The sequence below is a fragment of the Falco rusticolus genome, chromosome 2 (assembly GCF_015220075.1).
Source record: "Falco rusticolus isolate bFalRus1 chromosome 2, bFalRus1.pri, whole genome shotgun sequence".
Classification (NCBI taxonomy): Eukaryota; Metazoa; Chordata; class Aves; order Falconiformes; family Falconidae; genus Falco; species Falco rusticolus.
Window position 1 is genome coordinate 1,012,018 of NC_051188.1, and position 436,032 is coordinate 1,448,049.

Genomic DNA, 436,032 nt, shown 5'->3' on the forward strand with positions numbered 1-436,032 from the left:
CCCAGGGCGGTGAGCGCTTCTGAAAAATCACATTTTCCCTTCAAATTTGAGCAAGAGAGTACTGATCAGTGTGGGATTGCACCAGCGTGGCAATGGAGGGAGGAAGACTATGTGGAAAAGAGATGTCCTGAAGCCAAGGTTTAAACAGAAGCATCCTGGATGCAGCTGGGAGCCTCTTCATGCCCTGAAGCTTGAAGGCAAACTGAGCTAAATGGGGAGAAAAGGGCAGAAAACAGCTAAAGGGAGGGCTAGCCTGCAAGTGGGGTTCTAACCTCTCTGCTAGGCAGGGAGGGAGCACTGAGCCATTTCCGAACGACAGCCCCAGCCACTGCAAAAGGATGAGAGTGGGAATCTCTGACCTCCCCGGGAAATGTCACCCTGATGGGAGGGAACTGCTGGGGACATTCCGGAGTGTCCCCAAGAGATACTCCTCTAAAGGAATATCCGTACCAGTTTAGAATTAAGCTTTTGGTCTTAAGAACTCTGCTGGTTCTTCCCTTGAGCTCAGCTGGGCTGGGTGCATCTGTGTGAAAATTTCTTGAATTGATTACTGCTTATGAAGAAGTCTGTCTTTAATTAGGGATCGCTTAACTTGGAGAGTGAGTTCAGGGAACTCAAGGACAGCTGTACTGGGCAGGTGGTGTTTGTCTTGAGCTCCCTGAACAAGCAAGATAAGAGCAGCAGCATCCAGACAATAAAACATCGTGTGTGGCTATGTCATGACGGTAACTCCACCACGCTCAGGTGTCTGGCCAACATCCCTGGCGTGTGTGAACCTCACGAACCATGACATAGTGCACACCTGCACTTAGCCTATTTTTTTTTATTTACATACACTAGGTGTGTAACTGAGTATTAAAGGTGGGCGAGCTCCGGGACTGGGCAAGAAGCCTCACCTACAGGTGGATGCACCATGCAGGAATTTTCCCAGTTACTGAGAGATTCCTGGCACTGGCTGCAACAGGGCTCCCAGCTGAAGGGATGTTAAGGTGGAAATTGGTGATGTGATCCTTTTCTTAGTCTCTCTAACACTTTGCAGTAATGTCTTGATGCTTCGCTGCTATTGCTCTTTTATCATATTGTGCATAATAACTAGTACTGTTTTTTTAATCATATTGCATGCTGTTTTCTTTATTATATTGTAATATAATAAACTGCATTTATTTTTGTATTTGATTTGGAATTCATTTTTGCTTAGTATCCAGTCAATCCGCAAAACAGCGTCCTGCAACCATTGATTAGCGCTGATGCCAAGGACTGTATAGACAACATGATGAAAAGGGTTTTTAACTGCGGCTGGGAAATGAGCATGAGCTCCTGTAGCAGCCAAACTTGGCCAAATCCATGCCGAAAAAACCCAGGGGCAAAGCTCCATCAGTCCAGGCAGAGTTTGACCTGTGGGTCCGGATGAGACCATGTCTGGGTGCAAAGGAGAGGCTTCGTCTGATGACAGACAGCAATAAATAGCAGCACCCACAGCCCAGATCCTTTTCGGAAGCGCCCGTACCCCATCTGCCCCAGCCCTGTGTGTCAGGGGGCCTCTGGAAGCTGAGTTGGTGGCACAGCCTGTGGGTGCGTGGCCCCAGCCTGGCCTTGCATGGTGGCCTGGGGGAGGCGGTCCGGTGTGGGTGGCTGCAGTAGGAAGGGATGCGTGGGGAGCACCCTCGCAGCTCAGAGGGTGCCTTGGGAGCTGAGCAACGCTGCGGGCAGAGCCCGTGCACCCCGCCTTTCCACACAAACACACACTCTGCAGCTCGGCTGCTTCAGGGAGCAGGATTTCCCCCCAACGCCCAGGCCACCCAGGCAGCCATCGTTAGGCTCCAGAGTGATCGCATCCACAGCTCAGCAGCAGGACACCAAGCCCCGCCTCCTTCCCACCTTTCCCCCTCCCCTCCCGCCGTGATTAGCCCGACGTAAAGAGTGGGCGGGGCGAGGGGCACACAGCGCGACGTGCCGCGAGGGGCGGGGCGGCGGCGCGCGTGCGTGGGGCGGGCGGCCGCTGTGTGAGGCGCCGAGCGCGCGGGGGAAGGAGCCCGGCCCTGAGGGGAACGGCAGCGGCGGCGGCACCTCACCCAGCCGGCTGCGCCTCGCCGGGGTTGCGAGCCCGGCCTCAGAGCCCTGCCCGCCGCCTGCCTTCGCCGGGGAGTGGTGGGGCGGAAAGAAGAGTGTGAGAGCGGCTGCGGGTCCCGCCGCGGGGAGCGGAGCGAGCGCGGGGCGGCGGAGGCTCCTCCATCATGTCGGCGGGCGGGGACTTCGGCAACCCGCTGCGGAAATTCAAGCTGGTGTTCCTGGGCGAGCAGAGCGGTGAGTCACCGCCCGGCCCGGCTCGGTCCGGGTCTCCCTCACACAGCGGTGGCGGGGCGGGCTCCTCCCTTCCCACCCCCACCCCCCCTCGCCGCGGCGGACCCACCCTTATGGGGGCTGGGGTCGCACCTGAGGGAATCCCCCCTGCTTGTCGCCCTCCGTGGGGCGCCCCGCTGTGCCGTAACCCCACATTATGAGGGGAACGGGGGTCTGCCGCCACCCACCCACCCCCCCCCCCGCAGCTTTCCGTGGGGTGGGGGGCAGCCTCGGGGCGTTTGCCTCCCCCTTGCAGAGGCTGCCTTGTGGTCGCTGCACCCTCAGTGACAGGGAGAGATCGAGCGTCGGTCTGCTATGGTTAAAAAAAAAAAACAACAAACAACAAGCAACAAACCACCAAAACCCAGCGGCCACATCTCCAGAAACAGTTGCTGATTCATTTGATCTCAACTCCTCCGTTTTTTTGGGGGCAGGAGTCTCAATCCCTGGTGTTTTCTGTGTAAATATAGCATTTTTTGAAAATGGAGTTACGTCTTGGCAAAGCGGATCCAATGCTCTAAATATTTAATTCAGTCAATGAGATTTTTTTTTCCTTCCCTGTCTTTGGAATAAAAAAAAATAAAAAAAAAATCCCGAACGATGTCTTCTTCCTCAGCAGAAGGCCTCTATCTCCAATATTGCATTTCAAATCTTTCACTTTGGAGAGTTTTCTGAAAAAATGCTGGTTTGTCAGATGCTTTGTGTAATCCTGGTCAGATATTGAGTGATCTTTGACATAATGAGTAGGTGCAAGATATTTTCTGGCTCGGGGTGGGGTATTTGCTCCCTCAGCCACCTTTGGTCTCTGTGTGGTAGGAGATGATGAAATACTAGTCGTCCGTCTTTTTTTTTTTTTTTTTTTTCTTCCCTCTCCCCCAAATGACTTACATCTTGGTGTTACATAGATGAGCTCGGTGATAAGACTGCTCTTAAATCATTTACCTATACATTGATGGTTTCCTTTAGTCTGTCTCTTTCATCCTTTTTAAAAAATTATTTTATTTTTGGGGATTGGAACAGCTCCCCTTCATATTAGGGATCCAGGGACCACAAGTTCAACTTGCCTTTGGTGGGTTTTTTTTGGGGGGGGTAAGTCACCTGATCTACTTGGTGAGGTGCTATTTGGCCAGCCATTTTATGAGGATTTTGGAAGAGGGTCATGTGTAGAAGATGCTCGTTTGTTTGGTTTTTTTTTTTTCCCAAGCTGTTTGATAGCAGGAATCTTAAGTATTAACTGCATATTTGCAAAACGCTTGGCTTCTTTTACTGTATTTCTGAGCTTTGATTTCATGAAGCTTTTCGAATACCTCCATGGAAGGTTGTAGCACCTCGTGCAGATCTTAAATCTCAGCAGCTCTCAGTTTACACGTGGATTTCTTGTCTGTCTGTTCTAACATCAGATACCTGCTTTCTCTAGTCTCAGTCACTTTTTTCTCTCTCAGCTAATCATCTGTGTGTTTATACTGGAAGGTTTTAAATAATTCCTGTTCATAGCATCAAATCTGGGGAGGAGAGAAGGGGTTTTATGGTTATAGTGTAGCAAAATACTCCTGACTAAATGTACATAGCACTGCAACTGCTGTCTTGACTGTAGCTTATTGGGTGGGTTAAAGCTGATTTGAATCTAGTTGGTTAGGGCCTGGCTAGCAGCTGTGGTGTGGGTTTCAGACCTGCCTTTGTCTTGGATCCTGGGCGATGACTCCGTTACTGATCTGCGCTGAACTCGATGCTAAATGTGGTGATGCCGATAGCCCTTGGTGTGTCCATACAATCCACGGGCGCTGCAGCGAGGGCATGCTCCAACACAGTGCTTGGATGATTCTTGTCTTCGATGGAGAAGTGTCTGTTTCTGAATTTGGCTTGAATCTCTTCAGATAGTGCTGTCATGATGTCATTCTCTGTAATTTTTTATTTTTTTACTGTCTGTAGGGTGAATAGCTCCCACTACAAATGGCTCCTGGAAGAATAAATGCGCTAATGTTCTTCTGTATGATGGAGATATTTACAGAACAGTCTCTGATGCTGCAAAGGGAGTTTGAGTGGGCTTTGCTTACATGTTGTTCTTTGTTTTGAAGGGTAAGAGAAATGTAGAAATAAAGTTTTTATGGTAGCAGCTTTCATAAATTAGAAGATCTCTTTGTACAACTGTTGCGCTGGATTGCTGCATTTTCTACCTGTTTAACTAAAAGGTGATCTGCCTTGTTGGAAGGCCATAATTAAAGATAATCCTACTGCTGCTGGTAGGGAGGCTGAATGCTTCTGTTTCATTTAGTTTGGGGACTTCACAATGACAAATGAAATGTTATAAAGGGCTACAATGTCAATTAGCTGCCTCGGCAACCAAAGCTGGCTAATATCAGACATTCTGTGCTGACTGTATATAGTCATCTCAATAAATGGGTATGTTATGGCTAAGAAATTCTTAACTGGAGTTCATTACTGTGCAGGCTTTACAACCCTTCCATGCAGTTGTGTGAGCAAAGATGGTATCATTCCATGGGAGATCTGGGAGCATCTCTAGACGTTTTATTCTTATTTGAAAGTGGATGTGATAGCTGATTTTTGCTGGTATCCTCAGCCATATTGTGGGAGTTCAGTGCCGTATACCTAGGCATTTGTGTGGACTGCAGTGATTCTTCCTAGTTATGCTGCTCACCGCTAGCTGCAGATTCTTTTTCCTGTGCTAAGATACTGACTTTTTTTTTTTAAGAGCCTTCTTTCCTTGCTCCCTGACCCCCCAAAATCTTCTTGTCTCCCATGTCTGTTACTCACATTGTCTGCCTTTTCTGCCTTTATTGCACCAACTCCTTGAGTGCTCAGTGCTGTGGTGAGCAAGCTGACACACTGCTGCAGCGCTCTATCCTTGGGTCCTGCTAGTGCTGCTTGGTTGGTGGGGTGTGTTGGCTAAATGACATCAGGTCACTCACGGTTCCTTTTGGGATTTACTGCAAGTCATTGCCTCTCAATAGCAATACTGCTGTTGTGTTCCCCACGCCCCTCCCCAGCTGAGCCTGGATACTTGCCGCATGGACAGTGGATTCATCACGAGCCTGCAACATAATCTGTGTCCAGCTAGAAGAAGCTTCTCTTTCTTTCTCTCATTTTTTTTTTTTAACTTGTAGTGCAAGGATATAGCATTGGTTGGCTAGCAAGAAGGCAACTTCACCAGTGCTTGTCTTAATTGAATTACTTTTCTAAATGATGGAAGATTATACAGAGTTTAGCAGTTTTAAACATGCTAATCTTTACTGAAAAGGCAGAGAGCTCTGTGCTGAGGGATTAGATGAAGTTATTGGGGGGTGAGGGGGAAGTATGTTTCTTACTGCCTTTGATCTTGTTTTATCAGGTGATTTTCATCAGTGCTAATGGCTCAAGTTTAAGAAATTCTGATTTCTGGGTCACATTGGTTAGTGTACACATCACCTGTGTTAGGGTAGCTCAATAGTAAATATGGTATATATTCAAATATTAGTAACATCTTTAGTTCTGTCTTACATAGGAACACCTCTGCTTCTTAATACGTTGATTTTTTGATCAAGAGCAGAACTGAATGCTGGGGCACCGCAACAGAAATAATCTTTTGTCATGTGGGTTTATGCTGTAGCTTTTATTGGTGAGCAAGTCTGAAGGGCATGAATATTACAGAAAGCAAAATAAGTCCCTGTTGTCTTTCTGCTGACGTTTCTGCATTGCATAAAATCTTAAAGAATATTAGAACTAGTTAGCATATTTTATCAGGAACAGAGATTTTTAATATTGAAAACATAAGTACAGTGTAATAACTTGTGAAATATGATGGTTTGGAAACCACTAATGAACTATACTGTTGCATAACAGTGTTGGTACAGGCACTGCTGAACAGTGTGATGGGTCTTATTAGATAACTGGAGAACTGCAGGTAGTTTGTGTGTAACACGAAGCTGGTGTAACACTGGTCACAGTTCAGCCTGTCTGCAGAGACTGGCATGCCTGTGCAACTTAAAACTCCCTTCTTTCTAGGGAATTCTCGGCGTTACAAGCTCTGGAGAACTGTCAATTTGTCCCACTGGTGGTTTAAAATCTTATCCTCTTCCCTCCTATTAATTTCCTAATGTCTTGGTTTTCCTGTGGCCAGGTCTTCAGATATTTGGGTTTATATTTGGACTGTGTGCGTTCTCCATGAGTTGCTGAACTTAATTTTCTTGGTGCATCTGGAGGCTGAATATTGTCCCTGTTCCTCCTTTTCTCCATGTCTGAAAGAGCCCTCCCTGTAGCAACATCTGGAAGAAGCACCTCACACTTAGGGGAAAAAGACTTAAATGTTTTGTGGTGCCTGTTTTCATGGTGCCTTTTGATCCCTGTCTATTTGTGGAAGCCTCTGAAGCAGCTAGATCCTTTTTTCAAAGGGAGTAGTTGTGCCTTTTTGCTCTTTGGTATGTTTTTCTGTCTGTATCCGAGAAATATTTTGTGAACTAGGAAGAAGATCTTCTTATTCCTTGAGTTTAAAATAATGGATTTTATATCTGCAGCTGCTGAGGTGTTTGGTGGTACTTGGCACTCTCCTAGCACATGATCCAGGTTCTACAAAGCTGAAGCTGTAAATGGGACTAACAGAGAAACAAAGGTGAGGAACCTCTTCTGAGGCCACCTTAGCACAAGATCTACTATTTGGAAATTATCAAAGCCAACAGCCATTCTTCTTGACTTCACTGATTGTTAGAAATCTGTCTTCTGTGATTGGTTTGTGAGGAAGTAGCTACCTTCCTATTTATGTGATAATTTAATCCAGGTGTTTAAAGGCATCTGTTGTGTTCATGCATGTACAAGTACCTGTTGTATATGCTGCTGATTAAAAAAAAAAACCCAAACCAACAAACTGAAACAAGCAAGTGAAACCTCTCAATGGCTCAGAAGAAATGGAACCATCAGATTTTTCCAGACAACCTCCAAAACTCACCTGAGTCCTGTAACCTGCAAGAACGGTTACCTTGTGACAGAGGAAGGTTTCTGAAAGGGTATGGGAACTCTCATACATCTCTTTTCGTATGGAGCAGGCTAGGACAAGACTAAAAGTGTTATTTTAAAAATTAACTGATATAATCAAAATGATTGTTTGACGCATTAGTATAAATTGTTTATGGAAGTAGTGTAAATGAAAAACGTGGCAACAAACAGTAGTCAAAATACAGACTGGCAGTGTAAGTAGAATTTTTCAGGTCTGTTTTCTTGATTTATTTACTGAGCTTACACAAAGTTGAAAAGCTAAATGGATTCTTTGTTTTCCCCTCAGCATAAAACAAACTCCTCTGGCTCTAATATATTGAAGGGCCCAAGGACAGTGAACAATTGAATCTATTACTTTACATCGGCTATTTTCGTCTATGTTCAAAATGTGATGGGCTAAATCTGTTTTGGAATATATGCATAACATTAACTTAAGAAAAATTGGACTTTTTTTCTGTTTCAGTAGTATTTAATTTACACAAATGCAGCCTAGTGGATCACAAAAAAGAAATGCTAATCTAGGAAGCGACTATTATATGAAACCAAATCTAAATAATTTTTTTTCATTTGTGTGAACTATTTAATGGTTCAGTAAATTGGGGGGGGCAAGGTATGTATGTATATTGTACTTGGAAAAAACTGAACTTGGTGCAAAGGCCATACTGAGTGGCTGAGTTCCTTTTGAGGTGGAAGTCGCTTCTCATTGGTTGTCAACCAGTAAAATTACCAACTTATAACCAACTCTAAATGCAAAGCGATGTCAAAATCGGGGGTTTAAGGGGAAAGACTTCCTACCCTGATGTTGCATGCAGCTCAGTGCGACTAAAAAACATGCTGCTGAAACCTCCCCTTGGATATGTTGGCTTATTCTGTGTGCCTCTGAGTTCTTGAGCCCCTGGCTTGCTTCTGGCTGCCTCCTGTCGTGTCTGTCAAACAGTTTTCAAATTAGGAAGGAATTCCTTATTCAACTGTACAGCACAATAGTGACATTTGTTTAATTTGACTTTTTAGAACAAGGACGTAACTTTCCTTTTTTTGTTCCCTGTTAGCACGTTCTTTCTGCTGGACTGCTGTAAACCACAGCAGGTCAGTGCTGCCAGAATGCGAGGGCACAGTTTCCCAGTCTGCTGTATGATTGGAAAGATTTCTTGGACTTCGGGCATACCCAGTGTGATGCTAACTGGTTTAGTTACCGTGCTCACAGGGGAGGTTGAGGAGTGCATTGTGTCATGTCCTGAAGTTTAGCTTTTGAAGTATATTTACAAAGCCAGACACAATATCCTTGAGACTCTTGGTACTGATAAGAACTAGTTAAAGAGAGTATGTGCACCAGAGTCTCCCCTTCTCTTAGGGTGTTTTTTGTCCATGTTGTGACTTCCTCCTTTAGTTCCTTCACAAAGACAAGAGCTGGAACAGTGTGCTGGAGTCTTAACTGGTAACTGCAATCAAATCCTGCTTGACCTTGGCTGCTTTCATAAGTGCAGGTGCCTGGCTAAGTGCAGGTGCATGCTGATACCGCCCATGGTAGTTGCTTCCATTTTAATGCATAGAGTTGGGGCACACTTTTGAAGTTTCCATGAGCTGACATGCTGCCAGTATCCCCTGGAGATGCTACACAGCTATTCTGAGATTTGCAGGCTCGTAGTGTTCTCTCATCCAGACATGTGTAGGTGTCGTCAACACACAGAATTAAGGCTTTGGTTTAAATCTAAACCATATTTGCCCAGAACTGAAAGAGTTGGGAAGAAATACTGGAGCAATGCGGATGAACAGGTAACTTATTTGTCTTCAGATGTGGCCAAACTGGCCATGTCAGTGGAAGGTGCAGGTAAACCTGCTAATGAGAAAATGTTCTTAACTTTCACTTGGTCTCTTATGTCTTGAATTGTGGCCACTTAAACCTCTTCACTGTTAAACGCCTGCGACCATATAAATGAATGCCATTTATCCTGCTAAGTGGTGTTTTTTAATGATTTGCTTCTAGGAGAGCAATTGGCAATTGCTGCAGCAGCAACAACCCCCCACCCCCCATTTCTGTAATTAAAGCAGAGACCAGTTTATTCCATGCTTCTAAATGTTTCCTGCTACGCTTCCTGTACTTGCCTCTGTCTAGGTTTGAGTTACAGCCAGTTCATTTTCTTAATGTTCTTGATAGGTGCAACACAAAGGGAAGGGAAATTAAATCTAGAATAGACATGTAGCTAAAAGGAGAGGGGCCCTCGGAGGGTGCATTCTCAGTGGCGGAGTCCAAGCAGTGGCTGATGCAGGTTTGACAAGATTCCTGTCAGTTTGATCTCTGCCAAGGGGTCGAAGTAGCAGCTACTGGAGTTGGGGGGAGTGAATTCCCGCAAACAGGTAGGGACTTCAGCTCTGCAGAGGCTCTGAAGCTGTGTGCACAGAAATGGGCAGGCAGCTCTGCATTAATCTGAGTGCAGAAGTGTTTCTCGGCAGCTTGTAGGGCTAGGCACTTCATTTTTTTTAATGAAGATGTTGCCTTCTGTGGGAGTAGAAAATATTCGCTCATTACTGGCTGTGTCCTCTTCTGCTGGCACAGAAATGGCTGTGAGAAACCCTATTTGTCAGTGATGGATTATTTTGGTTTTTTTATGGCCTGACAGAAGGAAGGCTTAGCAGAGGAATCTGAACTAGATGGGCAATTGAATCATCCAGTGGATATCCGAGGTGGTGGAGGAGATGGAGAGAACAAAACTTATTGTAAGTGCTGCGAGCAAAAGCATGGTGTGCACGTAGTGGTCAATAGATCTTGGTGAGAGTGGCGTGAGCTCAGAACCAGGTAGAGATTTTGATTAGAAATGAAGGTAAGTGAAGAATGCTTGCTTTTGGAAAAGCAACTGAATCTGCAGGTAATGTTTCCTGATGGAGTGCAGTCAGTATTGTGAGAGTAGATGAACAGGCTTCAACTTTCATGTATGACAGAATTAACTGGTGGTGAAACACTGTACTGCATTGTCCTCCCTTTCAAAGGAAGTTCTGACCCCTTCTTGACTTTACTAGGCAGCAGTAGACAGGCCTTTATGTTAGAGGCTTGCTGCCGTATTTGTCTTGTCTATATTGTCTATTTTTTTTTTAGTTCCCTTCCCGTGATTTTGGACAGATGCATATGCTGCTGAAGCAGTTTTTTATTGTTGTGTCCTTGGCTCACTCAAAATGGCTGAAAAATCACTTGTGTCTGCATAAAAGCTAGGATGGCTTTGCTTAAACAGCTTCTGCTGCTTATTTGGATAAAGCTGTAGGTGAATCTTTCAGCATAGCAGCTGAACACAGCTGGAGGAGGCTCAAATTAAAATGGCTGGAAAAGGTTTGAGTTCGGAGTATCATCTCAAGGAAATCAAGCTTTTTTTTTCTTCCTGACCTTGGAATGCCTTACAAAGAGGTTTCAAAGAGGTTTTCACAGGGGTGGGGGTGTGTGCTGTGTCTCTTCCAGCCCCTCACTTCCAGACTGACCCACTGGTTCAGGTTCTTGTAATTTCTTCTCAGCTTTCAAAGTTGCCTCTTAATACTGGTCCTTTACATATTCAAGTCATAATTATGTTCCTATTCTTTCTGTTCCTCCCATTTTTCTTTCCTAGTTGAGTTATCTTGTGCCTTTTTTTGCTGAGCAGTCACTGGAGTGGCTTTTATCCACCATCATACAATTAACTTTGTGATCATAGTTCTTTTCTACTTTTTTATTTTTAGTTGCTCTTAAACCTCAATGTGACTTGGAGAAGGGGATCGGTTTTTTCCTGCAATTGCATAAACAGTAGGCAGATCAAAAGCTTTTGTCCCATAAAATTTGCCTCTTTATTTGGATGCTGTAGTGTAATAGCAGACTTGAAAAAAGCTTTTCCCAGTGAAAGTATCACAATCTTGTAATCTGCTGGTTTGTTGTTAAAAAATTTTCCCTCACTCTCTGTTCAGGAGTGCAAAAGGCTGATAGGTTGCCACTGTTTGTATCTGTAGGCTTGGTGGACTGTTTATGCTGTCACAGCAAGTAATTGAGAGTTAAATACAGTCTTGGCCTTAGGGATTCTACAATTTTGTTTAAAAATACAAGAGGGATTTTTTTTTTGTCTTCTCTGGAAGACAGCTGGGTTTTCCCCCAAATCATTAAACTGCAGGATATATAGTAAATACATAGCAAGAGGAGCCTTGTGCGAATTACTACGTGCCTTCCCTCCAGTAAGCCCTTACAGCTAGAAAAAAATTTCCCTATAGAATTGTGTGAATGATGTTTTAAACGGTTGTTGTAGCCTGTGCAAGATTTGCACAACTAAGCTTGAGAGCTGGCTTTACCTGCCAGGTTTCAGGTTAAATCAGGCCTTGTTGTTCTCAGCGTGTCACAAGTCAGAACTGTGCCCCTTGGAAGGTGGAGGAACCATGTACCTATGGCTGGGGGTCTTTCTGGAGCCTTTACCTTTTGGAAAGTGGAGGAGGAGAAGGACAAGTGTCCTGCATGAGATATTTTTGAAGAGTTTCAGAACAGTTCCATGCTCTCCCCAGTCTGATGCTTCTCAAGTGCTTGCCTAAACCACCTGACTTTTATCTTGTATCTGCACGCTGCTTTCATTTCACTAGGTAAGTCCCCGCTGCCACCATCAGCCATGCAGTGGAAGATGACAGCAACCAGATGTCACGTAGTACTCGCTGGACTTAGTGGGAGCTCTTTTATGCATCTTAATGGGAAATAAATGTGACCTTATGTGTTTGGTAGTAGTATGTCTTTGAGATCCTTAGAGAACCCTGTGGTGCACTTAAAGCTGGTTTTGTAGGTATGACAGCCTGAAGACCCAAAATTACCTTTTGTACATGTTTATACAAGGAATGGCTGAAGTTAGAAACAAGTCTTTTCTGTGTGTCTTGGAGGGTAAATATTGTAGTTAAACAGGAACTTCACTAGTATGTATCCTTAGAGTCCCTATATGAAGGGATTGTTTTTCTGGAAAATACTGCTAGAGGAGAACATTTATTTCAAGATCTTTTACCCCAGCTGGAGCCACAGATATTTCTCCTCTAAAGGATTTTTTCCTCTGAACCAAATTTTTCATATAAGCACATTCTTTTTTTCTGTAGTTGAATCCTGCAATTCTTTTTGGAATACTGTTTTTCTAGGAAAGTTCAGAATAAAACCAAACAAACAAAAAATCAACTACCAAACCCCAGAACTTTTTCTATTGGCTATTTGGAACCAAATACCTATCTTTTAAAGACTTTTTTTTTCTTTTTTTTTATTCTTCCGGATGAATATTAAACCTTGGGTCTGCAGACCCCTCAGGCTCCATGGCCTCTTTCCAAGGCATTTGTGAAATGCAGCTGGGAAGGAACAAGTTTATTGTCAGCTGGCTTAAATCCCTACAGAGAGAAGTCTGTGTCTGTTAGGAAGTTTCTTACAGGCCTGCACATTGAAAGGCTAGAAAATGTTGTGCTGGATTAATGCTGCTTAGTTTGTCTGATTAGCACCATTTGAGTTTGAAGTTCTTAATTTGCAGTGCAGGTGGAGCAGAGGCAGCAGAGTGTCGAAGTGTCCGTGCTGGTGGCCTCTGTTCTGCCCCAGTCCCCAGGAGGAAAGCTGGCAGAGCTCAGGAGCAGAGTTGTGAAGGAGGAACGGGTAGATACATTTCTTGAATTCTTAACATAAGGAACTTGTGGCCAAGTGTTCCCTGGACTCTTGCGAGTGTCTGAGGAGACCAGAGTGTGCAGCTTCTAACACTGTGCTGTTCTCAAGTTCTATGTGTTTCTGGTTTCTGTTGCTAAAAAAAACCCAACAACAAAACTGGTTATTTTTTTTTGGTACTGAAAAAACAGGGTTCTGTGCTGCTCTTGTAACATGCACTGGTATACACATTCTACTCTATTTTGGTATCAGCTCTTTTATCCCTGTGTTACTGTGGAGTTGCATCATACAGGCTAACCCATGTGCATTGTGCAGAGAATTGTGTACCTCTGGTTATTTTTGCACCGGTCCCCGGGTACTCTTGACAGCCATCCTTGTCAACTTGGATCAGCAAATGCTGACTGAATTCACTTTGTGGAGAGGTGTGCTTAATGAAAGCACACAGAATGTACTCGGTGCATTTTTTTTTTTTCCCTACAAGCTGCCGCCTCAGAAGCCAGACTGCATCAACCTTAAATCAGGACTATTTTAAGATCTTGTTCGAGCTTTGTTCTGAAGAAATAGTCACCTGTGGTCTGCCTGAAGAATGAGTTTGAGAGGAGAGCTCTCGTGTGGAAAGCATAAAGGTCATGTCTTAGTCCTCGCAGAGCTGCCCAGAAGGTGGTAGGTTCTGGGAGTAAGATAGATTCACTGAAGAGAAGGCTATATGCAGCTCTCCACCCCCACCCCCCACCCCCTTTTTTTTTTCCTTCTCTCCCAGGCAGGACAAAAGTTGCTGCAGTGTGAAAAGGCAGAATTTTCTTTAGGGTAGGGTAGGTAGTCATGAGAAGAGGGAGCGGGAGGTGGTCTTTGCTTGTTTTGCCAGCTGGTTAATGGTGCTAGGGAAATATAAGGCAAAATGTAAATTAAAGGATAGAGGGAAGGGAAGTCTATAGTAAACCCTAGCATTTTAATAGGTCTCCTGAAACTTTTCTCTTCTGTTGCTTGAAAAGGCTGACTTAGCATTGCTTGTTGTGCTTTCAAGGGCAAAACATTTAGGAAGATAGTGATTGCTTGTTTCAAGGGCTCCATTTAGCATGTGGTACAGGGAAGTGACAACTGCATTCCCTGAGCTAGATGATAGCATATGCTGCTCTAGCTTGCATCAGAATAGTGTTTAGTGCTCAAAAGAGTAGAAGCCATGAATGTTTCACTCCAGAAATGTGTACTTGGGTGGCCACCCATTTTAACTCCTCACTTCTGCAGCTATTCTCTGCCTGATGGTACTGCCATCTTAGCATTACTTTCCATAGCTATAGAAGGTCTTGTGTGTCCTATACCATGATACTGTGAAGGAGGAATTTCTTCTGTGAGATGGATTTAATCTATGTTATCTTCTCGAGTACTGCATTCAGCACTGGGGCACCCAACACAGACCTGTTGAAGCGGGCCCGTCAGAGGCCATGGAGCTGGTCAGAGGGCGGGAGCCCCTCTGCTGTGGGGACAGGCTGGGAGAGCTGGGGCTGTGCAGCCTGGGGAGGAGAAGGCTGCGGGGAGACCTTAGAGCAGCTCCCAGTGCCTGGAGGGGCCGACAGGAAAGCTGGGGAGGGGCTTTGGGCAAGGGCAGGGAGTGGTGGGACAGGGGGGAATGGCTTGAAGCTGAGAGAGGGGAGATTTAGGTTGGACATGAGGAAGAAACCCTTCCCCGTGAGGGCGGCGAGGCGCTGGCCCAGGCTGCCCAGAGCAGCTGTGGGTGCCCCATCCCTGGCAGGGCTCAAGGCCAGGCTGGACGGGGCTGGGAGCAGCCTGGGCTGGGGGGAGGGGGCCCTGTGGCAGGGGAACTGGAACAAGATGATCTTCAAGGTCTCACCTAAACCATTCTATGTTGATTCTCTCTCATGACTGCAGTCTGTTATGTGGGGTTTTACCTAGTTTTCTCTAACCTGCTGGTGCTGGTTGCGTCTTGTAATACAGTTTATTGGATTTATCTGACTTCAGCTTATTAAATCGTGCAAGTAATACTTAACATGGGGTGGAGGGAGACTACATAGGCGCAGAGGACAAAGACAGAGGTTGTACTCTGCATACTTGGATGGGAAATGGGAAGATAAACATTTGAAGTCCCATAGTGGTGTCAGTTAAAGGCTGCATGCTTAGTAGCAGTTACCAAGATTTCTTTTGTCAGGCTTCCTGTTTACACAGATAGCTCCTGGCAGGAGGAATGGTGGTATCCATATTTGCCAAGCTTGCACCTGGGCTGAAGACGTTGTCTACCTGAACTACTAGTGCTGTAAATCCTTATTAGGAGGGGATCCGGTTGTGCCTTGACATTGTGGAAACGTGGTGTCAGGTAATTGTGGGTCTGAGGAACCCAAATGAACTTAGGAAGAAAAGCCGGGAATAGATAATGTTCAAGCACAATGACAGATGTAGAGGTAACGGATGTCCTAAAGCTGTATTTCTTAGTGGCTGCAGAGAGAAGGGTTTAATTAGGAAGGCAGCATCTGTAGGAAAAGATGGTGAACCAAACTTCAGATAATCAAATATTACAGGGAAATACTCGGGTCAAAGAAGCACATTCAGCTGCTTTTGTTTGCAGAAATATGACTTCTTCCCCATGCTTTCTCCAAAGGCAGTAGAATAGGGAGAGACAGATGGGCTATTTTTTGAAAATTCAGATTATTCCTATCATGGCAGTGAATCTGGCTCTTACTTCAAAGAGAAGATAGTGGAGACAGCACAGATCTTTTTTCATCCAAGGTTAAGGGTTAGCCACGGTTGTATATAGAGACATCTGCGTGGCAGAGGATGGAGACACGTTCACACCAACAGTGACCAATATGGTCTTGAGGTGTGGGGAACAGGCCAGCTTTGGATAACCTGGAAGGAGATTGCAGGTGATCTCTAAATAAAAGACTTGCAAAACCCAAAGAAACTTTTGGATAATTGAAACAATTGAAAACCTAGTGATTTAGGGAAAGGAAGTGCTTCTGTTTGGCTTTTATGTATAAAGTTATATATATAATGTATGAGGGGATGTTGCAGTATAAAAAGTGAAGTGCAATGCACTAAATTCTTGCAGCTGTTCAGGCAGAAATTACATTAGAATGCCTTCAGTGACATTTTACAGAAATTAATAATCCAGTTCGTTATCTTAAAAGATAATACTTTGCAAGTCTGTATTGTGCCTTTTCATTACAGGCTTCATTGAGATTCTTGTTTGCTTTAAGTGTCCAGAATCTCGGATTTCTGTAATACAGGTATTTTGAGTAGGGAAGAAGAGAATATTTTTTTTTCTTACAGGGAGCTGAAACCTCTCTCAGAAGGGCGTAGAAGGCTGTATAGATGTTTGAAGTGGAGGAGCTTCCCGTTACAAAGAAGTGGGACTCTTATCTACTCAGATCATCTTTAATAAAATGGTTGCCACCGATTACAATCGGAATGGAACCTTGGGTGACTAGCTTGGATGTCATCTGGTATCGGGCATTTGCTTTATTGTGAGTAAATTTTACCCCTACTTATCTGCATTTTAATAGGGGAAGAGAATTACTGTGCTTTATGTAGGTGTTAGGAGGGTGATGTTTCCCATCAAACTTAGGTGATTTTACTGATTTAAAGCAAGAATTCCTTAAACTATGAGCATCCTTCCAATAAACTTTCTCAGATCTCCTTCCTCCATGGAGATGTGTTGTCCTTAAAGGTGCAAAATTCAAACACTTTTTTTATAGTCCTAGCACTCCCTCTACAATCCTGGAAAGAATGTTTTAGAAAAAAAAAAAAGGTATAAGCTTAGTTAGTGTCTGTATTTGTGAGGCCCTGCCTAACCAGGGAGTCTTTCAGAGTAAGTGAATGAGAATCCCATGCTGAGTGATCTGTTGTTAGCTTACAAGGCCTCTTGGTTTGGTTTAGTTTGTCTGGTTAGCACCTTTCCTGAAGGGTTGCTTGGTTTTACTGATGTGGTTCTTGTAGTTATCACTTCCACATTAACATGTCAGAATTTTGGGGGTTCAAAGCTGCGAAGGAGTTAGTGAGGGATTTTTCATGGTTTAGAACCATGTGGGTGATTCAGCTAAATGTAAAGGTAGGCAATGGTTCACTTGTCCTTCCGTAACCTGTATTTGATCTATATGTATGAGAACTAGCTAATGAAGACTGCTTTTCTCCCTGTTTCTCAGTAGTTCCAGGAGAGGAATCCACTTCTGCTGTCTTGGGAGAAGTCTGAGGCTTGCCATGGGTCACACATCTTCTGAAACAGGCCAATCCTATGTTTCTCTTTTTTGCCCTGAGATGAATGGAATCGTTCCAAATGGAAGCTGAATTATTCAGATTCCTCTCTTCAGTGTTGTCTGAGCATGGAATACCAATTAAAATGTTAATTTAGCATTATCACAAGACCCACTTTGATATTATGGAGGTGTCTAGAAGTTCGAACTGCCTTGCTTAGACTGAGCTCTTCCAGGTTTTTATTCATAGCATTCAATTTCCTAACATATTTGCTATGTCTGAATAGAACCTGTCTCAGTTTTGCAGTTGAAAACACCTCTGATGAGTTAATTAACCACTGTTGAGATGTTTTTGAATGGAAGCATTTTATGTGTTGTCCTGTTTGCAGTATTTAATGAATACTTTCTGTGGGACTCTCCCTAGACAGGTTAGTCAAAACCTTTGAGTCTTGTGATTCAATTGCTATGTTACTGCTGGAGCCCATTTGCCTGCATAGTTCCTGAGAGGACAAATTTTTTTCTTAAAGGTTAAACTGCTTAGTCTAGAAACTTCTTTACAGTGCCTTAAGAATTTTGATAAAAATAACTGTCAGATATTGTCCTATTTTTCCCCCAATTTTTTTCATGAAATTTGTATACTCCAGGAGCAATCCTGAAGGCTGTACTGTTCTGTGTTGCTAGTGTCTAATAAATGAACTTTTCCTTCTTTAAGACTATGTATAGAGTACTCTTTATGGGCTGCTCTAGAACGAGGGCTGAGGTGTCTCCTTGTTTCAGTAGCCTTGTCTGTCATCAGCGCTTTGTGTCCTATCTAGTTAAGCTTTCAAGTGGGAAGCATAACAGCTCAAACTAGAGGAAAAAACAAGAATCTGAAGGTTAAACCTCAAGTGACAGGAATTGGCATGTTCCGGGATGTCTGTGCTGGGAAGATGGGACAGATGTGCTAGCTCCTCAACTGGACTCAAATAGTTTGCCTTTAATAGGCAACATTATAAATAATTTTGGGATATTTTCATCTGGTTTAGGGTGTCTAATTTGAAATTTTCCTCCTTTTTTCTCCCTAAACTTCATTGGAAAATTTTAATACAGCCACCAGTGTAGAGTTCAATGTCACACTTTCTTAGATGGAAAACTGGAGATTTTACAAACACTCAGGTTATTAAAATAATGCTTATACAGTGTTGAGGCATGAGGTGGGCACGGTAGGCTTAAAAAATCAGCTGATTTTGATGCAGTCATGCTGTGATAATAAAACATGCAGAGGGAATTCAGTTTTATTGCGGTGTACCTGCAATGACTTCACATTTTTGTAGAATCTTTTTACATGTTGAACTAGCAGAACTCCTTGCATGTAACCTGTTCAGTCAAGCGCTTGATTTACCATCTCTGTTTGGGGCTGCTCCTAAAAGACAGAAAATGCTGTCTTGCTTCAGTAGTTCTGAGAACTAAAGTTAAGGTAAAGCAATGACTATTGAACTTCTTCCCAATTTCTCTGTTCAGTTTTGGCTTTTTGTAAGGATTTTTTGGGGGTCAATTTCTTGGAAAAAATATGATGAACATTATATTAAATTTGTTAATAGACTGAATTAAAACTTCATGTGTAGTTATGCAACACAGTTACTTGAAGCAGCTGAACACATCCTCATCAAGGCTTTCTACAACTTGTGTCAGTTCAGTAGCATTCATTGACTTTCACTGTCAATGAAAGTAGGTTGAAGAAATCTCTTAGGGGCAGTCATGATGGTGTGCCTTCATGACTGCAAAAAATCCGAGTACTAATATGCTTTTACAATTGAAAAAAGAGCCTTTTCCCCTTGTAGCTCTTGAGACTTGTCAATCTGTTTTTTTCTCCTGTTGATATCTGTCTGTATTTTCTGGTTTCTGGAGCGGATGTGATTCCTTTTGTATCTGAATGCAGCTTTTCATGTACATCAATGAAATCCAAACAGTATTTATGGTGATTATACTGTTGTTCTTAGATAACATTCCCAAAAGTACCAACATCTAGAGAATACTGGACCATATTTATCCATATTTAGGCCAAGGCAGATCTTTCTGGTGTGTACATCTTCTGAAGGAATAGAAATATATTCACATCTTAGTCTTTGACAGTCTCAGTGCAGGAGCGAATCGCACAGGTGATTTTTGATCAAGACTTCTTTTAGGGAAGAAGCATCAAACACTTTATTGCAGTTCAGTTTTGTAACCAATTTTAAATTGTAATTAAACATTAATGCAGAATGACTTCATTCTATTCTTAGGCTGTTTACTATTAAGCTGCTGTTCATTTTTCTGAATGTTATGCCTTAAATTAAAAGATGCAAGACCACTGGAATTTGAATGCTGTGAAGGTTAGAGTGAAAAGTAACCCATGACTGTACAGACCCCCTGGGACTGTAGCAAAGAAGAAAAGGAAGATAATGGGAGGTTTTTCAGGAAGGAGCCTAACTAGCAGCTGAACTTGTTGGTTTCAGGTAGGAAATCATTAGACATAGTAACATCTCTTCACTGATGTAATTTCTAGTGTATGTATTACGATTATCATTAATACTGAAATCTCAGGAGATGATGAATGATGCAAAGAAAAATTCAGGATTTCTGAAAGTATTTAACTATTATTATTGTGTTATGTTCCTCATATATTAAGATGTATCGTTCAATGGTGGCAGAGAAATGGACATTATACTTTGTGGTGCCTCGCCACAGAGATAATGAAACAGATAACTCTGCAGGGAAATGTCAGCAGCGCAATATAATTCTGAAGAATCCAGAAGAGTATTCTCATATTAGATGATACATTAGTCTATCATTTTTAATTTATCCTATTTTAACGAAAGTTATTTTTGGAAAACATTGTTATGTTTGAGGATTTATACACAGATTCCTGTGTAAAATGTCCATGAATATGGTTAGTTCTGGAAACAAGTACAGTGTTAAAGGTATTTAAATTGGAAATTCATTATTATCTTTTGAATGTCTACCTTGTTGTTTTCAAAATGTTTCTGTGGTGATTAGTTTTCATTCAAATTGAGAACTCAGTGGTAGCAAAATCTGGAAATCTAGTTGAAGGGGTGTCTTCTCTTGCTACTCTCTCACTTTCTCCTCACTGAATATGAGCATATGTTTCATTAAAAACATGGGTTGTACTTTTTGCTCATACTCACCTAAAGCTTACTGATGTTTGGAGAGGTGAAGTCCTGAATATTTATTTTTACTCTTAAGATGCTCATTCCAAAAGCAATTGTAATTGCAAGAGAGGGAAACAATTGTGTTGATTCTGACTTAATGTCAGTATAAAATATTTGGAGCAGTCGTCTGAATTTGGAAATGTCATTTTTATAATAACTCTTTTGCTTGAATCTTGTTGTCCAGGTGATGGAGGAGCTCAGTGCAGGGCAACAGAGCTACTCATTGAAGAGCACATCCATGCTTCTCATGTAATGTCTGTCCAGAGTGGCTTAATTACTTTTGATCTGTGTATGTAGCATTTTACATCTTCCAAGTGTTTTACAAGCAGATAATTAGGTATTTAAAAATAAAATACTGAGCTGTAAAGATTGGATCTTATGAATGATTAATTACTGAAGGTCTCCTTGTGGATTTTTGCTCAGTGCTGCACTTGTTTTTAATGGGGTATCTGAACGATGTAGCCTATATGTAGTATCTGCATCAAAAAGTAAATTAATCCCCATAGGCTTTAACTGCCATCATATGTAAAGTGAATATTAAGCTATCCTTGCATGACAGTAGTAAAACTTAAATACTGGTCTTTTAAACTTGATAGGTTCAAATTTTTGTGTAAGAAGGAAATGGACCCTTAAAGCAGTTGCAATAATAAAAACAACCCCAACCAAACCACCACCCAGTTAATAAACAAGCCTGCAGTTAAAATTAAAGGCAGAGTAAATATTTAATGGGTCAAACTTTCAGCCTTTTGCCTTTATTCTATGAATCTAGCTTCAAAACAATAGATTAGGCTAGAAGTGACTTGGTATTTGTATATATTACATGTCTCAGTAATACATTTGTTGTTTCACCAAAATGCTTAGCAGCATAACTTTACAAGAGCTCTCTTGGAAACAACCTGACCTACCCAAGTTCTAAGGCTGTTTAGCAAAGTTGAAGTTGCCTTAGCATTTGCAATGTGTACTAGTGTGTTTATGCTGTGAAAAATACGCATAAATGGGAATTGAAATTCTGTCTGAAATTTTGTGTAACATTAATGCATAAAAGTAGAAGTACATTGTCTATGATATTCTATTAACAACCATATTTTTTTTCTTCCTTTGCTTGTACTCCAAGCACCTCATGAAGCATTGGTATAATTGCATTTCTGCCTGGACTGGAGACATTGTGAGGATGAGGTGTCTCTAAAAGAGTTTAATTTGTCTGAATGTGCTCGTAGCAAAGCTGTGTGTTTCATCATTGAATAGCTTGGAACCAAGTAGAGTTATTCTGAAATTTCCACCCCAACGCCACAATCCAAAATTGGTACTTTGTCCCAAAATTGGTTAAATAGTCCCTTAATAATACAGAGTGTTGTGGGGACTTGGAGTAACAACTAAACAGGATGTTTTAGTAAAAAGCAGATACTAAATAGCATCTATTGTGACTCTTTGAACTCCTGTTTACTGTCCAGCTTAGAGGCCACCTGAATCGCAGCTCAGAGGAGATAGCTCTGTGGTACCAGCAGTCTGCCATATTTTTCCAAGGCTGTCACTTTAGAGCCTGAATTAATGTTTAGTTACTGATTTGCTGAGAATATAAAATGAATTTAATCTTTCTCCAGTAGGACTTACTAGAATCCTTTTCCACATGCTTACCTCTGTGCCATTTTGTCTTTAGTAATGAAATTATGCAAGATTTATTAATTTTTTGATTTTAAACTGAATCTTGTAAATGCTCATACTCTGGCTTAGGGACTGGCAGCCATTCCCAGCTAAATTGCAACAGGAATGAAGCAGACTTCGCTGCTAAAGATCAAGTACTGTTCTTCCTCCTTCCCCTTGCTCATTATTCTCCAACTCCTTTGCCTCCCAAATTTGGTTTTAAATGGTTTTTTTTCACCGAAGTGTACATATAAATGTAACTTAGCTTAATATTGAAGGTGGTTGTACAGTCTGAAGTGAATTACTGCTCTGTGTTGGGTGAAATCCAGTGTTTAAAAGCAGTGAGGAGTCCAGAAGACATGACTTTGCAAGAACTACTGCTGCTGTTCCATCACCTTTTTAAAAAAAAATCACTCTTGAGATGCAGGAGGAGCTTCCCGATAACATTTCCTGCATGGGATGTCTTCTGCTTTCCAATCTGTGCTTACCTCCTCCTTGCTGGCTTAGTTGCTGATTAGGTCCACCCGAAACTCTCTTCCTTACATTGACCTGCAGATGAGAGCGCCTTCTTTCACTGCTGTGCCTTGCCGCTAAGTTTTAAATAGAGGCTGTGATCCGTGGTCTTCTGTACTACTGAATCTTTCTTCTTCTTTAGCTTCATGGTCATCCAGACTTGACCAGAAGATCCTTTGGACATGTTTACAGTATTTCCAAGTGCTTTTAGTTTTGTAGAGGTGCTGCTTTGTGTTATTGATATTTATGCTGAGGCTCAAAGAGCCTTACTTCTGAGGCATTTAGTGAGCGGTTAAAATAATCAAGTCCTTTGGAGAATATTTTAAGCCTAATTGGAAACTTGTTTTAAAAGCTTTAACAATGTAAGATAAGGAAAGCTAAATCTTCAGCCTGTGATGAAAAATATCCTCATGAGACTGTAAATGTTGGTTGTTTTTTTATTAAGAGACTGCGCAGCAGTCTTTGAAATATAGAGGTGACCTGTGAGTACCTTTAGTTAATTAACCAAGCTTAATACCTTCCCCCCTCATTTTCCTGGATATCCCACATAGCAAATGTGAGTGTATTGTTCATGCTTCCTGTTTTCTGTTTGGTTTTAATCTCATCTGCGTGGCAACTGTGGGCAAGAATAGTTATACCCTTCAGGATGTTTCTTTGAAAATACTTAAAATAAGTGTCATCAAGAGGTGACAATTTCCCTTTTAGAAATATGTAAAGGTTTAATAGTCTCATACTTGAGACTCCTCCTACACATGCTCTTGAAATATGAGGGCTTTTTTAACAAGAATTTTGGTGACTGTGTGAAAGGCAGTCCTGTATCTTCCTGCTGCTTCTAACGTAATGAACCAGTGCTTAAAGTCAGGAGTAGAAACCTATTTCCAGAATCCATTCTGCAGAGTCATAGCATTAAAAAAAGAGTACTGTAACAAAACTAATGCAGGCTCTTATGAAAGTGAAAGGAATTGTTTGTTTCCAGTTGAGCAGATTTCACTCACAGTTGCTTTAGCATAATTTTACTTGTACGCGCTCTCACCCGTGGCCTCAAAAGGATCAAGATATGTGCCCAAGTGCTGTGGCCAGAGTTGCTTGATGGGATATATGAATCCTCATCATGTGTCTTGGATTCTTCTTGATTTTGTGACACTGATACTTGTGGCCTGTAGTTGTTTTCCTTTTAGGAGCTAAGACTGTTTGGGACCTTTTCCTCCAGGTATTTTGTTTCATTCCTCCTATGGTTTGGGCAAAATTCCTGAGTCTCCTTGTTCTTTTGTTTTCCTTATCTGGGGACTTTACTAGGCTCCAGTTCTTGATCTTCTTGTTACCTTATCTTAGGTTTATTCTTCCTCTTCTTGCTCTGTGGTCATTTGAATGAAACCACATTTACCATGCTATGTAGCAATTAGTGTCTGCAATTCTGTTAATCCTTCTTCTGTTGTTTCCTGTTATTGCACATGCTTACCTGCATATTTCCTTTTACCCTCTTAGTATCTTAGTTACAGGTCTTCACAAGTTTTATAACTCTCTTCCCCCAAGGAAAACCTCCTAGATTGGTCTGCTATAGACAGTAGAAGACAGTTTCTGGCTTCTACACCAGCTTAAAGGGTTGTCTGTCATTCAGAAATGGGCAGGATTCTACTTCTTCAAAATTCAGTTGCTTTCAGCCCTATTTAAGCAGAATATTTGGCTCTACTGTACAAAATGATGGGAGATTCAGAACTCTGAAAGTAAGATGACAGATGTTCTCACTAACAGAAAACTGGAAGTCTTCCTTGTAAAGTGGCGTTGTGTAACTTCCCAGATGCTTGGTGTTACACCAGATGAGGAAAACTGAAATTGCCTGAAGGTCGTCGTCTTGTGACATTAACTTTGGTTCTGTTGTTTTTAGAAATCTTTTAAACTGTAAAAATAGCACTGGTTATGTTATGTGATTGACTTGGAACTCTTCTGCAGAAAACTAGACTAGTGGCTTAATCTTCAGAACATGAGGCCTGTATTTTAAAATGAATTTTTATAGCCATGCTTAAGAGGTAACGTTTACATGCTTTTTATTTTACTCTTGACAGAGTAATCTAACTATCATATTTTGCTTTCTGTAATTTTAATAGACTTGTTCCTTCCTGTTCAGTAGTGAGGGGCTGACTCTTGTTTATTTATTCTTTTCTACAGGTTAGTGAGTGTGGTGGAAACCCCCCAGCTTTAATATGAAAACTCTGCAGTGTGCCACTTAATGGTTTAAAACCTCACAGCTGAAAAGTCTGTAAACTGAGTGGTTATGAGATGGAACTAGAGGACTGACCCATATTCAGTGTTTCATTTCTTCATTGCCGTGACTGAGCAAATAGAACGAGATTTTTTTGCTTTGTGCTTTCATGTATTTCCTATTTCAGAAAGAAAAGTAAAGCTAATTAGTGACAAAACCCGCAAGAGTTAATGAATTTATTTATCGCCATGTATTTTTGTCACTGTCACAAGGTTTGATGTGTATCCCAAGGGAAATCTTGCCCATGCATTGATAATCAGTCATATTGTTCTACTTTTATCAACTATGCCAGTGCTTATTAGGATTTACTTAGTGGAAAAAAGTACTGACTTTTAAGTCATTAAAGTTGTGACTGGTCTCTGCAGATTTTTTTTTTTTTTGACTTCTGTGAACCTTTCATATACCAAAATACAAAGAGGAGCCTTGTGCAGCTTTACATGTCTAGGCTGCGCCTTCTACTCGGGCCTGCTACAAGCCATTAATGAGCAGTCTCAGTACGTGGCTTAGTTTATTACTGAATAAATAAAGATACCAAACTCCAGGTAAAACTAACATGCATCTCCCTCAAGAAAAAAGTGTAGTACTGAATAAAAGAGGATTCTAACATGTCTAAAGAAAGCAAACAGGCTAATGTTGACTTAAAGATTGATAGTAGAAGGTACCTTTTTCTGCCTCTTTTCTTGTTAGCTACTGCCAAACTTTAAATACAAGTGACAATCCTTTGTTTCTCTTGCTGGTCTTAAAATGCCTAAAGACAGCATAAAACACATCTGTATGGTGCTAAACACTTAGATTGATGGCACAGCAGGCTTTTATCCAGTCATCCTTCAATATCTAGCCATGGTCTGTAAAAGTTACTTTGTTTTTCATAGTGTGGCATTTGGATATTGGTGGGGTGGCTATGTGAAAGGTAGGATCCTTTGGGAGAACTGTTACTCTGCTCGTTAGAGGCAATTTCTTGTTCGTTTTCTGTCCCTTGGGAATGTGTATGTGAGGCTTAACATGCACTCTGAAGTAATGCTGAGCCTGTCACATAATTGTATTGGGTAGCACATATGTAGCCTTTCAGGAGCTGTGGCATCATGGATGCTGAGGCTAGCTGAAGCAAGATTTGGGGTGTGCTACTTAAAAGCTGCCAGAACAGCCTCACCATGCTATTCACTAATAGGAGTTGTGCAAAAGGACCCTGGAGCCAGAAGGACCAGTGTTTCGTGTCCAGGAGAGCTAGGCAGGTGGTTCTCTGACCTGTATAAGGAGGCTGTTCATTTTTCATACAGTACAGTCATGCTTTTAATATTTTGGGCTTTGCCTTGTGACACCGGGCGTTCTCTTGAGTGTTTCCTGAGTGTTGGCTGAGAATTGCCTGTCCCCTGCCTGTTGCAGAGATGGTCTGAACGAGCGATTTGCAGGCTCTGTGTCCCAGCACTGCAGTCTGAAGTCAAGAGAGAGGCTCTGGAGCCAGTTGCAAGGACAGTATTGTCCACACTTTCCCAAAAGTCTTCTAGAGGTGTTAGTAGATCTTGATCAACAGAGCCCAAAGACATAAAATCCTTGAACATTTGCTTTGTTAAAAGGGTGGTATGAAAATTTGAGCAACCTGGAGATGCTAAGCTGTTAAAATAATGCAGTGAGCCAGCTCGGGGGTCAAAGTGGAAGGAGGAATCTTTTAGTGACCTGTGACTGTAAGAGCTCTCCCAAAGGAACAAGGGACTTTTCCGCTTATTGATGTCTGCTTGCATTTATTTCAGTGGCAGAAATGACACTGTTCATAGTTACTCTTGAGCATTTTTTCTCAGTGCTAAGAGCACGTTCCCTTGGGGAAGGGAAGTCTTACTTGAGGTTTTTAGAACGAAAAGCAATAAAGTTGGTACTAACCAATGTCTAGTGGAAGGTGTCCCTGCTTGTGGTAGGGAGGGCGGGCAAGGTGATCTTTAAAGATTCTTTCCAACCCAAGCCATTCTGTAAGAACTGTTGCCAAATTTTCATAGAAAACTGAAATAGTGTACAACAGGAATGAGACTGGGAAAATGTATAGTACAAGATTAGGAATAAAATGAAAACTTTTTCATTTAAGGAAAAACAGCAGTCTTTTAATAGCTTTCACTAACTAGCTATGCATTCCCTGTTAGAGACTAAGATATATTCAGCTAGGTTTAATCCCAAGTGTGTGTCTATATCCGGATGTTTAGCTCATCTCAAGGCTGGAAACTTCCAGTTTAAGACATGAACCAGTCTTGAACTGCTGGGTTTTGGGAAGCTGCTCCTCCCTGTTTTGGAGAGAGAGAGGATCTCAAGTTGTGCAAAGTTTCTCTGCATTGAATTGTATTGGCTTTTCCTTAATAACAGGATTGGGAATGTAGTTTCACAGAGCTGATGTTTCCTGTGTATGTCCTATAGTAATATTGAAGAGTAAAAAGAAAATGTCTGGAGCAGAAACTTGACACAAACTAATACTTCAGTTAATACAGATGCAGAACCTTTCAAATCTCCTTTAAAATATTCACAGTTGTCTTGTGGCAGACTGAACTGGATTCATAGAATCTTTTAGGTTGGTAAAGACCTTTGAGATCATTAAGTCCAACCGTTAACCCAGCACTGCCAAGGCCACCACTAAACTTCGGCCCTAAGCACATCTACGCTTGTTTTAAACACTTCCAGGGAGGGTGATTCTACCGTGTCCCTGGGCAGCCTGTTCCCGTGCTTGACCACCCTTTCAGGGAAGAAATTTTTCCTAATACTCAATCTAAGTCTACCCTGGTGCAACTTAAGAGGCTGTTTCCTCTTGTCTTGTCACTTGTTACTTGGGAGAGAGTGCCAAGGTCTCCCCTGAGCCTCCTTTTCTCTAGGCTAAACAACCCCAGTTCCCTCAGCTGCTCTTCACAAGACATGCTCTAGGCCCTACAGTTTACTCATGGAGTATGGTACTCCCAAAAACTTAATACTTATGCCAGAATATACAGCAGATTTCTTCTGGAAGACTGTTGCTATAGGCGGGGCAGCTTTTCAGTACTTTGTTCCTCCAGTCTGCACTTCTGTCCTAATCCCTCTGCATGAGGCACCTAAAGCTGTGTGTCAGCATAAATAATCTCTTATCTGCAGGGCTTTAACTAGTGAATAATAATCTTGTCCCTATTTGATGGGCCAAATATTAAACATATATTGACAGGGACAACCTTGCTATCAAAGGTCATGTGTTACTGTTGACACAGGATTCTTTCCAGTTGAAGTCTGAGCTTGTTGAACCAGAGCTGGTGGTTTCCTTAGCCAGGGATATAAGAAGCTGGGACTGAAGAGCTAATGTTGCTTAAGCTTCTGCTTTTGTATTAATGCCAGCATTCAAACAGTACAGGCCCTGCTGGCCATGGCTGTTAGCAAGACCCTGGGAAAAAAATACTTTCTAGGTCAGAAAAATGCATCAACTTCAATTTCCTTCTGTCTTGGATGAAGTATTGTGTTATAAGCAGGGCCTCATTGCTTCTGTCAGGAAAACAGCACTGTGTACATGCTATTCTAAGGTACCCGAAGAAAAGAATGAATGAAAATTAATGAGCTTTTCAGGCTAACATATATTTTCATAGTCATCTTTTTTATAAGGCAGTTACTGAAGTGTTAATCATTTGATTACTGGTTGTTGTAGATAAGGGAGTAATTGGTCCCTTTCTGTAAATTATGGAAATGCTTGACAGGAAAGAGCAGTTGGCCAGGCAGCAGGCATGAAAACTCGTGTTTGTGTGGGTTATTGCCTGGAGAGATTGACTGGAACTAAACCCTCTTTGCTCTGATGACATCTGGGTTGTGAGAAAATTATATTTCCTATTTTCTTCTCTGTAGCAAGGGCATGTCTTCCAGCAAGGTCTCAAATGCTTGTGAAACTTGCATAACTCTGGACATGGCTTGAAATGTGTACTCATCAATTTTTCTTAGAAACCATAAAATAATTAGTCTTTGGCTATGGCCAAGGAGAGGAGTTCCTTCTTTGCCTCCTGCGTGACAGACAGCGTTAGTGATGTCTACTGTTTGAAGACTTCGCTGAGACTTAAGGAGCTGCAAATCTCACTGATTTCCTGGGGTTGTAACAAATACAGATACAGCAGATATTTTTGCTGTAACTCTTTAGAATCCTTTAGGAAAATCATATTACACCCTCTGTCTCTGAAAGGAAAAGCATTGAGTGAACAATGTTGTGAAACATGAAAAAAAGATGCAATAATCCCACATACTCAGTGTTTAAAATGGTGCTACTGTGAAAATGGACTTGCTTTTTTTCATTGTGTCCCTGTTATTGTAGCATGTGAGAATAAGCTGCAGATGATATCACGCATTCACATAATAGCTTTATGTGTGCTCATCTGCTAGGTAGGTGTCATTCCTTGTTATATCATGTTAGTTCACTCGACTCTGTTGCTTCCCTTCCTGCTGTTCTGCACCAGACAGTCATAAATATTCATGCACTCTTCCTACCATCCATTTAGGCTTGTATACCTAGCTTATGGTCTGTTCTAGTTTGTTATACGCAGGCTTTTTTTAACACTGGAGTGCTGAAGGCTGTCTAGTGAGCTAAAGGGCTGGTGTCACAGTTCCTGGTTTGTGAAGGTGCTGGGAACTGTTGAGATACTGAGGTTTTAAAATGCTCTGCTCGGAAATTCTTCTATTGCAATGAGTTGACTCAGTTTCATGGCGCTTGATTGTTACATGGAAAAATGGAAATTTCTTCAGCAGCAAAATTCTGGCCACACTGTTTCTTATTAATTGTAATAATGGGTAAAGCTTGGTTTTGCATCTTAAGCAGGTGCTCAGCTATGATAAAACTGGCTCAGCTTGCCTTGAAAAGTCCACTTTGGAGAGAATCTTTGCAAGTACTAAGGGAATCAATTTTACTATGAGAAAATAGGTAACTTTTTTCAGTATCTTTCAGTACTTTAAAAAACTTGGAGTTCTGTAAAGAGGGGAGGGGAGAGAGTGTGTTTCTGAGGCCAGCTACTGTCTTGGTCATGGAATCATAGTCATAGAACAGTTTGGGCTGGAAGGGACCTTCAAGACCAGCCAGTCCCACCCCCTGCCAGGGGCAGGGCCCCCTCCCCCCAGCCCAGGCTGCTCCCAGCCCCGTCCAGCCTGGCCTTGAGCCCTGCCAGGGATGGGGCACCCACAGCTGCTCTGGGCAGCCTGGGCCAGCGCCTCGCCGCCCTCACGGGGAAGGGTTTCTTCCTCATGTCCAACCTAAATCTCCCCTCTCTCAGCTTCAAGCCATTCCCCCCTGTCCCACCACTCCCTGCCCTTGCCCAAAGCCCCTCCCCAGCTTTCCTGTCGGCCCCTCCAGGCACTGGCAGCTGCTCTAAGGTCTCCCCGCAGCCTTCTCCTCCCCAGGCTGCACAGCCCCAGCTCTCCCAGCCTGTCCCTGCAGCAGAGGGGCTCCAGCCCTCTGACCAGCTCCGTGGCCTCCTCTGGGCCCGCTCCAACAGGTCCGTGTCCTTCTGATGCTGAGGACCCCCGAGCTGGATGCAGCGCTGTGGGGGGTCTCAGCAGAGGGGCAGAGCCCCCTCCCTCGCCCTGCTGGCCACGCTGCTGGGGATGCAGCCCAGGGCACGGGCGGCTTTCTGGGCTGTGAGCGCACATTGCCGGGTCATGTCCAGCTTTTCATCCCCCAGCACCCCCAAGCCCTTCTTGGCAGGGCTGCTCTCCATCCATTCTCTCTCCAGCCTGCATTTGTACTTGGGATCGCCCTGACCCATGTGCAAGACCTTGCACTTGGCCTTGTTGAACTTCATGAGGTTGCCATGGGCCACCTCTCCAGCCTGTCAGCGTCTGGATGGCATCCCTTCCCTCCAGCGTGTCAGCTGCACCTCACGGCTTGGTGGTGTGGGAAACATGCTGAGGTGCCCTCGATCCCACTGTCTGTGCTGCCAGCAAGGATGCTGAATAGCACCAGTCCCAGTAAGGACCCCTGAGGAGCGCCAGTTGTCACTGGTCTCCACTTGGACATTGAACCATTGATTGCAACTTCTTGAGTGCAACTATCCAGCCCGTTCCTTATCCACAGAGTAGTCCGTCCATCTCTCCAGTTTAGAGGCAAGGATGTCATGTGGGGCAGTGTCAAATGGTTTGTGGAAGCCCAGGCAGATGACATCATTTGCTCTTCCCTCGTCCACTGTCATAGAAGGCCACCACACTTGTCAAGCGTGATTTGCCCTTGGTGAAGCCATGTTGGCTGTCACCAATCACCTTATTTTCCACATGTGTTAGTATATGTTTCCCAGAGGGTCTGCTCCATGATCTTTGTGGGCATAGAGGTGAGACTGACCAGCCTGTGGTTTCCTGGATCATCTTTATTTCCCTTATTGAAAATGGGGTTAGGCTTCCCCTTTCCTGTTTCATTTCACTGGGCCATTGGTCAGATGCTGTATCTCGTTAAATTCCTCACCACTTTGTGTAGAGCCCTTGCTCTCAGTTTTCTTTGTCTGGGAAGGTGTTAAAATGTGTATTTAAAAAAACCAAAAGAGGTTAATTTGTAAGAGGGTCAACCAGGCCCCTGTAGTACCTCAGCCTGAACAGGGGCTGGATGATGAGCAGCACATCTGAACCTGAGCCAGAGGGTTGGGCATTGATATTAATTAATTCTCTGAATTTGAGACTTCAAAGTTTGTAAAAGTGTTAAGATTCTATGTGATGTCCAAAACTATGGCCTGGGTTGAAAACAAAAAAATAATAGTTGTTATGCTTAAGGATTACCTCAGACTTCCAAAAATTTCTCATGTTTTCCAGTCGATCAATTTTTGTAGTTATTATTTTGTTTGCTTCTAATATAAATTGTCTTTGAGCAACTGTGGCGATGGTTGTGATTTTTATTTCTTACTCTTTTTGTCAACTGGTGGCTAACAGATGTATATAGAAAACATGAAAATGCAAAGCATGCCTTTCCCTGTAGTTCACTAAGGCTAGACAGGCTGCTGTGGAAATGAAGTTGGACTATGGGAATCCTCTGCTGCCAGTTCCTTGGGACTCCACTGTGTTAAAACTTCTGAGAAGAAATAATGCCTGGTCAGTCCGAGCTGTCGCAACAGAATACAATGTGAAATGTTTCTGCCGGTGCTGGAGCCCGCAAAGGTAGATGTGAAAGATGCCTAAGGGTGAGACCTTCAGCTGGGAGGGGTGACGCATGTTTTCAAAGGCACGGGAAGAAGAGGTGGTAGGTAGAGAAAATCCTGACTGACCTTATGCTAGCGAGCTTTAGCATGGGTTTGCCTGTTTTTTACTGTCTTCATCAGTTGCTCTGTTTTAATTTGGGGAGGAAAAGGAAGAGAAGGAGGTGTCAGAGCAGGGTGTCGTTGATGGCAGCTTGAGCTTTCTTCTTTCCTCACCTCCAGCTGTAAGAAGCTACTGAATGGAGAGATGATTTTGTATGAAGGAACACTCTAAGGGAACAGGCTTCTGCTTCCTTTGCATTTGAATCCAAAGGAACCTGTTGTCATGTACCTGCTGACTTGTAACGTTATGGTGCTGGTTTCATGCCTTTTGCAGACTTGTAACTGCTGATAATGATGAACGTAGCGTATGTCCCTGGAATAATTGAATCACATGATAAAAACATCACAGTGTATTTTACAGATGTGTGGATCGAGACAGCTGTGCTAGCAACGTGCAAAGTGTAAGATCTATACCCCAGGAGTGGTAAACCAACTTACCTACTCTGCTTCGTGGGTACAAGCCAGTGAGTCTTAAATTGAGAGCTATAGACTACTGGCATTCCCTGAGGCTAAAGTAATTGATCCAGGACTGTATCTAACGGTTTTCCATAGTGCTTTAAATTAAAGGAGGAAAAAAAAAGCTTTATTGTGGGTGGTGACCTGAAAGGAAATTAAGGGTTGGCAGGGATTCATTGGCCTAAAAAGGTCGGCTACAGTTGTTTGACACTGTTATTGATTGTGTCTGCCTTTCTAGAATTACTTTTTGAGGTAGGATGCCATAAAACCTATGCAAATGAACTGCCAAAAATCCCTTTCTGACCTGGTTGCTCTGTCCTCCTTTCCCCTTACGATCATGTACAAACTGCTGGCCGCTGCCAGCAGCACCTTTGCTGCTCATTTTCACTGTGTGATGATCTGTTGTTTGCAAAGCAACAGTTGGTTTCCTGCGCCACTGCCTACTATTTGGTGTCTGTGGAGGACTCCAAGTGTGAAGGTTTGTGGACTTCAGTTGTCTGCAGCCCCTAGAACCTGCTTTAAGTTCTTGAAGGACATTGCCTTAGGTTTTTTGCATTTTAGAAGCATCCTTATGATGGACCAAAATGTCTGTCGAGCCACCAAAGAAATATATAAATGTGGATGTTTTGCATCAGCAAGTAAGTTACCTGCAGATCTTTACTGGCCCGTAGTTTCTGCGTAGAGCAACGTAGCTGCAAATTTCCTTTGTCAAAGAAGTTGCATCTAAAGTAGAAGTGACAAAGCTGCTGGAAGTGTGTTAAATGGACTCTCTCTTCAGGGTATGCTGCTTGCTCAGGGGCTGCCTGTGCTTCACAGAGTCTGAAGTTGACTGATTTCACTGCAGGTACTTGAATTTCCTTTGCCTGATCTTCATGTGTTTGATCTAGGCTGCAAGCTTTAGTCTATTGTTTGTTCTATTTCAAATGAATACAAAAAATACCATCAATTAAAATCTAGGTGAGTCCCCTCTTCTCTGGGATGAATGAAATAAAGTATATTTGAAGTAGAAAATGATGGAACATTGCTTCAATTACTAAAATTATTTAAACCAAAACAAAACTCTTGCCTTGTTTTTCTGGGTCTTGTTTGTTTCCTTGCAACTCTCTGGATAGTCTACATCAACTTCCAAAACAGAATCTTAAATTCCCTCTTTTTAAGGAGGAATTTGCTTAAAGGAGCAGATCTGTTTAGTAGGACAAGAGTGTAATTTGTAACCTAGGCTGGGAATAAGCTATCTTAAAAGAGGCTATTTGAACTGTTTTGTTTGTACATAAAGAAGCCATTGCTGCTTTAGTATAATGCAAGAACCACTGAAGTAGCACGAAAGACACTTGCACAATTTTTGTAGTGTTAACAGTACAAAATGGTCTTATTTCCTAGAATTAATGAGGGCAGCCGTTCCATTTCAGCGATCAGGCTGGGAGGGCATCCTTCAGCCAGCTTTATCCTGCATAACCAAAACAGCCTTTGAAAACGTCTGATAAATGTGCATTTAATATTGCCCTTTGCTCTTAAAAAAAAAAATAATCTATAGCTGTACATTTTTTAATCAAAAATAACTTTTTCTACCAGACTTCAAAATTCTTGTTGTAAACAAAGCTACTTCCAGTGGGTGGGACCACGGATGTATTTCAAGGTGGTTTATTCTCTGCAGGCTTTCATCTGTTCCTCTGGATTTTTTATTTTTTTTTTTTATTCATCGGGGACTTAGGGATGCAAAGAATTGGCTCATATGGTCCTTTTGGTCTGATCTCATCTGGTGTCTTGCATCAGGAAAGAAAGGGCAGAATAAAAGAGGTTTGACAATAGAGCAGAAGTGGAATCAATGGGGGACGACCCCCCCCCCCCCCCCCAACTTCAGGGTAAAAAATTCTTCAATTGGAGCAAGGAGTCGAGACCACATTAACTTTGCCTTTTACTTCTGCTTTCTGTGACTAGACTTGATGTTATCTTCAGAGTTCCTCAGCTGTGACTGGATAAACTAAATCTTACTGAGAATTTGTTGGATGAATGCAGTCTGCTGGCTCTGTCAGTGTCTTTGGGATAATGAATGAGTTTTGTTTCTTGCTTTGGGGGAACCGGGTGAAATTTCCATAGCTTGACAGTGAAGAGCAGAGGAGGATATTTTTTGTAAGGAAGCTGCTTTAATCATTTTATTACAGCATTTCTGTTTTAAAAGCTCAGACTGACGTACCTAAAAATACAAAATGCAAATCATTTTGTCAACTATGAGCATCCTGCTTTTGGGGCTCCTTTTAAAATAAAAATCTAAAAATGGTTTTCATGTATTCATAATTCAGTATATTGTTCTTAGCAGTGCTTTTTCCTCTTGTTGCCTTGGGTGGTTTTTTTCCACATGTGGACTAGCAAGTTCTCTGATCCTGAGCATTAAATCTTTGCATTTCAGCTACTCTTTTAAGCATCGGGTCTGAAGTATCAGCAAATCTGAGCATGAAACTTGATGTGAGGCTGGTAGTCGAAAGATCTTGAAGCTGTATGTTTCAACAGGACTCCTCGGGTGGTATTGGGTCATCTGTTTTGAGAATTGAGGGCAGAACAGAGTTTGACTTCTCAGTTAAGAAATACTGTTGCTTGTCAGCATGTCAGTTATCGCTGGACAAGCAGTGCTGTGGTGTGTCTAGTAAAGGAAATACAGTGAAGATTCCTTTCTGTGAAAGGAAGTTGCAGTGTCACTGGGATTTATCCTTCAACCAAATCTTAAGGGAGTCTTGCAAAGGGCAAGTGAAATTGTGGGATTACACTGTGATTTATCTGTATGTGTGATGAGAAGGGTTTCTTCCTCTGCTTTAACTTACGCTTTTAACAAGTTGGATCTCTGTTAACCAAATCTGCCTCTCACTGGGAAGAGGTCACGTGGAATTTTTCAGCTTTACAATGAAAAGGATGGATAGATTGATTATTTTTAAGATTATTTTGCTTTTCAGATGTTTCTTCTGTTGGTTTTTTAATATTATTATTGCTGATGCCTTGAAAGTGTTAGTATTTGACAACTGGTACGAACTCAGAGATTTAAGTGTGACTTTGTGACTTTTCTGGAAGAATCCTTGGGCAAAATGTGGTATCTCTGGTATAAAAGGCAAGCACATGCCTAAGAAAATGAAACGGGGATGTAAGGCCTGCTCCTTGTACAGCATACAGTAGAAGTGGCACAATCCCAATTACTTTTCCTTTGTAGGTCACTCTTGACTGTTGCCTGAGCCTTTTGCAGACTCTGCCTTGGCAACAAATGACCTTCTAATCCTGTGCTGGCAGGGAGATGATTTGTATTATCTAATGGGTCTCTTCCATCCCTGGCTCTTGCGTGAGCCTCCCCAGTGACTCGTTACAGCGCACGGCGTGGAGTGCTGCTTGCTGTGCTGCCAGCGGTAGCCAGTAGCACGTATTCTGCACATGCTGGCGCAGAGGAGTTGTTGGTACCCACCATTAATCAGTGTCATTAGTGATGGTTGGCGTTGGACATACAAATCTCCAGTGCGCAGGGCTGCAGAAGTGGGACAAGGCAGCCTTCAAGAACCAGATGAATGACCTTGAAATCTCTCCAGCCGCTGCTGTCGGATCAAAGTTGCTGGAACCATGAGATTAGTGTATTGATTTTATCTTGCAGGTGAATGCTCTTTTGAAATAAGTGCTAGGCAGTGGCTCAAGGCTTCCAGACAAAGAGTATCGATCAGGTTGACTCAATTAGCTGTTAAAGGCAAGGCTTTGAATTTGGGCCCTCATAGCTAATGGCAATTTTGCTGATAGGAACTTCACAAGTTCCTGTCTTTTAACTCGGTTATGTGTCTTGGATACTTTGCTGTTTGCTGCCACTGATTCAGTTGCCGATTTAGGAGGATGTTAGTATTTGGGCATCTACTTGTTTGTGTGCTGAACCAGTGATCAGTCCTTTCCTTTTAGGAGTTTCCGATTTTTATATATCAGAACAACCTACTTCTTCCTGTCCCATAACACATTAAAACACTGTAGCTTATCAGGATTAACGTGGATGAATGCTTCCACTTACTGCCTTGTACAGCAAAACTCCTCTCTCTGCTTTTCCCCTAGCCTCCCAGAAAAAAGCACTGGGCAGGCTCTGCAGTGTGTAATTAATGTGCGCTGTTCAGGTTTGATGGTTAGGAACGTGAGTAGCTAGTTCAGTATGGGAGCCACCTCTAGGTCCAAATTCTTCCAGAGCTGGTATAGCTGAAGAAAAATGTCTGAGCAAGTCAGATAGAAGCTTAACTATTCCTGCTGGAGCTGGCTGCCTTCCCATCCAGGAGTATACGCTGGTAATCTGTGCATTTAAGCAATGATGTCTGAGCTACAGCTGTGTGATTAGGAGCTGGTTAACGTGGACTTTGTTTTCATTAGATGAAAAGCTTGAAGGAGCAGAAAAGTCATCTTATGAAACCCACGCCGCTACTGTTCTTCAGCCACTTAATGACAGAAGAGTTTCCAAACTTGATGTTCAGGTGCACTGTTTGGAACAAATGGTTTCTTTGGTTAATCACTTATTTTTCTTAGCTTCCCTCCGCTTCAAAAAATTCTTGGATGGCTTGCATGTAAATTCCTACAATGGAACACATCTCACAACTCTGTATGCCAAGGAGGGGAGGAGAATCCACTGCCCAGCTGAATAGGTTATGTTAAGAGTTTAATTACCCTCACTGTTAAAGTTGCATGCCTTTTCTCTTAGGACTTTGTTTGGACTATTAGCTGTTAGATCTTCATCTACAGAAAGAAGAGAGGCTGGAGACCACCTTTCCTTGTCACTAAGTTACTTCTCTGCTCTCTGTCACCTTTCAGTCATCCTGTGTAAACTACGCAAGCTGGCTCTTTTTCTTGCCAAAAAGCTCCTTCTCAGCTCCTGAATTGTTTTGAGTTTTTTGTCTCTCTTCCTGTAACGCAGTTGTCGGTGCGTCCAGCAGAGAACCCCCCTTGCTGCTCCAGCCAAAGCTGTACACTGTGGTAAAACCCCATGCGAAGCGTTTCCTCCCCTGCCTTTATTCCTACAAAGATAATGTTAACTTTTTTTTTTTTTTTAATTGTCCCAGCAGCATACTAGAAATATTTTGGCCTAAAGGATGTCGTGTGCTACAGCATTGCTGACTGATGCTGCCCTGGACATATTTTTGTGTTGAAACTTTTTCAAGAGATTAAATTAACCCACTGGCTTAAAAAAACTTGCTAAATGAGACAAGGCTGAGGTCTTGACTGTCTTACTGCTTCCTTTGGTTAGAACCCCCAGATTGCTTACCTAGTTGATTGCAATATGTATTTTAAGCAGCCAGTTGTTATTTTTGTGTATTAGCTTGTGCTGCTTCTTCCTGTTGAGCTTCATTTTCCTCTTGAGGTCAGTTCTGCATTTTTCAAGATTACTTTGAATTCAGATCCTGTCCTCTTATTTGCAATCACTCCCAAATTAATGCCTTCTGTGAATTCGATAAACATACAGCCAGCAGGACGGAATAGAAAGCAAGTGAAAATGTGTAATGGAATGGGTTTCAAACTCTCTTGCAGATCCCAACAGTCAACAAATTGGGGTTTTTTGGGCACTGTTCTTTATTATTGTTATTTTTATTTATTTTTCAAGTCATGCGGAGCGGCTTAGTGCTCTGTTACGACATTCCGAATAAAAACTGCTGTAAAAATAAAACTCGTCCATAAGCCCAGGGGCTGGACTCCAAATGGTAAACTGTGGCTCGGTAGCCCTTCTTTGTTGCTCTGCTAAGGGGTGGTGGTGGTGGGAAGATCAGTATTTCTGCAGGTTGTGGGATGCTAGTTGCACGGTGAGGTTTCCCTTCATAAGGGATTATCCTTACTGGGAATTTAGTTTGTAACTGTTGTGCTAGGCCCGTGATAAATACATGTAGTTTAAGTGCGCCGTGTACTCACAGAATCATGTGACAGTGCTTTAGCTATGACTTGCCCAGGGGCCTGTGCTGTGCCTCCATACGGGAGAAATGTGATCAACCTAATTGACAATAGATTAATTTCTGTGTGTTTCTGTTCTCTCCTCAAGCTCTCTGAAACGGGGCTTATGGCAGCATGGCTTCAACAGGAGAATCAGCACATGCATCCACATCCCTTTAGTGTGCAACAGATGGTATATGAATCCTAAGGTGATTCATCTGGCTATTTTTTGTAGGGCTGGGGATAGTTTGTGCTATTGGCAAGCAGTGCGGTGTGTGTGGGGAGCCTGGGGAGAGGTGAGGTCGCGTTAGCTATAAGGAATGGCTCTTTAAAAGAGGGAATATTTAAAGTCTGAAACCTGCTGGACAAGGTGTCTGTTTATACAATATAAACTTGTGACTTTCTGAAGGAAGATTCACTGACTTAATAATTATAGATACAGTGGGAATTGTGGGCTTTCACTTCTGCCAGGGTTTTAAAAGCAAGTTGGTTTTTGGTTGTGTGTTTGTTGGTTGTTTTTTGTGTGTGTGTTTTTTTTAAGGAGAAATGGGGATGCTTCAGTAGCCATGGTGGAATTAAAACTGTAAGCAGTTGGTATTAATACTAATTTGTTCTGGTGCCTGTTGACATGCTATGTAAAGAAAACCTTGGTCTGTTTGGAGAAGGAATGTCTTAGAACTAAAGGGCATTAAGACACTCTATCCAAATGTTGGTTGAAGGAGATATTTAAATACGAGCAAAGCAGGTGGTGCTGTATTTTCCCCCTCTCTTTGTGAAGTGACTGAAGGTAGGGTAGGGAAGCTCCAGCAATATGAAATAGAAAAATCTGTTCTGATTTTATAGCTTCTAGACAGACTCCGTCCAAGACTTCTCAGAGCATAGTGGGAAGGGAAATGATTTGCCAGAAGACTTCAGTGTTCTTCAGGGGTTGTGACTTACCAAAGCAAATTATTTCATGGGTTTGATTACATCCCCTTGCCACCTCTAAAGAGTTAAATTTGTCCCTTTGCATATCAATGGCCGTGTGAGGAAAAGCTAGCTTGTTTATGGTGCCGCAAATCCATTACAGGGATTTATAGCATGTGCTGCAGTGGGAAGGTATTGGATTTGCTCATCTCTGTCTCTTGAGGATTGTTGCTGGGTCTGTAGTGAAACTCTCCTCATCTCGCAGCCTGTGGCTTTTTGTCCAGCACCAGCTTGTGCTATTGTTCAACACATCTGTGGGGCCCAGGGACAGATTTGAATAAGGGATTCAGGAATCCTACCCATCTGAGATGTGTTCCTTCCGAAAACCTACTGCCTGAAGGGAATGTTTACCTTTGTGTAGGCAGCTTTTTAACTTTGTAGGAAACCTGGCTGGTGTCTATGAACAAGAAAAATTTGCACAGGAATTCAGGTTTTGACCTGGCAAATTCTTTTTCTCAAAGGTTGTCTACTGGATTCCTGTTAGCTTAGGACTTGAGTTAACTGAAGTTTGCAGATAGATGAAAGTGCTGCTTAAGTACTTACTTAAGTATTGGAGATTTTGTTGAAAGTTTTGTAGTAAGATTTAAAAAAAAAACACCAAACAAACAGAAAACAACCAAAAACCCAGAAACCTACCTCAAAACCCCACCCCCAAAATCTTGGCTTAAATTCCCCTGCTGTCTTGATGGTCAGCCTTGTAGAGAACTAACATCTCTGGAAACTTATTTGAAGAACACAAGCTTTGACTTGTGCACATCTGTCAGCCTTCTGTCTGTACCTGTGATGTCTGATGGCGAACATAAGGCATACAGCTCTTCTCCCCTGCCAGTGGGAGATGGCAAAGTCCAGCTGCGACGAGGTTAGAAGGAAACAACAGGAGGTGATGTATTCTTGAGTAACTTCAGTTGTTTCCTAAATAATTTGCCTACAATTAAGAGTATTTAAACATACTGAAATGAGGCAGGTTGAGATGTTCCAGTTCCTGCACCTTGCTGGTTCCCTCCAGGTGAAGATGGCACAGAGTAGGAAAGTGGTGTCCACTGACAACAAAAGCTGTCTTTGTCCCAGCTCAGCTGTATGATTGATCTGACAGGAGTAGAAGGTCAATGTTGTGATGATTGTTTTAAAATGAACCTCATAATACTTGTCTTTTAAGAAAAATGAGATTACAAGGTATTCTGATACATGGCTGGAATGTTATGGTACGTGCAGTTTATGTAGATCTCAGGTATGAAATGAGGATCTTGACGTACTGATGTAGTTTGACATAGGTTGTGATTCAGTGTGGCCAAGATGAGTTGCAATTACAGAGGAGCTGCAGCATCACAAATGGCTGCATGTGAAAAAGGCTTTGCCTGTGTCAGTGTGACTGTCAGGTGTGCCCGCACAGGCTGCAGTGACACCTTCTGATGGCAGTGCCAACTGACTCCCTAATGCTGAACAGCCAAGTGAATATACCAGTCACGAAGCTGCAACCGTCGCTGGAGTGGATAATGGCATTTTTAACAGCGTATGAGCCTGCTTATTCAAGAAGGTATAGCGAATATATTATCAAAGGAAGGGTGAGGTTAATGGAATAATAAGGCCTGCAGGCGTTGTGGGCAGATGGTAAACAAGCCTCTCAACAATGATGCTCTTCAATCTTGTGCTATGTGATACTACAGCAGGGACTGCCATTTATGTGACAAGTACAAAGAGTGTGACATTGAGGAGATGCACAGTGAGATGTATTTTAAAGTGACATAGCTACCTTGTTTCATGAGCAAGAAGAGCTGTCTTGTTAGTAATAACTTATTGTAGGGGTTGTCAGGCCTATTACATTACTTAGTTCAACTAAGATTTCTGAACAACTTGGTAGAACCGGGAACAATCAAATTATTTCAATTTTCGTCTCAAATCACAAATGTTTAAGCATAAAACTGATGCTCAGGAATGATACAGGAGCCAACCTTTTTCAGAAAAAAATGTGCCTACTAGTTACTTCACAATCATAAAATCAAATAACTGCTCTTTTTCTTGTAGGAGGTTTAATTGCATAGTCCGGATCTGTTGGACACAGAGTAAAACTCCTGAAACCATTTTTAAATCACTTGCTTAAAACTTGCACTGGAACTGTTCCTTGAATCTGTGGTGTTTTTTTTTTTTCTTCTAGTGGGGAAGACTTCCTTGATCACCAGGTTCATGTATGACAGCTTTGACAACACCTATCAGGTAAATTAATCCGTATTATTGTCTTCTGTAAGGCCCCTCTGTTGCCATGTCATCCATTACGGGAAGAATCAATTTGATTGCAGGGGATAGGAGTTGGTACACAGACCAAATTCTTAACTGTAACATCTTTAAGCTTTGTATTTTAATAACCTTTCAAAATGGCATTTCAGTGTTGGATTCTGCTCTAGTAGCTTATCTGCTACTTGCAGCAGGATGAGCTGCCGTTCAAAAGGACAGGCTTCTTTGGTATACCCAAATAATAGCAGTTGTTAAGTCTACCAGTTTGAGGTTTTTTCATGATTTGCTACCACATGTGATGGTCTCATCACAGCTATAATGCCTCTGTGGGGAAAATGTAACAGATGCCTGGCTCTTTTAAAAAAAGCAGCAAGCTGAGCCGCAAGAGGTTCTGCAGCAGGGTGAACAAGGATTTGTGGAGCAGAAAGCAGTGGATTGTAAGGCTGGGTGTGCTTTAGGATGCTATTTTATGCTGTCTGCTGGAACAAAGACCACAAAACTGGTTGTTACGCATGTCCCCATCCGGTGACTGCTTATTTATGCTTATTTATTATTTAAATAAGGTTGGGTTGGCAAGGTTGGGGCTGAAGCTGGGTGTCTTTTTTTCGAGTTGGCCCTGCAGCCCCCTTATTGCTTTGTGTTTGGTGACAAGTCAGTTCAAGTTGACGCAAGCTAACTTTTCTAAATTCTAGAATTTCTAAATCATTGTTGCCCACTCCCAGAATTTAGGATGAGCTTGAAAAGGTGGCAAGCTATAAAAGTATTTCAGTTTCATAAAGGGTGTCTTCAAGCAGAACATGTTTCATGACTTGGTTAGTTGGTGACGTTCTGAATACACTAAGCTGAGAAAAATCTGTTCCCTGATGAATGTGAAGGGTTTTTTAGGGGGGTGGGAGGAGGAGGTAATGGGAAAAAAAATCAGAAAAATGCTGTGACTCTGCTGTTGCTTAGTGTCTATCCAAGTATCTCGTTTAAATCTCTTTACCCTTTAATGATTTCCTTCCTGCCTCTTCAGTAATTCCTCATTGCTGCTAGGCAAGTTAAGTTGGGTAGAATGAGATGCAAGTTCTCACTTAACTATGGGAGAAGCAAAGCTTCTGTGGTGTAGGAGGGCTAGAGTACACATCATTGCTCCCAAGGGAGCAAACATCCTTTCAAATTCTACCCACTGTAATTACATGGACATGTGAATGCAGTTCTTTTATTTAATCTGTTTTTTTCCCACAGTATTTTTCTTTCAGGTCTGCTCCTTTTCTCTGCGGAGCTTGCGTCCTAGTTCTTTCTTACAGAGGTTTGACCCTCTGTGCTTTATGATAATATAGTTGTCTCCATGGGAAGCTGGTCTGACAGAATACACTAAATGATTGCAAAATGAATGAGTGGGACTTTAACCAGTTAGAAATCTTAAGGGCTTACAAGATAGCTTCAATTTAGCTATCACTGATGCGTGCCTAGTTTGGGTGTTAATGTACTTGGTAAAGTGTCATTCATCCAAAGACCTCTATTCTACTGAAGTCATGACTGAGGTAGGGTTATATGTCCTATTTTGCTATAGCTGGAAGAAAGAATGAGTCATAAAAGCTCCAGTAATTTGGGCAAAATCACACGACGCTTTAGTGTCAAACCAGAATATAAATTTCTTGATGCCCAGGATTACACAGAGACCTCTCAAAGCTAACTACTTGAATGATAATGCATATCAAACCACTTTGTACATGGTTAGCTGTAGCTTAGTTGATGGATGATTTGCTCATCCTGGACATCTCTGATAAATTTTGAATGCATATTTTCTGAAAGCTGCCACAGCCTATCGTTTGAACAAGGGGTTTTGTGTTCAGCTGGTAAAAACAGAAAGCTGCTGTTTAATAAAATCTGTGCTGTACATTAGTTTTCTTGTGCTTGCTGTTAGATAAGAGCAATCAGCTTTTGTCCACGCAGCTTGTTAATAAGCTGTTTTCATGAAAGCAGCATTTGTGAATCAAGCAAGAGCTTGCTGTACTGTGTCAGGGAAACCCAAACACCTGAAATAAAATTGTGCCATTGGTGGTGTATATTTTACCAGGAGTGATTCCTTTCCGTGGACATGCTGAGAAGCATTTTCCTTGTTCTGTGGCAGCGTATGTGATATATAATGAAAGACCAACATTGGCAAACATGATGCTTCTCTGTGTGTTACTCAAGAGGAGAATTACAGGCAATGCTTCCCTTTAGCTTCAGCCTCCTGAAGGAAGGGAGAGGGAGGACAGTGTTGAAACGTTGGCCTGTGACCTGAAAGATAATTCAGGTTCTTGCTTTGCCCCAGGCTTCCTTGCATAGTGTTGGGTAATTCTGTGTCAGCAGCTCTAGTCTATACAATAGGGTAACAACAGTTCCTTGTTAGACAGTAGAGTTGTGAGGACAGATAGATTTAAAAGTCTTCACATACATGGCCCTATCCATGGTGTCGCCTTCTTGAGGTTTTCTTTGTTCTGCTTGTCTTCTTTAAACTTACAGCTGGGACTTAAAGTACCTTGCATCATGTTTAGAGCATGCCTAGTTCCTGCTTGTTCCATGTGGTGCACAGCATTCCACAAACAGTATAAACCTGTCTCCACCGTAATTATGGTAATTAGCTTAGTTTCATGTCCATGTATTTTCCCCCATCAGTAAGCAGACTTTTCCTCTGCTCATACATTGCACAGCTCTTCTTTACAACTGATCTGTAAAGATCCCCCAAGCTTTTTTGCTCCTTTGGTCAGAATTGTGACAAAAATGCTTCTTTGTAGGTTACCTATTTTAAAGTCTGGGATACACAGAGTGCTTGAATCCACTCCTTGATACTGCTGCTGCTCTGTATTGTGGTGTGGTCCGAACAGTACAGGTGGACAGATACGTTTGGCTGCAGTTATTGTATGTAATTCTTAAAGCTCGCGGGGGCTTGGATCAAGAGCCATTTCACAGTTTGAAGGTAACAGACCTGCCATACATTCTTACCAATGTGATAAGCGCAAACATTTTCATTGACCAGATGAAATAAGTGTTGTGTTTGGCCTTTCTGTTGCATTTTGCATGTCATGAGTGTCCAAGTGCAGGAATCTTGCTGACCTGATGTGTTTCTGCGTGGTACTTGCATTTGCAGCAGGCATCCAGAGACAGAGTACTCTGGAAGCGAGTGAGATTCAGAGCTCTTGCTGCCGTCCAGCTGTGTGGGAGGGGTGGTGTGAAGTACAGGCTGAGGCAGGTTTCAGGCTTTGCAGCTGATGTTCCAGCTCCTACTGAGAGCAGAGAAAATCTGAGTCTCCAGCAGTTTTGTCAGCCAGAATGAGCCTGACTTGTATAAATGGTGTAAGATCTTAGGGGTTTTGAAGCTTTCCCTCTGTAAAGCGAAATCAAATAGACATAAGGGAAAACAGAAGCATCTTTGAGGCGATCTTTTGAGGAGTACCCTTTAAAAACAATAGAAAACAAAAGCAGAAGGGAAGCATGTTGTTGCATTAGTCTTTTGAGGCTTCTCATACCTGCCTTACAGTTTCAGTATTATCTCTCTGAACTGGTAATGTCGCTGGCGACAGGTGAAAAACCACTGTGTAGCTGTCTCGCGATCCACCACTATTTATTTTTCCCATATGCATCCCTGGTACTCCAAATCTACTGTCCTGATCCAGCCAGGAAAGTTTGTTTCCTGATGTGTTATATTTAGCTGGAAGTGAAAATTCAGTTTGGATTGTTCAGTTCTGCTTTTTTTTTTTTTTTTTTTTTTTTTTATTCATCTGCAGCTGGTCTTCATGTATAGCTCACAAGCAGGCTGGCTGACTCTATGCTTTATTCCTGCCACATAAGATATCTGCCAGAATACAAGGAATTAATTACAGGGATATATAGTGAGGGCATAACAGCAGTCTAACAATATGGAGCACATATAGTAAAATAGACTTTTTAGAAATGCCTGCTTCAGTGTGGGAGAGCGTGGAAAATGTTCTATCAAGCCTCTTTGCCCTAGCTGAAAGACTTACCTCTTAGGGTGATATTTTCTTTTTTTTCTTTCTTTCTTTCTTTCTTTCTCAATCAATTTGGAATGTTTTCCAGGCTCTATTGATGTTGCTGAGCTGTGCAGCTGCTTGAGATGCTGTGTCGTGTTGAAGCCAGAGCAGCCATAGGGCCCCAGCAGGTCAGCTCGGTTGTATCCCTGCTGCAAAGAAACTCCTAGAGCTTGGATGCACCCTCACTGCAGCCTTAAAAAATGGGGTGAAGATCATGTATTTAAGAAGCAGCTCTTGATAGTGCTTAGTAGTGCTTTGCTCTTTCTCTTAAACACACGTAAGGATGCTTCTACGTGAAGCTCCCGCTAGTGTCTAGACACTTGGATGCAGTTATGCTGCAGCGAGCTTTAGTATTAACAGTTTTAGGAATTGTTGGGGGCCATGTGTGCATGCACCCTCCTGTTGTAGCAGGTGTGAAGACATCCACCTTCGCCTTAACGAAAAAGGCTAAACATTAAGATACATGAAGGTGTTTGGCAGTCGGGAAGAATTCAGGTGGGCCCAGATATCCAGGTTCTGCTGATGGACACTAACTTAAGTCACGTGCATAAAAATCCTTGCCGATACCCACATGACTGTACAGATTAAACTGTCAATATGCATAAACTGAAGTTAAGGTTAGCACCTTTTTGTGTTTTAAGTTGTTCCAGTTATGGATTTGAAGGAAACTGCTTATTGAATCTTGCTTGTAGGTAGAGCAATATCTTGAAAGTGAGAAAGCCAGTGTATTTTTCTTGCGGATGTGCTACAGGTGCTGAATTCTGATGTGGCAGTAACGCTTGTTCCTCTGAAAATCACTACAGTTGTTCTGACGTTTTATTTAAGAGGTGTTGGTTTTTTCATTTTTTTACAGGCAACAATTGGCATTGACTTCTTATCGAAAACCATGTATTTGGAGGATCGAACAGTGAGTAAGATTTTTGTTGTGCTTCTCTATGTACAGTAGGAATGAGGATCAGCATCTGTTGTAATTGTGCAGCCCACAGTTCTGAGATCACTTGGAAGTACAGCCTGAGCCTTCATCTACCAGCTGCTTCCAGACTGACAAGTGCTGTGGAGACAGCTCCCTTCTCCGCCTGGGGAAATGGGAAATCGCCATTTGGCTCATCTGTGGAGGGGCTCACGAGTGCCATGGAAGGTGCTATAGTGTCATTCTCTTTGAAGAAAGAGTCGATATGGATAGTTTGAGGAGTACATAATGGTGGGAGTTTGGAGGAAGGACTGTGTTTAACCCCCTTTCGGTTTTCTGTCGCAAGACAGAAAGATAAAATGTAAGTTGAGAAATGTTGCCAGTTAACGGCTAGCTTGATATTCTTAATATTACTTGTTTAAAAAGAAGGTTGCCTTCAGTAGTAACCCAGAAATGATGCTTTTTCTTAGCTTGGTGCAGTTCTGGTTCCTGAAATGAAATCAGTCCTCTGTGGAAGCAAGCCTTTGGTTTAAAATGAGCTCAGATTCTTAATTAAGAAATTCAGCCATTGAGCTATTTGCAGAAGCAAATTGTGCAGTGCTGCATAAGCTTATGGTATCGTATAAATCCACAATAAATGTGATTGCATTGAAAGTGCTTGAGTGATGAGATGATCTTTCCATAGCAAAACTGGCCCTTGCACATCTTGCCATACGTGTTGCTTTAGTATACCTTGCCTTTTCTTTCAGAACTTGGATGGTGAGAAACATTCAACCTTGTCTCTGTGCGTGTTACCCTGCAATGTGGCTAAGGCTTAAATATAGAGTAATAACTGGCATTTTATCCTCCTTGAAAAATTCCCATCAGGAGCTTTTCCAGTGCTTTGACAGCAGCTGAAGGCTCTTCCATGAGAAGTACGGTGTATGGTCTGATTGTTCCACCAGCAGCCATCCTCCAGGCTGCCAGAGGGTTGTATGTGTGAGTTCTGAGGAAGGATAGCAGCAGAGCTTGAAAATCTTGTGTAGACTGCAGGTGAACATTGTCTTAGCTTTCTTGTTGGTCCTCTCAGTTTGAAAGCTGAGTGATTCTGTTTCTCCCCTTTTGGAAGGGAAGCATTTTTTAAAAAAGCAAAGACAGCGGAAAGGCAAGATAGGTGCACATGTACCAGTTTGGCTGCTGCTAGTGCTTGGGAGAGATTGCTGTAAAGGAGACAGTATGCTGCTGCTCCCAGTCCCCAGTCATCCCCTGCATGAGTTTATAATTTTTATTTAGCTTTTTTCAAAAAGTAAAATTCATTTACTATTTTATTTTTAGTGGCAGTTTGGCTTTTTTAATTTTCTCCCACCCACAGATCAGGTTGCAGCTGTGGGATACTGCGGGTCAGGAACGTTTCCGTAGCCTCATTCCCAGTTACATCCGTGACTCTGCTGCTGCTGTAGTAGTTTACGATATCACAAGTAGGTATATTGCACTGGGTTTGACCTTTTTCTTATTTTTCTTGCTTGTTTGACTGATTTTGTTAGGTACGGTTGCAATTATGGGACACAGCAGGTCAAGAACGGTTCAGGAGCTTGATTCCTAGCTACATTCGTGACTCCACTGTTGCAGTTGTTGTTTATGATATCACAAGTGAGTGGGGGGAATTCTGCATTTCTAATACTCTGCCCCTTTCATCCTTTAGCCTAGCTTTGCATGTCCTATCACAGTCATCTGCTTGTTCTTCATCCTGGCATGGAAAAAAATGTTTTCTTTTATTGTAGTCAAGTTTTAAGCTAGCCATCTGACTGCTGCTGTTGTAATGTATAAACTGTCTTATAAATGACATCATTTTGTAACCCTTTCCTACCGCGTTCTCCTGAAGCCTTGAGTCCTAGCTGGTCTTGTTGCACTTTACCTCCTTTCATCTGCTTTTTGGTTGTAATATCACCTATGACTTTTGGTCTCAAACACCTGAATCATGTTCATAGATATCTGAATTCTGAAATTTGAGACTTTGCACTGATAGCTGTAGCCTGCTTCACTCCATGTACCCTTCCCCCCCCCCCCCCCCCCAAAAAAAAAAAAAAAAAAAGTCTGGGCATGGGATGGGGGGAAAATGCATTAACATCACATTTTCATTTGAAGCAGTCACTTTCACATTTTGCAATATGTAAAACTTAACCACTAAGCCCTTATCCTTTAACAATTGCTCTTGCATTTCTTACTAAGGTATGTACATTTTTGTGAACTAAAATATTAGTGCTTTTTCAACCTTTATCCTTCTGTCCCTCCCCTCAGTCCAGAGACCCCTAACTTGCTAGCTTTCTGTATTTGCAAAGAACAGAAATTTTAGTTTAGGAGAACTAAACCTTCAGACACTTCAATTTCTCAACTGGAATTGACTGAGAGCAATGGACTAATTCTATACAAATGCAAAAGTGCTTACCCTTTGATTTATAAATACTGGAGGATTACAGCAGGAACATGGGTTTTACCTATAAACACTTTAATTGTTAAAAATAACACTTTCATTTAATCTAAAATTACAGGTTAGCTGTGAACTTGGAAATTTTTTTACTGACCTAGCAAGTTCAGTATTACCAAGTAGTAAGGAGAAGAATTAAGTCACTGGCAAGTGATCAAGTCTTGACTGTCTGGCATACAATATATTACTATGCAGTAGAAGCCATTAAAAAAAATAATCAATACTTGTCAAGAACTGCTGCAGAGCCCCCCACCCTTTTTAAGTACTGAAAACGGCTTTGGCAATTCAGATACTCTTTGTGCAGCTAACTGGCAAATGCTGAGCTCCACAGCAGCTTCTGTACAACTCGTTTTTCCTTTCAGGATGCATCTTTTCGAACAACATACTATCTTATTAGACAGGGATAGCTTCCTAAAATTCTTACCTTGCAGCTTTTAAGGACATATCATTAAGAAAAAGTGTCTGTGAATAAGTTAGATCTGTATTTCTGGTTCTGTGCAAATGATTTGGAAACTATTTTGTACTCAGTGTTCAATGCTACAGGAGTTGCTAGTATGTTGTATAACCCTGATATTTCCTAAAGAAAATCCTGAACCTAGCAGGTAAAAAGTGATTAACAAAATGTGTAGCTGATGTGAAGAACTTTTGATAAGCAATGAAACTGTAGGAACCTCTTCCTGTAGATGCACAAGTCAGGAGCAATGTAGAATGCAATATCACATTAATCCCTATTCTCCATATAAAATGTTTTATGTTGAGCTAAAAAAAAAAAAAAAAAAAAAAAAAAAGGAAGATGGTCTAAAACACAGTGACAAGGCTTCTCAGTTTAGATCCTGTCGAAACAAATATAGACCAGTTCAGTTCACTCCCTGGCTTTGAATTCACCTGAATGAAGTACTAGCCCATTTGGAAATTAATGCCAAAATTTTCATATACTTCAGCGTTGGGAGACTTAGGGTTTCAGTTGCTGATTCTTCATCACCCTATTATGCCAATTCCAGAGATTATGAAGCTTTTGAGACAAATGTATTTATTACTGATCTGTGAAGAATACCTGCAGTGATAATCCTCTCCACTGTTCTCTGTTAGATGTAAACTCGTTCCAGCAAACAACAAAATGGATTGATGATGTCAGAACGGAAAGGGGCAGTGATGTCATCATTATGCTGGTGGGAAATAAAACAGATCTAGCAGATAAGAGGTATGGAGGAATAACTCATCTTTCAAATGCTTTTCTTTAATCTGTTGCCATTTTCTCCTACATGACTATTTTAAAAAGAACACTTGTATTTATTTCTTTTTCAAAAATGCTGAAGCTTATTTTAACTATGCTGGAGGTGGCTGTGACTAGAGAAATCTCAATTTTAAAACTTCTTTCATTTGGTTAAGCACAAGATTCCAACATGATGCTGTGTCTAGAGAAATCTCAATTTTAAAACTTCTTTCATTTGGTTAAGCACAAGATTCCAACATGATGCTGTGTCTAGAGAAATCTCAATTTTAAAACTTCTTTCATTTGGTTAAGCACAAGATTCCAACATGATGCTGTGAATGAGTGAAGAAACTGTGACCGACTTGTTCAGGTGTCAGGAGAGAACAAAGTGTTAACTACAACCTGTGTCAGTGAATGAATAAACTAAAATATTTACAAATATCAATACTTCATAAATTTGCTCAGAAATGAATGATAAGTGCCAGTAATCCTCCCTTTTGAAACTCTTCAGGGTTTTTCGTATGTTGGCAAAGTTAAATGTTTTTATTAGAAGTTGTGCATCTTCAGCTTTTGCTCCGTTTGCTGTTTTTTCTGGGTTTATGGTATTAACACAGATGAGTAAAAAGTCACCAAGCCAAAACAAAAGCACAAGATATAAGTAGTCTGGATTTGACTGAAGTCCCTGTTTCCTCACAATAGCTTCTCTTGTGACCCTTACTTCAGATTTGTAACCTCCTATTAAGAATTGTTTGTACACATATGTGTACACCCCTCAGGTACTGCATGGTTTTTGTTTGGCAGCTCTTGAACCAAAATTTCCCCCTCCCTGGTTTTGGCTGTAGCAGAGTGCTTAATGGGTAGAACACCTAGCCAGGGGAAAAGGGCCCAAGATTTATTTGAGATGAGGTGGTTACACTTGGATCTTTGTTAAAACAGTTTTTTAGGCTGCAAGTTGATGATTACTATTGGATTTTAAAATCTATTGATTGCTAATTGTGCAGACATAAAAGCATAGCTTCCTGGACAGGGATCTGGGGGAGTCTAGCTGGCCCAGTTAGCTGTCTTCCACTGGAAAGCTGAGTTCTTGGGGATCCAGGTGTGCTGTAGAATTCCATCTGATAGAATCAAATGGTGAGAGTTGTCTACAGCTGTGCTCAGTTATGTAGCATCTGTGTGCGGAGAAAAAAACCCATTAAATGCTTTCAGTATTGTAATGAAGCAGTCACCTCCTTGAGTTGAAGATAAAAATTTCATTTTTAAGGTGTTTGTCCTTTTTTTCCCCCCCTAATTCTATGTTATTTTCCCCAGACAAGTGTCCATTGAGGAAGGAGAAAGAAAAGCCAAAGAGCTGAATGTAATGTTCATTGAAACTAGTGCAAAAGCAGGATACAATGTAAAACAGGTGAGTAACGTGTGGGCTGCAGCCAGCCCTGAGACTACTTCTGCTGATGCACCGTTGTGCAAGTAGGACTTCCCTAGATGTTGGGAAGCCTTTGCAGAGGGGGTCAGGGGGACATTTGTAGCCCATACACATCCAGCAACTTCTCAGAATTGAATTGTTGGCTGAGGTTCAGAAGGATCTCTGACCTTGCAGGAAATGACTTGGAACTTCTTTCCTCTTAGAAAAGAGGAATTACTGAAGCAGCTTTGTGGGTACAGAATCATACCTTCCTGGATTTTTGATAGTCTATAGTTGGTGTTTAGATTGAAGGGATTAAAAGCATGAGCCCAAAAGTTCGGGTAACACAGGTCTGAGGACTGTTTCTGATACTGATTCAGTGTGTAAATGTGGACAAACCAGTCAAGGAGGAATGTGATGACTTAGAATGCTTCTTCCATTGTGCAGTGAGACAGTGTAGACCAGTGTTCCCGCTCTGTTGGAAGGCACTGGAAGTGTGAGCAAATGTTCTTGGACAGCCAAAGCTAGCTATTTCTGGTAGATGATGAGTTGCTGTTGAATCAGGAAAAGCAGTGAAATGTCTTTTGAGTTGGTGCTACTGCAATGAAGTCAGGTTTTATGTTGTGAGATGAGCTGCGGCTCTTTAAATTCTGACCTGCTAGATGAAGTTTTAGCACTTGTGTTAATGAAGATAAATCACTTGGCAGACAGTGGACTGGTGAAAGTAGTAAACACTGCAGAACTGATCTGGTGTGTACACGAAAAGTTTTGTTTGAGCTTATTAGTTGTGTAAGCAAATATGCTTACTAGCAGAGCATGAATAGAGAGCTAGAGCTGTACATCCCTCCTGACTCAGTGCATAATGGCATGCTGCTTTTTCATTGATTCAGCAATTTCTCATATGGTGTCATGACCGCTAAGCACTTGGCAGCTGGTCTTACGGTGGGAGGAAATGCAGTACTGCAAGATGTAGAAGACATTCGTTCTTTGGTGTCTCCACAGAGCAATGCACACACTTGTGTATTTTTTCTGTGCAGTTACACAAGCAGTTTGTATGCAGAATTGTATCAGGAGTTGCTAAAACAGTGTTATAAATTACTTCGTACGTTATAGATGGGACTAAAGGGTCTGTTATTAAAATGTCCCTTGACTTTGTATATTAGTAGCAAAATTACTCCCTATGTAACGGAATAATTAGATGTGTTAACTTAGCACTGAGTTTCAGTGTATTAGCAAGCATTGAAGTGTTTGGTTCCAGGGTCCACCAATTACTCTACCACAACACAGAGGCTGGCTTGTAGTTAAGGCTTGGATTCCGTGCTGGAATCCTTAATATTTAGTTAGACTAGGGGGTGTGCATTTGACAGCAGTTGCCTTGCTGAGAGGAATGATGATGATGATGAAGCTCTGTACTCCCTCTTTTCATGAGGGAGTTGCTGTGCAGCCGACACGTTTCCAGAAGTCTGTGTCCAAGCCTGGAAGGTAGCTTGTGGCTTTTGGGCCAGTTGGAGCCCTGATGGTTTGAGATGTAAGCAAGAAAATTGTGCCTGTAGTCTGTTTTGGCGTAAGATACCACCGTTTAATAAAACTTGTGCTTTGTAAAGCTACCACAGCCTTCATCATTAAGGATGGTAGCTCCATTTAATACATTTTGAAGGAACAAACTTTGCCTTTTTGTATTTTATGCTGAAGCCATTCAGGGATTGAACTAATGAGATTGTCAGAGCATAAAGCCATTTCTGTAGCTGTAGCCTCACTTGCACACTCTCTAGAGAAAATTCTTAGTTGTATAACGGAGCTCTAGACAAATTATACCTCTGATTTTAATTGCCAGGTTACATGCTGTAAGACTGCTTCTGTGAGAAAATAGGTTTGGGAATTCAGCTTCAGCAAAAAAAAAAAATGGTGTTGGGAACCTGGGGGCTATTTCCCTCTGTATTAAATGGAAGATTTGGTGTTCTGAGACATAATTCTTGTTCTTCATTAACATCAATAAACAGCAGTATCTAAAAAACTTGGGGCTGTTACATATCACTGCATCATAATCCGAGTGGGTACTTCATGTAGTGTGAAGTCTTGTCAGAATCAGACAGGGGGTCAGGGTTTAAGTGACTTCATTCTCTGTGTAAAATATCAAAACAAAAACCACCACCGGTTATTTTAAAAGAACTAAAAATGTATTTTTCTTCTGAGTTTTGATCCTTGTGTTGCAGGCATGGACTAGAATTTTCAAGAACTTCAAAGCTATTCTATACTGCAGAATATTTGGAACTCTCATTTTTCATTAGTTTAAGAAGTAATTGTTGAAATGATTCTCAAAGGATAAGATTTTTAATACCACTGGTTGTCTAGCGCTCTGTTTCCTTGAAACTTCTCTGTTGAATGGTACAAATTTATTTTACTAACTTGTCAATAAATTATTCCCCAATGAAATGGGAGAGCATGTGGGTGCAACTGTAGAATGGATACCCTCCCCATAACCAGTATAAAAATCTTTCTTTAGTAAGCTGAGTGCAAATTTGACCTTCCCATAACAGGCAACTTCCATGCATAATATATTCTGATTCTACGGAACAGTTACTGTCCAAGTTAATTTGATACTTGACTTAAAAATGCTGTATGAAAATTATTTTAGATACAAAGTCCATATTTTGACCACATGTAATGAAACATATTTATGTAAAAATTAAGATCAGCTTTAGCAGTTACCATGCGGCTTTGATACTGCTTATGACTGAAATGTGTGGATTAGAGAATATGAACTGTTTTGGTTTGTGGTTGGTGTTTGGGTTTTTGTTTGGGTTTTTTTTTTCCTTCCACCCAAAACTCTTGCCTGCCAGTATTAAAACTTCTCAGGTTGTCAGTGCTTCACTTGGCAGCCTGACTGGGCAGCCCAGAAAACACACAAAACACTGTTGCTTCCATGCTGTTCTCTCTTCCCAGCATAAAATCTGTCTCCTGGATCTAAATCCTTTGCCCTGGATGAAAGTTACGGAATGGCAGAAGGTAACGCAGGAGACTTGAGATGAAGTTGAACCCTCTGTCCTCCATTGTTGGCTTCTTTGCATTTCCATCCACCTCTCACTGAGGTTTTGGTTTCTCTGTGGTGTCAGATGCAGACATCTTGATGTTACCAATTCCAGAGCGAGCTCTGTTTTTACTAATGCCTCTTGTATGGCCCACCATAGCTTCCTTGCTTGCTTTCTGTCCTCTCTTTCAGGTCAGAAATGTGAATTCCAGTGTCACTTGTGTGCAGGCAAGTCCTGGAGATGTGACTTGACCCACCTGCCTTTACTGCCCTAGGTCTGACTTCCAGGCAGGGTTAGCAGGAGCAGAGGCAGCAGTTCAGGCAGCTTGGGAGATGCCATGGGGCGCTACCCAGTATGCTGATCTCGTTCCAGTCCATGTCAGATGGTGAAGAATAATGTCATCTCACACACGGTGAATCTTGGTGCTGTTTCTGTTGGCTCAGGCGCTGGGGCTAAGGGGTGCCGTCCACAAGGTTTCAGAATCAGTGTTTGCCCCATTGAGGACGCAGAAGCAGCTTAATTTCTCATCCTGCTTGGGGAGGGTAATGGCCAAGAATTGTTCACCTTTTGAGCCCTGTCACTTGTTTGCTGGCCATCAGTGGGAAGCCAGGGGACTTCTGACCTTGTGTGCTACTTTTAGTTTCTTATTCATCCTTTTCTGCTGGAAAGCAACCCTGATAAGAGGAGAGGGCACTTCCTTCAGCTCCCTGTAGCTATCCTACAAGTCCAGAGTGCCCGGCTTTGTAGTGTGACTCCAGAAGGTGAGTTGCACCCTGCTTCAAACGGTATGTATTTCAGTGGCAGAATCTTCTACCAACAAAGAAACAGGGGGGAGCCATACTGCTGACAGGCTTTTTTTTTTGCCATTCCCCTGTGACATGAAAGGAGACGGATCAGAAGGCAGCACCTCAGCTAGCACAGCACTGGGGACTGAGGTTGAAGTGGATAACCTGTGGCTTAGTTTAGAGGCTCAGCCCTGGATCTCTGTGTAGCCACCGCAGAGAGGTACAGAGGATTTGCAGCCTGTGTCCGTGCTACCTGAAACCTGGAAACGGCAGGCTTCGTTTTGTGCCTTCTCTGGCATTTCTTTTCCCCAAAGGCTGATCTGAAGAGCTGCTGGTGCAAACTTCATCTCTCCTAGTTGCACGCTGTCAAACTAGATTGTAATGTACAGCTGTTGGACCTGTTAAGGTAGAGCTGTCTCCAGTCACCGAGGTCCTATGCACTTACTGTTCCTTCTGGCTTTGGGGAAGGAGCGTTGAAGGAAAAATGAGTGGATGATATTACAGAGTAAAAACGGTGATAGCGGTATTCTGGGGTTAAATGGATGCAGTAGAGGGGAAAAAATTGGCTTTTGGATCCTGCGGGTTTCAGCAAATACTGATTGCCAGGGGAGCCTTAAGAGTGAGAACTAGATAACTTGCTTCATTTAATGCAGAGAATCGTAGTCTCCGATTCATGTTATTTGTCAGCCCTGAATAAGCTTTAAAAGACCTTGAGATTCATGCTCTCTCTCGGCAGTCTGTATTTCAGGGAATCTTGTTGTTATTCTTTGGATTTCATGCCCAGAATATGTCAGGGTTCATTTTGCTGTCTTGTGGAAAGAGAGGGGAGGCAGAGCCCTGAAGACCTCCTTACAGCGGTACCTGGCACACTTCACATTTGCTCTCAAAGAGCTGCAGGCTGAATATGGTATTTGGCAGAAAAACTTTCTCACGGCAGTAGCTAAAGGACCATGGCCTCTCCAGTAACCCCGTTTTCACAGAGCTGGCTGCATCTAGCAGCTTGGCTCTTTCTCCTATCTTTTGATTTCTATCTGGTGGGCAAGATTTACTCTTTGAGTTGCACTGCTCTCCTCGAAGAATGAGAATTAGGGAAACATTTTGGTTTGCTTTGCGTTGGGGAACAGGTTTCTTGCCTGGCTTTTCCATCTAGACAGTGATCCTCCTGTCCTTTCCATATTGCGGCAGGAGTGTTACTGTGAAAACTGTTTTATCCCTACAGTTGTTTGTGACACTGATCTGCTAGGGATTTATTGGTTGAAGTAGTAAGAAAGGCACAGTTTGGCAAATGAGTTGAAACTAATGGCGAGACATGAGGGGTTTTTTTCAGAGTTTAATCTGGTAGCAGATTGCAGGCTTGAATGCTGAAAGAGACTTTGTGTGGCTCTGAAGTCTTTCAGATGGCTGCATTTAACTCCTGCCTTGGAAAAAAAGCCCCGAATGCTCACCAATACGTGTGTGTATACCCACACGCACACACATGCACAAATATTTAGACATACATGTGTGTGTAGAGACACTGTGTTATATATGCATATATATGTGCAACTGCCCGAGACATTTTTCAGTGAGATAAGGCTGCTGGCTTGGGTCCTGGAGGCACTGCAAAGCAGTAAGGTCCCTGTGTAGAAGGCTGCTTTCTAACCATCACGAAGTTTCCCTAATTGGATTTGTTCACATATGCTGTGCCTGATAAGCAGAAGGTTAATAAGTAAGTTGAATTTCTTAGTTGCCAAATTCCTTTTTTTAGTCAAATAATTTAGGGGAGAGATACTGCTAAAGGCATAATTTTATTCCTGGTCTTAATGTAAAGAAAGGATTACAGTATTATAAACACTTAGCCTTTCTGTCAGCAGCTTGGTTTAAATGCAGTAATTCCACTTGGTTCCCACCAACTGAGGTTTTTATAAGGCTCCCTACCACTCCCCTCTATAAATTGCTTCCCTCACTTCCAATGTATTTGTATTGGGTTTGCGTGGCCAGGCTCTGGTAGCGGGTGGCTTCTGTGAGAAGGTGCCGGCAGCTGCCCCCCTGCCCAGTGGAGCCAGTGCCACCGGCTCCCAGCTGGACCCGCCGCTGGCCAAAGCCAGGCCCAGCAGCGCCGGTGGCAGCGCCGCTGGGATAAAGGATTTCAGAGAGGGGGAACCCAGGGGAACAGCGACTGAGCTGGAGAGAGGGGTGAGACTGTGTGAGAGGCAGAGCCCTGCAGCCCCCCCAGGGCAGGAGGGGCAGGGGGGCTCCAGGCGCCGGAGCAGAGATTCCTGGCAGCCCGTGCTGGAGCCCCCGGCCAGGCAGGCTGTGCCCCCAGCCCATGGAGCCCCCGGCCAGGCAGGCTGTGCCCCCAGCCCGTGCTGGAGCCCCCGGCCAGGCAGGCTGTGCCCCCAGCCCGTGCTGGAGCCCCCGGCCAGGCAGGCTGTGCCCCCAGCCCATGGAGCCCCGGCCAGGCAGGCTGTGCCCCCAGCCCGTGCTGGAGCCCCCGGCCAGGCAGGCTGTGCCCCCAGCCCGTGCTGGAGCCCCCGGCCAGGCAGGCTGTGCCCCCAGCCCGTGCTGGAGCCCCCGGCCAGGCAGGCTGTGCCCCCAGCCCGTGCTGGAGCCCCCGGCCAGGCAGGCTGTGCCCCCAGCCCGTGCTGGAGCCCCCGGCCAGGCAGGCTGTGCCCCCAGCCCGTGCTGGAGCCCCCGGCCAGGCAGGCTGTGCCCCCAGCCCGTGCTGGAGCCCCCGGCCAGGCAGGCTGTGCCCCCAGCCCATGGAGCCCCCGGCCAGGCAGGCTGTGCCCCCAGCCCATGGAGCCCCCGGCCAGGCAGGCTGTGCCCCCAGCCCGTGCTGGAGCCCCCGGCCAGGCAGGCTGTGCCCCCAGCCCGTGCTGGAGCCCCCGGCCAGGCAGGCTGTGCCCCCAGCCCGTGCTGGAGCCCCCGGCCAGGCAGGCTGTGCCCCCAGCCCATGGAGCCCCCGGCCAGGCAGGCTGTGCCCCCAGCCCGTGCTGGAGCCCCCGGCCAGGCAGGCTGTGCCCCCAGCCCATGGAGCCCCGGCCAGGCAGGCTGTGCCCCCAGCCCGTGCTGGAGCCCCCGGCCAGGCAGGCTGTGCCCCCAGCCCGTGCTGGAGCCCCCGGCCAGGCAGGCTGTGCCCCCAGCCCATGGAGCCCCCGGCCAGGCAGGCTGTGCCCCCAGCCCATGGAGCCCCCGGCCAGGCAGGCTGTGCCCCCAGCCCGTGCTGGAGCCCCCAGCCAGGCAGGCTGTGCCCCCAGCCCATGGAGCCCCGGCCAGGCAGGCTGTGCCCCCAGCCCGTGCTGGAGCCCCCGGCCAGGCAGGCTGTGCCCCCAGCCCGTGCTGGAGCCCCCGGCCAGGCAGGCTGTGCCCCCAGCCCGTGCTGGAGCCCCCAGCCAGGCAGGCTGTGCCCCCAGCCCGTGCTGGAGCCCCCGGCCAGGCAGGCTGTGCCCCCAGCCCATGGAGCCCCGGCCAGGCAGGCTGTGCCCCCAGCCCGTGCTGGAGCCCCCGGCCAGGCAGGCTGTGCCCCCAGCCCGTGCTGGAGCCCCCGGCCAGGCAGGCTGTGCCCCCAGCCCATGGAGCCCCCGGCCAGGCAGGCTGTGCCCCCAGCCCGTGCTGGAGCCCCCGGCCAGGCAGGCTGTGCCCCTAGCCCGTGCTGGAGCCCCCGGGGGAGCAGACCCCCACCCGCAGCCCGGGGAGGATTCTACACCGGAGGGACCCACGCTGGGGCAGTGCGTGGGGGACTGTCTCCCGTGGGAGGGACCCCGCTGGAGAGAGGAAGAGTGTGAGGACCCTTCCCCTGAGGAGGAAGGAGCGGCAGAGACAGCGTGTGATGGACTGAGCGCAGCCCCCGTTCCCCGTCCCCCTGCGCCGCTGGCGGGGAGGAGGCAGAGAAGTTGGGAGTGAAGTTGAGCCCGGGAAGGAGGGAGGGGTGGGGGGAGGTGTTTTGAAGATTTGGGTTTATTTCTCATTATCCTGCTCTGATTCAGTTGGTAATAAATTAATTTCCCCAAGTTGAGTCTGTTTTGCCCACAATGGTAATTGCTGAGCGATGTCCCCGTCCTCATCTCGACCCACGAGCCTTTTGCTGCATTTTCTCTCCCCTGCCCAGCTGAGGAGGGGCGATGGAGCAGCTTTGGTGGGCACCTCATGTCCAGCCTGGGTCAGCCCACCACAATATTCTACAAGGGGCAAATCAATAGCAATGCCAGAGTTTAAAACAATTTTGTTTTTTGTAATGCTGTTTCCGCCTAGGATCTCAAAGTGCATGACATCAGCAAAGAGCTGTTCAAAATGATGCATTTCCTTCTTGCTATCAAAGCAGAGATGTCAAGCGAGCAATCTAATTTAGGCACAACCTGGTAGGATTGTGCCAAACTCTGTTACATATCCATCCTTAAAATGGATGAGATTTTTTTTTTTCTCCCCCAAACCTTCTGTGTCAAGAACTGGGCCAAAATTACTCTTAAGACTGCAGTATATGAGCAAAAAACCCCAGTGTACTGTGAGCGAAGGTAAGCTGATTTGCTCCATTCTCTACCTTTGATGTATGACTTGGCTGTCGGCAGGAGCGTGTGTGTTGGAGGCGCAAGAGGTTTAACAGATCTTCCCCTGCAGAGCTAATAGGGATCGATGTAGCTGTGGTGTGATGTGCCAGAGAGGAGCAGAGTTTACTCTATCATCTATTTTATGCATTGAAAACATACTAGTACGCTTCTGAGAGTGTAACTGTAGATGGTATGTGAATATTTTGCAGTGCAGCCTGGTGGCTGTCCAGTAATCCTTTTCTCTTCCCCCCCCCCTGAAGTCACAAAGCCATTCTCTTTCACAAAATTGAAGTTGAGATCCATTAATTAACCTGTGAAAGCTCACTGAATATTGAACACTTTGAGAGTAGAAGTAATCTTAGGGGCAAAGCCCAGTAAAGGAGGAGAGTCAGAACCTTCTGTACCCAAATGTGATCAAGTCAGGAAGTTTATTGAAGACTGTTAAAGGCAAAGAAAGCATCAAGACTACAAAGCGCTTGTGGATGCAAATATAGTACTAAAACTTTTAAGGCTTCCAGAGGAAGATGAGATCGAACCTCAGTTACTTCCTTTATCATCTCAAAGATGCAAAAAACTTACAACGTATAGTCTAGTGCTGTACCGAGTGAACTAAAAGCCTTTTGAAAAGTAATAAAGCGAAGGGTTGGCAGTGCTGTCCTCTTACCTGACTGGAATGGCAAGGAAGAGTAATACCGAGTGTGAGGATGCAATGGGAGATGGCTCTGAAAGCCTGCAGCTTCTTTCTTCTCCCCCATTTCATTCTTACAGGCCAAAGTGCTCATGTCTGACTGGTTTTAAAATGCTTGGAAAGTTATACTCACGTTGCTTTTTCAAGCACAGTGGAGAGTGGTGTTGAGATAAGGCAAGCAGATGAAGTGACAAGAAGTGGTGAGTTCAAATGATAGGACGTTTTTTTGTACAAGAATTACATTTAGATCAATGTTTAGCTTCTCCCTGTCCTAAAATTATCTTTAATTCTGACCAGGAAGTCTCTCTTGCCTTTACGCTTTTGGGTAGTTGTGCATTTCTGCTGTCTGTTCAGCCATCGGTGCCTAGTACAGTTTAGCATCTGGAATTTTGACATGATCTCTGTTACTTCTTTGGTGGCGTATGAGAATTTGCCTGAACTTTTCAGTGAGGCTAAGGATAACGGCCAAAGTTAACAGAAACTTAAGGGGGGATACTAAGCTTTTTTGCCTTGAAATTGTTGGCTAAAATCAGTGAGATACATCACAGACCAGCTTCTCAGACCTCTCTCCTTCGTCTGGATTTCAGTGTATGCCTACAAAGGGGTGTTGCTGGAGGTGGAAAAGGGGTGAGGATGCTGCAGATGGTTTCTGGAGTGGCTATGAGGGAGATCACAGAATGGCAGGAGATTGGAAGTGACTTCTGGTGATCCAGCCCACCCCCCTGCTGAAGCAGCTCTCCCAGAGCAGGTTGCACAGAGCCGCGTCCAGGCGGGTTTGAATGTCTCCAGAGCAGGAGACCCCACAGCCTCTCTGGGCAGCCTGTCCCGGTGTCCCGTCACCCTCAGGGGAACGATGTTCTTCCTCACATTCAGATGGAAGTTCCCGTCTTGCACTTTGTGCCCGTTGCCCCTTGTCCTGTCGCTGGGCGCTGCTGAAAAGAGCCTGGCCCCGTCCTCGTGGCACCCACCCTTGAGATATTTGTGGGCATTGGTGAGGTCCTCTCTCAGTCTTCTCCTGTCCAGGCTGAACAGCCCCAGCTCCCTCAGCCTTTCCTCATCAGGGAGATGCTCCAGATGATGAGATGAGAGATGATGGGAATGGCAAAGAAGTGGCTTTGCTGCCTTCTACCTGTCAGTATTGTCCTCTCCCCACATAGCAGTCTCTTCAGCCAGTAACAAAGAGTGGTGACAGCAAAGGTCAGGCACCAGCGAGCACAGTGTGTTTGTCCTGCCCTGCAAAGGTTACAGCCACACCTGACAAACCTGGGCACTTGTTTCCGATAAGCTTGGAGGGTACTTGTCAAGCTGACAAAGTTGCTTTGATGTCTTCCCAGCATCGTTTGGACATTCAGGGCCACATCTGAAAAGCACTCAGGCACTGATTTGCAAAGCTGTTCAGGTGCCTGAACCTTCATAATATAAACAGACTGACAGAGGGTTTCTGTGGGAGTAAGTGGTTTAGCTTTGTGTCATTCGAGGAGAGGACTGAAATACTCAGAATCACAGAAGGGTTTGGGCTGGAAGGGACCTTCAAGACCACCCAGTCCCACCCCCTCCCCCCAGCCCAGGCTGCTCCCAGCCCCGTCCAGCCTGGCCTTGAGCCCTGCCAGGGATGGGGCACCTACAGCTGCTCTGGGCAGCCTGGGCCAGCGCCTCGCCGCCCTCACGGGGAAGGGTTTCTTCCTCATGTCCAACCTAAATCTCCCCTCTCTCAGCTTCAAGCCATTCCCCCCTGTCCCACCACTCCCTGCCCTTGCCCAAAGCCCCTCCCCAGCTTTCCTGTCGGCCCCTCCAGGCACTGGCAGCTGCTCTAAGGTCTCCCCGCAGCCTTCTCCTCCCCAGGCTGCACAGCCCCAGCTCTCCCAGCCTGTCCCCACAGCAGAGGGGCTCCAACCCTCTGACCAGCTCTGTGGCCTCCGACAGGTCCGTGTCCTTCTGATGCTGAGGACCCCCGGTCTGGACGCAGCGCTGTGGGGGGTCTCAGCAGAGGGGAGCAGAGGGGCAGAGCCCCCTCCCTCGCCCTGCTGGCCACGCTGCTGGGGATGCAGCCCAGGGCACGGGCGGCTTTCTGGGCTGCGAGCGCACATTGCTGGGTCATGTCCAGCTTTTCATCCCCCAGCACCCCCAAGTCTCCTTGGCAGGGCTGCTCTCCATCCAGTCTCCGCCCAGCCTGTACTGATACTGGGGGTTGCCTTGAGCCAGGTACAGGACCTGGCACGTGGCCCTGTTGAATTCTGTGAGGTTGCCGTGGACCACCTCTCAGTGCAGTAATGTCAATTTATGACATGAAGGCTGATGTCAGGCTTGCACCTTGTGTTTCAGGATTCCTGAGCTGCTGTTGGGCATGCAGTGGGGTGATTTTAAGACGTGGTGGATGGAGATGTTGAATGCTTGGGAACATTTAGTGTCCTGCATGCTTGATAACACACAGGCAAGAAATACATAGTAGTAACAATGTCTGTAATTCTGTAAAAATATGAATGCAGTGGGTGTCAGATGTTCATAAATGGGTGTGTGCTGAACACATCAGCATGGGATCAAAACTCTGTTAGGACTGTTCTTCAAAAGTAAAAACCAGTTCGGTAGTCATTTGATAACCCCAGTGCATAGTGAAGGTGCTCTCTATCCTTCCGTCCGTCTGATCTGTCCTGTCCTCTCGCCCTGCTGCACACTCGCTTGCCAAGGTATGTGAAAAAGTGAATGTTACTGGTCAGGCTTGGGTGGTCCCTAGCCACCGGACATGGAGCTTCTCAGAGAAATCACACTCAGCTGAAGGGCAGTCCCTAACGGTGCTGTTCCTGTGCGGAGGAGACGGATGTTGCGGGCTCAGGAAATTCAAGTGAATTCTCGTGCACGAATGGTGGGCAAATCTGTAGGCTTCTCACCCAGAGGACTGGGGAAAAGCCTTGTGGGAGCCACGAGTCTGAGCGGCAAAGGTAGGAAATGCAGGAGAGGGAATTAGTCCTGTTCAGTCTTACCTCTCAGCCTCCTTCAAGTGGAAAAAAACTATGAAGAAAGTTTGGAGCGAAGACCTTGCTGGGAAACTGGAGGCAGTGTTCAAGTGAGAGGTAGAACAGCTGCTTTGGGATTGCAGGTGCTCTTGGCAGATGTTCCTGTTCCGTGTTTCATACTCTGAGTGTGGGTATACGGTAACGGTGGCATGGATGCTAAAATTTGAGGGTGCTCAGAAAAGGACTGGGCAAACGCCTGAAAGAAAGATCCTTTGTCTGGTTCACAGGGAGCCTGAGCCACAGATACGTGGAGCCTGGAAGAAGGGGGTGTCATTGCATAAGTCCCGTTTTCTGACGCTCTTCTGTCTGTGGCAGCTTGGCCAATGTTGGTGACACATTCCTGGATGCTGTGTTTGACTTAATCAGTGTGTCCGTGCTCCTGTGTAACTAAGGCTCTGTGGAGGTGTGAAGGTCGAGTTGTTGGGGTCTGTGGACATGTGTGGGGGGTCTTAGGTGGAGATGCTGCGTTCTAAACAGAGCATATTTGCAGAGAAGGTGATGGAAGGTTTGCTGCTTATAGCCGGTAACATTTGATCTTCAGTCACAACAGTAATGTGGTTTGCCATTTCTTAAGAATAAAGGTTATATTTGGTGTCAGGCTTTTTGGTGTAAGCAGTGTAAATAGTACCGAAGGATGTATCGAATCATTGTTTGAACTGTATCAACTGGGGTGCGCTCTTTTAAAGTACAATTGTTTTGATCTGCTCCCTGTGTGTTTTTTGCAGCTTTTCCGACGCGTGGCAGCTGCCTTGCCTGGAATGGAAAGCACACAAGACAAAAGTAGAGAAGACAGTATCCTTTATGCGGCCGTGCTGTGTGATTCAGCGGTGGCAAAGCGCTGCCAGGCATTACTGCGGACAAGGAAAATGCAGGCCCTGAACAACAAGGTTGAAGAAGGAGGGAGCGGTGTCTCTCCTGCAGCCCTCGGTCAGCTTATGGACATCCCAAAAGGAGGCCTGCGGGGGGGAGTAGGGGCAAGTAACGTTTGAGCTTGAAGTACTGAGGAAGAAGGCTGGGTGTGTTAGGAGGCTGGGACGAGGAGGGTGGAGGCCTCTAGCGTAGAGCGGGAGAGGTAGGGATGCTTAGGGCCGTGGGGTGGTGTAGAAGTGACGACAACTGAATGAAGGCTGACAGGAGGACAGCGGGAAGGTGCAGAAGGGTGCAGTCGAACAGATCCAGAAGGATTCCTTGCTTGGTGTTTGAGCAGCTTAGATGTGGGGAGGAAGGGGGTGGAGTGGCAGAAAACGGCTGCAAAGAGGCCTGGAAAAAACTCTGTGGTTCTTGCAGGTCTGGCTTGCAGAATCCTAGAATAAGCTAGGTTGGAGGGGACCTCTGTGGGTTCTTTCTTCAACCCTTCTGCTCAAAGCAGGGCTGTCTCCCAAATCAGGCCAGTTTCTCAGGGTCATCTTCAGGGAAACTTCAGAAATCTCCAAGGATGGAGATCCCGTAACTTCCCAGGGCAGCCTGCTGCAGCACGCGACCCCGGACAGCTCTGGGCCGGCGTCTGTGTGATGGGAAGGGGGAGAATGCTCGACTGAAGGGATCAGTCTTGGGCAAGGGAAAGGAGGTGGCACAAGGGATGGAGAAAGGACGGAGTTTGCTGCGTAACAAGCAGTGTGGCTGAATCTGAATGGCTTACCTGGGCAGCTGGCTGTGTTGGGGAGGGTACTTAAACCCATGTAGGCGCTTTTGTGGGTGGCTTGGGACAAGGCGGAGCTGCGGTTGTTCGGCAGAGCTCTGAGGGTGTAAGAAGCGGCTTGGTTATCATAGAACTTCTTTCTGCTCCACCTGAATACCCATTTCTGCTCGCTTGGATTGGTTGTGCAGGAGGTGGAGAGAGGGCTGCCTGCCTCCGCGTGCTGCTCCTCCTGCAGCAAGAGTGCTGGAATGGCCAGAGAGCGGGGATAATCGCGGCGGGTACTTCCCGCAGTGGTGGGAGCAAAGAGGGGTTACGTTGCATCTGGATTGAAAGAGTTGATGAGATGCTAGAAGTGGGTGAGCTTTTGTGAGAAGAGGAACTTCTTCAGGCTTGTGAATTTTATTTGCAGCAGGGATCGTGTAACTGGCAGTTGGTAAATGGAGGAGAAAAGGTGCTTTGGAGGAAGGATGCAGCAGGAACTGTGGGAGGGGGACGAGCCTGGTGCTGAAAGTACATCTATAGAGCTTCTTGCTGCATAGGAGAAAGGAGGATTTGGGAAGCTGTGGATTGCAACTGCTAAGGCACAAGCTTTGTGTGTGTTGTGGACTTGATTGATCAAAAATATTTCATTACGTAGGTCACCAAAAGGTTAACGAGCAAGAAGCTTTATTAATGAGGATGGCGGTAGAATGCATAGGCTCTGGCCGATGGGCCGGTGGTTTTCCTGTCAGGGGGTTGGATCACTGGTGTCTAAATGGGAGTGCAGTAAGGGCGCTTCGAATCGGACGTGCTGCAGACTGCAGGTAATAGAAACGGAATGTGATTGTCTCCCAGACAGCTGTGCTGGGATTAATGGTGGGGGATTTCCCATAGGTTCTTTGCAGAACGTTGAGGGTTCAAGGATCTTGATCTGCTCATGCTCGGTCATGAAGGCTCATTTTGAGCACTTCTGACTTAAATATCGGTTGAGGTTCAGATTAGCCAAATGGGCCAAATATTCAGGATGAATTATTGGTCTTTTGTTTCCCTTTTCATGTTTCTTTTCCTCCTAACCTCTGGAAAAAGCAGCTTCAACCCCCTGAAGAAATAAGTTGGAAGTACCAGCTGTGTGACCTATTTACCTCTGTGTTAACTGATAAGAGAAAACGCTTGAGACTCGTGCTGAACGGCCGTGAGTCAGGGTTGGGGGACCAGCGTTCCGAGCCCCCCTGTGAAAGGCGACGGAAGCCTTGTAACTGCAGGGCATCGCTCAGGAACGGAGTGCCACAGGGGGAGCAGCTCGGCCGGGCTGGTTCAGGGCAGCATGCTGTCCTGTGACCTGCTGTTCTGGTTGGGCATTAGCTGCCATCGCAAGGGTCACGTCCAGGGAGCTGCAGGCGTTTTGTTGGCCGGCCGTGGGGTGAGCAGAGCGCTTTAGCTAGAGGGAGGATTGACGGGCGAGTTCAGGATGGCACACATGGAGCGTTCCAGCTGCGAGCCGTGCTGGTGTGAGTACCTGGGGTCAGTGGTGCACACAGCGTGAGGAGGAGTGGCCTTGCTAGAACGTGCTGCCAGGGGATTCTCGTAGCAGAGCATACGCTGCCATCCGTGTCCACAGAGTCACAGCGTGGCCGGGGTGGGAAGAGACCCCTGGAGCCCACCCAGCCCACCCCCCTGCTGAAGCAGCTCTCCCAGAGCAGGTTGCACAGAGCCGCGTCCAGGCGGGTTTGAATGTCTCCAGAGCAGGAGACCCCACAGCCTCTCTGGGCAGCCTGTCCCGGTGTCCCGTCACCCTCAGGGGAACGATGCTCTTCCTCACATTCAGATGGAAGTTCCCGTCTTGCACTTTGTGCCCGTTGCCCCTTGTCCTGTCGCTGGGCACCGCTGAAAAGAGCCTGGCCCCGTCCTCGTGGCACCCACCCTTGAGATATTTGTGGGCATTGGTGAGGTCCCCTCTCAGTCTTCTCCTGTCCAGGCTGAACAGCCCCAGCTCCCTCAGCCTTTCCTCATCAGGGAGATGCTCCAGCCCCTCATCATCTTCGTAGTCCTCCAGGTTTCAAACCCGAACAGCCTCTCCCGTCTGCCCCAGAGCTGAGCATGGACAGGGGAGTGAGAGGGAAGTACTGGCCAGTTGGCCGTTAAGTACAGAGGAGCAGGAGTTTGAGGAGGCGGCGAGCTGTCCTTCCATGGGTTTCTCCAGCCCTCTGCTCTCCACAGGGCTTCGCTGTTCTTTGAGCCACATCCTCCTGGGTGCCCACCAGCTGGAGGTGCTGGAAGACTGAGTCTAGCGTTGATTTCAAAGAAGAAATTGTAGGAGAAGAGCAAACTCTGATTAGAGACAGGCATTTGGGGTCTGACGTTGTTTCTGCTGCGTGCTTGAGAGCCTGCCGATGCCAGGGCAGGAGGGGCTGCTGGGAAACCTTGTGTCTTGACTTGGGTTGGGAGCTGGTCTTTTTAGGAGCTTTTGAAAATACTTTTCAAATATTTTGGTGGGAGCGACTGAATTGAAAACGCCAGTCAAAATCCTGCTCCACCTGTGCTCGGTAGGGAAAGAGTTGGATATCTGTTTGCCTTAACTTATTTCTTCCAGTGATTGACATAAAACTGGAAAAGCCTCAAGAGCAGCCTGTCAGTGAAGGAGGCTGTTCCTGCTAATACCATGTGGCTTCTACCTTTCTCCAGAACATCACTGCTTTCCCTCCCTTTACTCTTCATTGACTGCAGTGTGAATATTGGCTTGAACCTTCCCCTTTCAGTAATAACGTATTGCAGTTCATCATCGCTGGCTGTCTCGTGGAGATGATCTATTAGCTTCACAAGCACACACACACACACACACAAAGAAAATGTCAGTGTCTTCATTATTTATAAGAAAAAAAAAGCCAAAATATTCCAGCGTATTCTAGTTATAACTTTAAAAATAAATAGGTACAATTTCTTAATATTTGTTCCTTTTTTAATATGTTATGATATTGCACTTTGAAATGTTGGCAACTGAGTAAGTTTTGGATTGGACTTAGACAAGATGTATGTGCAGAAGAATGCTTGCAAACCTTACCCATTTGATTTCTCTAACAAACTGGAAGTGACTGGACAGCAGTCAGAAATGCAAGCGGAGGTGGCATATGCTGAGGGTTAAATGCTTATCCTTACAGTAATAAAAAAAAATAAATTAAAACCAAGCTCTTAATCTTTTGAGCAGAGATAGTCTTGACCGGTTTTCAAACCCCCAAACATTTTTGGAAACCAACTTTAGCAGGGGTTTCGACACCGTGAAAGGCTACTGGATTTTTTAGTTCTTGCAGAGGCAACGTGAACACTTTTCCGAGAAAGCATACTGAGAAATGCAGAGTGTCTTTCGGAATGGGACGAATGGCTTCTGGAGGATTTTGGGGGGAAGGAGAGGGTGGATGTGCATTAGCAAAACACTTGCAGGGAACAGGGAAATATTTTTTCAAGTGCAAGATGAGTTTTACGAGCATTTTTTTTTCCTTTTATGTAGAACACCAATGAGGTAAATTATTACTGCCCGAGAGATAGGAACGTAATGTTTCAGCTGTTTGGAGGAGAAAGCGTTTTGCTTCTTTTTTTTAGGGAAAAGACTTAAGTGAATTCGGGACTGGCAGTAACACCTGCCAAAGCGGATTGAAACCTTTTAAATTTGGCAGAAGGAGGAAAGAGCGGCTGGATGGCCCAGCGGAGACGCTGTGTTCACAGGCCAGTTCACGGCTGGGAGAGGGGGGGTGGCAGAAGGGGGAATGGCACCCGCTTTTTCCATAGCGTGGCCGTAGGTGGACTGGGGAAGGGGTGTTTGCTTTGATCATGCAGAAATCTAGTTGGGAGATCTTAGATGGAAAGGAAGGGAGTTTAATAGGATGGAAACCAACTTCTGATTATGCAGATTTATGCCTTTATTTTTTAGCGGTTTTTTATGTTCCGTCTTCCAAGTTGGTTTAGTTTGGTTCACTAGAGCTGTATAGTTTGGTTAAATAACTAGTAATTTAGTTCTCTATTTAACTAGGCTTACCATTAACCATTTTTCTTTGATATTTATTTCTTGGCTTAATTTTTTTACTATTTTCAGTAATTATCTTTTGTATTGTTTTGCTGAGGAATCTGTTTAGAGCTTTGCTGATGTTGCGAGATGTAGCTACCTGAGAAACACGGAATCGAACACACTAGAAGTGCACCCTTTTAATCTTTACTAGTCATTGTGAAGTTGCTGTGTAAGTTAATAAACACAATTGTAAATACATTGTTTGCTGGGTGAATATGGCTGAGTTACAGTGCAGGAAGGAATTCTTGAGTCTGTGTTGCGATTGCTACTTAAATGAACAATTGCAAGCAAATATTCAGGCTCCTCCTTTGTTCTCTTCTGCCCCTCTACCATCTAAAATAACCAACCGGGGAAAAGAAAGGGAATCGTCCTCATCACCACTTTCACCAGGAAATGGGCATAAAAGATTTGGAATTCTTCGTTCCTGAAATGAATGCTAGACTCGTGCCCTGCCCTGGGTTTATAGCAACTCTGCACAACAATAACTTAAAGGCAGAATGAGATGTAAAGTGCTTTTATAATGCAATATTAAAGGCGAGTTTTTTTGACGTGGCATGTCTTGAAATAAACATCAATGATATGTGACAAAGGATCATTCTTTATTTAAAAGAAGCTCTTGGGGGGAAGGAAACCTGGCTACTTTTCCTGTATTGTACTGTTCTTCACTGTGCAGAAATGGTTCATCTTGCTGCTTTTTCATTTTGGTTTGGGTTATTGTTTTTTTTTTTTTCCTTTGGTTCTTCATGCGACTTACGTTGGTGGTCATTTGCCTGTTTTCCACAAGCACATTTGTGCCTCAGATATAATCAAACCTCTACGTTTCCCCATAGTTACAAGCTTTAAGCACTGGATTTGCAAGGAGCTGGCTTAGTACACACGGGTTACAGCGGACGAGCCGCTCGGCTGCTTTTAATGGAAGCCGCTTGTGGGGAGCGGCCGCACGTCTGCGAGCAGGTTTGTTCAATGGGCCCTTACAACTTGCTCTAAAAAAAGGTCTAGAAAGGAGCGTGCCCGTGAGCTCCGCGTTCAGCGCAGCCCACTGGTTGCAGGAACGAGGACGAGTCGTCAGTTGTTTGGCATTTATCCCCCAGGAGGTCCCTGAGGTCTGCTCAGGACAGCCAGGTATGTTTAATGCATGTCCTTGCTGATAGACAGTGCTTAACGTGACTGCAGGACTCAATCCTGTCCTAATCCCAGTTTTCCAGAGAAAAGACACTTCCGAAGTAAGCACAGGAGCAACACAGTCTGATTTATTTTTCTTTTCACCATAATTCCTTGCACCCTCTGTCTATCAGGTTTTAGGTTTCAGTTTTATTTCCCTCCATCGACACAGCCAGTAGAACCATGGGAACAGACTTTTTTTTAACGATGATTTTGTAAACAGTGAAGGTTTCTGCTCTGTTTCTTTTCTCCTCCCCACTCTGGCTTGATCGTTGTACAGTACGTTATGCAGCTATTCCATTACTCACTTTTTGTCTTGATACAAGTAATTGGAGAAATTGTATAAGGGGAAAAAGGTTCCTTTTCTTCATGTTGGAATGTCACTGGTACCTCAGCTCTGTTTGATAATATGAAACAACGACGACGACGACAAAATCCTTAGCGCTTGAACTAAATAAATACCTGTCTCATTGGAAAGCTCTGGGTCTCTTCTCTAAGTACGTCCATCCGAAGGCAGGCTGGTGGGGGTGCAGGGTCAGGCTGCTGCTGCTCGCTCATGCTCTTCGCGTGTGAAGCGATGCTGGAAGCTTTTTTTAATGGCAGGAGTTAAGGCTTGGGGTGGCTGTTTTTGGAGGAAGGATGGTGGAGTTGTGTGCTTACTGTTCCCCGGTTCCGTGTGGTGGCCCAGCGGCTGTTCCAGCGGTGGGCGGGTGGTGTCGAGGATGGGCGCAGAGAGCATGTCCTCTGCCTGCTGCACTTGCGCCTTTCTGGTCCTTTCTGGCTCTCGCAATCCAGCAGTTTCCTCCGTTCCTTTTCGCAAAGGTGACTCGGGCCGCTGTGCGGCCTCCCCGCTGCCTGCTTCAGCCTCCCTGGGTGCCCGTTCTGCGATGCCGGGTGAGCGCGGGTGGACCAGCCCCACCACCTTCCTTGCGGAGGATCCTCCTTAAGCCTCCACCTTGCTGGAGACGGCAGATGAGGTCTGTGGGAACGGGGAGGTGAGTACCAGTACCAGATGCTCTTTGATGGAGTTATCCTTGTATTTCCCAAAGGAGACAAGGGGAATACGCTGGTTTGGCTCTGGCAGCCTAACCTCTGTCCATTGTTGTTCTGTATTAAAAGGCCCGTCGATAAATTGGTTGTGAACTTTGACGAGCGAGGAACTGGAACGTAGTCTGGTAGCTGTGGAGCTGTGCTGAAATGAGCGATGGGGCGGCAGCCCTGCAGGGACAGGTCACTGGGGAAGGATTTTGTCCCTGGGGGGAGCTTCTGTTCCCTGGGCCTGAGCGTCTGAAAACAACAGGCTCGCCTCTCGGGAGTGGGCTTTAGGCTCGATCTGTTGGCAGGAGCTGAATTTGCACGAAGTGGGTGTTGTCTCCTGGGTAACACCCAAGGGCCACGGGCTCAGCCCCTCCTCGCTGCTCCCCTCGCTGGTGAACGACCCTGCCGCTGCCTGTAGCCGTGGGGCTCGCCCCACGTACTGGTGGCCCAGTTTCCCCACTCTGAAAGGGAGCTGGATTCATCTGCAGAGAAGGGGCTGCCGCCGAGCAAGGCGTGGGCTGGAGGCACCTGGTTGTTGCTGGTCCTGGCCGTTGCCCTGTGGCTGTGGCGGGTCAAGCCCTCTGCTCCCAGCCTGGCTGGTTTTTATTAGCTATAAAGTCAGATGGGGAGCGGCTGGCTCGGATGCTCCGTGCCTCATGCTGGTCTTTGCCGATGGCTTCTTTGTCTGCTCCGCCTTAGGGTCAGCCCTGATTCTGCTGGGCTGGAGATGCTGCAGCGTCTGCAGAGCTGCTGCAGCGGCTGACGCCATCCTCTCGCTGCACAGCGTCGCTTTTGCTTCCAGCGCCCAGTTCCTCAGCAAACTAGACAGAGGGCTCTCCCTGGTGCAGCAGCACCTTTTTCTATGCTGAGCATGAACCAGCCCCACCAGGAAGATAAATGGGGGTGGGGGGCGGTGGGCAGGCTGCTCCTTGCCGTGCTACCTGCAGCGTGGCTGCGGCAGAGGCTGCTGACGCTCCCGCAGCCAGGAAAGCGGCTGCAAACAGCGGCCCTCGGTGCTCAGCCTCCTCCGCCGCACCGTCACTGCCCCAGCTGGGGTTTCCAGGCTTGCTGGGCTCGGGTTTTCATCTGTTTGCAAAATTACCTATTCCCCCCCTCCCTCCAGCCACTTTACCCTTCCCCACCCTGCTCTGAGTGTGCGTCAAACACAGCTTTTTGTAAGGTATTTGGGATCTTGGAGCAGCTGAACATAACCGACTGCCCAGACTGGTGCCTGGCTCAGGCATGTCAGGAGTTAAACACCAGCTGAATCGCAGTGACAGGAGCAGCTCTGCCCTTTCCCTGGAGGATGAGGAGTAGGGCAGGGCTGAAGGCAGCTCGGGGTGGAAGCAGCTGGGTGATGCTTCTGCTGCCCCGTGGCTCTGCCCTGCTGCGTTCAGAGGGAGGACATGCTGCACGAGTGCTGTCTCAGAGCCCAGGCTCCCTGGCTTGCCACCTGTTTCTGAGGTTTTGGGTATAAATTAAAACCATTTTGAGTGCTCGCTGTCAGCCACCCGGAGAGTGCGTCTGGAACGAGGGTTGTATTAAAGGCTTGATTAAAATGACTGCTAATTAAAGCAGTGAAATCACTCTCTATCCCCCCCCTGCGCAGCCAGTCAGTCCATCGCAGCGCTGTGTGTCCTTGGATACAGGGTGTTGGAGGGATACGACGGTATTTATCGGTGCTCTGGGGCTGGTGCTGGACTTGGCACTGATCTTTCCCACGTGCATCCGAGCTCGGGAAGAGGGCATGGGTGGAAATTTGGGCTTGATCCTGACATTTGCCGAGGTGTAGCAGCCTGTGATGCGGCTGCTTTTTTTCCAGATAAGGAGGTTTTGGTCACAGCGAGGGCCAAGCGACCTCCAGCTGATTTTACGGCTGTGACATTCGGGGACTGATCTTACAAGGCTGTTTGTGGGCACGCTTGGACATAACCGCTCATGCCTGCTCCTTACTACGGACCCTGCCGCGTTAATCGTTGTCTCCGAGGGGTTTGGAGTTGTTCTGGGCTTTGGCCAGTGTTTGGTGATTCAGCATCTCTCGTTGCAAGGAGAGAGGGGTCGTGGGAGTCTGCATTTGAGTTGGGAACTGAGTGGGTCAACCCTAATTTCTGTTTCTCTGCACTTACCGTCCCTCTGGTCCTGTGCAGTGTCGGTCCCAGTTGGCACCAAAAGCCCCCAGGAAGCCCTTCTGCGGGCGAAGGCCTGAGTGGAGCAGAAACCAAACCAGGTGGTTTTGTGGATGATGGTTTCTGTTGATTGTGCTTCCAAATTTATTTTTAACATATTTAATTGCTCCTTCGTTTAGCTTCCTAGCGAAGGGTCTGGCTGCCATCAGCTGCTCCCACCGACAGCGTGAAGACCCCAGGAACTGCTGCTGGAGGCGCGTGCTGGTCTGTTGCTGCCCTTCTCGGTGGCTTTGCTGGATCCCTTGGTGTCCCTGGGCTGTCAAGAGAGTGGCACAGCCCTGCTCGGCGGGAGAGAAGCAGGATCAGCCCCGGGATGTTGAGGTACTGCGGGGACAGGGAGCGAAGGGCTCTGTCTGAGCGGGAGAGAAGGAGCCTTGGCAGGTCAGTGGCTGGACGTGGCGTGGAAAGGAGTGCCACTCGCCAGGTCATGCTGCTCTTGAAGCATTTCTAGATGATTCCATCTCCAGACGTGTCTCACCCTTGGCTTGTGTGCCCTGTGCGGTGAATGCCTGCTGACAGCTCCTGGCCTGGTGCTGGTGCTTACCTGGGAAAACCTCCGGCCTTTTCCCAGATCTGCCAGCTCTCAGGATGGCTGAAGTCCCTGAGGAAAAAGGTTTTAGGGGATGTCCCCCTGCTTGGCCTGTCCCTACTCAGCCCAAACTGTCTTGCACCCACGGGTTATTATGCTGAGACTCGGGTGCTTTATTCCCACCGGAGCTGGGCTGGACCCAGGGAGCTCCGTGTCCCAGGCTGCTTCGTTAGCAGCCACGTACGCTGCTCCCGCTTCCCAGCGGCCGGGACGGCACCGGGGAGTCTCCATTGGTGCGAATTGTTGCTGGGTCAGCCCCTGGAGCTGAACCAGACTTGGGACTCGGTGGTGGGGACGGGAGGTGGGTGCCCTCCCCGGCTGGCCGCGATGCCCCGGCCCTCTGCCCTGTGCCCCTCGCTCCCAGCTGCGTGGAGGAAGGAGCTGTTGCTGCCAGCGCCCTGCTTTTGGGGCTGGGGGCAGGGACGACACCCTGCAAAGGGTCTTCTGGCCCGGCAGGGACAGGTTTGGGTGGAGGTGACGATGGGAAACAGGTTGGAAGGCGGGATGGCAGCCTCCTGCAGATGGGGACCAAGCGTTGTTCGGGCTCCGTGCAGCTCATTTCCCATCTGACGTCCATCCTACAAACGTCCTGGGCTGCTTGTTTCCCTTCTCTGTCCAGAGCCTCCTTGCAGCAGGAATGACCGCGGGGGAACGGGGGGATCGGCGGCGGAAGAGAGCGCGTGGTGCGGCAGGAGGCGTGAAGGTGAGAGTGCGCCTGCGGGAAATGGGCTGGGAAATGGGCGAAGGCAGAAGGGACGAGGGGGCTTATGGAGCCGGATTCTTCTCCTCTCCACCCCTTGAAAGCCAGGGATTGTGTGCTGGGATTAACGCAGCCGTGGCGGGACCCTGGGGGAAAGCCTCAATCCCTGGCTTAGAAAATGCTGATCTTTTTTTTCGAAACGCAGGGGGCAGCCGCCCTCGGCTTCTCCGCAGGGTCCCCAGCCCCAGCGATGCTTTTAAGGCGGGGCTGGCAGGGCCTGTGCTGCGCGGATCCCTTCCCGGGCGCAGGCAGCTCGTCCCGCGGGGTCTGAATTTGGGATGCAGAGGATGGAGCTGCTCTGCCAGCATGTGGTTGTGGTTCTCCAGCACCGCGGCAGAGCCACGGCCAGCGGGATTTCTCAGGTGGCTTTTTCTTTTCTGCTTCTCTTCGGGGCCATGATGCCACGTTCAGAGGCTGCAAGTGGGACCCCCGAGACCCCACGGTGCCGGGGCCGTGTCTGGGCGCTGCGAGGTCTCCTTGAGCCCCGTTTTTGGAAGGAGCAGAGGGGGGTGTTGAACCTCCCAGCAGCCCGTCCCTCCCTGTGAGCTGCCCTCGGTGCTCCCACTGGAAAAGGGAGGGCAGAAAAGGGGTGCAGGAGGAGAGGGGGGAGCTGGTGACACCCGCACACAGCTCTTGAGAGGGACCCGAACCTTCCCACCGCTGGAGACCGCCAAGGCCGGACAGCCCCCCCCAACCCGCACTCACCCACAGGCTGGCTGTCATTTTTCGCTGCCTTTATTAGACTGCGGATAGCACGCTTTTCTTCTTTTCTTTTTTTTTTTTTTGTTTTCTTCTTCTTCAAAAATCAATGCAGCTGAGGGGAGCGGGTTTGCAGCAGCAGCGAGGCGAGGGAGGCCGGGGAGGATGAGGACAGTGGTTTGAGATATCCCGATCCCCTCTCAGCTGTCAGAGTGAACCGATCTGGGCTCCAACAGCGAGAGCGGGCTGGGGCGCTGGCGTCACTGGTTTGGTTCTTTTTTTCTTTTTTTTTTTTTTTTTTTTAAATCTAGCTGTGGGTTTTATTTGTAATTCTTGAATTTGTTTCATATCGATGGGGATAAAATCTTGCCTCCAAGGGCGATGCTTGGCAGCTGTGCCTCTCCCCATTCCATCGACGGTTGCCTGGTGCTGCCCAACGCAAAGGTGAGCTGCTGCTTGTCCCCTGGCCTCAGGGTCACACAAAGGGACTGTGTGTGCTCCCCCTAAATCCCTGCTTATACAGCCCTGGGTCGGCTGCCAGAAAGGGTCCCTGGTCCCCAGGGAGATCTACCCTTGTCCCCAGGTGATTTCTTCCCCTTCCCAAAATTCAGAGTGAAACTCGAGATGCTCTGTGTCCCTCCCACAGTGACTGCTGCTTGGCTGGGGAAACCACGATATTCCCAGAGTTCTTCCCAGCCCAGTTCCCAGGGGAGGTTGCACCATTTCTCCAGCTTGGCCAAGCCCTTGGGGGGGGCGCGAGGCTGGAAAGGGGGTGAAAATCCAGCAAAGGTTTTCATCCCCCTTAACTGTGAACATAACCTGTCTCAAGCACCCCTGGGGTTGCCTCTCATGTCAGCACCTGCTCTAGTGCTGGCGCCTCCCCCTAAAAAAGTTGTTAAAAAGCAGCTCTGCGGTGGGCTTCACCTGGCCCAGCTGGGGCTGCAAAAATATTCAGCCACCTCCCCCCAGATAATTCCCCTTGCTCCAAAAAACAAGTGTTTCTGCAGCCAGCTCCCTGCAGAGCGGGGCTGGGGCACTGTGCCCTCCCGCCTGCCCACGGCCCAGGCAGCTCCCCAGGCCCTTTGCAGATGGGAATCGAATGCTGTGGGGTCTTGGCGGGGCGGGTTGGGGGGGGTCTCTGAAGCACGTGGGGGTTATTTAATGCAAAAGCTGGAGCTGGGAGGGGCTCTGGGGTGGGTTTGGGGCTGGATCTGTGTCCCCAGGGGGTAGGGGGCTGAGCAGGCTGGTTTCAGTAGGCTGAGGGTGGCTCATAGCAGGCACCAAGCCGGGGGCGAGATAAACTGGGCTGGGGAGGCAAAGGGGGCCACGTCAGGGGGCTGCGACCCGGCTTGGGGGGGGGGCACATCCTGCAGGAGGAGGGCAGGGCGCTGCTAAAACCAGCACGGCATCCACATGAAGGAGCCGAGGGCAGCGCCAGTGGCAGCCCCCGCCAGCAGCCCCAAGGCCATCTGGTCCCCGGAGACCCGGTAGGGATCCTCGCGCACGATGACGTGGGTCACCCCAGGAGCTGCAAGGCAAGAAGGGGGGTGAGCGGGGGGAGGTGATGAGGGGCTGCCATCCTCCTGGCACCCCCCCGCTGCCAGCAGCACCCCCAAGGGGTGGGATGGAGAGGGACCCCCAGCTTTGGCTGTCACCTGCATCCCCTGTGTAGCCATGGCTCCTTCCGCCGTCCCCTCCCCAGCCCCACCTTGAATGTGCCACCATGCACCGAGTTGGCCAGGGCTCAGCCCCGCGGCTCCGGGAGCCAGGCATCAATCCCCAGACCGCGAAACCATCCCTCAGGGGCTCCGTGTGCCAAGGGGGGCAGCCCACCCCCCCACCCCCCCCACCCCGGCCAAATTAAGCATCCCCCAGCTGGTAATAAGTCAAAGCATCAAACGAACATTGGGGAGGGATGGGGTGGATCAGGATGCGGCCACTGCCCCCGTGCTACCAACTGGGGCCACCCACCTCCATACTGGTGGCCGTAGTGACCGGAGCTGATGTAGGCGGTCTGGTGGGAGTCGAGGGGCACCGTCTGGTAGTAGTCGTCGTCGTAGGGGTCGTAGACGTGCACCTGGGAGCGGCAGGAGCATGGCGTGAGGCTGGTGTGCAGAGCGGGGCTGCACGCATGCGGCGGAGCCACGGTCCAGCCGGTGGGGCCGGGCCGGAGCGGTGCCGCAGTTTCCCCGTGTGTGGTGGGGGCCTGAATCCCGGGGTTCCCCTGCGCTGCTGAGAGGGGGGCCCGGAGCATCCAAAATGCCAGGGGCAGCCTCTGCTCAGGCACCCGCATTGCTTGGCTGCGCGTAGGTCACCCTGACTGCCCCTGTGCCCCTTAACTCTGCCCCTGTCACCTGAACTCTGCCCTATCACCTTGCCATGTCCCTGTCATCTTGTGTCCCCGTAACCCTATGTGTTGCCCCCATCACCTTAACCTTGGCGCCATTCCCCTTAACCATTTCCCAGTCACCTTAAATTTTGTCCTTGTCACCTTGGCTGTGTCCTGTCACCTTAACTCTGCCCCATCACCTTAACTCTGTCCCCATTTCCCTAACTGCATCCCTGCCACCTCAGCTGTGTCCTGTCACCTTAACTGTCACCATCCCCCTTAACCGTGTCCTGTCACCTTAACTCTGCCCCCATCACCTGAGCTGTGTCCCCTGTCACAGTAACTGTGTCCCCATCACCGTGCCTCTGCCAGTCACCTCTGCACAGGGTCACCCTTGACTGCCACCTTCCCTTGGTGGCACCACGAGCAGGCTGCTGTGTCACTAACGTTTCTTCACCCTCTCTGGCTCCAGGGGCTTTCCTCTCTGTGCCCGATGGGCACAGGGTCTCAGGGGCCACCCCGTGCTCAGCATCAGCCCTGGTGGGGGGCGCCGGGGGTTGGTGTCACCCCCACCCTGCCCAAAGCCCGTGCCTGGATGGTGCCCCTGCTTGGGGGGATGGAGCCTCACCGGGGTGGATTTAGCCTCCAGCACAGCCATCTTCCAAGCGCTGCAAACAAAACAGAGGGACCCGTTTTTGGGGGGTGCTGGGGGGCAGTAATTGCTTGGCACACACAGCCCCCCAACCCCCCCGGTGACCTGGATGAGGCCGTGGCACTGGCGTGAATCTTAATTCCCTGTTAGCCCAGCACTGGGCTAACAGGTGGGGATGGGAAGGTGCCAGGAGGTACCCCGCGCCGCAGGGATGGGCACAGGGGCTACATGCTGTCCCTGGGAATGGCCCCGGCTAAAACAATTTGCTGCCGGCAGGAAAGTTACATCTAAACTGGGGGGAAAAGGGGGTAGCGGATGAATTTTCACACAACTAGGGTCAAGCTCAGTTGATCAAGCTTGACTTGGCCCAGCTGAATGATCCCTCTGTCTAAGATCAGCTGACGGTTTCCCACTTCTTTTTTTTAATAAATGTCTTAAACTTTTATTTAAAAGTTCAGGTTTTATAAAAATAGAATTCTTAATTGTTACAGAAATAAATAGAAGGGGAGTAGTGCTAGAAGTGGGTGTTTCTTCCTGCCTGGCATGGCCTTAAGCCAGTAGGGACTTCATTTTCACGCTATTCATTGCCAAATACTGATTAAAACCCTTCCCCAGTGATCCTCGGTCAGCCCAAGAGGCGATTTCTCATCCATGAGGGAAACCCACCCTGCAGGAGGCCAACTGTTTAAACATCGCTGCTTTTGGCTTGGAATTACTCAGCAGGAAACCCGAGTCTTCACCTGCACCTATCGCCCTGCAAGCAAACATGGGTGTTTGAGAAACAGAGGGGCTTGTGTGGGATTTTAGCCACGGGTGGGACGCAGGGCAAGTGGGACAGGGCTCTCGCGTGGCCAAGGCCCTTTCCAGGCTCAGATAATTCGGATGAAAAAGCTGCTGAGGGGATTTCAGTGCTGCCGCGGTGGGATTTCAGCTTACACGGCGTCATCCTCGCTCTCGGCGCACAGTGTCGTCTTGGAGCCGTCCCGCAGCACGACGGTCAGCAAGCAGTCACGGCTCTTCCCCTCGGGTGGCTGCACATCTGGAAATGGAAGGGACAGGATCCAGCCTCAGCAAAGGAGGTGCCCCAGAGACCCTTCCCATCTGTCCACAGACCCTCTCAGGGAGAGGGGCAGCCTCCAGATTACCCCCAGCACAAGCAGCCCCCACCATGTGCTGCTAATGGGTGCGATGGTTAAAAAACTGGGACGCTGTGCTCACGATTTGCGTTTAATTTTGGCTCAGTCTCAACTTGTGAGACCCAGTCGGGATCTCAAAGGTTAAAAGCCAACACAAGCAAAGAGCTGGCGAGCAGAAACTTCCACCCCCACGGTAGAAAGTGGAAGGGCAGAAAATCGCCGATCAGGCCACCAGGCCGAGCTATGTTTGCTTTAATTTGCCAGCTTGCAGCAGGCACCCACGTTTTGTAGAAACATGAGATGCTGCTGGAGCTAGATCATGAGCTTGAGCAAGAACAAAATCTTAAACCCAAAAGGCTCATGTATCTTCCCCCCCTTCTCGACGCTCGGCAGGACCCTCCAGTGCGCATGAACCTTTGGGTTTGTGCTCCCACCGCGGCATCCCAGCTTCACCACCACCGCTCGCAGCCCAAGAAAGGCGCATTGTGCGGTGGCCGTGGGCTGCCGGGGCCACACCAAGCTCCTGCTTTGTTCTCCTTGTTTGTGCGAGACGGCAAGGGATGAGTCAGGGCTGTGGGATCGTGTTTTGAACAAGCACAAACCAGGAGGAGAGTTTCTCCTCCTTTCCCTGTGGAAAAGCAACAGAAGATGCAATGTGCACCTCATGGGGGACGGCCTGGCTGGCTGGGAGCTAGAAAGGGGTGAATTCGCTTGGGTTATTTTTGGGGTACCTTAGACGTGCACAAGCAGAACATCATTTTAAAGGGTTACGGCTACGCGGAGAGCCCGGCGCGGGTTGGGGTTGGGGACATGGGGCTTGAGGACGTGGCGCTTTGCTCACCTCTGCACTCACGGCCAGTCCTCACGTCCCGGCAGCTGTATTTGACGTGGATCCGGCCATCCATGTCACGCTGCGTCTCGTCGTGGTAGTAAACCAAGCTGCCATCCAGGTAGAGGACAAACCAGTTTCTCTTCCAGCGGCGCAGGATGGAGCCTGTCGGGATGGGGAGGAGGTAGAGGACCCCAGGAAGCCCACGGGGACATGCCCAGCATGCTCACGAGACCCAATGCCATCCCCCAAATTTGCAGCCAGATCCCACTGCCCCTTGCAAGAACCGCTGCGTCCTGCAGGGCACCTGTGCCTGGCACGGGATCCAGGGCAGCATGACCAGGTGGCTTTAAATTAAGAAGGGCTGCCAAAAAAGCCATCAGGGCATGTTGCTGCTGCCCCGCCGTGCATGTGGGACCAGATCCAGTCCCGGACGTGGAGCCACGCATCTGTTTTCATGGCAGACGTTCCCTTTCTCCTCTTACATAAATCTGTGAGCGGCTGAGCCGTGATTTCCTCTCCACCGTGGATTAACTGCCCAGGTTGGGGCCCATCCCCCCAACGCCTTCTCCTGGCATCCTGTAGCCAAAATCTCTCCAGGTTTATTTTTGGGGGGACTTCCAACCTGGAAAGCTCGGGGGTCACACTTACTCTGCCGCCAAAGCCAACCACTCTTCACCAGCGCCATGGCTGCAGGAGGGTTTTCCGGACCTGCTGGCGTGGGAAAAATAATGGGAGTTAAAACAGGAGCTCCCACCTCGCCTGCGGCTTCTCCCCCAGGTTCCCACCTCCCTGCACTCCAGGGAGTGAAGTCGGTTGGACATTCACCCTTGTTGCCCCTTTTTTTATAGGGGGGATGAGCCACGCACATGGGTTAATCGGGGTTAGACAGACGTGGGATTTCATCATCTGAGAAACATGGCAAAGGCAGGGAGGAGGAACACCAGCCACCTTTCTTTCTGCCTTTAATCTCATTGGGATTTAGGGATTATCATCCCATGGAGGTAAATTGAGAAATCCGGGCCACGTATGAAAACAGGCAGTAACTCCCCACAGCCCCAGTAACTTTCCATGGCAGACGGCAGCCACACTTATTTTCTGTGCCTGGATGGAAATGAGTCCTTAATAAGGCCATGAAGTCATCGCTCCCCAGGTCCCCAGGCAAAGCCAACACCCCAGGGCCAGGCAGGAGTGGTGCCACAGCCCCCCCTTCCACCCCTCAGCCACGGACCCCAGCACCCCAGGATGGTTTCCAGGACCACCTGGTTGCATCCCCCCCTGGTCCAGGGGCAGGCCAAGGCAGACACCCCCCCGGCAGCTCTGTGCCTCAGTACCTATGGTACCCAGTGCCTGGATCTCCAGGTATCCACATTCCCCCTGGAGTCCGAGGCCCCGCTGTCTGCATCCCCCTGGTACCCACATCTCCCTGAAATCACAGCCCCTGGGTCCCTACGGCCCTTGGTACCCTCCCCCTCCCATACCCTCACCCCCCTGGCACCCTCCCCTACCCTGGTGCCCCATCCCTCAGTACTCACAGCTCTGTGGCACCTTTATCCCCCTGTATTTGCAGCCCCCTGGTACCCATATCTGGTGCCCTCGTCCCCCATCCCCTGGTGCCCCCATCCCCTGGCATCTCCCCGTAGCCGTATTTTGGGGCGCTCCCTTTCTGCATCCTTCTGGTACCCACATCCTTCAGTACTGGCATCCCCTGGGACCCCGGCTCTCCACAACCCCCGTCTCTGCTACCCCCATCCCCGGTACCCCATCCCCCGGGGGTCGCGCCTCCCCCCAGCCCGGAGCCCCCCGGAGCCGCCCCGCGCCCCCCTCACCGGGCGGAGGCGGCGCGGCGGGTCCCCGTCGCTGCCCGTTGCTGCCCGTTGCTGCCCGCCCGCGCTGCCCGCCGGGAGCTGTAGGCAGGTACCGGCAGGGGCGGGCGGGGCCGCGCCGGCGGCTCCGGGCGCTCGGAGCATCCTGGAAGTACCGGCCCGGCGGAAAATGTCACCTTTTAGCGATTCATCCCCCCAAACGCCGCTGCCCGCTGCCTGCGCGGCCGCGGGGCTGGTGCCGCCGGCGGTGCCCGTGGTTGCTTCAGCCGTGACCCACCGAGGAGGGATCCAGCACCTCCAAGCCCCACTTTCTCCCCAGAGCTCCCCTTTTCCTCCGGAGACGGAGCAGCCGCACGGTCGGGAGAGGCTGGGCGATCGAGGGGTTCCGGAGTGGGACAACGGGGACCGTACGTACGTAACCCGTGCGCGGGTGGCAGCAGTGTGGGTGCCCTCGGGATGGCTCAGCCCAAGCGGGAGCCACAAAGCTAAGCCTAGGGCAGCGAGGGGTGCCCGGGGGTCTCCTGCCTCACACAGAGGTGAGACCGGAGCTGGGCACTGGCCCATGAGATGCTTGGGGGATGCAGGACCCTCCTCCAATGCTGGGAATGGGTCTGAGGGAGCGTTTAGTATCACAATAGGATCTTGCTGGAGCCAGCGCCAGGGGCACACCACTGGCAGGAGCATAAACTGGGAGCAACCCCGATTTTAAGTACCTAAGTGCTCGTCTAACTTGGATTTCCAAGTGGAGCAAGTTATCCTCTGGGTTAAAATCGAGGTGTGACTTGGCTCCTGCTGGAGTTCAGAGCAAAACTATCCTCAGCTCTGGAGACAGGCAGGCACGAGTCACAGGTGCCCAAAGGCTGCAGGGTTGGAAAAGCTGCTGGACATCGTTGTTGCTGCACATTACTGGACCCCTTCACCCTGCTCGAGACAGCTGAGGCTTTGCAAACCTGTTGGGAAAAGAAAAAAATAAGGAGGTTAGGAGTGAAGGAGAGCCTGGGATGCATCCCTGTGCCCGGCCAGCAGCTGGCAAAGGCACGGTCCCCGGCCCCCAGGCAGGTTTGGAAAGTGCAGACTGGGGAACTGCAGGGAACCCCTCTTACCCACTCCTTCCCTAAAAGAAGGAATGGCTATATATTTTATATCTCTCTCTCCATACACATATGTAGGGCATGCCCAGGAGAATGTGCAGGCATTAGCCGTAGCAGGCAGGCAGGAATTGCGTGCGGGCAGGGATGCGTTTCCATCGAGACAAGCCTGCAGTGGCAGCCCAAGCGCCTCTTCCAAAGTCTTTTTTTGCCACCCGGGGAAGGAAACACGGCACATTTCCTGTGGCTCCCCGCGCACACTGGAAACAGGCCCAAGACAATTCAGTGAGCGCAATCCCTGGCAGCTGGCTGGCATTATGTGGCTTAAAATACAGGTCAGGTTATATATAGTTAAGGCTAGGCTGATGACAAAGGTGTTTATTAAGAATATGCCAGCCCTTAATACAAAAAACCCCGCATCTATTCCAGCAGGTTTTTCAATGCAAAACCCCTTTCCCCTTCCCTCCCTCCAGCACTGGCTTTGCTGTGGTGAACAGCAGAAGGAATTAGATTAATCCAGCAGCATGCAGATTAATTATAAAGGAGTTAAATTGCAATTACCCCATCGGCTGGGGCACGCTCGTGCAGCCTTGCGCATCCCTCCATGCTGGTTATCGGGCTGCAAAACATCCTGGTCACGCTAAATATTTAGAGATGCACGCTGAGAAATCAAGGTCCAGGCCAGATACTTTGTTCTGCAATGACTTAATAAAAAAGTTCCCTTAGGAAGGGACTTGGGCTGAAATGTGGATTTATTCTGGGCCATCCACTGGTATCGGGCTGCCGCTCTATAGGTAGATGTTATGCCACAGTTTGGTATAAATTGTTCTCCAAGCTTTTCTGCCACGTTATTGTGAGCTCTGCCACAGGACTGGAATAATTTGTCTCCTTGACAGCAAAAGGACACACCGCCAAGTGAAATAAATAGATGCTCTATTTAAAATGGCAGCAGATTTTCATGGGGTTGAAAATCTATAGCACCGCACTAATGGGTTCTGCTTGGCTGCAGCCCCTGGTCAGCTGGCAGATAAGACATCAAGTTTATTCCAAGAAGGAGAGGAGGGAAACAACAACAACAACTACAAAGAAAAAGAACAGAAATAAAGCCTCCAGGGAGCAAACATCAACACAACCCACACGTTTGTGATGGACAGGCTGAAAAGGCAGGCGTTGGAGACTGCAAACCACACGTGGTACCATTAAAAATGTCGCCAAATCGCTCTGCTTTCCACTGGGGAAGAAAATTATGCTGGCGCAGGATTTGGGGGGCCTGGTTTATTTATTTTTTGAGAACTGGGGTTTGGTGGCCGTTTTTTTCCAGTTATTTGGGGTAAGTTTGAGGCACGCTGGGTGAAAATAGTGAGCTGAGGAGCCAGGAATTTATTTTCAGCTGGCAAAGCTGCGCAGGTGGAAGAAGGGAGAGGATGCAACATGGGAACAGACTTGGCTCTTGGCTCAGGGTAGCCAAATCACGGATTTCCCCTTGTTTTCCGTTGCAGTTGGGTGTTGCTTAGTAGAAGAGATGGACTTTGAAACTGCCAGTTTGTCTTTTGTCCAGCTGGGCTCCATCCATGCCTCACCTGGGTGGTTGTTACAGCAAGAAGCTGCTACAGAGCGCTGGCTCGGTGCTGGTGGATATGTCCCCCATCCCAGCCAAAGCCTTGGGGTTGGGATATGAAACAAAGGATTTTTGAAACTTTTCCCATGTCTCACATGATGTAGGAAAACAGAACCTCCCCAGTGGATCTCCCCTGTCTCCTCCTGCTCTGGGGGTTCGGATATGCTACCCCCATGCTGGAACCCAGGTGAGGTCACCCCAACATTTGCTCTTTCTTTTACTAACACACATCTGCCGTTGGGACAAGTCAGTACCTTTCTTCCAGGGGGGATAACCCCTGCCCCCCCGGGGGCTGTTAAAGAGCCCCCAGATCCTACTGGAGGCTCCAACACTGGGCGTCACTGTGGCTGAGCATGTCCCATCAGCGCTGCCAGCATCCTCCGCCCTGCGGAAGAAACATGCAAGGAGAAATTTTTCCTTTGACATTATTTTCACAACACCGCCCACCCCATGCCAGCATGTCCAAGGGGTGAGAAACTGAAGCAAGCAGCCTGGGGTATGATGACCCCTGCTCTGCCCTGGGGACAGCCCCATCCCAATTCCCTGATTCCCTAGGGGGGTGCTCGAGATCAGTTGCTTGGGAAACAAAATTGCTGGTGTGATTCTTCACAAAAAAGCAAAATACTTCAAACAGCAATTAATGTTCTGAGGGACTGGGGAGGAGATGTGGGTGTTGGTGTCAGCCCTGGGGGAAAGACCCATAGGAATTCTCTGTCTCCCAGACACCAGGACTTTCCCAAAATACTCCTTTCCCACCCTAAAACTAGGGCACTGAGCTGCTGTGATGCACCTTGCACCCACCTTGTAGCTGTGTGCACCAGGCAGTGCTGCCAATCCCTCCTAAAAGGGCAGTGATCATCCTCTGGGCCCTGGTGCAGCCACCCCTCGAGCCCTGGGCTCAGCGTTGGGCCCCTCACCCCCAGGCAGACCCGGAGGGGCTGGAGCATGTCCAGAGCCGGGCAGGGGCTGGGGAAGGGGCTGCGGCACAGCTCTGGGGGGGGGGCGGGGGGAGCTGGGGGGGCTCAGCCCGGAGAAAAGGGGGCTCAGAGGGGCCCTTCTGGCTCCCTACAGCTGCCTGGCAGGAGGCTGCAGTGAGGGGGGTCGGTCTCTGCTCCCAAGGAACCAGCGGCAGGACAGGAGGGAACGGCCTCCAGCCGCACCAGGGGAGGTTCAGGGTGGGCACTGGGAGAAATGTCTTCCCTGACAGGGTGGCCAAGCACTGGCACAGGCTGCCCCGGGACGTGGTGCAGGAACCATCCCTGGAGGTGATCAGAAGACATGTGGATGTGGCACTTGGGGACATGGTTCAGTGGTGGCCTTGGTGGCGCTGGGTTAATGCTTGGACTTGATGATGTTAAAGGTCTTTCCCAACCTAAATGATGCTGGTAATTCTAAAAGGTTTAATGTCAATTTTTCACATCCATTCCTACATGAAAAATTAAAGCACTCATTTGCCTTGCTGGAGAAGGGCCCTTCCTCTCAGGGCCACAGGGGGCCAAAGCTGCTGCCTTCCCCAAATATTGCAGGGGTGGCTGCACCCCAGAATGTGGAGGAAGGGGTTTTGCAGGGGAGAGGGGAAGCGAGGAGCAGGCTGGGGTCTGTGCCCGCTGCTGCCAGCATTGCCGAGGGGGAGAGGGGGAGTGTGGGGGGGTTGAGGTGGGGGGCATGCAGCTGTTAGCGGGGAGGGGGGCGAGAGGTGTGAGGAGACGGGACGGGGCAAAGTCAGGCCGTGGCAGGAGGAGGAGGGGGAGGAGGCGGGGGTGCAAGGCCGGGCGCCCAGGCTCTCCCCTCCCTTCCCTCCACTGGCCTCACTGCTGGCAGCCCGCGGCCTTGCTCTCGCCGGACGGCCAGGGGAGCGTCTGCTGGGGCCGGGGCCTGGCCCCCGGTGTCCCGCCGATCCCCACCTTGCACGGCCCGGTGGGGACCCCGGCTGCGGCCTGCTCCCTCCCCTCAGGCCGCGCTGACGACAGCTCCCGGCATGCCCCGCGGCCGCACTACAGCTCCCGGCATGCCCCGCGGCCGCACTACAGCTCCCGGCATGCCCCGCGGCCGCGCCTCGCTGAGCCCGCCGCCGCACTACAGCTCCCGGCATGCCCCTCGGCCGGCACTACAGCTTCCAGCGTGCCCCGCGCCCACCGGGGCCCAGTCTCCCTCCCCGCCCGCCCCCGCGGACTATATTATCCAGCATGCCCCGCGGCGGCCCACCAGGGCCGTGCCGTGGCGGGGGCGCGCGGCGCATGCTGGGAGCGGTAGTCCTCGCTTCACTGTAACGGTCCCGCTGGTGGTACTCCCCCCCCCCACCCCTCCCCAACCCCGCCACCCCCCCGCCCGCCGCCGCCGCCGCCCCCTCCCCCACCGGCTGGCGGCTGCGGGCAGAGGCAGGAGCCGCGGAGCAGGCAGCGGGAGGAGGGGGAGCGCGCTGCCGCTGCCGCCGCACCGGCAGAGGGGACGCCGCCGCCGTCGCCGCCGCTTGAGCAGCCGCAGGTGAGGGGGGGGCGGGAAAACCCCCTTAGGGGCGACCGGTAGTGGCGGGGGGGCTGCGGGCGCGGGCCGGTGGGTGACAGCGGCCGGGGGGGCGGCGTGAGGGGAGCGGGGAGGGGGGGTCACTGTGAGCCCCCCCGCTAGGGGACAGGCCCGGGGGCGGCGGGCGGGGGATCCTCTCCGCTTTGCGTGGCGTCCGCGGGGGCCGGGGTCGCGCGTGGGAAGAGGAGACCACCGCCCTGGGGAGGGGTTGGTCCGGCCCCCGCCGCTGCCCCGTGTGTGTGTGTGACCCCCCCCGGCGGGGTCTGCCGCCAGCCACGGGGGGCGGCTGGGGTCGGGTGGGGGGCGGCCCCGCTTCCCCTCAGCGGCCGCCTGGGGGGGCCCGGCCGCCCCCCCCCGCCGGGTCCGAGCCAAGTTTCCCCTCCGCTCCGCGTGGGAAGAGGGGTGGGAATCGCCGGGATCACGCGTGGTTTATTTTTTTCCCTTTTCCCTCCTGCGTGCCGGTCCCCCAGCCCTGAGGGGATGTCGGGGGCTCCGGGGGTGGGGGTGCCGCCGGGGGTGGGGGTGCCCGTCCCTCAGCCATGAGGGGATGCCGAGGGGGGGTGCGGGTGGGGGTGTCCTTCCCTCAGCCCTGAGGGGATGCCGGGGGTGGGGGTGCCGCAGGGGTGTGGGGGGCGCCCGTCCCTCAGCCCTGAGGGGATGCCGGGGGGTGCGGGTGGGGGGTGCTGCCCGGGGGTGCCCGTCCCCCAGCCCTGAGGGGATGCCGGGGGGGGGGTGCGGGTGGCGGTGCCCGTCCCCCAGCCCTGAGGGGATGCCGGAGGGGTGCCGGAGGTGCCTGTCCGCCAGCCCCGAGGGGATGCCGGAGGGGTGCCGGAGGTGCCTGTCCCCCAGCCCTGAGGGGATGCCGGGGGTGGGGGTGCCGCCCGGGGTGGGGGTGAGGTGGGGGTACGCTTCGCCGCGTACCCACGGAAAATGCCGGGAGGGGCACGTGGGGACGGCGGCGGCGGGAGCGGCGCCCGGGAACACGGAACGAGCCCGGCGGCAACTTTCTGGGATGGGGAAGGGCGAGGGGCGGCGCCCCCCGTCCCGCTCCCCTTCCCCTGCGGGGGCTCGGCGTGGGCCGGGGTCGCTGAGGAGGGGGACGGCGGCGGGCAGCAGCTGTAGCTTGAGAGCCGAGAGCGCGAGGTTGTGAAACGTAAGGCGGTGTTATTTTTTTGTCCTTATAAGATAGTATATTCTATTCGTTTTTATGAAAGGGGTGATTATTTTATTATTATTATTATTTGTGATGATTGCTTGGAGACTTTGTTATGGGTATCGTGGTTTCTCAGGGCGATGAAGTCCATCACTGTATCGTGGGTTAATAACGCTAAAAAGGTGCTTAGCTTCAGACGCCTCACAGCAAGCAGAGGAGCCTGGAAGTATGGAAATGAAATAAATATTCGTTACCAAAAAAAGGTTTTGTACTGTGTTGGATTTTGAGGAGATTTTTTTTTTTCTTCCTCTTTTCTTTCCCCCTGCACATCATGATGAGAAGCTTTCAGGTTATGGCTTGTATTTTCATAGACAGAATTTCATTCAAAAGGCTTTCATTTAGTGCTGAATACTGTCAAATGTAGAAAAATGAGCAGGTTGAGGTTTTTTGTTCCCCCCCGCCCCCCCCCCCCCCCCCCCCCCCTTCTGGACAAAGGCATGTTGTTTTTAACCAGAAAGAAACTCCAAGTGATTCTATTTATGTTTTAACCAAAATATGATTTAAGATGCAGTGGTGTGTTTATTCTTGCTGTTAAATAGCGATGGAGGAAGCTAGAGCTCTTTTTCTTTTTTGAAGGAATGTGAATGATGGAAACATCTTTAGGGAAATATTTTGCTGGACTTGATTGCATCAACCACTTTATTTCGTGAAATGTTAACTGTGAAGTGGTTGTTGATTAGAACTCAAATTGAGGAGCTATGTTGAGCAATGTAAAGAAAAAGGAAATTAGTACCAGGAGGCCATATACTTTTTTATTTTTTTCTGGTGCAGATTTTGATTTTTAATCATTTCATGGATTCTCTTGACCTTTATGGTTGAGTACATTAAAAAAACCCCAGCCAACAACCATGGCCTGAATATTTATTCCTGCTAGAGGTATGTAGTCATTAAAAGGAGTGATATCAGTTAGCAGTGTATTTTTCGGATAAAATACATATTAAAACTGATTAAATTTTGTTGTGGAAGTTACAAATACCAACTTACCTAGTTGTGCATCTTAACTTTTTTTTTTTTTGTTTTAACCAAAGTAAATGTTTACATTTTTCAGAAGGAATCTCTCTCTCCCTAATGATGAGCTTATACTGGCCTTTCATTTTAGTGTGTGCTAAGTATTTCAGATGTTACTGTTCAGAGGGGTGTGTATGTGGGCTTGTATACAATTTAGTTGATTAAAATTCCTGGCTGTTAGTAAAGACACACTTTTTTTGTAGAGGTAGATACCTAACCCTTCTCCTTTGGAACAAAGGGATGGGAAGCAAAATGACTGCATGCCATGAAGGTGTTTTGAATGTGTTCAGTAATGGGAAATACTGCTTGGAGTGAGAAGCCTGAATGGTACACCCATATTGTGTCAAAATTCATATGAAATAACTACAGGATACGGTCATTTAGGGAGAACATGTAGAGATCCTTTCTGGTCTAGGTGATATTCACCTGTCAAATTCAGTGGTAAGTCTGCATTGCAGTAGGTGAGCTATTTAGAGATTTTTTTAAAACCCCTTTTTGCAGTTAAGTTTTCATACTCCTCAGTATCAGTACCCACCCGCCCCCATGGGTAATGGGGAAACCCAGGAAAGAATGGTGATACTGCGCTTGGTGCTCCTGAGAACATTTCCCAGGCAAGTGAAAATGCTTCAGAGAACTATTTCTGTGAAAGGCCTTCAGTACTTCAACTGAAAGCGTAATTAATATTATAATTAAATTGACTCTATATTTAATTATCTGATCTGTCTAGAAGAGCTTGTGAACCTCAGTTTGGACACAGGTGCAAGCGTGGCCACTTTAGGTGTGGGAAGCGTGTATTTAATGCAGGTTAGTGTCCGCTTTTGGTAAGTTTTCAGAGACGACCACTGTGAGATTGGTGTTGATCTCCTTTTATGGGAAGTGGGACATTCGCAGCTGGGATGGAGCTCCTGGGGCACCAGCTCCTACCTGCTGCAAAAGCCAGCTGCTGTGGCATAAACGAAATTCCATTTTATTTTCAACCCAGGTGTTTTTCTGCCACAGCCTGTGGTAGAGGAGCATTTCAGACCTTTATCCCCTGGTAGAGAAACCTCCACGTTTCCACCCAGGAGCTCTCTGCCGATTTCCAGCTCTCAAGCGCTTGGTAGCAGTTGATGAGGCTGTCAGAAGGGAAATACAGCTTTTATATCTTCCTTTCTGAGCTCACTCTTTCCTTCAGTTCGGATTATGATCTTCATTTGTCTTCCAGTCATGCCTTTTGGGCTTGATTGTATCTGCAGAGGCCCCTGATTTCCCTTTCCGCAGCACAAGTGCTCCGTGTACTTTCTGTTTCCTCTGTAATTCATAAAGTCTCTCCTAAAACTGCGGCATTCTTAACTGTGCGTTTGGGTTCCGAATTAGCTCCCCTCGCGCTCGCTGATGTGCAGCTGGACGGTGTTCTGCTCGACTGGCTTTTCCTCGGGTGGCTGTGGAGGGGCTGAGTGCTGTCTCCCGGTGCCGTGGAGGTGCTGGGGCTGACCCTTGTCACAAGGTGAGAGGTGCGATGTCCTGCCAATCTCCTCCTCCCAACGCTGGTACGGCAAAGAAGTATTTGAAGCATCCCCTAGAGAACTGTGTTATTAGCCAGCGTGCTCGGGGAGGAGTGACTTTTGCATTGCTTTCAAAGTGCAAACGAGGTGATTTTTTGTACAGCATCGTCTTTGATTTATTTGCGGGTGAGATCATGTGCCTGAGAAGAAGCTGGCTGTGAGGGAGAGGTTTGTAGCTCTTCGCGTTGGTCTCATTTCTTAATGTACCGTGATCTTTCTAATCAATTAAACTCAATTTTGCTACTTAAACTCCGTAAGACATCATGTTCAGTCCATAGAAATATTTGATCCGAAATGATTGACTGGGAAAAGTGTTCTTGTTGTATTCTACGGTGGTTTTTTCCATACTACGTAAATAGTATTTTTTCGCTGATTTCAAATGCAAGTCCTGTCTGATGTTACTGGATTCTTGTATGCAGTCATGCATCTCTGATAAATAGATGAATATTTTCATTCCAGTGACAATAAATGAAATCCACCTATCCATTTCTTGCCAGTTGACAGTCTTTTAGCTCTTTGAATTAAGAAATATTGGCTCTTAATTTGTAGCTTTTCAGAACTGGGAATACATTTTTGAAAACTATTTCCGTGTGACTCTACTACCAGTTGGTCAAATGGTTGCAGTTCTCCAGAGGTGTCTAAATTGCCTTACCTTCTTGTTCCTTCCACTGAACTGAGTCATTTGGTTCCTATTTTTGTGTTTAAAGCATTGATGTAATGAAATTTGAGAGGAAAAAGTCAGTGGCAGTGCTATGTTTGTTTATGCAAATTCATGTAAACTTGATTTCTTGATGAAGTAAGGATGATGTGATCACACTATCTGCCTGCCTGCCAGTGATTCTGTATTCCCTTTGCACTTTGATTCAGATTTCAAAGGGCTCTAGACGTGGAAGAACATCTAGTGTGGTGTTTTTTTGTTTTTTTTTTTGTAAGTTTGGAGAAAGTTGGCTGCTGGGCAGAGGGGAGAGAATAAAATGAGGGCTTCTACCTGGGGAACAGGGCTCGTAACAGTTCCCCTTATTTTTGTAGGAGATGGCATCTTGCTGGCTGATCAGGTCATGTGCAGCTGGAGCACGTGCATTCCTTTGCCAAACAGAGATAGGGGCTGCGGGAGGGAGTTTGGGAGAAGTTTTGAGCAGGGAAGAGCTTGGAAGTGTGATGTGGGTGGTGATTGATGGCCTTCATGTAAAAATCAATAGGAAGTAAGTGCTTGTTTGTCTTGCTGATTTTGGAACAGCATGTATAGGATCTATATTTCCTGTTCTGCTCTGATATATTGATGCTTTGCTCTGTTGGGTGGGCGATCTTGACATGGGATTTTATGTTTATTTTCCTTGCTGATTTGAACCGGTAGCAACAGAAGGTGTTGTGAATTTTCAATTTTTCTTTTGTTGAGAGGCAGGTGTGCTTTGTGATGGCTGGCTGAAGCAGGAATCCCAGACCTGTAATTAAGATCCCAGTCAGGGAAGATCCAGCTCCTGAGGTATACCCAGCATTTGCAGATCTTCTAAAATTTGTGGAAGCTGATGAGTATGAAGCAGCTTTGGAGAACCAGACCATTTTTTTTTTTTTCCTCTTGGGCTCCAAACAGGAACATGAATACACAAATCTGAGTCATTTCCAGGTCTATTTTAATATATACCTTCACTCAGATATGAGCATTTTGTTATTTATCTATTTTTCTGAAATCTCTGTCTCGCTGCCTCTCGGTCTGAAAGCAGATGACAGTTTGTCATGCTTGTGTTTAAGTAAACCTTGTATTTCTTCCCTCTTTCCTGTTGTATCCGTGTAGGGGAGCAATGCTGCTGATGATATTAATGGCACAATATTTTATATTTCAAAGAATCGTATAAGGAATGAGCTTCTGTTGAGGATGATGGAGATGCATTGGTTTCCTCACAGCTTGTGCGGGACTTGAATAATTTTTAAAAAGTTCCTCTGAGTTTTGTTTACTATGAATGTGCTGAAAGCCCTGAGCACTGCAAAGGAATTTCAAGTGACTGTGTGCTTTCTGGGGAGGAAAAAAATGTGAGCCTGTTGACGTTCTCCTGTAAACCATTTAGGAGATTATCACCACAGGATTTGTAAAAGCTGAAAAAATGTGTTCCTGTCCTCTGTTGGAGGTGCTGTTTTGTATTTGGCTGTACTTTTCCCTGTCTTTCCTTCCTCTTCTTGGGTGTAACGATCATGTGGAAAACTGGAAGGTGGGAAAATGAAAAGTCAGAGCAGAAAAATGGAGTTTATCATAGCTTTTGTACGATAACGTTCTCAATAGGAAGATTAATGCTGGAGTGTATTTGTAGGCTGAACATTTTTGCCTTCCTTGTCTTAGCAAGGGTTAGAGATTTGGGAGGATTATTGAAGACAAGCTTAGAGTATTTTATGAGAGAAAAAGTACTAAACTGGCAAAAAAAAGAATAGATGCCATCATGCCTGCTAGGCATGTCTAATTCCTTGATAAAATGGATAAAGATTGCAGACTGCAGCAAAAGTTAAAATAGACCATAACATCTTGGGTTCTGCAGGGTTGGGTTTTTTTTTCGTTTTTTTTTGTTAAGTTCTACAGCAAATCAGAAGCAAAAAAGAAGATCTGCCTCTTTTGTGGTATCAGACTCTTAGTTTATCTGCCATGAATTAAAGCACAGTGTTTGGGCTTTTGCTTTTGTTGGTATTGGATACTCAACTCTCTAAATGTGATAACATGTAGGTTTTATAATTTTGATGTTGGAAATACATCCTGAAGGCTAGTGAAAAGTTCTGAGCACAGCTTGCTTTTCCCCTCATTTTCCTTTCAATTCTTTATACTTGAATTTGTAGGTGATGACAGCTTGCTTTTTTAATGGACGAGAGCATTTATGTGGTTATTCATAACAAACTCCTCAAACTCCTTGCGGTCCCAGCAGGTGAGTGAGTGTTCCTGTTCTGTGGGTCGTCCTGTTCAATGCAAGATTTTGGACCTGGTGGCATTCTGTGTGCATATGTGTATACTTATTTTTTTTACGTATGAGATGCCTTGTTGGTGTTATTGACAATACAGAGTTGGAGGTGATCTCTGGAAGACAACTTGTTTAAATGTCCATAGATGGGCACTACTTGTAATAGCCTGTTCCTGGAGATACTTGGCCCTGACTGAAGGAAGTCCCTGAGCATGTTTGATCATCTTCTGCCACTTAGGTGGGCAAAGTAAGATCACTCGTTACACTCGCTGATGATTTTTCATCTAAGATCACTCATTACAGTTGCTGATGATTTTTCAGCCAAGATGAGTGTAAGTGTCTCTACGGACAGAAGGGCTCTTAAGGCCTTGTGCCCGTTGAAAAGTATTTTGAATTAAGCTTGTGAGCATTTAAAGTGCAATTACTTTGGAATAGGTCCCCATATAAACATTTATTCTGTGGTAATTTATTCTGCAAATAATTTTCTTCAGTTGCCTGTGTATGTCATCCCTTAATGAGACATTTAATGGCTTTTGCAAAAACTATGGCATTCTGCTTATTTTTCAGATTTGATGTTGTGTAGTATAGGCAGCTAGAATAAGGTTTCCATTTGGCCTTGTGGTTGTTTGGAGGAGGAAATCGGGCTTGTCTCAACTCTTGTCCTAGAGTGACCACTGCTGTGTTCAGACTCAGGGTGGTCACTTGGCCACAAGAACAGGGTCACCTAAAGGCTTTCCCATTGCTCATCCCTGTAGTGTGAGGTGAAATCAATGGAAGGGAGATTTGTTAAAGTTCAAATTCGCTCTTGATTTGGCTTACATTCACAACAGAATTTTTTTAAGTCTTAAAATGCAGTGCCATAAATTTGCAAAATGGTTTCTTTTTCTTTACTGTAGCATCCAAATCCTAGCTGCTGAGCTTTCCTGTAGAGCTGAGTCTTCTGAATATGGGCTGATCTCATTTGGAAGCTCAAGAAAATATTTCACTCCATAAGAATTTTTGCACTGTCTGTATGTAACATGCATGTACACAAGTTGAAGTTGTAGAGAAGATACTTGGTTGCAGTTGGCTGCTTCTGTGGTAGTAGACTTCTGTTGTGGGCTCAGTAGATAAATGTGGTATCGTATCTGTTCTCATCAGAGTTTCAGCTTTTCTTGCATAATTCCTGGAGTTTGATTTTACATATGTGTGTGTTAGCATTACCATAAAGAAATAATGTCTTAAATTGCTTTAGGCTTAGTAAAATGATGTTGGAATGTTGTAGAGCAGATGGGTGTTAAGAGTTTTTGCTGGTTTGTGAATCAAAGCCCTCATTTTATGTTATGAACAACTTCTGAAGAAAAGTCATAAACCCCTGAGAGCTCTTGGCTGCTTTTGTGTTGCCATGTAGCAAAATGCCTAGCACGAATCCTGTTGTTCTGTCCATGCTACTGCGAAGGTGGTCCAAGAGATTACTCCTTTCCTTCCTGGTGCTGCTTCTGTCACAGTGACCTGCAGCTTTTCATACCATTACGGCTGCTCCTGTCCAAGATTCTTGGAAGGTCTTTGCAGTCCTTAAGCAAGATCCTTGCATGTAGATGCACTAGCTCTGTTTTCACTGTGGGAAAACAGAGCTTGGAGATTTCTTGCTGACGTTGCATGGCGAGGCTGGGTCAGGTGGTGTGCTGCTTCTCCCTCTGCAGGGGCCAGGAGATGGGTTTGATTTGCTTTGTGTGCTATTGGGATGTGCTCAGATGCTGTGTTGGTGGCTCTCTGTATAGACTTAGAAGAGAGTTCCTAGAGCTTGAGGCTTAATTAGACTGACCTCCTTGAAACCACAGAAAAGAAGCCTAAAAGCTATTTATTTTGGGCTACTGCTTACCATCTACCAGGACAGTCAGTCTTAGTTCGAAGCTCTCAAGTCATGAAGAGTCCACCACTTCTCTTGATATATTTTCAGTAAATAATTACCCCCTTGATTAAAAAATGGAGGTCTGATTTGAATTAGTTTCCAACTATTGCTTCCAGAAGCCTTTTCTTGTCTAAACTAAAAGGTCCTTTGGTACCTAATAACTCTTCCATTTGAAGGGAACTCATAATTCCGTAACCAAATGGTCTTTCAGCTTTTATTTTGGTTAAGTTAAACATGTGGCATTGAGCTTGGAAGTGTTGGGCGGTTTCTTGCCTGGCAGTACCTCAGTTTGTGTTTCAAGGTCTCTGGCTTTCACATTTTGTTTCCTAGGTGTAGCACCTTGCATTTGGTTGTATTGAAATCTACCTTGAGTGATCTTTGCAGTCCAAATGGCTGTGTATTGCCGGCCTGTCCTCTTCATTTACCATCCAGAGGACCATTCATAAATCTTGTCTGTGATCAATGTTAATTTTCAGATCTGTAGTGGACCTCTTGAATCGTACCAGGCTCTTTAGCAAGCCCAGCAGAACTCTACTACAGCTAACTTTGGTGGTGGTGATTTTCCATGGATGACTGCTTTTAGTCATCTGTCAGTTGGCCAACTCTAAATGTGTTTACTGTGCTTTGTTGACATAGCATAGTGGTAATTTTTTGATTAAGTTGTCATGTGCAACAAAAGTTTGCCTGTTACGTTGCAGCAGTTGCCACTATCAACCTGATTTTGAATCTCATTGAAGAATGAAATCAGCTTTGTTTGACAAGACCTAATTTCCGAAACACTGACTGTCATTAATTTTGTTCCTGGCCTTTTTAAGTCCAGATCAAGTCTGATTCAGTTTTCCCTTATTTTGTCCAAAGCCAATGTCTGGCTAACTGATTGAGAGTTACTTGAGTCATCTTTTTTGCCCTCTCCTGATGTTGTGTTAGAAATGTTTGTCTTCTAGATTTTCTCCTGTGTTCCAAAAAATATTGAGAATGAACACTCAGGGGCTCAGAAATGGAGAGTCCTCAAAGAGTCTTCCACCGGTTCAACAGCCTGGACCTCTGAGGCACCTTTCCTTACTGAAATGTGGAGCTGGGAGAGAGCTCGGGAGACTTTCCAGCTCATTTGCCTCCTTGAGGCAAGATAAAGTGTCTCTGGAGCATCCCTGACAAATATTTTTCTAATTTTTCCTTAAAATCCTCCCATATAGGAGGTACCTAGCTTCCTTAGGTAGCTGATAGTGGATGCTTAACCAGTTTAGTTAAAAGCTTTTCCAGTATCTTTTATCTCTGGCAAGTTAAGATACGTTCCTTCACTCCAGAGGACATGGAAAATAACCCATCCCTTTGTTGTCACTGATGGAGGCATGTTACGTTGTCCTTCAGTTTTCTTTCCTCTAGGCTGAATGAGATCCTTTAATCTGTTCTTGTGGATTATATTGTTTCCAAATCTCTTCATTGTTTTTGCAGCTTTCGTCTGTACCTTGATGTGTTTACTATACATGGACTTGGTGCTCCATGGTCTTGTCAGTGTTGCATAAAATAATGGCACTATTAACAAAAAATCTGAAATGCCTCCCCCCCCCCCCCCCCCCCCCCCAATCCGTTGTATTGCTAATTTATATTAATTTCTGTTCCAATATACCCTTTAGGTTATTTTCTCTTGTCCATCACCCTAGCTAGTTATTCTCCACCTGCACAGCAACATATGCTGCTCGTCCATTTGTTTTTATTAGGTTTCACCAGGCTATTTTGGACTAGCACAATTTGATCTTGATGCATCCATGTTGTTGCATTCTTTGCTTTATTGTGTTGTTGCTTAATAATTTTTCTAGTCTCTTCCCATTGATTACAAGGGGAGTTGAATCTCTAATTTGCTTTAGAAGCTTTTCCAAACTCCACTCTGTAGCTATTTCCTTTTTGATCCCAAAAGCACTTTGTGAGTGAATGTAAGTGGATCATTTATATGCAAATTCCTTAATTTTTCCTTGCTAAGTTATATTTGTGAAAAATCAACATCTTAAGTGATGCCTATTTTCATTACAGTTGGACTCGATGGTTTTAAAGGTCCTTTCCAACCTAAATGATTCTATGAATACATTGGTATTTCATTAAGATGATGATTAAAAACTACAAATATCACACAAGTCAAAATCAATTATTTCAATCAAGAAATTTTGCAATCTTGATTTAATTGCGACACTTAGATATGTTTAAATGCAACTTTGTCCTTTTTCTTCACTGTCAAGACTTACAGTCCAGTGATTATGTATTGGTTGTAATGAGGTCCAAAATAGTTACTTTGTGTTCTAAATTGTCACCTATGATTTTGGGAAACGAATCCCCTGTAATTACTTGCTGCATGAGGTTCTGTAGCCCTCCTGTCTCCTCCATAACCCCACATCTTCCCCACTTCCCCCTTTATGTACCTATGGAGTCACATACCCTGCTCCCTGTCTTGGTGCTTCCTAGAACCTCCTCCTGGGCTTCACCCATTAAACCACACGAATTACTGCTGCGTTGCCCTGCACGTTCCGTTACTCTGCGGTACTGATCACTGTCGGAGAGGTGAGCGTTTTTCCCCCCTGCTCTTTGTAGTGGTGTGTTGCAGCCATCACTTCCCTTTCGTATTGGAATGCTGTTGAACTAATAGTTTTAAAGTCCAGTCACATGCTCATCACACCAGGTTTCGTTTTTTTTCTTATTGCCGGTCAGGATTTTATTTGTTCCTGCTTGTTATTCAGCCTCCTTGCAGCCATATATAGCAACAGAAAATTCATTTTCTTTATGGACGCTCTTGTCTGACTTTGAACCTCATTTCCCCTTCTAAGTGTCCTTCTTTTGTGTTTAGCTTATTCCTTTCCTGGATGCATCAGCAGTTTCATCTGGGAAGGTGTCTTATTAGTTGGAAAGATGCTAGCTCTGCAATTCGTGATCTCTGTTCCCTGCAATATCGTTCCATCACTCAAATCCAAATATTCTCATCAGTCGGGCAGCCTTGTTTTGTTCGGCTTTTTTTTTTCTTTTTTCTTTCTCTTGCATCTTGTACAGAATGTTTTAGCTCAGGGATCAACAGCCTGTGGATGTGCAACCAGACTATGAACGGGGTGCAGGGCTAATAACATTGGCATTTTGAGGCGCTCATTTGCAGGAGGCAGCCGCTTGCGATTTCTGACTCTCCCTGAGCTCTACTTTTCAGCAAAAGGCACTACCTTGTGTAGAAGCAAGATACCATTGACTAGCAGATCCCTGCCTGTTTGAGAGGCGGCTTCTACCAGATCCTGCTAGCTTTCCCTTAGCACACTCGAGCTGTAGCACGGGGAAGAAAAAGCCTGGCATGGCACCATACAAAGACTGCCAAACCTTGACTTAGAGTTTCCTTTTCAGTTCTTTTCCAGGTTTCCTGAAATCTTTTCTTGTCTGCTTAGTTCCATCTGACGCAGGGCTGCTGCTCCTGGTATGCACCGTTACTTCTTTTGACCAGACTGATTAGCCAATATTTGTGATAGTCTGTTGAAAGAGGAAATCAATGACAGCCAGGTATTTCTCAGAGGCAATCGTGCTGATTCACAGAGCATGTTTGCAGAGGCTAGTTTTTCCGAACACAGTCTGAAGCAAACAGCAGGACACCATTTTGCTTGGTATTCCAAGGTCATTTTTTTCCTGCCAACACTCAATACATGCGCGCTCGCACGCACACGTATGTGCAGAGTTTTTCTGTGACTTACACTGCGGGTGATTCTCTGGCTGCTCTTGACTTCCTCATGCTTTCCCGACGCTCTTCACTGACGGTCCTGGCTCTGTCAGTAGGCTCGACAGCGTGTGGCTTCTCTCCTGTTCCCTGTGGTTTAAGTAGTTTCCCCTTCTACCAAAACAAAGCCTGGTGCTCTGTGTTTGTGTTCAGCCCTTGGGAAGCTTTTTTAATGCACATCTGTTTAAGCCAGTTTGTGGCTTTTTAATCTTTTCATCCAAAATTCCACGTAACAGAATTGTCTTCAATGGAGATTTTTTTGGGTGAATTAATAATCTGGTTCAGCCTTGTGCTTTCTTCAGGGACAATCTCTCTGCCAGGTAACTCAAATCCCCCAACCTTTTTTGTTGTGACCGGTGTTTTGCGAGCAATAAATGATTTCATGGTCAGACACTGGGAGACTGGCATCCAGTTCTTTCCATGCCCACAATTTCCCTCTCGTTGACAAACTGCATAAGCAGTGCCTCAGTTTCCCATTTGGAATGTGGTAAAAAGAGTTTCTAATGCCTCTGTTTCCCAAGATACATAAATGAAACATTGGGAGATGCCACTGTGATGACTTCTCCCCTTCTCCAGCACATGAAAGAATGAAAAGGTTGTTGACCCTGCGCCCGTGGTCGCCTGGTTGGCTTCCTTCATTATGCCCTATATGGCGTTTTTCTTTTAATTTTTGGACACATTTGAAACCGTCACCAAATTATTCCGCATACATGGAAATGGCTCTCACAAAAAGTGCGTATGGTGTCTTGCTCGTTTTGGTTTACAATTCAGGCTGGTGCCTTTGATGTGTGAAACTCTTGATTTGAATCTTATCTGCTTGTGAGACCTCTTTCCCCAGGACTGTGCTGGCAGTCAGGATTAGCTGGGCTTTACTTTGTTGGCAATCTTGATTTAAATCTGAGAGGACTTCAGCTGAGTTTTCTCCTCAGGCAGGGGGGGCATTGATTCTGGAATATGTTTTTCTTGGTGTTATCAGGGTTTTCTGGCTATTGAGATAAGCCACGGAGTGTACGGATGACCGAGTTTTCTTCCTACAGCAGCAGGAAGTTGTGTGTGTCTTCAGTGGTTTTAGGTTCTATCTGACCTTCCTATGATTTTCCCTTTTTATTAGTATTTCCTATTTCTGGCTTTGTATGTGTGTTTATATTAGCCAAAATGTAGTGGGAAGAACACTGGGGGAAAACAATCTGTTATTCTTTGGCTCTTGGTTTCTGCCTGCCCCTCTGAGATGCTGACAGGATTGCAGGAGCATGGGTTGTCCTGAGGAAGGACAACCCAGGGCCACACGGACTTGCTTGGTTAAGTTCTAGAAGGACTTTTTTTCGGTCTTCAAAGTTCATAACTTGTTCTGATTTAAAAAGAAAATGAAACTGGAAAATCTTAAGGACCAACATGGAAACATGCATTTTCTGTATCTTGATAAGTTTCAAACTCACTTTGCTGTCAGGATTAATAAACGTGAACTTCTGCAGGTGTCAGATCTGTGGGGCTGTGTATGCGTTGGCTGCTCTGGGCTGAGGTCACTCATCTAGAAAGTTTGGATGATGCCCATTACTGTTACTTCTGGCCATGGTACACCCATAGAAGAAATATGTAAATCAGTAGCACCCAGTGGATATAAGATACTGATTTTCTTACTAGCGGCTGTACAACTTTTCAAGCAACAACTGCTACCTGAAGAGCTAGCTGTAAATCCTTGTTGATGCTAAAACAGTCTTGTTGATGATAAAGGGTACAACCCTGAACTGTGAGATGCTGCAGTGCAAAATAAGCTTAAAGACAAAGGCACCCTTTGCCACCGTCTGCATCTACATCTCAGCAGGATAAGAATAGTGATTGTATTTCATGACTGCAAATTCCTGAAGCACTGGCACCCAAATCCAGAAATCCTGATGCTGTGCTTTGAAGGCAAGAAGTTTTGTGTAGGTGCCTTGCACTAATTTTAGCTCATTCTCTTGATATAGCACATACCCTCTCTGAACTAAGGCTTTTGCTCGCCTCCTGATGTGAAATATAGTGTGCTCTAAAGGCTCTTCTGGTAGCCAACTATCAGGAGGTAGTATTTTGATGATACAGCTTTTAGACTACGTAGTAAAAACACCTGAAGTACTTTTATGGTTTCCTTCTCAGACCATCTGAGCCACTTACAAACTGTAGTTAGCAGTGCTTTTAGAGGTACGGGAGTGTCGTTTACTCCAGTTCCCCATCTGTAACATGGGCATCAGATGGGCTGAGAGCCTGGTTTTGTCAATGGTTTAGGTGGGTGCAAGTGCTCAGTGCTGCAAAAGATGTAATTCTGTGCTCCTTCCTGCTGCACACTGCAGCGTGCCTTGTGCGAAGGCATGGCTTCAGGGAGTAACTGGTGGGACTGACATACCTTCTGCTTGGAGCTGCCCAGTTATGTTTCCACCTGGTCTGAACTTGTGCTTGGGAACACATGGCCCAGAAGAAGGGAGGAAAGGTGAAACTGCACTTTCTGGTAACACCCTGAATTTATTGGCTTAAATGACTTTAAGTTTGGCTTTGGGAACTGAGGGGTGGTTTTATGTCCCCAAGGTGTAGCTTTACGGTGTATTTGAAGTAAGGGGACTGGCCACCTTGCTAGGCTGTCTGTGATGCTTGTCTGACTGCATGGTGAGCTGATTCCATGCACTGAGCCAACAGGAAAAATAACCTACTCAAAAGCCTTGCAAATGACCAGGAAAAACCTTGCAAAGCACAATTTGGAAGGGGAAGAAATAAGCTCAGGGATAATGCCTGGCATTTTCTGGGACTTCTAGCAGAAAAACTCCTTTTGATTTATTTACTTTATTTTAAGTTATAGCAATACAGTGTTTCTTTTGCTGGCTCAGGAAGAGAGACAACAGGAGCTGACTCAATCTTGTACTTTTAGGGGTCTTGCCTTTTAGTAAAGAGGAAAAAAACCCCAGAGATTAAATTTACTTATGATGTGTTCTCAAGAAGAAACACGGATGCTTTGTTGGAGATCAGTAGTCTCTGCAAATCTTTTTATATTGAAGTAATTTAATGGGAGTATCCATTTTAAGATTATTGGGGAGTATCCAGAATCTATTCCTGGTACTGAGAACGGAAATCTGTTTTAATTGGAGCAGCTTTCTGGGAGCCTTGCTTCCTGCCAAAGTGGTAACAGTAAGAATGATCAGTAGCACAAGCAATTATAAAAACCCCAGGCATTTTGCATCCATTTCAAGTAGCCTGAGTACAGTATGAAACAAAAAAAATGGGGGAGCACCTGGGAAAACGGAGACTAGGTATTAAACCTTCCCCCAAAAGTACCTGAATCAATTGGGACATAGGTCCTGGGTTCCCCTTTTGTGTTTGTTTTATGGAATGTCTTGTACTTAGAGAGGTGATAAAAATCCACTGCTGCCACAGATAGCATTCGAGATTTCTTATTTTTTTTTTTACTTATGTATAATTAACCCTGATGATCTCTTCCTGATGTGGTTCATTTCTGTATTTCTAGGCAACACGCAAGTGAAGAAATAAAAACAATTAACACTAGGAAACAAAGACAAAATGTTATCAGATAACCCAGGGAAGTTATATAGCTGGAAGCCTTTAAAAGTAGTCTTTTTGGCAGATAACTGTATCTCTCTAACTTCAGAACGAAAAAGCTTTGCAGTTACCTTATTTTTAAAACCAGTTCTGTTTTCCAAAATGCCTGGAAAAATTGAGCTTAGCCATTAAAATGCTGCTCCTTCAGCATTTAGTCTTACAAGTTTTTGTTTACAGGGATAATTTAGTCCTGTTGGACAATGTACCTGTAATACATGTTAATAATAAAATCTCAGAATTCTGTTCTCACATACTAAAATGAAAAGGAAAATTAAAAGTATGTATTTAAAAATAAATTTCATATAATCTGGGATGATGAATGTGAGAATATCTCTTGCTATAAATCTAAGTTTGTTGCCACGGCGGGGAAGACTGTGTACTATAGTCTTCATTTTCATATCCTAATTATAGTTTAAGTCCTTCTAAAATTTACCTCTAATTCTAAGTTTCCTTAACTTACTCTGCTTTCAGAATTATTGCTGTATCTCTCTGTAGCGTATCTGACCAGAAGTAGCTGATTTTTATCTTAACGCTGATTTTCATCTGGGTGACTGTCTTAAAGGCAACAATAGTGCAATCTGTCCTTATTCCCTGAAACCACAGCTGTTTGAAGTGTCAGCTATAGGACTCATTAATGAAGTGATATAGCACAGGGTCGCACAGTCTTGAACTAAAAGCATATTAGGGTTTAGCAAAAGATAAACTGAAGTTTGCCAAGGGTGCTCTGATTCCCTTTTTCTCTTTGGAAGTCTTGAATGCACTGTATTTTTGCTATATTTTCCTCATTTGATAGGAGAATCAGTACAGTAAAATAAACCTATATTAATGTGTGCTGTTGTGACACAGATGATCAGTACAGGCACAGAGCAGTATGCTCTCTTTTTTTTTTTTTTTTTTGTCTTTTTTGGGGGGGCCTTTAGCAGGACACAAAAGGAGTGATAAGATGGAGGTCTCTACTGCAATTTCATAGTGCCTGCTCTTTGAAGGAAATTATCATCTGGTTTGAACCCTGTTGCAGAAGTTGGATGCAGCAATAGATACAATAAAGCTATTTATCTGTTAAGAGTTGTTTAAATATGGTGCTTGTCTTAATAACGGTGTAATTTGCAGGACGCAAATTGCTGTGATTTTATTCTCATAGTAATAATGATATGTGTTTGGACCTGCAGGACTCCTGCTGTGGTGAATTTAGTGGCAGGTTGTCTGATGTGTGCTCTTCATCCTGGGTGGTGCTGGACTAGTGCCTTTGCTGGGTGAGCAGTTTTGGGTTTTGGGCTGGCAAGCGGTCATTAGGTAACTAGTTGGTCTTTGTAAAGTATGCAAAATGGATGTGAACTCATAATTAAAGGTTAAAGGTGTTTTTATGTGAATTTTCACTTCGTGTACCTATGTTTCTCAAAACTTCTGTCTCTTAAAACCGCAACTTCCCTGATCTATAGCAAATCAGTTTTTCAGAGGTTGTTGTTTTCAACTTACCTGTTTGGGATTCTGCCTTGTATACATAGGCATGCAATAACCACCTCTTAGATGTCTTCATATGAGAACATTGAGAGACAGCCAAAACTCAAATAATAAAGGAGTGCTTAAAGACTTGAACTCAGTCTTGTTAGAGCAGATCTACCTTGCAAGTTACCATCAAGTGAATATCTAGTTAATATTAAGTTAATAATGCCTAAATAGGTTGCCAGTTTATTTCTTCAGTAGGAAATTAAATCGGGTTGACTGTGCTCAAATTACTGTTCTCAAATTAAGTAGCCCGAAGGAGAGCAGCAGCATGGAGCAGTAACCCTAGACCTGCCGTGCCTGCAGACCTGGTGCTGTGCTGAAACCTCTGGGGATGTATTGGCAAATGAAGCTGTTCTCTACGTTGTGTCCCGGAGAACCGTGACTGCTGAGGTGTTCTAGTACCAAGTGATAGCCCAGTTAGAGAAGGTTGGCAGTATGTTATCAAATAAAGATTTGTGGTTAGTTGCATTAAGAACAGCAGGTTGTTGTTGTCAAATGGATGGGTTTTAGAAGGGTTTCAGTGGACTAACAGTGGAGCCAACAGTATTTTTCACAGAGTCACAGCGTAGCTGGGGTGGGAAGGGACCCCTGGAGCCCACCCAGCCCACCCCCCTGCTGAAGCAGCTCTCCCAGAGCAGGTTGCACAGAGCCGCGTCCAGGCGGGTTTGAATGTCTCCAGAGCAGGAGACCCCACAGCCTCTCTGGGCAGCCTGTCCCGGTGTCCCGTCACCCTCAGGGGAACGATGCTCTTCCTCACATTCAGATGGAAGTTCCCGTCTTGCACTTTGTGCCCGTTGCCCCTTGTCCTGTCGCTGGGCGCTGCTGAAAAGAGCCTGGCCCCGTCCTCGTGGCACCCACCCTTGAGATATTTGTGGGCATTGATGAGGTCCCCTCTCAGTCTTCTCCTGTCCAGGCTGAACAGCCCCAGCTCCCTCAGCCTTTCCTCATCAGGGAGATGCTCCAGCCCCTCATCATCTTCACAGCCTCTGCTGGCCCCTCTCCAGCAGTTCCCTGTCTCTCTTGAAGTGGAGAGCCCAGCACTGGACACACCACTGCAGATGTGCCTCACCAGGGCACAGAAGAGGGGGAGGATCCCCTCCCTTGACCTGCTGGCCACGCTCCTCCTGAATGCACCCCAGGATCCCCCTGGCCACCTTGGCCACATGGGCACACTGCTGGCCCATGGGCAACTTGCTGTCTGCCATCACTCCCAGGTCCTTCCCCGCAGAGCTGCCCCCCAGCAGGGCAGCCCCAGCCTCTGCTGGTGCCTACACTTGCTTTTGAATTAATTAGTTATTATTTATTATTAATATTAATTAATATTAATTAGGTATAATTAATTAATTAATGAGGTCACTCTCCGCTCAGCTCTCCAGCCTGCCCAGGTCTCACTGAACTGCAGCGCAGCCTCTGGCCTATCGACTGCTCTTCCCAGGTTTGTATCATAGCAGATTTGCTGAGGGTTCCTCTGTCCCTTCATCCAGGTCACTGATGAGTAAGTTGAACATTACTGGACCCAGCAGTGACCCCTGGGGAACACCACGAGCTACAGGCCTCCAGACAAACCCTGCACCACTGGTCACAACCCTCTGAGCATTGCCCTTCAGCCCATTCTCAACCCACCTGCCTGTCCGCTCCTCTAACCTCCACCTCCCGAGTTTACTCAGAAAGTAATTATTGCTCTTGAAGTTGTGTCACTAGTACTGTTTGTGAATGACATGTCATACAGAGAGGTGGAACAGTAAGTCATGACCCATTAAGCAGAGGAGCAGATGGACACCTTGGGTGGTGTCTCCTGCTCCCCGACTGCCCAGCCTGGAGGGACAGTGCCATGTGGAGATCATTTCTCTCTCCCCCTTGGATGTGCTCACAAAGGGCAGGTATCATCATACGAGGTAATACTGATAGCTTGGTACCTTGGGCTCAGCACCTTTGTGTTTGATTTAAGTGAGATTCCAAAAGGAAAATAAAATAGATGTAAAGCAATGCTGCTGGAGGTAAGAGTTGCAAGCCATGCCTACAGAATGAAGTGGAAGGAGGAGAGAGTTGTATTATGAGTAGCAATACTGAAAGGGTTTAAAAGGTCAGTGGTGTGCAAAGCAGGTTAGTGCAAATGCTAAGGTTGATGCTGTAGGAAAAAAGGCATTTTTTTTTAATTTTTTTTTTTTTTAAGATTTATGACCAAGAAAATATTTAGAAGAGAACAAATCTCATTTCTGTATTTGGTACTCATGACTTCTGTATGGGAAGTTTGTGTATGTTTTCTATTCCAACATCTTGAAATAGCTCTTGGATAAGTTGTAGGGGAGCAGAAGAAACGCAAAAATAGTCTGAGGACTAGAAAAACCACGCACAGAGAAGCTTAGAGATAAGTCTGTTAGCTTATCAGAGGGAGCACTTGACTGCAGTAGCATCACAGAAAATTCCAGGCACCAGGTGTACCCCTGTGCATCCCAGGAAGCTGTACCTAAAATCAATGTTTTAAAGGGGAAATAGGGCAGTTCAGAGTTGACGCAAAGCATGGTTTTGTTAGGGAGGTGGACTGCCAATTGTAATAAGTGATCAAAGGAAAAAGAGCACTGTCCACCTCCAGAAATTCCCCTGTTTGATCGCTTTTCTTTTAAAACTGTGTTGGCCAGCATGGGGTATGTTCTTGTCGAGCGAGCATTAGGTTCAGTTTGTGGGTGATATTTAATGGCACGTGGTAGGCAGGAGGGGAATTTCAGGGAAGCTGTCGCCTCTTCTTGACCTTTAAATTGATGAAACTATGAACACATCTTTTCTTCCCAGGCAGAAAGAATTGTGGAAGGGCACCAGACACCGTTAACCTGTGGCCGTGTCACAGAGGTCCTGTTCGCAGTTGACGGAGTTTGCTAATTGAAACATTAGTTTTTACTTAATGGGCCAACCTTCACATTATAATTACTACCTCGTTCAAGTTAAAAATTTCTGTACAGGATGGCACTCTGGTAAGGGCGGTTGTGGGTTATAGCTCAAATGAACTGCGAGCTCAAGACAAGCCTCAGAAATGTAGAGCATATGGCGGCCACGGGAATGGATTTGCATTGCTGGGAGTTAAGGATAAAACTCTTTATTTCTCATAGGGAGTCTCTAAAAGCTGTAAAATGCGCATTGAAACCTGGACTGTTTTAGAAGTTGATGATGCTCACAGGGCAGTGGGTAGTGATCTCAATTTGGGATCAGTTGAGGGAGGGATTTATAAAATGGAGCCACCTGTATGATAGCTGGTTACAAACCATCTGTACATTTTTTCTCCCCAGAGTGGGGGAGTGTTTACCTCTGACTGCTGTGCCTTTGGAAAACAATTCAGAACACTCTATAAAATGGAGTTTGATGTCAGCACTAGCTGAAGTGATGTGACACCAGTGCTGTAATAAGGCATGTGAGCAGCGAGACAAAGACTGTTTAAATCCACTGGCTCCAGGTGGTGCATTACAGTACCTGGGTGTCTCCGGGTGATCTGTTGTGGCCATTGAAGCCAGGCTTTGCTCAGGTACCGGTCAGACCCTATTCACAGCTGTTTTCAGAAAATGTGCCTCGTGCGTTGATCAGGCTTTGTCTGCATCTAAAACCTATTTCTGCCAGTTCTGCCTTGCAATCAAAACTGCTGGTTTGAGTGATATCTGAAGTGATCTAAGAATACTTAGGTGTATTGTCAAGGGTTTCGGTGCTAAATAAATTCTAGGAAAGATGAGATCCGAGCAAGCATTTGGATAATGTGAGCGAGACTGATGGGTTTTAACCTGTTTTCTGAACAGCGGGACGCGATTGATCAAAGAAAATAAATTTGGCTCAATGGCTTCTTTGTACCAAAACTTTCAAGAGCTGAAAATGGTCAGCTGAGGCGAGAGATTTGGGGTTTAGGGAAGGACCTACGTGATGAAAGAAACTGGAGCAGCAGGTTATGAAAGTACAGGTTGACAGTTCTGTCCTCAGCATTTTCCCCATAGGGATGTGCTGTGGAAGACTTCGGACAGGCTAGTGTAGCCTGGATAGTTACTTTTAATTAGTTTATTTATTAATCAAAGACCTTTATTGTGCTGTCAGGAAGATTTGAGTTTCTGGAAAGCTGATTGTCTTTACTGTTTGGGGAAAAAAAGAGTTGAAGAGGTGGAAGGCTCATTGCTGAGGGGAGGTGACTGTTCTTGAGGAACCTAGGAAGAAAGGCAAGTGCAAATTTTCCTTTGCTTCCCTCCCTGCTCTTCTCCTGTCTTCTGCAAATAATGTTTCTAGCAACTCCTGCCCATGTTTGCCCCTAAAGTAGGAATTTAGGACTTTGTTTCCATACCTGATTCTCAGTCAGGGGAAGAAATTTAGAATTTCTCAGCATGTCACCAGATGGGGTGGTCTGGCAGTGATGATGCTCACAGGGCAAAAGAGGAGGCTGGAAATGAGCAGAGGAGCTTGCAGATGCAGTGGTGCTCAGAGTTATTTTAACTATGCACTTCTTTCATGGCTGAGACACACCTATTTCTTGGTGTGATACACACACACACCAAGATGGTGTAGTTAAAATAAAAAGGGTCACACTTTGTTGCGGAGTGAGGAGCTGGAGGAACACATCTGTGGTGCCTGGTGCGCTACCCTGAGCAGGGCTTGCAGGTGGAAGCTGATAAAGACTGTGTTTGTACCTGGTTGACTAAGCTGTCCGTCTGTTTGGAAGCAGCTTGTTGGGCAGCGTACACGAGTTGTGTCGCTCAGTATGACTGCATGCAGAGTGGGCCACCTGAGCTGGAAATACATGTGAGAAATCCCTTCTTCATATGGCAGGTCCGAATTCGAGTGCGGGATCAAGTGGCTTCACAAGCAGGAGTGTGATACGTTAACTCTTGTGTAATGGGGCCCCGTTTTACAGTGGAGGAACTCAGGTTCGAAGAGGAGACTTAAATATTCATCAGAAAAATATCTGCTCACAAATACTGCATTTCCTTTTTGAGATGCCAGAAGCGTGTGTTTTCAGAGAATTTTTGCATCTTCCTATCACTTCATATATTCCGTACAAAGCTCTGTTGGCCACAGATGCGATTGTCAGGTCTCAGCATCTAACTTGCAGATTTGGCCTCAAGTGTCCGGAAAATGAAGATTACACAATTAGTTAATCGACTAGAAAGAGTTTTCAGTTGAGCATCACGGAGAATCTCTATTGCAGAAGCTGGGAAAGATCAGTTCCTTGGGGCAGTGTTTGTCTTAATGCCTGATGGCAAGACCATACTGGCTGTTCTTGCAGCTTCTTGTCGTCTGTAATACATACCATCCAACTTCTTCGGCTGAGGGGGCAAGAGTCCTGCAGACAATGACTTCATTCACTCTTAAGGGTAACTTGGTTCTCAAATGGATCAAGATAGGTGTCATACCAAAAAAAAAAAAAAATGTTTCTAAAATATCATGCACTATCAGTGCTGGAATTTCTCTTTTTGTTGTGTGGCTTTGCAATCACAATGCGTATGCATGTCAGGCTTTAATGAACTAGCAATATGAAAAATAAAAATTTGCAGTATGGAACTATGTTTATTGTTAAAATGTTAAATAAGAACTGCAGCTCTAACATAAATAGTGTGAGGTTGATAGTTACTTTGCACAAATAGTGTTAGGAGGGTTTCTCCCTAACATAAGAAAATAGTTTATGTTTCTTACTATTTTATTTTATTTGATGTTGGAGTATGCTGAGACTGGGAAAATCCTGAATCCTGGATACCAAAGAACATAATGATGGGGAGTGGCAAAGGCCCCGTGTGCTGAGCCTGTGGGGATGGAGTAGGGTGCCTGCTGTTGGCATACATAAAGGGCCCGAGTGAAAGAGTAGGAGGATGAAATATTATGTGTTTAATTGTGCAAATTAACTTGTAAAAGCTGTACTTTTCAGAGGTGTATAATTTGGCCAGTTAGGGCTGATTTTTATGAGCATACTTAAAAACACATTTTCAATGTCTGTTAAATTTGCCTCACATTTTGGCCAAGTCCTGTAACCAAGTTCTGGGTACAGAATACTCAGCTAAGGTCTGAACATAAGGTCTGAGAGGAAGCAGACCAATTTCCAGCTTCTCAGGTTGAAGTCCTGCAAAATAAAAGTCAGACACCAAAGGCAGAAAACTGTGGCTTGACGAATTACACTTTATTCAGGTTGCAATGTCACTGAAACCAAGGAATGGAAAGTGGGGGATAACCTTTATTAAAGTTGTCCATACTAGCTGCACTTTAATGATACACAATTTTATGTACAGTTACGAACAATGGTCCTGTGCGTTAATGCATTGAAAGACTCACATCTGCTTTATTCAGCTGCAGAAATTTGGATATGAAACTACTGTACTTGATGGAAATGTCATTCTTTGCAGTTAAATTTTGCCATTGTGGTTAGTGAAGCATGTAAGAAAGAAACCTGGGATGATATTCTGACTTTTTCCGGTATCATTTTTTGCTGTAGCCTGAACGACATTGTCCTTGACAGCCATCACAAAATGTTAAAGATGTTGCACTGACTAATCTAACATCGCTGGCTACACTGGGGTTTCATTTAGTTCAGCCAAAATAGCATAGCTGTGTATAAGAAGGAACAGTTTTATGTATCTCAGATAGATCTATGTATTAAGACAGATCTGTAAATCTGTCCTTAACTGGTTTTTGACCTTAACTGTTTGTATATGTGCAAATACACGCACACACCAACTCATGGGTATGGCCTTAGCCTTATATAGGCACACATATATATCTATAGGATTAAACCTTAAAAAGATCTTTTTGCTGCTTAGAAAAAGGTCTGTGCCTGTAGTTTATAAGGGATGTATATGATTTGGGTAGAAGTTTCACAAATCAAAACCTTGTCCTTGTTTTGAAGAAAACTTTGTATCGAGTAGATAGCCTACAAAGGAAAACAGAAATAAATAGTGGAAAATACCATACCAGGTGGTGAGCGTTGTTGTTGCTGATGTTTTGTGGTTTGGAAATATTCTTTTGTAGTGTGAGAACAGCAATGCACCTCTGATCAAAGGAGCCAGAAAAATGCCTGACTGTTGAAAGAAACTGGGCTTAAGCCCCTGACCAGGTACGAGTCTGTCGTCTTTCTCTTGGATTGGAAAGATGGGCCAACTTCACTACACCTGGGTCTTTCCTGTCCATCACACGCGTCGTGATTCCGTAGCTGTGTAGGACAGAGACAATGGAAATGTAATATGGTCTCACCTTGGTGTTTTTTCAGTTGGTTGAGATAATGTTTTAAAATACACTGAAAAGCATCTGCTTAGAAATAAATACGAATGTGCTCATTCAATACCAATATAGGGATTGGTTTTGAAGAAAAAAAATTGCAAGACGAAAGATGATTTAAACAGATTTGTGGAAAAAGTGGGAATAACGATATGCAAATTTGGATCATTTGCAACCACTCTTTTACTCCAAGTGTCAGTTTTAGTTTTTATCTTTTATAAACCACTCGATTGTTGAATATTGCAAAGAAATGTAACCTCCTTGGAAGAAATCAAAAAGAATCCTGCTATTGAGTTAATTAGATACAAATTTGAGTGTGTTTTTTTTTTTAATATAAAGATTAAATGATCTATTCAACTATTTCAGGCTCTACTTGAGATATACACACCTGTGTCTAGCTTGCAGAGGATTTTCCTCATTAATTAAGAGCACTTTCCTTGTGTTATTACTTAATTGGGTGTCACAGGGAACCCGATGAGACAATGAAACAGTCTTAATTGCATACAAACTAAATGCATGGATACTTCATGTACTGGAGTGTTCCATGACGTGGTCCCCAGCTAGCTATCATCTACTAATAGCAATTGCTCAGTAAGAAAACATAGCCTACTTGATTTAGTGTAGTGTTAATCAAGGATTTTTCTTTGCTATAATCAGCTTTCCCCATTTATCAGACTTACTTAAGAAGTTTTCCAAGTTTGGCAGTATACAGTTTTGAAACATCTGAATGATCTTGACTGTTTTAAGTTTTGAAAGGGGCTTATGATATCCAAACTGCTGACTGCAAAGGTAAACTACTATCTTCAACTTTTCAAAATTGCATGCAAGACTTTTTTCTGAGTGTGCATATGTGGGTGTGGACAGTGGCCAGCTGATGGCTTGTGTGGAAGACAGCTGCCCTCATGGGGTGCAGGAATGATGTTTACTCAAAAGACTCACCATGGAGTGGAGAATGGATGGAGAGCAGCCCTGAGGAGAAGGGGTTGGGGGTGCTGCTGGACAAGAAGCTCAACATGACCCAGCAATGTGCTCTCACACCCAGAAAGCCACCCATGCCCTGGGGCTGCATCCCCAGCAACATGGCCAGCGGGGTGAGGGAGGGGGTTCTGCCCCTCTGCTCCCCTCTGCTGAGACCCCCCCACAGTGCTGCGTCCAGCTCGGGGGTCCTCAGCATCAGAAGGACACGGACCTGTTGGAGCAGGTCCAGAGGAGGCCACAGAGATGGTCAGAGGGCTGGAGCCCCTCTGCTGTGGGGACAGGCTGGGAGAGCTGGGGCTGTGCAGCCTGGGGAGGAGAAGGCTGCGGGGAGACCTTAGAGCAGCTGCCAGTGCCTGGAGGGGCCGACAGGAAAGCTGGGGAGGGGCTTTGGGCAAGGGCAGGGAGTGGTGGGACAGGGGGGAATGGCTTGAAGCTGAGAGAGGGGAGATTTAAATTAGCTATTAGGAAGAAATTCTTTACTTTGAGAAATTGGAAATGGGAGTAGAAGATGGGAAAAAGTGTTCACCATGCCATGTGTGTCTCTGCTCATCTTTCCCTAGCAGCCGGTAGGTGTGTAAATAACATGAATTATGGATGTAACTGCTGTAGCCTACAAAGTGCTGTGTATCTGCAGTGGAGTTAAACCAGTTTTATTCAGCACTAGACAGCAGAGCTACCTATGGGATTGGAAAACCCCCAAAACTTTGCATTTTCAGTGCTCATTCAGCTACAGTAACTTGATTCTTCCTTTTTCCCCACCCATTTTCTCCCCTTATACAACAAGTGTACCTGAAAACCTTGCCGAAACTTTTGGCCTAACCACTGTGCTTATGTGCTACTTTGCAGTTGTTTACTAGCTGTGCTTGGGAAGGTAGTCCTGAATAATGCTGGTTAAAACTTAGCCAGCAGAAGCTGGAGGGCTTTCAGACCCTTTCATTGTGGAAAACTCATCTGATCAATAGCATATTGCAGTATAAAAAATTGTTGTTTGAGGCAGAGTTATGTTTTTCTTCCTTGGAAATGAAATCTTTTGCAGTCTGCTAAGGTGTTTTTCAGATTTAGAATGAAGAGAGTCTCCATCAAGGCAAGGGAAAGACAAAAGCAGGGACCTAGACGTGGACTGTGCATGACACTGGAGTGACTTCTTGTATGAATCTGAGCAAGATCTTGTCTGGATATTTGTTCTTCACATCCCTGAAATGGAATGATTGATATTTCCCTTGTAAGGCTGTTTTTAGGCTTCTCGAATAAAACTTTTGCAGGGATCAGTTCTATAGAAGAAAAGTCCTTGTAGCTCTGAGTTTTGGTGTTGCTCCCACTTATAATGGTGAGAGCTGAAGAAAGAACTGATTTTTCTATAATGCGCCGAGGTCCTCAAGTGCCTTGTGTGGCAAATACTAGCAAAGGTAAGAAGTGGCAGTGAACCTGTATATCTTCTTGGGTTTTGTACTGTGGATATGTGTGAATTCCCAGCAGTCACTGTCAAAAGAATTCAATAGTGGGAGGATCTGAATATTTTCTTCTTTTTTCATTCCATTTGTGGTTGTTACACCCTGTTTAATTTTTCCTGTTGTATTTCTGCGTATAGACATAGTCTGTGTGTGACTGCATTTTTGGTGGGAAGGGTGGTGGAGTTGGATTTTAGCATTTACCATCCTATTGCAAATATTTTTTGCCTTTCTTATATTGTTTTCCGTATGGAATAATTTGGATTATGAGACTACTCAGTATCTGACACATTTAGGTCATATATATATATGCTCTGTTTTACTTGCACAATCACTTATCTTATGCTGAAATAGGAAGAATTTTGAAGAAGTTGCTAAAACTGTGGTGTTATCGCCGTGCATATTTCTAGTCGGGGTAAATGGGGAAGTGCTAGAAAATAGGAAGCTGCTCTCTGCACTGAGAAGTGATCTGTGTTGCTCCAAGTCCACCTCTGGTTGTATTTTGATATATTCTAAGAAAGTCACAATTGCTGGAGTAGGATCCTTAAGCTGATCTCTCTGCTCTCCTTGGCTTTGCCTGCGTATGCACAGCTTGGTACCTGAAATTACTGAATGTGGGTGAGGCCGTGAGCCAAGGAAGGAGAGGATGTGATGGTGGGGGCCAAAAAGGAGAAGTCTTACTGGAATACCTCCTCTCTTCCATCCTGCGTGACCCTTTCCACTATTGTCAGCACAGGCAGGATTTACAAAACCCCGTAAGGTTTGCTGCAGCCACAGACCTTTCCCTGCATCCCCCCTTCGGGCTGCAGTTGTGAGCGATGCTGCTCGTGCCGGCAGGTTGGAGTTACTCCCCTTCCTAGCGAAATACATCAAAGATGAGAAATGATTGTGCAAATATTGAAGAAATAACCTTGTCAGGGAAGCTCAACTGCTTCTATTTTTAGGATTATTGTATTTTATATGAGAAAGGGCTGCAGTAGGCATAATGTATTTTAAATACTGAATTTCTCTTAAAATTTGCTATTTTTTTTGGCAAAGGGGATCTTCAAGTCTTGTCTGGTGGGAGAGGAAGTGATTGGTTTTGCTGTTACCTGGTTCGGTAGGTGTGGCCTATCTGTCAGAGCTTGCTATTTCGCCATCCTCTTCATCTTTCCTTCAGATTCAGATGTGCCTTCATTTCTGGAGAGAGATAAATTTTCCTGTTGATTTAAGAAAATGATGGACTTTTTGCTAAGAAACAGTCTTGCATGTGTGAGATAGCTGCAGGACATGGGAAGCAAGAATTGTGTCTGTCATGATGTACGAATAGTTGGTGTGAGAGTGTGAAAAGGGCTGTTGGTGCGGAGCAGAGCTGGAAACGCATTCAGGGGCTGCAGGAGGACCATGGCACCTTTCCCACCTGCAGAAGTACCAGGCAGGACAACGTGCTGTTTCCATTGTGTTGAGGTGCTGACATTAACGTGAACAAGTGTTAGAAATTCTAAGACCAAGGTTCCTGTAACTGTCAGGCTTGATTTGCTGTACCCATGTGTTTGTATTATGGCCGTAGATTGTATCATTCTTGGGCGTAAATGCGATACTTGGGGCTTGGTGAAGTGGGTGGTTTGTGATGTGCAGGAACATCCTTGGGCAAGTGCTGCTGAATCTTCAGTTTGTATTGACTCTTTTTGGTTTGTGTTTAAAGAACAAATGAAATTCGTTGTATCCTTGAAAATAACCTGGGCTAGTGTGAGACAACTGCTGTAGCGCTGTCTGCGTGAGCCTGCAGGTGCATGGCTCCATTCCACCCGTCGCATCCCAGAGCTTTCCTGGTGTGCAAAGGAGTCGTGTTGGTAAAGTGGAACAGTAAAGGCTTTGCCTGGGAAAGCTTTGATGAGGAGTGTTACCTGTGAAGCTGGGAAGGCACCTGTCTGCTAATACAGTAGATCAAGTTGATATTCTTGCTGATTTTAATTAAGGCAAGGATCCCGGATTGCTGTTTTAAAACATTTTGATTGTAAACTTATTTTTCTTCCTTTGGGCTTCTGTTTTCCTAGAAGAAGTTTGTACTCCTTGCTTGGGACAAGCCTTCAAATATTAATCATAAATTGTTGCCTTTTCATTAAAATTAGAACTCCTTTATTTTGGCCATTGCTTCTGTGCACGCTTATTTAATAATGACATCTCATTAGTAATTTGAGAGTGTTTAATTTTTTATTATGTAGGAAACAATGATGCATTTCAGTGATGATGTGTGCTAGTAACTAATGTCAGAATTCCCTTGGAAACTGGAATTGAGTTTTACATGGTATGGGCTGCATGAATGTGTATGTTGGTAGAGCTACTTTCCATTTGATGGATCCCTGAGGAGAACAACAGACCTCTCTCCAAACAGAATGCAATGCTAACAGCATATATGAACTGACAAGATGTTTTTCTGGTCACTGTAGACTAGATTTTCAAAGTGTTTGTGTGGTCCTGTTCCTTTTCTGCCCTGCCTCATCCCCACTGGCAAGGAAAGATCTTGGTTCCATCCTCTTGACTGTTCAGTGGTTCAGTCTCAGTTGGCATCCCCGTGCTTGCTACTATGGAAGGCAATAGCTACCAGTGAGGAGTGCTGTCCTGGGGCTTAGGTAAGAGCCCCCACCTCTGCTCCCCTCTGCTGAGACCCCATCCCCAGCACTGCGTCCAGCTCGGGGGTCCTCAGCATCAGAAGGACACGGACCTGTTGGAGCGGGCCCGTCGGAGGCCACGGAGCTGCTCAGAGGGCTGGAGCCCCTCTGCTGTGGGGACAGGCTGGGAGAGCTGGGGCTGTGCAGCCTGGGGAGGAGAAGGCTGCGGGGAGACCTTAGAGCAGCTGCCAGTGCCTGGAGGGGCCGACAGGAAAGCTGGGGAGGGGCTTTGGGCAAGGGCAGGGAGTGGTGGGACAGGGGGGAATGGCTTGAAGCTGAGAGAGGGGAGATTTAGGTTGGACATGAGGAAGAAACCCTTCCCCGTGAGGGCGGCGAGGCGCTGGCCCAGGCTGCCCAGAGCAGCTGTGGGTGCCCCATCCCTGGCAGGGCTCAAGGCCAGGCTGGACGGGGCTGGGAGCAGCCTGGGCTGGGGGGAGGGGGCCCTGCCCCTGGCAGGGGGTGGGACTGGCTGGTCTTGAAGGTCCCTTCCAGCCCAAACCATGCTGTGATCCTGTAGGGAAACAGAACCAGGACCTGGCACAGATAGCCGACTCTTTGGGATCCTCAGGTCCTGTAAAATAAGCTTTTTCTCCCTTGTACTTAGGGAGATGATATCTTCAATGCTTTTGGACTCTTTTAGAAAACTGAAGGTACATAAAGTGTGAACCTGTCTCAGCTTTTTGATGTAGAAAATAAACGTCCAGCTCACTCAAATGAAAGATGCTGCTTTTTTTTTCTTTTTCTCCTCAGATGTGTAAGTGCTCTCTTTGCGCTTGGATTTTGCAGTAAACATTTTGCACCCCCAAATACGTATGTACCCACTTTAAGGTTTCTGTAACAGGCTCTGTGAGGGGAGAGCTGAGCAGGACAGTGCTAGGACTGAGGTCAAGAATACAAGGTTGCATAAAAGCCCAGTGCTTTTATCAGAAGGTGAGTATTTTTCTTACTCGGTAACAACGACGCAAGGCAAAATAGTTGGGTGCCGTTCCAGTTTATTGACACCAGTGATTCCTAGGAGTATAAGCTGCAGAGCAGAAAGCAGTTTCAGCATCTGTTTGAAATGCAGCGTACAGATCTGTTTGTCTTGTGATCCATCTAACCATCAAAACCCAGCCGGTGAATTTGTCTAGGCTGATGGCTTGTTTCCTCTGTGGAGAGATGCTTCAAAGGCTGCCGTACAAGTGGTTGACATGCTTCTTCACAGAGACGTGGTTGTTCCAGGAGGTTCATTAATGCAACGCTGCTTACAAGTTCTTCGGGAATTTAAGGGTCTGATTCTCTCATTTACACCAGGACGGAACTGGATAGGAATTGTAATGACTCAAGCTTTTGTAGTCTGTGTACACATCCAAAAAAAGAATTAATTTGATGGGTTTTGTGGAAATTAAGGTCAGAAAGGGATATTAGATCATCTGTGCTAATTATGAGTAAATTAGATGGTACAAATTCTGAGTAGTAAACTAAATACATGCTTTTAGTCTTTATGGGCTAAACTCTGTCACAAGTGAATGATGGGAGAGAAGAGGGTATTAATTGCCAAGTAGGCTTTGCTGGGGCATTGCTGAAGGTTCACTTGAGCACAGTTCATGCAGTAGAGGAAGAGGGAAGAGGATTCCTTCCTTCCTGGACTTATACTGATGCTCAGACTGATCCTGAGCACGTTGGGCGTGATGCTCTGGGGTGCCTGAGAAGGAGCTACTGCAGAGGTCACCCTACAGTGCTGTTGCTCTGTCATCTTTGTAGCTGTCTTTTAGGTCGCTGCAGGCTGTGGATTGTTCTTCGCCTCCTCTTGCCCAGTGAAACAAGCCCAGCTTCCTCAGCTTGTTCCCAAGTCCTGTGCTGCATGCCCCGATCATCTTGGTAGCTCTCTGCTGGGTTTTCGTTGGTTTGTTGAATGTCGTTCTTGGACAAGGGTGTTTGCCACCTGCCAGGGGCTGTCTTACCCGCGCCAGGCTGGGGCAATAATGGCTCCTCTAGACACATTCCTCCTCATGTGAGCCTGTAGTCTTATTCCAGTAATCAATGAAATCTCTGGACAACACTACCCCAAGTATCAGCCCCACTTTTCTTGTAACTGGCTGCCAACTGGATGCCAAGCCATTGATTGCTGTCCTCTGAGCACAGTGGTCCAGATTGTTTTAAACCCATTTAGACACGTATCTTTGATTGTCGTTATTGCCATAATAGGTAGCTGCAAGATTTTTATTGACATGTTCAGACTCTCTGAAACAGAAAGAATTGTAAAATGGAGTTAGAGGTTCCAAGATCAGGAGGGACTGACATAGTAATTTAGTTGGATGAAAAAACCTCCCAAAGCTTGGAATAGAGGTTTGGGGTTTTTTTTTTTGTCTTTTGGAAACACTTGGTATTCAAGTAAAGGCAGAAAGCAATGGTGAGCCCATCATTATTCCTAATAAATTGTCCAGTGTTTAATTGCTCTCCCTCTCCTTTTTAAGGAAGTCCCAGTAGAGGAGAGAAAACTACTTCTGGCAGGTTTGAAACAAGTGGAGACTTCATAGGAGCTGTCTTTCAGGCCGGGGAGCTGCAGGAACGGTGCTTTGGCTTGCACTGACCAGGGTGGACTGATAGGGCAGAGCCTGATGCTTGGTAAATCCTGGGTGGGGAGTGTGATAAGGTCTGAAGCTGGCAACCACGGAAAGGTTGGGAAAGAAGAGGAGGAAATCGGAGCGGTTCCGAGATGAGTGAGGAGCTGTGTGGGAGCCCCCCTTTCCAGGGAGAAGGCAGACAGCTGCCAGTGCTTTCCTCCAAGGCAGATTTCATGCCCAAAGAGAGGAAGCACAGATGCAGGAGGATGAAGAGGAGAGGGGGGAAAAGTACGTGCTTTTACCCTTCTCCCTCCTGCATGCTCCTGGTGAGGGTAGCAGAGTCTAAGATTCATTACATCTTGTCAGGTCCCTCTGATGTACGCTTGGAAAGTTCTTCCGTGTGGGCTCAGCCTTTTATCTGCAGAGAATTGAGATACTTATTTTTTATCTACTTCTAAACTTCATGGTACTCCAGAAAGCCTTTCAGCCCAATTTAATATGGAATAAAAGAAAAAAAGCATGGCTTGATTTCATACTGAGTCAGTCAGGCAACAGTTAGAAAAGTGTAATTAGACTTGTAATTGGAATGTGTCTTAGACAATTAGTTTTTGTAAACGTGTATAATTTAGCCCGAAGTAAAGGGTCAGGAGGAACTTGCTGTGAAAGAGGTTAAAGAATAACGTGTATAACTTCTAGGCCTTCTGATGCTAATGTCTGACACAGCTGGAGAAGAGCATGTCCATCTTTTCGATGACAACAAAACCTAACCTCCAGAAACCTACACGTGAGTCAAGGCTTCTGCTCTGGCTTTGTCTCCCACTATTCATTCCAAGAACAGCCTTAACAAATCCATGGGCAATACTATAGTAACAGTGATTTAGCAAATCCCCCACCAAAATAAAAAAAATAAAATGCCTGTGAGGGAACGGGGACCTGCTCTGTGGGAGTCCATTCAGCTTGTAAAGGAAATTTCTGAAAGATGGGAGTATTTAAGGAGCTGAGCTGTGCTTACCGCGGTTGGATCCGATCTTATCCTGAACGCGCGATATATGTTCTTTATGCCAAAAGGGATGCAGCGCCTTACCCGTGTGATTACATAGCGGTAGTTGGGATGTTTCTCTTTTTGCAATCCTTTTTGTCAGGAAAGGGGCAGCCGCTCAGCCTCAGAGGTCAGCCCAGGAAAAGGGTCTGTTTCACAGACATGTATTACTCATTTGCTTGGCATTTTTGACACCGCTTGTTACAATGCCGTGCAGCTGCTAGCTCCCAGTCCCTTGTCGTGGGGTAGGACCGAATGGTGAGAGAGAAACGTCAAAACCTTTTACTGGAATCCTACAACATTGCTTGCACATGTAGTAGGGTGTGCAGGGAGTGCATTACCCAAGACCTAAGAGATCCTGCATAATTATGGCTCATCTCTATAGCTTTAGAAAAAACAATTTCAGTCTGTTGGAGTCTGAAAGAATTGATCAGTGGTGCTTGTGACTGCCTGCACCTGGGTTTAACCATAGTTCTCTGCCTGTTATTTATGTTTCACAGTCTGCACTGTGCGTGACCCAAGTTTTGTTGGCACAGATGTTGGGGCTACTGATGGGTTTCGTGGAAAGTCTGCAACAGAGACTTGCAGCACGATGCAAGGATAAGGTGCCGTAAGTCAGCTACAACAAATGCAAACCCTGACAGAGCAGGTTCTTATTTCTTGCATTTTGCTGTAATAACAGTAGCAGTGTAACACTATGATTAACAGTGAGAGTCCAAAAGTAGCAGACAAATAAAATACTGTGCCTTCAAAGGAAAGCCTTGGCTTCTCACAATTATGAAGTCTGTGCACCAGATAGATGGAGCTTCTGACTTCAGTGTTATTTGTGACCTACTTGGAACTGAAATGTTTTAAGAGACTGTTTGTTCAATACTCAATTACTTTTTTTTTTTGTAAATTATACCGCATTAGGGTTTAATATAATCCTCTGAACATGGACTAATAGATAAACACTCTCTGCAGAAAATGTCATCAATTCCTTTTGTCTTATTTTTTTCTGCTAGCGAGTACCGGAGGTGTTCCTTCTTTTTCCATTGCAAACAACCCCCACCCCAAAACCCCATAACCTTTTCTGTCATGTATCTAATATTTCATAGAGCAATCACAAAGGATAGTAAATTGAGTAAAACATACTATCCTTGGCAGGATTTCCCTTATGACTAAATTCAATATGAACAAAGAGGACAAGGGCAAATAACTTCAGTTATTCAGGTCATTTTTCATAAGAATCATAAAAGTTTGATAGAAAAGGCCTATTAGATTATCTCTCCTCTCTTCCATCTTGCCAGTTCTGCGTTGTTCTCTATGGTAACCTTGTGAAATCTTACTTGTCCAAATGGAAGAAAGATAATTTGCCTGCTGATTTTTTTTTTTTTTTTTTTTTTTTTTTGAGTGGAAAAGAATGGATGGTCTTCTGTAGGGGCTAGCAAATACTTCTTACGCTTCTGCAAGGCTCATTTTTAATTTCTAAAACTGCCTCCTTTTCAGTAATTTTATGTTTCTTTTTTTTTTTTTTGAGTGCTGTGATCTTATCGTGAGGCATGTTTCCTACACTTCGGCCTGTGTTTTTAATTCCAGCCCGTTATTCTAGTTGTTCAAGTATTGGAATAACCCCGAGGCTATCTGTAACAATTTCACCCCATTGTGTTTCTGCCCTTCAAGTGCTTGCCAGGATTAATACACGAACAACAACAGATTGTTCTTCCTGTATAGTGGGAAATGTTTATAGTGCTCTTAGATTAAAATAATTTTAAATCCTCTTAAAGATAGGGTTTTTTTCCTCCCCCTCCTCTAAGAGAGCTAACAGGGAAGTATAAGATGACTTTAAACCCCCCAAAACAATGAAACAAAGCCTCTTAGCAGTGGTAAAAGAACATGACTAGTCAGATAGAAGCTCGTCAGTGCCGCAGCTCTGAAGCTTGGGCTGCGTGCCTTTGTCACACACACGTTTAACTCCACACGTGTGTTGTAGTTGCTGTGCAGCTGACAAGTTTCTCGCATGCGTGAAGAAGTGGAATGTTTTTGACATTTGCTGCTCTAAATTACAGTTGTGTCGCTAGCATTACCAAAATAATACTGAAGTTAATACGAGAGTTTGGAAGGGATTTGTGTATGAGAGGTGAATCTGCTTATCTGCCAGCTAAAAAGTCACTGAGCCAGTAATTTCTTCAATCATCACAGTGTTACGGTTATGCGGAGGTGCTGGTGAAATGACAGATCTTGTCTTGTTTCTGCAAAAAAATCTGGATTGTGACTCTTGAGTGAATGGGGATATGTCTCAGGTCCCTGGGGAACAGGGAATCTATGTGTGGTTTGATGTCGTAAAACAGTTTGGCACAATTTTGGGGTGTACACTGTGGGGTATGACCCTACGCCAGGAGGTCTGGGGTCCACACGCATGGGTCGTCTTCATCTCTTCAGCACCTCAACTGTAAATTGCTAGGGGTTGAATTTTGGAGGGAGAATAAGGGAAAAGAACGTGGCCAGCTGAGTCTGGGGGGAATTAGGTGCCTTAGTCTGTTGGCATCTTAAAAAAGTCCCAGCATGTATTCTTAGCATCTTAAAAAAGTCTCAGCATCCTCTATTTGGGCCTCTCCAGCCTCTGCTGGGTTCCTGCAGTTATTGTAGCCTCGTGGGTAATGTTAGGAAAATCAGGCAAGTCTATAATTTATGAACGTGAGACGTATTAAATGTGACAGGGAAAACAACTGAAAATTAGGATACACAGAATGAACATTTGTGAATGCAGCAGAGGATTCTTGGAAGCTGGTTGTGTATCTTAATGGAACTGATATACTGGTATAATGAAGGGAAATAAACTTTTAATGCACAACAGCCTGGATTTTTTGGATAATTGATTTTTATGATACATGTAGCTGGTCATATTTTAGTCTAAAAAATGGTGTATCTCGAGCTTGGGTCTCCTGGTCAGACACATAAGAAAATGACATTTTATGCTTAACACCACACATCATAGCCTTTCCTCTGTCTCAATACCTGCACAACACGTTAACACGTTTTGGTGCCGCTCCTGGGCAGCCTGCATCCCGGTCCCCGCATGGGAGCGCAGACCTGAGGGGTGTCCCTGCTGTCGGTGGCTCCATGTTGTGAGGTTTGTCTGTCTTTCAAAATGGAAGAGGGGACTATGGTCTGTGGCAACACACAGTGATTTTATATAAAAATACTCTTTTTGGGGGTGTGTGGGGAGTGGTTTAACTGTGGGGTGGAATAAAACTATGACATCCTTTCCTTCCATTCTCCATAAAATACATGTATGTAAGGGTGACCGTGTACAGACTTGAAGTAAATTAATTTTGTTTGCAAAAGCACTATAATTATACAGTTCTTCTGCCAGTTTGGCACAGGAAGACAAGTAAAATCTCAAGTGGAATGTTTTCCCAATGAAAAAGTCTTTCTGTATGTTTTTTTTTTTCTTTAGCTTGAACGTAATAATCTGATTGGCAAACCTTTTAAAAAACTAATTGCATAGCTTATAGCATGAAATGATTGCCACTGTAGGAGTTACCGCTTTTGCATACATGGGGGGGCGGGGGGAGCAAACTCTGGGCTGTTAAGATCTGCAGGGTTGTACTCTTCAGGAGACTGATGGGCTGCAGTGACCTGGAATACATCCAGCTGGTGTGTCTCCTTTGCTACCAGCGCTGCATTTCTTCATCTTTTAACGCAATTCCTACTCTCGGTGGCAGCTGTTTAATTCTTCTGCCAAGGATAGATTCAGGGGAGGAAAAAAAAAAAAAACCCAAAAACTGCAGAGGAAGGAATTGTTTAGAATATTGGGTCTAAACATAGATGACGGTGGTGATCACTGGTTCCATTTTTAGCCTGGCTTCCTAAAGAAATGAGGCTTATGCAGCAGTGACATCTGTTAGTTTGCCGCTTCCTCACAGATTTTAAGTGTGTGGGTCAACTTCAACCAAATTTTGATTAAAAAATAAGTTTTGCTGCAGGCTTTGACATTTGGTGGATGGTGACATTTGGAGAAGGGCAGATTTCTGAGCTCAGTGGGGATCTCTTTCTGCCTGCCTGCCTGCAGGCACCAGTGGTGGGGCACGCGACAGAGAGGGGGTCTCGCAAAGCAGGGGAGCAAGAGAGGTGAAGGAGAACATGGTGCCTCGCGGCGGGTAAGCTGTGATACGACTGTCAGGGTAGAGAATAAAAGTGATGGGAAGACCAGGATGCAGTAGTTCCCTGGCTCAGAGTGGCCTGTCCTGTGTCACTAGGTGTAGGCTCCCACCAGAAAGAGATGTCTTCTCCTGCTCTGTTCTCACCCCTCCTTGTGCTAGCATGAACTTTTGTGGATCACTACTAATTAGGAAACATTTTTGGCTGTGTTATTTGGAGCTTAGATCAGCTTAAAGCAATTGTGAAGGTGAAGCCCAGCGAGGCGACAATGGGGGAAACCTGTTTGTGGCGTGAATCATTCCTCCCGTTGTGCAAAGCCACTTTGACTTAATGAGCCTGGCTTTGGGCAGGATTAGTCCCGCTGGCTGTGCCATCTGAGTGTGATCCAAGGGAGCGAGCAAGTGTTACTGGGAGAGGGTATCAGACAGCACCTCAATGTCAACCATGGCAATTGTGGAAAGAAGAGAGGTTGGTGAGTCCTCATGTTTTCTCTGCTGATGCTTTAGAATAGAATAGCACAGCACAGCACAGAACATTTCACTTGGAAGGGACCTACAACGATCATCTTGTCCAACTGCCTGACCAGTTCAGGGCTGACCGACACTTAAAGCGGGTTGTGAAGGGCAATGTCCAAATGCCTCTTAAACTCCGACAGGCGTGGGGCACCAACCACCTCTCCAGGAAGCCTGTTCCAATGGTTGACCACCTTCTTGGTAACGAAATGCTTCCTAATGTCCAGTCTAAACCTCCCCGGGCACATCTTTGAACCATTCCCACGCATCCTATCACTGAATCTCAGGGAAAAGAGATCAGCACCTCCCTATCCACTTCCCTTCGAGCACTTAGGTTGTCCCTCATCCTCCTTTTCTCCAAACTAGACAAGCCCAAAGTCCTCATCCACTCCTCAAAGTATGTGCCTTCCAGCCCCATTACTAGCTTGGTTGCCTTCATCTGGATGCATTCAAGGACCTTCACATCCTGCTTAGATTGTGGGGCCCAGAACTGCGTGCAGTATTCAAGGTGAGGCCACAGCAACGCTGCACACAGTGGGGTCATCACCTCTCTTGACGGGCTGGTTTTGCTGCGTTTGGTGCCCCCCTGGTTGTGGTTTGTCCCCATTGCTGGCTCACATTGAGCTGCTTGCCAGCCACTCTTCTTCCAATTTATACTTGTGCCTGGCGTTACTGCATCCCAGGTGCAGGTCTGGAATTTGGACTTGTTAAATTTCATCCCGTTAATCATAGCCCAGCACTCCAGTCTATCTAGATCCCTCTGCGAGACCTCCTGTCCCTCAAGAGAGCACCTCCCAGTTTAGGATCATCAGCAAACTTGCTGATGGTGCATTTAACTCCTACATCTAGATTGCTGAATCATAGAATCATTCAGCTCGGAAAAGACCTTTAAGTTCATCAAGTCCAAAAAAATTATATGTGATTGATAAATAACTTGAACAGAACTGGCCCTAGAATGGAACCCTGAGGAACACCGCTGGTGAGTGGTTGCCAGGCAGATGTCACCCGCTTTTGTTCCACACCATCCAGACTATGAATGTTTGCTGAACCTTGGCAGGTGGAGACCATGTTCTCCTGCTTCCACCCTGAGGTAGGCTTCACAGAGATGTCTTCCTGGTTCTACCAGCTGTGGGAAAGCAGAAAGGCTGTGCCTTTGGAAATTATAACTGACCTGGAGAATAAGCACTAGCTTTGGAGAGGGCTTTGCCCCTGTTTGGGATCTTGCAGATGTGCAGAACCATTTTAAGGCCCTTAAGTCTTTTGTAATGGGGTGGTAAAATGCTACAACTGCAGAGTTTCTTTAAGATGCCCTCCTGCAGTCTACAGGGAGCTCCTGGCAGAGAGAAGGAAACTGATGACCTGGAAAAAGAAAATGAAGGAAGCAAGGTTAGTCTGCTTGACAGGGAATGCCATCGTGGGATTGATTTTGATTCCTGTGAAAGTACCAGCCTGAAAGACTGTATTCTGTCTTTTTTAGTTGGAGAGAAAAAAAAGTGTACTTTTGGTCTTGGGTTTTATTTTTGTGTGGGTTTTTTTTTGGGGGGTTTTTTTTTTTTTTTTGGTGGGGAATCAGTGAGTGCTTTGGAGAGGCTACTCTGCATGACATACTTTATTCAGGAACTGTCGTGCCAGTTTGTACAGTCTCTAGTGATAAAGCCTGTCCCGGGAAATGTCTGAAATCCAGAATCGTGAAATATTTAGTTCACTGCTAATGGGCTCCAGATTTGTGCCAGTACCACAGGATCAGTAACAAAAGGCTCTGTGTACAAGTGCCAATTTGCCAGAGACTGCTCTGATTTTTTTAAAGTTTTATTTCCAGTTCTATCAGAAGCAAAATCTGAGTTCAGCAAGGCAGGGTTTAGTTGATTAAAACCAGCAAAAACTTGTTTTATGTTCCCTGCTTGAAGGAAACCTTGAACGTGGTATCTATAACATACACAGAAGCTAGATATTTTTTTTCAGCGCTAGATAAATTGATGTGAGAAAAAATATACAGTATTGATTTTTATTTTCCTGTGGCTTTTGAGAGGTTGTTAATGCAGCAAGTACACAAGAGCACTCGTATGTCTGTCTGCACAGTAATCTCTAATAAATTGACTTTTTTAAAAACCATTTTTAGTCTGTAGTTTCAGTGACTTGATTTGTGGAGTAGATGATATCTTCTGGCACATAATTACTCATTTTTGGGTTGTGTAAAAGGTTGGAGGATAAATTTTGATGCATTATCTGTAGCGCTAAACATCTCTGCTATTACTCATACAAGTTTTTTCTCTGTCTTCTTATTGTAGTTGAGTAGAGAGTTTTTTAGGGATTTTTGTGTTAAAATTTATAGTACAGATGCTTTCTAGAGCTAATTTGTGCACATCATGACATGGCAATGGTCATGATCATGGCAAGGGCAATGATTTATGTTCAGGAGACCAACTGTTTCTTCCTCTGTGGGTCACCAACTGTGTAAACAGGTTAGTGACTCTAATGAACCTCAACCTTTTGCTTCTTGTTTTCTTTTGAGAAAGAAGTATAAACCTGCAGCAGGACACATGGCGATAATCATATTCAAAATAAAATGAAAGCCATTTGATAACATATAATAGAATTTGACACGGAAGGAATAGTCAGCCTGGTGGTGGTAATGATGTGAGGATGCGGAGGAAGGCAGTGGGTAGATGCTGACTTGCAGAGCTGTATGGGATGTTTGTCCATGGCTGGGTAATCGTTTGTGTTGGAAGTCCAAGAGAAGCACTTCCGAGACCGATGAACAGGTAGGCAGATGGTGATGCTTACAAATCACCGACATTCAGGGACACATTCTCTATGTGTTGCTCTTTGTTCGTGCTGTTCTGGGCTTGCAGTCAAAATTCTGGGGTCATTAATATTTGATTCCCATTATCCAGTGCAGGACAGCATTGAGTCCAATTTCTTATGGCTTTACTGCACCTATTCAGTGTAACCTAGAATTTGTCGTCCCTAGCCACTGACATTTTTCTTCTTTCTGTATTCTTTTAAGTCTGAAGACTCTTAGGTTGCCGGGGTGGCACTGGGACCATACTGCCACTGCTAGGAAGAAAGATGGATGCTGATTATGTTGCTCTGTGGTGGTTTATCCCAAATAACTCATTGTCTTGACAGTACTTCAGTGATCCTAATTCTCATTGTGGCGAACCTAATTTAACATCATTCCTCAGGCCGTGAGACTGATAGAATTTTCACTTGGTCTTTGGTGTCCTCCTAACGTACCACTTGTTCTTCCCCAGTTTTCTAGGTTTTGATCTTGTGCTCTTTCCGTAGCGGTTCTCAAGGCACTGCAAGGTCACTGATCTTCACCTGGAAACCTTTATATGGAGGAGACTCCCTATAAAGCGAGATTCCATATGGACTTCTGACTCAGAAGATTGATTTTTTTAATGTTTATTTTTTAAAATCCTGTCCAAATAGGAAAATGCTTGCCATAAACTTTCGAAGTCTTAGAGCTCAGCTTGAATTGATAGAAATATGAAACATTGCCTATGGTTAGAGCTGAGCTTGGATCATCTGAAGAAATACTGGTGTTCTCCTGTTAGCTGTGGTAAAAGGATCTCAACAAAAAAGAAGAGGGGTAAATGCAAGTTGTGGAATCTGGCTCCCTCTCCTTCGTGACACATGCTACTGCAAATGCTGCTTGTGGTGCTATTGAGTTTACCTGGTCTTTGACACTTGTGTCCTTGTATCAAGAAGGGACCAAAGGCTCAGCCTGGGATGCTGTGGCAGCCTCAGATGACAGGCACCCTTTGGCAGGCAGAAACTGTCTGAAGCTCAAGGCACCAAAGCTTTCAAGAGCACAAGACATTGCTGTTGCAGAAAAAGAAGGAAAACCACTTGCTCTTCCAGCCTTGTGCTACTTTGGGACTTCAGCTGTCGAGGCCACAAGCAGACCTTTTGCCATGTTAAATCTGGTACTGTTACATGGGATCATTTTCCTTCTAGTAGCTGAGGAGCAAGCAGGGTCCCTGTGAGTACCACTTGGACCTCACAAAGTCAGGAGACTGAGTGTCAGGATCTCAGAACAGCTCGCAGCCCCGTCCAGCCTGGCCTTGAGCCCTGCCAGGGATGGGGCACCCACAGCTGCTCTGGGCAGCCTGGGCCAGCGCCTCGCCGCCCTCACGGGGAAGGGTTTCTTCCTCATGTCCAACCTAAATCTCCCCTCTCTCAGCTTCAAGCCATTCCCCCCTGTCCCACCACTCCCTGCCCTTGCCCAAAGCCCCTCCCCAGCTTTCCTGTCGGCCCCTCCAGGCACTGGGAGCTGCTCTAAGGTCTCCCCGCAGCCTTCTCCTCCCCAGGCTGCACAGCCCCAGCTCTCCCAGCCTGTCCCCACAGCAGAGGGGCTCCAGCCCTCTGACCAGCTCCGTGGCCTCCGACGGGCCCGCTCCAACAGGTCCGTGTCCCCCTTATGCTGGTCACCCCCGAGCTGGATGCAGCGCTGTGGGGGGGTCTCAGCAGAGGGGAGCAGAGGGGCAGAGCCCCCTCCCTCGCCCTGCCGGCCACGCTGCCGGGGATGCAGCCCAGGGCACGGGTGGCTTTCTGGGCTGCGAGCGCACATTGCTGGGCCGTGTTGATAAGACACTGCAGATTTCTATAAGGTGTTGCCCTTTTTTGGCCCAGTGATGTTTCCATGCAGCTGCGGTGTGAAGAGCTGAGCGAGGATGGAGGTTCTGTCACCAGTGGTTTGTTCCAGCATTTTCATTTGGTTCTGGGGCCTCTTAGAATTGTTGCCCGAAGATGATACTGGCTGTATTATGCAGGAATGTTACTTTACATATGTATGGATGTGTGTATTTACACACCACCCCCCAGTGCAAATGGGACTGTTCTTTTTATATATTGTTCATATTGATGTGAGAAATACATCAGAATTAATACTAAATCCCTTTGTTCCCTTATAACTTAAAACTGGAGAGTGCTTAATATCTGGAGAAAGCTGTGCCTTGTTTGTCATTTTTCATGAAACAAGGATGTTAATATTTTTCGGGTGTTTGATTTTTTTTTTTTAATTATACTTTTCAGGAAGTCTTTTCTTACTTCGAAATACAAACGTATGATCTGTATGACTTCTGTTGTCTTTACTTTTCCTATACTTTCCTTTATATCTCCATCCAAGTGGTTGTTCTCACTTAGCTGTTTATATTCCTTTGTATTAGGGTCCTCCACTTTTTTTATCTTCTCTCCCAGTTGTTGAATAACTCAGTGTACTGGATGCAATCTTCTGCAACAGTGTAAAAGGCATTAGGTTTAACTTGTGGGGTTTTTTTCAGAATTTTTTTTGTTGGACTAACAGTGGCAGTTGTGTGCGTGACTTTCTTCCCCTTAGTTTTTTGCTCAGTGTGCTGTAGTTAGATGTACCTTGTGTCTGAATTAAACCCAATGACAAACTGTGGTAGACGCTACGGTGCCAGAGCAGCAAAGGTTGATAGAAAATGCAGAAGCAAAAAACCCTTTCCCTCTGGATTGAAGGAAATTTAGGTCTGATTGGGGCATGTGTTGCGAGACAGAAAGTGAAATTAAGGACTTTTAATTCTTGCAAGTTCATGGCATTTGGTTTTTTCTGTTGTTTTCCAGAAATGCTGTTTTTTATTTTTCACTCTTTATGTACTGTTTAGAAGGCAATGGCTTCCTTGGGAGGGACTTGGACATTCGTATGGTTGGCTTTTTATTGCAGTCGGCTTTTAGTAGGTCAAGGAAGCACACATAGGGGGGCTCTTAAAGTGGACTGTGAAATGATTTTGCTTAGCTTTGTTTGATCATTTCTTCAACAGCTCTCTCTCTCTCCCCCCTCAGGTTGCAGCTTTTTAAGCTGTGCCAGCAAAAGCAAAACAGTAATCTCTGCCAACACTGCTAACTTCAAATAAAGCATGGAGCATATTTAATTTGCATTTGTGCAGAGGCACTTGCTGCAAACACCTCTCTTCTTGCCATAGTACTCGTAATAGTTCCTTGATTGCCTCTGGTAGGGGGATGGACAGCTCTGCGGATGATCAGAGTGCAGTGGATGTAATTTATTTAGATTTAGCAAGGCTTTCTACGTCCTGTAGCCATACTGGGCCATAATGGAGCATGAGATGGGTAGAAAGCTGGTTGCAGAGGTCAGTAGTTTGATGGAACCAGAGGGCTGGTTATGTGTGACCTCCCTGCTTATTGGTAGTGGGACAAATCTTTCTCAGCAGCTTGATATATGGGATAGGATGCAACTTAAAAAAAAAAATCAATGGATGGAGCGGAATTGGGAGTAATCCTTGTTGTGATCCATGATCAGGGCTTCCCATTCAGAAAGACTTTTACAAGGTGGAGACCATGACTGATGGAAACCCATGAAGCTCAGCAGAGGAGTTCTTCACCTGGTATGGAATAGTCCCATGCAGGAAGCATCCCAGCACAAGAAGGGCAGCGAAATACTGGAGGAGCCTCTGGGGTGGTTGCAAGCTGGAGTGCGTGATGTTGGAGGAGGTGATGAGCTGGATCTGCTCAGTCTGGAGAAGGTGCAAGGGGAACCTTACTACTGGCGTTAACTTCATCTGCCCAAAGGGCAGGTTACAGGGAAGGTGGTACGTGCTTCTTGGAGGTGTGTAGTGATAAGAGGCAACAGACACAATTTGGATTTAGATTACACATGTCGAGGGAGGAAAAGCAACCCCAAACCTTGAACGGTTGCCTAAGGAAACGTGGGAATCCCCATTAGAAAGATTTAGATTAGGAAGCACATCTACCAGGAATAGTTCCAGTATTGTTATCGTCTTACCTCTTGGACTTCGATGAAGTTGTCTATAGGCTTCTTTTCTTATAAAGATTAACACCACCCCTCCTCAAACATCCTGAAAAGTACGTATTATTTGTACTTCTAGAACTGGATATCCTGTTGCAGTGCATCCATACCCGCTCAGAGATGGGCAGCAATGTGTTCCAAGTCCTGGTTGGACGCACAAGCCTTGGATTCAACTTGAAAATCACTGGGGAAGTGTTTGCTACACATTTTTGCTGCAGAGTGAAATACAAATAGCCCTTTTTCACTCCCTCAAGAAATGTTAAAGTCTGTTTGGAGGAATAAAAGTGCAGTGCAACATTTAGTCATAAATTGAAGATTTCCAACACCATGTTGACTTAAAGCATATGTTAGTGAAACATGTCTCTGCTTTGCAGACATTTTTTGTACTTATGCTGTGGCAAGCACATTTAAAACAAGCATGGAAAATGTGCTGCCGGGAACAATCCAGCGGCAATGGTAGGGTCATGTAGATGACTTAATAGGTCTTTTTTTTTTTTTTTTTTTTTCCTACCTAGCTGTATTAAATCAATGATTCATATAAATTATGCCAAAGGGAGTTAATTGTTATTACATGGTATAAAAAGCTGCCAAACTAAGGGCAAAACCCTCATTGCAGTGTGTGAAATAAAATGGAGTTATGTTATGGTTGCTGGAAGCATAAAATGGCTGAACCTTTCATCCCTACCAAACGGCATGAACTGAAACTGCTGCAATAACGGCGGGAGCGAAGAAATTTTGGAAGCAAAGGTTGGGAGGTTGTGGTATGTTTGGAGGCTTTGGCATATTTTGAGGTTCTCCAGAACATGCAACAAAAATTGAATGTGAAATACCCGGCTCAAGGAGAATATTGTACTTCTCCGTTGCCCAGATCTGCAGAGGAATTTAACTTCATTAGTTCAGTGGGAGCTGAGCTCCTAAATATCTTTGAGGGATTAGACTGGTCTATATAATATGGTTTATTTCTTATCTCTGCAAGAGGTGGATGGCTACGGTTCTCTTTTGCAGAAATGTTATAAAGAAAAATACTTCAGGTTTTGGATGGTTGGGGGTTTTTTTTGGGTGGTGTGTGTGTTGTGTGTTTGTTTTTTGTTTTTTTTTTGTGGTCAGATACTGTGAAGATGAGGCTATGTAGGCATCTTAATTAGATAGCTATGGGCAGGGTAATAGGCTTGGCTCAGAATATGTTCTCCAGGCACATTTTCAGGGTTGTTTGAAGATGAGTTGAAGCTTCTCTGAGAGAGGGTACATCAAGGGTGCTTGAGCAGAAGATGATAAGCTTTGGTGCTGGCCATTGCATGCTGTTGCTTTGGAATATTTCTCATGTAGTCAGTGGAGAGGAAAAAAAAATCTGTCACATGTTGCTTAATTTTGATCCGCTCTTTGCACAAAATCTGACATGGCCTCTTGCTAGGGAAGTTACATTTAAATGGAAAGGTAATGTAATGAGAAGAAAACATGAGACTGGAAACACTGGCTATTGTGTAAAGGAGAATGGGTAAAAGACAGTTTTAGGAACTGTTTGGAGGAAAGTCTGGGGTTTTTTTTGTGGAAGGAAAAGTAGCGTTCAAAGTAGGAGTCAGCATGGCGAAAACCAGAGGAGCGGGTGGAAGGTGTAGGGTAGAGAGGGGGGGTGGGGGGACAACTGGCGTGGAGATGTGTGCATGGCGGAGCTGCCCAGAGCAACCTGGAGTCATTGGGAACGAGTACGTGAGTTCATCTGAGTTGATGTGGTGGAAGTTCAAGAGTACCATGGCACACTAGAAACTTAGGAAATGGCATTACCGAAAATGGGAAACTCCACACTCTCTAGTTACTAAATAATTAATAATGGATAATGTCTGGCCTGCTTAGAGACCTGACCTGATTGCAAGAAACGAACTGTGTGGGATAAGGATTAGAGTGCTGTTGGGCATGGTCTTTGCTGGCATTGGGCAGCGGTGGAGCAGTACATGATTAAAGTCCTTTGCCAAAGCTGTAAGCTTTTTATTTTTCTCTAATATTATCAAGAATTTTTTTATCCATCTACAGTGTTTAAGAAGGTGAAGTACTTGAATGTGTGTGTGAATGTCCTCTGTGATCTCTTTAAGAACTGGTGGTTATTGCTCTAAATTTTAGCTAGCTTTGTCACTGGCATTGCTACTGTAATATCTGCGTCCCTCTGCACGGCAAAGGGAATCAAGTGAAGAAGAATTAAGTCTATGGTGACAGAAATTGCTAATGACTTTCAAAGCAAGGGGAGATTGGAACTACTTTAAACAAGTGCTTAATAGACCCTAGTGAAAGAAATGTTGACTAAACTAGTTTTTAATTGCTTTAAGGCTTATTTAAAAGTGAGTTTGTTATTGAAAAGATAAGTAATTCAAGTCCTTGGAAAAATTGTGGTGAACTTTGGAAACGCCTTTATGAAAAAGCAGTTACCCACCTTGAAGATATTTTTATTGCTGCCTATTATGTATGAATAGCTCAATTACTTGATTCAAGTGTAGCTTGGTGCAGGGATGCTTCTCAGATATGTCAACGTATATGCGTATGCTTTGGGTATCATGGAAGACAAAAGATCTGATAAACAGTCAATTGTTGCTTTAGGTAACTATGGATAAGTGAAGAAAACCCCAATAATCACTTTTGTGAATAACTTTTTTTGACCAGAACGCCTTCCTTCTCCCAAGACATACAGGTCAGCAGAATTGGGTGCAGTTTCTAGAGACGTTAAGGGTTGCTAGCAAAATCGTTTGGTGAAGACATAGCTTATACTGGTAAAACAATGATTTCATCAATGTTGCTTAGCTGTTTTTTTAAAAAATGGAAATAACTTCAGCAAGAAGTCTCTTTGTCAATACAACAGTCTGCAAATTGATTTTGTTGTCATGAGGACAACGGAGGAAATGTCACACCTCTGCCTTGTGTAGCTACATTAGCAAAACATCATGAAGAGATCAAGGTCTGTTCTTAACCTGTGATTTTGTTTTGGAATTTGACTACAAGCTTTGGAGTTGGCTTTACGGGACAGGATAAAGAATGGATAAAGCCATCAGAAGCGGTGAAAGAAACCTGTCCTGGTCTTAGGCTATTGTTTTATCTCCCTGTCCCTAAATACAGTTTTTTACTTGACAAATAAATGTCTTATTTTGGAAAGATGTTATTTCTGGAAACATCTGCTTTCCTCCCAAGAGACAAGCCTCCACTGGGAGACTTCATCCAGCATCCTTCAAGCATGTTAAAGGAATGTCAGTGAAAACCAGATTCTAAAAACCAAGCCCGATAGTAAGTGTTTTGGGCACTTTCTTTTGGTAAATCTGTGCTGTAGTCCCTTTTACTAAATAGGGTATTTTCTAAAAGAGCTAAAAAGAATTCTCAGAAAAACTTGATGAAGCATCGTAGGCATTATCTCACCGTGGGTCTACGGCTGATGATTCAAATGGCGGGATACTGAGTGTGACTGCTTCGTTCCCCTGCTCCTAAAAAGGCCACAGTAGTAAGAATACAGTCGGAGGTGGTGGTAGGTGAAAACTAAGCCAAAAGCTTTTCACAGAATCACGGACTGCTTGTGGTTGGAAGGGACCCCTGGAGCCCACCCAGCCCACCCCCCTGCTGAAGCAGCTCTCCCAGAGCAGGTTGCACAGAGCCGCGTCCAGGCGGGTTTGAATGTCTCCAGAGCAGGAGACCCCACAGCCTCTCTGGGCAGCCTGTCCCGGTGTCCCGTCACCCTCAGGGGAACGATGTTCTTCCTGACATTCAGATGGAAGTTCCCGTCTTGCACTTTGTGCCCGTTGCCCCTTGTCCTGTCGCTGGGCACCGCTGAAAAGAGCCTGGCCCCGTCCTCGTGGCACCCACCCTTGAGATATTTGTGGGCATTGGTGAGGTCCTCTCTCAGTCTTCTCCTGTCCAGGCTGAACAGCCCCAGCTCCCTCAGCCTTTCCTCATCAGGGAGATGCTCCAGCCCCTCATCATCTTCACAGCCTCCGCTGGCCCCTCTCCAGCAGTTCCCTGTCTTTCTTGAGCTGAGGAGCCCAGAAACCGGCACACAGTAAAATTACACAAAAAGGTTTGTTTTTTTTTTGGGGAAAAAATTTAACAGAAGTGGTTCCTGTTTCTTTCTAAAGCTTCCTAGCACCTGGCTGAGGTGAGGACCTGAGACATAATGACTCGGCTGTGGTTTTAGGTGGAAGAGAGACGTGATGCTGGCAGTCTGGGATGACAAATGGAGCATCTTCTGAGTTGTCCTTGTACCAGCTCCCGAGCCAAGGGTTTGCTCAGCCTCCCTTCCTGAGGCTGGATGGCTCTTAAGGCCGAAAGCTTCCTTTTGCCTTCTGGTTAGACCTACAGTTACAGTCCTTTCTTTTGGGTCTTTTTGCCCTGTTATTCTTGTTTTGGGGAGTCGTGGCCCATGGTTTACTAGAACATGTTTTGTGTGAGGTTGCTATTGAAGGTCATGCAATCAGATATTGGCATTTGTCTGTACTGTATGTTTAGTAGCTTCCAGAGGACCTGAGTCTCTGTCCAGTTGCACTCAGACCTTTAAAATCATAACAACTTTATTTTTTTTAATGCATCAATCTATAGATGGACAGCAGTTGTAAGGATATTTAGGTGGTTTGGCTGAAATTACTGCATTTTTCAAGGGTAAATCAAAGGTTAACATTTAACATTTGGGCCTCCAGTTTTTCATAAACTCTTGGCAATGGTCTTTTAATATCCAGAGATTTGATAGATAATGATTTTCCACTTTAGAAGTTGCATGTTTGAAATGATGGTAAACAATGTTTAACGTGCTAGAGGATGAAATCTGCCCTTTGAAATCCTGGAGGACTGTGCAAATAAGAAATTGTCTATTTATTTTGCCATCTACTGCTTTAATACTAATTTAATAGTTTAAATCTATGTTGGTAAGATCATAGAATAATTTAGCTTGGAGACAGGTGTTCTGGAGGGCATCTAGTCCAACCTCTTGCTCAAAGCAAGGGGCTAGTTTTTTGATGCTAGGTTGAAAGTTAGATGAGGTTGCTCAGGCCTTTGAGTTGGGGAGACTTCCAGGGATGGAGGTTGCACCTCTTCTCTGGGCGTGCCTTCCACTGCTGTTTGACCACCAGTAGTGAACTTGTTTCTGCCTTACACGTGGGTGGAATTCTCCCTGCTCCCACTTGTCCCCGTTGCCTCACTGTGCACCTCTAAGAGTCTGGCTTCATCTTTGTCAGCATCAGGAAGGCCCCCCAAAACCCCACCTTCTCCAAGCTGAACAAACTCACCTCCTGCAGCCTTTCCTCATGCTCTGGCCACCTGACCATTTTGATGTCCCTCCATTGGACTCTCTCTTGTACTGGAGACCCCAGTATGTTGGTTTGCAAGAGCTAATATTTCAGATGAACCCTCAGTTGTACCAAACCAAGGGGACTAATAACTTCCCATGGCAGTAAAACTCAGGATGTGGTTGGTCTTCACTCTTGCAAGAGCATGCTGACTCACAGGCCAGTTCTTTTCTGCCCAGAGCCCAGGTCGTTTCCCTCAGAGCTGCTCCCCACCATGTGCTTTTGCATGGAATTAGTCCATCCCAGATGCAGCTGAACCTCCATGAGTTTCCCATAACCTTAACAATTCCACTACTTTATCAGCCGCTGCCCTGAATTTGATACGCTTTATGAACTTGCTAAAAATATTTTCTGTCCTGGCTACAGAGTTGTTGGGAAAGCTGTCAGGAAGCGTCGGTCCCATGATCAGCCCTGAGGGGTGCCATGTGCAACCAGCCACCAGCCGCACTCCGAGCTGTGGACAGCCTCCTTTCCTGTCTGACAGCCCAGCAAATTTCCATGGGCCTTGCAGCCAAACTGGGGAAGCTCTGAAGGAAATGGGTAGATTACAAGGATGTGGTGGTGGGAGTTTTGTGTGGAAATGGTGCAGTGGTGGGAGACCGCGTGGAAAGCCTTGCTAAAGGGGAGTGAGTGCCACCCACTGCGCTCTTATCATGCACAGAGCTGGTCATCCCCCTGCCAGAGGCAGTCAGGGTGTGATTGCCATCATCCTGCAAATCTGATATTGATAGGCCTTGCTGTGATATTGGCCACCTTCCTCAGGATCCTCGAATGTGTCCTGTCTGGTCCTGGGGACTTCTGTGTCCTTGGCTTATTTAATTAGTCCTTAATTTAGTCCTCTATTGAGGGTAGCACCTGTCTCTCCAAACTCTGCTCCTAGGCAGTGTATTGAGCCTCGTTATTCTGTTACAGTTTGGAGATTTATGAAAAACCTTTCTTAAAAGACAGACTGTATAATAAACTAGACTAGAACATAATGCCATTTGCTATTCTAAACATAAGAAAGTGAAAGTCAAGAATGAGCGCATTTGTCTCCAGTGTGTTATTTTTCTGGATTACAAAAGGTAGCAGATGTGGTATATAGCAACATTTCTTTGTAAACGGGCATGTTTGAAAGACTGGCCTTATAAGAATTAGGTTTTTTTAAATAGATGTAAATATAAAAGCAAACCGGATGTCTGTTTGCTCAAATCTCTCTTACCTGCTGATGTGAGTTCAGATTAGAGTGGCTGACTGAAATGCCTTGAATCCACCCATCCTGCCACTGTGTCGGCTCCCAGCTCTGCACCTGAATTCCGTCGCTGGGGCTGAAACCCAGAGCCAGTGGCAGCAGGGAGCGGAGCTGCCCGGGTAGGATGCTTTTGGTAGTTCAGTAGCAGTTGTCCTTTCCACCAGTCTTTGGCTCTAAAAGCAACTCTTCTGGTTTTCCAGTGGATTAATCAGACTTTTTTTAATCAGTAACTGGTGAGTAAGTAAAAACGCGGATGGGATTTGCTGCTTTTCCTAATCTCGCTTTGCCCTTCTGGCCCTCATGTGGCATCCTTCAAGCAGGAAAGTAATGCTGCCAATAGAGTAGAAGAAATGATGTAGAATGGAGGTGCGGTCAGGGGCGATGTTCGGTGGCTGAATACCGATGTTTGTCACTTGTCTGCCTTGCAAGCCCGGACAACAGGCTGTTAGGATGGTTCCCAGCTTTGCCACTTTTCATGACTTCTGCACCTTTCTGACATCTCTACTTCACACTTACATCCTATATGTAAAAGATCAAAGGTGGCTCTATGTGATATTTAATACTCTTGGGTTTAAAGAGCCCTTTAATTTTCAAAACTCGTTGCAGGCCTTGAGCTGCTGAGCTGTTGTGTATCTTGACATTTCATGGGTGTGTGCAGAGTTGGTGGTGAAGTGTGTGTGTGAGCTCCTGTGCTGGCTGGGGAGCTCGCTGCTTCCAGTCCCTTTTCAGCCTCTTCCTTCAAAAACTTGCTTCCCTCCAGACTGCCTGAGGTCATGGCTAGTGATTCCCAACCTGCTCCCACCAGCTGGGCAGGACAAGTGTCAGGGCTGGGTCTTTGCTTGCCCAGCTCTTGGCAGGAGCAAGCTTGGGAGATGCAAGTAGTCCTGGCAGCCTGAGCATCACCAACACGCTGCAGCGTTCGGGGAGACTGGGGTGAATTTCTGCTTGCGCTGTCCTTTTTGCTTGGTGCAAATTCTCTTGACTGCATTTCATATTTTCTTCCTTCAGGGCAAAGCATTTTTCTTGGGAGTTTCACTCCTCCTCTGTTGCTTGCTGCCATTGCTGGGCTCCCTTGACTGTGCTGGTACAACTATTCGAGAGGCCATATGGTGAACCAGATCAGTGAACAGCAAAAAAAGGTTATTTTTAACCCAGATCAGTTCACTAATCTGGTTCACTGTACAGCTCCATAGCGGTCGTGTTGGTACAAAGGCAACTGGCAATTTTTGAGGGGAGGAGAGATGGGAAGGTGCTTCCAGCCAATAATGTCCCTGCGGGTTCCTGCGATGTTTTCTGCCTTCCAAAATTATTTCTTTCCATGCCTTTATTTCCTTCTAGGTATTTTCACAGATGTTTTGGCTTCCAGTTCCTCCAGGTGGATCTCATCTGGTATTTTTTGTGCCAATACCACTGGTTTCTCAGGGTTTGGTTTTGCTTTTTTTTTTGTTGTTGTTGTTTAATGTGCCCTGAGAAGAACTGAACTTGGCTCTGTTCTGGATAATCTGTGTATATTCATTAACATTTTGCCCTGTTCTCCCTTAATTTAGATACTGAATGCGTTAGGCTCTGCGACAGATGTCTCTGGCATCCTCTCTGTGGCGTCTCCTTGCTCCCAGCTCAATACCACATCTTTATTATTGCCTTTAAGTTATAGTCCTTGAATGATACTCACTGTGTGAGTAAAGGTGTCTGGATTAACTTTCAGGATGAAACACTGTCAGTCCTTTTCCTAATGTCTGAATAGGTAGTCTGTCATGTTCTCATTAATCCCTCTTTTGTAATGGTGTGAAAGCTTGTGTTAGGAAGTTTTTCTTAGATTTTCTTTTTTGTAAATGGAGGTAAAGGTCAAACTGAGGCTGCTGTTGCTGAAAGGTTTATTTTTATTTTTAGAACGATGGCTGCATATAATTTTTTAATACTGAAACTTTCCAAAGGTTGAGTATTGTCACAAGTGCAGTAAATAGTTTCCTTCAATTAACACTAATCTTAGATAATTAAATTGTTTTCTTACAACTACAAAGTCATCTGTGTCTTAGAAACCTCTAAGTGTCTTATAATATATAAATTGCACAAGTGAGGGTAACTAATCCAGAATCAGTTTTGAAGAATTGATGAAAACAGGAGGTAAATAACCTCAGCATCTACTTTGGAAGATTTTTTTCCTGCTGGAATTAGAAACGTGTTTGATACGAGGACAAGCCCAATGTATAAGGCTACACAAGCTCAATGTCAACCCTCCCTGCTGCTCCAAGAGATGTTTATTCTCTAGTCTCAGTCAATTTAATTTTATTTATTGGGGCCCAGAAGATCCCTTTCCATTTTGCTGGTTTGGATACTCAGAGGGTTAAACACAAAATGTTGTGGAATGGGATTTAAAGGAAGGTGCCTGGTTCCTGACAAGCATCATTAGACCTTGTCCAGTTGGATTTTAGCTTTTAATGTTTTTTCTCTTCCTTCCAAAATCCCAGCCTTGGTGAATGCCCTGATGGATAGTCATGCATTTCAGGGGACTCAAGCGATACGGAAGGTTTTTGAGATGGAAAATTGGCTCATAAGGAAAGTTTTGCAGTGCTGTCCAACTAAATAAAGCTGTTTTCTCAGTGGATAACGCTGCATTTTTGTTATGCAGCTTATCAGACACTTAATGAATGTTTTTAAGGAAAGTTTTGCAGTGCTGTCCAACTAAATAAAGCTGTTTTCTCAGTGGATAACGCTGCATTTTTGCTATCCAGCTTATCAGACACTTAGTGAATGTTTTTATCTTCATTGATAAGTAGCTGTGGAGTGTATTTTAAAATGAATTATGCTAACACTGTTTTATCATAACAGCCTGCAATCTACCAAGGCAGGTTTTTTAATCACCACATTCTAATTAATTTTTAACCTGTTTTATAATCCATGTAACCAGCTCCTACCACTGGAGTCCAGTTTTATAGAAGGAAGGACAAAAGTAATGGATAAAAAATGAGAATTACAAAAGAGTAATTGTAATAAGATCATCATAATGGTGTAGGTACCGAAACAAAAGCAGCAAGCTGGATTTTGGTCATAGGAGAGGAGGATAGAATTAAAATGAAAAATACTGTTTTGCTGCTTGAAATGCCAGATTTAGTTAACGAAGATATTAGGGAACAAGTTTCCTTAATAAGTAGCTGCAGTAATCTTATAAGGAAGTGTTAAGGGATTTAAACTTTTTCACAGCCAGAAGAAAAGTGGGAGTGGGGGGAGGAATTCGTTATGGAGCAAGCTGCAGGAACCCTGTTAGGTTTCTTTGCTCAACCTGGTAACGATAAATTGCTTTAAAAGATGGAGCACATAATCTGATAATTAGGAAATTAGTAGTTAATGGGAAACTTGTACAAAATGTATTTTACGTGAATTAATGACTTTATTCAGCAAGTTGGGGCAACTTTGGCTCTAGAAGATGAGTTGAGAAGGGTTGGTAGGAAGTCAAATGTAGTAAACAGGACCTGGAAGAGTCTTGACTCTCAACCAAGGTGGTTTTCCACATGCAATTGCAAAAATCTGGTGTGCAAGCAAATTAGGCAAAAATCTCTGAGGACTTAAGAGAGAAAGTTTAGCAACATCCCCTAGCTCTAAAAAGACGCAGACAGGACAAATCCCTCACCACCAAGAAACAAGCAGCTCCCAGACTTGATAAGGCATCTGAGTGCCTTCTCCATAGGTCTGAGCTGTGCCCCTGCCCATAGAGGGGAGAGCCTCAGGAGTGAGTGGGTGAGGGCAGGTCCAGCATCATTTCCAGACCCTCCAATATTCAGATCATAACTCTGAAATAAAAAGAGCAATTATACTTGCCGAACATGAAAAGCTTTTGTAGCTAGGGAATATTTCTCCTTTTCTTCTGTCCATATTTCATTTCAGGAAAAAATGGACGATTTTTTCAGGCAGCCCTATCTATGGTAATGTTGTCAGCTCAATAACCGAGGGAGCTGGTGCTCTACCTTTGCTAATGGTGGTGGTATTCCAGCTTTCCATTGGTGTTTGCCTTGCATGAGCTTGCCGGTGTGAGAACATCATTTGGCTTCATGTGGGAGCAAGGGATGGTGGCCATACCTCCGTCAGCTCTGAAACTGAGCCTGCAAGAGACCGCTGGGGTGGCAGGAGTGGGAAGAGGCAGCCTGCCTCTCTGTCAAGGGAGGGTTGGTTTTTTCTATATTCTTGAAGTCTTTGCTCCCCGCTCCCTTTTCTTTCCTGGTTCTTTTAGCAGGCGGAGCAATGAGCCAGGTTTAGACTTAGAGGCAACCAAGAAAAAAAGCCCCTTAACACTGACGAGGAGAGCCCTTGTCTTCCCTAATGCTCTTTCCCCAGGAAGCAGTAATATTTCCTTGACAGGGGCTTGTGTGCTGGATAACCGCCTCTTGATTTCTTGATGCTTCACATGAAGGTTCCAGCTCGCTCTTCAGGAAGTGGCGCATAGTTTCTTCAGGTGTGTACTGAAGGACTTTTAACTTGGTGCCCAGAATTTTTAGAGTGGTAATTAAAAACACGATGTTGTCCGTCCTGGATACATTGTATGCCTGATGGTCTTCAGCACTAAAATGAGTTTATTTCCTTTGCTTGCTTTTTTTGGTTGTTAATCTAGAGAGGCAAGCTTTTATCTTCCCTTTCTATGTGCATGGAGGTGATTTCTGCAGATTTATTCAGCTTTCCACCAGGCTGAGGTTTCTCTGGCTGCTGCTCCTTTCCCGTGGGTTACAGAGGGGCAACGTTTGCTGGTAGAGCCGCACCAGCATGCTGAGTCAGGGGCTTTGACGGCATTGTGGGGTTAATCCCAGATCACACTCTTGATGGACGTGGTTGTGCCAGCAGAACTTCCCAGTGCTGTGCTATTGCCCTACATTTTCCAGATTAATACCTCCTCACATGTCGCGTTTTCCCTCTTTAACCGTTTTTTTGTTCTTGTCTAATGAGTGTCTTCATACTTCTACTTGAAGGCCTTGCTTGAGACTGACTGTGTTTCTGCAAATCCATCTAAATTTTGCACGTGTATGTCATTGCTGTGGTTAGAGAATGTGGCAGTCTCAGACTCCTTCTGAAGAGAGGTAGGAGATGGGGTACAGCACGAAGCAAGAGAGTATGGTGAGCAATCTGGCACAGCTTCAATTACGTTTATGTCTTGCACTTCTCACTCAAGTTAAGCAAAAGATCCACGTGAAACTAGATTTCTTTTGTATTTGTACTCACTTGAATGATTTCTGTTAAATTCTGAGCATTTACGACTGTTTTTGGGCAGTGGCTGAGGGCAGCGATGGGCATTTGGGTAGCCTTCATCTCTGTGCAGCTCATCACAGCTTCTCTCTGCAGTAGCAGCATCCAGTTATTAATGAACCTAGTCGTTTTGACTTCTGATCAAGAAAAAAAACAGAAAAGGGGCCCCCCACCCCCCCAGGGTGATTCTACTCAGTGTCTGCATGGCAGCACGATCCAAGGAGGTACTGAAGCGGTTGCAGCTAAAGAAAGATCCAGTGACAAAGGTTAATGGGAGGTGGGTACGGTACTTCTCTCTGTCTCTTCAGCAGCTAGAGATGAACAAAAAGGTGAGCTTTCTGATAATTCCCCAGCGTTAAAGGTTGCTGCAATACTGCCCTCCTGCTAAATCAACGTGGTGCCTGGAAACCCTCCTGTATTCAGCACATGCAACAGTGTTGGACACGTACAGGGATCCTTTGTTATTTGCTAAGCAGAGCTTATGGACTTCCTTGGCTGTGCAAGTGTAAAGTTGTAAAAATGTTCCAAAACTTGGACTTGAAGCAAATTTAGCTCTCAAACCGGCTCTGCTAAGTGAAATAGTAGTGGCAAAGGCGTTGAGATGTGAGGTGTAAAAGCAGTGGAAGGAGTGCTTGTTGATGCCATGGTTGATGCTGAGCCTGGTGTAGCTGGCAAGGCGTGCTTTTCACAAAATAGCTAAAGGGTGGAGGAAGACTCGGGGGCGGTGGTTTTCTCCCCCATTTGCTTGAACCCAGATTATTTTCTGCTTCTTTCTTGCCACAAAAGGAGTCGTTTGTTTAATTTTATAAAATGTTACTGAAGCTTTTGGAACTGAAACTGCAGCCCACGTCTTCTTGATAAATGGCTGTGTGTATTCCTGGAAGGAAGTTAAAATGGGGCTGTGTTATATTTGGTACCTCCTGAAGCACTGAGGCTACTTTGAGTACAGAATGTGCTCAAAGACAGACTAATTTGCCACTGCAGATCTTGATGTGATGAGAATTTGTCAAGTCCTCATTTCTGCTAGAATTCACTTACGCTTCCCTCTCTCTCCTAAAGATGCTTGCTTATATATTTTAGAGTTATGTCTTTGAGCTGGGGCAGACCATAAAGGCAAGTCAAAAAGCCTAAAACTAGAATTAAATTCCAAGCAATGAATATGCTTGTTATAAGGTGGAAATACAGAGGTCAAGCACCTGTACAACAGGTGGGAATATTACTGAGCCGTTTCCCTGAGCGTGTTGGGATTATCAGGATGTTTGAACATCAGCAGAGTGGGTTTTGACTTCTCTCCAAGGATGCCATCTAAGATGGCATGGTCGTGGTTTCCTGCAGTAGACGATTTTGGGAACTTCAGTGAAAATAAAGATTTACTTTTTTTTCTTTCTTTCTTTTTTCTCCCTTGTTCATTTCCATTTTCATGCTGTTTCATTTGCTGGGCTTGAAGGGCATCTTGGTGTAACGTTGCAGGGAAAGGTAGGATGGATGGATCGGCACTCCCGAAGCAGCTGCTCTCTGTTGTTTTACTGGATTCGATCTTTTCTGTGTCTTGTTTTCTCCCTGAGAGTATTTTTTGAGTGAATGTAAACTTAATACTGGCTCAGTGGTTAGAGGCAATGAAAAAATATTTAATGTGAATGTTTTGGTACCGGGTTGATTAAAATAAACAACTGTTACAAGGAGCACTGGCCCTGGTTTGTGAACAGTAGGTTTTCTGTTCCTCTATATAATGCATAAAGCATGTGGAGCTGTTTGAGAGCTTTTTTTTTTGTGTGTGTGTGTGTGTGCTGTACTTAAATTTGAGGTATTTTGTTTTCAGTTCTCTGAGCTTTTGTGTCAGCTGTGAAGGGAGGGTGTGGGAGTAACATGTAAAACTTGGGCTAAACCCCTTTTAGTCTCATATCTTGACAAATAGCTGGTTATCAAGTATTTAAATGGAAGCTTGAACTTTGCTTTCTCCCTTTTGAAAGCTGAGAAGACCTTAGTTCTGATTTCATCCACTCCTGATGCTGTTTGTTTCTAGTTTCTATGCGGTTCTTCAGCAGAGCGTAGGCATAGTTGATGTAGACTTTGTGCAAGCCATGCCATGTGAGCATTCCACCCAAAGTCGTTGAGCTGTAGCATATAGCTGCAGGAAGATTTCACGTCTTGCTTTGAAGGTGCAGATGCTGAATTTCTACTCTTTCTCCCTATACCTATGGTTATGAAAAAGTGTATCCATGGTATTTTTAGGGGAAGGCAAACTGAGATACTTTATGTGTAGGAGAGTTGCAGTAGATATGCATCTCTATTTGTTTAATGACAGCAGGTAGGGAATGGAACATCATGCTGTCTTTTTTGCAACTGCCGGTCTTGTTGCCAGCTCTGATATCTCTTCCCTCTCCTCCTCTTATCCTGCATCTCCATCACTCCTCCTTTTCTGACTGCATTTCTTACATGTGCCGTTCTTCCTTTTGCTCTGGTGGAGATAAAGACCACTCTTTGCTAGAAAGAGCCGTGTTTTCTGTTCGACAGGTTTGCCTGTGGAGCCTCACAGGTCTCTCTCTTTCTCTCTGTTGGTTGCTACTGCAGAGCTGTGGAATGCTGTGAAGACTCACTGCCCTGCAGTCGTAGGCAGACTCCTCTCCAGATTATCTTCATCCGAAGGAAGCTCATATCCAAGAGGTATGAATTCATGGTTTTTGTGCGCCGTTCAGCTCCTCCAAACACCGTTTTCCCCAATCTCTCCACAGATAGAAAAGCTTTGGATGCCACGGAAATTGCAAGTGTTGATTAAAAAGTGTTGGTGTTTGGCATGAGTTGGACCCTTGTTTATATTAAATGAACTTTGGTACAGAATCGCACTACATTTTAAAATAAGCAGGTCATTTCTGGGTCAAGAAATGCATAAGCTGAAACTCCAGCAACACTGCATGTCTAGCACATTTTATTGTGTTCATTTATAAAGTTAATAAACCTGAGGTAATCAGCAGACTGGAGTAGAACACACAGCAGGTATGTGCTGCTCCTGTGAAGAGTTGTGAGAGTTAGGGTTTTTTAGTATTTATGAGTATTATTAAATTACTAAATTATTAATAAATATTTTATTTTTCTTTTATATTAAAAAGAAGGCGAAAAATACTGCCTGTGTTCACTAGCTGGGTCAAAATCACTGGTTTGGCAAAGGCATGAGTCCTGGTATAAATTTCTGTCATTTGCCTGTAGACAGGCAAAGTATTTTCTACTAGGTTATGTTGCAGCCTTTTATAAAAGAAAACTAGGAACAGTTTTTTAAAATGGGAACTTTGCAGTGTGATGTGGTCTGTAAATTGGTTGGCGCAGGTTTTATCTGAACTATTTATTTTTGTGGATGGTGCCTAGCATTATGAGACCTGAACAGATCAAGCCCTCTAAATGTTCAAATCTGTTACAACAGCGGTATAACGTGCTATACCGCTAGCTATTAAATACAGACATACCATTTCAGGAAATCCCTGTGTTGCACACAGGTATGGGCTGGAAAATATGCTGGACAAATGTCGCTGTATGCCTGCCCTGTGCTTCAGTTTTCCCCTGGGTATTGACACTTGGCTGATGCTGTGGAGAAGATACTGGGGTAGCTGAAGTGTCAGTCTGACCCAATCCAGCTTGTGCAGGAGTATGGAAAATCCAGCATTGACTTGCACACACCCCCCCCACACCCCCAGCCTTTTATACGTTTTGCAGCTTGCTTAGTAACATGAGCTTCAAATGTCAGCTGCCAGGATACCCACTGCGTGTTCTGCTCCCACTCAAGTCAGATTTGCTGAAAAGCAGATGCAGGCAGACAGCAGTGCTGACGGGTGCTCTTTGCTCTTGGATCCCCTGCACTGCACCGGGATCGAGCATTTAGGCATGCTGTGACCGTGCAGGAGCACTCCTGCCCTGATTAGATGCCTGCTCTTTTGGTAAGGGCAAGGTCGGGCTGTTTTTTCTTCCTCTTCTCACCCTCAGCAACTCAACCCATCTTAAGTGGGACGGGGTAGAAAATACCAAGCATTTCAGAAAAGCTTTGCGTTGTCCTTGCTTCTGCCAATCTTGAAGCAACAGCAATGGCCCCTTTCCATCTCCCTCTTCCCCTTTTGGTTGAATATCCTGCTAGATAAAAGGGCAAAAAAGGGACTTTGATGGTGCTTCTGTCTGCATCTTCTGCCCACTGTTCCCATATCTCCAGGTTGAAGCAACAGTAGGAGACCCAGCTGGGGCCATGCTGCCTTTTGTGGGCCTGAGAAACAGAGGCCCAGGGCTGCAGAAGGGAGAGAGGCAAAGGCAAGGGAGCATGTTTGATGGGTTGCGAGGTAGGGAGAGCGCAGAGGTGGCGGCTGAGTTGCTCAGACTGGAGAAGTGACAGTGGCACCAATGGGAGATCCAGAAGACAAGGTGTTTTTTAACAATGAGGATATGCTAAGTGTTGGCTTTGTGTGAGAAAGAGAGCTTCTGGTCCAAGGGGCTCCTGCTCCAGTTCAGCTCCACATTAAGAAATTTAAGTTTAAGCTTTGTTTGTGCTGATTGCCTGAGCTCCCAGCCTGGTCCCTGGAGACCTCAAGAGTGGAACTGATGGAGCCTGGGGAGATTTGGCTGATGAGCTACTGGTTGTCCTCATCAAGCTGATTGGGTTTGCTTTCCTGGTTGTAACGGCTCTGCTTGGGATCTCCACCAGCCACTTCAGACATTTACTTGTTGGGTGCCTTTATCTTGGATTAAGCATCCCCTTTTAGGCTCGTGATGGTAAATAGTGTTAAGAAATCAAAAGGTGGAAGAAATTGAGTTCAACTCTTGAATGTGGTGTGCCGGACCTCTTAATGTAGTTTTACTGAGGTCAGGTTAATTCCTACTTGGGATATACCCCACTCCCTCAAACCCTAAGCAGAATTCAGCAATTAAATAGTTAATTACTCTGTGTGTGTGTGTGTGTGTGTGTAAAAAATACGTGTGTATCTAAAAATACTTTTCTTATCTGTGTAATGGTTTGATGCAAGTATTTTAAATGTGTTTTTTCATGAGCCTGGTTTTTATAAAGTGCGTGTGAGTGGAATTTGGCATGTGGTTAACTGGCCCTGGACTTTATACTTTTGCTGTATTCATCTCTGTGTTTCTGATCTTATATCGAAAAGTTCTGGTCATTAGTCTCCTGATCACTTATGCCACTTTGGTGGGGTCCATTTGGTGGTCTTCGTTGGGCTGGGAATGCACCAAATCCAGAGCCGACGCTGCAGCATCTTGCTAGCAGCTGATGGCTAATTCTCTGCTGTTGGGGCATGGGTACCTCAATTAGTGATTTTTTTTTAGTGCATGAATAAATCCTTTGTTCATAGATGTTAAGTTTTGTTGAATTGCCAGCTCTGTTTTGGAGAATAAATTTCCTTTCAGAGAATATATGATATGGGAGGTGATTTCTGTCAAGCCAAGTTATGTACTGTATTCAACTCTGGGGTCTCCAGTACGAGAGACCTGTTGGAGCGGGCCCGTCGGAGGCCACGGAGCTGGTCAGAGGGCTGGAGCCCCTCTGCTGTGGGGACAGGCTGGGAGAGCTGGGGCTGTGCAGCCTGGGGAGGAGAAGGCTGCGGGGAGACCTTAGAGCAGCTGCCAGTGCCTGGAGGGGCCGACAGGAAAGCTGGGGAGGGGCTTTGGGCAAGGGCAGGGAGTGGTGGGACAGGGGGGAATGGCTTGAAGCTGAGAGAGGGGAGATTTAGGTTGGACATGAGGAAGAAACCCTTCCCCGTGAGGGCGGCGAGGCGCTGGCCCAGGCTGCCCAGAGCAGCTGTGGGTGCCCCATCCCTGGCAGGGCTCAAGGCCAGGCTGGACGGGGCTGGGAGCAGCCTGGGCTGGGGGGAGGGGGCCCTGCCCCTGGCGGGGGGTGGGACCGGGTGGTCTGTGAGGTCCCTCCCAACCCAAAAACTTCTGTGATGCTTTGTAGTTCCCAGGATCCTATGAGATGTTACATGATTATTTAAGAGTGAAAGGAGATCCCTGGTCCTTGTTCCTGGTGGAGTCTAATGACTGTGATACCAAGGACCTTCCTTCCTTTGGGTGATCTTTAGAGGAGGGAAATATGCCATACTAGAACATTGTTAATGTTTTAAAATTCAGCCTTCGATGTAGTCTGGACATGTTGTGGGTTGTCAGTGTGTTTGTTTGCATATGCTCCACGGCACAGCTGTGTCTGTGAACATGCCTCTGAGTTAGAACCATGCTGCTCCTGTGCGACTTGTAAAATGTGGGCAAAAGTGTGGCTGTATCTACACTTTAGTAGTGTGCAAATAGGTGGAGCACAAACTGGAGTTTGAGAATATTGCTTATTGCTTCAGAGCTCTTTATTGGTGAGATATTTCAGGCTTACATTCTAAGAGATGAAGCTAGTAGCTGGCTTGAGGTTGCTGTTTTCCGATTCAGATGGTGGGCTTGAGGGAAGAAAAGGCTTACTGTTGTGAGATGCATGGGTTTGGTTGTGAGGGCAGGTGAGAAGACCAGTGTTTCCTACCATACAACATCACTGAATCTGTGCTGAGTGTGTGACATGCTCGGGCATTTCCTAAGGATGCTCTTACAGAGAGTGGGAACTGCTGCCTCAAGAGCAGAACCCTCCAATGTGTTTCTTAGGCTCTTGTTGCATCTGGTTTTACCCAGCATCCTCTTGCCATATATTAGAATAAACAGGGAACTGGACATTCTTGGTCTGTAGTGGGGAATATAGGTACTAGTCTTCCTCTTAAGCTATATCTCATAGAATCAGAGGATTGTTTAAAATGGAAAAGACCTTTGAGATCATCAAGTCCAACCATTAACCCAGGACTGCCAAGTCCATCACCAAACCATATTGCTAGGCACCTGTCTTCACACACAGTCTGATAGTCATGGAGCACCAAGGCTCTTTTAAATGTACCTCAGCTCAGGATGGTTTCAAGCCCTACAAGATGTTGGATTGGCTTTCTTCCCTCTCTCCTGTGCGAGCTGCAAATGTTAGCCTGGAGAAAAGGGGGCTCAGGGGGGCCCTTCTGGCTCCCTACAGCTGCCTGGCAGGAGGCTGCAGCGAGGGGGGTCGGTCTCTGCTCCCAAGGAACCAGCGGCAGGACAGGAGGGAACGGCCTCCAGCCGCACCAGGGGAGGTTCAGGGTGGGCACTGGGAGAAATGTCTTCCCCGACAGGGTGGCCAAGCGCTGGCACAGGCTGCCCGGGGACGGGGTGCAGGCACCGTGCATGGGGGGGCTAAAATACACGCAGACAGGCTGTGTGGGGACATGGTTCAGTGGTGGCCTTGGTGGTGCTGGGTTAGTGGTTGGACTCTATGAAAGGTCTCTCCTCACCTAAATGATTCCATGATTATAGGGTTTGGAAGGCTTTGGGATCTGTAATTACTTTGCCCATTCCTGCTTCATGGGAATTTTCACTTTCAGAGAAGATTTTTGTCCCTTTGTGAACACTACCACAACGCTGGATGTATCGGTGAAAGGGAAGGACCTCCCCCTTTGCGAGGTACCTAGATACACTGGAACATATCACATATGGAAACTTCTTCCCTGCACAAGGTGTTGAATTTATAAAGATTAATGACCCGGCATTTCCTCTTAAGTAGCCTTTGTGCAAATGCTTCTCGTAGTCAGGTCTACTCCCTTAAAAAAAATTCTCTTTTAAGTTTTTGCCTCAGTATTCCGTGTCAGCCAGAGCCACCAGCTAATCACACAAACACGAACTGTGCCTGCGGGTCCCCAGGCTGGGCTGTGCCTCTGCCCGTACCCACGGCAGAACGCCTGATGAAACCTGCAGTGTCCTTTGCCTGTCTGTGGTGTGTGATGAATGCTGTGCCACTGGGATGCATCGTAATCAAGTGTCAGAGTAGGAAACATCAGCCTGAACATCCCAGGATGATGAGTTTGGGGCGTAGAGGAACTATTTTATTGACAAAGCTGCTTTGTGATTGTTTATGGCTGAATACTGCTGATATACAGTAATTGTTAGAGGAGTGAGACATCATTAGGAAGATGACAGTTCCCATAACAAGGAAAAAAAATCAGCTGTCAAAAACTGATTTAAAAACAAAGAAAGGTTTTAATAAGATTTATGGACATAAGCAGGCAGAGAGGATCTCTGAGACCAGACTCTTTAATATGCACTGGACTGACTTTCTACTTTTGATCTATAAGCTTATATGGCACATTAAAGTGAGCTGTCGATATTGCCCTGGGGTATGTGGAGAGCACACTAAAATACTTTGTCTCCTCAGCCAGAAGGACACAGTTAGGGTCTCTTTCTTTCTCTGAGCCTAGGATGTGAGTTGTATCTACATCTCTTCTTAAAAAAAAAAAAAGTGTGTATTTTGAAAGCTTTGTGGCCTTGGCTTCCTTTTGGACTGAGGTTTACTATGTGGGTATCTTTTTGTAGCCCTGTGATAGCTGCTTCTCTTAGAGGCCAGACTGATGTCCAGCAGGCTTGCAAAGTCAAAGTCCCAGCTGGCTGCTGCATGGAGATCATCGTGGTTTTCAGAAACAGCACAAAAGTGGAGATCTGTGTTTCCTGAGGAGGGGAAGGAACAGAATCCTTATGAAAACTCGTCAAATGATGCATCCAAACGAGTGCAGCAGGCTACAGAGGAAGGGCCTAGCCAAGTGGGTGATGGTAGGAGATCTACTTGAGGACAGATTTTTCTGTTCCTGCTGGAGAAGTGCAACAGTGCGCTCAGTTCTTGCAGTCTCTGTGGCTGACGTTGTAGGGAACATACACCTTTCCGGAGCGCTTTCCCGCAGTGTTTGCTCCGCATTTCTGCTCGCAGAAGCCATGCTGGAAGCACTGCCCTTTCTTTCAGATGTATAATTTACCACCTCTTCCCAGTGTGCCAGCCTTGTTTGTATTGATAAATGAATGTTCTCTGTGTACAGCCTGCAGATAATTCTGCTCGTCGAGTACAATGCTGCTAAATATACCTGTTTCTGATTAAGTGCATTTGAATTTCTGAGTTTGGTTAATAAGCTACACCTTTCGCAGATTCTTTTGTTAACTCATAAAAGCTGCGTGTTCTGATTTATAGTGCCAGAAGGGGTAAACTGACATTAAAAGCATTAATTAGTCATGGTTGACTGCACAAAGAATAGAGTTGGTGTGAGCCAGCTTTTGATTTAGCCCTTTGTGGGCCTTTGATTTTCGCCTAAGCTTGTTAAAGGGTCTGTATCTCTGGCTTTTTCATGCTAGATTATATAATTAGAGTTTAGTGTGAAATACAGTGATTGGGCTTGAAGAGCAAGAGCCCTGTACAATTATAAGCAATAAAGTTATAAAGCAATTGGCCAGAACTTTACATATATTTTAATAGAGAAAGGTTCTTTTTACCATGTGGGTGTGATAACTTGGTATTTTTAGGTGTGCATTAACGATAACCAGATGATTTGTTGTAAGCTGTGGGTACTCTTGGTAAGCCTCAGAAAGAATATGTTCTCAAGAGCCTTGGACTTGCCTGTTGTGTGGTGCTTCAGCATCATGTGAATGTCATGGGGGTTTGGTAAACGGCACCACAGGTAGCACTGATTTTTTTTTTTTTTTTTTCCCCCTACATCTTCACCCTTACATACAGGCTAATAGGAAAAGAACCCAGACCTTGAAGCATTGCCTGGGTTTTATACTTGGAATTCCTACCTTATATAATGAAATACACTCATAAACATTATGGTAGTTTCTGTAATACCAATTCTACCCATCCATTCCCCACACAAAAGTTTGAAATGTAATTAAAATGCAAATCATAGGCTAAGGTGTTTGTTTTTTTTTTTTTTTAATAGACCTTCCATAATTATGCCTGACTGCAAAAAAAGAATACCTTTGGTATAATTTTGGTGATTGCCTGTGGTTTGTTTGTGAATTAAGATTTTTCCTCTGTCTGTATAAAGTTTCCTTCTGTCTTACATATTATTACATTAACTGCTCTATAAAAAGAATGTTGGACTGGGTTTCTATTCAAACTTGTTAACACTTGTCATTGAAGAGCCAACAATTGCCTGGTGCGGTACCTCCAGTACTGCCTTCATTTCCTTCGTTTGACAGTGTGTGTTGTGACAGTTGACTGGGAGACCTGCTAGCAATGACCCCACTTGTAGAAGTGTTTTCTAAAGATGCAATTATCCAGCAGCATATGAAAATTCCACATTTCATCATAGAATCACGGAAGGGTTTGGGCTGGAAGGGACCTTCAAGACCAGCCAGTCCCACCCCCCGCCAGGGGCAGGGCCCCCTCCCCCCAGCCCAGGCTGCTCCCAGCCCCGTCCAGCCTGGCCTTGAGCCCTGCCAGGGATGGGGCACCCACAGCTGCTCTGGGCAGCCTGGGCCAGCGCCTCGCCGCCCTCACGGGGAAGGGTTTCTTCCTCATGTCCAACCTAAATCTCCCCTCTCTCAGCTTCAAGCCATTCCCCCCTGTCCCACCACTCCCTGCCCTTGCCCAAAGCCCCTCCCCAGCTTTCCTGTCGGCCCCTCCAGGCACTGGGAGCTGCTCTAAGGTCTCCCCGCAGCCTTCTCCTCCCCAGGCTGCACAGCCCCAGCTCTCCCAGCCTGTCCCCACAGCAGAGGGGCTCCAGCCCTCTGAGCAGCTCCGTGGCCTCCGACGGGCCCGCTCCAACAGGTCCGTGTCCTTCTGATGCTGAGGACCCCCGAGCTGGACGCAGCGCTGTGGGGGGGTCTCGGCAGAGGGGAGCAGAGGGGCAGAGCCCCCTCCCTCGCCCTGCTGGCCACGCTGCTGGGGATGCAGCCCAGGGCACGGGCGGCTTTCTGGGCTGCGAGCGCACATTGCCGGGTCATGTCCAGCTTTTCATCCACCAACACCCCCAAGCCCTTCTCCACAGGGCTGCTCTCCATCCATTCTCTCTCCAGCCTGCATTTGTGCTTGGGGTTGTCCCCACCTTGCGCTTGGCCTTGTTGAACTTGCTGAGGTTCGCCCAGGCCCGCCTCTCCAGCCTGTCAGGATCCCTCGGGATTTCCCACTGTTGCACATCAGAGCTCACAGCAGGTTTTGGCTCCTTAGATGAGGGAGAATGGTGGAACATATCTGAAGCTCCTCAGCTTAACAAAAAACCTTCTTCAGTTTCCTGAATATTTTAAATGTGTATAATAACATACTGACATCTATTGTAATTTGTATTTTAAGAGATGTTTACACTGTGAAGTTGCCTGCCGTTCTCTGTAGGCTGGTTCAAGGTTTGGCAGCTCTGAAAGCATAATAGCATATGCTTTTCCCTTCTCTAACCATTAATTATGTCTGTAGAAACCCAATAGCAACTGGAGACCTTTTCTGCAGGTAGATATGAATGATGGTTTTATTAGAGGCTATCACGGGTCACTGCTGGAGAGAGCCTCTTGGCTTCTGCTGGGGTTGGGACACAGGGAGAGCTGTCATCTCTCTCCAGATAGCCTCCTGCCCTGCTCCTTAGCCCATGGTGTGCCATTCAAAATGTGTCCACATGTTACCTGTGGCCCCGTGGCCGAAAGCTGCCAGGCCATGGACTAGCACATGCCTACGCTTTGCTGTCAAGATGCTGCGTTTCTCCAACCCTATGGAAAATTCCCTTCTGTTTTAAATAACCGAGTTTCAATAAGTGAAAGTAGAAAGGGGTCTCAGATTTTGGCATTTTAGCGAAGTTGTAAGGCAATGCTAGGATGGGTTTGGGGATTTTCTTATCATCTTCCTCTTGTTCAGAGTCCTTGCTTGAATCCATATACGAATGGAAATGGAAATGAAAATAGGGAGCCATGGCAAAGATTTGTGATTATAATTCTGCCTACTGTACTAAAGGGTTGGCATTAGAAAGAAACCTGCATTATTTATTAAATGACAAAATAGGATTGGTTTTCTTTGGTTGTTTTTTTTTTTGACAAGTTGTAATTTAAAAATCAGACAGCTGCACAAATTGTGAAATCGCTGAACATTAAATCGAGTGTCAAATTTTGGGTACCCAGTGCTACATCATGGGTTTCCAGGTTCTTTACAGAGATAATATGACAAAATAGACAGTGCTTGTGTGTCCCCAGAAGCTCTGCATTGCTGTGTCCTCTGCAGCAGGAGGGTGGTTTGCACCTTGTAGTGAGGCTAACGATGAACTGATACTAAAGCTCGCCACTTGTGCTTAGGTGGGACTTTTGTGTTTGCTTAGAGGTGGGTGCAGAAAGAAGCATATTCAGAAGAGGATGTTGCAATTAAAATAAAAAGCATGGCTTGCCTATGTACATACCTGTGTTAGTGCTTGGCAAGTGCATGTGCTGCTTCACCACCATATCATTGTTCCTGAAGGATTTTTGTGAGCGCTTGCCTCCTGAGTATCATCCTCTTGCTCATTATCATCATCAGTCCCTCTTGCTTTTGCTTTTTCTTTCATGATGTAAACAATTTCTAATGATTCCTTCCTTCTCTGCTGTCAAATAATGGCAAAAGAGAAAATTAGTTATAGCTGAAGACCTATTTTTCGTTAGGCAGGCTGAGTTCTATAATAAACATGATTTCTCCTTGCCTGCTCGGTTAGACATTAATGATAATTTGTCATCTCTGCAATATTTGCTTTTCAGAAGAGTTTAAAGCATACGCTTCTGCTTCAGTTATGAAGTTTGCTCATTATTATTAGTGTAAGACAAGGCACGTGATATGATATGGGGACCTTCCAGGAGTAATTTCCCTTTCCCTGGGAAGCTTGTATCGGGAATAGAGAAAGTGAGCTGGGAACTTGATCTTACTTGTGTTGGAGTTTGGGGAAAACCCAGTCTTTAACGGGGATAGGGGAATGCGGTAAGGCAGAAGAGGACTGTATGGGCAGGGGATGTGGAAGACATGGGCAGAACAACAGCGAAGAGGGCCTAGGATTGCGTCTTGGCAGGGGGGATGCTTTTATTTTCAGCAGTCTTGTAAACATTGCTAACCTAATTTCTTTGGATAAATTACAGAGCTAGGTGGTAGGGAGAGCAGAACAATTCTGCAGGGAGTTTAGTTTTAGATTAATTTAGAATCAGGACTTAATTTAAAACAATAATTAGGATTTAACAATTTCTTTTAAAACCTGATATCCTAGGGAAATCAGGCTTATGCCTTATGCTCTCTGCGTGAGTACTTTAATTCTTTAAACTTTGGAAGTCTGATAAGGGAAAGAGAAGTCTTGGAGATGATTGTATCTTCTAGGTCTCGTGAAAATGCCGCAAGTTAAAAGAAGATGAGTTTTTGTACGAGGGTAAAGTGGCAACATGGATTCACACACAAGATACCAGAAAATGTTCAGTGATCTGATAAATGCCCTGTCATGGGAGAAGCTTTGGATTGAATTTCCACTTGACCAAAGTCAATTGGCGCAAGAAGCAGCTCCATGGGAAACAAGCGCTCAAGGAGCTCCTTGTTGGTTTGTGGTTTTGTGGTTTTTGTATTTTTTTTTTTTTTTTTTTTGTGTCATTGCATCAATATATCTCAGGCTTTTTTCTCCAGGGGAAAAAGGTCAAAGAATATTTTGAGTGATGAGGTAAGATGATGAGAGTTAGGAGTAGGGTAGTTGCATGTCATTTCAGAATTGTATGTATTCAGAATACTTTCTCTGAAAACCCTTAGAATAGGTGTGTTTACTCTTTCCTGCAAAAACCCAAACTGAGACTACCTACTTGGCAATTTGTCCAGTCGTCTTCAGGAAAGGGTGATGGAAAGAGAATTTCCAGAATTTCCAGTGTTTAATGGGTTTAATTAGACTGGTGAAGGAACTGGGGAGGACTGGAGGCAGGATTGGGAAGCTGTTGTAACAGGTCTCAGACAGTCTAGAGAGAGGGAAACTCTGCCTTGCTCTCTGTTTTGGTTGGGCTTTATTGACTTATTTATTTGAATTAAAGCCATCTGGAAAAATTTGGTTGTGCATTTATACCCTAGAATAAGTCCTTTGTGTGGCCAGGCTCTGGTAGCGGGTGGCTTCTGTGAGAAGGTGCCGGCAGCTGCCCCCCTGCCCAGTGGAGCCAGTGCCACCGGCTCCCAGCCGGACCTGCCGCTGGCCAAAGCCAGGCCCAGCAGCGCCGGTGGCAGCGCCGCTGGGATAAAGGATTTCAGAGAGGGGGAACCCAGGGGAACAGCGACTGAGCTGGAGAGAGGGGTGAGACTGTGTGAGAGGCAGAGCCCTGCAGCCCCCCCAGGGCAGGAGGGGCAGGGGGGCTCCAGGCGCCGGAGCAGAGATTCCTGGCAGCCCGTGCTGGAGCCCCCGGCCAGGCAGGCTGTGCCCCCAGCCCATGGAGCCCCGGCCAGGCAGGCTGTGCCCCCAGCCCGTGCTGGAGCCCCCGGCCAGGCAGGCTGTGCCCCCAGCCCGTGCTGGAGCCCCCGGCCAGGCAGGCTGTGCCCCCAGCCCGTGCTGGAGCCCCCGGCCAGGCAGGCTGTGCCCCCAGCCCGTGCTGGAGCCCCCGGCCAGGCAGGCTGTGCCCCCAGCCCATGGAGCCCCCGGCCAGGCAGGCTGTGCCCCCAGCCCGTGCTGGAGCCCCCGGCCAGGCAGGCTGTGCCCCCAGCCCGTGCTGGAGCCCCCGGCCAGGCAGGCTGTGCCCCCAGCCCGTGCTGGAGCCCCCGGCCAGGCAGGCTGTGCCCCCAGCCCGTGCTGGAGCCCCCGGCCAGGCAGGCTGTGCCCCCAGCCCGTGCTGGAGCCCCCGGCCAGGCAGGCTGTGCCCCCAGCCCGTGCTGGAGCCCCCGGCCAGGCAGGCTGTGCCCCCAGCCCATGGAGCCCCCGGCCAGGCAGGCTGTGCCCCCAGCCCATGGAGCCCCCGGCCAGGCAGGCTGTGCCCCCAGCCCGTGCTGGAGCCCCCGGCCAGGCAGGCTGTGCCCCCAGCCCATGGAGCCCCTGGCCAGGCAGGCTGTGCCCCCAGCCCATGGAGCCCCGGCCAGGCAGGCTGTGCCCCCAGCCCATGGAGCCCCCCGGCCAGGCAGGCTGTGCCCCCAGCCCGTGCTGGAGCCCCCGGGGGAGCAGACCCCCACCCGCAGCCCGGGGAGGATTCTACACCGGAGGGACCCACGCTGGGGCAGTGCGTGGGGGACTGTCTCCCGTGGGAGGGACCCTGCTGGAGAGAGGAAGAGTGTGAGGACCCTTCCCCTGAGGAGGAAGGAGCGGCAGAGACAGCGTGTGATGGACTGAGCGCAGCCCCCGTTCCCCGTCCCCCTGCGCCGCTGGCGGGGAGGAGGCAGAGAAGTTGGGAGTGAAGTTGAGCCCGGGAAGGAGGGAGGGGTGGGGGGAGGTGTTTTGAAGATTTGGGTTTATTTCTCATTATCCTGCTCTGATTCAGTTGGTAATAAATTAATTTCCCCAAGTTGAGTCTGTTTTGCCCACAATGGTAATTGCTGAGCGATGTCCCCGTCCTCATCTCGACCCGTGAGCCTTTTGCTGTATTTTCTCTCCCCTGCCCAGCTGAGGAGGGGAGATGGAGCAGCTTTGGTGGGCACCTCATGTCCAGCCTGGGTCAGCCCACCATGATGTTTTAGAATGGCTGAATATAGAAAATGAGACATCTGGGAATCCAGCTACGCACCTCACAAGGTGATGGTGGTTGTGGAGGACTTTGAAGCATTGAGCTGTAAACATCTTCTGCGTATTCAGGGACATGGAAACTGCCTTTAAACTACATTTTTAGGAAAACTTGATTCCGAACAGCAACACAGACAGATGTAAAATAATATCTTCAACAGCAAGAAGATATATAAGAGCTTCTTCCCTCAATTTTCTGCCAGTTTGTTTGGGCTACCACATTTGTTTCTCCTGCTGCATTTGATAACATTGTTAGCGCTTGAAGCCGAGTGAGGAGTGCAGCTCCTTTATCCACTGCAGTTGTTGATATTCCTGCTTGGAGAATAAGCAAAATGCTTTGGGCCCAGGCTCAGGTTCTGACAGGTAAAAACATTTCCATTTGCTTGAAAGAGCTGTATGCCCTTCTGTCTTCCCCGAATGCATCCAAGTCCTTGGGGCAGTGAGTTGCCTGTCCCCACCTTGTTTTGCAGACAGATTTTTGAGTAGGAATGGAAGCCTTTGAGCTTCTTTGTTTGCGCTTTTTCACTCTTAGTCAGCACATCCTTAGAAATGAGTCCAGCGTGTTGAGACCACCAGAGTGCAGGGCATCGTACTGTGTGCCAGTACAGCCAGGAAAATGCATGAGCCCGTCACCTCTTCACGGCCACAGCCTGAGGACAGTTATTCACAACTTTAGCTCTTTGACTTGACATCATTTTTGTCGTGGTTTAACCCCAGCCAGTAACTAAGCACCATGCAGCCAAAGGGAGGGGGAGGAGAATTGGAAAGGAGCATTAAACTTGAGAGTTGAGATAAGAACAACTCAGTAAGTAAAGCAAAAGCTGTGCACACAAGCAAAGCAAAACAAGGAATTCATTCAGTGCTTTCCACCAGCAGGCAGGTGCTCAGCCATCCCCAGGGCAGCAGGGCTCCATCATGTGTAACAGGGACTTGGGAAGACAAACACCATCACTCCGAGCATCCCCCCTTCCTTCTTCTTCCCCGGCTTATATCTGCTCAGCATGGCGCCACATGGTCTGGAACATCCCTTTGGCCAGTTGGGGTCAGCTGCCCTGGCCGTGTCCCCTCCCCATTCCCCGTGTCCCTCCAGCCCTCTCGGCCCGAGAAACTGAAAAGTCCCTGACTCAGCACAAGCATCACCCAGCCACAGCCGAACCCACGGGTGGCCGCCAGCATCGCTCCCACCAAACCCAAACCGCAGCGCGGCACCAGCTGCTGAGAAGGAAATTAACTCTGTCCCAGCCGAAACCAGGACAGTTTTCCTTCCCTGCTTGAAGGAAGGTGGTTTTTTCCAGTATGAGAAGCATTAAATTGACTCAGCTACTTTGCTGAAGTAGCAACTTTGAAGTTTCTTGTATGATCTGGGAGTCAATTAGGCCACTTTTACCCAGCAGTCTCATAGCAGGCATTTTATTTGGGAGAATCTCACTTGCTATTTCAGGTCCAACAATATAAGCAACCTTCCTTCGATTTTGAGGCTGTTAGCTGCACGGATATTGCAGTAATTGAGGGAGTAGAGTTATACCAATGCCTAATAAAAACAAGTTCAAGCTACAGTGGAATCAATTCAAATACAGGAAGAGAGGCTCTCTTGAAAATTTTTATGTAAAGTCCACGCTGTCCTTCTTTCAGAGATCTGTGCTTCAGTCACTGTTTTCAAGTTGAGATGTTGCATACCCTAATACCTCCAGGTATTCAAAATATTTAGCTGTTCTTAAAAAAAAAAATCTGTATTTTTTAATCTAAGGGGAAGGAAGGAAGGAGCAGGCACCTTTAGTTCCACTGTTTTTGATCCTAACTCACACAGTTTTCAACATTCACTTTTAATACTTGACTTTGCTTGAGTATGCAGACGTTATGGGGTCATCCGTGGTATCAACAGATCTCGCTGGTCAGCTTTTTGAGGCATGTCTCTAGCATTAAGTCTCAAACTGGAAAGGTAATCCCCTCTGGAGCCTTGACCTACTCTAAAAATTACTTTCTCCTGCTCTTTTGAGCCTTTGGGTTCTATTCTGATGGTTTTTTCCTCTTCATCAAGACAGCTTGCTTAATTGCTGTGACTGCTAGGCAGAAATCTTACTCTCCTGTCTTACAGACCTTCTTCTCTTCAGTTCCTTCATAATAAGGTAGTTTCTGGAACAGGGCCAGGCCTTTAGTCTAAAGTGTCTTCCAGCTTTCGTATCGAATGAGGAACAGCACAGCCAGATTTCAGTTGTAATCCCTCTTCCCAAAGACAAGGAAGGTGGCAATGTCTAGACACTGTTGTTCAAAAGATTTTATTTGATTTCTTCCCATGTGTTAATTCAAGGCTGAGGGTCCCCTCTTTCTCCTTTCCATCCCACGTCATAGGCCCCTAAGCATCCCAATCGACAGTTGCTCGAGGGATGAAATCCCATGTACGGTTTGGGACAGAAGCGTGCAATCCGGGAGTCAGTGGCCTGTGCCCCGCAGGAGCAGAGTCAATGGAGCAAGATGTGGTGAGCTCTGGCTGGTGGCCCTCGTGGTGTACGGGCTAAGTGTTTCTCATTTAAAATCTCTCTTTTTTTTTTTTTTCATATCAAATGCTGTATTCGATCACAAGATATTAGACAACACCTACCAGCTGCTCTTAACTTTTTATATTTCTTTTATGACTTAATGCAGCAGCCTTTCCTTGGGTCCACGTTGTACAGCATTTTGGTGTGGAAGTGGATCCTTACATGCTACAGATTTTGAGTAGGAAAAGCTAACAACTTAGTTGGTTTCCTGGTCCTTTGAAATTTTCTTTCTACTGGTGGGAGGTTTTGACCTTTTTTTGCTTTGAAGGTGTTCTGCTGGGAAGTTTGGCTAATGAGAGATCATTAGGAGTCTATTTACCTTTAGATGTGGTCTAGTATGTAATGAAGAGGGGTCAGGTACAAAAACACTGGGAAAACTGAAGACAAATCAGTAGGGGAGCAAAAGCTGCTGTAAGAATGTTGTCACATGTTCTTTCTGCCTGGTGTTCTCCCTCATTTTGGAGATGGGTTCCTTATGCGTATTTATTTTTCAATTTTTATGTTGAAGTGTGGAAATAACAATCTCCACTTCAACCAAAAGAGCCGATAGGCTCTCTTGCAGTTGTGAGAGGCTTTTCCGTTTGTGGGCCTCCCTGAGGAAGTATAGAATCACAGGATCGTTCAGGTTGGAAAAGGCCTTTAAGATCATCAGGTCCAACCGTTAACCCATCACTGCCAAGGCCACCACTGAACCGTGTCCCCACACAGCCTGTCTGCGTGTATTTTAGCCCCCCCATGGACGGTGCCTGCACCCCGTCCCTGGGCAGCCTGTGCCAGCGCTTGGCCACCCTGTCGGGGAAGACATTTCTCCCAGTGCCCACCCTGAACCTCCCCTGGTGCGGCTGGAGGCCGTTCCCTCCTGTCCTGCCGCTGGTTCCTTGGGAGCAGAGACCGACCCCCCTCGCTGCAGCCTCCTGCCAGGCAGCTGTAGGGAGCCAGAAGGGCCCCCCTGAGCCCCCTTTTCTCCGGGCTGAGCCCCCCCAGCTCCCCCCGCCCCCCCAGAGCTGTGCCCCAGCCCCTTCCCCAGCCCCTGCCCGGCTCTGGACACGCTCCAGCCCCTCCGGGTCTGCCTGGGGGTGAGGGGCCCAACGCTGAGCCCAGGGCTCGAGGGGCGGCCGCACCAGGGCCCAGCACAGGGGGACGGGCACTGCCTGGCCCTGCTGGCCACGCTGCTGCTGACACCGGCCAGGGCGCTGCTGGCCGCCGTGGCCACCTGGGCACACTGGATCTGTGAAGGTGCTGGCCACACTCATCCCCAGACTGAGACCCATGGCTGGCGTGAATCTGCAGCTATGTGAGATGCTGCTCCGAGGAGAGGAAATAGAAACAGGTGAATGAGTAGTCTAAAGGCTGCAGTTAGATGTAGTAAAAATGTAAACAGGAAGAACGCCAGCAATGTTGAAGCCATCTTCCCTGGCACCTCCCTGTGTGCTGCTTGCCTGCTTGTCAGTCTTTCTGGATGTCACAGCTGGGGATAAGGAGAAACGCTGTGTGTTGTGGCTTGTATACAGCTGAGTGTATAGTTTCTAGTTAAAAATAAAAGCTTAATGCCAAGATTGCAAGTTCAAGAAGCTTGACAGGGCTGCACGTCGCTAACTGTACCCTCACTGTGTTGCATATGTGTGTGGGGCCTTATCAGCCCCATTTCTGTCTAGGTTTCTCTCTCCCTAAAAACACCATTTGTTTTGTGAAAGGTGCCTTGGTCTGAGGGCTACAGCAATTTGAGGGAAATGAATTTCTTTTAACTTGAGCTACCTAGAAGTGAAGCACCGCGTTTCTTCTTTAGGCTCCTCTCAGTTGGTGGGGACGTGTAGACACCTGCAGCAAGTGGTCATCCCACCTGCTATAGATGGTTGAGTTAAAATTGGGTGAATTTGCCTTTGAAGTTTCTTCCAGTTGGTGATGGAGGACATCTGAACCGCTAACATAGCGTAGTGGTTATAGTTAGGGAAGATAAATGGTACCCTGCAAGTCCTGCCTGCATTGGTGGCTATTATTGGATATACGCGTGTGCTTATTCTAAGATACCTAATTAAAATTAGTCTTCTTTATGTGAACCTAAACCAAGTATTGTAGATCAAATGGTTTCTCCAGGAGTCATACGTTGGCTTTGAACCTGTTTTGGGTGGCCAGTGTCCTATTCCTCTTCTTTTAAAGGGGGAACTGACAGGACTTATATCTTGCTCAAGGAAGGAAAGGTGATCGTAAAAATAACTTCAATGCACCATCTTCCAAAAGCAGTACAAAGCAGATGTATTACTGTAGTACATCTGTACGTGTGAGCTGCAGTCTCGTTTCTGAAAGGGACTTAGAAATAGGCACTTTGGAAGCGATTGTGGCAGCACTCCACATTTGCAAAAATGCTATTTCCTTGTCTATGGGCAGCTCAGGTTTGAAAGGTATTTCTTCAGCTAAAAGGCCTGGAAAAGAACTGAAAATTTTGCTGTTCACCACAAGTTAACAATACAATGTTTTTTTCGGTGGGCTGTGAGGGTTGTTTCACAGGTACTCACTCCTTCAGGATTATTTTTGTCAGTTCATTAAAGGTTTCGGTGGGGATTTGCAAGCTGATAGCTTTCGTTGCTCTGGTGGACGTGGTTTTGGGTTAGTAAATATTTTGCTTTTTGTGTTCACATAATGTGGGATTTTAGAATCGGTAGCCAATTCTCCTGTTGATTTAGAAAGGATTATAGGCAGAAAGCTTACAGACTACGGAAAGTGATTGAGTGTAATGATGTTGTATAGGAAGACCACCGTAGTTTATTTACTGTTACTTCCTCCCTGGGCTGCCTGCCCTCCCGTTAGCAGTCTCTCCAGCTGGGCTGGTAACGCTGGCATGTCACCGGAGCATCCTCGGACTCCCTTCCCCCAGCTGCTGGCGTGGAGGAATGGCGAGTTCTCGTCGGCGAGCCTGCTCGTTGCCTTCCAGAAAGTCTCGCTGTAATTCAGTTATGAATCATTGCTTTATTTGTCATGTCAAGCTCCAGCAGGACGGTTTAAAGTGCTTTTAGTCGGCAGTAATTTGAGGCACTCTGCCAAACCGTTCAGTTGTTGTCAGAGCCGGTGGTGGCTGCAGCTGATACGATGATAAAACGCGTCCTGACTGCAGATTATTGCCGCGGTGGCAGGAAGGCTGTTCATTTGTACGTGTGGCAGGCAATAAGAGCTAATTAACAGGCGTATGAATTTGTTGGGTTTATCCCTGGGGATTACAGAGGGGGTGTAGGTTTTCAAAACTGTTAATGTATGTATTTTACTGTCTTTTACGTTTTTAAAAATTCATTTTCCTGAGTGTTATTTTACACTGAAAGTGTATCAGCAGAATATGGGTCTCTGTAGCGCAATCGGAATATTTTCTACACAAGAGGAAATGCGTATGGAATTTTTCTCCTCAAACAGCAATACAGCTTGCCTTAAGGGGAAAAAAAAATTCCTTGTGCTACCTTAAAATGATTCGTTGGGGGAAACAAAATTACTTTTTTTGTGTGAAGGTTTTGTGTCTGCAGGATCCCAGCTGTGAATGCCATGTAGGAATTGGCTGGTGGTAACGGTGATTTTTCAAAAAATAGAATTGCTTGGGCACAGGAGGTTATCAGTCAGATATTGTTTAGAGAAGTTGTTCTGACGTGCTGCTTTTGATATCTCACCGAGGGGTGTAGATGGGCAATAGTATAAGTAGTGTGGGCAACAGTAAAATCGTTACTTTTCTCCTGCTTATTTAACTAAATCAATTTATAGTAGGAATATCTACGTCGGTAAAACAAGAGGAAAAAATTATCCATACACATATGTTGTTCTTATTATCACGCCCCGGCTCCGGACCTGATCGCTGATGCAGGGAGAACGTTGTATGATGCCTTGCAGCTCAGCCGTCAACTATACGTATTTTTAAATACATAAATATTTTCTGCTGCTTTGATTCTGCTTTTTCCTTTGAAAGCCAGGCACGTAGCTGATCCTTCAGTTCTCATTATCATTGTCAACTTTTGTGTCCATCTTCCCCCCCCCCCCCATCCCACCTGTGAAATAGGTGTGCTTTTAAAGAAGAAAACCCAAACGCCAGGTTTATGATCTGGTTTTTGTGTCACTCTGCCGTGTGTCATAAATGAGTGTCGGACTTAGAATGGGCGCAAACGGGTTTGCTGGCTCTTAAATGTGTTTTCAGGATGATAAATTTTAAGCAGGGGCAATTAAAATTAAAATTAAATCTGAGAAAGGGTGTTGCACATCTGGAAGAATGGGTCGTGTCTTGCTGGAGCTGAGCTACAGGTGATTGTATGAGCATCAAATTGGAGCTGCAAATGTTGCTGTCATCTCGTATTAGCTTTTTGCCAGCCCGATCAAAATTATAAACCAGAGCACCTCATGTTTGGTGTTTGTATTTGGGAACACTTGGTGTGGGATGATGTTACGTGGCTGGGTTTTTCTGTGTGGTTGTTTTCCTGCCTCTCAAAGCTGGATACGCTGGGAGCTCGGGGAGCTGTCATCTCACACTGAGGAGTAAGTTACAGCTTTGAAATCCATCAGACTTCGTATGTTCAGGCAAGAAGAATTGTAAGGGAAGAAACGTGCATTTTCTGGGTTAGAGTTAGGGTTAGAGTTATGGTGCTGCCCAGACTAACTGGGCAGTAACGTCTGAAGGAAGCAAACCTTGCTAAGGTCCCCTTCATCCCTACCCAAGCTCTTCAAGGCAATGAGAGGTTTCACACAGTGACAAATATAGTGCAGAAATGCTGTTTATTTCTGAAATAAAAAAAAAAAAAGTGGTGGTATATAATGCATTTTTTCCTTCATCTGGCCATTTGATTTTAACTGTGTGGATACAAAACCTGCAGCATTCAATGAAAGATTAAAGAAACCCCATTTCAAGTGATCTTGGAATAATCTGCTTCTAGGAGATCCTTTTAATACACATTATTTGTAGGTTTATAAGCCCTGATACTTTAGATTCTTCACCTTTAAAACGTGTGTGTACGTGAATCCATTTCAAACGTCAAATCTCTTCTTCAATCACACTAAGCTGTTGCACAGAGCGTTTAGTAGCGAGTTTCGCAAACTTGGAGTAAAGTGCAATTGAATTTTCCTTTGTTTCTTTATGCCTTGTCCGTGTAGTACATAGTGGATAAGCAGTGGCATTTCATTTCATTTCTCATACTGTCTGTTTTTAAGATACTGCTTTCAGGCATGGTATTTTTCTCTTGAATTTAAACCAATGCAAACCTTTGTTTCTTTACCTGAGGAAATTTTTCCTAGCATCCAGTTCATCTCATCAGCCACTTGAAGTGGAAAAGAAGAGGTCGGGGGGAATGTGGGTGCATCGGGGGTCAGTACATTATGCAGCTTCTCTAGCTGATGATGTTCAGCTTCTTTGTGCTCCCTTCCATGTTCTTCATCCAGTTCTTGTCACCGTTGCTTAATATCTTCATATTTTGATAAACCTTTCGGGAAATTATTAACAAAAATATAATTGAGCCCTTTATATTTGTTGTCAGCTGCCAGTGCAAGTCAGTATGATGTAGGAGGATTACTGCCTGTGTGTTTGAGAGGCTGCCTGAATTACTTGACCTTGAAAGCAGCTTGTTCTTGGAGGTGGAAGGGCAGTGGGCTACAATGTCATTCAGCTTTCCAGGGAATTTTCCCTGACGTGTACATCACCGTCCTGCACTGGTTGCCCTGAAATACCCACCCTTCGGAGCACCGTGGACATCTGGGTGTCTAGTTGAGCAGCAGTGTTGTGCATACACTAGTGTGCTTAGTTTGCAGAGATTTGGGAAGATGCTGCTACCCCAAGTTGTTCCTGTGTAGCCGAAGTCCTTGCTATATATCAGCAGGATATATTGTTTTGTTCAGTGTACACACACATACTACCTTGCATCTCTCAACAGATGATTTCACCGTCTGTGCTTCTGTCAGAGCTTTCTGAATCTCTCAACTTAATTATACTATTATGAATAATTTCATCTCTGGAAACATTACCTTATTTCTTTCACTCTCTTTTCCAGCTTTAACACCATATACAAAATACTTCTAAAGGATCTTGGAGCACCTTGCTGTTACCCTTTTGGGAGCCAGAAAATTCAGTGTTTAATACTAGGCTGTTCCCTATAGCTTAGCTGCTCTCTAATCCATGACAGTCCCTTTTCCTCTGGGACTGGAAACGGATTCTCTTCTTGTTACTGTGTTGTCCGTCATGAAGTCCACACACTGGTTTAGGCGTTCTCCCACGTCGCCTCCATGAGACAAGTGTGCAGCCTTTGGAGGTGTGTGGTTGGCAGCATTTTGCAGTCTGTTTGGTCCAGGTAGGCATAGATCATTGATCAGACTGCTGGAAAAGATGAAAAAGAGAGAGGCAAAGCAGAGCCAGCATGCTTGGAAGTGAAACAGCCCAGGAAATGATCTGTAGCTGTAAGTGCTGCAGGTGGCTGCATCCTGGCTGCGATGATTGCTTCTGGTACACCAGATCCCGTAGGCAGGGCTCAGCAGATGGAAACTCGGCCAGGGCTCAGGAGTGATGGCTTTCAGAGACACGGAAAGAAAAAAAAAAAAAGGCAAAAATAAAAGCAGTTTGGAAATGGAATTTAAAATACTGATGTCATTTGAAGGCAATTGGAGTCCAAAAAAATAATGGATCATTCTACACTGTACCCAAAAAGCCCACGTGCCTGACCACTGACTTGTGGAGATCTCTCCTCATGAGATGGCTCTGAAATGAGGGTAATTGAGGAGATATTTAAAATATAACGAGACAAGTTGTGTCGTAAAAATGTAACCCTGTCACTCCAAGCAGAAAAGCCTTGGACACAGCTTCAGTGGCAATTTTTCCCTGTCCCAAATAAACTTTAATGATTGGCAGTGAAGATCTGAAGTGCTATTTGTTAGCAGAGTTTACGGATGACTGACAGCACGTTCAGTCCTCCGAGTCCTCATGTTAAAGGCAGTTCTTGCTGTTGAAAAGTATGTCAGAAATCCAGAAAAAAACACCAGGGAGTGTACAATATTCTCAAGTTAGGAACAGCACATGTGGCTTTTAATAGTAGTTCGTTTGATTCTGGGATACAGAAGTGATGTCTTTCAGATGCATTGCAAGGAGAGCCAGAACATTTCTTTTTTTCCTTTTCCTACTTATCCGGAAATGCTTAGAAATGAGCAATTCCACCTATTTGTCTTGTTGATGGCTCTTTTCTTCTGGTGTAAGGAAATAGTTTCCACTTACATCAGACCATTATCTCACACGGATGTGGAGCAGATTTCCATTTGCTGCTCTTGGCTAGGGAGGAAATAGTGAAAGGAATCTGGGGAAAGAAAAGGAAAATTTTAGGTATATCAAACCACTGAACTGTGTGTTCCGACGTAACCTGAAAATTCCTCATTTTTTGGGTAACAGTGATGAGAATAACTAGGGAAAACGCTGTGCCAGGTCTCGGTGATGGTGGTAGGTGAGTGCTGCTGTAATAACATTTTTGCTTTAGGCTGGCAAAGTCACTGCTGATAAAATGTTGGGCTGCGGGATGTTGTAGTGCCTTCTATAAACCTAGTGGTGTTAATTTTAAATTTTTTTACTAGTATTAATAGAAGTATATTGGGGAAAAAGGTCTTTCAGTTAGACTGGTTATATAAAGATACAATGCTGGTGTGGAGCATCAGGTACACCAAAACCAGAAATACATCTGTCCTGGCTATTATTGAACTTGGAAAAGATTCAGTAATTTGGGTGGTCTACAGCTGTTTGTATATGCCTGAGTCCTTCTTTTAAAAAAAAAAATATTGGTAGAAAGTTGCAAAATATGTAGGCAAAATATTATTTTCCCTTAAGTATCATGTTTTCATAAGCCCCACTAAGTGATGGTCCATTGGCAGTGTTAAGACTAATCTAATGACTCAAAGCTACCGATGCAAGTAGAGCGTATGACGGATCAGGGTTTTTTTTAAATGGTGCTAGCTAGGTGCCTAATTATTTAAACAGCATATGTGTGTGTGTGTATATATATATATATATATAAAATAAATTAAAATTGAGTAGAATGCCTCTGGGGGCTCCCTTTTCCCCAGAACTGTTAAAATCCCTCTCCCAGAATAACTCCCAGCTCTTTCACCTGTGTTTCAGATAACCTTTGAAAAGGGAACTGTCAGATCAGATTTTCTCTCTGCTGGACTCTGTTAATAACTAGAAATCCCCTAGAATTTCTTGGTAACAACCCTGGAAGGTGTGCTCCCAGCAAACTCTAGCCTTGGACAGCTGGAATAGCAAAAGAGGCATAAGTAAATATGTTCTTGAAATTACATTTTAGAATTGGTTTAGGCAGTATTCATCTTTAACTCATTTTGCAGTTAAAACCTAATTATGAATGGTTAAATTCAGGTTAAAGAATCCAATTTTCTTCTAGTTCTGCATGAAACAAGTTGCCAGAACTTACTCGGTGGTAATGGGTTAGGTAGGAAGCATTCTCCGAGGTGGCATCGCTAAACTACAGGCTTCATTTGTACACCTAGCCTATAATAGTATTTTTAAAACATCAGTTTGCATAGAATGCAGTCACTGTCTGTCAGAAAAAATTAATTACCCCTTCCCCAACTGGACCTATCTATGATTAAACTGAAATGCAAAAGTAGGATTCATGCTTTTTGAGAAATGTGTTTGCCAGTCTCTCATCAGAATTGTAAACAGCAGCTTTGGGTTTGAAATTAGTCATAGGCTTACAGTGCCGTTCTACAGAGGAGTAAATGAAAGATGGATTTGGGTGGTGTTGTCTTTTTTTCTGTTAGTTTGAATGAGATAGTCCACTACTGAACATAAAAATACCAGCTTAAAATTCCTTCATGTGTTTTGTGTTGCTGGAAGTTCGTATTGTACTTGTTGATTTAAAATTGGACATTGAAATCATATGTTGGCAGCAGTTAAGAAGTCTGGTGTTTGCTTGTCATCAGAACTGGTTTCATCCTGGAAAACATCAACTGTTTATTTTGCTCAGACCGCTGTCTAATTCTTCTGAAGCTGTCCTGAACTGACATCTCAGTGAAGCACAAAGAAACATTATACTGCTCAAGCTGATGTCTTGGGGGTAATGTAGAAATTTTAGGTAATAGGGATCAGGCAGAGTAAATTCCAACAAAGCCTTGAAAACCCCAAGTCCTTTCTCAAATTATAGCTGATGCCTGAAATGGGCAACTTGAGAATGATGCTGTTGGCTGAATTTGTCTTCAGATTATATTAACTTAATTTAGTATGTGTTTTGCTCTTGTTTTTCTACTCTGAACAAAGATCATTATGAACAGAATGAGAATTTATCGTGTAAACATTGTATTAATATAGTACACTAGAGTCTCTGTCCTTAGAGATGCTAAAACTCTGGCTGGCTGGCCCACGAGCAACCTAACACAACTCTGAAGTTGTCCCTCCTTGGAGCTGGAGGTTGGGTAAGATCCCTGCTGGAGGTCCCTTCCAGCCTGTGATTTTGTCATCCCAACAGAATTATTTACTAAGCTCCTGTCAATCATTTGTCAGCAAATTGGTTTGGAGGTGGAGGTAATGGGGAGTCACCTCCAGAACTTCTGTTGCCTGTGACGTTGAATGTGTGTGTCGTAGGATCATAGAAGGGTTTGGGCTTGAAGGGACCTCACAGACCAGCCAGTCCCACCCCCCTGCCAGGGGCAGGGCCCCCTCCCCCCAGCCCAGGCTGCTCCCAGCCCCGTCCAGCCTGGCCTTGAGCCCTGCCAGGGATGGGGCACCCACAGCTGCTCTGGGCAGCCTGGGCCAGCGCCTCGCCGCCCTCACGGGGAAGGACACCTGATGGACAGGGATGGATGGGCACCTTGGCTCTTGGGTTCCAGATCAGACTTAGACTGGCAATGAAATTTTTCTTTGTGAGAATGCGCTCCATGCCTTTCCTCAGTCCCGCGCTGGGGTTACTGTGCAGTGCTGCTGTCCAGTAGCATCCCTGTTCAATCCCAAAGGTGTTTTAGAAGAGAAATCTTTCTCCACGTGTCAAAAAGCTTTGGGATTTTGAATAAAAAAGGAAAAGCAAATGGACACACTCAGCATATAAATACTTTGCCAAATGTGCATCTTTTCTTTAAAAGGCCTGTTCCAACCCAAACCAGTCTGAGATTCTGTGATCCTATTAATGAGGAATAATCGACTCTGCTGGCAGTATAGGATCCGATGCTGGCTGGATGGGTGCAGGCGGTTTGGCAGGCTTAGAGGTTGCTGCCTGCATTATTACAGGTCGCCTGAAAGCAGTTAATCTGGAGTAATTTAGTTGTGATATGACCTGGCTAGTCTCAAAATGACACTTTTAAAGAAGTTGCCAAATAGAGCCATCTGTTTTCTTATACTCTAATTGCTCATTCAGCCCAAACAGCTCAGCGGATCTAAGCAAACCGGTTAGCAAGGAGGGCCAAGTGGTGATGCGCTGTTCTGAAGCTATCTCAGTATGAATTAAGGTTCTTTGTCAGGAGCACAAACCCAGAGCCTTAGAATCATTTTCTTTTTCTTTTTTTTTTTTTTTTTAATACTTCCCTACTTATCTGGTTGTGCTTCTGTTCAAATCACCTATTCTGCTCTACAGATGAGCCTGGTGAGTTTTATCATCTCTCCTGCTTGCTAAAAAGCGACCTTTAAATTGCTTTTCCTGCAGTTTTCCAGACACCGTGAGCTTCCTCTGAAATGGTTTTGTGAAGTCTTGGCTCTTAAGGCTTTCTAATTCTTCCTTAGGATGCAATTCTATTACAGAGGCTGAAAGAAAAGTGCTTCTCAAAGGGCAAAGCCTCCATGCTAAGCTGTTTTGTAATCCTACTGAAGTTTCAGTGGCTGCTTCCTTCAGTGTCCCTCCTTCGCCGACGGGCTGCAAGGAGAGGCACCGCCAGCGCTGGGAGCCCCGCGCGTTCAGTCATTCCCAAAGCACAGGTTGGTCCAGCCCGTAGGACTAAGGCCGATGTGAGCTCGCAGTGGCCATGCTCAGGGCTGGCTGACAGCACCCCGATGCCTTTGGTGCAATCCTGGGGGAAAATGCCGTGGTTAGGGCAGACGCTGCACCGGTGACCTTCATGTGGCTGTCGGTGGTTTGAGCGTAAGCAGAGCAGCTTCGCGTCTCTGCAGCTTTCTGTCGAGAGACGGGCGCTGACCCAGCTCTGTTGCTTCCTCCTTCCTTGGAGCGGCTTACTGTGGAGTCCTTCGCCAGCTATAAAATATCGTGGCTCTCTGCAGGCTCTGCTCTTACTGCAAACAAAGAGGGGGAATAAAAGCTCTGGGAATTTTCATGTGTGTTTGCCTTGGAGCAGGGAAGGGAAGGAGAGGGTGCGGCAGGCAGCTCCAGGGTCAGCTGGCTCTCCCAGTTGCACCAGGGTCACTGGTTAGAGCCCATCTGCTTTATGGGGCACAAACTAGCCCTAGGGCTGTTGCTCCTTGCTGCAGTGTTTGTGCTTGCTTTCTTCTGGGAACAAAGTTCATGGCTATTTTTATCTGTATTGTGCTGTGTTTAGTGGAGTTTTGGGTGCTGTAAGAAGCAATCAATAATACTTGTTGACTGACCTCTGAACAAGACTTCCTTTTGCTCACAGAGAAACAAATACTGTGAGCGACTTGCTAAAAGCAGCTCTAATTCAGCAGAAGCCCTTGGGGAGAACCACAGCAGAAGCTGCCACTGATTCTGAAGGGTGGCTTTCCTTGCTTGGCGGAGGAGATGCCAAGCAGAGCAAGGCTGGCCTGTGTTCACAGGGTGGATTAGTGCCGATATGTGTCCTAGAATGGCATCTCGTGGCACCTTTTGGAGGCCTCTTTTGGTGGAGATGTTGACAGTTGGGTTAGAAATATAACTAGACTACCTAATCTGTGCCTTACCAGATGAGAACTCAGGAGCAGGTTGGGTGTCAATTTTAACTTGAGCAAAAGTGACTGAAGAGAAAAAGGTCACTTGGGGTATTCTGTGTGACCTGCTGTAGAAGAACCTGCCTTAGCAGGGCAAGACTAGAATGTGCCCAGAGGTCCCTTCCCACCCTGACCATGCTGTGATTGTTGTGGCTATGTTCTAGTGAATGCCCTCCTCTACTGGCTGAGGAGCTTGGGTTGTAAACTGCTCTAAAAAATGTTCTTTGATGTAATCTCTTCTTTGGAAATGGTTGCTCAGATTTGCAGGCGTCTAGTCATACTTTGTTCTTAGAATTGTGGAACAGTTTGAGTTGGAAGGGACCTTTAAAGGTTGTCCACGGGCAGGGACACCTTCCACTAGCCCAGGCTGCTCCCAGCCCTGTCCAGCCTGGCTTTGAATGTTTCCAGGGATGGGGCATCAACCACCTCTCTGGGTAACCTGTGCCAGTGCCTCACCACCCTCACTGTAAGAAATTTCTTCCTTATGTCTAGTAACCCTCTCTTTTGGTTTAAAGCCATCACCCCTTGTCCTGTCGCAACAGGCCCTACTAAAAAATCTGTCCCCGTCTTTCTCACAAGCCCCCGTTAAGTACTGAAAGGCTGCACTCAGGTCTCCCCAGAGCCTTCTGCTCCCCAGGCTGAGAAGAGCCACCACCTTCTGTCTGTCACGATTGGGAAGATGCCTGTCCTTGCCCTTAAATGCCATTAGTATAGACATTAGGATGCCACGGCAGCAGGCATGGCAGTATATATACTCTCCTGACATATCTGAATGTTGCATACCTATAAAATCATGAGTGGTGCGGGGAACGCCAGCAATCGGTCCTTACTCACGGCCTCTTCAGTACAGGCACTAGGAGCTGTTGGGAAGCTGGCAGCAAACCTTGTTAGCCAGGAGCTGTTCTTTGCACACGGGCAGCTCAGCAGTTGGACGCGTAGCCCCAGCGTGGTGCGGAGGGTAAGAGCCTGCACGGGTTCAGAAGTGACTGGAAGAGTTTATAAAAAAGGTCTTCTAGGGCTGCTGAATCCTTCTTTCTCAGGGAACCTGTGAGCAGCAATTTGCAAGAGGTGAGGAGCACTCTGGGAGGGAGCAGCACAGCATGCGTGTCCTTTCCCTGTGTCCTTCCATGCCTGGCCTCTGTCAGAGGTAGGATGCCAGTTTAAATTGTCTTTTGGTGTCTCATTGCTTTGGTCTGACTTTTTTTTTTTTGTATGTATTATGTATATGTTTATATGTATTCCTATTCTCCCTGCCCTGGGATTCATCACGAGCAGGCATGGTCCTTCATTCAGCTGTCAGTGCGCCACTGAGGGTGCTTAACCCCTTTGCTTAAGGTTGGCTTAGTAAAGTGTGTGATTTCCATGTCCTCCAGCACCGCTGCCTAACTGGTCCTGGCTGGGAAGAGCAGCAGGCACTTGGTGCTGCATTCATGGAGATCATTGCAATTACCGCTTCATTCTTAATGGGCAGTAACCATGCCTTACTCCCAGATGGGTTTGACTTGGGGTATCATTTCTGAGCGGCTTCAGCCCTGCTTAAGAGCTCCTCCAGGTTCCACCAGAGCTTCTGCTGAATGGCTGTGGGCACCTGTTTTGGTTGCCTGAAGAAAAGCCTTGAGCACAAGGCTGAGCTGTGTCCTGCTTCTGTGCCACAGAGCTGCCTGCCTGCTTTTGGTGTGACGTTTGGAAGATCAGACAGGGACCAAAACTGAGAACTCGAGAGTTCAAATTGAAATGGAGTCAGAGCTACCACTGCTGACTGGTACAGCCTGTTCGCTGGTCTGGGAGAACTAGTGCCATGCTTGACAGTCATTTTTGGGGTTGTTTTTTCCAAACCTTATTCCACTGTTACGAAATTAAACCTGTGTTAAACAGAAAACAGTGAAGATACATTATTTGTATCTCCTGCTCTCAATTTCTCCTTTCTGAACTCACCGTCTTTCCTGTAGCTCAGGCTGTAGCTGCTGGGAGCCCAGGTCCGTTTTATTTTCTGATGTATCTTTTCTTTCAGCACAATCCAGACTCTAAAACTGAGGATGTTACATTTTCATCTGAACAAAGGGAAAGTAGAGATGTTACCTAAAAAATCATGCAAAACGCATCACCTCCCAGTCTCCCTGAATGCAGGAATCATCTAGACATTTTCTAGCAGGTACAATTTGGGATGGAGAAGACGGGGGCAGTCAGTGGTCCAGAGTGATTGTGCTGGGATGGGGTTAAGCAAGGTTCCTGCAGCCATCTGTAGAATCCCTTTTGCAGTCTCTCTTTCTTTCCTGGAGGCAAGTTAAGGAGCTGTGGGTTGGACAAGGCATTCTCTGGTAGAAGGATATAGAAGATGGATTGCAGGGACAAGGTCTTCCCCCTTGTCACCTGCACTAGCTCCCACGAGCTGACAGATGCATCTGAGCCCAGCAGGAACTGCTGATGCCTCCACAGCTGCCTGAGGTCTCCCTGCTGCAGGAGAGAGTGAGCTCGCTTTGCTGAGCCTTCTTCATCACCCCTCTGCTTCTGCTGGGCTCCCACATGTTGCAGGTACAACGATGACTGATACTGTGCTGCCATGTCCCTGGCTGGCTGTGTGCAGCCACAGCTGCTTGAGACTCCTGAAGCAAGGAGTGGGAAACAGAGTGATTTTCTTCCCAGTTTAAAAGTTGAATAATTTTCCCTCCTTGTTGTTTAAGGGTTGCCATTGCCAGCTCATATTCCAGGTGTGGTAACGAGAGATTCTGTGCGCGCTCTCCTGGTGATGCTCATTGTGTCTGTGCAGTGGAAGACGTCAGAAGTGGTCCACAGAGACGGCTTCATTGCTTGATGAGTGATCGATGGCTTTCTGCGTAGTGAGATTCTCCAGAAATATGTGGGGTTGAGAGAAGTCCTGGCCACCTGGAAAACTCCAGCCTCCTTTGTTTGGCCTCCTTAGCCAAGGTAGCTTAGTCATCCTTCCCATAATCCCATTTACCCTCAGGGGAGAGGTCACTCTGGAAACTTTTCCATAGTAACCCTTTTTTTTTTTAGTTCCCAAACCGCTCATATGCAATTTCAGGAGGTGAGGGGTTTCTTTACGGGTTCTTTGCCAGCCTCAAGCCTTGAAGCATCCGTTAATACCAGTGGTACGAAACCCCGCAGAGCCTTGGCTGGGACTCTGTGGAGCTCCAGATCTGTTTGTACATCCACGAGGAGTTGCTGTGGCACCTTGTGTATCATTCCATGTGCTCCTAGTATCTCTTGAAAAAAGCTTCCCTGTCTCAGGATCAGAGGTACCTCTGGGAACTAAACTCAGATCCCTTAGGACATCAATCAGTAGTTTAACCATACATCTGCCTTTACCTTTTCTGATAGAGGTGGAACTTGAATGTCAGAAGGAGATACCTGACAGTGGTTTTAGAACAAGGCTCTTTGGATTATAATGTGCACGTTATTACCCTCAGCTGACCGACTCCTCTGTAAGTAGGACAGGAGCAGATAATCCCATTTGTCATGTCTGGTAGCTCAAAGGCTGCGCGAGAGAGGTGACACTTCTTTCAGCTGGACAGGGCTTGCAGGGTGTGTTTGTACCTGGGGGGGAGACATTGTAATGTTTGTGTTTGTTTATTCCAAATTAGTCTGTTTCAGGTCTGCTAACAGGCTAATGGTGAGGCTCCATCACGGTTATGGGCTGGAGGAGAACTCTTTGAGGTGCTATCTACCCTTTGGACCACAGAAATAATTGCCTTGCTTGTCCTTTGACCAAGTCATCACTCTGTTTCCATCCGTCAGCCGCCTGCCCTCCTCAGTCTTTTCACACAGATAAACCCTTTGCAGCCTATCTTTGCCCAATGTGTTTTTTTTCATTCTGTAGAAGAGGCTGTCGCCCACCTCCAGTTGTCCTTTGCCTCCTCCTCTTTCACCATTTAGTTTTGTCACACTGCTCTGATGTCCAAGAAGAGCTGCCTGTAGACACCTCTGTGGCTTCTAGCTTTGCTCCTTGGATGTGTCTCCTCCACCGTGATACTGCCAGGGTACGTTGTACGTATGGCGTACGGTGACTGGTGCAGGTTGTGCTCCCCAGAGCTGCCTGCTCTGATGCTCGGCTGCTGTCTCCATAAAGCTGGTAGGTGGCTTGCGTGTGACAGCTGTCACAGCGTTCCAGTGGCTGGGAGTCGGCTGATGCAAACTGAAATAAGTGCCATTTACTTTGCTTTCCATGCCTCATTTAATAATCAGTGCAAGTCCACAGATCAGCAAGCAAAAAGTTACCACTCACAGCATCAGAAACAAATTAAAAACATTCATAAGCTTATAGCAAACTCTCCAAAAGAAATTACTGAGATCTGCTTTGAAAAGTACAGAAATTTGGCTGGTTCTAATGGGGTTGTTTTGGGAGATGGATTAAAAGCCACGCTGGTTATGGGATGTGATGCATTTCAGGGTAGCACCGAGTGAAGAATTAGCGCTTCTTGTCTTCCTACTGAATCCAAGCCTGTCCCTGTCCCTGTGGTACCTGTGGGTGAAGTACCTGCTCTTGGCACAGTGCTGCTGATCCAGCCAGCTGAAAGATACGGAAGATTGGAGCTGGAAAAATGATCCTTTGTTCTGAAAGTCCATGGATCCGTCATGATTCATCTTCAGCTTGTTTGCGACTTTGGGAGCAGAAGAAACCCTGACAGCCACTGACGGCGAGCGTGGGTGAGCTGCTGAGGCGCAGGCAGCCGCGTTCCTTGCGGGAAGGCCTCCCTGCTGAACAGATTGAATAGGTTTGTAGAGGCTCAAAGGCGCACCTAGCTTGGCTTTCTCTCCAACAGACTGTGGGACTTCACGCAGTAACATCTCCATCAGGCCCGTAGCTTCCAGGGAAACTAGCACATGTGCTTCACAGAGATCTGCGTCCTTGATTTATTGCATGTGTTTTCCCCAATAAACGATTCAGGATGCACTTCAGGAATTGGGGCTAGTTTAATTACATGGAGCAGCTTTGGATTAACCTGGAAGCTCTGATGGTTGATGTCTTGGCATTGACTGGTGATGGGTCTGTCAGGAAATTCTACAGACCCCTGTGAAGTCCCCAGCCTATGTCAGGAATACAGGATGTAAAGGGCATGGGCCAGCAGATCACCTCATTAACCAAACCACCTTAAAATCACCTCAGCAAGTCAGGAGGGAGCTAACCCCACCGTAGCTCCAGCACAGCTTCTGGGAGGCGGGACATGGGGGTAGACATCAGGCGAACAAAACCACAACAGAACAAGATGTATCATTGCTAAGAGTCTGCTGTTGAGACAGAAGCGGTACATAGCCATCATAACAGCCAAATAACTGAGTGATTTGCTGAAGCCGTGCAGGATACAAAGTGTGATGTATATGGAGAACATACAGTGAAAGAGATTTGCAGGAAGTTATCTGAAGCGGGGGGCTGTTTCACAGCAGCCTCTGCTCGCTGAAAGGGCCACCCTTGTAGGGCTGAGGCTGCTGAAGCAGCTGTGAGCCCCATCTTTTGGGGAATATTGAGAGTTCCCAAACCTTTCCTGGGCTGCATGTACTTTCTCGGTTTCATTACCCCTGGGAAAGTAAAACACCAGCGTTCACACTGCATTTGTCTGAAGCCTGACTCTGATTTTTGAAAAAAACACTGAACAGCCTTAAAAAATAAAGCAAACCAGGATGCCTTTTCTTTTCTAGTTAAAGTAGGTGTTAAATACTGGATTACGAAGATGGGAAGTAGAGTCATATTTTTATGTGGCTCTTTTGTAATTCCAGGATTATGTTTAACAAAGATCCTCTTCAGCTACACCACTGTTTCATTAGCTTTGGGTGCTAGTGACCCCAGAGCTTTTCCTACCGTGTTAAACTCTCTGAGATGAAGTCTTTCTCTCTATATTAAAGATGGAATTTCCTTTTTCTCCTTCTTAGTATTTTGTTAACCTATTTTAGGAATGATTCTTCTGGATTTATACCAAATATAGCTGCTGTGACTCAGCCTCCTCTGTTCCTCGTTTTGGACTCGGAGATCCACTTGCTGCTTTTGCATTTTGTAGCGCTTCCCTCTGCCTCTGTAATTTCCCCCTCTTTGTTTCTAACCCAGTCCTCTTTGCATTCCTCAAGAGGCGTTCTTCTGTTTAAATGGCTTTCCTGTTGATCTCAGGTTTTTTAAGTTTGTCACAATATTTTACGAATTGGCATCAGAAGAATTCAGCACTGGAGATTCGCCGTATCTGCTCAGCCATGAGGATGTCAAGAGCCCTCACCTGACATTTTGATAACACAAGGGATAAACGTGGAACTTAAGCGTGTTATTTTGGTTATTCGAGATCGCTAGGGAGGCTCTCCTCCTCCACGTAGCACCGATGGAGGAAAGTTCCTCGTGAGTTATGTACACAGACTGTTGTCTGTTGAAGTCCATCGCGATGGTTGTGCCAGTTGCCGTCGCAAGCATGGTCCGCACTGCAGGAAGGAAACTCTGTCAGGGTTGAACGTTGCGATTTGTATGCACTGATGTTGAGGGCAGAGTGGATTTAATGGGGAGCAGCAGCTGATCTACAGACCTTGCAGCTACCACGTGTTCTGAGTGTCACACAGAGTTGGGGCTGGGTGGTGGCAGTTTTCTTCCCACCTGGCAGCCGAGGCTCAGAGTCTGTGGGTGGTTTGATTGTATGTGTGCTCTTAGGCAATTAATGGGGCAATTACTGCCCATTGTGGGTGTGTGTCCATTTACTGGGATCTACGCTGAAAACTAACTCATCTCACACAGACTGTTCAATACCTGTGAGATGGGGACAAGCAGGCTGGACACAAGGTGATGCAGAAGGACGGAGAGGCATAGGAAGCTGACTTTGTCAGTGGTGTCAACGCAGATTTGCAGGATGGGGCAGGGGCTGATGGAGTATTTTTGCTTACCTCTTAATTGCCAATAACTGGCAGCACAGCCTTGGCAGTGCGCTCTCATGTTCACTTTTCTATTTCCCCCCTCCAACGTCTGCAGAAGATTTTCAAAATCAGATGGCAACAGTGAATTGCAAATCAGGAGGATTAGCATTTGTATCAAACACGCTCCAGCAGAAGGAGATTACAAGTCCTGGGTCAGCATATAGCAAGAGCTCAGGAGCGTAGCTGTGGAGTGGGTGCTGCGGGAAGGGCTGAGAAGGAGCAGAGTTCAGTGACATTGCCCACCTGATCTTCTGCTCTGGTCCTTCTGCAAGGCTGCCTTGACAGATGTTTTGCCTCTGCCAAGATTTTGTGTTCTCCTGTGGAAATGCTTAGAGGTTTCACCTCTCTCTGCAGAATAAAATCCTTCCAAAAATGTCGTTCCTGTTCTTCAGTATTATTCCTTTCTTTCTATTTCATCCAGTAACAAGTATTTTCCATCAGATGAAAAAACAGTAGAGGCGCAGGCACGAGCTTCATCTTTTGATGGATGCTTTCTGTGTAGGCTGATCTGAACAAAGAAGGGACGTGAGATGGGCGAGCGTCAGTGGCAGCTTCGCCAGGAGGTGGAAAAGGCTCCTCGCCAGCACAAGGCTGAAATACCTGCGGTTTTGTATGTGCTCAGCGTGCTGTCATGTTAATTTGAAAACTAATAGTGCTAGCTGGGGTAAACCTGGGCTTCCTCTGCAGAGGGCTTGAAAGCTGAAGGTACGAGTTCGCTTAATTGCTTGCCTGTGGCAAACAGATTGCCTAAGGGTGAAATTAAAGAGCCACTCCTCGAAAGCTTTCTAATTACATTTCTCTAGCCTTCAGCCACATTAGGAGGAAGAGTCTGACGCTATTGTGCTGATACCTACATCTAGGCACTGTTGCTTTATTACTTCCAGAGAGAACAGAGGGGTGTGAAGTGCATCTTCCTCTCCGTGTGTCCTGCGCCTTCCTCGGTAATTGGACTAGGGGCATTTTGCACATTGAGGGATGCTGGTGGGTGAGGCGCTGCCCCAGTAATGCAAGAAGCCCCACGCCCCAGGAAATTTATAGTGAAACACTTTATGGGGTGTCATTCGCTGTGCTCTGACTTCTAAACACATGCACCGTTCTGTTTAAATGCATTCATGTATGTAAAGAAATTTAAGTATAAAATTTCTATGTAAATATAATATTTAAATATGAATTGAAAAGGAGTAACCAGATTATTTTATAGTTAGTGAAAGAAGTCTGTTTGAGGAGGAGAAAAAAAACCAAAAAGAAAAAAAGAAAGGGAGGGACTTTAGGGAAGTGTCTTGCTGTGTAATGCTTGTTCTTTATGAAGTCTGTATTCCCAGGCTCTCCAGATCGTAGAGGTCATGATTACTCTCACAATTTACCCTCCTCTGCTTTCCATCAAGGACATTTTTTCCTCCCTGTGTTGCCTGGCAATTCATGTGAAGATCGCTTAGGTCCTACCCTGTGCTCTCCCTCTGTTTTCTGTGCCAGTTACATTGTCGAGCATCTTAGGACTGGTCTTCCAGAGGACGCACCTCCAGCCTGGTTTCTGTCTTACTAACGGCCCGTGCTGCCTCTGGGCTGCAGGGGATTTTGCTACGCAGGCTGTGTGTTTGCTTCTTTCTAGATCCGAGTTCCTTGTTAGCTCTCCAGGAATCATTCTTCCTTGCTGTTGGAATCATCTCTTAAACCTGAATTAGTCATTGAACGGAAACCAGGAACTCGTTTTTTTTGTTGATTTTTAAGAAAAAACCCCCGTACCACCCAATATTTCACAAAACACTGGCTAGGAATATTAAGCTTATTTTCCAAGCATGTAAAAACAAACCTGTGAATTCATTACAAACTAGAGTGGATCTTACCAAAACTAGTCCCCTGCCAGGCTGTGTTTTTCATCACAGGTAATACCAATTTGGGCATTGTCAGCACAGAAAAATTTGGAGAAAGGAAATCTCTTGAGTAGGTGGTGTGCACCTGTTGTATGATTGATAGAGTTAATTTAAGATGCAAATTGAATTGTTAAGAAGAAATGATGGCAAAAAGGTTATTATGTACAGAGCTGGTGCTTATCAGCATGAAAATAAATGTGTCACAAATTGGTTGCAAATCAAAGGCCTGTTTTTTTTTTTCTTTTTCAAAACGCATAAATAAGGGGCGTGCACCTGTAAATCATGTAATCACTGTCTAATGGGTGCTAGGATCTTTGCAGAATATACAAAAGGCTTGCTCTGTAGGGTTTGTAATACAAAGCTATGAGGCTGCAGACGTCTCTGTGTACTTAAACCCAGGGGGGTTTAAACATGCCTACACCTAAGTGTGTTATAAAATAGCTGCGGCACTGAATTCTAACAATGATTAAATTGTTGGTCATAGGTGGGACCTCCCGGACTATCTATTTGGGCACACATGGGTGCTTGGTTTGGTGTTGGCTTTGGTACAAGGCAGCAGCAAGGGTGTGTTTTTGTGTCTTCTGTTACATTGTTTATGACGTGGAGATGTAGGTAGAGGTTAAAGTTTAATTTCCCTGTATTTTGGAGAAGGCTGTTACCCAAAGGTCATGGGGTTCTGCCTTCAGTTAAACTTTTGCTTTTGTACTACTGAAATGATACTAGAAATGCAGAAAGCTTAGGCAAGTTGGCAATTAAATGGACTTTGTAGACAGTCTGAGTTGGGGTGTCAGCACGTGTGTAAAACTTGGGGTAACCTGGTTGACTGTAGACATTTAAAAAACAGAAATTCACTGAATCTGTTAAATTGCAAAACTGATATATTGCAATTGGGATTAACATGAAATTGAGCTATTTTGTGGCAAATGAAAACTTTTAGGTGTTGTTTTTGACAGCGTGAGACTCAGTAGCATCAAAAGAACACTGATGGATAGAAAACAAGGTTTTTATTACAGCTTTGTGAAAGGTGCGGTGGCTCTTGATGTGGAAGTTCCAGCATCCTTCAGGCCAAAGCGGATGTGAATGACGGAACAGTGAATTAAACTAATGGTATCGTTGCTGGGTGTGAGTTTTAACATTGTGTAACAGCCTTCGACATACCATCGTGATACCTTCTGGGGAGCGGCACAGGCAGGACAGCAGGGCGTCAGCACAGCCAGCGTGGGGCTGTGGAAGGCAGGTCCTGCTTGATGAACCTGATCTCCTGCTATGACAAGGTGACCCAGCTGGCGGATGACGGAGAGGCTGTGGGTGGTGTCTACCTAGACCTCAGCAAAGCCTTTCACACCATCTCCCCAGCATTTTCCTGGAGAACCCGGCTGCGTGTGGCTTGGCCGGCTGTGCTCTGCACTGGGTACAACGCTGGCTGCGCCCAGAGCGTGGTGGGGAATGGAGTCACATCCCGCTGGCAGCCGGGCACAGGTGGTGTCCCCAGGGGTCAGTGCTGGGGCAGCCCCGTTTAATGCCCTTACCGATGACCTGGGTGAGGGGATCCAGCGCTCTCTCGGTCGGTTTGCAGAGGACACCAAGCTGGGGGGAGCAGCGCCCTGGCCGGTGTCAGCAGCAGCGTGGCCAGCAGGGCCAGGCAGTGCCCGTCCCCCTGTGCCGGGCCCTGGTGCGGCCGCCCCTCGAGCCCTGGGCTCAGCGTTGGGCCCCTCACCCCCAGACAGACCCGGAGGGGCTGGAGCGTGTCCAGAGCCGGGCAGGGGCTGGGGAAGGGGCTGCGGCACAGCTCTGGGGGGGCGGGGGGAGCTGGGGGGGCTCAGCCCGGAGAAAAGAGGGCTCAGGGGGGCCCTTCTGGCTCCCTACAGCTGCCTGGCAGGAGGCTGCAGCGAGGGGGGTCGGTCTCTGCTCCCAAGGAACCAGCGGCAGGACAGGAGGGAACGGCCTCCAGCCGCACCAGGGGAGGTTCAGGGTGGGCACTGGGAGAAATGTCTTCCCCGACAGGGTGGCCAAGCGCTGGCACAGGCTGCCCGGGGACGGGGTGCAGGCACCGTCCATGGAGGGGCTAAAATACACGTAGATGTGGCGCTTGGGGACATGGTTCAGTGGTGGCCTTGGTGGTGCTGGGTTAATGGTTGGACTCGGTGATGTTAAAGGCCTTTTCCAACCTAAACGGTTCTATGATGATATCCTATGGGATTGTGTTAACTTTTTTGGTATCACTTTTATTCAAAAATAAATGTAGCCATTGGAAATCCTGCTTCACTCAGACACTGAGAGCATCGTCTTGTATTGGGTTTGTGTGACTATAACATTGTTAATATTTTAAAGAAAATAGCAGATTTTTTTTCCTGTGCATGGATGCTGAAGCCCTGGTTGTTCAAGTGGCTGCACGTATCCTTGACCTTACGTGCAGGAGAAATCAATTTGAGGTGAATAGAAACGTTCACGTGTGAAGACCAGTATTTGCTTAGCTGCTTCGGAGCAAGCTTTTTCTTTTTAGCGTTTCCGAGAGATCTCAAAGGCTTCTAGCTGTTTTTCAATGGTGGCATACACTGTTATTTTAAGGAAGAAGTGATTGACTGCTCTGCTTTTAGTTTCTGCCGTGCCATTCAGCCCCCAATCTGGCCTTATCCCCCCTGGATGGAAAACAAGGAAGCAAAGCTGGCTTGTTTGGCCAGCCTGAATCATGGGCTGGGGATTTAGCAATTCTTTCTTGCCATATAAACTGGAAGCTGTAAGCTCCTTCGAACTTCATTGAATCTCTTCCCACTCTTTACTTTGGGTAGGGAAAGTCCGGAAATCTATGAGAAGTGTTAATTGTTGACTTGCTGTGGCCTTTCAGCCCTTTTCTTTGTGTGCACTGCAAAAGCATTCCTGGTTTTGGCCTCCTGGGCTGGGTATATTCACTGGAAACCTGAATGAGTGTTTAGGTGAATAAAAGCACTGCAAAATCCTCTGTAATGGCAGGCTGAAAAATTCTTGGCTGTTACAGTGATTATGAAACAAATATGGTAGTTGCATATTGCAGACGTTATAGAGTCATATAGTCATATCATACATTTGCAGATCGTGGTCTCCTTTTTCTTGCACAGTGTCTGCTACTGACCTTTGGTAATTCCTGTATCGAATGCTTCACTTGTCTTTGGGACCTAGGACAGCTTTATAAACGCACGTAGCTTCCCCTTGAAAGATTTCAGGTGATGGATCACGGTCATCTGATGCAAACTTTCTTTCTGTTACGCTGGTTATATGTTGTTTTACTGCGTATTTTTGCAGCATCCACCCGTAGTGGCTTAGGCTCAGAGTCTGTAGAAGAAAGATGAGTAATAAAGAATTCAGCTGTGATGTCAGTTGAACGCGTACTAGAGCAGTAGGAGGTATGTGCAGAAGGAGGTATGTGCAGAAGGAGGTATGTGCAGAAGGAGATAAGCATTCGTGCTAGGGCGGGAGGATGCTGAAGGTCAGCTCCCTCACCCACCCGTGGCTGCCCGGGAGCACGGCATGGTTGGGTCATGGAGGCAGGTGGGTTTGGGCAGCTGGGGAGGTGTGTGGGATGTTGTGATGGGGCAGCGATCCCCACTGGCGCTGCTTAACCTTCAGCCAAAGCAGTGCCAAGGTTTTGTGGGCAAGGAGAGGGCAGCAAGCTGTGGGACACCTGGTCTCCCACTCCACTTTGATGTTTGAGGTGGAGGTGGTTAAGTGAGTCTTTAGGATTTCAATCAACTAACTAATTTCATATTTTCAGTTCGTATGATCTTTATTCTGGTGGTTTGTAATAATCATTAAAACACCACTGCCTTTGAGTGGGTGTCCCTCTTTTTCTTTTTAGCGTGGATTGTCCCATGTTTTCTTGGGAAGTAAAACCCCTGCCTGAGCTCTTCCAATGATTGTTGTGAATATTTTATTTTCTTGAGTTCTGCTTATTCATCACATGGCAGCCTTCACCTGAAAAAGCCAACAACTTTCTTTTGCTTACTTTTCAAGTGGTAACAAGTTGTCAGGTATATTAGCCAGGTATTGGTGGCCCTTAGTAGCACCAGGCACACCAAGACCAGCATCAGTCTGGGGGCTGTTGTTCTTCTCCTTCCATGTGGATGGATTTCCAAATGGAGTGAACGAATGCTAGCGTCTGCCTGTCCTGTGGGTAGGAAAGACTTTCAGTCTCCTGGGCTTGTTAATACAGTACCTCTTGCGAATGCAAAATTACAAAAAGAGGATGATAAACAGACCTCTTGCCAAAGCTTCCTTTCCACTAACAGATTTAGCCTGCACTCTACTTTGTCTTCCCTGCTACAGTTTTGTTTTAGAGCAAAGACTGAAAAATATTTAAGGAAGAAGGGACTATTACAGAGGATTGATCCCCTCCATTTACACTGTTAATCTTCATTTTTCCCGGTGTCCATCCCCTGTCTCTGTCTGTGCCTCAGCCTGAGTGAAGGAAAGAGAGGGCAGGGAGGGATTTGCTGTGCTGCCAGCCAGGGGAACGGGGCTGGAGCCGGAGGATGGCTCCGTTGTCATCCCACTTCTGAACCCCTGGTGCTGGGTTTCCAGTCTTGACAGGAGAAGAAAGCCTGCGACCAGCAAGCGGGACCTGGGAGGAGATGGTGAATAGGGCAACGAGGAACGGCCATGGCTGGAAGTCATAAATCTGGCGTTCAAAACCTGCAGCGCGGTGATTGGAACGCTGGCCAAATAAAGCCGAGAGGATTCTGACCCATCTATTATTAAAAGGACATCTCTGCCCTCATCTGATTTTAATTCCAGGAATATTCTATTTCTGGTGTGTCAATGTTGTACGGTGTAATCTACTCAGAAACAAATTTAGATTTTTATCTTATTGCAGTGCGTGGGAAGGAGCGATGTTTTCAATATTCAGGATATGGTTGGAAAGTGATTCTCCCATACTGAGGGGAGTAATTACAAAAATTGAAGGAAGGTAATTAGTGGTAGCGGTTGGAAATTTTGGAGCAAAACATAAATTAAAGCCTATCTTTGAGAGTAACGTGACTTTTTCTGATATTGAAAGTGTTTCTTTTAGAAATCGGTGAATACAGTTTAGTTTGACCCAGTGGAAAATAAAATAAAATGTGGTACTGTAGCCTGGAATGAAGAGTTCCTGCAGCCAGTGTGATTTGGACATGCCGTCCGCAAGTGATTGCATCCTCAGCTCACTGTAATGGTGTCACCTTCAGCTCCTTTTCCAGCCTGGTATTTCGCTATCTGACCATATCCTATTTTAAAATTCTGCTTTAAACCCTTTGAGATGAGAGCCTCCATCTCCAGAACATGCTCCAGTACTTGAGTTTTCTCTTTTGAAAACAATATACCGACGGCAGCAAGTTTGACGCTCAGGAGCTGAATCTTGGTCCTGCCAGCACGGTCTTGCTGCCCTTGAGCCCATCGTCTCACTGCTGTCCTGCAAACTTCTCGGCATCTGTAAAATGAAGCCACAGTGGTGATAGATTATTTAAAGTGTTTAAAGAGCATGGAAGAGGGGATGCTTATATTTATTGATAACTGTAGTGGTTTAACCCCAGCCGGCAACCCAGCCCCACGCAGCCGCTTGCTCACTCCCCCCCACCCAGAGGGATGGGGAGGAGAATTGGAAAGGGATGTAAAAGTTCAGGAACAATTTAATAATTTAAACAGAATAAAGAGGTAAGAACAACAATAATAACAATAACAACAATAATAGTAACAAAATGGAAAAGTGGAGAAAAAAAAGGGTAAAGCAAAAGCCGCGCACACAAGCAAAGCAAAGCAAGGAGTTCGTTCGCCGCTTCCCATGGGCAGGCAGGGGCTCAGCCATCCCCAGGGCAGCAGGGCTCCATCATGCGTAACGGTTAGGAAGACAAGCGCCATGATGCCAAATGTGTCCCCCCTTCCTTCTTTTTCCCCTGGTTTATATACTCAGCATGACGCCATACGATATGGAACATCCCTTTGGCTAGCTTGGGGCACCTGTCCTGGCCGTGTCCCCTCCCCATTTCCCGTGCCCCTCCAGCCCTCTGGCTGGCAGGGCCCAAGAAACTGAAAAGTCCTTGATTCAGTATAAACATCACCCAGCAACAACCATCAGTGTCCTATCAGCATTGTTCTCACATCAGAGCCAAAACACAGCACTGCACAAGCTACTAAGAAGAAGATTTACTCTATCCCAGCTGAAACCAGGCCAATAACATAATTTGTCTTTTTTGGGGGGATTATTTTTGTGTCTGGTTTTTATGTCTGATTATGAAAGTGTACCTTCCCTTAGGAAAAGGAGCAAGAGTTGACTGTGAAAAAGGTGTGAAGCAGCTTGAGAAGCCTCAGATAAGAACAATAACTAAGAAACTTATTTTACCTTTTTTTATAGTGACTGGGTGATGTTATAGGGTAGACGTTTATAATCAAGGGGAATTTTCTAACCAAAGCCTCAATAATTTTATGGTAGGTCAAATTCTACACTAAGTTAATAAAAAATGTCAGTTAGACGCTATTTGGTGCTTGTTTGGCATCATAGCTGATGTGTTAAGTAAATTTTCATGGTCGTTTAAGGGATCATACCATCATCTGTTTGACTGATAACGCTGTAGTATAGATATCCAGCCATGGAAAAGTGTGAATGCCACCTTCTCTTCTCCCCACCCCTCCAAGCTTTCTGCTGTCCTACTAGAGGAAACTTCTGACTTCAGGTTATTAGGAAGATCCAAAGTCTTTGGAAAGTGATTACGCCGGATATAAAGAAAGTTTCAGCCTGAGACAGTGGAGGGAGGTAGAGGTCTGAGAAATAAGTTTCGGCACAAACTAGTTTGAGCCAGAGATGAAATGCTGGTTGGGAGAACATCTGGAGCCATCCAGTCCAACCTCCTGCTCACAGTGGGGCTTTTACCAGCACCAGGTTGGGTTGACCATGACCTTACTTAGACCAGTCCTGAAAACCTCCAGCAAATCTGTGGTCAACCCAGTCCAGTAAGGCAGTACCCACCTGGTCCCAAAGGCTTTTCCGAACAGCCAGCCTGAATCTCCCAAAGCCTTTGTTTGTGGAAAGAAAGGAGCAGAGAGAGGAACCTTCAAACTGCATGTCCTGGGAAGTCTTTTCAGGAAAATACAATGAAGTAGGATTGTGAAGATCAAAGAAATGAGATAATCAGCCGGAGGAGGAGGTGGCTCAATCAGAGTGTGGAATGAGGGCACTGAATACAGGAGTACAGCAGGGGTCATTTCCAAAGGAAAAGTCAGCAAGGCTTCAAGTTAAAGAAATTAATAGGAATGTATCAAGGAAATCATTTGAGAACTGCTGAGAATGGTTTTGGACATGCAGGGACAGGTATATTACATATTTTTAAAAATACATTTATTTATTAGTTACCTGCTGGTGAAACCTGCCCGTCTTGCAGATACAAAGCCAGGAATTTGCAGCACAGAATCCATCTGCATGCAGGTATTTTCTTCTCTGGAAACAAGCTAACAGAGCATCAGCTGTGCTAGCATAATGTGTTTTTCTCATTGCCGACGTTTCTTGCAGGGGAACTGGTTTCTCATTTACCGAGGCCCATAAGGGTGCTTTTAAAAGCTCCACCTAATTCAAATAACCTGAATTACAGGTATTTGGCCATGCCGTGTGCAGGTTCACTGAGCAACTGCTTGTTGCACCAAGTGCAAGAGGTGGTCCTGGCTTCCTTCTCTGTCTTCCGTTTTCTCAGGCTAGGACAAGGATTTCCTTTACTATTTTTCAATATGCATAATTGAATCATCAATTTTCTGGGGGGCCTCTGGCTTTTAAGTACATCATACATTTCAGCAAATGAAAGGTCAAGATTTTTCCTGCTTCAGCATTTATTTTTGGGCGGTCTGAGATCAGGGAATTCCATAGCCAAGAGATGCATTGTGATTATAAATTAGCCATTAATTTTTCATACATTGAAGACACAAGGGTTTGTTCCTGTTGTAGATGTTAAACTTTTCTCAAATGAAGGCGTGTGGGTTTGTTTAGTTACTTACCTGAGAGGAGGCAATAGGTGATAGGAATGTGGCTTTTGATGGGCTTGGCTGGATTAACCCATCCCAGCTAACCCATGCCACCCTCCTGTGTCTCCTCAGGGAACAGATGGCTGCTACTGCCCTGGTTTGGAGGTGGATCTGTATGAAAGATGCTGTAGTACTGTAAACTATCCACCTCATTTTTGTTTTCCCTTTTCTGGTCTTGGACGTAGGTCAAGGGCTGTATTGAAATCCATTGCTCCATGGCATTTCCAGTTGGTTTAATGTTTTCCCTCCATCAGGGTCAGCTTCAGCTGAACAGCTCGGGTTTCATCTGGTGAGAACCATCCTGCTGGTGTGGTGGTCATGGTCATTAACATCTCATCCTTCTTGCCTCTGCTCACGTGTTGATGTGGTCCTCAGGGGACAGCAGCCCATTGCTGAGCCCCAGGACTCCTTGGAGCAGCTGAATACAGACACCTGTCTGCTGAAGGTGCGTGACATGACGTATCTGTGGAGAAAATACGTCATCAGTGTAATTAATGAGTAATGAAATTCAGTCACGTTTGGGGCTTCATGAAGAGCTATACAGCAATGACGTTGGGTTAATCACCAGCCGCATGAGCTGTGCTGCTGACTTCAGTGCCATCCCTGTGCGTGCAGCTGAATGTCCTGATTGCATCAAGTGATGGCTGTGCTTCACATATTTTCATGTCATGCTTTTTATATATTCCCTCAAAGCTGCAATCTCTTGCATGGAGGGAGTATTATTTAGACTGGCTTTTCTAATTCCAAACTCAACTGGAGAGTGAAACCGTGCAGCGTATCTTTCCTTTGAAGATGGTCCGTGCACGGAGGACACTGACGCTGTCTGCAAGCCTTTACCCCCTGGGGATGCAAACGTGCCATCCCCAATCTGGTTCACATCAGCAAAGGCACGCCTGCGTGCGGTAACATCAACTGCTAAAGCGTTCCTGAACCACTGCTTCACTGCACATCTTCATTGCCACTGGAAACGCTCCCAGAAAAAAAGGGTCTGAGCCACGACTGAGGGCGAGACAGTGAGCATGAAATCAAATGTGTCTTTCAAATGTAGAAACACTTTTTAAAATAGCAAATGTTTTCTCGGGGTAGAAGAAAAGCTTCTTGCCTAGCTTTTGCTGCTAGCTACCACTTGGCGGGTGCTTTATACATAAAGATGGCAATACGCGTCTCAAGAGACGTATGGCTGGGGTGGTGTGAGGACCAGGATGATCCTCCTGCTCTGGCTGCCTGAGTTCGTGAAGCAGGGTGCTGCAGGTTTTGGGGAGCTGGAGTTTGCAATACAGAATTTACAGTTGTTTAGGTAAAAGGAGGCTGGGGCAGAGCTGGAATTTTCTTTGAAAGTGAAAAATGTTGAGAAGTGCAGAAAAAACCCAATATTCAGCCTCTGGGATGATGCCCTAGATTGATTTGTACAAACATCAAGGTATAGCTGAAGGGAAGTGGAGCAGGTAAAAGTGAACATTATATTGTACAAACAAGAGCTACCATTAATAATTTACTGTGGATTGAAGTCTTAAACTTTTGTAGTCTGGCCTTGCTTTGGTTTCCTTCTTTAAATCATTTTTCTTTTTAAAGTGTGTTTTATTTTATTAATAAAAGGTTAACTAAAATTGTGTCAACAACTGACCCGATTCTTTTATATGGTCTTTAGCAGGTTAAATATTTGGTTTCAGGTGAGATCTGCCAATCGAGTTTTAGCTATGGTGTAGCTAAAAGAGGAGTATATTAAAAAGGACATGTTAATTGTGGAAAACCACATTGTGTTATGAATCTCCAAGCTCATGCGTGCTGTCACTGCAGGCTTTTTTGGGGAAAAGTGGGACATAGCCTTCTAGTTTGCCTAAATTAACCTTTAGCAGATGAATTGGAAGTTAATTTAATTATTGTTTGGCGGATCCCAAGTGAGGGTCAAACTTCAAATGACTTAACTGAAAAATTGTCAGAAAATTATTGGAATTTGAATGCAGTGTAAGGTCAGGAGGTCTTTCCATGTTCAAGGAGGCTTTGGCTGAATAGCATTAGCATGCAATTTGTATAAAATTAAAGAGGTGATGTGCAGATCAAGGAAGAGACGTATCTTTTGGGTTTGCCTTTTTTCTTTATTCACACTCTCATGCTTGGTTCTGTGCCGTCTTTTGTGAAATAAATAATTTTTGGTACATATATTTTTTCTCAGAGGAGAAAACACTGCTCTCTTTCCAAAGATAAGTGTAAGGAACAGGTCTCTCGGAAGCACTTACATCCTAGTTTCACAAAAGATGAAGGCAAATCAAAACCTAGGCAATGGGAAGTTAAGGGTGAATTACCTGGACACAAGGGCTGGCATGAAACAAGATGGAGAAGTGTCTGTCATCCAGGGAAGATCATGTTTGCATTATTTACTCTTCTCTTTACAATTTGACTTAGAGCTTAGATCTGCTAATTAATTTCTTGAGAACCTGAAAGATGCACCTCTCAGTGTCATTGTTTTAAGAACCCTTAAAATATATTTATTTCTCAGTAATACTCTGTTTATAAAGATTTTATTCACTTAGCCTGAGAAGATAATAACTTCATAACATTCCTGACTCTTCCATGCCAGGTTTATTCTTTTCTTTTAGGATTTTTTCAATCTCCTTCAGTGTCATCTTCCTCTTCCTCTGCCTCTGTACAATAGAAGTGGGAAATACCTGTATTTCTGTATATCAGAGTAGGAGAGGCATATAAGATGCCAGATCCACCAACATGTGCATAGAAATACTTGCGTTAAAGTTTGTTTACGTGTTAAAAATTAGCACTGCCCACAGTATTTGACAACTGAAGGCGTGAATGTCTTTGGGAAGCAGCAAAGCTGGTCACAGCGTTTTCAAAGGCACGAGTAAACGGCAGAGAAAACAACAGGGTAAGATCATTGAATCACAGAACCATTTCGGCTGGAAAAGGCCTTTAAGATCATCAGGTCCAACCGTTAACCCAGCATCACCAAGGCCACCACTGAACCGTGTCCCCACACAGCCTGTCTGCGTGTATTTTAGCCCCCCCATGGACGGTGCCTGCACCCCGTCCCCGGGCAGCCTGTGCCAGCGCTTGGCCACCCTGTCGGGGAAGACATTTCTCCCAGTGCCCACCCTGAACCTCCCCTGGTGCGGCTGGAGGCCGTTCCCTCCTGTCCTGCCGCTGGTTCCTTGGGAGCAGAGACCGACCCCCCTCGCTGCAGCCTCCTGCCAGGCAGCTGTAGGGAGCCAGAAGGGCCCCCCTGAGCCCCCTTTTCTCCGGGCTGAGCCCCCCCAGCTCCCCCCGCCCCCCCAGAGCTGTGCCCCAGCCCCTTCCCCAGCCCCTGCCCGGCTCTGGACACGCTCCAGCCCCTCCGGGTCTGCCTGGGGGTGAGGGGCCCAACGCTGAGCCCAGGGCTCGAGGGGCGGCCGCACCAGGGCCCAGCACAGGGGGACGGGCACTGCCTGGCCCTGCTGGCCACGCTGCTGCTGACACCGGCCAGGGCGCTGCTGGCCGCCGTGGCCACCTGGGCACACGGGGGGCTCATGCCCAGCCGGCTGCCGACCAGCCCCCCCAGGCCCTTCCCCGCCGGGCAGTTCCCAGCCCCCTGCCCCCAGCCCGCAGCGCTGTGGGGGGCTGGTGTGACCCACGGGCAGGGCCCGGCACTCAGCCCTGTTGGGCCTCATACAACTGGCCTCGGCCCCTCGGCCCGGCCTGCCCAGTCCCCTCCAGGTGTTCCCATTGTCTTGCACCTGTAGTAGTTCGAAGGTGGTGGTGATCCCTGTGCTGATTATTGGGTGCTTTGAGTGCTCCTGTAGGAGGAGGATGAAGTAGGTGATGTCCCAGGGTGTCACCAGCGACGGGGGACAGAGTCCTGTCCCTTGGCAGCAGTGGGAGAGTGCGATGCGAAGCACGAAGCCCAGCTCTCAGCACAGCGAGTTCAACCCGGCATTCACTTTCATTTTCATTTCCCTTCTCCTGCTGCTTGGAAATCCCCAGCGCGAACTTGATGTGACCAGCACATTGGCCTGCTGATGGCCTGGTGGCCGTTTGATGACTGACCTCTCTTGTATTTCTATTTACCCTTCATCTGAAGTAATTTCCTAGTGTGATAGAACCATGTCGTGCACTTTCACAGGAAGGATAAAATAGATGAAAATGTAACCAGGTTACAGCCAGAAAGTATCCCGAGACTGTTTGCTAGCAGCTTATTCCCATGGCATTCCTGCTGGAGTTACTCCTTTGGCTCCTTGCTGGAGTCTCAGCAGCTTCTAAGCAACTGAGCATCACTGTTGCGGGGATTAGGAAGCCGTGGAAGCTCCGTGCAGCAGAGCAATGCTTGTGTTTGTCTGTTTATAATTCGTTTCTATTAGTCTTTTTGTCATGTATTCATGGCCACAAGCAAGTGCTGCAAGTTATTATGGCAAAGGAGGTTTAATTTTGCTAATCCTTTTTTATTCCCATTTCAGTGTAGCTTTTCGAATGCCACAATGCGGTGCCTGTAATGAATTTAGAATGTAGTTTTGAGTGGTATTGTCTTGTAGAATGTATTGGAAGCTCATCTGAATGTGCTTTAGTACTAGATGCTGAAAAGAAAGAAAATCATCCATCTGAAATGCCGTTCACATGGACTCTTTCATGCTGGCTGCAAATAGCACCCCGCATACCAAGCAGGGAGGAAGAACAAGCCTCTTCCTCACAGTACACTCAAATCCCTATCGTGATTAAAATCTTTTTATCTCTGCTAAAAAGCATTTCCTTTCATCCTCCTCAAGAAGAGTGTTTCTTTTTACCGTTTGGTACACCACCTAATGCAAGTCAGGCATATGCAGTAATTTTCACCACATTTCAATGTGTTTGTACTCTTTACACCCAGAAAAGCGTAAATGAAATGATGACTGCGTTGAACGAGGCACTTGATAACGCAGCCGTGGCTGGAGCAGGTCCGCTGCCCCTCGCTGCTTCTGGGTGGAGGAGCTTCAGCTGGAAGCCGGAGGGGAGAGGGACCCTCAGAAACGTCGTTTCTTGGGCAGGAAGGCTCAGCTGGGTGGGCCACCGGCTCTGTGCGTGGGGGAGGGGGAACACAGGGCTGGAGGAAAGATGGACCCATTGCTTCCTTGCTCTGTGGCAGAACATCCTCAGCTTCCAGACCCTCTGAAGTGTCAACGCGACGAGCCCCGTGCCCATGCTTGACTGAGGAATGGGATGTGGCTGTTTGCAGCCGCTCGGTACTGCTGCAGGGATCGCCCGGTGCCCCCCGTCCGAAGGGCATCTCTCGGCACCGCGGGTGCGTTTATTGAGAGAGTGTTGAGAGCTGGGTGGCCACGCACCTAAAATGGGCTTTTCTTCTGGGAACACAAGAATAGCTGGATGGTCAAAGGTCCTTGCTGCCTAAAAGCCTGTCTGGGGGAGAGGAGGAGTCGCCCTGTCCCTTGGGAGGCTTTCCAAATCCCACCGTCCTGGCAACGAGGGCCGCGCTGAGGCAAGCAAAGCAACCAGCCACCTCCTGTGCTTATTTCGAAGCTACAACAGAATTAGTTCTTCTGATGCCCCCACTTGCTCTGGTTATGCGAAAGCTGTGTGATTGCTGCCTCTTCGCCTTCTCCAGGTCATTCATGATATATATATATATATATATGTTTTTGTATAGATGTCTGTCACATTCCCTGTTCGACTGAACATTTCTTGTCTGGACTTGACGAGTCCTATTAGTGATTTAACAGTTAATTATGGCCAGGAAGTCTCTGCAACTCAGTGACATCTCTCTCCTCCTTTTTCTTTCAAGTCTTATATGTGGCATCAGTTACTTACAACATCAGGTACTAGTAGCGTCACCAAAAATTATAACCAAGAAAGCTCTCCAAACCAAACAATAGTTCAGAAAGCTGACAGCGGTTTATTGCAGCGCTGGTTGGGTGGAGGATTTTTCCTCCCTAACATGCACACCGAGCTGCTCAAGGGTATACATGATATACCATAAAATGTTTGCATATTCATAGTACATTGCATATTCATTGTCATTCACACACGCCATGGGTTACAAGTTTCTCGCTTCTAATGCAGATTAGCACGCATCCTCAGGTAGCACTGCTGAAGCTTTTTACTGACTCCGCATGCTCCTCAAGGTTTGGGGGGGCTATTTGAGTTGGAGGTCATGATCTCCCACAGCCACAATTACTTTCGTCCTGCTTTCAACTAATGTTCTGTCGATATCAGTGGATTCCAACACTTTTATCACCTTGTCTCCTCTTAAGGGCCAGAACTTCCTCACTTGAAGGCTTTTTTCACACGATGTTTTTTCACCCTTCTGTTTTTTCTTGCCCCTGTGACATCAGCCGAAGAAGTGGCGCTTGTTCTTTGTTCTTTCTAACTGAATTGTTTGAGTCTTTGGTATCAGTAGTAACCCTCAGGCTGTGTGTATTACTGGTGTTATAATTCAGCACGGTACTGCGCTTTGAAGGTGAGTCCCTGCGATTGTGTTGTTTCCGTGTCCCAAGTGGTTTTGGTGTACGTGGACCAGAGTCTATCAGAAGCTTCATTCCCATCACACATCCTCCAACCTGTCATGGGACATAGGAGTCCATACTGGTGATGGACACAGCAGCGAAGGACATACTGTGATGTCCTTTAGACAAGTTCAAACCATGCGCCACTTGGGGACCAGACTAAAAATCAGTCTAAATCGAGTTCAAAGGAAACCCTCAAAGTGCAGAGGGTGTAGCCATAGGAGCCTCAGCACAAAACACTTTGATTGCCTGGTGGTGTCTGATTGCTCCGAAGTATTTGTTAACGCAGAGATATCTTTGGATTTTTATGGTGCTGTTCCTTGTCAGAATATTTTACAAACCATTAGAAGTTCGAAACGCCTTCTTGCCTTATTCCCACTATTGAAGTGGAACCTGCATGGGAGGGTGATGATGGAGCCGAATTAAAAAACAACGAAAAAGTGGTTGGCGGAGGTGTTTGGGTGAAAAGGAGGAGGTTTTAGCTGCTAGACTTGTGTTGAGAGCAGCAGTAGATGCTCCTCGTGCATTGTGTTGGGCTGGCACTTCTGGGCAGCACATTCCCCCGCCTGGTTACTGTCACACCATCTCCTTTCAGGTGCTTCCAACTTTCTGAAAAAATAAGGTGAAACATGCCCTGCGTGCTTTGGACAGGGAGAGGCGTTTCACTTGGGTGCTTTGTCTACGATAATTTCTTTGGAGAAATTATGTGTGTGTCACGTGAAAGGGCTAGGGGGGAGATACCCCCGGGTGTTTGATCTGTCTGTCAGCATCCCAGGAAAGCCCAGACCCTTGTGCCCGACCGGTCTATCAGCATCCCATTCCAGGGACCCTCCACCGAGCAGTCCGGCTGGATCGGAGGTGATTCGAGTGACTTGTTCAGGGAAACACCCCAACAGCATCAGGGGGACCCTCGGCAGCTCTGCTCACTTTACTCAAATATGTTACTCGCTGCCGGTGACTGCTAGCATCCGCAAAGGATTCACGCTAGCAGTTTATGGAAGAAGACTCTTTTTTAATATAAGATTGTGACAAATCAAGATTCGTTATTGCTGGTGGTAAAGGCTGTCTGCAAAAACAAGCTTGAAGTGATATACAACCAAGCTATATACAGCCAGACTATGCTCACTGGTAACGGCCAGTGTGAGTTAGTTATTTAGCGTGCATAAGACAAAGTTCTTACCCAACGGGTGTCCCTGTGGGGGGCAGGACAGGTTCAGCCTGTCGGCTGATCCGAGAAGTTGTGATGGAGTCTTCCCTAGCTTCTCCCCTCATCTGTCCACCTTTTATACTTCACAGTACATGGCGTAGTCATTCATCATACACAGGGTTGCTTACAAGTTTCTCTCTTCTAATGCAAACCACGCGCACCCTCAGGTAGCTGTAGCTCTGCTGACGTTCTCTGCTGACTCCGCGTGCTCCCCAAGGGGGTTTGCCCCCTTTCGGGGGGGGCTGTTTGAGCTGGAGGTCGTGATCTCCCACTACCGCTCTTATCTTTATCTTATTTTCAACTAATTTGCTGTTGATGTCAGTGGATTGCGACACCTTACGATCCTGTTTCCTCTCATAGCCAGAACTTTCCTCATTTCTTTCTGTGTCACTTAGATGATGGTGGTCTTTTGGCTCTGTTCTGTGTGTCCCCCCTCCCCAAGGCTGACCCCCTCGGTTCGAAGCCCCTATTCACAGCAACCAGAGAGTGAGTCAGACTGACCTGGCTTTGTGAACGCTGAACCAGTCAGGTAATCCAGAAGTTTAGACAACAGTTCCCTCCCTCTGGACTTATTTTAGTCCAGGACCGGTCCATTTCCATCACATTTTGGTGGAGCTTGAGTGACTGATCATACCTGTTGTTGTTACTCACTGGTATCGTGTGCCCAGTGAGGTGTAGCAGTACCCTGGAGGCAGGTGAGATGGAGGTGTGCGTTAGTATTACAACGAGGTTATTTCATCTGAGGGAAGTCATTTCGCCACAACGGTTGGCTCAGCCATGGACGTCTCATGGATTCTTCGTGCGACAACCTGGCAACTGATCAGCTGTGTGGTGCCATCAGGTTCCCGGTCCCGCAGGGAGCAGGACAGAGCCTGGCCGTGGGGTCTCCGCTCCGCTGCACCCTCCGTCACTGCTCTGGGCAGGCGCTGAGCTGGCCAGAGGTGTTGCTTAGGGAGCTGTGCTGATGTCGGTTCCGTGCATGCCAACCGCCCTGAAGGCAATCGCTGTATTTCACCCTAAAACCCTTTCTGTAATACTGCGCTTCTGTTAGGACCCAATTTTCTCTTAATTCCCCCTCTCAAGGTGGCTTTCCCACAGTGTGCTGGACATGTGCCGGGTGGGCTTAAATCAACATTATTTTTTTCAGTAGAGGAAAGGAAATAATTTCCATGAATGTCATTCACATGAAGAAGTTTAAAGCCGTGGTAGGTAGGTATCGTATAGCATATGCGGCCACACAATGTGTGTGTTTGTGCGGTTTGAGGTATATGTACGAGTGCGTCCTGTATCCACCACATACTACACTGAGACAGCCTCCCGCGTGGAACGAGATCCCCACGGCAGCCCACCAGCCAGGCTTTGGGGCGGACGCTTACAGAAGCTGGGGTTCGCTGCCTCGGGCCTGGGTGATGTTGGAAACATCTGGAAATGAGAGCTCAAGCCAGAAGGCAAAGAGCTGCTTGCCGGCGGCGGGCGCATCGAGACCCGCGGCACCGCCTGGGGTCACGAGAAGCAAACGGCCATAAACCCCTTATGCTGGAACGTAAATCCCCAGCCGTAGTATCTCATGGGTGTAAAGTTTTGCATTGATTTTCCTGTTAATCTTCTTGAGAGCTCCATCATGTGTCAGCGAAGCAGCTGGGGCAGACGTGTGCCTCTGTGGAGCCTTCTCTCTGGCTCGCTTTATAACCCGATCTCCTTTGCTTTGAGAATCGCCCCTTCTGTGCTAACTTGGGGGTGGAGGGACGGCTAATTAATTAAGCAGTAATTGTTGTCAAGTCAATTGGTGCTAACATTTAACATTTGACTTGTTTACTATCCTGAGGTAAAGAGGAAGGAGTTAATGATCTAGCAAATTGTGCATCCATCATCAGAGACTTGTTTGAGAAGAACGGATTTATTTATGAACTGTAAAATAATACGTTTTAAAAAACGTATTTTTAAAATCTTAACGTTGAGGTTCTTGTGTGAAATTGTCACTAGATAGCTGTGGAGACAAATGCGTCGCCTGATAAAACTTAATGACTGATTTTCCCATTAATCAGAATTGAGAAGTGCTTCATTAAGGTAATTAACTGAGCCAGTTGCTTAACTGACAGTTAGTAGACACAAATTCCCAAGTTACTTGCTTTCCTCTAAATAAAACTCACACGAAGCTCACCCGGCACTGCTTCATCATCTTTACTGGGGAGAGGAGCAGAAGGGCGGTTACAATCCCGTTGCTCGCGTTAGGTCCGTGACTGCGTCTCCCGGCCCGGGACACCGGTGGGATGCAGTGGGTGGCACCGGGTGCCCTGTGCACCCTCGTGCGGGACCCAGACCTCAGGCTGGAGCTTATCGCAGTCTGCCCACGCCGAACGCTCACAAATATTTGCTGCTCTCCATCTCGCCAGCAGCAAATGGTCTTTTATCTGCTAATTTCTGAAAGGTCAGGTCTTCATTGTGGTTGTTTTTGTCACCCAAGAACTATTAGCTCCTCCAAGGGGGAGAATTCCTTGCCTGAATTTGTGGCTTCTCTTTGTTCGTCGCAAGCTGGAAGTGGGGTCACGAGTCCCGAGCTCCCCCAAAGGCGGGGATGTGTGAGATTAATCTGCTCCAGGTACATTTGTAGGCAGAATATGCAGCGCTGAAGAAGTTAGGGGAATTAACCGAGAGATCCAAAACTTGAATTATTAAATATGCTATCTGGTTGTAACGTCTAGTTGTAAATCCTTTCCCTCGCAGCTCTTTGTGTCTGGAATTCTAACACGGTAACGCTACCAGGCAGCAGAAGGCTCTGCGCGGAAGACGGCTCCGGAGCTAACGTAAGGAGTCGTCTCAACTCTGCTTTTCTTTTGTCCTCAGAGTTCCCGGTCTTCCAACATGAACCCTGTTTACAGCCCCGTCCAACCTGGGGCTCCCTACGGAAACCCGAAGAACATGGCGTATACAGGTAGGACTGGCGTTCCGTGGCTCTTCCGTGAGTGTCTGTATGGGGTGGTGAGAGCAGGTGATCGTTAACGAGCCGTTCAATCCCTTAACGAAGGGAGAAAGAGTTCCCATCAGGCAGCCAGATGGGAACGTGACTGGCAAGAGAAACCTCTTCAGCAAAGCCAGCACAGTAAGGTTCGTGAGAAGAAAAGGATCTGAATTCCTGAGAAGAGGATGCCTTGGAAATCCTAAAGAAAAGGATCAAAAGAGGGTTTCTTTAGACAAACAAAACAGGCAAGGAGGTGCTGGGAGGGTCAGCTGGGAGCTGGAGGGCTTGCCTCCAGAGCTGCACGTGCTGGAATAGCCCTGCTGTAGAAATGAGGATCCCACAGGCGAGAGCCTGTTATTCGGAGAACGTGCAGTTGTTGTTACAGGTGGCGATTTAAACTACATTATTGACTTATTTGATTTTGTTTTCAAGTTGTGCTTTGGTTGAGTTAATCTTAGGTTGATCAGCAAGTCCCATGTCTGAAGTCCACCTTTAGAACTGAGTCGTTGAAAAATGTCATCTTCAATACTCGAAAAAGGTGTTGAAAGGAAGTTTACCATAATTATATAACTACTGGGGAACTAAAGTGTAATGATACGAAAATAATTTAGCACAGGGAGAAACAGCGCTTTTCTCAGCTTAGGTGTATCTGGTTTTTCCCAGGGATTAGGTTCACCATGTGTTGTTCTGATCTTGTAAGCACCTTGCAAAACCAGCTTGCGAAGACTCCTTCTTCTAACATTTTGTTGCATATAATTGTCATATTGTGTTAAGACTTCCTTCTTTATATTTGCATTGCCAGTTGTTTGTGTTGGCTGTTACCTAATGTGTGGAATTGCTTGGGAGTGTGCTTCTGTGGAGGAGCATGGTCAACAGTGAACGGAAACGAACATCCAATGCTCTCAGCTCCTTTATTTACAAAATATCATCATTGACTTTGGTGGCTGTTGCAGCTGGTAGATCAGCAGGGCCGGCTGTGTTGCTGCGAGGAGACCTGTCCGATACTCTGCGGAGCGGAGAGTTCCTCAAAGGCATTTTGCCCCATTTTTATGCACCCTTTCTTCTTCCCCATCAAATTTATGCATGCTGCTTTGTTGGAGATACTGTAGCTCGGGGGAACTGTGGTCTCACAGTCAAAGCACTAGAGGCTTGGAAAAAAATATCTGTGAATAATAGTCTCTTCAAAAATATCACCATTGTAAGAGGACTGCAGACTCCAGCAGCGCTTGGGTGATAGAATGAGCTCATAAGTGCAGTTATTTTCCTACACTAGAAATAACAGCAATTTTGTGCTTTCTAGCACAAGGATGGTTTGGACAAGAGTCTACTTCTCTCCCACTTAACTTTTTTTTTTTTTTTTGGCATGTGCTCAAAGCTTCACCTTAAAATCCATGCAATGTGGATTTTCTATATTTGCTTTCATACAGTCCTGTGTGTTTTAGAAGCTGCTTTCTGGCACTTGATATGACAATTTTATTTAAATGGTGAAGTGCAGATTGGGTAGTTTGTGCCTTGACCTTTCTGGAAGGAGAACTTTTGAGGGTGATTTCTGGTTTAGATGAATGAATTCTACAAGACTGCATTCTGAATAAGCCAAATGGTAGCAACAATAGGATGATACCTTCTAAAACAACCTGCTGGTTGATCACCATGAAGATTATACTGTGCGCTTAAATATATGAGGCTATTGCCTGCCTTGGCTAGCTTGTGCCAGCTGTGGTAGGGATGGAGGTGGCCCCCATGAGACTGGTTTCACCCCAAAGCATTGGACTTCAGACATTTGTCTTCCAGAGTTTGTGGTAAAGGAAAAGACATCAGTGGCAGCTGTGCAGGATGACCTTGGAGAAGAAAACTGGAGGCAGCTCAGACTGGGGTCCTTAGTTCTGTCAGTGGAGAAACAGGGAAGAGAAGAGCCAAGTGACTGCTTGAGCGTAGGACAGAAGTGGGAATTGAATCGTGTTGATGTTTGGTTTGTCCCTTGCGCAGGTGTAAGGTGAGGGGTCAGGGGGCTGAATTCTTACAAGGAAGGCCCAAAGTAGGTAATTGTAGAGGAATGAAGGCAGTGGGTTGATTAGCATTGGTAATCTGCAGCCGTGGCCTTGCCTCGAAGGCAGTGGGTTGATTGACATGGATGATGAGCAGCTGTAGCTCGTTCCCGCTAAGTAGTTAAATAGCCCTGAGGAGTGTGGGTTGGGTGGAGGAGGTGTGGCGTGGCGTGGCGTGGCGTGGCGTGGCGTGGCGTGGCGTGGCGTGGCGTGGCGTGGCGTGGCGTGGCTTCTGGAGGAAACACAAACAGCAGGACAGTAGAATCTGACCAACGGTAAAGTCTTATTGCAGTCCAGTAGTTTGATTGTGCTGCAACAGGTAATAGCTTACAAAGTGTTTAAACAAAGAGCTATTTTCTTTACTAGGCAAAATGTATTACAAAACCTTTTAAATATGAATTTGTTGGAGTATTTTATGAAAGACCTAAAGTTATCTTGCGAAAGAAGGGGAAATAATTTAAATTTTATCCTTTGTGTAGAAGAGGCATGCAGCTCCTGAAGGTGGGCTCGGCAGTTATGAGAAGGTGGCTGCTGTGCCCCCTGCGTTAAGTGCCAAGCTCTGGCTGTCTTAATTCTTCCTTTCCGTGCTCAGACTTCGTTTACATCGCTTTAACGTGCGTCATTTAGCTACATATCAGTTTCTAATGTAGCCACAAGCTATTCTGGAGGATATTTAAACTCCCAGAGGCAAACAAAATAGACTCTTTGCAGGAGAAGCATTAACTTAAGGAGTTTGTAGATCCTTCTCAAATTGCTTTGAAAATAATTGCTGAAGCATGTGACACAGTCGATGTGGAGGGGATGTTGACTGCTGTCGTGTGTGTGAACCCCTTCTGTGGGCCTGGGAGCTCGTTACATCTTTGGGGCTTAATGAGTGTCTCAGCCCTGACTGGCAGCTGAATTGGAAGAGTTTGCTTGGAGCCCCTCGTTTGAAATGGCATGTCAGTGCGCCGTCCCCATGGTCACCGCAGGAGACTGAGCGTACGACATCTGTCCCAAAATTTGGATTGGAGGCCTAATTTGTGATACAATATAGAATTTATACAGTATAAGATATATATTTTAGTATCATCTTTTTGCAGTAGTGGTGGACATGGAAGAAGATTTCATGCCAAGCTTTATATTGGGTAAGAAAGAGAAATAAAACCTCCTGAAGTGTAATAAAGTTGAGGTGAAGGCTGTTGGCCCTTTCTCAGTTCTTGGTTTGCCTTGGAATTCAGGGGTTTTTACCCCAAATCTAGTACAGCAAGTGTATTATTTATATTTTTTTTCTTCAAAGACCATGCATTAACCGTTAATTTCTAACCTTGTGCAATAAAACTCAGGTGGGATACATGTGGAAAGAAAACAAAGATGGTAATCAGGATACTGGCAGGTTGAATTCTATGCTCTTGTGGCTTTTTTAGTGCTAAATGTAAATGCTTTATATAGAATAGTTTGATTTTGGTTGAAATAAATTTGGTTTTAATCTGATTTTCTTCTCATTTTTACTTCTTTGTATTTTTCCATACCTGGTGGGCTAGGGAAAGAGGTCCATTTCAAGATAAATAAAGATTTTTGTACCAAATTGGCTGCTCGTGTGTTACAGAGAATGAGGAGGCACATACTCAAGTACTGGAGGGACCATACATTTATTCAGATTCTTAATTTTTTCATTTTGATCTTCCTTAAAGGAAGTGTGAAGGACAGTTATTTCCTAAATGATTTTTAAAGTGTGGTCCGAATTGGATGAATTTTTAGAGGAAATTAGAATTAAGTTTAAAAAAAAAAAAAGGAAGTATTTAAATAGGGGTTTTAGGTGGATGTTTAGCCAAACATTTCCCATATTTGAACTGATACATTTATTAAGCAAAGGTGATTCTCACGTAGTTAGTATGTCTCATTTTCAGGGTTGAATTGCCACCTCCTTCCCCTTTTCCTTCCTAAACTGAAAGGGTAGAATAAGCCTTGTGTGCTTTCTACTAGCAGTGCTTCCTTGCTGTTGAATGAGCTGGTTGTTGAGCTGAGCTAAGGTGACGTGGAGAGAATATTCTCGCTGCAGATGGAGCTACATCTGTCCAGCGCCGGGTTTGTGCTCCAGCAAGTCCTGGCTCCTTGTGCTCGGCTGGTGACTGCTTCCACTCCGCTAATTTGATGTATTTTAGAACATCAGCAGCAAACGGTGTCTGACTGTCGTTTATTATTTAATTAAAACAGACTGTAATTAACGCTGATCTTCATGTAAGCTCTTGTTTTAATTGAGGTTAACTTTAAAAGGTATTTAAGGACTCTCGTTTGCTTATTTATTATTTGTAGAATTCACTTTACCTGCCCAAATGTGAACTGCTGAGCCACCTGGTTTTGCTTTGGCACATTATCCTTCCCATTTTCTTGCATCCACTTTTGCAAAGGCACCAGTCCTGCAGCAAATAGATTAGCTCATTGATGTGGAATCAAGGGTGAAGAATCAGTCTCTCCTGTAGCTTGTTTGACTTCAAGCGTGAAACTATAAAAGTGTTTGTTATAGCTCACGCTATTACCATTTTCCCTACCAGAAGCTGATTAATATGCTGATAAGATGCTGTGATTCATGAACCTTCAGTAGACTTGACTGTGTGTTCATCGTAGTTATTACTAAATAATAAATGATAATAAAATCCAAGAGCCCAAAGATGTGATGCTGGTTAGTAAATCTCCAAGGAGTTTGTGTCACGCTGCTCTAGCACACGATGCTTCCCAAGTCCTGCTGCAGCTGCAACCTGCTCAGGAGCTTCCACGCTTAGAAGAGACGTTCTCCAGCTCCAGTTTTTGCTGATGGAAGCCCTTGATTTGCTTTCAACAAATAGCTCTTTTCAAGCTCTATGTGCCATGAAGCAATATTTCTGTTCCGCCCTCAGAATTATTGAAGGTAAAGGAAAAATGTTTTTATTCAGAAGTTTATCTGAAATTTTAAAAGGAACAGGACATGCTCTGGTTTTCTACTTTGTCACTCTTTATCTGTTCAGAAAAATCACTAAATAATACAGGTATATTATCTTCTGGTCCTTTTTTGACCACAGATTACTGATGCTACTCTTCCAGACGATTGTCCCGCTCCACCTTTTCCCACATCCAACCTTCCACCTGCTCTCTGACCATAGCTCATGCTTCTGTTTCAGACTCCTTGTACTAGTCTTAAATCCTTGCTGTGGAAGTGCCAGCGCTTTTGAGTCTGCTGCGCCCACCCTTTGACCCTGCTTGGGGTCTCTCCTGGCAGATTCAGAATTGTTTTGCCCAATTGTATGTACCTGCAGTGTGGATGTGAGCAGTCCCCTGAACTGCGTGAATGCAAGAAAAGAGCATCTCCCATGTGCTCTGTTTTACTGTGTGAGCCACTGGATTGTGTCCTCCAAGTGCTCCTTTCTCCCCGGTACCGAAAGGTGTGTTGATGGCTAACTCGGACAGCTACACGTGTGTAGACATCTACACAAAGTGGTCTACGTTCGAGTCCCATCCATGGGGTTCATGTCCGAATTACTTACTGCAGGTCTTCTAAAACGGTAAAATCCGTTTTAAAGAGATTCTGTATCGACCAGGTTATGTACCTGGTTCTTGGGTGGGAAGGAAGAGGCAAACGTATCTTCAGAGGTGCAGGGCAGGGAAGGATGGTAACTCCTTCTAGACTGATACTCCTGCCACATGTAAAATGTGGACACCTTGCACGCTGAAGGCCAGTTGGGCCGGTCATTTCTCAAACATGAGGTTTTCAGCTCTCACCTAATCCCTGCAGCCTATCCCATCACTGCAGTCTGTCCTCAAGTCCATCAGATTAAGGTCGTTTGAACTAGTGAGGACGCTTGGTCCAAAGCCATGTAGGTCACTGATCTTCCCACCTCTTTGGTCTTGGTCAGGAAAGAGTTGGGGGTGTGCAGCTTTGTGGTGGCTGAGAAAAGTGTGTCAGAAAGCAATGGCAAGGAGCCCTCAAGAAGGGGACTCGTAAAGGGTGTAGAGAATACAACAGAGTCTTTGTTTCTTTCAGAAACTAGTAGATCACCAAGTACAAAGGTGAGTTGTTGTCTTCAAGAAGCTTTTGTCGGGTGGCAGCATTCAAATGGTCCGATCCTCTGGTTCTGGTAAATAAAAACGTGCGTTTCAGAGTTCTGGTGTCTAATGTGCTTGTCCTCTTGAGAGCCAATTAACCACGAGCAGCCCCACCACTAAAGGTGTGTAAGGCGCTCGCTTCTCCAGGCGTGCTGCTCAGTGGGTGCGACTGCAGGGTCCTCATCTCCCAGCCTGCAATTCCCAAGGGATTTCCCCAGAAATGGCTTAGGGTCCATGTCATCCCATCTGGGGTGGTCTGTGATTATAGGAGGCCGTGCCTAGTGTCCTTAAATCCGGATACGTGTTGGGAACTCGCTGCTCTTCTGCCTCCGTTGCACAGAAGGCTTGGGAATCCCAATGGCAGCATCTGAATGTGATGGATTACCTGTGTTCCTTCTCCCAGGGCTTTTCCTGGTTTGTCAGGTGGAGCTCCCAGTCTTCCCATGTCTTTGCAGCAGGAATTTCCTTCTCTCTTTTGCTAATGGACCTTGTCTCATTTACTCAGTTCCTTTTTCTCGTTTGCTAATGATTAGTATCCATCACGCATTCAGGTTTCTGCCGTGGATCTTCTGCTGCTTCTCTGCATGTTTTCTGTCTTGGAGAGGGCTGGTAGGTGGCACGCTCCAGCACCCCCTTCCCTGGCTTTTCAGGAAAGACTATCAGGCAAGCTCCTCTGCTGCTCTTCTGGCCCTTCTCTTTCTTGTAGGGCTTGTTTTCCTGGAGTCTTCCACTCCATTCCAGCTATTTTTCCTTCTCTCTTGCGGCCTGTCAGCCTGGCCCAGCTGGCAAACACCTGCGCGGGTCCGGGAGAGCTGGACTCGTTTCACCAGGAGGAACCTGACGCCTTTTAATAAAAGGTCTTTGCGCGACTGGCTTCTTGTTGAGCTGCATTTCCAAAGCAGATGAACCTGGGCAGCTCAGAGGCACTTTTAGGGAACTTCTGCAGCACACCAATGTGAAATAAATATTCAAGGGCAGCTACTCGGCGAGTTTTATCCTGCACAAGATTCACCAAAGTATTTTGGGGAAGCAGAGGAGCAGTCTAAAGCAAGGAAGAGTTTGAATCGCATTTGCAATTAATCTTTGACGTTGCTGCAAGACCCAGCGTGTTCTTCCTCAAGTAACAAATGTGTCGCCTTCATTTAAAAGGAAAAAATAGTCTTTCTGATGATTTAAGGAGAAGTTCTGGCTGAGAGCTTTATCGTTTGCATGTAGAAATGCGTGGTGTCTCCCTGAGTCACTTGTCAACCCTTTTTATGCTGTCTGCAAGGTCTGGGTTCATTTGCTTTCCAATTTAATTGATTTTCCTGCTTCTTCAAGTGGCAATTTCTCTGTGGGACTTTTGAGAGCGCTGAGAAAGATAGATGACAGTAATGTAGTATTAATTTACGGTATAATGCATGCATGTGGTTGTAGTTAGAAGATTTTGTGATAGAGAATAGGTGTGGCTGGTAAGCAAATACGCGTGTCAGCATATCGATTACTGTTTTTTTATGTTGGTGGGAAGGCACCGGTTCTATATTCTTCTTGTGTGTCTGGGATCTTGGAGATCTTCCGGAGGGATTCCCGAAAGGGTTAAGGATTTGTGCGAGCTGATGCTCTTACGTTTGTGAACCATACTGGCAGGCTGCACCAGTGTGAAGCGAAGATTGTACAGCCATCAGGGTCTTCGTTCTGTCTGAGACTTTGTGGAGAGGCGGAGGACAGAAGTGCAGTCAGCTCCGCAGCCGCCGCTCTGTGCTCTGGGTGGGCTTTCCTCAGGGACCCTCCACACCTCTGCTACTGCTCGAGAGCAAGCCCTGATCCATCCTCTTTGGACATGGAAAGCTTGAGAGCTTCCTCCAGCACGTCGAGCTCTCCTACCTGTGATTTGGGATCCCTGCATGCTCCAGAAGGCAAGACTCATCCCTGAGCCGGGCTGTGTGCTACGCTCCCAAGTTTTGTTGTTGGGGTTTTTTTTTCCCCCAAGGTGGAACCACAACATTTGTCTGGACATAATGATTCACAGAGGGAACCGGCATCGTCTGCCCTCTGGTCGTTGGTGGTGTTGGCAGGACAGGAGGTGTGGGATCCTCACGTGTGGTTGTATCCTGATCTGCAGTATCATTTGTTGAGCCGCAGACACAACTGCACATGTGAGGACTGACCTGATTTACACTTGACTGTTCATTTAATTTATCGGGATGTTGAAAGCCAGTAGCCTCCAATTTTGTGGAAGGCGGAAGGATGTTCCAATAGGATTTCTACAGTCAGCTTTTAATCCTCTTTTGCATACTCTTTGTGGGACAAAGATAATTCTAGGCTTGATTTCAGCCTTTCCTATTAACTTAAAATTAAAATGTTGCTGTGCTATTCTCTGGAAAGGCTGGCCCTTTGATAACAGATTAATACTTTGGCCAAGAAAACCAAGTTCTTTCAGAACTGCTGTGTGCAAAGAGGATAAACTTGACTTTTTTCCCTTTCTTTTAGGCATTCCTCAGCATACTGGTGGGGAGTGCTGAGGAACACGAGGCAAACAGCTTTGATGCTGAAGCAGGTGGGGTTGGGGTGCTCTCCTCCTTACTTTTCCTTCTGCTTGTAAGATCTGCATGCATGTCTACCCCTTCCATTGATTGGGAAATGCCGTTTCTGGATTTAATTAGGTGATCCATTCCTTACTGGTTCTGTAAAACAGGAATTTTAAACTGTGTTCAGGGTGTTGAATTGATTTCAGGGTGGTTAAAAATGTATGAAGTGGGTAAAGTGAATATTTTTCCTCTGGCATTTCTTCATGTTTATTAATTGGTGTGTATAGAGCAGACAGGAAAATCATACTTGATTTGGAGAAGAATGAGCTCTGAGTTGTGTAGACTCTTGTTATTTTTATGTTCAAATGCATGATTTTTGTACAGGAATACTTCCAAACAACTTGCTGAATTTCTCAGTGTGGAAGGCGTTTCAGTGCTCTCTGGTTAGCTGATCAACGATGGCTAATTCACCGTCTTCCTAATAAATTAACTCATGGACTTTCTTGAGGCTGCAAAAAGTGTAAAACCCCTAAGGAAAGAAGGGGCAAGGTTTCTTGTTTGGGGAGCAAGGGAGAAGGAAGGAGAGGGGGTTTGGGCGAGATGAGGGATATTTATGAGTGCGTGCAATAGCTGTAGGCTGTGTTTGGGTGGTTCTCCTGCCAACAGCAGCACCCTTGGGTGATGGGCATGGATGTCGCCCCACTGCTCTCACCTATGGATGGAGGCAGGCTGTTGTGCGAAACAGGTCTTGTGGACAGAAGTGTGGGTGGCATACACCTATGTTTCAAGCCAAAAGGCTTCTTTCTTTTTAGTGTTAGAAATGGAGCCTTAGTAAAGCCCCTTTGAAGAAAATAATTCCTAACGCCTCATTACAGATGCTTGCGGGCTCAGTTGGTTTGGAGATTGTTCCAACTGATGTCAACCTTCTGAGGAGTTTCGTAGAAACTTTGGGGAACATCCTTCATCCCTTGTTTTGTAGCTGTCTCTATAAGGTTTTACATGCTTTTGAGTTTCCCTGTGTTGTAAATAAACAGAATAGTCTCAGATCTCAAAAGCAAACAAAGCTCATGTTTTCCTGAATGACCTCATTGTGCGCCTTTTAATCCTGCGTGCTCAGTTACTACGTGGAACTGGTTTGTGCCGTGCCTCATTTCTTGGCTACAATATTGATTTTGTTTTTCCTCATAGTGGAAAAAAAATAAAAAGATTAAATGATTAGGGTTGAAGAGAGCTGGGGAAAATGAGTGTAAGGCAGAGGAGAAAAAAAAAAAAGGAAAAAAAGAGATGACCTTGGAAACATGTTTTGAAGGGGAAAGTACTCCATTTAAAGAAAACGTGAACAGAGAATTGTCTTGTGTGTCGGTTACTTCTGTGGAGTATTGGCGCATAATCTGAACTTCTTCACTTCCTTGGGGAAGAAATAAGCTTTACTTTTAAGCTTGAGCCCCACCAAAGCTCTGGCTTACTTAGCACACAGACAAATTCCAACTAGTGATTTAGGCTTTTAAAATGTATATTCAGTATTAAAATTGGTGAATGTGATTTTTTCCCTTCTCTTATTCCCTAGTCTCTGTATATTGTAGAACGAAACTCCTTTTTGGTGGCTTTGTTAATTTACAGTGTGTTTCTAAGCCACCTTCTTTGTTTTAGTCATGGTTGTATTGTTTGACACCATTTAAAACTTCTTTTCATATACGTTCCCTTGACTTCCATATGTTTTCCTATATGTTCCCTTTACTTTGCTGCTGAACAACAAGGAACCTCTGTATAAGATCCCTTTGGCCATCTTGGTGTCACCTCTGTGGCACTCGGGTTCTCCATGCCTCGAGGTCACATTGCCAAGTCACTCTTGATTTGCCATCCGTCAAGTCTTAAACTTATTTTGACCTCATTGCTTTCCAACCTCCCATAATCAATTCTTCCCTCCCTGTAACTATCTCTGGATGTCCAGTTTGCTCTGCTGAGAAAGCTGCCGATGTGGGTGGTGGTCCTGCTGTGGAGCCCCTCTACCGAGAGGTTATGGGGACCTCCCTCCCCTTCTTTCCAGTCTAGCGCACTCCTTTCACGAAGCCATGGGCTCTCTCTTCCAATGGTAGCAATTGTGGAAGAAATATTAGATCAGGTTTTAAAATCCTTCCTTCTGGAGGTGAAGAGCAACGGCCTTGGCTGGCAGAAGTCCGTCAGCGGTTGCTAAATGGGTCAGCGATTCTCTGCAGAGCATTTCGGGAGCCTCTGCATGCGCAGCGCGGAGCTGGAGCGTGACCTTGTCGTGGTGTGAATTTAAGGTGGGGGTTATTCATAAAACAGGATGAAAATGTCTCCTAGCACTGAAACCCCATGGCTGCTTGGAATTTCTCAGTTGTAAGTTAAAATCTCCCCGAGTCTAAAATAAATGGCTTTTTTTTTGCATTTTTTTTCCTGCCATTTGCAGTTCAAGTTGATATCCTGCCTTGTTTTCCTCTGTGCATACTTTGCACACCACACATTCAATACCTTTTAAATCCCCAGGTGCTTCAATTAAATGGTTGAAAATAAGCTCCAGTACTGCCTCATGATCCGTTGAAAACCCGTAATATTTGCTGCCTTTCCTCCCCCTCTTCCACCCTGCTTGGTTTTTTTGTTTGGTTTCTTTTTGTATGGCACAGCAAATAAGTGGTTAGGTACTTGTTATATTTTTGCAGTCTGAAGGTAATAAATTAAAATTTTGTGGCTTGACTTCTGGAAACATGTTTGTAGATTAAATATTGAATTTTTCTCCTCTCCTGGTGTACAATTATTTTTTACATCATGCCCAGTCAATGCGACACAGTGCAGAGGTCTGGACGTACAGAAACGTGTTCTGGTACGGGATCGTAAAAGACTTTTATAAGCTTCAGAAATAGTTCCCCGGTTCGTACCAGATCTGTAAATTACTGAGTCTATTTTTCTGCTGTGCTTTATACCTAACGTCTTGGTTTTAGTTTAATGGGGATCAGCTTCCCAAAGTGGCGCGGTTGAGCTCTGGCTTGTTAATCTGTTTTGCTATTCTGTTTGTGTTAGGTTTAGCCTCGTCTGAAACGGAAATCAGGAGTTGCTTATATGCAAACGCATTCGTATACTTATTTTAAAGTGCGTGTGCTTGCCTTTCCCTCTCCCTGCGCTTGCTGGCATTCGGCCTCATTTCATCTAATGCAGTACTGGGCTAGAATTTTAATGTCTCTGCGGCCAGCGATGATTTATTAGATCCCAAAGCCCTGGCTCAGAGTGCAGGAAGAAAATATTGCATCAGTGAGCTGGCTTGGCACTGCTCAAATAAATGAGTCCTGAAAGACTCTTTAGTGTTGCAGCCCCTTTTTTCCTTCCCTTCCCCTCACCCCCACCAGTCCTTCCCCCATCTCTGACCCCCGAGTTCCTGCTGGTGTTGAGAAGTGCTCCTTTCCGTGCGGGAACTGCCATCTCTGGGTCTTTCTGGGATAAACGTGTTTGTCAACAGCCTCGTCACATAAAGCCCTTTGAACCCCTGTGGTCACGCCGCATAAGGCTGGGAAGGAGCCGTGATCCTCCAGTTGGGAAAAAATGAATATTTTCAGGGAGGGGGCAAGGTTGGGCTCCTGGTGAGGAACTGGTGGTGCCGTAGCATCGTGTGTTCCCTGCCCTGGCCAGCACATAGTGCCATCAGCTCTGTGCTCAGCACCTCTTTGGGGTGGTGGGCTGCTGAGGCAGCCCTGTGGGTCACTGTGGCTCACAGCCGAGTTCTCCAGGGAGGTTGTTTTACCTGCTGTAGGTTTTCAGAGTCTTTGGAAAACGTGGTTTCTCTGTTGAGCTTATAGTATCCAATAAATCTTTGTTTAGCTGGGAGGAAAATAGTGCTACTGCGTGAAACCTCCCTGCAGGTCAAGGCACAATGAGTTATCTGTCACTACAGTTTTTTCTCTTGGATGTGCTGATAGAGGGGTGATTTAATTTTGAAAGTATGTTTTGCCCCCTTCACAGGACAGGAATGAGAATCTGCTTGTGATTTAAAGTAACATGTGAAGAAGGTAAGCCCACTGCTTACAGAGAAGCTGGCTGTGTTTGCTGCTGGCATTGGTCCTAAGGATGTTCCTCGTGTCACCAGCTGAAGGCAGGTGTTGGGCAGAGATGATCAGTCTCCTGTGGGAAGAGAGACGCGAGAGTGACATTAGGTGGGCAAAGCTGTCTGCTGCTTGCCCAGAATACTGGGGCATTTCTCACGTCTGCAACAGAGCGTGTTGTGGAATCACAGCATGGTTTGGGCTGGAAGGGACCTTCAAGACCAGCCAGTCCCACCCCCTGCCAGGGGCAGGGCCCCCTCCCCCCAGCCCAGGCTGCTCGCAGCCCCGTCCAGCCTGGCCTTGAGCCCTGCCAGGGATGGGGCACCCACAGCTGCTCTGGGCAGCCTGGGCCAGCGCCTCGCCGCCCTCACGGGGAAGGGTTTCTTCCTCATGTCCAACCTAAATCTCCCCTCTCTCAGCTTCAAGCCATTCCCCCCTGTCCCACCACTCCCTGCCCTTGCCCAAAGCCCCTCCCCAGCTTTCCTGTCGGCCCCTCCAGGCACTGGCAGCTGCTCTAAGGTCTCCCCGCAGCCTTCTCCTCCCCAGGCTGCACAGCCCCAGCTCTCCCAGCCTGTCCCCACAGCTGGAGCCCTCTGACCAGCTCCGTGGCCTCCTCTGGACCTGCTCCAACAGGTCCATGTCTTTCCCATACCGAGGTCCTGCCTTAGCACTGACCTGGGGAAAGAAATCCGGCACTTAAATATTCCAGAGAAGAGCAGCAACCTGTGACCACCACCACCCCCACCCTGGTGCTGGCCTTGCCCACCTCTGAAGCTGGTCCCCAACAGGTCCATCCTGGAGTGCTGTCAGCCCAGCAGGCTTTCCCTAGGGGCAGGTCTAGTTTGTTTCAGTTCATAAATAAAGTGATTTTGAATCTTTTCGTGAAGAAGAAAAATGAAGACTAAATCAGGCTGAAAAGATGAGCTCTCAGAAGACTTGAGTTGTGGGCAGTGGTTACTGGATGTGACCGTTGGAGGGCGAAGTACAGGAATGAAACCCCAGAGTAATGACAAGTGAAGACATTCATAACTCGTAGTTAAGAAATTCTCTTCAGTAAGTAACCAAAGGCAGCTTCTGCCTTATACTGGATCTGTTGCCATCCATTTATACTCAGAAATGGTATCACTGTCTCTCATATTAGAAACCTAATGCATTACAGAGAAGAGCATCCACCTCTAGGGAGTTGTTGGTTTTGGTGGCTTTCCCAGGCATTGCCAGGTGGCCACGGCGGCCAGCAGCGCCCTGGCCGGTGTCAGCAGCAGCGTGGCCAGCAGGGCCAGGCAGTGCCCGTCCCCCTGTGCCGGGCCCTGGTGCGGCCGCCCCTCGAGCCCTGGGCTCAGCGTTGGGCCCCTCACCCCCAGGCAGACCCGGAGGGGCTGGAGCATGTCCAGAGCCGGGCAGGGGCTGGGGAAGGGGCTGGGGCACAGCTCTGGGGGGGCGGGGGGAGCTGGGGGGGCTCAGCCCGGAGAAAAGGGGGCTCAGGGGGGCCCTTCTGGCTCCCTACAGCTGCCTGGCAGGAGGCTGCAGCGAGGGGGGTCGGTCTCTGCTCCCAAGGAACCAGCGGCAGGACAGGAGGGAACGGCCTCCAGCCGCACCAGGGGAGGTTCAGGGTGGGCACTGGGAGAAATGTCTTCCCCGACAGGGTGGCCAAGCGCTGGCACAGGCTGCCCGGGGACGGGGTGCAGGCACCGTCCATGGGGGGGCTAAAATACACGTAGATGTGGCGCTTGGGGACATGGTTCAGTGGTGGCATTGGCGGTGCTGGGTTAACGGTTGGACCTGATGATCTTAAAGGTCTTTCCCAACCTAAATGGTTCTGTGATTCGATGAGATGCAAAGCACATGATAACCCTATATAAATCAGACAGGGGAGAAGCCTTACTTTGAACAGGCTAACAATGAGTTATTTCCTCCAGAAAGAGATCAGTGTGTATGCGTCTGAACTTCTGTTTACCTGTAGTTTCTTCGTATTCCCAATTAGTAACTATTTTTGAGGTAAAGACCATTTTTTGCTGTGTGCTGACGGTGTGGGGGAAGGTGTGTGTGCTCTCCAGGCATTCTGTTGCCAGAATAGTTTTCCTCTCCCCTCAAAACACTTCAGTAAACAGTCATATAATTAACTATCTTAATCATTCCAGTGCAAACAGAGCAATTTTTCATAAATGAAGATGCAATAATGATTGTGTAGTCTTTAGAGAAGACATGGTTTGCTTTGAGCCTGTTCATTCAATTCAGAGTCCAGGACTGCTGGGTGCAGCCTTAGGGCGTGCGCCTGCGGCGTCTGCCAGAATGCGTGAGCAGCAGGTTGAGCCCCTCAGGTCTTTTATGGCCACCTGAGACAAATTCAGATCTTAGGTGGGGGGATCATTCCTTGCAGTTACTCATCTCTTGCTCTTGGCTTTGGAGAGTTTAGGATAACAGCGTTTCTCATGCAGGGACCTCAGGTTGGCGCTTGACCTTTGGTATGTGCATTTGGACCTGGTCAGTTTGTCTCTCCCCCTCCAGTTCCTGACCCCAGGGTGGAGGGAGGTAAATCGTAAAATAGTGGTTGACATCTCCTTGTCTAGTGGAAGGGCGAGCGCAGAAGGGCATTTCTGCTGCTGTCCCCAGGCAGGCGCTGGAAGGTCAGTGCTGCTCACTGGCTGCAAGTGATGGAGGCCGCAAGGGTCCGCGTGTGTTACCCTCCCTATTTCCTATCCATTTCCAAAGACGGTTGGAGTTGTCCATGCCATGCAGTTTGTTGCAGTGCCTCTACCAAAATGCAGGTGAGACATGTAGGAGGGGATGGTGACTGATTAACCCCCCCACCCCCAAACACGTGCCTCGTCTCCCTCTGCCTTATTCTGTCACACTTGTGCACTCGCAGCACCAAGATACATGTACTCACCAAGCCTGCAGGACCACATGCATCCTGATGGAGAAGGCGGCCGGCGAGTCCTCATCACGTCTTTTGGGTCCCCCTTGACTGGCAAAGGCCAGCTGGTTTTCAGATGTGCCATTTGTGACCTTTAGGGGTTGACAGTGATGGAGATCTTTCTCATCTCCATCCTGTCTTGCCTCTTGTCAGTCATTAGTCAACATTGCTGATTTACTCACCGCCCCTTTCCCCCTCTATCTGGAGGTCTTAGGGCTCTCGTCCTTTCCTCCCTCCCCCCTAATTTGGGTGTCTTGAGAAACTGGACATACTGTGATTTTTATTTTTTTTTAATGTGCTGTGATCTTAATGAACCGGTGCTACCAACACGTGCTTTTCTCTTAACCATTCTGCCATTTCTTCAACAAAAGACCTGCATTCTTCTCTCTGGTAGCCACGGGAATGCTGAGATAAAATAAAAACTTAAAAGTCTCAAATTATGCTGAAACTAGTGAAAACAAATGGTAAGCAGTGGTGTACAAACGAGCGGCTGAGGACAGGCAGGTATGAAGGATGACAGTCATTGCATTCCCACTCCGGTAGCAGGGAGGAGAGGCTATGGGCTTGGGGCTGGGCTTGGCTTCCCAGCCAAAATCTGCCTGCCGAAACACAGCAACTGCAGATAAAGAGGGAAAATTGGCATCGGCACGGCGACGCTAGCTTGGTCCGATTAATTTGCCTCCGTTAAAATCATTCTGATTGCTGCTTCCCTCGGTGTTAGTGGTGCTTCTGCCAGAGTGGTTGGCCCAAGTGACCTGCCTGCTCGCTGCCAGCGTTTCTGCTGCTTGTCCCATAACACAGATCACGTTATCTAAGCATGGAAGGGCAGAGGAGAGCATCTCCCTCAAAAAGGCATCGTGCATCTCCCTATGCGTTTTCATTCCTGGCTTCTTTTCTGTCATATCAGTGTTTCAGTTTGGCTGTGGGGTTTTAAATTTCTTTTTTAACTAGTGCGTTATCCCACCCTTGCTTCTCCCCAGCTGTCTGGCTTCTTAAAGGCAGCAATGTGTAATTCTCCCATCGTGGATGTTAGACCCATTATGAATAAAGATGAAGTGGAAGCGGAATGCTTTCCCATTAATTTAAAACTTTGGTTATCATGACAACAGGTTACAACTCTCTTCATTGCCATGACAATCTCCTGCAAAATTGTTAAAATGTCGTCTTATAGTTATTTTTAGTTTGTCCTCTATTCCCATGGAGACCAACTTACTTGAAGTGTTTGATGCTTTGTGTTTGGAGCCTTTAATGAGCCTCACAGAAGTATGTAAGTCAGTGAAGGCAGAGACCTCCGAGGTCAACCGATCCCTCCGTCAGCCCTTGCAAGAATGATCTGTACAGTATGCTTTTCTACTGCTTTGTTGTATTGTGTGCACTTCTTTTTTGTTGTTGCTATCTTCTCTTGTGTGATTTTTAACATTTACATTTGCTGTAGTGCCTCAGGACTTGCATTCTTTGCATACAACCCTATTTGTTGTATTAAATTCCATCTGAAAACTTCAGATTCTCCACAGGACACCGCGGGGAAAAAATCTACGAGGAAAGAAACACTATAGAAGACTGTGAACAGGATACTTAAAGTAGTAATTTGGTTTTAGATGCTATGTAGTTGGTTGGGGGGAGTGGTGGAGAATGGACAGAAATGAAGTTTTGTCTCTAAGAGTTTACAAAGGGAGTTTTACTGGAGTAGCATTTGCTCTGTCTGGTAAAAATGTATTAGCTTATCATTAAGCAATATAACAAATTACCTCATTTACAAATGGAATTAAAACTACTTTGTGAGCTTCTCTTTTCCCTATGCTTTTATTTTCTTCCCAAGTAGCCAGTTCATGTGATCCATGGGAGTCTACTCCTCCTCAGGTGGAATTAGAAATTAAAAGTAATAAGAACATATAGCGGAAAAACAGGTCGCATCTGTTGGACTGTTTCCCAACAGCTGGGCAAGGCTGTCAACTGCTGTTTATTCATGAAGTATTCATCTGGCTGGTTCTCCAGTGGGTCTGAGCGTGGCTACTCCGAAGTAAATAATGGCAAGGTTGAGGTGGCATCACCCCTTGTGCTGTGCTGCAGAGGGCTAGCAGAGAGGTGACACTGTGGATTAATCCCCGTTTCTTTACAAGGAGGCACTTAGTGTTCAAATTAAAACCAAAGGACACCGCCTGGTGTAGCGTTGTGCACGCCGCAGTCATTTGGGTCATTCGCCCATCGCGTTTAGCTCACAGGGGTTGACAGAGGAGTGTTCCATAGGCAGCTGGCGTTGGCTGGATCCATCCCTTGGTGGTGCTGCTGCGATGCTTGGGTTTTCTCTGCAGGGTTCCTCAGCGGATCAAAGCCTCCCGTCCCTGTGTAACTGTGTCCTCTTCCACCTTACTGCCTCTGGGTTTGTATTTGCGAGGAATAGCTAGTGTTGTCTGCCTCAGCCTGCAAGTCTTCCTTGAAGGTGGTTGAGACGCTGTAGGCATTTGGTTTGTATTCATCACACCTTGAGTGAGTGGGTTTTCGCTGTACCAGGGAATTTTTTCCTCCTTTAGTAACTATCACAGCTTTTCTGTAGTTTCTTGATAGCCACCTTAAATTGTTGTATTGTTAATAGTAGCCTAACTCTTAGCTCTGCTTTGTCTGCCTTTGTCATGCATACAGCCTTTAAGTGCTTGTAGACACTCATCAGTAACCTATGAAAGACTTTTTACCAGGGCTTGCAGTGGCAGGACAAGGGGCGATGGCTTTGAAGGAGGGCAGGGTTAGGTTGGACATGAGGAAGAAACCCTTCCCCGTGAAGGCGGCGAGGCGCTGGCCCAGGCTGCCCAGAGCAGCTGTGGGTGCCCCATCCCTGGCAGGGCTCAAGGCCAGGCTGGACGGGGCTGGGAGCAGCCTGGGCTGGGGGGAGGGGGCCCTGCCCCTGGCGGGGGGTGGGACTGGCTGGTCTTGAAGGTCCCTTCCAGCCCAAACCATGCTGTGATTCTATGAAACTATCACTTAGCCAAACTACCTGTGTTTCACTGCCTTAATCTTTCCCCCCAAATCCGACCTTTTGGCACCATCGCCCTTTTTGGCGCTTTTCACTGATTTGGGGACAGGCTGGCTTTACTGGGATAGGGCCGGATCCCTAACAAGTCATGCATGGAGCTGCTCGCACTGGCAGAGAGCTGGATCATCAGGAGTTTCTTGTGACAAAGCTGGTGTTGGTCCGCTCTCCTGTTTCTTGAAGTAAAGCTGGTTGATTTAAGAGATGGCACAAACACACGGATAATATTTCTATCAATAATTTTAGGCCTCTCTAGCTCGGGAGCTTATTGATTCTACAAAGCCCTTTTTCAATGGTGTAAAGTCTTTCCATTTCTAGGATAATCACATCCTTTTGCTGTTTAAGGTCACTCTGAATCTTTTTACAGCCGATGAGAGCAATCAGAATAGTTTTTTAAAATCTCTTGGTTGCACAATCTCAATATTCATCAGAGTCCTTTTGCTTTCTGGTGTGTCTCATTTTGCCTTTTTCAGGACTAAGTGACCTTTAAAGGTCCCTTTCAACCCAAACAATTCCATGATTCTACAATTTCTCCTTGATGTAGCTTCCACCCCAATGACTTTTGGAGTAAACAAAGCCTTAGAGATAAAAAAAGCCATGTAAAATCCTTACATCTACAGGCGATTTTCTCTGTGATTCCATGCTCACCCCAAAAAGCACTGTCAGCTGCTCAGAGAATGGGCTTGGAATGATGATGTGGAAATGTAAGCTATCTGCAGGTATTTCCAAAATTTGTTAAAAAAGCCCCATGACCCATAAGTAATGTGCAAGGCCTTCATTCTGTCAGTAAGTAAGAATGGTAAACAGCTCCAGGCAGCAGGCACGTTTTTTGCTTGCGTACCAATGAAGTCGTCCCAAGCATGAATCTGTTCTTAAATATTTATTTTTACTGTAATAAACAAGTCTTTGAAACCTTGAGATCAAGGAGCAAGTAAAAATGTAGAACAATAACTTATGAAAGTATGATGTTGTTTGTGTCCCTCAAAACTATTGCTGGTATTTCTTATAGTAGTTTTGTGATAACACGGGGGTTTTTCCATTTAAGTGCAGCGTAGTTCTGCTGGTGGTTGGGTTCCTGGCTTCTCAGCAGTGACAGTTTTAGGTCCTGTCTGTGTAAGGACATTTCATTGTACTCTGGCTTCAAAATATATTATTGAGTTGGGTCTTGAGTCCACAGCCTTACATTTCCTCTTCTCAAGCATGGACTGTATTTCCTCGCAGGGTGAATGCTCAGCCCTGAGCTATTGGGAGTGTTTCTCTCCTGTAGCACAGAGTCACAGCGTGGCCGGGGTGGGAAGAGACCCCTGGAGGCCACCCAGCCCACCCCCCTGCTGAAGCAGCTCTCCCAGAGCAGGTTGCACAGAGCCGCGTCCAGGCGGGTTTGAATGTCTCCAGAGCAGGAGACCCCACAGCCTCTCTGGGCAGCCTGTCCCGGTGTCCCGTCACCCTCAGGGGAACGATGTTCTTCCTCACATTCAGATGGAAGTTCCCGTCTTGCACTTTGTGCCCGTTGCCCCTTGTCCTGTCGCTGGGCACCGCTGAAAAGAGCCTGGCCCCGTCCTCGTGGCACCCACCCTTGAGATATTTGTGGGCATTGGTGAGGTCCTCTCTCAGTCTTCTCCTGTCCAGGCTGAACAGCCCCAGCTCCCTCAGCCTTTCCTCATCAGGGAGATGCTCCAGCCCCTCATCATCTTTGTGTGTACCTCAATGTAAGCTCCTTTCTAGTGTAGCGTTGGCTCCTTGTTCAGTGAAGCACCTCAACTGAATCTCCAACGATCTCTTTCTACCTCCACCTTTGTCCTCCAGGCTCCTTGATATGCCTTTGAGATTCACCTTCTCCATCAGCGTAGGAGGCTTTGTCATCTGGTCCTTCAGAGGTTCTGCTTTGTTCCACCTCCAGCTTTCCGTGCATCCCCACTGGGGTGTGTGCTCACCTTCTTGCTTCCATTGCAGAAAGCGTTATCCATAGATCCAAATTCAGCTGCTCTCTTTGAACTGAGGGTTTGCGGATCTTCCTTTCCACTTAGACTTGTTTCTTCTTGATCACTGCAAAACCCGACCTTTCTCTTTTTGTGTTCCTGGAGCTCAGGGTTTTTTCCCCGCAGTAGTTTTTGCGTCTCTTGCTATTCTTCCCGGATTCCCATGGAAGGCACTGAAGTGCCTCATATGCCATCAGAGCTGGTAAACTTGAGGTAACCTTTAAGCCGAGACTTTAATGAAGTTGCTAGCTTGCTTCTCTCTCCTTTTGGTTTTCGTTGTTTTCTGAAGGGTGTAAGCCTCAGCTTAAATAAAAGATCTGCCACTTGGTTTTCTCACCTTTTTTTGAGACTGTAGCAAAATTACAATAAGTCAGTTTTCCAGTTTGAGGAGACATTTCCCATCCTTGGATTTAATTTAATTGGATTTGAGATAAGGTCTCCCAGAGCTTGCTGAAGAGCCTTAGAATGGGGGCAAATTTTTCACTTTATTGGTAGAAGGGGAAATTTATTCTTGCAGTAGGGAGATGCCAGCTGGTCCTGACCGCCACGTACGTTCATCCTGGCGTAGTACCTTGATGAGATGAATGAGGGTGGCTCACACAGCCTTGGGGTACTTATTCAAAAACGGAGCCGGGGAAATAAGTGCAAGGCTGATGACAGTAGATGAAGCTTTTCAGCTCTGCCTCATCACTTCAGTGCCATCCAGGTGATTGCAGGGATGTGAGGATTGTCAGACAAGTGGTTGTTGGCCTGTGTGAACTGAGTGGTTGGTGTTTGGAGCTTTTATATGTTTTGGTACCAAACCGGGAAGGGAGCTTGTGTTCATGCGAAAAAAGTGTTCGAAATTGTAGTCTGGTATAAAAGAGCAAAGAGAACTGGTGTGTGAGACAGGTACGAAGCGAGCCAAGGGAAATTCAGGAGGCATTTTCTGTAAGCTCAGTATCAAACGCTGCCAGCCACTGACTCAGCGAACGCGCTGTGATTGATTATCCACCAGCTCGTCCGCTTGCTTGCCTTCCAGCTCTTACATTAACCAATAGTTAAATCATCTCTAGAAGTCCCTGGGGGTTCCTTGACTAATTGACCGCTCAAGGTGGTCCAGGTGGTTCTCTGCAGGTCCATCTGGCAGCAACTCGAACCCATCTGGCCCTGCTTTGGCCTTGGAGAAACCTCTCCTGCTTCCCCCAGGAAGTTTATCCCAAAATCTTTGCTTTCAGAAGTCTTCAAGAAAGAAAACAAGATACTGCAGCTCCCAGTAACTCTGGTCTGTCAGTTGTTTATAGGACATGCTGAATATCTTCTGCTGCAAAATAGTGCGTGACTTTTGTGTCATGCCCAAGAAAAAGCAGGAGCAAATGTTATCTCTTGGAAGAGCCCAAGTCATGGATATTTAGGAAGAGTAGCGTGCGGTCCTAGGGAACTTGGATGTTAAAGCTTCGGACATAGCCATTCAGAGCAACTCTCCAAAGTAAATGCAAAGTTGGGCGTCTTGGAAAGGCAGGACTTGTCATCCTGTGTTTCTCTATCCACCCTCGCCAAGCAGGAGGTCTTGGTATTCTCCGGGATGGGGAGATTTGGTGGATGGCATGACTTCTAAGGTTGTTGGCAAATGCTACAAGTTGCGTAGTATTTGGCAAAGCTAGATTTTTTAGAATTTTTTTAAAATTCCTTAATTTCAGATAAACTTTTTGTTTTGCCCTTGCTTCTCATGTAAATCAATAGGCTTCGTTGGGAGGTGTCTCCAGGTACGTGCATGCATCTATGTGCCTACAGACTCCGTGCCATTGATGTCCTCACAATACTTTCCAGTTACTAAATACGAGCTTTTGCTTTTCCACGCTTTCAAACCAACACATTTTATCAGCAGAATGAAGGTCATTTCAATCTTTCAGGTGAGCAGAAGACCTGCCCACCTTTCAAAATCAGTACCGGTAGCAAGGGTATTTTTAGAAAGGGAAGGTCAAGCCCTGAACCTGAACACCTCGCAAGGGCGGCAGAGCTCATGTTTCACCCCTGTCTTGGGTGCCTGGGGCTGGGATGATGCTCTCTCCCACGTGGTACCCAACACGAACCCGCCAGTGAGGACCACAGGGTTTTCTTCCAGCATCAACCTCACTGTGCCCGAGCCCCCGTGGCTGATGTGTACAGAAAGCAGATTTATGCAGCTCATTTGCTGCCCCTGTATAATCAGTCTTAGCTCTGCATTAATGTGCTGAGCTAGTAAAACTAGTTAATGAGAGGAGGAGAAAGGAATCTTTTTTTGTAGGTCTAATGCTCTTGTTCCTGGAAGCGGAGGGGAGTAATTAGCATTCCAGCCGAGGACCCAGTTACTATGGCAGTGTGTACTGATGGAACGCGGCTGATACAGGTGAGCTAATTCAAACCAGCCGAAGGCCATGTGTTTAGTTCTGTCTTTGTTATACAGCGAGTTTTGAGGTCTTAAAAAAATGTATTTCTTAGTAGAAATGACCTTGAAGGAACGATTAAAATAAGAAAGCCTCCAGCCTTTTGGTTACCAGCACACAAACTCATTAGTTACATGAACAGGATGAAGGTTTTTAATCTCCTTTTGAAGGTATTTGCATATTTATTGAGACATACCATGCTTTTTTTATTTGGGATCCTACTGATCTGAAAGTGGAGGACACACTTGGCTGCAAAACCCGCCATGTTTCCCTAAGGTTCATGTCAAGCTTGTTTATTAGTCCTGCAGGTGGGACAAAGCGGTAGAACTCAGTTTTGCTGTGAAATCGATAAACCACACATCTCTTGGTATTTCTATACGTTTGGGTTTTTTTTTTTGTTTTGGTTTTTTTTTTTTTGTTGAATATTTAATCTTCAGATATTTTTTTCCCCGGTATCCCTTGTTACTCTTTAAAAGAAGAAAATCTTTGGGGTGTTGCAATTCATTTTACTACAGGGAAGTAACTGTAGTTACTAAAGGATTTCAGCCTTGCGAAGTGGCAAGCAATCATCATAATTAGATTTATGAACAAAAATGATATCTGAAGGAGCTCTATTGAGGTAGATGTTTCTACACACTCAGAGAAGGGGTTTGGAGGAGCGGTATTTCATTTTTGCCTGTTGCTTTGTCATTAACACCATTGCTAGACTACACGTTCATAGGATGATTTTGTGACTGAAGGTGAAGTAAGGACCAAGAGGTCCCCACTCCACCGTGCTCCAGCAGGAGTGGTTCTCCTTGCTCAGCCTGGATGGAGTCAGTGAGTAGGTAACACCAGTTCTGAATGCTCTCTTTCATATGGCCATCTCCTCTGAGTTATATCACAGCCCTACACATCACCTGTGCAGGTGTGCATGGTTTCGTGCTAACCATGGCTTCTGAAAGCTAAAGTTGTATTGAAAAAAAGCACAAACAAACCCAAAAGCATTACCTTCAAAAATATTTTTTTAACCACATATTGGCAGGATGGACATTCTCCGCATTGCAGGTTAGAGGAGATGCTATAGACAGCAAGGAGAGTAATAATTTAATTGCACAGTGCACCTGAATGTGGGCTATTGCGGTGATTAATTTTGAATGCTGTCCTGTAATTATAATCAAACTATATTCTCTGCAGAAACCTTTGTGCACAAGCAGCCAGGAGCTGTTATGCATTATTGACTTTGGAGTAGCTGGAAGAAATTCAAAACATCTTCATATAAATTACATTTTGGTCATGGTCTGCTCATCCATGCTGGCTTTGCAGGCAGAAGCTCCCACCCGGAATGCGGGTCCTGGCTGTAACGCAGCCGTTCTGCCCCGTTTTGTCAGCACCCCTCTTCTCTTCCCTGTCCCCACCCGGAAGGTTTCCTCCAGGACATCACCAATGCAGTTGGGGTTCCTTAGCCCCATCCCTGCTTAGATCCCTTGGGAGGTGCCTCCATCGCGTGCTCTCCAGGAGCATCTGGCCCCAGGTCCCTTCGCTGGGCACAGAGCTGATGGAGATGGAGAGCGACCGCGGTGCTGTGCCGGGAAGCTCCTTCCCCGCCTCGCCCCAAGCCTGGCGTGGGCTGCAGCTTCGATAAAACTTGTCCTTGGTCTTACTGAGTCACCACTTTCCCTAGTTGTTTTCTCAATTTTGCTGCTGCTGGTGCTTTTTGCTGCCTTCTTCCCTTTCGTAGGATTTCTGATTTACCACCGTTAAGGTAATTAGGGGGAAAATTAATTTAATAACTACATGTTGTGTTTATTTTATTTGCCGCATAGCCCCCTCGGCAGAAGGGCTGCCCAAGGGAGGATGGGGAGGGGGGCAACAGCGAACTGTGCTGAGGGTGCGCCCCAGGGATGGTCCTGCTGTAACCTAAGTGTCTTGGCCCATAGGGTAATGCTTTGGCTTCTGGGGATGCACTCACTCGTACGCTGCCTTGGCTGCTTTTAAATCTTCATTTTACTTGTTTGCTTGGCCGTGCCGCTCACCGACGGACATCTGTAGGGGATTCCTGGAGCATGTTCCCTTGTCCTGAAGAAGCTGGGTACCCTCCAGCCAGCGACAGGAGCCTCAGCCTGCTGGCGGCGAGCCGGAGGGGCGTCCACTGCCATGCTGCGGGTACTCAGGAGCGCAGCCCCTCTCTTCCACCTTGTATTTCCCGAAGTGAAGGCATCCTCATTTCGGCATCCCTCTCTCCCCGTGTCTTACACTGGTGCCGGGATCATCTCAGTGCCTCTTCCAGTTTTCTTACTGAAACTTCCCCACCAGTTTATTGAGCAGCTTTTGTCACCCTTAAGATTTGTCTTTATTATTTTCTTAGGTAAGAGAAAGCAAGCGGTGCAGGCTCTGCCATGTGTTGATCTGGGCAAGTGTTCTAATAAAACACTCAAAATATTGTGCTCTTTAATGAGTAAAATGGTGGCATGCACACTTTTACGAGCTATGCTGTACCAGGCATCGCAGAAAATACATGCTCATTTAATGCGTCGCAATAAAGAGCCCTTTATAGAGTGGGGTTGTGGTTTTTTTGCTTGGTTGGTTTGGTTTTTTGGGTGGTTTTTTTTTATATAGTTTACTCATCTCTGTTTGTGTAGAATCCCTTTGAGAATCCAGGAGCCTTTTGCTTATTCAACCTTTCTTGGCTGTTTTGCCATGTCTGTCCCATCGACGGGATATTACAAGGTACTTAATATTTATGTACTTGACGTGCGTGGCCAGGCCCTTGCTGTTACAATACTCTCCTCCACCCTGTTGTGGCGACTCGTTGGTGCTGGTGGGCGAATGTCTTTGGTGGTGGTGGGGTCATAGCTGGGACAGGGGGCTGGGGAGGGTTGCAGCCAGCCCTTTGGCGGGCTGCTGTGCCATCAGGTGTAAACCCCATGTCCTGCAGTTAAACCGTCCTTGTAAGCCTCGTCCTGCTGAGCAGGCGCTGCGTGGTGTGCTCCAGGACTCTGCTGCGCAGCGCGGAGGATCAGGTGAGAGCAGTGTCACTGATGTGTGCCCTATAAACCCACATTTTTGCAGTTTTGGGGTAAAACTCCATAGTTTTCTTACATATGATTTGTATCAGTTTACTTTCAGGAAACGCTCACCTGGCTCTAAGTGTTTCCTCTTTTCTTAATTATTGGCTGATTTATTGCAGAAGCTTAAGTAGATGCCGAACTGTATGTGATTTAGGGCAGGCGTGCAAACTTAGTGCGTGTCATAAAAATTTTAGATGTTTATAGATCCTCTCCTGTTTGAGCGGAATACGCTTGGCTTTCTGGCATAGACACGTCCTGTGCCTAAACCCAAGGCTTCAGGGATCAAACATGACGGTAGGATGCCTGATTAATCTCATGGAGGGATGCTGCTGCGATAATGAACTTATTGTGGTCGTTGGAAATGGTTATTATGGTGAGGAGGAGGGATGCTGCAGGGCCAAAAGCATGTGGTAATGTCCTGCAAGCGTGGCACCTACAGTCATGTCCTACTGGCATGTTCCAGGCTTTTCTGTGCATATCAGAGAATAATTAATGTTTCTAATTGCCAAGTGAAAAAAAAAAAAACCAAAAAAACCCACAAAGGCCAACTATGTTATCTAAGGTTTGGTTCCTCCAAGGCCTCACGTTCCTTGCAAGGGCAGGCAGGGAGTTTTCAGGAGACTTCCTTTGCAAGCAATTAATGATATCGGGGAAATCAGGAGGAGCTGTTAGTTAGTGGGATGATACACGTTTCTGTCCCTGTAGGGCCTATACAGCAGTTTCAGGGGGCCTAGCATCATCTGGTCGCCGTGCCCTCTGCCTTGCAGGTGGTGTTCCCCCCAGCGCTGTACCCATGCTACAAGACAGCCTCCTTATCTTTTAATCCCATAGGCAGATTTCCCCCCCGCCCCACTTATGTATTTATGTGACCCTCTATAAATATTGTATTGAAAACTAATTTTTTTCTGCATGAACAAATAGTCAGGATTCTATTCGAGAACGGGATGTGACATCATCTTAAAAATTGAGTGTTACAAATTGGCTTTCTTCCTTTAAGACCATTTCAAGTGTGTTCACCGGGATGTGGAAAACTGAGGAAAACGTATCGCTGTTTAAAAAAGCAAAAGAAATCTTTGCAGTCACGTTGATTTTGGGAGGAAAGAAAAAAAAAAATTTGATTGGAGGAAATAAATTTGGTTTTCTTCCAGACTGGGATTTGGGTAGCCAGTGTCCATAGTTATTCTGCCTACAGGGTTTAGGAAAATCCCTCTCCATCAGCCTTAAGCATTACTCGAGCAGCTTTCCCAGGGCTTCCTTGGGGTCCCAGCTCTGGCCTCGCATCCCTGCGTCACCCCGTTCTGTCCCCATGCTTCACTGCCAGCTCTGCCTAGGTCTTTCTCTGCCTCTTCAGCCTGAGCTGTGGCAGTGATGTTATGTTTAATTTGGCAAACAAACCGAAAACATAAAAATAATTCCCTTCACTTTGAAGTATAATTAATATTTATTCTTCCCCAAACACCCTATTTGCCTGCCAGCCGGTCTGGTTGTGTTTAACACAATTATTTCATTCACTCCAAAATGTTGAATTTCAGTCATTGATGAGAAAATTAAAGGAAAGAAAGAGTGAAGAGAGGTGCTAATTTCCCCCTCCCACACAGTAGTCCCTGGGTTGGGATTTTTTTTCGGGATATAGAAGAACCAGCTTCAGTTCTGTCTGCAAAGGGTTGAACCTTTATGCTCTCGCTTCAGGCGTGATCCACAAGGTTTAAGGATATTTTGGGATGCTTTTCCTATTTATTTATAATCCTGCTCCATTTTGCATTAACACTGGAACGGGAACAGAGTCCGCATGAATGTTCAGCAGGTTCAGGCCTCACTGTACTTTTCCAGTTGGAATTGTCCCATAAATGTGAAGGAGAGTTGCCGAACGGTTCAGGCTGGTGCGGATCTGGAAGTCGTCGGGTCCCGCCTGAGCCAGGCCGCTCAGAACTTCGGGAGATGGTTGCGAGCGAGCGAAGCCACGTGCTTTGGCAGGTTTGCAAGTTTGGCTGAAACAAAAGTTCTCCTGACTCTGCTGCCAGGTTTTAAAAGGACGGGACCATCAGAGGATTCAGGATGTGGTAAAGCACTCGCTCCCGGAGGATGGAAAGATGACAGAGCTTGGAACGAGTGCAGTTCAAGGGTGAGGGGGGAAGGGTAAAGCTCAAGGCCTTAGCGGCCCATGCGCTGGGTATATATATACCTTAACTGGCAGGTGTGGTACGTATGGCGTGGCCCAGACGAGCCGGCGCTCCTGGGGTGGGGGCTGGCTGGAGGCTCCTGCCATGGAAGGGCACCGCGGGGGCGTTCCCTTCGCTGTCACCTGTGTGGATTATTTTAGATTATTCTTAGCACTGACTTGATTCCCTGGCAGCTCGAAGGCTTTATGAGAACAGAATCGGCAGCTGCAGTTGGAAGGGACCTACAACGATCATCTCGTCCAACTGCCTGACCAGTTCAGGGCTGACCGACACTTAAAGCGAGTTGTGAAGGGCAATGTCCAAATGCCTCTTAAACTCTGACAGGTGTGGGGCACCAACCACCTCTCCAGGAAGCCTGTGCCAGGGTTTGGCCACCCCATCCCAGCCCTTTTTGCTCTTACTATGCTGTTGGGCTTGTCTCAGCTCAACTGCACATCAAACAGCCACTTTCCTCCGTCTCCCTTTCTAGGCGCTGAGGTAGTGTGTACAAAAATCTTCAGTTTATTCCTGCTTCTGAACAATCTCTGATAGTGCTTGAGCCCTTCAGTGCTGTGGCTGGAGCTGACCTCGGGGAGCAGGTGATAGGGTGGGCACCATGGAAATCAAACTGCAGCACCTCAAAACCTGGCCCATTATCTCCTCGCTGGCAGGATCAGAATCTTCCTTTCAGTCCTTACAGGCTTTTATAGAAAGGTTTATGGCTTTTGTGGGAAGATTCAGCATCTTTTGCTGCAATATCAGTCTGAAGACTGGGTTTCTTGATTTTTGTGGCTGGGTTGGTTTTAATTCTTTTTTTTTTTCTTCTTCCTGAAGTTTACAGGATTTGTGGGCACAAAGCTTTTGCAGCTGGTGCTGCTTTGTCAATGGATTTCCACATCCTCCCAAATTCAGGATGATGAGTCACCTGGCAGAGATAGGAAAGGAGTAGCAGTGCCGTCTCATCCGAAACACGTCCCTATTCAGACCAACGCCTTATGATGCTGCACGTTATGATGATGAACATTACATTGTTTTGTTTTCCCAGAATGTGCAATTAGTGGAGATACAAAGAGCTGGTGCTGCTCACAGTTTCTTTGGTAGCGGGATGAGAAAATAACAGCTGAGAGAAGGCGAGAAAAGAAGGAGGGAGGTTCTCCAAGAGACATCTCGGCTCTTCTGAGTTGGGACCCATCTCTGCTTCCCAGCAGAGTGCTCTTCCAATGAGACCATGGCCCAATGATTTTTCTAACTTAACTCAGTCCAAGGCACATTTTATGGTGATTAGGGTAAATATATATCAACTAGTAAAAGCTCAGCTCAGTTTTCTTCCTGGAAAGCTGGCTTGGTCTTGTAGTTGAGCTCATCTGTACTTCAGTCTCCTAATTAAATGACATTCTTCATAGGAAGCAAAGTGTGAACCAAAGAAAGCAGGTGATGTTTGTGTCATCTCTCTGTATTGTCTATCCCAAGTAAAAGGCTAAAGCAGTGCAGTGTGATACTCTGTCTTCTATTAAATGCTGCACAAATTAAGAAGAATGATGAGGAAGCACTGTCTGCTTCAGTTAAAAACGCACACGCAAGTGAATGGTGAACGTGTGCCTGTCAGGCCATAGTTTTTCCTTCCTTGCCTGTGTATATTCCCTTTCTTCTCTATTTTCACAAGGTAAAATGAAAAGGTAATCAACAACAACCACAAAAGTCTGATTTCACCCTGGAACCAGTGTGTACTGGTGTACACCGGTGGGATCTTTAGTTTTCTGGCCAGCTTGCTTCTATGTATTCAATTTATTGCATGCATATGACTCAACCTTTGGGAAGCAAAGACCTTCTTGAATATTCATTTAATAAGTCCTTCTAACGTCCTGAACTTGCATACCTAATCAGGTGATATATTTACTTTCTTAATCCCTCCTGACTTCCTTCCATATGTAAATGACACAATTTGAAAGCATATACTTCAGCGGCGGGTGGGAGACCCAGCTGATTACTCTTAAAGTAATTGCAGTGCCTCTTCCCAAAATTTCTTGGAAAAATCCTCAGTCTTAAGTCTCACTTGGCCATTCTATGCTCTTGACCACTAATAAATTAGTTTTAGCCCATTTTTGTTTCCTTTGAAAGAGAACTGCATCTGCATTTTCTTTAATCTCCTGAAAGCCTGCGCAAATTACACCAAAAGGCTTTTTGGAAAATTGCTTGAAAGCAATTTCAAACAGGTGAGATACCAGCTCATGATCATGCTAATCTCTTGGAGCTCTTTCCTTTTAATTCTTTTGTGGACTGTTGAGGGGCTGTTCCAGTACATTTCCGTAGACATCTGTAATGCCACATTTAATACGATCAAATGGCATCGATTCTTATATGTAAAGCAAATTTAGGTGAGCTGGAGGAAGGGTCTCAAAAACAAACAGGTCTTTTGGAAGTTGTAGCGATGAGAGATGAGTAATAATAGAAATGAATGATGCCATCACTCCTTTTCTGAACCTCCAGTTTATTCGGTGGCTTTGAAGTCAAAACGATGCTGATGTTCTTTAGGGCTGGTTTGAGTCAAACAGCACTGACTGGGTTTCTCTTCTGCTGTGATGTTAATCCAGCTTGGTTTGTCAGTTGGTGTCTTGCCCCTTTGGGACTGCTTGGTTTACAGCATGAGATTTGTTGAGTTCTTCTGCCCTCACAAATGTGCCTGACGCTGGCCAGGGAGCAGAGCTGCTGTGGGTTTCGGAGAAGACCTGTCGTTTTGCCTTGCATCCATCTTGACTTAGGAAGACGCTCAAGCTCACCCTGCATCCCTATTCAGGTAAAAATGCACCGTGGGTGCCCAAGTGTTTTGCCATACAAGACAATGTGCTCTTTTTGGACATTAATTACGAGACCAAACTCTTTCTCACTGTTCAACTCATGTAACTACGATACCTTGATCAGGGCTTAATAATCAGAAAACCACCCTAAAACCAGAACGTGTTTCAGAATAAATGGCCCATACAGGCTGCATATGGCAGCCGTGGAAGCTGTGGTGTGTTAGTGCAGAACATCTTGTGGAGCTTCTGGAGATGGGAGGAGATCCCACAGCTGCTGTTTATCCCCATTCTGTTTCCGCCCTTTCACCTGTGTTGTGTTTAGCAGCGCGTCTTGGATATGACCATGGCCAACAACCAGGCTGGTGGATCTTTGCTAGCCCTTCCCAGGACATAACGCTTGAGGTAGTGGAGGAGTTGGCTAGAAGAGTTCCCAGCTCTTGGGTTTCACCACCCTTTCTACTCAATGTCATATTCATCAGAAGGTGCAGGGCTCCATATTGCTCCTCTAATGAAAGTTGAGCAGAATTGAAACACCTATTTAAAATTGTGGTGAATGTATATTTAGCTTAGTGTGCTGTAAATAAATTAAAAAAAAATAATAATAATTCTGCAGCGGATCCTGGCTGGATCAAAATCATCCCTGGGCTGCATCCCCAGCAGCGTGGCCAGCAGGGCGAGGGAGGGGGCTCTGCCCCTCTGCTCCCCTCTGCTGAGACCCCCCCACAGCGCTGCGTCCAGCTCGGGGGTCCTCAGCATCAGAAGGACACGGACCTGTTGGAGCGGGCCCGTCGGAGGCCACGGAGCTGGTCAGAGGGCTGGAGCCCCTCTGCTGTGGGGACAGGCTGGGAGAGCTGGGGCTGTGCAGCCTGGGGAGGAGAAGGCTGCGGGGAGACCTTAGAGCAGCTCCCAGTGCCTGGAGGGGCCGACAGGAAAGCTGGGGAGGGGCTTTGGGCAAGGGCAGGGAGTGGTGGGACAGGGGGGAATGGCTTGAAGCTGAGAGAGGGGAGATTTAGGTTGGACATGAGGAAGAAACCCTTCCCCGTGAGGGCGGCGAGGCGCTGGCCCAGGCTGCCCAGAGCAGCTGTGGGTGCCCCATCCCTGGCAGGGCTCAAGGCCAGGCTGGACGGGGCTGGGAGCAGCCTGGGCTGGGGGGAGGGGGCCCTGCCCCTGGCGGGGGGTGGGACTGGCTGGTCTTGAAGGTCCCTTCCAGCCCAAACACTTCTGTGATTCTATGTTTCATCTCAGCTGTCTTTAGGGGGTGTCACTGTAGAGGGTCTACACAAGCCCCTCACCACAAGGTTCTTGCTGGAGAGCAGCAGGGTTTTCTTGAGTGTTACTCATCTCAGCAAATGTCAAACTACTTTTGAGTTGCAATGGATCCCTGCCCCCATAGTTAATTAATGGTAACTGATTAATTTGTGTCAAATATATTGGAGATAAAGGTGCTTGAGCCTCTGTATAATAACGGATTGTAGGCCTCTGTATGAAGAAATTTAACTCAATAAGCCTGTTCCTCAGTGCTGGTTTTATTAAGCCAAACTGAGAAGAAACGCCAACTGCCAAAAGGTGCACAGGAGGTGACAGTTGTGGGGCGATTGGTGCGTGTTTAGGTTTGGACTAAAAATGCCATGTCTCAAGCTACTTCAGGCAAGTTTTCACTGTCATGGAAAATGAATTCAGCACTGACACTGATTTTATTATGCACTCCAATAAAGAAGTTTATTGAGTTACGTGGGTTATATTGTTATAGAAGACAGATACTATAGGAAGTACAGTACTTTCTTCTTTTTTGCTCTTATCAGTGAAAATTTGAAGCTAGAATAATTTTCTTGATGCCCTTAATCATGAGAATATGGCTGAACCTTTGTAGCTTGCTCAGCTGAGATGTAATGATGTTGAGACACATCTTCATTGCCAGTTGGTACCCCTAACCATGTTCACAGCATCCTTTCTTCTGCCAACAGTCATACAAAATGATCTTGATGATGTGTTGTACCTGCTTCCAAGACGTGATTACCAGGCAGTCAGCAAGTGTCATTTTCTACTGAGAACAGGTGCTGATTCTTTGTGCTAGGAAAGGATAAATGCGGTGCAAGAAGCTGCTGTCACCTCCAGGTTGCAGGATGGTTGGTCTAGGTATATGCGGTACATGAATACCTGCTGCAAGCTGTTCCTGGGACACACTGACTGAAATAAAAGGTTCAGTAAGGAACTGAAATATTTAACCAGCTGGATATTGCATTGGTGAGTGTCAGGAATGCAGGGGGCTGAAGTAGATGAAGGAGGTGGTCTCACTCAGAGTTGCAGTCAATGGCTTGATGTCCAAGTGGAGACCAGTGACAACTGGCGCTCCTCAGGGGTCCTTACTGGGACTGGTGCTATTCAGCATCCTTGCTGGCATCACAGACAGTGGGATCGAGGGCACCTCAGCACGTTTCCCACACCACCAAGCCGTGCGGTGCAGCTGACACGCTGGAGGGAAGGGATGCCATCCAGATGCTGACAGGCTGGAGAGGTGGCCCATGGCAACCTCATGAAGTTCAACAAGGCCAAGTGCAAGGTCTTGCACATGGGTCAGGGCGATCCCAAGTACAAATGCAGGCTGGAGAGAGAATGGATGGAGAGCAGCCCTGCCAAGAAGGGCTTGGGGGTGCTGGGGGATGAAAAGCTGGACATGACCCGGCAATGTGCGCTCGCATCCCCAGCAGTGTGGCCAGCAGGGCGAGGGAGGGGGCTCTGCCCCTCTGCTGAGCCCCCCCCCCAGCGCTGCATCCAGCTCAGGGGGTCCTCAGCATCAGAAGGACACGGACCTGTTGGAGCGGGCCCGTCGGAGGCCACGGAGCTGGTCAGAGGGCTGGAGCCCCTCTGCTGTGGGGACAGGCTGGGAGAGCTGGGGCTGTGCAGCCTGGGGAGGAGAAGGCTGCGGGGAGACCTTAGAGCAGCTCCCAGTGCCTGGAGGGGCCGACAGGAAAGCTGGGGAGGGGCTTTGGGCAAGGGCAGGGAGTGGTGGGACAGGGGGGAATGGCTTGAAGCTGAGAGAGGGGAGATTTAGGTTGGACATGAGGAAGAAACCCTTCCCCGTGAGGGCGGCGAGGCGCTGGCCCAGGCTGCCCAGAGCAGCTGTGGGTGCCCCATCCCTGGCAGGGCTCAAGGCCAGGCTGGACGGGGCTGGGAGCAGCCTGGGCTGGGGGGAGGGGGCCCTGCCCCTGGCGGGGGGTGGGACTGGCTGGTCTTGAAGGTCCCTTCCAACCCAGACTGTTCTCTGAATCTGTGGTTCTGCTGCTTGGGCTTTGGGGAGGACCATTGTCAGAGAGGCATCCCAAGAGTCCACTCATTTTCATGTACCAGAAGCCAAAACCAGAATCAAACCGAATTCACTGGAGTGCGTGATAGGGGAAGGAAACGTTTACTGATTTGTCAGCCCTTGTGAAAGTGGGATGAAAATCATAAGACCTATCCACAGGCTGAGGAGTGGGAACGTAGGGGAAGGTGGTGCGTGTAGTTTGGGGATGAAGAGAGCTAGCTAGGTGTCACGTTCATGCTGTAATGAAGGGGAGAGAGAGAAAAAATGCGGGCAAAACCACGAAGACCAAAACCTCTACAGTAGTTTTCAGGGTCATGTTTGTAATTCTGGTCAAAAGATCAGTGCAGTCAGACGCGTGTGAGGAACATGTATGAAAGCAGCCGGTGAGGCAGGAAGGTTCGTGTGTGGTGAAGCAGCCAGGCACTGCCCTGTTTCCCTTGGCATGTCCTTCGGCTCTGCATGGATGTGCATCGTGAGGCACATAAACCGTGGCAGGTATAATGTGAGTGGAAGTTTGGAAGAAAGATAAAGCACTTCTTTAAAACTTCTGTGCTATTGCAGTAGCTTTAGGAGGACTTTTTGATTCTGTTGAAGCTCCTTAGATCTTCACTTTCATGTTCTTTTTCATAATCCCTTTATCTTTTGATAAACCAACACCAAAAAGATCCTGCCAAGCTGTCTGAAACCATAGAAAAGAAGTTACCCTGTTTATTGACCTCTGCTTGAAAGCTGGAAACCGTACTTCGCTTTCTTAGATGTTTCCCTCATCTCACCTCCTATATTATTATAATCATCTGTCTTTCAAGCGTGGACAAGCTGAGAGTCTTAAGAATTGCCAGTCTGGAGCAGGTCCTTGTGGTCCCCCTGGTTCCTTCTCGTCCCCATGACAGGACCAGCACCAGATGCTGCAGAGAGGCACAAGATCTCCACAACGAGAAGACGTGGCGGATTCTTCCTTTTCCCTTTCTGGGTGCATGGGCGTTAAGTCCCATCAAGAGCTCTGTTGTTTCGGGTTAAGCTCTCTGGCATGAAATCTCCTCCCTCCTTCTATGATGGATGCATTCTCTACTGATTATTGTCCCGGATGTATTAGATACATAGATAAATTTTTGGCATCATCGCCATACTCTTGGCAAGGACTTTCACGAGCAAGTATTTCTTACAGCTTTTTATTTTCATTAAATGCTGCCTCGTTCATTTTGGGCCAGGCTGAAATTCCCCTCAGGTCGCTCCCTACTCTTGTCTGTACCTCCTCTTTGTAGGCCATTCCTTAAATTTCGTCTTTCTATTACATCTTTCTTTCTCATCTCCTCTCTCAAATGAACTGCTCTTCCCTAATCCCCGTTAGTTTTGCAATACTTCTTTCGAGGTGGAGAGCTTGGCACCATGTGGAGCATCCATAGGAGAGCAAAGCACTGATTAATAGAGATGAGTTCTCCCTGCCTTGCCTTATGCGCTGCAATATCTTATTTGCTTTCCTGGACCCCAGCTGCTTGTTGAGCAGATGTTTCTCTTCATCCTGGCACTGTTAGCACCAGTCCCTTTTCTGAGTGGATGTAGTTCATTTAATTCTTTGGATGTTTTGGGTTTTTCCCCCCCAAACATATTACACTTATCAGTAGTGGATTTTGTTGGTTGTCATTTTGCTTATTCACCAGACTTTGTACAGTGGGGTTTTTTCCCCCTTAAATTCCTTGTGGTCCTCTCTGCTCTGGCTACTGTTGCTAACACATTTTACTAGCAGGCTTTCTTCTTTTCTACTCGCTTTTCATTGTTAATACGTACATCAAACAATTGTAATGGCTTTTTGGTTTTCTGCCGTAAATTAACAGAGGTGTGGTGCTGCCGTGGACTAATACAAAATAAACTGTAGAGCCTCCTCCACGAGCCAAGGGAGCTGGCAGGGGATATTTTTACCTTTCCCAAGTTCTACAAGCGAGCCCTCCCCTGTGCCCACAGGGCAATGTGTCGGTTTTAATGTGCTTCATTGCTGGCTTTTATGAACTGCTGCCGCCTCCCCCATGTCCTTGGCCACTATTGCTGAGTTAAGATGAGATCAAGTGTCCTTTTTGGCTGTTTAACGTTGACCGTTATCGATGCCGTTATCACAGCGACAGCACAAACCAGTTCCAGTGGGAGACCAAAAGTACACCCTGTCCAGGACACCGAGCCCAAGCCAGTTCAAGCAGCGAGTCTTTTCCCCCCTTGTTTAAACTGGCAGTGAGCTGTTATCTTTTAATTGAAGTGCCCAGTGATAGCAGTAGTATGTGTGCTGGGACATTTGGTGGCTGGACCCTACGGGAGGGGATGAGGATGCTGCAGAGGGCAGATGCTCACATGTGTGCTGAGCATTCATCAGTTCGGAGTCTAGTTCTTCTACCCTTCTTTTTTTTTTTTTTTTTTTTTTTTTGCCTGTCTTTCCTTCATCCCCTGCCAAAGGATGAATTTAAATACATTCTCATTTCACTATCTTATTTTTTTTCTTCCTGCCAGACTGTCTATATTTGATTCGCAGTTCATTTTCCAGAGTATGTGCTGCTTCTTGGACAGGGAGAAAGAAAAAGTTTTCTGATGTACGGTTCTTGCATTGAATCACAAAGCTCCATTTCATGTCATTTTCTGGCAAATGTAATTCACACTGTGGGAATTACGTTTGTGGTTTAGATCCTTGGGTCTAAGACTGCTCTTTCCTGTAAATCATTAGCAAACGATACAGAAGCTCTGGTTCTGATTGACAGCTCAGTCAGTGTATGTCTTTACTCCACACTGGTTTATTTACCTTTTTCATTAAGCTTAGGTGTAGAACTGCCCACATAAAAAACCTAAAGAGTAAATTAGCTGCAACAGGAGTGATTAAGGCTATTACCATATTCTAATTTATCACCTATTACCAGACAAATGAGTGCACGCTGACTTTGTGCTCTCCATCCACCACGCTCTGCCTTGCCAGCATTGCTTCTAATAACAGAAGGTACTTGACACCACTTACAGCACAGTGCCCGAAATGAACCCAGCACCTCTTAGCATCCAAATTTAGGTGAAAAATAGAACTGCTATCTCATATATATAAAGCCATGCTTTTTGTAATTGCAAGTACGGAATAAAAAGTTCGCATTTTGGGGGAGGGAAGACAGAAGAAGCAGGAGAGGAATAGAGGAAGCATAAAATAGCAATTATTAAATAATTCTGTGTCAGACACTCTCTGCCTCATATATTAAAACCTAGAATAATTTAGTTTGGAAGGGTTCTCTGCAGATCTTTCTTCCCCAGCCCTTGGCTCAAATCGAAGCCAGCTTCAGAGTTAGATGCAGAGCCATATCCAACTGAGTTTCCAGTGTAGCCAGGAAAGGGTATTTCCATCCCCTCTCTGGGCCCCACTTCCACCCTGCCTGTGGATGTGTTTTCTCCCAATATTGAGCTGAATTTTTCTTGCAGCAACTTGTGCTGGTTGCACGTCATATTTTTGCTGTGCACCTCCAAGCAGAGCATGGCTCTGTCTTCCTTCTAACCCCCCAGCTGCAGAAGGTCTCCAGCTTGCCTTCTCTTCTTCTGGTGAGCAAACCCAACTCCCGTCCTCCCCTCCTGCTTTGTGTACTCCAAGCCTTGGGAGCGCCAGTTTGACTACAAACCACTGGCAATGACCCTTCCAGTCTGATGATCCAGTCAGTTTTCCACCCATCCATTCGTTAATTCCCTGGTCCTGGGGGAGCCCATGCTGAGGGACCTGCTGTGGTCAGGGTAAACAATCCCTGTGGCTTTCTCATCAGCTGCTGAGCCAGTCGTCTCGTTACTGAAGGCAGTCAGGGTGGCTGGGCTTGGTTAGTGCGTCACAAATCCAGGGTGGCTGTTCCCAGTCACCTTCTTATCCTTCACGTGCCTGGTTGTGGTTTCCAGAAGGATTTGCTTCATGAACTTCTGGGCAGGGAGGTGAGTCTGGCTGGGCTGGCATTCCCCTCGTCATCCTCTTCGCCCTTTTTGAAGGCGGGTGTGATGTTTCCCCTTTTGCAGTCATTGGGGACCTTCCCCATCACCGTGACCATTCAGAGATGACAGAGAGTGGCAGTGACATCCACCAGCTCCCTTGGCACCCTCAGATACATCATTTGGCACGATGGACTCTTGTATGGCCAGGTTGCTTAAGTGGCCCGTAACTCTGCCAACAGCTGTCCTTCACTCCTTCAGACCCTGCCAAGGCAGCCCGCGCCTGGGCACGTGGAGGCTGAGCTTGCCCATAGAGACAAACCAAGGAAGGAGCTGAATTACCTCCGTCTTCTCTGGGTCTTTTGCTGGTAGATCCCTTGCCTCCTCCTTCAGTGGACCCATGTTTCCCTTAGTTCTCCTTTTGCTGCCAAGGTACCTGCAGAAGTCCTTCTTCTTGCCTTTCTTGACAATGTCGGCTCCAGCTGTGCTGGCTTTCCTGATGGTGGCCCTGCACAGCCCGCTGTCCCAGACTGGCGAAGGACAGCTTGCCATGGGATCCCACTGACCAGACCCCTCAAGAAGCCAAAGTCCAGTGAAGTGTAAATTCACCTATTTCTCATTTTTGTCACGGTGTCCTCTTCCCTACCTTAGCATTCCTCCTTTTTCCCAAAGCCAGTCCTGTCATGTTGCCTGCATCACCAAACACGTCACTCCCTTGGTTCTCCTCCGGGTTCCCCTCCGGGTTCTCCTCCCAGTCCATGGCATCCGTGCAGCCTGCCCGTGCCACCACCGTGCGACCCGAACGGGCAGTGGGAAGCACGCTCCTGAGCCAGGCTGAGCCCTGCGTAGGCGCATCATGGCCAGCCCCTGCGCTCCCCGGGTCGCCGGCTTGTTGGCTCTCCTGCCTCCTGTAGTGTGTCTGTCTTCTGCCCTTTGGGCTCTCCAGGCATCCGATAAATGTGGCTGGTGAAGGTGTTCAGTCCCATGGGAGAGGAGATCAGGGAAAGCATCCAGGAAGGCAAGATGGATAAAGAAAGTGTGCGTGGAACCGCATGAGGGATAAGCAGGCTGAGGATTATACCGGGACAGACTTGGGTGAGGATTTCAGTAATGTGAAAATGCAGGTTTGGGTGGAGTGGAGGGAGGATGTGGTGGAGCTGGGCCAGAAAAGAGCTATTAACAGAAAAAGCTCATTAGTGCTATTTGAAATTGCAGGTTGGCTTGTTGGTTTTTCACTCTTTTGTGGCATTTAATTTGTTTTGCTTTGATGCTTGACTGCTGTCTCGCAACTCCTACTCTAGGAGACTCTAAAATGAATTCCTAGCAGGATTTGTTTAACATAAATGTATGATACCAGGTATACTTTTAATAAATGTCAAGGGTGATACATACAGGTCTTGTGCCGTTGAGTAGTATCTGTCCAAGCGTGATCTTTTCCTTGATGCTTCTGTAGACTTGTGAAACTTCGGCTTCTTTGCTGAATTTTTGGAGTGGATTTTTTTTGGTTCTGTTTCTTCTTCTTTCATGAGAAAACGATCTAGTGATAAAGCACAGAGTATAGAAGGCAGATTGGTGTTTGCTGTATTCAGTTCATTTACTGAAAACAGCTGGTAGCCATTTAGGAGAATGTGCAAAATATTGCAACTTCTGTCAAGACTGAAATAAACACATGATTAAGGCAGAATTGACAATTCCTCTTTCACCACCAATTATTTGTCGTCGTGCTGTAGTGAACGACATCAAGATGAAAATACATTGTTATGATGTGGATAGAGATATTATTTATTTGTACTGGCATAAAGTGGCTTCATCTGCTTGCTAGGCCCCTTGAAAACTCAGCGAGGTGAATCGTGGCTGTCGTTTTAACTCTTTTTCAGCTGGGCTCCTCCCAAGGATTGTACAATTAAATGGGAAAATATAATTTTGTAACCTTTCTGAAGGGGGGAAATAAGCAGAGGTTATTGATCCTGCTTGGGAAGCGCAGGGCAGCGTGCAGTTAAGTGGCTGTTGGCTTGCACCGTCCTCTCCCCGTCATTGTGCTGCCGGTCTTAGAAAATCCGAGCAGCCTTTCCGTTAAGTCTGAGTTCAGGAGAGTCTTTTTGAAACAGCCGAGTTCCAAAACCCAAGAAAAGCTCCAAACCTCTCATTTTGTCCTTGCAAGGAGCAAGCTGGTGGCTGCTCTTTGAATCGTCTGGCTCTTTGGAGTGGCAAATTAAGACTTAATGTGGCATCTGCTACCTATTAACATTTTTCCCATACCAACAGAAACGCGATCGCGTGTGATAGGATTGGATTAGTCCAAAGATTTTTCTCAGAGATCGTGATCTTTTAGAAAACAGCCCTCCAGAGTCCGTAAAATGTCGTGGGCTGCTCCGTGTCGTTGTTTCAAGAACACTTTGCATTTCTGGTCTGTATTTATCCTAAAGAAGCGTTGGGCGAAGTCTCGTTTGGTTTTCAGCTTTTGACGGAGCAGTCAGGAGGTTCAGGCGTGCTCTTCGCTGCCTGCCAATGTTTCAAAGCCGTTAACCTCTCTCGATAGCAAAGGTCACGTGCATCAAAGATGGAGCTGTAAGACACTGATGTCTTACATGAATGAGAATAATCTCACAGATGGGGGAAGGCTGGAAGTGAGATAAAAATTACAGTATTAATTTTTTTCTTAATTCTGAAGGACGATGGAACTTCATTATCCAATATGCTTAAAATTCAACGACCTAATGAAATTTCACACCCACTAAATTTAATCATGGATTACTCATGTGGGATTTAAATCAGATAAAAAGGATGCCTCAGATATTTGGTAGCACTTGCATAAGGTAATAAAAAATCTGCAGTGTTCTTTGTCCTTTTCAGCAAATGTGAATTGCTTGACCTACTTTTCTTTAGTTTACTTTTATTCTTTTTTTTTTTTTTTTTTTTTTTCTTTCATGGACCTGACCCTGACTTCCTCCTGGGCATCCATGAACAGTCCGTCCCACACTTGTGTACAAGCAGACAGATCGCAGGAGAGCTTCCTCCTGGGTGTTTTTGATGCATGATGGATTATTGCTTTTGCTGCAGTAGTTTGAGGCTGGGAAAAGAAATACCAATTGTAGCTTATGTATTTAAAGGCCTTGCTGATAAGAGGGTGCCATTTGGAGCAGGAGAGGGTGGATGCTCAGCTAAGGTTCTGGTCAGGGCTTGCTTTGCAACTGTGGAACGATCTTTTGCAGATCCCTTTACCCCTCCAAACCTTTGGGGTATGGACTTAAATGATGGTTGACTCACAGGAATATTCTGAGCCCCCAAGAACTGACGGTGCCTTTAGTAATCCTGAGGCAACACATGCTCTACGCTTACAAACTGGGGTTTTCTGGCATTCACCGTGTTTCTGGAGGAGTAGTCATTTGTGGCCACTGTTCCAGGTCTTAGTTCTGGTGGAAACTCAAGCTTATATTCGCCAGCAGAGCTAGACTCGGGGGACAAGAGGAGACAAGCACCAAGGCTGCACTTCAGTTACTCAGGGGTCTATGTGTTGCTTGCATAAATGACCAAAACCACCGTGTGCTCTTTCTACAAGCAGATTGCCTATCAGTAGGCATTGGGGTCTCATCACCTGAGCGCAGATTGATGATCTTGGATTCTGACAATGACAGCTTTTAAGCAGCGGATCAAATCTAGTTAGCATTGGTGATGGTTACAAGAAGTACATGGAGCACATTTTGGGGATGAACCTCTTTTGGTCTTCCCCCTTCTGATGCAGCTACTGCAGCAGCTCCCACCCCTGTAGGGGCTAACCTAATGGCGAGGATTGTCAGAGGATTCTGGAAATAGCCATTCTCATGTATATTTGGTGGGATTTAGGGGCTTGAGACTGTTCATCAACATCTCTTTCATGCAGACAACACATAAGCATGGAGGAAAACTATACGCCTTGACCCCAGAGCCAGAGACGTGGATAAAGGTGGGTGATGGAGCACAGTGACAGCCTGGAGCCACTTCTTTAGAGGTGTACAGTCAAAGGAGCATTTTGAGGAGATCACAGAATCGCAGAATGTTTGGGCTGGAAGGGCCTTTCAAGACCAGCCAGTCCCACCCCCTGCCCCGGGCAGGGCCCCCTCCCCCCAGCCCAGGCTGCTCCCAGCCCCGTCCAGCCTGGCCTTGAGCCCTGCCAGGGATGGGGCACCCACAGCTGCTCTGGGCAGCCTGGGCCAGCGCCTCGCCGCCCTCACGGGGAAGGGTTTCTTCCTCATGTCCAACCTAAATCTCCCCTCTCTCAGCTTCAAGCCATTCCCCCCTGTCCCACCACTCCCTGCCCTTGCCCAAAGCCCCTCCCCAGCTTTCCTGTCGGCCCCTCCAGGCACTGGGAGCTGCTCTAAGGTCTCCCCGCAGCCTTCTCCTCCCCAGGCTGCACAGCCCCAGCTCTCCCAGCCTGTCTCCACAGCAGAGGTGGCAGGGAGGAAGCCATGTGCTAAGGAAATGATCTTTCCAGCAGTATTGTGAGTAGACAGCAGTGGAATAGCAATACTTTTGTCAAGGTCAGAGGAAAAACTACTGTGATAGTTGAGGTGTGAGATGATACAGCTGCCTAGATGGATGGGGAAGGCTGTGTTTTAAGGATGTTACGAAGAAAGAATTTGGGAGACTTCCACCTGGTTTGATGCAGGAGTGCAGACATTGCAGTTGAAGACAGTGATGAAGTTGTAAGTGCAAGTGGCAGGGAAGATGCTGGGCACAGTTGATGCTGAAGTAATAAGAGCTTGTTGAGAAAGCTATTTGAGAGCTTCAGCTGGGTAGGCATTCTTGACATCCACGAAGAGATGTCAAGCTGAAATGTTATTTGGACAGGAGGAGTCAGGTCTGCAGAAGACACTACTTGAGTTTTCTGTATGGGAGTTAAGAGCTTTAAATTCACTTTCAGGAACAGTGGAAGCTGGAGAAGCCAGCAGTCTTCACTTTTTGACAGATTAGGAGCCTGGCTGTCCACAGTACAACAAAGTCAGTAGATGGACATCTCAAGATGGAGAGAGAAATAGCCTTTGTTGTCAGATCTTTTCTGCTTTTGGCAGAACAATTATTTTGAAGCTTGCATGGTCTCTGCCTGGTGTCCAGTGGGTGCCCTCCATCTTCAAAAAAAAAAAAAAAGGAAAAGAAGAAAAGAAAGAAGCTTCTGCCTTGCACACAGATATATAAAAGGATCCATCAACAAACTGAACAGCAGCTTCAAATGTTTCATCAAGGAATATGAAATCTCATCACAGCTGGATTACCCACCAGCTTCAAAGTTCTTTAAGGTAGAGAAGGAGTTAAATTGTATAGAACAGCTTGAAACAAGGGCACTGAGGCTTCCTCTGGAGGCACAGAGGAGCTGCTTGGTTTGAGTGCTATCTTGGGCACTTGGCCTACTATGTTTTTTATTCTTCTAATGCCTTCCTACTAGCGTTCGCTAGGTTTGCAGGGGGGTTGCCAGTCTTTTCACACTCAGAATTAATGGAAGGGAATTTGTTGTTGAGCAGAAGCAAAGATGCTGTTCAATTATAAAAGGCGTTCTTTAGCATTTGCAAACACTTTGATGTACCTTTGCGGTGGCGACAGCTATTACCACTGTTGTCTCTCATGCTGCAGGACGATACTGTGGTTTTTCTTACTGGACAGCTGTCATTTTTGTTGAATTCTGGATGTGCATGCCTGGAGATGGTGGCCGTGGTAGGCAGGAAGGCTTTCAGGCCATATTTATCCAGGGATGTGCATCTCCCGCTGCAGCAGACTGCTGTTAGGTGACCTCCGTCATGCTGTTGGGGTTCTGGAGCAAGCACGACCCAAAAGCAATGCGTTGGGGTCCTTTCACCGCTACCAACGACAATGAATCTCTTCTGTTGCCAGTTTCTTGAGGGAACAAAAAATAAATCAGTAGCTTAAATCAGATCAGTGCCTGCCACAGCTTTTACAATCAACATAAAAAATACTTGTAAGGCCAAAGAGTAAAGGCAGTGATGGATCACAGGCAGGTGAGGCTCACACAAGGAGTTGTTGTTGATGCCAGATACAGGGGAGATTTTTCCTCCTGTTTCAGTCTCCTGCTAACATACACCTGCTTCATCTGCAAAGCGCTTCGTGCCTGTTCTTGGAGGCATGATTGCCTGTCTTCGCCTGTAATGCGTTGTGGTTTTAAAGCCCTGAGTTCATCCTTTAATACAAAAAAATATTACAAGCCTGTGTCTGCCTGCACGGAATGCAAATTATTTGTCTCTGCAGTGTGTGGAGTGTGCTTCTATGCCGGGGCACGGTCAGAGCTGCTGATCCAAGGAGCAGGGAGTTGGGAACTGGCAGAGGTGAGATGGTGTCCAGGCTTGCCAGGGACATCTCCTGATAGCCTTCTGTGTTTGTTCCTATCCCTCACCACCACCACTCTACTCATTTTGGGTTTCTCCAAAAGTAAGCCTTTAAAATGGGGTTGAAAACTGTCCTGAGAGCATGGACCAGTGTGGAAAATGAGATTCTGGGCTCCCTGGCTCGAGAAAGACAGGGAACTGCTGGAGAGGGGCCAGTGGAGGCTGTGAAGATGATGAGGGGCTGGAGCATCTCCCTGATGAGGAAAGGCTGAGGGAGCTGGGGCTGTTCAGCCTGGACAGGAGAAGACTGAGAGGGGACCTCATCAATGGCCACAAATATCTCAAGGGTGGGTGCCACGAGGACGGAGCCAGGCTCTTTTCAGCAGCGCCCAGCGACAGGACAAGGGGCAACGGGCACAAAGTGCAAGACGGGAACTTCCATCTGAATGTGGGGAAGAACATCGTTCCCCTGAGGGTGACGGGACACCGGGACAGGCTGCCCAGAGAGGCTGTGGGGTCTCCTGCTCTGGAGACATTCAAACCCGCCTGGACGCGGCTCTGTGCAACCTGCTCTGGGAGAGCTGCTTCAGCAGGGGGGTGGGCTGGGTGGACTCCAGGGGTCTGTTCCCACCCCGACCACGCTGTGACTCTGTGATTCAAGTGAGGGTATAGGGGAAATGGCACAGAGACTTAAAAGCTGAAGCTGGTGGAAGGAGGAACACCAGGAGCTATGGAAGGGGAGAGTGCCTGGTCAGCTGGAGGGGGACAGAGAGACCAGCAGCGACACTTAGAATGGGTGTTTTGAAATATGCTTGGTGTTAATTTTATCCAGAAGCATTTGACATGAATTTAGATTTGAAATCTGCGTTTGCTCATTACTGAGCGACTGATGAATGCCAAATCAGTTCATTACTTTTGGAGTGGTTTTTTATCTTGTCCCATTATCTGGGGTTGCTCAGATCCTGTTCATTCATAGTTGCCTTTTCTGGATATAGATGGGTTTAGGCAAGTAAGATACTAAATGAAGTGCTGATAACGAGAAGTATTGTTCATCTTTCCAAAGATAGTTTAAGATATATTTTTTCTCTTGCTCTTGCTCGTGGTGTGCTGAGGGCTGTTCGGCAGTAACTGGTGGGAGCTCTGTGCATTCGGATGTATTTCATCACTGTCGGTATATATGTACTGACCATAGCCTCGCTGCTGGAGCACACGATCCGTAGGAATTTGCCTGCGGAGCTGAAGTTTTTCTGTCTCGATTCCTGAAGGCTGACACGACGGCTCAGCAAGTGCTCAGTGAAAGAATAACGGAATGACCTTAATACCTTTGAAAAGTTAACTACCGTGTTTAACTCAATAACACGGAAAGGAAATTGGTTTCCCTTCCTAAAAATGTCTCCTCTCCTCCTGAAGGAATGGATGAGGTCTCCATTTATCATAGCAGCTGAGATCAACAGGAAAATGTTACTGAGTTCCTGCAGCGCTTTTAATAGAATAAGGAGGCAATGCCCTTAAGCTGTTTCTTACCCAAACAAAATGTTTGGTGAGCCTTGTTAATCTACCCTGGCAGGACTGGAGCCACCTAGCAGCAGGAAATGTCACCATCGCCAACTGCTCCAAAAAAATTATAATTATATTATTTGTATTCCTGCGGGAGAGTTCAGGAAGTGAAGCTGTACTGGAAAATTAAGGAAACTAATGGAGAATCAAGTGAAGACTATGAAAATGTTTTCGTGAAAACAGAAGACCTGTATTGCCCCTCTCAAAAGTGCACAGTTAATAAGAAGAATGTGCTATGACAAGGGTATGTCAAGAGAGTTACGAAACATTTTAAACATCCCCAAACCAACCTACCCCTCCTGCAAAATCTTACGTGGAAGGGAGTATGGTAAGAAATGATCAGAAGGGAATGGCAAGAGGTGTGTTATGCCTTTGTGAAGGATTCCCTGTGAATGATTTTTATGCTGCTTATCACCGTCAGCAGATTTTAGCGCGTTGCCCACTGTCTTTTGTACTGCAGAAATTCCAGTTTGAACCTGATACCTCTCAAGGTACCGGAGTAAATATGTGTGTGTGCACGTGTATATATGTATAAAACCATTGTACTGCTGAATACCCACTGAACGTGACGATGTCAGTGTGCATTTTTTTTCTCTGGCAAGCACAGCTAAACCTCTGACTTTGCAAGACTTCAGAGTTTTCCCACATCTAAATCAATTTTTAACACCACCAAGCCTTGTGCTCCAACATTGTGTCTTTATACTAAATAGCCTGCTCCCACATCTTGTCATTTTAAAACACAGGAGCTTGGCCCAACCGGTCCTTGAGGGCTCTGTGTCTTTATACAGAGCTATTTGATTCCTGTATCTGTTTGAAAGTATCTGAGGGCTTTCAAGATAAAATACAGTTGTCTCCTTTTCACTCCTCTATGGTAGTCGTAGTAAATGCCTTTGTTTCCAGGCATAGCTGAAGTGCTACAATTCCATTTGAAAATCCCATTAATCTCGTGCACCCAATGATAACATAAAAAAATATACTACAATATATGGTTCCTGTTCCACAGGCTTCCTATTATTTGGCGTACACCTACGGCGCTGTCAGAGCAGGATTTCGTAAGTACTTCAGAGAGAACATGAGTAAAATTTCCCAGGCGTAAGCTTGCCGGGATGTACCTTTTTCACTCCTTCTAAATCATCTCCTGTCTCCTGCTCTTACACTCACTCTTGGCAGGAGGGTGGGACTGCTGGCATGGCTTTCAGTCTATCCCTGATCTCCAGTCATAGCATCACAGGATCACAGAACAGTTTGGGCTGGAAGGGACCTTCAAGACCAGCCAGCCCCACCCCCCGCCAGGGGCAGGGCCCCCTCCCCCCAGCCCAGGCTGCTCCCAGCCCCGTCCAGCCTGGCCTTGAGCCCTGCCAGGGATGGGGCACCCACAGCTGCTCTGGGCAAGACCAGGAGCACTCACTTGTCATCTTCTTTCTCATCGTGGCATGTGGATGCTGGAGACCGGGAGAATCCACATCACTTGGTATTTAGGTGAACTGCACTGCCGGTGGCTGCCAGGGAGGTGTTACGAGACCTCAGCCTTGAGCCAAAGTTTTAATCTTGTGCGTTGCTGCAAGTGATCTCAGCTTGTACGGGTTACAAGAAAGGGAGGCTCTCAGGCAGAAATGATTCAGAAATCAGCTGAGGTTCTCCATCCGAAATAGCCTGGTATTTATCTCCACGTTCTTCCCATTGCACAGATAGGAGGAGCTGGGTGCCACCATATTCCTCACATTTTCACCTGTTAGAAATTCAGCTGAACAGTCATGGGGAAAATTGGAACTTCAGCAAGAATAGATTTGGATTGGGAACAAATTTACCCATTAGACGTTGGAAGCGATCTTTGCACTGTATGGTCTCATTACCTTCCACCCCCCACCCCCTCTTTTCCCTTCAGATAAAACAGTGTTCACCATTCTGGGGGGGTTTAACTCTCTCTGTCTTCAGCTTGAACCCCTTTCTTAACTGTATTAATATAATCTTTCCATCAGAATAGATTTATTTTTAAGAGTATTTTGCAGAGGTTGGGAGACTAAGTGAGCTGCCAGCTCTCTCTTCTTACTCTTTAGGTTTGTAATTCCCCAAAGATAAAGTGGCATTAGGCACAGTCCCCAGTTTTCTCTCAAAAGTAATTTCTGATTTCCATATTAATCAAAAATAGCTTTACCTTCGTACTGCCCTAATCCTAGTAACAACACAGAAAGAAGATTACATTCTGTAGATGTCAGAAAAGCAATTAAAATTTGCACGGAAGAGTTGAAGGGGGAAGGAATATCACCTCTTTATTTTGTGAGCCGAACAGGGAAATACCCTGACCTCAAATTGTTTGTTTCTTATTGGCTCCTTTTCTTTTGAAGTGCGTGATAGAAAAGTCTTTAATATTCAAAGATTAAAATGCTGGCATTTCAGTAGAATGAGAGGGTTAGACGAGATGAGGAGCGATGTTTTAAGGAGGGCGAGGACTGGCTGCGAAGAGCCTTGAATTTGCAGTTAGAGAGGTAGGTGCTATTAATAGCTCGGTCTGCAGAGATGAATACTCGTTGATCTTAACGATGAGCTAAGAAAACGAACTTCCCAGACCAAATGCGTGTCGGTAGGGTGAGACCACGGTTGTCAGCTTAAAGAGGGCTTGCAGTAGTGAGCATGGCAGATGAGGCATGTGCCTGTGTAGCTGGATGGCAAAGGCTGTGGTTTCGAGGTGTTGGAACAGCAAGGATTTGGAAATTTCGGGTATAGTCTGGAGACGCAAGATCTGGCCTAGCTGAGGGGGGCGGGAGGATGATGGTGATCTTTGTGGTAGCTGGAAAAGACGTGGTGGGAATGGCTTTGGTGGTGGTGAGGTTGACTTCGTGACCTGATGGTCTGTCAGGTGTCAGCCGTTCGAGTGTAGTCAGGGTGTAACGTGCACGAACCGCAGGCTGGGCCGGTAGTAGGTGTGATGTGCACGGAGGCGTTATGTACATTTGCGTTTTTAGCTTAGGTTGTACAAGGTAAAGGTGTAGAAGCTGAGGAGAAGAGAAAGCCACGACGGAGCGTGTGGAAGCCCTGTGGAAGCTGTAAAATTGGAGGTGGCAACGGAGGACGTAACTATATGTTGCTGCGATATGGACTCTGGCTGTATGAGATGCATCTTCTCAGGATTGTGCTCGTGCCCTGGATCTTGGAGGAGAGAGGAGGTTCCCGTAGCTGTTCTCGTAAATGTCTGTTGTCCTGCAGGTTACTGCAGGTTACTGGAGAGCGTGCACCGAACTTACCCTGTGTCTCGTGTAGATGAGTACGTGCCATGGCAAGGCGCTGCGGGGATTATTTTCTAATTATTGAACCCTTTGAATTGAACGCAGTTTGCAGTTGGACTAGATGATCGTTGTAGGTCCCTTCCAGCTGAACCACTCTATTCTGTTCCATTCTGTTCTGTTATTTTAGTGAACATATATAAGTAGCCTCTGGAATGTGTAACATCCTATACACAATAATTCTCATGATACGCTTTGGCTGTTAAATAGACCCGCTGTGGAAACTGGTTTCTTCCATCTGGCTAATAACCTTGGACCACTCCAAGGCACCGTTGGCAAACCTTCCTTTTGGATCCCAGAGGGCTCTTGCCTTTGCAAGATATGTATTTATTTGAATAAATCTCTCCAGCAACTTGCAGTGTGCCTGGTGACAGCGCTCAGCACCTTCAGAACCTTTTCTTCCACTTGCCCGATGAACCTCAGCTGGCAATAACATGCCCAGTGAAGAAAAAGCATCTGATTTCTTCCTGCCCTGTCCCAGCAGTGGTATCCCAATGGTTTTCCTGGGGCTTGGTCCTTGTGGGAGAGCGTTCCCTCGCCTGGTACCATGTACAAAGAGGATCTGATAAACACAATAATTTCAGCTATTCTGAGCAGTTATGTCTCTGTGTACACAGCCTTGCAGCCTGCACTGGCCTTTTTCTTGCCCTAATCAAGTGAAAATCAGCTTCTGCTGGAAGAAAACTGGCTTTCTAAACGATCTTCATGATTTAGCTTATTTAAAATGAAACGTCTCCTTTTGCACAGATTATGCTGTAAAGCTTTGCTTCCTATCTTGAGTCATTAAAAGCATTTTTAATTGTGACTGATAGCAGGTGAAGCCCTTTGGAAATCTTATTTTAGATAGAAACTCTAAAGGTGTTACGTATTAGTTTATTTCTGATAGAGAGATAAATCTCCTGCAAAAAGAAATGATTGTCTTCATGCATTTTTTATTGTACTTTGGCAGGAGGTTGCTTGGGGGAAAAGTTAAAACTTATTCAACCAGAGCTGTGACAGTGACAAACTGGCCTCAGGTCATTTCTTCTCCTTGACATTTGCAAGTCAGTCAGTTGAGGGGCTTTAGATATCCTCACCGAGCTCCCTTGCCTTGAAACCACATTGCAGGGCGGGCTTCAGATTTTCCCGTTCTAGCGTACCCATCTTGATGGTCTGAATTTCCTGGTTCATTTTGTGATGTTTCTCTGTTCAAGCATGTTTGCTGTTGCTCAGGAGCGTGTGAAGTGCACAGGTATGCCTGTGAGATGCTCGCGTTGTCCGCAGCGACACCAAAGTCTCCCCAGCTCCTTTATAAATTGATTTCACGTGTGGGAACCACCTTGGAAGGTGGAGCATGCGGTGGGCACACCAGCGCTTCAGGATTTGGCTAAGGCATGTGTCTATCTTTCCCATTTGGATGCTTTGCAGCACTGAAAATGAATTTTCAGCTGGACACTGGTGCCTGGCATCCTTTGGCTGGTTGATAGAGGCAACCCGAAGCCAAACAACTTGAATTTTGCTGGATTTTGCAGACTGTGGATGGCATTTGGTTCTCAGGGCTTCATGAGACACATTTTTTTTTGGTAAAACGTTTATTCCAAACAAGTATGGTGCTGCAACACCCGCTTAGTTTACACACCTGTGCAGATAAAATAGATGCTCGTCTTTCCTTTCCCCAGAATAACTTCAGATCCTTTTCATCCCAGTGTGTTCTGGATGCACAGGTCCTTCCACTCAAAGGTGAAGGTATCATAACAGCGGTGGGACCTTGTCTCCAGAAAAGGTGTGAGCTTTGGCTGTTTTAAAACTGAGCTGGACGATGTAGGAGGTAGTCTGACCCTGCCAAAAATACATAAATACATACAAGCATACATCTGAAATGGGTGGATAAATAGCTCTTTGCACCCCTTGGTTTTCCTTACTCCGTTTCAAGGCTGTAGGCGACTCAAGGGGAAACATCAGCAGCACATTGAGGAAACCCAGAAGTTCCTGGCCCAGCAGGATGGAGGAGCTGCGTGAGGCTGGTCCAGCGGTGGCTTTATTCAGCCCAGGTGGCATCTTCCTTGTGCCCAGGAGTGCACCTCACAGAGCTGGTTCCTCAGCACCACTTCTGTCATCCCAAGAAGCAAACCCAGAGTAACTCTCACTGTTTTAAAGTCCATCTCTGTTTTTTAAGAGAGAAAATGTTCATCTTTATTTGCAGTTCTCTTTATTCTCAGACGGAAGAATGTTTTATTACAGTTCATACCACTGTTCTAAGCCCTCCACCCATCTATGATGGATCCATCTTGATATACTGAGAAAATGCCAAGGTCTGGCAGAGCTAAAAAGAAATGGCAGTGGCGTGGGGGTAGAAGGACTGTTGGGAATTTCTTCAGCCCTTTTCCTCTGCCTTTCTCCCATGGAAGAACCGTATAAAAGCTAAAGGAATCATTAGATCTTGCGGGGGATTTGAGAAAAGGGAGAATTTCTTCCTAAGGTGGGTTTACCAAGGCCCTGGGCTTCTTCACCTTTTCTGTGGTTTATCTGTGAAAATAGCTTGGTCATAATTTCTGTCACCCTGGGGGTGGTGGGACCTGCTGGGGGTTTCTCCTGCAGTGTAGCTAATACTCAGGTGAGAATCAAATAGCTGGCAATGAGGGTGTCTCCTGAGGTCGTGGATGATTTTTTCACTCTCGGTTCCTTCTCAGGACGCCTGAGCAGGGACCTGCTCCACTCTCCCAGTACCAGGTAGAAAGCTTAGCGGGGTGGACTCCTTCCATTGGCTCCGGGAAGGCACCGTACCGCGAGCACCGCGTTTGAGCTTGCTTAAACACAAGGCATGCCACCTTAGGGTGAACAGAACCAGTTCCCAAAGCACAGGTGTGAATTCTGGGTTAAAATCTGGGGAAATCCGTCTTCTATCGGTGCAAAATTTTCTAAGTGTCTCATGCTGTAGCCACTCTTAGGACTGGTGCTTCAGGGACCTGGCGAGCTCTTTGGTCTGCTGTTGCTTGACACAGAATCTCCCCTGTTTTCTTGCCTTTGTATTTGAAATTTGCCTCTAAATATGTTCATGCAGTAGGGATGTGTGGTTTGGGCTTTTAGCAAATACCGTCAGGAGGGCTGGAGCCCCTCTGCTGTGGGGACAGGCTGGGAGAGCTGGGGCTGTGCAGCCTGGGGAGGAGAAGGCTCCGGGGAGACCTTATTGCAGCCTTTCAATATCTAAAAAAGTAGAGTATTCAAGTAGAGTATTCTGCCTGAGGAACTGAGAAACTGGAGCTGGGGCTGTGGAGGGGGCTGTAGAGCCCTGCTCTGCCCCTCTGCAAAAGCGAGGTCTCCAAGTGCCCAGTGCCAGCAAACCAGGCAAAACACCCATCCCCACAGTAAGTGTCTGCAAAGAAGCCAGAGCACGCGGTCCAGGTGCCCGCTGACCTGCTGGTGTCTGCACGTCCGGATCCTGAGCAAGAAACAAAGAGGATGGGGGATCTTCCCCAGGGAAGCAGTCACAGAATCATAGAATGGTGGGAAAAGGAAGGTGTGCTCCCTGATTTGGGATGAGGCACAAGCCAGAATTCATCTTTCGTTTTTGTGAGAGGTCAGAGGGAGATGAGAAGATGGGGCTGAGTCCAGCTCCTTTGTAAGATGGATGCCCTGCTTGAGCATTATCTCCTAGTAATGTGGCCAGCATTCATCCATATTTTTTTCTATTGCATCTCCTTGGCTTTTATAGCATTTCTGTCAGTTTTCCACAAAGAAAACTGTATTATGAATGTCCTAATTATTCCAGCCATGATCTTGCTCACCCTGGCGTTTGCTGCCGTTGCTTTGAGCTTGCACGTAGGAACATAGTGTCTTTGCAGTTCATGAGCAGCTGCTCTGCAAAAAAAAACCAGTGAAGGCACACGTGGGCTTGCGATGGAACATGGAGCTTCAAGGTGAAATCTCACAACTAAAATACTATTCCTGAAATGCTTCCAATGTAAATTTAGAAGCTTCTGTACATTTAATAGAGCTCTCATTAGTTTGTTTTACTAGAAATGAAATGCTAGGAGTGGGTCTTTCTGTTCTTGTTACATTTCTGAAATTCTTTGCTATTGGTCCTTTTCATTTTTCAAAAGTATCCTCCGAGTCCCCAGCATCTTTTTTAGTCATAAAACTTCGGGATGGGTGATATGGTTGGCAATTTCATTGTTTGTTAAGCTCAATATTTAGACTGTGGAGAAATAACAAACTTTCAGTTTGAGTTTGGGGAATTTTCATTCCACCGTTTGGGTTTTTTTTACACCTACAAGATCAGATTTTGCAGACGGACCCACAGACGTGTTCGTGCAGACCCCAGTAACTTCTCATTTCCCTGAGGCACCAAGAGGCTCCGGCAGAGGCAAGGCGCTGAGCGTCACCAGATGTATTCCCAGTGCGTGGTTTGCGGTAGCGCTGGATTTGAGGCCAGCACAAACCCTAAGTGTAGGGATTGCCTCCTGGGGGGCCACAGCTCCCGACGGATGCTGGGAGCAGGGATGTGGTGGTTCGGTACCAGCCTCGCCACCGAAGGGGTCACCACTCGGTTTTGATACAAGACCAGCTGCGGAAGTCTAAGCTCTGGGCAGAAAGCCCAGCTATTGATGGCAACGGTAGGGCTACTCTTCGCTTCAGCTGTATTTCGGATCTCAGAGCTTGGCTCAGTGTTTGAAGATCTCATTTTATTTTGTTCCGGAACAAAAGCTTAGATTTGACTCATTGATGACATGGGGAGGCAGGGGATGAGTATTACATGTTAAGAGTTTCACCTGGAAAACAGAGCTATTACTCAGTTGTGCTTCTCCCTACAATTGCTTGCTGCAAGGAGATACTGCAAGACAATGACTCGGTCTAAATTAATTGTAATGCATTGATTTTATACTTGTAAACCTACAGAAGTTCATTAGTATTGAATAGGGCTGTAGGAGCACTGGCTGACCTGGTGCCTCATGCTTATTTGACCAAACTTTAGTTTGCTTGTGCCAGCAAGGACACCTGAGATGTCACTGTGCGCCGAGAATAGCTTCTGTGGGTGACCCACTTGACGTTTGTCAAGTGACCTGCAATTGATGCTTGCTTGTGTTTAAAAGAAGGAGCAAAATCTCTTGAAGAGTGTTTCATAAGGATGCTCTGTCTCAAATCAGTCTGATAAAACCAGATTCCTATAGGAAAACTGGTGGCCAATTTCTTTAAGGCATGATGTACATGGAAACCCTTCCTTGGAGACCTTTGCCACCACACCAAAGCACCTGGGTAGGCCCACGGGGGATGGGTATCGGGTTGTGTTTCAGCTGACAGCGCTAAAAATGTTCAGCATTTCTGGTGAGTTTTACCTTAATGAAGAAGTGTGCCTTTGGGTTTGAGGGAACAGTCTCTGCAGACCTGGACTTTTTTGTTGACTTAATTCATTTGGTAACTAGAAGGCTGATTTCGGCTACGCTGATTAAAAGAATGCTAATTCCAAATATCATTCCTGTAGTCAGTCTCTTGAAAAATGTGCTGAAAAGCTAGCAACTGCGTTGTATAATGATGCTTAAAAAATATTGCAGGGGAAATAATTTAGCATGAAGGTATTTTTAATACGCAATTTCCAACCACGTGAAAAAGAATTGCATCCCTTATAAAAGGAATTTTTAGCTTGATGCATAGTTATTTTTTTATAGGTATATATTAAGTGAGCATCTCACGTCTTTTGAAGCTGAAGTGAAAATGAAATTATTAATGGGTCCTCGCAATGTCCTATATGGAGCACAGATCCCCCGAGAGACCTTTGGCCCCAGTGCTCCAACCTGCCAGCCCCTTTGAGTCTCTGCTGCCGATACTTCCAAAAATACATCAAGGGAGGCGTGGGTCCAAACCAGAGGAAGGTCATCCCACACAAGTGGACCCTCCTGCCAGTCGTGTTGGTCCCCTTGAGGCAGTCTTGCTCTTTGAGGACTCTTGAAGCTTTCAGTTCTTTGGTGACTGATCATCATTAACCCGTTCCTCTGCTCCCTTGCACCTTCTCGAGGAGATATTTGGAACCTCTTCGCCTGGCATCCATCACCTTCTGATGACAGTTGGACCTTGTGCCATCCCACCCCTCCAGTACTTTCACTGCCAAATACCCCAACAGCCTGACACCACATCTCAGCCGTGCTCCTCTGCTCCATCCCTGGCCCTGCAAGCCCTTTTAGCCTTTGGTATGGCCCCTGTACCCACAATCTCACATCACAGGGACCCCCACTGAGGACACAGGCCAGCCTAACACCTTTTTGCAACGTGTGAATCCATAAAAAGGTTAAGGAGATGAAGGGTAGCCTTAGTATTTTATATCACTGAGGCTTTAGAACAATTTAAATTAGTTCATTGCATGTAGCTTTAGATATAACCGTATCCAATAAAATAAATGTTGTTTTTATTTGCCCTGCTTGGAAGCACTCCAGGGCTTTGCGGATGACGGGAGGTCTCCAGTGTGCTGAGATGGAGTGGGAGCCCAGGCAGGGGAGGATTTCGGGAGATCTAAAGAGAAAGTAGCACCACTGACTGCTGAACCTTTGGTAAGGGATTGTGTGCTCTGCCCGTCATGTGGGTACTGAAAGAAATGTGCCAAGATAAATACATACATGTTGTATTTAAGCTATTTTTTGTAAATTTAGATACAACTTCAGCAGATCCTTCGTTTCTCAGCTCTTCCCATTAACAGACATACACAGAAGACAAAGCAGAAGGCTGCCATGGGTTTTGCCTGCTTACCATGTTGCCTTGCACAGCCCTTGGTGGTGGATATACAGAATGTTACAAGTTTTCATCAAAAACGGCGTAGACACAGTAATGCATTTATTAAATGCATCAACATCACACAAGTGCATGCAGCTCTGGGCACGGCTGCAAGGAGAAGTCAGCACAGTCTCAGAACAGGGTTGACCTGGCCCTTGCCCAGCACCCTCAAGCGCGGCTTCATCGTCATGTGCTTTGCGCTGCAGAGCAGGGGGGTGGTTTTGCAGTGCTCCCCAGCCTGCCGAGTCAGCGATGATGGACCACAAATCCGTCATCCAGGTCCACGGTCTGGGATGCTCCTCACCAGGACAGAGGTGTGGGTGGGGACACTTGTGAAAGCAATCACGTGTCGGACATTTTGTAGGAAAAAGACCTTTCTCATATGAATACTGTAGGAAAAATTCATAATTATGCAGATATATTGCTATTTTTTCAGTTTCAAGTGCCTCAAATTATCTCTTACAAAGTGTATTTTGGTGCGATGAATTAATGGCACTTTTCTACTGTTGGCTTTTTTAGTAACAATTTTTCAGACCATCTGAGAGGTTCCTCTGGATGGCTCTTTCCTTATCTATGCTTCTCATTTAAAAGCCTCGGGTTCTGCTTTTTTGGTAAAACTGAAGCGTGCTGCTGTTTTGAATCCCAAACCATAACTAGTCTTCCTGGGTTTTAAGCTAATTTATCTACTTGGCAGCTCACACTCCAGGAGGAGGCTGATGTGAACCATCTGATTTTTACATCGCTTGACATAATGCCTTTTGCTCCTCTAACTTCTGAGGGTTTGTTTTTTGTGGGTTTTTTCCCCCCCTTTTCCATCCTAGTCCATTATTATAATTTGCTGTTCCTGGAGGGAACTGGTGACTCTTTTTTTTGTTTCCCAGACACTCTGGTGGATGTGTTACTTTTAAGCCAGCTTCACTACCTGCAGCACGATGACTCATTACAGATTTGCAAAGTTCCCTACGTTTTTGCTGAGAAGTCAATTTCTGGATTTAATTCTTGCGAGGATAGTTAGAGGCGCAACATAAAATCTCCAAGTCCTTTAAGGATGTTAGTCACAAAATCTTCCTTTAAGACAATACAGCCATCTGGTCTTCTAAAATAAGGGGGTATTGAGTGACCCGAGGATCTTGTCTTCATGTTGGGAGCCAGCTCCTGGAGCAGAGGGACTGACAGGGTGTTAATTGCAGCAAGTCTTGGCTTTGTAGGGGAACAGCGATGCCTTGGGTGGGATGGTTTAATGGGGAGCCACAACAGTGTTCCTTATTATGGTTTTATACCTTATCTGAAAAACCTAAGTCTGCAGTTTTAAATATTTCATGTGTTCTGGTGGTTCTTTGGTAGAGCTCCATTTGCTCTTCAGTTGCTCGGGCGGTTGCAGGAAACTGAGAGGAAAACCGGCTGCATTGGGACATTGGATGAACATGTTGGGAAGCGCTGTCAGGATGCTTTTCCGATTCCTCCCATCTGCAGAGGAATGTCCCTGGTGCCTTGTGTTCCTGAGCCATCACAGAAGGGTTTAGGTTGGAAGGGACCTTCAAAGACCATCTAGTCGAAGCCCCCTGCCATGAGCAGGGACACCTTCCACTAGACCAGGTTGCTCAAAGCCCTGTCAAACCTTGCGATGATGGGGCATTCACAGGTTCTTCGGGTGACCTGTTCTGTCACCGATGGGGGACCCTGTCCTGAAGAACTGTGTTTCAGCTTTAAATCATGAGGAACCCCTGTCTGTAAAACCCCGTTTGGAAGTGGGGACAGGATGCTTAGCTTTGGTGTGTTGCGTCTGTGCATGCTGCTTTATGAAACATGGAAATACCGTCTTTCTCCGGCAGGCTTTCAGGCTAACTAAAGGTACATGTGACACAGGGGGAGCTGAGTTACACCTAATTACATCTGCCTACTGGGGGCTGCTTCTGATCCTTTGAGATTTGTGCTTGCATGTCAAAGGACTGCAAAAATGTGATCAGCATGTGTCCTGGTTTCGGCTGGGACAGAGTTAATTTCCTTCTCAGCAGCTGGTGCCGTGCTGCGGTTTGGGTTTGGTGGGAGCGATGCTGGCGGCCACCCGTGGGTTCGGCTGTGGCTGGGTGATGCTTGTGCTGAGTCAGGGACTTTTCAGTTTCTCGGGCCGAGAGGGCTGGAGGGACACGGGGAATGGGGAGGGGACACGGCCAGGGCAGCTGACCCCAACTGGCCAAAGGGATGTTCCAGACCATGTGGCGCCATGCTGAGCAGATATAAGCCGGGGAAGAAGAAGGAAGGGGGGATGCTCGGAGTGATGGTGTTTGTCTTCCCAAGTCCCTGTTATACATGATGGAGCCCTGCTGCCCTGGGGATGGCTGAGCACCTGCCTGCTGGTGGAAAGCACTGAATGAATTCCTTGTTTTGCTTTTGCTTTACCTACGAAACTGTCTTTATCTCAGCCCACAAGTTTTCCCACTTTGACCCTTCCAATTCTCTCCCCCATCCTATCGGGGGGGAGTGAGCGAGTGGCTGTGGGGGGGCTTCGTTGCCAGCTGGGGTTAAACACAACACATATTTCCTTAGTGCCTGCTCTCTTTTTGGTCAGAGCTGTTGGGCTTGCGTGCATCATGCATACAACTCCCACCCCTGCAGCACCCACACGTATATTATGCATTTTAAGAGAGTTTGTTGTCTGTTTAATGTTACAAATATTTCAAGATGTGTTACTAAAATCCCTCCTGTTCTTCCACCTCGATGGGCAGCACTGATTCCATGCCACAGCTTTGGGTGGTCCGCAGCCCACCTACGGTCCTACGCCCGCCTGTGTGGATTGGACGTGCTGTCAGCACCTTCCTCCTCTGCACCTCCAGCTGATAAACCGTGTACAAAGCAATTTGTGTTTCATCTTTCCTTGTCCCTCTAGTCTCCTGTTTCAACCAGCTGCTTGAGGTTCCTCCAGCGCTTTGTTGGCAGCGGTGGGAGGGGGAGCTTGGTAAGTGCCCGGCTCCGTTCCATGCCATGGGGCTGTTCTGGCACACAGGGAAGGAACTGCTGATCCGGTGATTAAATCCCAGCGAGCAAATGCTGGGCTTTCCCATAAGCTTTTGCTTTGTCAAATAGCATCTCCCAACCTTGCCAAGGTCGGGTTCTGAGCACGATAACTGGAGGAGGTCCTTTTGTCCTCCTCCTCCACGGCTCTAATCTGCTGTCCATCCCCAGAGTGGCAGAGATCCCCCATTTATCCACATAAAATACGGCACCTGGGTAATACCTTGGGGTTTTTTTAAACAAGCCTGACTGCTTCCCTATGTCAAAAACAAACAGAAGAGGAGCTGCCACAGATTTATCACATCTGCTTGAGCAACCAGGAGAATGCACCTCAGCCATAAAATGTAATCTACTTAATTAGCTGTAATTGCTTTGCCGAGTTGGACGATCGTAGAAATCATTGTTTTATGGCAAGCAAATGAAAATTGTACTGTGCTAAAACATCCCTGGGCTGTCACCCCTCAGCTGTGGCTTTTAATACATTTGTAGTTTCTTCTGGGCAGGAGTCGGTTTGTAAGGAATTAGATATTTACAGGATGGGGAGGGAGGGATTTTTATTTCCTTTTCCTTTTCCTTTTTTTTTTTTTTTCCCCCTTCTAAAGCTTTCTGAAGAGATGCTCTACCAGAACAGCTGGTGCAAAAGCATAACTCTAATTAAAATTAGTTTCTTTTTTTTAGGAGAGGGATTGTAGGGCAAGAACATGGTTTATGCACACTTCTGTAGGAAGTCAGGGGATTGAAAAATTCAGTTTATGAACCAGAAGTCGTCAGTGCTGCATAACCCCATGATTTCACATGCTGTTGCTTTTCTTCCCTTGCTTTCACTGAGCTGGGCAGGAGCTGCACCTGCTGGTGGGTTTCTCTAGGGTCTGGTGCGGTGATCAGGGGATCTCATCCCGTCTTGGCTGGAAGATGAATAATAAAGACCTTTGGATAAGGGGTCTCCGTGGGATCGCTGTATTTCTTCTCTCTTTCCGAGAGAACCTTTGCACTTTCAAGCTGGTGAAATTAGATTTTATTTTCGCTAGAGCCTTTTTTTAAACACCGCTGTGGAGTTTTGCCAGTTCAAATATTATGTATTCTCAGCTTCCCTCAAGCACAATTTGAATCTAATCTCCTGGCCCAAAAACATGTGAGAGACCCATTAAGCCTTTTAACACCCAAAAACTGGTTTTGTTAATATTCTGTGTGTGCTCCATCTGCTGCTGTGTTTGTCTAAAGCTAATGTATTTGAGAGCAATTCACTTTGCTGGTCTAAATCCAAAATGTCCAAAATACCATATGGACATTCTAAAGTTAATTAGCATTTTAAAATTCAATATCTAAGTTAAAGATGTTGTGAACCCTAACCCCTCGGTCCTCCTGAGTTTAACCCTGGCTTGGTGTATTCTTGCAACCCCAAATATTTTATCATTTTGAATTTTTATCTTTGCTAACTCTTGCAAATGAAAATCACTGGGTCCGTCCTTTACAGCTGGCCCTTTCGGGCAATAATTTCCTTCGGTAACATTGCTGTGATCATCCTGGAATTGCCTGTTACTAGAATTAGCTGAAATAGGAATTTCAGTGTCCCCAGAGATCTTGTTTAAAGGTGTGAATCAAGGCTAGCCTCAATGAATACAGGAGGATGCTGCCAATGTCAGAGGAGAATACAGAGTATAAAAAGCAGAGGAAGGAAGCAGGACAGTGCTTGTGCTATAGGAGAGACTTAATTACTGGGCAGTTCTTGTTGCATTAATCATTGATCATGCTCTGGGGATGCCTGGGGCATGCTGAACCGGCAGCACTGGCACCTTTGTTTTGGCAGCACACCTGGAGTACCATTTTTAAGGTAGGTCCAACACTGGCAAATTAAATTCAAGCATCTTGAATAAGAAAAGTTACAAGTAATGCATAGCCAGGCAAGGAGCTTTCTGCCATCACTTCTCCTCCAAGCAAACACCTTGCTGTTCATCCTGTAAAATTAGTCTGAAAAAGCATTTTTGACACCTATTACTCAATGTTTAACTCCTCCAATAGACACGGTGCTGGTCCCACGAGTTCTGTAGCAACAAACTCTCCTATGCAGAAAATGATGGCTTAGAATCATAGGATCACAGAATGATTTGGGTTGAAAGAGGCCTTTAACAGCCACCCAGTCCCACCCCCCGCCAGGGGCAGGGCCCCCTCCCCCCAGCCCAGGCTGCTCCCAGCCCCGTCCAGCCTGGCCTTGAGCCCTGCCAGGGATGGGGCACCCACAGCTGCTCTGGGCAGCCTGGGCCAGCGCCTCGCCGCCCTCACGGGGAAGGGTTTCTTCCTCATGTCCAACCTAAATCTCCCCTCTCTCAGCTTCAAGCCATTCCCCCCTGTCCCACCGCTCCCTGCCCTTGCCCAAAGCCCCTCCCCAGCTTTCCTGTCGGCCCCTCCAGGCACTGGCAGCTGCTCTAAGGTCTCCCCGCAGCCTTCTCCTCCCCAGGCTGCACAGCCCCAGCTCTCCCAGCCTGTCCCCACAGCAGAGGGGCTCCAGCCCTCTGACCAGCTCCGTGGCCTCCGACGGGCCCGCTCCAACAGGTCCGTGTCCTTCTGATGCTGAGGACCCCCGAGCTGGACACAGTACTCTGGATGACTGGAGTACTTGACTTGTCCCAGAAAACATCCAAATTGTGTCTGTACAGCACGTCAAGTGATGACAAATGAGGTGGGAGGATAGCCTTGTGCCAAGCAGACAAAACAGGGTCATCTTCTGCTCAGCTGTGCTTTCTGGGTCGCTTGTAGTGAGCTAGCTTGTTCCTCGGCATGTTGTATCTCTGGTGTGATGCTGGGATTTCCCTTCCTTCTTCTACCCTTTTCAACCATTTCTTCACATGGCAAAGTTCTCCACAATGCAGGGTTGTGGGGACACACTGATTTTTGACATGTCTGCAGGTATTTAGTGCACGGGAAGCTCTTTGCAGGTGCTGCTGTCATTGAGACAAGGAGTGGTTTGGACCCAGTTTTTACAAACACCAATCATGCAGAAGAAAAGAATTATGATAGGTATGAAAAGGAGCAAATTCCCAATTCCAAAGTCTAAAAAGGTGTCGGGAGATGCACACTGAAGCTGGTTCCCTTGCTGTAGCTGGAAGCACAGAGGTCTTGCACACACTGCGCTGTCTGTCACAGAGTAGAAATCAACATCTGGAGCAAAACACCAAGGCTTGAAATGAATTTTTTTATTTTTAATTTTTTTCCTTCCCCCTTCCTCCTGGCTTGGGAGCAGAGCTGAAAAGGACGAATTGAGAATTAGCCAGATGAACAACTGCATTTTGGAAATCACAAAGGGCTGTTTTCTGAGCAGTTACTGTGAATACACTGCCATAACCTATCACCTGAGGGCACGGAGAGCTTGCTCTCCTGCCTGCATTTACATGACAAACTCCTCCAGAAAGAGCCTACCAGAAATCCCCCCTTCAAGACTCATCTAGAGTTGCCATAGAAACTCTGCCAGAGCAGAAGGGGACCAGGAGTGCCCGCTTCTGAAAGCGGGAGGCTCTCCTCAGCCTCCACAAGATAGCAGGGAGATGACAAATTCCTGATGGAAAAGCATTTGTGCTTCTGTAGCATCGTGTACAAAACTGGAGCAACTTGTGGGTGTTTGTGGGTTGGACTCCCGGGTTGCCGGAGGAGAGGGGATGTCTCTGGGGCCAGAAGGATGCTCTGTCTTCTCCTTGGTTAGGGAAGGATCTCAAGGCGGATCTGATGCTTAAAATTCACCACGGTGGAGCCTTTTCTGCATCAGAGTTGCACCAGGCAACCATCACTCGGAGGTGGAAAAACAGTACCAGGAACAAGGTGTCCTCATCTTCCTTCCCTTCACATACATCTCCCCACATCTTGGTTTGCCGCAGCTCTTTTTCCTTCCAACCTCTGCGCTTCAGTGCAGATTTCAGTTCAGACAAAGCAATGCATATTCAGTATTGAGAACCTAAGTAATTATTCCATTAAAGATAAATGAATCGAGCAAGGCTCCGCCTTGCTCTCCCCGAACTGTGTCGCATCTCTAAGCCAGTGAGAGCAGAAGGCGACTTCTGCTGGTGAAGTAAGCGGATCGGACTCTGAGTACATGTGGGAAAGCAGAGTTTTTTTGGGGGGAGAGGGGGAAGGCAGCCCCGTCACTTTTCTGAGCATAACCTCCCTTTAGTTTGTCATTCTGGATCAGCTCAGCTGCCATCTCAGAAACCCTGCTGTGGCATCTCCTCACCTGCCGTGCACTCGTGCTGACCTTCTAAATGTTATAACAACCCTGGAAAATGCTTTCTGCAATATTCAAGAAAAGACAGAGGGAGAAACCTGTGGACAGGATGAAAAATGAGCAATGTGTAGTCACTGGGAGCAGGAGGAGGAACCGTTACTCTGTTTTCCTTCTTTAAGTTTAAGATACTGGCTGAGTTGAGGGCCTGATGAAGTTGTGGTGCATCATCCTCATTGCTCTGCAGGAAATAAAAACATTTCATTGTCTTTTCAAGTAAAGATGGTGAAAATAGCAGAGATTAAGAATGAAAGAAGTAGCTTACTCTTAGGGGAGTATGTGCCAAAGCCTCACAAACCTCCTGCCGTTCTCCAAGGATGTCAACAAGCCCTTGTGGGAAGGAGGTGGCATTTCCAGGGGGCTCAATGAGGTCCCTCAGCAAAGGCCTCTAGAGGAACTAAGCATCACGGGAGGAGAGGGAAGGTCCTTTCCAAGATAAGTAATTTATTAAAAGGTAAAAAAGAGGGGGTTGGAGTAAGTGACAGGCTTTTCTGGTGAAGGGGTCCTGGTGTTTGGCAGAGGTCGGTGGCAGGAGCTGGGTTGGTTCAGCACTTCCAGAAGTGGCCTGGGAAAGGGAAGGAGTGCTGAGGAGTGCTGATTTTCAATTATTCAGGCCAATAAAAGATGAGAGCTGAATGTGAAAGTTTGCAGTAGCCTCTCGTGAGACTTGAGTAAAGATGCAGTTCTGCAGAGGTGAGTATGAAGTGAAGCATGTGAGGAAAAGGAGTCTTAATCTCACATCTAAAATGCTGGGGTCTGAGCTGACCACTGGGGAGGACGGTCCTGGACCATGACAGCTCGTGCTGTCAGAACATCAGCTCAATGCTCAGCACCTGTCCAAAAAGGCAAATACTACGGTAGGAATTAATCAGGAAAGGAGGTAATGACCAGAGCGTGCCAGTACAGTTCTGGGCATCTCCCTGGTTCACTCACCACTGGAACACTCTGGGTGGTTTTGGCCCCCATCTCAGAAAGGTTTTAGGAGAACTGGAAGAGGTTCAGAGAAGGCCCATGAGGGCAAATAAAGGTCTGGAAAGACTTCCATATGGGGAGCGGCTGAGTAACCTGGAAAGCTGCAGCCTGAGAAGGTTGTGACCAAGGGAACTATGAGAGAGGTCAATAGACTCGTGGGTGACATGGTCGCTAAAAATTAATCGCTGCCCATTTCTGTAGTGCAAAAAGTCGGAGCCATCAAAGGAAGGAAAGTGAAATGTTTGCAACAAAGGAGATCCCAGGCTGAAAGCTTATATAGTTCAAGGGAAGACTTGTCAAGACCGTGGAAGAGAAATCCACTGAGAGAGAAATAATAAGTAATAAACAATAAATGTGGTAAAAGTAGTATCTAGCACAGGAACTGCATATGACTGGAGGTTTGGAGTGTTTTGGGGGAGAAACCATAAACATGTATTTTCCCTACTCTCTCCCTCACACATCCAAGGCATCGTTTTGGCCACGGTCGGAGGCAGGGTACGGGACCAGACAGACCTTTGGTGTGATCCAGCACAGCTGCCCGTGCGCCTTGTCCTGGTCCCTGCAGCCCGTGCCTCATGGCAGCTGGGTAAGAATTTGTTGTGCGCCATCGTGGTAAGAGACGTGGGACGTGGCGTGCTTTGCCCTGCTTTGGCTTTTTGTGGCAGCTTGGCTGGGAGGCGAAGAAGTGCCGGGCATTGGTTGTGCCACCACTTTGGGATCTCAGGTCCTCATCCACGGTGGCGCATTGACCTTCCTTGCAGAAATTGTCTTCATTTCTATGAGTCTTAATATTCATATCTATAAAAATATGTTATTTGCCTTTCGCCCACCTGCAGTTTAGCTTTATGCTCCTCGCCTTGGCTATTAAACCGTGACACTTTGATCAGCAGCATCCTCCTGTGCAGCAGGGCGTCTCTGGCGGATCCCACGGCAGGAGAGCAGCTCTGCAGGGCAGGGGCTGGGGCTGGGCCTGCCCTGGCCGATGGCGGGCCTTCTCCGACCTTGGCCGTACGAGGTGGTGCATCTCCTTGTGGCCGACCTTTCTGCAGCCTGCCACGCACCCCAGCGCTCTCCGTGTGGAAGGAGGGTTTGCAGTGTCCTTGCCTTTTCCATTCCTGGTCCATGCCCTGTTCCCACAACTAACCTGAGGGCCTGACGGCCATCTTGCATGAGTCCTTACGGAAGAATTCATGAGCGGTTTTGTTTGCCGGAGCAAGAGAAACACTGTTTGCTGAGATAGTTTTCCTGGAGGGGAAACAGGTATTAGATTTTAGATCGAGCTTGTGCACAGGGTCTCAGAGGGAAGGCCGGCCGTGTCCATCATGTCGGTGCCAGGGTCTCTCCACCAGGGCCAGGGTGGCCCTGCCAACGCTGCTGGGCCTTGGCGAGGCGTGCTCGCACCTGGTGCTACGTGTGAGCCACCACCTTCCTCGGGTGGGTGTTGGGCAGAGGAGGGTTGACCAGCAGGGCTGGGACACCCACACAGCCACCAGCTGCTGGTGGGTTCATGCCCTTCATTAAGCTGGTGAGGCCCAGCCATAACCGCGGCAGCAGGTGTCCTTTGAACAAGTTGCGGGTGTCCGAGCAGTATCTCCTGGGGCTTGCGCTCAGCTGGGTGCCTCGGTAAGTAACAGGATCCGGCTTGCTCTCCAGCGGTGGGCCTGGTCTTGGCACCGTTCCCTCTTGCCCTTCTCCAGCACCGTCCTGTGGTTGGGTGTGCCAGGTTCTGTGGTGGCGCGGCACAGCTCCTGCTGCTCCAGCATCCTGGTCTGTCCTCCTGCCTACATCTAGTGCCCGGCACGGCTAAAGCACTGCAGGAGGTACCGGCATTTCCTTCTGAAACTCATTTTTCCTGCACTACCTGGTCATTTGCATGAGAGACTAAATGGCGACAAGTTCACCCAAGAGCAAGCTGCAGATGGACTTCTGTGCCTGAAAAAGTTCCTTTTTTTTTTTTTTTTTTTTTTTTTGTGGTTATGTCAGCTGCTCCAGTAAAAGATCTGTCCTCTCTCAGCAGCGCTGGCCTCATCAGTCTTTTCCACTTGGCTCTGGACAGGCATATCCGTGGCTGCCCAGTGTGCACGGGTGTCTGGCTTCAGCTGCAGACCCATGGCAAGCTGGTTTTCACCATGACTGGGGTTCCTTTGAGGAAGAATGAATATCTTTCTTCTTCAGGGCTTATCTTAGGGAGATGAGGAGGAATACCACTTGGTCTGCTTTCAGTTTAGCAGTTTTCTGCTATCATAACTTATTTTAATCCTTGCAGCTAAATATTTCTCTGGGGAACGTTATTGGATAAGGTGGAGCCACAGTTCAGTTTTTAAGAAAAACTGTAATGGCTTCTTTATCTAGGGCTTACGCTTCTTTTGGAGCAGCAAACAATTTTCTTTTATCACTAGAGGCTTTTCATATCTTGCCTTGGATTAGTCAAATACGGAATGGAGTAAATAATTGCAGGGAGCATTAATATTGTGTGACTTCAACAGTCCCGTAGAACTTCTTTCCCACAGAGACTTGTCTCAGCATAGGAAGGGATACGACACATGTCTCTTGCCCAGAAGTCATGTTGATTGACAGTCTGTCAAGTTCTGTCACTATGGTTTATTTATAGTGTGTGCCTTAAATAATCAAACTATCTCACTAATATTTTTGGACAGTTGCTCCTAGTTTTCAGAATGAGTTTTGCTCATACAAGGACAGCTGCAGTAAGGCCTGGGAGGTTTCTTTTGGATGTAGGTGGGAAGTAAAACTGGGATGGAATGGAAGCGGGAGTCATCTCTTTTGGCCAGCAGCTTGCAACTGTATCGAGCCTTAAAAAACAGTCTGAAAGCAAGTTTTCTCTGAGCAGGAGAAAATGAAGGTAGCGGATGCACAAAACAGTGCTTCTGCCATTTTCTTAATATCCTTTTGGTCCTGTAAAGTCTCTTAATTCCCTGGCGTGCTGAAGGCCACAGCTTCAAGCTGACGTATTGCATTGTGCAACCACAAGGTCCCATGGAATTGCTCAGAGCTCTGTGCGCATCCCCTGCTCTTCCTGCCTAGTGCCCAAGGAACGGGAATTCTCCGGCTCTGCGTGGCAGGGAGGCCCTGGCAACCATCCCCTGCCTTTGACCTCCAGCTGGGAAAATCTCCCCCACTCAGGCAGGGCCCTGTCGTGTCAACATTGTGACCCTGGGAAAGGGAGACAAGCAGACGTACCGCATGCCCATGCCACCATGCCATCAACTGAAGGTTTTCTCTCCATCACCTTGCATGCCAAAGGCGCCTGTGCTACTCCCATGACTTCCAGTAGTGCTTTTTTATAAGTCTGTACAATATAAAGGAAAAGATCATAAAAAGGAAGTATGTGTTGCCAGATTCATGTGGGTTTTGTCAGGTTTTAGGCAGGATTTGGTTTATACTGAACATTGCAGGTGCATGGCTGTGTTATCTGTGATGCCTGTAGAGCTCCTGTCTGTGTAGTCTCCAAGCGTTGTGCTTGTCCTGTAAGATGTGGGCAATCCATAAGAAAAAAAATAATGTCTTCAAAGAGTGCGTGCTTTCACAAAAGTGGAATTCACCACCGTCTGGGTCAAGCTGTGGTCCTGGGGAAGGAGAGGAAGGAGAAGGAAGGAGTCAGAGAAGTTTTCTACTAGAGGACCTGCACTCTTCCTTCCTAATCTTCTGCTTGGCGAATCCAGAGCTGCCTTCCCTCTGGGGGACCTGCCTACACCTGCATGATGTCTCCACAGTCCTGGAAATGTGGAGCTGGAGTGAAGCCAGAGGGACTTAATGAGGCAGTGGTGCTTCGTTACTCCCTTTCTTCATGCAAAAATTGGACGTCAGCTGGCAATGTGTGCTTGCAGCCCAGAAAGCCAGTTGTATCCTGGTTGAGGGTACAATATCCAGGTCGAGGGAGGTGGTTCTCTCCTTCACTTCTCCCCTCTCATGAGACCTCCACCTAGAGTCATGTGGGGTTCCCAGTGCAAAGAAGACACGGACCTGTTGGAGCGGGCCCGTCGGAGGCCACGGAGCTGGTCAGAGGGCTGGAGCCCCTCTGCTGTGGGGACAGGCTGGGAGAGCTGGGGCTGTGCAGCCTGGGGAGGAGAAGGCTGCGGGGAGACCTTAGAGCAGCTGCCAGTGCCTGGAGGGGCCGTCAGGAAAGCTGGGGAGGGGCTTTGGGCAAGGGCAGGGAGTGGTGGGACAGGGGGGAATGGCTTGAAGCTGAGAGAGGGGAGATTTAGGTTGGACATGAGGAAGAAACCCTTCCCCGTGAGGGCGGCGAGGCGCTGGCCCAGGCTGCCCAGAGCAGCTGTGGGTGCCCCATCCCTGGCAGGGCTCAAGGCCAGGCTGGACGGGGCTGGGAGCAGCCTGGGCTGGGGGGAGGGGGCCCTGCCCCTGGCAGGGGGTGGGACTGGGTGGCTGTTAAAGGCCTCTTTCAACCCAAATCATTCTGTGATGTCTATGAATGCCTTGGGAGCAGATGGCACAATGCACTTTGTATTTGTGGGAAGGACGTACCCGCTCCAGCCCCAGCCCCGCTGCCTTCAGCGTAAGCCCTCAGGTCCCTCGGCGCCACCACTGCTCTGTGGGCTGGGGGGCTTCGCCATCTGCCTGCAGCTCATCATGAGATCTCTCATCAGAACGCACGCACAAAGGCAACCCTCGAACAGCAGATACCATAAAATACCCCATTTGATTAAAGTCCTTTAATTTTCATAGGATCAAAAGGTAGTGCTGACTTACAGTCACCACAGCAGCGAGTGTGAGATAAGGGGTTTCCAGCTCTGCGATAATGTGTGTGTGTCTGGTACAGAGTCTCAGCCTGAGCACATGGTCAGCAACTGCTGGTCTATATGGTCATCAGTGTTTAAAAATGGGGAAAAAATAGTACCAGCAATGCTGTGGGTGCCTTTCCAGTCCACATGGAGATCGGTTTTGCATGGCCATGACTAATGAGCAAGAAGTAAGTTGCTGCTTACATAAAAAAAAGGACCTTTCAGGTGAAAAAAGAACCAACTGTAAAAGGTCTCCAGGAAATTAAGCAGGTTGTCAAATGCTAGAGCAAATCTTTTTTTAGAACAGTTGCTGTGTCTGGTGAACGCACACGTGTTCATTTGACTGCTCTACTCTTGGGCTGATGAGGCTTGAAACTGTAATAAGGGGGTGGCACTTCTTCACGGGAATGAATGTATTTATGATCCTCAGAGACTTCAGAAATGCTGGATTCTCAACCATCCATTAACTTGCTCTTCCAAATGGTTCTACCCGTGCTTTCAGCTTTTCCTCTATTTTTCAGCATGAGTGGGCTGGAATAATTTCATGGCGAGGTGGTGCGTGAGCAGTGGGATAGCAGCGGTAACATGGGATGGTCGGTGTAAAATGAAAACTGGTCCAGCCTCTGGGCTCCCTGCAACATCAGGGTGCATTGGCGGATCTGGATCTGCTCATCCTTCATCATGCCCGAGGAGCAGCACGCAGGAGAGGTTTGGGTAGAGCTTGACATGGAGAGGTGTGCAATGGCTGTGCTCGGTTCAGCTGGGACATGGTTCTGCATGATTAGGAAAGAAAGAGAAGGCTGTGCCACCCTTCCTGCTGTAGTTGCATTTGTAAACTGGTAAAACAGGATTCAGCCAGATTAATCTATTGTAAAATGTTAAGTGTAAAACAAAACTGAAGTCAGTTTGGGAAGGTTTCAGCTCTGTCCTCCTGAGTTGGAGACTGCTTTTGAGACTTAAATTTGATTTGCAAAACTCCGTGAATTGGGGAGTGTGCATTTTTAGCTATAAAACAAGTTTCAGTACAACAGATTTGCCTTCTAAAATGCCTGGGGCCAAATTAAGCTGGGGGTAAGTGAAATCTAATGGATGAGATGTGTCCTGATGTTTTACTGCTGAGTTTGGCCAAGAGTTCCAGCTGAAGGATGGTGATGTTGTAAAATACATTGACGGTCAAACATACAATCATTTGATCATACCTGCAGCGTCCTAAGAGCCAGTCTTTTAAGTCACTTGTGACAAAGGGCTCTTGGCTGATAAATCAAGCGCTTGGTCTTGGCAGTGTTGCTTTTTGTAGACCTTGGCGCAGCCCCGTGCCTGTCAAGGCAGCTGGACCTGTAAAACGAGCAGCCTGATAGCATTGGGTCATGGCTCATGCAAGGGGATGAACAGGCTGGCCATGAGCATCCGAAGCGATGGGGCAGGGATACCTGCTGTGCATGGGGCAACTGTGTTGTATCAGGGCAGCTACACACCTAATTTCAGTGGGGTAAAGCTAGAGCTATTAATTTTTTATTTAAGTAAGTGATGGTTTAAATCGTTCCCATTGAGCAGGAAGGGTCTATAAAATGCCCTGTGTAAGAAGCCATTCCGAGTCGCCTCCGTAGCTCCTGTGCACCAAGGGATATTCCCTGGGAAGGAGGAGATGTGTGGCCCAAGCCTCAAGCTCTGTGGCTGTGTGAGGAGCAAGGTGGGCTGAAATGACACCCTTCTGGGTGGAGAAAGGCTTGTGCTGTGGAAGAGCAAGGCTTGTTGAAATCTCTGCTGCAAGTCATTTCCCAAATGCTGTAGCTCTTCATCTCTGGAGGCTTGGTTTCCAATGCAGAATTAGTTCCCAGGTGTCCTTCTCAGCTATTCTCTCTGTGCCCTGCAATCATCACACAATTAGGCACATTCTTTTCAGGCGTCATTGCTACCGGCAATCAACCTTTGAGAGCGTTGCTGTGAGTCTGGCTGGTGGAGGCTTTGGTGGAACTATGCCAGGAAGCCTACGTGGTGTCTGCTCTCTAATTTCTCAGCTCTGGGGTAATTCCTCAAGAACCGAATTTGCACGTTTGTACCACAGAACATGACTTTTTTTGCAAGAATAAATTCCCAATCAGTCTAAAGGGAGTGGATTTACAGCGACGTCAAGTTGAAGACATGAAGTTTCATATGTTTCTGTCCCGAGAAGGTACTCACCAGTACTATTTTTGAAGGGTTTCTGAGGTCTAGGCAGTAAAGAACGAAAAATGGTGGATGGGCTTAAGATACAACACGGAAGTATTTTGCGGGTGAAAAAACTTAGGCTTCATATGGCTGACCTGCAGAGGTGATTGTAAAAAAAAAATGTTCCTGAACTTGTTGCAGCTTCAGAGTTACTGCTCGGCAGAAACAAACTGTCACACACCGTTCTAGGGGGTTAAAAGGGAGAAATAGGAAAATGGTCCCTTGAATTTATCCACCTTAGAGCAATGAATGACATAATACGGATGGTTCTGCGTGGCTGCCTGGCTTTTTAGTCCCAGGGATGCTGGTAGTCAATGAGCTGTTGAGATAGTGCGGCAAGTGTCTGAGCAACGGTGAGCTGGACTCCGTGGTGGCCACGGTTCCACACGTTGAGATACAGTTTTATAGTGCCTTGTCCTGCACTTTGATAAGGGGCTTTATTATCTGCCCCTGTCAAAATCTTTGTGATACAGCTGCTCTTAGGGGTGTACCACTGCTTGAGACCTTCTAGGGAAAAGAATGAAGGTGAATATTTTGCCTCCTAAATTAATTTTGGCTGCTTGTAGACAAGAAGCATTCTTCTAATTGCAGCCCTAATGGCCAAGAGAAACTATTCTTGAAAAATTCAAGGGCTTTTTTTGGAAATAGGTGTTGTAAGTGACAGATCATTCACCCAGTCACTGGTGGAAGGCTGAAATGTGGACCAAAACACCTGGGCTCTCCAGCCTAAGAGAAGCAAATTCTTTTTCAAGGGTTTCCAGAGTACCAAGTCCCGCAGAGACCCGGCGCTGGTGCATTTTCAGTGCTGTGTTGGCTGGTGTGTTATTTAGATGCTCCTGACAAATTTGTTTGGGATCTGAAGCTGGAAGCTCACCTGTATGTGGCATGTAATTGCAGGTGGGTGGGTTATGACAGATGCTGCTGGCAGGTGCCAAACCCTGGGTGAACGTGCTGAGCTTGAGCTGCTCAACACCAGTGAATGCCTTTTAAGAAGGGCTTTGGTATGAGTAAGCAGACCAGTCAGCACCACAGGTTCGGCTCGTGGTATTGATTCCTTTTCTGAGTATTCTCAAGCTCTGTCTGCTACGTTTTTTAATGTCTGTGTGCCCTGGGTGTGCAGACAATGGAGCTGTGTCTCCATTTCAGCAAGGCTGGAGGGAAGAAATGAGTGGCAGAAGCCCAGGGAAGGTCCCCTGAAGTCCACAGCAGTTCCTGAGCACCTCGCTGTCTCTGGGATGTGGCTTTTATGATGTCTGTACATGGAGGAGAGCACACATCCAGAAACAGGAGGGCAGGAGGGCACGAACCTGATGATCTTAAAGGTCTTCTCCAACCTAAATGATATATTGAGGTTTGTTGTGTGCCTTCAGAAGGCTGTGTTAGATGGCTGTAAGAAATACGCACAGGTGACGCAGTTGGAAACATCAATGAAATGTGGGGGGAAACATCCCTAAACCCTGTGTGGTACCATATGTCAGTGTCTCCAAAGCTCCAGGATCGGGCCTAAAGCTTACAGATGCAGGCTTGCAGCCTGGCTAAGATGCTGGTTAACCTAAGGAGGTCCTTCACTGTCAAAGAGTACGGTAATAATGCATCTGCAGTTTTGCCCTTTTGTAATTCGTCAATTTTTTCATATCGATTGGAATGATATGCTAGAGGGACAGGATACCATCCAGAGGGACCTGGACAGGCTTGAGGAGTGGGCCCAGGTGAACCTCATGAAGTTCAACAAAACCAGGTGCGAGGCCCTTCCCCAGTATCCATAGAGACTGGGTGATAACGGATAAAGGAGAAGGACTTGGGGATACTGGTAGATGAAAAACTGGATACAAGCTGGCAATGTGCACTCACAGCCCAGAAAGCCGCCCGTGCCCTGGGCTGCATCCCCAGCAGCGTGGCCAGCAGGGCGAGGGAGGGGGCTCTGCCCCTCTGCTCCCCTCTGCTGAGACCCCCCCACAGCGCTGCGTCCAGATCGGGGGCCCCCAACATCAGAAGGACCCGGACCTGTCGGAGCGGGCCCGTCGGAGGCCACGGAGCTGGTCAGAGGGCTGGAGCCCCTCTGCTGTGGGGACAGGCTGGGAGAGCTGGGGCTGTGCAGCCTGGGGAGGAGAAGGCTGCGGGGAGACCTTAGAGCAGCTCCCAGTGCCTGGAGGGGCCGACAGGAAAGCTGGGGAGGGGCTTTGGGCAAGGGCAGGGAGTGGTGGACAGGGGGAATGGCTTGAAGCTGAGAGAGGGGAGATTTAGGTTGGACATGAGGAAGAAACCCTTCCCCGTGAGGGTGGCGAGGCGCTGGCCCAGGCTGCCCAGAGCAGCTGTGGGTGCCCCATCCCTGGCAGGGCTCAAGGCCAGGCTGGACGGGGCTGGGAGCAGCCTGGGCTGGGGGGAGGGGGCCCTGCCCCTGGCGGGGGGTGGGACCGGGTGGTCTGTGAGGTCCCTCCCAACCCAAAAACTTCTGTGATGCTTTGTAGTTCCCAGGATCCTATGAGATGTTACATGATTATTTAAGAGTGAAAGGAGATCCCTGGTCCTTGTTCCTGGTGGAGTCTAATGACTGTGATACCAAGGACCTTCCTTCCTTTGGGTGATCTTTAGAGGAGGGAAATATGCCATACTAGAACATTGTTAATGTTTTAAAATTCAGCCTTCGATGTAGTCTGGACATGTTGTGGGTTGTCAGTGTGTTTGTTTGCATATGCTCCACGGCACAGCTGTGTCTGTGAACATGCCTCTGAGTTAGAACCATGCTGCTCCTGTGCGACTTGTAAAATGTGGGCAAAAGTGTGGCTGTATCTACACTTTAGTAGTGTGCAAATAGGTGGAGCACAAACTGGAGTTCGAGAATATTGCTTATTGCTTCAGAGCTCTTTATTGGTGAGATATTTCAGGCTGGGACTTGCTGGTCTTGAAGGTCCCTTCCAACCAAACCCTTCTGTGACTCTCTGGATGCAGGTTGGTTGCTTACAGCGAGGCTGGGCGGTGTATGCTGTCCTCCTTTAGAGGACGCGGAGGAACGGGAGGGGGAGATGTTTGAAGTGGCACTTCCCCTCTAAAACTCACCAGAGGTGCATTTGCCATGGGTTTTTAAAATATCACTTTGTCCCACGTGCGTGGTCTTCTGGAGCCTGGAGGTGGTTTGCACCTGGGGCTGGGTGTGAGTGCCCTGAATTTCAAATGCCAAAGCAACGGAGGGGGAATAATAAATGTAATCCTTGAACGTGCTCCAATGAGCCCGTCCCCTCTGCCGGTGCCCCTTTGATTCTTTAGCCCTCCCCACCCTGCTGCTGCCTTTTTCTCCGAGGGCAGCCCTTCGCTTGCTGGCACCTCACAGGTATTTTCTCCTGCCCTCCCACTTCTCCCCAGTAATTCAGCATTTTTTGCTCTACTGGTGCAGAGAACAAGCACAGCAGCCGCGTAGGAGCTCGGGACCTCGGGACCAGGGGAGCGCTCCCAGAAGGCTGCCAGGATGGCAAGAGCTGTCTTAAATGCCCCATCCATTTCTTGTCGGGTGCAGAAGGGGTCTGCGCTGAGCTCGTGTATACGGTTATGCATGCATCTGTCTCGCACGTAGGCAGTAAAATATATATAGCTGGAAATATAAGCTAACTGCTTTGTTATGGGCGTTCTGAGTATAATCATGAAGGAGCCTGGGCTAAACAAAGCTGGTGGTTTAACGTATTTGAAGGCTCTGTGTGCCGCTCTTTTTAAAATTTATTTCATGAACTTCTTTACTAGTGCACCTCCTAAACGTGTGCATATTAAAAAGAGGGGGCGGGTAGCTGGGAGTCGTAGCCTAAAAGCCGTTAATCACAAGCAGCATTGCACCGAAGAGGACAGGGGTGAGCAGAGCTGGAAATAATGGTATAGAAACATTTAGAAATACATGAAACATTAAAGGCGGCTTTAAAATACCTCCTTGACGCAGCCCCCGCGCTTTGCACAGCCAGTTATTGCGCTGTAATTTTTAAAGCAGCTCAGTTAGTGCCTCTCGGAGCTGGAGCGTGGTGTCTTCTCCTTGGGGAGAACGTTAAATGAATACTGGCTTTCCTACTGCTATTGATCGTGGAGATGGTATTAAATTAAAATAAAGCAAGAAAACAACTTTTGATTTCTTCTGTGAGGAATCTAATAAATTTTGTTCAATATGTTTTCATCTCATTTTCTTTCCTTCTGCATTATTGCTGTGATAAGGCCCCAGGCCCCAGCAGAGACAGGGTCCCATCCTGTGCGGATCTGTACAGGTAGGGTGTAAAGGGTATTTCCTTCCTGGCCCTGACATTTTCATGGCTCCAGCAGGAAGCCCAGGAAAATTAGCAGCGCTCAAAGCCAGTGGGTTTGGCCCACTTACTGTTATTTTTGATCCAAGGTGAAGAGGCAAGGCAGATGTGGCAGGAGGGGAGCAGGACCAGCAGGAGGAGCGGGATTTACAGGTCTCTTAGGGTATCCGGGGGGAAGATCGGAGCAGGATGCCAGACGCTTTGGTGCTGCCACCTCTCCTGATCTCATCCCTGGTCATTGGATCCAGGCTTTGTTTTATACCCCCAGGGGATCTGAGACATGGGGGACCATCATGGGGATTGCAGCTTTTGCTTTCTCCGGGAAGCTTGTTTGTTGTCATTTGGGGATGACAAAGAGCCAAAACCCATAAATCCTAACGGCTCAAAAACCAATAAGGTATAAAAATGTCTCGTGTATTTTTAAACCCAGTGGGTTTTGAGTGCTGGGAATTTTCAAGCACGTTTCCCCTGGCACAAATTGCCCCAGATTCTGCAACTTATCTTTCAGTATGTCCAAAAAAGGAGCAAACCACATTAATTTTCCTGCACCTTTCTCATCTCTGTTTCCCCTTAAAATAGAAAGGACAGGTTTTCTTGCTGGAGGTCAGCACTTATCAAAGTTTATGAGATCAGAGTGGAAGATAGAGTAGAGCAGGGCCGGCTGCATCTTTTCGTATCCAAAGCTATTAAAGCTTCCTTGATGGAAATGGTATTTATCTGAAATGAAATTATTCTGAATATGGCCACAACTTTCTTTCAGAAACAACAAAAGGTACCACAGTAAGCAACATGCCATCCCACCAAGCAGAAGTTAAACCCTAAAAAAAAAAGAGAAAGAAGACCTAAATATGGGGTTGTCTCCATCTGCCTGAAGTAACCGTCCAGGCTTTCAATAACCCACTAGATGGAAAAGCTTATGCAAAGCCACGGTTTTCCTGTGGTCTGAAAGTGGTCTGATTTATTTCAGGCTTGTTTTTTAATACATAAGCCTGATGTGGAAAATTTTGGTCCAAGTATAAGAGAAGGGTTATTTTGCTGAATTAGGTAATGTGTGAGTGCTGGTGATATCTTGGAGGGCGCAGATGAAACTTTTGCTGCATGTAGCCACACAGGACTGTGTCGTGGTTGTTGACTTAAGGGCTATTACTTAAGGACTATTATTAAGGACTATTGCAGCAGCTCATGGGATTCAGGACTTAATTAGGGGGATTAACCAGCAGCCAGGACCAGAAGAGCCAAGAGGCCCCAAGAGGCTATCATCTAGATCCCATCCCTAGCCGATGACCAAGGGACTTCATGTCACACACACGTAGCCACTGGCTTACCGAACAGTGTGCTGAAGAGTTCAAATCCCACGAAGAAACACAGTTGAGAGAATTAGAGGGATAATACCCTTGGTGTGGTCAAGCAGTGAGCTGGAGTTGGTTTAACACTCCTAGCCAGATTGGCCAGGAGGCAAAGGAGGATCATCGAGCTCAAGCAGGCAATGGGAGGACCCTGGAGAGACAAATGTACTGGAAAATAAATGGTTATCTTCTAATGAAGCAGAGGGTAGGCAGGGATATTTCTGATTTAAGATCTTCATCATTAATGTTCTGCTTGCAATCACTGGATCTGCAAATAATTTTCCAAGGAGCTTCTTGATTGCTAAAAGGCTGTATATATTCCTGAGTATGATGACAGCATAGTTTTATGTAGCCTAAAAAAAAAAAAAAAAAAAAAAAAAACAACCAAAAAAAATCTGTTAAACTGCTGCTTATCCAACATTAACTACAGCAATTTTTAATTAACCTGATTTGGAAGCCAAGTATATCACTGATGAAAATGAGAGGGTAGAACATACAGTCATTTATTCCAGTACAGTGGTCATGATTGTTGAATTAGGTTTATTCAAATGAATCTCAAAATTTTGCCGCAGTAGTCGGCTGTGTGCTGGGTGCCAGGTTTTAGTAATCTGCACGTAGTGGAAGAGCAGTGAGCTTTGGGGCGTGGGGGGAGGGATGGCGATGTGTTTGTCTTGCTGCTCAGCAAGGGGGAGGAAAGACCCACGCTCGCATTTATTTAATAAACAAAAAAACCAACCCAAAACCAAAAAAAAGATGGGGTGTGAATCGACTGCTAATTACCTCTTTCCAGCCTTTGCTGGCAACCAGCAGACAGTGTCAGTGGAGCTCGGCGTGGAGAGACTCTCCGAGGGTGCTGCTGCCTGCTGTTGGGCCGGCTCTGCTCTGGGACAGTGGCCAACGTGATGCACAGATAAACGGGGGCAGTGGCCATGGCAGTGAAGCACAGCAAAGCCAAACCCTCTGCCAGCAAAGGAAGATCGACACGTCCCGTTCCGTCTGTTGGACGGCTTTGCGCAGGAGTGTGTAAGAAGGGACGGAGTTACTCGCGTGTTCACTGTTTTCAGTCAGGAAGACTTTCAGGAAACGGAGGTAGGGCAGTAAACAAAAGCAAAACGGAGCAGACCGAGGTGCGGAGGTTGTCATCTGTGGTCTTCATGGAGGACCAGAACTTTTAATGGAGAAGAGTTTGGTGCAAGACATCTGCACTGTGTATGGGTGCACGTAGGGACTTCAGTCTGCAGTGTACGGTGGTTTCCAAGCCTCCACGTCACTGACTGCTGAGATGATTTCCCCTGAACTCCCCATGACCGAGCTGAGTGAAGATGATGAAAACTGAAGATGCTCTGCAACCTTTTCTAAAGTGCCCATTAAAACCTCATGTGGCTTCAAAGGGTACGAGCTGCTGTGCGTGTTCCTTCCAGGTGGCCTGGCAGGTAATCGGGTCCCTCCCAGGGACGGCACTTGTGCAGCCATGAGTGAATATAAGGGCTGGCATGTTGTCATGCAACGTCTCTACCTTCCCTCTAGCCAGAAGCTCCGGTTAATGGAAGTGCTGAGCACCGAGGACTCGGGCTGGGCGCTGCGCTCTGCTGTTAGGCTGCAAAGTGCTACGATGGTGGAGCTATGACAGCTGCAAGTAGCCAAAGAAAACCTTTCAAGCGTAGCTGTGGTGGTGGGTTCTGGTAGCCGAATTCTGCGTTCAGTGTGTGTGTGTTGGTAGTTTTCTTCAGAGTACGCGGAACATTCCTGTGTTCTGCATTCTGGTTAGGTCGTCCACATTTTCTAGAGGAATAAAGGTGCGATATTGATGATGTCAGGTGTGAGTCTGTAGAGCACATTCAGAATCCCTCCTGCACCCTGAGGGCCAGCTGAGAATACATCTGTGCTTTACCTCGCAGCTGGCCAATGGCCTCTTTGCTCACACAGGCTGTTCATTGCTTCCCAGGGATGCTGTCCTTTTCTCTCTCCCTCTTGACAAAAGTGTGATTTCTCTTTTTTTTCTCATTGCAGGTTACCCGACGGGCTATCCCACCGCTGCCCCAGCCTACAACCCAAACATGTACCCAACCAGCAGCCCCGGCTACGCCCCAGGTGAGAAAACTCTGTATAGATACAAGGTTGGGTATGTTGAAGCATTCAGGAGGATTTACCTTCTGCTGCTCAATGTACAGAACGCAGCAGTTCCCTGTGCTTGTCAGCAAATACTTCCCAGGGAAAGGGTCTGTGTGAGGCTCTTCCCTTCCTAACTCTGCCGTTAACTTCACGCCTCCATTGGGAGTGTTTGTCTGTGTTGCAAAGTACTTTTGAGCACGAATTATATCTTAATACTAATCCCAGGAATTTTACAATCCTTCACATTGATGGCTTTTAATATGTTCTGAGTACCACATGCTCGTTCCCTGAGATCGCCTTCCCCTTCCCCCTGCTTGTCCTTCTCTTCTATGTCATACATGCAGATATGTCAGCAACCGTGTCCTGTGTGGTGTCTGGATCTCCCATGCCATGTCTTTACTGCCCCCCACTTTCCTGTGGCTCTGACAGACTCTGGGTCTGTTCTAGTGTCTTCTTCTGTCTACCTCCTGCCCTTCACACCGCCCTAAAATGGCTCTTCCAAAGATGCAGCAAGCTCTTCCTGGCCAAACTCAGGAACTGCTCTGCCTTAGCCTTGGTGTCCTGATGAACTTGAGAGCACCAGATCCACTCTTCTCCATAAAATCTTGTTTTCCCTTGGCTTTCCCAGTTGGCCAGTTGTTTTCTACCTCTGCTGCAGTGTGTCCATTGGGACATACTTGTCATCTGCCTCTTCCAGCTTTCCGTGAAAGCTTGGCCAGGCTCTGTCCTTTATTCCCTTCTTCACTACTCCCTGTCTGTCTCTGTGAAAACTTCCTTGGAGGTACAAGCTTTTCGTTTTTCATGGAGGTCTTCATTTTTCACACCAGTCAGACGCTCTTCTGCCTCCTCCTTTGCAGTTCCTCTGAACCATCCTGCCAGCCAGGCTGATGGGTAATGCGTTCGTCCGCCGTAGCTCAGCCCCTACCCTGGACCCCTGCTCTCTCTGCCATCTCCAACCGTGGCAATTTCTCCTCCATCCTTCTGGAGAGCTGGTACAAAAGTAATTTCCCCAGTTCACTGCTTTAACTGTGGCATGCCCCTCTTTGCCTCCTGCTTTCTCATATCTAGCACAGGCTGCTTGTCTGTATTTACAGAACCAGCACCTACTCCATTCATTCTTGGCGTCCAGAGCCTTACTGCTCTTTCAGCTCAGCCAGCAATGTCCGTCCTGTTCACCTCTAACCTTCCCAGGCGTCTCCCTTGCTCCTTCTGCTCCTCTCACTGGAAGGAGGCTTCCCCTTACCACCCACAAAACCATTTCTCGGTTGAGTTTCTCCATTAGCCATGATATTTTTTGAGGTAAAACCCCATGACTAGACTGCCGAACTCCTTCCCTTCCCTGCTGTTGAGCACCGTCTCTGCACATCTCCCTTCTGTCTTGATTTACACTGTTCTCTTTTGGCCAAACGCATATCCAGCAGAGAAGGGTCTGGATGGAGGAGGGGACACACTCATCCAGGACCTTCCTGCCTGGCCAGAGAGAGCTGGAGAGGAGAAAGCCATCAAAGCATGTGGGTGGTGTGAATACAAACCCAGTGGTACCCTGTCCATCCCTTTGAGGTTGAGCACCTCGTCTACATGAGGTGAGGAGATGGGAGAATTGCTTGTAGCCAAGGGCTGCCAATGGTAGAAGATTCATGTAGGTTAGGACAGAATGTAAATTAATAGCAGGAGCTGCTGTCAAATAACTTCCAACAAGGACATTTTTTATTCCAGAAGAAGTGGACTTTCCACTGTTGTTAATCGGAGAAGTTACTCCGGAGGGGTAATTCCCACCTGTCCACAAGGAGTTGTCTTCACCACAGCACTGACTGACCAGGTTCTGTGCTTAATGAGGAATATTGGAGTTGGTCTGCTAAATCAATCACTTGGGTTTTTATGCTTTCAAGCCCAAACGTGGAAACCTTTATAGAAGTCTTCTTTCTTTTTGGAGCTGAAGACTTCTCTTAGGCCTCCACTCAGGAAATAACTGAAGTTAAACCTACATTTAAGTACTTCACTGAAACCAGCCTTTTGGAAGGACCGTGGTTCAGCTCTCGGCTTTCAGCCAAATTACCTGGGGGATGGGAACCTCTTGGCATGACAAAGGGTGGTAGAAACCCAAGGGCTATGTAGCAGTTTCAAAAAGTAACTTACCCAGAGTGGATTAAGTGAAAGGTACTATTACAAGAAAAGGAAATCTCGTGTTTACTAGAAATCTTGAGATCTTGTTGCCCAGAGCAGCTGTGGGTGCCCCATCCCTGGCAGGGCTCAAGGCCAGGCTGGACGGGGCTGGGAGCAGCCTGGGCTGGGGGGAGGGGGCCCTGCCCCTGGCGGGGGGTGGGACTGGCTGGTCTTGAAGGTCCCTTCCAGCCCAAACCATTCTGTGCTTGGAATGTTATTTATTAGCTGTGGGGATTTTAGGCTATGGTGTGTTGTCCAAGCCTTTTCTTTAAGAGATATGGTCACATAGGTCAAATGCGAGAATTGGCGGCATCTGAACTGTGTTTGGAAAAGCATTTCTGAAGTCAGGACTGTGGCTTTTCTCATGTTGTTTATGAAAAAGCCCTGAAAAAAATCTCTTGGTCACCCATTTCTAAGCACACATTGGAGATGAAAAAGAGTATCTTTCCCTTTCTTTTAACTTCATGGCTTTTTGATTGGTCAAGATGTTTATTCTGAATGCTTTGCTTCAATAAAGCTGTGGGGTTTTAAAACTTCTGAATAAAGTCATCTCTTCAGCTAAGTGTTCAGTAGTCATCGGAGTGAAATAGATGCTTGTGTAATGAACGCAAATCCGGACTTTGTAGCAGGCTTGCTAAAACCCTTTCTCCACTGAATTGCCAAGTTTTCAGTCTCCAGGTTGTCATAAAATCAGTGGATCCCCACGCTCAGGAGCTTTCCAAGGCTGATGAAGCAACAATAAGGCTTTTGTTGCCAAAAACTTTTGGTGCTGTCTTCTGCATATCACAGTTTAAATTCACTGTTATTTTGCAAGGTTATTAAATAAGGCTGTTTACTGTAGATGACTCCGTAAGGGATCTGTTGTGGGGTTTTTTGGGTTTATGTGCTTCTGGTAGGGTATTTAGCTGCATTTCTTCCCACTAAAAATCTTAAGGTGTAATAGGAAACGAGTTTTGTTCCCCTAGATGTGTGCTGGCCACCTTTAAATTCTCCTGAAGGGTATAACATTGGAAGAGGAAAGAGCTCCACAGTGGAATAAACCCCCAGCAACCACCAGAAATTTATTAGTAGCTTGTCCTGCCAGAGTCTGACAGCGTCCTCCCTGCTCAGCCAGGGATGTAAATCCTGAAGCATCCCTGCGTAATGGCCTGGACATGATAAAAAGTCTTTTGTCCCCCGCCACTGCCTGTGCCTCCTGCAGGCAGCAGCTCTGCCACTGAGCAGGGAGATGGCCAAGGGGACACCCAAGTTAGGGTGAGCGCCAAATCACTGCAGGACAAGGAATTTTTTGGGGTCTCTGTTGCTTCTTGTACATCTTGGACACCATCCTTGGGAGGCTGGAGTTCCTACTTGAAAAGAAAATTGAAAAAACCTTCAGAAACGCTGCGTTGCTATCTGAACAGAACACTCTTGTTTGCAAAACCTTGATGAAAGCCACACATTCCCCTTGGAAGATTTCATTTCAGCTCAGTTTAATTTTCCAGATTAAAAATAAGAAGAAGAAGAAGAAAAAAAAAAACAACTAGGAAATTTTCAGGTATTTTAAACAGCTTCAGCAATTGCTGCATGTAGGAAAGAATCGGTTCCCTTCAGGTGTTTAGACCTCAGGTCTCTAAACCTTCCAGCTCAGGTCCCACTGTATTCAGTGGAGAGAAAGAGAGACCAGAGAGACGTTTAGCCCATCACTGGGGACATGGTGCCTTTCTGTCCCACCAGGAGAGCTTGAGGTGCATCCTTCCTGGGATGTCCTTCATGCTCATGAGGAACAGGAACCCAAGGCAGGGCTTAGATGCTCTCTCAAGTAACTCTGATACATCGTCAAGATACCCTCAGAGAAGGATGATGTTTTATGGGATTGCTTTCTTGGCGTAGGTTAGGATAGTAAGAATAGATGGAGAAATGGGACCCATCTGACATGTAAAAATGTAAAAGGTTCTGGAGTGGGCTGGAGGACAAGCCTCCATCTCTCAAACAAAGAAATTGCTTGCACAAGACAAGAAGGAGTTGGATGTCCCAACCCAGACAGCAAAGAAACAGTCAGGAAGTGCAGGAGGGAACAAGGACACACAGGGATAACCCTGGCAGTTGGGGTTCGCAGAGGTGGGCAGCAGCGAGCCCTTGGCTACCCCTTCTCAAGCCCCGTGGCTCCTGCAGCCAGCAGAGAGGAGCCCCCGCACTCAGCAGGGGCCGGGCTGTCCACCCGCCCTGGTCTCTGCTCCCTGAAAACAGCCACCTCGGCCTTCAGAAGTTTCCTTGCAATTGTTCAGTATGTAATAATCCGCCCCAAACCTTGTTAGTCAGCGGCTTTTATAAGCACAAAACCACGAAGACTTTGATTTTCCCCTACCTTTGTCCTAGTGGCTCTGGCTGTGGGTGTCCTCTCTTTCATTACAGATGCTTAACCTCCCCCGTGCTTTGATTCTTGCTATATTTTATCGCTACAATACTTTGCAGCAAGCAGTTCTGCAGATTAATTAAAGCTTGAGTTACTGATTTTTATTTTTTTTTCTTAAACTGATGCAAATAATTGTCTGTTGCTTTAGATTTGCATGATGTGAAAGGGGAAACGAAAGCCCTGGTCAATCTTCTTTGTGCCAGCCAGCCTTTTGTTCACTCCCCCGACGCTGCCTTCTGAAGTGCAGTCCTAATCTTTACTGACTTGCTTTCTCTAAAAAAGAAAAATCCTCTGATCATTTTTGTCCCTCCTCGCCAGATCTTTTTGTTACGCAGCGTAATGCTCAAGCAAGAAAGCCTGTGCAGCTGTCTTGACATTTAAATTTCATTTCTCTGTTTATGATGCTCCGAAAATACTTTTAATTGTTTCCATATTAGAAATCTAATGTCCAGAATGCTGACAGGTCATTTTGTGTTGAGAACAAAAATCTTCTGGTGCGTAACGCAACATAACTAAGCACTGAATTAGTGAGGAAATGATGAAGATCAGAATTGGTGCTCCTCAACCCAACTCCTCTTGCGCAGAAACCTTTCTCCCCATAAATAATCACGCAGCGCTTGAAATCAATGCAATTTAATACCGCGGCAGGGTTTTTTTCCCCACTGTTTGGAGATTTATCTCGTAGGAAGCATGGTTCAGAGCCCTCAGATTGCTCGTGTGCAGCCGGGAGGAAAGATGCTTGCCTGGACTCTGCTGTGCTCAGGCCAGCGGCTCGGGAACTGGGGATGCGCAAGTGCCGGTTAGGGGAAGAAAAAAAAAAAAAAAAAAAAGCCTGTGTGATTCTGTGAGTGAGGATGGCATCCATCAAAATTATGTTTAGAGGCAGAGCAAAGGCTACAGAGGCAATCCTGGCTCAGACCGAAATTTAGAAGCTTTTTCAAGCTACTTGCACCTCCCTGCCAGTTTTTACTGAATTAGTGGGTTTTTAGATCCCGATTCTTTCACGGGCGAGATGCCACTTTAACAACTCTGGGAAGCAGCCGTGGGCTGCGCTGCTCAGGACCTCCCAGCATCACACCCCGTGTTAGTGGCCACTTCTCTATGGCAAACAGACTTTCAGGAGGAAAAAATAAGAATTTTGGAGAGATAACTAATGCAAAATAAGCTCCATATAATATTCCAGCAGTGGGTACATGCGACAGAGCGGGCAGCATCCTCTCAACTGTGTTAAATGGAATTGGGTTAAAGCAATACTGTGGTTTGGCGGCTGAGTGAAAACCGGTCATCTGTGTCGGTATGGAGAGCGTTCCCTCAAATTGAATCAGCTACTGTCATAGAGGAGGCTGGAAATAACCCCGCTGCTGAGAAGAACATGCTGCTGGGGTTCATGCTGTCCATCAAACATACTGGGAATCAGAGGGGATCAGCTTTATTTTTAATATCCTCAATTCTGAAACAGCAGGCTAATTCTAAATGTATTTTTTAAGGAATTTTCCATGTTGAGCCTTTAGCTGCCTTGCTGCAGAAAGAGATGCTGTGTATTCCCAACAGAATTGCTGCTCCCAAAGGCATCCCGTCCACCAACAAGGGTCTTCTGTTTCCACCCTCCTGGGCTGGGAGGTGGGTGGTACCTGCTGGCAGAAATCCTTCAGGATCACTAAAAAAGCAATCACAAACCGAAGTTTCACCTGCTTGGATATTCTGAGTCTCCCTGTGTAGCCAAATGTGCCCCTTCGTACTCCTTGGAATAGAGGTCGGAAAGGGTGGGCAGAGCAGCCTTTACTTGTGACTGCTGAATTTGTGGGTTGTAACTGAGAGCAAGCTGTCAGTCTTGACAGAAACTGTTCTGTACAGGCTCGATCCCCCTCTCTGGATCCCCCTGAAGGTGTTCCTCTGGCGAGCTCTCTGTGGTTAGGTGTCTGCTGCCCCAAGCCTCATGAGTTTTGCTTGGCTTCCGTCCAAACTCTTAGCAAGACACCAAACATCAAGTGAAGATGAAGGCTGCCCGCTGCTCCCGCCCTCGGTGTGGTCCACCCCAAGCGAAGAGAAGTGTATCGAGGGTTGTTCATTTTCAAAGTCTATTTTTCAAATACCTGCTACTTATGTGCCATCCGCTTTTGTCCTTGATGTCCTCCAAATGCTCACGCTGCAGGCCCTGGCACCACAGTGGAAGTCAGCAGTGCTTATGCTCTTCTGTTGACCTCAGGATTCCCAAGACCCTGGGATCCACGTGGAAAATTAAATGATTTAGTGCCCCAAACTCTGTAATGGCCTCAGTCAGGGAAGTAGAAGGAGACAGGGAGAGGAGCTTGGAGAAGTCCAGAGTCCCCTTGGTCCATGCAGGTCCAGCAGTGGTGAGGAAAGGAAAATGGTGACGGAACCAGTCTTTGATTCTTCCCTCTTTCAGTGTCGGGTATCTGGTGAATATTGGCTTATGTTTAAGCACCAAAAGGATGACAAATTCTGCACCGGTTTGTTTCAGAGCAACCCTTCTCAAGGCCTAGGTAACAGCCAGCCACTGCACTGCTTGCGAAGTTCAGCCTAAGGAGCCCTGCATCAAACAAGGGAATTTATTTCTTTCCATCCCCATTGATGGAAACAACACAAGTTTCTGCCTTGTGTAATTTCCCTGTTGCATTTTCCCATATTTGTTAGAGGGAGAGGCACGAGGCAGGCTACAGAATCACTGCAAACACTGGAATTGCAAAACCTTAAGCTTGCAATAAGCTTAGTTATTTAGGACAGTGTTATAAAAAAAAATAAAAATTCCTTTCAAGCATGTAAAAATGAATGCCTAAAATTACTTTACTGCAGACACATGGGGTACGCCAATTTAAAAAAAAAATAAAAATGTATGTCTTCATTAAGCCTGGTGCATGGTCCCTCCCAGGCATTCTTTCTTCCTGAGATGGTTGTTTTGTTTTAACTTCCTTCGTTAAAGCATGCCTTTTTATTTTCCTGAAAGTAGGGCACACACTTTTCGCAGGCTGGCTTATGCTTTAACTGTATTTATTAATAATGCAGGGGAGAATAATGCTCTGCAGCCATTACTCCAGCGCCTTCACAGAGCAGAACAGAGATTTCTGAAATCAGCCTCAGAAATTAGGGGTCTCTGTGAGGCTGTGGTGGGACAGGGCAGAGGCTCCGATCCCCCATTCCTGCTTCTCGAGCCTCCCTGGAGGGGAAGCGTAGGCATCATGTTGCCCCATCTAAGTGCTCTGACCCATTCTCTATAGGTGCCACCAACTATTTGGATACGGCATCATCTGCTTTGTCCTTTTGCTGTGATTCTGTACTCCAGTTAATTCATGGAATTTTCTTCAGGCACACCTGGTTGATATTTTTCCTCTTTTCCACTTAAAAGATGTCCTGGACATTATTACCATGATGGCTAGAGGTCCTCGCAGGGAGACAGACCAGTCCCTGCACTGCAGAGACCCACATGCAGGTCACGTTGCCATTTCCCACCGCTAGATTTGGCAGGGATCCAACAGATAACAAATAAAAGCTCTTAATTTTTCATTAAACAGCATAGGCAAGAGGCTAAACCAAATCTTGAAGAGACTGGTAGGAGATAGATCTTAAATGATATTAGAAAGTCACAACTGGATTGTAACCTCTGGGAACTGTAGCTCTTGCAACGGACCTGGAGATATTAATGTCCCTAAAAGCCTCCTCTGGGGTTCACCTTTTGTGTAGTTTTAAGTGATGGATTCTCTGAGGATCCGTGATTTCATGTACAGAACATGCATAGCTACGGCAAGCTCCCAGCCATCTCAGACCCAAATTACTGCCATTTTTTGATAGCTCTAATGCGGAGAGGAGAAACCGCAGAGGAAGGATTCACGTAACGTCTAAATAAATAGCCTCATCAGTTTTGGAGAGTAGAACCTTTGTGAAATCCAGAGGCACAAATTAATCTGATTTTGAATAAAAGCATAAAATGAGAGTATTCCTGTCTCAGCGCTGGGAGTTCACTCCCGAGTGTGACGTTCAGGAGTGCAGGTACCATGGAAAACAAAGCAAGGCAGTTTGGAAATCCTTAATAACTTGCAAACCTTTGGGGGAGGGGACAGGCTCGCAGTAGAACGTCATCGGTACTCGAGCGGAGCAGAAATTGTGCTCCGAATTTCTCACTTCCCACAAACCTCTCCTGGTTTTCTCCTGAAGAAGGTGAGGAGGGAGGAGCGCATTTCTACATCTCCAGCAGCAGAGCACCAGCCAGCCAGACCTTGCACCCATAAACATCCCGGCACAGCTGATGATTGCCGCGCTGTCCAGTAAAGCATCACTGCTGGGTGTCCTCCATGTGCCCGTAGTGTAGAGGAACGAAGGCAGGTTAATTATCACTGATAATAGACAGCTGTGGGCTGGCTTCAGGGGCGGGGGTCGGCTGAAGTAGATACGGTGCAGCTGTGGCTGGTTCTGTTAAGGGGTTAAATAGCTCTAAGGGGGAGGGAAGAGGAGCAGCAGATGAAGAGAGAGTGGAAGAAGCAGAGGGAGGGGAGAGCTCCTTGGATGGAGGAGAGGCAAGAAGCAGAGGGACTGGCCTGAAGAGTATGAAGAAACAGCAGGATAGTAGAATCTGACTGATGGTAAAAGCCTTGCTGCAGCCTGGTGGCTTGTTGGTGCTGCGACACCGTAGTTCTGTCCTGCACTGGGAGAGTGCTCTCGTGAGGTTTTGGTGGGCCAACAGGCTGGCAGCAGTTTTTCTCCACTTTGTTGGGGCAGCAGTGTCCATCCATTAGGACCTGTGTTGCAGCTGGTGGGGGCTGTGGCCACGGCACAGACTCCTCCTTGGCCTCCTTAGTCACTCGTCCCCAGCTTCCAGCCCTGTGGCAGTCTGTATTTTCAGTTGCGTCTTCTGAGATGGTTTATTAAGAGTCTGAGCAGGCACAGAGGTGTTGGAGGGGTTTGAAATGTCATTGGTCTTGCCTTTGGGCTGCAGAAAGGTTTACAAGCCCTGACCAAGTCATAAAGTCCCTTCTGTGGGGCTTAACACTGAGCCCCTCGGGTGTAGGAACTTGCTTGGGAGAAGGAGTTATGAAGTGCAGCTTTAAAATGTCTTCAGGTATGACTCCCTTGGGGCCGACGGGATGATAAGGAAGCCACCACCTCCTCCTGTGGGCCATGGTGTCGCTCCCAAAGAGCTCCTCTTTCTGACCAGGATGGCTTTGTCTGACCTTGGCTGGTTCTGCTACCCAAAACAGTCCCCGTCTACAGACTCGCACCTCTCTTGTTCCTCTCTTACCCAAAGGTCCTTCTTTGGTTTTCTCCAGAAGTCTCTTCCGTTGGCAGATCTGACCCAAAATCCCTTTACCACATCTCTGGGGAAATCCCACCTGCCCCTACCACCACCCACGTGGGGAGAAGGGGATGTACCCTGACCTCCAACCTTCTAGAGATCTTGAAGAATTCAGTCATTGGTGTAGAGAGAGTATGTTGACAGTCCACCTTCTACATTTACAAAAAATACCTTTAAAGCAGCCATGAATTGCTGACTTTCTTTGACTCCAGCAGCTGCATCATTTGACCTCCTTTACCCTCCACAACTTCACAGCGAGGTCTACCCGCACAGCGGCTTGCTGAGGACTGCTCAGCCCTTGCTTGGGGGTTTTTTTCTGAGCGTGTGAAATACGTCCTGCAGAACATGGAAAATGTGGAGCTTATTTCTTTCGTGCTGACGGCTAGAGCAGCTTGGTGAGCTGTCATTACTGGCTGAGGCTTTCAAAAGATGCATGCGCTCCGGTAGGAGGTGGTGGGACTTCAACCAGAGGTGGTGGGGGCCACCATTTGAGGTTAGTCTGAAACAAAAAGTTGGGATGGATCAGTAGTTTTGGGTGGGGGTGTGTGTGTAAGAAAAACAGAAAAAGACCTGTTTAAGCCTTTCCTGGTGGTATCAGCTTTGGGAAGGAGCCTGGTTGTAGGCTTGCGTTTACGATCTGCTTTCTCTGTAGATGTGCTCCAGAAAGCCTGTGGTGTAATGGCAGTCCTTAGATGAGCACTGGTAATGTGTTTGGCTATAGGATAAAGGTATAGCCAGGGCTGGCTCGGCACACAGAGGTGCATTATGGCAGTTAGTATCAGACCATTTCCTCTTTCGGAAAACTTAAGACCCGCAAAATGACCGAATTCCGTCAGTCCCATCTCAAATACCACAAGATTTGGTTCTTGAGATTCTTCTGGATTATCTTACTTGGCTTCATAAATACTTTTCCGCAAACTGGGATAAAGGGCGACCTGCTCAAAGCCACTGCTTCTGCTGACTGGCCTTTCCAAGAGTGTCCAGGGACCACCCAAAACGGTAATAGAATCACAGAACCACTTCGGTTGGAAAAGTTCTTTAAGATCATAGAGTCCAACCATTAACCCAGCACCACCAAGGCCACCACTGAACCATGTCCCCAAGCGCCACATCTTCGTGTATTTTAACCCCCCCATGGACGGTGCCTGCACCCCGTCCCCGGGCAGCCTGTGCCAGCGCTTGGCCACCCTGTCGGGGAAGACATTTCTCCCAGTGCCCACCCTGAACCTCCCCTGGTGCGGCTGGAGGCCGTTCCCTCCTGTCCTGCCGCTGGTTCCTTGGGAGCAGAGACCGACCCCCCTCGCTGCAGCCTCCTGCCAGGCAGCTGTAGGGAGCCAGAAGGGCCCCCCTGAGCCCCCTTTTCTCCGGGCTGAGCCCCCCCAGCTCCCCCCGCCCCCCCAGAGCTGTGCCCCAGCCCCTTCCCCAGCCCCTGCCCGGCTCTGGACACGCTCCAGCCCCTCCGGGTCTGCCTGGGGGTGAGGGGCCCAACGCTGAGCCCAGGGCTCGAGGGGCGGCCGCACCAGGGCCCAGCACAGGGGGACGGGCACTGCCTGGCCCTGCTGGCCACGCTGCTGCTGACACCGGCCAGGGCGCTGCTGGCCGCCGTGGCCACCTGGGCACACTGGGGGCTCATGCCCAGCCGGCTGCCGACCAGCCCCCCCAGGCCCTTCCCCGCCGGGCAGTTCCCAGCACTGCAGGGGGTGGTGGGATGGTTGCAGCAACCAGTACCTTGTCTACTGGTGGTACGTGCTATGCAAGCATCTCAAAGGGTTTTACTGTGAATAAAACATCTTGCAGACAGGGCTCAGCCTGTTTTCCAGCTGGGAAGCGCAAGCCCACGGACAGCTGTTCCTGGTTTGTATGCACGGAGGTGACCAGTGGTATCTGGGGAGGGATGGTGGCTCTGCTGGCTGTGTCCCCCAGGTGTAGATCTTCATGCAGGTCACTTAGCTCAGGAAACCAGTCCTTTGGGGTAGGTAACTTGTTTGCTGCAATACACTGTTCAAATCGTCCTTCCACGGGCAGCAGGTGGGGCAAGAGGAACCGTGGGGAAGGATAGCTGTCCTTAAAAGGGGGGGTGGGGGGCAAGGGAGCAGCGAAGTGGTGCAAATGGGACATAAATGCAGGAAGCTGTACCTTCATTGCTCTGTGTGACACCACTTCTCTTGTCTCCACTCCAGCTACACTTCTGATGAAGCAAGCCTGGCCACAGACCTCCTCCTCCTGTGCCACGGAGGGCACCTTCCACCTCCCCGTGGACACCGGGACCGAGAACAGAACTTACCAGGCTTCTTCTGCAGCATTCAGTAAATAAACCTTTTCCTCTGGGGTTTTGCTTGGTTGTTTTAGGCCCATTTGCACTCCCACCCCCCCCGCCCCCCCCCCGTGGGTTATTTTGGGTCAGCCTGTTTGCAGTGAATGCGGTCACTCATGTCTGGGTGCTGAGCCCTCACGCAGGTGAGGGTGCTGCGGGTCCTGGGGCTGCTTGCTGGCACCCTGTAGCAGATCCGTCACCTGCTGCTGCCAGAGCTGCCCCGTGGGAGCATCGCGCTGCTGCTTCGATTCCCTTTCGGGGGTGGAATTTTGCAGAGCTCTTGGGTGGGTTTTTTTTCTGCTGAAAACAAAGTAGCATCCCTGCACCGTGTGTGTTAAAACCATGAAGGAGCATGCACAGGGGAGCACTCACCCTCCGAGCGCTCCTTCTGAGGAGGAAGCCCCAGTGGGGAAGGGTGACAGCCTCTCTTCTAGCTGAGTGTTTGGTCCCTAGGAGCAACCTGGGGTTGTTTGCAGGTGCAACCTGCGGTGGTGATGCTCTGTGGTTGAGCGGAACCATGTGCGTAGGAAAACCGAAGGGAGATCACTTCCTATTCCCTTAAAAGCGAAAGAGAGAATTCCAAAATGAAGTGTGATTTTCACGGCACCCCAGTGAAATTCCCACCTTTTGACTCAAACTGGCGGAGCAGAGGCAGGGGAGGAGATGCTGCTTAGGGATCGGAGTCAAACAGGCTTTTCCAGGCGGAGCCTTGGAATCTCATCCCCTGGGAGCCCAGTAGTGCCTTCGGGAGGGGTGGTAAGGTCCCTGATAAGGGCCCGGTGCTTCCCTTGGTATGTGGGGTGCCCCCTGGCCCCTGCCCTACTGCTCTTGCCTGCTTTTGTCCTGTGTTGCTGCTAAAGCTCGGGCACGGCCAGTGTGGGACGCACTGCCAGCAGGAGGTGGGACCACTCCTAGGCTCAAAATGCCAAAGTAACCTTCCAAACAGAGAGAAAGGAGGAACTCCCTGTTGTATCTGGAGAAAAAAAAAAATACAAGCTACCTTGAAAGTGACTTTCCACAGGCCATGTTTGCAAGGCTGGGACCGCTGTGCCCATGCACGCACATGGGTTGAAGCATTCCTCGCCATCTGTATGCTCCAGGCTCCCTTTTTGTGCTAAATTAAATCATTTACAGAGTGAGATGAGAGGAAGAAATATAGGAGGTTTTTTTCTTGATGAAAACAATTGTTAAAAATGAACTTATTAAAAGGCTTTGGGAGACTTTCTCTTTGGAAAGGGACATCCCTACCATTCTTCGGGGTAGGGGCTGTACACCTGACATGGTGCATGGGCTTTGCATCGCACCTAGTTCCATGCCAGACCAGATTTGACCGTGTTGTAGGTGTTTGGAAAGTGTCAGCTTGTAATTAGTAGAAATGTGGCAAAATTCCCTTGGAGCTGAACCCACCCCTGGGTGGGATTCCTCCTCCCCGTTGCATCTCTGTGCTGCTGCAGGTGAGATTCCTCCCTCAAAGTCAGAGAGGGCAGGAGCAGGTACTGGGACGGCAAAGGGTCTGGGGTCAAAATGTGGCGGTAGGCACCCAGTGTGGGTGATGAAGGAGATCGGTAATGCAGCCACCAGCCAGACCCATGCAGACTGGCCTCGCTTCCAGAGAACTGGCTTGGGCACATTTAATTTGGAAATTAAAATTAAGAGATAAAGCCTTGTGGTTTGATTTGCAGAGGCGCTTCAGGCTTACAGCTGCAGCTAGCTTTGCCACATCGCTGCTGGGAGACGCTGCCTCAGGTGCAGGCTCTGAAAAATGGGAAGCATTTCAGGTTGGGCATCCCAAATAGGTTCTGCCTGTCGGCTCGGTGTCTCCTCGCCTGGGTTTTGTTCTTGGGGAACGGCCTTCCCCGGGTGTCTAGTGGCAGGATACGGGTCAGAGCTTACTCATGAGCATCAGCAAGGTGTCAGATCTGGGTGGAGAAGAGCCAAGGAGAAGCCTGGGAGATGAGAGTCCCTTCTGTTCCCAGGGTGAAGAGTGCCCACCAGTATGGACTGGAGCTGCAAGCTGAACAGGGATAAATGCAAATAAATATGCACTAGCTGCTCAGCACCTCCCCACATCTGCAACAGCAAGGCAGGAAAGGTGCTGAGGGCTCCACTGGGCTCTGAACCTGCAGTGCAAGACCATGGTGAGACACGTATGAATTTAAAGGCTGGGTAAGGGCTGCCCAGGTGCCTTCATCCTGGTCTTGCCTGGAGTGTGGTGATGTGCCTTTGCCTCTTTGTCTTTTTGTCCTCTAATGATGGGTTTTCAGAGCTTGGTTTTGCCTGAGGTATTTTGTTCTGTTGCTTAGATGCTCCAGTTGAGATGGGGGAGGTCATAAACACAAAGCTTTGCACGCGGTAGTCAGCGAGGTTATAGATCTTATGGTCATTTCTGCCCTAGAGCCTCCTGTTGGCTCTGGCGGGTGAGGACAGTGGTGGCAGTGACAATGTGCCAGGGAGAACTTAGAGTCAATGCATGCCTGCCAGACCTCCCCCATGGTGTCCCTGTGCTCACCACTCCAAAGATGTTCCTCCGGCCCCCTGGGTGCAGGGAAGGTGGACAAACAATAAAGCCGGGGAAAAAGGCTGGAGGAGGATGCGCCAAGCTGCAGGGCAGTGGCAGAAGCAGGACCAGATACCTGGAACCGGTCAGACTGGGCCATGCAGCCCATGTAGAACCTCCTAGAGCTCCTCGCAGCTGCTTACTTCTGCCCACCATCAGTCCCAGTGTGAGCCCCAGGTTCCACCCTGCTTCTTCTTCAGGGGACCTGCCTTCTGCTCCCAGCTGGGATGCACTGAGCACAGCCTCCTAGGCACAGCTCGCATTTGCTGAAAGAAAGCAAATCTGGTTTTAGAATCGGAGAATGGTTCGGGTTGGAAGGAACCTTCAAGTTCATCTTGTTCCACCCCCTGCCATGGGCAGGGCCCCCTCCCCCCAGCCCAGGCTGCTCCCAGCCCCGTCCAGCCTGGCCTTGAGCCCTGCCAGGGATGGGGCACCCACAGCTGCTCTGGGCAGCCTGGGCCAGCGCCTCGCCGCCCTCACGGGGAAGGGTTTCTTCCTCATGTCCAACCTAAATCTCCCCTCTCTCAGCTTCAAGCCATTCCCCCCTGTCCCACCACTCCCTGCCCTTGCCCAAAGCCCCTCCCCAGCTTTCCTGTCGGCCCCTCCAGGCACTGGGAGCTGCTCTAAGGTCTCCCCGCAGCCTTCTCCTCCCCAGGCTGCACAGCCCCAGCTCTCCCAGCCTGTCCCCACAGCAGAGGGGCTCCAGCCCTCTGACCAGCTCCGTGGCCTCCGACGGGCCCGCTCCGACAGGTCCGTGTCCCCCTTATGCTGGTCACCCCCGAGCTGGACGCAGCGCTGTGGGGGGGGTCTCAGCAGAGGGGAGCAGAGGGGCAGAGCCCCCTCCCTCGCCCTGCTGGCCACGCTGCTGGGGATGCAGCTCAGAAAGTACAATTGCCTTTCTGGGCTGCAAGTGCCTATTGCTGACTTGTGTCTAGTTCTTAATCTACCAGTATTCCCAAGTCCTCTGCAAGGCTGCCCTCCATCCATTCGTCCCCCAGCCTGCATGGATACTGGGAATTGCCCCGACCCAGGTGCAGGACCTTGCACTTGGCCTTGTTAAATGCCATGAGGTTCACCCAGGCTCACTCCTAAAGCCTGCCCACGTCCCTCTGGATGGAATCCCATCCTTCCAGTGTATCAGCTGCACCACTCAGCTTGGTGTCACCTTCAAATCTGCTGAGGGTGCACTCAGTCCCACCATAGACTTCGTTAATGAAGATATTGGTCTTGGTCCCAGTACCAGCCCTTGAGGGACACCACTCATTACTGGTTTCCACTTGGACATTGAGCTGTTGTGTAACTGGATGTGGCCATCCAGCTGTTATCCATCTAAGGAATCATGCCTGTGGTGAACCCTTCATGTATAGACAAGAGGAGATGGTGATACAAAATTCATCACAGAGCTTTCCCCCCCCCCCCCCCACCTGCCTTCATGCTATTATAGAAAAATTTATTTGTGCAATTCAGAGCACTTCTGTGTTACAAGATCAATAAGGTTGAGATTTCTAGAGTGGCGCGAGGGATTTAATCAGCAATTTTAATAGAATCTGGAGCTTAAAGGCTCGCTATTGCTTTTAAAATCCCAGCCTGCTGCTGAACTGCGAAGCTGCAGAAGCATGGGCTGTGCCAACCTTCTAATCCTAATAAGGTGTTAGATGGTCATAATTAGGCTTTAAAATTAGCTGTCAGACATGCTTTTGTGAGTGGAGCCTCCATCATCTTGTGTCACTAAAACTTGATGATATGTCATTTTTACCCACAAATTCTTGGTTTTTTTCCTGATTTATAAACATGGAAGATTACATCTGTCTGGGCTATTAAGTTTACTACCTTTTTTAATATTGTAGCTGAATTGTCCATGATTCAGCAATCTCGTAACTGCAAACAAGCTTTAGCATCCAAGGCAATGAAAACCACACAGCCCAAGCTGGTCCACATCTCCAGATGCCCATCAGAAATGAAGCCTGATGCCGAGAACCAGCAGCCTCCAAGGTCTTTGAAAAAAGGAGTTCAGAACAGAAAAAAATCCATAAGAGTGAAAAACAGGAGGTTGGTTGGTCTGTGGGTGACGCTGGGCTCCTGGAGGACCTCACGATGGAGGAGTCTCCACTTCTGCTGTGGCAAATACAGCTGGTTCAAACCTGCGTTCCCTCTTGCTGCTTCCATCTCTCGTTTAAAGATAGTTGCTCCTCTGCTAATGTGAGTCAGAAGAAGGGTCACAGCTATTCTGCTGTTTAATTAACACATTTTTTTCCAATCTGCAGCAATCAGGAGGTGGCGAGATGCTGTTTGGGAGTTCCTAGAAAGCTCCTTGTTATCTTCACGCTGTTTCAGTGCTGGGTGGATAATATGGGACATTAGCACTGAAACCTTAGCCTTCATTAATTGCTGCACTGAACACTGGTTGAGTAAATTAGCTCATTATATTTGAGTGTTTAGACATCTCATCACTGGGCTGAGCCTTGACTTCTCCTCTCCATCCTACACAGTCTTCAGGGCCCGTTTGCTGTAAGGATGATTTCTTCCAGCCCTCCTGCAAGAGCTGGCTACTGTTTCTCACCAGCCATCCCAGCCCACGTGCTGCTTTTCCTTGCTCATGCAAGCAGACCTTTCACCATTTCCATTTTTGTTAACCATTGATCGAGCGGTGACCAACACCTTGATGCTTTCATGGCACACTTGATGCTGTCCAGGGTGTCCCATGGGCAGCAGCTCAGCTTTTAGTCTACCCTAAAAAAAAAACCCCACCCACCCTTAAAGCACAACTTTAAGTAGTCTTGAATTCAGCACTTAAGTAATAATGTTTCAGGGGCAACTTCACGCAGCCTTCCTTGGAAATGCCTCTGAAGGTTGGGAATTCAGGTGCCACATATCCTTGGTGCAGGTCACACCTCCTTTACATGCTGTACCTGCCATGAGGTCTTACGGTACTTTGCTGCCACGTAGCAAGAACTGGATTATCATGGACCTGCTTAAATCCACCCCTTTCTTTTCAGAGAGCAAAATTGGTGGAGGATATGGGGGTCGACCTCATATTCATCACAAGTCAAAAGGTGGAAAGGTACCTTGAAAGGAAACGGAAGAAGAGCAGAGATCCTTATGGGATGTCCTCACTCTGGGGAAAGCCTTTAAAAAAAGGGACAAATGTGATCAGACTTGCATTAAAGGGTCTTCAGCTGGTACCGGTGGATCTTCCTGGAAGGAAAACAGAGTTTTGTAAGCACCAGACAGCTCAGCTCTTAATGCAAATAGCAGGAAAACCCCAAAGTGACACCCACAGCCAGCAGGCCAGCTGATGTCGCGTTATCCTTGAGGTTGTCTTTTGTTAGGTTAGGTTTATTTGGGGGGACAAATCTCCGTGTTTCGGAAAGGATTCTTCATTTTAGTTTGTTCCCCGTATACTCACCATCTCCTAAATGCTGCAAGCTAAGTTAAGGCTTCTCATAAAGGGCCTTTGATAAAGTGTAAATCTGGGACTTGGATGCTCCAGCTGAACAGCCTGATGGGATGATGGGGAAGACTGGGAGATGCTGAAGTCCATTTGCTTTTCCTTCTGTCCGAACGGAATAAAGTCAAAACTTGCAATCTGCCATAGCAGGATCACAAGCATTGCAAAGGCATCCCTGGCTGCCTGTGCCTGCCCAGCCGCTGCCCTCGCAAGCCCCCGCTACCCCTCCCGGCTTGCCCGCAGCCTGCCGTGCCTCTTCAGTGGCTGTTAATGGCAATAAAGCAGATTTGCTGCTTTTGTCACTAATGCAGATAGGCTGCAGGGATCAGGACAGGCATAAAGGTGCTTGAGCATCACTTGAGGTTGCCTTTCCCACCTGCAGGGTGAGCTGGTGGTCGCAGCCCTCCTTTGCAGGAGAGGAAACTGCTCGGCACCGTCCGTCTTCATGAAATACTTTAAAAAAAAAATAATAATCCATCATTTTCACCTTAGTATTAAGGCATGGACCATCAGTGTGGCTGCTTTTCCAGTCATTGCTTGGGGATATAGGCAGGGGATGGCAATACTGTACTATGAAATTAGATCCTCCAGCAATTAAATTCTGGGTTTGCCCATCATACCCTGAGCGAAAAAGGTGAAAGGACAAAAATCTGGGGAGGACAGAAAGGAAAACATTCTTCTCCTCAAGTAGATGTACAGAGACAGGTAAGTAGGTGTGGGATACTGCTGTCTTAGCGCTTTAAGGGCTGGTTGAGTCCCATCAAGTCATGCCTTGAGCGTTGGGAATACTCATCAGCTTGATGCCTAGCTTAGGCAATGTGGGGAAAGCCATGCTGGGCTGGGTGGAGGATGCAGCCCCAGCTCCAAGGGGCTGCATGCTGGGCTCGGAGGTCTCAGCTTGCTGGGTTTCATGGGATGTCAGTAGATTCTGGTGCATTTTGGTACATCTCCTCCTTGCTGAGTAATGCCCGGCAAGCAGCTGGCGCATCGCGAAGGGCAGCTGGGGTTGCTCGTGTGCGGGGTGGATCATCTTTGCAGCTGTAAATCCTCACCCTAACTTGGACTACTCTTGCCTTTGCCAGGGTACACTGCGGGGACTCCCTACAAGGTCCCACCGGCCCAGAGTAACAACGCACCTCCTCCCTACTCACCGTCTCCAAATCCGTACCAAACCGCTATGTACCCCATCAGAAGTGCCTATCCACAGCAGAACCTGTACACCCAGGTAGGTGCCTCGCCAGCCGCTGTGGCAGCTCGCCGCCTCGCTCACCGGTGTGCAGATCCAGCCCGAGGTTCCTGCAGAGCTTCATCCTTGGCTGTCAGGACTGAGCACCCACGCCCTGGCAGGACAGAGGTGCTTGTGGCAGGGCTTGGTGGGTTTCTGGCATGCTGGAGTCTCTCTCCTGCCTCCTCCGTTGGATGCTCTGGATGAGGCATGGTCTTGCAGGGTTGTCTGTGTGCAGCAGAGTCAACATGGTGGCATCCCATGGCTTGGCCAGGTTCGGGAATCGGGTTCCTTCCTCCAAAATCACACGCCTGACTGACGGGGCTCGGTGTCTCCAGGGCGATCCCTGCACCCACCTCTCCCCACCCTTCCCTGATCTCGGTGTTGCTCTTCCCCAGGGCCACAGGTCAGTCTGGGTCACCCTGAGGTCCATTTGCTGTTGGCTGTTGGTATCTCATTCGACTTGCGTTGCCCTCCTGCCACCTCCCATGAAAAAGCCCCTGTGTCACCTTCACCAGCACAAACTACTTCAGGCGTGACCCAGATTGGTGTCCTCATGGAGCAGCTCCTCCTCCAGCACTTGGATGGGTTTCCAGTACCATCTTCTCCGCTCCTGCATTGCCATTACCTCCAGCTACGTGCTGGGGCCAAGATCCTCCACAGGGATGCAATGAAAATCACCTTGATGCCCCTTCCCGCTGAAGACCACAAGCTCCTCAGAGCAATCTGGCCTTATGGCTTCCCTGGCTTTTCCCCTCCTCTTTAATGGCAAATAACCAACTTCTCCGGCAGCTACAACTTCATGAACCAGTTTCTCTGTGCCTTGCTGAGACCGGAGCATCTCCTGCTGATTTTGTCTGCTGTCACCTCTCCTCCCATTAAGTGAGCATTTCAGAAGCCACTGGGGTCCCAGCCTGTCCCTGCACACTGGTTCTTCTCTGATCCCAGCCACAGCAGGAGGGTGGCATCAGCTTCACAGTGCCCACCAGCAGGCCTGGGATGGAGCAGGGCTTGCAGATGCCGTTTCCTCATCTCTCTTTCCCAGGCTCCGGCAAATGAGAGTTTCAACAGCCTGGAAACGTGAGAGGCAGTGACGGTGAGAAGATGCTTTGGTAGATCCTTTCAGCACGTTGTGCTTGCAGCACTCAGCGCCTGGGATGCTCCTTCTCTGCAGCCAGTTTCTGAGTCGCCTTTTCTTCATGGGCTGATTTTTTCTTAGCATGTCCTTCTCTTTCCCCAAGGAAATGCCTTTCAGCATCTGCATTTTCTCCTATCAACCTTTGTAGCTCCTGAAAGGAAGTAATTTAATAGTTCACCTGCATCTCTTTCTCCCCTTAATCCATGCCTTCAGAGGTTCTCTGATGGCTTTCACTAATGCACAATAAAATCTCTTTTCGTCATTTTAAACCCTGTAATCTTTCCGACCATCCCTGGCTTGCAGGTGTCCCTGCCTGTCCCAGGGATGGCACTTCTCTCCCTTGCACCGCTCATGTTTCAGGCCCTTCATCATTCTGGGTGTGGAGCTTTTTCTGTTGGCTCCTTTTTTTTATTCCTGCCCATCCTTTCCTCCTAGTTTCAAAAGCCCACAGGTCTCAGCAGCCTGGATTTTGGGGTCTCTCTGTCCCCCATTGGAAGCCCAAGAAGACAATACTCTTCTCGGACCCAAGCAGGCACCTTGGCATCAGCCAAGAGCCGTGGCTTCTCCTTTTCTTCCATCTCTTGCTCATGTTCTATACCAGCAGCCAAAGCCTTTTGGGTCCAGGCCCCATTTCATCCCCCCAAATAGAGGCAGCACGGTTTGTCCCTGACAAGCTGACTCTCCAACCCATGATGCTGATCCCCTTCCCATTCCCATCACCTTCATCCATCCCGGGAACCATCTCACATGCCCAGAGGTTCCGCTTCACCCTTGCTTGTCCAGGTCTCCACGCGCAGGAGCTTGCTGATGGGAAGGACCAGCCCTTTGGCAGCACTTGAACGATGTCCCATGGGCAGCCCTTTGGAGCAGCAGCTACACGTGATGCCTGCTTGTCTTAATATTGCTTCTGCAACACATCTGGAGGAGCTGAGGGCTTGCAGTCTCCACGGGAAGGATTGTCACAGCGGAGCCGCTCTGGGCTTACGATAGGGGCCGGCTTTGGGAACCTCCTTGTCCCAGCTAGTGCAGGGGGTGGGACTGGCCCCGAGAGCATCGCTGCTCACTCCGTAGCAGGATCTACCGTCACAGCTGACGTAACTCCTTGCTGACGGCACAGTCTGCCTTACCAGGCTGACACCCGCTGCACGCAGAGCTGGTGATTGCCTCTCCATAAAATACCGGGCTTTGAGTCACTGCTTCAGCTTGCGCTTCCAACTGAATGGCAAAGACGACGGTGGGTTTTTTTCCCTTCTCAAACAGGGAGCTTATTACACCCAGCCAGTGTACGCGGCACAGCCTCACGTTATCCATCACACTACCGTGGTTCAGCCCAACAGCATCCCATCGGCCATCTACCCGGCCCCGGTTGCTGCGCCCAGGACCAACGGTGTGGCCATGGGGATGGTCGCTGGGACCACCATGGCAATGTCAGCAGGTAAGAAGGAAAACCTTTCCATAGTTTCATCTCTCAGGTGGGACGTATCCAAACAATCTATGTGGGAGACTTGCCCTGGATAAAAAAAAAAAAAAAATCTGTGCTGCCTTGCAGGCTGTATCCAGCAAGTGGCTGCAGAAGCACCTTGCACTCAGCTAATTGCAGCTTCGTCTGCTAGTTTTGCTTGCTGGTTACTGCTCTTTTGCAGGCAAAAATCAATTAATTTGCTTCTGGCACTGGTATAACTCAGTTTTTAGGTTAGCAGAGGAGACCTTGCATTAGGCTCACTCCAGAGGGGTGCACTCTTGCATCCTTAAATATATTATTCTTTCCTCTGTCTATTCCATAAGTAGAGGAGTAACCAGGTTTGTCCATCTTAAAATGCTTTTATACTTCTGTCCTCATGTTCCTTTTTTAGGACACTTCTGGTCTTGCTTTCATCTGACAAAGTGAGCATTAACCTTGGTTTATGTATCCCAAACCCCCTGCATTTTATGTACAAGATTGCTTCAAACTGCAATCAATTGATAGCACATTAGTTTAGGATATGGGCTGCTTTTATTTTTTCCAAAGCTTGTATTTCTCTCATTAACAATTCTTTGGACTGGATATTGATTTATGTCAAAAAATGCAGCATTCACCCTTTTTCACCCACATTAGCTGTGAAACAGGACTCTTACGGGACACAATCCCTGTTGCAAGCAGAGATATTGCAGCCTGGGTATGACAAGAACCACTCAGAGATTTACTATTGTTTACACTGAGAAGTGGATAGATGTAATTAATGCATGTGGGATGTCTTAAAATTTCATTAGTAGCATTTGTAGAGAGATACTCAGAAACTAAGAAGTTGTTTCAAGCACCCAGTTACTCCCAGAACAGAGTAGTTTGGGGTTGTGTTCTCCCTCCCCATGTCTGCTGAACGCACCGTGCAAATTCTCACCTTTCTGTATCGGCTGCAGACTAAAAGAAAAGAGGCTGCACCAGGCGGTGCCTCTGCTTCATGCCTGGGAGGGGATCACTCCTGCTGCTGCATCCCAGGGCTCTTGGCTCTGTGGGTTGAAGTGAAGCGAAAGAGCTCCACTGCCCTTGGGAGATGAGTGGTAAAGCTCATTTTAATTTTCTCTGGAAGGTCTGTGGGTTTTTTATCGTCTCCTTTTACAACCCTCATCCCTACGAGTTTGGTTCTTAGACGTTTTGGATCTCTGCAGTGATCTCCTGTTGCAATTTAGCCCGGTGCCTTCAGCAGGTGGAAGATGTCAGCAGGTTAGTAGCCAGCTCTGCTGCTGGTCTTTAGGGACAAGGAAAAGTGGAAAAAAATGAGTTAAGGGCTGAAAGTAGCATGGAAAATACGCTGGAGATTCAGGTGGATTTATTCCATTCATAGTGCTGGCTGACACCAACCACCTGAGCCAGACGCCTTCGATTCACGTCTCACAGGCAGAATAGTATTTGGGAGAACTGAAGAAGAAAAAAAAGGCAGCTGATGCTCTGCCTGCCCCTCAGATGCGCTCTGCAGCACCATACCCTTGGGGTACCACTGCCCTGACGGAGCTCTCCTCCTTGCTCAATACTTCTCCCTGCCGTTTCAGGAACCTTGTTGACCACCCCACAACACACCGCCATCGGAGCACATCCAGTTTCCGTGCCAACGTACAGGGCTCAAGGAACCCCCACCTACAGCTACATACCTCCACACTGGTAAACCCACTGGCCAATTCATGTAAGTGCTGCCTTTGCAGGTCTTGCTCTGCCCTTGTCGATTCATTAGCCGCCAAGCACTGCCGTCACTTCACCCCTTCCTGCAGAGCTGCTGAACTCCTGCGTGTGGGCCATGCTTGGGCACCAGCAGAGCCATTGAGCACGGCTCCCGGGCAGGGGTCCTGCACGGCACGCTGTCAGGGGGCTGTGGAGGGTGTTAGCAAAGCTCAGTGCATCTTGACCTTGACCTTGCGTTTTGCGGCGTGCTGGATGCAAGGCTTTAGCAGTGACACCAGCAGCACTCTGAGTGCAGCTGGGCACTGTGAATGTGGTAATTTTTATGCTGTCAAGGTTTTGGATGCATCACGCTCTTTTGTAGAATCACAGAAGGGTTTAGGTTGGAAGGGACCTTCAAGGACCCTTCCCCACCCCAAGCCATGGGCAGGGCCCCCTCCCCCCAGCCCAGGCTGCTCCCAGCCCCGTCCAGCCTGGCCTTGAGCCCTGCCAGGGATGGGGCACCCACAGCTGCTCTGGGCAGCCTGGGCCAGCGCCTCGCCGCCCTCACGGGGAAGGGTTTCTTCCCAATATCTAATCTAAATCCCCCCTCTTTCAGTTTGAAGCCATCACCCCTTGTCCTAACAGTACACTCCCTGATGAAAGAGTCCCTCCCCATCTTTTATACCGCTCGGATATGTTTTTTTCTCCCTGCTAAAACATGCTGGGAGATTGTCCAGTTCATTAGCACTGGGGCTGCATGCAGCTGCCTGCACCCTGCCCGTTCATTAGCACCGGGGTTGTGTGCAGCTGCCTGCAACCGGCTGCAGGTTCCTGTTGTGCTCAGGATCCCAGAAATCCCAGCTGCTTGCTTAAATGCCCTCCACGTGTTGCTGGAGCCCTTGGTCCATCATGCCCAATTAACAGGCAGCACTGCTGATGGGAACACATGATGCTGAACTGGGAGGCAGCACAGATCTCATGCAGCCCAGGGGGTTATCTGAAATCTGTCCTTGCTGGATACATTACGCTGGGCTAATCCTGCCCATGATAAATTGTTGTGCAATTAGCAGAGAGCATCCCTTCTGCATATTTTTAATCCCGTGCATTGGATACCACCGGAGAGCTGGTGCTTTCTCAGCCTTTTGCCCAAGACATTGCCCGCAGGGCGGCATGAGGGATGGTTAAATCCCATACGCATCAGCTGTATTTCTTGCACGCGACGCAGGGGTGCAGAGGAGAGGAGAACAGCCCTGTCTGGTCCTGCGCTGCTTGTTTCTAACTCCTTGTTTTTCATATATTTGCTCTTTTCCAGATCCAGAGTCAAACATTGTATGCAACTACACAAGTCTTACATCGGTGCTGTGGCCGCTGTACTGCAGCACCTCGTCTGTTTGCAAGAACAAAAGAAAAAAAAAAAGTGCAAGGGTCACTTTATGCATTCTTAGTGGTTTTTGTAAAAGCTGCTTTTTCTAATCTTCTGCCTCTTTTTTTTTTTCCTCTCCCCCTTCCTCCTCCCCAACCCACATAAATTGTGTAACACACATACTGACACTGAGCAATAGTAAAGTTCTCTCTTTGGTCCTATCATTTGAAAGCTCAGAATATTCACTTTTCCAGCATTGCCCAGCCGAGTGGTGCAAAGATCCCCCACTTCTTGTTTGTTTGGGTTCTTTTCGTTATTTTTCTGTTGTCGTTGTTGTTGACGAGAGCCTAGATTCTCTTTGGCTAGTAAGAGTGGTTGATGTTCAGGGTACTATGTGAAAAGCACAGCGCTGGTAGGCAGGCTTATTCCGATTTGGTTTGGGTATTTTTAGTTGAATAATATAAATTATTTAATCTTCCATAACATATTACAAGAAAATTGGTGTCTTCCAGATAGCTGTCGTGATAGATTATAAATCCATTATCTGCAGTGAAATTCTGAACTCATCCCTTCTTTTGTAGGAGTAAGAGAATATAAATATAATTAGCGATGTAACACACTTGTCTTAGGAGGTAGGAGGACTGGTCACCATTGGGTCTTTGGTCTGCTTTTTCCAACTGGGCAAACGGATCTTGCATGGTAGGAAGCGAGCAGCAGAGAGATGTGTGCCCTGGTAGCATCTTGCACCTCTTGGGCAAATGAGATGCTCCCCATCAGCCGCATCCTGGGGCTGCGTGAGGTGGAAGTAGCTCTTTCCTTGCATGGCTACCGTTTGCAGGCAGAGATGTGCCGGGCGGCTGTTGAAGGAAGCAAGGAGATGTCCAAGGGTTGGTCTGAAGAGCTTCTCCAGGTCCAGAGTGTTGGTCTGAAGAGCTTCTCCAGGTCCAGAGGTTGGTCTGAAGAGCTCCGGGTCCAGAGTGTTGGTCTGAAGGGCTTCTCCAGGTCCAGAGTGTTGGTCTGAAGAGCTTCTCCAGGTCCAGAGTTTGGTCTGAAGAGCTTCTCCGGGTCCAGAGTGTTGGTCTGAAGGGCTTCTCCAGGTCCAGAGTGTTGGTCTGAAGGGCTTCTCCAGGTCCAGAGTGTTGGTCTGAAGGGCTTCTCCAGGTCCAGAGTGTTGGTCTCAAGAACTTCTCCAGAGTCTGGTGGTGTGGATAAAGAGGGCAGCTGGTTGATAGAGGAGTCTTTGAGGCAGGGTGAGGAGGACAATGGTGGCTTCACTTTACACCTGTGTCATTGGCAGGGCTGAGACCAAACTGCGACACCTTCGTGGCAGTTAAGGTGCCCTGCCCCTGCTTCTTTGGGATACAGCTGGGCTCAGAGACTTCCAGGAGAAATGTTCATCCAACACAATCCCAGCTCCATAGAGAAGGCCGGAGAGGGGGACGAGGTCTGGCTGCTCTGCTTGGTGAGTGGAGAGAAGGTAGGGGGAGGAGGAAGCAATAGCAATAAACATGTCGCCTTCCTCCTGGGAAGGCACCTGAGAAAAGGCAAGAGCAAGGAAGGTGATCCACAGCTGACATGGACGGGGCTGGGAGGCAACAGGCACGCAGAGGCTGTGGGGATCGGGGTAATTTCTGGGGGTTTTGGCTTACCCAAGGGCACAAGGACATGAAGCTGACTGCAGTCAATGACTTCCTACCTTGGGGTGTCCAAGTAGAGCAATAAGTTGTCTTGAGGGCAGCAGAGAGTTCGTATTCACAGACAGTGCTTGCAGCCAGTTTATTTTAAAATTCTTATCACTAAACGCAGCATAGAAATAAGGTTTTTATTCTTTTTCTTTTCTTCCTAAGACAAAAACATCACCATGTTTTTGATTTTTCCCTCAAGCGTGCCAAAAGAGTTACATGCACTCAGCGGCGTGTTTGCAGCTCCCACATCTCTTGGGCTCCGAGGTTGTCACAACGGACCAAATCCAGAGCCTTTCAGGAGGTCAGGTTAGGAGATGTGGGTGAGAATCCCTCCAACCCATGCGTGGTGTTGAGTCAGTGCCCAGATGTCTCTGCTGGTTTGTTTGACTTTAGTCATGCCTGGATCACATCTCCAGACGGAGGTGAGGGCAGTGGAGACCAGCACTGGAGGGTCACCTTGACTGGGACGTGGTGGTGTAGAGGTCAGGCTGGAGGGTCTTTCAGAGGAGCAAAGTGACTAGTTGTTGGCACCGGGGTGAGACCTCCTCACTCTTTGATGGTGTCTTCCAGCTTGGCTTCTTCTGCTGTTCAGAGGAGCTACTGAAGCTCCTTCCAATGACGATGTCAATGGGGAGAAACAAGCTTAGGGACCCAAGAGGACCTTTTCCTACCGCTGGTTGGTCCTGGGTGGTTTTGTTAGGTTGAGGTGGTGCGTCTGTATGGGGGTCATTTTGGTTGGTTCTTATGGTTTTCAAGGAAATCTGTTCACGCAGCTCTGGTTGACCTGCCCAAACTCAAGGAGAACATAGTGAGTGAAGGATCATGACACGAACACTGTGGCTGGGGAAGGTGGTTTTCTCCCATGCAGTCCTTCGGGTCACCACTTTGGGTTCCTATAAAAGGAAAGATAAGGAAAAAAGAAAAAAAAAGTGTCAGTAATCAGAGGGTTGCCCTGTTCAGTTTGGTGAAGCCAAGGGTTACCACGTAAAGGGCACGGGACGTTTGGAAATAACAATACTGCATATCCTTCCATGGTTTGTAGCGTGCTTACGGTTAAACCTGGGCCAAAAAAAACCCCACCTCAGCAGATCACGAGGAATTTAGGACCTCCCAATTAACCCTTTTTTGCTCTCATGTTGTGTGTTAGGAGCCGTCTTACCAGTTTTGAACTGTAGGCTAGAGTTAAGCTCCAGGCACCTGTCGTGGCTCTGCAACGTGCGGGGTTCCCACCAGCTTTGCTGTCCCAGCCCGGGCTCTGCAGAGGGGGACCCGTCCAGCAGCCACATCCTACTGCTGGCTGGGCACCCTTCCCCTCAACAGCTTTAGGAGCGACTGCTAAACACCCACGGCTGGGAAGGAGATGCTGGGCTTTCTCCTCAAAGGAAGGAAAACGGTAGAGGTGGGGTGGGAAGCTCCAGGAGCTGACCAGGGAGGATCACCCGGTGTTAGTTACCGCTGTGTGAGATCCGACGTGGGGTGGTTTAGTTTGAATTCCTTGGATCAGTAACGGATCTGATGCTCCTCATCGCATTATGTCTGGGCAGAAATGAACTCAGCCACGCTGTGGAGAGGTGAAATGTTGGCTGTCTGTTGGGCAGGGGGGTTGGTGAGCACATTTGGCAACCAGTGTTGCATTTAGGCTTGGAGCGCTGCACGGTTGGAGGGCTGCCACATGGATCTGGGGCCACCACGTGGCTCCAGGCTTGGGTAGCTCCTTCCCAAGGTGGCTTCATGGGGCCGTGGTGGTGGGGAGATGCTCCCTGTCACTGCATGGGGATGTGGGGCTTGATGCCCCCGGCTCATGTCAGCAGTGACCTGCAGCCCTGTCCCCTTCCCCATGGAGGGATGTAGGTTTTTGGGTAGATAGAGGGATGGGAGGAAAGCCCATGGTCCCAAGCCCTTTCCTTGGTCAAGTCATGGCTTAAGTGAAGGTCCTGGGGGGGGCCTCCCTTGCCAGGGGGGCACTGATGGGGGCCACCAGCTTCTCAGATATTTCACTCCAGCAAAGCTTTGCTGACTTTGGTTAAGGAAAAGGGTTTCCCCCCATGAAGGATCACGCCGGGTGTTAGTGGGAAGAGCGGGGAAGGGGGGGGGTGTTAAGCCATCCTTAGCAGAACTTCGAGGTGTCTTGGAGATTAAAATTCCAGCTAAAGAGGAAGGAGAATAACTCTTAAACCACTCTGATGACCATTAACCCATCCCTACCGTTATCTTTGCTTTAAAACACGATCTGTAATGTAACGATGGGGGGGGGGGGGGGGGGGGGGGTATTAATAGTGGTGGTGGCCCCCACAGTCCGAGCAAGCCCCTTGGAGCCTGTACCCCATCACGCCTCCCAAGCGGCTGAACCCTCTGGGCAAGGATTTGTTCCTGTATTTTCTGAATAATAATAACCCCGTCCAGCTTTTTTTCAGTTTTAAGATGTAATGACCATAAAAATATTTATGGGGGTGGTTTTCATCAGGGGCGTTTCAGAGTATCAGGTTTTCCCCCAGCCACTGGCATCCCGCTGAATAGGGTCCTTCCCAGAGAGACCCCCCGCCTCTCTGCCACCCCCTCCCTCCCCTCCCCATCACGCATCCCGCAGAGGGTTTGGGATGATGTGGTCTCTAGCCTGAGGGCGTGATATCAGATCTTGCTTTCTTAAAGGGATTAAAATAACCCCACATTTGGAAGTTTATTTTCGATAGGAAAACCCAACCAGCCGACAATAGCAATAAGAAGAGCCACTGGATACCCATAAATCCAGGTTTTTTTGTTGGTTTGTTTTTTTGGGGTTTTTTTTTGTCAGTATTTTCAGACCCTTCATCTGTCATCCCCAAAATGTGGTGACCCTCTGCCCACCCTCCCTTTGCTTTGCCGCGAGTGCCGAGCTGGCTCCTGAGCCCACCGGGGCTGCCGGCAGGATCAGGCTCCAGGTATTTTCTCTGTCGTTTGCGAACATTCCCATAGGAAAAAAAAAAAAAAAAAGGAAAATAAAGCCTGTTTATGAGTCTGGGAGGGAGGAGAGCTTGGAAAAGGCATTCCTCCAGCATGTTGCACTGTGGCACTCACAGATTCACCAATAAGCAGGTAAAATAACCTGTTACGGGGATGTTTGCAAAGCAGGAATACCAAAATATGTGATTTAACAGCTGCAGTTCCCGGTTGGAAAAGCTCAGTCGTGCTGTTCGTAGGGAAAAATCCTGATGCAACGTGGCCACCTGCAGCATGGCTGCATCCTCCTGCAAGGGATGGAGCTGGTTTTTCCCCGGGGTGAAGGGGGTTCAGGATCAGGGTGCTGGGTGGGGAGGGATTTGTAGGGCCAGCAGCCACGGGGAAGCACAGGGAGGAAGGCAAACATGAGGCAGCGGGGTCAGGAGCACCCAGACCTCCCGTCCCCATAGCACGGAGCAAACCCACGCTGCGCTCCTACCCCTCTTTCTACGTAATTAATTTCTTAATTCATTTCGACCACCAGGCCAGCTTGGTTTTAGGTATTATTGGATCTCTTCAGAAAAAAATAAATACCAAAAAAAGAAAAAACCCCAAGAAAAAAGAAATTTTAAACCAAGAGTAACCATGTCTTCCAAGTCTAAGTCTCAAAGGTGTGTAGGGAACATGGCCTTGAACTGATGCGCTGGAAAGCCCCACAGCCTCGGTTTGTCCATCTGAAGTGTAAATTTGGGGTATTTTTCTGTTTGTTTTCTGTTCTGGTTTTGGTTCTGAAGTTCAGGTTGTGATCTCCCTGACAGATTTCAGCCAAGAGTTTGTAACTGTACGATATTTACTGTAAGATGTAGAACATTCGATAACTATTAAAATGTTTCCAGAAAAAAAAAATAAATAAAAGAGCCCGAGAGGGTTTTGGTGGTTGTTTTTTTTGGTGTGGTGACATGGAGAAGTGAAGGGGACTGGCCATATGCCCATTTCTAGGTTGGTGGTGCAGCTCGATGGTCTCCAACCCAAACTTGGGTGGGTTGTCCCACTGACTCCCAACGTGGCCAAGCCAACGTGATATATAGAAACAGCTTCTATAGAAAGACAAGTGTGTGATCTTCATGGTGAGCATCACCACCACTGTTCTGGGCTGATTGGGACTTTAGATGGAGGATGCAGGAGCCAGCTTTGGCCAGAGCAACCCATGCCCCCGTTGGGTTGTTGGTGAGGTGGGAGCTGTCCCATGATCCAGAGCCAGTCATCAGCCTGTGATGTTGAGTGCTGGCACCTGGTGATGGAGGGGAATCAAGCTCATGATGTTGCTGAAGGGGCTTCAGCTGAACAGACCCAGGTGGTGACCATGAAACAGCATCCTGGCCATGCAATGCCCTCCGTTGCATGGTGCCTCCAGTAGAGCTGTGCTCTAGCGTCATGGCTCCCAGAGATGCTCTCCGTCAGGCCACCACTAGACCTCAGGGACAGGGAACCTCATCTCACCAGCTGGGCAAGACATTGGATTTGCTGTGCTGCCAGTGGACACCTTGGAGCAGGAAGCCAAGCTGCCACTTCCAGCATTTCATGGCTCCAGGTGGGACGGGCTTTCTCACTGTGCCCAATGTCCTCTGTCCCCTCCATGGGGTCTTCATGGGTGTCACCATGACCCCAAGGCAGCCCTCAGGGTAGGTGCCAGCTGTGGAGGACAAGGGATGGACCAGACCTCTGGCTGAGGCTGTATCAGGCCCTTCGCACCACCCAAGGTGGCAGGAGCCACCCCAAGTGTCACTCCCTGGGCCAACACCCATGGGGGCTGTCACTGCCCTGGGACATCCCACGTTGGAGGGGACAACTCCTCCTGCCAAGGGCACCCACCCAGGTTGTCCCCACACCCCCAGCTGTCCCCACCTGCAGCAGCTGGCCCAGGCCCTCCATAAGGATGCTGAGGTCCTGCAGGATTTGGCCATAAGCTCATTAGGGTCAGGGCACCCCCAAGTGGCTGGGGACAGCCTGGGGCAAGGGGAGGTGTAGGGGACAATGTCCAGGACGTCCCCTGCGGGCGCTGGGGGGTGCACTGAGCACTGACCATGACTGTCACCAGCTGGGCAGGCTCAGTGCAAGCGTGGGTGTGTTCACATGCATGCATGACTGCATGTGTGTGTGGACGTGTGTGTGGACATGCGTGCATAGGCACACATGTGCCTGCAGAGGTAGATGCATGTGCATTTATGCACACGTTTGTCCTCTGTGCACATGCAGTGGCATGCAAATAGATGCATGTGTGCACATGCGCACACTTGCAGAGCTCTATGTGCAAGTGTATTTGCATCTGTGCATGACTGCATACATGTGTGCACGTGTGTATACATGCATGCAGAGGTGGGCTTGCACAGGTTTGTGTCTACATTTGCATGCACAACTGTGTGAACAGGTGTTGTGTGCACATCTGTGTGGGCACACACTTCTAGAGCTCCACGTGCAAGCATGAGTGTGACTGCATATGTAAATGTGTATGCATGCAGAGGTGGGTTTGCATGTGCATATGCACATGTTCAACCATGCATGCTTGTATGTGCAGCAGCATGTAAACATGTGTCATATACACACCTCTGTGTGCTCGCATTAGAGTACATGTGCATGCTTGCACATGTGTAGGTCTGCATACACGTGTGCATGCACATAGTGTATGCATGCAGGGGTGGGTTTGCATGTGCATTCATGCATGTGTTCGTCCATGCATATGTGTGTGCATGTGCAGCAGTGTGATGCGCACACTTATAAAGCTCCATACGCAAGTGTGTGTCTGTTTGCATGCATGTGACCTCATACATATCTGTGCATGTACACAGGCACACATGTATGTGCAGAGGTGGGGTTCCATGTGCATTTATGTAAATTTCTGTGCATATGTGTACATGTGCATCCAGCAGCATGTGAACAGGTGCACATCCATGTGTATACATGCATGTGTAAGTGCATGGGCATGTTTACATGTGTGTGTAGGTGTGCGCACACATTTATGTATGTGTGCAGAGATGGGTTTGCATATGCAGGTGCATGTGCGGCAGCATGTGAACAAGTGTCATGCACATCTGTGTGTGTGTGCAGGCACACTGAGCTGTCTGCTAGCACGTGTATGTGTGCAATGGGTTTACATGTGCACATGCACATGTTCATCCATGCATATGTTTGCCTGTGCAGTGATATGTGAACAGGTGTGGTGCACATGTGTGTATGCACAGAGCTCTGTATGTGTTTGTATGTGCATATGGCTGCATAGACATGTGTGCATGTGCATGCATGCAGAGATGGGTTTGCACACACATTTATGCATGTGTTTGTGCCTCTGCACATACAGCAGTGTGTGCACAGGTCACATGCACACTTAAAGCTCCACATGCAAGTGTGGGTGTCTTTGCATATGTGCATGACTGCATACATGTATGCACATACATAGATGCATGTATTTATGTGTGCAGAGGTGGGTTCACATGTGCATTTACGTATGTGTTCATGCATACATGTGTGAAGTACATGTGTACACATCTCCGCATGTGTGTGCACACTTAGAGAGCTCCAGGTACATCCTTGTGTGCATGTGTACTTAGATGTGCACACATGCATGCATGCAGAGTTAGGTTTGCATGTGCACATGTTCATCTGTTCACATGTGCACAAGTGCAGCAATATGTGCACACGTTTGCATGCACACAATTTCCATGCACAGGCATTCGTGGCTGCCAGCACGGCTGCGTGCAGCAGTGCCTGTTGCAAGCTGGGTGCATGCATGTGCATGGGCACGTGTGCCTGTGCAGCTGCCCATGAGTCACACAGCAGCCCCTTGGCTGCGTCACCCCGTGCCAGGCGCTGTCACAAGCTCACAGCACCCTGCTGTGTGTGACACCCCCCTCTGTCCTGCCCTCGTGTCCCCCCTCAGCGTCCTACTTTATGGATGGCTGTGGGGGGGTGTATAGGTGCATGCACATGTCTAAGTGCACATACACATGTGCAGCCTTTTCTGCATATATGGGGTATGACTACACGTGTCAGTATATGTAAATGTGTTGTATAGGGGTTTGCATATGTGCTTTTAGTATGCTACAGGGGTGTATATAGGTGTAGCCATATGTCAGCGTGCACATATGTAGGGAGTGGGGGCATCTTACAGCGCTGGCTGCTGCAGAACACCCCCCACACACACACCCCCCAGCACTGTGCCTTTGCAGCACCCCTTTGCACCAGCACCCACCCCATAACCCCCTGTAGCACCTTAAACGCAGGGGTGGGTAGGAGTAAGAAGGGGGCAAACCCCTTCAGGCTCCATTTTTGAAGTTTAAGTCTCCCAGATGCTGGAAGAGGCTTTGGGGCCATAGGCTGATCTACCCTCACAAATCACCAGATGCCCTCATTAGGCTTCAGCGCTAACCCTCTATCCTCCAGTCTCCCACAGCCCTGTTTTTTTCCCCCCTCCCCTGGACCAATCCTCAGCAGCTCCCCACCACCATCCCTGCACACCTCCTCACCTCCGGGGGCCATGGGTGCTTCTCAACGACCAGGGGGCTCGCCCCCCGCTTCGCTCCTCATCTCAGGGACCTGGGACACCTGAAACCTTTTGCGGGGTAGACACATCACATCAGCCTGTCCCCACCCTGGAGAGGGGCACAGGGGACATGCTGGGGGGAGGGGGGGGGGGTGTCCCAGCTTACCTGCCGACGGAGAGGATGGGCACTTCCCTGGGACACCCCTTGGGTTTGGGGACCTTGGTGGCATTGAGCAGTGGCAGCACTTCAGGCCACTTCTGGCAGCAGCGGGTGCAGGGGGCTGGACCCTGGACGGTGTGGAGGTGCTGATGCCAGCAGGAGGGGGGAAACTGAGGCAGGAGGTGCAGCCTGGAAGGGGGCAGGGAGATGCCATCAGCATGGCCTTGGTCCCACCGTGGGGGGTTCCTCAGCGCCACCTTGTAGGGGCGACTTACTTATTCAGGGGGGTGCAGCCTGGTGGCATTGGCTGTTGGCCGTGATGCTCCTTCAGCAGCTGCTCCAGCGCTGCAGCGTTTTCTGTGGGTGGGGGGACACCGAAGGGAGGTTGGTCACAGGGATCCAGCCCATGTCACATAGACACACCCCAGGGACCCCCCCTGACCTTTCTTCTCAGTGATCAACCGCACCAGCATCCCAATGGTGTCCTCGTTGGCATCCTCCAGCTGGTAGATGGAGCTGGGGCCTGGAGGCAGAAGTTGAAGGGGATTCAGTGATGGGGGATGAACCCCCCCGCCTCCCAAAGGACATGCGGGATGCCCTGTGACAATAAGGGCCAGAAGCCATGGGGGTGGGCTGAGTGAGGCGAGATGGCTGTGGGATCACTGAAAGGTGCTCACGGCACAACCAGGGCTCACCAGTGCCATCAGGCTGGGGGTCCTTGCTGGCAGTGCAGTAACCAGTCTTCTTCAACACATTGCACACCAGGATGCCCAACAACCCCATGGTGCAGAAGACCAGGACGATGGTCAGCATGGTCACCTGCGCTGCCACCGCCTCTTCCTCCTCTCCCTCACCCATCAGGGTCATCTGCGTCCCATTGGTCCTTGCCGGCCAGTCCAGTGTTTCAGGGCTGCGAGCTCGCCGGTGGCCTGGAGGGAGGCACTGGATCAGCCTCGGAGAGAGGTTTTGTTGGGAATAAATCAAATTTTCCTCAGGACCCCAGCTGCTGGGTTGGCCCCCAAGGAAGCAGAAGCCATTCGCGTCATGAGTGGAGATGTCCTCAGCTGCCACATCCCAGCCAGGGCATCACACTGTGTCTTGAGGGGGACACATCCTGCAGCACCCCCAGGGTGAACACTGGCACAAGCTCTTTCAGCACCCGTCAAACCGAGGCGGCACCTCCAACCCAAGCACCCACCTGGGCACCCCGGGGTGCTGCGGGGAGTGGTGGCACAGGGTAGGCACCGGCCCTGGGGCTCCCTCTCCCCTTCAGGGCTGTAAAACCTGCAGGGTGGGAGGGGACAGTCAGGATACAGCCCACGAGCAGCATCGAAGCATCCCCCCACCCCCACCCAGAGCAGGGCTCACCCTGGCAGGCAGGCTCCGCAGCGGCTGTCAGTCACTGCCGTCCCCGGTGCCAGCAGGATCCTGTTCCTGGCCCGGCAGTGGGTGTGAGCCGAGCAGGATACATCCCCTGGTGAGAAGGTGCCAGGGGGACAAGCTCGGCATGTCCCCGCTGGACCCTGCGCCGAGCCACACACCTGCATGGAGGGAGAGGGAGGGGAGCAATGGCCAGATCCTGCACCTTCCATCAAGAGTGGATGTGCCACCGGTGGGCACAGCTTACCCCAGTGGGCTCCTGTCCGGACGGGCATCCCGGTGTCCCACGCTCCCGGGGACCACAGCTCCCAGCCCCCACGCCAGGCAGGCTCAGCACCTGCAGGAGAAGCGAAGAGCAGTGCTCAGCGCTGGCCGCTCTGGCTCTCCCGCTGCTCCTGGTGGCAATGCAGATCTGGCGCGGATGATACAGCAGAGATGAACCCATCACAAGCGACATGATGGATGCTCAACTGTCACATGGACCGCAGCAGGTGCAGTCCCATCACAAGTGACACAAAGGGTGCAATCCCATCACATGTACCATGGCAGATGCAAATCCATCACCAGCAACATGATGGACGCAAACCCATCCCCTGCACCATGGTGGGTGTCAACCTGTCACAAGTGACACGATGGTTGCAATCCCATCGCAGGCACCACAGCAAATGCAATCCCCTCTCACCGGTGAGAACGGATGCAAACCTGTTGCATGCACCACAGCAGATGCAAACCCATCACAAGGCACATGGTAGATGCAAACCCAGCGCACGATGGATGCAACCCAATGCATGTGCCATGGCGGATGCAAACCCATCGCTACCGACGTGACAAACCCATCGCATGTGCCACAGCCAATGCACACCCATCACCAGTGACATGATGGACCCAAACGCATCGTGTGTGCCGTGGCAGATACCAACCTGCCACGGGAGATGTGACAGATGCAATCCCACCAAATGCATCACTAGCGACCTGATGGATGCAACCCCATCGCATGCACCATGACAGATGCAAACCCATCCCCATTGGCATGATGGTGGCAAACTCACCACAGCCAGCACAAGCCCATGGTGACCCTCACTCAGACCAGGCCACCCCAAGGGAGCAGTCCCAGCCCCTGGGCTACCTGCATGGTCCACCCGAAGAGCATCTCCCAGACACAGGGCAACACGGTGGCTCCAGGGGAAGTGGCATTCCCTATCAGCCCCTGCCAGGGAAGAAGCTTCAACAAAGGAGAAAAGAGGAAGAAGAAAAATTTTTGGAGGAAAAAAACCCCCAACCCCTCAACCCAAACTGAGCATCTCCCCAGGGCTGAGCTGCTGCAAGTTTCCAGGTGGGAAACATTTTGGGGTGCCCTACTGTGGCTATGGGGTGGTGATGCTGTCACAGGTTCAAGCATCAGAGGAGCTGAAAGCAGAGATGCAGAGGGCTGGGATGGATGAGGCCATACTCACCCCCAGGACGATGACAAGCCACCAATGCATCCTGTTCCTCCTCATCACCAGCGCAGACCTGCCCAAGGGGGAGCATTGGGGTCATCATCCAGGGAAAAATCCCAGCAGAGAAGCAATCTGGGGGGCCTATTCCCCCCCATAGGGATCCTCCAAGGAATCTGCCTAAATATACCCTGCAGCAGCAGTCCTCCACCATCACCCAAAAAGTTTTATTAGTGGTTTTACAGGATGCCCAGCATCCCCCCCCTTCCCTCGCAAATCCCAACTCCATCCCAAATTGGAGTGGAACCCATCCTGCAATGCATTCAGAACCAACAGCGTAAGAAGCAGGTGAAGGAGCAGAGCATGCTAAAAACCATTAAATAAAAGTTTTTCCTGCTCTGGAGGAAAGCCTTATGCATCTGCCACAACAAAATGAAGTCAGTAAAGAAATAAACATTTAAACAAAACCAAAACAACAACAACAAAAAAAAGAAGAAGTCAAGCAAAACAAAAGGTGTTTCCCACAGACTCATCCCCCCCTCTTTGGGCTCAGCAATTAATTGTTAAAATTGAAATAAATTATTACAACACAGGGGAAGGCAGGAAAATGTAAAGAATAACCCAGGTCCAGCCTCTACCACCCACATGGAAATTTCCCTGGTTGTCATGGCCCTGTGAAAGCTACACCAGAGCTTCATTACAGCCTTTGCCTGATGAGTTTCTCCTAATTAGTGACTGGCATCATCAGTCTGAGATGCAGCTAATTACATGTGGGAGGGGGGACACTGGGGGGCGAGCAGGGCAGAGCCAGTTAATTATAGGACATGGGTTGGGACACGATGGCATGGCCAAAAATGAGCATCCTCCATGCTCCAGTTCCTATCAGTAGCTCCCAGTAAGGGAGCACCCCATCAGAGTGCCAGCCTGAAGCCAACCAGCCCTTCTCCCCGTCTGGGGAGCTGCACCCCCAAACCAAGAGCCACCAAGTCCTGCCTTCACTAGCACCACCTGTGCCAAGCTGGACACCATGATGGGGGAAGAGGGGGGCAAGCCAGCTGCCACCATCACTCCAGCCAGCCTGAGCTCCACCACATGCCACCTCCCCAGTGAGCATCATCCCAGTCCAATGGGACCCCATGGAGACACCCCTGGGACTTGGCATATGCCCCACAATTACAGAGGGAGGGTGGAACTGGTGCAAGCCAGAGCTAATAAAACTCAAGTTTAAGCCTAACCTGAAACACTTCAGCCCTTCAGGGCAGTGATATTTAAGCTTTTAATAGCAGCATCTTTGGGACACCCCGAGATGTTTGGGGTGCTGCTCTGCCAGGGAAGGAGTGGCAATGGCCTTGGAAGGGGATGGGCAGGCTCTACTGCGGCTGGGGGACCACAAGCCGTGGCTGAGCAATGCCATGGGTTGGCAGAGCCCACGCATCCCAGGCTGCCGGAGCATCCCAGCTCACCGGTTCCAGGCAAACAGATTTAAACCCCCAGGAACGGGGCTAGCCCCAGGTAAGCTTGGCCTCAGGTCTGCTTTAATTCAAGCATTAAGGACATCCCTTCGATGACCAAGGCCACCGTGGGGATGCAGGAGGTACAAGGAGCAGGGGGTGCCAGCTCCTGGTTGTCACTGGAGCTTTGCCTAGTCATGGTCACCCCCAGGACTCAGCATCCCATTTCTGGGGGCAGCTCAGGGACATCCTAGGTGGGATTGGGGGATGCAGGCACAGACCCACAGGCAGTGATGGTTGTATGCCTGGTTGCCCTGGCACAGGGCAGAGAAGTCCTGAAGCTCGCAGAGGAAACTAACGTGACTTGCCCCCCCAAGAACCAAAGGAAACAAAAAAATCATCCCACCGGTGCCAGACCTGGCTGCTTTTTGGGGACACCCTGACCTCCACCAGCCCTGTACCTCACTTGGCCAGTGCAGAGATACAGACACACCAGGGACAGCGACTTGGTTTTGTTACCCCGGCACCCCCCAAATCGCACCAGCTCACACCAGCCTTTCACTCCCAGCCCCCCCTTAACACAGCCTACAGGCTGCCCACCGGGATTCCAGCAAGGGCTTCCCCTCCCCGTGGGGGAACGGGGCTTCATCCCATGGCTCCTGCAGATAAAGGGGTGGGGGGTGTGGAACAGAGCAACTGTTCAGAAACACTTTGGGGAACAGCTCTTGGAGGCACCTTGGGGCAAGGGGGGGATTGTCCAGCAAACAGGGCGAAACTCGGCAGAACCGCATCTCCCCAGGCCCCGTCAGAGCTGCGGGAACCACCTAACCACAAAAATCCAACATGAGAGTCCAACGACCCCCGAGGCATCGCTGCCACACGAAGCCCAGGCAGCAGCACCCCCCCGCTCCATTCTGGGGTGCAGCCCCTCACCACAGCAGCCCAGCTGATGCAGGTATCTGGCTGGGAGCCCCGTGATTTTCCAGCACCAGCAAACAAAAAAAAACCCCAACCCAAAACGACAAAAAAAGCCAACCCAACGCGACACAGTTACTGTCCCTTTTCCCAGGCAGCAGCCGCCGAGTTTTCCGTAACCTACTTCTCTCCTCCCCCCCATTATTTTAACTTACATTCGCTGGGCAGCAGCCAGAGCCACGCCGGGGGGCTCCAGCCGCCGCACCCCACTCCAGGCAGCACCAAGGTAAACACCCACCCCCCCCATACCCTGCTGAGGGATAAGGTGCAGCCAATCCCCCCCACATTTTTACTGCAAAGGGGGGGGAAACACCCCAAAAAAGCACCAGTCCCCCCTCCCTCGATAAACCCAAAGCTACAGCAGCCCCCAACCCAGATCCCCCAACCCCAGGAGGGGTAACCCTTTAAGGCGAAGTAACCCGAGCCCCCCGCCCCCACAGCTCGGGATAAGACCCTCCCCGGGGAAGGGGAACCCCGACCGGAGCCGGAGCCACAGCCACCCCCCTTACCTGCCCCCACGCTGCACGGCTGCCCAGCCGAGCGCGCCTGCTCCTTATGAATGAACCCGCCGGCGCGCTGTTACCGCTCGCCCCGCCCCTTTACTGACGTCACCTGGCGGGGCCCCACCCCCTTTCCCGCGCCTGGCCCCAGCGCGGCGGGCTCGGCTGACACCCCCCCCGCGGACACCGCCACCTGCCGGAAGCATCGGGAACTGCCGGCGGCGCCAGGCGGGGGCCGGGGGTGCTGCGGTGGTGGGAGTTGGGGGAAAAACGGGGAAAAATCAGATGGCGGCGGGTTTGCACCTACCGAGCAGGGAATTCTGTAAAAAAATAAAGATTTTTTTTTGCCCCATATGGGCTTGTCCAGGGGCGCCCCGAGGGGGCACCCATGGGTGCTGCACCCTCCTTTCTAAAGCGCACCCCACCTTGACCTTGCCTCCTTCCGCCGGGGACAGTTTTCCCACCCTGGGGACACCCCCGTGGAAGTCTCGTGCTCCCTCCGTGTGTGTCCCCCCTAGTGCTCCCCGGGGGCTGGTGCAGTGACGTGGTCCTACCACCCCTGAGGGCACTCGGGGCGGGGACACATCCCGGTGCTCCATGGCGCAAGGGAGGGACACCCCACCCCCACTCCAAATTCCCTCCAACATCCCCCCATGGCATTATCCCGGAGAGAGTAACTGCACCCCAGTCATGGCAAGGGCTCTTCCTCCCGCCGGGGTCTTCATCACAGGCAATGTCCCCAATAGACGGTGGGTCCCCCAAGCTGCACCCCACCACCACCACCCCCTGAGGTGAAGGACAAGACCACGATGGCTTCATTCTGACATGGGTGACCTTTAATGACAGAGTCCCCAAGTGACCAAAATCCCGACTCCCCCCTCCAAATAGCTTCGTCATCCCAATTATAGCCCACCCCCACCCCCGCCCCCGGTGGACGTGGGACCGCAGCAGTCCCCTTACCCACCCTGCTGTGCAGACACAGGGACACCCCGGCTCATCCCCACCACCCCTGTTGTCACCTCTCCCATGGGGACAACAGGGTGCCTTCTCCTGGACCTTGAGGTGAGAGCAGGAAAATGAGGGGGAAAAGGGCAAATCTGGGGAGAGGGGGGGTGATAATCTGAGAAAGTCTCATTTTTAGGGTCCTGGCTGCCGTCACCCCAGTTTAGGGATGGGGGCACACCCCTGGTGTCTGGTGGGGGAATGTGAAGATCTCATCCAGAAGATGCTTCAAACATCATTGGCACTTTCATCCCACTCCCCATGGGAATCATAGAGACTGGGGGGGGGGAGGTATGTGGACCCCCCAATTCCCCCCCATCAGTTCCCCCGCTCCACCAGCATCCCTGCGTGGCCACTGGTGTCCAGCTCTGCCTCGGGGTGAGGAACCGGGATGGTTTTAATCCCCCAGCGCTGAAGCAGAGGGACTGGCAGTGACGTGACAATGTGCCTGACCCCCCCACCCCAAAATAAATAAGATGTTTATATATATATAATATATATATATTTAAAACAAACAAACAAACAAACAGAGCTATCTGGGTGCTGGCGATGGAGCGAGCGGGTTAGCGGGCGGCCCGGGGTGGGGGACACACCGCGGGCGTATTGTCCCTGGGGTGGTCCCGTGGTGTGGCCAGGGGTCCCGAGGGAGGGGGGGGGGTGACAGCACCGCGACCCCCCCGCCCCCGAAGCAGGCACACACGAAACCGGAGAGCAAGGCAGGTTCCTGGCTGAATGGCATCCTCCGGCCGGTCCCCGGGGGTGTTGGTTAACGCTTCCTCCTTCGTTGGCGCCTTCCCAAGCGAACGCATCCCCCCCTGCCCATCTTCTCCACGCCCCAAAAGCAGTGTGTGTCCCCCCCCAGTCTGGTGCAGCGGCCGGGGGAACGGCGGGGGGACCGGGGCTCATCCCCCCCAACCCCGAGCACACAGCGAGCAGCCGGGTTGGAGATGAGAGGTGCTGGGTTGGGGGGTGGCAGGGAGGGGAGTCAGGACCCCCCCCCCCTCTGAATGTAGGGGGGCCAGCACCCCCCTTCCACGCCGGGATGGCCCTGGGGGGGCCACGGCTGTTCACACTCTCCAGAGGAGCAGGTGGTTGGTGCTGTCGTCCCGGCCCACCGTCTCGCTGCTGCTGGTCAGGCGGAAATCCTCGTAGCCGTCCCCGCCGCTGATCACCAGCATCTTGGGCTTGGAGAGGGCGAGGGCGCGGGGGCGCGATGGGTCTCGTTTCTCTGCCTCGCTCGGCTTCTCAGCCCCTGCCAAGCGCAGAGCCCCCAGTGTGCTGTCAGATGGCCCCCCCGCAGCACCCCTGTTCCCCAGCACCATCCTGGCGGCAGCAGCATCCCAGCAGCATCACCCCAACATCATTCCATCAGCACCATCCCAGCATCATCCCACCAGCACCATCCCAGCAGCATCCCACCAGCACCACCCCAGCATTATCTTAACACCAGCGTCCGCCCAGCATCATCCTTCCACCAGCACCCCACCAGCCATCATCCCAGCATCATCATCCCACCAGCATCCTCCCACCAACATCATCCCAGCATCCTCCTACCAGCATCATCCCAGATCCACCCCTCTACCAGCACCTTCCCAGCATCATCCCACCAGCATCACCCAACATCCCACCATCCTCCCAGCATAATCCCACCATCATCCTCCAGATGTCACCACCACTTTCCTAGGTGCCACATCTTGGCCCCAAAACCCTCCTCCCATCCCCAGGTAGCCCTTCACCACCCCAAATCAGCCTCTCCCACCCTGCCCCCAAATTACCACCTCCCACACACATTGCCACCTTCTCCCCATCCCACCCCAACCTGAGTTGGGCTGGGTCAGACTCAGCACATGAATTTCCAGTGGCCTCTCCCCCATGGGAATTAGGGTTTCCCAGGGAAATCTGGGGTCACTTGAATGATCCCCCAGCCCCTGGGGAGGGTGGTGTAACATCCACCCACCCCCTCCCCGCCCTCCCCCCCCCCCAATTTTTCTCCCTGATTTTTAATAAGGCAAGGATGGAACAGGGACTCTGATGACCACATTTCAAGGCTACTCCCAGTTATCTGCCAGCGGGACAGCATTCTTAGCCCCATGAAAGTCATCCACTGCCTCCGGAGGGGCTCAGGATCGCCCCCTCCCCCCCCCCCACCAACCATCCCACCTACCCGTCTCCCTCGGTAACGGGAAGAGGACTTCGAAGCCATCGGGTAGCTCGATGGCAGTGAGGAAGCGGACGTGGCCGGTGTGACCCTGGGAGAGCCCCACCAAGGCTGGAGCCGCCTTGGCCGAGACAGTGAGGGTCAGCACCACGCCAGCGCTGGTCCCGATCCACAGCAGGTCCTTGCATGCCAGGAGAGCCGTGATCCGCAGGCAGGCTGCCTTGTGCTGCCGGATAATGGCATCCGAGCCTGTCGAGCATCCCGGCCATCAGCATCTTTACCCTGCCTGGCACCGGGCTGTGAACCCCACCGGTGCCACTGGTCTCCATTCCCAGGGGTATCTGAGGCAGGTGGGACATGGGGAAGGGACCCCACAACCCCCCCTGGCTGTGGTATAAAGCACCCCACGGTGCTGTCAGTTTGGGTTTCCAGATTATGGGATTATGCAGCTACCCCGAGGCTGCCCTATTATCCCGTGGGATTATGGAGATGCCCAAGGGTTCCCCTGTTTCTGCATGGGGTTATGCGGGTGCCCAGAGACTGCCCGATTCCTGCGCGGGATTATGCGGGTGCCCAGGGGATGCTCTGTTTCTGCACAGGATTATCCATCTGCCCTGTCTTCCCGTGGGATTATGCAGCTGCATAACACAGAGGATGAACCCCAGGAGTGCAGGGAGTCACGTTTCCTTCCCCAAAGATGGTTGGGATGCAGGAGGTACGACATTCCCGGCGCGGGATGCTGCAGGGCATCGCATCGCAAGGTAGCCGATGGGCACAGGCACCCACTGGAGACAGTGATGGGCACCCACTGGAGACGTGTCACTGGTGGCACTTACCGGCGAGCATCTTGTGTACCGGGGGGGTGATATCTGCTTCGGTCAACTGCTCATAGCTGGTGGCGTGGTAAAGCCGGACCTGGGCACTGCTCTGCAGTGCGACCCACACGCCAGTCCCTGCACTCACCATGCAGGTGACGCTGCGCCCACTGTCCTGTCCCACCTGGAGCGTGTGCTGCGGGTGACAGAGCCACAGCAATGCCACCCATGATGCCACCGATACCTGTCACTGTCCCCCCCCCCGACCTCCCGTCATTACTCGCGGTACCTCTTGCGCCAGCGTGGTGGTGTTGAGGATGATGATCCGGTTTTGGCAGCCACACCAGAGCTTCCCTGCCACTGCCACCATCTTGGTGATGGGGCTCCCCGGAGAGCCCAGAGACAGGGACTTGGAGTTCTGGGGGTCCCAGAAGTGGCCTGTAAGGACAGTAGAAGTGGGGTGGGTAGTTAAAGCATCTCCCAAACTCCCATCTTAACCCAGTAGATGGGATGCGGTGGCTGGAGATGCCTGTCTTCCTGTCCCCCATTAGAGGGGACGTGAGCTGACATGCCCAAGGGATGCCAGCAGCAGGCAGGGATCAGGAAGAGGATGCACACTCCCATTTGGCTCCAGTTTTGGGGTCTCCAGCATCCCTTGAGGGATACCCCTTCCCTTTGTAAGGAGGCAGGCAAGCCAGTGGCATCATGAGCTTCCCTCCCCAGGGGGCCCCCCAAGCAACCCACCCATCAGCCACCACTTTGGGGCTGCATTTAACCCCGCCAGTGCCTTCTGATGTCCCCGATCCAGCCTCACCTGCCTCCCGCTGGTATGCAACCAGCTCCCCGTTGGCCAACGACACAAAAACCTGGTTATCCAGGTACCTGCGGGGAGAAAAAAACCTTTGAAAAACAGCTGCAGAGACCTGCTCAGCCACCCCAAACCACCCTGCTGTGGAGATCCCAGAGCCAAAAATCATCCTTCCCTACTTACAAGATGCACATGACAGCAGCAGCGTGTTGCATCTTCATGCTGTTCTTCCTGTTACGGATGTTGTCTGAGGACTGGTACACGTGGATGCTGCAGGAGAAGAGCAAAGCTTGAGGCTCACCTGGGATTGGGGTCCACCTCATGCATGTGTTGCCCCCTCCTGGGGACGTACCAGCCATCCTCGGTGCCCAACCACATGGAGCTCTGATGGGCTTCAGGGTCGAGGCTGAGGAGGTCCTCAAGGCTGCCCCGGGTGAAAGAGCCACGGCTGGAGCGGCGCAAGGCTCGCCCATCCGTGGGGCTCTCGCCGTGACGGTTTTGGCCATAGGTGCCACTGATGGGCAGAAAGCTGGGTTCTTGCTCTTCCTCGGAGCTCGTAGTCTCCGCTGTTGCCTCCTTGCAGCTTGGGATCTCTTCATCTGCAGAGGAAGAAGAGGAGGAAGGAATGGGTTAGGACAGGACCACCCAACACCCACCAAAGTGATGGGGAAAAGACCATGGGTCCCCTTGTGATGTCAAGCCTGGGAGAGGATGTAGGGATGCAGAGCCCCAAAACCCACAAGGTTTTACCCAAAGCCACCAGCCCCCACCCAGCATCATGGTGTTGGGCTGATGCCCCCCAACATCTCTATTCCCAGGATTTCTGTGGGTCAAAAGCCTTCACCTGTAGATTTCCCTGAGGAATGCAAGGCAGAGTGGCCAAAATGATGGAGCTGCCCATAGTTTTGGGACAAAATAAATGTTTTTTTCACTAAGCAGGGCCTGGGGAGGACTCACTGCCAAAGCTGGAGGAGATGGTAGAGTGGCTGGCTTGGCTCTGCAGTGTCCCCGAAGGGCTGGGCGAGGACTCATCATCCGTGTCATCGCTATCAAAGGGCACCAGCTCCCTGTTGCCACCGTCGACGGGCTCCGAGAGCTCCAGCGATGAACCCGAGATGGAGATGTGCAGGCACGGCTGCGGCCCCGCATCCTCTGGCTGCACCGGCATCAGCTCCGAGGAGGGGCTGCCCACCGGCTCGGCACGCTCCCTGCCGCGACGAGGGGAGGGGGGAAAGAAGCAGCTCCAGCATCGCCCCGTGCCCGCCGGCTCCGCGGTGCCGGTGGGAATGTCCTACCTATACACCCGCTTGAGACCGGGCACCGAGGCGATGCAGAGGATCCTGGCGGAGCAGACGGCGATGCACGCCTCCACTGTGGGCTCCTTACGGATGCTCAGCAAACAAACCTGCCCCACGTAACCATCGCTGTTGCAAACCCAAACCTCGTGGGAACTTTCTGGGCTGCCATGGCTGGGAGAAGCGCAAGAAAACTGCAAGGGAGCAAAAGATGGGATGAGTTGGGTCATTTGGGAAGGACCAATGGTTTGGCAAGCCCACCGGGATGGAGAGGACCACAGCTCCTGTGGGATGCTTGAATCCAGCCTGTGAGTACCTGCATCCCGCTCCGTGTCTTCATGATGGGGATGGCCTTGAGGAACTCTGGGTCCAGGCAGTTTTTGCTGGAAGCTGGGAAAATTAAATTGGAAGATGAAGAAGTGATGGAGGAAAGAGGTCTACCAAAGTGAGGGTGTGATGCCAAGCCCACCACCGCGTTCACCTCCCTGGTCCCTGGTGTTACCCAGCTTTTTCTTGGCATCCTCAAAGGCTTGCTCAAAGCCGAGACGGGCATCAGGGTTGGGGAACTCAAAGATGAAGGACTCGGTGCCATCAGCTTTGGTGGTGCTGAGCTCCACCTTGTTGGGGGGGAAGGCCATGCTGAAGGACATGGATTGCTTCTCTGCCAGCTCCCGGTGGATGGCAGCCATCAGGTCCTTGATCACGTCATCCAGGCTCTGGGGACAGGGACAATGCTTCAGCTCTCAGGGATGGGCCACCACCAGCCACATGCCTGATGATGCCCCCGTCCATCCCCAAGCATACTTCAAAGACTGCCCCAACCCCATCGTAGCTTTAGGACTGGTGGCATCGGGGTCCTTAGAGGACAGTCATGGCCTCCAGCCCTTCCACAGGCTCTCCTTACCACCAAGGACATCCCAGTCAGTCCCCTGGGGAAGGCGTCTGGCCAGGGGACAGCACCAGGGCCACCATGTGACACTGACGGTGTCCGCCCCCAAGCATCCTTCAGAGACTGCCCCAACCCGCCTTTTGGCTTTAGGGCTGGTGGCGTCTGGGACCTTTGTGGACACTCATGGCCACCAGCCCTTCCACAGGTCATCCCTCCCGCTGAGGACATCCCAGTTGGTCCCATGGGGAATGTGTCCAGCCAGGGGACAGCACCAGGGCCACCCACCATCCCCATACCTGGTGAGGGAAGCTGAGGGTCTCTGACAGCTTGCTGACTTGCCCCAACGTGCTGAGGTCTTCATCCAGGCGGCAGATGCTTTTCTGGATGCTCTCCCGGTTGGTGGCTTGCGAGGCACCTGTGTGGGGACACGTGAATGGCATTAACTCCTTCCTCCCCAACGCCACGCAGGGGCTACCTTCTCCCCACCGGCCAGGGGTGAGCAATGGGTTTTAAAGTGGGATGGGACATTCCAGCAGGCAGTGAAAGACCTTTGACGATGTCCACGTCCTCCAGTGGCAGCTTCCAGAGGAGCTTGTACTTGCTGGCGGTGTCAATCACGCTGGCCGCCGTGTACCTGTTGAGGTTGGGGGGGAGGGTTGAGCTGCACCCACATCCCCAACACCCTAAAGCCAGGCCAGCCGCCAGGGACAACCCCAACGATGTGGGTTAATCCTGGTGGATGTCTCCAAGCCTGGTGGTACTCACAGGCTCATGGAGCTGCGGCGGAGGGAGCCCGACTTGCGCTTCAATGTGGTACACACCAGCAGGTCCGTGAAGAGGAAGAAGGAGCGATCCTTCTTCCCACCCACCGCCTTCTGCAGAGCGGTGGGAGACACCAAGGGGTTAACATCTGCTCCTCCACTGCTAGCGCTGGGAGCGGTCCCTGCCTCAGCTTGCCCACGTGCTACCTTGGCAGCAGGCTGGGATGTGTCCCATGACACCATCTGCACGGGGACTGGCCATGTTCTCATGACAGTGAAAGGGGACATGGGTGCAACGGCCATGTCGGCAAAGCCACAGGGTCCCACTCGTGGGTAAGCACCAGGGCCATGGGAACACCAGGCCCTCTGCAGTCTCCACCTCCAGCCTCCCTACCCACCCCTAGTCTGGGGCTATTGTGGGCTCTCCCTGCCACCTGCTTGCTCCCAAACCCATCTTCCCTCAAACTTGGGGAATTTCATATTTTCCCCATTGATCTGTCATTGATCCATCTGTCCACCCATCCATCCTCCCCACTGATCTGTCATTGATCCATCTGTCCACCCATCCATCCTTCCATTCTTCCGTCTACCATCCATCTGCCTGTTCTTTCCCTCCCTCCCTCCATTCTTCCATGCTTCCATTCCTTCATCCATCCTTCCACCCATCTGTCCATCCCTACAGAATCATAGAATATCTCAAATTGGAAGGGACCCATAAGGATCATTGAGTCCAACTCCCTGCTCCTTGCAGAACTACGTAACACTACACTGTATCACTAGGAGTGTTGTCCAGACACTCCTTGAACGCTGACAGGCTTGGTGCTGTGACTCTGGGGAGCCTGTTCCAGTTACTGACCACTCTCTCAGTGAAGAACCTTTTCCTAAGGTCGAATCTGAACTTCCCCTGATGCAGCTTCCATCCACCCACCCATCCACCCACCCTTCCACCCACCCATCTGTGGCCTCCCATGGGCACACGGGCATCCCATGACCCGCAATCATAGCTTCCCACTGCCCCATCTGGTGTGCTGTCCCATGGCCCTGACGGTGACAAGGGACCACCTCACTCTTACCACTTCCACGACCATCTCCTGGCGCAGGAACCTGCGGAGTGGAGCCTGGAGCTGTGGGAACAAGGAGGCTGGTGAGTGGGGAGCCCCAGGGGGGGACCCTCACAAGCTTTGTCCCTGTCCCTGCAGCCTCCCAGCTCAGAACTGGCACCTCAGCCCCTTCCCAAACCCCTCAGAGCCCACTAAGACCGAGTGATGATGGGGAAAGCAGGACCTGGAGGAGAAAAGAAGTGGCCCAGCTTGGCGTGACCCAGAAAGAGCAGAAATAGTTGCATTTCATGAAGGAGGAAAGACCAACCCCATGTAAGACCCCTGTACATACATCCTCCATCCCTTCGATGTGGGACTCGATCTCCTGCACGATCCGGGCATTCCTCTCCACCTCCTCTGCGCTCTTCATGCCCTTGTTGATCCTCTCGGCCACCTGCTTGATGTTGCGCTGGGCGTCGATGAGGAAAGGGTGGTCGGGGTGGTCCTCTGGTGTGTGCTTCAGCAGGTCCTACCACGGGGACACAGCTGGGACGTCACCACAGGCAAAGCTTGGGCATCAGCCATGCCATGACTACCGCGCTGCTCTGGTGCTGGGGATGGAAACCAGCCCCATGCAGGAATGGTGTTGCAAAGAAATGAAGTCTTGAGCTTTGGCCACCACCAGCCTTGTCTTTGCCACCTCTAAAGAGGCCAGCAGCTCCTGAGAGCACATCTTCACCTTGCACAGAAGCCTGAAATTCATCCCTGGAAGTGTTCAAGGCCAGGCTGGATGGGGCTGTAAGCAACCTGGTCTAGTGGAAGGTGTCCCTGCCTGTGGCAGGGGGGTTGGAACTGGATGGTCTTTGAAGGTCCCTTCCAACCCAAAGGCTTCTGTGGTTCTATAAAAACACATCCCCATCAGCCTCAGCACCAGGAAGAGTAACTTGGCAGGTGGAAACTGAGGCACAGAGCAGGTGGCACTGTAGCCGGTCCCAAAATGACACTGAAACGTCCAATCTCCCAGCAGAAAAATAAAGGGGAAGGGGACTGCACACCCATGGGGACATGCTGGGGGGGACAGCAGTGTGACAGTCCATCCCCAGGAGGGCAGAGCTGTGCGTATGCCCAGGGACACCGACTTTGAGTCAAGGCGTGGGAAAAGGGGCCAGGAGAGATGCAAGACCCCTAAAAGCTCCCGTTACATAGAGGTGAGGAGGAGCCGCGGTCTCACGCGCTCCTGGCATGGCACAGATGCCCTCCTGCCTGCACCCACCTTCACCAGCAGCTCGTATCGCGGGATCCTCTGCACTGGCTTGATCATCAGGTCGGACAGAGCCTGCTTCTCCTTGTTCTCCCGCATGCTTTGCTGCAAAACACCAGCGGGGTGGGGGGGCACAAGGACTGGCCCGTTAGGTGGGCCACAGCAGGGATCCAGCGTCCCACCAGCCCAGGACCTGGAGAAACACCCGTTCGGGGTCAAGGTGACTCCTTTTTACACCATCTGGAGTGACTCTGGTTCATCCCAACTTAGCATCTTTGCAATAAATCCAGAAGAAGGTGCGGGGAAGAATCCCAGTCTGACCATTGATTACCAGTTTACTCCCATTAACCCCGGCTCCTCCCCACCAGCAGCCTTGCACGTGGCTCTGGACCTTGGCCAGCATCTACAGGGAGAAGAACTAGGACCCACCTCCAGGAACTTCATGAATGCTGGCCGGGCTTCCTTGGCAATCCTGACAGCATCCTTGGCGTTGAGGAAGTTATCGATGTAGGCAGAGTAGATGTTCACCAGCACGTCCTTGGAGAACTGGGAGGGAATAGGAGAGGGGAGGGAAAGGGGAACAGGTCCAGCACAGCCATCCTGGGCAAGCTTGGAAGAAGCTACTCCAAGGGTTAATCCTGCATCGGGGCTGGTGCGGGGAGGGCTCACCCGGCGCCGCCCGCCCCCCTCGATTTTTCAGCCCTGACATTTCTGCTCCCGAGGCAGAAACTCCGAGCTGCAGACCCAGCCGGTCGCTGCAACATGCCGCCGTTACGCTAAGCAGACGGCGGGCCTGGAGATCGTCTCCTGTTCTCCATCCCAGGCGTGTTTGGCCCGTCCTTTAATCACTTCCCTGCCTCCTGCTCTGAAACTTCTCCTGCTGGGGCTGTGCCCAAGAGCGGGCACGCCGGCATGAAATCCGCCCTGCGAGGACCTACCGACTGCACCAGGAGGTCGCCCACTTTCTGCTTCTCGTGCCAGTTCTGCACGCAGTCGTGGATCTGCTCCAGGAACTGCTCGTGGTGCTCCAGCAGCTCAGGAATCTGGTCGAAGATCTCATCCACCAGCGATGGGTCGCACAGCAGCGAGTTCTCTGGCTGCTTCAGCGGCTTCATGTAACCCTGCAGGGCAGCAAAGGCATCGGGGTCCTGATGGATTTCTTTTCCCACCCCGCCTCAGCATGAAATTATCAAAATAAATATGGGGACGGGATGCATACTGCAGCAGGGGGTTCCCCCAGTGAACCCTGGTTTGTGGGACCCACCAGAAGGACCAGACAGTGCCAGGTCCCAGCAGGTTTTGCACCCCAGCCTCCCCCCTGGGTCCCATCCCACCTGCTGCATCCCCACGGCAGTGTGGGGACTGGGACAGGCCCATGCGAGGAACTGCCAAAGCACGGTGTCCTCTGTCCCCCAGCCACAACCTTGAGAAGCTCCAAAACTTTGCTGTCATGAGCTTGGTCGCCTCCATCTGCTACACAGCCTGACCTGGCTGGGAAATCAAGGCAGCATGACTGTGGGATCCAAAAGCTGGTGTGTTCCCAGTGGGATTTAGGGTGTTTGGGACCACGTGGGGCTGGAGCCAGCAGGGTGGATGCACTGGATCAAGCCCTGGAACACTTCACCCAGCAGACTCTCTTAGGAAACAGCCAACGAGCGATGCTCAAAGGCCAGCAGGAAAAGCAGATCCTCTGCAAGGCTGGGTGGGCAGCTCTGCTACAAAACCCCTTTCCTCCTGCCGTGGGGCAGAGCTGCGGGGAGGAGCAGTGCCCCCAGGAATGGAGAGCTGGATTTGCAAGGGATGCAGGATGAGGGAGGTCTTCTCAAGCCTTGTTGCTGCCACAGCCTGACTGGGATGGGGTGTTGCTATCCTTCAGGATGGTGGGAGGACTGTGGAGCCGAGTAGTGAGGACAGGGCCCACCTCAAGTGGCTTTGGACATCTCCATTCAAGCTGGCGAAGGAGGAGTCATCCCCCAAGAATGAGTTTCCTCAAGCTGATGGTGGGTACCTCATGGAGACCCAAGGTAGAAGGGTCAAATCCTTCCTGAGGCTCCTAACCCACCTCACCTGCCCTACTGTGGCAAACACTTCCAGCGGGAGCTGAGCTGGGCTGTGCCATGCATCCCCCCCACCATGAAACTGGGGGAGCGAGGACCAGATGGGGAAGAAGAGCATGGAGACAGCCCACGCCTCAGCACACAGGCAGAGTGAGCAGAGCTTGCCCAGGCACCATCTGGCTTGGCTGAAAAATGATGCTCCAGGATGCTCTTGGTCCCTGGTAGCCACCAATGCTACATGCCACTGGGCCATGTCCTGGATCCAAACACCTTATCTCAGCTGAGATGGGGAGCTGGGGGCATCTGGACCCTTATGACAACCCCCAGAAAGCCGGGTTCCCCTGGCTGCACCGTGCCAGGACTTGTCCTGTGGGTAAGAGCTCAGGCATTAACACTCTGTGGCTCCCACACGGGTCCAACCAGTCCCTCCGGTGGGAAACTGGTGAGTCCCAGCACAGCTGTCCTCTCCAACCAGCCTCATGTCCCACCTCAGAGGATGACACAGACCATGGGACAGTCTCTGTCCATGCCTAGACCAGCAGGGACACCACCCTTCCCCCAAAATAAGCTCTAGAGCCAGGGTCCTCAGTCCTCTTGTCCCTCCAAGACAACATCTGCACAACAGCAGCCTCAAAGGGCCCTTCCCTCCTGCAGCAACACTTGGCAGAGCACATCTGGGTCCACCATGGGGGCATACTCACGGGGGACCTAGGGGAAAAGCCTGGCTGGGTGTTGGGATGACGGGTGCCCCATGCCCTCGTGGACATGCCCAGCAGATGTCCTACAGGCACTGCTTTCTACCCAGCAGAGCAGAGCTCTTGATTTTTTTGGTGTTTCCACCTGCAGCGATGTGGTTGGACAACCCACACCTACGCCAGCAGTGACCTAGTCTCCAGGGCGTTTACCACCATTAACCTTCTGAAACAGCTTCATTAACATCTGAAATGTGGGGTGGACCCTCAGGCCAGGCTGTTCCAGGGGCGTTGGAACCAGCTCAGTAAAAAAAGAACCAAGAAAAACCCTTGGCCCATGGCTGCAGGTGATGACGCTGTGCAGAAAATGGGGGGACAGAGGAACGGGGGGTGTAAGGGGTCCCCCCCCCCCACCAGATAGCCATCAGCAATGGCCCAGGAGATGGGGCACACATGAGGCAGAGCTTTTGGTAGGCGAGTGCGGGAAGGGGCTTAGGGACACGACACCCGCCAGGTGACAACCCACCAGGAACATCACAGGCTTGATTTGGGGGACAGAGATGACCCCCACACCCTGCTCTTGACCTGCCACGCTGCTCCTACTCCCGGTCCCACTGTCCCCAACATCCCCACTGCCATGCGTCCCCAATCCACCCCCACACCACACCAGTGCTGGTAGAGCACCCGCAGCTGGGGGTCCGACTCGGGGTCCTGGGGGTGGTTTAAGCAAGGGACGGTTACACCGTGACGTGGTTTGGGGTGTCACGTCCCTGGCTGTGCCACGTTACCTGCATCAAGGTGCGCAAGGACTCCACGTAGGACTGCTCCGTGTCCAGCAGTGTCATGATGACGTGTTTCCTCATGTCCTGCCCGGGTGGGAAGAAAGACAAGATGAGTTTTGGGGTGACACGACGGTGGGGAGCTATGTGGCGGGTGTCAGTGCCGGCGTGGGGGCTCAGCGGGGAGGCTGAACGCCAGAGGAGCCCGGCTGGCGTCCAGCTCCCCTCCGCTCCCTCTCCACCCCGATGGAGGAATCCGGGAGGATTAGGAAGTACATGACACCGAGCGCACAGAGACGCCTGGTTTCCTCCGCGGCCGCGTCAGGAGCCCGCCCTGGATCTCACAGCCCTACATGGGTCGGTCCCGGCACCCTCCGTCTCTCCGGCGGCTCCGCTCGGGGCGGTCCCGTAGGAATTTGCCTCCCGCCCGGCACCCCAGGCACCCTGGCGCTGGGCTGTGGCCCCGCAGGAGGGGGATTAATGGGATGGTGGTGGGCTCGGGGAGGTGGCGGGGTGGGATGGTCCACCAGCCTTGGGAAGCAGATGGGTTGGGGTCTTCTTGGTTGTGGGGCTTGGAGACCCCCATCGCACACAGCACCCAGGGGGACACCCCTGCAGCTCAGCCTGGGGGCAAGATGCTCCAGAGCTCAGAGCGTGAGACACCCCAAAAGTTTTGGTTGCAGAGATGCTCCAAAGGTCCTGGTGCAATGACACCCCAAAAGTTTTGGGTGCAGAAGTACTACAAAGGTGTTGGGTACTCTGATACCCAAATGTTTTGGGTGCAGAGATACTCCAGAGGTGCAGAGATACCCCAGAACTTTTGCATGTGGATACACTACAGAGACTCTGGGTGTGAGACACCCCAAAAGTTTTGGGTAAAAAGATGCTCCAGAGACCCTGGGTGTGAGATACCCCAAAAGGTTTGGGTGTAGAAATGTTCCAAGGCCCTGGGTGCTGAGATGCCCCAGAAGTTTTGCATGTGTAGACTCTCCAGAAACCCTGGATGTGAGACACCCCAAAAGTTTTGGGTGTAGTGACCCTCTGCTGGCCCCAGGAAAGGAGATGCTCTGAGGTACTGGGTATGGAGACGGCAGTGGTCCTGTCCATGGAGACCATCCAAAGGCCCTTGGTGCAGGGACACCCCAGAGGCCGTGGGTGCTTGGATACCCCAAAGGCCATGGGTACAGAGATGCTCCAATGGACCTGGGCGCAGAGACACTTAAAGGGTCCCGTTTGTGGTGATACCTCAAAGCCCGTGGGTGCTGCGACACCCAAAATGCTATGGCAGATGTGGGGACACCACAAAGGCCCTGAGGACAAGGGCCCGGCAAAGGTCCTCGGTGCTCAGACACCCCAGCTGCCCTGCGTGCAGAGATGGCCCCCCTGGCCACCACAGCATGTTGGGACCAGGTTCCCCTGAGCCGCTGCTGTTACAGGGGCTGCTGGAGCCACCGAACCCCCATGTCCCCCATCTCACTGTGGGATGAGCCCACATCCCCCAGCCATGTGGAGGTGTGTCCCCTCCACTGCTCCCAGTGGGAACACTGTGCTGAGAAGCTGCTCGGCAAGCGCATGAGGAAGCTTCAGCTCAACCACCCTCACCACGGATGGTGGCCACCATCTCCCGAACGGTCCCCAGGGAGCAGTGGGGAGGGATCCTGTCCAGATCCTGCTCGGTGCTCAAGAACAGAGCTGTGCCTCAGTTTCCCCACTCACCCACCAAGCTGATATTGGACTTTTCAGCCAAGCAAGGAGGAAGCTGCTGTCTGGAGCCAAATATTACGGTGACGGGTCCACATCCACCCAGGAGATCTGTCCTCCCAAACCACGGCAATGCTGGGTCCTCAGGGACACCGGCTGAAACCTCCCCACGTCGCTGCAGCCTGAAGGTTTAGTAATGCTCTCAACTGCCCGATTAATTTGTTGTAATTACAGGCTGAAGGGCACCCACTGGAGGACGGGCTTTAGGGGTACAGAGCGCCTGTCACCTGCCCTGCCGTGCCTCAGTTTCCCCAACCCTTCCACAGCCTGTAGTTCCCCAGCTCAGTACGATGTTCCTGGCATTTTCCAGAGCCATTCCAGCTCAGAATCGAAGCAAAGGGCCAGATTGGAGAGCTGAACAGGCTCAGCACCACATGCCACACTGGGGATTTGCAGTGGTGCAGAGATGCAGGATGATGCCCAACTGTTGGCAAGGGAATTTTTTCCACCATTACGGCAGCAGTATTATCCCAGCAGGGGGACATTCCCTCTGGGATGAGCAGGAGCTGGGGGTGATGCACCATCCTGGCAGGGCTAAGCAGTACCCCGGTGCAGGCAGGATGCACCCCGCCACATCCCTTATCCTAGAAAAGCCTCTTCCCCTTGGGACTGATGTTGCTTTGGTCTCCATCTGCTCTCCCCAGGGACACCCCTGCCGCACCCCGGCCTCATCCTTCTTCCCCCGAGATGCTCAGCACCTTCAGGATCAGTACCTGACACAATGGGAATTGGGGCATTTCCCTACCAGCTGATGCCTCCGCGGTGTAAATCAGCACTGCGGGGGGGGTGGCGGTGATAGCTCCAGCCCCCCATCACCCTCTCCGGGCGGGAGTATCCCCCTTCTCCCCGCGATATGAAGAACCCTGGGGGCGGCGGGCTGAGGATGAGGATGGAGGCACCGTTGCCACGGCAATCGCGGTCCAGACCCCGCAAGTGTCGGGTTCTGCTGGGTGCACATGTATCCAAACATGACGCATCCATGCAACCCCCCATATAAGCCCCTCAAACCACCAGCCCCCCCTCCCCCCCCCGCCCCAGCCCCCCCGCCCCCCCACCCCCCCTTCATCCTTTTTCGCATCACCTCGGTACCACCACGACTGCCGCAACCCTTCTCCGGCAGCTCCTCGGCCGCCCCACCAAGCCCGGAGGCGGCAAAGGCCGCGTCGATGCCGTCCCCGATGTCTCGCATGTCCTCCAGCGCGATGGTGAACTGCGCCAGAGTCCTCACCATCTGCAGCATGCGGGTCCCGGGGGTCGGTCCGTCCCACGCGGCCCAAGGAATAAAAAATGTGTATATATATATATATATATATATGTATATATATGTATATACCCCCAGGTCCCCCCTTTAAACTAGCTGAACCGCTGTGCTGGGATGCAGCGAGGAGGAAAATCAAATAGAGGAGCTATTTATATCGATAGAATTCTCTCTGTGTATATATATATATATATATAAAAAAAAAAAAAAATCCGAGCCCTCCCGCAGAACGGCTGCAGGCTGCGTGCAGCAGGCGTGCGCCTGCGTCCGTGGCAGCACGCGGGTCCCCGGCCCCGGGTGCTACCGAGGCACGGGCAGGCGGGAGCAATCGGAGACGGAGGCAGAGCTGTGCCCACACACGCACACGGAGGCAGGCAGGGCCGGATCCTGCTGCGGGGATGCTGTTGGAGAGGCTTTGCTCAAGGAGGATGCTGCATGGGGGGGGGTGTGTGTGTGTGATGCTTTCTTGAGGAGTGTGATTTCGGGGGGGGGGTGCATGCGCATGCAGATGATGCTGGGTTGGGGTACTCGGCATCCTTGGGGTCTCCATCCCCATCAACTGGGGGGGGGGAGGTGTCACTGGGTACCATGTCCCCCTCCTCGACTTGGCAGACAGGGAAACTGAGGCACGGAGTAAGCCTGTTCCCCAGCACACCCTCCCCTCGGCATCCACATCCTTACTTTCCACATCCTTACTTGCCCGGTGATGCGCCCTGCCCAGATCCCTTTGTAAGGCTACCTTCCTGCTTCGTTAATTAAATCTAATTAGCCGCTCACCCCGTTTCCACAGCAACGGCGTGCAGCAAGGCTGTGTCCTCCCATTGCAGCCAGTAAATTTCCTCTTGATAATGAGGATGATAAGCATCCCACCCTGAGGGGGGGGCCGCGGGGGGGGGGGGGGGGGCGGGGAGGGGGCGCATCCATGGCACCTCCATCCCGCCCACTCCCCCCCTTCCCCCATCAGGGTCTATGGCAGAGAATGGCCAACTCAGTGCATATAATGAGAGGGGAGGCTGCAGCAGCCTTAAATACACACGGGTTCTGGGATCAGGGAGGGGGAACTTGCAGCACCCGTCACGGGCATGATGGGTGCCTGTGCTGCACCCAGCGCAGCTAATTGCATTAGGGGTAAGGAGGCTGTTCGCAAGGCACCACCTCCTGCAACTCCTTCTGCAGTACCATGGTTGTCCCCAGCTCATTTTTGTTCCAGTTCTGGACCTGTCTGGGTTGCAACCCTGGACCCATCTGGGTTGCAATCCTGAGCTCTTCTGGGATCTAATCCCAGACCCATTTAGGTTGCAATCCCACACCCACATAGGCTGCAACCTTGGGCCCATCTGCATGGCAATCCCAGACCCATCTGGGTGTCAAACCCTGTCCCAGCAGGGTTACAGCCCTGGGCTTGTCTGGGCTGCAATCCCGAACTCAGTTGCAATCCTGAGCCCATCTGCATCGCGATCCTGGACCCATCTAGGTTGCAGTCCTGGGCTCTTCTGGGATCTAATCCCAGACCACTTCTGTTGTAAACCCTGTTTTATTTGGGTTGCAACCCCAGACCCATCTGGGTGGAAAATCCCTCACCCGTCAGGGTTCCAACCCTGGACCCATCAGGTTCCAGTCCCAGGCCATCCTGAGTTCCAGTGGCCGAGCTGGGTTGCAGTCTTGGACCCATTTAGGTTGCAATCTGGGGCCCATCTGGTTTCCGATCCCAGACCCATTTGGGCTACAATCCCCCATCTGGGCTGCAACCCCGCATTTGGGCTGCAACCCCAGGCCCATTTGTGTTGCAATCCCCAGACTCATTTCTGTTGCAGTCCTGGGCACATCTAGGTTGCAACCCCAACATTTGGGTTGTAGTCCTGGGCCCATGTGGGCTGCCACCCTGGGTCCACCTGCATTGCAATCCCAGACCCATTTCTGTTGCAATCCCACACCCATCTGGATTGCAAATCTGGACCCATTTGGGTTGCAGCCATGGGCTCACCTGGGCTGCGGTCCTGGGCCCGTCTCGGTTGCAGCGCTCGGCTGCTTTGGGTTGCAACCCCAGTCCCACTTGGTTTGCAGTCCCGGGCTCATTTGCGTTCCAGTCCCAGGCCCATCTAGCTGCAATACCAAACCTATTTCTGTTGCAATCCCAGACGCATCAGGGCTGCATCCCCTGGCCACCTGCACTGCAATCCCAGACCCATCTGGGTTGCAGTTCTGGACCCATGTGGGCTGTAACTCCAGAGCCACCTGGGTTGCCATCCCAGACCCACTCGGGTTGCAATCCTGGGTCCATCTGTGTTGCAGTCCCGGGCTCATTTGGGTTGCAATCCCCAACCCATCTGGGCTGCAATCCCAAAGCCGCTCCTGTTGCAATCCTGGACCCACCAGGGCTGCAAACCTGGGTCTGCCTGCATTGTGATCTCCGATCCACCTGGGTTGCAAACACAAACCCATTCCTCTTGCAAACCCTGCCTCACATAAACTGCAACCCCAGGCCCAGCTGGCCTGTGACGCAGTGACGCTGCAACGCTGTGACGCTGCAGTGGCGACCCGGCTGCACCGCCTGCAGCAACGCCCTCCAGCCCTCCCACGGGATCACCGGTCCCTGGGGCGAGCAGGGGGATCCCTCCATCTGCAGAGGGTCCGTCCCACTCCCCAGACACCACCCTTGAATCAATCCCTTCGCTTAACACAGCATTTCCCCCCCAGCAGCTTTGCAAGTAGATTCTCTGGTGTCTACTGTTAAGGTTGAGCTTTCTGCTGATGAGTTTAAAAACTTCTCTCAAACCCACCCAACCTCTTCAGGTGTTATCAGGGAGCAATGATGGATGGAGAAGGGTTAAGCCTGTGACCAGGGAAGGAGCCAGGCCGGATCCTGCTGTGCATCCAGGGGCCCAATGGAGGTCATCTTGCCAGCACCCAGGAAAGAAAAAGCCGGAGCGATGCCGGCCATCCCTGCCGGCCGCTGAGCCTGGACCCCCCTGCACGCGGCCCGCAGCCCACAGGAAATTCCTGGGAGTGTTTGGCCACTCCAACAGCGCTGCCTATTTTTAGGGCCATCTAAAATATGAGCCAGTTATTTTTAGCAGTGCGGCTCTTTGTAAACACCTTTAGATTTCCTTTTGGATCAGCCTTTTTCTTTTTTTTTTTTTTTTTTTAACCTGTGTGTTTCCTCCCCAAAAAAAGCCCTAACCCTCCTAGGAAAACCATCCTGATCCCTTCGGATGGAGCCAAGGGGCTCATCCCCCATCCCAAAGGCTTGTGCCAGCATCGTGAGGATGCTCCTGAAAAGCCAAAGCTGGAGCAGATCCAGCACTGGGGATTCAGGGGGTGATTCAGCAACACCCCAAACCCAGGATGGAGGGCTCAGAGAGGGGTTTTCCCCCAGTTTTTCCCTCCAGCACTGGAAATACAACCCCACTTGGACTCCTGAAGATGAATGGGAGCTCTAGCTTGCTCTGTTTTATTTTTTAATAAGCCTCTGGGTGCAAATCTATCATTTTGCTTTTCCCCGTCTGGGCATAGCAATGCAGGAAGAGCTTGAGCATCCCCAGGGATTTTAAAACATCTTGAGATATTAAAAAAAAGGACCCGGCAAATTGTGTCCTGCCTCCACCCCCTGCAGACAAAGAGGCGTTGTTGGAGGGAAGTCCTAAAAACTTCCTTTTTTAAAGAAAAGTGGGGGTTTAGATGAAAGGGAGAGCAGGGCTGTACATCCATGAGGAATCCCAGCCACCATGGCAACCTCTGGCCCTTAGCCCAGGCTGAGACCGTGCACACATCGGTGCATGTAACGATGCTGCTTGCAGCCACTCAAGGACTCCCCTCCAAACCCTCCTGCTGCCAGGAACTGGGTCACTGAAGCTGGGAACGTGCGGGAGGGTGTCACACAGGCTGTCACCACCTGGCTGGGATGCTAAAATTACATCCCATGGGAGGGGGGATGTCTGTATCCCTGGAGATGCTGTTTCACCCTGAAATTCCCTTCCCAGACCCGCAACAAGCATCATTTCTCCAAGGTCAGTGATGTAACAAGTTGTGCCAGGGCTCAGCCATACCCTGGGTGAGCTGTAGCAGGGATTTTGACCCTGAGACCTTGCTTTGGGGCAAAAAAAATCCAGTTTTTGGAAAAATCTGCAGTGTTTTGGACCATTCTGGGAGTAGGATTTGCCTCTTGGGGCTTTCTCAGTTCACCCTTCCTGCAGCTGCTGAAGGAGGGGCTAGCCCTGCTTCAAGCAAAATTTTTCCTACCCCTCCAAAACATGCAAAATTTTAAAAAATAAATAAATAGAGGGTTGTTGTTCCCCCCCCCCCCCCCATTACAGCTTGTACCCATTGATGCTGGCTCCTGATGCTCCGCATTGCTGGGAGTTGGAGGGAGGGATTTTCTAGGGTCTTGTAGCATGGTTGTGCTAGGAGCAGCCTGAATCTTGTCACCTCCTTGAGACCCCCCATTCCCAGTTTGGAAAAAAACTGGGGGGAACTGGGACTTCTGCACCTTTTCTTTCCCTGGATGCTTCTGGGGCAGATCCCACTGGAGGGAGCTGGGATATCCCAGCGGGAGCCACTGGCCCATGGGGAGAGTCCCCTGCCCCAGGGAGCCTGCAGTGCATGGCCAATACCCAAGCTTAACAATTTTAACGCACCCTTGGCTTTATTTCTACCAAAGCCCTGGGAAAAAAAGGCTCAAAACCAAAACCAGATCCACTTCCATCCATCCTAACGCGATGAGCAAACACCTCTGCAGCAAAAGGCATCATCCCAACACATAAAACTTGCTCGCACAGCTGGAAAAAAACCTGGCTGGCACCATCATCCAAAATAGGATGACACTATTACACCCAATCCTGTATTTCCTCAATCACTTGGTTTCTGACAGGAAAATCACTTGGAAAAAAAATCACATTATCTCTTCTCAGGATGCTTTCCAGCCAGATGTTTGATTGGGTTTTGTAGGGCTTTCAAGGCAAACCCATCCAGCCTTAGCCTCGGGATAAGTGATGCTCAGCTGTATGTCCCACAAAGCTCTGTGCCACAGGGGTGGAGGGATGACAGCCACCACACAGGGGAAGACCTTGCTTTGCTGGGTACCAGCCACTGCCATCCCTGAGTACCAGTCCCTGGCATCCTTGGATACCAATCACCTCAATCCCTGCGCACCAGTAACCCCCATCCCCAGTACAAGCCACCCCATCCCTGGTGCAAGTTCTCCCCATCCCTGAGCACCAGTCACCACATCCCTGAGCATGCCGCTCTGTCCCTGGATACCAGTCTGTCCATCCACAGTATCAGCCACCTCTATCGCTGGGCACCATTCACCCTATTCCTGTGCACCAGCCACTGCCATCCCTGGGTCCCAGTCTCCCCATCCATGGTACCACTCCCCTCAGTCCCTGGGAACCAGCTCCCCCAGTCCCTGGGAACCAGCCACCTCCTTTCTCTGACGTGACACAGGACATGTCACCCCATCCCTGGGTATCAAATCACCTCCATCACTGGTACCATCCACCTCTATCCCTGGGCACCAGTCAGCTCCATTCCTGGGTACCAGCTGCATCTGTCCCTAGGTACTACTCACCACCATGTCTGCATACCAGTCATCTCCACCCCTGCTAACAACCACCTCCATGCTGGGTACCAGTCAACCCACCCCTGAGTACCAGTCATCTCCATCACTGATACCAGCCACCACCATCCCTGGGTAACAGTTGTCTCCATCCCTGGATGCCAGTTATCTCCATCCCTGGTTACCCGTTACCCATCCCTGGGTACCAACCAGCACCATCCCCGAGCACCAGTCACCTCCTTCCCAGGGCATGTCACCCGATCCCTAGGTGCCAGCGCCCTCCACCCCTGGGACCAACAGGCCCCATATCCTGGGGAAATCATCTTCCACATCCCAGGGGAACACAAGGACCTGTGCCACAGAAGAGGGGCCATGCCCGAGCCAGGCTGATGCCGTACAGCATCACATCCGGGGCTGCATCCCCTCCCCGCCCAGCCGCTCGCTGTTCTCCCACGGGTAAGAAAAGTCCGAGCCGCTTTCCAAAGCGTAACTTCTTGAAAGGAAATAGGAGCATAAATCAGCAGCTCTGATTCAGCTCTGCTTCGGTTACTAATAATACTCCAGTGTTTATTCGCAGTCCTGGGGCTGGAGATATTTGCTTTTCCCTTGGTCGTGGTTTTTCCCAGGCTCCCAGCTCACAGAGAAGCCTTGATTTGTTCAGGGATGCTCCCATGGAGAAACCCAGTGGCACAACCGCCTCCGGGATGGGGAGGAAGAGGAGGAGGAGGAGGAGGAGGAAGAGGAGGAGGAGGAGCAGGAGGAGGAGGAGAGCTTCAGCCCCAAACAGATGCACCGAGAATTTGGTTGTTTTCTTTGACTTCTCGGTTGTGGTGATTCATCCCAGGAGGACACAGCCTGGCTGTAATTCTGCTTTTTAAGTGTGAGAAAAAAACAGGAATAAAAAATACAGGAGTCGGAGCAATTTTTTCAGGGCAGGGCAGAAAGATGCTGGGCATCCCAGTGCCGTCCCGGGGAGCAGCAACGGCAGTGCCGAGTGGTGCCGGTGGGATGGGGAGTGGGGAGATGGCGGGAGGCTCATTTCCAGAAGCAACAAAAATTCATCCTCTAAACACGTTGTGGGGCTTTTCCCATGGGATTTTCACTTGAAATCAGGGTTTGCATCACTAGTGCTGGGGGCGCAAGGGGTAGTGCCCCCCCCTCCCCCCCCCCCCCCAGATATGAGGCTCAGAGTCATGCTGGCACATCGCAGGGCACCCTCCCTCCACTGCTAGCAGCACCCCATGGGCCCCCCCACCCCCCATGCCCCCCTCCCACCCTACCTGCAATGCCCGCCCTGATTTATCTCCCCGCCCCACCACCATCCATCCTCTGGTGCATTTGCAGAGCCCTTGCAGAACTCGTGTTGCAGTGGTCCGGGGCACAGCGGGGGGCTTGCTGGCCCCCGTTTGCAGCCAGCCTTTGCCGAGCCCTAGAGCAGCTTTCACCAAATATGGAAGGTTTTTTTTGCCTCTGGTTTTCGGCACGCAGGCCGCGGCCCAAGAGTGCAGCTTTCCAGATGCTGAGGTCAGCCGCGCTCTTCTCTCCCTCCCTCCTCCACTGCCTCCTGGCGCGCTTGGTCCCGCGCCTGCTGGGCGAGGGTAACGCTGCCCCCCAACTCACCAGCATCCCTCGATCTCCCCTCCCCAGCGTCCTCTGCTGCTGGCACAAGCCGTAGCCTGCGTCCCACAGCACCTCAAAAGAAATAGTTACTGGGATTCTGGGGGGAGAGGGAAGCTGGGGAGAAGGGTGCCTGATGCTGGCACCTGTTGGCATCACCACGAGTCGCAGCACGGCACAAGTGGGTAGGAGGTGCTCTGGGTGGCTGGTGGCATGGGATGTGGATACAGGTGAATGGGGTGCAAGAAAACTTGGGGTACCCAGGAGGGTGCCGGCCTGGCACCCATGGGGTGATGGGCACCCAGGAGTTGATGGGGACCAGGAGCCGATGGGCATCAGAAGCTGATGGGCACCCAGGAACCGCAGGGCACCAGGAATGGATGGGCACCCAAGAGCCAAAGGGCACCAAGGAGCTGATGGGTTCTCAGCATCCATTTGGGCATCAGGAGCTGATAGGCACCCAGGAGCCAATAGGCACCAGAAACCAGTGGGCACCTGAAAGCCAAAGGTCATCCAGGAGCCAATGGGCACCCAGGAGCTGACTGGTACCCAAGAACTGATGGGCATCCAGGCCTCCATGTGGACCCAGAATTCTGGAGGCACCAGAAGCCAAGAGTTATCCAGGAGCCAAAGGGCGCCCAGGAGTTGATGGATGCCCAGAAGCTGATGGATGCCCAGGAGCTACCCCGGAGTCCACAAGCACCCAGGAGCTGACAGGCACCCAGGCTCTAACAGGTACCAGGAGTCCATGGGCACCGTAAATTAACAAGCACAAAGGAGCTGATGGACACCCAGGAGCCAACAGACACCCAGGAGCTTATTATGGGCATCCAGAGTCCATGGCACCCAAGAACTGAGGGATGGCCAGCATCCAACAGGTACCCAGAAGTCCATGGACACTCATGAATCCACACACAACTGGGAGCTGACAGACACCTGGGAGCTGACAGGCACCCAGGAGCCAACAGGTACCCAGGAGTCCATGGGCACCCCGAAGCCAATGGGCACCCAGAGTGCATGGGGATGCAAGAGCTGATGGATTCCCAGGATCCAATAGGTACCAGGAGTTCATGGACACCTATGAGTCCATAAGCAACCACAAGACCACAGGCACCCAGGAGGTGATGGGCACCCAGGAGCCAACAGGTACCAGGAGTCCATGGGCACCCAGAAGACCCTAAGGACCCAGGTGCTGATGAACAACCAGGATCCAAGTGGTACCAGGAGTCCATGGGCACTCAGAAATGCACAAGCATCCAGGAGTTGACAGACACTCAGGAGGTGCTGGATGGATGCTTAGGATCCAATGGGTACCAGGAGTCCATGGGCACCCATGAATTCACAAGCACCCAGGAGCTGATGGACACCAAGGAACTGATGGACACCCAGGAGCTGATGGGCACCCACAGGTCCATGAGCACCCAAGAGCTGATAGGCACCCAGGAGCCAAGAAGTACCAGGAGTCCATGGGCACTCACAAATCCACAAGCATCCAGGAGCTGGCAGATGCCCAGGAGCTGATGGGCACCCAGGAGGCAACAGGTACCCAGGAATCCATGGGCACTCAGGAGCTGATGGACATACAGGAGCCGGGAGCCCCGAACAGCCCATGCCGTGCCCCTGCCCTGGCCCTCCTCATGCCCCCTGCCTGGATCCATGTCCTTGGCAGCAACCTGGGTGCAATCCCCAAGAGACAACCCCCTTTGTGCCCATGCCAGCCTCCATCCGCAGCATCACCACGCCCCACGGACAATCAGCCCCGCAGCACCCCATGCTCAGCTGGTCCCCTCACCCAGCACAGCTGCAGCTGGGGTAGCAGGGAGCTGGGGAACACACACACACCATGGACCTCACCAGAAACACCCACATCCCATGTCACATCACAGCGAGGGGAGAGGTGATGCCTCCTCTGTCATGTCATTGTCATGGCAGCATCCCAGGGCTGGGGGGTTGTCTGAAAAAAGGGCGTTTCAGCATCTACTGACCTGTGCCGGGTTCGGACGACCAAGGGATGAGTCCCCTCTCCGCTTACTGAGGCTGTGAGCCATCTACATCCCATCTCACCAGGCTTTTGGGCAACCAAAAAAAACCCAAAAGGACCAAAACCGATCCCCTACCGCTTGCGATGGTGTTTCTGCTGAGGGGTCAGGATGAAACCCTTCCGAAAAAAAAAGAAGCACGAAGAAGGATGCCAAATCAGGGCAGGCCGATGAGTCTGCTGCTACTCCAGCTAAAAAAAGCAGGAAACCATATCCCGGGCTTGGAGATGCCAATCTTCCCATGCAAACAACTCCCTTCTTGTTTTTTTTGGAGAGTACCAGAGGGCTCAGGAACAGGCAGTCACAAATAGCAACTCCACGGCACCGCTAAGGAAATGTTCTCCAGCCCCAGGAACCATGCGGGGATGTTGGTGTCCCCACATCAGGATGGTGGTTTCTCCAGAGGGGACCTGGTGACGGTCGTCCACCCATCAGGATGGTGACTCCTCCAGGGGGGACCTGGTGGTGGCTGCCCCCGCATTGGGATGGTGGCTTCTCCAGAGGGGACCTGGTGGTGGCCATCCACACGTTGGGGTGGTGGTTTTTCCAGAGGAAAGCTGGTCGTGGACACTACCACAAATGTCCTTTTCCCAGCACATCCATGCAGAGACATCCTAGTGGTGTTTTGGATGTCACCAGTGGGGTGGAAGGTGGTGGTGTCCATGCCCTGGTTCCCCTGGACATGCCGAGCGGCTCTGGGACATCACAGGACATGGGGGGTCCCACAAACCCAACATGTTCCAGTCATCAACCCTTCTACCCCTCAAATTAAAGAGATTCAACTTAAAATCACCTACATAAAGCACAGGGGGACATGCAGCCTGGGGGCAACCTCCATCTGTAACCAGGAACAGTGGTCATGGAGTAACTGGTACCAGTGCAGGCAGGAACTGGGCAGACGGGGACCAGCCCCCCGTCCCCCAGAAGCTAAGCAGCTCTGATGGGAGTTTGCATGAAGAGTGAGTTACTGGAATATTTTTACCCAGATGCTGATTTTTGTTCTCCCTCCCATTGGCCGGGCCGCAGTTCCCAAAGACCCAAAAGCAAACACGCTATTTTTAGAGAAGAGTTCATTTACTGGAGCCATTCCCTTTGAAATTCCTCACCCATCCTCTCCATGGAAACGGAGGGAGCCCAGAGAAACAGCCCCACTGGGACCAACCATCAGAGCTTTAAAAAGAGCTACGTTGAGGGAGAGGGGGTGGAAGTGGCTGACTTTTCTTCTCTGGACACATCCTGGCCTGGAAACACCATGGTGGAAATCACAACATTTCTGCTTTAGTGGGTCCTGTCTGGACCCACTGGGTTTGATGCTTTCAGGAGGAGATGTCCTGGAAGATGGAGCATGCTCACTTTGAAAATCATGTGTGTATAGCTAGTGGGGCCTTTTGTCTTGGACGGGTGGTGGAGATAGGTGGAGGGGGATGGGTGGACAGAAGGGCTGAATGGGTGCATGGAGATGCATGGAGATGGGTGGAAATGGATGGAGATGGGTGGAGACGTACAGATGGATGGATGGAGATGGGTAGATGGGGATGGATGGGTAGATGGAGATGGGTAGGTAGAAATGTATGTATAGGTGGAGATGGGTGGATGGAGATGGATAAATTAATGGAGCTAGATGGATGGAGATGGGTTGCTAGAGATGGAAGGAAGGACAGAAGGAGGGAAGGAAGGAAGGGAGTCTCTTTCCCCACTTTCCAGGGAAAGCCCTGGGAGAAGGAGAAGAAACTGTACAGACCAAGCCCCACTGCTGCCCCATTGCATCTTTCCTCCATGTGATGACATCACCTTCTCCTCATCCTGAATGTAGAAGTCCCTGCCGCAGCTCCAAAGCTGCAGAACTGCCCCATTGGGACCTGCCTGCACCACAGAGGTGACAAAGGTCAGCAACGAAGTCACAGCAAGGGGAGACCTCAGCACATCACCCCTCTGGTCCTTCCCATCACATAGGGATCAGTGTTCACGGGAAACTCCCACTTCGGAAATATCCCTGGGAAAGGTTCTAAATCCCATATCCCTTGCAATGATGGACTAATGCTGCTGCAACAAGACCCAGGAAGCTTTGAGCCTGCATCCCAGCTGAGTTTGGCAGGAGGGTACCAACGATGCACATGCATATCTCAGAGATGTCGACCTGCTGCTTCTCCTGCAAGAGTAGGTCGGAGATCGAGGCCACCTCCCCCGAGCAGAAGCTTTGGAAGTGTGCAATTTTGCATGGAAAAGCCCCGGCACGAAGCTCCGTGCATGCATGCATGCAGGGTGCAGGCAGGCTGCCCAGAAATGCAGAGCAGCCTGTGCAATGTATACATGGTGATGGTGCAGCCCTGCACCACCCCTGTGCATTGCTGGGTGTGTGTACCAGGAGCACCAACGTGTCTGTGCACCCCCGCTCACAGAGCACCCAAATCTATCCCTGCACCCCTGCACCTGCACCCCAGCACCTGGGATCTCCCTGTGCAGAGGTGCAGGTGCACAGTGTCACCACTCATCTCCCCATGCACCCCTGTAAGTGCAAAGAGCACCGAAGATCTCCCTGTGCATCCTTGTGCACATGCAGACCAGCACCACGAATCCCCCTGTGCACCCGTACACATGCCAACTGGCACAACCCATCTCTTCACGCATCCTTGTGCCCTTATGCAGCCTCGTACCAGCACCAGAGACCTCCCTGTGCACCCCTGGCACCAGGGATCTCCCCATGCACCCCCTGTGCGTGCAGACCAGCGCCAGGAATCTCTTTATGTACCATTGCACATGCACGCTGGCACTGGAATCTCCGCGGGTAACTGCACGTGCATGCCAGCATCAGAGATCTCCCTCTGGACCCCTGCACATGCACCCCAGCACCAGCGACCTCTCTGTGCACCCCTGCATGCACACACCAGCACCACAGACCTTCCCGGACCGGGATACACGTGACAGCAGCACCCACGGATTTCCCCAAGTCCCTCTGCAGCGCACCCCTGCAACCAGGGTCCTCCCTGCGTATGTGTACCCCTGCCCAAGCATTCCTGCAACCAGGGCCGCCTCCATGCACCCTTGCACACGCACCCTGTGCCAGCAACCTCTCCATGCACCCCCGCACCAGGGATCTCCCTGCACACCCCTGCATGTGCACCCCAGCAGCAGGGACGTCCCTGTGCAGGATGCGTGCGCACACCGGTACCAGGGATTTCCCTGTACAGGGATGCACACTAACAGCAGCAGCACAGATCTTCCAGTGACCCCTGCACGTACACCCTTGCACCAGCGCCCCAGCACTGAAGAATTCTCCGTGCACCCCTGTCCTAGGGACCTCCCTGTGCACCTCTGCACAGGCACACCAGCACCAGGGATCTCCCTGTGCACCTCTGCGTGTGCACTCCTGCAACCAGGGTCCTCCTGCACGTGCACCCCTGCACCAAGGACTCTCTTGCACCCCTCCTGCATGTTCACCCCTGCACCAGGTACCTTCCTAAGTACCCTTGCAAGGGCACCCCTGCACCAAGGACCTTCCCATGCACCCCACAGACCTCCCTGTGCAGGGATGTGTGGGCACACCAGCACCAGGCACGTGCCTGTACAGGGATGTGCATGGACAGCAGCACCAGGGACCTCCCTGTGCACCCCTCTGTGTATGCACCCGAGACCTCCTGCATGTGCGCCCCTGGACCAGGGACCTCCTCGTACACCCTTGCACATGCACCCCAGCACCTGCACAGGACCATGGGTCTCTCGGCAGGCTGGAAGCGCAGATCACGCCGAGCCTGTCCCAGCCTCCCACCCTCGCTGCAGCCACGGCGCCCTGCCAAGAGCCTGACCTTTGGGCCAGGCGGCCGTGGGCCAAGGCCAGCCCCCGGCACCGAGCTCAGCCCAGCACTAACCCTCTCACTCCAGGGCCGGATCCTGCCCCACGGCCACCACCACAGGGCACCCCCCACCCATGGGGTGCTACCCTGAGGTGTTTGGGCTCAAAGGATCTGTATCCTGGCTAAACCATCCCCTCTGCTGGAGTTTACTGCCTGATTAATAATTAGAGTCTTTTAATCAAAGTGGGGGTAGGCACTGCGGATAAGGCTCAGTGCTAAAGGCGGACAAGGGACAAGGAGCCAGGGGGGTGGCTTTGGGTGACACCAGACATGCCCTCTGCATCACCCAAGGGCATTCAAAACCCTGGCAGTGGGGAAGGTAAGGGGGCAAAACGGGCAGGGTCAAGGGGATTTTCGAACCAGGGAAGGGGCCAAAATGGGCAGAGTTAAGAGGATTTTGGCACCAGGGAAGGGACTGGGCAAAAATAGGTAGAGATAAAGGGATCTGGGCTGGTTCACCTCCCTGGCCATGTTGCTTTGCTCCATGCTGGTGGTCCCAGCGTCGCTCTGTGATGCCAATAGGTAGCCTCACCCGTGGGTCCCCTCGATACCGGCCAACTTCTCCTTGCTCCATCCCACTTCAACCTCCCTCCGAAGGGCAGTTGAGGCTACCGGTGAGCCTCACTTTCCTCCTACCCCAGCATTTCGCTGAGCACGGCAGAGCCCTGGACACAAAAACCCAGCAAACCATCGACGCAGGCACTGGGAGGGGAAAGCCAAGATTTACCCATCCCCATCTTCCCCCCGCAACAGCTTTAATTATAGATTTCCAGTAACGCCGAAAAATGAGAAAACTCCCAGCTGTGGCCCAAAACCTGGTTTCTATGGAGATTTACGGAGAGGGAACAGAGGGATAAACAGGTCCAAAGATGCCAAACTTTGTCCAAGGAATATACGGCCGGTGCACAGACCTGGTCCTCGAGTTGTCCCCAAAGCAAGGACGAGCTTCTGGAGGATGAGCCACAGCAGGGTGAGCTTGGAAGGCGGATGCTCAGGAGGGATGGGGGAGTTTTACGCAAACGTCCCTGGGAATGTGACCCCAGCGTTTCCCTCTGGGGATCCCCCTCCATCCCTGATGACCTTTTTGGGGTGCGGCTGCCCTGCTCGGAGAGCAGCAGGTGGGGAAGGCAGCGGCCGGGGTGGCGGGGGCCATGTTCCCACGACTCCTCCGCTCCCGCGAGGTGCTATATTTAAATCAATATTTTCCTGTTTAATCCGACTGCTGCTAAGTCAACAAACAGAGCATGGCAGTGAACATACCTAATTTTCCATCCCGTGCCGGATTCAGCCATGGGGGAAAGAAAGATCCAAGGGGTTGCCAGCCTGACATCCCACTCATACCTTCACCAAGCAGTAAATGGACCCCAAATGGACCCCAAACGCACCCTAAATGCACCCTTGCTCAGTGCCAGGCTGCTGCACATCTCTGTGCATGGGTGTGCACACATGTGCTGCCCATCCTGGCAGCTTATGGGATGCTAAAGGCAGAAAAACTTTGCTGCCTTGAGGTTTTGGGTTTTTTTTCCTGCTTTCTTGAAAGCATCCGTTCTTCCTGCAGCAACCGTGCTGTGTGCCGAAGTGGGACATGCTGCTAACAGCTCTTGGGGAATTAAAAGCCTCATGCCCAGCATCAGACACAAGGTGAAGGAGTTCTTCTGCACCTAGGACAGCTTGCCGGCTCCAGCCCCACGGAGGATTGCTGGACAAGCACCCAGAACAAACAGTCCTGCACCAAGGGAGAACAGCATGTTACCTCTTCCAGCCAGGAGGCGCCGGGCGGCTAAACCCAGCAAACAGCCGGCACAGCAGTGCTCACCTCTGCCAAAGCCACCACCAGACCATGGGGCTGTGGAAAATATCCTGGGAGGATGATGCTGCAGGGATGCCGGTCCCCAGGAGAATATCTTGGGGGGGGAAAATGCTGCATGGATACTAGATCGCAGGAAAATATCTTGGGGGAATGATGCTGCAGGGATGCCCAACCCCAAGAGAGTATCTTGGGGTAGTAAAATATATCTTGGGAGAGAATATTTTGGAGGAGCATCACCACACTTGCCAGACCTCATTTAATCCCTTCCCAGCATCATCTGCTGGAGATGGACACCAGGACAGATGGACCATCACCATGATGCAGGACGGATGCTCCGACAGCCCAAAATCCCCGAGCAGCAATGACCGTTTTCCCAAGCAGACAACCGACCTTGCAATGCCAGCCTTCTCCACTGAGTTGGGGAGGAGGGGGAAAAAAAACCAAAAACGTTCATTTCTTCACCATCGGTCAGGGAGCACGTAAATCTCTGCTCCCTGCCAGCCGTCCCGTTGCCAAGTTATATCCGGTCCTCGATGCTCTTGCTTATAATTAAAGCAACTCCCTTGCAGGGCTCAGTCCCCCTCCACCCCCACCCCCACCCCCGCCAAGGCTGGTGCCATCTGAAATAAAACATCCCAGCTCCACTATATAATAAATCAAAAAGAGAAATAAAAATCCTGGTTTCAGTTATGTTATGGCTGCAGCACAAAGAAATTCAAAAGCAGGAGAGAGATTTGAAGATACAGCTGTGGTGTTGCCCTTAAAAGGGAAAATTCGCACCCTCTTTGCCGAGGCCGGCGGGTTCAAGCAAGGTGAGAAGCAGCATCTCCAGGGCCCAGCCCTGCAGGGTAGCCCACATCCCCAAGGGGATGTTTGGCCAAACTGGGCTTTCGGCACTGCCAGAGCCCAGTGCTGGAGTTGGTAAAAATCCACCTGAAATGATCCCAAAGTGACCAGGGTTGGGGGTCTATTGGGGTGCGGGGTCAGCAGAGCATCCCTGATACCAGGGCACTGTCCCTGGGGCACTGCAGGGAGCTGCCTGAATGAGAAATATCTCTTTATAAATTATGAACCATGTATTATATAAACATAATATATTAATAATTTAGTAAGAGATATTTCTTTATAAAGAAATGTTGCCAGTGCACTGCCTCCCCTCAGCAGTGTCCCCATGTCCCCCAAGGTGCCATCAGCTGTGACCCCGGGGAAGTTTCTTGTTACCTCACTTAATTAGAACGCTCGATGCTTCAACAGCACTTTTCACCCTGAGATTGGAGAAGACAAGCACCTGGCTCTAAAACTGGTACACCAAGCAAAGGTGTGCAAAATTCACCCAAAATTATTTCCAAGGTTGTTTTACGTAGGAGCCAAGAGCTCCCCGTTCTCGGCCACCCATGGCTGTTATCTGACAACAGGACAACAGCCAGAGAAGGAGCTGGATGGGGGCCAGAGCCCCCCAGGAGAGTATTTTGGGGTAATAATACTGCAGGGATGCAGGACCCCGAGATAATATCTTGGGGGGATGATGCTTCAGGTGTGCTGGACCCCAGGAGAACATCTTGGGGGAATAATGCTGTGGGGATACCAGACCCCGGGAGTATATCTTGGGGGGATGATGCTGCAGGGATGCTAGACTCCAGAAGAATCTCTTGGGAGTAATGATGCTGCAGGGATCTGGATTTTGAGAGCATGCAAAGAAGAACACCCCCACTCCACTTGGCTGTGCCCTGGCCAGCAAGGGTTACAGCGCCAGGCTCAGCCCCGGGGACTTCACGCTTGGCTGCCGGCACTGTTGGAAGGGAACAGTCCAGCCTGTCCTCTTAAATCGGCATCGAAGCAGGGCAGAGAGCCCTGCCAGCACCGCTCCACGGGCTCTCGGCAAAGCCCCCGCGGGAATGGGTATTTCTGGGCTTCGCCTGGAGCTATTAAAAGCCCCGTGGGTGCCAGTGCTGTGCCGCAGGAGGAGGTGGCGCTTCCAAGCCCTTCCCGGCACGAACACCCAGAGCAATGGGAACCCAAGTCCATCTTCAAACAACAGCTGAGGGGCAGCAATGCCAAAAACGTGCCCCGGGAAAGACCCCAAAGTACGCAGCCATGCTTTGGGGCCAGCAAACCACCGCTGCATCCCCCAAGCAGCATTAATTCTTCCGCAGACAGGATAAAACTTTACCCATCGATAAAATATACAGTGCACACACAAGAATATTTTTCCTCCTTTTTCTCATGCCACTGGCATGGCAAAGCCCGCGGTCCCGGGTGGAGGGATGGTGATTTTTCACGGGGGGAAATGCCAATTTGCTCAGTAAGGGGTATGACATGGGGAATTCCCAAGCAAAAGGCCCATTTAAGCCCTCCCCACCAAGGAAAATGTAATTTTTCGTTCAGCGTCTCAGGGCCAGCCAACTGCACACCTGTTTACCGAGGCCTTATATAGCATCACTGGGAGACACTATATATAAATACAGCATATTGTATATCTATATATATAAAACCACCTTCCACCAAAATGTGGTGCTATTTAACCTGAAAACTCTGCTTTTCCCACCCAAAATTACCCTTTATTGGGGAATGTTGCACCTACAAATGGGGAGCTCATCCCCTAGGGACCACCAGAAAGGGCTGGGAAGCTCCTGCCCATCCAGCAGCATGTCCTCAGATGGGAATTTGTCCCACTGAGGGACACGTGAGGGACCCCCAAAGCCACCAACACTTTGGAGGAGTCATGTACCCCGTGAAACCAAAGGTGTTTTAGGATGGATGGGCACTTACCACCTGCGGCTTGGTCCTGGGGCTGGTTCGTCGGCGGCCGCGGGCACCGGGGCAGCCGCGGCGGTGGGGCAAGCGGGTGGAGAGCGGGGTCCATCCCCGGGACTGGGGGATGCTTCACCTGAGTTGAGGGCCAGCATGTACCGCTTGGTGACATCCTCCAGCGAAGGAGGCTGGAGGGTTGGGGAGGATTTGCTGGGTGAGCGGCTGGCAGCTGGTGTGGGGAGGTGGCTTTGATGGCCAGAGGGGACAAGCGGCTCAGGGACAGTGATGGGGATGAAAGTGGCGGGCTCACTGGTGTGACGGACATGCTTGGTGGCCGGGCGGCTCTTGGCAAGGACAGCAGGCACCGGCGGCGGTTGGTTTTCCTGGTGAGCTGCACGGTTGGAGCGCTTCTTGGAGCTGCGCCGGGTGATGCGAGGGGACAGCACATCAGCCAACTTTGGATCAAAGCCATAGCTGCAGCCGGTGCCCGGCACTGCTGGCTGTGCCGAGAGGATGGGCTCGCTGCTGGATGGTGGGATGCTGGGCTCCAGCTCACTGATGGCCTCACCAGGACCCTCGAAGGCGCCGGCTGGCAGCTCACCACGGCGGCTGGGGTCACTCAGCGACTTCTTCTTGATGGTCTTGCCGTTGCCCTTCTCATCGATGAGCTTAGCCATGGCGCCGGGCTGGCTGACGATAGTTTGGATGAGGCTGCTGTAGTCCCGCGGCCCATCGCTGCCCAGGGAGAGGTCACTGCCTGCGCTGCCTGCACTGCCTGCAATGGCAGCGGGTTGCGGGATGCCCACCTTGGTGCTCAGCGAGCCCAGGAGATTGCTGTCGACAGAGAAATTCTTCACCTCCTCCGTCACCGAGCATCGCCGGTGGGGCATGGGGTCGCTCAGGGAGCGATAGGGCTCGGTGCCACCCTCACTGCCACCCTCCATCCCATTGGCACTGGCCAAGGGGAACTTACGCCGGCGCCGCAAGCTGCCAGGGGTGCTCGGTGTCTCGGATTTGCCAGCTGGAAGGTCTTCAACCGCTGCTGCCGGGTGAGTGGGCAGTGGCGTTTCGGTGTCGCCAGCTGCTGGCCCAGCACTGGGCAACGTCCAGGCATCCACAGCTTCATGCAGGTCTTGGAAGGGCATCCCCACGGGCTCCGGCTCCGTGACAATGCCCTCATCTGTCACACTCGACTCGTGACCCGATAGCTCCTCCACAGATTTCCTGCGAGCGAGGTTCTCCTTCGACTCTGCTTCCTTCAAACACCGCGTGCTCTCCGCCCGTCCCCGAAGGGTCACGTCCATCGTCCCCATTGGTGCCACCACCTCGGCGCCCTCCACACCTCCACTGTCCTTCTCCTCGGCTGTGAAGCCGTAGTCCTGCTGGGAACCCATCCTGCTGATCTTCTCAAAGACCTGCCTTGCCTCCTGGATGTACTGATCCTGAATAACCATGGGGGGAGCATCCTCATACCCCCGTTGTCCCCCATCCAAAGTCCCCCGGTCCTGGCTGTCAGCAGTGGCCAGGAGGAGCTCAGAGGAGCTCTGCTTCATGGTACTCTGTAGGAAAAGCCGGCGCGACCCTGATTTTTCGGAGCCGGTGAAGGACTTGGTGCGACGCAACGTGGCCGTCAGGTCCTTTAGCGTTGGTCGCTCGCCCGGCGCCCAGCGGCTGGGGGGCTGAGTGGCACCACGACCACCCGGGAGGGGTCGGTGATGCCGGAGCAGCTGTCAGAGCCCATGTCAAGGCCAATCCTCACCCCTTTCTTCTTCACCTTCAGCTCTGAGAGGTCTGATTTGAGGAAGCTGAGGAGCGTCAGGGTCTCGTTGGCAATATCGGGGTTGGACAAGGACTTGCGGTGCTTGTCCCGCTCCCCTTCCAGCCCCGGCTGGTGCAGGCTCTCGCTCCCGAAGTCTGGTTTTGTCTTGGCCATGCCCTGCAGCAGCTTGGGACGGACGCGGACCGCCGGCTGTCCCCATGCCAGGCCATCGCTCGTCCCGAAACTGGGTGACCGACAGACGCCGTAACCTGCCTGGAGAGTCCGCCCTTGGCCGGGCCAACACACGCCGAACTGCTCCTCTTCCTTCAGCGTCTCGGTGCTGGAATACCGGCTGCTGCTCCGTGACCCGCCGGGGCTGCCGAAGGGCGGGATGTTCACCTTGGAGACCCGGGCCACCAGGGGCAGCGGGTGGCGGGGGACCCCCCGCCCGCCGCCCTCGGCCGCGGCCCCGCCGCCCCCCGCCGGGCTCTCCCGGCCGCCGCTCTGCGGCTCCCTGCGGGCGGCGCGGTGCCGGCCGCCGCCCTGCCCGTCGCCCCCGCCGCCCGGCGAGGCGCGGGGGACCGCGGTGCCGCCGCTCCGGCCTCCCCGTTGGCGCGGGGCGATGGGGAGGAGGAGGGCGGCTGCGGTCGCGGCGAGTTATGCCAGGAATGCGGGCCGGGCTCCGGCGGCGCGCCGCGGGGCGAGCGGAGAGCCGGGTGCGGGACGCGGCTGCGGGGCGGAGGCGGCGGGGGAGCTCCCCGGCCGCTCCCGCCGCCGCTCCCGCTCCCCATCCCGCTCCCGCTCCCATTCCCGCTCCCAGCTCCCCCCGGAGGCTGCCGGCAGCTTTCCCCGAAGAGTTTCCGCATCGCCGGGACGCTGGGCCAACGCGGCGGCTCCGCGTTTAACCCCGGGCCCGGCGGCGACGACGGCGGCGGCGGTGGCGGCGGTGGAGCCGGGGACGGCGGCTGAGCCCCGGCATGAACCGGGCCCGCTGGCTCCGGCTCGGTAAAACGAAGCGAAAGCTGCCGTACCGACGGGGCCAGGCTGCCGAAAGCCCGGCCCGGCTGCTGCTCCGCGATCGACGCTGAAACTTTCCTACCCGGGAAGAAGGAGGAGGAGGAGGAGGAGGAGGAGGAAGGCGGGGAGGAGGCGGGCAGGAGCCACCGGCCCGCCGCTACCCCCCGACCGCTGCCCCCCTCCGCCATTGTCTGTCCCCCCCCGCCGCCGCCTCCGCCGCCTCCGCCCGCCCCCCGGCCCCGCCGCCGCGCCCCGGCCCCGGCCCCGCCGCAGGCACCGCCCGGCCCCGCTCCTCCTCCGGGCCGCCAGCGGGCTTCATCCCTCCCGCTTTGTTTCTCTCTCCCTTTTTTTTTTTTTTTTTTTTTTTTGGCTTTTCCTCCTCCCTCACCCCCTGCTTTTTTATTTGTTGCATTCAAATAAACTTTCCTCCCCGGAGGCGTGGTTTCCTCCCGCAGAGGGGGATGGTTGGAGGTTTTGCCCTTTTTTTTTTTTTTTTTGGGGGGGGGGGGGTAGGGCGGGGAAGGCGGCCTCAGAGCTGGCCTCCTGCTCCCAGGCCAAGCGGGCGCGCCTCACATCCCCCCTGCATCCCTTACCCCCCCTGCATCCTTCACCCACCCCCCTGCATCCTTCAACCCCTCGGCATCCTTCATCACCCCCAGCATCCTTCACTCTCCCTCCACCCATCCTTCACCCCCCCCATCCTTCATCTTCCCCTGCCTCCTTCACACACACACCCCATCCTTCACCCCCTTCCCTCCCTCTCCTCCCCCCTCCTTATTTTTTTAGGGGAAAACAGGGTAAGTAAGCAAAAAGTAAGCAAAAATGTGGGTGCCGTTTCCCTTTGCTGTGGATTTCCCCAGCCCCTGCTTTGCAACTCATCTCAAGGAAGGCAGAACACCTTGTTCCCAACTTGCAAAAAGCTCTGGCGATGCACTGCCCCGCCAACAGACTTTCTCGTGGTTTTTTAGCATCACTTGTCAGCGCTTGCTATTTGCAGCCCATAACCTGTTTTCCCCCAAGACAGCAGATTTATCGTTGGGGATGTGAAAAAATGAAGGTGGTGGCTGGGATGGTTGATGGGTGAGCTGGAGCCTTGGCAGAGTGGATGGGTTGGAGAGGTATCCCAGTCACATAAAGGACATTGCTGGTTTTGTTCCAGGGGCCCAAAAACCCTGGTGGTGATTAAACAAAAAAATCCACACCCCCCCATAAATGCATTTTTCAGTTAAAAAGTGCCTCTGGCGATGCCGTGAGATGCACCGCCCCGTCAGGTATTCCTTCCCTGGCTCTCCCTTCCCTGCCTCTGCCCTCCTTCCCTGGTTCCCCCAGGGCTGGGTGTCTCCCAGCTGTAAGGAAGATGTCCCCATGGTGTGTGTGTCCTGTGTTGTGTGTCATCATCCACACCTCCCACCCCAACCCCCCACCCCCAGTCACCTGGTATTCAGGATGGGATTTTGGAAAGAGCCACACGTTTCATCTCCTCTTGGTGCCGTAGGAGCTGATCCTCAGGCCACTGGTGCTGAGCATCTCACAAGCAAAGGAGATGTTTTGAACCACCCACCCCACCTCTAAGGTACCCGGTTGTGCCCATCACCCTGGCTTCTAGGCCTGGTGGTACTGAAGGAACTGCTGACAGGACCCCAGGGCCAGGCAGGATATTGTCAGACCCAAAGTGAGCTCTGTGGGTCCCCCATCCTTGACACCATCCAAATTCGGCAATTCCACCATCAGGGACGTTATTGGGATGTCCTGGAGCTGCTGCATGTCACCACCCAAGCCCACGCTGTCCCTGCAGCCACCACTAGCCTATTTGGGAGTTGCTTATTTCCACCCCCACCCCCACCCCAAAGCTTTATTGTGGTTAAATTTTGGCCAGACACCTCGGTCCCATGGGTGCTATCCAAGCATGGGGTGGTCTGACGGAGCAGGGCTCCTCCATCCCTCCCCGGAGCCGGGGGGGGGGCACCCACAGACCCAGCCGGTTTTCTCCAAATCTAAATATTTTGCGCCCTCTCCTGGGTCCGGATGGCGCGGCCCCGCGACTCCCACCCTGCCACCTTCTTTTTGTCTGGGAACAGACGGGGACAGCAGGCTGGGAATGTCCCACTGGCCACCGCTCTTGCAGCCCCCCCAGCATTTTGCCCTTCCATTGCAGGACCCCAAAAATACATCGGAGGAGATTTTGGGGTGGATGATCCAGCCAAAGGAAAGCCCGGGGCTGGCTTTGCCTCCTCCATCACTTTTTGTGCCCCAACCTGAAGTCGTCACCATGCGTGGCCCTCCCCACCAGGACACGGCCACCGCTCCTGCAAAACCAGGTGCTTTGAGCTAACACCGTTGCAGGATCCCTCTCCGTTCCAGCCCACCATGACGCTGGGATCTTTCGGCATCATCCAAGAGCCGATGGCCACCCTGGGCACCCTCCTCATTTTCACAACAGCAAGGAGCCACACCGCAACCATCCACCCTGGATGCTGGTGAGGTCTTTGGGTGGCCAGGTACCCGAGGAAGATGCCATGTGCTTGCAGGAAGCAGGTCGGGATGAAGCCATGCGTTTGGCTAGGTGCAGGCAGCCAAGCCAGAGGGATGCTCATCTCTGGAGATCTGAAGCTAATTGCTTAAATCAACTTAGACATTATTAATATGCACAGACAACCTGTGAGAAATGCAGCAAACCTGTTACCCATATATATATATATATATGAATGTATGCATACTACGTATATGGACATACACTATATAGATATGTATAGTCTATTCAGGGTGGAGAATACCTGAGCTGCACAGCCTGTGCTGGGCTACAAACTTTCCCCTGCTTGGATGTATTATATGTAGGTAAATATAGTGGGTATATATTTATGTGTACATATCCATCTGAAAAAGGAGGGGAGGTTTATTCTATACATCCTATACATTATTAAAGAAGACTCGCAGAGTGATTAGTGGTACGTCCACCCCGCACCTTGTAAGCAAACCCCTGTCTGCCTGGAGGGAGCAATGTCCTGATGGAGGCTGCGGAGAGCAAAGCTCAAGCGCCAGCCCCGTGCAGGGGCGGTGGAGAGGCCAAGCCAACGGTGGGATGCGCGGTGACATGGCCGAGGACACCGAGTGTCTCAGTGGCATGTGTTTCCTGTCTCCAGGTGTGCTGGCTCTGATTTTGGTGGATCCTGGTTAGGAGGTGACAGCAGGGCACCCAGGACGGGTCAGATTTGGGGTGCTGGCCTAAGCGGAGAGCTGGACCCAGATGATACTGAAAGTCCCCAGGAAGGTGACAATCCTGGCTGGCTTGTGACTAACCCAGCCCATGGTCATCGTTTTGGGTGGGAAATCCAGCATGGATGTCCCAGTTGCCCTTATGTCCCTCTTCCCAGTTCTCAGTCTGGCCAGGGGCGCTCTCCCACCATTTTGCAGCACCAGTGGACCCATGCATCTTACTGGTGTGTCCATGTTCTGGGAACTGGGGGATAGGGATTGTCCCAGGATTACCCCAAAAAACATCTGTGATGCTGTTCTTCAGCTGGAGAAACACATCCCCATTTTCCACAGACAGGTCCTAGTTAAACTAAACCCTCCCCGCCTTTGCATGGCCCCCTTGGGGAATCTTTAAATCAGAAGGGGGAGAAACTGCCACCCAGCAGCTCGCCCTGAGCCAGGGACGATATCCTCCATGGTCCCACCATTTTCTCCATGATCCCGCCAGTAGTTCTTATTGCATCAGTGGCTTGGACACCAAGGAAATGCGGCGCTGAGCTGCTCAAACTGAGCGACTGAGCCAGAGAGAGGACACTGGATCTGTGCTGTGCTGGGGTTAATACTGTGCCGCTGCAGGCTTGAGGTGGGATGAAAGTACTGAAAGCTTGGGAAGATGCCATCCTCCTGTCCTCCAGCGTGTGTCCAGCTGACGCCATCTCTGCTCCATGGAGCTTAAAGCCAAAATTGCTCTATGCCTGGTCTTGGTGACACTGAAGTGGCCCTTCTCCTCACTTAGGATCCATAGGTAATGCAGTGGTCATGCCGCCACTTGGAGCTCATCTTGTCAAGGAGGTAACGGGTGCTCTCGCGAAACTTGCGTTGGGTGAAATAGAAGAGGATGGGGTCAAGGACACTGTTCATGCTGGCAAATGGACGTGTGCACTTGTAGGCGATGGCAAAAGCCTGTAGAGCCGGACAGGGCAGTCCGGGTGAGGAACGGACTATCAGGTAGATGGTCTTGGTGAGGTGGAAGGGGAAGAAACTGATGGAGAAGACGATGACCACAATGATGATCATACGTACGGCTTTGCCCTTCCTCTTGTGTACTGCCAAGCCAATCAGCTCGTCCTTCTGGCACAGGATCCGGGCCATGTTGCAGTAGCAGGCAAGGATTGCCATGAAAGGCAGCAAGAAGCCGGTGACAGTGAGGGTGATGCCGTAGGGGAAGTAGGCAGTGGAGCGATCCGGTGGACTCAGGTCGTAGCAGACAGTACGGTTCCTCTGGGTGCCGGTGGAAGCAAAGACAAAGGTGGGCAGGCACTGGGCAATGACAATGAACCACACTGCAGCGCACACCAGCCACGTCAGCTTCTTCCCCTTCTTCTTGTGCCATGAGGCCAAGGGGTGGCAGATGCCCAGGTACCGCTGGATGCTGATGCAGGTGAGGAAGAGGATGCTGCCGTGTAGGTTGGTGTAGAACTGGAAGCGGACAAATTTGCAGGTGAAGTCCCCAAAAGGCCAATAATCCTTCTGGGTGTAGTTGTAGATGAGGAGTGGGAGGGAACAGACATAGAGCAGATCAGCTGTGGCCAGGTTCAGCATGTAGATCATGGTGCGGCTGAGTGCTTTACGGGCCACCCAGATCTGCCCTATGACCACTGCGTTCAAGGGCAACCCCACCATGAACACCACCGAGTAGACCAGGGGCAACAAGACCTGCTTGAACTCCTCGTGGAAGGTGCATGAGTTTCTCCCAGTGGCCACAAGGATTGTCAAGTTGGCCATGCTGGTGGTCCCCACTGTTGATGTCCTCTCTGCTGGTGTGGGCCCTCAGCAGTACCTGCAAATGACAAAGGGGACAGTTGGTGACTTGGCCACGTGGTGTCACATCCAGGTACAGGGCAGGATGAATCTGGACTGGTGTGTGCAAACCCCACAGCACCACCCTTCTGGGTCAGGGCATCCCCTGCTATCCATACAGGCTGGGGGATGCAGGGATGGAGAGCAGCCCTGCGGAGAAGGGCTTGGGGGTGCTGGGGGATGAAAAGCTGGACATGACCCGGCAATGTGCGCTCACAGCCCAGAAAGCCGCCCGTGCCCTGGGCTGCATCCCCAGCAGCGTGGCCGGCAGGGCGAGGGAGGGGGCTCTGCCCCTCTGCTCCCCTCTGCTGAGACCCCCCCACAGTGCTGCGTCCAGCTCGGGGGTCCTCAGCATCAGAAGGACACGGACCTGTCGGAGCGGGCCCAGAGGAGGCCACGGAGCTGGTCAGAGGGCTGGAGCCCCTCTGCTGTGGGGACAGGCTGGGAGAGCTGGGGCTGTGCAGCCTGGGGAGGAGAAGGCTGCGGGGAGACCTTAGAGCAGCTGCCAGTGCCTGGAGGGGCCGACAGGAAAGCTGGGGAGGGGCTTTGGGCAAGGGCAGGGAGTGGTGGGACAGGGGGGAATGGCTTGAAGCTGAGAGAGGGGAGATTTAGGTTGGACATGAGGAAGAAACCCTTCCCCGTGAGGGCGGCGAGGCGCTGGCCCAGGCTGCCCAGAGCAGCTGTGGGTGCCCCATCCCTGGCAGGGCTCAAGGCCAGGCTGGACGGGGCTGGGAGCAGCCTGGGCTGCGGGGAGGGGGCCCTGCCCGGGGCAGGGGGTGGGACTGGCTGGTCTTGAAGGTCCCTTCCAGCCCAAACTGTTCTATGATCCTATGATTCTAAACCATGAGGATGGATCAGGAAAGTGAAGGTGGATGGAGCGGGACTGTGTGAGGTGGTGGCACAGGACAGTGTGGTGGGGTCATGGGGTGACAACCATCTCAGCTCTGCTTCCCCTGACACTTATATCCCATGGAAAGGCTTGCACAAGGCCAAACCACCCTCACCCCGGTACGGGAGAGGAGAAGACGGCTCCCCGCTCCTCTGCAGGGGGTGCCAAAGGCCCGCAGCCAGCCACCCCCGCGGGCTCTGCCACCCGCACCGAGCCCGGCGCGACCCACCGGTGTTTCGTGGTTACTTTCGTCCTCGAATCGGGGCTGCTGGTGCTCTGGTCCCAGAGGTTTTCGGTTTTTTGGGCTAAGAGAGCCCATCCACGTGCCCCCGGGGCTGCTCGGAGCCGGGGAAGGGGCCGCCTGCTTTTCTTAGGGGCTGGGACTAGTGCGAAACAGACGATGCTACGGCAGGGAGAGCGCCCCGACCCCAGCCCTGTCACTTGGCCGAAGCCCTCGCGGTGCCACCCACGGGTGCTACATGAGTCCAGGCTGCCGCAGCCGTGGGCAGAGCTGCTTCTCCTCCCTCCTCTTGCTTCACCCCCGGCTGGCAGACCTGTCCGGCACCCTGGGGGGCTGCGCCCGCAGCCCCCGCCTGCCTCGGTTCAGCCCCTCTACCCGGCAGGGGTGAGCTTGCCTGGAAATTAGGGGGGAACAGTGTCCCCACAGCGGGTGGGAAGGGGAACTGAGGCACGGAGAGGGGATGGGTGCTGAGCTCCAGCCAGGCGCACGGGGCAGAGGGGACCAGCAGGGGGACACACAAGTCCACGGGCCACCACCGTAGTGGTCCCATTTTGGGGTCTTTGGGGATTTCTCAGCCCCAGAGCACAGCACAGCCATGGGGCCAGCTTGGCGAGAGAGCTGGGGAAACACACAAGGCTCTCCCACTTTTGGAGGTGCTCTGGGCTTATAGATCAGTCCCCCCTGCTCTCCCTGCTGCCACATATCCCTCCTCTAGTCCTGGCAACCTCCTGAGGCTTCTGCACCCAGCTGAGCCTGGCACCCCCCTGTGCCCCTCAAACCCCCTCAAACCCTGCCTATCCCCCCTGGCACCCCACTGAACTCTCTGCACCACCACCACCCCCCACCCCCCCGAGCCCCCTGGCACCCCCTGAGCTCCCCGCACACCACTGAGCCCCCTGCTCCCTGCTGAGCCCCCCTGTACCCCACTGAGTCCCTCTGGCACCCCACTGCACCCCACTGTCACCCCAGCTCCAGACTGTCCCAGCACCCACCTCCACCACCCCCAAGCCAAGAAGTGCCCCAGGCCTGTGGGCTGCCCTATCCCAAGGGATGCCCCCCCCCCCCCCCAGTCCTCCCCCGGGGACCCAAACCTGGTGCAGCACCCACCCAGCCCCCACCCTGGGCATCCACAGGAGCCTCTGCCACCCCCTGTGTGCTCACAGGAGCACCACTGTGGCACTGTGGGCAAGGTGGCAGGCAAGAGGGTTCCTGGGAGCACGTCTTACCTTCTGGGGTGTCACAGGGTGCCAGGGGGTGCCACTGGGTGCTGGGACCCACTGCTCTGCCCAGCACCCAGGCACATCTGCCACCCTGGCATGCCACACTTGCCCTGTTGAGTGACACTTCCCCTTTCCACCCAGTGGCAGCACCCTGACACAATGGGGAACAGAAACCTGGGTGGCCGGCTGGGCCCTGTGCTGCACAGCACTGTGGGCGCTGCATGGCACAGCATGGCAGGGTGGACACTGCAAGACAGGGCACCGTGCGTGGCACTTGGCGCTGCACAGCAGGGCGGGCACCACAGCGCACTGCGTGGCACAGCACGGCACACAACGCGTGGCACTGCACAGCAGGGTGGGCATTGCACTACACCACGCCACGTGGCACAGCACGGCATGGCACATCACGGCTATGCGGGTATGGCATGGCACGGCACAGCCCGTGCCTGCAACTCCACCACGGCTCCACACTGCATGCATCCACCCCCATGCCCTACACATACATGCTATACACACATATGCAGCCTCCATACACATGCAGACACGCATGTGCACAGCCCCATGGACATGTCTCATGTGTGTGCACAGACACGCACCCCCCCTACACCCATGTTGCCCCCTGAAAAGAGTTGTACCCAGACACTGTGGGACATCTAGAGCTGGCACCAGGGCAGGGGATGCACCCCAGACTTGGCTGGGGGGATGCCAGGATGCAGCTGCATAAGGCCACCAGCCATGTCACCAGACAGATGAATTTTGGAGTCTTTCCCCCCATTTTAGGGGGTTTGGCTCCATTTTTGGCTCCTTCCAAGGGTGGGCATCTGAGGCAGATGCGGGGGACAGGGAGGTCACCTGGCATGATGGCACCAAAAGAAGGAAGGTGCTCCAGTTGCCTTGTCTCATCTTGCTGCAGACACATAAGAGAAATTAAGGCACAGGTGCTGCATCTGAAGTGAACCAGTGTGGCTCATGCCCCATTTTAACAGCTTTTTTCCCCAAAATACCCCTTGGAGGGGTGTTTGTAGGGGTTGCTAAGGGACATGCCCAAGACTACACAGGCCGTCGGTGGCAGAGGACAGCTGCAGCCAGATCTGAGCCAAAAATGCAATGATCAGCCGAAAAACAAGGCACCACCCCCAATGGCAAATGAGCAAGAAAATCTCTTTGTGAGAGAGAAATGGGGCACTAAACCCCAGTGCTGCCAGGGTGAGAGGGATAGGAAAGCTGGAGGAGAGGAGGAAAAATTCTTCCCGATCCCAGGAAAAACCCAGCTGTGGGAGTCACTAGGCACAACCTTTCTATTAGACGCTAAAGGATCCCTACCCCAGCTGTACTCGCTGCCTGCAGCTGCCTGTAACCCTACAATCACAGCCTGCCATCACCCATAAAGTGCCACTACTTCCAGTTAATGAAACCATATCAAGACACTTGGCCTCATGCTGCTGCGGTGCCCTGGCACGTCCCCAGGTCATGATCTGGCCTGGCAGATTATCCAAAAAGTCCCTTTTTTTCACCCCCCAAAACCAGCACAGGAGTCCCTGCCAGCCCTTGGGGTGATGGGGTGGGTGCCCTCTGCGCTCAGCCTCCCCTAAAAGAAGACATCCATGGGTTTATGGAGCTGGTCCTGGTGCCCTGACGCCACGGTGGTGGGCACCAGGTGAAATCCATTGTGAAATGAGATTTGGGGGGGTGGGGAAGGGGGTGCCCGTGGTGTTGGGGTGCTCTGTAAGATATCACCCTTATCCCAGGGATTTCAGGTGCCTGCGGAGGAGGAACAGGGTTAAGAAGAAGTAGGGCTGCTCTGTGGCCAGACAGGGAAGAGGGTAAAAATAAGCACTGGCTCCACTCACCAGCAGCCGTGAGCTTCCCCCGGCACGTGCCAGCGCGGCTTCACCTCGCTCCGAGCCCTTTGCTTTCAAACCATCTCGTGCAGGGCCTTCTTTAGTGAAATTAGCTTTAATTAACACCCTGTTATTAATATGAAGAGGATTTCTGCAAGTTTGCTGGAGTGGGGAAAGATTTTGGCTGCTGCTGCCCTCAGATAGGGTATGGGGGATGGCTTCCCCCTTGGAAACCTTCCTTCTTGGTTCCTCCTGCCCTGGGAGGAGACCATGGTGGGGACATCTTGGTGGCTTGTGGTAGGGCTGGGATGGTGGAGATGCAAACAAAAGCTCCAGCTCAGCAGGTTTCAAAGGGGATGAAAGGGGGAGTGCTCCTGCCCCACGTATCACTTGGTCAGAGCCATACTGTCCCTGTCCCTAAACAGCTCCTGGCTGGTCTCAGAACATCTCCAGGTGGCCATGGACACGACCTGTCTGCCCTGGGGTGGTTGGGGACCAAAGCTTGGATGTTTTAAGGGAAATCTCCATTTACAGAAGCCTGAAGGTATAACAGTGTGGACAAATTGGGACAACATTGGGCATTTTTGGATGCTCAGCATGGACTCGTGGGGCCAAGTGCAAGGGTGGTGTCTCCCATAATGCCAGGTGGCTCTGCCACCGATGTGCTCTGTCTTTGGGTGACACCTCCCCACGCTTTGGTGCCCCATCCCTAAAGTAAATCGACGAACATCTCAGGGGTGCCCTGAGCAAGCCAGGCAGCATTTTCCTGCTGGAATCGGGAGATGCTGGGGATGAGGAAGGTGCAGTGAGTTGGCCTGGTCTCAGCTGACAGCACTGAGGTTCTGACTGGGCTTGTATAATAAATCCATACACATATACACACAAACATACAGGCACATGTACAGCCACATGTTCACCCACATGTACATACGTATGCATAAACATATATAGAAGCATATACACTTCTCCATATAAATATATCTCTATACCTGCATATACCTCTATACATATATATGGCTGTACACACACATACATTTCTCTACACATATATATAGAAATACATGTCTCCATTCACACACACATATATACAAACTTCTATACCTATATACACAAATGTCTCTGACACATGCACTCGCAGACGTGTATATACATAACTCTATCCACATATATACAAATATATTTATGCTTCTCTACACATGTCTATGCACACATGCTCGTATATAAATATATATTGACACCTCTGTATGTATATATGTACAGATACATATAGATGTATATAAAAAGGCAGAGTCCAGGCTCCTGGCACCCAAAGCACAGACACCAGGGAAGACCAAGTCCCTTGAGCAGATTTGGGGCCACTCTGCTTGCAACGCCACCTCTGGCACGGGGCTGTATCCCTAACAGATGCCCTCAGAGATGTAGGTGCATCCCAGCACACCCCAGGCCGTGGGAGCAGAGGGACCGGGGTGAATGCCCCCCCCCTGAGCTTAGCACCATCCCTGCCGTGGGGACCCTGGTGTGATTTTAAACTCTGCCCCGCGGTAGAAGCTGCTAAACCTCCCTAAAAGCAAGTCCAGCAGCTACTGTCTGGGGGGGCTTTGGGACCACCCCAATGCCCCCCCCAAACCACCGATGCTCTCTGGATTTGATCCCACCCTCTCCAGTTCTGCCTCATCCTGCCCAGTTCGATCTGATCTGCTCGGGTCCAATCCTGCCTGGTTCAGTCTCATCTGCTTGGGCAGATCCTGCCCAGTCTGGCCCCCTCCTGCCCTGGTGTGTTCTGACCTGCTCAGGCCCAATCCTGCACTGTTCAGTCTGACCCCCTCAGGTCCCATCCTGCCTGGTTCAGTCTGACCTCCTCGGGTCCCATCCTGCCTGGTTCGGTCTGACCCCCTTGGGTCCCATCCTGCCTGGGTTGGTCTGACCCCCTCGGGTCCCATCCTGCCTGGTTCAGTCTGACCCCCTCAGGTCCCATCCTGCCTGGTTCGGTCTGACCCCCTTGGGTCCCATCCTGCCTGGGTTGGTCTGACCCCCTCGGGTCCCGTCCTGCCCGGTTCAGTCTGACCTCCTCGGGTCCCATCCTGCCTGGTTCAGTCTGACCCCCTCGGGTCCCATCCTGCCTGGTTCAGTCTGACCTCCTCGGGTCCCATCCTGCCTGGTTCAGTCTGACCCCCTCGGGTCCCGTCCTGCCCGGTTCAGTCTGACCCCTTTGGGTCCCATCCTGCCTGGGTTGGTCTATCCCATTCAGGTCCCATCCTGCCCAGTTCAGTCTGACCCTCGGGTCTCATCCTGACTGTGTTTTATCTGACCTGCTCGGGCCCGATCCTGCCCGGTCTGGGTCCATCCTGCCCTATCCTGTCTGACCCTTTTGGGCCTGATCCTGCCCCATTCAGTTCGACCCACTCGGGTCCCATCCTGCCCAGTGCAATCTGACCCTTTCGGGCCTGATCCTGCCCCATTCAGTTCGACCCACTCAGGTCCCATCCTGCCCAGTTGAGCCCCATCTTGCCTGGTTCACTATGACCCACTCAGGTCCCATCCCGCCCAGTTCAGTCTGACCAATTTAGGTCTGATACTGCCCAGTTCAGTTGGACCCTCTTGGGTCCCATCCTGCCCAGTCCAGCCCCATCCTGCCTGGTTTGCTGTGGCCTTCTTGGGTCCCATTCTGCCCCAGCTCCACCTGACCCTTTTGTGTCCCACCCTGCCCGGTTCGGTCTGACTCTCTCGGGTCCCATCCTGCCCAGTCCAGCCCCATCCCGGGCGGTTCACTCTGACCCCCTCGGGTCTTCTCCTGCCCCGGTTCGGTGGGGCCCGTCCCCCCCGTACGCGGCACTTACCGGCAGCGGGATGCGCTGGGGCAGCAGCGGCGCCCAGCACCCGGGGCCGCCCCGCTGCCGCCCGCCAGCCCCGCTCCGCCCCGGGGCCGCCCCGCTCCGCCCCGCTCCGGCCGGGCACCTGCGGGAGGATCCCGGGGGGGGCTGCGGAAGGGGCACGGCTGGACTGGGGCGGGGGGAAGATCTGGGAAACAACATGGGGGGGGGGGGGGCGGGGGAAGCCATGCACGCATCTGGCTTGGCATCACGGGCAAACATCTGTATTAAATAGGGTGTCGGGGGGCTTCCCGCAACACCAACAGTGGGGCTGATGGGATTGGCAGGGTGGGATGGATGCTCACCGGCCAACAGCGGGATTGTCCGGAGGCTGGGAGCTGCCGGAGCCCTCGGTGGGTGGCTGGGTGGCCGGGACAGGGTGTCCCCCCCGTCCCTGGGTCTCAGCCGAAGGGGTCGGTGGCTTCGGTACTCATTAACCCGGCAGTCAAGCCTCTGCGCTTCCTGAGCAGGGCTATTAGAGAGCAATAAGAAAAGGAACCCCGGGGGAACGTGTTGGGTATGAAAGGGCTGATGCATAAACAGCCCCGGGATGCGGGGATTACGCAGGATGACGGGCTTGGCCCTTCCATTCCCTGAAATCCCGGTATGCCCTCGAAAATTATTCCCTTCTTTCCTTTTCAGGGGCTTGGGATGGGTGTGATAGAGGTGGAGGGGAAGGAAGTGCCGGCCGGCGTTGCTGGGATGATGGAGTGCCATGTGGGGGGCTCCCAAGCATCGCTTCATTGATCAACGCACCCCCAGAGCTGGCACCCAAATATGATGTGAAGGGTTTGGGGCAAGGTCTTTGGCTGCACTGGGTGGGATGGGAAGGTGGAATGAGGTGCTGCAGCCCGTCTGGATCCTGCTGGCGCCTGTGCTACAATGGACAACACGGGCTTTCATCGATCCTGGCGCAAGCCCGTGGCCAAGCCGGGTAGCAGGGCCACGGGGGAGATGGGCGCTGGCAGGAGCAGTCATGAATATTTGCAACCACAGCCAGGCTGGAGCCATCACCCTCATCCTGGGGCTGCCCAGGCTTGTGGGGTTGGGTTGGCGATGGCTCAGTGCCCTTGTGAAATTCCCCGCTCCCTCAGCTGCCACGGGGAGACGGAAATTGGGGGGGAAAGTGTCTTTCCCCAGAGCAGAGCAGAAAACACGCCTTGTGCAAACAAGCCCAGCAGCCTGCGACGGGCAGCCAGGGCTTTCCGCAAGCATCCGGGGAAACACAGCTGAGAATGGACACAGCTCATACCTCCGATGAGGCACCGGTGAGAGCACTCATCCCACCTCTAGCGCGGCCTCTGTCTTCAGGGCAAGCTCTGAGCTGGTGTCCTACTCCCTCCTGGCACGGCAGGTGTCCTTGCAGGTCCCCAAGGTGAATGCCTCATAGCCAGGTGTCCCTCTGTGGGGACACTGTAAATAGTGGAGGGAAGGTTAAAAAAAGAAAATAAAATAGCAGCTCCTGGCTGCCTGCCAGTCCCAACCGCCTCCCCTGAGCCCAGCAGCCAGACCTGTAGCCTCAAGCCCAGCCCTACGGAATAAACAGGAACCCCCCAAAAATGACATTTTGAGGGCTGAGCAGGGATAAGAGAGGTAAATCCAGAGGCAGCGGTGAGGCTAAAAAAGAAATTTCAAGCAAGGCATGGTTTTTATGCCTCTTTTTATCTATGCCAAAGGGACACAAAGCTCATTGGGAAAAATAATTGGGGAAAGGGGATAGCCTGGGTTCCTCCTGGAGTCTCACTGATTGAATTAATCCTTGGCAAAATGGCCTGGCATGGTGGCTGGATTTGGTGTCATGGGAGTCTTTGGCCACCTGGTTTCTGTTCCTCTGGCTTGATGTTGCCAGTAATTGTGTTAGCAGCTGATTGCAGGCGACTTCTGCCGCTGCTGCCCGGGGTAATTGACCCTCCCCATCGGGTTCCAGGTTTCCAGCCACCAGCAGATCGCAGGATGGTGCGGATGGAGAGAGGAGCATCTGTGGTTGAGGCCAAGGAGGCAGCTGGGAGTGGGGACCATGTTCCTCCAACTGACGCAAAACTCTCGTTGGAGGCGAAAAGCAGCATTTTTCAAATGCTGAAGATTTGTAAAAGCCTCAGGGCTGGGATGTCCCCACAGCCAGACGCTAGACATCCCCACGGGAGGGTCCTACAGGGCTTTCATGTTCTCCCCCAACAGGGATGCGGGCTGGGTCCCTTCTGCCTCGGGCTCTGCTGCAGCTTGTTGGACCAGAGATGTCTTGCATAAAAAATTTCATTTCATCTAAAAGCTATTTATAATGGAAATTGAGTTAATTTCTAATGTCCTTCTGACAACACCAGCCTGCCAGGGTGGTGGACCTGATTGAACTCGCTCATGAGGAGGTGACGTCTGATGGCACCTTTCTCTTTTTTAGACAGCTCAGTGGAAATGGTCACCCTGGGCTCATCCGCAGACATCTGCAGCCCCCACACCTGCCTTTGAGTCCCCAGATTTTTGACAGAGAAGGTGGAGAAAAGTCTTATCTCTTGAGGTTGGCTCTGACAGTGCCCTCCATCCTCTCACTGCAATCAATATTCACCACAGTCAAACCAGTGCAGCTACCTGGGGTGAAAGCCCCAACAGAAGAAGACAAGTCGTCTTGCTGCTGGACCTCTGTGTTGAAGAAACTGGTCAACTTCCATTGCCATGATGAGTCCCAGGCCCATGTTTCTGGCCACACACCTGGAGGTGATGATGTCCCAGCAGCAACCTGTGAGCCCAACACACCTGTTCTGCCAGAGCTCCGTGGGAGTGCCGGGAAACCTTGGCTTTGATGGGAATTCAGGCAAAAAAGCCTTGGCTTTGCTCCAGGTGGGGGCTGACCTGCTGTTCCTGTGCCTCAGTGTTTCTCAAGAAGTATGTTTCAGCTCATTTTCCTCTCCAACCTGCTTTCCAAGAGCCCTGTGAATGTCAGCAGTGGAGGAAGGGGCTGCTGAGCCTCTCCTCCCCCAGCACACAGATGATTAATGCCTTGATCCTTACAAGCTTCCTTTCCTCTTGCCGGCACACCCTGACGTGTCTCGGAGACTCAGGGTCGCCTCCGCTCACCGCTTTTCTTTGCAATGCTCAATATTTTTTCTCTTTGGAGTCCTCAGGGAGCAGTGCAGAACACGAGGTTCCAGACAGGGGTAGTGTCTTGGGCTCCATTTTCATTCACAACTTCAGCAGAAGGGGTGTTTGGGAGGTGGCCTGGGTGCAGGAGACCTTGTCCATCTGCTGGGAAAGCAGGTTGGGAAAGAAAATTTTGGGACTTACTTTGGTGGGTCTTTGCTGGCAGGAAATCCTAGGGCTTAGGGCATGAGGGGGTCTCGTGATGGAGATTTCCAAGGTGGGCCTTCACACTTTGTAGCCACCCCTGAAAGGTCTTCTCCACCCCCGCTGCTAGGAGGCTCTGCAAAGAGAGATGTCATCAGCTCTCACTGCCTCTTCGTCACAAATAATTGCATTTTCTCCCTTTGAGGACAGAGCTGGGGTCTGGGGTGGGGACATCTCTGAACTTTGCATGGTTGAGTGGAAACCAATCGTCTCCAGGTTGGCCACAATCCCTCCCTCGGCTCCTTCCCCTCCATCCCATGCCAGCAGATCACCCAGCCCTTTTAAGTTTTCACCCCTCTGTGGCTCTTCCCATCCTGGGAGAGTCCCGAGCTCCTGAGGCTCAGCACAGTGATGGCCATCTCGGTCTTCTCACCAACACGTCTTCATAAACACCCATATTCTCCATCTCGCCATGATGCGAGACCATGGTATGAAGCAGAGGTGCAACCAAACATGGAGCTCCACCGTCCCTGTACTGGGAGAACTGGGCTCTGCCAGCAGCCCCAGGGATGGGTCCAGGTATCGGGTGATAATAAAAGGGTGTCCAAAAGCAGGCTCAGATTGCCATGGGGACCTGCAGCACCTGGCCATGTTGCCAGCTGCCCAGGGGATGGTGGCAGAGCATTCTGTGTCCCTTTGGCTCACCAGTTCCAGGCTCCTCCACTTTCTGGACCATGTCCCCAGGAGGGAGGAATAAGGAGGTCAAAGCACACGAGACCTGCAGGTACCTTTGGTATTTCCCATCCGGGAAAGATTTAAAATAACTTCCTTCAAATCATTGCTGTTTCCTGGATAGCTTGTTTGCTTTGGCTGTTGGACCAGAGGCAGTTCTCCAGCTGTCTGGGAAACAAGATCCCCAGTTACAACCAGGGACAAAGAGTGGAAATGCTGATGGAGATGCCTCCTTTTGGAGTACCATCATCCCAACAGGACCACACATCCAGGCACATTCGTAGGGTAAAAATAAATATTTTAAGGTTGAAAACCAGCATCTCAGGTATGAGTCAACCCGAGTGGCTCCATGATCATGGTCCATCACCATAAACCAGGGCCAAACCCAAGTGTCCCAACTTGCCACCACGTGCTGCTGCAGGAGCACAGATTGACACCTACCACTTTGGTCTATGGTTGGTTGGGTTGAGGCAGCACGAGAGTGACACAGGCAGATTTCTCACACGACAATGACTCACACCCAGTCTGCAAATTTAATGCTTTGCATTAAAAACTACTTGTTGGTGCCACTTCTAGTGCTTCTCCAGGAACCCCATGCTCAGTTCCTGCAGCAAGCATCGAGGGATTTTGCATGTGATGAATTCACTTGGGACTTCCAAGCTATGGCTCAAATCTCCTAGCTGGATGGATGTGCAATTTTTAGTCCGTGCAAGCTGTCTGCACCCTTCTGTTCTGGAAATGTGAGTCTTTCACTGCTCTCTTTGCTCATTAACACCATTAAATGCAACGCTGCTGGCTCAGGATGTCCGTCCCCTCGCCAAGTGCTGTAAGGATGCGGTGGGGAACTTGAGGACTCTTGAGCAGCCAAAATAACACCCAGGCATGAGGCATCTCCCATAGGGACCAAAACCTTCCAGGAATTAAAACTCAGTGCATGGACCATTTGCTTTCCAGGAGGATGCTGGGGCCCGCTCAACTCTCGGGTTGGTTGTGCCTTTGCCTGCTGGTAGGTCCACCACATGCAGCAACTGCAGCAAATATTTAAGCCACAGTCTTAATAGGAAGTCTTGTTCCTTCCATTGCAAAGGCAACCAAACTGGACATTTATTTTGAGAAAAAAAACCCACAAAAAAACTGTTTCATGTCCGGCACCGTCAATGAAGTTTTCTGTGTAGAACAGCTCACGTGTCCTTGCTTCTCCCTTTCAGTTCTGCTTCTCAGATCATCACGCCATGCCCTTGAAGAGGGCGAAACGGGAAGCCATGTCCCAAGTGGGGGTTTTTTATTTTAAGAGTTTGTCTCTTTCTGTATAAAAGCAACTGCTTTTTTTTTCTGGAAAAGACTAGAATTACAGAAACAAAGCGAAATTTAGACACAAGTTTTCTCTTCCTCCACATATGCAAAAACCCTCACCAGTGCTTGAGGTTTCTACTCAGCTAAACCGAATGTGATGGTAACATTTTACAGGAAGATTTTGGAGCTATCCCTGATATTATTACTCCTTGATTTATGGATGACAGGTTATTCTGTGCTGCTTGCTGGGAGATGACTGAACCATGACTTATTGGAGGCTTTGCTGGGAGCACTCCCACAGAGGGACTCCATCTTCAAATGGGGATGACTCCCACGTTTTTCTTCCCACCTGATCCATCAGGAAACCCCTTGCATCCCCTCTTTTGCAAGCAGAGAAGGGCTCAGAGCTCTGGCAAACCCACTCTGGGCTTGCTATGGGCTTTGCTTTGGGTTATGGGCAACATTAGCCCTAGAGGAGCAAGCATTAGGAGGCTGGAACCAGCTCGGTGCCCAGGATAAGGAGGGGGACAGGAACAGCTTCCCAGGATGGGCTCAGTTTTTGCAGGGACATGGTCCTCATGCAATGATGCTGGGAGCAGCATTATCCTTGGCAGCATCTCCTAAACAAACCTTAGAGCAGAGCCAGTGCCCAGACATTTTGTACAAACACAGGGGTGAAACAGTAACAAGGAAAATACAATCCTGGGGGGTCCTGGCCATCACTTGTCTGGGTTTGGGCAAAACCAGGCACGGTTGCTGCACCTTCTCTTTTGATGTGATGGCTTACACGTGCTTGGGGTTCGGGGTGCTGCAGGGAGGGAGGGTGATATTTGGGTGCCTGCTGGCACAGGAGCATGGCGAGGAGATGCTCATGGATGCACAGGAGATGCTGTATCAAGTGCAGGTGGATTCTTGGGGGGGGTTGTAAGACCATCCTGAGCAAGGAGGCCTGTGCCCATCACTGCTGGGAGCAGGAGGGTGGACCAGGGAGCTTCTGGGACAATGCTGTGCTGATCCTGATCTGTGCCTCAGTTTCCCCAGTTGCACAGAAGAGTGAATGGCCAGCTTTCCTCTAACCCCTAGAAAATACTCCAGGACCCTCAAATGGATGGTTGTACCCTATGTCTGCTATGTGTAACCTCCTGCATCAGCAGACAGGGCCCTCCTGCCCTCAGCCCACCTGTCCTGCGCCACCCGCAACGCCCGAGACCTGCCCAAGCCAAAAATGTTCAAGCAGGTCCGTCCCGTTGGGGATGTGTTGCAAAACCAAGGCAGCAGTGAAGTTCTGCACATCGGTGGGGAGGGAGGAGGGGAATCTGACGGCAAACAAGATCAGCTCGTTCCCCTTGTGCCTGCATGTGCCAGCAGGCAGCGCGGGCAGCACTGCAGGCAGGGAGCGCAGGCAGCAGCGGGTGGCTCCACCTCTGACACCACTCCGGCGTGTTGTGCGTTACCCTTTTTGCAGGGCATCAGCTAGTATGTTTTTTCAGCCTTTTTTCCTCAAATAAGGTTTGGTTTTGTTTTATTTTATTTTATTATTTTATTTTATCTTATTTTATTTTATTATTTTATTTTGTTTTACTTTATTTGACTTCATTTCATTTTACTGTACTATCTTTTCTATTTGGGTTTACTGTATTTTATGTTATTGTACTGTATTCTGTTCTATCCCAATGGATTTTTTTTTTTTTTTTTTCCCCAAGTGGACTCTGCCAGACAGCTTAGGCTCAGCACCAGGCTCAGAGAAAGGCAGACATACAGCATTTTAAACCCCTTTATTCCGACTGGGAGATGCCAGTGGCTGGGTTCCTCTCTTTCCATGCACATCAGACCAGGAGCCCTGATCTCAGCAGGGTGGCAGCTGCTCTAACATAAACTTTAGGGATAAAAGCCCAGACTAGTCTTTAGCATAAACAGAAAAAAAAAAAACCCAAACCAAAAAAACAAAAAACTTGTGAAATAGGTTTAACGTAATATATCCAGTAATCCTAGGCATTCTCATTTTGTTCCTGTTATTATCTGGCATGATCTTCTATTCTTGGACACTCAGAAAAATTTATTCAAAGGGAAACTGAACAATAACAAACATGAGATTAAAATAAAACCAGAAGAATTACAGGAATGATGGATGAGAAGCTGGTTGGGCTTCCAGGAAGGTTCAAGGAGAATATCCCCCACAGGGACGTGGCTGTGCCATAGTCCGAATGTCTGTTGGAGGGGGAGATGAAGGTGCTGCGTTGCCCTCAAAACCAACTGCAGTTGCAGCAGCTGGTGGGCTTGGACCTGTTTGGCCCCAGTTGGCTTATTTCAGCAGGGTGGCTGGAGAAAGAGCCATGGCATCTTCTCTAAAACCTTTTGTGGTGGACTCCGTCCCTGAGGCACATGGCTCTGAGCACGATGTGTTAGCAGTCCACAGGACTTGGTCTTCCAGAGGCCAAGGGGACAGGCTGAGATCAAGGGGCTGCAATTACACGTGTCATTCAATTTCTTTTTCCCAGGCACCTTGACATCTGGTTTTTAACACAGACATAAGAGGAAACACTTGTTTACTCCACTGGGATAAGAGCAGGTGCAAACAACTCTTGGCTAAGCAAGACCTTTGGGCATGACACACCTTGCAGTCCCATCTCACCTTGGCATGCCCCGACGTGCCTCTCTGCTCAGTCCCAGTGTAAGGGCTGAGCTGCATCCCACGAGGCTGATCTCCTGAACGAGTGTCCAAATGCCCCACATCTCTGGTATTTTAGAGGTACCACGTGGCCCATGAGTCAACACAGCAATGATCCCTTTCAGCCATTCCCAGGTTGGTAGTTCACAACCTCCAGAGACAGCACTTACCTCCATAGCGTTCATGTGTGCACAAGGTTTTTATGTCTGCAAACAACCAGGACAGCTCGAGGGCTTGGCTCCCACCCTGCCAGTTCCTGGACATGTTCCTCCGTTGGCTCTTCTCCCTCTTCCTTGCTCTGCCTTTCAGCAGACCGGTCCCGCTCCTCCCTCCTCTGCATGCCCATTGCTTGCCAGGCATTGCCGTAGGAGAGCTCCCAGGTATTAGAGATGTCACCAACTCACTCTTCAGGGTGTTGGGTCCGGTGTGCAGACAGGCTGATTATTTTGGGCATCTTCCAAGCACATGTCTCCAGTGAGTTGTGCACCTCCCTTATATCCCCAGAAAGTCTTTATGTATCATGCGGCGCCGGGAGAGGACAACAATGCCCATGTAGGTCCTAGGACTGTCACATAGGTCCTAGGACTGTCACATCATCCTAGGACCATTGAGTGAGGAAGACGTGTTCACACCAGCAGGCAACGTGGAATGGCTCACTGGTGTGGCAGTAATGCCTAACTGGCTGGTTTCTCCTTCTCTTCCTCCTCCTCCTCCTCAGGCAGTTCATATTGATTTGTCTTATGAATTAACTTCCCTCTTAGAGATTTGATAGAGTTGGAATTGGTACATTAAACAAACAGAAAGCAGTTTATGACTCATGTGATGGCCCTGTGCCAAGGCAAAGACAAAAGCAGAGGCCTCAGCTGAGCTTTGGGAATTGTTCAGGATTAAAATCCACATGGTCCTGGAGAAGACACTGAATGGGTCTCTTCTAAATTCAGCTGGAGCAGATGAGAAACTTCTCCCTTCCCCAGCTCTGGTGCCCAGGACCTTTGCTCCTCAAACAAAGTGGAGTCAGCAAGACATCCCTGCTATAGAGGGATGCCGCTGAGAAGAAAAACCTTGTCCCTGAGAGGCACACAGGTACCCAAGGGGCATAGACCCCTTCCCGGATTTGGGAAGGTCCCTCTCCCACACACGTCTCACCTGCTCCAGCACAGGATGATGCATCCCTGTCCTGCAGACTTCAAAAGGTCTCTATTTTTGAGCAAAACGAGTAAGAGTTGATTGTTCTTTTGGGTAGGAATGATCCAAGAAGTTTTAAATAGTAAAACTGCCCTTTTCTATAGTTATTTCCCTCTTTATTCCCGCTCTTGGCTGCTGGGCAGTTTGTAAACATTTATTAAAATCTGCTTTGACAACTCTCACAGAGCATTTCCTTTTGGCTAGCCTCTTACACATTTGTTTCCATCCAAATTCCCATACAAGGACAATGGGGAACCAAACCGCTTTCATCCCTCAGAGCCTGCCCAGAACCCTCCCGAGTGTCACAGCTGGTGATCAGGCAGGGTGAGATCGCCCCAAGGTCCTGCCTGACATGGATCCTTCACTCTAGTGGTGCTGACCACATGCTCAGGAGGGGAATTGCCTCCTGTGCCTGTTTACAAGACAAAGATCTAAAGAATGGAAAATCCCTAGCAGAAATGAGACCTCCATCACCTTGGGCCGTGGTTTCTCTTTGCATGGAGCCACTCTCGTCTCAGCTGGAGCTGCAGGAGAAGAGGAACTGAGCCAAAGCCTCTGTGAAGCTTTCCATAGCTCCAAACCAAGAGGGACAATCTCTTCTTGACCCCCACAACCTCACAGCTATTATGATCTTAAGCAGATGACCAACACTCACTAGCCAGGTCTTCAAGAGGCCTGCACCATGTCCATGTTCATCCTGCAGCGCCCATCCTGTCTGCTCCATCCTCCTTGCCATCAGTCCTGGCCACTTAGGAAAGAAAAGTGTTGGGGACTTGAGGACACTAATTCTCCTTAAATGCTCTGCCCAGCCTCCCTTGGGGCCTCCTTGTATCCTGCCTGTGGGCCCAGGACCCCCATTTCAGCTCATCCCAGGGTCATCAGTCCATGCCCCAAAGATGCCATAGGTGTCTCCAGCTCCACCGTGGCCCAGCCCTGCCTAGCCGTGGGCTCCCATGGATTGATGCTCTGGCATAGCCTCATAGCTATGAACTTGCCTGGTGCTTGGGGATTCCCCTGGCTATCGTCTCTCCAGGTCTGCCCTGCTAACCTCTCCTGGGGATGGTGGGACAGGTCCTGGCTTGAAAGTTCCCTACCCTGCCAGCCCAGAGGTGCCTCGTCGTTCCCTGCCCCTTAGAAAGCCCTGAAAAGGGAAAAGTGATATGAAACTGGGAGGAGTGGTTGATAGACCTGGCGGACATGCTGCTGTCCAGAAGGACCTGGCCAAGCTGGAGAAAGGGGCAGAGAGGAACCTCATGGAGTTCAATCAATGGAAATGGAAAGTCCTTCCCCTGGGGAGGACTAACCCCAGGCACCAGCACAGGCTGGGTGCTGAATGGCTGGAAAGAAGTTCTGCAGAGCAGGACTTGGGTGTCCTGGTGGGCTTCTGGGGTTCCCCAGCACAAGAAGGACATTAACATACTGGATTGAGTCCAGTGAAGGGCCACGAGGGTGAAAAAGGGACCGGAGCATCTTTTGTACGAGGAAAGGCTGAGAGACCTGGGACTATTCAGTCAGGAAGCCAGAAGACTTTGAGGGGATCTTACCAAATACCTGATGGGGAGGGAATAAAGAAAATAGAGCCAGGGTATGCTGCGTGGTGCCCAGTGACAGGAGAGGAGGTAACGGGCACAAACTGAAACAGAGGAAATCCTGTTTAAATGTAAGAACATGATTTTGCTGCTGTGAGGGTGGTCAAGCACTGGCACAGTTTGCCAGTTGAGGTTGTAGAGTCTCCACCCTGGAGATGCTCAAAACCCATCTTGACATGGCCCTGGGCAACCTGCTCCCAGCCACCCTACCTAAGCATGTGGTTGGACTAGATGGTCTCCAGAGGTCCCTGCCAGCCTCTGCCATTCCATGGAAGGGAAGGGAGGAGAGGACACCCTTAGGAAATCAACCCTGTCCACTTGTGTGGGAAGGTGGGAGTCTCTCCTGTACCCAGGAGGTGACGAGGAGAGTCCTTGAAGCCACAGTTTGGTGTAACGAGGATGCGCTTGTCCCAGGCTCTGTCTACTCCTTTGCAAGGTGGAGGGGCTGCTAACGCCAGCCCTTTCACGAGGCTTTCTCCCACTCACCACAATGCACATCGGGAGTGCAGGCAGGGCTGCTTTGCTCTACACAGTGGCCTTGCAAGGACGGGGTGAGCTCGTCATCCTCCTCCTCCCTCCCCAGTAAATCCCAGATGACCTCCAGACGTGCTGTGGAGGACAAGCACCATGTGTTTGTCATTAAATCAGAGATAAAAGCTCTGGCTGAAGTGGATGAACTTCTGTCCTCTGGAGCAGGTGCTCCTGCAGGATAGCAAAGTCCAGATGTTAGCACAGTCGGCAGAGACATCAGCACTCTCATGAGACAAGGGAAGGGGGCTGCTCCTGGAGAAACATCTGGGCGCAGTGGCTGCTTGACCTGCTCTGCTTGGAGATGGGCCCCTTTCCAACTGGTTTTGTGCAGCACAGGCACAGCTGAAGATGAACAACACTGGGAAGCACCTATACACCTCCTGATGGAGAGTCTGGGTAGCTACACTGGATGGACATCCATCCTAGATGTCTAATTTCAGTTTGATGAGTCCAGATGTGTTTTAAAAGGTCCAAGTCTGAATTTCGAGGCTGCTTCTATGGAGAGAAGCAGCTGCCTTCAGAGGACAGTTCATCTTGCATCCCTGGAGATGGCATCAGCTGTCTTTTGGAAGTATCCTCCTCTGATGCTAGAGACTCCTCTCACCCGCCATCGTTGATATTTACCTGCTGAAATCAGGTGGGGTGACCCCCCCCTCTGGCCCGGAGTGGGATTCAAACTTTCCCAGGTGCTCTGCCAAGCCAGGTTCACCATCCCAGCCAACTTAAAGATGTTCTCCAGGCTGTGAAAAACATCAGCCTTGAGGCTTTTGAGAGTATTAGGTCCCAATTCCTATAACTGCTGTTCCGGAGAATGTTTGCTCAGAACACCTTGCACTCATAGAAAGTTGGATGAGGATGAAGTTGGAAGGATGGGTGTGGTGCCCAGATCTACCACATGCCTCTCATGCCTGCTTTGCTTTAGATATTTCTTCCCCAGGCACCACTTTGGCTGGTGCTGTTGATGGCAGTTATCCTCCTTGGTTGGACCAAGGTAACCCTTGAGTTAGAAGGCTGGTGACTTAAGTAAAAGGCTGAGCACAAAGAGCCAACGTCACATTTGGTTTTTGGAAAAAGCAAGTTAAATACTGGGCTGGTGGGAAGCTACTAGGTTAAGTGAAGGTTGGAGAAGGATTTGTGGCATGAAGAGGCACCGACTTTCTGTCTCACAATTGCATCTCACACCTCACCAACACCATGGATGTGAGGTAAAGAAGGGAGTGGGGCAGGGAAGTCTCCTCTGGGTGGGAGAGTCAAAGGGCTGAAGCTCAATGTTTTCAGGGAGGTGCTCAGAGGAGGCATGGTGGTCGTGAGCCACACACATCTGGGAAGAGTGCCACCAGTGGTCCTTTGAGGGGCCCCAGGGAGTTTTGGGAGATGAGGAGACCCACTGGTCACCTAGTTCCCAAAAAGCATCACTGACTAAGGCTTGGAGGGGGTCTTAGGCAAGTGCTCTAGATTTACTAGATCTCCAGAAATTACAGCTGAAATGGATGCTGGGCTGCCTGACTGCCACATCACTCTCAAAACCAGCTGGCTGCAATAAGGCTTTTACCACCCCAGACCAGGTTAACTTCAATAAGTAGTTCCCACACCTTGTCTCAGCACAGCCACCAACCCCTCCAAGGTTTCAACAGTTCACCTACTGTCCATGCTATTTCTCCACTCTCATTAGGCCAGTCCACCCTGCTTCTTGCCTCTGCTGCATCCCTCACCCTGCCTCTCCTCCCTCTGCTGCTCCTCTTCCCTCCCCCTTAGAGCTTTTTAACCCCTTAACAGAACCAGCCACAGCTGCACCGTATCTACTTCAGCCGACCCCCGCCCCTGAAGCCAGCCCACAGCTGTCTATTATCAATGATAATTAACCTGCCTTCGTTCCTCTATAATTCCTTTACACTTGACCTCAGCAGTCAAGTGGGCTGAGTGGATCCTATGTACAGCGGGATGTCCAAGCCAGGTCTTCTGCTCCAGCTCCTCACCCTTGCTGCTGCAACGAGGTCAGCTTTCTGAGGACCTTGAGCGGCTCTAATCAGCCTCTTCCTTAGCCCAAACAGTCCCATTTTCACCGGTTACTGGCTCCAGCCTGTGTTTGCCCTCCAGGGCTGCTTGGCTCAGTGCCTTTGGGGCATCTTGCACCTTTCGCCCACCATGGATAAGGGTGGAGGGCCACCGAGCCCCGCATACCCTGTGCATGTGGGCTGGAGGTCCCTTTCTTCCAGCAATACCCCTCAGCATGCCTCTCCCATCCCTCCCAGTGCATCCAGGCTGGGGCAAACTGGCTCCCAGTTTGAGAACTGAAGCTGTGATGTAGAGAAAAAATGAAAAAACAGAGGGAAAATGGGTACAACCACATATTTACCGCTCCAGACTGCCCCTCCACACCACTGCGCTCACCGAGCTGGCAAAATCAGCTGGCAAGGACTGGATGCGTTCCCAGTTTAAAAGTGCTCCCCTTTTACAAGCACAGGGAGAGTGTTTGGGGGGAGATAAGGTCTGGTACAGACACAGGGAGCCTGGCCGAGATAACGTGCAGAACAGCCATCAGCAAAGCCCCGCCAGGCTGCAAAGCATGGAAATGTTTCAGCTCTGAGAAGCCAAGTGACCCTGGACTGCACCAGAGATAGAAGAGGGACACACGCTGCCAGCCTGGGGGGCACAGATGCATCTTGTCCCTCTGCAACTGGGTCCAAAATCATGTACATTCAAACTAGATTGTTTTTTTCTGCTGCCCTTTGCATCTGTGGGGTTAAAAATGACTGTTATGAATAACTATAACTGAGCATCCACTGGCACCTTGGTCCAGGCAGGACCCAGGAGCTGATGGGAATTGGGATCACGTAGTTTAAAGAGGTTACAAAGGGTAAAAATGGTCTTTCAGCAGGGCTGGATGCTTTTCCAAGCAGGTCAGCAGCACATGTGGGACTTGCCATGCCCTGTGTGTTGGCATTGAGCACCCAGGCACAGGGACCGCAGCTCTCATAGGGGTCCTACTAATTTTGTGGTGCTTGAAGCAAAGTGCATTGCAGGAAGGAAGGGGTGTCCTCAGACCAAGTCATGAGGCTATCCCAGCAGCACAGATGGCCAAAATCCATCCATGGAGCAGAAATACCTCCCCATCCTCATCTAGAGAGATGCAAGTGCTCACTGCTCCAACCAGTGGATGCAGAAGTTCTCTATGACCTGCTTGGATGTGTTTCTCCATCTCCCTGCAGTGCCTTTGGGCTGGCTGTTCAATGTCTCCCTGTGTGTGAACATGCGCACATGGGCAGGAGAGACCAACACAGCTCTGCCTTTCCCCCTGTGGGATCCAGGCTTTGGTCCCTTCTCCAGTTCTCCACCGCACTGTGGTCGGAGGCAATGTCAAGCTCAGGGTCATTTCCCTTGGGAAATCACCCTGGCACTGGGTGTTTCCATTCCCTTGGCCTTTCCTTTGATGCTTGGATGTCAGCTGCCCCAGGTCCTTTTGCTTGGTCTGACATGCTGCAAACATATCTCTCCTCCCTCTGTTCCTCCCCATCTCTTTTGATTTCAACATTTGCATCCTGCTTGGTGTGCGCTGAGCAGGTCTAAGCATCCCTGAGGATTTGCCTGGTTCCCTTTCCCTTCAGCTCAGGAAGGATCTTGCTTGGCTTATCCATTCACCCAACACTAAGGCTTGTTTTCAAAGGACAATGCAAGCACATAATGCAACAAAGGGTCAGTTAGCGATTTCTGAATATTTGGGGACAAGGCTTGGGATTATGCAGAGCTCTTTGCTGCCTACCCCTGAATTACAGTGACCTCCCACGATTGGCAATGGTGGGAGCACTGGGGAAAATACCAGTGCCTTAGAAATAGTGCACAGAAGCACACAAACAACACAGGCAAAGCCAACTATTTGTCCTTCCACACTCCCCCGAGGAGGGTTTCCTCTGCAGAAAGCGGAGCTATCCTGGCCATAACCTGGGATGAAGGGGAAAACACGGAGGGGAAGAGAGGCTGGAGGGCAGCAGGTTGGCTGGGAAATAATAGCAGGGGCAAACAGCCAGCACCAGCATTTTGGCCAGATCCTGAACAGTGACCTCAACTCCTCCTGGTGATGTTTCCTGGGACATCAAGTCTTCTTCCTGGCTGATTTTCATGGATTATTTCAACCAAGCATTAATGTGTGTGGCTGATACCTGCCACATTTCTCGCTGCAGCCAGTGACAATTGAATTGGGACATTTCAGTGTGTTTGCGCTTGGGACATGATGCCAAAGAAGAGCAAAAAAATAGCAATGAAATATGGATCAGAAACGCCCACTGTGCCTACCAAGTTGCTTGGAAAGAATCAGAGCTGGTGCTTCACTGGCATCTCTTACAACCAGTATCCATCCACTGGGTAGAGACAAGCTGCTAGCTTTGGCGGGCTTGTCCCAGTTTGCAGACTGGGAAGTGCTGATTCCTGAAGTTTCAGCTTTCTGGCCCTCGTGAGTTCAAGGGATGCCTAGAAAATACTGGAAAAACTCTGGGATGAGAAGATAACCAACAATAGAACATGTATTAAAAGCTCTTGTATTCTTGAAGGCAAGTGTATTTGATTTTGGAGGGGGCTGATGGTGGCTTCTCTAAGGAAACGGGCACTCATCAGCGCACTGGAGCGTGCTTCTGTGCAATGAATTATGTCTGAGCCTGTTGGTCCATTTGATGACACTTGAAGGAAGGTGGAAAGCTCAGAGACGTTGATGTTCCCACCAGCAGGTGGAAGAGGAAGGCGACAGACCCTGAATGATCCATCTGTGGGGGACAAGGCAGGGAGAAACCCCTCTTAGATCTCAGAGAATCCACTTGTGATAAAGCCTTCAGCTTCTCCAGCTCCACAGGGAGCACATGAGCTGGGCATTGCTGTGAGGCATGTGGCTACCTGTTTCCCCGTTCCCCCACCAGCACAGCCAGACAGAGATCCCACAGTCCTTGTTCTCCTTCTCCTATTGCCCATGGTCTTGACTGCAAGATGCTGGACCAGGGAGCCAGGGTCTCATCCTGACTCTGCCACGCTATGCCCTCAGGCACATCACTTCAGCCCCTTTCCACGTCTGCATCTGTGATGACCTCGCTTGAGGAGCAAAGCCTGGTAAGATGTGGCCAACCAGGTCAGCCTGCCCTGGGCTTTGTGTCGCGGTGGTCCCTGTGGCTTCCCAGCCATCACAGCCCAGGCTGCCTTGTCCACAGTCAGGGGAAAGGAGCTACCTCGCAGCTGCCACAATATCAGAAACCGTTCCCTCTCCATCCTCCTTCCGTCTGCACCCGGGGGAATTTCCATTTTTGCTTTCTGTCTGAATTACATTCAAAACCTCAGGCCACACAAAACAACAGCAGAGGCAAGCTGGTGGCAGGGGATGGTATTTAGGGGAGAGAGGAGACGGCCCCGTCCTCCGATCTCCATGAAGTCAGAAAGCCAAGTGGTTAGGAAAGGGGTTCATCTCTGAGGACCCCCAAGATAACCACACGGGATTTTAATCTCTTGACGTGTGCTCAGCCAGGCAAGGAGTTACACACTGTTCTCCCTGGAAAAAGAAGACTGGCTGCACACCCGGGGCACCTGCAGTTCCCCATCACTTTTTTGCACTGAAAACAAGGTCTTTGGTGTAACTGCATGAGACAGCGCTTTAAACCCTTGTTTAATTAAATTTGCAGATTTCGAGCTTTCCTGGAGAAAAGGGCTATAACTTCTCTTAGGGATGCAGGTATACCATCAAGCCAAGTCATTTTGTAGGTCCCGGACCACTAGAAGTTGAGGATGTTTCTCCTTGGCTTTGCCCCTTCTTTGGTAGAAGCCATGCACGAGTTCCTGGTGCCGCTGCTGAGCTCTGAGCAACCAAACTGTGATGGACAGAGTCAGGGCAAGGTATTTGTTGTGCTGTGACAGTCTGACCAGCGACTCTCCAGGGCTCCAGCTGGGAAGTTAAAAAGTCCTGGCCTATGGCCAGCTGTTCTAGGCAAAGCCAGAACAAATATTCCTCTTAGACTACTTAGATTGAGGCTACGTGTTGGGAAAGTCACTGCCTGCCCGGAGTCTGCTGGCTGGAGCAGAGGTCCAGAGAGGTTGTCCCAGGAGGAGCGTGGTCAGAGGGCACCGTCATCCCTAAGCAGGGCAACAACACTGTCTCTATGGGGCAAAACTCCCAAGCCCCACACTAGAAATGTCCATGGAAATGTGTTCCTGTCTGAAGCACCCTTTGGTTCCCACCAGCTCTGGTTGTCTCAGAACCTCGTGTGTGTCAGGGACGGTCCCCCAGGATGACCAGTTCAGCCAGGCTCTCACTATCTCCACCAGCCTTACCCTGGGAAGATGGTGGTGGTGGTGAAATCCCTTGGACCCTGACCTAGACCATGATATATCTGAAAAAATGCATTTTCTGCAAGAACATTTGCTTTCAAGACAATAATTTCCTCTCTTTTATTGAGACAGTCACAAGTAGAGCTGGTCCACTGGATGTGTCTGCTACAAGATGCTCCGGGCTTTTCCTTGGGGAGGTCCACAACAGTTCAACTTCTGTAAAAGCCTTTGAAGTTCTCAGGTCCCGAAATCCCTCCTGATCAAGCCCTGAGTACGTGCTCCATCCTTAGAGAGGACAGCTGTATGGCCAGTCTATAGGGTTGACTTAGCTTGGGCATTATCTTGATGGGTCTGAGTTGGCACGGGTTAATCTCCTGCCTGGCCATGGTTAGCAAGTAATATGGATTTAGCAGAGGAGGTTTAGTGACTGTAGAGTATTTGCAGTGAAAAAAAAAGCTACTACTGCAGTGTTTAACTGCAATAAGGGAAATTATAGAGAAATAAGGAAACTGCAGAATTAAGCAGCTGAACACAAGGAGGAAATGTTTGCAGAGCGATTGGAAGTGGACCGAGGATGCAAATGCAAAGCACTAATTAAAAAAGGCTGTAAAAAGGCTCCCCAAGGCAGCCAATGCTATGCAGCAGGGAGGAAAATGTCATGAGAAAAAAAAAAAATCTCCTGTGGAAGGTCCATGCCATGTCCAAAGGGGGAGGCATAGAAGAGGTCATGAACCTGGCAAGCTGAATGCAGAAAGCCACTCGAATGTGCATGGAAGATTTTGGGGAACAACTCGCTACAAGCTGAAAAATAAGTTAACGGGAACCAAAGGCCACTGTGAAGAGCTGCAGAGCTTCATGGTATTGAATAAAACTCACTGTGTTGAATTGCATGGTGGTGAGGAGGTGTCAGCATCCCCCATGAGCTGTCCCTGTCCTGCTGTCCCACCGGCAGATGGGCTGAAGCTGTTACAAGCCCCAGAGGAGGGATGAAGATCTCCCCAGTAATTATTGAACTCCTCACGGTTGCAGAAGTCCTGTCCAGGACCCAGATTGCCATCACCAAGAGATGGAGCACGGGGGTGACAGCCATAGCAGCTCACCCTCCATCACCCACTTGGTGTCCTACCTGAAAGAGGCAGGGCGATGCGCGGAGGTGATAAAGGTGGGAATGTTTCCAAGGCAGGGTAATTTTCCGGAGATTATCAAGCACACTAACTCCACCTCTGCCTCATATATCCTGCAGCCATAAAAGCAGAGCGTGATTCAGAGCAGGTATCGCATTGCTCATTCCTTACCCCTGTCCCTTTCCCAGTAGCCTCTCCCAGCACTGGAGCACTGGGATGTATGTAAAAAAAAATATATATTTTTTTTTAAAAAACATATATATAAATAAAATGCACCACGTGTTAAAAAAAATAATTCTATATAACACATTTCACAACACATTTAAAAAGTGTCACTGCTGGTACCAGGATATCTTCAGATACCCATAGGAAATCCCCCGGTGGGTAGGATATCTCCAATGACAGCCTGAGAAATACAAAAGATGCCCTTTGCAGTGGTATTAAACCATGTCGTTAAATCTGAGATTACCTGGGGTCAGTTTGCATCGTGCCGGGTAAACATTTGCTCTTACTGTAAAAGGATTGCTTTATCTTTCCCTGCTTTTGTGGAGGCTTTATCTGCGGGGTAATGAAGCAACACAGTCTTTCTCTTGGTCTTTTCCTACTAAATCAGGTTTCTTACAGTCTTCTAACTGATTCCTCCTCCCACACAGGGTCGACGTCAAGCGTGCATCTACCAGTTTCACAATAATCCTATTAACTTGCAACCGGACAAAACCCACAAAGCTGGCCCGAGCGGCGAGGCTGGGGCAGGAGGCATTTTTCGACTGGGTGGCTGAACCAAGGTTTGGGAGGAAAACATGATACCGGTCAAAGGGAGGTCAAAGCAAATAGTTTCTGTTGTTTGGGTTCTTTTTAACCCCTGCCTATTTTGGTTTGCTTGTTTAAAAGAAAGGTGGAAGGGTGGGGTTTTTTTGTTGAAAAGTGTCTTTTTGAAGTGAAAAGTCAAGTGCTTTATATCAGAAAAGGGGGAAGGGGAACACTTCCACACCTCCCAGACAAACCACTCCATTTTGGAAGAAAAGAATAAAAATCTCCAATAATTACAACATGTTCTGGGAGTTGAGTTATTCCCCCCCTCAACTAATATCAGTCTCTGAGCAGCAGAACATCTCTTTGGGGGAAACCTTTCACTCCATCAAACCCTGGTTTGTCTGTGGTTCTCACCTGGCATGACCCAGCCTCTTTGGACACTGTTGGCTGGATCCATGCCCCTGGGCTGTGAACGTCGAGATTAATCATTTCACCGTTGCTGGCATGGCTTGGACCTGGACTCCTCCAAAACAGCTGTTTTTCAGGATGCCGACCAGTAGGTTGGTTGTGGCCACCCGTCTCAGGGTGGCAAAGGAGTAAACCTAGGGGATGTGTACCCGGAAGATGGGTCCTGGATTGTCTCATGGACCAACACAGCCATAGCCAGGAGGATCTGTGTTTGCTTATCCTGTCACCATTGCTTATCCTGGGGCCACGTTCCGTGCAGCATTTCGAGTTATCTCAAGAGGTTCCATGGGCTCCTGGAGGGACAATCTCTTCCTTGTGGGTTTGCATGGCATCGGGTAGCAGGGTCTTATGCAGGTCGTGGCCAACGTCTTTCCCAGTACAGGCATTAAATCACCCAAACCAAGCACCTGACGGGCCAAAGCAGGGAAAAGGAGAGCCCCAAAACACCATGCAACCTCATCAACCAGCTCTCCGAAGAAGGGAACCCAAAGGGGGGAAGCTCTCTTCCTCCATCTACGGGCAATCGGGAGGAAGAACAGCTGCTACAAATTAATTTTTACATCACATTTCAACCTAGTTGCCTTCTGGAGATGCTTGAGGAATTACCATAACGCGGGAGTGCTCTGCTAATTACGAAAAAAAATGGAGATGTTTTGGAGATGAGGGGGATGTTGATGCTACAGGGGTTTGTGATAAAGTGCTGCTTTTCCTCCAGGCTTTGTGCTGCAGAGAGCAGAGCCTCGCATCACCAGTCAGATGCTGAAACGCAGAGATGGGTTGCAACATCTGGGAAGTATTGCCTGGGAAGCGATGATGAATTTCTAGGAAATGATCCCAGAAAGTCTGCTCGAGGCTCAGGACACTGGGGTATTAATCACCAGCTGGAACTGGTGCCATGGGACATGAGCACTCGCTGCTGCCCACAGCCCTGGTGGGAGGCATCATCCATATGGATGCTGCTTGATCCAGGCCCACAATCCCGAAAATTTCCACCCCCCAGCACTGCTGCTGCTCCCCACCCCTGGTGTATCACCCCAGGAGCTGACCACGGAGGGGTCCCTGAGCCCAGACCACCCAGACAGGAGCCCACAGCTCATTTGCCTGATGAAGAGCAGATGGGGAGGCATCAGTGGGGAGTCTGCTCCAGGGCTTTCACTAATTCCTTGGCAAACCTCTGCGGTTTCTCGGATGCTTTTGCACAGCCACGGCACGTTGGATGGGAATTGTGGCTGGCATGAGCACGCAGATGGGTTTGGGAAAGCTGACGTTAGTGATGATGCGGTGACAGCAATGCCCACCCACCCCCTGCCCCCTGTTGGGTTATTTTTAAGTCTGAGCCCTGCAAGCTAATCCTGGGGGGAACTGGAGGGGTGAGACATTGGAGTATCAGCATCTTGCTGAGCACAGGGCCCTGATAGTGCTGCAGAGGCTCTTTAGGGACAATTTGTGTCATTTAACAACTCCCAGCTGGCCAGCTAGGCTTTCTTGATAGCCAGTGGAGGGGAAAAAGACATTTCTGGATCACGCACCCATGGACTCCCTTGAGGTAACAGCTCTGGGGGGTGTTGGATCATGTCCACGATGCTCTGATTTTGAGGCCAGCCCTGTTCCAAGCAGGGGGTTGGACCAAAGACTTCCATGGATCCCTTTACTAGATCCTGTCTGATCCCATCTTGATGGGCTCCAGGCAACCGTTCCAACAGAGGTGTCACCAATGCAGGTGGCTCTGCCAGAGTAGGCCCCCTGGTTTCCTATAGGGCTGGTAGAGGGGCATCTGGTCTCCTGTGCCCTCCACCAATGCTTGGAGGTCCACTCAGGTGGCTTACATACCACTGGAGACCTTGACCATAGGAAATGCATCCTCCTCTTGTGATCATAAGTCCTGCACAGGGGGACAAGCACATGTAGCAGGCTTTGGGGTGTCCACCCGCTCCCTGAAAGCCACAGCAATGTCCCTTTCTCCTAGCATGCAGGCTGAGGTTGAATTCTTTGCCCAAGGAGAACCAGAAGCTCTGCTAAGCAGATGTGGTCATCCCCCGAGCACCTTCCCCTTCTTGCAGCCTTTCTCCTTGGCTCTGCAAATTGCAGCATGCAGGGTCACACTGAAGTGCCAGCTGCCCCCCAGGAGTTAACAACCTGCTTTGCGGTCCCATCCCAAGGTGCTCAAGCCCGTTCGCTCATTTGGGACTAGATGGACTCGTTTAACAGGCCATGAGAACAGCTGCCGTGCTGGGGCATTGCACCCGCACCCTATTCGCAAACAGTCTGTGCTGGCACCCATGTGGCATCTCATCCTGCTGCCAGGCTGCAAAGTGCACTCAGTCATGAAGGAGGAGCAGGAGGAGACCCGCATCCAGCTGGGGTGGTGGAGCTGTTCGCCTAAGGAAGGGGTGATTCACCTAAGAAAGGTATCACATCCACTTATGTCCTAGCAGAGGAGGTGTGCAGGCATCTGCCAGTGCTTGGCTTGCACCCCATATCCTGGTGCTGGGCTGACAGCTTCACTAACGGCATTGCAAGAGTGTTCAGGGGACCAGGACAACTGGTCCAGCAGTGTGGCCATAGGTGAGGTTGGGCAGAGAGGTTCACAGCCCAGGAAAATGGCTGAGCAGGGGCATCCTTCCAAAATAAACCCATTTCAAAATGCAGAGATGGTGGCAAATCCCCATTGTGCAGGACGCGTACCAAGGTCCCTCCCAGCGTGGATCCCAAATGGTCTCCACCTCCATCCACATGCTTGGGCTTGCACTTGGGGTCATTTCCCGATGGTGGCCAGCTGGTTTCCACCCTGCTTGCCCCAGTTTTGATGAGAAAAGGATGAAAGAATGTTAAACAAGCATTGAGTCGTTACACGTGGGCAGGGATAGAGCTGGAACGGTGGGGTGGGTGGCTGGATGAAGACAAGTGGTGACCAGGCTCTTTCTTTGACCTTCAAACCGCAGGTCACAGGACAGGCTGACTCCCTGGCTGCCTTGCAAGCTGTGCCTCAGCTCATGCAAGGGGAACTTCAAAGCAAATAGAAAATATCTCCATCCCTTGGGAAGTCCCGTGGATGAAAACCAGGACCTTGCCTTTAGTGGCCACGTGCACCTGGGTGCAAATTCCAGCTTGGGGACCGGACCTAATGCTGGCACCCCGATGCTCCCACCGCTAGCCTGGGACTCTGCTCCCACCCCTCGGTGTGGTCACAGGGTGTTCCTTGGGCACTATTAGTGCTCCTGTGGGGGACCCCATTTTCCCCCAGGGTGGGCATGGGGACCCCTTGCTCCTTGCTGCCACATCCCCCTAGCACCAGCAGAGGACTCTGCTGCAGCAGGGTTCAGCCTAATTAGCTAAATGATTTCCCTATTAAAAATCAGCACAGGGTGCTGGCCTGGTTTTAGCGCTACGGGGACTGCAGTCTTCCATCCATGCATCTTCCAATCTTCCACCATCTTCCAAGGTCTCCCACTGGCCATCCCACCGGCTGAGATCTCAGCTGGAGTGCTCCCACTCCTGTCTTTGCGAGTTCAAGGGTGGCAGCTTGGTGATTTCAGGGCACCTTAGTGCTCCCCCAGGATTTGAGGGGTGGGGGGGTGGGCTGGAAATGTGATTGTGACGTTTTGCCTTCTCACGGTGGGTGGTATAAGCACAGGAGCAGTTTCTAGCAGGGGTTCTCCTGCTCTGCTGCCAGCAGTGTCAAACGGGGCTGCGAAACCCACCCAGGCGATACGGTTTCTGAGGCGGGGGGCTGCTTTGGCACACCCTTTGCTGCAAAGGTGGGAGCCTCCAGCACCAAGCTGAGACCTTGCAGGTCATCTCGTGGGTGACGAGCCACAGCCGGGCAGCTTTCAGCTCGATGGGAAGATTTGAAGAGTTGCTGCTCCTGTATAAATCAGGCGGTTTTGGGGGACAGAGGGCTGTTTTACACCCTTTCCCATGCCCCTGGGAGGGCAGTGCTGGGCTCAGACACAAGGACTCAAACTCTTCTCTCCTGGAGCACGGGAAGGATGCTTTGTGGGCATAAATGTGCTTATATATGTATACATGTGTGTGTATACATGTGCATGTATGCATTTGCTGTGTGACAGTCCAGCTGCTCCCCAAAACAGGCATCAAGGTGTTGGTGTTTAGCCAGTGCTTAAAATTGCAGGTATTCGGGGAGAAAGAAAAAAAGAAAAGGATATTTTAAACTTCCAGGCTTTCCTGAACATTTATTTGCCAAGGAGTCTGCAAATATTGGTATTAAACCCCTGACAGCCTTAAAATAAGCTCCTCACAAAGCTGGGTGATTGATGTGTGATTTCAAACACCCACTGGCTTGGTTTCTTCCAAAGAAAATGCTGCCTTGGCCCATCCACTTTGGGGAATTTCTGCAGCAGTATGATTTTTATTTTTTTTTTTAGATTTGGGAATCTCCTCCCCTGATCTGAACACAATGTTGGTCTCCTGGGTGGCTTTGGGGCACCATCTGTCACCTTTCCTCACTCATTGTGATGGACACTTTCCAAAGCCGATGGAGGCTGTAGCATGGGGAAGTGGATGTGGTTTCTCTGGTGTCTAATATAAAGGTTGAGCTGTTGGGTGAGGGCTCCTTTGGCTCTTTCTCCTTTGCGCGACAATCTGCTTGCTATGAAACTCATAGGAGCTCAATAGTGCAGAGACTCTGTCCCTCTACTGAAATGGCCAACTAGATCAGAAATGGCTTGGAGGGGCAGACAGACTTGTTCCTTACAAAATCAAGCCCCAAGGGAGAAAACCAGAAGAAAAATGAAACCAGGACTTGCTACTCAAAAAAGAAGCGGATGTACTGAGTGGCTTACAGTAATGACTCGACCCGCTGCCCTCCTTTGCCAGATAAAGGGGCTGCTTCCTAGGCAGCCGTGATCAGGAAGGAAAAGCCCCACACTTGGATGCTGGGAAGGTCTAGGAGAAGTGTGCATCCCTCCAGCCCACGTGGCACATTTGTTTGCTTGGCAGGAAACCATCAATGCTCTAAACTTTGCCTTCCTGCTCCCAAAGCTGCAAGATAGTTAGAAAAAGTGGGTTTGGGGGGGTGTTTTTCTGTTTGTTTCTCTGAAGTAACTGCACAACCTCTGTGTCCCCCGTCAATGGGTATTATTCGTGCTTAATTCTCATTCTTGGGTTTGAATGACTCACATGAGTCAGTGCTGGCCTGAGTTGCAGAGAAATCACTGCAGGAAAAACTTGGGTGTGATGCTGTAAAACCCACAAGCTAAAGCTATTCATGTGCAAGCCCTTCGTCCGCACGGTGTTCGCCCCAGATGGGACTCCAAAACCTGGGCTGAAAATCAAGAGAGACTTTTCAGAGAGTGTATTTTGGGATGTCTAACTTAGCAATACTGGGGCTTGCAGCTATTTCTTTGGCTTTATGCTTTTGAGTCTTTGTGTTTTGGCAACTGTAAGGGCTAGAAATTTCTTTTTAAAAGAGAAGCCAAAGTGGAGCTTTCAGCCGTGGTGCAGGGGACCGTCAAGTGCTTCTGTCTCACACTGTAGGGCGATGGGCAGTTGCTGTGCCTGCATCTTAAAAACATTGCTGGGAGATCAGGTGTAAATTAATCTGAAGGCTGGAAAAATCAGCTTCGGGACAAGAGCAAAGGACTTTCAGCTCCTTACTTTATTGCTGAGCAGCTTTCAAGGTGATTTGATCACGGGCTGTAATAAATTCATCAATGGAGGTGAGTGTGTCCTCACTTGCCTTGTTTCATCAGCAGAGATGGGCACAGCAAAGGCCAGGATGGGGAGCAAGAGGCAGGTAAATTGCAACGGAAAACAAAATGGTTTGGCGGTTGGTTTTTTTCATGGGGACTGTGGTTAGGCTCAGGAAACCTTCTTCTCTTTGAGAACTAGAGGTTTCAGCATGTGGAGGGAAACTTCTTGCTTTGGTGGCTCCGTGAACTGCTGGATGAACCAGAAAAAAAATATGATCTATGGGATAGGAGATTAATTGCTTAGAGAGTCACTAATTAATTAACCAAGCAATTCCTTCTGGTCTTCAACAGGAGAGGCCTAGGAGAAGCTACTTACCAAGTCCATGGAGATACAACCAAAAAGATTGGCTATTGTCTTTGTCATGCTGCCAGGGCTTCTGGCCCCCATGAAGCCCTGCCGTGACCATGTGGCTTCCCTGCACCTGGCTTCTGCCAGAAATGGTGGGACCAGCCCCCTGCACATTAGGTGGAGGTCAAGATTCACAGAGGCGGTTTTGCTTGGCAGATGGAATCCAGGAGCAGTGGTCTCTTCGGGGGCATTTTTGACCCTGCCTGAATCTCTGCCAGACCTTTAAGGGGTAAATCAGAGGGTTTGGGTCAGCCTGTTGCAGTTATGGGGCATTGCTGTAAGGGTCTGCAGCGCAATGCCCATGGGCACGCTGCAAGGAGATACACAACCCCACTGGGGATGGGTTAGAGAGAGGACCGAAGACCTGCTCAGTGGCTTTTAAGGTCCAGAGGTTGCTCTGATGGCTATAAGGAGCCATCCTGGGGTGTAATAGGATGCTGCAACTTGTCTCCACAGCAAGTTCACATCTGAGACAGTTGAGTTGCTCCTCTGGGTCCTTCTGTCTCAGAGAAGCAAGGATGCAGGACAAGCACTGGTGTTACTGTACTTTCTGGAAAAGGGGAGAGAGCAGCAAGAAAAAGTGAAAGTCTCCTTAATGAACTGCTGGGTTTGTGGGTGCTCCATCAGGCCTTTCCATCTCAGCTCCATTTCACCTTGAGCAAGGATGAGAAGTCTTGATCACCTGTCTCTTGGGGTGACCACCTCCTCTACAGACTCCTATAGGAGTTCAGATGCTGGAGGTATCTACTTGTGGAGCCCATGTGTGGACAGCTGTATCTGGAGCTTCAAATATGTCTATGACATTCAACAACCCAGTTTCTATCTCCAGTATCCCCTCTTCTTTGTACGTATCAGAGGAGATGGCAGAAAGAGTGCTCATAGTAGAAATAAATTTATTCACTATAAGAAATCTGAGGTGTTTGTATGTTACAAAAATAAAAATGTACAGTCATCGTCACAAAACCTCTTTCTTTTTTCTTTTTTTTAGTATAAGTTAGTGCTTTTACAAACAAAAAAAATATCTATATATAAATTTCCAGTTGGTACCTCTCCAACCACTCTGCATCTGAACAGTGCCACCAGTTTGTGCAGGACCAAGGTCACAGGAGGACCCCGCAATGGGACTGGCAGTGTTGCCCAAGGTGGTCGTTTGAAGCTGGCTCATGCTAGCTCCGAGAAAGGTGGGACTGCCTAGCAGGACTGCAGGAGTGAACTCTGAGCATATTTTGTTGAATTATTCAGAGCACGTAACTTGGCGTTCATGCTGCTTTTTGGCAAGTGTGGGAGACCAAGCGAGACCTGGCCTGGAGTTACGTTTGTACCAGTGCAGCACTTCGGATGAATAAATTCCTCCCAGTTATTTGTCTCGCACTGGTGACTACGCTGCGACACTCCCCACGAAGCCAAGCTCCCTTCACCTGCCCAAGTCAAAAAAGGTGCTGCCATGGGGGAAGTCCTGTCTCAACCCAACCCTTTCCTAAAAGTGCACTCAGGGATGAGATGAACCATTTAATCTAATTGTTCATCAAATCATCAAATTGTTCTGTTTTTCTTTGACGATGGTGTTCAGAGCTGAGACAGTCCCCTCTTTGCCTCCTGTGGTTGTGACATTGGTGGCTGGGACAAAAGCCATCCATAGGACCACGTCTCCACAAAGCCCGGATCTCAGGAACCTCCCATTTAACCCTGAATGGTCCCAGTCACCCTTGGACTAAACTCAGCTGGTTACACCGTGGCGTGCCTTTACCTCCATCGAGCCACATCATAAGAGGGAGGGATGGGAGACATGAAGAGGAGGCCTGAGGCATTGGTCTAAACCAGGATCAAATGTGTTTGCCTAATCCTAAAATAGAGTCAGGGCTGCTTTTACAAAAATATGACTCGTCCAGTGCTGCAGCACAAGCAATTTTCATTTTTGGGGTGAGGAATCAGCATCCTCGTGGCAAAGCTGGGCAAGGAAGCCATGGGCCTCGGCTCTTGGCTCTCTAACCCAACAATTACAGAGAGAAAGATCAAGTGGACTTTCTGGTGAAATGTTTTGTGGCTATTTTCTCCAGTTTACTTTGAACTGTCCTGGCTGATGTGGGATGCAAGCCCAAATCCAGAGAGGCCTGGGGTCAAGCCTAGCACCATGTTTTACTGTTATGGCTCCTAAACCCAGGGTTTAGTGCTGCCAGATTTCCCAGGGAAGATCTACACTGTCAGGAAGGGCTATGCTGATTGGCTCCAGTGGAGCACTGGGATTACTGGGATTATGGGGAAACCAGACAGCAGCATCTGGGCAGCATTTTGGGTCATGGCAAGCTGCTAAAGGTCTGAGAGGGCTGTCACCTCTGAGCAGCAATGAGAATGTAGCAGCGTTCAGCCAAGGGAACAAGCAATGGTCTTTGCTTCTTTGCTGGTAACATGAGTCACTAGTAAGGGGGTTAAAAAGAAGACATGAAGACCTCACCCTAGATTTTAATGAGCTGGAGATGATTATTAAAGTCAGCAGCTGAAAGGAAGCTACATGTTCCTAAAAGCTTTTCAAGGGTGAACATTGTTGCTGGGAAGCACTGATGGGTCTTTTGAAAGATACTGACCCCACTGGAGAAACCTACAGGGGACCTGCTTGATGGTACCAGTAAACTCCAATGGATGGTACTGGCATAATCCAGTGGGATGGGAGGTCCACCATTTTTAATGGGAAGCCAGCCCTTGGACAGGAGCTAGGAGTCCCCTCCCGGCTCTGCCAGCAGATGCCGGGGCACGAAGCTGTGAGAGCATTTCTTCAGGGATGCATAGCTGTGGGAGACCCCTTCCCGCTGCAGGAGGTATTTGCACTTAGCAATTTATTGATCTGTTTAGCAGAACCACAGCTGACTCCTCATCGACCAAAAGCCTCTCCTCCCTCACCAAGGCACAGAGAAACTCTTGTTACCTCTGTGCTAGCGGATCTGGAGAAGGGCAGATGGATTTCTTTAGGTGGACCTTTTGCACACAATGTTTCTGCTTTAGAAAGTGTTCTAAGACATTCAGGGCATGGTTTGTTTTAGCAGATTTGGCCACCATGATAGAGGTCACCCAGCCTCACTGGTGGAGAGGAGCCATTCAGCGTTGAGCAGAGAGGCAGGCTTGGATGAAGAGGCAGAGATACGGGGTTTTGTGTATAACCACAGCGGCACCTTCCCGGGGAAAAAAAAAAAAGGCATTTGAAACAGCAACAAGCAGAGACTGCGTTTAACAAGGACCATGCTGAACTGGGTGCAAGCCAAGGCACTGCAAACACCAAAAACCTCGGGCCCTGAAGCATCCTGACCTCCCTTCACACCTGGGATAAACCCTTCTGTCACGGAGAAGATGCTGGCTGTGCTGGAGCGGAGCTAGGATTTCGCATCCTTGGATAACGTGTCTGTGTTGCTGCTGGTTTCCAGGTGACTGTTGGGCACAATGCCCAGAGCCATTTCATTTTGAGGCTTCCCTGGCATTTTGCTGCCTGCAAACTTCCTAAATCGCTGTCCGGCTAAGAAATACAAAATGGGATCCAGGCAGCTGTTGGTGCTAGCTAGGGGACGAGTCACCTTATAGACTAAATTGATAGCATTGAGGGTCTGACAGCTCAAGTCCCAGCTCCGGAACGAGTAGTACAAGGTACGAGTGACATGGAAAGGAAGAAAACAAACGATGAAGACCACCAAGACAATGATTATCATCTTGACAGACTTCTTTTTGGATCGGGACAGCCGGGAGATCCCCCGTGTGGGCTGCAGCAGCCTCCGGGCCATTAGGCAGTAGCAGATGATGATGGTGAGGAAAGGGATGCAGAAGAGCAGCACCAGCATCACCGAGCTGTAAATGACAAACTGGCCAAAGAGGTCCTTGCTGGATGTATCGTGGCAGGTGATGGTGTCACGCTTCACGCTGGTGGTGACGAAGAAGAGCACAGGTGACTGGCACACGACAGTCACCACCCACACAATGACGGACACCCTCCGGGCGTAGCGGACGTGCCCCCACTGCAGTGACTTCAGTGGGAAGCAGATGCCCAGGAATCGATGGATGCTGATGCAGAGGAGGAAAAGGATGCTGCAGTAGAGGTTGGTGTAAAACAAGAAGCGAACTATCTTACACAAGCCCACGCTGAAGGGCCAGTTGTCCCCCATGGCATAATAATACACCAGGAGCGGCAGGGAGACCACATAGAGTGTGTCAGACACGGCTAGGTTGAACATGTACGTGGTAGAGGCATTCCAGGTCTTGATCCTGAAGATGAAAGCATACAGGGCCAGCAGGTTGAGAAAGAGCCCCACCACACACACAATGCCGTAGGAGACAGGCAGCAGGACATACTTGAAGTCCTCATCAAATATGCACTTGTAGGTGTTGTCTCCTGTGCCACCTGGGTCCAAAGAGCTGTTGATGACTCTGATCCAGGCTGGAGTCGTTAGATTCGCCATCACCCTAGGGGTAAGCAAAGATGCTGTAAGGTCATGGAGGTAAGGAGTCCCTGGAAGAGGTGGGTTAGATGAGAAAACCCCAGTGCCACAATGCCGTCACACCTCCCACACCTGGGAATTCAACTGAGACCTCCTGCAGCCCCGTGCAACGCCCCAGTTCACCCTTCCCACCAGGTTCACACAGAAATCTGGTCTCCTGTGCCACAGAACAGAAGAGGCCCTCTATTCTGTGTTTAACCATCCAGACTCAGATGACCCTTGTGAAAGGTGAGTCCCACTAAATCCCTGGCGGAAAGGCCAAGAAAAGGGAACAGTGCTCTTCAGCAGGCAATCCCTGTGACTGGCAGGGTCCTGATTTCAGAGGTCCTCAGCTCCTTCTGGCAGAGCAAACATCACCACAACATCTGGAGTCCCCTGTAATCAAACCTTGCCAAAGGGACCATGTTCTCCATCACAGAGGCTCTGCCTGGGTTGGTTGTTGATGATGATGGGGTTTTAGTGGGTTTAGTGTTGGGCTGACGGTAGCCATCTCACTGGTCCCCCCCTTCCTAGCCACGAGACCTGCTCCTCCAGCATCACCACCACCAGACAATCTGCCCGTGCTTGCACAAAGCTGGTTTATGCATGGGAGTGACCAGTTGAGACGAGAAAAATAGTCTCAAAAGAGTCTCTGCAGACACACAGAGTCTGGCACTGTCTGTGTCAGGAAGGACAAGGGCCCCTTTGTGCGTCAGGGACAGCCCACGACCCGGCCGACACATGATTGCTCAGCAAGCCCATCAGCCGGGGATCAAATTAAAATGCATTTGCCTCCCTGTGGAAGAAGCTGGATTGATCTCACTGCTGTACCGCGTTACAGGGAGCCCACGGAAACGGGGTCACAGGGAGATTCCAGCGCAGGAGCTCAGCGACCGGGAGCTACTGCGGGAGGAAAGGTTTGAGTTGAGTAAAGATGCCCTTTGCATGAGTATGTGGGATGTGCCCTGACCCAAATCTCACCATCATTTTAGGTAGAAAAGAGCAATACCAGCCTTCTCAGCTAAATGGTTCAGCTCTAATCTGGTGCCACCATGCTGTGGGATGGGGTGGGCATGCTTTCTTGCAAACAAGCACCGTTTTGACCCAGAGCTATCCTGTACCTGCCTCCAATTCAGATCTTGCAGGGAAGGAGGCAACGAGGGTCTCCTAAAACCTGCCAACCTGGGTGGTCTCTCACTGAAGCAAAGCACTGTGGCATTAAAAGGCACCTTGACAACTCATACCTGATGGAGAAGGGGTGAAGTGAAGCCTCTAGCGCATCATATGGGGATAATCCTAGCCCTTGTTCCAAGGACTGGATAAATAACCTGTCCAGATGTGGTACAGACACGATCCCTAATGATGTCTCCCCCACTGTGCTGCTTTCCCCCTTGGAGCAGACCACAAGCAGTGCTGGCCGAGGGTCACGCTCGCCAAGGACGTAGGCAGAAATCACATGCCCACTCACACCCTGACTAATCTGCAACATCTGCAAAACCCCACACATAACTTTGGGAACCACTCTGCAATGAACATGAGGAGCCAGGACTGATCTTACTCTGTCCTAGCCCCTCAGTTTTGCTTTTCCTGCACCTGGTTCAGTCCTCAGCAACAGGGTTGTCCCTGTTGGATGGAGAGGGTTGACAGTGCTCAGACAGACGGAAAAACACTTTCCAGTTACTCTTCTCAACTTCTTCCTTCTCTCTGAGCTTTGCAGATCTGCAGCCGATGAGACAGAGGTTGCCCACGGTCCTGGCAGCCAATTAAACAGGTTGGACAGGCCACCACAACCAGGAGAAACCACACAAGATGCCCTAAAAGACTCAGGAAAGGGCCACAGGGCCGCAGATGCTTCAGCCTTGCACATAGCTTCTCCATGCCTTTGCATCTGCACCCCCCAGTCCCCTGCAGACAACCTGTCACCCAGCTCTGAAGCACTGATGGGGCAAGATAACCCATCTTCCAGCCCACCTGCCTGCAGGCCCCTGTGCCCTCAGCTGGAAAACCCAGCAAGGTATTTGAAACCCATCTGGAAGCCAAGGTGGGGAATCTCCTCCGGCGCACAGGGCAGCACGGGCTGCTGCAGGCCACGCTGCAGCCACGGATGTGCCAAGACACACATCTCCATCGCCATCCCAAGGAGCAGACAGGGCTCTCTGGCTGGCCTGAACGGGGCAACCATGGGGAGAAGCTCACAAGGCAGCCTTGTTCTTGCCATCATGCTCTCCCTCCTTTTCCTTCTGGAAATGCCAAAGCCTTTCTTTTTTCTTTTTTTCCCTACTTTTGCCCAGAATCTCTAGGACAAAACCTGCTGTGTCTGTCGGGGCCATGGCTGCCATCCACCCCCTCACCCCCAGCCCTGCTGCATCCGCAGCGGGCGAGCCGGAGGGGACACAGCCAGCTGAGCATGTGAAGGCATAAAAGCTGGCAGCTGCCCTTTCCTCTGCCTACGGGCCAGACGGCACGAACGACAGCTCTTACAGTGATGCATCAAGCCCCCAGCGGGGGTGAGCAGAGGGTGAAAGCCACAGCGATCCCTGAAGATGCCGAGCTGGATAAATACTTCTGTGACTACCAAAAGCAAACCCACCATGATGCTTCAGTAAGAACCACCTGCGTCTGCTTCATCAGCTCTCCTGGCCCTTCCCAGGATCATGGCAGGAGGCTTTTTCTCTAGCGTTGAATGCAGGTGACCACACACAGCTTTTTAGGTGCTCTCCAGCCACCCGTGCTGAACAAGGGCATCGCCCTGACCAGCTTCCTCCATGCTGGACTGTGCATCGGGTCTGGTTGCAACGGCTGGACCATATCGCTCTTTGCAGTGTAGCCTTGGACCTGTTTATTCCATGGGACATGGTTTACTTTTCCCAGCAAACAGGTACCATCAGCTGCAGTGGATGAAGACAGCATGTAAGAGGAGCCCTGTGATGAGAGGAGTCCAGGCAGATCAGTGTTGCAACCCCAGCAGCCACGTGCCCTCAAATATATATACCCACAGGCATGTGCATGTGATGCCTGCATCCCAAAATGCTCCCGTAACAGTATCCACCATGGCCAGGCAGGGGATACTTAGATGAGTCAACAGGGGGAAGGAGGGGGCTGTCATTGGAGAAGGTCACAGGCAGCCGAGGGATGGGCAGGACCCAGGGCCAGCACAGGAGGACCATGGATTGGACACGGAATCACTGAGTAAAGGGCTTTAATCCCAGTTTCTGCCCCATTTTTCAGCATTCCTGATGCCATCCAGGCGGTCACCATCCATCCCGCGGTGTTTCGTGTTTGGGAGCCTGCCAGCAGAAGCAAAGTCACAAAAGGAAACAAAGCACAACCAAATCACGACTTCGATGAATGCATTTTCGGGGGGGGGAGGGGTGATGAAGTTTAATTGACCTTCCCAAATAATTAATGTGGATTAATTTACTGGCAGGACCTCACAGACACAACCCTTCCTTCTGCCAGTGTGAAACCCTGGGAAATCAAACCCATGCGGCACGGACGCACCGACTGCGACCACAGCTCCCAGTGTTTAACGCTGGAGGTCAAAACCACAATCCATTTCTCGCATCTTCCCCACCAACTCCTTTGCAACAGACACAAGGAGAGCGTGGGTGTTTTCCCTGCCCTAATTTATAGGCATTTAGTAGACTCATCAAAATCCTCGCTCCAGATCAGGAACTGCTCGAGACACTGGGAAGCAAACGACCCAGCATCATTTTTCTCTCCTTTGGGACCATGGTTGAAACTCTCTGCAACCAAAACCAAACAGACGGCGCGTTCAGATGCTGCCGAGCCTGTCTGGTTGGGAGACGTGAGATGGGACCAGGCTGAAATGTGAGCCTGGCCGCACTGCCTGGTTTTCATCTGCCCTTTCCACTCGGCTCCTTTCCGCTGCAGTGACCTTCAGTGCCTTTCTCCTCTGGGCTGGCTCCGGCCACCAGCGTGGGCTGAGGATAACCCCAGTCATCGCGCTCCCACCAGCTGCATTGCTCCCTGGAGCTTCTCCCACCAGTCCCACAGCCAGATACCTCCAAGATACATTTCCAAGACACCCAAAAGCAAGCTTTAAGCAGTTGAAGGGGCTTTACGCATCTCCCTGCCCAGAGTCCCAGGTAATGTCCGCTTTTATCCCCCATGGGTCTGACCCAGTCCTTCCCCCAACCCCAAAATAGCCAGAAACCCTCATTCCTCCCAAAATAAACATGCAAAGAATCTGTTTCTTTTCTTTTCCCCAAAAAAGCACCTTGGAGGACACTGGGCAGCTCCACTCTGGCTGGCAGAAATGGAGCTGCTCCACTGAAGCGACCCCGTGCCTCAGTTTCCCCTCCTGCCCCCAGGCTGAGAAGCAGCAGAGCTGAATTTGTTTTCTCCATGAAAAGTATTCTTCTGGGGGAGTTTCAGTTTCCTAGAGGGCTTTTCTGTAACCCAAGCTAAAAAGGAGAGAGGGAGTTTGGATATAAGATAACCTTATGATTTTGTTTGTAGGTCAAATAAAATGTTTTGCTTTGAGTCAAATGACTTTTTCTTGGAATTCCTGGTTTCTCCCAAGAAACTCCCTGAATTCCTCGCTGAATCAATCCCCCTTTCAGCCTCCGCTTCCCAGGCTGTACTAAAACCTCCTGCCTTCGTCCACACCATAGGAAGTCAATCCGGATTAACCAAAGCTGCAGCTTTAGGGCAAATTAGATAAAAGCATTAAACCCATCAGTGCCAGCGCTCGCTCGTGCATAATTAAAGCCGCCCTCATTTGGTTGAACCTGACCCGATTCCCAGCACGGCAGGTCTCCGGGGACGGATCCTGCTGGAAGCAAGTATCATCCTGGCCAATATTTAATCCTTTCTTCAACATTTCCTTTCCTGCTACAGCAAATGTCATGCTCCCTGCGTGTCTTTCCCCTGCATCCCCACATCACCTGCCCCCAGGAGCCCCTGCAGCACCCCCTGGGGTTGGGGGCAGATCCCATTTGAAACCCCCCCCCAAACCTGGATTTTTATTTATCACGAGGGGGAAATGGGGCGTTTGCATCCTTTAGGCTTCCTGGGGAGCAAAAGGAGCCCTGTGCTGGTTGTTATACCAGGGATTTGACTTTGGGGTTTGCCCTCCATGGTTTTCTGGTGCTCACTAGAGGAAGGGACGGTTGGACTGAGAGAAGACTGTGGGACCAGTTTCTGGTCAATCACCTGCTTTTGGTTACTGTTTTACCCTACAAGCCCCGTATGTGGGAGAAATGACATTTCCACGAAGACCTACCAGCCTCCTGCCCAAACCAAGGGAGTCACCCGTCAGCACCACGGCCCCGCTGGCAGAACCGAACGTGCTCTGCCCATCTGGGAGATAACCAGCATCCGAGACCGGGGATAACAAAATTATCAGGCTCAGCCATGGCACCAGCAGTTACTGCGAAGCCAAAGCAGCAACTAACCCCAGAAAACCCCAGGCACGGGGTGGGCTTTCGGTGGGATAATTTGCTCCTCCATATGGAGCATCCTGTGGGAGCAAAAAGGGTCTTTGCTTCATGGACTAGTTCCTGTTAAGGCTTTAACAGGGGATGCTGAGCATTAAGGCAGGACCACGGCATGGCCGGCAGCACGCTTCGCTGCCAGCCAACTATTCATGGCTTTGGCTTTATGTCAATAACTGGAGATAAAAATCACATCGGGCGGAGACAGGGTAAAGCCACTTGGTGCCAGGACAGTCAAAAATACCTCTCGGGGTTTTATAAACCACTAAGCCCTGGGATGCAGCTGCACTCCAGGGCTCGGCAGCATGTTTAGGGGTCTCCCCCTCCTGCACTGGAGCTCTTAGCCCGTCAGCCACTGAGGCTGAAGGCCACGGTTCCCTTTGCTCGGGTATAAATGAGGAAGAGGAACTCGGGACACGTGCCTGGAGGTAATGAAATGGCCCAATTTCAGCAGCAGTGAGCCATGCGCCAGGGGCACCGTGCCCCAGCGTCAGCAGCCCCCCCCCAGGAGCGGGGTTTGCTGCTCCCTGCCTTGTGCACAGGAAGGGAGCGGGTTGCCAAATGGGTTTTGCAATAAGCTGATAAGAAAACCGGAGCAGAAATAGAAATAAGATGCTTCACCCTTAAAGTTGCTCCTGCAGTGATGCCCACCCAGCGCCCAGCTCTGGGGAAGAAGGCATTTTTGGGGTTAGGAGCTATTACAAGGAGTCAAAGAGTTTGAAAACAGAGTCTCGTTGATCCCGATGCAAATTAAAAGACCCCCAAATAAATTACATAGGGAGCCCAGCATGCAAAGAGGTGGAAAAACACAAGCCGGAGTAAAGCAGGGAGTCAGCTCCACGGCTTTTACCAGAGGTGTGTACGGGAAACCCCTGCTAAACAGCCAGCAAATTCCCCCGGGACGGGAGAAACCAAGCGGCAAAAGAGATTATTGGGAATTAATGCATAAACAATCGAATAATTCAGGCGAGGAGGAGCAAAGGGAGCCCAGGAGGCTTCTCGAGTGCCCGGCGGAGCCCTCCACGCCAGCAGCAGCCCACGGCAGCAGCCTGCTGCCTGCCACTGCCCTGACCACCCTGTCTGTGGGGCAGTCGGGGGCTTCGGGGCACTTTCTGTGGGGTTATGTGGGGCGTGAGCTGCCCCCACACTGAGGAGAAGTGGGGTTCAGCTCTGCCCATCCAGTGTCCCGCTCCCTGCTGCGGGTGCTCGGGGACCCTCTGTCATCCCCCCAGCAGCAAGCATCACCCCTGCGTGGCCACGGGGCTGTGAGCACACGGGGGTGCATGCGTGTGCCCCCCACCCGTGTGTGCGCATGTGCGCGTGTCCCTCCCGCTCACAGGCATGTGTGGGTGGGTGTCCCCATATGCGTGTCCTCCCTACCCGTGTGCATGTGCGTGTGGGTGTCCCCAACCCATGTGTGTGTGCGTGCCCATCTCACCCGTGTCTGTTGTGTGCGTGTCCTCCCCACCTGTACGTGTCTGTGTGCGTGTCCCCCCACACGAGTGCCTCCCCCCTACCAGTGTGTATGTGTATGTGTGCATGTCCCCCCACCCACGCGTGTCCCACTCGTGTCCGTCTGCTTGTCCCCCTGAACCCATGTCCGTGTGTGTCCCCCCTCCGTGTGTATATACGTGTTTGTGTGCCCCCCACCTGTGTGCATATGTGTGCACACACAGGGCTGCGTGCATGTCTGTCCCCCCCGTGTCTCTATGTATGTGCACGTCCCCCCACCCATGTGCGTGTATATGTGTTTGTGTCCCCCCACCTGTGTCTGTGTCCATGTCTGTGCGTGTCCCCCCACCCATGTGCATGTTTGTGTGTGTGTCCCCCACCTGTGTCTGTCTGTCCATGCGTGTCCCCTCACCCATGTGTGTGTTTGCGTGTGTGTGTGTCCCCACCTGTGTCCGTGTCTGTATGTGTGTCCCCCATGTGCGTGTTGGTGTGTGTGTCCCCCACCTGTGTCTGTCTGTCCATGCGTGTCCCCCCCACCCATGTGCGTGTTTGTGTGCGTGTCCCCTACCCGTGTCCGCGTGTCCGTGCGCGCCCCCCACCCCGCCTGCCCACTCCCCCCGTGCACACCCGCACCGCGGGGGTCGCACCCCCTCGTCCCGCACTGTCGCACGCGCGGGCAGGACACGCACGCCCCCTCCCCGGTCCCCCCGGTCGGCCGCGGCCCCGCTCACCGGGCTGGGCGCTCCATGCCGGCGGCTCCGTGCCGATCGCCGCGCTCGGCTCAGGGGGGCGGCGGGGGCAGCGCCATGGCCGGGCTCGCCCCTTCCCCCGCGGCCGGTGCCGCCGCCTGGGAGCCGGGCAGCGCCGGGGCAGGGCCGGGCCGCGCCGCCCCCCGGGCCGGGAGCGGGGCAGGGCCGGGCCGGGACCGCCCCCGGGAGCGGGGCCCGAGTCCCCCTCTGGGGTTGGAGCCGTGGATGGGATCCGGGCCGGGAGGGGGGCCAGCCCCCCCAGCCCCCCCAGCCCGGGGCTGGGACCGGCGCTGGGAGCGGGACGGGAACCCGACCGCTCCCCACCCCGCCCCCGCCCCCAACCCCGGGGATGGGAGCGTGGATGGGACCGGGGTTCGGGTCAGGAAAGGAGCCACCCACCCCCCCCACCCCCCCCCGCTCCTCCCCCTCCCCGGGGATGGGAGCATGGATGGGATCGGGGCTGGAACTGGGACTGGGCTCCCCCCGCACCGGCACTGGGAGCGGGGCTGATGCTGGGACTGGAGCCCCCTCTCCAGGAATGGGACCGTGCATGGGGCCAGGGCTGGATCCCACCCGCCCGGGGCTGGGGCCAGTCACCCTTACTGCATCCAACCTTCCCCCTGCATCTGCAGCGGCCCCAGGGCTCCCCCGAGAGCTGCCTCCCCCAGGGAGTGCCCTGGTGACCACATCCCGGGCTGCCCTGGCACTGGAGCTTGCCCCGGTGGCAGAGCCCACAGTCCCTTACCCAGGGCATGGAGCAGCCAAATGGGGGGAAGGGGGTCCCAACACCCACCTCGGGGGTGAAGAAATGCCTCTGAACCAGGTGGATGAGCCCGGCTTGCTGGTCCTGCCGTGGCCACCCTGATGTGGGACACTGTCCCACTGTGGGTGACACCGAGCTGTGCCCCCTCGGGCCCAGGGTGGGTACCAATGTACCTCAGGTGATGCCCTGCAGCACATCCCTTGCAGCAAACTGGCTTCATTCCCAAGGGGAACAATGGGGAGGGGGGGACATGAGATGGAAAAGGGACTTCGAGGCCAAGTTTGGCTCTGATTTTAGAGAACCAGTTCCCATCAACCAACCAGCAAGCTGTCAGCTCAAAACTAGCTGCCTTGCCATCACCTCCCCAGGGTGGAGGAATTCGTTTTAGAGAAGAGTAAATTTGGGGGCCTGATGCATTGCAGGTTCTTCTGCTTCACTCTCATTTTCCTGGGAGCCACATGCTGATGAAATGCTGCTTCCTTGGGGAGCTGCATGTTGATGAAATGCTGCTTCCTTGAGGATACAGGTAAACCCTTGAGAAAAGGGATGCTGCACCCCTTGCATCCCAACATTTGGATTTTTCATCCAGGGAAGAGATTGTTGGAGTCAGGAGGATGTGGCAGAAGGTTTGCTCAAGGTTCACTCCTTGCCGTGTCTTCTCCTGTGAACTGCTGGGGGCTAGGTTCAACCACAAATGGGGGTCCGGCTGCCGCAGAGGGTAGCAAACCTGTCAAAATTCTTCTGCTGGGATGCAAAATATCTACAGAAACCTGAGGGCAAACTGGACCATACTGCGGAAGAAAAGTCCTTCAAGGGTCCTACATTTCTAGGAAATACATTGACTTCAGGCGTTGCTGGTGTGAACCAGAAAATTGTACCCCTCGTTCCCCAAACACCCTGTGGAGATGCTCTGGGGTCTGTCTCCATTCAGCCCTGGTATGACACAGCCTCCCAGGAAGCTATGGAGGGCCACCAGCGTCTTCGGAGCCTGCCCTCTCCCTGCAGATGATTGATGCCCAAGTGAAGGGGTGGCCAGGTTCAGCCCTACCTCCCCGATGGGCCTCACCCACCTGGGCTTAAAACCTTCAGACGTGGGGGAACTGGAGGGTTTCTGGGCAGGATGAGGCTGGAGAACAAGCCCCACCAAATTGTGGGCAGGTGGCCCAGTTGTTTTTCTCCACCACGAGCCCCAGCGTTCCCCTGTGTATTCCCCATCTGTGTCCATGGGTGTAAGCCAGATTTTCCTTCTGCATCTGGATCTGGTTTCACGTGGGGGCTCCTGGTGCCTCCTGTATGTAGCTGGGGGGGAACCATAAAGCCCCTGAAGGAGGAGGGGAAGGGCACTGATGCCATCTAGTACTCACAGGTAGAAAGTGGCAGCTGCCTAAGGAGGCATTAGCCAGTGCAAAGAGGATACGAAGGTCTGGCACGGAAATGGTGCTGCAGAGATCTTGCTGACGGACCTCCATGCCAGAAAACAACAACAAAAAAAAGCCCGTTTCCTTCTTCTGATGTAATTTGTTTGAGGAGGGAAAACAAAACATCACATTGCAGCTATTTGAGCCTGATAAGGGAGGAAGGACAAGCTTGTTGCTTGCACAGAGGGAGGGAGATGCCTGAGCAGAGCTGTTGAGTGAGGCTCAGAAAGGTGAAGCTGCCTAGAAGTGCCCTGCTGGGATGCCAGCGTGGTGCAGAGTTAAGCCCATCTCTCTGGGATTTGGAAACACTTCTTGGGCAAGGGTTGGGTTAACTAGACCTATAGCACCCTGGTTTCAGCCTCCAAATCCTTTGACCTGTCTCCCTCTGAAGGAGGGATGATGTCCAGAGATGATGGATGGAGATGTGGATGACGTCCAGAGATTTGTTTTCTGTCCTTGCACAGGCTTTGGCCCATGGGGTGATCGCTGCTGCTCAGCAGCCCTTGCTTGGCGCCATCTCCCCCAGCCTGATCCCCCGAGGTCTGAACACCTGCAGCTCTTCCACAGCACAAGACAAAGCCAAACTCAAGACAAGAAGCAGGTGGCTTATTGATGTCAAGGGGTGATTAATTATGACCACAACCAGCTGAGAGGTTTGGTCGGCAACTCGTTGCTGGATGCTTCAACAAGCAACAGGAGATGTTTCCCTAAAAGCTTGTTTGGAGTGGGAAAGTGGTCCCCTGGAGAGTCCTCTTCCCATCAGACCTTTTCCAAGCCTGGTTGAAGTCCTAGCAGCTTCCAGTAAGCAGGAGCTTCCCAGCTTCACTGCCCAGTGCAAGAAAAAGCCTTTTCTTCCTCTTCTTTTGCATTTTCTCACCTTCCTCCACTCCTTTGGGTGCAAGGGAGAAGGGAGGAGGGTTGTTACCATCTGATGACCACCCTAACCCACCTTACTGATTTCCATCCTTCACGTGATGGTCACCCATCTCCCAGGGGACCCAAACCAAGAGCCGTCCTCCCCCCAGAATCTCAATTTTCCAGCTCCAAAGCAGTTCAAACAAGCTAAAGACAGAGGCAGATGTTTTAAATCCAGTTGAGAAGTAAATGATTTGTGCAGCTGCAGTGCAGAAGATGGAGGCGAGCAGCAATACCCATTCGAGCCGAGCTGGAAAGCAGCCCTGCGCTTCCCTTCACGGCTTCATTTTTCAACTGTTTTGGCAGCGACACAGGTTTCTAAGACACTTTCAAAACATTTCCGTGTTGTCTAGCGGGCAGGAATGTGGTACAGGAATAGGAGGACTGGGAAGGTCGAGGTGGCCACAGCCCAGCCCTGGACTGCACCCATGGGTGCAGCTTAAACCTGCAGCACGGGCAAGGGGACACCGGCAGAAGCATTTGAGACAAGCTGGGGTATATCAGAACATTTTTTCTTGCTTTTTTTTAAAGCATTAGTGGAAGCAAGGACGAAAGTTTGCAGACATGTTGGGTTGAGCCTGCAGACCTGCCCTGTGTTTGTTGGTTGGAGAATAAAGGGTCGTGAACGCTCATCTACATCTGTACAAGTGCAGACCAATGTCCTGATCCAACTGGGCCATGGATAATTCATCACTTCTCCTGGTCTCTTGGCTGGTAAGATGTTCAGCCACCTAACCGGGAGGCAGAAATGTGCCCAGTGTGACTAACCATGCAGGAGGGCCATCTCATGGGGGCAGATTTGATTTTGCAGCTTCCCAGAGGGGCTGCAATTTCCCTTCAGGATGCTCTAAATCAAGACCATCAGCAACTTTTGAAGTATATAAGAGGCAGCAAAACCCAATCCAGCTGGAGGATAAAGCATCTGTTCATGGTGGTGAAGGCCAATGGGGCATACAGGGGATGAATCAGATAGGGTTGGTACCCACTGGATGCTTTGGAAACATGGGAGAACCTTCCCAGCAGCCAACCAAGCCCCAAAGCAGGGTTGATTAGAGAAAGATGTGTTGGAGGTGGAAGTTGGGGCTGGAAAAACACCATGAGCCAGTCCCTCTGTCCATCCATCACACACACGTGCTCCTGTACAAATCTCCTCCTACTGTCCCCAAGGCTGATGGCATCTGGGGGAGCAGCACCCAAGAGCCACAACTATGGTGGTGGGTGCTGAGAGCAGAAAAGGACCCTCCACCCTTTTTCCACTCATCCCTGGAAGAACCAACAAGCAGGTGCAGTCAAGGCACAGGGGACCTTTGCTATCCGGGGCCACATGCAGCTGGTACGGCTGGGGAAGGGGGCAAGAGGAGGAGACCTGCTGCACACAATGCTCCCTGGAGCAAGCAGCTGCAAGCAGCGAGACTTGATGTTTTCCACATTGTTTCAGTGCAGAGAGGGCTTTGCTGCATGGCTTTAGCCATCTGGGCATCTACTTTTTATTCTCCGGCAGCGGCTGGAGGTGTTTTTTTTTAGCCCAGCTTTCGTTTCCTCCCCACCAAGGGCATGTGATGCCCCAGCGCTTCTCTTCCACCAACTGTGGAGCTTCAGAGCAGGAGAGCAATGGAGGTGCCAGGCTTCCAGCCAGTCACTTTTCCTCCAGGCTCCTACATAACTCAGCTTTTTTGGAGGTGTTTGCAAGCTCCAGGTGCATCCCCCTGCCTCAGGAGGATGCTTGCAGAGAGAGGTTCGGGTGCTGCCACGACCTCCCAGGCAGCAGGAGCTGGCTGCTGGGCCCCGAAGCACAAGGATCCCGTTGTGGCTGGCTGCTGCTTCTATAAAGACCTTAAATAAACACAACACACTGGGGCAGGCATGTTAAAATTAACCCGTCAGGCTTGGGCTACGTGTGCTGCGGGCAGCTCAGGCTGGTTCCCAGCGGGCATGCGGCAGACGTGGCTCTGCACCGCAGCTGGCGGTGAGGGAAGCGGTGTCACAGCAATGGTGTGAAACCCTGCGGGCTGGAGGGGTCAGCCTTCCTCCCTAGTAGGTGTCATCCTCAGCGCTGCTGCCTTCCTTCGAAGCAGAGATGCTGAGGGTTGGGGGGGGGGGTGGGTTTGCATGACGGTCTTTGTTGCTTCCTCTTCCACATCTTCCTCTGGGATTGCCCAGAAAACAGCAAATAAGACTGAGATTTAAAAACAAACCAACCAACAAGGTCTTATTCAAGAGCTGGGTTTGAAGAGCTTTGAGTGAGTTGCAACAACAGGAGCTGCTGGAAGAGGTGGCTGGGTGGACGGATGTTGCCCTGAGCATGGCTGGTGCTGCTGGAAGGGGTTGTATACTGATCCTGGTGTCCAAGACAGCAGGTAAGCACATGGTCTGAAACCAAGTCTTCCTAAAAACAGCAGCACTGACCCATCCACGCAATGGGCCAAGCCTAAAATAGGGTTTGAGGAGAGGCTGCCCTGAAAAAAGGCTCATTTCTCTGTTTGCAAAGCTGGTGAAGGGATGGGCAGATATGGGTCCATTCATGCATGGACCCCTTGTAGCAGCGTGGTGGGACACAGTGGGCATGGGCAGCTGGATTGTGGGGTCTGGTTGTCCCTCACATTTTGTGGGGTCACTGCCTGACTGACCCACCAGCAGCTCAGCCTGAAGGTGGAAGCACAGCCTGGCACCACAGCAGATTGTGCTCTGGCTCCTCCATCCAGAGGCTGGTTTATGGGATGGGGTGGAAGGACCCCATAGCATCCCGTGTCTCACATTTTTTATCTAATCCTCATGAAGGACCCCGCAGACAAGAGCCACAGATACGCTCAGGAGCCAATTCCCATCAGTGGTGGGGAAAAAGCCATTTCACAGTAGTTTTCTGTGTCATTATTCTTGCTCTTGGCTCCCAGCAGTGAGACCACGGTGACCAGTGTGGGGTTCCACCCTGGAATCCCTTTGTTTCAAAAAAACCCACCTTGTTCTCAACACGGAGCTTTTGAATTCACTTCCTTCCCCTCCTGCTCCAAAATAACCTTCATGTCCTCAGGGAGATTCATGCTGAGACGACCCAGGGTATGGCGCTGGAGGGCAGATGGATGCGTGGACCCCAGAAAACGACTGCTCCCTGTGGATGCCATGTGGTGGGGGGTGATCCTTGTCCAGCTCAGGCCAGAAAACAAGAGATTTGCTCAGCCCCAAACTGCCCAGGCAGGGCTGGGAGAGCAGGCACACAAGCGATGCAGGGATGGGTCCAGACTGTGCATGGCCCCTTGGAGATGTCCACCTAAATCAACACCTCAAATGGGTGAAAGAACCACACTGAGTTCCTCCTTAGACCCCAAACCAAGCGCACCCTGATTTGATGAGTGGGTGAAGATGGGGAGTGCAGCATTACACCTTCATGGTACCCCAACAACCCTCCTCGGGGACCCACCCTGCTTCCTTCCATTTGGAAGAAAGTTGGTGGCACCCTCCTGCACCCAAATCATCCCTTAGCAGCTTCCCCGTGGATAAAAACCCCATTTGAAGCACAACAACATAAGGTCTGCTTCAGTTCTCAATACAAATAAGAATCGTTTAGGTTGGAACAGACCTTTAGGATCATCAAGTCCAACCACAAACCCAGCACTGCCAAGCCCACCACTAAACTGCGTCGCTAAGCACCACATCTACATGTCTTTTAAATACCTCCAAGGATGGGGACTCAACAACTTCCCAGGGCAGGAAAACTTCCGTGCAGAGGATGGATGCAATTCAGCTACTCCATTTCAAATCCCCTCCTATCATCAAGATAAATTTTCTTGCATTTTTCCATATTTTCTCATTTAAAAGAGCAATTAAACTCAAACTGGGCTTATGAAGCCTACCCTGAGGAGTGCAGAGCTCTGTGACTGACACTGGCCATTGCTGGAGCAAGGAGGAAAAGTGGGAAATGGGGTCCACATGGATTCCCTCAGGACCTGGGGAAACACAGGCTGGTGGTTGGGTGCTCCATCACGGACATCGATTTTTTCCCTCCAGCCAAGCGAGATAGGAGGCACTTGCTCTCCCGTGTCCACTCTGCGATGACCCACCCTGCAGGACGGAGACCAGCCCAAGGGCTTGCTCCCAGCTGGCGTCCTTGTCAGGAGGCCAATATTGTTATCTAGGGCCTGGCTGGCGTTTCTCATTTGGATCTTTGCCACCACCGTTAAAAAAACTCTCCCACCACTCCCAGCATTTAAAGGTCACGTTCCAGGGATTAATCCAGAGCCTCTCAGGCTGGCTCCTTGCCTTGGGATCACTGACGGGACCGACACAGAGGAAGAGCATCGTGATGCTGGGTGTGCGCTCCCGGTGCTGGAGATCCTCTGGCCGGGAACGGGTTTGTTACCAGCACCAGGTTCTACATCCTCAGTGAGCTGGGGATGTAGCTATCAGCAAGAATTAACTAAAGAGAAGCCAATTCCTCCGGGTCAAATGATTATTTCCTTGTAAATCTGCTTCTAGCCCCTGGCCGCGCAGTCCCAGGAAGTCCAGATTTGCAGGACAAGCTTTGGAGGCACTAGTGTTTGCTGGACCGACCTGTACAGTTGGTTCTGTGCTTGGTTTTTGCCCAGACAAGTCCTGGAACCAAAGGAACGGGTTTCCAAGCTAAATACAAGCGGAGAGCAACTGAGCACTTAATGAAGTGGGTATCGGTTAGGCCGTCTCTGAATGAAAAGGTAAATGGTGCCTAAAGAGCAGAGGACATGTAGGCAAGGAGAGGGGGAAGGGGAAGAGAAATGATGATGCCTTTATCCCCAAGGAAAGAGAGACAATTGGTAGCCTGTGACGCAGAAGGTGGGGGAGGAAGGACAGTGGGACCTGCAGTGTGTACGCTGCGAAGAAGCATAAACCTTTATAACAGCATCATTTTTTCAGGTGGGTGGACCAAAAACCGTGGCTTTCCCAGGAGAGGTGATGGTGGTGCTCCTTCATATTGCTGCCTCCGTTCTCTTCCAGTGATAAGGGCCAAGGAGACCTGCTTGAGTGAGTCTTAATCATCATGGCAACACCGCTGACATCGCCACCACTGGCATTTCAGGTTGAGGATAAGGAAAAACGGCTCCACTATGAGCAGGTTGTGCAACCTCTGCTCTTGGAGGTTTTCAAGACCCAACTGAATAAAGCCCTGCGCAGCTTGCTCTGACCCCAGAGCTGCCCTGCCATGACCAGGAGGTTGGACTAGAGACCTCCTGAGGTCCCTTCCAGCCTGAGTTATGCTGTTAGCCTCTGATCAGCAGATCCCAGCGGACTGGAGTCAGGTGAAGGTGCCACCACATGGCAGTGAGGGAGCAGGACCATGGTCTGGTCCATCATGGCTCCCCTGCACTGAGTCCTAAGTCTCTGTGCCAAACTGGGTGAGTGCTAGGGAGTTTTGCCAAGACCAGTAGATAATCAGGTCCATTTTTTTCAGATGCCACCCGAATTTCACCCTGCAACCTCTCACACAAGCCAGTGCTTGGGCTGCTCTCTGTCAGAAAGGCATGGCATCTTGCACTAGAGACATCCGTGGGGAGACCCCCTGCCTCTTGCCAAGATGGTCCCTTCATTTAACACTGCTATTCCCCACAATCTCTGCCCTATGAATTAGCATTTTGTGCCTTATTTAATATGAACATGTGTCTGGCTTAGACATGACCAAAGGGGCCTTTGGCACAGGACAGAAGGTCTCATGCCATGCAAGTCAGGTCTTGATCTTCCTTCTAGCAATTTGGGCAGGTCTTTTTGGAAAGGAGAAGCTGATCTGGCCTTTTCTGGGCTGCAAAGTGAACGGGTGGAAGGTGGTCACCAGCAGACACTTCTCAACCTGTTGCAAGCCAAGGGGAAAGCCCTGGAGTGGGAGATGGACCACACACAATATACTCATGGAAAATAGGTGATGGCTTTGCTCACTTTCAAGATTTGTCCCACCCATCGTGGGCACAGGGACCAGGGCACAGTGCACAGCTCACACATTAGCAGGTTGAATGACACCCTGGATACGGTCTGGACCATGAACCCACCATTACCCTCAAGCTGGTGGCTGCCATTAAAACCAAACTACAGGCTCATGTAGAAACAGCAGACCATCTCATCATCTCCGGGAGCTACCTCCTCCTGGTTGGAAAACACCATGAGGAAGACCCTTCCCTTAGCTAAGTGCTTGCAGGTGTTTCCTGGTGTTTCCAGGCATGGAGACAGGCCAGGTTCTCCTTTTTGATGTGTCATTCATGGGGTGGCCATGGCAAAGTCTTGGGATGCACTTGGAGCCACAGCAAGGACCCTTGGGGCTCTATGATTTTCAGAATAAATAGATCATCTGATAAGAAAAGCTCAGGAATAGATATTTCAGGAGCAAATATTTACAAGGGAAGTGGCTGGAGATTTATCTCCAGATAGATAGCCACCAGGGAGAGGGATTGCCTCCCCCATCGCTCCAGTTTCCATAGGAGTGAGTCACTCACCTTCCTGTGGCAGGAGGAAACCCTCCCGCTCTCGTGGAGCCCTACAGATTGGCTCTGCACTGAACCTGCCTTTGCAACAAGGCAGATATTTTGGGATACAATGCCCTGCTTCTTCCCACATCCCCCGAGGCCAAACGTGTGGGCTGGGGAATCCCGGGCGCGGTGGTGATCCTCCATCCTACCCTGGCTCCATGCTCCCTGTCCCACCATGACTACAGGGTGATGGCAACAGCTTGGACCAGTGGGAAAAGCTGATGGGCAACTCCGGGCAAGGCTCACTGCTTGTGCTAACCAGCTCGGTTAGCCCTGGAGCCCACGGCAACCTCTGCACATCCCCACAAAGACTGGGGTGAGGGACATGTGGTCATCTTCCATGGGCCATGAGGAGGTGAGACATAGTCATCTCACACCAACATGGTTTGACGGCACCTGGAGGGCCTACAGCCGGGCTGATGGGTGTCCTCTGCTCTGAAATTCAGCTCCCAAAGCAACCCTAAAACCCAGACGGGCAGTGTGACAGGGGTGAAAGGGCAGGAGGGTGGGACCAGCCTCCCCAGCAATCAGGGCATGAGCTCTGCACCAAGCTTTGACCTCCTCCAAGATGCTCGTGAGCTCTGTACTGGGTGGAGAGCAGCACTGCGGGCAGAGGGGTGCTCAGGAGTAGGGTGTCTTTGCTCTGGGGCTCAGGGCTGGGGCAGCCAGCCATCTCCTCAGTCCTGTCATCATGTCTATACATGCTTGCTGGCCACACTGGTTACTTACCATCAGGGAAAACCTATGGAGCAAGTACTACACGTCCACACTTCCTCAAGAGCCTAAACCAAACCGTGCCAGGGGAATGAAGTGGAATGATTTAATTGTTAGCTAATTACATTTCCATGCTATTTTCCCATTGTTTACAACAGCCAGGGAACCATTTTGCATGTTATCACATTCTGCCATCTCCGTTTAAGCATGGGGGGCCCCTCCCCACTTTTGAGGGCCAACCTAAGAAATGGGGTGAAATTTTGCAGCAGGACCAAGGCTCTGATCCAGTCTGGGTACTGCCATCATTTCCACTGTGAGCCCCAGGAGATGCTCTACAAGGAGGATGGAGCTGCTGGTGACTCATCTCCCCATCCTGCTCCACAAAGAACTGGTGAGACCCCAAGGGATGGTGGGCGCCTCAGAGCTGGTGGAGGGGGTTTCCCAGCGGAGGTGGGTGCAGGTCTCCAAATAAGACCTGAGGGATACGTCAGATGAGAAATTTGTTGGCTTCAGAGCCCGTTAGCTACAGAGGAAGTCAACTTGCTGCCAGGTGGAGGAAATGAGACATCACTTGGCTTTTAGCGGAAAGCACCCCCCACCCCCCAGTGAATACTGGGGAGACACAGCCTGGATGGAGCAGGGGGTCCCTTGGTGCTGAGGGTGAGGGCACACTGGTGTCCTCCATCCCTGCTCCCCTGTTAGCAGGTCCTGGGTGGCTTTCTGCTTCACTGTTGGGGACTTACAACTTCTTAATAGAAGTTTCCCTTTTTGCCACTTGTGACACTGCTTCTTGTCCTATCACTGGGCACCTCCATCTCCATCTCTTCTCCACCACTCCAGCAGGGAGCTGCAGGCAGCAATAAAATCTCCCTTGGCGTTTTCCTCTCTTGCTGCACACCCATCTCTCAGTCTCTCCTTCCATGTCCTGAGCTCCAGCTTGGTGGCCCCTCTGGGCCCCTCTGTCACCCTCTGCTTGGTACTGGGGAGCCCCAGAATGAACCACTGCCCAGACATGGTCTCACCAGTGCCAAAGAGAGAGCTGCCCCTGCCCTACTGGCTGTACTCTTGCAAACGTCACCCAGGGCATGGTGGACCTTTGCTGCTGCAAATGTGTACTTCTGATCTGGGGGCAACCTGTGGTTACTAGCTGCTTCCAGCTGGCCACTCCAGCCTGGTCTGTTGTACAAGGCCAGCATGTCCCAGAGGCAGGACCCTGCACTTGTCCTTGTTGAACCTCTTCAGGTCCCTCCAGCAGCCTTGCCTCCAGCAAGTCAACCATGCTCCCCAGCCTGGTGGTGTTCCCAAACTCGCTGAGCATTCTTCATCCCGTCATGCAAGTGGTTACAAGAGTGATGGATATTATTAAAAGACCGCTTGAGCATGTCTTGGTCCTCCAGCCCTCCCTGGAGCGTGCATGAGAGGGTATCAGAAGTGCAGCTGCAGTGAGGCATTGCATCTGCAGGTTCAATAGCCCCCAGAAAGAAATCGGGTTAACTTTTCACATGCCTTTTCTTCCTGGCTGTCCGATTCACTTCCTGAGGAGCTCATGGCATTTTGCCATCAGCCGAGAGAGAGGAAAAGTCACTGGGAGTTTACACTTGGATTTAAGATTAATTTCATGCTCCTCATGCATGTGTGCTGGTCTTGTCAGCTTGGCACTGCCTGGCACCTGGGGCTGCCTCGCTGCTGCCAACTCCTTATCTAAAGGGCCCTCTTCACAGGGTGGTGGCCCTGAGCCCTGTCCCACCACCATGGAAACACCCCCTGCCTCCTGCCCCCTTACGAGGTGACACCTTGCCCTGCTGCTTTGGTTCAGTGCCTATGAAAATGCTGGTGGATGCTCCTTGGTTGGAAACAGCTCTTCTCTGACACTTGCAAGGGCCTGGGGAGCACAGATCCACCCACAGCCCTGCCCCAGGGTTGGGGTTAGTGAGGGCTGGGGTGAGGGTTAGAGTTGGGATTAGGTGATGCTCCTTGTCCCCTGCTTTTCCCGTGTTCCATGGACATTGCACATAGATGCATTATTTGAATAGGGGACGGCCACTGGCCCTCACTCCCACACCACTTTTGGGGTTTCCCTGTCCTGGTTTCTCCAGCCTTGACCATGTCTATAAACACACACTGGGGCCTCGCCGTGCAAATCCAGCTCTTACGGGCATCGTCTCAAGACGTGGCAGCATCTGCATGGCCAGATGTAGTCCTGCTCTTAGAGGACAGCAGCTAGCCCACGTCCCTGTGCCACCCAGTGACACCCTCATTGGGGGTCCCTGTGCATGGGCTGTAGCCAGATGTCCCCAACAGGACAGTGACAAATGAGTGGACCTTTCAGGAGGAGTGGGACAAGGGGAGGCCGCGGAGGGCTGACAAAACTGTGAGCAAGGCAAGACAAAAGGCTGCAGTGAGATCAGAAGCAAGCTGGCCCAAGGGGCTGCCCAGCCCCAGGCAATGCCTTTTGCCATTGAAAAAGGGGTGTTCAGGAGAGGAAAAATGCTCCCACGTCCTGGCAAAGAGCACCCTTCACCCCTGGGCAGCCTTTCCTTCCTGACCTCAGCTGACGAATCCATCTCTCCCAAAGCACGGGGATGCTCTGTGCCTGCAAAGTTCATCTTGCCTTGTGCAACTGTGGAGGCTATTCATGTCCTATCACCACTAACACAGATCTCAGGTGCTATCCTGGAGCCAGGAGCCGGGGGCGTTAATGGCTGGCACAGGGCTGCTCAGGGTGTTCCCGTGTTGCAGGGCTCTCCGTCGTGTCCCAGCCTGAGCTGGGACTTGCCATGATTGGCAGCCGAGTGGGGCACAGCAAATGAGTCAGACATTCTCTGCAGTGCAGCCAGCCTGGCATGACATTTTTTAGGAGTTTGAGCATGTAGAAAAGCAAACACGAGCAGTAAAAACTTGCTTGTGAAGGCGGCAGCAGCAGCAAGCAAGGATGAAAAACCTTGTATCACATGTTCTTAGATGCATCCCTGCCGTGAGCACACATGTGAGATCTTGGGCATCATGGCACGAATTTGCTCATGCAAACACCTGCTAGATCCAGCCCTTTGTGAAGCCATGCGTTTCAAGGTGTGCATCTCTATATATATGCTGAAGGGCAAGGCTTAGCTAAGCTCAAGCTCATGTTTATGCCTCTAAATGATGGGACTTTCTGGATGTACAATCCATGTTCGTGAACAGGCAAAGTAAATGGACTAAATAGTTCATGGAGCAAAACCAAAATAAATTCTTGTTTCATTTCCCTTATGACTCAGAGATGAAAACTTACTCTCTGGAGTGGCTATTGTGTAAGAGCGGGCTTGGCAAGTTGATTTTACTGTTTGCCACTGTAACCTATCTACTGTTCCCAGAGAAGAAAAACCTTTCACAGAGCACAAGCAACATGCTTGAAGCAGCAAAAGCAATTTGCTCTGGAAAATAACAGGTCTTTTTAGTGTGGAAAGGCTGGTTTTATATAGGTGATATGTAAACCCAGCAGCCTTTCAGCCTAAATCCAGGTTTATTTAGTGCTGCCGGGAAGTTGTTGATAATCTGCTAAGGTTGAATGAACTCAGCTTTGGGAGAGCAACTCTGCTCTGAGGCTGCTCTGCCTTTTGTACTGATGAGAAATCAGCACCAAAATTAGTATTTATACGAGTTTTATTGCTGCTTTCTAATGCTCAGGGTAAAGGCAGCAAGACAAGCATGCTTCACAGAAAACCTGAAACACTCAATATATCTATTTTTACATTTGGAAGATAAATTATGGCGTTACTTATTGTAAAAATGCTTTGATTTGATCTGATAATTACGGCCACAAACTCTTTACTCAGGGCATGCTCTGCTCCAGGAGAATAAAAATCTCTTGGGTCATTTAGTTCATTTTCTTTCACATACTGGGGTTTTCATCTCTCTGCACGTCTCAAAGCCTTGTCTTCCAAATAGGATCGATTCACTGGCAAAAACAAATAGCAAAGAGAAAAGCAAGCAGGAGTGGGGCTGGTCTTTGTGCCTTTGCTCATTTACAGCAGGATAAACCGCTCTTGCTCCCCGGCTGGTGCTTTGTGGTCACTTTGCTTTAGCAAGCACAATGCTTGACCATAGGGCACCACCTCCAGAAAAGAGATGCAGTTCTTCACAGGGAAGAGTTTAATAAGAATGAAACCAAGCAGCCAGAGACACACCAGCACACTGCTGCCACCATTTCTCCTTTGTGGGGGAATTTTTGGTTCCCCTCTTGCATCTCAGCACATTTTTCCCACACATACACCCTCTTGAAAGAGTGTGCTAGCCCCATAGGCAGAACAGGGGGGGAAATGCTGAAACTGGGTGATGCCACTTCAGCTCTGTACCTAGTTTTGCTTCCTTCCTAGCCTTGGCAGAGGATGGGTAACTCCAAGATCTCCACCCACTCATGGATGTCCTGATGTCCTCTCCTGCCGGCACCATCCAAGTGCTCCCTTCTGAGCAGGATCAATGATGACAATGGTCACAGTTCCCCATGGGGTTTTCTTAGGAGCTTCATCTCTGTTTTCTTTCCTTTCCTAGCACCCAGGGACAGGCCCTTGGAGGAACCAACAGTGATGGGATGCCTCCCTTAGAGGATGCTCTTGGCTCCCACAGCCTTGCCTATGCAAGAAAACCTCATCATGGTTTCATCTGTGTGCCACTGGATGCAACAATTGGTGTCAGGGTCTCACCCACTTTATGGAAAAGACTGAAATAGAGCAAAAGGAATCACACAGTGATGTTTCCAATAAATGAAAGAGGAAGAGACGTGAATGTTGTTACACTACAGAAGTGTTGTGGTCAGAAGCAGTAGAAAAATTTTAAAGGAAGAAAATCCCCTAGTCCAACCATTGCTTCAGTGGCTGAGATGGTAACATAGAATCACAGAATGACAGACTCATTTAGGTTGGAAAAGACCTTTGAGATCAAGTTCACTATTGTGCAAAACATGAAGCATAGGAGAAGGTAGGACTGGGCTTGTGGACACAATGTCAGGAGAAGACTTGCCAGTCATCTTTTGTTATGAGAAGGTGCTGGAGAAAGGTCCTTACAGGATCTGAGGCTGCATCTAGACTCTAAGGCACACAATTCCCCTTGGCTGAACAGCAGCCCTTCTCCTGGGCCTCCAAGGTGGGAGTGTTTGGGGTTGAAAGGGGTTTATCTCCTAGCAGGACACTGCTTCTTCCCCTTTTCAGCTGCCCCTGGTTGTGGGAAGAGAGGTGAAACAGAGATATTAAGGTCAGTCAGGGTGAATGGAGATGTCTGCATGCAAAAGTACCAGGAGAAACTCAGAGCCAGCATGGCTGGGATGGTCGATGTTGATAACCAGGGCTGCAGTGGGTCGTGACCAAGTGAGGAACACTGGAAACAGGCCATCTCTGTCCAGCCCAGGCAGCTGTGGGCTGATACAGTCCCCGGGCAGCCAAGCGCAGAGCAGTGCTCTGATAATGGGAGGGTGCAGTGAGGTGCCAGCATCTCTGCTGTCCCCCTGCTCCGTGGGTCAGCCAGCTCTACCCACACCACTCTGGATCAACACGTCTGCTCTGAAAAACATCTAGTTCTGGAGGTGCCATGTCCTTCCTGAACATCCCCCATGGACACCCAAAGCAATCCCACAGTCCCTTTCCCTCTGCAGCTGGAAAATAGGGAATCACAGAATCACAGAATGGTTTGGGTTGAAAGGGACCTTAAAAGGTCATCTCATTCCGACTCCACCACAGGCAGGGACACATTCCACTAGACCAGGTTGCTCGCAGCCCCGTCCAGCTTGGCATGGAACACTGCCAGGGGTGGGACACCCACAGCTTGGAAGCTCTTCTCCAAGGCCCAAAATAGCCTTGAGCCCTGTTTTGCTCCCAGTCCCCAAACCTGTTCTCAGACATGTTTTTTAGAACCCTTCCAACATGCTCAGTGCTCCCCATCCACTGCCCTTCACGTGATGCCATCTACCCACAGATAAAAATACCCGCGGTCCAAGCAGGCACGGATGCACCCAGCCAGGGAACAGATAATGCCGCGATCACAGAAATGTGCCCCAGCAAGTTTCAAGTTACAAATTAACAAGAAATGGGGGAGAGCAGCGGTGACGCAGGAATGGCCAGGGGAATGTATAGCAGGAATGCACGCGTTGCTCAGCTCACGTGGAGGGGACTGACGGAGGGGACAGCCCCATCCCCATGCTCCTGCACTAGGCAGGGCTGGTGGCAGCAGGTCTCTGTGAGCTGAAGACGCTGAGAGTGTGACCACGAAAGCAGGGCCAACACCACTTTTGGGATCAGATCCATGCCCATCGGACCAGAATTAATTTAGAGCAGGAGTTCGTCAGTCTGACAGCAGCTTGTGCTTCCAAGGAAGGTGTGGGAAACTCCTAAACGTGAAGAAGCTCTGATAAAGCTGAGAAGATGCTTTTACAGCTCTAGCCTTGCACCTCAACGCAGGCACTGGCTGGTAAAGATACAAAAGCCAGCTGGAGACCTGCCATCCATGAGCAGCACCTCCACCTTTGGAGCCTGCTGAGGCCCTCAGCCCTCAGCCTTATCTCAGATCAGGATCTCTTGGTCACCATCTGAGCAGCTTCAGGGGTCCAGTTTCACTGTTCCTAAGCGTGCCTGCCAGGCCGCCTTGTTACCTTGCAAACACCCTCATCCTGCCCTGTCTTCTCTCACAACAAAGCCAGGCGACTGGGGGCAACCCCCACCTCCTTGACTCGTGAACGCACCTCCTGGAGCCAGCCAGCCACATGAGCTTGGCTCTGGGCTCCTCCATGGGGAAGGGGTCTCCGTGTGCATCAGGGCTTCTTCTCTCCGTGACCATTGTGCGTACAACCATCTTTCTCCCCAAATCACCCTCTATTAAAAGGGGGGCACATCCTGGAGGCACAGACATGGTAACCTCTACAGAATGGAGATGGAGTGCTGCCTCCTCCACTGTCGAAGGTGTATTTGCCTCTATGGACCATGCGGTGAGGCGCAGCGGAGGTCCACACTGCTGAGCACACGTGACTCAAAGGCAACGTTTTAATTCAGAGCAAAAAGCAGTTTTGCGGTGACTGCCCTGATTGTCCCACTTTCTGCACATTGGTTTGTTCTGGAAACACAACCCTGGAGCACACAACTTTGGTTCTTCTCAGACGAGACCATACTGGGATGTCTGCTCTGGAAGAGCTCTGAACACACAGCAACACATTTGGGGGATTTGTAGGTCTGGCCCAGTGAGTGTTCCCTCAGGCTTGTCCTCCCACATGTACCAGGCAAGCACGGAAGGCTCCAGCAATGCAGAAAACAACACCCCAGGGGCCTTCTGGTGCTGTATAAAGAGCCAAGTGCCATTGTCATCATCTTCATATTCACTGTCGCATACCTCAACAATTTACAACTCCAGAGTTCCTCCCTTGTCTTTACAGCCTGTCTCCTCTCTCAATGTCCTTTCTCTTCTTCCCTAGTCTAAGCCTCCTCTTGCTTCCTTTCCTTACTGTCAGAATTTCCTGATGCTTATGTCAGCCCTTTTGAGGTCACCTTTAGGAAGGTAAAGGCCACCTTCATGAAGATAATTTCAACACCTGCCTCAGGAGCAGCTCAGCAGCTGTGTCCCAACCTTGAGGACCCTGAGCCGGTCTTCAGGTCATCTTGCTGCTCACTGGGATGTCCATGTCCGTGTCACGTGGAAGAGTTTGGAGGAAAGAGGCTGGTGGAGGCTTGCTGGTGCTGCAGTCCCTGGACCTTGTAGATGACCCTCAGGATGAAGGCAGGTGGCAGCAACACCTCAGATCCCATCCCAGCTCCACAGAAGTCATGGTGACAACTCCCAGTTGAACACAGACATGGGTTCCTGGAACTAAACAGAGAGATGGTGCATGTGCGGGGCTGGCTCTTGGCAGAAGGGCCTGCACCTACCTCTGGGTGCCCACAGCCCAGGGGTAACGTGATCCACAACATGAGCCCATGAAGCTGTGCCTGCTGTCAAAATACTCCTGAACCTCAGGAGCATGGTTGGATGGCTCTTGGAGACTCTTCTCATGTTCCCTCTACTCCAGTAGTATTGATGACCTCCCGCCTCCTGCTCCTGAGGTGCCGCTGGTACAGTGCATCTCCAAAAACAACTGATGAGTGTTTGATGTGACCCGATAGGGCTGCGTTTTGTGGGTCCCACTCCAGCACCAGACCATAGCAGCCCCACAGATTCACTCCTACCCAAGGGCTAAAATCCATCACTGGACATAACCCTTATCTCCTCTCTTTGCCGCTCCCCATCTGCTCCCAGCTCCCAGGGTGGGAGGTAACACTGGTGTAAGGAGGAGGGTGCACTAGGACTTACCTGGTTTACACCAACAGAGAGGTCACCTCCATTTGAAAGCACCAAGAAGTACCTCCTAGATAGACTTGGAAATGAGTTATGGCCCCACACCGGGATGGGACAAAGCTCAGGGACTGAGTCCTGCTCCAGATGGGTAGATGCATCCTTCCTCCACCAGAACCTGATGATCACATCTGGTCATGAGCAACTAGAAAAAGAGCAGGAAAGCTGCCGATTCTTGGAGGAAAACAAACCCCATAAACCTGCCAAGCATCCCTGCTCGGAGATATTTACTCTTTCAATGTGTTCTCATGGAAATTAATCCCAGTCTCACCCCTTCAGGTACTGTAAACATCATAAGTGAGGAATGGGGAGAGGCCAGGAGAGCAGAGTATGGGGAACAAAGCTGTTTGGGTGTACCAGCCTTCACCAAAATGTGGTGGAACAGGCCCAAGCAGGACGTGGCAGGGCCGTACAGGCTCTCTTCCAGCTCTGCCGGACCTCTATCCCCCTGCGGCCATCTCGGCTGCAGGACGAGTTGTTCCACCTCAGCTCAACCTGGAGGAGGCTGATTCATCCCCTGGGCTCCTGGAGAGCCACTTCAAGGTTTCTTCAGTTCCCGCCAGGTTACAACAAGCTCCAAAAAGGTGGTTTTTTTTCTTCCACTGGAGAATGCTGAAGCATGCAAAAGCCCCAAGAAATGGTAGAGATGGGGAAAAAAGAAGATTCACAGAGCGCGCACTCTGTGAATCTTCTTTTTTCCCCATCCGTACAATTTCTTGGTTTTTTGCATGCTTTATGAACTTATTTTTCCCGGTCCATATATTTCCTTTTTTATGGCAAAAAAAAGAAAAAGAGCAGGCTCAGTTGCTTAGGTGTCACCTTTTGCCTTGCCATGGCTGCAGGACATGCGCACCAACCCGATTCGCATCCACATGGCACCCCCACGTGGGGAAAGCCCAGAGGCTCCATCACCAGCCTGACTTTCTCCTGAGGAATGTGCAGAGCTTTCTGGGTGAAAGAACAAAGAAAGATCAATCAATTATTTACGGGAAATCCAGGGAAAAGAGCGGTTGTGCTGGGAAAAGCTCTGCCAGGGCAGTGCAAGGTGCGTGCCAGCATCATTGCTTGAGCACATGGGTTGCTTTGAGCAACCAAGGTGGGACCAGGACCCGTCATCCCTCGTGTTTCATTGCATCCCGGGAAGTGGAGGGGTGCAAGAAGCCCCCACAATAGATGCCGGGATACCCCCAGCCTGAGATGTGCGCATGGCAAGGCATCTCTGTGGCCCCCCAAAACCTGTCTGCATTTTATCGGAGCAGTGGCAAGGGCTGGAGGAGAAAGGAGGAGCTAGAAATATCTGGAGGCACAACATCTGGAGGCTGGAAACATCTGGTTCACTACCACCGTGACCTTTGAAGCCCTGGGAGAAACATAACAAAATTGCAGCTGCCAAATAATCCCAAGCTCAGTTTCTGGCTTTACCTGCTCCTTGGAGTGGTCGGCTCCCACTGGCAAAGCCACAGAGGGGAAAGGGAATGGCTGTGCCATCCCTCAGGATATCATGGTTAATTATTACGGATAATTTTGTTCTTTCATTGTTTTGTTTTGTTTTTTTAATATTTTCATTCATTTTTTCCTTTTCAATTTTTCATTCTTTTGTTCTTATCTATGTATCTGTCTATCTAGTTATCCAGCTATTTACCTGTTTGGCTGTCTATCCATCTATCTATTTATCTGCCTATCCACCTATCTATCGATCTATTTATCTATCTATCCATCGATCTGTCTAAGTATTTATCTATCCATCTATCTATCGATTGATTGATCTATTTATAAAGTCCATTAAGTTTTTTATTCCTTATACATTCATATTTAAGATGAGGTACATTCCTATATAATATAAACACCTATTCCTATATACTAATATTTAAGATAAAATATATATTCCTGTATCTTCATCTTTAATATAAAAAGCTGCCTTCCCTGGAGGAAGCAGCTCTGGTGTCACCTCTGCAGGATGGGGGGACATCGCAAACCATCAGTTGCTGTGTCGGTTTTGGCCCCCTCCCGCCCCGGCTTCTCTTGGCGAGCAAATCCTTCTGCCAGGAAAACTCCTGCCAGTTCAGCAGGCAAAATCTGCTTTATCAGCAGCTGCTCGGATTTGCTGGTGGAAATGGTTCTCCGCTGAGGCTTTCACAGCCGGAGCTGCCTCACGCATTCATCACCCTGCCCGCAGCACAGGTTAAAACACACTGGGTTTTGCTCCAAAGCGCATCCTTGCAGCCAAGAGCCCTTAACTGCAAAGTGTTTACCTCGCTTGCCATGAGCCTTTTGTACTTAAAAAGGTTTGAACCCCTTCAGGGGCTAAATTCAGACATGAAGAATAAAGAGGCACATGGGCGAGCAGCCGCTCGGCTGCAAAGCAAAGCCTTTCACACGGAGGCAGCTGCGTGAGGATGGGAATCAAGTGAGCCTCTGTTCCTTGGGGTTCGTCTCCAAATTTTGCTTTTGTGGTTAGATTCTTCTTTTTATTTTTCTTGCATGAGGGAATACACTGCTATTTTCAGCTGTGGGTTGTCACCATCAGTTGGTGTTTGGCTCTTGGGGTTCCCAACCTTTACATCTCGTGTCTGTCAGGGTTCCCTGGGCATTATGTGTCTCTTTGGGACCATATTGCGTACCGTCTTTCGTATAAAATGAAATGAGATGAAAATATTAAATGCTAATAAAATAAAAAATGTAAATAAGAAAATGAAATAAAGTAAAATAAACTAAAATAAAAAAAATATTTTTCTTGAAGAAAGCTGTTTCCTCTGCCCGGCTTAGTGACACCATGTTGAGTTCCTGACGTTCTCAGCTCGTTCAGTGCTGCTCTCCCCCAAAATCTTATCCCCCTCCTCACAGCGGTGTGGGCCTCAGGGAAGCAGATCTTCATTCCTACCAGCGTATCCAAGGGGAAACTAGAGTGTTAATGCCCTGAGCATCCTCACGAGGACTTGGTCCCTCCTGTAGAGGCTGCAGGGAGGGGATAAACCTTTGCAAATAGCCAGATTTACAAAAAACGTTCCAGAACATTAAAATCAACAGGGCTGACAAATTATTTCCTTAACTGCTTGGGACATGGTTGTGATATATTTATGTCCCTTTATGGGATGTGCTGGCCAGGAAACTCTGGGTGGCTCCTGTGCATGTTTCCACATTGTCTCTTTGGTGAGGTGACATGGGGGGAAGATCTCAGGGATCATCCCCATCTTGGTCTCTTTGGGGTTTCCCACCATCTCATCATGTCCCTTGCTATTATAGGATCACAGAAGGGTTTGGGCTTGAAGGGACCTCACAGACCACCCAGTCCCACCCCCTGCCATGGGCAGGGCCCCCTCCCACCAGCCCAGGCTGCTCCCAGCCCCGTCCAGCCTGGCCTTGAATGTTCCCAGGGATGGGGCATCGACCACCTCTCTGGGCAACAGAGCTGTTGCCAAAGTCAGCCCAGGTGCTGGACCTTGCCCCTCGCCTGGGCACCCAAAGTAGGTTGGGGATGGGATTTGTCACCCTGCTTACCTGTGATGAAGGACTGTCGTGCATGTTAAGGACATGACATGACATGATGTGACAACAGAGCCACTCCCAGACAGACCCGGAGGGGCTGGAGCGTGTCCAGAGCCGGGCAGGGGCTGGGGAAGGGGCTGCGGCACAGCTCTGGGGGGGCGGGGGGAGCTGGGGGGGCTCAGCCCGGAGAAAAGGGGGCTCAGGGGGGCCCTTCTGGCTCCCTACAGCTGCCTGGCAGGAGGCTGCAGCGAGGGGGGTCGGTCTCTGCTCCCAAGGAACCAGCGGCAGGACAGGAGGGAACGGCCTCCAGCCGCACCAGGGGAGGTTCAGGGTGGGCACTGGGAGAAATGTCTTCCCCGACAGGGTGGCCAAGCGCTGGCACAGGCTGCCCGGGGACTGGGTGCAGGCACCGTCCATGGGGGGGTCAGAAGACATATGGATGTGGCATCTGGGGACATGGTTCAGTAATGGTCTTGGTGGTGCTGGGGTAATGGTCAGACTTATGGGTCTTTCTGTCCTAAGTGATCCATGATTCTATAAGCAGGATGGTTGCACAGGCGTGGGGATGGGGAAGGACACAGCCTTCCCTTGGCTTAAGCAGAACAGGCATCCCCAAATGTGGGTGTAGGTACCCCAAAACACCTGTTCCTTCATCCCTTAGGTTCCTGAGCTCCCTGCCACTGCCACCCACACCACCTTTTTGCTCCCTGTGTGGGATTGCATCTTGGATCCCACCTTGCTGATGGATTTGGGGAGCCACTTTCCTCACTACAGCAGAAAAGGTGTGCTCAGGGATGCTCAGAGCATGACCTGGCAGCACGGGTGAATCCCCAAGGGAAGGCAGGTCCTTTGGGATCTCATTTCTCTGGCAGGATTTGATGGGAAAGTCACCAGCCAGCTCAGCTGGGGCCGCTCCGCCACCGCCCAGGACAACCCCTGACCTGGGAAAGCTCTTCCGCACCAGCACAGATGCTCGTAACCCAGGACTTGCTTATCTCAATTATGACAGTGATTTATTTTTCCTATTTTTTTAGCCAGACAGCTATATCTTACTTTTACCAGCCCATGAGTCGGGTCATTTCCTTGCTTATTTGCTTGCTGTGCTGTGCATCACTTGGGAAATTAGGGATGCATGACTGCTCTGAGGAATGCTGGGGGAGTATTTGCTCATGCCCATTGCTGGGAGGTTTTTAGCTCAATACCCAATTAATACATTTCCCTCTTCTTGCCAATACGCAACCAGTTCCTGGTGTACCCAGCTCCCACTTTCCCAGTGATGAAGATATACTGGGTCCCAGTTAGCGCGGGAGTAGTTCTGAAGTGAGGACCTGGAGCCAGTTCCAGGCTGCTGGGCCAGGATCCCTCCCAGGCTGTGTTTGTCTCCTGGATGGAGCAGGAGTTGCACATGGCTCTTTGGGACACCTCTAGCTCATTAGCTGACAGGGCAGATTAACCCATGAGGAGCCAGACAGCTACGGTAAGTGCTGCCAGCTGATCAAAATCCTCCATTTCCCCATGCAAAAGTTTTTTAAGAGACCTCAGCACACAGAACAATGCCTGAAGGATACTGGCTCATCATGCCATGAACAACCTGAGTTGCACTTTGAGCGTCCCTGACTGAGGGAGAAGCAAACCCCACCTGAAATGGCCCCATTTGCTGACTGCCACCCAATGCCAGCGCTTTCCTGGAGCCGTAAATCTCTGCTTAAAGCTCATCCCAGCTCCATGGAAATGTCAGGTTTCATTAGAAATGTTTCATGTGCTTCTTTGGAGAAAAAGTAAGACAAATGACTATTTAGAAAACTACAGAAGTCCTTTGGCTGCAGGTCCCTTTTTAAATGATGCTGTGTCTCCCTCAATGATTATTTAACTAACCCAGCACCCCCTCCCGCCTTAATAACTATTTCTGTAGCAGCGGAACCATTTATTTTATTGTTTGTTTTTTTATTGCGAAGATGCTTGCTGCTTGTGGAGACCCTGGAGAACGAAACCCCTAACAAACATCCTGCACTGGTTATTCTGTTTATCCTGGTGAATATTAGGGGCTGAACCACCTTGAGCTATACGGCCTTAACTACCTTCTACAAAGGTAAAGTAAATAAATACCACCAAAATGAAAATTTAGCTCAGATTTTAGACACAGCACATCAATGCACTGGCTTCTGAATATGCCCCACATTGCTATCAACCCTACAATTGCTCCAAGCTCTAAAAACCCGTCGGTGGGTCCATCTTGTTGGAGGGCAGAGAAGCACCGAGCTTCCATTAGCTTGGTGCAAACCTTCCTGCAGTGCCCCAAATGCACAGCAGAAACTCCCTTCTGCTCTCACAGGTCGGCTGCCGGCTGAGCTGCTGCAACCCAGAGGTTATTTTCCATCAGCAAGGAAGATTGGAGCATGTGTGAGCAACATCTGGTGCAGCTGTATCAGCGGGTGGATGTAGCAGATGGGGCTTCATTGGGATGTGGGCCACCAAGCCAGCCTGGTAGAGGATTAATTATTATATTTCCAGCATCTGGCCAGGAACTTTCTTGCCATGTATAACTTAAGGAATAATAATAAAAAAAGCACATTAGCTTCAGCTGTGATGTTCAGATTCAGCTGGGCTTGGTTGTGATCATTTGGATTTGCAAGATCCTCGGCTGCCTTCAAATCCTGCTTCCGTTTGCATGATCAAAAAGGAGAAATCAAGGGGTAAAGGCTCAGAGTATACAGCTTGAACTCAAGCTGTGCCATGAAAACAAGTATTTTTGATAAAATATGTAACACTTAGACACTTACACTATTTACTTTTTGATCATCTGCTTTATTTCATGTCTTCCCCCATCCCCCCACCCCCCAATCGTGATTATTATCAGTGTTGCACAGATGTGGAAGTGCTATGGGCATCTACAAGAGGCAGCTCCATCATGATTTATCACCAGAGATGCAAACTCCCCTGGGATCCACGTCGAACCTGCAGCTCCCTGTGGGTCAGGCTTCAGGGAATCCACAGTCAAATACATAAAATGAAATTATTCATGGAAGAATACAAGCAAGAGGTGGAAAAGCTACTGCTATGCATGATAGGGGAGGGTGATGCATCTGTTGGCAGGCGCCTAAAAAGCTTCTCAGCCCTGCGTGCAAAAGCGTGTGGATGATTTATGCCTGCACGTGCAAAGGGTTGCACGCACAAGTGCTACTTCGCAGCAATTTAGGAGGAAACTCCTTTGGGTTGCTCAGAAGAATGAAGTGTGAGATGCAGAAGTTTTGCAGGATGACTCAGTTTGGGGACAATGAGTTAAAACACCAGGAGTTCAGCAGAGGTTGCATTTCACATCAGTTCAGCACAACGATTTCATTGCTCGGGAAGCAGGTTGTTGCATGTTGCATCATTGACTGAAGAGTTTATCTGCAAAATCCTACTCCCCCTGCAAGCCCTGGCTTCCAGCTAATTTTTCCTAGCCCAGCAAAATGCTGATTTCTAACCCATTTTCCACCCTTGAAATTCCTGCTTGAATGAAGCATCCTTTGCATCCCGAGTGCATGCCACTGCATTTGCTCATCCTGGCTTTGAGCACCATGCTGCATGTGGGATCTGCAATGGATACATGAAATAATGATTGTGCTCAGTGCTTCTGTCTTCCCAAAGCACTTTCCCAGCTACACGTGGGTGGTGGGAAATGCTTTGGATGCACTAAACTTGCTACTGGGTGCAAGGCACGGTCTTGCAAGAACACCTTCAGGGGTTTGCAGGTCATGCAGCTCAAGTAGAGATATGTAATGTATTTTCACAGGATCCATTGATGCACCACATCTCACTAATCATTTACAGAATGTTTCCCAGGGAGAATGAGTTAAGACTAATTAGCAGCACTAAATAAACTAATAGCTGGAGGAGAAAGGAGATTTCAAGTTGCGCTTTAGTTTTTTTAAGTGTTGAAGATGGTTAAAGCATCTTTAAAGGTGAGGGGTCATTTTCTGGGAGCTGGAGTAAAGCAGCTCATCAATAATAAAGGAGCCGGAGATGGAGCAGCAGCAACGCTGGAGCACTTGGGAAAATGCAATTATGAGAATTGCCTTACGCTCTGCAAACTGCCCTGGTGATTTGCTTAAAGGGAACATCCAAATGCACTTAAATATTTCAAAGATTTCATTGCAGCAGATCTAGTAAGCTAAGCCAAGCAACCTAAGTACTGGGAGGGGGGAGAAAAAACAGCACATCTGATCAGGGGTTTTTAATTCACACCCAGCCAAACATGACATTGCATGGCTGCGATCACCGTTTCTGCCTCCTGGGCTCTCCTGCATCTCACCAATGCCTGCAGTGTTCAAGGGTTCAGCTTCATCTTATTTTCCTTTTGATTAAAAGCAACCTCCTGCAAAAGGCTCATCGGCCGTTGCGTGTTTGGGTGCTCTGCCCCTGGTGTGGTGGCCTTGGGGTGCACCAGCCTCTGGGTGCCAGCCTCAAGGGACTGCTCCAGCCTCTGTCTCGGGGGGCTGAGGGCCCCAGCCCCTTATATACTTGAACTTCCCTTGGGCAGCCTGAGAAGTGCTGGAAGGAAGGTGATGGCTGCTTTTCCTCCAGTGCAGACACTGAGCACCCTGTCTGCACGGTGCTGGGGAGCACCTCCTAGGTGGCACTGGCCGTGTCCTGCACCCCAGTCTGTGTGGCTGGATCCTGCGGTGGACTTGTGCCTTGGAGGCTGGCCCAACAGACAGTGCACCAGTGGTGGCTGTGGGCACTGTGTACCCCCTGCACCCCCAGATATACACCACTACATACCCCCATGCACCCCTGGGCACCCCCGATGCACATCCCTGTAACCCTTGTGCAGCCCCCCCTGCACTCTCCCAGTGCACAACCTACACACCGCGAGACCTCCCTTTGCCTCCCCACGCACACCCTGCACCCTCCTGTGCACATCCTTGCACCCCCATGTGCACAACCTGCACCCCCCTGCCGGTAGTATCTGGATGCTACCACCACCCCACCCCCCACCCCCACCCCCCCGCCATCTCCCGGTACCCCTCATGCACATCCCCACTCCCCGGTCTGGGCCCACCCCTGCACCCCCCTGCTTTCCTGTGCACCCCCCTGCAACCCCTGTGCACCCCACCGCACCCTCTTGGGCAAACCCCTGTGCACCCCTGACACCAGCTGTGCACCACCCTGTACACCCCCTGCATACCCCCCCGTGCAGACCCCTGCACCTCCCCATACACCTCCTGCCCCCTCCCTGTGGACACACACCCTTGCACACCCCTTGTGCAGCCCGTGCAAATCCCTGCACCCACTGCACCTCCTTTGTGCATACTGCCATGTGCATCCCTGCACCCTGCTATGCACCCTCTACACCCTCCCCGTACAGGCCCTGAACCCCCCTGTGCACCCTCAGTGCAAACCCCTGCACCCATCTCTGCACCTCCCTGTGCACCTCCTTTGCACACCCCTGCACCCCACTTGTGCACCCCGTCTGCAAACACCTGCACCCTCTTGTGCAAACCCTGCCCCCTCCCTGCGCTCTCCCTCATGCACTCACCCCTGTACCCCTGTGCACCCCGCTATCCTCCAGTGCACACGCCTGCAACCTCCTTCTGTGCTCCCCGTGCACGCCCCTGTGCAAACCCCTGTGCACCACCTGCACCCTCCCTGTGCACCCCTGCACTGCACCCCCTGCCCCCCGTGCACACCTCTGCACCCCCTGCAACACCCCCCATGCGCCCCCTTCCCCCCTGTGCATACCCCTGTACCCTTCCTGTGCAGCCCCTGTGCACCCTCTGCCCCTCCCTGTGCCCCCCCTGCACCCTCCCTGCACCAACCCCTGTGCACCACCCTGCACCGCCCCAGTGCGCCCTCCCTGTGCACCCCCCCTGTGCAACCCCCGTGCACTTCTGTGCACCCCCCCTGCACTCTCCCTGTGCGCCCCCCGTGCACCTCACTGGACCTTCCCTGTGCGCCCCCTGCACCTCCCGTGCACCCCCCCCACCGCCCCTGCGCCCCTCCCGCGCACCCCCCTGCCCCCTCCCCGTGCACCCCCTTGCACACCCCATGCACCGCTGCACCCTCCCTGTGCCCCCCCG

The 436,032-nt window shown here is 49.1% G+C and overlaps 7 protein-coding genes and 1 long non-coding RNA gene across 18 annotated transcripts; 3 read left to right on the top strand and 5 right to left on the bottom strand.

Annotated features, from left to right (window-relative positions):
- Positions 1-1,965: 1,965 nt before the first annotated feature.
- RAB6A (RAB6A, member RAS oncogene family) lies at positions 1,966-69,850 on the top strand. Of its 2 annotated transcripts, none has more exons than XM_037376074.1 (8): positions 1,966-2,304; positions 41,470-41,528; positions 46,419-46,472; positions 47,999-48,104; positions 50,029-50,140; positions 51,461-51,554; positions 64,316-64,382; positions 67,799-69,850. In XM_037376074.1, the coding sequence occupies exons 1-8, from the start codon at positions 2,235-2,237 to the stop codon at positions 67,861-67,863; spliced, it is 627 nt and encodes a 208-aa protein (XP_037231971.1). In that variant the 5' UTR covers positions 1,966-2,234; the 3' UTR covers positions 67,864-69,850. The 2 variants fall into 2 exon arrangements, with proteins under 2 accessions (XP_037231971.1, XP_037231970.1); XM_037376073.1 differs by lacking the exon at positions 47,999-48,104 and adding an exon at positions 47,827-47,932 and having other exon boundaries at positions 1,967-2,304.
- On the top strand, positions 16,032-24,888 carry LOC119142748. Its single transcript, XR_005102403.1, has 3 exons — positions 16,032-19,613; positions 20,512-20,616; positions 24,648-24,888. It is a non-coding gene; the product is annotated as an uncharacterized LOC119142748 (long non-coding RNA).
- Positions 69,851-75,790: 5,940 nt separating the features above from the next.
- Positions 75,791-82,586, bottom strand: PLEKHB1 (pleckstrin homology domain containing B1). 4 transcript variants are annotated; one of them, XM_037376071.1, is made up of 7 exons: positions 82,474-82,586; positions 81,296-81,355; positions 80,657-80,809; positions 79,616-79,718; positions 78,656-78,695; positions 77,670-77,775; positions 75,791-77,226 (listed from the first exon to the last, which is right to left on the bottom strand). In XM_037376071.1, exons 2-7 carry the CDS (start codon positions 81,330-81,332, stop codon positions 77,090-77,092), a joined length of 576 nt encoding a protein of 191 aa, XP_037231968.1. In that variant the 5' UTR covers positions 81,333-81,355; positions 82,474-82,586; the 3' UTR covers positions 75,791-77,089. The 4 variants fall into 4 exon arrangements, with proteins under 4 accessions (XP_037231968.1, XP_037231967.1, XP_037231966.1 ...); XM_037376070.1 differs by having other exon boundaries at positions 81,296-81,358; XM_037376069.1 differs by lacking the exon at positions 82,474-82,586 and adding an exon at positions 82,180-82,347.
- A 4,912-nt stretch (positions 82,587-87,498) lies between these two features.
- FAM168A (family with sequence similarity 168 member A) lies at positions 87,499-305,856 on the top strand. Of its 3 annotated transcripts, XM_037376652.1 has the most exons (9): positions 87,561-87,660; positions 146,781-146,873; positions 201,427-201,514; positions 280,490-280,570; positions 292,635-292,760; positions 299,856-299,998; positions 302,397-302,571; positions 304,164-304,294; positions 305,582-305,856. In XM_037376652.1, exons 3-8 carry the CDS (start codon positions 201,445-201,447, stop codon positions 304,274-304,276), a joined length of 708 nt encoding a protein of 235 aa, XP_037232549.1. In that variant the 5' UTR covers positions 87,561-87,660; positions 146,781-146,873; positions 201,427-201,444; the 3' UTR covers positions 304,277-304,294; positions 305,582-305,856. The 3 variants fall into 3 exon arrangements, with proteins under 3 accessions (XP_037232551.1, XP_037232549.1, XP_037232550.1); XM_037376654.1 differs by lacking the exon at positions 146,781-146,873 and having other exon boundaries at positions 87,499-87,660; XM_037376653.1 differs by lacking the exon at positions 87,561-87,660 and having other exon boundaries at positions 146,761-146,873.
- RELT (RELT TNF receptor) lies at positions 305,754-322,483 on the bottom strand. The gene is made up of 13 exons (XM_037376468.1): positions 322,380-322,483; positions 320,682-320,769; positions 317,765-317,822; positions 317,360-317,532; positions 316,558-316,647; positions 316,299-316,471; positions 316,129-316,214; positions 315,626-315,859; positions 315,373-315,453; positions 315,206-315,287; positions 314,937-315,119; positions 314,754-314,839; positions 305,754-311,926 (listed from the first exon to the last, which is right to left on the bottom strand). The coding sequence occupies exons 1-12, from the start codon at positions 322,481-322,483 to the stop codon at positions 314,776-314,778; spliced, it is 1,416 nt and encodes a 471-aa protein (XP_037232365.1). The 3' UTR covers positions 305,754-311,926; positions 314,754-314,775.
- Positions 321,601-357,834, bottom strand: ARHGEF17 (Rho guanine nucleotide exchange factor 17). Its single transcript, XM_037377952.1, is given in 25 exon segments — positions 321,601-322,926; positions 323,839-324,081; positions 324,669-324,843; positions 324,937-325,085; positions 325,462-325,529; positions 325,639-325,725; positions 325,808-326,054; positions 326,413-326,663; positions 326,751-326,944; positions 327,067-327,140; positions 327,253-327,466; positions 327,936-328,054; positions 328,188-328,273; positions 328,405-328,514; positions 329,474-329,524; positions 329,793-329,969; positions 330,714-330,806; positions 331,131-331,247; positions 331,640-331,822; positions 334,239-334,316; positions 334,757-334,787; positions 351,971-351,987; positions 354,942-356,567; positions 356,570-357,065; positions 357,119-357,834. Coding segments are annotated over 25 exon segments (5,787 nt in total). The 3' UTR covers positions 321,601-322,741.
- A 2,685-nt stretch (positions 357,835-360,519) lies between these two features.
- Positions 360,520-369,806, bottom strand: P2RY6 (pyrimidinergic receptor P2Y6). 2 transcript variants are annotated; one of them, XM_037378454.1, is made up of 2 exons: positions 369,727-369,806; positions 360,520-362,678 (listed from the first exon to the last, which is right to left on the bottom strand). In XM_037378454.1, exon 2 carries the CDS (start codon positions 362,621-362,623, stop codon positions 361,631-361,633), a length of 993 nt encoding a protein of 330 aa, XP_037234351.1. In that variant the 5' UTR covers positions 362,624-362,678; positions 369,727-369,806; the 3' UTR covers positions 360,520-361,630. The 2 variants fall into 2 exon arrangements, with proteins under 2 accessions (XP_037234351.1, XP_037234350.1); XM_037378453.1 differs by lacking the exon at positions 369,727-369,806 and adding an exon at positions 365,055-365,143.
- A 24,238-nt stretch (positions 369,807-394,044) lies between these two features.
- On the bottom strand, positions 394,045-407,966 carry P2RY2 (purinergic receptor P2Y2). Of its 4 annotated transcripts, none has more exons than XR_005102571.1 (3): positions 402,780-403,475; positions 395,703-400,175; positions 394,045-395,573 (listed from the first exon to the last, which is right to left on the bottom strand). XR_005102571.1 is itself a non-coding variant. In XM_037376883.1 (2 exons), exons 1-2 carry the CDS (start codon positions 407,846-407,848, stop codon positions 399,098-399,100), a joined length of 1,095 nt encoding a protein of 364 aa, XP_037232780.1. In that variant the 5' UTR covers positions 407,849-407,966; the 3' UTR covers positions 394,045-399,097. The 4 variants fall into 4 exon arrangements, 2 of the variants coding, with proteins under 2 accessions (XP_037232780.1, XP_037232779.1); XR_005102570.1 differs by having other exon boundaries at positions 394,045-395,576; XM_037376883.1 differs by lacking the exon at positions 402,780-403,475 and adding an exon at positions 407,832-407,966 and having other exon boundaries at positions 394,045-400,175.
- Positions 407,967-436,032: the final 28,066 nt, after the last annotated feature.

What these genes read in the sequence shown, in the direction of transcription:
- RAB6A (XM_037376074.1), top strand. Translation starts at nt 2,235, where the DNA reads ATGTCGGCGGGCGGGGACTTCGGCAACCCGCTGCGGAAATTCAAGCTG. An exon ending in TGTTGTTTATGATATCACAA is followed by an intron (nt 48,105 to 50,028) that starts GTGAGTGGGGGG and finishes GTTCTCTGTTAG; the next exon opens with ATGTAAACTCGTTCCAGCAA. An exon ending in ACAGATCTAGCAGATAAGAG is followed by an intron (nt 50,141 to 51,460) that starts GTATGGAGGAAT and finishes TATTTTCCCCAG; the next exon opens with ACAAGTGTCCATTGAGGAAG.
- PLEKHB1 (XM_037376068.1), bottom strand. Translation starts at nt 82,333, where the DNA reads ATGTGGGTACCAGAAGGATGCAGAAAGGGAGCGCCCCAAAATACGGCT. An exon ending in TGGTTGGCTTTGGCGGCAGA is followed by an intron (nt 80,810 to 81,295) that starts GTAAGTGTGACC and finishes CCATCCCGACAG; the next exon opens with GCTCCATCCTGCGCCGCTGG. An exon ending in TGGAGGCTAAATCCACCCCG is followed by an intron (nt 77,776 to 78,655) that starts GTGAGGCTCCAT and finishes TGCCGCTCCCAG; the next exon opens with GTGCACGTCTACGACCCCTA.
- FAM168A (XM_037376654.1), top strand. Translation starts at nt 201,445, where the DNA reads ATGAACCCTGTTTACAGCCCCGTCCAACCTGGGGCTCCCTACGGAAAC. An exon ending in GAAGAACATGGCGTATACAG is followed by an intron (nt 201,515 to 280,489) that starts GTAGGACTGGCG and finishes TTCTCATTGCAG; the next exon opens with GTTACCCGACGGGCTATCCC. An exon ending in CACCATGGCAATGTCAGCAG is followed by an intron (nt 302,572 to 304,163) that starts GTAAGAAGGAAA and finishes CTGCCGTTTCAG; the next exon opens with GAACCTTGTTGACCACCCCA.
- RELT (XM_037376468.1), bottom strand. Translation starts at nt 322,483, where the DNA reads ATGCGTTCGCTTGGGAAGGCGCCAACGAAGGAGGAAGCGTTAACCAAC. An exon ending in GGCTTGTCATCGTCCTGGGG is followed by an intron (nt 317,533 to 317,764) that starts GTGAGTATGGCC and finishes CCTTTGTTGAAG; the next exon opens with CTTCTTCCCTGGCAGGGGCT. An exon ending in GTTGATCACTGAGAAGAAAG is followed by an intron (nt 315,288 to 315,372) that starts GTCAGGGGGGGT and finishes CCCCACCCACAG; the next exon opens with AAAACGCTGCAGCGCTGGAG.
- P2RY6 (XM_037378454.1), bottom strand. Translation starts at nt 362,623, where the DNA reads ATGGCCAACTTGACAATCCTTGTGGCCACTGGGAGAAACTCATGCACC.
- P2RY2 (XM_037376882.1), bottom strand. Translation starts at nt 402,817, where the DNA reads ATGAAGCAGACGCAGGTGGTTCTTACTGAAGCATCATG. An exon ending in GTTCTTACTGAAGCATCATG is followed by an intron (nt 400,176 to 402,779) that starts GTGGGTTTGCTT and finishes GCTTACCCCTAG; the next exon opens with GGTGATGGCGAATCTAACGA.